Raw genomic sequence first — 502,147 nt, forward strand, 5'->3', positions numbered from 1 at the left:
TTTGGACCTAAGCGGTGGCTCACTCCTATAATTCCAGCTCTTTGGAAGACTGAGGTGGGAGGATTGCTTGAACAGGAGTTTAAGACCAACCTGGGCAATATAGCAAAACTCCCATCTCTACAAAGAAATTTAAAAATTGGCTGAGGCAGGAGGATTTCTTGAGCCCAAGAGTTCGAGGCCACAGTGAGCTATGATCGCACCACTGCATTCCAGCCTGAGCAACAGAACAAGACCCCATCTCTTACAAGAAAAGAAAAAAGAAAGATACTATTTGTATGGTACAATTCTGTGTAAATGGACAGGCTACTTACAGCCAGAGGTGACTGGCCTGAAGACTTTAGTCACCCTCAGGCCTTGCCTAGCTGCCCTAAAGGCTGAGGGGATCAAAAACTTGGCCATACCTGTAAGCCATTTATGGCACCCAAGTGGTGGTGGCGAACCAGTTGGGAAGTTCAGCTTAAGCCATGTGGATGGGGTGCTCTAAACTTTGCAGCAACTGACACAATATATATCCTTTATGAGTGGAGAGAAGAAAGGATGGATGAACTTGATCATATACTTGGTGATGAAATTCAGGAGTCATATCATATTCAAAGGATCCTGGTAAAGGTGTCTCTGGATATTACAGGAGACAATTGAGACTCCTCAAGAAAGGGACCATGGCTGGGTGCGGTGGCTCATCCCTATAATCCCAGCACTTTGTGAGGCCAAGGCAAGAGGATCACTTGAAGTCAGGAGTTCAAGACCAGCCTGAGCAACAAAACAAGACTCTATCTCTACCAAAAATAAAAAATAAAATTACCTAGACACGGTGGCATGTGCCTGTAATCCCAGCTACTTGGGAGGCAGAGGCGGAAGAATCACTTGAGCCCAGGAGTTTGTGGCTGCAGTAAGCTACAACGGCACCACTGCGCTCTAGTGTAGGTGACAGAGAGTAAGACCCTGTCTCAAAAAACGCTGGAGGGGGGACCTTGCTTTTACTTCTCTCTGCACTTCTCCCTTTATTCTTCTCTCTCTGCATGAAAATTGGCTTTCTGTGCTTTTCCTACCAGAGGGCAGGAGACAGCTGCCCCACCCTCCTGGTCCCAGTGATAGTGGGCCCATCCTCTGGAATCAGGCTTCCTAGGTTTAAATCCTAACTCCATCCTTAGTATCTGTGTGACCTGTAGCAAGTTACTTAACCTCTCTGTGCCTCAATTTACTCATCTCTAAACTACTGATAATGTAACATACCTCAGTAGGGTTGTGGGAAGGAATTAAATCCATTAAACTATATAAAATAATTTAGGACCATGTATTACTCTGTTTTCGTGCTGCTGATAAAGACATACCTGAGACTGGGCAATTTTACAAAAGAAGGAGGTTTAATTGGGCTTACAGTTCCACGTGGCTGGAGAAGCCTCACAATCATGGTGGAAGGCAAGGAGGAGCAAGTCCTGTCTTACATGGATGGCAGCAGGCAAGGAGAGAATGAGGAAGACGCAAAAGCAGAAACCCTTGATAAAACCATCAGATCTTATGAGACTTATTCACTAACACAAGAACAGTATGGGGAAACCACCCCCATGATTCAATTATCTCCCACTGGGCCCCTCCCACAACACGTGGGAATTATGGGAGTACAATTCAAAATGAGATTTGGGTGGGGACACAGAGCCAAACCATATCAGACAGTAAGCACTATATAAGTGTTAGCTATTATTATCTTTAATTCCCAGGCAAGAAAATCTGATTGGCTGAGTTTGAGCCAGTGGTTCACTCCTGGCCTAATCCCCTAATTGTGCACTACATATCACTAGGTACTAGTCCTCTAGAGCATTTGTCTCAATTGTAATTTAAGATTTGATTGAGGACTGTATTCACAACTAGACTGTGGGACCATCTTCTTTTGTCCACCATTCTATTCTCAGTGCCTAGCACAGTAGCTATAATCTGGACGAAATATAATTGTACTGTATACCACTTACATTGTACTTTATGTGCAGCATATATATATATATACATAAATAGCTTGATGGTGGTCAAGTCCCGATAAATATGTGTTGAAGACTGAATTAATGGTCCCCTCCACTATGGCTGGAGATGCAGCTGTGTGGCTGCAGAGGTCTACCCTCAGGGATGGAGAAGTTATTTCCTAATAAAGGGGTATAAGCCAAACAGAAACCTCCAAATGTATCTGCCATTGCCAGGCACAGGGAATACAAAGTCAAATAGATGTTTGGCAGACATTGTTGGCAGCATAACCGGTTCCTCCCTCTCACCTCCTTCATCCTTAGTTTGGTAACTTTATTTATTTATTCATTTATTGAGATGGAGGCATGCTCTGTCACCCAGGCTGGAGTGCAATGGCTTGATCTCGGCTCACTGCAACCTCCGCCTCCCAGGTTCAAGTGATTCTCCTGCCTCAGCCTCCTGAATAGCTGGGATTACAGGCACCCACTACCATGCCCAGCTAATTTTTGTATTTTTGGTAGAGACGGAGTTTCACCAGGTTGGCCAGGCTGGCCTCTAACTCCTGACTTCAGGTGATCCACCTGCCTTGGGCTCCCAAAGTGTTGGGATTACAGGCGTAAGCCACTGCACACAGCCTAGTTTGGTAACTTTAAATGTTGGGTATCAACACACTCAGGGAAGGAACCCCAGACCAGAAGTTGAATCATGGTTAGTCTATGGTAATTATGGTAACCATTCCCCTATCTTTGTCATCCAGTGATAACCAATGACATGTGAAAGGATATATGTCTCAGGGGCATCTGATACGAAGTTGTTCCCCAGTTGAAATAAATACTGTGAGAAAGCCTGCAACCTTTCTTGACTGGATGTCATCAAAGACAAAAGCCAAAACTGAGGGTGGTACAGTAGAATGACAGAAAGAACCCAAGGCCACATATGTTTATCATATAAATTATTATTATTATTTTTTTTTGAGACAGGGTCTCACTCTGTCACCTTGGCTGGAGTGCAGTGACACAATCATGGCTCACTGCATTCTTGACCTCCTGGTCTCAAGCGATCCTCCTTAGCTCCTCCCACCTTAGCTTCCCAAAGTGCTGGGATTACAGGTGTGAACCACCCTGCCCAGCCTACATGTTTTTGTTGTTTAAGCCACTCTAGGCAAGCACACTCTTGTAGCCAAACACAATGTAACTGATAACTATAGTCCCCTTACCTTAGGAACTGAAAATGTGGAAGGAAGACAGATCAGAAAATCAGAAGCTTAAAGTTAGGAACAGAGAAGGATGCCCACTATCACCACTCCTATTCCACGATGTACTGTAGATCCTTGACTGCATAAGATTGGAAAATGAAACAAAAGAATTGTGACACTAGAATTGTGCCATTTATTTTATTTTATTCATAAGATAAAAAATTGATAAATTGGACTTTGTCAAGATTAAAAAAACTTTTTCACTGCAAAGACCCTGTTAAGAGGATGCAAAGACAAGCTAAGGACTAGGGTAAAATATTTGCTAACCACATATCTGACAGAAGCCTCATATCTAGAAAGTATAAGGAATTCTCAAAACTTAGGGGAAAAAATCCAATTAGAAAATAGCAAAAAACATTTCACCGACAAGGATATAGTAATGTCAAATAAGCACATGAAAAGATGTTCAACACCATTAGACATTAAGGCATGCAAATTATTATTATTATTATTAGAGAAGGGTCTCACTTTGTCACCCAGGCTAGAGTACAGTCATAGCTCACTGCAGCCCTGAATTCCTGGGCTCAAGCAATCCTCCTGTCTCAGCCTGCCAATTAGCTAGGACTACAGGCTTGTGCCACTATGCCCTGCTAATTAAAAAAAATTTTTTTGTAGAGACAGGGTCTCACTATGTTGCCCCGGTTGGTCTTGAGCCCCTAACCCCAAGCAATCATCCCTCCTCAGCCTCCCAAAGTGTTGGAATTACAGGCGTGAGCTACCACCCCCTGCCCAGAAATGCAAATTATTAAGACCACAGTGAGATACTACCACATAACTACCAAAATGACTGAAATTAAAAAATAGTGACAACACCAAATGCTGGCAAGGATACAGAAAACTCAGATATCTCATACATTGGTGGTGGGAAGTGTAAAATGGTATAGCCACCCTGGAAAACAGTTTGGCAGTTTCTTAAACACTAAACATGCGACTACAAAATGACCCAGCAATTGCCCTTCTGGTTACTTATCCCAGAGAAGTGAAAACTATGTTCATATGAAAACATGTATATGAATGTTCACAGCAGCTTTATTCATAATAACCCAAACCCAGATGCTGTTCAATGGGTGAATGGCTAAACAAACTGTAGTATATCCACACTGTGGAATACTACTTAGCAATGGAAAGAATCAACAGTTGACACACACAACAACTTGGATGAATCTCAAGGGCATTATGCTGAATGAAGAAAAAGGCAGCCTCAAAAGGCCACATACTGTATGATTTCATTTACATAATATTCTGGGTTTTTTTGAGATGGAATCTTGCTTTGTTGCCCAGGCTGGAGTGCAGTGGTGTGATCTCGGCTCACTGCAACCTCTGCCTCCTGGGTTCAAGCGATTCTTCTGCCTCAGCCTCTCGAGTAGCTGGGACTACAGGCATGCCACCATGCCCAGCTAATTTTTGTTATTTTTGGTAGAGATGGAGTTTTGCCGTTTTGGCCAGGCTGGTCTTGAACTCCTGACCTCAAGTGATCCGCCCCCGCCTTGGCCTCCCAAAGTGCTGGGATTACAGGCATGAGCCACCGCGCCTGGCCTACGTAACATTCTTAAAATGACAAAATTATAGAGATGGAGAACAGATTAGTGGTTGTCAGAGATTAGGGATGGTGTCGGGGAGGGGGTTGGGTGTAACTATAATTAAGTAGCATGAGGATGATTCTTTGTGGTGATGGCATAGTTCTGTATTTTGATAGAATGGTGGTTATATGAAACTACATATGTGATAAAATTGCACAGAGCTACACACACACACACACACACACACACACACACATTGTACCAATGACTTAATATCATAAAGATGCCAATTTTTTCCAAATAGCAGTAGTAGGAAACATTCTTGCTTCTATTACATGAAGGCTGCAGACTTTTTGTGGCCATATTGGACTCTGCATGATTCCATTTGTCTTTTCATTCTGGATCCCCACGGAAGGTGCAGCCACTCTTTGGGGCATGATATTCTCATGGCAAATGGCAGAAGCTCAAGGGAGGTAGGGGAAGCACTAAAGCATACAACATATTTTAAGCTTCTGTTCCAATGTGGTGTTTGCCAAGGCAAGTCAACACAAGCCCAAAACCAATGGAGCAGACTGGTTTACCCGACCTATAGAAAAGCATGGCAAAGATGGAAAGGGTACGAATAATTGTGAATGAACAATGCAATCCACCACATATATTTACTGAGATTTGAGATTTCAAATTAAAATCTCAAGTTTATCATAACAAATGAATTAGAAAATGTCTATGAAGGAGAAAAGAGCTAAGAATACTTGAGATCTGTATAAATAAAAAAGAGAAATAAGTCAGGGTAGGACTTGTATATTTGGAAATCAACACTTGAAATAAAACCACAGGCTAGGCACAGTGGCTCACACCTGTAATCCCAGCACTTTGGGAGGCCAAGGCGGGTGGATCACTTGAGGTCAGGAGTTCAAGACCAGCCTGGCCAACACGGTGAAACCCTGTCTCTACTAAAAAATAATTTTAAAAAAATTAGCTGGGCGTGGTGGCATGCAACTGTAATCCCAGCTACTCAGGAGGCTGAGGCAGGAGAATCACTTGAACCCAGGAGAAGGAGGTTGCAGTGAGCCAAGATCATGTTACTATGCTCTGGCCTGGGCAACAGAGCGAGGCTCTTTCAAAAAGAAAAAAAAAGAGAAAAGAAAGAGAGAAAGAGAAAGAAAAAAAAAAGAAAACCAAAGATTTCAGGCAGTATGATGCTAGCAGAGGGATAGACAAATGGAACAAAATAGAGGACCGAAAACAAACCTATATGTGTATAAAAATCCATTGTAAGAGAGTTCTGGCATTGCAAATGAAAGGAGAAATGAATTTCAGATAGAATGTGGACTTACACATGAAAGACAAAATTGTAACACTTGAAATAAAATATGGGAGAATATTTTTATATCCTTGGGGTCAGAAAGGACTTCTCAAAACACATGAAACAAGGCAAAAGACACCATCAATTAACAAAAGAGGAAACAGGACTAGCTATTAAACATTAAAGATGCTCAGCCATACTGGTAATTGGGGAAATACAAACTACAACTATTATGAGAGATCATTTAGATGAAAACAAGTGCTGGCAAAGATTGTGGGACATGGATGACTTTCTTTTTTTTTTTTCTGAGACGGAGTCCCGCTCTGTCACCCAGGCTGGAGTGCAGTGGCACGATCTCACTGCAAGCTCCACCTCCTGGGTTCACGCCATTCTCCTGCCTCAGCCTCCCGAGTAGCTGGGACTACAGGCGTCCGCCACCATGCCAGGCTAATTTTTTGTATTTTTAGTAGAGATGGGGTTTCACCGTGTTAGCCAGGATGGTCTCGATCTCCTGACTTCGTGATCCACCCGCCTCGACCTCCCAAAGTGCTGGGATTTACAGGCGTGAGCCACCATGCCCGGCCAGATGACTTTCATATACAGGTGTTAGAAATGAAAATTGGTATGACCACTTTAGAAAACAATTTTAGAAAACAACCAGTTTAGACAGTTTGACATTACCTAGTAAATTTGAACGTGCACTTACCTTAAGACCTGATGATTCCACTTCTAGGTATATATCCTAAAAAACATTCTTACACACATGTATCGGAGAAATATTTAAGAATATTCACAGCAACACTGTTTGCAATAGCAAAAACTGGAGCCAATCCAACATCCAAAAGTAGAATGGGTAATTAAATTGTGTTATGTTTTTACAACAAAATACCTATATAACAGAGAAATCAGATAGGTGAATCTCAGAAACATAATGCTGGGCAAAAGCTGCAAGTTGCATGGGAATAATGCAGAATGATTCTATTTTAAAAAAGCTCAAAAACACGCAAAAACAAACCATGTAGTGTTTAGGGACACATATATTTGTGATAACATAATTATTAACACAAAACTTAGGATGGTGGTTTCCTCTGAAAGAGAAGGATATGATTATAGAGCGGCAGATGGAAGGGTTCTTCCTTGAGTGGAAGCTTTAGCAAAGGCAGTTTCAGTGGAGTGGCAGGGATGGAAGCCAGAATGGTGTGTTGAAGGCTGCGTTGAAGCTAACAACATGAAAGACAGCTAATGCAGTCAGCTCATTAAAGACATGTTGTTGAAAATAGGAGCAGATTATATTATCACAAAGCAGTGAAAATGATCATTTGCAGAGCAAACTTCTTTCTCACAAGGCAGAAGGAGGGTGAGCTAGGGTGAATATAAGAGGCTGGCTGTGATTGAGCTGAACGTAGGGGCAAGAACAGAGCTGCAGCCTGGGAGCCCTTCTCATAAAGAGGGAGATTTAGGAGTCTTCTTCGTTGGTCGCCCAAAGACTGTCTGCCCACTTGGAGATAAGCAAGCAAGATCTCCAAGCAGCTCAGCCACTGCCTGCTTTGGCTCTCATGAGACCTCCTGCCAGGAATCCCCATTAATCAAAGTCTGGGAACAAAAGCAGACCAGTCAGTTCCCAGGAGCGCTCACATGTCTTGCAGGCTGGCTTGGGCTTTCTGTTTCTTTCGGGGTCATTGCTCTGACTACCCACAAATATAACTTAAAATCTCATCTCAATGTGACTTTCTGGTGATGTTTTAAAAGCCTATCAGGGAAACTGAGCATTTGCATCTTTGGAAGTTTATTCGAGGGACTAGCTAGGAAAACTCAATGTGGAAAAGTACAAGAGAGAAATGATCACATTGAAAGGTCATGTGGCTGGGCGCGGTGGCTCACACCTGTAATCCCAGCACTTTGGGAGGCTGAGGCAGGTGGATCACAAGGTCAGCAGTTCGAGATCAGCCTGACCAACATGGTGAAACTCCGTCTCTACTAAAAATACAAAAAAATTAGCTGGGCGTGGTGGCAGGCGCCTGTAATCCCAGCTACTTGGGAGGCTGAGGCAGGAGAATTGCTTGAAACCGGAAGGTGGAGGTTGCAGTGAGCCGAGATTGCACCACTGCACTCTAGCCTGGGCAATAAAAGCAAAACTCCATCTCAAAAAATAAAAAGAAAGGTCATGTGTACAAACTTTGACTTTGAGGGTTATCTAGGAACTCATTAGTAACCTGCCTGGAGAGAAACCTGGAGCTACAAGCCAGCAGAGAAAGGAAATGTGTTCTTCTATCAGCTCCAGGTGTAGAGCAACAGGAATGGGGCACAAATCTGAAGAAGGGCTGGGCGCGGTGGCTCACACCTGTAATCCCAACACTTTGGGAGGCTGAGGCCGGAGGATTACTTGAGCCCAGGAGTTCAAGACCAGCCTTGACCTCCTCTGTGTTAAACATAAAAAAATTAGCTGGGCATGGTGGTGCACACTTGTAATCCCAACTATTCAGGAGGCAGAGGCAGGAGGATTGCTTGAGCCCAGGAGTTCAAGACTGCAGTGGGCTACTGCACTTCAGCCTGGGTGACACAGCAAGGCCCCATCTTAAGGGGGAAAAAAAAGTCTGGAAAAGGCCAAAGGATACTCAGAAGAGAGATTTCACATCCTGTTAGGTAAAACTGCAGCTGTGACTATGGGGTTGGGAAAATTTCAGAAGCAGTAGGAGAAAATCAAGAACTTCCCCTTCCTAGTGTGGAAACAGGCTCTTGGGATCTCTCCTGCCTAATGATCCCTGAAGGAGAGAGGGAAACAAACATCTTAAGGAAAAGGAAGAAATCATCATGTTTCTTTTCTCCTGGAAACCAGGCCTGTTTCAGAGGGAATAAGAAAAGTCGGCTGGGTGCAGTGGCTCATGCCTGTAATCCCAGCACTTTGGGAGGCCGAGGCTGGAGGATCACGAGGTCAGGAGTTCGAGACCAGCCTGACCAATATGGTGAAACCCCATCTCTACTAAAAATACAAAAATTAGCCAGGGATGGTGGCGGGCACCTGTAATCCCAGCTACTCAGGAGGCTGAGGCAGGAGAATCACTTGAACCTGGGAGGCGGAGGTTGCAGTGAGCCTAGATGGTGCCATTGCACTCCAGCCTGGGTGACAGAGTGAGACTTCGTCTCAAAAAAAAATTTTAAGCAAGAAAGAAAAAAAAATCAGATTCGTGATAAGCTTGTCCCAAAACCTCAGGTAAGATTGATAGTCCATTTTAGGGTGCTGCTTGCCTCCTCTTCCATCTCTCCGCCTTTGGAGAGCAGATACCTGTCCATGCTTCTTCAAAGGGTGGAATGAGATCCCATCCATCTTACATGTATTCAACAGTAGCTTATTGAATGCTTCCTGTGTTCAGGGAGCTCTTCTAGGTATTGAAGAAGTGGCTGTGAATGAAAATAGACAAAACCAGACTGAGATAATGGTATGTAAAGTGTGATATGAATATGGGGGTCAGGCTCGCTCAATGCTTTTGCCATTTCCATATGGGATGATTCCAACAAGATACTTATAGTCAAGCTGTTAGAAATAAAGGCTTCCTTTCCCCTCTCCAGCTACCCCAATAAATCTGGGTCATTCATCATTGTTGTTCAGTTTGTACTGAGCAGCCCCAGTTAAGTGAGCTATGGTTATATTGAAATATCCACTTGGCCACGAATTGAGTGAAGGTGGGAGGTTCCTCCTGCTAATTCTCCTCCCCTCCCAATACACTTCCTGGCAACCCCCACGCGGAAAACCTCACCCTACTATAGGCCCCCTTCCTCCCACTCTTCAGAAGGCGGTGGCCCCACCCAGGAGAGGGCTGCAGATCGGGGCCAGCCCCAGGGCCTCCGCGGTGCCACCTCTCTCTCGCGAGGGTCCCTGCCGTGCCCCGGCTCGCCGCTGGGAGGCGCTGCGGCACCGGCGTAGGAGCCGCCGGCAGGGGTGGGGCGGGGCCGGCGGGACGGGGCAGAGGGCCCTGCGGCGGCGGACGCGGCGGGCTCGGCCACAGGTAACCCGCAGGAGCCGAGAGCGCTGCCTGGCGCGCGGGCGGCTGGAGGCACGGCGCTGGGCGGCGCCGAGGCCCTGGGGCCGCCGGAGCCAGCGGGAGCCAGTCCCCGTCTTCGCCCCTCGCCCCCCACCGTGTCGCCGGCCTTGGTCCCTGCGGCGCGGACGTCCGGCGCGGGAGAGAAAGGTACCAGGCGACCTCGCCGGCTCCCTGGGACCCCCGCTTACACCGGGGTGGGCGCCTCAGGTCGGGGAGGACGCTGTCGGGGGAAGGGGGCGCTGCTCCCTCGGCACCCCAGGATCGCCGACTGCCCGCGGAGGAGACCCGGACACCGCGCCTCGCCCCCTGGCCTGCGGCCTCCGAAAACGCCCGGCGCGAGGGGGTCCCCCCGGGGCGCCTCCCTCTTCGCCTGGCATCAGTTGCCTCCCTGGAATATGGAACTTCGGGCGAGGGAGGTGGAGAACTTTCTTCTGGGGCTCGTCCCTCGTTCTCCTGCTCGCTTGCAGTTTGAAGGAAGGGCGGTGGGGGCGGGGGTCCGAGTACCCCGCGGTCTGCGGCGCGTAGGAGGGTAGGTCCCTGGCCTGCGGCCGCCTCCGAATGACCCCGTCCCTCCCCGCCCTGGACGACAGCACTAGGGTGCAGTCGCAGGAGAGGGGCCGATACCCCTCAGGAGCCCCATCGGCGAAGCCTCAGCAAGTGGCATCTCCCGGGGTCCAGAGAGTCGGCGTGCTGTCTGGTTTGGGTCCAGACATCAGCTCACCCAAGCTTATCTTGGGCTTTTAAGTGTGTTGCTTCCGGTAGATCTCGGGGACTGGAGGGGAAGTGCAGCATTATTTGTGACCCAAGAGGGACTTGAATGTCTCAAAGCTGGTCAAGAATGTTTCCCCCGCGAGGTAGCATGAGATGGGTCACGTGGTAGTAAAGAGCCACTTCGGGCCCGTGAGATGGAGTTCTGACTCCACCACTTGTTAGGTGTGTGACTTTGGAAAACCCACTTCTTTAAACCTTAGTTTTTAGAACTCTAAACTGCAGGTATTGTACATAACCTCGTAGTATTGTGTTCATGCAGTGAAGTGATGGGAATGAAATGCTTGGCATTGTACTCTTGTGTGTTAGACACCTTTTGCGAACCTGTTGGATGTTGAATTCATTCATGCTTAGGTTCTGTTAGGCCAGTGTAAGTGGAAAGAACTTGGGCAATGAAGACAAACACACCTGGGTCCAAGGTGGTCCCATCCATGGTATACTGATTGGGGGTTTCTCATCCCCAAAACACCAATAGCAGCCTTGGCGGGGTTTTTGTTGTTGTTGTTTTGAGACAGAGTTTCGCTCTGTTGCCCAGGCTGTAAGCTTTGACCTCCTTAGCTCAACCGATCTTCCCACCTCAGCCTGGGACCACCACACCTGGCTAATTTTGAATTTTTTTATTTTACTAGAGACAGAGTCTCACTGTGTTGCCTAAGCTGGTCTCGAACTCCTCCTGTCTCAGCCTCCCAAAGTGTTGGGATTACAGGTGTGAGCCACTGTACTGGTCTGCAGCCTTGTTCTTGAGTGTAGTAGGTGTGTCTATACCGATACATGTTACACTTTGTCATCTTTAGTATTTGTTTAGCATATGGTAACAAAAAATTTTTTAAAAATTAGGGATACAAATTAAAATTGGGGAGTATTTTCTGCCCTCTAGGTCATACTGGACATGGGGGAAGGGTAGAAGAGGGATGAAGAGGAATTAAAGAGACCAGAAAACAACTAGTCGCAGTGTTGGGAGGTATAAACCAATGGTAATTTTTAAAAATGTGAATTTATTAACTCCTTGTTTTTTCATGGTGGCACCAAAAATTAATCTTAGTCTCCCACTTAAACTCATCAGCCTCCCCAAAGCCTTTCCAGATAAGCATATGCTCCATGTAAAAGCAGACTGCCTGCGATCCAACTCAGCTTAGAGACAAGGCACACTTCCAACTCCCAAGGCCTCCTTCTTGTATAGAGATGCTGGTGCTGCCACTGTGAAATACATCATACACTCAGACAGTATAAACCTTAGAGTGCAATGTAAAGAATAACAATAGATCACACCCAAGTACGAGTCACCCGGCTGAAGAACTAGAACATCGCCAGGCCCCTGGAGCCCCTGAGTACCCCTCTCCATTGCCTTCCACTCACTTCTCGCCTCCCACCCAAGGAACCACTATTCTGGATGTTGTGTTAACTTTTTCCCTTGCTTATATGAAAAACCCTGAGGAAAGGAAGTTTCCCAACAAGCATTTCCACAATAACCTGGAGCATTCTTTATTTTTCTTTTTTTCTCAAGGAGCATTGTTATTGAACTTAAAAGCAGGCTATTGAGGGTAAGATACAAACCACAAAAAAGCCGAAAGTCTCAAAGTCGGGGGATCTTTTAGTCTCTGTCTTCTTCCAAGTTTCTCCTGTCTCCCTGGCACGGATCCCGAAGGTGTGTTCTGTCTGTGTAGGGGAGACCCAGTCTCTTCCAACATAGATTGATGGCTGTGATTTTAAAAGCTTTGCTTGAGTCCCTAAGAAGTGGGAAAACAGTAATTTGGGTGCGTGCGTTTTAGAAGTTTTTTTAAAAATGCAAATTATCCAGAAGGCATTGTGTGGGATTTGAAGGATTAAGCTAAGAGTGACCTTTAAAAATGGTTTTAACAACCCAAATTCCTCTTCCTGGTTGATATGTTTGTGTTATTGTCTTTGTTTTATTTCTTCAAGGTCACATGGCTTTCCTTGGTGAATCTTACACTGTTTTGTTACTTCTTGGTTAAGGCAAAGATTCTGAAACTTGGTTTCATGGAGCCCTTAGTGTCTGAGTTAATTTTTTCACAATTCCCTTAGGCTTCAGTAGTTAGTAATTTTTTCACAATTCCCTTAGGTTTCAGTAGTTAGTAGTTAGGTTCAAACAACTGAGTATTTACTTAGAAGTTGTTTGAAAAAATAATATACATAAACTGAGAGAAAAAATATTTTACATCCTTTAAAGTCATAATTACTAACCGTATGTGTGTGCCTATACTACTTTTCAAACCTTGGGATCGTGTTGGACACTGCCACTCTCATTTCCTGTTTCACATTAATATTTCCGCAGCATTTGGCTTTTATCACAGCAGCCACAGAAAACCCAGCTTTGCAAAGATGTATTGTCTTGGATAGGAATGTAACATGATCTACTGTTGAAACTGCAAACTACCTCCAGTTAATAGGTTCAGCAGTGTCCAGACATGTTTGGTATACTAGTTTCCATTGAAATTTTCAGATTTTCTACATTGCCCATTTTAATTTGCTATAGTTGCAAAACACCCAGTCAGGGGGTCCAAAATAGTAAACTTTGAAAACATTATGCTAGGTGAAATAAGTTAGTCACAGAAGGGACAATATTGTATGATTCTGTTTATATTAGGTACCTAGAGTAGTCATACACATGGAGACAGAAAGTAGAATGGTAGTTACCAGGGGTAGGGGGAGGACAGAATAGGGAATTCATGTACTATTTTTGCAACTTCTATGTAAGACTAATATTATTTCAAAATAAAGTTTTTAAACGTTTTTTAAAAACAAATTCTGTTGATGGTGCCCCACTGCTGGACTGTACCAAGGCACTGAGGTTAGGGACAGCAGCAGAGAAAAGCTTAGGGGTGACATTATCTCTATTTCCCAGCTCTTCCTCATCCCGTCAAGGGGGAAGAGATGGAAGAAATAGCTATGTTCTCTCTCTTTTATAGGGAAGTGTCTGCATTATTTACTGGTGGGTTCCTTTATAAACCTGAGGATCAGCTATTAAATTTGTCACTAAAATAAGAATTTTTAACCTGGGGTTCAGTGGTGGGCTACAAATACTCTAAGATCTCCCAAAATTATGTATAAGTATTTAAGTGAATGCTCTTATGTATGTTTGAGGGGGAAGAAGTTCCATAGCTTTCATCAGATTCTCAAATGGTTTCCTAAGTCAAAAAAGGTTAGTAAGCGCTATAAGGAAATATTTACAGATTCCTACCTACCCCCACCCCATAAAAGGCCCCTTTATTTGGATGTCTTATCCCATTTCAGTTCTCTGACATATCTTTCCCCCACCAGTTACAAGAGGCTTTCTTTCTGCTCAGACCCCAGATAAGCCCGACCAGTTCTTTTTCCTCAGAGCCCCCAGCTATTCATCTGGATCCTGAAAACTCCAGGACCAATTCCTCAAGAGCCAAAGGAAGTCCCAGAATGAACATCTTGGACTTCTGAATAGGGCAGATGTGGAACTGAAGTCTCACAACTGCCACATCTCTCTGTGCCCTCCTTAGGTCTAGAAAAATATGAAGTAAATAATAATATATTAGGTACACAGCTATGGAAAAACTCATGAAGATGGTACTGAATGACTGAAGTCCAGTACATTCTGCTTTGGGGGAGGCAAATTTAATTTTAAGAGTGTCTTCTGGTTTACACTTTATGTTCCAAATGTATTCTAAATATAGCATACAATACGTCCTACCTTGTTTCATATCCAGTGATACAGATGAGCTATAGAATTTACACAGTGTTAGAAAAGATGTTAAATATCAGAATTTACTTAATAAGTAGGTCTCTACTCATTCAGACTGGTTTCATTTTATTTTATTTTATTTTTGAGGCAAGGTCTCGCTGTCACCCAGGCTAGAGTGCAGTGGTGCAATTTCAACTCACTGCAACCTCTGCCTCCTGGGCTCAAAGCCATCCTCTCACCTCAGCCTCCTAAGTAGCTGGGACTACAGGCACATAACACCACGCCCTACTATTTTTGTATTTTTGGTAGAGACAGGGTTTCACCTTGTTGCCCAGGCTCACACTGGTTTTAAACTCAGATGAATGGGGTAGGTAAGTGGCAAAAATGGTAACCTGCAAGCTCTTCTTATACATATGATTCCTCAATAGTTGCATTTATCTTAGAAATACTTCAATAAATCATGATTTGAGTCTTTCACCGATACAGGTATATTCTGTATGCTGTAAGGTAGGCTAACTGCTGTAACAAACATTTCCAAACCTCAGTGGTTTAATCTAGCTCACACAAGTCCTAATCAGTTATTCCTGTTGGGCAGCTCTCCTGGGTAGCTGTCCTTCAGGTGACTCAGGGATCAAGGTTCATTCCTTCTTGTGATGCCACCATCTTCATGTGGTCTCCAGAGTCACTGCAAGGGGGAAAGAGTATGGCAAAAGGAAACCGTGTTGACTGCCTTCACCAGCAAGGGAAACACATCACTTCTGCTTACATTCTATTGGCAGAACCAGTCACATGGCCTCAACTAGATTCAAGGAAGCTAGGAAATACAGTCCCTGGCTGGGCAACTGTTTCTTAGTAAAAATAATTTACTTTGGGAAAGGAATAGAACTCTTTGGTGGATGAGTAGCCATTTTTTGTACAATAAGGTGCTAGTGTTTTAACTGGTCAATTAAGTGTAACTGCCTTTATGTAATTTATTTCTAACTTTTTTTTTTAGACAAAATCTCGCTCTGTTGCCTAGGCTGGAGTGCAATGGTGCGATCTTGGCTCACCACAACCTCCACCACCCAGGTTCAAGTGATTCTCCTGCCTCAGCCTCCTGAGTAGCTAGGATTACAGGCAGCCACCACTGTGCCTGGCTAATTTTTGTATTTTTAGTAGAGTCAGTGTTTTGCCACATTGGCCAGTCTGATTTCGAACTCCTGACCTCAGGTGATCCGCCGGCCTCGGCCTCCTAAAGTGCTGGGATTACAGGTGTGAGCCACTGCACCTGGCCTATTTCTTACTTTCTAAACATATATGTGTATATGTATATATATGTATGTGTTTGTATATATGTATATACACTGTATAAATAAAATGTTATGTCTTCATAGTGGAGGGTGTGGAGAAGACTTCTATACAGGAAACAAATGTATCATAATTGCCATGTGAGCAGATAAAAATGCTATTAAGCCATCTAGGCTCAGACATTTATTAGGGAATGAAGCATATTTAATTTACTCAGAATCATCCAACCATGTAGAGAATTGTACATTTGAGAAAGACGGAGCAGAGAAAGATTAGCAAAGAACAAGAATATGCATGTCTTAATGGCTTCGTTAATGTTATCATAAGAGTTTAAAACTACTTTAGGCTGCTGGCAATAGGCTAGGTATGAAACTTATTCCCCCTTCAAAAAAAAAAGTTTTTGCCATGGAATGTGTTACATAATCACAAAGTATATGTGTCAATTTTACTTATTTGCTCTTAAGGGAAAGTAAAATTGTAAAATTTGTATCTGTTTTTCTTATTTGTTTGAAGTAAATTTGTGCCCAAGAGGGTGCACAGCATCAAATGGTAGACATTAAAGGATTACAAGATCATGTGAAAGATCCCAAGACCCAGTTAGAGTCATGGAGAAACTTCAGTAATGTGCACTAATTCTAGTAATGCTTCAGCGTCATTTATCTGTTACTAGTTGACATTGGGCTGTTCTACCTAAGGAAAAGGCCCAAATAATTAAAATTTACCATCTTTTAAATCCTAATTTTCTTTTTTTTCTTTTTCCGAGACAGGGTCTCATTCTGTCACCCAGGCTGGAGTGCAGTAGTGCCATCTTGGCTTACTGCAAACCCCGCCTCCTGGGTTCAAGCAATTCTTGTGCCTCAGCCTCCCGAGTAGCTGGGATTACAGGTGCACCACCATACTCGGTTAATTTTTGTATTTTTAGTAGAGACGGGGTTTTACCATGTTAGCCAGGCTGCTCTTGAACTCCTGACCTCAAGTGATCTGCCCACCTTGGCCTCCCAAAGTGCTGGGATTACAGGCCTAAGCCACCATGCCTGGCCTTAAATCCTAATTTTAAAATAAAGTTTCCTGTTTCATGGTGCTCATATTGGTGTAGTGAAGGAAAAAATAATTTTTCCTCTACTCTTGTGAGTTCTCAGCTGGGAGCCCTGTAACAAAACATAGGTTAACAAGAGAAAAACAAATGGAAGTTTATTAACATGCATATTTCATATATACATGGGAGAAAATTCAGGGAAAGAGTAATTCTCAAAAAGATTTCTTAGAACTCTGGCTTATATAGCATCTTCAACAAAGAACAGTACACTTTTAGAGAAGTGACAAGACAAAGGAAAAAGACCTTCAGTCTTTAGCGATGGCGAATTGTAGGAAGGCAAATACATGGGGAACTAATGGCAGATAAAGGCTAGTTAGTGCAGTTTGTTATGTAGATGCCTCTGGTGCCTTCTCTAGGCTGTTAAGGACCTAAAGCTGTCTTCTGTGACTAACCTTTATCCTTCCTGGTGGAGAGAGGAGAAGGGACACCTTTGTTAATTTATGTCCTGCTTTTAGCAAATAGGGGAAGGCAAGGAGCTTTTCTTGTATCCACTTCTCAGTTGCCTTCGGCTCAAAATAATCCTTATGCCAAAGTGGCATATTTTGGGGTAGCATATCCTGATACTTTTCATTGGAATTAAAGATGCACTAGCTGGGTGTGGCAGTGAGCACCTGTAGTCCCAGCTACTTGGGAGAGGCTAAGGTGGGAGGATCGATCGCTTGAGCCCAGGAGTTTGAGGTTGCAGTGCAATATGATCATGCCTATGAATAGCCACTGCACTCCAGCCTAGGCAACATAGCAAGATCCCATCTCGAAAAAAAAAAAAAAGTTGTACTAGACTAAAGGTTGGCAAATTATAGCCATGGCCCAAATCCAGCTTGATGCCTGTTTCATTCCTTTGCATGGTGTCTATAGCTGCTTTCAACTGCTATGGCAGAGTTGAGTAGTTTCCACAGAGATTACCTGGCCCACAAAACCTGATATATTTTACTATCTGTTTTTTTACAGAAAAACATGTTGATGATGCCTTCACTAGATACAAAATTAGTATAACTCAGTTTGATAATAACTCTGTTCCTAGTTAGAACCTACTTAATCTCTGTGGCCCACTGTTACTTCACTATAGTGGGGATAAATGACCTTGAACAAGTTACCGAATGTATCTTCTTTTTTTTTGAGACAGAGTCTCGCTCTGTCTCCCAGGCTGGAGTGCAGTGGTGTGATCTCAGTTGGCTGCAACCTCTGCCTCCCGGGTTCAGGTGATTCTCCTGCCTCAGCCTCCTGAGTAGCTGGGATTACAGGCACCCGCCACCATGCCTGGCTAACTTTTTTATATTTTTAGTACAGACAGGGTTTGGCCATGTTGGCCAGGCTCATCTGGAGCTCCTGACCTCAAGTGATCTGCCTGCCTCGGCCTCCCAAAGTGCTGGGATTACAGGCATGAGCCACTGCACCTGGCCGAATTTATCTTCCAGTTAGCTGTCTATCTTCCAGTTAGCTTCCTTAGACCAATACTTCTCAAACTTATGCATATGTCAACAAAAAAAGCCAAACTCCTGTAAAGCATTTAAAGAGGTTTATTCTGAGCCAACTGTGAGTGACCATAGCCTTGGTTTTCTTTTCTTTCCTTTTTTTTTTTTTTTTTTTTTTTTTTTGAGAGACAGAGTTTTGCTCTTATTGCCCAGGCTGGAGTGCAATGGCATGATCTTGGCTCACTGCAACCTCCGCCTCCTGGGTTTTAGCAGTTCTCCTGCCTCAGCCTACCAAGTAGCTGGGATTATAGGCATGCGCCACCACACCCAGCTAACTTTGTATTTTTAGTAGAGATGGGGTTTCACCATGTTGGTCAGGCTGGTCTTGAACTCCTGGCCTCAGGTGATCTGCCTGCCTTGGCTTCTCAAAGTGTTGGGATTACAGGCGTGAGCCACTGTGCCCAGCCAGCCATGGTTTTCAAGAGGTCCTCGGAACATGTGTCTAGGTGGTTGGGTTACAGCTTGGTTTTATTTTTATTTTTTTATTTTTTTGAGACAGGGTCTCACTCTGTCGCCCAGGCTGGAGCAGTGGCATGATCTCAGCTCATGCAGCCTCTGCCTCCCAGGTTCAAGCACTTCTCGTGCCTCAGTCTCCTAAGTAGCTGGGATTACACGCATGCGCTCCCACACCCAGTTAATTTTTGTATTTTTAGTAGAGACGGGGTTTCGCCATGTTCCCTAGGCTGGTCTCGAACTCCTGGGCTCAAGCAATCCACCTGCCTTGGCTCCCCAGAGTGCTGGGATTACAGGCCTGAGCCACTGCGCCTGGCCCATCAGCTTGGTTTTATACATTTGAGGGAGGCATAGACACCAATCAGGCTGGGTGAGGTGGCTCACGCCTATAGTCCCAGCACTTTGGGAGGCTAAGGTGGTCAGATTGCTTGAGCCTGGGAGTTCAAGACCAGCCTGTGCAACATAGTGAAAGCCCATCTATTAAAAAAAAAAAAAATTAGCCAGGCATGGTGGTGCATGTTTGTAGTCCCAGCTATTCAGGAGTCTGAGGTAAGAGGATCGCTTGAGCCTGGGAGGTCGAGACTCCAGTGAGCCAAGACTGGCACCACTGCACTCCAACAGAGTGTCAGACCCTGGGCAACAGAGCAAAACCCTGTCTCAAAAAAAAAAAAAAAAAAAAAGACAGCAATCATTATCTGTGAGGTGTGTATTGGTTTGGTTCAAAGATTTTCTCATTGGCAATTGGTTGCAAAAGTTATTATCTAAAGATCTGGAATCAGTAGACAGAAGTCTCTGGGTTACGATAAGGGGTTGTGGAGACCAAGGTTCTTATTATGTAGGTGAAGTCTCATAGGTGGCCACCATTAGAGACCACAGATGGCAGATGTTTTCTGTTTAAACCTTTAAAAGATGCTGGACTCTCAGTTGATCTCATTAGCACATGGAGGGACTAGAGGGGGTAAGATCTAGTTATGTTAATAGAGACTCTTTGCAGAAGCAATTTTCCCCCCACAAAAGATGGCTTTGTAGGGCCATTTCAAAATATGGCAAAGAAACATATTTTGGGATAAAATACTTTGATTTTCTTCTTTATCTGTCATGTGATACTAGAGTCAGATTGGAAATTGGTACCTTATTGCTACAAAGAATCTGTTTTGTCAGTTTGAAGATCTCTGTTTTAATCTTACTGCTGGTCAGTTGTGCCTGAACTCCAAAAGGGAAGGTATAATGAAGCACATCTGCTTCCCCCACCCCTGCCTATTTTTCAGGTTTCTTTGGAATTCTTTGACCCGGGTGGGGGTGAAGAGGATCCATTCAGTTGGTTGGGGGAGCTTAGAATTTTATTTTTGGCTTAAATGTAAGAATAATCTGGGGAATATATTAAAATTTGGGAATTCTCAGCCTTACTCCATAGATTCTAATTCACTAGGTCTGGGGAGGCACACATTTAACAATCACCCCAGATTCTGATGAGGTGACCTGTGGTCCACAAATTATTTTATTTTTTGAGACAGGGTCTCACTCTGTGACCCAGGCTGGAATGCAGAGGTGTGATCATGGTTCTGCAGCCTCAACCTCTCAGGTTCAAGCAATCCTCCCACTTCAGCCTCCCATCTCAGCCACCTGAGTAGCTGGGACTACAGGCGCATGCCACTACACCTGGCTAATTTTTGTATTTTTTGTAGAGATTTTGCCATGTTGCTGAGGCTGGCACCCTTTAAATAATTTGAGCCCTTATGGCAATTTGTCTTTTGGTTCCTAAAAATTGTTTCGTAGCTCTAGATAAAGTTCTTGTCTCAACCAGCATTGAAGCCTTGCCTACCTGATAGGAGAGCTTGGAACCAAGAGGGGAATGCCCAATGGCATTAATCATTAGCTTCTGAGCAGAGCAGTAAGCTTGTCGTATAAATCAAATCACTCACTGTGTGAGCTTATCTACAGAGACCTCTGCAGCTTCGCTTCCGAATAGAAATGATAGAAAAAGTTGGCACTGGGGCTTTAGTGAATGTGAATGGTTTATATCGGAGCTCAGTTTGCCTGTTGATGCTAAGAGAAAACAAATTAAAGTTAAAATGAGCACTGTGGCCCTGCATTAGCCATCTTTTTTAAAAATCAAGGTAAAAGTTAATAAAAGAAAGAGCTTTGATGAGAGGAAGGACCTAAGTCCAGGCACTTTAAGAACAAATACTTGTTTGTTTATAATTTTCTGAATCTCCAGAAGGTACTATCCTGAGTTACAGAATATCTATTGAACGGCTTGCTTACTGAAGCCTTTGTTTTCCTCCATTTGCTGTTCAAAAACTTAGGAGAGAGTGGCAGATCAGTAATGAATAACAGCAAAATCCCCTGGCACCTGTTGGATTTTTATACAAAACAGAAAAAGTTAAAACTTGAAGGAACAATGAAAGAACCTCACATCTCCAGTACTCAATATGATTGAAGTTAGGTTGCTACTGTTTAGAAGCACTGTTTTAAAACTGAGGTTTTGATGCCTTAAAACATTTTTCATCTTTGTTACCTTGCTGAAATAAAATCTAAAAGTTGCATTGGGTATAAGCCAGGATATATTGTACTTTGAAATATAAGTAAACATTTTATCATCCAATGACAGACTTATAACTAATTAGATATTTTCCTGTTGGGATATATCTAGGGAAATTGATTTCAAAAACTGTTTATTAATAGGGACTTTAGAAATTCTATTTAAGGGCTGGGCGCGGTGGCTCACGCCTGTAATCCCAGCACTTTGGGAGGTTGAGGTGGGCGGATCACCTGAGATCAGGAGTTTGAGACCAGCCTGGCCAACACAGTGAAAACCCATCTCTACTAAAAATAAAAAAATTAGGCAGGCATGGTGGCGCACACCTGTAGTCCCAGCTACTTGGGAGGCTGAGGCAGGAGAGTTGCTTGAACCTGGGAGGCGGAGGTTACAGTGAGCCAAGATCACACCATTGCACTCCAACATGAGTGACAAGAGCGAAACTCCATGTCAAAAAAAAAAATCTATGTAAGACTATCAAAGGATTCCTTTACATAATGAGCTCCCCTAGTCCCTAGATATTTGATATATAGGCATAGCTCATTTTATTGCACTTTGCAGATACGTGTTTTTCACGAATTGAAGGCTTGTGGTAATTCTGTGTTGAGCGTCTATCAATACCATTTTTCCAACAACATGTGCTCTCTCTGTGTCTCTATGTCACACTTTGGTAATTCTCACAATATTTCACACTTTTTCTTTATTATTATGAAAAATTGTTTCGGTGATCTGTGATCAGAGATCTTTCTTTTTTTTTTTTTTTTTTTTTTTTGAGATAGAGTCTTGCTCTGTTGCCCAGGCTGGAGTGCAGTGGCATGATCTTAGCTCACTGGAACCTCCACCTCCCAGGTTCAAGTGATCCTCCTGCCTCAGCCCCACTAGTAGCTGGGATTACAGGCACGTGCCACCATGCCCGGCTAATTTTTGTATTTTATTTATTTATTTATTTGACATGGAGTCTCCCTCTGTCGCCAGGCTGGAGTGCAGTCAAGCAATCTCTGCTCACCGCAACCTCCACCTCCTGGGTTCAAGTGGTTCCCCTCCCTCAGCCTCCTGAGTAGCTGGGACTACAGGTGCACACCACCATGCCTGGCTAATTTTTGTATTTTAGTAGAGACTGGGTTTCACCATGTTGGTCAGGATGGTCTCGATCTCCTGACCTTGTGATCTGCCCGCCTCGGCCTCCCAAAGTGCTGGGTTTACAGGCGTAAGCCACTGCGCCTGGCTCAATTTTTGTATTTTTAGTAGAGATGGGATTTTTCCATGTTGGCCAGGCTGGTCTCAAACTCCTGACCTCAGGTGATCCTCCTGCCTTGGCCTCCCAAAGTGCTAGGTACAGCCATGAGCCACTGCGCCCGGCTGATCAGAGATCTTTGATGTTATTATTGTAATCATTTTGGGACACCATGAATTGTGCCCAAATAAGAAGGAGAACTTAATTAATAAGTGTTGTATGTGTTCTGGCTGTTCCACTGACCAGCTGTTACCCATCTCTCTCCCTCTCTTTGGGCCTCCTATTCCCTAAGACACAGCAATATTAAAATTAGGTGAATTGGCTGGGCACAGTGGCTCATGCCTGTAATCCCAGCACTTTGGGAGGCCGAGGCAGGCGAATCACCTGAGGTCAGGAGTTTGAGACCAGCCTGACCAACATGGTGAAACTCTGTCTCTACTAAAAATACAAAATTAACTGGGCATGCTGGTGCATGTCTATAATCCAAGCTACTTGGGAGGCTGAGGCAGGAGAATCCCTTGAATCTGGGAGGTGGAGGTTGCAGTGAGTCAAGATCGTGCCATTGCACTCCAGCCTGGGCAACAAGGGCGAAACTTTGTCTCTAAATAAATAAATAAATAAATTAAATAAAATTAGGTGAATTAATAATCCCACAATGGCCTCTAAGCATTCAAGTGAAAGGAAGAGTCTCACAACTTTCACTTTAAGTCAAGAGTTAGAATTAATATTAGTGAGGCAGGCATGTCAAAAACCAAGATAGAATGAAAGCTAGGACTCTTGTGCCAAAGGGCTAGCCAAGTTGTGAATGCAAAGGAAAAATTCTTGAAAGAAATTAAAAGTGCTACTCTAGGGCTGGGTGCAGTGGCTCACTCTTGTAATCCCAGCACGTTAGGAGGCTGAGGCAGGAGGATGGCTTTAGACCAGGAGTTCAAGACCAGCCTGACCAACTGATATAGTTTGGCCGTGTCCCCACCCAAATCTCATCTTGAACTGTAGCTCCCATAATCCCCATGTGTCGTGGGAGGGACCTGGTGGAAGGTAATTTAATCATGGGGGCAGTTACCCTCGTGCTCTTCTTGTGATAGTGAGTTCTCACGAGATTGGATAGTTTTATAAGGGGCTTTTCCCCCTTTTGATTGGCACTTCTTGCTGCTGCCATGTGAAGAAGGAGGTGTTTGCTTCCTCTTCTGCCATGATTGTGAGTTTCCTGAGGGTTCCCCAGCCCTGCGGAACTGAGTCAATTAAACCTCTTTCCTTTATAAACTACCCAGTCTTGGGTATTTCTTTGTAGCAGCATGATAATTGACTAATACACCAACGTAGTGAAATCCTGTCTCTACAAAAAATTAAAAAATTAGCAGGGCATGGTGATATGCACCTGTAGTTCTAGCTATTCGGGAAGGCTGAGGTGGGAGGATCACTTAAGCCTGGGAGGTTGAGGCTGCAGTGAGCTATGATTGTGCCACTGTATTTCAGCTTAGGTGACAGAGTGAGACCCTGTCTCAAAAAAAAGGGAGGGGGGCCACTCCACTGTACACAGGAGTGACAAGAAAGTGAAACAGCCTTATTGTTATTGCTGATATGGAGAAAGTTTGAGTGGTCTAGATAGATTAAACCAGCCACAACATTCCCTAAAGCCAAGGCCTAACCCAGAACAAGGCTCTGACTCTATCAATTGTGTAAAGGCTGAGAGAGGTGGGAAGCTGCAGAAAAAAAGTCTGAAGCTAGCAGAGATTGGTTCATGAGGTTTAAGAAACCATCTCTGTAACATAAAAGTGCAAGGTAAAGCAGCCAGTGCTGATGTTGAAGCTACAGCAAGTTATCCATAAGCTCTAGCTAAGATTGTTGATTGATGAAGATGGCTACACTGACGAATAGATTTTCAATGTGGATGAAACAGCCTTCTACTGGAAGGAGAGTCCATTTAGGACTTTGTTTTTCTTTCTTTTTCTTTTGAGGTGGAGTTTTACTCTTGTTGCCCAGGCTGGAGAGCAATGGTGTGATGTCGGGTCACTGCAACCTCTGCCTCCTGGTTCAAGCGATTTTCCTGCCTCAGCCTCCCAAGCAGCTGGGATTACAGGCATGTGCCACCACGCCCAGCTAATTTTTTTTTTTCAGTAGAGATGGGGTTTCTCCATGTTGGTCAGGCTGGTCTTGAACTCCCAACCTCAAGTGATCCGCCTGCCTCGGCCTCCCAGAGTGCTGGGATTACAGGCGTGAGCCACTGCACCCAGCTCCATTTAGGACTTTCATAGCTAGAAAAGACAAGACAATGCTTGGCTTTAAATCCAAAGAATAGGCCGACTCTGGTTAGGAGCTAATGCAACTGATGACTTTAGTTGAAGCCAGTTCTCATTTACCATTTGGAAAATCCTAGGACATTTTAAGAATTATGATACGTTGGCCAGGTGAGGTGGCTCACACCTGTAATCCCAGCATTTTAGGAGACCAAGTCAGGAAGATTGCTTGAACCCAGGAGTTTGAGACCAGCCTGGGCAACATGGTGAAACCCCATCTCTACAAAAAATAAAAAATTAGCCAGGTGTTGTGGCATGTGCCTGTAGTTCCAGCTACTCAGGAGGCTGAGGTAGGAAGATCACCTGAGACTGGAAGGTTGAGGCTGCAGTGAGCCATGATTGTGCCACTGCACTACAGCCTGGGTGACAGCAAGACCTTGTCAAAAAAGAAAAAAAAAAAAAGAATTATACTACATCTACTCTGTCTGTGCCGTATAAATGGAACAGCAAAGCCCAGATGACAGTACATCTATTTACAGGTGGTTTACTGAATATGTTAAGCCCACTGTTAAGACCTACTGCTTAGAAAACAAGATTTCTTTCAAAATTACTGCTCATTGACAATGTACCTAGTCACCCAAGAGCTCTGATGGCATTGTACAAGGAGATTAATATTTTCATGCCTACTAAACACAACATCCATTCTTCAGCCCATGGATCAAAGAGTTAATTTCTATTTTCAAGTCTTATTTAAGAAATATGGCCGGGTGCGGTGGCTCACGCCTGTAATCCTAGCACTTTGGGAGGCCGAGATGGGCGGATCACGAGGTCAGGAGATCGAGACCATCTTGGCTAACACGGTGAAACCCCGTTTCTACTAAAAATACAAAAAATTAGCCGGGCGTGTTGGCGGGCGCCTGTAGTCCCAGCTACTTGGGAGGCTGAGGCAGGAGAATGGCATGAACCTGGGAGGCGGAGCTTGCAGTGAGCCGAGATCGCGCCACTGCACTCCAACCTGGGAGACACAGCGAGACTCCGTCTCAAAAAAAAAAAAAAAAAAAAAAGAAATACATTTTGTAAGGCTATAGTTGCCAAAGAAAGTGATTCCTCTGATGGATCTGGGCAAAGTAAACAGAAAATCTTTTGGAAAGGATTCACCTTTGTAGATGCCATTAAGAACATTCATGATTCATGAGAGGAGGTCAAAATGTCAACATTAACAGGGTTCTGAAGAGGCTGATTCCAACCCTCGGGTCACTTTGAGGGATTCAAGACTTGGTGGAGGAAGGAAATGCAGATGTGGTGGAAATAGTAAGAGAACTACAGTTAGAAGTGCAGCCTGAAGATGCAACTGAATTGCTGCAATCTCATGATAAAACTTGAAAGGCTGAGGAGTTGCTTTTTATGGATGAGCAAAGAAAGTGGTTTCTTGAGGTAGACTTGTGAAAGTTGCAGATACCAGATGAAATCACTTTTTGTCAGACCCAAACAAACTAGAGCCAGGAGAGCATGAAGGGGAAGGCTCATGTTTGCATGGCTGAGATAAAGACTGTCTCAAAGACTTTCCAAAATAACCCTGCAAATAATTATTTCTTTAGAATTGCAGCAATTCAGACAAGATGCTCTCAAAAGCATACCTGCCCAGTAACGGCATTTTCACCAATGAACCTATGCCATCTCTGAGTCCCTGAAACCAATGAGCTCTGTTTTCAAGCACCTTATGTGAACCTCTCATTCTGCCAATAAAAGCTTCCCTTTACCCTCCCCTCTTCAGTTGCATATGTGGCTTGCCATTGTGCATCTCAGTTTATAATTCTCTTTTCTAACTCCCGAAAAAATTTAACATATTTGGAGATATTTTTTGGTTGAAAGAATCTATCTCGGGTGAAGATGCTGTGAATATTGTTGAAATGATGACAGAGAATTTAGAATATTACATAAAATTAGTTGATAAAGCAACCACTGGGCTGGAGAGGATTGACTCTGATTTTGAAAGGAGTTCTGTGGATAAAATGCTGTCAAACAGCTGTTACATGCGACAGAGAAATCTCATTAAAGAAAGAATCAGGCTGGGCACGGTGGCTCATGCCTGTAATCTCAGCACTTTGGGAGGCTGAGGTGGGTGGATCACCTGAGGTCAGGAGATCCAGACCAGCCTGGCCAGCGTAGTGAAACCTCGTCTCTACTAAAAATACAAAAATTAGCCGGGTGTGGTGGCAGGCGCCTATAATCCCAGCTACTCGGGAGGCTGAGGCAGGAGAATCACTTGAACCCAGGAGGTGCAGGTTGTGGTGAGCCTCGCGACAGAGTGAGACTCCATCTCAAAAAAAAAAAAGAGGAAGAATCAGTTGATTCAGAAACTTCATTGTTGTCTTTATGAAATTGCAACAGCCACCCCAACATTCAACAACGATCACCCTGATCAGTCATCAGCCACCGGGCTTGAGACAAGGCCCTCCACTAGCAAAAACATTATGACCTACTGAAGGTTCAGATGATCATCAGCATTTTTAGCAACAAAGTATTTTTATCTTTATTTATATATTTTTCAGAGGGAGTCTCACTTTGTTGCCCAGGCTGGAGGCAGCAGTGTGATCATAGCTCAGTGCCACCTTGAATTCCTGGGCTAAAACAATCCTCCTGCTTCAGCCTCCCAAGTACCTAGGACTACAAGTCTGCACCACTGCAGACTTTTTTTTTTTTTGTAGAGATGGGGGTCTCACCAACTTGACTAGGCTAGTCTCGATCTCCTGGGCTCCTGCTTTGGCCTCCCAGAGTGCTGGGGGTTACAGGCGTGAGCCACTGCACCTGGCCAATAAAGTATTTTTAAATAAGGTATGTACATTGTTTCTTTTAGACATAATACTATGGTGTAGTAAATAGACTACGATATAGTGTAAACATAATTTTTATATGTACTAGGAAACCAAAAAAATTGTGTGACTCATTTTATTGTGGTACTTGCTTTATTATGGGGGTCTGTAACCAAACCACAGTATCTCCAAGGTATGCCTCTATAATTCAAATTACTAAAATTCAGCCGGGTGCCATGGCTAACGCCTGTAATCCTAGCACTTTGGGAGGCCAAGGTAGGTGGATTGCTTGAGCCCAGGAATTCAAGAGCAACCTGGGCAACATGGTGAAACCCCATCTCTACAAAAAATACAAAAAGTTAGTAGGGCATGGTGGCGTGTGCCTGTGGTCTCAGCTGCTCGGAAGGCTGAAATGGGAGGACTGCTTGAGCCTGGGAGGTGGAGGTTGCAGTGAGCTGAGATCACGCCACTGCACTGCAGCCTGGGTGACAGAGTGAGACCCTATCTCAAAAATAAAATGAAATAAAATTCAAAGTACATCCTCTTTTCAGGAGCTCATCCTTGTCAGGAAGGTAGAAATACCTTTGTGGACTGCATTCTCTAAAGTTTGCAAAATAAACAGCCATCTTCTATTATTAAAATGGTAGCTCTGTATCATTTCTTTCTCCCCTCCAAAATGTGTGACAGGTCTAATTTCTCTCTAGATACCATAATTTCCTTCCATTTTATTACTAAATCCTGGAGAAAAGCCCATTTTGAAGAAAACAGAGCTTACAGCTTTAAAAACTGATTGTTATTTTGATATACCAAAACCCAGTTTTGCCTTTATGCTCAGTGCATTTCTGTCATTGTACGTCCTAAACTAACTAATTTATATTCTTCCCTTGGTACTTAAAGAATCAAAAACCCTAACACTGTACTTGTAATTGACTGGTTGTGTTAAAAGTGACCATGTTTTTGTGCATCTAAAAATAGAACATAAAATATTGTATCTGATTTTGCTCCAGGACTTCTGTGGTTTCTTATTATAACCCCCTCTGCTACCCTTTGAAATTCCTTTAATGTCAGGGACATTTACTTTAAGAGTAAGATAATACATCTTAAGAGACTTTTAGGCTGGGCATAGTGGCTCACACCTCTAATCCCAGCACTTTGGGAAGCCAAGGCAGGAGGAATACATGAGGCCAGGAGTTCAAAACCAGCCTGGGAAACAGCAAGACCCCATCTCAGCACCACTAACAAAATTAGCCAGGTGTGGTATTCCCAGCTACTTGGGAAGCTGAGGCAGGAGGATTACCTGAGCCCAGGAGTTGAGTCTGCAGTGAGCTATGATTGCATCACTGCACTCCAACCTGGTCCACAGAGTGAGGCCCTGTCTGAAAACAAAACAGAAGACTTTTAGTATATGCTATGAATTTACTAGCTAAGTAAATCGGATGGAGTTAATATCCCAGTTACGTAAAGTTGTTCTTCTTACAGTGTTAATGAAAGATGGGTACAAGAGAAAACATTTTCCCCAAATTTAAGCAAGTAGAAGCTATGTAACTCCTGATGGATTTTGTATGAAAAAACAACATCAGAAGCTATTCGATATTTAAGTGAGGGGGGAAATGTTATAATACTAAATCTAGAAGGGAAACCAAAGTATTGATTGTAACCTACTCAGATGTCATAAATCTACAGCAGAGCTGCCTGAGCCCCACAGAGTAAATGACATTCATTAAGGCTGAATGTATTGTTGCACTAGGATCAGGGAGGCAAACTGTTTTACTATTGTCTGCAAAGCCTGAACCCTCCACTTGAGAAATAATTTAAATAAATAAATTTTTTTGAAGCCAGTGACTCTCTTTTGGCCTGACAATTTTTTTTTTCTTTCTGATTAGCAGTAAGTAATGTGCTAAATCCCCAGACCCCGCACCCAAACCTGGCTGAATTACCTCACTTGGAAATGGACAATAAAGATGCCCTTTACGAGAAGTCTGTTTCATGAAAGACTGGCAGGTTTTAAAGAGAGGAGTGTAAACCTGGCGGCCAGGAAGGCCTGGGTTCTGATTTCATGTCAGACAGCAGCCTTTGTGCCCTCTGCCAAGTAACTTTCTGTGGCTTTTCTTTTCTTTTTTCTTAGAAAGGTGACCGCTGGACTGATGGTTCAGACTGGTCCTCATGAACTAGTCTGCGGCTCCCATGGATTTGAGCCAGTAACATTATTTTAGCCTCACAAATTTTCATAAGGCAAACACCCTCATAAAACCATCACTCTGGTCAGAAATAGAACTTTGCCAGTCACCCCAGAAGCTCCTCCTTGTTTTCCATCCCAATTGTCATTCCCTTCTTCCAAAAGTAACTACAGGCGGTTCTTGCTTTACACAACATTATGGTACTGTAAAAATGATAGCTCATGCTGAAACACTGATAAGCTATCCTAATAATCAGTGGGAAAAATTGTGACTGACTGTTCTGGAACCTTTTAAAATTTTTGTCAAAACATTAAAAGCCCTTTTACTCTCTGTTATAATTGTATAGGGAAATGAAAACATAGTAAAGTGTTATACCCTGTAATTTAAAACATTAGCAACATTAGAATAAAAGGTTTTATTTCTTTGTAAAAACTTATCAAGAGTAGTTTGAATAGTGCTTGCCTTCTTTTTTCTCATCATATAACTTATGATATACAACAAGCATCTTTTCTTTGCCTTGATGAATTTTTATACTCCTTTTGAAGTTTGGATCAGCTTCCAAGATTTTATACTTTGTGCTTTCAATGTTGGGAAGTGCCTCCAACAATTCCTTTTTTTTTGAGATGGAGTCTCACTCTGTCGCCTAGTTAGGAGTGCTGTAGCGCAGTCTTGGCTCACTGCAACCTTTGCCTCCCAGGTTCAAGCTATTCTCCTGCCTCGGCCTGCCGAGTAGCTGAGACTACAGGTGCACGCCACCCAGCTAATTTTTGTATTTTTTATTTATTTATTTATTTATTTAATATTTTTATTTTATTTTATTTTATTTTATTTTTTAATTTTTTGAGATGGAGTCTCGCTCTGTCGCCCAGGCTTGAGTGCAGTGGCATGATCTCGGCTCACTGCAAGCTCAGCCTCATGGGTTCACGCCATTCTCCTGCCTTAGCCTCCGGAGTAGCTGGGACTACAGGCACCTGCCACCACGCCCGGCTAACTTTTCGTATTTTTAGTAGAGACGGAGTTTCACCATTTTGGCCAGGATGGTCTTGAACTCCTGACCTCAGGTGATCCACCCGCCTCACCCTCCCAAAGTGCTGGGATTACAGGCATGAGCCACCATGCCTGGCAAGAGTTCCTTTAATGCGAAGTTTTTGCTGGTGTCATTTCTTCATTTTTTTTCATCTCAACCACTTTTCTCATGTAAGTCAGTAATTTTTCTTTATGAAGGTCTTATGGGTGCACATCTAGAGTCTTCGCATGGTGGTGATGCTGACATTCCCATGGTCAGCTATTTCTTCTATATGTAACTCTGTTTACATTCTTTTCATATTTTACTTCCAGTGTTAATCACTTTTCATTTCTTTGCTACACTTTCATCTTTGTTGGCCAGTTTCTTCCTTCAATTTATTCATTTTGTAAAAGTTATGTGGGTTTATCCCTGGGAGATCAGGAAGCAACACAGATACTTGGTTTGCTCTCTGTGCAAGAACTGAATAACAGATGAGGAGTGACCAATCAGAGACTTGGAAAGGAGTGATGTAATTGGTCACTGATCGTGATGCACATCTGTTAATTACATAGTGAGCTGTGGCCAGAAGAGCTATTTGTGAAGTCTGTACTTCATGTTGTTTCTCAAAGTTAATTCAGTGTGGTAAGTAAAATTTGAGGTACGTCATTGGGGCACTGCTGTAGTTTAACTAAACTGGAATTGAAATTGTACATATTGGAATCATGTAAAGTGAAGACTACCTGCATGATTCTTTTATAGCAATCATTTCCCTGTATTTTTTTTATAGTTCTACGAACCAAATGTACATTTTTAGATAACGTAGTTTGGTGTTGTCCCTTTAGATGTTTTTGTTGTCTTCTGAGGTTTGTTTGTTTGAGAGGGAGTCTTACTCTGTCACCCAGGCTGATGAGCAGTGGTGCGATCTCAGCTCACTGGAACCTCTGCTTCCTGGGTTCAAGCGATTCTCTTGCCTCAGCCTCCCGAGTAGCTGGAATTACAGGTGTGTGCCATGATGCTCATCTAATTTTTTTTGTATTTTTAGTAGAGACAGGGTTTTGTCATGTTGGCCAGGCTGGTCTCGAACTCTCGATCTCAAGTGATCTGCCCACCTTGGTCTCCCAAAGTGCTGGGATTACAGGTGTGAGCCACCACACCCAGTGTGTGTGTGTTTTTTTTTTTTTTTAATCTATGTGTTTTCCGTCTGTATTAGGCCATTCTTGCATTGCTATACAGAAATAGATGAGACTGGGTATTTTATAAAGAAAAGAGGTTTAATTGGCTCACAGTTCAGCAGGCTGTACAGGAAGCATGGTGCTGGCATCTGCTTGGCTTCCAGGGAGGCCTCAAGGAGCTTTTACTCATGGTGGAAGGTGAAGGGGGAGCAGGCACTTCACATGGTGAGAATGGGAGCCAGAGTGGAGGAGGTGCCATATACTTTTAAAGAACCAGATCTTGTGAGAACTCACTCACTATTATGAGGACAACACTAAGCCATTTGATGTGGTTTCAGTCTGTGTCCCCACCATATCTCATGTGGAATTGTAATCCCCAATGTTGGAGGTGGGGCTGGGTGGGAGGTGATTGGATCATGGGGGCAGAGTTCTCATGAATGGTTTAGCACCGTCCTCTTGGTGCTGTTTTCATGATAGTGAATGAGTTATCACAAGATCTTGTTGTTTTAAAAGCATGTAACACCTGCCCCCTCTCTCTTCCTCCTGCTCTGGCCATGTAAGATGTGCCTGCTTCCCCTTCACCTTCTGCTATAATTGTAAGTTTCCTGAGGCCTCCCCAGAAGCTGATATTGCCATGCTTCCTGTACAGCCTGCAGAACCGTGAACCAATTAAACCTCTTTTCTTTATAAATTATGCAGTCTCAGGTATTTCTTTTCTCTCTCTCTCTTTTTTTTTTCTGAGATGGAATCTTGCTCTGTTGCCCAGGCTCTGCAGTGGTGCAATCTTGGCTCACTGCAACCTCCACCTCCCAGGTTCAAGCGATTCTCCTGCTTCAGCCTCCTGAGTAACTGGGATTACAGGCACATGCCATCATGCCTGACTAATTTTTTGTATTTTTAGTAGAGACAGGATTTTGTCATGTTGGCCAGGCTGGTCTGGAACTCCTGACCTCAAGTGATCCACCCGCTTTGGCCTCCCAAAGTTAAGTATTTCTTTATAGCAGTGCAAGAATGGACTAATACACCATTGATGAGGGATCTGCCCCACCCCTATGACCCAGTCACCTCCCAGCAGGCCCCACTTTTAACATTGTGGATTACATTTCAGCATGAGATTTGGGAGGTGACAAATATCGAACTCTGTCACTCTCTATCTTAGTTTGCCAGGGCTGCCATAACAAAGTACTATAGACTGGGTGACATAAACAATAGCAGTTTATTTTCTCACGGTTTTGGAGACTGGAAGTCCAAACCCAAGGTGCTGGTGGAATTGATTTCTCCCAAGGCCTCTTTGGCTTCAGATGGCCACCTTCTCTCTGTGTTCTCACTTGGTCTTGCCTCTGTGCGTGTGCATCCTTGGTGTCTCCAGTCAGACTGGGTTAGGGCCTACCCTAATGGCCTCATTTTAACTTAATTACCTCTTTCAGGGCTCTGTCTCCAAATAGTCACATTCTGAGGTATTGGGAGAGCTTTAATATATGAACTTGTTCTGCCCATAACACTGTCCATACCTTTCTTTTCTTTATTACTTGTCTATCAAAATAGCTAGGCTGTTTACCACTAGTCTCATAAAACATAAATTATGGCCACAGAAATTTTATATTAAAGTGTTAGGATCATCCATGAAGGACAGCATTGAAGATTAGCCTGGATTAAGTAGGGTAAAATTATGCTCCAGTTACTAAGGCTTTCTAACAAATTACCCTAAAACTTGGTAGCTTAAAACAGCAACAATGATTTATTGTATCTCAATACAATAAATCAGTCAGTCAGGAATTAATTAGAAAGTGACCTGGCTGAGAGGTTCAGACCTTAGTCCATAAAGGCAATTGCAGTCACATGCCAGGTGGGGCTGCAGTCATCTGAAAGGTTGACTGGGGTGGGATGGTTCCCTTCTAAGATGGTGCATTCACATGGTTGGGATGTTGGTGGTGGCTGCTGGAGGCTGTATCTCCTTTCCACTGGCTGCTTGAATTTCCTCAAGGCATGGCAGCTGGCTTCCACCAGAGCAAGTGATTCAAGATGCTAAGACAAGCTGCAGTGCTTTTCATGTAGCCTCAGAAGTCATGTATTGCCACTTTCACCATGTTCTATTGGTCACACATACCCAGCCTTGATCCACTGTGGAGGAAGCCTTCACAAGGGTGTTAATTATAGGACCTCAGGATTATTGGAAACTGTCTTGGAGACAGACTACCATAAATTGGAGTGGTAAAAAGTGTCTTATTTTTGGGAAACCTGTTTGCAAGTCTCCATCTTCAAATGCTCACTTACCTTACGTGCATGTCATCAAAATTAAACATTACTAAATGCTATCTTTCTACTTCTCACTTAATGAGGTAATATTTTTAAGAGTTTTCAGGATAAATTTTTATGCTTAATCTCTCTATCTGACTAACAAAAACCATTATACTAATCCAAATACATATATTTATCTATTAATAGATTTATCTTCAACTTTATCATTTATTTAAGATACTGGTCTTAAACCAAATGGCGGATCATGAACTCTAAAATATGGCAGTAGATTTTGGCTTATGTTACTGGGAAATATTGTGACTCTCAGGCTAAAGTAATAACTTTGCAGCTTGCTGAGTGAACCCTAATAAGTTGATTGAGTTATATTTTTTCTCAGTTTTTTGGTCTGCTGTAAATGAAAAGAGAATTTCTCATTGTTATAGACTGAATGTTTGTGTCTCCCCCGCGAATTCATATATTGAAACCCTAACCCTCAATGTGATGGTACTAGGAGGTGGGGCCTTTGGGATGTAATAAAGTTGTGAGTTTGGAGCCTTCACGAATGGGATTACGTCCTTATAAAAGAGACCTCAGAGAGCTTTCTAGGCCTCTTGCCACCATGTGAGGATACAATGAGCAGATGGTGTTCTATGAACCAGGAAATGGGCCCTCACCAGATTCCAAATCTTCTGGTTTCTTCATTTTAGACTTTCTAGCCTCCAGAACTGTGAGAGATAAATGTTTGTTGTTTAAGCCACTGAGTCTATGGTATTCTGTTATAGCAGCCAGAACTACTAAGACACGAATCATTTTTAATGGTGAAAATAATAAGTGGAAATTATGAGGAAAATTGGTAATGATTTTGGGCTATAACTGTGGAAAAGTAGAATATATGTGTGCATTAGGTTTCTTTAGAGGGACAGAACTAACAGGATATATGTAGGTATGAAAGGGAGTTTATTAAGGATAATTGATTCACAAGGTTAAAGTCCCACAGTAGCCTGTCTGCAAGTTGAGGAGCAAGGAAGCCAGTGGTGGATCAGTCCAAATCCCAAAACCTCAAAAGTAGGGAAGTTGACAGTGCAGCCTTCAGTCTGTGGCCAAATGCCCAAGAGCCCCTGGCAAATCACTGGTGTAAGTCCAAGAGTCCAAAAGCTGAAGAACCTGGAGTCTGATGTTTGAGGGCAGGAAGCATCCAGCACGGGAGAAAGATGAAGGCTGGAAGACTCAGCAAGTCTGCCCTTCCATCTTCTCCTGCCAGCTTTATTCTAGCTGAGCTGGCAGCTAATTAGATGGTGCCCACCCAGATTGAGGGTGGATCTGCCTCTTCCAGTCACTGACTCACATGTTAATCTCCTCTGGCAACACACTCACAGACACACCCAGGAACAATACTTTGCATCCTTCGATCCAATAAGGTTGACACTCAATATTAACCATCACAGTGTGAAATTCCACTGAGGAGCTGTGTCGTGGTCTTGGCTAGTTCTTGGCCTATGCTGTCTTGGGGTTCAGCACCATGGGCAGCTACTCCTGCCATGCCCTGCCACCCCCACATTTGACATGCAAAAGGGGTGACAGACAACCTTGGGCAGTGTGGAGGGGTGTGCACACCTGTGGTATAGGCGCTTCGTGTCCTGTTGGTTCAGAGTTCACCTTTTTTTTGTCTTCTTAAAATGAATATGTCTTTTTTTTTAAAATTGAGACGGAGTTTCACTCTTGTTGCCCAGGCTGGAGTGCAATGATGTGATCTCGGCTCACTGCAACCTCCGTCTCCTGGGTTCAAACGATTCTCCTGCCTCAGCCTCCCGAGTAGCTGGGATTACAGGCATGTGCCACCACACTCAGCTAATTTTGTATTTTTAGTAGAGACGGAGTTTCTCCATGTTGGTCAGGCTGGTCTCGAACTCCCGACCTCAGGTGATCTGCCCGCCTCGGCCTCCCAAAGTGTTGGGATTACAGGCATGAGCCACCATGCCTGGCTGAACATATCTTTAAATTCATCCCCTCAGTGTCCATAAAACCAGCATAACTTAGAGGAGCCTCAGGTTAATTTAAAGCTTCTGTGCCAGAGGACTGAACTCTTGAATGTCCATTCTTGGTTCAGTCCTCTAGCCTCTATTTCCAATGCCATCTAAGGATTTCACCAGCCTTGTAAGGGTTAGGGTTGTTTTAAGCTCACTGCAGCCTTTAACTCCTGGGCTCAAGTGATCCTCCTGCTTCAGATTCCTGAGTAGCTAGAACTATACAGGTGTGTGCCACCATGCTCAGCTAATTTTAAAAAATATTTTTAGAGATAGAGTCTTGCTGTGTTGCACAAGTTGGTCTTGGACTCCTGACCTGAAGCAATCCTCCTGCCTCAGCCTCCTGAGGAGCTGGAAATACAGGTACAAGCTGCTGTGCCCAGCTTAGGGTGGTTTTTATTTAAACATTATGACAGTTATAAGGAGACGTATCAGGCTCTATCTTCTTTCCATAAACATTTACTCTGCTTAATTATTATGGACAAAGAAAGCTGACAGTAGTATTTCTAATGTTTCTAGAACCATGCTGCTACTGTATAAAATTGATTAAATATTATCCTTGGAATATATCCTGGAGAGCATACATTCTAAGAAATAAAGTATTACTTTTTATTCAAATCATTCACTTTCCCTTTGTGGCAGTCTTTTAGAAATTGCCCTATTGGGGCTCTTCCTCATGTTTCCAAACTGAGTATCCAGACAGCCTTTTCCTATAGCACACTAGATATGAGAAAAATGAGACCTGAAAGATCATGATCACAGAGACAGGAAACTTACCTGGCATTGATGAATTTGGATAATAATGTAGTTATTATAATATCAATTAACAAATTTTTTCTTTTTTTACTTAAAGTTTTAAAATATAATTTTCCAATTCTCCTAGATCCTGACTTTTTTTCTTTTTAAGAGAGAGAATATAGACAATATTTATATGCCAAAGCAACTTAGATAAGTAACTATTAAAATTTCAAAATTTTGAAAGTAAGTTTCAAAAATACCTTATAGATTAGCAAGTTTTTTTTGTTTTTTGTTTTTTTTGAGACAAAGTCTCGCTTGTCGCCCAGGCTGGAGTGCAATGGCGCAATCTCAGCTCACTGCAACCTCTGCCTCCCAGGTTCAAGTGATTCTCCTGCCTCAGCCTCTGAGTAGCTGGGATTACAGACGCCTGCCACCACACCTGGCTAATTTTTGTATTTTTAGTAGAGACGGGGTTTCACCATGTTGGCCAGGCTGGTCTCGAACTCCTGACCCCAGGCAATCCGGCTGTCTTGGCCTCCCAAAGTGCTGGGATTACAGGCGTGAGCACCCAGCCAATTTTCTTTTTTTTAATGAGGTTATTTTTCTCTCAAGTTTTTTTTATTAAATTTGCTACTTAGGATCATTTCAGAATGAGAGAGTGGAGAGGGAGAGAAAGAAATGAAATAATTATCTCAGAGTCACCATATCTACACTTACTGGAATGTACTAATACTACATCGGTGTTTTGGAATTCTTTTTTTTTGAGACCGAGTCTCCCTCTGTCATCGAGGCTGGAGTGCAGTAAGCTGTTCACAGCTCACTGCAACTTCTGCCTCCCGGGTTCAAGCGATTCTCCTGCCTCAGCCTCCTGAGTAACTGGGATTACAGGCATGTGCCATCATGCCCGGCTAATGTTTGTATTTATTTATTGTTTTTTTGGTAGAGACAGGGTTTTGCCATATTGGCCATGCTAGTCTCTAACTCCTGACCTCAAGTGAACCGTCAGTCTCTGCCTCCTGAAGTGTTGGGATTACAGGAGTGAGCCACCGCACCTGGCTTGGTGTTTTGGAATTCAAAGGAGAGTTTTGTTAATAGTTCCTTGAGATTTACATATACCTTGGAAGAAACTGAACTTTTTGAAATTGGGATAAGCAGTTTCAGGTATCATATATGCCTTTCACATAAAGGCACATATGATATAAGAGTACATTAGTTGATGGGAGAGAATAGAATTAGTGAGAGATGAGATTTCTTATGTGCTGCAGTATTATGCGCTGTTTGTAGGAAGTTATGTAGTTACCCAAGTGATACAACAGTGAGAAGTAAGAGATTCATGGCTTTATGTTAAGCCAACATATGTCCGTTGCAGAGCTGATGCTAATAATTTAGAATTCAGTTTTTTTTAGCAGTTCACATTCACTCATAACAACTCAGTATCATTTGCTAAATAAAGAGGCTTTGGTATCATTCATAAAAGAAAATTAGGAATATTATTAAAATATGGTAGTATAAGCTCTCTAGTGTATTAGATAAGCTCTCTAATGTATTGTAGTTTGTTTGAACTTCATACGGCTGCAGAAATGAATCAACATTCAACCCAGACTTTTGTGAATAGAGTATGAGAAATGATGTTATTGAATCTTTACATCCCTGGAAGCTTGTCTAATAAATTGAGTAGTTGTCACACTGAGTTTTGTACAATTCATATCATAAAAATATAACTATTATATTTATGTTCTACTGTACTCCACAAGCTCATTAGAGATAACCAGTGCTAGTTTTAAAAGTGAAATGGGCCGGGCACAGTGGCTCACGCTTGTAATCCTAGCACTTTGGGAGGCCAAGGTGGGCGGATCACCTGAGTTCAGGGGTTCGAGACCAACCTGGCCAATATGGTGAAACCCTGTCTCTACTAAAAATACAAAAATTAGCCAGACATAGTGGTGCATGCCTGTAATTCCAGCTACTCAGGGGGCTGAGGCAGGAGAATCGCTTGAACCCGGGAGGTGGAGGTTGCAGTGGGCCGAGATCACGCCACTGCACTCCAGCCTGGGCAACAGAGTGAGACTCCATCTCAAAATAATAATAATAATAATAATAATAATAATAATAATAAATACATAAATAAAAATGAAGGAAGTTTACAGTGTTTATCTTCTTTTGGGGTTAAACTGTTTTTACAGAGTCAAGGTTATTGAAATTTATTTGTAGCAGAGATGGGTGAATAATAAACAGTTTTTTCCAGACATGTAATACAAGCTGTCTGATGGCTTCTATCTGCGTGCCTTAGAAACAAAGACATCTCTGAGCTGCAGGAGAGGGGACTGGAGTGAAGCACCTCCAACTAGTAAATACTGAAGAATACAGTCCTAACACATATAGGACATATATAGGAATCACAGTGACTGATTACACTAACTAGATTGCTTCTGAAATACCAGTACCATTTTAAGTCCTGATCTGAGTGGGTTTCATATGCCTCTGTTCTGTCTTTCATATTTAATATATTGCATTTTGTTTTAGAGACAGAACAAAGTCTATTGCGTAAGACAATAAAAAGATTATCTTTGGGCAATTCCCATAACAGACTTTCTGTTTTAACAAATCTCTTAAGTTACTGGAGCTGTCTTATTTATTTTTAGAGATGTTTTTACATTGTAGAAAAGTACACGAGTACCCCTATGTATTGACCACCAAGATGAGTTTTTAGTTTTTTTTTTTTTTTTTTCTAAGAGACAAGGTATTAGTCTGTTACCCAGCCTGAAATGCAGTGGTGCTATCAGAGCTCGCTCAAACTCCTGGGCTCAAGTGATCCTCCTGCCTCAGCTTCCCAAGTAGGACTATAGTCATGTGCCACCATGCCCAGCTAATTTTTTAAAAAATTCTTTTTTGTGAAAACAAAAAATCCTACTATGTTGCCCTGACTTGTTTCAAAGTCCTGGCCTCAAGTGATCCTCCCACCTTGGCCTCCCAGAGTGTTGGGATTACAGCCATGAGCCATCATACCTGGCTATAATTTCTAATATATATGCTTTTTGAAGTAAAATATATAAGAGCAGTTTTATCACTTATTTTTTCATTTAGTATTTTTTCTGAGCATTTTGTTATTAATTTTTTTAAAACAATTTTTAATAACTGCAAAATATTTTATCGTATGGATATACCATAATTTTACTGGTTTCCTATTATTAGACATTAAGGAAGCCTCTGGAATGTCATTTAAAAAACACAGAAAGTATTGTACATGAATGTTTTGTACTCTATCCAATTAATTCCTAAAGATGAATTACCAAAAATTAAAGTACTGGGTGCAAGATATGAACATTTTTTAAGGTTCATACAATACTTTTCAAATAATTATATTTTAACACAGTATTTCATCAAGTTGGAGACCTTATAACTTTTTCAAAGGATATATGAAAACTGTCTGTCACCCAGGCTGGAGTGCTATGGTGCGATCTTGGCCCACTGCAACCTCCGCCTCCTGGGTTCAAGCAATTCTCCTGCCTCAGCCTCCCGAGTAGCTGGGATTACAGGTGCCCGCCACCATGCCCAGCTAATTTCTTTGTATTTTTAGTAGAGATGGGGCTTCACCATGTCTGGCAGGCTGTTCTTGAACTCCTGACCTCAGGTGATCTGCCCGCCTTGGCCTCCCAAAGTGCTGGGAATACAAGCATAAGCCACCACGCCCAGTCAAAAATCTTATTTTATAAAAAAAAGCAATTGACCCTCATTTTGGGGTCTGCTTCAATAAATCTTTCTCATTGAAGGAGCTCATCCTCACTAGTCTCCTTCCTTGTTAGATTCACTCTTGCAAAACAAAAATATGATAATGTATATCTGCGTACTGGACATATGAATCAATCTCTAATTTATCAGGTGTAAGGCCACAGCCCTTCAGTAATAGAGTCTTGCCTTTAATAAGATCTGGAATAACAAAACAAAATAATTCTTTATGAACTCTAGCTGGGGAGTACCGTTATTAGTCCTTGAAGTTAAAAAACTGTCCTTGTTTTGTAATAAGTTAATTGTAACACTAGTGGTGATATTTTATCTAGTAGTCTAAATTCCTGCCTCCACTGGCAGGAACTTCACTTCTTTTTAACTTGATCAAATGTCCAATTTTAGAATAACAGAGAAAAAAGAGAAAAGGAAAAAAAAAGAATTAACAGATGGTTAGAGCTTGTTTTATACTGATTCTTAATATTTTTCCCTCTAGGATACAGAAAACGTTTCTTTAGTCCCTTCCAACTTAATCATCCTTGCCTCCATACAGAAATCCCAAGGTGCCCTAGGTGGTTCACAGTGTTAACTGCAAGCGCTTATATCTGTCAGGCCTTTGTTTGGAGGCTAGAGCAGGAACATCACATGATACACAGGAAAAGATTCTGTGTTCTTGCCTATTCACATGTGACCCACCAGAGTTTGTCAAGAGTCTTCTGTATTTTAATAATGCATTTCCAAGAACTTACTTTGCTTTCATCTAAACTACCTTGTAACTTCCTTAGGGGAAAATTGTATGCATTTCTATTTGGAAGTAAAATGGAAAAGACATTATTTTATCCTAGAATGTGAGTTACATTTTTACGTCTGCATAGAATTCTGAGGGGTTATTGATGGGACCTACCTTGGCCTTTGAAGCAGGAAAAGAATTCTCAGGGAATTGGGTGGGCCAGGACAGAGGCAGGGGAGTGCTGCCACATGCGGCATAAGATTTCAATAATGCTATTTGTTTGTGTCTGTGTTGAAGGGAGGAAGAATGGTGGTAGAGAAGGGAATAGGTGACTTTTCAGATAATCTGAGTACAAACAAAGACACAACCTGAAAGGAGGGAACTATCAGCTTCCCAGTTTGCCCTGAAATTCCCCCTCCCTATTTGCTCCGAAAATTCTGGCCCACTTAGATCCTCTTTCTTTAAGAATTTGTAGTGCATGTAATTATAGATTTTCTGACACATTGCTTTAATTTTTTTTTTTTTTTTTGAGATGGAGTCGTGCTCTGTGGCCCAGGCTGGAGTGCAGTGGAGCAATCTCGGCTCACAGCAACCTCTGCCTCCTGGGTTCAAGTAATTCTCCTGCCTCAGCCTCCTGAGTAACTGGGATTACAGGTGCCTGCCACCAAGCCTGGCTAATTTTTTGTATTTTTAGTAGAGATGGGGTTTCACCATGCTGGCCAGGCTGATCTTGAACTCCTGACCTCAAGTGATCCGCCCACCTCAGCCTCCCAAAGTGCAGGGATTACAAGTATGAGCCACTGCACCAGGCCTAATTATTTTTTTTTTAATGTGAATATTTGCAAAGGGATTAAGAAATCAGGCTCTGGAGGCAGGTCAACTTTGGATGAATCTGGGCTCCATGACTGCATGACCTTGGGCAAGCTACTTAACCCTGGTGCCCCAGTTTCCTCTGTTTAAAATGGGAATAGGCTAGGTGTGGTGGCTGACACCCATAATCCCAGTGCTTTGGGAGGTCAAGGTGGGAGGATTGCTTGAAGCCAAGAATCCAAGACCAGCCTGGGCAACATGGTGAGACCCCATCTCTACAAAAAATTTTTTAAAATTAGCCAGGTGTGGTAGCACATACCTGTGGTCCCATTTGCTTGGGAGGCTGAGGTAGGAGGATCACTTGAGCCCGGGAGATCAATGCTGCAGTGAGATGTGATAGTACCAGTGTGCTCTAGCTTGGGTGACAGAGTGAGACCCTATCTCAAAAATAAATAAATTAATTTAAAAAAAAATTTTAATGAGGATATTAATAGTACTTGCCTCATTAGGTTATTATGGATAAAGTACTTTGCCAGCAAAATTAATACATATTCATTGTAGAAAAGCAGATAATATAGGAAATGAGCAGAAAAGAAGATAATCCTCTCCAGTCTTTCTACCCATAGGTAACCACTATTTCTTGTATATTTTTTTGTATACACAGTGGACATCATACTCTTCATGCTGTTTTATAACTTTGTCCCCTAATAATATATCATGAGGGTTTTCCCATTCTACTCAATTTTCAAAATCATTATATTTAAAACATAGAGCTACACTGAGTAGATATAGTTATGTATTTATTAAGCTGTTTCCATAGTGTTGAACCTTTAGGTGGTTCTAGTTTTTTATTTTTATATGTAATGCTTGAACAAACATTTTTTGTACATTAATTTCACACTTGAGGTTACTTTCCTTGAAGAGAAATGGAATTACTGAGTCAAAAGATATTTACTTATAGTTTTCAGACTTTTGACACATATTGCCAAATTTCCTCCTAGAAATTTTGCCAGCAATACATGAGAATTTGTTGTCTTGCCTTTTTGTCAGTATTGATTATTCTTGGTTTTTAAACTTTCAACTTGATAGATAAAAACATTTTATCTTATCATTTTATTCTTCTTTGATTATAAAGAAGGCTGAATATTTTGTACGTTTTTAGCCTTTGTATTTTTATTCTGTATGTATGTGAAATGCCTGTGAATTTTTTGTGCACATTTTTCTTTCAAAATCTTCACCTTCCTGTAAATTGTGAATTTGTAAGAGGTTTTTTTTGTTGTTTGTGTGTTTGTTTGGTTTGTTTTTTGAGACAAGGTCTCACTCTGTCACCTAGGCTAGAGTGCTGTCGTGTGATCATGACTCACTGCAGCCTCAACCTCCCAGGCTCAAGCAATCCTCTCACCTCAGCATCTCAAGAAGCTGGGATAACAGGCCCGTGCCACCAAACCCGGCTAATTTTTAATCTTTTTATAGAAATGGGGTCTTATCTTGTTTTCCAGGCTGGTCTTAAACTCCTGAGCTCAAGTTATTCTCCCATATTGGCCTCCCAAAGTGCTGGGATTTCAGGTGTGAGCCACTGTGCCTGGCTAGAGATTTTTATATAGAAAAGCTGTCAGTTGACTTCACAAGATTTTTTTCAAGCAAGCTGGGTGCAGTGGCATGTGCCGTAGTCTAGCTGTTCAGGAAGCTGAGGCAGGAGTAGTACTTGGGCTCAGGAGTTCAAGTCTAGCCTGGGCAACATAGCGAGACCCTGTCTCCTAATTAAAAAAAAAAAAGACTTAGTTTCAACAACTTTGTTAAATTAAGGTTGGTCAATTAAGCTTCATTCATGAGGTCTCTTAGAGAAAAACAACAAATCAGTGGATATTTATATTATAGTATATGGGGTATATTATTTATAGATATGCTGGGACATTTTTTTCTCTGAGTACACCAAGTACTTGTTGGTAAGTTGATTTAACTTTTGGAGTTTGCTTTGTTGGTGGAATACACTTCTTCATTCATCCTGATTGGGTGTTATGAATCCCATTTTGTGTGATGCTTATGATTATCTTGGTTGATTCCTTAACTATTTACTAGACACTATCTTAGTATTTTAACTCTTAACAGTCAGCCACAGGGTTTATGCACTGTACTTTTCAGTAGCTCCCCATGTAGATCAAAAGTCAAGATGGAAGGCCCACAGATTTTGTGGTTTTAGAGCAGTGTTCATAATGCTTAGTATCACAGTGCTTTCTATGACTGGAAAGGTGGGATTCTTAGAAAGACTGCAGCAGTTCCAAAAGATTTATGTTTCACTGGTTCTCTTTGGAGAGTTATCCCAAGAGCTCCCCCTCTGTGGGCAGATAGATGATTGTTGCTCAGCCTTCTACACATACAACTCCTGCAGCTTCTTATGTTGCGGGAGGCATTCATCTGTGCAGCATTGTAGGGTCTGAACATGAAGCATATATTTCGTGAAACCTGGAGCTGAAGTGAATTCTCTTAGAGTATATTTTGAAACTGTACTAGGACTTTAAACACTTTTGGAATTTAAAACAGCCATAAAAATTCTTGTTATACTGAAGGAGTTCCTGAGGCAGTGTGCCTCTCATTTTACCACCTAAAGTTGCCCATAGAGGTCCAAGGAGACACTGCTGATAGCAGAAAGTCTTCCAGAAAGAAATTAGGCGACCCACACCAAGCATGTATGGCTTTGAGTCTTACAGATGGCTTTTTAATAGTTTAGTCTCTTAACCTAAGGAAGTTTCTGAAGTTCCGGTCAGAGAGTCTAAAAATTCACATTTTACCTAATAAATGATAATGAGGCTATTTATCTTGTCTGTCTGGATTTTTTCACTTGACATTTAATGAAATATCCCATATTACCTATAATTTTTATTTGAAGGTAAAAATAGACTACAGAAGAATGTGTAAAATTTGTATCAATCAGCAGAGCACAAATCAAGTTTCTACCAGTATTGCTTATAAATATTTCGATCTTATTTAGGCATGGTTAAGCTGTTTTTGATGGTTGAACTTGAAGGTTTGTTGAGAATTACATTTTTTGTCTTAATTTTTCTATTTTTAAGTGTCTGAAGCGTGGGTGTTCAACCTTTTGGCTTCCCTGGGCCACATGGGAAGAAGAATTGTCTTGGGCCACACATAAAATATGCTAACACTAATGATAGTTGATGAGCTAAAAAAAAAAAAAAAAAAAAAAAAAAGTCCGTGCATAATTTTCATGGTATCTGTCACCACAGATAAGCAAAAAACTCCCCTCATTCAAAGGGTTGGACACCTGCGGATAGCCCTTTTCTAGCTAACCTTTTGTATTTCCCTGGCCCGTAATCTGTATTTAGAATTTTTAGTAGTATTTTGACAAATATAGATGCTTTCCTAAGGCATATCATTTTGTAAAAATTGTATTGCAAACCTTTTTCTCTTGATTTTCCCTTCCTTAGCTTCTCCCTTCCTTTCCTCCCGCCCCTTACCTCCTCACCTCTCATTTATGGGTCTGTTTATTTTTCACCTTAAGAATAATGATTGTTGCCTGGGACTTGTCTTATAAATTCAGTTCTTTCTAATGAGGCACTAAAGCTGTCTCCTGGCTTTTGGGTTTTCCTGAGAACTGTTAATTACCTTTGCACTTTCCTATACCCAGCTCAAAAGTAAATTGCAGAGGGAAGAGAGGAGGATGCACCTGTTTATAAAAATGTGGTAGTTGAGCAAAATGCTTAATGGAAAATATTAACAGCATAACCTCATATAATCAACTCAATCTTGTCTAGAGTATGTTTACTGCAGTTGTAGCTGTCAAATGTTTCATGTTATATATAGACCCCTACCGTGATGCCTTTCATATCACTCTTATTTGTTGCCACTGTTTTCATTCACAACCTTAGCTCAGATCTCTGCCACATTAGCTTTTTCATTGGGCTTTTCCTGCCTCCATGTCAAATCCTTTCAATTTGTAAGTCCAACAAGCAGCTGCTGGGTTTTAATATGTCCAGAGGACTGTTAGGAGTGGGTCACTGCACACCCCTCCCAAAATTCCTCCTGAGTACAAAGTTCTTACCTACTTCCAGCCTTTTTACCATAAGCCCCAGCTTAATTTTCTAACCTTGTCAGTTGTCACCCCTGGTGATCTGTATAGTCTGCTTTCTTTTCAGCAGGTGGTACTTTTCTTACCACCCATATCTGTGCAGAGAAATCTGACCCACCTGGAAAGCTGAGACGACACCTGTCCTCTGGCATTCCTTTCCAGACCCTTCCAGCTTGCAGTGCTCCTCTGCCTTCTGTAGTTCCCGTGTCACTCGTCTGGAATTATTTTTACATTTGTGGACCCTTATTACTCTTGCCTGAGGGTAGGAACCAACTCATCCATTTCTAGGTCCCCTCAGCATACTCAAACTGCATGGCCTACAGCCTGTGCTCAGTGTGACATTCTCTTCTGGTTCTTTTCCTCGTCAATATTCTCATCTCTCCTATTGTAAAACAACAGCTACCCCAAACTCTCTCTTTACCCCAGATTCTTCTCCTTCTACAGCCATCTCTCTCTCCTTTTCTCCATAAATGGTTGTTTTAATGAGTAGCTTTGTTGATTTTCCTGATAAACAAGCTCATTCAAGAAAAAAATGCAAATAATACAGGACTTGGTGAAGGTAAAAATCTTTTAAAATGCCATCACCCAGAGATAAATTACTTTTCACTAAACATCCTCTCTCACTGCACACACATACACACACTCAATATTCATGACACACAATTTTGTATCAATGAAATCACACCTAAATGCTGTTCTATGACCTGCTTAAAAAAATTTCAACATTATACTGGGTACATCTTTACAAGCTAGTTCTTGTTAATCCTCAGGAAAACGTTACTGAAAATGGCTGTAAAGTATTCCATTATTCCAGTGAGTCAAAAATGATTAATAGGCCAAGCACAGTGGCTCTTGCCTATAATCCCACCACTTTACTAGACCGAGGTGGGAGGATCGCTTGAGCCCAGAAATTCAAGATCAGCCTGGGCAACATAGCGAGACTCTTGTCTCTACAAAAAATTTAAAAAGTTAGCCAGGCATGGTGATGAGTGCCTATAGTCCCAGATACTCAGGAGGCTGAGGCAAGAGGATTGTTTGCACCCCAGAAGTCAAGGCTGCAGTGAGCTGAGATCGTGCCACTGCAGCCTAGGTGACAAAGTGAGACCCTGCCTCAATAATAATAATAATAATGATGATGATGTACTCCCCCTTTAAATGAGCATTTCTGTTTTTTCTGTTTTGTTTTGTTTTGTTTTGTTTTTCCTCTTATAACCAGCACTATAGTGAACATCTTTTATAGCTATCTTTAGACTCTCTTTCCTCCCTGTTATCTTTTTAGGATAAATTCTTAGAAGTGAAATCGCTGGGTCAAAGTATATTTATTCTAGGTGCTGTTAATGCCCAACTGCCCATCAAAAAGGTAATGTTGTACCTAAGTAAAGTTGTGAGTGGATTTTTCACTACCCTCACCAACATGGATGTTGTCCAGTCACCCTAATCTTTACTAGTTTTATGGCTTTATATATATGTTTACATTTATATATAATGCATTTCTTTGAAGACTGAGTTTGAAAATCATTGTGTAAGTTAACGCCTGTGTGTGTGTGCACGTGCACACACTTATGTGTTTTCCTTCAATTAGACTGAAGTCTTCTGGGGACCTGAGCCTAAATAATTTCAGGTGGATCACTTGAGATCAGGAGTTCGAGACCACCCTGGCCAACATGGCAAAACCCTTTCTGTACTAAAAATACAAAAAATTAGCTGGGTGTGGTGGCAGGCGCCTGTAATCCCAGCTACTCGGGAGGCTGAGGCAGGAGAATCGCTTGAACTTGGGAGGTGGAGGTTGCCTGGATTGCACCACTGCACTCCAGCCTGGGTGATGGAGTGAGACTCTGTCTCAAAAACAACAACAACAAAAAAAAAAAAAAAAAAAAAGAGGAGATCTAGGCAGGAAGTTAATTGCTGGAGTTACTAGCACCTGGAAGGTCATTGAAGCCACGAGACTGGATGGGACCCCTAGAGAGTAAGTATATATAGACAGGAGGCCCAAGGACTGAGCCTGTGGATTACCTAATGTTACAGCTGGGGAGAGGAGGAAAAGCCAGCAAAAGAATGTGGGAAAGAGTGGCCGGAAAGTTAGGAAGGAAATAGGTATGTGTTTATCTGTGTGTTAGTGTGTATGTGTGGGTGTGTGTGTGTTTTACTGAAAGCTGAGCAAAGTTAAGGAGAAAGGATTCACATTTCAAATCCTGGATCAAGTTAGTCCAGGAGTGAGAACTGACATTTGAGCTTAGCAATGTGGAAAACACCAAGACCTTGATAAGAGCAATTGTAGTGGGGTGGCCGAAGGAAAGCCTGACTGGAGTGGCTTCAAGATAGAGAAGGAGGGAGGCCGAGGCAGGAGAATTGCTTGAACCCAGGAGGCAGAGTTTGCAGTGAGATGAGGTCACGCCATTGCACTCTAGCCTGGGCAACAAGAGCGAAACTCCATCTCAAAAAAAAAAAAAAAAAAAAAAAAAGAGAGAGAGAGAAGGAGGAGAGAAAGTGAAGTCATAAGTGTAGACCACTCCTTCTGAGGGAGAATCCACCCCACCTTCCTCCTAGCTTCTGGTGGTTGCTGGCAATCTTTGGCGTTCCCTAGCTTGCAGATGCAGCACTCCAATCCCTGCTTTCATCTTCTTAGGGTGGTCTCCCTATGTACATGTCTCTGTGTCCTAATTTCCCCATTCTATAAGACACAAGTCACATTGGATTAGGACTCACAGTAATGACCTCATCTTAATTTGATCATCTTCAAAGACCCTATTTGCAAATAAGTTCACATTCTGAGATAATAGGAGTTAGAACTTCAGCTTATCCTTTTGGGGGGCACCCAATTCAATCCATAACAGCAACCCGTTAAGCTCCCACATTGTTTCAAATAGTTTATTTGACTTTCTTGGATCTTTGGGATATGTAATATATACATTGGAAATCATTTTGTTGGTTTTCTACTTTGTAAAGTCTGTAACTTGAATTTTGCTCCCTTGTCTAATTTTGTTTTACTTTAACCTCCTTGAAAGATCTGACTACACTTATGATTTCTATTTCTTGACTCCTGGGTCTTTGCCACCCACTGAAACCACTGTGTTCTGTACCATTAACCACTAGCCTGAGTTATGGAACGCTTATAGAAGTTCTTGTTGGCAGAGCTCTAATCTAAACTGAATAAGCACCTTACCTTACCTGTAGGGAATTAGGCTTAAAAATTGAAAGACCACTCAGTCTCACTGGCCCACGTTGGAGTATCTGCCTTGGCCCTGTGAACTGGAGCTCATCCCATTCAGAGACGGTTCTGCCGGTGCCCTGGTTACCTTGGCTCATACGTGGCTAGGAAGAGCCCCAGAGGAACGGTGGTCACTGCCTGCTCCCCAGCCTCCCATCCACCCCCATGGTCACTGTCCGCATGGTCACTGTCCTTGCTCTGTGTTTTCATGGTGGACTACTTATACTTTTTATTTAATAGAGTTTCTTTAAATCGGAGATTATTAGATTTTTTTTCCCTAATCTCGCATCCCAAATTTCAAATTCAGGCATGCTATATAAGTTTTTCCTCCCTTGCCTATACCTTTTAATCTTACATAGCCATTGCTGTAGGTCTAGAGAATTTATTTAACAGCATATTGTTTCATTAAAAAAAATTTGGCCAGGAGCAGTGGCTCACACCTGTAATCCCAGCACTTTGGGAGGCTGAGGTGGATAGATCACCTGAGGTCAGGAGTTTGAGATCAGCCTGGTCAACATGGTGAGACCCTGTCTCTACTAAAAATACAAAAATTAGCCAGGCATGGCGGCGTATGCCCATAATCCCAGCTACTCGGGAGGCTGAGGCAGGAGAATCGCTTTAACCTGGCGGTGGAGTGAGCCAAGATCGCACCATTGCACTCCAGCCTGGGCGATAGAGTGAGACTCTGTCTAAAAAAAAAAAAAAAGAAAGAAAGAAAAAGTAATTTTTACTCTAAAGGTGTTACTTCTTGTTTACTTTTCCTTTTAAATCTCATCTTTATTCTCATCCTTTAAAGATTATCTAAGTCTCACCAGAAAATTTCTGCATACCAAAAATATAGTGTTTACTAATCAAGTATAACAACATTATACTTTTGTAAAGTAATGTCTTATGTTACCAATTTGGATGATTTTTCTAAACATTGTTTTCAGGCACTGTTAGTCCAGTTAATGGTGAGAGTTTAGGCTTAAAAACTGTCAACTTGTAGCTAGGTGTGGTGGCTCACGCCTGTAATTCTAGCACTTTGGGTGGCCGAGGTGGGTGGATCACTTGAGGTCAGGAGTTCGAGACCAGCCTGGTCAACATGGTGAAACCTCATCTCTACTTAAAAAAAAAAAAATTAGCAGGATGTGGTGGCACATGCCTGTAATCCCAGCTACTTGGGAGGCTGGGGCAGGAGACTCGCTTGAACCCAGGAAGCAGAGGTGAGAAGTGAGCCAAGATCGTGCCACTGCACTCAAGCCTGGACAACAGAGTGAGACCCTGTCTCAAAACAAAACAAAACAAAAATTTTCAATTTGTAATGGCATAGATGAAAGAGAAACAGGTGGCAGTGTTTATGTGTCAAACTTCTCCAAATAGACGACTGTCTCACCTTTTGAAACCCTGTCTCAAAAAAACAAAACAAAACAAAACAAAACAAAACACCTGAAAACTTACTGGGTCTTGTTCAGTGACACCCTCCCAGGATAGCCTGTGCCTAGAGTGTGAACACACTGCCTATAGATTCTTCCAGAAAACCTCACAGTGAAGGGTGTTGATGGACAAGAGAGCTGTGTGTGATGCTACACAGCTCACCCAACTTCTTTTATCTTTTTTCCCACATCTCTGTAGCTGTCATTAGCTTGAGGTAGAGAAAAAATGTTCAGAATGTACAGTGATCCCTAAACAAATTATTAACAGAGGTCATAAAGGCATTTCAATCTGAGGATATCTAACATGAATAACTTTTAGACTCACTCTGTCACCCAGGCTGGAGTGCAGTGGCGGGATCTCGGCTCACTGCAAGCTCCACCTCCTGGGTTCATGCCATTCTCCTGCCTCAGCCTCCTGAGTAGCTGGGACTACAGGCGCCTGCCACCACGCCTGGCTAATTTTTTGTAGTTTTAGTAGAGACGGGGTTTCACTGTGTTAGCCAGGATGGTTTCGATCTCCTGACCTTGTGATCCACCTGCCTCAGCCTCCCAAAGTGCTGGGATTACAGGTGTGAGCCACCGCTCCCAGCCTTTCTCATCTTTTTAAATCTGAAAACTGCCCACTACAGTGTTGCACTGGATGTAGTCCAGTGTGCACATCCACCCACAGTGAAAGTGAAACCAACCATGAGTTGAATGAAGTATTATGGGAGTGTTTGTGGGAAGCCTGACAAACCTAAAGTTTGCCTCTCATTTTCTAGTGTAGTAGTGGATTCTTGGTACGGTTATAAGCTGTTCTAGACAGTGCGAAATCTAGTGTTGATTTCACTTTGATTTGAAATTATTTGTGTTTTTACTTTGGCTCCTTTACAGCCAGAGTAAAACTTAACTTATATTCTTGTATTCCAAGTTTAACTTATTTTCCAAGTTTAGCTTAACCTATATTCTTGACCTGATCAGAATTTTTGGACTTTGGGTCAACCATAAAGAGGCTCAATATATAATGAGAAATTTGTCTCACTTTAAGTTGTCAGAAAGCAGCACCCAAAACGCTCTATGTAAAACATGAATAGATGCATGAAAATACAACTTATTTAAGAAACAAACCCAAGGAGCCCAAACCTAAAATCTGGACCTTTCTTACTTAAGCAAAAATATCAGAGTCATGCACGTATGACTCTTATTCCATGACTGTCTTCAAATTGACTCATCACATCCCTGTTTTCAAATTAAATAGTTGCCATATTCTAAATTCTGTTTATGAAGTTAGGAGGTAAACAGAAAACAATCTAAAACCTGCTTATTTCAATTGATTCTGTTTGTTAGCATATCTGTACTGGCATGAATATGATTGGAACATGCAGAGTTGTAGCACACCCTTATTTCTGGTTGATTGCCAAAAATAAAGACATCAAAGAAAATAGAAAAACTGGGCAACAAATCATAACTGCATAGGTTTTTAAATTTAGTAGTTATTCTAGATCTCTCTCCATAGCTTTTCTGAATGAAACTGTCCCTCTCACAGCCCCCAGCCTCCCACTGTCCTAGATAGATGAGGTGATTGTTCTCACCACCTTTGGATTTGTACATGTGTGGCATTGTTTTCATAGGACAGATTCCCAGATGTGGAAATGCTCAAAGAGAGTGAACATTTAACAAATACTGCCAGATTGTCCTCCAGAAAGGTTGTACCCATGTGCACATCCACCCACAGTGAAAGTGAAACCAACCATGAGTTGAATGAAGTATTATGGGAGTGTTTGTGGGAAGCCTGACAAACCTCAAGTTTGCCTGCCATTTTCTAGTACAGTAGTGGATTCTTGGTATGGCTATAAGCTGTTTTAGACAGTGTGAAACAATTTACAGGTATCTTTAGCAAAGAACATTTTCATAGGTACTTTTACATGAAAAGTGTTATAATATTAAAGAATCTTTTAAAATAATGCATAATGCCACTCTTGATACATTTTCATCTTTTGTAGATTATCATCTACATGTGAATATATTTTACCAGTTATAATTAATATGTGTATGTTTTTGTGTTTTTGTTTTTTTGTTTTGTTTTGTTTTGTTTTTTTAAGACGGATTCTTGCTTTGTTGTCCAGACTAGAGTGAAGTGGCTTGATCCTGGCTCACTGCAACCTCCGCCTCCTGGGTTCAAGCAATTCTCCTGTCTCAGCCTCCCGAGTAGCTGGGATTATAGGCGTGCACCACCATGGCCAGCTAATTTTTGTATTTTTTTTAGTAGAGACAGGATTTCGCCATGTTGGCCAGGCTGGTCTCGAACTCTTGACCTCAGGTGATCCGCCCACTTTGACCTCCCAAAGTGCTGGCACCCAGCCAATATGTGTGTATTTTTATCTTTGACTTTTTCCACAAAACTGTCTTATAAGCTGTTTCCTGTTTCTCCATATCTTTCATCATGGCTATTTAAAAGCTGCATGTTGTATTTTGTTATTATACCATACTTTGTTAATTCAGTTCTTAATATTGAATATTTAATATAAAACTAGATACTTAAACTGCATGTTCTTAAGTGATAAGGTTGATTGGTTTGATGTGGTTATAAAAGTAATACAGTGCTTATAGAAAAATTTGGAAGACACAAAAAAATAGGATGACACATACAAATTGTCCTGTAACTCCTGTTAATAAATTCTGTGAGCATTAGGATGTATTTCCTTCCTGTCTTTTCTTAATATTTTATTTTCTTGTTTTATAGTCTGCAACCATGCTATTTGTGAACAACATTCATTTTTACATGTTTTAAACTCTTTTCAAATATCATTTTTCCTTTTTTAAAAAATATGAAAGGTTTTTGTTTTGTTTTGTTTTTTGAGACGGAGTCTCGTTCTGTCGCCCAGGCTGGAGTGCAGTGGCACAATCTTGGCCCCCTGCAAGCTCCGCCTCACGGGTTCACGCCATTCTCCTGCCTCAGCCTCCCAAGTAGCTGGGACTACAGGCACCCCCTACCACGCCCGGCTAATTTTTTGCATTTTTAGTAGAGACGGGGTTTCACCGTATTAGCCAGGATGGTCTCGATCTCCTGACCTCGTGATCCACCCACCTCGGCCTCCCAAAGTGCTGGGATTACAGGCGTGAGCCACCGTGCCCAGCCGGTGAAAGGTTTTTTTTCTTCTGGTGAAAGTAATTTGAAATTGTTACTGTAAATTGAGAAATAATCCCAGTCATCTATAATTCCATCACCTAGAGGCAAACATCATGAATAATTTGGTTTATTACCTTCACATATTTTTCTCTTAAAAAAAAATTTGAGATCATACACCATCATTGTTTCTTAATTAGGGGGTGGTCATGGACCTTTTTAAAAATCTGAAAAAATCCAAATTAAGAATTCTTTTTTGGCTGGGCACGGTGGCTCATACCTGTAATCCCAGCAGTTTGGGAGGCCGAGGCGGGCGGATCATGAGGTCAGGAGTTTGAGACCATCCTGGCTAACATGGCGAAACCTCATCTGTACTAAAAATACAAAAAATTAGCCAGGCGTGGTGGCGGGTGCCTGTAGTCCCAGCTACTCGGGAGGCTGAGGCAGGAGAATGGCATGAACCCGGGGGGTGGAGCTTGCAGTGAGCCGAGATTGTGCCACTGCACTCCACCCTGGGCGACAGAGCGAGACTCCGTCTCAAAAAAAAAAAAAAAAAAGAATTCTTTTTCAACCAAGTGGCCAGTTGAAAAAAATTTTTTTAATTAAAAAAAAGAAAAAATAGAAGTCTTACCATATACATACATTGATACCCACCCTTTCCCCCTATTAAACGTGATAAAGTAGGCATTTCTGTATAATTATGAACTCATAAATATGCACATTTTCTGATTATTGTGCATTGAATTATCTCTGTCCTCAAATTCATATGTTGAAGTCCTAATCCCCAGCACCTCAGATTGTGACCTTATTTAGAGATGGGATCTCTACAGAGCTAATCAAGCTAAAATGAGGTCAGTAGAGTGGACCTTGATCCAATATGATTGGTGTCTTTATAAAAGGAGGAAATTCGCTAGGCACGGTGGTTCATGCCTGTAGTCCCAACTACTCAGGAGGCTGAGGTGTGAGGATGGCTTGAACCCAGGGGTTCTGGGCAGTAGTGTGCTATGCCAATTGGGTGTCCAAACCAGCATCAATATGATAACCTCTCAGGAGTGGGGGACCACCAGGTTGCCTAAGGAGGGATGAAGTGACCCAGGTCAGAAATGGAGCAGGTCAAAACTCCCTTGCTGATCAGTAGTGGGATAGCACCTATGAATAGCCACTGCACTCTAGTCTGGGCAACATAGTGAGACCCTGTCTCTAAAAAAAAAATTTAATTGGCCGGGCACGGTGGCTCACGCCTGTAATCCCAGCACTTTGGGAGGCTGAGGCGGGCGGATCACCTGAGGTCAGGAGTTCAAGACCAGTCTGGCCAACATGATGAAACCCCATCTCTACTAAAAATACAAAAAATTAGCCAGGCGTGGTGGTGTGCACCTGTAATCCCAGCCGGGGTGAGGAGGCGGGGAGGGGGCGGGGTGGTGCTGAGACAGGAGAATTGCTTGAACCTGGGAGGCGGAGATTGGGATGAGCTGAGATTGCACCACTGCACTCCAGCCTGGGCGACAGAGTGAGACTCTGTCTCAAAAAAAAAAAAAAAGAGGAAAAATACTTAATTAAAAAAAAAATTTTTTTAAAAGAAATGAGACATACATAGAAGGAATATGAGGTGAAGAGACATAGAGAAGATGGCCATTTACAAGCTAAGAAGAGGGGCCTGAAAAGATGTTTCCCTCACAGCCCTCGGAAGTAGCCTACCCTGCTGACACCTTTATTTCAGATTTCTAGCATCCAGAACTGTGAGACAGTAAGTCTCTGTTGTTTAAGCCACCCAGTTTACATAATGCAGACATTTGGATGAATATTTACTTTGTGCTAGGCATTGCACTAGGTTTAGGAATACTAAGTCAAAGAAGTCAAGTTCTCTGTCTCGAAGGTACCTAGATTGGCATGTGCATAAAGAACCCTGGGGTTGTGCAATTTTGGGCGATAAACAGGGCATCATGGGAGGCTAGGTTAGGCAAGGGTCAGGGAAGATTTCCCGGGGATGTATCACTTGAGCTGAATTTTGAAGAACCACTGGGAGCTTACTTAACTATTTTTCTGTTATTGGACACTAGGATGTTTCCGGTTATTCATTTTTACAAATGAGAACTTCCCTGTGTTTTTGGATTATTTCTTTAGGATAGATTCTCAGCAACGTACCACTACTGAGACAAGAATATGAAACCAGAAACATCATTTGAAGGCAGCATAATATTCTACCAGATGGAGCTTTCCTGGCTCATTGAATCATCTTCTTTTATTGGATAGCAGTCCCCCTAATGTTCTGTTTCCAGTGTTTTGTTATTATAAATAGTGCTGTAGCATACATTTTTTGCATAAAGCCTTTTTCCATAATTAGAATTATTTCTTTTTTTATTTTTTATTTTTATTTATTTATTTATTTATTTATTTATTATTATTATACTTTAAGTTTTAGGGTACTTGTGCACAATGTGCAGGTTAGTTACATATGTATACATGTGCCATGCTGGTGTGCTGCACCCATTAACTCATCATTTAACATTAGGTATATCTCCTAATGCTATCCCTCCCGCCTCCCCTAGAATTGTTTCTTTAGTGATTGAATCATAGAAATAGAATTACAGTATGAAAAAGGTTTACTTACTTTTCAAAAATACTGACATTCTCAGTAATAATCAAGTGAAATTTATTAACAAATTAATTTGATTTATTATAGTCTTTATATTGTTTGGGGTGTGTTAAAACAGTTTAATACTTCCTGCTTTTAAAGACTGAAACTTTCCTAGAAAGTAAAGTTTGGTTTGTATCACGTGTGATGAAGAACCCCTTTTCTTTAAGTTCCTCCTCCACCTAAAAGAAACTTGCTTTATAAAGGGCACAATACTGTCACAAACTTGCCCACACAATTTCTGTGCTGGTTTCTCACCAGCTGGTGTGTATATTGCATCGGCCTCTGTTCATACTCTCCTAGATTGTTGTCTGTCTGAAAGGTAACTATCCCAGAAGATCAGCCTTCCAAGTGAGCTATTTCTGTTCTATTTTGTGTGTCTTTCAAAATGACTCCTGCATTCTCCACCAGACTCAAAATCCCATTTATGTTGGCAGCATATCTACTGTAATAGAGTAACAGAGAACTGCAGTTATGGTGACACATGGGAATAGGGGCGCATGAAGGAGCCAGGTCAGGAATGACAGGGTGCTCTGTCCCAGTGAGGGGAGGGTTTGCCAGCAAGGATTGTATTGTTCCCTTCATCTCAAAAGTGAGTATGAGTACATTTTAGTCACTTAACAAAGTAATAAACATCAAGGGCTACTTATATATTTTGTATATTTTTTATATATTTTATATATTTTTTGTATATTTTGTATATATAGTTTTGTATATTTTTAAAAAAGATATCCTCCTCACTAATTACTTTTTAAAAATTTTACTTTTAAAAATCAGAAAAAAAAAATGCAAAGTTGGCTAGAAATAGTGGCTCATGCCTTGGCACTTTGGGAGGCCAAGGCAGGAGGATCACTTGAGGCCAGGAGTTTGAGACCAGTCTGGGCAACATAGTGAGACCACATCTCTACATTTTTTTTTTGTTTTTTTTTGCTGGGCATGGTGGTGCATGCCTGTAGTTTCAGCTACTTGAGAGGCTGAGGTGGGACGATCACTTGAGCCCAGGAGGTTGAGGCTACAGTGAGCCATCATTGTGCCACAGCACTTCAGCCTGGGTGACAGAGTAAGACCCTGTCTCAAAAAAAAAAAAAATAGAAGAAGAAGAAGAAGCAAAGTTATATGTATTTTAAATATTATAGGAGCACACAATGTAGAAAGTGTAAGTATCCCATAATCCTACCCCACAAAGATAACCCACCATGGTCTGCAGTTTAGGACATATTTCTCTAAATTTTTTCCTTGCATTTAAAAAATACAGTGATGCTCAACTTCGTTAACAAAAAATGAAATACAAAGTAAACAAAAATGAGCATCCCCCACTTTAGCTCTTAAAGATAAAACAAAAACGTAAAAACAGTAGTTATATCCATGTTGGTGGCCACATAGCAAAATGGGTACTCTCATACAATGTTGGTAGGAATATAAATTGGTTCAAATTGAACATCTCAAACCTGAAAATCTGAAATGCTCCAAAATCCAGAAATTTTTGAGTGCCAACATGACGCTCAAAGGAAATGCTTATTGGAGAATTGTAGATTTTGGATTTTGGGATTTGATATGTTCAAAGTATAATACAAATATTCCCCAACCCCCCAAAATTCAAAATCGGAAACACTTCTGATTCTAAGCATTTCAAATTAAAGGATACTCAACCGTATAATCTATTTAGAGGGCAATTTGTCAGTAATGATCAAAATTTTATGTGTAACACATGTCATGTGCATTTCCTCTGTTGACTTTAGAAAAAGAGGAATGTTGATAGCTGTTTTATAATAATGTTATTAGCAATAGTGATCGTGGTAGTGGCAGGAATACTGCTGGTTGTGCTGCTTGCAGTAGTGGTACTGGTGGTACGGCTGGCAGTGCTGGTGGTACTGCTGCTGCTGCTGGTGGTGGTACTGCTGCTGGTGGTGGTACTATTGGCAGTGCTGATACTGTACCACTGATAGCACTGGTACTGGTGGTACTGGTGGTGCTGGTGATTTGAGCATTCACTGCCTTCTACTATGTGATGAAGCTTAACAAAGTCACATCCAAGTCTGCTTTGTACCCAGAACAGTGCCAGAGGGCAGTGTGGGTCAAAGCACCTCTTTTGATTCTCTCATAACATAGACAGAAAGATGAGCTTTCCAGGAGGAAAGATTTTTACCATTGCCCCTCATAAGGTGGAAATAGCTGGTGTCCATCCAAGCCCCTGCTCACACACTCAGAAGGCACTTCCTAGGAACTCCTTCCCCGCCTTTGCTTCTAAGTCCCAGACCAGCAGTGAGATTCTGCCCTTTGAAATATTTATAACATTCAATTCACTATAAAACACTTTGTAAATGTAAGTGCTGTAAGTGGCCCAAATTATATCAGCAGCTTTTTGAGAAATGGGAAAAGGAAAAGGAATTTAAGGGAATGGGATCCAGTGAGCCAACCTTGCTATTTTCAAACCAAAATAAATGGCCGTAGATCTGCATTTTATAATTTCAGAAATGACTAATGCTTGGACTATTTTTGAGCATTATAAGAGTGGCTTCATCCCAGTATAAATCATTCTTTCTACATTACACAGATTATGTTGCTTTTTAAATCAATTTTTTTATTTCATAGTCATTTTGTTTCCAGGTCTAAAAATCCTGAAATTCCTTTCTTAAGGGGGTCCCTTTGTATCAGCCACTAAGGAAGTCATTGAAACCTAACTGGCTTCTCCCAGCACCCACTACGTAGGCTACCCTCTCCCCAGTCCTGCAGGAAAGGCCCCTTGCCCACAAATGCACAGGGGCCGGAATTTTTCATTGTTGGAAATTCTCCCCACCTTGTGTAGATACTGTCTCCATCTAATCATCACTCCTTTGTTCTGCTGTTTGGAACCCCCAGAATAAATCTACTCTTTGTATCCTTCATGTATTGAGGATGGTCATACCCCTACTCCCACCCTCAAATGATTTCTTCCTCATTGGACAGGATTCCTGGAAGTTACCCTCCTGGTTACCTACTCCACTAGGTAGAATAGTACACAGACTGTCTATTCTCCCGAGTCCCCACCAACTTGTTCATAATAATGTATTTCTGATAATGAATCCTAAAATTGAGTTTGTTAACTTGTTTTTGGCACCCACATCACACCATTGTCTCATATTGATCTATAAACAAACCAAAACTCCAGACCAGTTGCTTTTTGAGCCTAAGTGCAAGATGTAACATGCTTCTCTGAAATGTTGTCTTTTTTCCTTTGGGCTCATTCTTTCCAGACCCAGACATCTTTTGGAATTCTGATTCTGTCCAGTGGGTCTTATCTAAAGCATTCCTCTCTCCCAGCACAGTGTCCTTGGATGACTTGAAAAGCCCGCCTGGTAGATTGCTGATGTATTTACTTAGGCCCAGGGCTCTGAAGAGGGTGACAAATCTCTCATAACGAGTTTGCCAAATGCATGCTGGCAGCCCACGGATTCAAGGCTCCTTAGAGAAGGCAGAAGAACAAAACCTAGGGCCTGGCTGTCAGAGGGTGCCACAGCTGCTGGGGTGGAGAATCTGCTGGGGTGGAGGATTGGAAGAGTTTTGGTTTGGCCATTGACATGTAAATGTCAGAGAGGCCTGAGGCTGTTCCCCAGTGGACCCTCCCGCCTTCCCACACAAAGCCCTGGCTCTGTGAGGGCCATGGCTTTGCCTTTGTGAGGCCTGGGCCATCCCAGCTGCAGAGGGAAGTCCCCGTAAGTATTCACTCTTGTAAAACTGTTCCATTTTGCACTGTGGTTGTCGACAGCAAGCTTCTCCCAGCTGCATGGAGTGGGAGTGTTCTCTTTGGAATGCGCTCTTTTCTGGATATAGACATAGGTCCTTTAAAGGTTTTTGAAATGAAAATGAATACTACTAGGTGATTATTAATTTGAATTATGTAAGGAGAGAAACAGAGAGATATATTTGTGCACGTGTATGTGCATTTACAAGAACAAGATTAGCTACAAGGTTCAAAGGACTTTTTGAATTTTACCTGATATTTCTGAAGGATAATTTTATTTTTGGCATTGTGTTTTCTGTAGTCCTCCTCTCTCTCTCTGTCTCTCTCTCTCTCTCTAACCTATTTTGAGACAGAGTCTCGTGCTGTTGCCCAGGCTGGAGTGCAGTGGTGCAATCTTGGCTCACTGCAACCTCTGTCAAGCGCTTCTCGTGCCTCAGTGTCCTGAGTATCTGGGATTACAGGTGTGCCCACCACCATGCCCTGCTAATTTTTGTATTTTTAGTAGAGATGAGGTTTTACCATGTTGGCCAGGCTGGTCTCAAACTCCTGACCTCAGGTGATCCGCCTGCCTCAGCCTCCCAAGGTGCTGGAGTTACAGATGTGAGCCACCGCGGCCGGCCAAGAATGAATATTTTGAAGTGTTTTTTCTTTTTTCCTCTGAAACTTCAGTGTCCTATATTCAATATGTGAATTGTGAAATACGTGATGCGCTTACCACAGGGTAGAGGATATATGTCTTTGTCATGCTGTGGGCTTATTTTTTTTATAAGTCCTTTACTAACTGGCCAGCGATTATTTAAAATATAAATTGAGATTTCATATTCAGAATGAGGAGTACTGGATTGAGTAAGAGGAAAATCTTGATCTTAAAAAATCTTGAAGTAAAAGGTTTTGTTTGGTAAAGTTTTCCCACATAGGACTCACTTCCTTAACTGCTTACAGAGATGGTGCTTTTAAAGAAAACATTTTCTTAATAAAATACAAATGTTTTCAGATCTCTCTGTCTTTGGTACAGATGCCTTTTGCAATATGAGTTCAGTACACAGTGTGCATCCTTAAGCCTTGAATATTCAGATACATTTTTGCTCTTTTAAAAGTAATTACAGTAATAGAATTATGTTTACATTCCAGAATACCCATAATGAGATTGGAAAAAAAAGTTCAAGCAGTCAGTCTTCTATCCAGAAGCCATAAATTCTGTTATTGAGTGTGAAATCTATTCTTAATTTTTAAATGTCTTTTGCTCTAATGAACTTAATTAGTGGAGTTTGGTACAGTGGAAAGAATACTAAACAAAGTGTTTTGAGACGTGGGCTCTATCTCTAGCTACCTAGGTGGCCTTAGGTGAATGTCTTCTGGACCTCAGTGATGGACTGTATCAATGGTTCTCAACTCAGGGGCCCTTGGAAATGTTGAGTGGGAACATGTCAGGTTGCCACACTGTATGGGGGCACTAATGGTTTGGGAACCCTGGATGTTAGGCATCTTGAAATGCCCCAGACTGTCTCACCCAGCCCAATGAAGAATTGGCCCACTCCAAATATCAATGACACCCCTACGAGTAACACTGGACTAGATGATTACTTAGGTTTTTCCTGCTTTGTTACTGTCAAGTTCATAAGTGGAGTATTGGCAAGCATCTAAAATAATGTGATGCCAATACGCTCAGTGTCTGTCTCTCACATTTAGCATTGAACGCTATGTTTTCTGGGGTGAAGTCATACCCAGTAATGCTGGGTCAGGACATGCGGCTGTGGCAACTCAGATTCAGAGCTTTGTTGCTGGGAGAAATCTCTACTGTAAGCACAGAAAATACTGATATGGCTCAAAAGCAGGTGCAGAGCTGGACCTGGGTTTTTTGGTTGGCTTTGGATTATCCTTATATTCTTTCCTCAAAGGGAAGCAGTGGGTTTGTGGCCACATGCTTGCCCCAAGGCCCTGGGCTTTTCTGCTGTAAACAAAGGGCAGCTGCCTCTTCACACTTCTCTGCTGCTTGGTGCTGTCCCATCTGTTGGGAAAGGGGGTCTCTGGAGCCTCCAGTGCTGCCCTGCAAACCCAAATCCGGCTGCCTGTTGTCAGGAACCATCTAGACAACTCTGACGAGGCAGAAGGGGATTTGGTCTGGAAAAAAGATTCCTGGGGTGTCTAAATTTTTTGGTAGGTTGGCATGATTAAATTACTCCTTATTTGATAGTGAAGTGCTGTTAAATGAAAGTCACACAGGAAAGCTTCTCTCTGGATTGTCTTTTTGTAGAAAGCAAAGGTGAGTTATTACTAATCCTCACCAGAAATTTGCTGTGATGTTTGTGCATATATACAACTCTTAATAACTACAGTGTTCTATTACCTGAAGCATGCGTTTTAATTAATGTGTTATTTTCCCTATAAAAATAATTTATTTAAAGAAAATTCAACTAAGAAAAATATCAGTAATAACTACATTTTGATACATATCTTGCCAGTCTTTAAAACATTTTTAAAAAATGGGGTCATAATGTATGATGTTTTACAACTTTCTTTGTTCACTTTGTAATATCTCATGTATTGTTTCTGAGACATATAGTCATGTGTCACATAACAACTTTGTAGCCAGTGACAGACCATCTATAGGAAGGTGGTCCCAAAAGATTATGATGGAGCTTGTGTAGAAACCTGATGTGTGGCACTTGAGATTGGCATTGCAGATCAAGTAGCAGAAATGATTGATATTCAGTAATGGTGCTGGGACATTTGATTATATACATATATGAAAAAATTATATAAATAAAAATATATATACCATCTAGGTTTATGTAAGTACACTCTATGATGTTCTCACATGACAAAATCACCTAACAGTACATTTCTCAGAATGTATCCATGTTTGTAACATGATTGTATTACACAATTTTACATGACTTCTGTCTTAGTTCAGGCTGCTATAACAAAATACCATAGACGGGTGGCTTAAGCAATCAGAAATTTATTTCTGACAGTTCTGAGAGCTGGGACATTTGAGATCAGGGTGTCAGCATGGATTAGTTCTTTTAAAAATTTTTTAAATATATTTTTAATTTTTAATTTTTTTGTAGAGATGGAGTCTCACCATCTTGCCTAGGCTGGTCTCAAACTCCCGGGCTCAAGCGATCTCTTTCCTTGCCCTCCCAAAGTGCTAGAGGTGCGAGCCACCCTGGTTCAGTTCTGTCAATGGCCCTCTTCCTGGTTTCCTTGCCATGTCCTCACATTTGTAGAGCAGAGAGAAAGGAAGCAAGCTCTCTTGTTATCTCTTCTCATAAGGGCACTAATCCCATTGTGAAGGCTTCACCCTCATAACCTAATTACCTCCCCAAAGTCCCATCTCCAAATCACATCACACTGGGGATTAGGGTTTAAACATATGAATTTGGGGTTGGGGGGTGGACACAAACATTCAGTCCATAGCAGCTACTGGTAATTCACTGAAAGGATGGTGCCGAAGAGTACAGGTCCTAGAGTTGGACCCTGTGGGTTCATACCTTAGCCCTGACACTTATTAACTGGGCAAATTATTGAATGGCTTTGTGCATTATTTACTCATCTGTATAATGGGGAGAATGTTAATACCAACCACATTGGTGTGTTCTGAGAATTAAATGAGATAATAGATGTTGGGTGCTCAGAATAGAGCCTTACATAAAATAAGCATTTAGTATCTATTAAATATCGTCTTATCAGCACCAGCATCACCATGATTATATGACCATACATCCCACTAACAAATCCCCTGGCATTAGATTCTTGCAATTAAATTCTTTCTGACATGCAGAGTATTACTTTAGGATCATTTTTAAAATGTGGAATTTCTGAGCCAAAGAACAAACAGCAGTTTAAAGCTTTGGATACATATTGCTAGATTTCTTTCCAGGAAGCTTGTCTCAGTATTCACTCCTACCAACTTTTCTCAGCATTAAAAAATTCAGCTTGTCTTCCTTCTAACATTCTGTGTGCTGTGGGACCTCCCCATTCCAATAATTTGGAATATAAATTCATTTCATATTGTTCTGGGGCAAGCATTATTATGAAAATGAATTAGCCACAAAACAAATCACATAAAGCATTTCGCCATCAAATGAAAAGAATAAGGTGGCTCACCTACGCTTGGTTTTTCACCTGTGCTTCACCTTCTCTCATTGATCAAGGAATGTTTATGTGTGAGAGGATGTGAATGTGTAGTCCTCAGACTCTCTTCCCTGCAACCTAGTTTAATGTCTAGACATACTGGAAGAAAAAAAATGATCTTTGGTAACATGATGGGAAAAGTGCATGAAATTAGCTACATAAATTGTGAAATAGCAAGTCAGTCTTTTTATTCTGTGATGTGTAAAAATCACTTATTTCATTGTATTTACTTTTACTTTTCCACAAAGAAATTGCTGCAAGTTGGTATGTACAGAGGTAAGATCCACAGTGTAACCTTTGTTACTTGATACTAAGTCCTGGCCCAGGATGCTTGTTCAGCTTGCCTGTGCTACCAAGTGCCTGGTGGTGACTCAATTCTCCCACCTGTCGTCTCTTTTTGGATGACTGAGAGCCCTCTCTACAGCATGTTGTGACCTAGCCAGCCTGGCCTTCACCTGTATCCAGTGCAGTATTGCCAGAGGAAGCCTGCTTTCATTTTGTTCTCAGCAGTCCACCCACCTGCATTTGATTATAAACACAAATTCAAACGTGAGCATTTAATACACATGACATAATGAAGCTGGGTGTAGTGGCACATGCCTGCAGTCCCAGCTACCTAGGAGGCTGAGGCAGGAGGATTGCTTGAGCCCCAGAGTTTGAGGCTGCAGTGGGCTGTGATTGTACCACTGCACTCCAGACTGAGGGACAGAGTGAGACCCTGTCTCTAATAAATAAAAACAAACCACATGACAGTGCAATTATGAGGGAGGCATCCAGCTGATCTCAAATATGTTCAGTTTGTTAGATTCTCATTAAGAACATAGAATGTAAAAATTCTCATTCAGGATTCTCAGATTTCTGAAAATACATTTTAGGCCCCCAGAGCTATGCTTAGTAAAGGCTGATTTGGTTTTTAGACACTGTCCAAGGTACTTTGGATAATTATTGGCATTCCAAAAAGAAATATAGGTTACATTTATATTGTTTCTTTTGATTGAATACTTGACTCATTTTGATCAAGAACAGTGGGTTTTAAACTTTTAACTGTGACCCACTATGAGAACTAGTGACCCAGTATGTACACATACATATATAAACATACACACAAATGAAACAAATGTTTCCCACCCAAAATATATCGATCTATTCTATTCTATTCTATTCTATTCTATTCTATTCTATTCTATTCTATTCTATTCTAGTTCATTCTTTAAAATGCTGCTTGTGACCTATTAACTTATTTTCATGACCCACAAATGGGCCATGACCTCCCGTTTGAAAATCCAATTCCAGAGGTGGTTTCTTAGGACTGTGGGTTGACTGATAACGTGTCTCATGCGTCGCACATTGCCTTCCTCTTGGTACCGGGTCCAAGGCAGGCTGTACATGTCCAGGGCATTGCTCCTGAAGGGGTCTCAGTGCCACAGGGCTGGGCAGGAAATCAAGGCAGAGCTCTTTGTGTTGGCTGCCTGGGGACTTGAAGAGCTTTGCTTTTGAGAACTTTGGTCCTTCCCTGAACCGGCTGCTGCAGCTGACAGCTCTGCCTGAGTGGGAAAGTTTAAACGAGGACAATAATTCAGTTTGAGTGCCCCTGAATCATGTCTTTGTCTCTGCTCTTGACAGAACAGAAGGAAGTTTTTCATTATTAAGGATGCCAGCTGCCCACAGATTGATATATCTGTAGCCAGGGCTGGCTCACTCTCAAGTAGGTACAGATCTGGCTCCCCAGTTGGTATATTTTGAAGAAGTCCAGAAAATATTTTCCTTAAATGTCTCCACTCAGTCTCCTATGCCTAAAATTTCATGATTAGAAGTTTGGTCTTTTGCATCTTCTAAGTTTTTGGTCTTCTAGAATTCCAGATCAACATAAAAACATCATTGGAAAAGAGACTACCTTAGGATTGTATCAGGTAATATATAATGGGGATTTGGACAGTGCTGAGAGCAAGGCATGCCCATTTCGTTGGAGCTGGGGATACAGGAGCGAGGACCTGTGGACTAGAGAATGGTGAGCAGGAGGAAATGGAGTGGAGGAGGCCGCAGGGCAGGCTTGGCCTGGTGAAGCCTGTGTCTAACGGTAATTGGAAAGCTCCATGAACTGTGGAGCCCTTTAAATTTATTAATGAGAATTTTATGAAGACCTTGTGACTTGGGGTGGACTTCAGCAAGGCTTAGTGATGAAGGAACCAACACTCAACAAGAGTGACCAGAACTCTTAGGCCACTTGCTACTCAGGGATTCTGTGTCCTGGGTTGTCCACTGTGTTTTGTTTAACAAATTTATTCCCATGCAGACAACATGACTAATTGTATGCTACCCAAGAGTCACCTTTTATTTTTTCCAATGGCATCTAAGCACCTTGCATTTACATGGGCATTTTTTCCTTAGTTTTCTGGTCATTCAGATTGGTCCAGATTAATCCAGTTCAATTGCATGCGCATTTGCTTTTCTAGTTGTTGGTCATCGTAGGATTTAGTGCTGGAAAAGACCTTAGCAATCACCTCAGTCAGTGATTTTTCGGCTGTGGTTTTCAACCCATTACTGGGTCTTCAAATCAGTTTTATGGGTGCAACTGACAGGGATTGTTGGGAGAATCCAGTAAATATTTATCTTCCCCACCAGGTGTTGTGTAGTACACAAATACGTGATACCTCATAATGAGTAGCAATGTACAAAACAGTGTGTTTTGTGTGAGTGATACAGATAGATTCTTTTATTCGACAAATATCAGATGTCATTGAAGCCCTTATTGTTTATTGGTACTGTGGTGAGGTGTGGGGGATACAAAGATGAGTGACATGGGCCCTGCCCTGGAGATGCTCAGATGATAGCGGGGAGACAGGTGCAAAAGGCTGTTGTGACACAGTGGTGACTGCAGTGGTGAGGATGCCTGGTTACATCCTCCTTACCTAATGAGCACCTGCTCCGGAGGCCCTGCTCTGGAAAAGCAGCAGGCTGGCTGATTCAGCTGGACCAAACACAGCTGTGAGAAGCTGCAGGGTGTGTCTTTGAGAGAAAACTCACCTCTGCGGTTTAGAAAACAAGAGCAGGGAAGGCTTCTGGGGAGAAGTGCCATCTCCGCTTGGCCTGTGTAGTGGGTCAAATGGTGGCCCCCCAAAAGATAAGTCCATGTCCTAAGCCCTGGAGCCTGTGAATATTCCCTTATTTTAAAAAAAGGTTTTGCAGATGTGATTAAGATGAGGCAGTCATCCTGGATCGTTTGGGTGAGCCCTAAATCTAACAACAAGTGTTCTTTTAAGAGGCAGAGGGAGACTTGACATAGAACAGGACAAGGCCATGTGACGAGTGAGACTGAAATAATGAGGCCACAAGTCAAGGAATGTTGTTGCAGTCATCAGAAGCTGGAAGGGTTCTCCCCAAGAGCTTCCAGAGGGAACACAGCTCCGCCGACAACTTCATTTTGGACTCCTGGCCTCCAAAACTGTGAGGGAACACATTTCTGTTGTACCAAGCCACCACATTTGTGGTAATCTGTTATGACAATCCTAGAAAATGAACATGGTCTGGATTTTCATAGGCCGAAATTACAGAAGGGATGGTGTTGGGATTCAGGACACGTGACCCCAAAATATTTCAAGTTGAAGAAACTTGAGAAAACTGCAGATATAGGAGGGTTGCTCTTACTTCCCCCACAACCCCTGCCCTTTTCCCCTGAAGCCGTCCATACAATCTAGGAAGAATTGTCTGAACTTTCCCTGAAGCAGGTCTTGAGATGCTTATGTAAGAAGTCCTCTCCTTTGTAGGGACATGGTTGAAGCTGGAAACCATCATTCTCAGCAAACTATTGCAAGAACAAAAAGCCAAACACCGCATGTTCTCACTCATAGGTGGGAATTGAACAATGAGAACACTTGGACACAGGAAGGGGAATATCACACACCAGGGCCTGTCATGGGGTGGGGGGAGGCGGGAGGGAAAGCATTAAGAGATATACCTAATGTAAATGATGAGTTAATGGGTGCAGCACACCAACATGGCACATGTATACATATGTAACAAACCTGCACGTTGTGCACATGTACCCTAGAACTTAAAGTATAATTTAAAAAAATAATAAAATTAAAAAAAAAAAGTCCTCTCCTTATACCTGGAGGAAAAGAATGTAATTCTCCCTGAAGATGAAGGGTCACAGAGAAGAATCTGCACAAACAGGTCGTGCTGTGTTTCCTCCAGTCTATTACCATTAGATCCTATCGCCTTTGTCCAATCATACTTCATCGCTCTCCACTTCTTCATCATACCCAGCATAAAAAAATACATGTTTCCCTATTGCTTTGGGTCTTTATTTCCTTATGAAGACTCCCACGTCACCTAAAACTTACATTGAATAAATGTGCATGCTTTTCTCTGGTTAATCTTTCTTTTGTTATGGGGCCTCAGCCATGAACCTAGCATGGGTAAGGAAAGATGCTTTTCCTCCCTATAAGGGCATTTCTGGAGAGAGCGCCGGGGCTGGGAGACAGAGCCCTGTTTGGGAAGAGAGAAGGGAGCAGCCTGGCCTGAGCGCGGATTTTGTGAAAGGCATGACAGGAGATACTGCTGGAAAGCATGTAGCTGACCTGGTGCCTTTGTGATGGTTTGAGTAATTCCTTGTTTGTAGAGGATCATTTGGTAGTTCATTGTGCTGCCTCTTAGGTAATGGCTCTTAACACCGGGTGACCCAGCAAAAAACACAGGGTGAGGTTTGTTTGTTACCCAGGTGGCTGTACTTGTGTGTGTTTGCAGGGAGAGTAATGCTCCCTGATATGTAAATGCTCCTTGATTTTGCCTGCTGAAGACAACCACGCACACCCCACTAGAGGGTTGCCTTAGCCACTTTCTGCATTTTGTTCTTGAACCTGCACTTCTCACTGCTTTTTCCTAAACAGATATATTTTTGTGGCATTTTATGTCCTTGAAATGATCAATTAATGTATACTCATTCCTGTGAGGTGTAGTAAACATCTTTAAGCCAGGTGAAGAGGTTCGTAACATGAAACCAGTCCATGCCTCTTTCAGAGATTCACAACAGGCCCTCCCCATTCTAGAAGAACTGGACCATTTGGTACCTTTTTTTTCTTTAGTGAGCTAGAATTTAAGAATGAGTACATTTTGGGACCTAATTAAATTTTATATCTACCAGTTGAGAAATAGCCGGTGAAAGTCTTGTGTCTTTTCAGCTGTCTTCCTAAGCTGCATGACACATTCTTATATTTTTGCCCTTCCCCATGCCCCAAATTCCACATATACTCATGGCTTATGGCTTTTCATTATTAGTTTTTATAATAGAAATAATTCAAGCTTGTTGTAAAAATGTCAAATGATAGGTGTGAATATATGGCTCCATAACCCTTCAGCTGGCTGCAGACGTAGACTCACACTTCAGTCCTCACATCAGCTTCCTTTTGTAACAAATTACCACAAACTTGGTGGGTGTAAAGCAACAGAAATATATTCTCCCAGAGTTCTGGAGGCCAGAAGTCCAAAAATCAATGTGTTGCAGGGCCCTGCTCCCTCCAGAGTTTCTAGGGGATATTCTGTTCCTTGCCTCTTGCAGTTTCTGGGGATTGTATGTATTTCTTGGCTTGAGAAATATGGCTCCAATCTCTGCCTTCATCTTTACTTCCTTTTGTCTTCTGTGTGTCTCTGTGTGTCAACTCTCACTCTCTCTCTCCCTCTCCTTTTTTAATTTTTTTATTCTTTGAGACAGGGTCTTGCTCTGTCACCTAGTCTGGAATACGGTGGCATGATCTCAGCTCACTGCAGCCTTGACCTCCTGGGCTCAAGCAATCCTCCCACTTCAGCTTCCTGAGTAGCTGGGACTACAGGCATGCACTATCATGCCCAGCTAATTTTTAAATTTTTTTTTGTAAAGACAGGGCCTCACTGTGTTGCCCAGGCTGGTCTCGAACTCCTGGGCCCAAGCAGTCTTTCCACCTCTGCCTCCCAAAAAAGTGCTGGAATTACAGGTGTGAGCCGCCACGCCCAGCCTGTCTGTCTCTTATAAGGATACATGTGACTGCATTTAGGGCCCACTGTGATAATCCAGGATAAGCCCTTCCTCACAGAATCCTTAATTTAACCACATTTCGGGGGGTTATATAAGGTGATATCCACTCTTTTGTCATATAAGGTAATACTGACAGGTTTCAGGCATTAGGAAGTTGACATAACTTTTTGGGGGCCACTGTTCAACCCACTACAATTGTTAAAGAAAAAGTTATTCTGACACTTGTTAAAATGGTAAAGGAGACTTTATTCAGGATTATCCTGCTAGGTGTCAAGATAGTTGCACTAGGGTAGAGAGATTGGGTTCAACTCTGAATACAACACAAGTGAGTAGGAGGACCAGGTGTGGTAGCAGGAGGATCACTTGAGACCAGGAGTTTGAGACCAGCCTGAGCAGCATAGCAAGATCCCCTCTCTACCAAGAAAAAAAAAATGAGCGGCGTTGGTAGCCAAGGAAAAGGCCATGGGGGTCTGTAGATGGAAGATTACTAAGAGGAGACATCAAGGGTTGGGTGATTCATGCTAAACTAACAGGATTCCTGCTGAAGGCAGATAACTCTTGATCAGATGTCACCTGGGGGATGAAGAATTTGATTAGATAGTAATGGGATCAAGTATCAGGGGTGGGAGGATTCTTTCTAAACTGACTTAGCAGGATTCTTGCTAACACTGGGCTGTGCAGGCCTGGCAAGGATGGGGACTAATACTGAAGCCAAGTCAAGAAGAGGGCCCAGAAGAGTCCAACTCAAGTTTGGTCAAGGAGAAGTCTCTGTCACAATCCTTTAAGCAGTGTTTTGCATACTCACAAAGACCATTAATAGGAACCTGGTTTTCACTGTGAAGTTATCAGCAATCAAGCTTGTCCTGGTGGGGAAACCTCAACATTGCATGCAGCTGCTGCCTAATTACAGAAGTGGCTTGAACTCCTGCAGCCAATCTTTTTTGCCTATCCACACCATCCTTGCAGTGTGCCTTCATGAGGACAGCAGTTTAGAGGGCACCCTGCTTTCCAGCCCCCTGGAAAGTGGCGCCTACTTCTGCCTGAAGATTATTGTTTGGATTCAACCTATAGGAAAAATAAAACACCCACAAGGACTGATGTTAGGAAACTCATTACCACATCAGAGAGAATTTTAGATCAGTCACTATGTGGGAAGAATAAATTGATTACTGGTTTGGGGCCTGGTCTTGGAACCTTTGGTGACAGATAAGAAGCCAAGGCCGGGCACGGTGGCTCACGCCTGTAATCCCAGCACTTTGGGAGGCCGAGGTGGGCGGATCACAAGGTCAGGAGATCGAGACCATCCTGGCTAACACAGTGAAACCCCACCTCTACTAAAAATACAAAAAATTAGCCGGGCGTGGTGGCAGGCGCCTGTAGTCCCAGTTACTCGGGAGGCTGAGGCAGGAGAAGGCATGAACCCGGGAGGCGGAGCTTGCAGCGAGCCAAGATTGTGCCACTGCACGCCAGCCTGGGCAACAGAGCGAGACTCCATCTCAAAACAAAACAAAACAAAACAAAACAAAACAGAAGAACCAACTGGCTTTTCTAAGGCCATGATTTGGCATGAACCCCATGACTCGGGGAGCACTGGTCCAACTTCAGGACTGGACCTCTGGGAGGAGGGTAGAGGGGATCTCTTCCACAGCAGGGAAGGAATCTGTCTGCCCTCAGACCCCAAGTTGACCTAATCTCTAGATAGGACCAGGGCTGAGCCCAGTACAGCTCTTTTGATGGGCTCACCTCTTTGCACGTAGATGTCGGCTTGTGTTGTGTCTGGGACTCTGACAGGTACTATATAAATGGAATCAACTCTACAACTCTGCAGGTGGCTCCTGCTGATGTTTCAGGTGTAGGGAAGCCCTACTTTCTTAGTATTTTCAGTACTCTTCCGTTGGCTCATTTTTCTACTACGGGATGAGAAAGTAGTGCTTTTTACTTATCAAACAAACTCTCTCATAGGGCTTTGTAAGAATTCAATACTGTAATTTAATTATGTTACATTCAGCTCATTATAATTTATTGCATTCAGTAAATTGCATTTATCAAACACCAGCCCTTTGCTGCATGCTGTCTAGGACACTTTTTGTTTATTTCATTTTACCTTTACAACCACCTGCAAGTTATAGGTATTATCTCTGTTTTTTTTAGGTGAGGAAACTGAGGCTCAGAAAGTTTCTGACTTGCGCACATTCTCTTGTGTAGTAATTGTGGCATCAGGATTTGGAGTCCATGCTGTTGACCCCAGTGTACATGTTCATATGCAATTCCATGGGCCCCCAAGAAAGAGAAAGAATCCTGGAGCTAACTGGTGGCCACCTTCAGTCTTTAGGACATCTTACTAAGCCTGTCTCCCATCTACAAAATGAAGACTCCGGAGTTGTGCTTCTCCAGGTCTCAGGAACACTGACAATGGGGATTAGCAAGCTTTTTTCCACACTGCCCCCCCCCCCACCATAATTAAAGTACTTAGGAATTTCCTTTGGGAAGACAATGTTTGAATGAATAACAGAACAGAATTCTGCCTGTGAAGGGGTGTGAGGTCTTCTAGGGTACGCCGTAAGTGAGGTTCTGTTGGAATGATTAAATGGCAGAGGGCAGAGTAAATTACCAGCTGGGATCCTGTTGATAACAAGCTTGCAGGAAACTCACTGAAGTCAACGTGTAAACACAGAGATGTGGGCAGAGATATGCCGGTAGTACCGTCGGGACCAGGCCCAGGAAGTCTGTCTTTTCTCCCTTTGCCCTTTCAGGGATGTGCCCTGGGGAAAGATAAAATTAATTAATTAATTTATTTATTTATTTTGAGATGGAGTCTCTCTCTCTTCTCCAGGCTGGAGTGCAGTGGTGCGATCTCGGGTCACTGCAACCTCCTCCTCCCGGGTTTAAGCAATTCTCCTGCCTCAGCCTCCCGAATAGCTGGGATTACAGGCACCTGCCACCACACCCAGCTAATTTTTTGTATTTTTAGTAGAGATGGGGTTTTGCCATGTTGGCCAGGCTGGTCTCAAACTCCTGATCTCAGGTGATCCGGGAGAAAGATAAAACTTAAATCCTACTGTCTGTTTTCAAGTGACAACAAACTTTTATTATGTTTCAGAATTTGGAAAACTTAGGTCTGCAAATAAGAAGTTTGTCATAACATCTAAGCATAAACACTCACCTTTATTGTTTAATAGAGCATCTGAGAATATTGATGAAAAATTATTCCACTTCTTACTTTGCAGCAGCCAAAGCTTCTACCCCAAACAGAATGTCCCCTGCTCTGGGTGAGTTTATAGCTTCTTCTTTTCTGTTTTGTATAAATTCCAACTTGTCAGGGATGCTTTCTCTCTGAACTTTCAAATTAATTGTTTCCCTCCTTATCAGGTAGGTTTGATCTGAGGTGATTATGAACAGATTAGATTCTCCCAAAAGTTTAAAAAACAAACAAAAAATTACTTTGCAACAAAAACCAGGTTTCCATTCATGGTTTTCTGAATCTACAAAAATTACTTTGGTACAGGCTGATCATTTAGGATATTTAAAATTGAATTTGAAGCTTTAAACTACTATTTCTTTATTCATCCATTCATTCACTCAGCATACCTGTCTCCTGCTTTGTGACTGTTATCCTCCTTGTCCTGGTAAGTTCCTACCTCCTGGTGAGTTCTGCTGCGTAAAGTAGGGGCTGACTGCTTCAGCTGGACCAAAAACAGACCTCTGTTTCCTTTTTTCTTTTTCTATTTATAATTTTCTGCTTTGTAGGAAGACTACAAGAAATGGTATATATGACTAGATGCTGCTTTTCCACAATAATAGGGGATCTTTGAAATCCTAGGAAACTGTCTTGTTTTCTAAATTGTGTCTTTTAAACACTTTACCTGCAAGTCTTGTCTTCCTAAGTGTAGTATTAGCAAATAACAGTGGATATGTTTTTTTCTCTCTCTCTCTCTGTGTATCTGTGTATCTTCAGAGCTTTCGAATTTTAAAATAGTTTTATTAAGGTATAATTTATATATCATAAAATTTATCCATTATAACTATGCAGTTTGGTGATTTTTAAAGTAATTTCACACAGTGTGCAACCATCATCAGAATCCAGTTTGAGAACGTTTTCATTACTCCAAAAAGTTTCCTAATGCCATTTAGTGATCAGTCCCCACTACCACCCCTAGCTCCAGGCAACCATTGGTCCCCTTTCTGCCTCCATAAATTTGCCTTTTCTAGACATTACATATAAATAGAATCAGATAGTATATGGTTTTTTGTTTCTGGCTACTTTCATTGCGCATAATGTTTTTGAGGTTCATCCACGAAGTATATGTTAATATCAGTTCCAGAGGGATTTAAAACAAATAAAAACAAAACTTTGAATTGTGGCAAATTTCACAATTAGACTAGTGTAAGTCACCCACAAGTACCTCACTCCCAGATTCAGTAATTATGAAGCCATGGTCAGTCTTACTCCCTCTTCCACCCACTTTTCCTACTTCTTTGGGTTATTTTGAAGCTAGTGTTATTACTTTATAAATATTTTAATATATGCATTTGTACTTATCTCATTCTTTTCTATAGCTAAGGAGCAAAATACTTTGAGAACATGTGGCTACCTAGGTAAGGGGGAAGGTAAGAGAACTAAACATTAAATTAAAATATAAAATTCTTGCTATGTTTAAGGCACTACCTATGACAATCTGGGATATAATGATGTATAAATCTTATATATCTGCTAGGTCTGTAATATATAATTATAGTACTTAATTCAAACATCAGTCTGTGCAGATAATAGATTTCCCTTTATATATATATATTTTTTTTTACCTTGTTTACATTTTGCTTTTATTCTAAATGCCAAGTTTTGTTTTGTTTTAAGGGTAGAGAGAGATGTGTTATAGAGAATGATGTGAAGTGTTCTCTTGAAACCTGCTATGCAGAGAAGTGAACACGGATAATTTCAAATTTGCTAATCTGAAATTGTGACCAAGGTGAGAATACAATCCGGTCATTGTTTCTGTTGATTTGGGAGCCCAGTTTGCTATGGATTAGATGGATTCTTTGAATTAGAATAAGCAAGGAGAAATAAGCTCCTGAATAGCTTTGTGGACCATTCATTAATGTTTTCATAATTATTGAGTATGAGATATGTGCCAGCTTCTTTGCAGAATGTGAGCACAATTGGATGAAGATTCCTGAGGTAGATGCTTGAGGTTGGCTTTCTCAGGGCCCATTCCCAACCACTCTCTCACTTGCCTTCCTCTACTGTTGAGACTGGAAATCTCAATGTTCAATTTTCCTAACCACCTTCCAGCCAGGAGTGGTTATGTGATATAGTTTGGCCAAGCACAAGTCTGTAGGGAAAGGTCTCCCTTCCTGAATAAAAAGACATATCTAAGGTAGAAAAAGACTTTGCCTTCTTCCTGTCTGGACCTGGATGTAACACCCGGATGTAGAGCAGCCTTTTTGAAAACATGAGGTGACATAAGGATAAAAGCCATCACATTAAGGCTGGCAAAATTTAGAAATAAAAGGAGCCTAAGTTTCTGAGGGTAATGGTAAACTGTCACCAACTGTAGACTGCCTTCTCCAGGACTTATTCATATGGGCGAAAAAGAAGCCTCTATTTTGTGAGGCCTGGTGAGCCTGCTTTTTTGTTACTTGCAGCTGATTACATGCTTCATTGATACTTATGTGTTTGTCACCTTTTTGCCACCTCAGAGCACTGTCACGCCTGATGCCATTCTGGTCTAGTCATCTAGTCATGGACTTGAGGAATTTTAGGGATAGGAAGTCCTAGACATTATCTAGTTTAACGTTTCTCAACCAGTGGGTTGGGGTCGCAGTGCTGGGGGGAGGGTGCTACTGTTATTTAGCACCTGCAGGCCAGGGGTGCCAATAGCTTGTATTGTGTGAGACAGTGCCGTACCACAAATGTTCCTGTTCACAATACCAGTTCATAATGCATGGTAAGAAACGTTAGTCTGCTTCCGTGATTTAGTCCTACACAGAGCAAGCCACCCAGGGCTCTTGAGACACTGCTGTACTGACTTGGACAACCTAAACACCCTCACGGTCCCCTTTCCCTGCTGCTCCTCAGTTTAGCCTGTCTTCCCTTTCAACTCTGTTATGATGCCCACTTTGATTCCTCAAGACTTCAGCATCAAAACAGCATTCCAAACAGAAGACAAATGCACTGCAAACCAAAGAGTAATGGAGACAAAAAGCATGAAATGCCCACTGAAATCCCTAAAGCCTCTATAAAATCGTACTCTGAAAAGCCTCCGAGGCATCTGGGCTTATAATTTGTTCACTGTCTCTCCAGATTCCATCACACCCCAGTTTTATGAGGCCTGGGCTTGGGGTGATGTGAATGGTCACCTTTCCCACCTCTGGTGGCTCTTTTATCTTGCTCCAGTTGATGACCTTGATGCTTCTAGAGGAAGGAAGCAGAGGCTTCTGTCACTGAGACAGCTTCTGGTCACTTGAGCAACACAGGGGCTAAGTTCTAGAGCTCCCAGCCCTGCCTCCCAGGAGAGAGCCACAGATCACTCACTCTCCTTTTTTTCTTCCCCTTTACTTGGAGGTGGAATTCCAAGCAGAGAAGCCAGAGGCTGCCTGTGCTGTGATATTGAAGATAGAAATACTACCCTGAAGTTCCTGGCATGAAAAATATCACAGTACAGGCAGCCTCTGGAAATGGAATGAATATACCATGGTTAGAAAAATGCATCAGGCTGCAAAATTTTCACCAGGCAGTCCTACTATTAATAATGTCATATGATATATTTTTTAATAAAGCAATACATTAAAAAACGAATAGTAACTGGAATTGAAAAAGTCCTGGCTGTATCACCAGATGTGTCTTCTTCAGTAAGCCATTGAATTTCTGAGAGTTCTCAGAAATCGTGTAATGGGGGAAGAGCCTAACGCCCTCCTCCCAGGTCCCTAATCTCCCAGGAGATTAAAGGGGCTGTGGGATGGGAAAGCACTTTGGAAATTGTAAATAGCTACAACAAAGTTAATTGCTATTCTCATTAGAGCTATGAGGCTTTTAGTGGCTTTAGGCATTAATAATAGATGAGCTAGCATCCAGGACTGTGGGCCGTAGTTTTAAGTTTCTGTTGATTCTTGTTGTATTTTGATTTATTAGGTCCAACTTAATCTATTTCAGGCCAAGGCAATGGGTTGTGAGCTGAGTAAATAATAAAGATAATGTGATGCACTTAACACAGTCAGAAGAGGACTGTCCCCAATTAGTCTTTTTTTTTTTTTTTTTTTTCTAGCACAGAAAAAAGCACAGCTCTTACTGTATCTGAAAGACACTTTGGTAGGAATGCTCATCAAGACGGGGCTTGCACCTGAGGCCATTTCTTAGGAGTAGCTTTTGCCTGCATCATAATTTCAGAACATGTGATACTTGGGATGCTTTTCGTCATTGAGGTTTACTTGTCTTTATATGGAACATAATTTGTACCTGCAAAATCAAGACTTAACGATTAATTGTTTTCCCTTATGGAAGCCTAAGGCTTGTTTCTACGTATTTCCAGGGTTTTGTTCTTTAAGGAACACATGCTTATGAAAAAACACAAATACTTTCAGCAAAAAGTCTTCTGTGTCTCCCTTCCTCAAGTTGAGCTTGGAGTCAGTGGAGCTCTGATCTGCATTTGCATTTGAGAGGGATGCCTTCTTGGCAAATACAGCATGCCAGATATGTCAGTATTGGGTTGCTTGGAACTCCTTAAGCTTACTTAAACATTCTTTAGAAACACATTCCTTTGAAGAGCTCAGCAGAGCTCCCAGCCACGAGAATGCTAGGCTTATTCACAGCGTGGCTTTTACTCTCTGTAACTAATCCACAGCACATCTCTCTGGAAGGAAGCAAAATTTAGCAAGTTGCCTGTTGATTGTGTACCATACAGTATTTTTGCATTAAAGAAAACTACTTATTTCAGATACCTGGGGAGGGGCTTTATGGATAACATCCATGTGGAGATGCTTGAAAATACTGTTTGTTACACCAAAGTGAATGGGTGTTTTGTGCTTGTGTGATGCAGTAACTATGATTCTTATTTCATTTATTTCTCATTTAGAAGGTGTCGTGGTGCTAAGTCTCTGATACAAGGAGTTATCTTAAAAAAAAAAAGGCAGTGACTTGAACTGAGTGGTAGGAATAATAATATGTCCCATCTCATCACCTCCCCACAGGATTTATGTGTTCTTTTAATGGGTCTGGTTTGTGGATCGTTTCACCTTCATTGGTTTCCAGCTGAAAGTGCTGGTGGGCAGCTGCTGCAGATGATTAACACTTTCACCTAGCCTCCCATATTCTTATTGTTAACATTAAATTACACTTGCCTTAAATCTCTTTTTATTCAGTTTCTTCATTGGTTGTTAGATGTTTGTAACTTTTTTCCCCCAAGGTCCACCATGTTTCTTCATAGCAACCATGGTAATTATTAGGATAGTAGGCATATCTGGGGTTTACACTGCCTGTTTATTTGAAAAATATTTTTTCAGTTTCAGGTATATAGTTATTTCAAATAATGTAACATTGCCATACTTAACGTAACTATAATAAAAATAACTTAACCATAATTATCTCATGCAGAATAATCATTTGAACATTCCAAAGGTGATATAAAGAGAAATAGACTGGGCATGGTGTCTCATGCTTGTAATCCTAGCACTTTGGGAGGCTGAAGCAGGTGGATCGCTTGAGCCCAGGAGTTCGAGACCAGCCTGGGCAAGGTGGCGAAACCATGGCGAACCTTTATTTAAAAAACATGGCAAAGCGTTATTATTTAAAAAAAAAAGGATAAAGGGAAATAGGTCCAAATCCCTATCTACTAAAAGCTTACAGCCTAGTCTTATTTATTTTTTAGAAGAGTCTGGGCCAATGAATACTTTTTAAAAAGTTGGCTTTTAAAGCATATGCAGATTTGATCCTTGCTTTCCTTACCTGACGGGACCCTTTTTGAGCTTTTGGCTATTGTCAAGAAAATATAGCAATTAAATCCCATTATGATAATAGCTATGGAAATGTAGTACTTACAGTGGCAGGTACTATTCTAAGTGTTATTTATGTTAATTGATTTAAATTTAAAAATACAGAGATCTTCACTTAGGGTATGACAAGATAAATTTTATTCCACCAAGGGGACTGGGGTGTGGAGGTGGGGGTTGGCTGGTTCTAACAGGATTTCCCCCATCCTTTGCTGCAGCTGCTTCTATTTCTATATAACTCTGGGCTGTAACCCCTCCACCACACCCTCTGCACCCTCCCTATAGTGCTGCCCCTTCCAATGTCTCTTTCATCCTGCAGGCAGCAGGGTTCTTGGCTTGGACTCACACAGTTCTTTCAGCCAGAACCAGAGGTAATCTGCAGAAGCTATAATATCTCACTGAGGTTAGTAATTGGAAAAAACTACTGAACTCTCAGGCTGTGATGAGCTTTTTGCATTAGGCTAGTGGGTGGGTCTGATGCTTTTTGGCTGCTGGGGTGATCAAGGAAGGATTGAAAGAGAAAGACGAGAGTCCTCAGAAATGGGGTCCCACTGCTTCTAAGGTTGTGCACATTAGGAAGTCGTGATTAGGCCAGTGCCTAATGTTACCTCTCTTGGGCAGAGAGGACAGAAAGCCATTAGAGGACAGAAGGCCATTGGTTCGGGTGTTTATTTTATGCCTGCTGCATCTCATAAAGCCCCTGGGCTGTAGAAGGAGAGTTTAGGTTGCTCTGGACAGAGTATGGGCTTCTGAGTCAGAGGGAACTTGAGTTTGGCCCCTTGTACTGCTTACTATGTGTGTAGACGTGGGCAAGTTACCTAATCCCCTACATTCTTCATCTTGTCATCAAATTCAATAAATATTAAGTGCCTGCTATATGTGGCTGATATAGGCTTGAACAAAACAAGTTCTATTCTCAAGGAGCCAGAGAGGGTGACAAATGGTAAACAAAATAAATTAATACATTATATAGATGGCAATAAGTGCTAAGACTGCAGTTTTAAATAGGGTAGTCAGAGAAGGCATCACTGATTAGGTAACATTTGTACAAACACTTGTAGGCCCTAAGGGAGAAGCCTGTTTCACTAGCTGGTGATAAGAGCATTCCTTGTAGAGGGACCATAGTGCAAGGCCTTGAGGCAGGGGTGTGCCTGGTGTGTTGGTAGAGGAGCAAGGAGGCTGGTGTGGCCAGAGCAGAATGAGCCAAGGGAGCAGGAGGTGATGTAATCAGAGAGGTAAGTGGGGAGCAGACGCTGGAGGACTTTGGAGACCATTGTCCAGACCTGGGCGCTTATTCTGGGTAAAATGAGAAGCCACAGTGGTAGTGAGGGAGAGGGTGTTTGAGTAGAAAAGTGACAAGGTCTGACCTGAGGTTTAAAGGATCACCTTGGCAGTTGTATTGAGATAGTGTGGGGGGCGGGGGGTGGGGGGGAAGGAAGAACGGAAACAGAAAGACCAGGCACGGGGCTGTTCAGCATCCACGTGAGAGGTGATGGAGGCCTGCATCAAGATGGGAGTGGTAAACGAGGGAGAATGATCGTATCCATTTAATAATAACCAGCTGATGGGATGCTGTGAGGTTAAATGGGATGCGTAGGGAACGTGGGTTTGTAGGTTCTCCATAGAGGGTAGCTGCTGCTCTTATTATTGAGACTCTTGTTGTAGGACAGTCTCTCTCTCGCTCTCGCTCGCGCTCTCGCTCTTTTAGACAGGGTCTCGCTCGGTTGCCCAGGCTGGAGTGCAGTGGCACGATCATAGCTTATTGCACCCTTGAACTCCTGGGCTCAAGAGATCCTCTGCCTCAACTTCTTGAGTAGCTGGGATAAAGACATGTGCTACCCGCCTGGTTAAATTAAAAAAAAAAAAATTATAGCGATGTGGCCTTGCTATATTGACCAGGCTGGTCTCAAACTCCTGGACTCAAGCAATCCTCCTTTCTTGGCCTCCCAAAGTACTAGGATTATAAGTGTGAGCTACTCTGCCTGGCTGAAGGACGGTCTTGAAGTAAAGGAAACAAATTGGGAATTTGCCCATCCAGTCTGCAGCAGTAGTGTGGGGAATAGAACTTAGACGTGCTGGCTTTAAAGCAAATAGAGGGCTTCTTGCCTTTCCCTTTAATGAAAAATCTAAATCACTGTGCACCCACAGCCTGGAAATGCTCAATTAAATCGCATGCACGTCACAGAACTCCTGACATCACAGCTTCTTTTTTTGGCCCCACCTTATACCGTGTGAGCTTTAACTGTAAGTAGCGAGCTTGGTTTCCATGAGTCACATGTGTCCACAGGTAAGTTGTGTGGCTGATTGGCCCATTATGTCAATTTCAGATTAGCTTTTATGGTTTTAGTTTCCCTGTGTGTCCTCCCCTTGCCCTTTCTTCTCTGCAGGCAGAGTTGGTCTAATCCTGACCATCCTGGGGCTATGCTGGTTCTCCATTTCCTTACCCGGCATCTGTATTTCTGCCTTCTCCAGGGGCTGTCCTCCCGTATGCACCATCTGTGCAATTTCAGCACTTGCTACCCATCCTGAAGTGCTTAGAGATTGAGTAGTTGGAAAATAAACAGTGGAGGGATCATTGTATTTTCATTTTTTAGTGTTCTTAAAAGATACAGGATTTCTGTTGTGAATAAGTAAGGGATCAGCATAGGAAACAGCAACTCCTCTAGGCATTTTAAGCAGAAGGAGACAGAATTGAGTGCTCACAGAATCACTGGCAGGGCTGGGCCCTCAGAGCAACTCCCAGAAGAGTGAAGATCTGGTCCTCTGGCAGGGCTGCCAATTACAGGACATTAACTGGACCTGTAGGTTCAAGAATCCACTCTTTACTGGGTTCCAAAGTTCAGGAAGCCTGAACGGAGAAGGGTCTGCCACTACAGTGCCTCCTGGCACTCAAGAGAGTGGCCCTAGAGTGTGGTTACAGAAAACCCACCCATTTTGTGCAGCCATTATGGAAAGCCATATGGAGGTTCCTCAGAAAATTCAAAATAGAACTGCATTGTGATCCAGCAATCCCACCTCTGGGTATATATCCAAAGGAAATGAAATCACTGTCATAAAGAGACATCAGCACCCCACGTTTGTTGCAGCATTACTTAAAATAGCCAAGATGTGGAAATAACCTGTGTCCACTGAATAAAGGAAATGAACCCCAGTAGTATATTCATCCTTAATAAAGGAGAGCCTGCCATTTGCGAAAACATGCGTGAACCTGCAAGATGTTATACTAAATGAAATAAGCCAAACACATGACACTACTGTGTGATTCCACTTATATGTGGAATCTTAAAAAGTCAAACTCATAGAAATAGAGTAGGAAGGTAGTTGCGGGGGCTGGGGGAGGGCGGTGGAAGCAATGGGAACATGTTAGTCAAAGGGTATAAACTTTCAGTTATAAGATGAATAAGTTCTGGAGATCCAATGTGCAGCATGGTGACTATAGTTAGTGTATTATGCTTGAAAATTGCAAGGAGAGTAGATCTTAAGTATTCTCACCACATACAAAAGTAACTGAGGTGATGGATGTGTTAATTAACCCGATTGTGGTACTCATTTAGGAATGTATGCATATATCAAAACATGTTTACCTTAAATTTATACAATTTTATTTATTTTTATTTTTTGAGATGGAGTTTCTGTCACCCAGGCTGGGGTGCAGTGGCGCAATCTCAGCTCACTGCAACCTCCACCTCCCGGGTTCAAGCTATTCTTCTGCTTCAGCCTCTCGAGTAGCTGGGATTACAGGCGTGTGTTACCGTGCCAGGCTAATTTTTGTATTTTTAGTAGAGACGGGGTTTCACCATGTTGGCCGGGCTGCTCTTGAACTCCTGACGTCAAGCGATCCGCCCTCCTTGGCCTCCCAAAGTGCTGAGATTACAGGCGTAAGCCACCACCCCCAGCCTAAATTTATACAATTTAAATTTGTCAGTTATACCTCAACGAAGCTGGACAAAACAAAACAAAAACCCACTTCCCATTCCACAGTTTGCTTGCCAGCCAAAAGCTGCCCAGAGAAGGCCTCTGCTTCACTTCCTCCCTAATTTTGCACAGGTGACTTTAGTTGGTTCGCATCCCGATCTCTAGCTGCAAGGTGTGGAGCCTGAAAAATGTAGTGTTTAACCTTCTGTCCTCTCCAACTAGGAGGCAGTTGAGGTGAGATTAAACAAGCCAATCCCTAGTCTGCCTCACCTCATGCTTGTCTGTGGTGAATACTGCAGGGGCCTCTTCTTCCATGTGTTGGCATTGGCCAGTGTTGAGGATTCCATATGCAATATAAATAAGACTCTATGCTAAACACTGAATCCAACTGTCAATATTTTCCAAGCTTATCTCTAGTACAATACTGTGTGCTTTGTAACAGGGTAACTTTTATTATCAATTAACATTGTGATGACCACCTCTGATATCTGTAAAATAAACAAAGTAGGCTCCAATCACTGACAGGCAGATTTTGGTTTGTTTATATTTGAAGAAAATAATGGGTCTGTATTTCTGTTAAACACATAATTTTTTTTATGGTTCATATCATTACATAAAAAGACTGGGCTAGTTGCATTATTTATGTAAAAATATATTCTCAGTATTTGATATGAACAGCAATTTTAGCATACTCTTCACTATAAAAATATGCAGGAGTGGATGTTAAGTATAGGTAAATAGCAAGGAAAGCACAAACCAGCATCAGCACTGGTCTTACCAGTCTGATTTCTCTGGAGTGCAGAATTACCCATTTGTTGCAGCTCTATGTTGAGCAATGTTCTGTAAAAGTTAATCAAGTGTCTTTAATCATTAGCTGATAAAGCAGCAGGGAATTAAGCTAGCCTAATTAGTTTGGGAACTAAATCAGACAGAACAAACAGAGCACGGGGTAGGACAAATGGATGTTTGGTGGCCTCATTGGAAGAAATAGGTTACCTTTGATATTATGGTAATTCCTTGTCATTCATGGGATTCCTGAGAAGTGCCCTTGCTGATAAAAACTGAAATTGGCAGATCAGTGTCTATTTCAAAATTGGGAGTTGGGATAAAATAAAGTAGCACATACACATCTAATCCTACTTTATATATACACATGTATACTATAAAATATATATAGTAAATGCTCCAAAGATAGCTGCTTCCAAAACAGACTATATTCCTTGGTAATTCTTTCAAATCATTTTATTTTATTGTTCAGGAAACTTTCCTGTAGCTGTGTCCTAGAATGATCCAGCTGCCAGTTTTATATTATGCAGCCTACACTTTTCCCCCCAAGTTTGATTATGAAAATGTTCATACATACAGCAAAGCTGACTTTTACAGTGAACACCTGTATACCTACCACCTGCATAAATTCTATATTTTATTAAGCTTGCTTTATCACCTAGATACCACCTGTATTCATTATTTATTGCTGTATAACAAATTACCCCAAACTTAGTACTTTATTTAAAACAATAAACATTTAGTATTCCGTACTGTTTTTGTGCGCCAGGAATCCAGGAGTGGCTGGGTGGTTCTGGCTCAAGGTCCCTTGTGAGGTTGCAGTCTAAGACATTGGCTAGGGCTGCAGTCTTCTGTGCTTTGATTGAGCCTGGACAATCTGCCTCCAGGAGGTCTCACCCACATGGCTGTTGGCTTGAACCTTAAAGGATAGCTCTGGTCAGGTACAAATGGGTGTTGACAGTAAGTGACCTAGAAGTGATGAGAGTTGGGGAAATCAGGGAATTCCCAGGAGGTGGAACTTGCCATAGCATCCCAGCCAGGGCACAGGTGCAGAAAGAGAAAGTCATATGAAGTGTAAAGCAGAATGAGAGCATGGCTCAGAGATACGTGTGGGGGGCAAAAAGGATTTCCAGCAGAAAAGATAGATTACATTGGGGGAGGTGGCTTTAATGGCTCCTAAAGGGAGGGTGCCTCAGCTACTGAGATTGAAATTGTCGGACACGGTCATCAACATTAGAAAAACAGCAGCACTGAGATTTATTTTCCTGGTTACCTATATTTTATTCACATATTTAAGTGTTAAACTGAGGTTGAAATGTTGTGAATGGTCCCCACTTCTTAAAGCTTTGCTCTACTGGGAGATTTTTAAGAAAATCTCACGGCACATCTTCCTAATTTTTAAATTTGTATTCCTGTTCCTGACCCCAGAATAGGCCCAACTAGACAACAGATCTGTGGGAATGTTTGGCTCTCCATGAACCACAAAGACTCCTCCAACACAGAGGTGCAGTACCCACCTGGGCCAAGGAGGGAAGATGCAGGTGAGGAGGGTGCTTCCAAAAGGTGTGTGGAGCTGTTTGTTGAGGGCCATGAAGCTCTTGCACAGGGATGGGAGGAGGCAACTAACCAGGGCTCTGGGTGGAGGCCAGCTGCCCTCCCTCTGGGCGACTGTGCACCCTCCCACTCTCCCTGGGAGGCGGGCGCTTCCTTTGAAGTGCACCAGTGACCTGCCTCTCTCCTGGCTGCTTCCTGATGTCTTGCTGGCAGCAAGTGGGCTAGGGTCGGCTTGCCCAGAGGGGCGCATCCAGGTGGGGTTCACCTTTCTGAACCAGGTAGGGAATGTCTTGGTGCTCCCTTGATTTGAAGGGGAGGACCATCCTTTATTGGCAAAGAACAGAGAGCAAACAATGAAAAGACCACACTGGGCCAAGTCAGTGACCCATGAATAAGGAATTCCAAGCTTTTAGTGCGGGAGAGCCTTGGAAATCATCTCATACAGCCCCTTCACTTAAAGATAAGAAAGAAACATGAAGCCAAGGGACTGGACAACTAGTTTAAGGGTGGGCTAAGTAAGACGTGGAAGTCCTGGTTTTCTGTTACTGAGGGCTGCAGTTTATTTTATGCCTACTTTGTATGTATTGGATTCTGTAGAATGACAGTTCACACAGTGCCAATTCATTATATTACAAAGATAAAACATTGCCTTTATTTTTTTCTCAAAATAATAAAGGTTATATGGTACTTGCGGCATTAGCACTTGCCAGGTACTGTTCTCCCTTCCTGACAGATAGAAATCGTCATTTAATCTTCTAACAGACCTATGAGGTGAATACCATTACTTTCCCCACTTTATGGGTGAGGAAACTGAGGCCCAAAGAGGTCAAGTTAACTTCTCCCAAGTAATGTGGTGATGTCTAGATAGTGAGTGACAGCATTGGGATTTAAGCCAAGTATGCTGACTTCACAATCCATGTTCTTAACCACACTATACCTTAATCGCCAGTGCAAACATTAGCGCTGTTTACTGGCTTTTCAAAGCTTTCTGTTTTCCAGGCATGTGATGGGCTTGCGTTTCCTGGCCTCCTTGTGTTTTTGGAGCCATGTGACTACTTCTAGCCATGTTGAGAGAAGCATGCTATATCACTTTTGGGCTAAGTCACTCTGTCACCAGTGTGTGACCCTCCAGATCTCTCTTGCCCTCTGCTGTGGAGACTGGCAAAGCTCCAGATGGTGGTTGCTCTGTCAGTCTGGGCAAGTTGGAGAGGAAACAGCCTCAGCCAGCCCTAAGTGGGTGTAGCATAAATGCAAAATCAACTTATGTTATTTAGCCACTGAGATTTGAGGCTTGTTTGTTACTACAGCATAATTTAGCCTATCTTGAGTCACATAATAATCTCTGATGTGCCTAACGTTTTAAGGGGCACATTAGCAAATAGGTTGGCCACTTAAAAGTCTTTCCAAATAGTTTTTTTTTTTTTTAGCCTCATTGGGAAGCATTCATGTTATTCTTTATATACAGAAAGCACCTGGTACTGTGGCAATAGCATAGAGCAGAGCTTGAGATGGAAAGTTCTGTTTTTTGGTCCTTATTATTTTTGCTAATTCAACAGCTTTATTGATATCTAGTTCACATACCATAAAATTTACTTAAAGTGTATAATTCTGTGGGTTTTGGTATATTCATAGAGTTGTGCAACAATCATCTCAATTAATTTTAGAAGACTTTCATCACCTCCAGAAGAAACCTGTACTTATTAGCAGTGACTCCTATTTCCCCCCAATCTCCCCGGCCCTAGTCTACAAGTGATACAATTTCTGTCTCTGTATTTGCCTTTTCTGGACATTTTATATAAATACAATCATATAAAATGTAAGTTCTGTGAAGGATCTTGGCTTTGCTCTATGCTGTAACTCTGTACCCCTCACAGTACCTGTACATAGTAGGTGCTCAGTGTATATCTGTTGGGTAAGTGAGTGGTTACTGAAGGTCGGAGTGGAGAGCCGGATGGTGATGGCTGGTGTTGCTTAGCATTGCCCTGGACAGGGAATAAAGGGAGCGGTAGAATCACCTGCTGACAACATCTCCTCTTCATCCAGAGACTTCTGTGTCAGGGCTTATTATAAGGATGTGATCATAGGCCCAGTGAAAGCAGCTACCCTTGACATGGGGTAAGTCATCTATAAAACACCGCATTGCAAGGCTGAGGTCATGAAGGGGTACGAGTGGGCCCACCACAGCCCGATTCCTCTTCCTCCGTAGACTCTTCCCAAATACACACTTTTCTCAGGACCTCACTGGATTCCTTCTCCTCTCAGGTTCCTGGCTTCCCTTCCCTGGCTACCTGGCCAGGGCTATGGCTTGTAGCCATTTCTCAGAGGCACACACTGAGGCATTGGGAGATTCCTGCTCCTGCTCTGAGTAGTGCTGCAGCCATTCCTGGCTTGCTGGTCTGGATTTTCTACCCCTACCTGCAGACCCAAGTCTGGGTACCCTGTTTGCCTTAAGTACTCATCTTGCATTATTTAAGACTACAAGGAGGCAAGAGTAGTTAGTGGTTAAAGGCATAGTCTGTGGGGTCAGGCACTCTGAAGCTTGAGGGCCAGATCTGCCATTTATTAGCTGTGAATCTCCAGGTGAGTTACTAAACCTTTTTGAGCCTTTGTTTCTAATCTGTAGAATGGGCATATGAATAGTAATATGAATAAATTTGTAAGAGTTACATAGAATAATGCATAGAAAGTGCTTAGTGCAATGCCTGGCCCAGGAAAATGTTTGCTATGGCTTTTGATACAATCTAATTTGGTCCTGATATTGTTGATGTCACTATTCCCTAGGGAACAAAAGAACTACATTTTTTTGTTTGTTTTAGGATTACCTTATGATTTGCAAAATGATTTTGTGGCAAATAACTGAATTCCCTGTGCTTGTCATCTTCTGAAAGGGAAGTCAAAGGAAGTGAATAGAGAAATGTGGCCACAGCAGAGACCAAAGAACCTGACTGTTTTTTTAATTTTTAAAAACATTAAAAAAATTTTTTTTTTGTAGAGACAAGGTCTCACTCTGTTGCCCAGGCTGGTCTCGAACTCCTGGGCTTAGGTGATCCTCCCACCCCGGCCTCTCAAAGTGCTGGGATTACAGGCCTAAGCCTGACAGTTTGGTCTTAGGTATGCTCCTGATTGTGGGGTTACCTTGACTGTTCTTTGAGTCCTGGAGAAGTCAACATGAAAGCAGTTACAAGGTCATATGATAAGCCTGTATGGGCCATGTAGATAGACTTCCATGCATAGATGGTATAGAAAAGTAAAAATTATCTTCTGCTTTGATCGTTGTTACTCCCAACATAAACTTACAGCAACAGTCTTAAACGCCAGTCAATGCTATATTTGTAAAACATCCAGTAGAGAGGTTGGGTCTCCTGATGAACAAAGGAAAGTTTGCAGTGTTAAGTGTCATACAGATTTGTCATTGCACTCTATTCTCTCCACTCCCACATGAACTACCATGGGGCAAATCTAAGCCACCTCTTGGTTTTGGTCTCAGAACAATGAGTGTCTGTTTCTAAGTTAGGGGGCGGAGTGCAGTCATGGGTTTTGGGGATCCCATACTGTCACTGGCAGCCAGCTGTGCAGCCTGGAGTGTGGGGCTGTGGCCAGGGTGGGCACAAGGAGCAGCATCTGTGTTTGTCTGTTGGGGTAAACCTGGACTTTGGCTGGAGGAGATATTTTCAGTGCTTTACCAGTATTAGTGAAGCATGGAATTGGATTCCCTGGAAGTGTCAGAAATGCCAATAAGCTTAGCAAATGGCTGTGCAGCATGTTGCACATAAATATCAATTTTAATCAGATACTGATTGGGATAGATTTCATAGCTAATCTAGAAGAAGTAATAATCTTTGTTGTCTGTCTTAGAAGAGTGAATGGTTTCCACTCAGAAAATTCAGATCTGGAAGCTCATAGTTCATAGCTGTTTTTTTCTTTTCTATTTCTTTTTCCTTTTTTTCTTTCTTTTTCTCTCTTTTTTTTAAGAGATAATGTCTTGCTCTGTTGCCCAGGCTGGAGTGCAGCGGTGGGATCATTGCTCACTGCAGCCTTGAATTCCTGGGCTCAAGGGATCCTCCTGCCTCCGCTTCCTGAGTAGCTGGGACTATAGGCATGTGCAACCATGCCTGGCTAAATTTGAAAAAGTATTTTTAGAGACAGAGACTCACTATGTTGCCCAGGCTGGTCTCAAACTCCTCAGTTTCCTGAGTAGCTGGGATTACAGGCATGAACCACTGTGCATGGCTGTCATGGCTGTTTTTTCTTTTAACTTTCAATTAAAATATATACCAAATGAAAAGTGCACAAACCGTAAAAATACAGATTGATGAATTTTCACAAAGGGAATGCCATCACGTAACTACCACCCAAATCAGGAAATTGAATACTGCCAAATTTCCAGTATCCCCCCTCCCAATCCTTAACCTGCTTTCCCCTCCAAATCACTCTCTTGACTTATAATGCAATCGATGACTTTTGCCTGTTCTGAATTCTATATAAGGAGAATCATATGGCATATCCTTTTTGTATCTGACCTCTTTTGCTTAGCAGGATATTTGCAAGATTTATCCACATGGTTATAAATAGTAATAGTTTATTGATTTACATTCTTATGTAGTATGAACATATATCACAGTTTATCCCTTCTGCTATTTATGTACATTTTGGTTGTTTTACAGTTTTAAAAAATTATCTGTATTTTAAATTTCATTTTCAACTTTGCTGTTAAATTACCAAACAATAAACTACTTAAGAACATAACCTAAATATTTTGGTTAACTACATTCTGGAACAGAAAGGCATTAATGTTAGTCTTAGGTGGCAGTGAGCTTCACAGAGACACACAAAGAGAGAGCAAAGTGAAGAACAAGGCAATCTCTCCCTATTTATGGCATGGCAAAGCAATTCAGAATGCGTTCACTATTTCTATAGATAAATTTTTTAATGTATAATGTGGGAAAATTTAATGTTCCAATTTATGAAAACAAGAATTATCAGACTGTCACATTCCAATGACTTAAGTAGCTAAACCTTACATCAAGCTTGTCTCACCCGTGGCCAGTGGGCTGCCATATGGCCCAGGATGGCTTTTCATGTGGCCCAACACAAAGTCGTAAGCTTTCTTAAAACATTATGAAGGGCCGGGTGCGGTAGATCATGCCTGTAATCCCTGCACTTTGGGAAGCCGAGGTGGGCAGATCACATGAAGTCGGGAGTTAAAAACTACCCTGGCCAACATGGTGAAACCCATCTGTACTAAAAATACAAAAAATTAGCCGGGCATTGTGGCATGTACCCGTAATCCGAGCTACTTGGGAGGCTGAGGCAGGAGAATCGCTTGAACCTGGGGGGCGGAGGTTGCAGTGAGCTGAGATTGTGCCACTGCACTCCAGTTTGGGTTACAGAGCAAGACTCCATCTCAAAAAAAAAAATTTTTTTGGAGTTTTTGTTTTGTTTTGTTTTGTTTTAAGCTCATCAGCTATTGTTAGTGTTAGTGTATTTTATATGTGGCCCAAGACAATTCTACTTTTTCCAATGTGGCCCAGTGAAGCCAAAAGATTGGACACCCCTGCCGTAAATGGAATTAAAATGTTGGGCATAAGATATCCTCAAAAGACTGTCATAATATATTTTGTGGAAATAGTTCACTTCATTTCTATGATTAGATGGATTACCAATAATTTATAGTTTATTATGAGTAATGCTGCAGTGAACATTCCCCATATGTCCTTTGGTGTACATGTTTGTATTTCTGTTGATTATATACCTAGAATTGGAATTGTTTGGGCATGGGATATATAGATGTTTGGCACTACCAAACAGTTTTCTAAAGCAGTTATACCAGTTTACATCCTCAGGCACAGGTGTTAAAAGAGTTAGCATTGCTCCAGATCTGTGTCAACCATGGTGTTTCCAGTCTTTTAAAATTTTAGTCCTTCTTGTCTGGGCGTAGTAGTTTTACTTCCTATTTCCTTGATGACTTTTGAAGTTGAGCACCTTTCCATATGCTTATTGGCTGTCTGGATAACCTGTTTGGTGAAATTACCTTTTCAAACTCTGGAGCATTTTCCTATTAGATTATCTTTTTCTTATTGATTTTGAAGACATTCTTTATGTCTTCTGGACATCAGACCTTAATTGGATACATGAACTATAAATCTCCTGTCACTGTGGTTTTTCTTTCATTTGAATTGATTCTGAGCTGGGCATCAGTCTTTATGAAGCTAGTGTCTTTCCAGTATGTCCTTATTTCTAGGATGATTAGCCCTTTTCAGGGTGTCCAACTGAAGTCTGGAGTGTTTATTTACTCAGTTTTTCTACCTTTGTGTTCCCTAAACTTCACAGCTGCTTGCAAATCAGCAAATGCCACAAAGGAAAACATGTCCTCAAACATTTGGCTTACCTCTTTGCACCACCCTTTCCTTCATGATCTTGAATACTTAGGTTCTTGCAAGGACTTGGGTCTTTGGTCTTCACACAGATTTTTTTGTTTGTTCAATGTTTTGTTGAGCTTTTCTGGTTGTTACTGGTGGTAGGATTGGTATGGTCGGCAGGTAAAATGTCTGCCCTGCCAAAGACATACTCATTTCCTAACCTTCAGAACCTGTGCATATTACCTTAAATGATAAATGAGTGATATTACCTTATGTGGCCCCCCAAAATGTTATTAAGGATCTTGAGAGAAGGTGCCTCTCCTGGATTATATGGACAGGATCTTGAGAGAAGGTGCTTCTCCTGGATTATCTGGGTAGGATCTTGGGAGAAGGTGCTTCTCCTGGATTATCTGGATAGGATCTTGAGAGAAGGTGCCTCTCCTGGATTACTAGGGTAGGATCTGGAGAGAAGGTGCCTCTCCTGGATTATCTGGGTGGACCCTAAGTGCAATCACATATATCCTTATAAGAAAGACAGAGGGAAATTAGACAGAGACGCACGAAGAGAAGGTGAAGTGAAAACCAAGGCAGAGATTAGAGTGTTGTGGCCTGAACCAAGGACCATCTGCAGCCACAAGAAGCTAAAAGGGACAAGGAACAATTTTCCCCTAGAGCCTCTGAAGGGAGTACAGCACTGCCAACAACTGGACTTCAGACTTTTGGCCTCCAAAACTGTGAGTGTGATGGTTAATTTTGTGTGTCAGTTTGACTGGGCCATGGGATACCCAGATACCTGGTTAAACATTATTCCTGGGTGTGTCTGTGAGGGTGTTTCTGGAAGAGATGAGCCTGTGACTGGATAGACTGAGTAGAGCAGATGGCCCTCCCCAGTGTGGATGGGGATCATTCAACCCCTCAGGGCCAGTCCTGATGGAACAAAAAGGCAGAAGAAGGTTGACTTCTCCCTGCCTGAGTCCATGAGCTGAGACATCAATCTTCTGCCCTTCAACTAAGACTTACAACCATCAGGGATCCTGGTTCTCAGGCTTTTAGACTGAGACTCAAATTTACACCACTGGTTTTCCTGGGTTTCCAGCTTACAGGGGTCAGATTGTGTGACTTAGCTTCCAAAATTGTGGGAGCCAATTCCATTCTAGATTTTTTTTAAGACACAGCCTCTGTTGCCCAGGCTGGAGTGCAGTGGTGTGATCTCAGCTCACTGCAACCTCCACCTCCTGGGTTCAAGCGATTCTCCTGCTTCAACCTCCTGCAAGTATCTGGGTTTACAGGCACGTGCCACCACTCCCAGCTAATATTTGTATTTTTAGTAGAGACGGGGTTTTGCCGTGTTGGCCAGGCTGGTCTCAAACTCCTGGCCTCAAGTGATCAACCCATCTTGGCCTCCCAAAATGCTGGGATTACAGGTGTGAGCCACTGTGCCTGGCCTCATTCTAGATTTTCAATATCCATATCTATCTGTATATCTCCTATTTGTTCTGTTTCTCTGGAGGACCCCAATAACAGTGAGAATAAATTTGTTTTTGGTTTGTTTTTTGGAGACAGAGCTTTACTGTGTTGCCCAGACTGGAGTGCAGTGGCACAATCATAGCTTACTGCAGCTTTGATATCCCTGGCTCAAGTGATCTTCCCCACTTAGCCTCCTGAGTAGCTGAGACTATAGGTGCATACCACCAAAACGAGATGATTTTTCTGATTTTTAGTATAGATGGGGTCTCACTATGTTGCCCATGCTGGTCTCGAATTCCTGGGCTCAAGTTACCCTCCTGCCTTGACCTCTCAAAGTGCTTGTGTTACAGGCGTAAGCCACCACGCCTGGCCAGATTGCTGTTTTAAGCCACCATGTTTGTGTAATTTGTTACAGCAGCCACAGGAAACCTATACAGTTGGTCTGACATAAATTAATTTATCTGTAACATTTAAAAATTAATAGTAGTTTAATAATTTTATTGCATTGTTTCTAGATTTTAATTGCTATTTCAGAATAAATTGGTGGAATGCAGTTCTTTCTTTATAGAGGGATAGTGTGTAATTTTTAATACATTGTGAAAAGGCACATAATAGAATAAACTTTGGCCTCTTTTATTGGAATAATAGACTCAAGAAACTCATTTGATGTTTTTCTGGTAGGTTGAAAGTTGTGCCCATTATTAGTTTTCCTTGTTGTAGTATAATGTCGAAAGAAGTTGTTGAGATACTTGTTAAAAACATAAGAGTGGGGAAAAAATGTAATGGAACCATTATATATGAAAAAATTTGGACCTATAGTCCACATAGATTGTTTAATCAACATGATCATTATTATAATTTATAGGAAAAACTTGATAGTTATGTTTATTCTGACCACCTGTAACCCGTCAGTGGGGATACTTTTTAAAAGAGAAAACTGTCTTGTCCTTATGACAGTTAATTGCTAAACAGAGTAGATGCACAGAAACCCAGCTCTTGTTTTCCTAAGGGGGGGACTATGATATGTAATGGGATGGGAGTAGCCACTGTCACATCAGCAGGTCATGGGATCTTACCAGTCATAGCCCCTGTGGCAGTTGCTTGACTTTTTTGGATATACACTTCTCTGCAAGCCCTTGAGAGCAAAGTCAATGTCTTTATGTATTCATGGATTCATTCAATAGTTATTACTCCCTTACCTTGTAGCAGGTGCTATGCCAGGTACTGAAGATACTCTAAACAGCAAAAACTGACATGGTTCCTGTTTTCATGGTGTCTAGTGGGAAACAGACAACCAAATAATCATAAAAATAAGTATCTTATGGCCGGGCGTGGTGGCTCACGCCTGTGATCCTAGCACTTTGGGAGGCCGAGGCGGGTGGATCACCTGAGGTCCAGAGTTCGTGACCAGCCTGACCAACATGGAGAAACCCCGCCTCTACTAAAAATACAAAATTAGCTGGGCGTGGTGGCGCATGCCTGTAATCCCAGCTGCTGCGGAGGCTGAGGCAGGAGAATGGCTTGAGCCTGGGAGTTAGAGGTGGCGGTGAGCCGAGATCGCGCCATTGCACTCCACCCTGGGCAACAAGAGTAAGACTCCGTCTCAAAAAAAAAAAAAAATAAGTATCTTATGACAAACACAGGTAAGTGATCTGAATGAAAGGAATGAACACGAGTCCATGGGAACATGGAACAACAGAGCTTGACCTAAGCTGGGGGATTAGGAAAGCTTCCCTGAGGAAGAAATGATGAACTGATGAGTAGGCTTTGACTGGCAGGAGCAGTGGGGAGGGATTAAGTATTTCAGGCAGACAGATCAGCTCACACAGAGTCATATGATGCAAAAAAAAAAGCATAACACTGATGAGGAATTGAACAAAGGCCAAATGGGACCAATGCTCAGAAAGTTAAGAGATGTGTTGAGAGAGGTGGCTCCATGCAGAATCTTTTCAGTCAAGCCAGGGGCACTGATCTTTATCCTAGAGCTATGGAGATCTATATTGGTTTGCTAGGGCTGCCATTACAAAATGCCACAGACTGGATGGCTTAAATGACAAACAGAAATGTGTTGTCTCACACTCCCAGAGGCTAAAATTCCAAGATCAGTGTGTCTGCTGGTTTGGTTTCTTCTGAGGCCTTTCCCCTCAGCTTGCAGATGGCCACCTTCTTCCTGTGTTCTCATGTGGCTTTATCTCTGTGCACTTACATCTCTGATGTCTCTTCTAAGGATACCAGTCCTGCTGGATTAGAGCCTCACCTTTATGACCTCATTTAACCTTAGTTACCTCTTTAAAGACCCTCTCTCCAAGGATAGTCACATTCTAGGTACTGGGGGTTTGGGCTTCAGCGTATGAATTTTGGAGGGAGACACAATTCAGTCTATTAACAGAAGCTATTAAAGATTTTTAAGCAAGGGAGATACTGGCTGTAATTTACAGATTGAGAATATCATCCTGGTCATACTGCAGAGAAAAGATCAGAAGAAGCCAAAGTTGATTCAGGATGGTTAGTTGGGAATCTACTGCAGAAGCCCAGCTAAGACACAATACCAGTTGGATTTTGGCCTGGTAGTATAGATGGATGGGAGAGAGATTTAGGAAGCAAAACCAACACAATGCAGTGGTGGATTGAAGCATTCTATAGAAAGAATGGGAGAAAGGAGATTTCAAGATCGATTCCAAGTTTTTTGACTTGCACAGTTGCAATAACGAACACTGGAGAAGACTAGGTTGGAGACAGATGAGTTTGGTCTTAGATCTGAGTCTTAGAGTTGAGGTGCTGCTTTGAAGACATCCATGTGGAAATAAGTAGGCAGTTGGCTATTTGAATCAGGAGTTTGGAGGAGAGATTTGAAATATGGATATGAATTTGAAAGGCTTGGGCCTACAGATAGTAATAGCAGCTAGTATACCTCTTGGCATATTTTAAATTCTTGATAAATGTCTTTTGAATTAAAACTGTGGTCTACACTGTTTCTTTACATGAACCAGAGCAGAGTTTAAAGATAGTTCATAATCATCTCTTTAGAAATGCTATCTGTTAAAGAAAATAGTAGAATGCATCTCCAACTAAACAAATTATTCTTCGGATCATAGCATAGTGTGTAGGTAATTTTCTACTAAGAATTTTGGAAAGAGGTTGGCAAATGAACTCAAGTTATGAGACTCGATGGAAATTTGGTACCTCTTTTCATTTCCTTTTCTTTTTTGAGATAGGATCTCGCTCTGTTGCTCAGGCTTGAGTGCAGTGGCACAATCACGGCTCACTTGCAGCCTCACCCTCCAGGCTCGATCCTCCTACTTCAGCCTCCCACATACTTGGGACTACAGGCATGCACCACCATGCCTGGCTAATGTTTTAATTTTTTTAAAGAGATGGGATCTCACCATGTTGCCCAGACTGATCTTGAACTCCTGGGCTCAAGTCATCCTCCCACCTTGGCCTCCCAAAGTGTTGGTATTACAGGCGTGAAGCACTGCACTCAGCAGCCTCTTTTTCATTTTGGCAAAAGCCCTGCAACCTACAGCTGTCTAGTCAGTTACATAGCCTCCTATATCATCAGGCAGTTACCTCCATGGATGTCTGAATAGGAGTGTGCTGCAAATGGGTCAGCATCACAACAAACAGCAGAGACTCAAAATATATGTTAGCAATTACCACAGCTAAACCACAGAGGATGAGAAAGATAGGGGCCTATGGTCTTATCAAAATGGTCTTCTTTCAGTAGTTCACATCACTGTTTCCTGGATTATTAATGGCTTTGGCTGAGCCAGGTGGGATGTGGTGTTCAGATGGCCAGATGAGCTAAGAAGTATCCCTCGGACTTTGGATCCTAGGCTGCAGAGTGGAAGAAGTACACAAACCCAGCCCTTCTTGTTTCATGTGAGCAATGGTGCGTGTTTTAAAAAGACAGCCAATAATATTAGCTTTAATTATGATAGTAGTTGCTGTTTGTTTTGTCCTAGCACAGAACAGTAGGAATGTAGGTACAGGAAAAAATGGCACAATAAACATTTGTCTTGGGCTGGGCATGGTGGCTCACACTTGTAATCCCAGCATATGCTCCTATAGTCCTAGCTATCTGGGAGGCTGAGGTGGGAGGATCATTTGAGCTTGGGAGGCCAAGGCTGCAGTGATCCATGACTGTGCTACTGCATTCCAGCCTGGGTGACAGAGCAAGACCATGTCTAAAAAAGAAAAATAGTCTGTCCTCCCACATTCTCTTATTTTAAAATGGAATTTTAAAAGAATTGCAGGAAATAACATGTTGAGAAATAGAGATTTTATTTAATGTTGCCCTGTTAGTCACAGCTTCATTTTTAAATAAGTATTAAAACTCAATACTGATTTGAGTATCTACCATGTGTCAACCTGAGGCTTCTGTGGTCCTTGCCCTCACAGTGCTCACAGTCCAGCCCAGGAGATGCCCCTTAACCAGTGATTACAAGTCTGATCAGAGTAATGAAAAGAATCCTACAAGGTGCTGAGTGGATTTACCTGGATTAGCAGGTCAGGGAAGGCCTCTCTGGGGAGGTGTCATCTAGACTCAGGGTTCAGAGATGAGTGAGAATTAAAGAGATGGAGGAGCCAGCAAGCTGACATGTCAGGACTCAGGAATGTGGCAAGCCCCCCAATGTGAGGCTGGAGTGAAGGGGCCAGCTGGCCCCCAACCATGTTAAGAATTGTGAATTTTATCCTAAGGGCAACCAATATGCTGGAAAGTTTTTAAGAATGGGAGCAACATAATCAGATTTATGTTTTTAAAAGAGAACTGTGGCCTCAATGAGAAGAAGCCACAGAAGATGCAACAAGTCCAGTTGTGGTACTTACTAATCCAGGGGAGAGGTGAGAGGTGACGTTTTAGATTAGGGCAGAGAATAGGGGTCTGGACTAGACTGGTAGCAGTAGGCTGGAGAGAATTGTATGAATCAGATCTATTTTCCTTTGTAAAAATTTTTTTCCTTATTATATAAATAATATTTTTTATTATAGAAGACCTTGAGAAAATATGAGTTCAAATATAAGTCTCCAATTCCATCTCCCAGGGAATAGCATTATTTATTTATGACATAATCCTATTAGTCTCTCTTCTGTGCATTTATATTTATTTTAAAAACAAAACTTGAATATTGACAATTGTAATTGTATATACATTATTTTATAACCTATACTTTGAATAACACCCTTTTAAGCTTCCAATATAAATTATTTGGCCTATGTTGACAGTTGAAATGCCTTGGCATCAACTTGTGGATCTCCCAAGGAAGAACTCCTTGCCAGTGTATATACATAAACCTGAGGCCTGTTTTCAGTGTGCGCATTATGGTCCCATCATGGATGAGACTTATCAGGGGGGAATTCTCTAGCTAATTCTGAATCTAGTTAACTTCTGGCCTGCAAGAATGTCTACATGATATGTTGGCATCCAAGCCATGGGAGAAGGGTCCCTGGCAGATGCTTTATTGAAATTCTAGTCCACAACCCCTGCTGTAGGGCAGGCAACTGTTAGGGGCTTTTTGAGGCTGTTGCTGGGGCTTGTGAGATGCTTAAGGAGCTCGACTGCATCTCTGAATGGTCAGAGTAAAAGAGTGTCATAGAAAGAACTGCCAAATACCTTTCTGTAGAATGAGCTGAAATAGAAGTGCTTCCTCAAAACCTGCTAAAGGGGAGATTAAGAAATGAAATTTGATTGGGGGTGTCATCTTGAAACAGTGTGATGACCCTTCTTGACAGGCCAAAAAAGAAACAACTACTCTTCTAAATTGGGAATTATGTGCCAGCCCTGTTTCGTTTGTCTAGTTCACTTTGACAGTGATTTAGTTAAGCTTTGCTAAATCCATGGGAGAGGTTTTAGCTTCCTGGGTCAGCAGTTTACACCTGTGGCTTGGGAAGTTTTTCTAGGGCAGCCCCAGAAAATTTAGGGAGTAACATCTCTTGATTTTAGAGAAATTTCCCATAGAATTTGTTTCTTTTCTTCCAGAGTAGATGAGGAGGAAGAGTCTCATAGCCTTGTGCCCTACCCATTTAGATTTGCACTCTTCCTGGTCTCAGGCATCTGACACCAACAGCCAGAGCATAAAGAGAGAAGGGATTAAATCTAGTGTCCCGAAGCCCTACCTCAATCCTCCTGAGACCCAGCCTCCAGCATGTCAGGTGCGGGGACTGGGGATTGCTCCAGGTCACAGGCATTCCTAGGTGTTGATGCAGAGATGATATTCTGTGCCCTGGGTCAGCCTAGGTGAGATGGAGACAGCAGATTCCCTCCTGAGAGCTGGAGCAGCCTCTTCAGTTTGTTTTATTCTCACTTAACAAGTCTGCAAAGGTGTTAATGTGTGCCAAAGTGTATTGGGTTGTAGGCCTCAGAAAAGGGTGTTTAAGGAGCTGTGGCACTATCAACTCTCAGGTTTGCGTTAGACAAGATTAGCATCTTCCCTTTTTTGTTCTGAAGGCTGTTTGCTTCTCTGCATTGGTAAGTGGCTACCTTCATGGGAAAGGCCAGGGATGGAGGGCCAGCTCTTAGTGAATGAAAGGAGAGAATTTGCCTTCAAAGACTGTCATGCAAAAGAACTAAAGATAAGATATTGAAGAAGGCTTTTTCTGTTATTGGTCTAGTTTATAGTTGGAGGACCTTCTGGTTCTTTTATTGGGAGCAGTGAACTTTTTCTAAGAATAGCTCAGAGGTACTGACCTGTGGCTAGAAGAGGGCAGTTCTTTATGTGTTTATCCTATTGATAACTCGTTCTTCTCCTGCCTAGAGAAGAGCTTTATTTAGTGCCCTTCTGGATCCAGAATTCAGTTTTTACCATAAGTCCAGTATTTCCTTGGTTCTATGCCCCAAGTACCCATAGTGATGCTGAGAAACGTTTGCTATGGTAGAATCTGTGGCATACCCAGGCTGCCAGCCTCATACTTCTCTGTGCTCATTTCTTTAGTAGGTGGAACATTCATTTATTCACAGTCCCTTAGGACACTACTGTGTTAGGTGCTAAGCCTGCAGAAATGTATATGTTGAAGTCACTACCCTCAAGGAGTTTATAGCATGAATAAATCTTTTTTGTCAGCATTTGTAATCTAGTATCAAAGAATAATCCTAACAGCAAATTCTCTGCCTCCATCTGATAATGATGCAGTCCGTTTGGCTACCAAACATGTTCCTATAATAAATTGAACTCATATGCAATTGGCTAAAAGGTGAATGATGTCAGTTCTTATATGGTTTTCACCCTAGGCCAGGAGAGCCAGACTAGCAGGAGTAGGATGATAACCTTTGGCAGGAAAGGAAAGGGCCATCAGCTCAGCTTTTGCACCCACAGGAGCTCTTTCTGCTGTTTTGTTTGTTTTTCCTCTTGATAATTTTCTTTTTATTTTTTTTCAGTAGCTTTTTGGGAACAGGTGGTGTTTGGTTACATGGATAAGTTCTTTGGTGATCCCTGAAATTTTGATGCACCCGTCACCCAAGCAGTATACACTGTACCCAGTGTGTAGTCCTTTATCCCTCACCCCCCTCCCACCTTCCCCTGAGTCCCCAAAGTCCACTATATTATTCTTATGTCTTCGTGTCCTTAGCTCCCACTTACAAGTGAGAACATACGATATTTGCTTTTCCAATCCTGAGTTACTTTGCTTAGAATAATGGTCTCCTACACCATCCAGACTGCTGAGAATGCCATTATTTCGTTTCTTACTCAGCCATAAAAGGGAACAAAATAACGACATTCGCAGCAACTGGGCTGGAGTTGTATTCAGTATTTTATGTCCAAGTAGTATTCAGCCATAAAAAGGAATGAAATAATGTGGTGTATATACCACATTTTTTTTAGCCACATGTTGATTGATGGGCATTTAGGCTGGTTTCATATTTTTGCAGTTGCGAGTTGTGGGGCTATAAACATGCATATGCAAGTGTCTTTTTCATATAATGACTTCTTTTTCTTTGGGTAGATACCCAGTAATGGGATTGCTGGATCAAATAGTAGTTCAACTTTTATTTCTTGAAGGAATCTCCACACTGTTTTCCATAGTGGTTGTACTAGTTTACTTTCCACCAGTAGTGTAAAAGTGTTCCCTATTCACATCCATGCCAACATCTATTTTTTTTTTTTAATTTTTAAATTATGGCCATTCTTGCAGGAGTAAGGTGGTATCTGATTATGGTTTTAATTTGCATTTCCTTGATAATTAGTGATGTTGAATCTGCTCTGCTTTAAGAAAATTAGGCTGGGTGTGGTGGTTCATGCCTGTAATACCAGCATTTTGGGAGCTGAGGCTGATGGATCACTTGAGGTCAGTAGTTCAAGACCAACCTGCCCAATATGATGAAACCCTGTCTCTACTAAAAACACAAAAATTAGCTGGGCCTGGTGGCACACACCTCTAGTCCGAGCTACTAGGGAGGCTGAGGCAGGAGAATCACTTGAACCTGGGAGGAGGAGGTTGCAGTGAGTTGAGATTGTGCTGTTGCACTCCAGCCTGGGCGACATAGCAAGATCCTATCTCAAAAAAAAAAAAAAAAAGAGTGCCTGTGCCCAGGCTCCCTCCCTAAAGACCTGCACCCCTGGCCTTGAGAGCTCTCAGATGGCAGCAAGTTGCACTTTCTCCTGCCTGTTTCTCACTGGGAATCCAGCATTTCCACGCTGTTGTTTTTGTGCATTTTAAATATATCCTGTGGCATCCTCTTGCTGCTGTTGTCCAAAGGACCACCAGGATGGCTAATGAGTAGAAAGGATTATTGGCAATACATCAGTAGGCAAACCAGGAAGAGATAGCCTCTGGCATGGACCAAAGGTGTTCTCTTTTTGCATAGGGAAGGGGCAGGTTGGGTTTTATGCCTCACTGGGCCTGTATCATAGAATAGAGTCATACATATTCAGCAGGTTTAGGGGAAAAGCTATACATAGTTATGAGGGGAGTCCTGCACATGAACAATGAGTAAACATGTAACATATATCTCATGTTCACTTTGGGGTGGGATTTTAACATTAAAGCAAAGTGGAATTTGGCTCTCTGTCTAAAGGTGAACTATAGGCCACAAAACACAGTCTTTGTAAGCTGGTCAAAACTGGCTTGAGGTCTGCAGTTGCTTATCAGGAAAGAATGTATGTAAGTCCCATTCTCTGTCCAATTGGAGTTGTAGTGGTCTGGGTTGTAAATCAGATTTAGGAAGACAATTTGTCTGACAGCTCCTATTTTTAGGGAGTTTGGCAAGAGTGTGGTTTTTCTTGTAGCTGTAGGAATTTAGGAATTCGGGGCTGTGCCCGCCAAGCCCTGAACCCTCTACCCTCTGCCCATGGGTAACTTTTGTTTCCTTAACCTTAGTGTTCGTCTTAGTCGATAAAGGGACATCTATTTTAGTCTCTCAGATCACACTGCCATGAGCTGCTGGCTTGTTTGTGAGGTACCAATTATGTGTGTACACACACTCTGGTTGCCAGGGGCTTTTAATGCTCCAGAGTGGTCTAATGGTCTACCCCATCCAGTTTCCCCATAATCTCTGGTGCTGACATCCAGGGAGCCACAAAAGTTGAACATTCATGAACCAAAGAGGTGGCAGTTTGAGCCTTCCATTCCCTCCTTCAGCCTTGCTCCTATACCTTTTCATCTATGAACTCTCAAGAAAGAGTAACAGCAGCTGTCAGCCCACAGTAGTCCTGTTGGCAGGCTCTAAAATGTGTCTTCTCAAATTGCAGCCCTGGCCTGAGCTGGAGAGAGTACCTAGTGGAATTCTGCCCATTTCACAGTGGTTCAGATCTGCAAGAAACATATGCCCTGTTTACCATTTCCTGATGGGTATGGGGTGAGGGCTCCTAAACTATGGTATTAGTCAGGGTTCTCCGAGAAACAGAATCAAGAGGACATACAGACAGAAATTTATTTTAAGGTAGTGGCTCACACAGTTATGGAAACTGAGAAGTCCCATGATCTGCCATCTGTATGCTGGAGACCCAGGAAAACCAGTGGTATAGATCTGAAGGCCTGAGGGGCAGGGAGCCTATGGCGTAGGCTCCAATCCAAGTCTGAAGGCCTGAAAACCAGAAGAGCCAAGGGCAGGAGAAAATTCCCAGCTCAACTGTCAGGCAGAGACTTCAGCCTTCAAGTGACTCTCCCACCTTGGCCTTTTTGTTTTATTCAGGCCCTCAGCAGGTTGGATGATGCTCACCTACATTGGGGAGGGCAATCTGCTTTATTAAGTCCAGCAATTCAAATGCTAGTATCTTCCAGAAACATCCTTGCACACATACCCATACATAATGTTTAACCAGATATCTGGGCATCCCTTACCCCAGTTGAGTTCACACATGAAATTAACAATCACAGGCATAGGTATATGTTGGAAATAGAGCAGGTTCAGTTTCAGACCACGGCATTAAGCAAATATTGCAATAGAAGTAGTCACAGGCATTTTTGGTTTCCCAGTGTATATGAAAGTTATGTTTATATTATACTGTAGTCCAGTAAGTATGCAAAAGGATTATGTCTAAAAGGACAGTGTATATACCATAATTTAAAAATACTTTTAGTCAGGTGCAGTGACTCACGCCTGTAATCCCAGCACTTTGGGAGGTGAGGAGGGTGGATCACCTGATGACAGGAATTCGAGACCAGCCTGGCCAACATGGTGAAACTCTGTCTCTACTAAAAATACAAAAAATAGCTGGGCATGTTGCTGGGTACCTGTAATCCCAGCTACTTGGGAGGCTGAGGCAGGAGAATCACTTGAACCCGGGAGGCATAGGTTGCAATAAGCTGAGATGGCTCCACTGTCCTCCAGCCTAGGTAACTGAGCAAGACAGGGAGACTCCGTCTCAAAAAAAAAAAAAAAAAAAAAAAAAGAAAAAGAAAAGAAAAACAAACTTTTGCTAAAAATTCTAATGATCATTTAAGCCTTCAGTGAATTGCAATCTTTTTGCTGGTGGAGGTTTCTGCTGGTGGAGGATCTTACCTCAGTGTTGATGACTGCTGACTAATCAGGGTGGTGGCTGCTAAAGGTTGGGTTGCTATGGCAATTTTGTTTTTTTGTTTTGTTTTGTTTTTTGACAGAGTCTTGCTCTGTCACTCAGGCGGGAGTATAATAGCGCAATCACAGCTCACTGTAACCTCAAACTCCCAGGCTCCAGTGTTCCTCCCACCTCAGCCTCCAAAGTATCTGGGACTGTAGGCACACACCACAATGCCTGGCTAATTTTTTAAATGTTTGGTAGTAACAAGGTCTCACTATGTTGCCCAAGCTGATCTTAAACTTCTGGGCTCAAGCAATCCTCCTGCCTTGGCCCCCCAAAGTGCTGGGATTACAGGCATGAGCCCCATCGCACCCAGCCACAGTTTCTTAAAGTCAGACGATAGTGAGTTTGCCAGATTGATTGACTCTTCTTTCACAAAAGATTTCTCTGTAGCATGTGATGCTGTTTGATAGCACTTTACTCACAGTAGAACTTCTTTCAAAATTGGAGTCAATCTTCTCAAATCCTATTGCTGCCTTGTCAAATACATTTATGTACTATTCTAAATTTTTTGTTGTCATTTCAACAGTGTTCACAGCATCTTCACCAGGAGTAGATTTCATCTCAAGAAACCACTTTCTTTGCTCATCCGTAAGAAGGAACTCCTCATTCATTCAAGTTTTATCATGAGATTATAGCAATTCAGTCACATCTTCAGGCTCCACTTCTAATTCTAGTTCTCTTGCTGTTTCCACCAAAAAGTAAGTTATATCTTCCACTGAAGTCTTGAACTTCTCAAAGTAATCCATGAGGGTTAGAATCAACTTCTTCCAAACTCTTGTTAATGTTATTTTGACCTCTTCCTGTGAATCACGAATGTTCCTAATGGCATCTAGAATGTGAAGCCTTTCCGGAAGGTTTTCCATTTACTTTCCCCAGATCCATCAGAGCAGTCACTTACTGTGGTAGCTTTGGCCTTACAAAATGTATTAAGACTTGAAAATAGAAATTAAATCCTTGATCCATGGGCTGAAGGATGGATGTTTTGTTTAGTAGGCATGAAAACAACAGTAATCTTTTTGTACATCTCCATCAGAGCTCTTGGGTGACCAGGTGTATCATCCGTGAGCAGTAATATTTGGAAGGGAATCTTGTTATCTGAGCAGTAGGTCTCAATAAGCATGGACTTATTCAGTAAGCCATGATGTAAACAGATGTGCTGTCATCTGGCCTTTGTTGTTCCATTTATAGAGTACAGGCAGAGTAGAATTAGCATAATTTGAAAGGGCCCTGGGATTGGCACATCAGCATTCACTTCATTTAAAGTCACCAGCTGCATTAGCCCCTAACAAGAGAGTCACCCTGTCCTTTGAAGCTTTGAAGCCAGGTGTTGACTTCCCTCTAGCTATGAAAGTCTTAGATGGAATCTTCTTCCAGTAGAAGGCTGATTCATGTACATTGAAAAATCTGTTGTTTAGTGTAGCCACTGTCACCAATTATCTTAGCTAGATTTTCTCTTCTTAGATAACTTACTGTAACTTCTACATCAGCACTTGCTGCTTCACCTCACACTTTTAGTTATGAAAGATGATTCCTTTCCTTAAACCTCATGAACCAACCTCTGCTAGCTTTAGACTTTTCTTCTGCAGCTTCCTCACCTCTCAGCCTTTGTAAAACTGAAGAGAGTTAGGGCTGTGCTCTGGATTAGGTTTGGTTCAAGGGAATGTTGTGTCTGGTTGATCTTCTATCCAGACCAAACTTTCTCCATATCAGCAATAAGGCTGTTTCACTTTATTATGCCTGTGTTCACTGGAGCAGCACTTTTCGTTTCCTTTAAGAACTTTTCCTTTGCATTCACAACTTCGCTAACTGGTGTTAGTGGCCTAGCTTTTGGCCTTTCTTAGCTTTGACATGCCTTCATTAAGTATAATCATTTCTAGCTTTTGATTTAAAGTGAGAGACATGAAACTTGTCCTTTCACTTAGAGGCCATTGTATGGTTATCACTTGGCCTAGTTTTGATTTTGTTGTGTCTCAGCAAATAGGGAGGCCCAAGGAGAGGGAGAGAGAAGGGGAACCAGGGGTTGGTGGAGGAGTCAGAGTACACATAACATTTACCAATTAAGTTTGCCATTTTATGTGGTGTGGTTCAGGGTACCCCAAAACAATTACAGTAGTAACATAAAAGATCACTGATCACAGAGCGCCATAACAAATATAATAACAAAACAGTTTGAGGGCTGGGCATGGTGGTTCACGTCTGTAATCCTAGCACTTGGGGAGGCCGAGGTGGGTGGATCACTTGAGCCCAGGAGGTCGAGACCAGCCTGGGCAATGTGGTGAAACCCTGCCTATACAAAAAGATACAAAAATTAGTTGGGCACGGTTGTGTACATTTGTTGTCCCAGCAACTTGAGAGGCTTACTTGGGAGGATTGCTTGAGCCCAGGAGGTTGAGGCTGCAGTGAGCTGTGACTGTGCCACTACACTCCAGCCTGGGCAACAGAGTGAGACCCTGTCTCAGAAGAAAAAAGTTTGAAATATTGCAAGAATTAGCAAAATGTATGACATATGGACATGAAGTGAGCACATGTCGTTGGAAAAAATGGTGCTGATACGACTTGCTCAAGGTAAGGTTGCCACAAACCTTCAATTTGTTTAAAAAAAAAAAAAAGTGAAGCACAACAGAGTGAAGCGCCGTAAAATGAGACATGCCCAAATCTTATTGATTAGGGAAGGGGGAGTAGTTCACTGTTTTTTGTTTGGCCTCATTCTGTGGTGACCTTAAGTGAGTAAAAACACTGTTTCAGTGGCAACTGGGAGTTGAGTAGCACAGTTTGCTTTCAGGGAGAGGGAGACAGACCATCAATGGTGTTCATTTTGTGCAGTGCCCAGACAGCACCAGGCTGGCCACTCACAGTGCTTTATCTTGGGGCCAGTCAGGGCCAGCAGGAAGGGCTCTGGTTGGAGGAATAAAGAATGTGGTAAAAGCCAGGAGGGCTTGCTTTGAAAATGTTCCGGGAGAAATGGAGAACTGGATTCTGAAAGTTGTACTTGCTGGGTGGAGAGGTTCCAGTAACAGCTACATTGGTATCTCCCGGCTCTGCCATTGTCTCAGTCCTCTAGTCTTCATGCTGCTCAATGGCCGACCACTTGAAAGTCATGGATACTACCTCAAGGAACAGATCTATTTATTAAATTCAACATTGGAATGTCAGGAGTTACAAAGTCTGTTGGGTTTGTTTTCATGACACATACGCATAAAGTGTAATCATGAGATACCGAGGCAGGCATTATTATCCCCAGTGTGCCTTAGGAGTTGTAAGTAAAGGATACATGATAAATCATTGTGGCTGCACACCTCAGAGAGCTGTGTGTCTATGGGAAGGAGAGGTGGCTCGGGGCCTGTGAGCATGCATCCGCCTGCCAGTGCGCGGAAGGTGCGCTCCTGTCTGGGAATCGAGCCAAAGTGCGGATCTGTTCTTTCTCTTAGCTCCTGTTTTCACAGTTATGTCGCTGTTAGGATGAGGAAAGGAGGTAGCGGAAACAATAGAATGGAAGATATGGGCAAATAAATATGCTCAAATGGAGAGAACCAATGAATCCCTGTTACTAGCAAGTACTTTCCTTGAAGGAAGTTTATAGAATGTTTTATCTCCCATTTCTAAGAGAAAAGGCATTAATATCCAACCATGTGGATCGAAGCATCTTGATATTTTATGGATTCTTCCATTTCTGCTTCTCTGCATTCTCCCCCTAGTGCAAGCCTTTGACATCTGCACATGCTGCTTGCAGCAACATCTCACAGCAATATCTCCTGGCTCCGTCATTGCCCCATCCCTCCAGTCTTCATGCCACACTGTGGCAGACCATTTAAAAAATTGGAGATCCGGTCTCTTGGACCTTCCTCCAAAATGCCCTCCTGGGGTTCACTATTGCCCTGTATCCCTTCTTTGATCTTATATCCCATGACTTACCTGCCAGTATCATCGGACCTTTGGGTGGCCCACACTACCACCTTGTCTCTCCTCACTCCCTGTATTAGGATTCTCCTACAAAAAAGGCCAATAGGTTGTGTGTATATAGAGAAAAAGATTTAGTAGAAAGAATTGGCTCATGCCATATGGAGACTGGTGAATCCAAAATCTGTAGGGTGGGTTGGCATGCTGGAAACCCAGAAGAGTCAATGGTGCGGTTTGAGTTCTAAGGCCAGCAGGCTGGAGACCTAAGAGAGCTGATGCTGCGGTTCAAGACAGTCTGTTGTAGAACCAACGAGGAAGAGCCAATGTTGCGGATGAAGTCTGAAGTCAGTCTGCTGGTAAATTATCTCTTGCTTGGGAGAGGCTGGTCTTTTTGTTCTGTTTAGGCCCTTAACTGAATGGATGAGGCCCACACACATATGGAACCAATCTGCTTTATTCGGTCTATCAATTTAAATATTAATGTCATCCAAAAACACTCTCACAGAAATACCCAGAATCATGTTTAACCAAATATCAGGGCACCCTGTGGCCCAACCAAATTGACATTATTAACCATCACCTCCCTCTTTTGCTTTCTGTCGTCTGTTTATACTGGACCTCTCCTAACTTTTCTAATATGTTACATTAATTCTGAACTCTGGGCTTTGTACGTGCTGTTTATTCCATCTGGAGTGCTTTTTCATCTGGCTCATTCTAATTCATCTATCAGCTGAAATTCCCCTTTCTTAAAGGGCACTTCCCAAATTTCCCTGGCTAGGTTTATTCCCTCTGATATATGTCACCAGAGCACACTACACTTTCCTTGATAACGCATATCACAATTAGAGTTCCTTGTTCATTGTCTGCCTTCCCCACTAGAATTTAAGCTCCATGAGGGCAGGGAGCTTATCTGTTTTGCCATTACATGCCTGACACTTCCCTGCTGCTCAAAGATCATTCAATGAATGAAAGAACGTATTGAAAGCTTACAAGATAGTAAATTGATTTTTTTTTCTTTTTTTTTTGAGATGAGATCTCACTCTGTCACCGAAGTTGGAGTGCAATGGCACGATCTTGGCTCACTTCAACCTTTGCCTCCCGGGCTCAAGCCATCTTCCCACCTCAGCCTCCTGAGTAGCTGGGATCACAGCCATGTGCCACCATGTCCAGCTGATTTTTTGTATTTTTTTTTTTTTTTGAGATGGAGTCTCGCTCTGTTGCCCAGGCTGGAGCCAGTGGCGTGATCTTGGCTCACTGCAACCTCCGCCTCCCAGGTTCAAGCGATTCTCCTGCCTCAGCCTCCTGAGTAGCTGGGCTTACAGGCACGTGCTGCCATATTTGGCTAATTTTTTTTTAATTTTTAGTAGAGACGGGGTTTCACCATGTTGGTCAGGCTGTTCTTGAACTCCTGACCTCGTGATCCACCTCCCTCGGCCTCCCAAAGTGGTGGGATGACAGGCGTGAGCCACTGCTCCTGGCCGATTTTTTGTATTTTTTATGGAGACGGTATTTTGCCATGTTGCCCAGGCTAGTGAAGATACTAGGCTCTTGACATACGTAAATACTAACTGTGATCTTCACTTTAATAGACTGAGGCCCGGAGAGGTTAGGGACTTGTCCAAGGTCATGTAGTCGTATAGAAGCTGGGCTTTAAAATAATAATGAGTGTAACCATGGAGTTGGGTATTATCCTATTTGACAACTTGCAGCAACCTAATGAGATAAGTAGCCCTTGGATGCCCCACAGTGTCCTCTGCCTCCTGATAGTCACACCATAGGAGCCATTTCCATCTCTCAGGAGTCTGGTATTTGACCTGGTACCCTCTTCACTCTGTAGTCTTCTCTGGACCATCTTCAGTACTTTTTTCCTCTGCCCCAGTAAATGGGAGCAAGAGAGCAAGGTTGCTGGCTAGCAGATACCCAGTTGAGAAGCAGAATGCTGCTCTCTGCTTACTGAAGGTACTCCTGATCTTTACAGGTGCTCCTTTGCCTCCAGCCATCACGAATGAGAGAGAGAGAGAGAGAGAAAATGAGTGTGTGTGTGTGTGTGTGTGTGTGTGTGTGTGTGTGTGTGAATGAATGCTTCTCCATGACCAGTGTACTCCCCTGAGAGCAACCCTCTCTGCCTGTCTTCCACTTACAGTGACTGAGTGGGAGCCAATTGGGGAAGCTGCTTTCTTTGAGTTGGCATCTTTCAGTGACCTGGCGGTACCTGGTCCAATAAAAAGATGTGATTTTCTGAAATCCAGTATATACCTGTATGTTTTGAGGCTGTCTTCCCAAGGTGACTTGAGAATACGTCTACACACACAGAATATTGGGATATTGTTTTCTAACTGCCTATTGCATTGTGTTAAATTACAAACTAATTCCCCAGATGATGGGATAAGTTATTTTTTTCTCTGCCAAGTCACAATATTAATAATGCAGCTAAATTTAGCTCTGCTGTAAAAGAGTTTAATTTTCAAAGCCAATTAGACAATTTGATGGCTGACTTGCTGCATTTGTCTCTAACTACTCAGTTGATACCATGTTGCCACCCTAACAGATTCTTGCTGATAGTCAAAGGAGAGATGAGTTGTGGGAAGTATAAAGCTTTTCAATTAATTTATGATCCTATTAGGTGTAAAGCCTATAATTACCCTGCGGTTGTTGCCTCTGCCAAAAAAGAAGAAAAGAATAAAGAAAACCCATCTTATGAAAAAGTTATTTTCTGAACATAAAAGTGGCATGGGAAAAGAAAAAAAAGCTTGTGCCTCCCCTCCTAAGTGTGGGAAGGAATTAAGATTTTTGGCTTTCTCCTGGCCAGTGAGTTCATAAAGTGATTTTTTTTTGTGGATAGGGTGATCATTTAGAACTGTCTTCAGATTCTGTTTTTACTTTCTTGATTAGACCTCTCCTATCTACTCATCCATTCATCCATCTGTTCATGCAACAAATATTTATAAGTGCTGCTGTGCCCAGGGACTTTCCAGGTGCAGGGGTTCAGTGGTGAGCATTAACAGGGTTCCTGCCCTCTTGGAGCTCTCATGGGGATGAGGGTGAGGGGAGACAAGATGCACAGAAGTAAATTAGTCAACCAGGTAAGTTCAAGTGGTGTTGATTGTTGTGCAGAAAATATAGAACTCAGTAATATGATGGCCTGTGGAGTTCAGGGAGAGAGGCAGCTATTCCATCTTAACCTGCCAGAAATGTTTTGGACCTAGGGAGCTAATGTCTGAGAAAGGCTCCTCATCCCCACCCTCCCACCTGAATTTGCAAGGCAGTGCTGCACACTTGGCAGATGGAAATGGAAACCTCTGCAGAAACCTGGCAAACCATTAGCAGGACTCTCTTTGGACTCTCAGCTCAGCTTAAGTAGAGCACATAGCTTCTTTGGGGGGAAAAAAAGGCATTCAAAGTCTTAAACAAGAGTAAAGTTCTCATTTGCCACTTTAATCAAGTTCATTAAAAATGGAATGTATATTTAAAACTTCCTTTTGATTAACTTAATGTAAGTGCATCCTGACTTAGGAGAGGGGGAGAAGTGTGCCCCTAGATGATATCAAACTTTGACCTTCATTAAATGTTTGCAAGTGGTAAACCTCAAAGGCCTGCAGTATAAAATGGGATAAAATTTCCAAGAATTAGCCATCCTGGGGGGAAAAATATATATTTGGTTTGAAACTCTACTACCATAGTCTGCATGTTTCCTCAGCCATTGCATTTTGACAGCTGAAACAACAGACTAAAACTGTAGTTTAAAATACAAGCACACACACTCACAGATCAATGCAAAAATACTGTGCTTTGGATTCGCCAATAAATATGGAACGTGATGCACATATGGTTGTTTGGCTGAATTCTTGCCCTGTACCTGGCCATACACAAGACAACTTCTCCATTGAGTGGGCAGCTCTACAGAGAACTCCTGGCAGTAGTGACCAGGACTTCAGGGCTTTGCTCCATTGACCTTATGCAGGACAAACTTAAGTCAAAATGTGTTTCTCCTGAAAGAATACAACAGCACTTGACCTGTCCTTGACCTAATGTGGAAAGTTGATTCCTTCTTGAAGCTAGGGAGGCAGTGTCACATGACAGTTCCAAGCAGTTGCTGTAGAATTAGACCACCTCAGCTCACATCCAGACCCCAACACTTACCAGTTGTGCAATCCCAAGTACATGGTCTCTTGTTCACTTTCCTCATCTGAAATGTGGGTATAATAGGGCCAATCCCTTGGGTTGTCAGAGGATTAAATGAAGAGAGTATCACAGGCCAGGTGTGGTGGCTCATGTCTGTAATCACAGCACTTTGGGAGGCCAAGGCAGGTGGATTGCTTGAGGCCAGGAGTTTGAGACCAGCCTCACCAACATGGTGGAAACACCATCTCTACTAAAATACCAAAATTAGCCGGGAATGGTGGCACATGCCTGTAATCCCAGTTACTTGGGAGGCTGAGGCATGATAATCCCTTGAACCTGGAAAACGGAGGTTGCACTAAGCCGAGATCGCACCAATGCACTCCAGCCTGAGCGAAGTAGCGAGACTGTTTCAGAAAGAGAGAGAGAAAAAAAACCTTACCACAATGTGTGGCCCACAGCAAAAAGCTCAATAAACATTAGCACTCTTGCTGGGTCCACACATGTCTTTTCTGGGTTTCATCTGGTTTCCAGGCGGGCTGCCTCTGCGCCTTTGTTTTCCCAGCTGCCCTTTCTCAGTAAAGCGGCATGAAAGCTACATCCTCACCACCTGAGGCACTATTGAGAAGAAAGTGTGTGCTGCCATGAACTCAACTCTGCATTGCTTTCAGGCTCAGAGTGGTGGAACATGCTCTCAGTGAAATGCAGCGTGACTGTCCTCTGTGGCCCTGTGTATGTCGAAGACATGTTTGGGAGTTTGTTAAGGAATGTAGCTGATTCAGTAGGCATTGTCTCCAAAGGCTTCCCTGTCAGGGTAACTTGAATGTGTGTGTGTGTCTGCGCGTGCGCTGTCATAAGCACATTGAGATGTTGGAAGAGCAAACTGAATGCTCTTCATATTATCTAGGGAGAACTTTGCAAAGCAAGCCAGCAGGCTGGTGGGTCCTTTCTGTTCTGCTCTAGGACATATTGCAAGCCTGGGCAAGACAGTTGCCTTCTTTTACCTTCATGTACTCATCTGGAAGTGATTATGAGGGGTACAAAGAGACATCTGTTCATTACAACATTATTTGTAACAGAAATAAGCAATAGGAAAAAACCTTTGGTTTTTTGTAAACCTCCCGAGGGGTCCTGGGATTGCAGGTGTAAGCCACCATGCCCAGTCATAGCAGTTTTTTTTTAAAGCAATTGCAAGTAGTAGTTACGATACTTGTACGAAAATATACATGCACAGATGAGAGAGTTTGTGATTTGTGCTACTGTGTGTGTGTACAGAAATAGTGTAGAAAGGATGACACCGAACTGGGAACATGGTTTCCTATAAGGAGAGAATCAAGATAAGATGAGGCCTAGGGGAATTTTGCTTTATCTATTGTATTTGAATTTGATTTTACAATACAATTTATGGTATATTACTTTTGCAATTATAATTAAAATAATAATTAAAATGAGCATGAGGCTGACCTAGCAAGGAAAGCCCCATTGCAGAGTGTACAGTGACATACTTGTGAAGGTATTACTTTACATTATTTCTGCAGGAACCCCACCCACACACCCCACAAGGTTTTTAGAGCATTGATACTGGTATGTTTCAGATACTAATTGCCAGTGATTCTTCTTCAACCCAAATCCATGTTCAATTCAGATGCTAAATGAGTCCAGTAATGCCACAACAAAATGGACAAGTGCTTGTGGTTAGATGTTGGTTTGCAAAGGAACTTAATATGCTCTGAGCGGCTGCCTAGACCACAAAAATCTGAATTATTATATAATTATAATATGTTTTATATTTTATAATAAAAATTTTAAACACATATAGAAGTAGCAAGATGGCTCATGCCTGTAATCCCAGCACTTGGGGATGCCGAGGTAGGAGGATTGCTTGACCAGCCTGGGTAACAAAGCAAGACTGTCTCTACAAAAAGAAGAAAAATTAGTTGGGCATAATGGCATGCTCCTGCAGTCCCAGCTACTCATGAGGCTGAGGCAGGAGGATGGCTTGAGCCCAGAAGGTAGAGGTTACAAACGTGAGCTGTGGTTGTGCTGACAGAGTGAGACAATGTCTCAAAAAAAAAAAAAAAAAAAAAGAAAAGAAAAAAGGCAAGAATAGTATTATATAATGGACTTTACATGCCAATCCCTCCCAAGTTACTTTGTGGCAAATCCCAGACAGCATGTCATTTCATCCTCAACTACAGCATTTTAGTTTGTATCTCTAAATGCACTCTTCTAAAAAAACATAACCACAATATCTTTACCACACATTCAAAAAGTATCCTAAAATATTTAGTACTTACTTACATTTTTTTAATTGTCACATAACATTTTAAGTTTTTTTAATTGGGATCCAAAGGTCATAGTCATTGGGTGATAAATCTCTTAAATCTTAATCTCTACGTTTCTTCTCCATCTCATTTTTCCCCTTGCAATTTTCTGTTTTTGTTGAAGCAATCAGGTCTTTTGTCTTTTACAGCAGAGCTTCTCAAAGTGTGATCTAATGCTGGTTTGTGAAAAGTATAGAAATTGACAGTAAATGTTTAGAAACTTACAGCAATTTGACATTGCTGCAACATCCAAGCACATGAGCATCATCATCGGCAAACATGGTTTGGGTTTAAATTGTATGTATGGGGATATTCTAAGGTGCTGCTACAATACAGGAAAGCATTCTAGAGTACAGAGCGGAAGAAGCATGCACCATAATGTAAGTCAACATACTGTTTCCTTCAAGAATATCTTACTATGAAAAAATTTCAGCAGAATTAAACAGGCTTAGTAATGCAGTGAAATTTATTTATTTAGATAAAAGCTAATCTGTTAAGGTCAAGACTCTATCATGTGTTAAGTGGAAGGTGATCATAAACAATAGTTACTACATGTTGAAGTATGGTGGGAAGTATGGTTATCTAGGGGGAAATTCCATCAAATGTAGGAAATCCTAGAGTTCCTCAGGATAAGAAACCAGTTTGGTTCCAACTTTTTCTTTAAAAAAAAAATGTGAATTTGATCTCTTTGATATTTTAATGATCTTAATACTTTCATGCAAAGAAGAAGAGCAACATGTTTTTCAATGACAAGATCAAAAGGCCAAAAAAAAACTTGAAAGAACAGAGTTTCAACAGATTCTTATGACATATTCCATAATTTGATAACTAGCGAACAATGTCTACATGTGATTATACCTAGGTACAACCTTTTGAATTTTATCAATGTTTGATTTTAATTGTTCATTAAAAGAAGATCCACATATGGGAAATACATGGATTTAGGAATCTATTTCTTTCATTGAAAGATAATTTAAATTTAATGTTACAGGATGAATTACTAGAATTGGCTATTATAAATTTAAGGTGAATTATGAAAATGGAATGTCAGTTGTCTCATTTTGAATAAAAATTAAAAAGTAAATATCTTGGAATTATTATATCTTGGAGTTAATTATGGATTTAAAAATTACTTTAAAATCTGTTGTTTCATTTACATAAGCATACCTCTGTGAGACTGTTTTTTTCTACGGTGATTGTTATTAAACATTGAAACAGTTAATATAAATATCCCCAAGTAGTGTTGTCCTTAACCCAGTTTAGGATTAATAGGCTAGAAGAAAACATTAAAAATTTTTAATATGAAAAATAATGATATACATGGTGTTTATGCAGTATGTATATAAGCATTTATTATGAAGAATTGCTACCTCCTTTATAACTTTAAATTTTCTTTTCATTTTTGTGGGTATATAGTCTGTATATATATTTATGAGGTACATGAGATGTTTTGATATAGGCATGCAATGTGAAATACACACATCATGAAGAATGAGGTGTCCATCCCCTCAAACATTTATCCATCGAGTTGCATTCTTTGTTATTTTAAATGTAGTTATTGACTATAGTCACTCTGCTGTGCTATCAAATAGTAGGTCTTATTCTTTTTTTTTTTTTACACCCATTAGCCATCCTCACCTCCCTCCACCCAGCCCCCAATAACTCCCCAACCTCTGGTAACCATCCTTCTACTCTCTATGTCCATAAGTTCAATTGATTTGATTTTTGGATTCTACAAAAAAAAAAAACCAGATGTTTTTGCGATGTTTGTCTTTCTATGCCTGGCTTATTTTACTTAACATGATGATCTCCAGTTCCATTCATGTTGTTGCTAATGACTGGATCTCATTATTTTTTATGGCTGAATAACCACATTTTTGTTATCCATTCATCTGTTGATGGACACTTAGGTTGCTTCCAAATCTTAGCTATTATAAACAGTGCTGCAACAAGCATAGGAGTTCAGATTTTTTTTTGATACACTGGTTTCCTTTCTTTTGGGAATGTACCCAGCAGTGGGATTGCTGGATCATATCGTAGCTCAATTTTTAGTTTTTTGAGGGCCCTTCAAACTGTTCTCCATAGTGGTTGTACTAACTTACATTCCCACCAATAGTGTACAAGGGTTCACTTCTCTCCACATCCTCGCCAACATTTGTTATTGCTTGTCTTTTGGATATTAAGCCATTTTAACTGGGGTGAGATGATATCTCGTAGTTTTGGTTTGCATTTCTCTGATCAGTGATGTTGAGCATCTTTTCATATATCTGTCATTTGTATGTCTTCTTTTGAGAAATATCTACTCAAATATTTTGCCCATCTTTTGTTTGGATTGTTAGATTATTTTCCTATAGAGTTGTTTGAGCTCCTTATATATTCTTGTTATTAATCCCTTGTCAGGTGGATAGTTTGCAAATATTTTCTTACATTCTGCAGGTTGTCTCTTTACTTTGTTGATTGTTTCCTTTGCTGTGCAGAAGCTTTTTAACTTGATATGACCCATTTGTCCATTTCTTTGTGTTAGTTGCTTGTGCTTGCGGGGTATTGCTCAAGAAATTTTTGCCCAGACCAATGTCCCAGAGATTTTCCCCAGTGTTTCCTTGTAGTTGTTTCATGGTTGCGGTATTAGATTTAAGTCTTTAATCCATTTTGATATGATTTTTGAATATGGCAAGAGATGGGGTCTAGTTTCATTCTTCTGCATATGGATATCCAGTTTTCCCAGCAACATTTATTGAAAAGACGATCTTTCCCCCAGTATATGTTTTTGGCACCTTTGTCAAAAATGAGTTCACTGTAGGTGTATGGATTTGTTTCTGGGTTCCCTATTCTGTTTCATTGGCCTGTGTGTCTGTTTGTATGTCAGTACCTTGCTGTTTTGGTTACTATAGCTGTGTAGTATAATTTGAAGTCAGGTAATGTGATTCCTCCAGTTTTCTTCTTTTTGCTTAAGGTAGCATTGGCTACTCTGGGTCTTTTGTGGTTCCGTATAAATTTTAGGATTTTTTTTTCTATTTCTGTGAAGAACGTCATTGGTATTTTGATAAGGATTACACTGAGTCTATAGATTGCTTTGGGTAGTATGGACATTTTAACAACATTGATTTCTTCCAATCTGTGAACACGGAATATTTTTCCATTTTTTGGTGTCCTCTTCAATTTCTTTTATCAGTGTTTTATAGTTTTCATTATAGAGATCTTTCACTTCTTTGGTTAAGTTTATTTCTAGGTATTTAATTTTACGTGTGGCTTTTTTTTTTTTTTTTTTTTTTTGAGATGGAGTCTCGCACTGTCACCCAGGCTGGAGTGCAGTGGCGCTATCTCCGCTCACTGCAGCCTCCACATTCCGAGTTCAAGCGATTCTCCTGCCTCAGCCTCCTGAGTAGCTGGGATTACAGGCACCCACCACCAAGCCTGGCTAATTTTTTGTATTTTTAGTAGAGACGGGATTTCACTGTGTTGGCCAGGCTGGTCCTGAACTCCTGACCTTGTGATCCGCCTGCCTCGGCCCCCCAGTATGTGTGGCTATTATAAATAGAATTACTTTTTAGATTTCTTTTTTACATTGTTCACTGTTGGCATATAGAAATACTGTTGATTTTTGTATCCTGCAACATTACTGTACTTGTTTGTCAGTTCCTATATATAGTTTTCATAGAGATATATATATATAGTTTTATATATATCTTATATGTAGTTTTCTTATGGAGTCTCATAACTTTACCTAGTTATGACTGCAGAATAACAGAAAGTTGTGAGTATAATAGGAATTTTCTAATAATTGTCTGTATTTGCACCTTCGATAAATAATGTGTATAGCTTTCCTAATTTTTTTTCTTGTTCTTTTTTTTCTAATTAGAATGTACTTTTATGTCTTTTGAATCTATGAATAAAAAATTGGGGCTTATATTTTATAAGTATTTTTCTCTTTTCTAATGTATTTTTATTGTATTTATCAATACAATTTTTAAAATAGTGACAGGTTAGAACTAAAAAACCAAGTTAGAAACAAACATGCCTGTGGTGTCATTTAACGTGCTCTTCTGTTTCTGTATTTCGTGTACCTTGGTAGTTAGATTTCCTGAAAGCTTCGTCAGAGTTGGGCGCTTTTTCTGGGTGAGAGGGACAGGACTACTTCACAACTGACGTTACGTACTTTTAGCAGGAGGACACACTGTCTAGTTGCTGCTTGTCTCTTTCTGTGATGTTACCTGTTGATGATTATTGTCAAGAGCCATTAGTGTATTAGACAATGCACAGTGGTGATATTCTAATCCTGTTATTCCTCTTTCATTTATCTCTATGCTTATTTACATCTATGGGATACTTTTAGAAAGGGAAACTTCATCTTGTCAACTCTTTGACCACCCCCCCGCTTCCCGAGACACAGGAGGCATAGATAGTATACAAAACCAAGTCCTTTGACATTACTAAAAGTCCTCGTACCTGATTCCACTTTTCTAGAGGTCTCTTGTCATATAGAAACAGCTCTCACCAACTGGTTAATGAGTATCTACTCTTTGCAAAACACGGTGAAGACAAGTCGGGGTTAAAGTAGAGTAGGACGTTGTCTTTTAACCTCAAGACTTTTGTCTCACTGTTTGGATCAGCTCTGACACCTGAAATTATTTAAGATCACCAGTATAAGTAATTCAGTGCTAAATCACTTCACTCCACAATCTACTCATATGAGGGCAAAAATTTACTGAAAGGTATTCTTAATTACAGCCTTCTAATTTCAATTTCAGAAACTGGTAGCATTTTTGTTCTTCCTGTTTATCTAACAAACTTCTGTTTCTGGTCATTAAACAGAATGTAACTTTGTGGGAAGGGTGGGGATTTTATTTATCCAAATGAATAACCTTTATTCAGTTAAAAATTGCCAAATGTCTGTTTGTTCTTGGGGTTTTTTACGGTACTTAACATTCAGCCTGCCTGATAGCAGATAGGATTTAGGTTGCCAAATGTGGAAATGCAAGGAATGTCAGACGTGGCGAAAGCAAATCTGCAGAGATTCCTTGATGCCATCTTGTAAAGGAAAATATACTACTTTTTATGAGTGATGGCTGCCAGCTATTATTCCAGGGACAACATACCATATTTTGCTTTATAGACTTAAGAAAAGGAAGACCTATAGATATTATTTTTCTGTGGAGGGTGTTCTGACTCTTCCTCATCCAGGGAACCATTTTGAGGGTCTGCTAGTTTCTAAGTATATTTACCTCATTTATATACTTGGGGACAAGGTGCTTCTGTGGACCTACTAGACTCACTGTGAAACCGACATGGCCACAGCTCCACTTGTCCCCTGGACTCCATAAGCCCCCACTCTAACGAGAGAACCACCATTTTAGATCCTGTGGTGTCAGGGTCAGCTCAGACCCGTATCTAACAGTCTGAAAGATCTGGCATTCCCCTTTCCCCAGCACCCGCCTGTGGCCTGTGATCCTAGTAGGTGGTAGAAGGTTCTTTTGTAGAGGGATCAGTGAAATCTTTATCATATGAACTGTGCGTGTGGGTATTGCAGGCTCCTTCCTCAACAAGACCTGTCCTCTCCTCAGACAGTAGACTCTGAGACTGAATTGCAGCATCTGATGTCAGCCTCTGCTTTTCAGCTCCCTCTCTTTTATACAAGTCAGGTAACACACGTGTCAGTTTCTGTCTATCTCGCCCATGCCAATCAGCCACAGATCCTTTGTGGTCAAAGAACTCCGGTTGCCACTCTGGCCTTGCTGTCCGTTATGACATTTACATCCATCCTTGCCTCTGGTTAATTGTTACCACCTGGCCTCTGCTATTTTGGAATCCTACCATCCCCCATTAATTAAAAAGCTCAATACCGTGGCAGTGTCTCTTACTGTCAACTCCAGCCAACAGAGGACAAAACCACTGAGCTTCTCAATGACACTGTGCCCCTCACAGATGCACTTATCCCTTTAGTGAAGGAAGCGACCTCTCGGCCCTCCTGGGATCATGGTCTGATGGTTGGCTCTTCTGATCTTTCATAAGAGATCCACACTACATGCCCACTCTTGAGCCTTTTGACCTCCTCAATATTCTGCCAAGGCAGTACCAGCATCTCCATTTAACTTACACGAGGCCATTGTTGTGCTCAGGCCGCAAGGAGCCATCCCAATGTCCGCAGACCAGCTTTAGGTGTCTGCCGGAATACTAAACTACAAGTCACAGCAGAGTGCTCCCATGCAGATAAAGCCTCACCAATCTAGCCTGACATTCACCTCATCACCCTCCCCTTTCCGCCTGTTCCCCAGGCTCCCATCAGTGCAGTGAGTCCTGTCCGGGCACAGTGGCTCACGCCTGTAATCCCAGCACTTTGGAGGCCAAGGCGGGCAGATCACAAGGTCAGGAGATCGAGACCATCCTGGCTAGCACGGTGAAACCCCATCGCTACTAATAATACAAAAAATTAGCTGGGCGTAGTGGCAGGCGCCTGTAGTTCCAGCTACTCAGGAGGCTGATGCAGGAGAATTGCTTGAACCCAGGAGGCGGAGGTTGCAGTGAGCCAAGATTGTGCCACTGCACTCCAGCCTGGGTGACAGAGTGAGATTCTATGTCCAAAAAAACCCCAAAAAACAAAAAACAAACAAAAAAACCAGTGGGTCCTGAAAGTCCTTCAGCATGAAGCTATTCTCTGCATGATCCTTATCAACTGGAGTGAAAAGGATTTGAGGACGGGAAGCATCATCTTAAGAAGTAGCTGCCTCAGATGAGGTCTTTACAGGATTTCTAGGCAAGAAGAGGTTGCTCTCCTCTAGTAAGAAAGGGATGTTTCGGGCCAGGCACGGTGGCTCACGCCTGTAATCCCAGCACTTCGGGAGGCGGAGGCGGGCAGATCACGAGATCAGGAGATCCAGACCATCCTGGCTAACACGGTGAAACCCCGTCTCTACTAAAAATATAAAAAATTAGCAGGGCGTGGTGGCGGGCGCCTGTAGTTCCAGCTACTTGGGAGGCTGAGGCAGGAGAATGGCGTGAACCTGGGAGGCGGAGCTTGCAGTGAGCCGAGATCACGCCACTGCATTCCAGCCTGGGCGACAGAGCCAGACTCCATCTCAAAAAAAAAAAAAAAAAAGAAAAGAAAAAGGGCTGTTTCTACTGGCCCAGAAAGTTCGGGGGAATTTGGGAGTTCAAGATTCTGGGACTTGTCCACCAAATGTCCTTATCGCAAGTATCAGGGTGGTTCCATCTGGGTAAACTCTCCACATCTCTGGGTTGTGACAGTGGTTTCCTGTAGCGGTAGTCCCACTCTTTGGTGTCAGAGAAACTCTATCCCAGGTGAGGTGCTATGTAGCTCTACTGGTCATAGCAGCAGTAGCTGAGATAGTGCAGCTGAGAGGATTATGAAGTAGCGCACAGGAGGTGTTTGTACAAGCCTTCTCTATGAGACTTTATTTCTGAGGTCAGATAAGTACTTCATTTAAACCCAGAATTCCTGTGTGACGGGTACAGTCACAGGAATCTCAGGAGGCCAAGTGTTGCCCCTGAAGTTTTTCAAACCCCAAAAGATGAACTAAATCTTGAAGAAAACAACATTGAACTTGAATCAAACGTGGTTGTTGTTATAACAATGATAATAGCAATAATAATCATGGCTACCATTTACTGACCATTATTAAAAGATGGCATCTGGATTAAATGTTCTGTGTATATTATTTTAATTTATTGAGACAGAGTCTCACACTGTTGCCCAGACTGGAGTGCAGTGGTGCAATCTTGGCTCACTGCAAGCTCTTCCTCTCGGGTTCACATCATTCTCCTGCCTCAGCCTCCTGAGCAGCTGGGACCACAGGTGCCCACCACCACGCCTGGTAATTTTTTTGTATTTTTTTTAGTAGAGACGGGGTTTCACCGTGTTATCCAGGATGGTCTTGATCTCCTGACCTCATGATCTGCCCGCCTCAGCCTCCCAAAGTGCTGGGATTACGGCGTGAGCCACTGCGCCCGGCCTTACTTTAATTTTTATAACCATCTATCAGAGAGATAGTATGCTCAGTTTACAAAAGAAACAGCTGACACTTTGAGAAGTTAAGCAGCTTCTTCACAGTAAAAACACCAGGAGGGGAGTGGGGCTTGAATTTGAACCTAAATTTATATGACTCTAAAATGTTAACCATCTGGTTTATAACAGCTATTTTGCTTCTCCAGCCAAGCCATAAAAACTTAAGAAATATATATACCAGTCAGAATCTTTCATATATATGTAATTTTTGAAAAAGGGACAGTGTAACAAGCTAATGATGTTCCAAAAGTTGTGTGGTGGGCGGGGGGACAGAAGGGCTGAAAGCAGTGTGATGATTGATTGATCGATTGATCGATTGATTTTGAGATGGAGTCTCACTCTGTCACCCAGGCTGGAATGCAGTGGCGTGATCTCGGCTCACTGCAGTCTCCACCTCCAAGGTTCAAGCGATTCTTGTGCCTCAGCCTCTCGAGTAGCTGGGGCCATAGCCGTGCGCCACCATGCCTGGTTAATTTTGTATTTTTAGTAGAGACAGGGTTTCATCATGTCGGCCAGGCTGGTCTCAAACTCCTGACCTCAAGTGATCTGCCCACCTTGACCTCCCAAAGTGCTGGGATTATAGGTATGAGCCTTGCCTATTATATATTTTTAACTGCAGTAAACCACATTTAAGAGAAAAAGAAAAGAAGGAAAAAATGGGGAGATGTCCCTGTTTCATAGGACCTTCTCACTGTGATTGGCGTTTTCCAAGATGAGCGCCTGCAGTCAGCCCCTCTCTAGTCCTTGGCACTTACAGGATACCTGTTGAGCTGCTGTGAAATATCACTTTTAAGAAACCTCATTTTTTATTTTGATTTTTTTGAGACAAGGTCTCACTCTGTTGTCCAGGCTGGAATGCAGTGACGTGATCACGGCTCATTGCAGCCACACCTCCTGGGTTCAAATGATCCTCCCACCTCGGCCTCCCAAAGTGCTGGGATTACAGGTGCATACCATTGTGCCTGGCCTTAAGAAACTTCTTTATGGGGCACTGTTGTGGGCCATTGCTAAGAACGGTAACTAGTTACAACTTGTTATTTGGGGGGGGGGTTACATATGTGTTCTAGCAATGAGTTGAGGCAGATGTAGGGGGCAGTGGTTAATCTGGCAAGGGTTGGTCTTAGAGGTGGGAAACCACTGTTGGCAGCCCTTTCTGCTGCTACCTCCAATAAGAGCCAGCCCAGCTGAGTGGTTTCACTGGTGTGTGGGATGTGCCTTTGTCATGGCCTGCAGACCTGATGTTGATGCTCTTGCCCATGACTGAGGACAAAGGGGCGGGGTGGAAAGCCATCAGGTGTGGTGTCTTGTTCCCAGGCCTCCGGGGGTGTCACCTGCCTCTGGGGGGCAGCCTGCCCTGCTCAGCTAACTCATGTAGGGGCTCCCTGACAGCAGCTGCTTGGCAGCGCACCAGCGGGGCTCGGGAAACAACTCTTGCCATCCCCTCAGTATTAGTTGCTGTTTCTCTGCTTGTGGATATTCCTTGATGGCAGGATTTTCCTCTTTTTGACTGAACAGCAAACCAGTTTAACTCCTTACATAATATTTTATAGAAAATTGTATCCTTTATTGGATCTGATAGAAATCATTGAGTATATCCCAGGAATGTCAAAAGGTAAGTTGGCTGAGAGCCAGCTGCTACCATTTCTGTCACTTCAATTGTTAATGGGCATTTCCTATGTTCATCACTGTGGCAAACACTTTATTACCTTCTTTGGTTCTCACAGTAACCATATCAATATTTTTTTATCACCCTCGTTTTACAAAGAAGGAAAATGAGGCTTACAGGGCTTCAATGACTTGCCTGTGGCATATAGCATGCAGTCAGTTGGAATGAAATCCGTGTCTGATTTCAATGCCCCAACACCTAAATAGAATTTTAAAAATTGAGATATATTTTACATACCATAAATTTACCCTTTTAAAAGTGTACAATTCAGTGGTTTTCATGTATATTCACAAAGATGTCAGTCATCGCCACTAAATCCAGAACATTTACATCACCCTAAAAAGACATCCCATACCCATTAATAGTCATTCCCTATTCTTTCTCCTGGCAACCACTAATCTACTTTCCATCTCTATGGATTTGCCTATTTTGGACATTTCATATAAATAGAAGCATGCACTATGTGGTGTTTTGTATCTGGCTTCTTTTACATAGTTTAATTTTTCAAGATGCATCTATGTTATAGCATGTATCAGTAGTTCATTCCTTTTTATGGCTGAATAATATTCATGGTGTGGCTATACTACATTTTGTTTATCAGTTCACCATTGATGGACATTTGAGTTGTTTCTACTTTTTGGCTGTTTGAATAATGCTGAAGAGAACATTTGTATACAAGTTTTGTGTGGTCATATGTGTTCTGTTCACTTAGACACAGAGCTAGGAGTGGAATTACTGAGTCATATGGTAACTTTATGAATTAACTGGACTTTTACTTGAACTCCTGAGTCTTCTCAAGGTATGAAAATAAAGTAGATAAGGCAATTTTTAAGGCAGTGCTGTAGAAGCCCAGCATATTATAGAGAGGAGAGTTCCCACTGCTGTGAAAAAAGAGGCTTCTCCTTTGGAGCTTTGTTATTATTTTGATAAAATTATACAGTGGCGACCAGTGTTAGCAAATGAGGGTTACGCAGCGTCTTAGTGTGTAGGCTGGAAAACACATGACTTGCATAGTAATAGTTAGGTTTCCATTTCTGTTATCTCTGCTATGGTTTGAATGTTTGTCCCTTCCAAAACTCGTGTTGAAATTTAATTGAGGCTGGCTGGGCACGGTGGCTCACACCTGTAATCCCAGCACTTCAAGAGGCAGAGGCAGGTGAACTGCTTGATCCTAGGAGTTTGAGACCAACCTGGGCAACATGGTGAAACCCTGTCTCAACAAAAAATACAAAAATTAACTGGGCATGGTGGTGGTGTTCACCTGTAGTCCCAGCTATTTGGGAAGCTGAGGTAGGAGTATTGCTTGAGCCTGGGAGGTTGAGGCTGCAGTGAGCCATGAGCGCGCCACTGCATGCCTGCCTGGGTAACAGAGTGAGACTCTGTCTCCAAAAAAAGAAAAAAGGAAAAAGTTTAATTGCCATTGTAATAATATTAAGAGGTGAGATGTGGGACCAGTAAGAGGTGATTAGGCCATGAGAGCTCTGCACTTGTAAATTGATTAATGCTGTTATTGCATGAGTGAGTTCATTATAAAAGAGCAAGTTTGCCTCCCCACCCCCAATCCCCCACCACCCCACACCCTCCCTTGCCCTTCTGTCCGTAGCTATGTGATGATACAACAAGAAGGCCCTTGCAAGATGATAGCTTCTCAATCTTTGATGTCCCAGCCTCCAGAACTGTGAGAAATAGATCTCTGTTCATTATGAGTTACCCAGTCTCAGGTATTCTGTTATAGCAGCACAAAATGGACTGAGACAACCTCCCATGCATTCAGGTATTTTTTAAGCCTGCTTTGATAAGAAATCAAAACAAAAACAACTTGGAGTTTATTCTTACATGACTTTCTTTTTTTTATGTGACTTTTTGAAGTCATAGACTGCTTTTTAGAGTGGTGAGGAACAGACAGAAGCCCAGTGCCCTGCACTCCTGCCTCTGGGACACCCAATGCCTTATATGCTTCAAACAGACTGATGGGTACATTTGAATGTGAGAAATATGCATAGAAACATCAGCTACATCAAGGTGGGAGGATTATTGAGGCCAGGAGTTCAAGACCAGCCTGAGTAACATAGTGAGACCTGTGTCTCTTTAAAAAAAAGAAAAGAAAAAAAAAGAAAAAAAAATTAGCCAGACTTGGTGGCAGGCCACTGTAGACCTAGCTACTCAGGAGGCTGAGGCAGGAGGATCACCTGGGCCCAGGAGTTTGAGGCTGTAATAAGTTCTGATTGTGTCACTGCACTCCAGCCTGAGCAATGAGATTCAGTCTTTAAAAAGAAAGAAAGAAAGAAAGAAACCAGCTACAGTTAAACATATGTATGCATACCTATGACCTAGTAATTCTGCTGTTAGGTATATATGGTATATATATATGTGTCTGTATATTCACCAAGAGACATGCATATAAGAATATTGATAGCAGCACCACTATTTTTTTTTAATACACAGAATGTAAGATTACCTAAAATCTCTTCAACAGAAGAATGGATAAATGAGCTATAATATAGTCACATAATAGAACTCTATACAGCAGTGAGAATGAAAGAATCATAACAATATTGGATAAATTTCACAAATAAAATCTTGAGTGAAAGAAGCCAGATGGGAAAGAATATATCCTGTGTAGTTCCGTCCATATAAAGTTCAAATATGGGCAAAACTGACCTGCAATATTAAAACCAGGACAGTGACTACTCTTGAGGGTAGTGATTGGAAGGGGTGTGAGGGGCTGCTGGATACTGGTTAGTCTTTTCTTGACTGAAGTGCTGGTTACACAGGTACATCCTGTTAGAAAGTTCTACATGCTGTAAGTGTACACTTTTCTATATATTAGAATTTTTTAAAGAATGAGTAGGCCAGGTGCGGTGTCTCACACCTGTAATCCCAGCACTTTGGGAGGCCGAGGAGGGGTGATCACTTAAGGTCAGGAGTTCGAGACCAGCCCAGCCAACATGGTGAAACCCTGTCTCTACTAAAAATTCAAAAATTAGCAGGGCATGGTGGCGGGCGCCTGTAGTCCCAGCTACTTGGGAGGCTGAGGCAGGAGAATCGCTTGAACTCAGGAGGCAGAGGCTGCAGTGAGCAGAGACTGCACCACTGCACTCCAGCCTGGGCGACAGAGACAAAAAATAAAAAACAGCAAAAATAAAAAGAATGAAAGTATATGTATACACACATACATATAAATAATTGGTTTCATGTTTTCCCTATCTCTAGTTCTAAAATAAATCTTAAACATGATACAGACTATGGAAATGTAATAAATTCAATCAGAGAGAATCCCTTTGTTAATTCAGCAAATATCTGAAGAGCAGAGCCTGGGCTGGGAGGCAGTCTTCTTGTTAGGAAGGGGGTGGGATTTGAGAATGCCTCAGGAATGGGAGGGACTGAGCTTGAGCCCCCACCTATCGTCAGTAGCTGCATCTTTTCCTCACGCTGGTATGCTCACTGTCTTTTCATGTCATTCTTCTTCCTTTGCGTCTCCTCTCCTACCCCCAGCTCTTCCTGCCTTTTTTTCTGTCACCCTCTTCCCACCATGCTGTTTGTTTTGACATTGAACTAGATATAAATTATCCAAGAGGCGATCTGGCTGAGGCTGGGGAATGTGCAGGACTGTCCTCGCCCAGGGCTTTGGGAGATCCCCCAGGAAAAGGGTTGTCAGGACTGGAATGTCCACCCAGGAGAAGGTCTGTGGATTTTCCCTACAAAGGACTCCCCAAAGACTGGGTTCCAGGCCCCTGAGATTAGGGAAGAGGCAAGCCCAAGAGAGAAAGCTCCATCATCTACCACAGCAAATGCAGATTTTCTCTATGAAGAGAAGACCAAGCCTTTTGCTATGAGATCAGTAGGGAAAGGGCACAGGGTTAACCTGGGACTATTCACAGAAGAGTCTTAAGCTTTGTAATTTCTCAGGTTATTTTGGATCCTGCCTCCTGAAGACTGCTGAATCTCAGCTAATTTTTGTTGTAGAAATAATTTGCCTATGATAATAATGAGACTATCCTGAGAGAGATGTTTATTTTAAGACTGTTTAAAACTCTCAGGAATAAATATCCCTGGGGCTGATTCTGGGCATTAAAAACACAATTCAAGGTGAGTTTCATTTCTCTTCCTGCGGCCTTCACATTAGGAACCTCTTTTTACAAAGATGTGGCAGAATTTTGATTTTAAATAATTCATAATGATACTGTTGACAATTTTGTATGTTTGTCATGTGACATAATTATTGGTTAAGGAATGTAGTGGACCAAACTTGCTCATGGCTAATCTGTGGCTGAAACTTAAAATATGGACAATATCCAATTTGGAAGAAAGCCTTAGCTCGGAAATAATCAGATATAACCAGGATTAGGGAGATGCTGACTGAAGATAAGCTGACTTCAGACAGGGTATTCTTGCGAAGCATGTCCTCCACCTAACTGGAGCATTACCTTCCTTAGGGGTCAGAGTCCACCAGGTTAGAGTGCTTCTTCCTGCCATGGACTGCACATGCACATGGCTAATCATCATGTATGATGACATGAGTATAGGAGAGGACCCTCAGGGCCTCCCTGATGGCCAGCTGTACCTGAAGTCCTCCTAGTCCCCCTTATCTGCAGAGACACTTGATCCCAGCAAAGCTCAGTGCTGAAGCCAAATACTGTGTCATGCTGCGTGCTGAGTAAGGCCAAGAGACCAAATGAGGATTTGGGCAGCGCTTGGGAACTATAAAGAAGAGGTGAAGGTTTAAGAGACAGAGGAAGGAGTAGATGTTGGGAAGGGCTTGGAAATCTAATTGGAGAATTTAGCCTCTTGTTGACTTTACATAGGCATACATACACCCTAATATTTAGTGAGTGCTTTTTCTGTGCCAAGTGCCGTGCTTATCATCTACTCCCTTGGGAGTAGCTCCCTAGCGTATTCTCCTAGCTACCCTATGAAGTCAGCAGCTATCATTATTATCCCCATTTTTATAGATGAGAATATTAAGGCCCAAGGAAGTTAGTCATATAACCTGCCTAGGGCCATGAAGCGCATTCTATGGGTGGACTGCTTAAATAGATTCTCTCCTTCCCTTGCTTCTCCCCACTCCTGCCTCAGCCAACCTTGGAAGAGAATTGAGAAGGGGACCTAGCGGAGTCTTTTGTGGATAGTGGTGTGGACAGTCCATGTAGTACCGGTGTTTCCAGACCATGATGTCACCTCTCACAGGTGGTAGACATTATCAGCGGAAAATCACACCTAACCTGGACATGCATGTTGATAGCTGCAGAGAGCTGTGAGAGAAGGTCATGTGGGTTAGGGAGAGTGAGGGATGAGAGGGAAGAGCAGTGTGTGTCATAGTATCTGGAATAATCTAGCATCAGATGGATATCATTTCAAGAAATGCCTCAGTGGCAGAATGATTGAATAAAATGGGACTCCTGGAATGAAAACCAGGCCCAGAAGAGTCAGAAACACCATTTCTGGAGGAGGGTCACACAGCCGACTGATAGCAGAAGCAAGTATGTGTCACTGGGAGAGATTGAGCGTGTGCCTGAGGATGGCGGGCTCACTGACTTGCAGGTGTCCTCCAGCCCTGGGAGAAGGCCTCTGTCCTCTGTGGGATAGCGTAGAAGAAATACTGTTGGAAACCAAATTAGAGTAGCAAATCACAGTTGGTGTTTACTTCTGAGTAGATATTCATGTTTATGGGAAGCAAAGGCTTCCCTTTGCCATATTCAGGACTATGTTTGCAGGATTATAGTCAGACATTTAATTCCCCGCTAGCAGAGCAGCTTCCTGGTTTTTTCAAGCTTATGGTGCAGAATTGGAAAGTGACAGGCTGTCACGCTCATTTCAGTTCAGTGGTGTTTCCTGTGGGAGATTACTGAGGACTCAGTCTGACTCAGCTGGCAGCTGGAGAGACCCCAGCCAGCGTGCCTCTCGTCTCGCCCTCACCAGCAGGACCCACTTCTCCTGCTGACATCATGCCCATATCAAGTGCTTCCCCACCTTACTTTCTCCCTCACAAAGGAATGAGTGATGGATAATTAATATGTAGAAGTACATATAAAGTGTATGAAATTGTATGAAGGATATGTAGCCAGTAGGACTACTCTTGCCCCTGGAACCTGACCATCCTTCAAACAGCAGCAAGGGACCCTTAGGTTACAAAGTATTTACAGGTGTTGAAGTGACATATTGGAGCTCTGGTTCTTGGCCCTAAAGATGGGGGGGTGTGAGTGACTTCAAAAAGGGAGCACAGCCTGTGATTTTCAGTGGCTGAGACAAGTAATTGGTGAAGAGTTATTGAGCATCCATTACGTAGAAGGCATTCCTATTTCCTTTGACTGCCGTAACAAACCACTGCAAACGACATGGCTGGAAACAACAGACATTTATGCTGTCACAGTTCTGGAGGGCAGAGTCTGAAATCAAGCCACTGGTGAGGTCGCATTGCCTCTGGAGGAGACTGTTCCCTTGTATCCTCCATTCTCTGGTAGCTCCAGGGTTCCTTGGCTTGTGGCCATATCACTCCATTCTCTGCCTCTGTGGTCACATGGCCTCTTTTTCTTCTGTCTCAAAACTCTGCCTCTCTTATAAAGGACACATGTGACTACCCACCCAGATAATCCAGGACATCAACGGATTAACTTAATCACGTCTTTTTTTTTTGTCATATAAATTAATATAGATTCTGGGGACTAAGACATGGACATATCTTTTGGGGACCCACCATTCAGTTCACTATAGAATTCTATTAGTTTATCTGGAAACATGAAAAAGTAAGAGAAGGTATCAGCTCTCTAAGAGTCTGTAATGCAGTTAGGTGAATATAGATGTGTTTATTTATCCAATAAGCCTGTATTGTTTCCATGCCACGTATTGTTCGTGTGACAGGCTGTGTGGTTGCATTGAACTTACATAGTGGAATGAGACACAGCCCCTGTGCTGGAGAAGCTCAGAGTCTGAGAGGAAAGACATTGTACACAAGACTAACCTGAGAGAATTTCAGTCTCTCATGGTCCAGTGTTTGTAAGAAGATATTCAAAGAAGCACAATCCGAAGACCAAAATTAACTTGTAAATGCATTTTAATAACTTCTTGTTCTCAAAAGTAAAGGAAATCCAAAATATAACCCCATAGTACAATGTTCATATCCTGGTTTTCTTTCCTAATTCTCTCACATTCCCCCATTCTGCATGGCACATTCATTTCTCCCTCTCCGCCTCTCTCTATCCTCTCCTCCCTCCCCGCTTTCTCTCCATCCTCTCCTCCCCCCCTTCTCTTCTCATCCTCTCCTCCCTCCCCCCTCTCTCCCCCCTCCCCCGCCTCAGCGTTTTTTTATATAGATGGGCTTAGCCTCCCTTGACAAGTCAGCTTTATTCTATCTCAACTCTCCCGCTTGTCCTCTAAGTCTACATCCTAAAGCCCAGGAATTTCTCTGGTTAGGACAGTCTCCTTAGAAGGAGAGGCACATGGAGAAGCCTTTTTACTTAGAATATAAGAAGAGAGGCCAACAGTACTGACATCACACAATTGCAGTCCAGTTTGATAAGTATTACAGTGAGATTTTAAAAATACATTATTTTGTGCTGGCCTCATTCAATTTTTGCAGCAACCCAGTGGGTAAAAACTGTAGTTATTCCTATTTTATACATAAGGGAGTGGGCTTATAGTCATTAAGAAACTTGCTCAAAATCAGTAGCAGACCTGGGATTTGAGCTCAGGGCAGGGTGATTTCACCCTTGGGACCCTGGAGGTTGGAAGAGTATTAGGAGAACCTTTAAGAGGAGGACGCCTTTGAATCAGGTATCTTTGAAGTCTAAGAAGGAGTTTGGACAAGATTTAAAGAGAATTCTAAGCAAAAATGACATGGTGGGGCTTTCAAGGTGCTCTAAGTACCTTTTGGCCAAGCTAGGGTGCAGGATGCAGCGGGGGAGAGGTATCAGAAGAAAAGGTGGTTGGAAACAGACTGGGATGAGACTATGCATGGATTTGTATATCTCTGGACTTTGTTCTGGGGGAAATATGTGTCACTGAGGTTCCAAGGAGAGGAGAAACACAATCACATTTGTGTTGTGAAAAGAGCACTGTAACATCAGGGATCACATAAATCAAGGCGGGGGAGGGAGAGGGCAGGACTTGAGGCAGGGAGAGTAACGTGGCAGAATGGCTTTTACATGCAAATTCAGCCCATAATTAGCAGTCCCACTAGCCCCCTGTATGGTCTGTTTACATAAAACACTCTGACAAGAGGCACAGAGGAAGAGCAGTCCATAGATAAAGGCACCATAGACCTAGCAAACACCGCCAGCAGTCTGCCCCCTGGCAAGTGGGCACAGTGGCAGTGGCTCCTACTGCATTGCAGCTCAGCTGTCTGTTCTCAACCTTTGCCATCTTGAAACAAACTGAAGGGGAAGGGCTAGGTTCTCATTATCCCTTTCTTCTAACACTGACACAACATAAAGCAGGAACTTGCCTCTCATTGGCTCATTGCCCTCTAAGATCCAGACAGAGCACAGAGAATTTAACCACCATGGGCTCAATGGTTCTGTCTTTCCTGGGAGTCAAGTTAAAGAAATCCCAAGAACTAGCTGACCAGCTTGTGCTGACTTGTATAAAGTTATCTTTTATTGAGGACCTGTTTTGAGACAAAGCACACTCACTATCTGAATCCTGAATATTAGTCTGGCTTTGGCTTCTGTTTTTCCCTAAGTGAAAACCCATCTGCAGAAGCAGATTTCCATATATAAGCTGAAACCTGCTTTACCTCTTGTCCCAATTTCTAAGTTTAGATAATCACAGAATTTCAAGAAACATTAGCAACATTCAGTTAGAGACCGTTGCAATAACCCAGGTAAGAAATGATGACAACTTAAGGCAGTGGCAGTACAGCTAAAGAAGATGGAACAGATCAAGGAACATCTAAACAGTAACCATAGAACCATGCTTATGTTAACTGAGCACTTTCTATGTGGCGGGCATTGAATAAAATGTGCATTATCTCATTCAATCTTTGCAACAACCTAATGAGGTAGGAACTGTTATCCCTTCTATTTTACATGTGCAGAAACAGACTCAGAGTCATTAAGAAATTTGCCCAAAGTAAGTGGCAGAGCTGGGATTTGAGCCCAGGCAGTCTGACTTCAAAGCTTATATTTTTAGTCTCTAGGCCTTACTGTCTCAAATCAGGATGATTTGGTGGTTTAGTGAATGTGGGATAGGGGGAAGGGGAAGAAGAGAAATGGGGGAGGAATGTTCCAGATTAGGGAAATAGATAGCTAGATGAAAGATGGAGCCCCTCATCAAGGTGAGGACACAGGAAAAGGAACAGGTTTGGGAGGAAGGATGGTGATTTGGTTGTGAATACATTGATGGGGGACATCCAAGGAAGATGTCTGGTAGGTGGTTGGGTGTTTAAATATAGAGCTTCAGAGAACGTGATTGAGGGTAAAGAAGTAGACTCAGAGGAATCTGTATCTAGGCAGCAGAGGAGCATGTGAGCAGAAGGGAGGGGGAGCACTGAGATCTAGAGAAGAAAATGAGCAGAGAAGATGCCCAAAAACCTCAAGGACCTGCAACATTTAAGGTGTCAGTGAAAAAAGCATTCAGTGGAAGAAAGGAATCGTCCAAGGGATGGTTAGGAGAATGAGGAGAGAATGGCTCACAGGAACCAAGGAGGAGGAATTTTGAGGGAGGGATGGTAGCAGGGCCCAGTGCAACAGAGAAATCATGTAAAGGAAGAGTCAAAAAGTTACTATTGCATTTGGCAATTACGTCAATGTAAAACCAGCCGGTGGGAGTGCAACATGGTACAGACATGTTAGAACAGGGGTCCCTAACCCCCAGACCGTGGACCAGTACTTGTCCGTGGCCTGTTAGGAACCTTGCCACACAGCAGGAGGTGAGCAGCAGGCAAGCAGGTGAAACTTCATCTGTATTTACAGCTGCTCCCCATCACTTGCATTACTGCCTGAGCTCCCCCTCCTGTCAGATCAGCGGCAGCGTTAGATTCTTATAGGAGTGTGAACCCTACTGTGAACTGCACATGTAAGGGATCTGGGTCATGTTCTCCTTATGAAAATCTAATGCCTGATGATCTGTCACTGTCTCCTGTCACCCCCATATGGAACTATCTAGTTGCAGGAAAACAAGCTCAGGGTTCCCACCAATTCTACATTATGGTGAGTTGTATAATTATTTCATCATATATTATAATGTAATAATAGAAATAAAGTGTACCATAAATGTAATGTGCTTGGATCATCCTGAAACCATTGTTCCCCACTGCTGAGTTTGTGGAAAAACTGTCTTCCATTAAACTGGTCTTTGGTGCCAAAAAGTTTGAGGACTGCTGTGTTAGAAGACAGTATAGACATTTCTTACAAAGCTAAACGCTGTGCTGCCATATTACCCAGCAATTGTACTCCTTGTTATTTATGCAAATGAGATGGAACTTATGTCCACACAAACCTGCACATGAATGTTTATAGCATTTTTATTTGTAATTGCTGAAACTTGGAAGCAACCAAAATGTCCTTCAGTAGATGAATAGAAAAGCAAATTGTGGTACAATGGAATATTATGGTATACAATGGAATATTATTCAGCACCAGAAAGAAATGAGCCATGAAAAGGCAAGGAGGAACCTTAAATGCATATTACTAGGGGAAATAAGCCGGTCTGAAAAGGCTACACACTGTATGATTCCAGCCACACAGAATTATAGAAAAAGCAAAACTCTGGAGAGAGTAAAAAGATCAGTGGTTGCCGGGAGCTTTGGGGCAAGAGAGGGATGAATAGGCAGAGCACAGGGGAGTTTTAGGGCAGTGAAACTACTCTTTGTGGTACTTTAATGGCAGATGCATGGTATTATTCATTTGTCAAAACCCATGGAACTGTACAACACAGAGTGAACCCTAATGCAAACCACAGACTCTAGTTAATAATACTGTATCAATATTGACTCATCAATTGTAACAAATGTATCACACTAATACAAGATGTTATTAAAAGGGAAATCTGTAGGGGTGGGGGTGGGCAAAGGGCTATATGAGAACTCTGAACTTTCTGCCCAATTTTTCTGTAAACTTAAAATCGCTCTAAAAGTCTATCAGTGAAGATAAAAAGGAGAGGAAAGGATGGAATAGAAGAAATAAATGAAGGAGGAAACAGGGCAGGAAGAAAGAGAAAGCCGTGCATATACAATCTTGAGAGTGTAGCATAAAACCATAATTATAATTAATTCTGTATGCTTGTGTTACAAGTAGAACAAAAATATGACTAGCCACTCTTCTTGCCAACTCCTAGGGCTCTCCATCACAAGTGTAAGATGCAGTTCAAGTAATTTGGCATGATGTGAAAATTTTTCACTGCCTGACTGCCACCTCATTTTCTAACACCATCACTGGTCTTTGCCGTGTTACAAGCTCCAGCTGCAGTTGTCTCTTTGCCTTTCTTTGCTACTCATGACACATACTTTCAGACCACTCTGCCTTTTTGCTCTTGCTGTTTCCTCTGCCTGTGTCTTCTCCCCTTCTAACCTAACCAGATCCTACCTCCTCTAACACACTACCTTCTCTGTGAAAACTTTCCTGACCTCCTTTCACCCCAGCACAGCAAGCAAGAATGATCCCTCTCCCAGTTTCCACAGTTCCTTATGCCCATCTCTTCAATATATGCTTGGTACTCCACAAAATAAATAACAAAAATGGTTTCAGTGGAAAAACTGGGGACAGAAAAGCCAGATCAGAGCAGATTTAAGCAATGGGTAGAAATTGAGATTTGAGTACATAGAATTGGTTTTATTGTGATGCTGTGTTAATTATTTTGATTTGTCTTTAGCATTTGGATCTTTACCTAACAGGGGTTGAGGGTGGTGAGAAGAAATTCCCAGAGTGGCCGTGGTGCTGTCCAATGCTCTGGTGCTGACAGGCCTGTCTCACTGAATAAAGGATGCCTCTAGAGTGATAATTTTTTTGGCCCCAGAAACTGTAGTCCTCTATTTTGAGGGGGAAGGGAGAGAGGAGAAAGACCATGTCCCTTCTCTGCTATCTTTTGGAGGGTCTGGAGCCAGAGCCTGCCTCATCTATTTGGAAAGGAAAAAGATTAGTTGACTAGGTGAGTACCTCATATATTTCTTACGGGATCACAGGCTCCTGAAGACCAATTGATGACTAAAAATAAATTGATTATTGGTTTTTCTGTCATTCATTAAATGGACATTAAAGGCCATCTGTGTTCCCGGCACCATGATAGGCTCTGGGGATACAAGATGACCAAAACGGGGTTCCTGCCACAAGGAGTTCATATAACCAGGGAGACCAACCTTGAGCCTATAACAGCAATTATGCTTGAGCTACCATGTCTGCTTGAGCTACCATAACAAAATACCACACACTGGGTGGCTTAAACAACAGAAATTTATTTTCTTCCAGTTCTACTTTCCAGTTCTTCTGGCTAGAAGTCCCAGATCAAAGTCCAGCAGGGTTCAGTTTCGGGTGATGGCTGTCTTCTTGGCTTGCAGATGGGCTGTTTTGTCCTCACATGGCTGTTCTTCTGTGTGTGCACACTCAGAGTACGTGTGCAAGCATGAGTGCGCTAATTCTATCAGATCAGGGCTCCACCTTTATGACCAAATTCACCTTAATTATCTCCTATTTCCAAATACAGTCACACTGGGGGTGTGGGCTTCAACATATGAATTGGGGGACGCAATTCAGTTCATAGCAGAAGCTTATAGAAAACTGTAGGTGCTGGCTGGGCACGGTGGCTCACGCCTATAATCCCAGCACTTTGGGAGGCTGAGGCGTTTGGATCACCTCAGGTCAGGAGTTTGAGACCAGCCTGGCCAACATGGTGAAACCCCGTCTCTGCTAAAATACAAAAATTGGCCGGGCATCATGGTAGTCGTCTGTAATCCCAGCTACTCGGGAAGCTGAGGCAGGAGAATCACTTGAACCTGGGAGGCCGAGGTTGCAGTGAGCCGAGATTGCGCTATTGCACTGTAGCCTGGGGGGACAAGAGCGAGACTTTGTCTCCAAAAAAAAAGAAAAAAGAAAAACGGTAGGTGCACAGATGAGGGAATGGTCATCTTGTCTAGGGCAAGGCAGGGACAGCAGAAGGCTTAGCAGAGATAACACTTGGTCTGAACTTTGAGTATGCGCATGGTCATTTGCCAAGTGATGGGAGTGCCCAGCCCTGACTTGGAGGCTCTGGTGGTCTAGCAGTGCTGGTCAGTCAATAAGTTATTGTCCTACATAAAAAGGGACGGTCTCTACCTCCCAAGCCTTCTGTCAGTCACATCTTTATTCGGTGATATGTGCTTATTCCTCCTATGTGATTTTTACATCTGTAAGCAGCTTTTCTTGGAAGGGTATGTCACAGGTTTCCTGAATAATATTCAGATGTCACTCAGCTTTCACTGTAACAGCCTCTATGCCTCCTGCAGAGGTGGTTATTTCAAAAGATTCAGTGACAGAGTTAGAAGAAGAGAGTTTTTGTGCTTTAAATGGCTCAAGAAATAAACATACTTGTTTCTTTGTGACAGTGGGGTGTATTTATAATGAGTCATGGGCTTGCTAAAGCAGAGCGTGTCCACCCTGTCATTTCCCTTCTTTCGCAAATAGTCCTGGTGGGCACCAGGTTCCGTGAGCAGTCAGTGCTGAGTGTCCTCATAGGTAGTACTGTGTTAAGGGCCCTACCTGTGGGAGTAGATCTTCTCAGAAGGAGGAAGTGTTCTGGAAGCTGTAAGAAAATGAACCACTCCTTGCTTTATTCTTCCTTCCCACTCAGTTTACACTTATCTTCTGGCAACTGGACTTTTGGTCCCTGATCGTGGCTTTTCAGTGGCCAGATGATGAGTTTCTTTAAAGTACGGATTGAGTCACATTCCTCTCTGTTGCAGCCTTACTTGTCCCCCAGTGGTGATCACAGTAACCCAGTAGTGATTGCTTTTGGATAACTAGTATGATGGTTGTATATTTTTTTTTAAGCTTGTGTTATTCTGCTGGCAATTTGTTTCCCCAGTGGGATTCAGCCTCTTTGCAATGCACCCACCAGAGTCTCCAGCTATTCTCCTGCCCTTGGTGTAAGGCAAATGATGACCAAAGCAGGATTGCAGTCCATTCCATTGCCCCATTACCCTTGGGGAAATAGGGCAATGCTTTAGGACGGCAGGTGGTAAGAGGGTTTGTACTGACAGAGTAATTTCCCCATCTCTGGGACCAAAAATTCTGTCTTTAGAGACAGAGAGGAAAATGTGGGGATATTGGCTCAAGTCAAAATGAAAGCCCTCTCCTTTCTATGATCTCTCCAGGTGGGAATTAGATTTCTGTTGCTTCAACAAGTGGGCTGGAGCACACGCTTACAAGTTTAGGGCAGTCGACAGCACTCAGAACAGCTTCTGAAGGGGCTCAGTTCCCTGTTTACTCCCTTCCCCCTCCCCGGCAGAGACTGTTCAGAGGAGTATTTGTGAGACAAACGTCGGGAACAGCTGCTCAGCCAGACCCTTGTCTCCTGTGCTGCCGCAGTCACTGTGCTGGAACTCTCTGCCGAGGAGGGTGGAGTGTCTGGGCTCCGCTGCTCCCACAAAGCAAGCATTTTCCTGTTTTCTTGGAGGCAGTTTATTACAGATTTCAACCCTTTCTGCATCCCTCCCTCCCTTACAACACGCACACTCATCTTTTCTTGCATTACTGCTGAAATTATGCAAACTTCGTTTCTCTGTCATCTGAGCGTCATTCAGAAATGTTCCTCCGATCTGTGAATTGTTCCCTGACTTCAATCGGGGCAGTGTTACAGGTCCTCTGCTGGCAGGAGGGAGCAGTCCGTGAAAATCTGCAGACACAAGACTTTCAGAAGCTGTGACGAGCAGACTAGCAAGCCACAAAACATTGCAAGCTGAATGGATGTCTTAATAAGCTTTTAGATGTGATTTGGCCAGCATCAGCAGAGGAGGCTAACGGGAAAAGGCAGCGAACATTGTAACGTAAATCACTGCAGATTTGCTGGGAGTGACAGCCCTAGGAAGCTAATGATCTCTCCAGGAAAGAATTGACCACAGTTATCCAGAAACTGAACACGATGTAGAACAGAGAGGACAGCCCCTCGGATGTGAGTACCATCTCTTCAACACAAGGTTTGGAGCAGTAGGAGCAAAGCTAGTTTATAGCTGATGGCGCTCCATAGCCACCAGTTCCTGGGTGCCTGTGGGCCATCTCTGGGTGGGTTGTACATAATGCCTGGCCGGGACTTTTATTTGCAGGTCTCTTCTGGAATATTTTGCTTGTCGGGAGACAGAACGTAGTGGCTTTAGGATATTGGCAAATTCTCCAAAGTATAGGAGAATTTGTTGTAAAGCCCCAAGAGAACAGCAAAAGCAAACCTTATAGACCTTTTTCTGTAAAAAGAAAACTGATTGCATCACAGACAAGCAGCTGTGTGACCCTCTGGTATTTGTGATGAGAGACAAAAGAATTAGCAAATTACAGAGCAACAAAAATGGGGCAGTGGGCTGGGAGGATGGAGGGAAATCTTAGCAAGCTAAATCCCTATCTAGATTCAGAATGTGCATTGCATACTTATGCTCATGTGTTTATTTCCTTTTTGCTTAAAGAATGGGCAGCGTGTTTGCGTTTAAGGTTTTCCTCCAGAATGCTGTGAAAAATGAACATTGTGACAAAGAGGGGTGTAATTGATAGGCTTGGGGCAGAATACATTTCTCACTGCCAGCAATGGGAAGTATCTTGAATGATAGCTGATCTACTTGGAAGAGGAGGCTCAGATATAAGGAGGGGATGAACTGCTACAGCCAAGGTAGCCAACAGGTTGGCAGTGAAGTTTAACTCTTTGATTCAAGACTGGTTTCACCCCTCTATTCCCTTTCCCTCCCAATTTACTGTCAGGGGTTCCCCCATCCCTTCTTAAACTGCCCCCCACCCCTGCAACACACACATCTCTATCTGGTCCAATTTGTCAGGTCAGGGCATCAGATGAGAAGAAGCAGAGTGTCTTCTCACTCTAAGGAATGGGTATCATTGTTCTAGATGGGAGGTAAGGATTTGGGACTTAGGAACAGTGACCATGAGGGAGGGAGAGAGGTGGTGTCTCTGCTTGGCCTGCACCTGGTATCTCTGCTGGGCCTGCACCCACACCCAAGGCTGAAGGTGCAGGAAGAAGCAGAAAGGAAGCAGAAAAGAAGACCCTCATTTGATACCTTCCCACCCACAAACTGTGTGTAAATGCACCTGCAGGTGAAGGCTGGAGATCCTAGTAAGGAGGCGATTACTGGGCTTAAATTGAAAATGAGTTTGAGATGTCCAAGCACATAGGGATGGTGTTGGCAACAGACTAGGAATTGGAAAGCTGGGGTTCTGTTCCTGATCTTGCAGGCAGTTTTCTGTATGACTCTGGTAGGGAGAGTATCCAAAGTCCTGTGTGAGGGACCTGTTCTGGAGGCTGCTCTGTGGGTGCTTTGGTCATGGTGGAGGGGATGGAATGAGAGAGGAACATTCTTAAGTAGCTGTAACTGAAAAGCAAAAAAATAGAAGGGTGTTTCTGCTTGGCCAATGTTTTCTCACCACTGTAGTATTTTTCTATCTTTAACCAAACAAAAAGGAAAATTAATGTGGGCTGTGCTTGCAAAGGGCTGTTTACCAGTGGTAATTATCTAAACAAGGCTATCTCAGTAGCCTGCAGCTATGGCATAAGTGTACTTCAGTCTCAGTATCCAGGAGGCTGAATTCATTGCATGGGACTGGAGGGTGGGAGGGGAGTGGCTATCAATTTACTATGGGCCAGCTGGACCCCTGCATCCATTGCTGAGGAGGCTGCACAGCACTGCTGGTGTGGAGCTTGTGACCTCAACTGATGGGCTGTACTGAGGTTGCAGCAAAAAAAACCTCTACCCTCAGGGGCTAAGCCATGGAGCAGAATGAGTAGAATTTTAGCCATGAAAATGTTTGTATGAACTGGGCTGTTGTACTTGAGACATTTAAATACCCATTGCAAGAAAGGTTCTAGAATGGAAGGGGGCCGTTGGGTCTAGTGTCTAGAGTTAACAAATGGGTAGATGACGGGGGGGAGGGTGTGGCTGTGGAAGGGAGATCATTTCATAAGTCATGGCTAATACTCTATTTTCCTGCCATTTAGGCCTGGAGTGATTTTGCAATATTTGGGCAAACAGAGCAGAAGCTCAGTATAATTGGTTTGAACAAAGCACAGATTACCTGAATGAAAAGAGGCAGCGCACCTATGTTTTTAAAAACAAACCACTTCAAATAGTGTAACGGTCTGGGAAAGATAAAGCCCAGACTGTGGCCGTTCAGCGTGACCATGAGAATTTTCAAAGGCATTTCCAGTTCCATTACTTTCAGTGTTTTGAGTCTCAACTTTATTCCTTCTTTTTTTTTTTGGCTTGTTCTATTTCTGGCATATCCCAGGGATCTCAGACCGTGACTCACCAAGCTGCTTTACAGCAGACCCTTCACCAGATCTGTTTTGTTTCTAATGACCCAGTGAGCAGGAGCAGGATGGGTTTGCGAGAGTTCCTCTCTCTTTTTCTGCTATTCTTTACCTGCATTTTGAGCAACAGATGGAGAATGATGAGAAAGTTTGATAATTCACAAGAGTGGGGGGTAAGAATTCTTTCCGAAGTTACAGTATTCACATCTGGGCCATACTTTCACATAATAAAATACCCTCTTTAATACCCACCACAGTCCTGGGAGATAAATGTTCTCATGTCTGTTTTATACGTGGGCATTTAACCCTAGCCTCACAGAGTGGTTGGCCAAACAACCTGCCTGAATGCCACGGTGAACGAGTTCAAACAGGATATGGTCCAGGGCTTTCCAGCCGTATCATGGCCAATTCCTTAATCTTTAGAGACTGAAAGGACATTTGGGTGTGCCTGGGAACAAATGTAAAGGATGGCTGCATCTTCCAGACCTTCAGAGTTAGGATGTGTGGTAGGGTTTGGGTTGAAGGATGGTATCTCTGTTGTAGCATTTTCTTTCCATTTGTATGTACTAGTATTTTTAATAAGTATCTTTTAAAATGCAAAGAAGCCCTCACTTCCTTGCTGTTCTAGCAGGACTGGATTAGACATTTAAGTATTTCTTCTTCTACCATTCACCCTTGAAATAATTACCAGTGGCTTTGGTTGGGTCTAATGGCAGCCCAGGTATACTGGGGGGAGTCCCAGTCTTTAAAATTCTCTTCATTTTGCTATGTGGTAGGAAGAATTCAGTTTGCTACTAGTTACTACCCTCCAGATCACTGCTCTGCGACAGGGCTTTAGTGTTCCATAGGTGGTTTTGGTGCCACTTCTTTTCCTCCTGTTAGCAAGGAAGCAACATGACCAGCCCCCTGCATTGGCAGAGCCACTGTTAGTGTTTAGCATCTGTGTTGTCCCCAAGGTGGATTGTTTCAGCCACTTGGAACAAGGAATTGGCCCAGGCCTGTGCCCAGCTCTCCATCTGTTCCAGAACTCGTGAACTACACTATTTACGGTGAAAAAAGGTTGAAGGGAGAGAACTGCAGTAAATGCTAGGAGAAAACCCCAAAGAGAGAACCCACTCAGCAGGGTCTCTGTGGGGTGTGTTCCACAGGCCACTGACCCACTGGGGAAGCGGCACGTTAGCCATGGTGGACGCACAAAATCCAACCAGGGGGCCTTTGATGATCACACACGGTACAGTTCCCTGCCAAAGGCGGTGTGTAAACCAGGTGGTGCTTAGGGGATTATACCAGGCCTCCGCTCCCTGGGAGAAAAACAGAGCAAACCTTGCAGTTCTGGCCATACTCCTCCGGAGGATGTCCCTGATAGGGGAAGAAGGGAGGGAAGTTGGCACATTCTGCTGCCTTCCACTTGGAAGTTCTGTTCAGGGGCTTTGCTGTGGAGTGTGCTTCCTGTGTGTCCTGCCTCCCACAGCTACCCTCCCCTGCAACATGCAAGCAGCAGAATGCCTTAAAATCACAGAGAAGAGGTGTGACCTGTCCTTGTGTGTCAAGTGGCCCTGATGGCACCTTTGTTTTGTAACCCCTAGGTCCCGAAGATGGCATATTCATAAAGACATCTTCTGATGATTGTGAACATCTTTACCTCTGGGTGCCAGGCCGGGCCAGTGACTTCGTGTTGAGCTGAAGGAACTTGTCTACCGCTTCCCTGAAAACCTTTCTTTCCTAATTCATGAGCCAGCAAGATGCGGTCGCTGCACTTTCAGAGCGCCTTCTCGTAGCTGCGTACAAAGGCCAAACAGAGAATGTGGTTCAGCTCATCAACAAGGGCGCCAGGGTAGCGGTTACCAAGGTAACAAGAGAAAAATACGCTGTAGCCATTCCCTGGGAACTGGCCTACCTCTTAACCATTGTCTGAAAAACTGCTGTGTTTGGTTCACAGCTTTCAAAGAACTGGCTTTTCTTCCAATGATGGAGGTTTGGGGAGAAGGAGGATTATTAAGAATGCTTTTGTTGCCATCTTTCAAGTGGAGCAACTTGTAATTAGCATTTGACAGTCTTTAAAATCACGGTGGCTTTTCTCACCTATTTCTTTAGCTAAATGGAGAGGAGATCTCTTGGGAGAAGTTGGGACACAAAAGCTTACTGGACAGAGTGTGCGATAATCACGTTAGATGGGCCTCCCGGGGAGGTGGACCAGCTTGTACACAGCCCCTCCACTGTGCAGAGTCTCATTGTCCCCGTCTGTATGATGACGGCCTGGACCAGATGACTGCTACAACCTCTATAGGCTTTGATTTCATGTGGGTCAGTGAAGATGGGTGGTAAGCTTTGGAGGGCATTGCTTACCCTGCGCCAACAGAGAAGACTATGAAAGATAAGAGACCATACTGGCCAAAGGCAGTTTTGTAGCAAAGCCAAGAAAAGGCAGGCTCCGCGCAGCTAGAGGGAGAGTTTAAATACACTGGCAAAGTAATGCTGATAGCAAGCACTTATTGAGCCCTAGTATTGCTGTAAGCACTTTACAGCCTTCTAGAAGAGATTCTCTTCTCATTCCTGTTTTGGAGAGGAGGAAACTTGTCCAGGGTCCCTCAGCCGCTGAGTGGTGGAAATGCAACTTGTACCCACAGAGTCTGGCTCCGAAGCCCAACCTCCAGTCCTCCCCAGAAAGAGCTGTGAAGAGGGGCAAAGTTTAATTTTCATAGAAGGTCACCTGTTAACTTCTGACCTCCTGTGGCAGATCGGTCAGCTCCTATTTTCATGTTTACTTATGTGCAGTTTTCACATTCCATGCCGGCCTCCAGAGAGGTCTTGAGCTACTTGTAGGTCCCCATGGAGGTGAACAGGGGTTTGCCCATAGATGGTGATTGGATTGTTTGGAACTGAAGGTGAAGGGGGCCTTAACTCAGAGCTTGTGTGATCTACCCATAGCACTTTCCAGGGCCCAGGCAATCACAAATGGGAGAGAGTGCAGACTCTGTAGTTAGGGCACCTGCTCACAGATTTTAACTCTGCTTTGTTTGCTAATTGTGCAAGTTGCTTAACTTCTTTGAGCCTCAGTTTCTTATCTGTAAAAGAGGGATAGTAATGTCAGCTTTTCAGAATTGTTATAAGAACAATAACTTATTTAATGCACTTAGGGCATAGTCTGCAAGTTTTTTCTATACATAGACTTAATTATTTGCTATTTTATAAACAGCTTTATTAAGATATAATTTACGTTCATTAAATTCACCTATTTTAATTGTACAATTCAATAATTTCTAGCGTATTTATACCACCACTGCTATGCACTGAATTGTTTCTCCCCCAAATTCGTTTTTTTCAACCCTAATCCCTAATGGTATTTAGAGATATAGGGCCTTTAGGAAGTAATTAGGTTTTTAAATGGGGTCATGAGAGTGGAGCCCTTGTGATGAAATTAGTTTCTATGTAAGAAGAGGCACCAGGGTCTGCTGTCTCTCCTTCTCCCTGCTATGTGAGGACACAGTGAGAAGGTGGTCATCAGCAAGCTAGGAAAAGGGCCCCCACTGGAACCTGACCACGCGGGTACCCTGAACTCACGCATCCCGGCCTCCAGAACTGAGGAACAAATCTCTTGTTCTGGCAACCTGAGAAGACTAATATAAGCACATTCAAATATTAGAACATTTCTATTGTCACAATAGAAAATTTTATATATATATAATTTTTTTTTTTTTTTTTAGACAGTGTGTCCGTCTGTTGCCCAGGCAGGAGAGCTCACTGCAACCTCCACCTCCCAGGTTCAAGTGATCCTTGTGCCTCAGCCTCCCATGTAGCTGGGACTACAGGCACATACCAACATGCCTGCCTAATTTTTGTATTTTGAGTAGAGATAGGGTTTCACCGTGTTGGGCCAGGCTGGTCTCAAACTCCTGACCTCAGGTGACCCACCCACCTTGGCCTCCCAAAGTGCTGGGATTACAGGCATGAGCCACCGCGCCTGGCTCCTAGTAAAAATCTTCGTACCCAGTAGCTGTCACTTCCCATTCCCACCCCCAGCTCCTGGCAACCATGAATCTACTTTTTGTCTCTATAAACTTACCTTTTCTAGGCATTTTATGTAAATAGAATCATATGGTATGTGGTCTTTTGTGTCTGACTTCTCTCACTTAGCATAAAGTTTTCAAGGTTCATCTCTGTTGTAGCATGTATCAGTACTTCATTCCTTTTCATGACTGAGTAATAATCCATTGTATACATATATTCTGTTTATTTCTTTATCAGTTGATGGACATTTGTGGTTGATTCCAGTTTGGGGCTATTATGAATAATGCTTTTGTGAAAATTTATATACAAGTTTTTGTGTTGGAAATATGTTTTCAGTTCTCTAGAGTATATTCCTAGGAGTGGAATTGCTGGGTCGTATGGCAAATCTGTTTAACACGTTAAGAAACTGCCAAGCTATTTTCCAGAATACCTGTACCATTTTACATTCTACCAGCAATGTATGAAGGTTTCAGCTTCTCTACAATCTCACCAGTGCTTGCCTGTCTTTTTTTATACATCATTTGCTTTTTCATAGTTATCTTTAGCAAAGATTCCCATTGGAATTTTAAAACTATTAGTTCAAATACTGCTAAAGGTTTTTAATAAAAACAGTGATCCCTTAGCCCAGTCCCATTTACACTCCAAAGAAACAACTTTCAGCCTTCTAGATGTTTCTTTTCTGGTATTTGTCTCCATATTTCCAATGAATATGTATGTTCTACCACCTGATTCAACAGTTTAGTTTTTTTAGTGAAGTCAAGTTTAATATTTTATTTATGTTATACTCGTGTGTGTGTATGTGTGTATATGTGTGTGTGTGTGTGTGTGTGTGTATAATTTATTTAAGATATGCTCCCCTCTGTCACCCAGGCTGGAATGCAGTGGCATGAACATAGCTCACTGTAGCCTCCACCTCCTAGGTTCAAGCAATCCTCCCACCTCAGCTCCCTGTGTAGCTGGGACTACAGGCATGCACACTGTTAATTGTTAAGACAGGGTCTCCCTACGTTGCCCAGGCTGGTCTCGAACTCCTGGTCTCAAGTGATCTTCCCTCCTCAGCCTCCCAAAGTATTGGAATTACAGGCATGAGCCACCATGCCTGGCCTTTCTTTTATATTTTTAAAATTTATTTATTGTGGTAAAATATACATAGTAAATGTACTACTTCAACCATTTTTAAATGTATAGTTTAGTGGCATTAAATACATTCACATTATTGTGCAACCATCACCACCATCCATCTTCAGAAATTTTTCGTCTTCCCCAGCTGAAGCTCTATACCCATTAAACACTAATTTCTCATTTCCTCCTCCCAGACCCTGGCACCCACCATTCTACTTCCTGTCTCTGAATTTGACTGTTAGCCGCACCTCAAATAAGTGGAATCATACCATATTGTCCTTTTGTGACTAGCTTATTGCACTTAGCGTGTTTTCAAGATTCACTCATGTAGCATGTACCAGAATTTCATTCTTTGTTAAGGTTGAATAATAATCCATTTTATGTATATGCCACATCTGGTTTATCCCTTCATCCACTGATGGACACTTGGGTTGCTACCGCCTTTTGCCTGTTGTGAATATTGCTGTATGAACATGGGTATACATGGGTGTTTGAGCCCTTGCTTTCATATCTTTTGGTTATATACTCAGAAGTGAAATATGGTAGTTCTATTTTTAAAGTTTTGGGTAACTTCCATACTGTTTTCCATGGCTGTTGCACCATTTTACAGTGCTACCAACAGTGCACAAGGGTTCCCACTTTTCCACATCCTTGACAATACTTGCCTTCTGTTTTTGTTTGTTTGTTTTTTTGAGTCGGAGTCTCGCTCTGTCGCCCAGGCTGGGGTGCAGTGGTGCTATCTTGGCTCACTGCAAGCTCCACCTCCCGGGTTCACGCCATTCTCCTGCCTCAGCCTCCTGAGTAGCTGGGACTACAGGTGCCCGCCATGATGCCTGGCTAATTTTTTTTTTATTTTTAGTAGAGATAAGGTTTCACCGTGTTAGCCAGGGGTGGTCTCGATCTCCTGACCTCGTGATCCGCTGGCCTTGGCCTCCCAAAGTGCTACTATTTTTACTGACCTTCCTAATGGGTGTGAGGTGATATCTTGCTGTGGTTTTGATTTGCATGTCTCTGATTATTAGTGATATTAAATGTCTTTTTATATGCTTGTTTGCCATTTGTGTATCATCTTTGGAGAAATGGCTATTCAAGTCCTTTGCCTATTGTTTAATCTGGTTATTTGATTTTTTTTGGTGTTGAGTTGTAAGAGTTCTTTATATATTCTAGATATTAATCCTTTATCATATATTTGATTTGCAACATTTTTTCTCATTCTGTGGTTGCCTTTAGGAGTACTTTTTTAGAGCCGTTTTAGATTCACAGCAAAATTGAGAGGAAGGTCCAGAGATTTCCCGTATTGCTCCCGCCCCTAAACATGTTTAACCTATCCCATTATCAACATCCGCCACCAGAGTGATACATTTGTTACAACTGGTGAGCCTATACTGACGCATCATTATCACCCAAAGTCCATAGTTTACATTACGGCTTATTCTTGTACATTCTATGGATTTGGAAAAATGTATAATGACATACATCCACCAGTATAGTATCATATAGATTATTTTTACTGCTCTAAAGATCCTCTGTGCTTCACCTATTTATCCCCTTCCCTCCTCCCACCCCAATCCCTGGCAACCACTGGATCTTCTTACTGTCTCCATAGTTTTACCTTTTTCAGAATGTCATGTTGTTGGAATCATACAATATGTAGCCTTTTTATATTGGCTTCTTTCACTTAGTTATATGCGTTTAAGGTTCTTCCATGTCTTTTCATGGCTTGATAGTTCATTTCCTTTTAGGACTGAAAAATCTTCCGTTGTATGGATATACTACAGTTTTGGAAGCATTCACCTACTGAAGGACATCTTGGTTGCTTCCCAATTTTGGTAATTATGAGTAAAGCTGCTATAAACATTTATGTGCAGTTTTTTGTGTGGACATACACTTTCAGCTTTTTTCACTAGATACCAAGGAGTGCAGTTGCTGGATCACATGGTAAGAATGTTTTGTTTTGTAAGAAACTGCCAAACTGCTGGATTCCCATCAGCAATGAATGAGATTTGCTGTTGCTCCACATTCTCACCAGCATTTGGTGTTTCAATCTTACGGATTTTGACCATTCTAGTAGCTTTACAGTGGTATCTCGTTGTTTGTAGCTTGTCTTTTTACTCTGCTGATTGTGTTCTTTGATGCACAAACATTTTCAAGCTTGATGTCCCATTTGTCTATTTTTGCTTTTATTACCTGTGCTAGCATTGTCATATCCAAGAAATCATTGCCAGATCCAATGTCATGAAGCTTTTCCCCTTGTAGAAGCTTTATAGATTTGGATCTTATATTTAGGTTTTTATTCCATTTCGAGTTAATTTTTTATATAGTGTAAGGTAAGGGTCCATCTTTACTTTTTTGCATGTGGGTATCTGGCTTTCCCAGGACCATTTGTTGAGGAGACTATCCTTTTCCCATTGAGCGGTCTTGGTATCTTTGCTGAAGATCATTTGACCATATACATGAAGGTTTATTTCTATGCTTTCTATTATATTTCACAGGTTTTATATATTTTTATTCTAATACCAACTGTTTTGATTACTGTAGCTTTTAATGTGTTTTGAAGTCAGAAAGTGTGAGCTCTTCACAGTTTGTTTGTTTGTTTGTTTTGACACAGAGTCTTGCTTTGTCTCCCAGGCTGGAGTGCAGTGGTGTGAACACGGCTCACTGCAGCCTTAACCTCCTGGGCTCAAGCAATCCTCCTGCCTCAGCCTCCTGAGTAGCTGGGACTACAGGCATGTGTGCCACCATGCCTAGCTGATAATAATGAGCAACTTCCTGGGCGATCCTACTGCCTCAGCCTCCCAAATACCACAATTTTAAAATCAGACTTATAATTATTGTGACTATGTAAATGCTGCTCACTGGTTAGCTGAGAATGATTACTTTTTTAAAAAATATATATCTTATTATTTTTCCTGGAGCTGATAGTTACCCTAATTTTTTCACTTGTTTAATTTGATTTAAATTTATTGGTAAATGTTTCATCTACTATCTGATAACTCTGTAAAACCGTTCTTAGTGCAATTCTCCATGAGTAAACCTATTACATATTTATCAGCCCGAGTCTTTTCCTGGGGATATCCCCTCTGGAGTCATTTATCCTTCTTTCTGATTGATCTGGGTTGCTCTCTAGTTCTGCACAGTCATCTTGAGAAGTCCTTTCACCTCTCCCCTGTATTAGATCCCTGTTTGCTGGAACCCATGTCACTCTAACTTTGATACTGCACATTCTTTGATTTCTTCCTAAGAAAGGGAATATGTACATAAATTTTTTGAGAGTCTGCATGTCTGAAACTCCTTATTCTACCCTCTTGCTTACGGGACAATTTGGTATAGAAACCTAGGCAGAGAATTATTTTGCCTAAGAACTTCAAACGCAGTGCCTCATCTTTGAACTTATAGTGTTGCTGTTGGGAAAGTCAGCTTATAGTGTTCCTTGCAACTGTCTTCTGAAAGGCCTTTTGCATCCACTCTGCCCCTTGAAGGACCTGCCCATTCAGGACTCAGCTCAGGAGCCACCACCAACATGAAGTCCACCCAGTGAATGGTACCCTGGATGGAATTTGCTCTCCTCCCAATTGATGTAACCTTGTTCTCTATGCATTCTGTGTCCTTCATACTGCTCTGTGGGTGCTCAGAACTCCCCACCACATCATCACTGTGACCTGGGTCATAGTGTCTCTCTTACATTTATCTGTGTTTGACAGAGGAGAAAGGCACTGAATTTGGAATCCAAAGACCTTGGTGTAGGCACCTGTTCTGCTGCTTATTAAAGGCTTATTAATGTAGGCCAGGGTTGTTCAGCCTTAGCAACATCACTGACATTTTGGGCCAGATCATCCTGTGCTATTGGGACTTTCCTGTGCATTGTAGGGTATTTAGCAGCATCTGTGGCTTCTTGCCATAGATGTGCTGGTAGTACTTCCTTTCCTTGGATTTTGACAACCAAAAATGTCTCTGGACACTGACAGACATCCCCTGAGGAACAAAATCATCCCCGCCTCAGAACCATGGATTAGGCCAATCATGACAGGAGTCTCTATTTCCTCACAAACCTTAGAGTTTCCATAAGCACTAAATGTGATAGCACATGTTGCCATAGTTATAAAATCTAAGTGGACATAAAATATTGATTATTTTTTAACTCATCCAGTGCCTAGCAAGGTACTCACATCCCATCTGTGCCGAATGAGGGGAATAATGTTATTGACTGTGAATTTCTTACACTTTGATAGCAATTGCAAGGTATTAGGTACTCTTGTAAGAGCTCTACAACAATTAAGTATTTTAAACCTCACCATGGCTATTATCCCCATTTTACAGATGAGGAAACTGAGGCAAGGAATGATCAGGTAACCTGCCCTAAGTTTCCCTTAGAAAGTGTCAAAACTGGGACTCAAACCCTGGCCATGTGGTTCGAGAGTCCTTGCTCCCACAGGAGGCAAGGAGGAAAGTTCCCCTTGGCCCTTGAAGGCTCACTGAAAAATCAGCTGACAAATGGCAGATAAATTGTAGAAGAGGCATAAAAATTTATTTAACATGTACATACAGGAGCCTTCAGAATGAGGACCCAAAAATGCAGGGGAAATTGTCCATTTTTATGCTTAGGTTCAAAAGAGTGTGGATAGCCATGTAGAAATATGATTGGACAGAAAGGGCACGATCTAATGCTGATTGCATGGGAAACCCAGCAAAGCCTGTCTGTCTACATTCTTCTTGGCCTTTCTGAGCTGAGCATTTCTGCCTTCTAGGTATGAGGCAGGACCCTCTCTGGAATGGAGTGTTAAGACCTACATTCAACTAGGTCAGATAATTTCTTTATGGCTTGCTTTTACGCAGAAAGGGGAGGAGGGGAAGGTTAGAGTAATATTTTTAAGTTTTATGGCTGGCTTTGAGGGTAGCAGATTCTGGTTTCTATGACCTGCCTTGGGGGAAGAGGGATTCTAGTTTCTATGGTTAGCCTCTGGGGAGGAATTGAGGGGCCAGAGATAGGAGGGCAGGAAGAGGTCAGAGAAAAACTTTTGCTTGTGAGGCCTTCCTTTTGGGTTGTTTTTTGAGCCCCAACACTGGTAACCATCATGTTTCCACTATGTGGTTTATAAGTTTAGATTGTGAACTTTCTATGGGCTGCTGCTTGTTAGAGCATATTCCTTGGCACCTGACACATTGTGGATATAATCTGCAAATGTTTTATTGACTGGGAGCTCAATATGCCCAGGTACTTTACTTAAAAAAAAATAAGCGATTTCCCAATAATGGGATTGTACTTGTATAAAACATTTCCGAATTATTTTCATGTATATGTTGCTTGTCCCCAGAGGCTTGTAAGATATATATGGTTTCCCTTGAGAGGAAATGAGGTCACAGAAGGAAAGTGACTTGTTCAAATAGGGCATGCCAGAGCCCAGATGAGAACTGGAATGTCCTGGCTCCTGTGGACATTTTCTCTGCCACAGATAAGGGCATCTCTTCTGTCCTGGGAATTTTACTTCAACTCCTAGTGGGTGGTTCCAGTATGTTGTCCACTAAGTAAGGATGGGGTTGTCATGCACAGAACATGTCTTCAGAGCAAGTGGGGTTGGGAGCTGGAAATTGATGTGGGAACTACATGTAAGAATTTAAAACTCATGTTTTAAGAGAAAGGCTCACTAAGAACTATGATTTTCCATTTGCACAACTTTCTTTCTTTTTTTTTTTTGAGACGGAGTCTCGCTCTGTCACCCAGGCTGGAGTGCAGTGGTGCGATCTCAGCTCACTGCAAGCTCTGCCTTCTGGGTTCACTCCATTCTCCTGCCTCAGCCTCCTGAGTAGCTGGGACTACAGGCGCCTGCCACCACGCCTGGCTAATTTTTGTATTTTTAGTAGAGATGGGGTTTCACCATATTAGCCAGGATGGTCTCAATCTCCTGACCTCATGATCCACCCTCCTCGGCCTCCCAAAGTGCTGGGATTACAGGCGTGAGCCACCACACCTGGCCATTTGCACAACTTTCATATTTCGACCAGTTGTACTTCATCATGTTGACAAACACATTTTCAGCTGGAACAGGTAATCTGATAAAAGCACTGGGTATGCTGAGAAGTCTGAGATATCTCTGGAGCAGATTATTAAAGACAATAACTCAGGCTCATGACCCTTCACTTTTCTGCTACTCCTTTCACCAAAGTCACCTTTTCCTTCCCTCATCTAGACAATATATTTTGAGCTTCAGCTGTGCACTGGTGAACAAGACAGGAAAAAACATCTTGGTCCTTGCTGGAGCTTGCATTCTTGGTGAGACAGGCTAGAATTTGACACTGTTGCCTGCACTCCTATCCCTGAAGCTCCCGTTGGGTCTGTCAGCTCTGCCTCCTGGTTTTCCTCCCCAAGGTGCCTTCTCCATCTCCTTTTGCTTTTCCTGCCTCTAAAATTGGCTTTCCTCAGGCCCTCTGCGCTCATCTGCTCTCCCTCTGGACACCCACTTGGCTTTTCCAGCTCAAGGCTGGTTACCATGTCTCCATCTCCAGCTTCGCCCTGTCTCCTGATCCCCAAGGCCAGCTGCCTTCATGGGCATTTTTTATTTTTTATTTTTTTTTGAGACAAGAGTCTCACTATATTGCCTAGGCTGGTCCTAAACTTCTGGACTCAAGTGATTCTCCTCCCAGGTAACAGGGACTACAGTCATGAGCCACCATGCCCAGCCTTCCTGGGCATCTTTATGTGCAGAATCCACAGGTTCAAATCGAAGTGCCCACACTGGAAGCTGCAGCCCCTCCTGAGGCCTGGTCCTCTTCCCAAGGTCCCTTTTTATCAGTACGAGGGAGCCCCATTTGTGCACACCTCAAGCAGAAGCCCAAAGCCATCGTTTCTTCTTTTGGGTCTTTGACATCCCTCCACTGACGCTTCCTGTCAGTGACCAAGTGAGGCTCATTATGCCTCCTAACTTCTCTCAACTCTGTGTCTTTCTAGTTGCCCCTGCAGGCACTGCTTGAGATGTTTGATACTAAAACAAAAAAATGGGATATATTTTTTCTTTGCAAGAAAGCTCTGGTTTTATAAATGAACATATTCTCTCCAGTTCCCTTGTGCTTTAGTCAAATACCTTCTGATACAGCTAATTTTGTTACCTCAGTACCAACAGGTGTTTTGTCATCTGGATAAATCCTCTACATGCTCCTTAGTGCCAAGCATTGGCCATAACATTAGAGTTGAGAGCCTCTAGGAGTCCCCAGGCAGAGTATCATTTCCTAGAACTGTTAAGAAGCTGGTTAGCCTGGGAAACATAGTGAGACCCTGTCTTTACAGAAAATAAAAAATTAGCTGGGCATGGTGATGCACACCTATAGTCCTAGCTACATAGGAGGCTGAGGTGGGAGGATTGCTTGAGCTCAGGAGGTTGAGGCTGCAGTGAGCCATGATTGTGCCACTGCACTCCAGCCTGGGCATCAGAGGGAGATCCTGTCTCAAAAAACAAAACAACAAAAATGCTGGTCCTTGGAATGTTTTACTGAAGTTTTTATCTTCTCCAAAAGGAAGTAGACAAAGGTTGTTTTATGCAAGTTTGGTTAAGAAGAAAATTCAGTATCATTCATAAAATTCATCTCCATTTGATACCTACCACTCTCCCTGAGTAACGAAATTGGAATTTAGATAATTAAGCACAAACCCCAGGGCCTCAAAGAGCTTGTTCATAGAGGGTGAGCCCCCCAGAGTTCTCTGCAGAGTGGGCAGGCAGAAAACTCAGGAGGTGCCACAGGGCAGGTAGCATGGAGACCATACGGTGTGATCTACTTCAGTTTAAATAGGCAAGTCTACTTCTCTCCACAAATGTATGCTTTCATTTGGTGAGCCAGGAGAACGACATGGGACACATGAGACTGTTAACATTGGCTGCCTAGCAAGGAAGACGATTAGCTTTTTCCCCCTCCCGCCTCCTTTTTTTTTTTTTTTTTTTTTTTTTTGGAAACAGAGTCTCACTCTTTTGCTTAGGCTGTAGTGCAGTGGCCCAGTCTCGGCTCACTGTAACCTCCACCTCCCGGGTTGAAGCGATTCTCCTGCCTCAGCCTCTTGAGTAGCTGGGACTACAGACACGTGCCACCACACCTGGCTAATTTTTGTATTTTTAGTAGAGATGGGGTCTTGTCATGTTACCTAGGCTGATTTCAAACTCCTAGCCTGAAGTGATCTGCCCGCCTTGGCCTCCCAAAGTGCTGGGATCACAGGCATGAGCCACCGCATCCAGCCTGATTTTTTTCATTGTATTGTTTCAGTTATTAAAATAAGCATATATTAATTTTGTACTTTGTCAAAGATAAAGTCAAGTTTAAAAATATGTGTTGAGTGCCTGCACCAGCAGTGGGCCAGGTGCTTGCCATATACTATCTGGTTGAAATCCTTACCACAGCTCTGCCAAGCTAGTGCTCTTATCGCTGAGATACCAATAAGGAAAGGGAGGTGCTAGACAGAAAGTAACTTGCCCATGACCAAAGAAGTAGTAGGTGCTAGCCCTGAGAAGGAGCCAGCTTTATGTGGCCCTGAGGCCCACATGTAGGCACTCCTGACCCTTGTTTCCAGCACCTCCATAGTCCTTGCCCTTCCACCACTATGCTGGCCACCCCTCAGTGCAGACAGAGAAAGAAGCTGTCTGCAGGGTGGCCCAAAGGGAATTTTCTCCTCCCCTGTCCTTGCCTCCTGCACACCATTTCCAGAGTTTTATAGCAAGTTCAGAAATTCCTGATGAAGGCGGTGTAGTGTAGAAGGTACAAGCGTGGATGCAGGAGCCAGGTGCTCTGTTTCAAATGCCAATGATATTTACTAGCTCTATGGTCTTGAGGAAATAACTTTGTGCATCATATCATCACCTCTAAAATGAGGATTAAATAATAGTAGCTACCTCATTAGGTTCTTTAAGCACTACCTGAATCAGTATATGCAAACTACTTAGAACAGTGCTTAGCACATAGTCAGTGTCAAATATAGTAGGCACTGAGGGGATTCTGACAATGCAACAATGCTAAGAGCTGTGGTCCAAGTATCAGGCAGGGAGTCCTGAGTGGAAGACACAAGGCCATTCAGTATCCTACCTGAAAAGTGAGGATAATCTCAGCCTCATGAGATCGCCATCAAGACTAAATGAAGGCCGGGTGCAGTGGCTCATGCCTGTAATCCCAGCACTTTGGGAGGTCAAGGCTGGTGGATCTCTTGAGGCCAGGAGTTCAAGACTAGTGAAATTCCATCTCTACTGAAAATACAAAAATTAGTCGGGTGTGGTGGTGCACGCCTGTAATCCCAGCTACTTGGGAGCCTGAGGCAGGAGAATTGCTTGAACCCAGGAGGCGGAAGCTGCAGTAATCCAAGATAGTGCCACTGCACTCCAGCCTGGGCCACAGAGCAAGACCCTGTCTCAAAAAAAAAAAAAAAAAAAAAAGGCTAAATGAGATGACAAAGTGTCTCAGTGTCCAACATTTAATAAAACTATCAGCTTTTTGGAGTAGAAGTTGAGAAGCTGATTCTAAAATTTATATGGAATGCAGAAGACCTAGAATAGCCAAAGTGACGTTGAAGAACAAAGTTGAAGGACTTCTGCTACCTGATTTCCGGACATACTGGTATCTTCCAGACTTACTAGAAGAGTCAAAATTATAGGGACAGAAAATAGATCAGTGATTGCTAGGGGCTGGAGATGGTGGGAAATTATTGACTGCAAAGGAGCAGGAGGGAATTTTGGGTGGGGGTGATGAAAATCTTCCATATTTTGTTTGTGGGGTTGGCTGTGTACATTTCTCCAACCACATGAAAGTGAATACTTTAAAAAAGTTGATTTTGTTGAATGGAAATTATACCTCGAGAAACTTGATTTTTTTTTTTTTTTTAAAGATAACTCTCTTAATTGTTACAGATGAGGAAACAGAAGCTTCAAGAGGCTGAATAAGTCCTTTGTAGGTTGCTTGTGGTTCCCGTGGGGCTTTTGCATCATGTTGTCTCCCCATGCTGGTAACTACTGTACTCCAATATGAACTTTAAACTTTTAAAAAGAGAAATGCAAAGAGTTCAATTGTAGTAAAGTAGTAACTTTCCCCAGCATGAGCACCTGATGATGTTTTCAGAAATGAAGAGGATGCCTGGCTGGTAAATATTTTCCGGCAGCCACTTTCAAGAGAACGCTGGAAGTCAGTAAGTGGTATACATTCATGGCCTCAAGAAACACAGTGAGAACAGGCTCTGCACCGAGAGGCTCTCCTGCTGCCACTCGCTGGGCTTCCTGCTCTGAAACCTGTTTCCAGTTTCGACAAAACCTCACTTCCACGAGGGATTTGCGATGCTGGTGTTCTAAGGCAGGGGAGCAGTGGAAACGAAGGATCTTTTGTGGTGGTCATTTGCTTTGTTTTTGATTTCCTGGGTTTGTGTTTAATGTTAGGACTTACCAGAATGGCGTGGCCTGAACTCGTGTTTGCCGACCTGCTGGTTCCTAGTCATTTGCTTTAAGCTGTCACTCCCCAGGACGTGGGGGAAATTGACACTTACAAGGTGGTTGGTCAGGTGAAAGTTTTCACTTGGGAGAATGTGTTGTATATAGCATGCTCCTTCCAAAGGACCCCATACACTTATTTTAATTGGAGTAGGTAATGGTTCTACTACAGAAGGCACAAAGTTTGCCTAGTCCTCCTCCCATGCTGCCCCCACCACTCAGTGTTTCCCTCCCTGAAGGCACCTGTCTTACCTGCTTCTTACATTGTTCCTGAGATATTTACGTACATACACTCAAGTAGATGTATCTCTGTGTGTTTCCCCATTTTATACAAATTGTGGGATACTATACTCTCCTTCATTTTAATTGGCTTAACCAATCCCCTATTGATGGATATTTAGATTATGTTAATCTCCTGCCCTTACAAAGCATGCTGCAGTGACTCTGTTTGGAGGTCTTATTGCACAGTACGATTATGTTTGTGGGATAAATTTCTCTAAGTGGTACTTCTGAGTCAGAGCATGCATGCCCTTGCAATTTTGACAGCTAGAGCTAAATTGCTCTGCAGAGAGGTTGTGCCAGTCTATACTCCACCAGCAGTGTGTGAGGAGCCCAATGGGACTGACCTTTAAACACACAGTGCCAGTGGTACACTGGGCTCCCTCTGCTGCCTCTCCTGGCCCTTCACCATCTGAGCTCATCTTACCTTTCTAGCCTTCTCTCCAGGAGCTCTCTGCTAAGGTGCATTTGGCCTCTGGCCTCGGTTCCTCTTCACTTCAGCATGGGTTTTGCAGAATTTTCTCTGGGAATCCCAGCTGCCTGGGAATCAAAGGGAAAAGTGGGGGAGTGACTGATGGGAGGGGAATAGAAGAGGGGGATCTCCACACCTCTCCTCCCCTTCCCCATCCTCCATTCCGAAATGGAAAATGGAATTCCTTCCCAAGATGCCTGGGTCTTTTGTTCTGACCCCAAGTATTCCAGTGTGTTGTCACATCCAGAGCAAGGGCAGGAGCCCATGCAGGGCTGCTGCAGTGCTTCGTTCTGCTCCGGGTTAGCACATCCACACACTGTGTGGAGCAGGTGTCTTTTCACTGAAACAAACAGGGCATTGAGGGTATACGGTTACATGGCAAGTCAAACAAAATCTGCTTGTGTTCTACAATAGCTAGAAGCATCACTCTGTGGGAAGAAAATCTCAACTGGGAAAGCTTAGGCTTTTGTAGTTTATCATCAAAAATCTCTGGGGAAGATTAACATATGGTGCTAATTCTGAGAAAGTTATAAAATGAGCACGTGTTAACATTTTATTTAACTCATTAATTAAAGAGGAAACCAGTAAGATGATACAACTGTTTTGAAGGAGAATTGTCAGGCCAGGCCCAGACAATTAAAAAAATTTTTTTGTAGAGATGGTGGGGGTGGAGTCTTGCTATATTAATTGCCCAAGCTGGTCTTGAACTCCTGGCCTCAAGAGATCCTCCCACCTTAGCCTGCCAAAGAGCTGGGTCCACAGGTATGCACCACCATGCCAGGCTAACTTTTTTTACTTTTTGTGGAGACGGGGTCTTGCCATGCTGCCCATGCTGGTCTTGAACTCCTGGGCTCAAGCAGTCTTCCCACTTCAGCCTCCCAAAGTGCTGAGATTACAGGCATGAGCCACCATGCCCAGCCCCGTCTTAATTATTTTCAACTGTTCAATCCAGTGGCATTAACTGCAGTCAACACAGTTGTGTCATCATCACCACCATCCATTTCCAGATCTTTTTTCATCTTCCCAAACTGTAACTTTGTACCCATTAAACACTAACTCCCCTTTTCTCCCTCCCACCCAGCCCCTGCCAGCCACCATTCCACTTTCTGTCTCTATGAATTTGTGATCCATTTTAAAGTCTCTCACAATCTTTCCTTACCTAGAGGCAATGAATCACATTTACCATCTTTTCGACCCTGCCCAAGTTATTAGCCTCCTTGAGCCTTCATTTCCTGTCTGTAAAATCAGCATAACAGCACTTACCTCAAGGATATGTGGTGAGGATTATATGAGGTAATCCATGCAAAGTGCTTAGAACAGTGTAATTAAGGATGTAGAAAGAGCTCAACGGATGGGAGTTGCTATTATCATGAAGACCATCTCTCCACCTGAGTCAGCTGTCCTTGGAGACACAAAAGTCAGTGGTTCTCAGTATTGACTGCACGTGTAACCACCTTTAGAGCCTTAAATACTGATGCCCAGGCCCATACCTAGATGCTGTGGTTTAGTTGGTCTGGGATATGGCCTGGGCTTGGGGATTTTTCAGAGCAGCAAGGCAGAGAACTACTCACTGCTGTTGGTATTTCCCCCTGAGGTTTCAGAGCCTTCCATGCAGGGCAGGACAACACTGTCCATTGAGCATCGGGCCAAGCCAGTGGTTAGACATCTGGAAGTTGTACTGCTCTTTGTAGAACACCATGAAATATTGATATTCTAAATGCCATGACTCAAGCTAGAAACAAGTTTATTAGCAGGAAATAAATGTCTCAAATATGGGAAAGCAAACATATGCTGTGAATTGTTGTGTGGCTTGTCTATGAGATAATGCATGGAAAATTATGGGATCAATAATATGAAAGTCTTAAGTGTTAACTTACTATGATAAGGATGGTAATTAGGCATGTACCACAGTGACTCATGTTTCTAGCAAAGGTAGGTAGGTGTCCCTAGGAGATGCTCTTTGGAGGAAAAAGAGGCAGCCCCTCAGATTGAGTGGGATAATGGAAGAATTGGTATGGCAGGTCAGACACGCTGTAATTGAGGAGAACAAGCTTCAGAACTTTGGGGATGGGCCCCCAAAGCTAACTCAAGCATCTTAGGAGAGGCTATTAGGCTGCTGTTAAAGAGTCTAGGTAAGAGTTCATCCTGAATCTCTTGGCTGCTCTCTCCTGCCCCTCACTGCCTATGCAGAATTGCAATGTCTTTTCCTCCTGCCCTCTGTAAAAGCCCACCTTATTTACAGTGGTTCTCAGTGGCAGTGAAGGCAGGCCCTGTTTGCCCCCTGCTTCTCTCCTCAACTCTAGGTAGGCTTGGTGGGAGTTTGGGCCCAGAGGCCCCACCAACCCCTGAGTGTTCAATCAGCAAGCCATCCACCATCTGCCACCACCGTGATTTGTCCATATTGCATCCTGTTGCCTTAGCAGATTGCACTTAAAAGTAAGTCTAACTACACTGCTGAGTGCTTTATAACCCAGATTATGTGCTAGTAAAACTCCCTGAAAACATATATTTAGTAGGTCCTAACCACTCTAGACGAGACATTATAATATTGTGGCACAGCTGGGTGTCAGCGTTTAAAAATCCTCCCTAAATACCTGTACCTTTCCTGAACAAAATGCGTTGGAGGATTGCTGGTTTCCAGGCCAGTAATCAGCATGTTGTGAGGCTTGCATGGGTGATTCTCCACATCCCCACCCTGGTAGTGCTGTAAAATGAAGAAGCCAAAGAGAAAAGGAGCTCTCGAAGCCACTGAGCTGCCCACTTGGGCCTCTGCTCAGATGCCAGTGCAGGTGGTCTTATTGGCGAATTCCCTGAGGCCCTCTTAGTAGTTGTCTTCTTTTTCTTTTCTTTCTTTTAAGTTATAATGACTTAGGTTTCAGAAAATAAATTAAGCCAGGAACTTGTCGGGACACTGAAAATTCTTTCTCAGCAGGCCAGTCAGTTTGTTTCTAGTGAGAGTGGGCTGTTACATGTTTCCTTGTTCTAAGCCAATAATTTAGGGTATGTGGGTGAATAGGTAGCAGCTCTGCCTAGTCTGCTTTTAGCTCATCTTTTCAGTGAATTTATTGAGCAATGTGTAAGAATTATAAACTATGATGAAGTGAAATTTATTCCAAGTATGCAAGACTGGGTCAACATCAGTGTAATCTACCATATCAACAAGTGCCTTAGCTCAGGCTGCTATAACAAAATACCACGTATTCGGTGGCTTAAACAACAGACATTTATTTTTCACAGTTTTGTAGGATGGGAAGTCTTAAGATCACGGTGCCTACAGATTCAGTTCCTGGTGAGTGCTCTCTTCCTAGTTTGTAGATGGCTGGCTTCTCTCTGTGTGGCAGAGAGAGGGGTCTCTAGTCTCTCTTCCTCTTATAGGGGCACTAATCTTATCAGGGCCCTACCCTCATTTCCTCATCCAATCCTAATTACCTTCCAAAGGGCCCCATCTCCAAATACCATCACGTTGAAAGTTAGTGCTTCAACATATCAATTTCAGGGAGACACAAACATTTAGTCCATAACAAGCTAAACAAGAAAAATCATCTGATCATATTAATAGGTACAGAAAAAGAATTTGACAAAACCAAACATGCATTTGGGGAAAGAACTCTCAGAAAACCAGAAATTGAGGAAAACTTTCTCAACATGATAAAAAGCATCTAAAAAAAACCAAGAGCTAACATCATATTTGATGGTGAGAGACTGAATGTTTTTCTGCTGTGATAAGGAACAAGACAGGGTGTCTGCTCGTTCACTATAGTGCTGGAAGTTCTAGCCACCACAGTAAGGCAAGAAGAATGCAAGCAATTTAATCCCCAAAGAAGTCCTAGACATGGATGGTGGTGGTGCTTGTGCAACATTATGAATATACTTAATGCCACTGAATTATACACTTAAAAATTGTTAAAATGGTAGATTTTATGTATATGCATATTTGACCACAAATTTATAAATCACAAAAAATGGGCCCAAGAATAAGCAGAAAACTTAGTCTAATTAGCATAGGAAATATTGGAAACACGATTAGAGATGCAAGTTTTAGAAAGTACTAGGGCCGGCCAGATGTGATGGCTCACGCCTGTAATCCCAGCACTTTGGGAGGCCAAGGCGGGTGGATCACTTGAGGCCAGGGGTTTGAGACCAGCCTGGCCAATATGGTGAAACCCTGTCTCTAAAAAAATACAAAAATTAACCGAGCTTGATGATGTGTGCCTGTAGTCCCAGCTACTCAGGAGGCTGAGGCAGAATTGTTTGAACCCTGGAGGCGGAGGTTGCAGTGAGCCGAGATTGTGCCACTGCACTCCAGCCTGGGTGACAGAGCGAGACTCTGTCTCACAAAAAAAGAAAGCACTAGGGCCAGATGGTTTCATGGTCCTGTTTTATATTTTATCAACAAGAAAAAATCCAATGTTTAAATTATTGTAAAGCACAGAACAAAATAGAAAGCTGTACTTTTTCATGTAGTCAGCACAACCTTAATGTCAAAAACAGATCAATAAGAACAAGAAACACCAATCTCAATTATGAATGTTGATTTTTAAAATTCTTTATAACATTACCTAATAGAATGCAGCATTTATGAGAATAATAATACAGTGTGATCAGGTGGGTTCCAGGAATGCAAGGATTGTTCCATAATTTGTTATACCAACAAATTAAAAGAGAAAAACACATGATTATATTAACAGTTCCTGAAAAGGCAGTGATTCTTGTTTTCTGGTTTTTGTTAGAAACCAGAAGAGAAGCAAGAACAGTCCTTATATCCAACCATAGTTCATCATGTATTGGCCTACCGTGCTGTGCTCTGTCAGCGTCAACCCATTGAAAATGTAGTCTGGCCAGGCGTAGTGGCTCACACCTGTAATCCCAGCACTTTGGGAGGCCGAGGCGGGCGGATCACAAGGTCAAGAGTTCGAGACCAGCCTGGCCAACATGGTGAAACCCTGTCTCTACTAAGAATACAAAAGTTAGCAGGGCGTGGTGTCACATGCCTGTAATCCCAGCTACTCGGGAGGCTGAGGCAGGAGAATCATTTGAACCCGGGAGGTAGAGGTTGCAGTGAGCTGAGATCATGCTACTGCACTCTAGCCTGGTCCACAAAGCAAGACTGTCTTGGGGGAGAAAAAAAGAAAATGTAGTCTGGGCTGCCACCTGTGAGGAGTGTGTGGGCCATTAACTGATGTCTTACCACTCAGGGACAAGTGTACTGTAGAAGCTGATGGAATTCTTAATACCCAGTTAAGTTGCCTGAAATATTTTGGTCCTTCTTTTTGGTGGATCTTTATAGAAGGAAGCCCAACCCTAGCAATTACTGAGTTACCTCAAAAGGAATTCTTGGCCGGGCACAGTGGCTCATGGTTAAAATCCTAGCACTTTGGGAGGCTGAGGTGGGTGGATCACTTAAGGTCAGGAGTTCAAAACCAGCCTGGCCAACATGGTGAAACCCCACCTCTACTAAAAATACAAAAAAACTAGCGGGGCATGGTGGTGGGCACCTGTAATCTCAGCTACTTGGGAGGCTAAGGCAGGAGAATTTCTTGAACCTGGGAGGCATAGGTTGCAGTGAGTTGAGATCATGCCACTGCACTCTAGCCTGGGCGACAGAGTGAAACTCCGTCTCAAAAAAAAAAAAAAAAAAGGCTGGGTGCAGTGCCTCACGCCTGTAATCCCAACACTTCGGGAGGCCGAGGCAGGCAGATCATGAGGTCAAGAGATCAAGACCCTCCTGGCCAAAATGGTGAAACCCTGTCTCTACTAAAAATACAAAAATTAGCCGGGAGTGGTGGCGCATGCCTGTAGTCCTAGCTACATGGGAGGCTGAGGCAGGAGAATCGCTTGAACCCGGGAGGTGGAGGTTGCAGTGAGCCAGGATGGTGCCACTGCCCTCCAGTCTGGCGACAGAGCGAGACTTCATCTCAAAAAACAAACAAAAAAGGAATTCTCTTATCAATTAAACCCAATTGTTAGGAATAACTGATTCCTAACAATATACATTTCAAATCACCTCTCCATATCATTTATGATTATTATTATTTTACAGGGCCATCCTAATACTTCCATCCTTGTGTGATGGGACTGTTGGCCCCCAGTGCAGGAATTACCCTCTGCCCCCATTACATTTTATCTTTTTAAAATTAGCCTATTCCAATCTGAGATTGTTTTGGATCCTGATTTGTGTCAGCCAAGGAATTTATTCCCTTGCCGTTTCTTGTCAACTATTGTCTGATTAAGATATGATGTGTCACTCATGTAAGTAGACTAGTAGATAAAATATATTTGCAACAAGGAAAGAAAACTCTGAAAGCTTCTTAAATTATAAATTGTTTTTAAATGTAAAGTTTTATTTTCTTTGATCGATGGTACTTTTTCAATTTTTTTCTCGAATGTGTTCCATTTTTTTCTTGAATGTCTTCATAACTTTGTCTTCATTGAATCATAAGCCTGAGAAGGACTTTGAACTTTTCTGACCCAAATTTACACCATTCCAGGCTGTTGAAGCTCTCAGGGAACACCATCTATGATAAGAGGACCCTTGGGGCACTTAGAAAAGTTGGTGGAGTCTTCCACTTTTTAAAATCTAAACGAGGAGCCAGGTGGCCAGAATTCCACCTTGCAGTTCTTGCAGTTCTGCCAGAAATAAGATTGGAGGTATTGAGAATTCATTTCATCTCTTCAGCCAAATGAAACTCTCAAAGACTCTTCCCATTCTGAATATCATGTTTGTAAAATATGCGCCACTCTTATTTTAGTAATGTTACAACTTTCTTGCCTCCTACTACCTCTCTCTTAATGCGACAGATAATATAGGCAGACTGACTCAAAAAAGGCTTGACTCAAAAAAGACTGCATGACCCTGATCCAATGTATTTCTCATGGTCTCTTGAAGAAAAGAAGCTTTATGAAATGATTACACTAATTTAACCTAAATTCTTCCCATTACACCATTTCTCCTTGTCTGGGTCACAGCATGCAGCTGCCCTCCTTGTTACAGTCCCCAGTAGAGATGGTTAAATTGTTTTATTGTTTGAGCCAATGAGTCTCAATTCCTTTATACAACCTTTCCCTACTCCCTTCCTTCAGATTTTCTGCCCTTTTATTCCTTTGGCTTCTGCCCCAGGTCTCCTTTTGACTCTGGTCATAAGAATATCATTGAGACCAGGCACGGTGGCTCACGCCTCTAATTCCAGCATTTTGGGAGGCCAAGGCAGGTGGATCACCTGAGGTCAGGAGTTCGAGACCAGCATGGCCAACATGGTGAAACCCTGTCTCTACTAAAAATATAAAATTAGCTGGGTGTGGTGGTGCACGCCTGTAGTCCCAGCTGAGGCAGGAGAATCGCTTGAACCCAGGAGGCAGAGGCTGCAGTGAGCTGAGATTGCGCCACTGCACTCCAGCCTGGGTGAGACAGAGCGAGACTCTGTCTCAAAAAAAAAAAAAAAAAAAAAAAAGGTGTTCCAGGAATGGCTAAGCACCACACCTTTCCTTCTCACTTTTCAGGTGCATTCTGTTGGGACGGGTCTTGTCCAGGTCTGCTCTGTTAGACCTGTCATTCCTGGGACAGGTACTGTTGGTCTGAAAGGCCTGCCCTTTAGTAAGTAGGGTCCAAGATACTGAAGCAGGAGCGAGGAGCTGGGACCCAACCTGCGTCCTGGCTGGAGTGATGAGGGACCAGGGTCATGGCCCTGGGCTCCCAGGCCCCGTGCAGTCAGTGACAGGGGCAGTTGACTGGCTTGTTTCTGTAGGTTGTAGTTCTCAAATGGCTCTGGTTCGCCTCCTTCCGAGGGTCCTGGCCCCTCCTAGGAAGGGTTTTCTGACATAACGCCTTGGTCTACCTGGAGAATCCAGGAAGGAGGCTGAGCACCAGTCTGACACCTGCTGGGAACAAAAACACCTCCACTTCCTTTCAGGGTTTCTTTTAAGTGGATTACCTTTGGCTGGGCTCCCTTGTCATCCTCACTGGCGGGAGATCATTATCTTAACGGGAATTCTTCTCCTGGAAGATTCCCACTCCCAACTGGGAATTGGCCTCTTCAGAGTGAATAGCAGAGACTGTTTCATTCTAGGCATCATTGTGATCACTTGTTCATGTAATTTATTGCCTGCTGGAATGGGAGTCACTCTGATGTTCCCATGCAGCAGTTATGCTGGAGTTAGATCCACAGGGCTCAGCCTGAACAAATCATCATCCCAGTCAGTGCCCCAGTGGTGTGGACAGTGGGGACACATTTTTGTGGTTGTTGCTTCGCAACATCTCAAGACCCTTTGATTTGGTTCCCTGGAAGCAAGGCCCTGAGTCTGTGCCTCTTCCTGATTGGATCAGAGGGAGATGCAGGAAGTCAGGGTGAATACTGCCTCTTCTCCTCACCCCTGCCGGCCTCAGATGGCCCAGCCTGATACCAGGGCCCCTTGAGGAAGCAGCACCTTTAAAGGGTCAAAGGCAGTGGTGATAACCTCCAGCCACACGTGGAGATGCACTGAAAATGATTGGATAAAAATGATAATAGTTGTATTGGGTTGTGGAATTATAGAGGATATTCTTTTCCATATTTTTAGTAATGTCATTACATTGCTTATATACTCTGAAGATCTGGGAAGCTGTAGGTTGTGGCAAGGCAGTATTTTAGGTGTTTTATATTGATAGGCTGATGAGAGCATCAACAAGAATGTAAAAGAGATATGGCCCTTGCTGGAGCAGGCCTGAAGTGCGGGTTTAGCCTAAGTGCCTGTAGCTGTCCAGGGAGGGTTTATCCTGGCCCCTCCTCATCCCATCCTGTGGTTCTCAACAAGGTCACACATTAGAGTCACCTGGGGAGGTTGTATAAAAACTGCCTGGGCCTCACCACAGCGAGTTGATGAGAGACTCTGGAGGGAGAGGCTTACACACCAATACAGAGAAATGACAACAGACCAACCTCCCCAGGAGAGCCAGATGCAGAGAAAATAGAAAACATCTCTCCTTGTCCTTGAGATTCTAAAAAAATCAGGTTATTTTTAAACAAACCCCAGAGGTTAGTGGCTGGGCTAAGGTAAAACACCCAAGAACTTGGGAGCTGAGCTTCCTAAGGGTGAGACATGAAGCCCCTGCTCTGCCAGAGAAGAACTTTGCTCCTACCCTTACCCCCAACACAACCAGGGCAGCACACAGAGTGGTAGGGAAAGCATGCGGCTGAGCTCAGATGGCTGACGGGGTGAATCCAGACTCCAGTTAGCTGCTGTATAACTTAGAACAAGTGACAGTCTCCCAAGCCTCAGTTTCCTTATCTATAAAATGGGTTCGATAATAGTGTCCACCTCATAGGATAATTGGGAGGATAGAATTAGCTAACGTGTAAAATTCTTAAGATAGTGCCTTCTACGCAATAAATGGACCCAAGCGTTCAATAAATTCTGGCCGCTGCTGTCTCTTGCTCTGCCCAATTATTGGTCTCGCTGGGCTCACCAGGGCCTAGGTTGAGTTAAGCTGAACTGATCTTTGACGATAACTGGGGTAGGACTCAGGGCAAATTGATGCTTTAAAACTTCGTCCTTTTTTTCTTTTCTTTCTTTTTTTAAGGAGAAGGTCTTATTCTGTTGCCCAGACTGAAGTGCAATGGTGCGATCACAGCTCACTGCAGCCTTGATTTCCTGGGCTCCATCCATCCAGCCTCCTCAGCCTCCTGAGTAGCTGGGACTACAGGCGCACAAAACAACACTCAGCTAATTTTTGTATTTTTTGGTAGAGATGACATTTTGCCATGTTGCCCAGGCTATAGAACTCCTGGGCTCAAGTGATCCACCCGCCTTGGCCTCTCAAAGTGCTGGGATTACAGGCGTGAACCACCTTGCCTGGCCCAAACTTCTTATTCGTTAATACATGGTCTTTTCTCCTGTTCCCATTTCTTCCTGTGGCCAGTCCTAGGGGCATGGAAATGGAAATGAGAGCAGTTGCATCCTTAAGTCTAAGTCATTCAAAGGTGCCTCTAAGGATCAATTTTTATTTGCTCCTTCACCCTTAAGAGGGGTTCCAGCTTTTCCCATTAGTCGGACATGCCTGGGGGCATTCCTATGTGCTGGATAGGGGCAGCCTCTTCTCCAAAGGGCTCTATTTTTGTTGCTATTTACTACAGAATGTTCTGGAAAACCAAGTACATGTCTGCTGCTTTCTTGCTTTTCTCCTTTGGTAGGTGGTGTGTGTTTAAGAGGGTGGGCCTTGTGCTAGGAAAGCCCCAGGACGGAGGAGACAGCTTCAGCTTCTATAGGAAACCGATTACTGCCTTTGCTATTGCTGTACTTTAATCAGAGGCCAGAAAAGGAGCCAAGAATGTGCAGGGAACACAGCCCCTCCTCAGAAAAGCTCCTGTACCATTGTAGCTCAGCTCCTGAAGCTCTCAGGATGTCACACCTCCTTGCTGACAGGGAGCCTGAGTGCTGTGCGAGGCCAGGAGCATTGCTGGAGAATCAGGGAAGTCATAGTTTGGAGAATGGTGTTCTTGGTGAAGAATGCCCTTCCAAGAAGAGACACAGAGACTGGGAACCACAGTTTACGTTTCAAAAATGGAAGTGGACAAGAGGGCCAGGACTGGCTGGTGGGTACCTGGACCCTCCAGCCATAGCCCTTCTGGTTGGAAGAGATCCAACTCTTCACCCAAATCTGTTTGACATTGGAAATATCTCACTGGTCTTTGCGAAGGCAAAGGTGTAGGGTGTCGAAGAGCAGAGGGAGTGGTTGGGGTGTCCTCTGGGGTGGGGGCTAAGGACAGCTGGAGGGAAGGGAGACCCATGCTAGATGATGGACGTTACCTCGTGTCCTTATTTCAAGCCTGTGGAGTGGGCAGTGGAGGTTATTCCTATTTTACAGATGAGAAAATGCTTAGTTTGGGGGATTAAGCACCAAATGACACAGGTGTTATTAGTCAGAGCTGGGATTCAAACTAAGCTCTGATACCTCTGGCCTTTCATTTCTCCACTGGCGGTTCTTCACTGACTTTGGATTAGAAAGGTGCCTCCAATCCAGGCCCATCCTGTTGGTAATTTAGTTTCTAAAGTGCCCTCCCAGAAGTGATCTTCTTTGAACCTGTCCTAGTCCATTTGGCCTCTCTAACAAGGTAACATAGAGTAAGTAGTTTAAACAACAGACATTTGCTCCTCATGGTTCTGGGAGCTGGGAATTCCATGGTCAGAGTATCAGGAGGTACTCATGCATCTGGGACCCCAAGCACAGCAGGAGGATCTCTTGAGACACACACACAAAAAAACGTTGCCAGGCACATGGCTCACACCTGTAATCCCAGCACTTTGGGAGGCTGAGGTGGGAGGATCACTTGAGACCAGCCTGGCCAACATGGTGAAACCCGTCTCTACTAAAAATACAAAAATTAGCTGGGCATGGTGGCACGCACCTGTAGTCCCAGCCACTTGGGAGGCTGAGGCCAGAGGATTGCTTGAACCTAGAAGGCAGAGGTTGCAGTGAGCCAAGATCGCGCCACTGCACTCCAGCCTGGGTGACAAAGTGAGACTCCATCTCAATTTTTTAAAAAGTACTCCTGGGTCTGTTGGCCTCTTTCCAGCCTCCCCAGGCAGCTTCTCTCCTTGCTGGTCTGTATTTTCCAGCTGCCCAGAAGCACTTGTGTCCCACCATGCTGTCACCTCCCTCATAGCACACACTTCTCTGTCCTCATGTGATGAACTCCCCTGTGTTTCAGAATGTCTTAGGAAACTTTGTGAAGGGCACATACTCAATGTCAAGAAGTCCTTGACAAGGATATGTGGTGACAGATGAAGCTGGGGACCAGGCCCAGCCAGTGGAACCTGGTCATGCCACTCTATCTGATCAGCTATGATTTCATTGGAAGAATCGAGGTTAGGGAGCACATGGCTGAGCACAGTCACTGTCAGAGAAAGGTCACTCTTCATCTCAGATGCTGCCTTTTTCTGAAGGCTTTTTATAGCCCACTTTTTTGGGGAGTGATTAAAGTAAGCTCTGACCTCTTTCCAGAATCATTCTAGTGCTTTGGTCACATTTCATGGGGAGAAATTAAGATCCTTTATTGTCTGTTATCTCTGTTTTCCTCCATGGCTCATTACCCATGGCAAACTGGTGCTTTCTTGAAATCATTAATGTGTATCCTGCTAGAGTATCAATAAAGGCCTTTGGGAAGACCTTAGGGGTATGCTTCAGCATGGGTGGGGCCATGGTTCATTGATGTTTGAATGTTTCTTCACAGTGAAACTTGTAGGGGAAAGCAAAGGAAACATGTTTGCTTGAGAATTTGGAGTTTGGCAGGGCAGTTCTCTAGATAGAAGTTGATTCACATCAAAAAGTGTTATTTCTTCTGGATGTCACCCTTGATGTGGCACCTTGGGAGCCGACATGCTTAGAGCATTTGAAGCGAATGGTCTTCTCTATGACCCAGCAACAGGGCTAAGAAGGCTACTCAGGTGCACAAGGAGAGGAACACGCTGTGTTCTGCAACCTCCTGGCATTAGCCTGGGTGCCCATCAGGAGGAGGATGAGTAAATAATAAGTGAACCAGAACTACATGAATAACATGAAAAACAAATCTCAAAAATACAAGGTTAGACAAAAAATGCCAAATTATATTGTATAGTTGAAAACTATTAGGCCAGGCACAGTGGCTAACGCCTGCAATCTCAGCACTTTGGGAGGCCGAGGCAGGCGGATCACTTGAGCCCAGGAGTTCAAGACCAGCCTAAGCAACATGGTGAAACCCCATCTCTACAAAAAAATAGAAAAAATTGGCTGGGCATGGTGACACATGCCTGTGGTCCCAGCTACTCAGGACACTGAGGTGGGAGGATCGCTTGAGCCAAAAGGTTGAAGCTGCAGTGAGCCATGATCATGCCATTGCACTCCAGCCTGGGCAGCAGAGTGAGACCCTGTCTCAAAGAAAAAAAAAAACAAAGGTTTGAAACAAGCAACACAATGTTTATATATATTGTCTTTGACTATAAACATGTAGTAAAAAATATAATGAAAAGCAAAGGAGTGATGAATACCAAATTTGAGAGAGTGGTTACCTCTGGGGATGGAAGAGAAATGAGACCTGGGAGTTGTTCACGAGGAATGTCAATGATTTATTTTTTTTCTTGAAATGGTTGGTGGTTATGTGAAGTTTAGAATATTACTTATGTTTTTTAGTGGTTGAAATACTTCATAATTTCAGTTTAGTGTTTTTGTTTGTTTGTTTTTTAAGGCAGGGTCTTGCTCTGTTGCCCAGGCTGAAGTGCAGTGGTACAATCACAGTTCACTGCAGCCTTGACCTCCTGGGCTCAAGTGATCCTCACACCTTAGCCTCCTAGGTAGCTGGGACTACAGGCACATGCCACTGTGCCCAGCTAATTTTTAAAAAAGAAAATGTTTTTATAGAGATAGGGTCTCGCTGTGTTGCCCAGGCTGATCGCAAACCCCTGGCATCAAGTGATCCTCCCACTTCAGCCTCCCAAAATGCTGAGATTACAAGTGTGAGCTACTACACCCAGCGTAGAATTTTTTTTTAAAAAGAGGAAGAACCGGCCAGTCATGGTGGCTCATGCCTGTAATCCTAGCACTTCGGGAGGCCAAGGCGGGTGGATCATTTGAGGTCAGGAGTTCAAGACCAGCCTGGCCAACATGGTGAAACCCTGTCTACTTGAAATACAGAAATTAGCTAGGTGGTAGTGGTGTGCACCTGTAATTCCAGCTACTCGGGAGGCTGAGGCAGGAGAATCGCTTGAGCCTGGGTTAGCCTGGCATTAGCCTGGGTGCCCATCAAGAGGATGATGAGTAAATAATAAGTGAACCAGGATGCAGAGGTTGTGGGGAGCCGAGATGGCGTCGCTGCACTGCAGTCTGGGTGAGAGAGTCAGACCCTGTCTCAAAGAAAAAAAAAAAAGGAAGAACCTTTCCTAATCAGTTCAATCAACAGTTTTAATTTTCACCTGTTACTAACTGGACTCCTCTGGGGCTGATGACCATGACATCTTGCTGTTCTCCCACCTCTTGCCCAGGTTCATCATGGCCACTTCATTATTCCTCAGTATTAGCACCAGTGAGAAATTAAGAGAAGGCACAAAACCCCTCGTTTTGCTACTTGATAGTCTGATGAGTGGAGAGTAGAAATAATGCACTAAAGGAAATCTTCACATTTTGAACATATCGTGTTCATTGATTGCAATGACAATAGCCAAGGTTAACTGAGACAAACTTGAATTTTGGTTAACCCATAAGAATCTCCTGCCAATCCAAAGGGGCAGGAGGGAGTGATCATCCGAAAGCCCCTGTGCAAACCTTGCTCTAGGCCCTCTGTCTCCCAAGGGAGTAGCATTGAGGACTTGTTCCGAAATCATTGTTCATTTTGCATTCACAGCATGGCCGGACTCCCCTGCATCTTGCTGCCAATAAGGGCCATCTTCCTGTGGTCCAGATCTTGCTGAAGGCTGGCTGCGACCTTGATGTCCAGGATGATGTGAGTAGAAGCCATCATTCTATCAGGCTGAGTTGGCAGGGGAGGTTTTCTGGCTAGAAATCCACAAAGTGTAAGCTGTGAGATGGGAGGGTAGTAGATGCTCTCGCAGCACATTTTAGCTGCATCTTGGTCTCTGTGGCAGCAAGAACTTCCTCTGGAAGACCTGCTCTGAGGCCCATTCTCAGTAGCAAGTTAGAGTTTGGGAGTGTGGGGTGGTTCTCCATCATGGTTCACTTCCTGTCTATTATTCAAGTGATCACTTCCTCTCTATTGTACAAAATGCCTCAAAGGGGATTTTTGCCTGTGTCCTGTCTCAGCATAAAGAGACACACACATGCACATTAGTGAGTATGGGCAAGACTTGCCGGAAATGTGTGTCAATGACCAAATTTACCATTGGAGAAAAAATGGGGATTAAAAACTTAATTTTTTTCTCATCTTAATTTCTCTTGGTCAGTGAATATGACATGGAAAATGATCTATTCAAGTTGGGGAGTTGGGGGAAGACACAGATCTCATGGAATCTAAGAAAAAGGAGGCCTCCAGAAAGAGTTTACTCTGCCACCATGCTATTATTGAGACATGGCCATCAACCAACTCAGCTCTGAGTCTATTCATTCAGGTTATCTAGAGATGGACTCTGATTGGCTCCTCTGGCATCAAGTGGCCAATCCTGAGTGAGTCAGCAGTGGCTGGGGTGGAGTCACGTAGTACAGTGGGCTGCCCTACTGGGTCTTTGGAGAAGGTGGTTCTCTAAGAAAGGACCATATAAATTGTCCTCCAACAGCTATTAGGAAAAGGTCTTTTGATAATACAGTTGAAAACTATTTTTAGAAATGGTTGCAACACTAATTCATGTAGTAGAACTCTAAGAAATAAGAACTTTTATGGGGAACACAGAATGTTGGAGTGTTTGCACTTATAACCTCTTCCAAATTCACCTTTAATAACTGTAGTTATAGAGTGTGATTCAAATTTCACATCTTCAGATATGCTACAGTGTGGTTTACTAAAGTGCTTCTAGTTTTCTTTGGGTCTGTGTATAATGTCATAAAACTTGGCAAACACACAGTAAGAAGGACAGTACTTGCAAAGAAATAACTATGACTGTTTTATGCATGGGCAGAAGGCCATCCAGTGTCTTTCATAAATCTCTGGTTATATCTGGAACTTGCTGGGTCATCAAAGATGTTATTTTCAAAAAATGTTGATTTAGCTTTAAGCCATTGATTTCTACCTTAGGTCATAATACTTTTTTATTTTCCTGCACTATGGTCATCATAACATTCTCAACTATATCATATCCTTAGATGACAGGAACAAAAATACAAGGAGAGAGAAAAGATTTTGGCCACAGAAAAGGTGGGGAATTGAGTTATTACTGGTGCAAACATGTTGGGATGCATTTGGTCTTCTCTTCGCATAATTAAAGGCTTTGCTTGCCACAGTGGCAAGGCCAAAATGCCAGGCATGCTAACCCATTCCAACTTGACACCCCTGCCTCACATCCTGGGCTCTAAGTATCACTGTGTTCTCATGCAGCAAAAGCCTTGCTAATTTCCTAGAACTGCTGCTGTTTATACCAGGCAAGGTAGGAAGTGAAACAGGCAAGAATTTTCTTAGGTAGCCAAAGTGAGACGTGTCAGCAGAAGAAAAGCCAGCTCTACTTTTAGACAGAGAGAGTCCCTTTTATTTATTGAAGGTATTTTCTTGCATCTTTTCCTTGTCCTAGAGAGACAATGCATATATTGCTTCTCCCAGATAAATTAAAATAAAAATACAACAACAAGAAATAATTGGGAGTGGAGAAGGTAGAATTGACCTTCACTAGTTCTGAAGAAATGCATTTGCCAGCAATATGATCCATGCCTGTTCTCTGTGTATTTACCATGCTGTTGATGACCAGCCTTGAAATACATGCAAGAAATCAAGGAAGAAAACTCTTGATGTGTGTCCTTTAAAGAATCTAGGAGATCAGTTATTTGAAAAAATCTCAGAAGTTACCTGTCTTGGATGGTGGGTAGAAACAGAGAATGTTAATGATATGAAGAATTTACTCCTAACTTCATATTCTACAGATACTGATCTTTATGGCATGGTAAGAACTGAGAATTAGTTGAAGAATGACCTCCAGTGGCCTGGAGTGGGATTATTATGAATTTCAACCTGTGGAAACCAGTTCTTTAGATTATGCAACTCCAGGAGCAAATTCTTTCTTGCTTCCTGCCAATCGTGTCAACTCTCATTGGAGCGCTAATGCCATCTCTGATTGGTCAATGAGCAATCACATAGCTCCCGCCTCAGAAATAGTCCAGGATGCTGTGGCCACAGTGAAAGCCATGAAAGAAGACAAAAATAAGAAAAACCACAGAGGGAAGGTTAGGAAGGACCCTAGAAGATCAGAGAGAGAAAAAGAGGTCAGCAACTTGCTTTACACACCTAACCTGTCTTGAGCTTCCTTGCAGTATGTCTGCCTGTGCCACATGGGGGTGTTTCCTCTTGAAGAGGCGCACACTGCACCCTTGCATGACTGAAATCTGCCAACACTACACTCACTCTTTTTCACCATGTAGGAAAGAAAAATAACAGTATTTCAAAACAAAGATTTAGACCTTATAGGCACCAAAGCTCTTAAAATCCCAAAGTGAGAAACACTGTCTCAGAAAAACTGAGAGCTGGCAGTTCACGTACTTCGCAAATGGGTCAACATGTTCCAAATCAAAGTGCCAAACTGCAAGGTTGCAGGCCCTTCAGGTTTCCAGCTACAGCATCTTTCCTTCTGCTTCTTGTAGTTAATCATTCAACAAATGCTTTTGGGGCAGCTCTAGTGGCTATGCTTTACTTTATGAAAGAGGCAGTCCCAACCCCACAGATGCATCTGACCTTTTCTGAGGCTCGTCCTAAGGTTAATGACTTCACAGGTTGGAAGCAGCTTGGGGTGAGTGCAAAGAGCCTTGACAATTTGATTTCTGGTCCAAGCATGCTGTCCTAGGCTTATCAATAAAATGAGAGAATTAGACATCAATAAAATGAGAGAATTAGACTTGGCACACAGTAGGGAGTCAATAAATATTCAGTCCGGGCCTGGTGGCTCACACCTGTAATCCCAGTGCTTTGCGTGGCTATGGAGGAAGGATTGCTTGAACCCAGGAGTTGGAGACCAGCCTGGGCAACATGGCAAAACTCCATCTCTACAAAAAATAAAAAAATTAGCTGGACATGGTGGCAAATGCCTGTGGTCCCAGCTACTCAGGAGGCTGAAGTGGGAAGATTGATTGAGCCTGGGAGGTGGAGGTTGCAGTGAGCTGAGATCATGCCACTGCACTCTAGCATAGGTGACAGAGTGAGACCCTGTCTCAAAATGAGTGGATGTTCACCAAATAGATAATTCAGTAAACACTGTTGAGAGTGCTCTACCTTTTCCCAGCATTTAAGAATTTCATGATTGACTTAGGTAGGTATCATATGCAAGTAAGAATTATGTCAAAGTAGCCACTTGTATGTATTGAGGCCACATCTTGTTTCTTCGTGTCATTTCAAGGAGGAAATGTTTCAATGGTAAATTTTAATCTTATAGGAGGAAAGAGTCCATTTGTAGATAACTGACCCTGTTTCAACTGAGGGCCTCAAGGTACTAAATTGTTTGTGTTGTATTCTAGGGAAGAATAGATCCAAGATGATAACCTGAGGCAGCTATTGTTTACATGTTTCATGTCTCTCACCTCAGAGCCTTTAATTCTCATCTTGGTTACTTGAGAAGGGTGGGTTTTTCAAAGCCTGAGAAAGCGTATTGCCCAGTCCTCCAGAACCATTCCAGCTAGTGTCAGCACAGCTAGCAGTACAGCCAAGGACAGCCACTTTTGGTAGGGAGAGTCCGAGCCTGGCCTGACAGCAGTGTTTATCTGACCCGGGCTCTCGGTGAGGTCTCTGTCTGAGAGGACGGCTGGAGGGGGAGCTGTGGCCTGGAAACAGGCAGGACAGCCAAAAGGTCCCCCAGAGGAAGGGGTGTGCAGGACCTTTGCCAGCAGCTTAGGACACTATGTGTTCTCGCCGCAACCTCACACAAGTCATTAGATTTCCTTGAGTCTTGCTAGTCTGGAAATGTCCTCCCAAGGTCTGAACTGAAAGTTAGATTGAGCTGCTTGCATTGAGCTAGAGTTTCACAAAGGAAAATTTTCTCAAAGGAAGCAAATACAGTAGATTGATGATGAAAGCAAGTAATAAATAACTTGGTGCCATTCCGGCTCCAAAGATACCTCAACTCATAATTTAGAGGGCAGCTTGTGAAACATGACAAAAAATATTTGACCTAAACCAAGGCTTAGGTTAGTCTGTGCCGTACCATCCAGTGAAGGCCCTTCGTGAAATAATTTGTACAGCAAGAGTGGCTAACACGACCCATATGCTCAGGGCTTGTTGCTCATACTTCATGAACAATACAGAGTGATAAGCTTTGTCCTGGAAAAAGTTGTTTTTATTGGTCCAAAGAGCACTAGAGTGTAAGTAGTTTGTGGTTATATTAAAAAGCCTGTAAGAAGTGGAAATCTAACCAAGTCAGCACTACCCTGAAAGCGTGAGCTGCAGTCGCGTGGTTCTTGCTAAGAAGGGCACTGTCTTTCTTAGCAGGTCAGTAATCATCATTGCACTGGAGGCCTATTTTGGGAAATTCCGTCACCATTCTGATAGAGAAATGGGAAGTCTTGGAAATCTTACGGAAATTTTAAAAAGTTGAGACGTGGGGCCAGGCACGGTGGCTCGCGCCTGTAATCCCAACACTTTGGGAGGTGGAGGTGGGCAGATCACTTGAGGCCAGGAGTTCAAGTCCAGCCTGGCCAACATGGTGACACCTTATGTCTACTAAAAATATAAAAAAAAAATTAGGCATGGTGGCAAGTGTCTGTAATCCCAGCTACTCTGGAGGCTGAGGCAGAAGAATCGCTTGAACCTGGGAGGCAGAGGTTGCAGTGAACCAAGATGGCACCACTGCACTCCAGCCTGGGCGACAGGGCGAGACTCTGTCTCTAAACAAAAACAAAAAGTTGAGACTTGGGCAGTATCTCATATGATTACTAGTTTCCTTGTCTAGAACTGCTTTCTAAGAGGTCTGAGGTAGACAGCGCAAATGGCACAGCCTACCTCCTGCAGCCACTGACCCAGCGGCCACATTCTTTTTTTAACCACTGCAAGGGTTCTCTTTGAATAAGGGGTCTGGGAAGGTGGATGAGAAGAAAATCAGCCTGAACCTAACTGATAACAGGAATAATAGTTTAGGATGCTGAAGGGGGGAGGTCGGTGGTGGCAGTGCTGAGGACAGTGATCTGTCCTCAGTGTCCTGACCCCCCCTCACTGCAGAAATTCCTTACCTTCCACAAATGAACAGTGGGAAGAGAGTCTGTGACAGGGACAGTCCTGTTACTGGGGTATTGTTTCTGCTCAGACTTCTAATAAGTAGCGGTTTTTCCTGATGCTAAAAGTTATCCGTGTTAAATATAAAAAGCTGGAAAATATTAAAAAGTATAAAAAGTTAAAAGAGAAAAATCCTTTCATGGATTTTTAAAGGGAGACTTTTTAATTTTAAGAAAGCAATTTTGAGTTTTAACTAGGATTTTTTATTGTAATAAAATATACATAGCATTAAATTTACTGTCTGAACATATTTACGTATACGGTTCAGTGGCATTAAGTACACTCACATTGTTGTGCAACCATCACCACCATCTATCTTTAGAACTTTGTTTCAGATTACATGTTTTTAATGTGCATTGTTTGTTACAGATCTGGGGAGTTTAGTAAGTAGAATCAGTATTTCGTTAAGGTTGTTTATAGGTAGCAGTGCATCCTTCTTTTAAAAAATCTGTTTTATCTTATGATGGCCTCTGTCCTCTTTTGGGCCAAGCACCAGGGACGCCCCAGAATGTTTTCTTTGCCCCTCTGGTGCTCTGCCAGGAAACTTCACAAAACTCTGACCAGCCACATCATAGAATCCAAGAAGGCAATGGAGGGACCCTGGGATCATCCAGGGTGACACACCTGAGGTCCAGCAGGGTGACAGGCTTCTAGCAAGCCATGCACAGCCCAGGCCTCCTGACCCCTTGTCTCGTGCTCATTGCTTTCCACCAGAACATTTCCACACTGCCCACCCATCCTCCCTTTCAAGGCTGGACCACAGGCTCAGCTTGATTTACCTCAACTTAGCTTCCTGAGGACCTGTCAGAGATAAAGGGTGCTCTTAGAGACTTCAGAACTCTCCTGTTACAGTCTTGACCTGCTTACCTCTGGGAGTGTTTCATCCTTCACTCAACTGCAATTAGGAAGAGTCAAGTTCCCTTTGGCGCCTAAAGGAGAACAACGGCCGGCAATCCCAGGAATCCGATCATAGAGAAGAGGGCTCAGAGTGCAGCATAAATCAGTGAGGATGTTGTCATGAACTCTCTGAAGAGGCTTCTTAGAAATATGCAGTGATAGCTGCAGTCCCTGGAGTCCTCAGATGAAATAGGGCAAACCCCTGCATTGCCGTTGACTAGTACAGGTCAATGAACAAATGACCCGCCTGTCATCAAATCATGAGTGCTGCTAACTGGCAGAGCTGGACAGTGGTCCCCCTGCAAGCTGGAAACTCGGCAGGCAGTAGAGATTCCAGGCATTGCTGCTTTAATTGCATAGCACACACCTGCCCTCACACCCACTCTTCACACCTGTGATAGTCATAGCCCCTGGATGGCAGGAGAGAGCCTGACCCTCATTTTGAGGTTGGCTCTGTGGCCGAGGGCTATTCTTGCTGTCGGCTTAAGGTCCCCCTCTTAGTTTATGAACAAAATTTCTCTGCCAGCGTGCGTTGTCTACTAACAAGACCACAAAGCCCGCCTTGCCTGTGGTAACCAAGCCCTTCTGCGAATAACCGCTCTGCTCTGTGTGGGGACGGGAGGGGTCCTTGTGTCCAAGTGTCAAGTGAGTAGTGCAAGCAGGGGGTGCAGGGGAGCTGACTGCTGTTCCTGCCTTTGTGTCACTTTGCAGGGGGACCAGACCGCCTTGCACCGGGCCACAGTGGTGGGGAACACGGAGATCATCGCGGCGCTCATCCACGAAGGGTGTGCCCTGGACAGACAAGACAAGGTGAGTGGACACTGAGCTTCCTTACTCCCCAAGGCAAGGGAAGCCAGTGGCTCAGGGGAGCTGGAGGAGCCCGCTCTGGAAACTTTTGAGTCCTCGAGGTATTATAATTCCTGTCTTACCACTTATGATTTAACATGATTAAATCAGCCTAAAATTCCTTTGAAACACTATCTGGTATCCCAGCCAATTGTAATTTTTTTTTTTTTTTTTTTTTTTGGAGAGAGGGTCTCACTCTGTTGCCCAGGCTGGAGTGCAATGGCATGATCATAGCTCACTGCACCTGGAACTCCTGGGCTCAAGTGCTCCTCCCACCTCATCCTCCCAAAATGCTGGCATGAGCCATTGTGCCCAGCTGCCAATTGTATTTTTTAAAAATCTTTTTCCTTGTTCTATGGCACCAGTGACAACCACATAAATCTTAAATGGTAAAGAAAAAAATCTAGAAATAAGGACCTATGTAGGCCTGGGTCGGGGGGGTAAGGGATGTGCCCCAGACTTTCTCTTTACTTTCTTAGATAAGTGAGCAAGTTAATTTCTTTAAACTATATTGCAGGGAAAAAAAAGTAAGCTCAACTGGGCCAAACACAGTGGCTCACGCCTGTAATCCTAGCACTTTGGGAGGCTAAGGTGGGAGGATTGCTCGAGGCCAGGACTTCAAGACCAGCCTAGTCAACATAACAAACCACTGTCTCCACAAAAAATTTGAAAATTAAGAAAATATATATTAGCAAGGCGTGGTAGTGTACACACCTGTAGTCCCAGCTACTCAGGAAGCTGAGATGGGAGGATTGCTAAGCCCAGGAGGTTGAAGCTGCAGTGAGCCATGACTGCATCACTGCATTCCAGCCTGGACGACAGAGTGAGACCTTGTCTCTTAACAAATAAATAAATAAGATTGATAGATAGATAGCAAAATTGGCCAGGCGCAGTGGTTCATGCCTATAATCCCAACACTTTGGGAGGCCAAGGCGGGCAGATCACCTGAGGTCAGGAGTTCGAGACCAGCCTGGCTAACATGGTGAAACCCCGTTTCTACTAAAAATACAAAAAATTAGCAGGGCATGGTGGCGCATGCCTGTAAACTCAGCTACTTGGGAGGCTGAGGCAGGAGAATCGCTTGAACCCGGGAGGTGGAGGTTGCAGTGAGCTGAGATCGTGCCATTGCATTCCAGCTTGGGCAACAAGAGCGAAACTCTTGTCTCAAAAAAAAAAGAAAAAGAAAAATTGATTATTTAAGGAATCCTAATGACTTCTTACATATTAACCTAATGTTTTTAAATTTTCAAACAATCTTAAAACACAAAACTTCACAATTAAGTGCAATTCAGCCTCTGCTTACTTTTTTTTTTTTTCTTTAAAGAGGCTATGCTGGGAAGAACTCTGCTTTACTTTTTAAAAATAACTTTTCATTAAAGTATAATATACATACAGAAAAGTGGACAAATAAGTGTGCAGCTTGTTGAATTTCACTAGCAGAACACACCTGTGTGAGCACCCAGCTCAAGAAGCAGCTCATTGCCAGCACCCAGAAGCCCCATACCCTGTGCCCCCTGCCCCTTGCATCCCCGCTTTCCTTTGGCTTCCTCCTTCTGCAGTCAGTCCCACTGCCCGGGCCACACACCGCCAATACAGTTCCCAGCAACCACCCCATCCCCTGGCCTTTGAGACCCTAGACTTCCCCTTGTGGAGGTCAGCTGTGTTAGGCCTTTATTTTTAGCTGTTTCTAGGGGCATGGATGTGGTTGAGTTAAAGCTGAAGCCAGAGCCTGGATGTAATTGGAGAATGCACCTGCACTGACCTCTGCTGATTGCCCTGCACCCTTCCTTCTCCGGGCTCTTCCCTCCCTGGAACTCCTGCCTTCCCGCCCCCACCCCACTCAATTCATTGCACTTAATGATATTTATTTGTTTAAAATAGTAAGCTAAGCAAATACGAGCTATGTTCATTAAATGACTTCTATTTAAAAGCAACACATTAGGCCGGGCACGGTGGCTCACGCCTGTAATCCCAGCACTGTGGGAAGCCAAGTGGATCACTTGAGGTCAGGAGTTCAAGACCAGCCTAGCCAACATAGTGAAACCCTGTCTCTACTAAAAATACAAAAATTAGCAAGGCATAGTGGTGCATGTCTGTAATTCCAGCTACTTGGGAGGCTAAGGCAGGAGAATCGCTTGAACTCTGGAGGCAGAGGTGGCAGTGAGCTGAGATCACACCACTGCACTCCACTCTAGGTGACAGAACAAGACTGTCTCAAAAAATAAAGGCCACACATTGAGGATACTTGTTTGTTTTATTTCCAAATCACTGTTTCCTCAGTCCCTGTTCATTATTTGTTTGGGGCCCTGAGGCTTTTGAATTAAGGTGGGTGAGATTAAGTTTCAGTGAAAAAAAGTTGGGGAATCGATCAGGCCCCTGAATCTTATGAAGATGGCCTCTTCCTTTGCCTGATCTTTGCAGGGTTCTCTCTGATGCCAGGAGCAGAGCAGACTCTAAGGGTGGTGGAGGTGGGAAGAAATAGATGGCATGCTATCCTGATGATGCTTTCTGTTAAACGAGAGCTGTGGATGGGGCCTAGAGCCTCTCTCAACTGGGGTTCCTAGAGAGACTTAACCTCTAATGCCTTATGAACAATCATCCATGGTTCGTCATGGATTCATTTCTCTTCTGTGCATCTAGAATGGTTCTTATGATGTATCATTTCTGGGATAATGGAGAAACTTACCACTCAAATCATCTTCTGTAGTCTGTGGCTCAGATGAGAAAGTCCAATTGAGAAAGGCCGTCTGGTGTTCCGTAAAAATCCACTGTGATGTATTGATCATAATGAGAAGAATTAGGTCTTGGGTAATGTGCCTTTCCCACCTGTGTGTCTTCCTTAGGATGGGAATACAGCCTTGCATGAAGCATCCTGGCATGGTTTCAGCCAGTCAGCCAAGCTGCTCATTAAAGCAGGAGCCAACGTGCTTGCCAAGAACAAGGTGAGGCCTGGCAGATGCTAGAATGCCTCATTCACAGGTGAGGATGGCTGTGGGTTTCTCCCCCTGTGGGAGCCTTCTTCCAGTGAGAAGAGTGAGAGCCCAGAGTGGCACGAGGAACCTGAAGGTCCATTCGGCCCAGAAGTTTCATTTGCAGAAAAGGCTAGAAGCTGATTGATATTCCAGGTCAGGAGCAAGTGCACCAACAGCGCCAAAACCCTGCTTATGTGAGAGGCCCCTGACTGCTGCTGGGAATCTACATGCGATTACTGTCCCATAGTTTTTTTGTATTCAAAAAATATGGCAATGGAGTTGGCATTAAAAAAATCAGCAAAAGAACTTTAAAATGCTAATACCGAAAATTAGTAAAGTGGGCTCCCCTAGATGCTGCTGGGAAAGTGTGATACGAATAGCCACCTTTGGGAGACAATTTGGCAAAACAAATCAGGAGCCTTAAAATGGTCCTTTTTTGGCCTGGCATGGTGGCTCACACCTGTAATCACAGCACTTTGGGTGGCTGAGGTGGGTGGATCACCTGAGGTCAAGGGTTTGAGACCAGCCTGGCCAACATGGTGAAACCCCATCTCTAATAAAAATACAAAAATTATCCGGGAATGGTGGCTCATGCCTGTAGTCCCAGCTACTTGGGAGGCTGAGGCAGGAGAATCGCTTGAACCTAGGAAGCAGAGGTTACAGTGAGCCAAGATTGCACCACTGCACTCCAGCCTGGGCACAGAGTGAGAGACTGTCGTGGGGGCAGGTGGGGGCGGGGGTGGGCCTTTTTTGGCCAGGTGCAGTGGCTTATGCCTGTAATCCCAAACTTTTAGGAGGCTGAGGCAGGCGGATCACTTGAGACCAGGCATTCAAGACCAGCCTGGCCAACATGGTGAAACCCTGTTTCTACTAAAAATACAAAAAATTAGCTGGATGTGGTGGTGCATGCCGTCATCCCAGCTACTCGGAAGGCTGAGACACAAGAATCGCTTGAACCTGGTAGGCGGAAGTTGCAGTGAGCTTAGTTCGTGCCACTGTACTCCAGCTTGGGTGACAGAGTGAGACCCGGTCTCAAAAAAAAAAAAAAGGTCCTTTTTACTTGGTACCTACCTTTCTTGGACTCTATCCTAAAAAGGTAATAAAACCTGCTATTGAAATGAAATATGGAAAAGAAAAAAATAAGCAATAAAACCAGTAAAATTTTACCGACAAAGATGTTCATGACAGCAGTAGTTATATTTTTTTAACTGTGGGGAGGGAGACTTAGAATTATGGTTCATTCATACAGTGGAATATAATTAATATTAAAATCGTAGTTTTGAAAATAATGCTTTCCACTGTTAAAGAACATCACAAAGAGATATAAGATCATATATAGTACATGTCCCAGTGCTTAATATAAATTTGTGTATTTAAAAATTTAAGCACAGAAGAATATCATCAGAATATTAACAGTGGTTATCTCTGGGAATTGAGGCTAAGATTGATTTTTATTTTTGTACCTTTCCCAAATTTTCCAGAATGAACCCATTATTTCTTTTACAATTGGGAGAAGAGACTTTTTTTTTTTTTTTTTGGATACAGAATCTCGTTCTGTCACCCAGGCTGGAGTGCAATGGCACACTGTCGGCTTATTGCAACCTCTGCCTCCTGAGTTCAAGCGATTCTCCTGCCTCAGCCTCCTAAGTAGCTGGGCATGTGCCCCCACGCCCGGCTAATTTTTCCATTTTTAGTAGAGATGGGGTTTCACCATGTTGGCCAGGCTGGTCTTGAACTCCTGACCCCGTGATCTGCCCGCCTCAGCCTCCTAAGTATCTGGGCATGTGCCCCCACGCCTGGCTAATTTTTCTATTTTTAGTAGAGATGGGGTTTCACCATGTTGGCCAGGCTGGTCTTGAACTCCTGACCCCGTGATCTGCCCACCTCGGCCTCCCAAAGTGTTGGGATTACAGGCGTGAGCCACTGTGCCCATGCCAAGAGATATACTTTATCTCAAAAATAAAAAAGCGTTATCAGTACTCTGGAGATATTTGCAGTTGAGGTAAGAAGGGTCATAAAAGGGCTTACCCTCTTTTCTTTCCCTGGATGGCCAGATTGGGTCTGTAGCAGGGGCCTGAGAATTTCCCACAGTGCACTGCCACATCACAGAGTGGTAGCTTCAGCTAATAGTGGTAGGATAATGAATCAGGTGGGCTAGAATGGGGTTCTAGGTGGCAGTAGCCTGGGGACAATGGGCAGCAGTAAGTACCCTCCCTAATACACACACACACACTATATATATATATATATGTACAATTTCATGGCCAAGTCAAATCTGAAACCATAGTATCTCTAGCTTATGACACACAGACATCTGCATACAAGATCTTCAACAGCAATGCCAGGCAAATCAAGCTATAGAAATATACCCCATCAATGAAGTGACTTCTCCAGACCTTGCATGCTGCAGGAAATAGAAATGACAGCCTGAAACTCCTTTGTGAACGTAATCTCTGTGGGAGCAAGAGAACCCACCTCAGTGGCTTTGCCCTCCGGTGAAATCTCCTGGCTCTCACTACTTTTCCATTGGTTCATTAGAGAGCATAGTTAAGCAAGCCATGCCTTCGTCATTTTCATCCGTCTCCCCTCTCCAGTCCCTCATTACATCTTAGGACATCTTCAAGTCTCACACCTGTTCCTCTTTCCATGCTCATTCTTAAGCATGCCCTGGATTATTTCAGATGCCTCAAGCAGATTGGCAGGCTCAAATCTAGTCCCTCCTTTCATCCTGCTCTTCCTCTGCTCAGCGACCTTCTCATAAAGCTCCTGTCTGACACTGTCTATAAGCCTCTGCTGGCCCACCTCTGGAGTTCCTCCTGGCTCCTTTCCCCTAGAGCACCTCCTGTGCCCTCAGAGTGGGGCTCACTGGCCTGCTTCTCATTCCTGCCTATAGACCTCCAACCTGGCCCCAGGCCCTCTCCCTCCCCGAAGACCCACTGGGCTGCTTCTGCAACTCTCCCTTGGCACCGCATGCAGCTTTGTGCTGTCGTTTCCTAGTTCATATTTTTCATGGTTCCCTCATGGATCAAAAGCTTGAGGTCTGAGAGCAGCAAGCTACGTATGGTAATATCGCCGGTAGTGCCTGGCTCACAGCTCAGGAGGTGGGTGGCTGCCCATTTCTTCAAAATGCATATGGTCTGGAACAGGAGTTGATGGTGTGTAATCACTTTTTTTTTTCTTTTTGAGACAGAGTTTCACTCTTGTTGCCCAGGCTGGAGTGCAATGGCTCAATCTCGGCTCACTGCAACCTCCGCCTCCCGGGTTCAAGCGATTCTCCTGCCTCACCCTCCCGAGTAGCTGGGATTACAGGCACCTGCCATCACGCTCAGCTAATTTTTGTATTTTTAGTAGAGACAGCGTTTCACCATGTTGGCCAGACTGGTTTTGAAATCCTGACCTCAGGTGATCCACTCACCTTGGCCTCCCAAAGTGCTGGGATTACAGGAGTGAGCCACCGAACCCGGCCTGTAATCACCACGTTTTTTTGTTTGTTTGTTTGTTTTGAGACAGAGTCTCACTCTGTTGCCAGGCTGGAGCGCGATCTCGGCTTGCTGAAACCTCTGCCTCCCGGGTTCAAGCTATTACGCTGCCTCAGCCTCCTGAGTAGCTGAGACTACAGGCACACACCACCATGCCCAGCTAATTTTTGTATTTTTAGTAGAGACGAGGTTTCACCATGTTGGCTGGGATGGTCTTGATCTCTTGATCTTGTGATCCACCCACCTCGGCCTCCCAAGGTGATGGATTACAGGCGTGAACCACTGCACCCAGCCCAGAAATTGTTTCTGTGTAAATAAAATGGCTTCAGAAGGACAGGTCAGGAAACTCATGCGTCTCAAAGGGAGGGACATTTTGTACCAGCCATAGCCCGTAGAAAGATCCTTCTTATTCAGCAGATGTAGCAGCTCCTGTCTGGGAAATCAGTACCCACTACTCAGGGTGGGGAAAAACGCCTGCTACATATATATCTACCCTAGGTCACATTTTCTAATGTCAGGTTTTGAGATATAGGTATGAAGTCACGCTGTTCTGTGAGTTTTGACAAATGTATACGGTTGTGTAACCCCCACCATAAGATATAGAATGTTTCCATTGCCCCTTAATGTTCCTTTGCGCCCTCTGGTGGCAGGCCCCCAGTCACCCTCTCCCAGCCCCGGGCAACCACGGATCTGTTTTGCTTGTTCATAAAGGTCATGTAAATGGAATCATACAGTATGCGGCCTTCTGTGTGTGGCTTCTTAAACTTAGCATAATGTTTTTGAGATTCCTCCGTGTCGTTACATGGAGGAATGGTTCACGCCTCTTTATTGCTGAGGAGTATTCCATTGTGTGGATCTACCACAATTTGTTTATCCAAACCTATGGTTTTTAATTTTCTTGGTGCAAATGCTTTTCCACATCATCGATATTTCCTTATTGGCAATATAAGCTTTGGTATGATCTATTTCTAGAGGCATCAGATTTCTTTCATTTCACTCATGTATTCAACACGTATTTAGTGGTTGCCATGAAGCCCATAACTTGCAGACAACTTGAGAGTAGTGTTTTTAAAACCTGGGCAGACCCCTTGTTGCTGAGAACTAAACTAGCAGTGGTTCTCCACCTGGCTGCACATTAGACCCTCCTGGGGAACTATAAACAAACGAAAAAGGAAAAAAAACAAAACTTAAAAAAAAAAAAAACCTGAAGACCAGGCCTGGGGTGATGGACTGTCCCAGTTTGCCCTGGGCTAAAGGGTTTCCCGGAATGTGGGACTTTCAGTACTAAAATAGGGATGCTGGATACCCATCCCCAAGGCCACATAAATCAGAGTCCCTAGAACGGTTGTGGCTGTGCACAGGGCTGGTTTGAAAGCTTCCCCAGGTGATTCTAATGTGCACCCAAGGGTTGAGAACCAGCGAGCCTGCTAGAACCTCAGGCCTGTAATCCTCCCTGTGCCTGGAGGTAAAAGTGAGACAAAAGGTCCACCAGGGCTGGTTGGAGCTAAGGTGAAGAGAAGGGGGATAAGCAAACTGGCCGCATCCAGTATTCCTCTATTTTTTTTTTTTTTAACTCATTTCTCTTTTTAAAAGATCAGGAATCTGATATACTGGAGTATCGGCAGCCAGGACTGTGAGATCCAGAAGGGTGTGAACTAGGTGAGGGAGAAGCAATGAACAGGCAGTGTAATGCTCTGAGCCCACGCACCTGCAAGCCTGACCCAGCACTTGAGCTCAGCAGAACCAACGCGGAGCTTCTGTGTTTAACCTCCTGAGTGCTTGCAGGCTCTTGGATGACACAATGTCACCTATCACACGGCCTTGCTTTCTTGTTACTTTTCTAGGGGTTATCAGCGGCCTCACATGCCCTACTCCCATAGACTCAAAAGTTCTGTTCATGTCCTGCAATTTTTTCCTGCAGTATTGCTATGGACCTTATTCTGACCCTTGGTTGTCATTGTGATGTGGTTTGTTGAGGTTCTCAAAAACAAGAAGGACCCAAAAAGCAAGAGGGTCTCAATCTGTGTCCTAAGTGATAGATGCAACTGTACTGCCTGAAAGGCAGGGCCTGGTGTCCATAGTTAAAATTTTGATGTTTCAAGAAAAATACAAGAATGGGTGACTTGAAAAAGGCTAACAAGTTAAATCTCAGTTGCATTAGCCTGCCCTTCCAGGAAGTGGCTAGTTTTACTTTTTTTAGCCCACCATTGGCAGGGATTGTAACCACAGCTATTGCCCATGTGGGGCAGGAAGTCATCTGATAGGAATTGAGTACTGTGCATGTGTCCAGCATTGTGTGTTAAGAAAACACCTTCCTAGACACTCTGAGTCAATCCCCATAGTTTTAGGATGTGGGGGTCATGCTCCATTTCCCAGGTAAGGAATTTGAGCATTTGAAAAGGCTGGCTTTTAGTTAGTAAGTTGCAGAGCCAGGACTTGGAACCAAGGTTTTATGACAAATAGGACTCTTCTGCCTGTTCAGACTCCAAATTAAATGTTCTTACCTCTGAAGCATCCCCACTGAAACCATCGGGCAAGAGGCAGAGAATGTGAGCGTTGCCTTTTCCCCCGAGTAAGTACTGCCCCTCTGCAAGGCATGCAAGTCTGTGCGGAAGCATGTTGCTAATATGTCCTCCCTCTCTCTGCCTCTCTCCAAGGCGGGGAACACAGCTCTGCACCTGGCCTGCCAGAACAGCCACTCCCAGAGCACGCGCGTCCTCCTGCTGGCCGGGTCCCGCGCTGACCTCAAAAATAATGTGGGTGAACAAAACCAGATTCTCACGTTCTCTCTTTCTTGTGTCACTTCAGAAAATAACTTCATGAGCATACTTGAACCTTAACATCTAGAAATTAAAATGTAAAAAGTATTTGGGGACTATCTCTAAAGTGTTCTTTTTTTGGCAATTTTCTAAGGGATCATTCAGGCATGTGAGAAGAAGAATCAAAAGACTTGGAAATACTGCTTTTCTCCCATCATTTTCCCTTCATGCCTCATCTTTGGTTTATCATTTCTTACAGTACGTGTCTGGCCAATTACAGACTAGGAAACCAGTTAATGTTTTAAGAAAGTCTCTACCCACATAGAGTGTTGAGTGTTGTACTATTATCAGCAAATATGAGCTGGTGCCATTTACAGGGGAGGTCCTCTAATGCCCCATGCCCAGCATCTATAGCGAGCAGGTCCTACTGATGACTGAGGCGTCCTTGGGATGAGCTGACCGGAAAGGTCACATGGGTATCGCTTCTTCACAAAGAAGCTGTATTTCCTTTATAAATCCCCTGCCTTAGCCACGTTGGCTAAATAAATAAATAAATCTGAGGCTTCTTTCTAAAGTGTCCTCAGGTGAGGGTCTCCCTGTTTGGGGTAGACTCATCTAATGCTCTGAACCTCAGCTTTGAGCTTGGTTCCGTCTTAATGCAGGGGAGAAAAGTATGCCAAGTGGCCAGTGTTCTCCAGACAGAGCTAGGATGGAAATGGCAAGAAAACACTGCAGGCAGCTTTTTGTCTCCAGTTCTTTATTGTCTTTGTGGGAACAGGGTTCTGCCTGTTGTGCTTACTGAGCATCCTGCCCCTGAGTTTTTCTTCATACCCTTTTTTTGCTCCCAGTGATTGCTTCCTTATGAGCTCCCCTACTACATAGCTCCATATAGGATATTGGGGTCCAACTGAAGTGGGATACTCCTTGAACTTCAGGGGGTACGTGTAATCTTAAGATTTGACAACCCCCCTGCTGCCCTGTCCTTTCATCCATGAGGGATCTATGCTGGGAAGGGCTCATTTCCAAAGCAATGCTGTTGGTCTTAAGTCAGTATACTACTGACCTTTTGGGTTGTAGGGAGGCTAGGGTCCCTGGATCCTCCTCAAGCACAGGTAAGCAGAGCCTGCCTTAGCTCTTGGAAAGGTCTCATGGGGAGCAGACGTCTAGTTTCATAAACGTGGAAGCAGTGATTCTGTGACCACGTGGTTGTTCTGCACAGGCAGAAAGGGAGCAGGGCTGCCCACAGCAGCAAAGAATGGCGAGCCTTGGGGTGGAGCATCTATGTTAAAAGAGCTGCTTATGATTCCCTAAAGAGTACATGATAGTCTGCTAGCTTTTAAATAACATTTTCTTTCTACTTTTCTCTATTTGTTTTGTAACTGCTCAGATTGTGCTTAGAGTTTGATTTTTGTCCGCAGGCAGGAGACACCTGTTTGCACGTTGCTGCGCGCTATAATCACTTGTCCATCATTAGGCTCCTCCTCACTGCTTTCTGTTCTGTCCATGAAAAGAACCAGGTCAGTGCATGTATTCTCTTCATGGCTGCCAGCACCCTTCCCACAAGGCTACCGGACAGGTCTGTTAGTGCAAACGGGAGCAGAGGCTGCTGGGAAGCTGCCATGTCACCTACCTGGGACTCAGCCAGCAGTGGGCTTTGCATGGGTGTCACACTGAGTTCTAGTGGCCCTGGCTTATCTGGCCTGCTAGAGAAAGTGTGCCCTTATAATTCCTGTGCATATCACCACATTTGCATATTGAACATTTTCTGGAGATCCTGGGGCAGGCTTTGTTTTTTAAATGTGATTTTAAAAAGAAAACCCACGAGGAAGAATGTGATTTAGTAAAGAAGCAAGGGAGGCCGGGTGCAGTGGCTCACATCCCAGTACTTTGGGAAGCCAAGGCAGGAGGATCACTTGAGGCTAGGAGTTCAAGACCAGCCCGGGCAACATAGCGAGACCCTGTCTCTACAAAAAATTTTTTTAAAAATTTGGCCGGCCGTGGTGGCTCATGCCTGTAATTCCAGCACTTTGGGAGACTAAGGTGGGTGGATCACTTCGAGTTCAGGAGTTCAAGACCGGCCTGGCCAACATGGTGAAACCCTGTCTCTACCAAAAATACAAAAATTAGCCAGGCGTGGTGGCGTGCACCTGCAATCTCAGCTACTCAGGAAGCTGAGGCAGGAGAATTGCCTGAACCCAGGAGGCAGAGGTTGCAGTGAACCGAGATCATGCTACTGTACTACAACCTGGGCAACAGAGCAAGACTACATCTCAAAATAAATAAATAATAAGTTAATTAAATTTAAAAATTGGGCAGAGTGGCATGTGCCTGTAGTTCCAGCTACTCAGGAGGCTGAGGCAGGTGGATTGTTTGAGCCTAGGAGTTTGAAGCTGTGGTGAGTGAGCCATGATCTTGCCACTGCACACCAGTCTGGGCAACAGAATGAGACCCCGTCTCTTTAAAGGAAAAAAAAAAAAACAAAAAAAAAAACCCACCAAGCAAGCATAGGAATTAGAAGTCTTATAACTCCCTAAGTTCTGTTCCTTGCACTGCCACTTACTTACACTTGAGCTGATAGTCTTTCATTCCCATAAAATTGGGCATATAATCTGTAGAGAGTGCCATGCAATGGGGTTTTGAAATAAAGCTGTGAATATTACCGTCTTCCTTAGAAATGTGCACAATTTCCAGCAGTCATTGGATTTGAAAATTAGATTGTCTTGGTATTTATTGACACCTATGTGGTACATTGTTTCACTTTTCTTTGTTGGAGTGCATAAATCTTAACTAAAAAAAAAAAATTAGATTGTGGTGTAGATTAAAAATACCATGGAATGGTGGTTTCTGACCCTGGCTGCATATGAGAATCAACAGGGGAATTAAGAATACTGTTCCTGGATCCCACCCCAGTTGAAAGAGTCAGAACCTCTGGGGGTGAGGTCCAGGCAATGGTGTTTTTAAAAAGCTCTCTGTCTGAGTATACAGCCACTGACCTAATCAAGTAGCACGGCCTCCCCAGTGGGGTGCTAGATCATCAGGTGACCCCTGCATAGCCCCCACCAACCAGTGCCTTTCAACCTTGGCAGCGTGTCACGGCACTTGAGAGCTTTAAAAAGTCCCCCTGCCCAGCCCACATGGTAGACCAATGAATTCAGCATCTCTGAGAGTGGGACCCAGGCATCATCATTTTTTAAAGCTCTGAAGCTTATTCCAATATTCAGCCAAGGGGAAAGCACTGTGCAGAGCTTCCCTTCAATACACATAGCTAAGTGACTCAGAAATGAAATAAAAATTTTCCCACCCCTCACAAAGATGGCTGAATGTTCATGCTACCCAGGAAAAAAGTATCAGGCGCTTTGCCTGATCACCTGATAGGAGAAAGAATGAATTGTTTCACTTCTCCTATATTTGTCTGGTTTATTTATATCATTGTGTTTGGAAAATGACAGCATTTGCATTTGGAATTGGCCCACTAAGCTGCAGTTGTCTTTATCCTCCTTTCATAGTTGATTTTGTGAAAGCATATTTCTTGTATAAAGATAATATGAACATTTATTTATAGGCTATCTGTAAGATGTAGAAAACAGTTGGTCTTGAGTGAACACTGGTTCTTGGTGTTTCCACCCGCACAAAGCATATCCTGAGCCTGCAGATGGATTGAGTCCCAGTGGCCCCTTCAGATCTACCCGCTGTAGCTGCAGGCTGGCCTGTCACCTCTCCGGTGCTTGCAGAAGTAGCCATCTTCACGGCTTCTCCTGCTCAATCCAGCACTCAGACACCAAGCAGTTTTCTGACCTCTGACCTCCCTGGGTAAAAGAACAGAGCCAAAAGTGGAATGACTAGCCTGCCTGCCCCAGGCCTCCTGCCTGTCCTCCTGTCCTCGTGAGGCTTCAGGTCCCACCATTCTCAACAACCCAGGCCAGCATTACTTTGCCCCTGCGTTTAATCCTGCTGCGTGATTTCAGGTATCCTCACTCAGAAAGAAAGGTGATATTGGTGCCGAGGTCACTTAGTTCCAAGACCTCTTTAAGTAGAGCCTCATAACGCTTTAACAAAGGGCCCCATTTCAGTCTCAGGCAAATCTCAGTTTGACTTTGAAGAGCCACACCTAGGCCAGGTAATGAAAAGCTGGGGGCTGTAGGCCATGAGCAGATGAGGTTTAGCAGACCTTCTAATCAATTCCAGGCTGGAGACACAGCACTTCACGTTGCTGCTGCCCTAAATCACAAGAAGGTGGCCAAAATCTTACTGGAAGCCGGAGCAGATACGACCATTGTTAACAATGTAAGTTGAGTTGCAACATTGCTTTCTAAAGTGGTTCCCACCCCTTTCCAGAATGGGATGTGTACTAAACCCCTGCAGACCCCCAGGCCCAGCGCACTCTGGAAGACGGGGGATCTCTGCTGGAACCACAGCCCCCAGGGCCATTGGGGTGGACTTGAAGGGTACCCCTGCTCTGAGCAGCCCCAGGAGTTGACAAGCCTTGGGGCCTGCTTTTAGCTGCCTGACTGCAGTGAACACAACCTGGCATGAAAAAGAACTCAGGGATGTCCAGTTAAACTGACGAGTGGATGTTACCCAAAGTGAGTTCCAAGCTGTAAATGCATGTGATGCTCAGAAAAATGGCCACATGGCCCTCAGTTTAGTCAGCTTCAAAATTCTAAAGCAACTCCTTTCTCTTCCACTTTGCCTGACCTCACTGTTTCCCTTTCCCTCTCCCCCTCTCACTGTGTGTCCTGCAGATCCTAGAGCAGGCACCAGCTCAGGTGCGCTTTCTTCTTCGAGGCTGTCCTGCGGTCTCTGCCCCTCTGAATGGTTCAGCAGGGCCTGGAGGGTGCAACAGCTGCTGTGTGGAGGTTTTTTTGAGGGGTGTGTGGTCTGGGACTGCTGAAGCTGGCACAAGGCTCTTCAGCTTCCTTGGCTCCTGTATCTAGCTCCCCTCTTTCTCCTCCTGCCTTCTTTTAGCTCTACAACCAGTACTGGGGGTGCAGTTCCATGATGCCTTGAATATCTTCCTTTTGCTATCAACTCCTGGGTTTTGGCTTCATCTCCTGAGAACCTACATTATGGCCATAACTCGTAGTTGCTTTTCATATTCAACTTCCTGAATCTCTCTGGCCAGCCCTGATCTGCTCCTCCGGCGTCTTCCCACTGTTTTCCAGGGGAGATTAATCACTGGGCTGGGCCTCAGATCCTCTGTGGTGTTTCCCCAACTGAAACATTCCCCCTGGATGCTGTCTGAGTGCTACGTTCCCTCCCCTCTTTGCAGGGAAGCACTCCTTGGTGGGTGGTACCCAGGCCTTGGCCTCCTAAAGCACTTCTTGCCCCCTTGGTCTGCCCTTGCCCTCTGGTGTCATATATTTTACTTAGCGTGTCTTCCAGTGTGACCCACCTCCCTCACTGGAGGGTCTGAGGCTGATGACCAGGGCCATATCACATAGGTGGCCATGTTTTGCCACGTAGGTGCTGGGTGTGACTGGGTGTGGAACTGCCTGCTCCTGGCCAGAGCTGTGCCAGCTGGGCTATGTGCGTGTGGGACCCGTGGCCCTTTCTCACCTGTCCTACTCTGCCTCTCCTCAGGCAGGCCAGACTCCGCTGGAGACTGCCCGCTACCACAATAACCCGGAAGTTGCTCTTCTCCTTACTAAAGCTCCCCAGGTAGGATTTACTGCCCTTTCCATGGTACTGATTATGCGGGACTACAAAGTTGTTGGGACTCCTGGTTGCAATCTACTGAAGCCTCTTCAAACTAACTTAAATATGGAATGTAACCAGGCAGTGGAGGTATAGGCATGCATGGGGGCCCAGGATGACGGGAGTCAAAGGCATCAAGTCCAGCTCTTCGTGTTCATGCCTGGGCCGCCTCATCTTCTCCCTGTGGCTGGATCTTTGTCACGGCCAGCTGCCTAGGTCATAGTTTCCCAGCTACTCAGCCAAGGAAGAAGTTCCAGTTTAAGACATCGCAGGACAGGGCCATGATTGCAGAGTTTAGGCCAAATGCCCATCCCTGAAGAAGTGGGACAGGGACTTTAAGAAGAGAAGTGGCATTCCCCAGAGAAAGGCAGGAGGGAGGGGACGATTCTGGGCAGATAGTCGCCTGCCGGAGATAGTTAAGTACAGTCTAGTTTTCTTTCCTCTTTTACTGACTAATGGTATTTTGACCATCATTTAATTTTTTTTAAAATGGTGGCTGATACTTTAGTTGAGGTTGACATTATCTAAGTAACAATAAAGAAATGTCATAATAATTTATAAGCTATTTATAATTCTAGCCCCCTGAAACAACTGTTTTTGTTTCATCCACAAAATAGATGAAACAGACACATAATTTTTACATAATTGTGCTTACAATGTATATACCCTTTTGTATTTCTTCCTTTTATCCTATTATAAAACAATGTTCTGCAGTCTTCATAATTATTCATTATAATGGAGGCATAATATTATTTTTGTTGCTATTAATAGTTTATTAAGCCATTTCCTTAATGTTGGACATTTAGGTTATTTCCAGATTGGCACTATTCTGTATTACATTACAGCAAACACTGATTGGCTTTCCATCTTATTCTGCAAGAAGAAGATAAAGTCTCAGGGAGTCAAAGGAAGATTTTGAACACAACCCTGCTGCAAAATAACCCGACAACAGCCCAGGGTTTGGGATGGCCTTTATTTTGTTTAAGTTTTTAAAACGTGCCTAATATAACTAGTAGTTTCTGGAAATGGTTAAGATTTTTGTCTTTTGCAAAATTGATCACCTTCTTGTGCATGGAGCTGGTCCTTCTCAGTGGTCTCTGGAAGGCCACAGAGCTCCCGACAAAAGAAAGTCAGTAGGAAAAGCTGCGGGGTTTCCACCTCTAGCAGCTTTTATCGTAAGTGGAATCACATCCATGAATCCTGATAGAAAAATGCTAGTCTCTCATGGATCTAAAAGTATGAAGTGCTGTATAAACGTCAGAACCCATCACATTTCTCTGGCAATTTCAGTATGTGGTAATTTAATGGACAGCCAGCCCCACCCTCAGCCATACAAAGATCAAGTCTTACAGGGTTGGAGGGTTCCCCAGGCATAGAAAGATTGACGGATCTTTAATCCACCTGTCATTTGTCTTCCAGAGCCCAAGGATCTTCACTTAAAGGGCAAAGAGCCTTACTGTGGACCATTTCCCTGTGCAGTTCTTTTTTGTTTCCACTTAAAACAAAAAAAGACTTAAGCAGGTTTCTCCATGCTTACATCGAATAACAAATAAGTTGGATGGCATGCTATGAAAGTTTATTTTATGCATAATTGTATATGCTGAGGCTTTTTCTCAACACAAACAAGGAACTTTAGGCATAAGATGTTACGCATACTGTTCTCTTGATCTGTGGTTACAGAAATAGCATTAGTATTTGCTTTGCCTGAAAAGAGAAAATCCCCTTGCCTTAGGCCCGTAGTTGGACGTGGATTTTAAATGGGCCACAGCAGTACTAAGAGGATACTGTTTATTTATTTATTTGAGACAGAGTCTCGCTATGTCACTCAGGTTGGAGTACAGTGGTGCAATCTCAGCTCACTGCAACCTCCATCTCTGGGGTTCAAGCGATTCTCCTGCCTCAGCCTCCTGAGTAGCTGGGATTACAGGTGCCTGCCACCACACCCAGCTGATTTTTGTATTTTTAGTAGAGACGAGGTTTCACCATGTTGGCCAGGCTGGTCTCGAACTCCTGACCTCAGATGATCCACCCACCTTGGCCTCCCAAAGTGCTGGGATTACAGACGTGAGCCACCATGCCCAGCCATAGGATACTACTTTTGGAGGCCTCAAGGTCAATATTCCCTCACTTCTGTGGACTGGAAAAGATTAATGACATCCCATTTCGTAGATGGTCTGGTTTGCTGAGAAAGGCTGGAAGCCATGCAAAGTTATTTTCACTGACTAATGATATGGTGAATGGAGGGAATTTTGCTGATTCTTATTTTGGGTTTGGGTGACCTCTGAGTGTCACTTGTCATTTTGATTGGTGTGGTTCACGAACGCTCTGAAAGTACATTTTAGGCTGATCCTGGTGCTGTATTAAGAGTCCATACATCAGGTGAGCAATGGGTATAGTCACTGTCTTTCACCATACTTGATTTCCTGGTGAATCTGAATTTAGCTTTAGAAATGACTCGGGGAAGTGGTTCTCAGACTTCTTGGTCTAAGGACTCTTTTACATTTTTAACTATTACGGACCAGAGATTGAAGGTTTCCATCAACTCAAAGATCTGTATTCTGTTAAACACCCCCTGCCAATTAAGCCACCTGAAGGCAGGTAGGGAAGCACCTGACAGTGACTGACAGTCCACTGCATGCCAGCCACCTATTTTTTCTTGGTGAATCCCAACGACTCCCCGTTTTTCTTTCTTTTTCTTTTTTAAAAATAAAGACGAGGCCGGGTGCGGTGGCTCATGCCTGTAATCCCAGCACTTTGGGAGCCCAAGATGGGCAGATCATGAGGTCAGGAGATCAAAACCATCCTGGCTAGCACGGTGAAACCCCGTCTCTACTAAAAATACAAAAACAAAATTAGCCAGGCATGGTGGCGGGCGCCTGTAGTCCCAGTTACTCGGGAAGCTGAGGCAGGAGAATGGCGTGAACCCGGGAGGCGGAGCTTGCAGTGAGCCGAGATCACGCCACTGCACTTCAGCCTGGGGCACAGAGTGAGACTCTGTCTCAAAAAAAAATAATAATAAAAAAATAAAGACAAGGTCTTGCTTTGTCTGCCAGGCTGCTCTTAAACTCCTGCCCTCAAGCAGTCCTCCCACTTTGGCTTCCCGGAGTGTTGGGATTATAGGCATGAGCCACTGCGCCTGACCCGTTTTTACATTTGAGAAGACAGAGCGCAGAGAGGTCAAATCACTTGCCCAGAGACCCTATAGCCAGTAGCTACTGGGTTCAAACTGAGATCTGTTCTGACCCACCTATGTTTTTCTGTGTCCATTCTGTCACTCTGCACTGTAAGAGGCAGAGTAAATGCTTCCTTTTGGGGAAGAGATAACTGTCCCGTGGTTGGTACTATGGCTCATAGATACACTTTAATAATATTTTGAATCAAATTGATGTGACTTGGACACAGTTTGGCCAAGGGAACATCTGCTGGGCTAGCTCAAGTCCAGTGTACCAAGATGGAGAGTGAGACTGTGCCTCACACGGGGCTGCTGCGTTGCACAACTCCAGGAGACGCCATTCATATCCTAGTTTATGTGAATGGCACTCCCTGGAGCACAGTCTCTGTGCATGTAGTTGGCAGTCCCGGCCCAGCATCAGTGTCTGTAGTTATTATCATCATAGACTTTAAGCTTCTTGAGGTCAGGGATAATATCCTACCTGTCTCCGAGTCCCCGTGGTGCCCAGGACAAGACCTAGGAGGATGGTAGGTGGTCCAGAGGTGCTTGCTTGATGTGAACACCTGCTCTCACCCTCTAAGCTGTAAATTCCATTAGGTCAGAGCCCCAGGTCCAAGGAGAATTCTCTCACACAGATGCTGCGCACACCAGTGGTTGTAACAATGCCGTTTGCCTCCTTCAGGTCTTGCGCTTCAGTCGTGGGCGAAGCCTGAGGAAAAAGAGAGAGAGGCTCAAGGAAGAGAGGAGAGCCCAGTCTGTGCCAAGAGATGAGGTGGCCCAAAGCAAGGTGGGGGGCAGTCCTCCCGCCGTCCCCACATCCACCCATGCTCAGAGGGTGGGAAACTATCTCCCTGCTTCGGCCAGGTTCACCTGGTGGCTGCCCGGCCCTCTCTGCCTCTCCTCCTTGCTGGAGCTCTTCAAACTGTTGCCAGTCTTTTTCTCTTTGGTTTCACATCCTCCATTCCCCAAGGTTTCAGGCCATGTGCCTCCGTGTGCGCTGCCCATTACCCGTCCAGTACACGTGGGGGGCACACTTACCAGCCCAGGTATCTGTGGCCTTTGCCCATGTCCTGCGGGTAGCACTGCCTCTCTAACACCATGCCCAGATTGTGTAGGGCAGTGGCTCTCAAAATGTGGTGTCCAGTGTGTCACCTGGGACCTTATTAGAAATGATAATTCTTGGGCCTCACCTCAAACCCACAGGATCAGAAACTCGGGTGGGGCCCAGCAATCTGTGTTGGAACAAGCCCTCCAGGGGATTCTCATGGGGACTAAAATTTGAGAGCCACTGGCACAGGCCACTTCCATTGAGGGAGGGGAGCAAGGCTATGCTAGCCTGTATGGCTCCCTTATATGAATTAGAAAAAGATGTCCCCTGGGCAGACCCACTGTGCACAGGGCACGCATGGTGAGCAGAGCCCGAGCTGATTTCAGCTCCTCTTGCCCCACACCTCCACCTCAGCTAGGTGCTCTTGTGCCGTGTAGCCCTGGAATAAACCATGCCTTTGAGTTCACTCAGGAGGGAGAAGTCTGGGATATAGAGACAGCTTTTGGCACAGAAAATGTTATCACCAAGTACTTGCTCTTCTATCTGCTATTTCACAATCCTCTCATCAATTTCCAGGGTTAAGGCATTACAACTCTGATTAACTTCCTAGATGTGAATTGTACATATTCAGTTGTGAACGTTCTCACAAGGACCAGAAATATGATATTTTTTCATTTCAAAGGATTCTTACTCTTTGCCATGAGTGTTGTGGGTTGGGGTGGGGGAGTGGGGGGTGGGGGGGGCGGGAGGGGGGCTGCATCCGAGGTCAAAGAATGAGTGAGTTATGTTTTGTTGAAATCTAAACGATCAAAAATCTCTAATGCTGAGGTGTTTTGTGTCGGGTAGGTTCCTGGTGTTCTACAACATCGAATTGGACCCAGGAATATATTTAGCTTAGGACCTAATAAATACAATAAAAGCCAAATGTTCAACCAACCAGGAAAACGTTCTATGTTAGTTAAGACCACCAAGCAGTGTTTCCTATGTCTGAAATTTATGTTATTTGCAAAGGTTCTCGTGGGTCCCTTACCATATGGAATCTTGCAAAGAATATTTGACCATATTAGTGAAAAAGGCCAAGGAAGCAAACACAATGGGTCTCTGGGCTTTTTCCTTCTGTAGGGCAGTGTCTCAGCAGGAGACACCCCCAGCAGTGAACAGGCTGTGGCCAGAAAAGAAGAAGCCAGAGAAGAGTTCCTGTCAGCCTCCCCAGAACCCAGAGCAAAGGATGACAGGAGGAGAAAGTCAAGGCCCAAGGTCAGGAGACACAGAAAGCAGCCCAGAGGGGTGGCTGGGAGGCAGGGTGGCGAGGGTCCTGGCAGAGCGTCATGCCCATCAGCTAAAAAGCCACTCACTTGGCTGGCTGGTTTGGAGCCAGAGCACAGAAATTAAATCTGGCTAACATCAGACATAAGGTGAATGTGCTGATATATTTCTTTTGACATGTGTGGCTTGGAGTAGGACACCATGAGGTGAAACAAAGTGGGGCTCTTTGCCCAAATGGGGTGACATGGGCGCCACCGACTGGTGTCAGTCTTGCAGAGGTCAAAGCGTTCAGGGGTGTTGTCTCTTCCTCTCTTACAGGTGTCAGCATTTTCTGACCCCACCCCACCAGCCGACCAACAGCCTGGACACCAGAAGAACCTGCATGCTCATAATCACCCTAAAAAGAGGAACAGGCATCGGTGTTCATCCCCACCCCCACCCCATGAGTTCAGGGCGTATCAGCTCTACACATTGTACCGGGGCAAGGATGGGAAAGTGATGCAGGTACCTGCAAAGCAGTGTCAGGAGAAGGGAACATAGGCCTTCAGCAAGGGTTTTTGTTTAACGGCATTCCTGGGGGCTGATAGGCACTTTAGGCATTGACTTAGTTGAGCACAAGCTTTGAAGGTAAGCCAGATGGCCTCCCCACCTGCACGGTGCAGATCCACTCCTGCTGCTAAGGCCAAGGCAGACAGGGTGTGTAGCTGCAGAGCTTGCTGCACAATCCTCAGGTGACTAGGTATCTTGAGGCCCCAGGGTATATAAAAGCACCTTGAGGAGAGGGACCATATCTTACCCTCTGAATTTTAGTGTCTGCTACACCCAAAATTTGGCCTATAAGATGTTCCAAAGTTATGACAAGGATGAGCCTATCTCTTCCATCATCTCTATCCCCTGGTATACTGCCTGGCACGTGGATGGTGCTCAAAACATACCTGATGAAGGAATGAACAAGGGATTGATTCCTTTTTTGTTTCTCTCTTAGGCACCAATAAATGGTTGTCGATGTGAACCTCTAATCAACAAGCTGGAGAATCAGTTGGAGGCTACTGTGGAGGAGATAAAAGCAGAGCTGGGATCGGTTCAGGACAAAATGAATACAAAGCTGGGGCAGATGGAGAATAAGACCCAGCACCAAGTATGTCATAAGGCCCAGCTTCCTAATTGCAAGGTGTTCTGGCAGAACATGAACTCAGGAACCAACTTCGACTTTAGCACACCCTTCCACCCTGGGAGTGTCCAGTGGGCTGTCAGGGAAGAGGCCTGCTTCTGCTTATGTGATTTTGTTAAAGTACATTTATTTCAGCTTTTTAAAGAACATGTTTAAATTGCTTATTATAGAAATAAGATATCCCCATTACAGAGCATTTTTAGAAATATGAAAATTAGGAAAATAAATCACCTATAAGCCCACTGTGCTGAAAAGCACTGTTAATATTTGGGTTTAGGCTGGGAATGGTGGCTCACACCTGTAATCCCAGCACTTTGGGAAGCCAAGGCAGGCAGATCACTTGAGGTCAGGAGTTCGAGACCAGCCTGGCCAACATGGTGAAACCCCGCCTCTTCTAAAAATACAAAAATTAGCCTGGTGTGGTGGCACACACCTATAATCCCAGCTACTCGGGAGGCTGAGGCATAAGAATTGCTTGAACCTGGGAGGTGGAGGTTGTAGTGAGCAGAGATCATTCCAGTGCACTCCAGCCTGGGTGACAGAGCAAGACTCTGTCTAGAAAAAAAAAAAAATTAGAGTTTATCTTTTTTGAGTTTTTTTATATGTCAATCTTTTTATATGTCAATTTTTGCTACACTCCTTTCCCATTGCATACAAAATTAGAATAATTATGTATTTTTTTCTTTTCCCAACTTTTTATTTTAAAAGTTTTCAAACATACAGAAAAGTTCACAGAATAATGGAGTGAATGCTTGTATATAATCCCTGTAGTCAGCCAGTTAATATGTTGCTGCATTTGCCTTGTCTCTCTGACACACATGTTTTTTTAACTCTTGAACTATTTCAGATTTAGTTGCAGACTGTCCTGACAGGGCATCTCTAAATATTTCAGAATGTTTAGAATAAGAATAACACTTTCAACTTCATAACAATATTGCTTTCACACCTGAGAAAACGTTATCCAGCCCATATTCAGATTTTCTCGGTTTTCGTAAAATAGTATTTGTTACAACTTTTTTTTTTTTTTTTTTTTAGATGGGGTCTGACTCTGTCACCTAGAGTGCAGTGTGGCAATCTCAGCTCACTACAGCCTCTGCCTCCTGGGTTCAAGCGATTCTCCCACCTCAGTCTGCTGAGTAGCTGGGACTAAGGCGGACGCCACCATGCCCACCTAATTTTTGTATTTTTTTGGTAGAGACGGGGTTTCACCACGTTGGCTAGGCTGGTGTCAAACTCCTGGGCTCAAGCGCCTCGCCTGCCTTGGCCTCCCAAGGTGCTGGGATTTTAGGTGTGATCCACCATGCCCTGCCCTTTTTTTAAAAAAGTTTTTGCCAAATTGATTAAGGACATTTTACTGTTTAAGTTTTATTTCCTTGTTTACTGGTAAGATGAAACATTTTTAAGGCTTATTTGCTATCTGTATTTTATAGAAAGGCCATTTTAAAAATATTTTCTTAGGTCAATAATAGATTAGTGAAGACTGTTTTGTATATAAAAACCCCACTTCGCCTAGCCTAAGCTGAAAGAGGAATGAGAGATGAATGTTGGGATACCTCAAGGGCCTCACTTCAGTTCAAGGGAGTGACAGATTGGGGTGTAGAATCTTAGTCCTCCTTCCAAATCACCAAGAAAGGACCGTGGCACCCTTGAGTCAGATGCTCATACCCGAGCCAGTTAGTGTGACCTGTGAACAAAGCAATGTATACCTATGGCTGCTCTTGAAAACAGCCACCTGGAGGAAGAGGTTAAGGGAGTGGGGAGAGTAGGCCAATCCTAGAAAACAGGAGGAGCACAGGTCACAGGAAAACATGGACTGAAGAGAAAAACAGAAGGTGCTCACCACGTCTCCAGAACGGATGTTTCTTTTTTCTTAATGTTTTGAACATCTGGGTGTGGAATGCCACGTGTGTCCCTGACAGGAGGGGAGCTCACCAGTGAGCCTTCGCGGATTGGCTCTTCCTAACAATAGTTCCTTTCATTCTTTGGTCCTTGTCAAAGCAGTGAAAGTTTGGCCCTCCTAGGTGTAGGGGTCCCACAGGAAATGCCAAGATGAAGGGTACTCCAGAAGGGCATGTGATTAAAAAGTGACAACTGCTTGTTCTCTGAAGCAATCCTTTAAGTTCCTTCTACACTCTTCTTACGTACTTTAGCTACTTCCAATGAAGCACCAAAAATATTTGCTCACTGCAAGAGCCGGATAAAAGCTCATTTTACTGCCTTGTAGGCAACCACTAACATTTTTTAAAGTGGGGTTGGGGAAGAGAAAAATCTCCATACTTTGAGATGTAGTTTTTTCTTACAGTAGTCTGGGAAATAATGTTTTAAGGCCTACAAGGCCTGCATGGGCTCAGGTTGTGTATTTACTGGATATTCAGAGTCTCTCTCTCTTTTTTTTTTTTTTGGCTCACTGCAACCTCTGCCTTCCAGGTTCAAATGATTCTCCTGCCTCAGCCTCCCAAGTAGCTGGGACTACAGGCATGTGCCACCACACCCGGCTAATTTTTGTATTTTTAGTAGAGATGGGGTTTCGCCATGTTGGCCAGGCTGGTTTCAAACTCCTGACCTCAGGTGGTGGGAGTATGGCGCACCACGCCTGGCCTGTATATTCATAGTCCTTATACCTCTTAAACTTTAACAAATAAGATTTTTTAAAAAACGAAACGTTGGCCTCATAGAAACATGCTCAAGAATTCTGAAAGAGTTCCATGAGTCCTACATGCAAATGGAATCAGATAAGGGGTTGAAGTTTGCATGCAGGGGCTCCTACTTGGTTCCCCAAGCCCCTCTGCAGGAGCTGAGAAGCCAGGGCTCACCCTGAGATCATCTCAGTCTTACACTCTGCTCCACTTCACTCCTAGATGCGTGTTTTGGACAAGCTGATGGTTGAGCGACTTTCTGCAGAGAGGACGGAGTGCCTGAACCGCCTGCAACAGCACTCAGACACAGAGAAGCATGAGGGGGAGAAACGACAGGTAGGAACCAGCATCTGCTAGTCCTTAACTTATGATTTACCACACAGGCCCACTGAGCTCAGGCAGGCCTGCCACTGAAAACTCAGAGGCTGAGACTCCCTAAGAGCTTTTACATTATATAGTGTATCATTTTTATGATACTGAAATGAGGTTAATAGAAAAGAACCTGTAGTTCTGTTTATGTCCGTGGCTGAATATGCTGGCAACAGATGAAGACCGAACATGCTGGGGAAGATGCCATTTCTGTCCTGAACTCATTCCATGTATTGTGCATTGTTAGGCCATTACAGTTTTAGAACAAGACATAGTTTCTACCCTCAGGGAGTTTACTGTCTCACCAAGATAAGAGACATGGAATGAGTACAGTGAGTGTGTGAGAACTCAGGCTTTCTAAGCAACCAGAAGTACTTGGTTTGGAAGATTTGGGTGGTTTTGGGGGTTGAGTTTAAGGTGGCTCTAGTCACTTAATGAAGATTGTAGATAGCTCTCTGCTTGGGTGCCTGCTGTGGCCTATAGGAAGGTGGCTTAATCTGTCTGTGTTGCTATAAAGGAATACCTGAGGCTGGGTAATTTGTAAAGAAGAGAGTTCTTTGGCTTATGGTTCTGCAGGCTGTACAAGAAGCATGCTGCCAACATCTGCATCTGGTGAGGGCCTCAGGAAATTCCACTCATGGTAGAAGGTAAAGGGGAGCTGGTATGCACAGATCACCTAGCGAGACAAGAGGCAAGAGAGACAGGAGGGAGGTGCCAGGCTGTTTTAAGCAACCAACTCCTTCAAAAACTAATAGAGCGGATGGGCGCAGTGGCTCACGCCTGTAATCCCAGCACTTTGGGAGGCCTAGGTGGGCGGATCACGAGGTCAGGAGATCGAGACCATCCTTGCTAACATGGTGAAACCCCACCTCTACTAAGGATACAAAAAACTTAGTCAGGCGTGGTGGTGGACACCTGTAGTCCCAGCTACTCGGGAGGCTGAGGCAGGAGAATGGCGTGAACCCAGGAGGCAGAGCTTGCAGTGAGCCGACATCGTGCCACTGCACTCCAGCCTGGGCGACAGAGCGAGACTTCCATCTCAAAAAACAAACAAACAAACAAAAAAAAAAACTAATAGAGCAAGAACTTACTAACCGTGAGGATGGTACCAAGCCAGTCATGAGGCATTCACCCCCTTGACACAAACACCTCCCATGAGGCCCCACCTCCAACACTGGGGATCAAATTTCAACATGAGATTTGGAGGGGTCAAATATCCAAACCATAGCAGTGGGCAAGCCATAACTTTTGGGTTTGTTAGATGGTATCCTCAACTGTTATAATTGAAAAGTCCATCCTTGATGCTTTAATTCATAAACCATGTATCAAATTCACTTGATTCTTCTATGTACTTATTTGTGGGGTTTGTTTTTTTTTTTAAGATATCCTTGGTGGATGAATTAAAAACCTGGTGCATGTTAAAGATTCAGAATCTGGAGCAGAAGCTTTCTGGAGATTCTAGGGCCTGCAGAGCTAAATCCACACCATCTACTTGTGAGTCCTCTACAGGTAACCCACACACAGAGAGCCCTTTTGTCCAAAAGGAACACGACCAGCAGCTCTTGTACTCTCCTGCACTGAAAGGCAGTACGTATGCTAGGGCTGTGGGAAACACTGGATGGTAAAGTGCACTCTGTAGGGGCAAGGACTGTATTTTGCTCGTAACCATATACTCAGTTGCTATGTAATAATAAAGCACTCATTTATGTGCTCAAACTTATTTGAATAAAGGAATTAAAGAATTGTTGACTGGTGATAACATTGCCTTGAGTACAGTGTTGATAGTATCAGAGTGGACCCCAAAGATGAGAGGTGATGAAGATCCATCGGTCTCCTCAGCAGGGCTCTTCCTCCCTTGCCTTTTGTGCCTTTTACCTCTTCCTTCTCTTTGATCTGCCTTTTACTTTTGTCCAACTATGCAAATCCTCATTAAACAGCAGTTCTTACATAGAACTTGCCCCCAGTGCTAGATAGGAAATGCTGCAAGCAAACCATCTTTACATTAGCCACAGTGATTATACTCAATAATGACAATTTTGAGGACATTCAGAGCCTGGGTAACTAGGCCTCAGTGGGGGATTTTGATATAAGTGCTTTGTGTTACCACAGGCCATCTCTGGAACTGTGGTTTCATCTTTGTGTCAACAACATGGGGAAACATCCCAGGAAAATGTTTCATGCTAGGACTACTCTTAGGGCTTGTCGTGGAGCTCTGGGTGTGGAAAATGGGGCCTCCTTTCCAAATTGGAGCTTGGGTCAAGCAGTTAGTACACTGGTAGGGAATAGGCCCAGACATTAGAGAATGGGAATACATATTCTCATAGATAAATGTCCAAATCTGCTTTGAGATACTTGGTGAGCGGCATCATCCTTAGGCATCAGGAAACAGGACCAGAGCCTTCTCAGGTAGATTGAGGCGGGCTGAAGGAAAAGCCAGCAACTTTTTTGGCTTAAATGGGACCAGTGTGGCTAACACAGAATCCATGAAAGCTCTGACAAGCCAAAGTGATCATCAGAGGAGACAAAGTGGAAGGGAGGAACAGAAAGGTGAGAAAAGGCTCAGAGGAGACGTTACACATGGTGGGTGGTGATGGAGAAGGCTGGTGATATACAGGATCCTTAAGACTCTAAAATACTGACCCGCAGCCATATGACTGTGTGAATGTGGATTTGCTCTCACGTTTGTTTTCCTTCTGAAACCAGGTGTGGACCAATTAGTGGTGACTGCAGGTCCAGCAGCAGCTTCCGACAGCTCCCCTCCAGTGGTTAGGCCCAAAGAGAAGGCCCTCAACTCCACTGCTACCCAGAGACTCCAGCAGGAGCTGTCGTCTTCTGACTGTACAGGCTCCCGACTGAGAAACGTCAAGGTCCAGACAGCCTTGCTACCCATGAATGAGGCAGCCAGATCTGATCAGCAGGCTGGGCCCTGCGTCAACAGAGGCACTCAAACTAAGAAGTCTGGGAAGAGTGGGCCAACAAGGCATCGTGCCCAGCAACCCGCAGCCAGCAGCACCTGTGGGCAGCCGCCACCAGCCACAGGCAGCGAGCAGACTGGCCCTCACATTCGGGACACCTCCCAAGCTCTGGAGCTTACCCAGTATTTTTTTGAGGCTGTTTCTACCCAGATGGAAAAGTGGTATGAAAGGAAGATTGAAGAAGCACGAAGCCAAGCCAATCAGAAAGCCCAGCAAGATAAGGCTACATTGAAGGAACACATTAAAAGTTTAGAAGAGGAACTTGCCAAACTAAGGACTAGGGTGCAGAAGGAAAATTAGCACCAATAAAGAGGAAATATGAAAGGATTCTTGAAGATTTCCAGTTTTGCAACTGCATAATAGCTATGCCCAAGGAGTCAACTATTGTATATATTGCAGATTTGCCTTTTTAAAAAAATCACTAATTCTACAATGTGCCAGATACATGTTTCCTATGCCCAGGAAGTTATGAAGACTTCAACAATTAAACTGAAACCAGGGGAAGCTTGCTTAGTTTTGGGTTTCATTATAAACTCTTAGCCTCAGTCCAGGTTAATCTGAAGTTTGAAAGCTCAGATTAAGCAAGCCATGCCAAGAAACTGGACGATGTGTAAGCCTAGACTCTAAAATTCAAGATGTGTGAAATAATATAAGTCAAAAGCAAGAAAAACGTAATCCCGTCTGAACTCAAGTAGTCATTCATATAAATTTGAACACACCTGCTGTGCCTAGACAAGTGTCTTTCTGTAAGAGCTGTAACTCTGAGATGTGCTAAATAAACCCTCTTTCTCAAATTCGTAATTCTCCAACTGTTGACATTTTAATCACATGAAAAGTTATCAGATTTTTGAGGAGAAATATTTTCATGATGTCACAAGATCCAATATATCTTATGATAAAATTTATTGAAAAGTCAGTTTATTTAAATAATGAATAATTGGCTAACAGCTCTGGAAACAATGAGATCAAATGAGAAAGATTCAAATTGTTTGTTATTTTCTGTATTTTCAGTCAAAAAATCAGTTATATAGTGATTTTAAAGCAGATTAATGGAAAAAAATTCATGTAACAATTACCTGAAAATTTATAACCTATTCCTAATCAAACCCAATTATATCAGAATACCTTTCTGAATTTGAGATTTTTGCTCTACATTTTATAATGAATAAGGCTATTTTTTGAAAGTATTTCATTTTGAATTCTGTCATTAACCTCAAAAGCTTTCTACTGCTTTGCGGTGAAGGCAAAATATTCGATAACTCAACTTAGGCCCCACTGTTCCCCAACTTCATGGAGGCCAGAAGACTTTACTTTGTTCCATAATGAAATATAAACACAGAACAAAGTTGTAAAAGTAGCATGGATATGTTGAAACTTTGGACAAGCTTCTTGTCCTTTGGAATATGGGATTTATATTCATCTCCTCAATATCCCATGTATGCACAGAAACTTCAGTTCTATTTCTATAGACACAGGAACCTAGTGACTATTGAACGTAATTGTAATAAAATGCTGCTCATTGAGCCAAAGAGAAGAAATGATTTATTAACATGGGGACACCAAGAAAAACAAAGTATGCTTTTATTCCCTTTGTCAAGCTCAGTTTTAGGGTTTTTTCTTTTTTTTATAGTGACAATCCATAGATATAGACATTCCTAAAAGAAAAATAATTCAGTAGATATATGTCACTGTTACCTGAATATGGAATGAATTTGATGTTTTTTATTTTGTTGAGACAGGGTCTTGCTCTGTCACCCAGACTGGAGTGCAGTGGCATGATCACACCTCACTGCAGCCTTGGCCTCTCAGGCTCGTGATCCTCCTGCCTCAACCTCGCAAGTAGCTTGGGACTACAGGCGTGTGCCACCAGTCCTGGCTAATTTTTTGTAGATATAAGGTCTCATGATATTGCCCAGGCTGAATTTGATGTTATTTCAAGTTGATTTTCATGTGTTTGGGAGCTTGTCTTGTTCTCAACTACTACGCAGGTAGACAGTCTTCCCCCAGAGACTCATTAGATTGCAATATAGAGGCACTTTCTCATTTCCCTATTGTTCCTAATACAGAATTGTAGAGCTGGAGAGTACCTTCAGTTTTCTAAATCTATTCTCAAACAGGATATCACTAACCTCTTTAGAATCATTCCTCAGTATACATCAATTTATTGAGAACTGCCTAATACTCAAGAAATTAAATCCTGAGTTCAGTAGGCTGTGTTCCAAGCAGGAATTATTTTCACTTACCAAAATATCTCCTATTACCTCAAGGTATCCTTGTTGAGGAATGCTGAAAACTAAATTTTAAGTATCAAGTCTAGACCATAGAGTGCTTTGGTGGGAGTATTTTGATTACCTCCTACCCATCAGAAGCAGGCAGCTAATATTGTGAACTGAGTATTTTTGTCAAAAGTCACAGGGAAGAGACTACAGAAGAATGAGAAGGGTCAAAAGGACCTAGTGTGGCTTACTACATGGATCTTGTCTCTTGGAGGTCTGTCGTAGAAGAAGAAACAAATAGAGGTGATGAAGACACAGAACAGGCTCAGTCAGCATCCTCACCCAGAGATGGCAACATCTATTAAGACCAATGCAATACCTTTTCATCTTCAGCAAATGTTGTTTCATCTGTTTTTGATCCTTGGCATTGTCAAAAACTTAACTGCAGGTCCAGTGTATATTTTTCCTTATTTTTCCCTTTTAGCTATCTGCTAAAGTGAGTAAATGCCACAACTGTACTTTTCCAAAGAAAAAGAACTATTGACAACTTATAGCCTGTCATGCAGGTCATGTTTCAAATCAAGGCTGAAATTTTCAACAGCTGTGGGAAAAACTAAAACACAGAAATACTGTACAGTATTAGTGTTTTTTTAAAGAAATTGTTAGTGCATTATTGAGTATACTAAATATCTGTGATTAAATAAATTAGTTCTAACTTTTGATTTTGGGAGCCCAAAATAAAGGGAGTGTTGTTTTCATGGTTATGCCTTGTTTGTGGAGTCAAGTGTTGATATACTTGAGGCATGTTATGTGTCTTCTAATTAATATTTTTATCACCTTGAATTTGTGTCTCTTCCAAGCATTAAAGATACTATGGATCTTAAATTCCTTATTAAAAAAATGCAAGTGTGAATACTTTGTTTAGCTTACATTTTAATTTATTGTGGTTGACCACATTTTATGGCTCCTGAGTGCCTTCACCCAGCTACACTTTACCTTGTATCTATAAAAGTGTAATTTAGAGTAAATACATTGGCTGTAAAGTCGCGATCAGGTGCTCTCCACCAAAAGCAAAACAAAACTGCTGAAATGTGGCAAGGTTTCTCAGTGCAAGCTTAAATGTTTAAACTGTTGACCATTTGGAAAATACTGGACAAAGGGGAAGGACAAAACATCATTTGCAATAGTTAAAGGTTATGCAAGGCAAGGCAACATTATACTTTTTGACTAAGTTATTAAAAGTTAAATGCATTTCTTCTTTGAAGTGTGGATTATAAAAGCCAATCAAAGACAAAACCAGTTTGAAAAACCTTTTGTATTCTACAATACCTTTTATGAGTAAGAGTAAAACATACATTTCTTATTTGTAATTTTATTTAAGGAGAAATACTCTTTCCCTTTGATACGACTATAATATTATAAACAGCAAGGAATATGTTCTGCTTTCTGCAATTTTAGAAAGTCATTCCATTCTGGGTGACAGAATGAGGTAAGACTGTCTCTTTAAAAAAAAAAACAACTCACACCTGTAATCCTAGCACTCTGGCCACCGAGGCAGGTGGATTGCTTGAGCCCAGGAGTTTGAGACTAGCCTGGCAACAAAGTGAGATTCCCCCTCCTCTCTCTGAAAAGTAAAAAAAATTAGCCGGTCATGGTGGCACATGCCTGTGGTCCCAGCTAAATGAAAATCTGAAGCAGGTGGATCTCTTGAGCCCAGGAGCTCAAGGTTGCAGTGAGCCATGTTCGCGCCACCACACTCCAGCTTGTGCAACAGAGACCCTGTCTCAAAAAAAAGTCATCTGTGTGTTTCTTGCAGGCACATCTATGGCAATGCTTGTACCATGAATTTAAAACTTCTAACTTGATGGCACTTTTTTATTTTTTTTGAGACAAGAGTCTCACTCTTTCGCCCAGGCTGTAGTGCAGTAGTGTGTTCTCGGCTCACTGCAGCCTCTGCCTCCCGGGTTCAATATGAGGCAGCCCTCCTGAGTAGCTGGAATTACAGGCACGTGCCACCAGGTTAGGCTAGCTAGTGGCCTAGCTAGTCTCGAAATCCTGACCTAAAGTGATCCACCCACCTCAGCCTCCCAAAGTGTGTGGATTACTTGTGTAAGCCACAGTGCCCGGCCTTACCTGCTTTAAAAAACAAAAAAACTTAGGTTTTCTTGGAGTCTGTGCTAGTTGAATCTTGCAAATGCAAACCACATACGCTCTTTAATGAAAACCTTTCCATGCACACCACTGTTAGGAAGAGCATCATTAAATCACTGACTTCTACACCCATAAAAGGATGATTTTGAGTTTCAAGATTTTAGATTTACTAGAGATAGCATGTATCTATCAATCATGTCACACAAAAAATATTTCCAAAGTGTTCTCTGTTCAGAAACGTCACAAATGCTTCTGTTTGTCAGATCATTTTGCAACAGGTTAACTAATACTTATCTACATAAAAACCTGAAAATTGGCACAGGCAGGCATTTTGAATTAGTAGATTACCCCCATGGAACAGTATTCAGAATTATTTTGTCTTGTGGGCTCTGAGGCTCTGGGAGGTAGAGGTGGACCCTGACAGTCCAGGTCATTAACATCCACATTCAGTTGATGCCTCTCAGACACAGTCCAGTACTGGATACCATTTATCATTCTGCAAAATGTTGTCTACATCTTTCAGGTGCTGGTCATTCTTAGATTAGCTTCTTAGCTGTTCTGTTGATAAACAGAAGACTTCAATTTTCAGGATGGATGATTCCAACATCTTCCACAAGCTTTCACTTTCACTAAATTATTTTGTTATAAATTTGATCTCCTTCAAAAGTGCCTTGAAGTCAATTTTGGTTGTAATGTATTTGTCTCTGACGTATTCTTCAAATTCTCTTTGTTTTTTTTCCTGTCATTGGAGAACTGCACCCAGAATCTTATTTTTACTACTTCCATGTGAATGTTAAGGTACTCACAGAGGTTTCATCCAGAAGTCTTCCCTCTTCTTTCTGGTAAGTGCTTCAATGTGCTCATTAAGCTTCTCTTTCTCTTCCCTTTTCAACAAAGATCTAGATTCCCAGTGGTGATCTTTTTGATGAGTTCTCTATCAAACTATGACACATCTGAAGAACGTACCTGAACAACCCTCAGGGATAATGCAGGATTTTTCGAGAAAGTTCCAGGGTATCTCCTGGTGTCAGTATACTTTCAGTCCTACACCTCAAGAGTTTTTTAATAACAGCTTTATTGAGATACAATTCATACCTTACATTTAAAATGTACAGTTCAGTGGATTTGAATATATTCAAGAGTTGTGCAGCCTACACCACAAGCTAACTGTAGGATATTTTCATCACCCTGAAAAGGAACCCTACACCCATTAGCAGTTACTCCATTCCATCTACAGCCAGCCTAGGCAACCACTAATCTTTCTGCCTATTCTGGACATTTCGTATGAATGGAATCATCATGTGATCTTTTGTGACCGGCTTCTTTCACTTAACGTTTTCAAGGTTTATCCATGTTTAGTATATATAAGTCCTTCGTTTCTTTTTAGTGCCAAATAATGGCTATGGGCATGGGGTAGAAGTGCTAACTCATACAGCAGCTGTTTCATCTTTTGAGGAACTGACCGTCTGTTTTCTGAAGTGGCTACACCATTTTACATTCCCACCAGCAATGTATGAGGGTTCTGTAATTTCTGTACATCTTCACCAAGACTTATTATTATTTCTCTTTTTAATTACAGCCATTCTAGTGAATGTGAATCTCAGGGTTGTTTTTTTTTTTTTTTTTTAGAGACTGTCTCACTCTGTCACCCAGGCTGAAGTGCAGTGGCACGACCTCAGCTCACTGCAACCTCCACTTCCTGGGTTCAAGTGATTCTCCTGCCTCAGCCTCCCAAGTAGCTGGGACTACAGGCAATGCACCACCACACCAAGCTAATTTTTGTATTTTTAGTAGAGATGAGGTTTCACCATGCTGGCCAGGCTGGTCTTGAACTCCTGACCTCAAGTGATCCACCTACCACAGCCTCCTAAAGTACTGGGATTACAAGCATGAGCCACTACACCCGACCTCATAGTAGTTTTGATTTACACTTCCCTAATGATTGTGTCCAGCATCTACTGGCCATTTGTTAGTGGTTTTTTTCTTCTTTTAAGAACTGCTGAGACATCCATAAACATTTTCAAAATGCAGGGTATGTTTTTCAGTGTTAAGGCAACTGTTCTGATGTGTTTTTCCTTTGCTCTCTATCACCAAATACTGTACATATAAATAGTAAGACTGGGCTTTGTGTTGTCCATTGTTAATCCTAAATGCAACAAAACACATGGAGACTTTGAAAATCCTTCAGAATAATGCTATAGTTAAGATTTTGCTAAAGCAAGTGTTTTTTCTAACTCCTTGAGCTGCATATTGCCTTGAGTAATCATCATCCGGATTGTATCCTGTAGAATAAAGTGAAATCTGGTTATAGTTTTACCTGGTTAAACAAGGTATAGCTATACCATTTTATCTGTTAAAATCAAGAACCAATACTACCTATTGGAACTGCTGCCTTTTAGAAAAGCTAAAAGAGTTCCACATACATACATATAAAATGTACAACATAAAAGTCAAGTGATGATGCTGAAGAGTGTAGATACTCTTTTATCTACATATTTTAAAATACTAAATTTTAAAATAATAATTTAAAATCGGTAACATTACAAGCAATGATCAAGATATACCAGCTCAGTGGCACTATATTCCAAGATGTCTGCTAAACTTAAAAAAAAAAATTCACTGATCAATAAAAAGGGTTAGGATCTGTCCTCACCATGATTTTGTTCTCACCTCTTCGGTGGCACTTTTGTTTCTTCTGAATTCTTCTCTTGCCCAATCTTTCAGGTATTTGCGATCAGAATCATTTGGAACTTGCCGAATTGTTTGCAAAATCCTTCTGTAGAGGAGAAGAACTTGTTGCCTTCTTACGAACTGTAAAAGGGAGGAGTAAATAGCAATTACTACTGCACAATCGCCAGCCTGGAAAGTTCTACTTCAGCAAACCAAGCTGTAACCAGAGTACTTCTCGTTGGTCAATTTTGAAAAAGGCAAAGAAAAACTTTTTTTTTTCTTTTTTTGGCCAGATGCAGTGGCTCAGGCCTGTAATCCCAGCACTTTGGGAGGCCAAGATGGGAGGATCACTTGAGCCCAGGAGGTCTAAGCTGAGGTAAGCCTTCATTGCGCTACTGCACTCAGCCTGGGCGAGAGTGAGGCCCTGTCTCAAAAAGATGTTTTAAAGAAAGCATCACGAGGTTCATCTGATCTTTTTGCTTACTGCTCTGTCAAACCTAAGAACCATTAAAAAATCAGGAGCTGCCTACCGGGCTGAAAAGGGCTGCCGGTCTCCTAGAAGTTGTTATTACAACGACAGCACTTTTTCTAAATTAACAGTTGTTCAAATCTTTGGTAATCTCATTTGCTGTTTGCCACAGCTCAGTGCAATAGACTTTTACCGTGGGCACTGGGCAGCTGAGGCACCGGGACTCAGGGAAATCAAGCGCCTGACGCTGTCTCACGCGATCGCACCAAACCAAGGAAGCAGCCAGTGCCTCCCGTCAGGCCCCGCGGAGCGAAGCACCGCCCCGCAGGCATCGGGCCAATCTCAGAGGGCGCGCACGCCGCATCAGGACCCCGGAACCCGCCCCGTTGGGGATAGGGACAGATGGAGAATCCAGCTCAGACCCAGGTAAGCTGCTTTGGAAGGCAGAGAACCGCCGGTACCTGCTTTAACGTTAGCGTCGCTGGGGGTAAGCGGGAAGCAGCCATGTCCACCAGAGGTCCGCCGGAGCCTCAGCGCGCAGGAGCGGAAGTGGGGTTCGACCAAGGGGTGTGGCGAGCCCGGTTTCCTAGGAGACGGCCCGCGGGTTGCTCTCGGACTGAGAGCGCGAGGCTTCGGGACTGAGCCCTAGCTGCTGCGCTGGCCGAAGTTTTCTCGTCGGTAAAATAGGATAACAGTGCACCATAGGGTCGTTTTGATAAAGAAGAAAGGTAGGGCACTTAACACAGTTCCTGGTAAAGAGAGTTCAAATGAAAGTGAAGGAGGCCGGGCGCGGTGGCTCTCACCTGCAGTCCCAAGCACTCTGGGAGGCCTGTAAGGTGCCTGTAATCCCAGCTCCTCGGGATGCTGAGGCAGGAGAATCGCTTGAACCCGAGAAGTGAAGGTTGCAGTGATCCGAGATCGCACCACTGCACTCCATCCTGGGCGACAGAGCGAGACCCTGTCTCGAAAAAAAAGTTAAGGTTTTTTTGGGGGAAAGAGGTGAAAACGTATTTAAATGTTCTTTCGAGCCTTTAAAAATGTGTATAGTTGAAAATACTAAAATTGAAAGTGTTAATTTCTTTTACAGTTTGTGTTGGTTTTTTCTCTTTCTCGTTTTTGTCCTGTTCTTTTGTAGCGCAAAGGTTTTCCGGGAGCGGTGGCCTTCATGATCATTTGAAACAAAGCTTTGAATGGCTCACCCACTTCAGTCTTAAGCACTTTTCATCACTAATAACGAGGAGCCTAACATCCCTAAGCCTCAGGCTTTTGCTTTTATTTCCTTATAGTTGTTTTATCTTTCCCACAATACACATGCCTTTGGGTTAAATCACTAGAAGTGGAGTTAGCGAATCTTTGCCATATTAATTTTCCAAGTGGTGTTGTATCGAATTAAAATAGAACGAAAAATGTTCAATTACTAGTTTACTGGGGACTTGCTTGCCTCGCCTGTTAGCATCCTGGGGCTCCCTATTCCTAGCTGTGTTCTGGCTATTTCCCCTCTCCTGGCCTATTACCTCCCCTGTAAAGTGAAATATAGCATCTACCTCAGTTGTGTATCTCTAATGTACTGAGAACAGGTCCTGGCACATGTAAGAACTCTAATCATTAGCTCTTTTGAACTTTACCAGGCATTGTATGAATGATGCTAACTGCATGATCATATTATCAATAATATATGCCAAATTTTGTCTAATACATTAGCTGTAATAGTTAATTGCTAACTTTTTAAAAGGAGTGAAGTTAAATACCCCTCGCCATTTTTAGTTATACTGTTTTTGTGAATTGTTCATGACTTGGGTCCGTTTATGATGAGGACATTTATATGGGCTCTATATTTTTTGTCATTTCTTTATACATACAGAAACTTTATACAATCATGTATTTTTGTGCCTTTTGAGGCTTTTCATTTCCCATTCAGGCCTTTGTAATTCGTTTTTTAAAAACTTTAATTTTTAAAATATTTACTCCATCTAGAATTTACTTTGGTTTACAGCATCACGTGGATCTAAGTTCTTTTCTAGATGTTAAGCTGTATCAATACCATTGATTACATAACTCATTCCTTTTTCGGGGCTTTATGATGGATGCCTTTTTGACTGTATGATAAATTCTTTTAGGGTCTGAGTAATCTGTCCAGAATTGTTTCATTTAGGGTTAAGTTTTTACTTTTTGTTTTATATGTTTTTATTATCTGGCAGGACTCTAGTTTCTTGTAAAAAATCCATTAGTACTGTTCTCTATAATCTTTAGAAATGTTTTGTATCATTTCCCTCCAAATCATCTTGTGATCTTGGTTGGAATTTTGAAGTAGTGTTGAATCTATACATTAATATGTGAGAAAGACATTTTTACATTATTTCTTCTTCCCATCAAGAAACACTCAGGCCAGGTGCGGTGGCTCATGCCTATAATCCCAACACTTTGGGATACCGAGGTGGATCACCTGAGGTCAGGAGTTCGAGACCAGCCTGGCCAACATGGTGAAACCTCGTCTCTACTAAAATACAAAAAATTAGCCGGGCCTGGTGGCGCACGCCTGTGGTCCCAGCTACTTGGGAGGCTCAGGCAGGAGAATCGCTTGAACCTGGGAGACGGAGGTTGCAGTGAGCCGAGATTGCGCCATTGCACTCCAGCCTGGGCAACAAGAGCAAAGCTCTATTTAAAAAAAAAAAAAAAAAAAAAAAAGGGCTCACTCTTGCTAGACACTGGTAATGCTGTCGTGAGTCACATATGCTCCTTGCTCAAAGACTCATGCTTTGGGCAGGAAAACCTCTAAGTTCAATATAGTGCTAACAAAGAATGCTGCAGTTCATACTGTGGGAAATTATTCTTCCTGGAGGGCTTGTCTGAGCTAGGTATTTGTCAGAAACGCAGAATCACTAAGAGGATTCCAGACAACACATGGAAACACTGGCAGGAATGCTGGGAGAGGAGGGACAGGAGAGTCAAGCAAGAGCCTCACAGGTCACATGAAGAAGCTTGAATATTACCCTCTTCACAAGGGAGAGCTTTGAAGGGATTTTCAGCTACAGAACTTTTAGAAAGATCTTGGATGTTGTGAATAGGATGAAGTGAAGCAAGCAAAGAGAAGTTACTGGCCTGGCCAGGATACCATTGAAGTAGTCCCTGCTAGAGATTAAAAGAGTCCCAGTCACAGTGCAGTAGGGGGAGGGGGAGGGATGGGACAGGATATCCAGAAGCCTGACTGGACAAGATGATTAATTAATTTGATTGGGGTATGGATAGAGATGGAGAAGGAAGTAAAGCAGATGTATAGGTTAAGTCCCAAGTTTGTAAACAGGGTGGCTGTTGGAGTGGTCATCCCAGATGGGGAATGTTGAAGGAATGGGTTTGGAATAGGGGAATTAGAACACAGTGACATCCAGCAGATGTCTGAATATAATTAAGAATACCAAAGAGTAGATTTCCTGGACCCCTGGATGGAGAATTTTACAGTCCTTTTGCTTCAGTGATGGTGGAGGCCACGGGAGTGGTGAAGAAGTTATCCAAAGTGAGATTTTATTGTTGTTGTTGAGATAGAGTCTTGCTCTGTTGCCCAGGCTGGAGTGCAGTGGCACAATCTCAGTTCACTGCAACCTCCACCTCCTGGTTCAAGCAGTTCTCCTGCCTCAGCCTCCCAAGTAGCTTGGGATTACAGGTGCGCGTCACCACACCCAGCTAATTTTCTGTATTTTTAGTAGAGATGGGGTTTCACCATATGGGCCAGCCTGGTCTCAAACTAACTCCTAACCTTAAGTGATCCACCCACCTTGGCCTCCCAAAGTGCTGGGATTATAGGCGTGAGCCACTGCACCCAGCCCCAAAGTGAGATTTTTAAGACAGCATGGAGGACTTTTGTGTTCTGCTGTCCATTCCTTAAATATCAGAACTTACTTACTTACCTATTTGGCCAAGGCCTGGGGGGTTGGGGGAGGGGGGGGTGGGCAGGATAGCACAAATGTCAACTATCAACATGGCAGATTAATTGATCACTACTCCTGCAAGCCCCTGTTGGCAGCACAAGTTGAAAATGGCACTCTTGGGTTCCTGCTTCCTGGAATTCCTACTGTCCATGATCTCATGAGCTAACCCAGGGCCAAGGGAATCACTCTGGGCACACCAGTTTGAGGTCTAAGAAAGATGGAGCTTCCAAAGGCAGATGTAATAGACTGCAGCATTGTCATAATATTGGTGTCTTTCCCTCCCAGACTCAACCCTACTGGAAGATTAAACTCCCTGCCCCATAGAGGGCTTTAGCCAATGAAATGTGAGTGGGATGCAACATCATCATTTATGGAGGATAATTAATTTTTATAAGCCTCCTTATAAGGCTACACCAACTCATCCTTTTCATTCTGCTGCAAAGCCAGCATATTATAGCTCAGCCTACCATGGACATAAATGCAAATGATAACCTTTGTAGTAAGAGCAACATGGAAGTAGGAGGGGATCATGTTAGCACAGCATCAACTAGTAACAGCTGACTGACTGATCCAGCAGAGAAGATCAGTCCCCTAGCATACCTTTTACAATCCTGTCATCTTCCATTAAGAAGAGTCACAAATTACATCAACAACAGTGGTATATGTTTTAATAGTTTTCAGAATATAAGCTGCATAGCTTTTTAGAATAAAAAATGATATAACTTCAGGTACATGCTTTGGGACACTTGGTTAAACAAGGAATCTGTGTCTTTGATGACCACCTCAAAAGGGTCGCAGACTTCACAGTGTAACTTGGAAACAGACAAGGAGATAGATGATTACATCATGACATACTGCCTACAAAAGAACATTCTGACAGAACATTAAGTAGAACAGAGCACACAGTTTCAAGTATTCAGCACTGCTTTCTGGCCAAGTAAAAACTGCCTAAAGATCAGTTTCTTTCGACTGGAAAAAATAGATGGAGCTGCTGAGTTCTGGACACAGCGTTTCTTTCCCAGAATGAGACTGGCTCAGTCCAGCTTGAAAGCAGTGTGAGGAATCACTCTTCCCCTTGACTGTTAAGAAAAAAAAAAATGAACTAAACAAATAAATTACTACAACAACAGGGACCATGGCACTGAATGAAATAAAGGGGCAATCACCTTCCCATCATTGCATAGTCTCCCGAAGCAGCAAGTGTGAAAGAGGATACTGAAAAGCCACTTCATTTTTACACAGCCCAAGGATCGTTTTTATAGATGACCTGGGCACCTATAATGTCCAGTTGCTTTATGAGAACACACACACACCACATTCTTCCTACCCTCTAAGAGAAGGTAGTTCCTTTCACAATAAGAAAACACACCCTCATACTCTCCAGAAACGAGCTGTCTTGGCCACTTGACAGCTTTTGGGCACACACTATGGGCTTGGCAAGGCAGAGCTTAGAACAGGGTCAAAAGGGCAGCTCCCTTTAGTCCTTTATACAAAGGACTGTCAGAGTCCCATGCTCCTGGCAGCATCTCCTCAAGGCACAGGTGCCCAGATCCCCTGCAAAAGAAAACAGGCAGCTGGGCTCCAACGGTGGGGTATGACCTCCTCCCAGGCCAGGGCTTCCAAGGCAGGGAAGAAGGATAACTCTTCTCTAGTTACGAGTTCAGGCACCTGCTGCTGCTTCCAGGTTTGGTATAAAAACCTCAGCCCAGGCAAAGCCGGGAGCCAGAGAGCATTCTGTAGGCTGTAAGATCACGTTGTAAAATAAAAATATTACAATAAAATTTTTTGTAGTTGTCCAAAAGGGAGCACCTGGGTAAGCAATGTGACCTTCTGACCACAGTTAAGTCTCACTTTGGACTCTTCTTTCTGTTCTATGGGTGGTCAGAGGCTGTCACCAACTCAAACCACTGTCTGAGGGCATCGCTGAGTGTCTCAGGAAGTGCGTTTACATCTCGAAGAATGATATAGTATGGGAATGGGAACTCTTCCATGTAGGATCGGATTTCAGGCATCTCTCCAGGTCCTTTAAATATCGGTACTTTAATGTCCAAGATAGAATCCTGTCAACAAAAGACATTTTGAAATGGGGAGGCAGCGATTAAACCAGCATCCTTAGCTAGCTCTTCTGTGATCTCTTTTGCTAACTTTTACATCTCCTGTGTCTTATTCCTGCATATGAACCTACCTTTTATTACTAAGTAAAAGAGAATTTTCAGAACTCTACTAAGAAGGAGGTAGATGTCTTTCTGAGTGCCCCTTCCAGGAGGATGGACACTGAAAAAAAGGAAAAGGGATAGACAGGAAAATCTGCTTTCCCTACAGTGGTGTCTCCCCATCATCCACTTGGAATCATTCACACTAAATCTTTACCTTCCTATCAAGGCCTTAATGTGACCCACAGAGACAATGCTTCCCTGGAACAGAACTGCCCTATAGGCATATTTCACTAAGATGATTGATGCTTCTTGCTGTGAGGAGCTACTGAGACATAAGTTAAGTGTGGCAACACCTAATCTCCATTTCAAAGTGGTCAGTACCCATTATCAAGGCTGCAATACCTGCACTGACTTTGCATAGAGGGAAATGATGACCCACAGAGGATGGTCATTCTGAATCTTGGCTCTCCCACTCATTACCTATAACCTCTATGTGTTTCAGTTCCTTCAGTGTAAAGTGGGAATAATGATCCCTACCTCACTGGCTTATTGCAAAGATTAATAGAGAAAATACTTACAAGTGCCTACAATGGTACTTGACAGAATACTATGAATGCTGGGAGTTCTCAGTATGACTGAGTGATCCAGGCCATATTTCAGATTGAACAGGTTGAAGGGAATCCCCACTTTACCTCCAGAAAAGGTGGCTTTTAGTAGTCACTCACCCGTGAACTGGGATTGTCCAATACAACAAAGATGACAAAGATATTTGCATTCCGGGCAGCCTGAACTGCTGCCAGGACTCTTTCTTTGCCCTCAAGGAAAAGGCCTCGCCCATCAGAGACTACCAGGAGGAGTTGTGCAGTTTCTGTAGACCATATAAGACGAAGCAAGGGAATAAAATGAACAGCCATTTTTAATAACTCACAACTACCCAAAGTAGGACAAATTAGTGTAGGCTTTCTCTGTACTATTAAAGCTAAACAGACCTCTAAAGCTGATGAATTCTGGGCACAAACCTAAGGGACCTCTGATGAGATCTATCCCTTAGAATGCTTGAGTCAGAGACAAGGCATAATAAGGGATACTAAGTAAGCTTCTGTCAGTATAGAAGAATTTCTCAATAGTGCTTCAAGAAATGTTAAGTTCTGCTCAACTTCAAATTGTAGAGCAACATACTGTACATGAGAATTAAAACACTAGTTTATGGCTATAAACTTTAAAAATGATAGTACTGAGAAGGGCATTAGAAGAAAGTGGCCAAATCAGAAATCTGGAACTGTGTCTTCCAAATTTCAGTCGTTACATATAATCATCTTTAGATTTCTGTTAATTCCTTGTACCTAATTTCTATATTTTTTTGCCCTTGAAATTTGACTTGTTTAAACAAAAACAAATAGAAAGGAAACACTCAACACTGAATAAAATGTTTTAAAATTTTTGCTACATAGTGTTTCCAGCTAAAGATTATATAGTACATGAGTTGAGGGTGGGCTGTTTTAGCAAATGTTGACAGGTGTGAATAACTTGCTTCCATCAAAATCTGAAGCTTCTGCATGATACACTGAGAACAGTGAGAGATTTTTGGAAAAGAACTAAATAATTGGCATGTTTCAAGCCCCCAAAGTAAATGTGGTTGGATTAGCTGGTTTTTATATTATGTCCTTCTCTACTTTCCTCTGTTATTAAAATATTAGAGAATACAGTACTTGCAGGGGGCTGGTTTCAGGACACACACCCCCTCACCCCCAGTATACCAGAATACACACATATTCAAGTCCAGAGATGGCCCTGGAGAACCCGCATACATGAAAAGTTGGCCCTCCATATACTCGGGTTTTGCATCCCTCAAATGCTGAATTTTCAATCCACTTTTGGTTGGAAAAACTCCATGTGTAAGTAGACCTGATCTGTACAGACAAACCTGTGGTATTCAAGGGTTAATTGTAGCCTTTATATTTAATTCCACACACACCTTGCTCCTTTCTCTTATAAATCTGAACTCAAGTAAGTATATACTAGTTAGTGTCTAGATCCCCCATTGATTATAAGCCTCATGAGTACAGGTTCAACAAAAATTTCTGAATGAATGAATAAATAAGTAAAAATCAGCTCCATCAATTTATGTCTTTTCCTGTGGAGCATACCTATTAAAACACAGTGACGGGGACACTGAGCTGAAGCAAGCAGCTTGGGAATATAGAGTACAAGAAAGCATTTTGTTAATGAAGAGGAAGGCATGCAGCTCACCTGAACTGATGTTCTGCGAGAGCTGCTGAGCAGCTGCAAACATGTTGGCAACAGACTCTAGAAACTAAACCGGAACCAGGAATAGACAATTAGAAAACTATGTGAATGCTCTTCTCATTGTCAAAGAGACTGATAGTATTTCTGACATTGAAGTGATTATCAGATAACCACCTCAGGTTTACAGACCATCAACTAACTGTCCCTTCTGGCCGTATGTAGTTAAAAAAGGAGGATCCTTGGATACAGACATTCTGTTTTTTAATTATTATTTTTTGAGAGAGGGTCTCACTGTGTCACCCAGGCTGGAGTGTAGTGGCACGATCTCATCTCACTGCAGCCTCGATTCCTGGGCTCTGCCTCAGCCTGCCGCCAAGTAACTAGCACTACAGGTATGTGCCACCACACCTGGATAATTATTTTTGTCTTTTGTAGAAATGAGGTCTCACTATGTTGACAAGGCTGGTTTTGAACACCTGGCCTCAAGCGGTCCTCACACCTCAACCTCCCAAAGTGCTGGGATTACAAGTGTGAGCCACCATGCCTAGATGATACAGGCATTCTCAAGCACAGGTGAGACGTTTCTCTAACATATAACCCACTAGAGTTCTGGAAGATACCCCAAAGGAAAAGAAGTGCTTCCCTGGGGCATAAGAAATCAATACTCCCTCAAATAAACCAAACAGCTGTCTTCTTTCAAGAACAGAAAACAACTGAGCAAAAGAGAAGGCAAGAAAATACAAAATGTCCAGGGCAGCCTAGAAAAAGCAAACTGAATCAGAGCAGGACCCAGGAGAAATATGATCCCATGCTGTTTTGAACTTTTGTTCTCTTAAGTAAGTCACTGGCTTTACTTCATATCATTTCTTCTCTAAGCTTAATGAGGGAGAAAAATAGGTCTTGGCCCAGCTGATAAGGGTATGGGAGATGGGTTTGTTTTTGCAGAATGTTCCAAACTACTCGGAAAAAAAAGTAGGGAGCTAGAAAACCAATGATGCAAAGTCAAGTGATCCTTGAGGAACTGAGAAAAAGAAGTCACACCTTGTTTTATAATGGATGCTAAGGAAGCTTCTATTCCAGTGGTACACAGGCTGAGGTTTGGGACTATCCCTGTCCTAATACTGTATGCGGTGGAGGGTGGTTCTCAGCCCAGCATGGTGGTAATCCCAACACTTCGGGAGGCCAAGAAGGGAGGATCACTTGAACCCAGGAATTTTAGACCAGCCTGGGCAACAAAGTGAGACCCTGTCCCTACAAAAAATAAAAATTAGCCAGACATGGTAGCATGCGCCTGTAGTCCTAGCTACTAGGGAGGCTGAGGCAGGAGGACTGCTTGAGCCCGGGAGTTCGAAGCTATAGTGAGCTATGATGGCGCCATTGTACTCTAGCCTGGGTGACAGAACAAGGTCCTGTCTCAAAAATAAAAATGTTCTCCCTCCAACCTACACCAGTTTAAAAATAACTGTGCAGAAGACATTTTATTTCATCCTCTTACCTGAGCAATCTTGGTTTTCTTTTGTTGGAATTTGCAGAGACGTAGAATCTGGGACCCAGAGTAATCACTGAACTGCTCATGAAATGGGTGTAACAGCTTTACAGATTCTCCAAAACTTGGGGGAGGAAAACCAAATACAACAGGAGTTATTTTTTGGCTGTGTGATCAAAATAACCAAACAGGTTGTGAAAAGTTTTCATAAAGGAATTACAAAGCAACCTTACCTACACACTGCAATCTGACCCACTTCCAGGAGGGTTAGAGCATTTCCAATCACAGCCAAAGATTCAAATGCAAGCTGTGAATTAGAAAGTTAATGATTTTAGGAATCAGAATATCCTCTAAACCAGAGCCTCTCAACTATTTTTTGCATCAAGATTCCCAAAGAAAACATTTTTTTGTTTGGCAAGTAGAGGAATAACATCAGTAAGGCTACTATAGTCACAACAAACCCAAAGGCTTTGGTGGCCTGGTACCACAAATGTTGAAACCTAGAATCCATTACACTGATAGGAATGGTCTGCTGTAGACATCGAATAAAAAGTGACCTTGAGGGCCAGGCGTGGTAGCTCACACCTGTAATCCCAGCACTTTGGGAGGCCAAGGAGGGAGGATCACTTGAGTCCAGGAATTCAAGAGTAGCCCAGGCAACACAGCAAGACCCCACATCTGTGGTCCCAGCTACTTGGGAGGCTGAGGTAGGAGGATCACCTGAGCCCAGGAAAGTTGAGGCTACAGTGAGCCACCTGGGCAACAGAGTGAAACCCTGTAACCCTGTCTTCAAAAAAAAAAAAAAAAACAATTTAGCCGGGCATGGTGACACACACCTATGGTCCCAGCTACTCAGGAGGCTGAAGTGGGAGGACTGTACTGCTTAAGCCCAGAAGGTTGAGGCCACAGTGAGCTATGATCATGCCACTGCACTCCAGCCTAAGCAACAGAGCAAGACCCTGTCTTTAAAAAAAAAAAAAAAAAGAAAGAAAGTGACCTTGAGAAATATGGTCCATGAATTTTTCTTTCTTCTTTTTTGGACCTACATGAAGAGTAACCTCTTGTAGGTAAAAAATTTTAAAAACCAATTTAAAATCCATTCATATATATGTAGTCAGATCAGACTGTAGAACTATATCAGAAAATTTCATTACCATTTGCAATATGACAAAAGCAGCAGCAAACTGAGTGTTCTACATCTATTATTTCATTTAATCTTCATAACAATTCTGCAAGTATGAGGTTATTACTATTCTATGTGTGCTTGTAAATATATATATTCCTCACTTTTCAGAAGGTGAAACTGATAACTAAGAAATAAGTTGCCCAAAGTCATGTGTTAATAAATGGAGCTGGGATATGAACCCAGGTTCAGAGGCTACACTAACTTTTTCCAGCAGAACATACAAATTTTAGGTTGCTTATTAGCCCATGCTGTATAACAGCATCACTGCCCAAAACAAACACTCTTTGGCATCTGTAATGGTGGTATAAGTAATTCTATTAAGGCTCCTAAACTTAATATTAGCACTGATAGAACAATAACTCTGGATAATTTCAGATATAAAAGAAATGTATCCTAGATACCTACCTAAACTATCTAAGACTATGCAGTAATATCTGAAAACTTTGATTTTTTTTTTAAGAGTACACTGTTGCATTTTCTGCAAAACAAGCACTATCAGATTTACTTATTCTGCAACTAGACAGTTAAGAACAAACAGCAAGGTCAAGAAACAAAACAATGTAAAAGACCTACAACAGTAAGAAACTAACACATCTGAGACATCCTAAAATTGCCCTTTTGAACTCTTTAAATCTTAGGTCTTATCAAAGATGGTTATCACATTCTCAAAACAGGCCTAACAGGTATTTCAAAATGTTTTAGCCATATCATATTTAAAGCATTAGCCATATCATATTTAAAGCATTTTGGTGGCCCATGGAACATAGCTTGATGTTAATTTCCTATCAAACTGCCACTGCATTTCTCTTCCTTACCTGCTTGGTATGATTGTCTACCATACTAGAAGAGTCATCGATAGCCAAACAAATCTGATACTGGCGTTTACTGGGCTTGGTCCTTCGAAGCCAAATCTTGTCTTTCCGAAATTGACTAGCAATGTATGGAATGACTTTCCGTATGTTTAGTCGTTTCCCAGTTCGATAGTCTCCTCTATTTATTCAAATGGGGGCAAAAATTAGTTAACAACTTTTAATTCCTGAGAATTTTTATTAAGGACAAAAATCACAATAATACCTTAAAACCAATAGCAAGTAACTAGGAACCTGGCACAATGAAGTGTTTCTGTCAATTGACGACTAAGGATCTTCTTGACCTCTAGCCAGAAAAACTGGACACGTATGTGGCAATAATAATTAGGTCCTTCCAGACACATTTTTAAAAATTAGGAAAAAATGCACTAAATAGGAATGATTTTGGACATCTTTGAAAAGATCTAGGTGAGTAACACCTATAGCAAGTGAATAGCTCAACATGTAACAAGGTGATCAATACAGACACCCAGAAACTTTTGTGCAGAGACAATAATAGGAAAACAGGGTAAGGAACAGCATACTGGTGCCTGTACGGCACAAGCGGCAGCCTAGAAGCTGGCACTATAAATGGTTAGGTGCCGCGTTCAACAGAATCAATGAAGCTGCCGTCTTCTCAGGGCACTGTGAGGCCTTCCAGAGGGGAAGACTTACTTCAGCTTGGCTGCCTGGGTAGGCTCTAATATGAGACGAAGCTCTTCACATAACCGTTGTGAAAGAGGCGCTGTTAAGATCAGGTAACTCTGCCACATCTCAGCTGCAACCTTCTCCTGTGACAACAACAAAATGTAAGTTACCCTCAGAATGTCAGAGCCAACCAAGTCTTCTAGCAAGATGCAGGCTTTAAGCAAAGTGGTAGAAAATGACCTGCATGAACTTTCTCAACAGAAGCACTTTAAATCTTCTCCCAGCAAGCTACCATGTAATTTACTTGATTAAAAATGTCTCTCCTTCCAGCTGAGGGTGGTGGCTAATGCCTGGTAATCCCAGCACTTTGGGAGGCCGAGGCGGGTGGATCACTTGAGACCAGGAGTTCGAGACCAGCCTGGCCGACATGGTGAAACCCTGTCTCTACAAAAAAAAAAAAAATACAGAAAATTAGCTGGGCATGGGGGCAGGCACCTGTAATCCCAGCTACTCAGGAGGCTGAGGCAGGAGAATCGCTTGAACCCAGGAGGCGGAGGTTGCAGTGGGTCAAGATCGCGCCACAGCACTCCAGCCTGGGTGACAGAGCGAGATTCCGTCTCAAAAAAAAAAAAAAAAAAAAGAAAAAGAAAAAAGTTGGCCCGTAATCAGCACTTTGGGAGGCCAAGGCGGGTGGATCACCTGAAGTTTGAGACCAGCCTGGCCAACATGGTGAAACCCCGTCTCTACTAAAATACAAAAAAATTAGTCGGGCGTGGTGGCAAGTGCCTGTAATCCCAGCTACTTGGGAGGCTGAGGCACGAGAATCACTTGAACCCGGGAGGCAGAGCTTGCAGTGAGCCGAGATTGCGCCACTGCACTCCAGCCGGGGCAAGAGAGCAAGACTCCATCTCAAAAAAATGAAAAAAAGTAAAAATGCTAAGGGCAAATCCCTCCAGCAACACACTCAACACAAAGCCCCATGATTTTTCTGCCAACTATGGCAGAGCACTGAATACATATATGTGGTGGGAGTGATTATGACAATAGATATAAAAGTGAAATGTGTATATAATACAGTAAATTTCAGATGCAAAGTCATTAAAAATAAGACTGCTGGTTAATCCACACTACCACGTTAAGTCAGCCAGCAGTGATCTAGCTGGCCTCTTCTTAGGATGGCACAGCATAGACTCTTGCCCGGTTTTTCAACCACTGTCACAACTATTAACATCCATTACAGAGCCAGCAACAGAAATTAAAGGAATTAAGCACACCAATTTCTGTTTTAATTAAGCTATAGATCTAACAGCAAAGCAGCCAGAAACTGATGGACAGATCTGTAGGCTTTAGGATTGTAATTATATTCTCCATATGCCTGGTCCTTTTTGTTAAGGTAATTGCTAAGAACCTATTAAGTTTGCTATATGTTGAACAAACAAAAAAAAAGTCGAGATATTTTATGAAAAAAACAGTGAGCAGTGACTTACCTCCTCTGGGTTTCCAGATTCACGTGGCTGCCACATTTCCAGCTGTCTCTCCAGCTCCTGTCTTAGCTCATTGACATCTTTTAAAAAGGGCTAAAAAGAAAAAGCCATAGATAAGAGGTGGCCCAGGTTGGAATCACCAACTTAGTATCACTGGGTGTCTTCCGCCCTACAGTATGAACTCAAAGTACATAGTCAAATGCTCCTGAGATTCAAAACTTAATTCAGCAAATACAGTGGCACAATGAGAAGATGCCAGACAAGCATTCTGCTTCCCTCTTAGAGAGACAATATGGATAAAGAAAACTTTAAACATTTATAAAGCCACTGTAGCAAAACAAAACCCAAACACCCTTAAGTCATCAATAATGAAAATGTTATCTGATTAATCAAATAAGTCAAACTCTTAGCTCAAGAACTTAATTAAATAGCTCTTCATAAATACAGGCACTAAGCCAAAGATTTTTTACTTAACCATCACAAACCTAATTGTCCTGAAGATTCCTTACACAAGGATGGTTAGAAAAGTGGGATGTGAGTCCCAGAGGCCAAGGACCAGACCCACCATCACAGACAGGTCAGGGCACTGTGACCCTGTGATTAATTGCTGGAACAGTATCACGTGCTTGAAGAACACCTATCATACCAATAGTATTCCTAAAAATTTTGAATAAGAACATGAAACCCCTCAACAACCAGATGTTCCATAAAGTTCTAAAGACAAAGATTTAAAACCAGTTTAAAATTTTATTTTGTTAATTTATTAACACTATATTAATGCAGTAATTTGTGAGTTTTACTACCTGGAAGATCGTGTCCATGAGGAATTGATGAGCTGTATGAATGGTAGACTCTCGGCTTCTTTCTGGTTTCTCATTTTCTGTCTCCTTATGGGCTTTGTCTGTTCTGGGGTCTTGGTCTTCCTCTGTTTTAACAGTTTGGATCTCCACTTCCATCTCATCAAAGCCTATTTTCATTTAAGGACATAATTTTACTTATAATATTAGCCTGATGACTGACCAAGCCTTTGCTATTGCCTGTTAATCCTGAAAATTAATCAAACTTCATTCATTCACTCTCCAACACATTTCCACATGTTGATTTCAGAGGTTCTTTCTCTCTGAGACACTCATTGCCAACCCTTACTCTCTAAACTCCCCTCCTCCTCACCTGATGTTGAAGGCAGATGTTCTTGGAAAGGGAAATAGGGGAAATTTTGGGTTGTCCTAAGAAGCCTTGTAAAACTGTATGATTCTTGAAACTATATGCATGTAAAACTTTGACAGAAATAAAAACTAAAAGCCACAATTCCATTTTACAGAAGAGGAAACAGGCAAAGAAAAGATCAATAATTTGCTTCAACTTGTGAGGTGAGAGGCAAAGCCTGGCTTGTCACATAGGATAGTCAACCGTTCTAACAGTTCTAACGCTCCTGAGAGGACAGGAACTAAGCAGAAGAAAAAGCCTCTGAATTTGGCAAGTTCTTTTGAATTTGCATTTATTCCATTGCTGATGAAGCTATTTTTTTTGCCAAGTAATTAATAGAACTTGGTTAGCTATGAAAGGGAAACTCCTCATTCTATTTCTTTTAATATTTTACTGCATTTTATGCTAATAGCATATACTTTTATATAATTGAAAATATCATTTCTCTAATACTATACCTTTTCATCATAGCTGTAGTAAGTGTACTATTCTGGTTTCTTCTACATATTTTTTAAAAACTGATGAGATTTTGCCAGAAATTCAAGTTTCAGGGGACTCCTTAAAGGATGGTGTCCTGCAACACCCACCGCTGTCCATATTTTTGTTTTCTGGTCCCAAACAAAATATAGTGAAATTATTATAGGCAATTCATTCATCTAAGCCATGGATTAGGACATGGAACTGAACACCAGACTAGATTATAGTGAGAGAGAACTGACTACTTCAAGTCAGAGCGCCTGGGAAGGGTTTGTTCACTAGCAGGACTCACCCAAGGGTGCTGTGGTGCCCGACTTGATTTCCTCTGGCTTCAGCTGCTCCACGTCTGCTGCTTTGAACTCCTCCTGCTCCTCTGTGTCCATAAGGGTGTCCTCTATCTCCTCCTCTTCCTGATCTTTGCCAGAGTCTTTTGCAGACTGTTGCTGTTCTTTGCTGGCCACATCTGTCAACAAAGCACGCACCCACACATAAAAATCCTAGGTCTTTGCAGAACAAAATAATAATAAGTGGGTATGGTTTCTGTCATTCTAGCTTCCAAAATGCTAGTGATGCAAGTTGTGCCACTGACCAGCTATGTGGCTTGGAGACTTGTCTGTGCACAAGATTTCCTATTGACCTATTGACATAATGAACTGCCTGTTCCCTACCCCCTACAGAAATTATGAGGATATAATGTAACTATACATGTGACACTGGCTGCCTTCCGCCCTACAGTATGAACTCAAAGTACACCGTCAAATGCTCCTGAGCATTTGACAAAATAGGGTGTTTAACTGGGCTATAGGGTGACTCTAACAATAATTTATTATATATTTTCAAATGACTAGAAGAGCAGATTTGAATGTTCCCAACACAAAGAAATGATAAATGTTTGAGGTGGTAGATAAGCTAATTATCTTGACTTGATCATTAAACATTGTATACATGTATCAAAACCTCACACTGTACCCCACAAATACATATCATTATTATAGGTCAATTAAAAATAATAAAAAGTAGTAGAAAACAAGGCACAGAAAGACGAATAGGAATCCCAGCATTGTGATCTTGCGTGAGTGAGTTCTTAAACCACCTGGCCTCAGTGTACTTAACTATACAACAGAGAGACTCTAGCTCATAGGATTAGTTGAGGAAGTTTATGATCACGCAGCAAAGGCTCAGAAAAGTTTTTTGGCACAAAGCAAAAGCTCAATACATGGTAGCTACTGCTCTATTTTTTTTTTTAAGTGGGATCAAGGAGAGAAAAATGTAATCCAATGTAGAGCAGTCATTTTCGTACCATCCTAAATGGTAGATTATTCTCAATATAAGTTTACATATTAGGAATGAAACTGAAGTCACCAAGAGAACCAGAAGGGGAGACTGACCAATGACCTCATGCTGAGACATTTTTCCTCCCTTTTGCACTTATGGAGAAAACACATATTTCAAATTCATAGCACCTGTCAGTGCAGGGACCTATCCAGAGGTGACTAAGAAGAAAGAAATGTCCAGTACTAAGAAACCCTGATATCGGGGTTTGGATGTGAACAACTTATTTTTAACTATTATATTTAAGGATATTTAAAGAGTTTATACTAAACCAAGAAATCTTAACCATCTTCACTTGGTTACAGATACCTTTGTACCAAAAACAAACTGTATTTCTGCACATTTCTTATGTTTACAAAGCCATTTCCTCTCTCCCCTGATATAAGTGTATACAATCAGCTGCCAGGCACAGCTGACTTGACTTGATCATTAAACATTGTATACATGTATCAAAACCTCACACTGTACCCCACAAATACGTATCATTATTATAGGTCACATAGCACAAGCTCTCATAGAGAGCTCAGTGGGCAAAGGCAGCAGCTTTCCCAGGACCGTACCATAGGTCTGTGCATCGTATGCGTCACTGCCTTGTTTAATGTGCTCGAATGCATCTGCATCCTCCACCTGGGCCTGGGGCTGCTGAGCTGGCCCCTGCTCGGCATGGCTGTCCGTATCCACAGTCCTCAGCCTCTTGTGCACACGCTCATTGTGATCACCCATGGAACGTTCATTGTCAGCCTGCCCAGGTTTCCTCTTAAAACTCTGAGAAATACAAGGAAATTCATCAGAGCCTTGCCTGTCATGACAAAAGGACTCAAAGTAAACATAATATCCATCTATAGGGGACAGGATAAGTAAATCAGGTGTAGCCATACAAGAATGGAATTCAATACAGCTATTAAAAAGAACCGGGACTCTATATACTTACATAGAACAATCTCTATGATATACTTTTATATCTAAAATGAAGGCAAAGAAACACACTTTCACACATCCATATATGTCATATATGCAGAAAATATCTCTGAAAGAAGGAATTGGTAACACCAATTTGCTCTGAGGAGGGTCCCTTGGGGACAGGAATAGGATGTAGGCTTTTAGGGGATTGGTTTTTTACACTAATTTTGCATCACGTGCATAAATTATACCCTACTTAAAAAAAAACTTACTCTTAAAAAAGCAAAAGCCTATGGACAATGAAAAGAGTGAGACGGTTTGTGCTGGGCAGCCGCACACAGCACTTGGCTCTTAAGACTTCATGGCCGGAATCAGGGGTCGGGGAGAGACACAGGCAGGGAAGAAGCCGTGACGGGATCCCACTGGGTAAACCCCATGGTCGTGGTCTGCTCACCAAGGCTGCTATCATATCTGATGCAACAACAACAAAAAAACCAGGAGTATAGCTTTTTTTTTTTTTTTTTAAAGCACTACGTTTGGAACATCTTTTTCTACATGCTGCCTTCACCTAAGTTTAGCTGAGGAGTGATAGAAACCTGTGTGTTTTTCCTGGTGTGCTTCTGGGAGGCCAACTGGGCAATGAAATTCGATTCATGGCCTTCTGCCTGGTTTGCATCTGCAGCTCCACTTCCGTGTTCCTAGGAAATCCAAGCCACAAAAGAATGAGGTGAAAGAAGCTATTACAAGTCCCTGGTTACTGTGCTGCATTGAATACAACTTCTCTCACTGCTGTCCTTTATTCTCAGTCATATAATCACTCCTGCCTACCTGCCTGCCCTGGAACTCACCGTAACTAAGGCCTGGCCTACAGGCAGAAACAGGAGTGTCTAGGTACAGACCTTATGTTAACCTCTCAGGGGCCTTTGTAAGGCTGCTTAGTTCTTTGCAGGAATATTATGTCTCACTCCAAAGACAGGACAGACCTCAATTAGAAACCAGGCTTCATCATCAACCAGCTATGTACACTTGAGGTTGTCATTTAACTTTACTGAGGCTTATTTTTCTCAAATATACAATGAAGAAAATAGTACAATATCATCTATCTCATGGGGACATAGAGAGGACTTTCTGAAGTACTGAAAATGCTTAGCACCTAATGGGTGCTCAATGAATATTTGTGGTGGTGGTAGTCATACGGTATAAGCAATATAAATGGTTGTTATTGTCAGTAAGAACTAGGACTCAAAGAGACTAAAGTTGTCCAGAATCACCACTGTAACCAGCAGGTCCTGCGTTGACATCCCATGTTCTTTCCATAGCACCCAGCAACCTGAATTGTGGCCATATCAGAACACATCACCACCAGATCAAAGAATGAAAAAGTTATCTGCTTTTTAAATTAGACGTTTAGAAACCTGATGATGAGCAAGGAAAAGCAAAACACCGTTAAAGGTATACATTGCCTGAAGTCTAAATTCCATGTTTCCTTCCTGGAGAGCTTTCTGAAAAACAACACGAACCTGATTCTCCCATCTAGAGCTACCAGTCTAACAACTTTTTCTTATTATGCACACCACTTAAATACAGCCGATATTCCGGGGTTTGTCCTGGGAGGCATATAAAAATAAGTAGCAGTCATGTACCACACAACAACGTTTCAGTCAAGGAAAGACTGCATGTGCACTGGTGGTCCTGTAAGATAATAACACGTTTTTACTATATCTTTTCCATGTTTAGATTCACAAATACTTACATTGTGTTACAACTGCCTGCAGTATTCAGTACAGTAACATACTGTACAGGTTTGCAGCCTAAGGGCAATTGGCTCTACCATTGAGGTTTGTGTAAGTACACGCTATGGTGTTCGCACAATGACGAAATTGCTGAATGAGGCATTTTTCAGAATGTATCCCTGTCTTTAAAAAATAACTGTTCAGTCACGCGTTGCTTAAAGAATGAGATGTGGTCTGTTAGATGTCAACAACAAAACAAACAACAAAATAACCAAACATAAACCAACTAATGCTACACAGAATGTGATGTCGGACAGGGAGAAGAGACCCTACTAAGAGGCAGCTGGCGGCTGCAGTGAAACCACTGATCACCTCTTTCCCCTGCTCCTTCTCAGGTGCGGCCCCAGCCAGCTCCATGGCCTGTGTGTTCTGCATGTTCTCCACACCAGTCTGCCCACAGGAGGCATGCTCCTTCCTCTCCAAAGCCTCTGGCACCTGCTCCTCTGTATCAGAGTCCTCCCGTTCTTCTTCCTCCTTCGGCAGAGAAATCAAACACAGCATTAAATGCTCTGGGGGAACAGCATAAGGTGGGAGACCTTGCAACAAGCAGGCTTCCCCACTCCTCACTAAGGGTCTTAAAACAGAAACCTAGAACTCCTCGGAAGTGCCACATGTTGATGGAGGAGTATCCTAAAAGGGATTCTAATGGGAATAAGGTGACTTCTCCTCTTCCTCATTATTTTTAACATAAAAAGCCAGACATCTCATGATACCTGGGGCTGGAAACCTTGGTCAGCAGGGCCATTCTCTCCACCTTCTTCATCGGCTTCCTTGTCTTTTTCCTCCACAGACTGCTGCTGCTCCTCAGAGTGTTCTTCAGGATGCTGAGCAGCATCTCCATCTTGGTCATCAGCTCCTGTGTCCATTTCCTCTTCCCCTTCTGCCTTGTCATCTTCACTGGGGCCTTCCTCAGGCTCCTGTGGACTCTGACTTTCGTTCTGGTCGGTCTCGGTCTCTCCTCTTTCCTCAGCTTCATGACCTGCTTCTTCTGGTTTTTCTTTTATCTCCAAAGGATTCTCTTCTGTATAGATACAACAAAAAGGAGGAGTGCAGAATTTTTGAAACGTACATGATTTCTTAAGCTGGGAGCTACTTATGCAAGTTTTGTCTTATTACAATTCTCTAAACCAGCGAGTGGCAAATTGTGACCCACAGGCCAAATCTGGCCTCTACATGTTTCTATGAAGAAAGTTCTACTGGCTGGGCACTGTGGCACATGCCTATCATCCCAACACTTTGGGAGGCTGAGACAGAAGGATCACTTGAGTTCAAGACCAGCCTGGGCATGCATCATAGTGAGACCCCATCTTTTACAAAAAATAAAAAATTAGCCATGCAAGGCGGCATACACCTATGGTCTCGGCTACTCAGCAGGCCGAGGCAGGAGGATCACTTGAGCCCAGGAGGTCAAGGCTACAGTGAACTATGATCATGCCCCAGTACTCCAGTCTGGGTGAGAGGGCAAGACCCTGTCTCCAAAAACAAGTAAAGTTTTTACTGGAACACAGCAACATATATTCTGTGTTTACCCCATCCGTTTTGTACTGCCTATGGCTGCTTTCACTCTGCAACAGCAGAACTGAGTGTTTGCAATCGAGAGCTTATGGTCTGCAAAGCCAAAAATATTTAATATCTGACACTTTATAGAAAATGTTTTCCCACCCTTGTTTTAAACCATACTCATACATACAGTTGTTTTAATGGCATATTTCATTAAAAAATAATAGCTAATCCACCCAAAAAAACCCCCATAAACAAACAAACAAACAAAAAAACACAATAGGAAAATTTTAGGCCAATGGAAATGGCAGCTTAATGCTCAATTATCATTGTGAATAACTGGTGGATGTCATGATCATATACAGAAAATACAACTCACACTGAAATAGAAACACTCTTATTTTGAAAAAGTTTTATCAAAAGAGATTTTCTATACTTTGGACACTTCAAAAATCAGTTATTAGCAAATTCTTAAAATAACTCTTATTATTTATTTTTTTATTTTTTTGAGATGGAGTCTCGCTCTTGTTGCCCAGGCTGGCATGCAGCGGTGCCATCTTGGCTCACTGCAACCTCTGCCTCCCGGGTTCAAGCGATTCTCCTGCTTCAGCCTCCCAAGTAGCCAGGATTACAGGCATATGCCACCACACCCAGCTAATTTTGTATTTTTAGTAGAGACGGGGTTTCTCCATGTTGGTCAGGCTAGTCTTGAACTCCCAACCTCAGGTGATCCGCCCGCCTCAGCCTCCCAAAGTGCTGGGATTATAGACATGAACCACCGCGCCTGGCTAATTTTTTAATTTTTTAGAGACAGAGTCTCGTTCTGTCACCCAAGCTGGAGTGCAGTGGCGAGATCATGGCCTACTGCAGCCTCAACCTCCTGAGCTCAAGCAAGTCTCTCGCCTCAGCTCCTGAGGAGCTGGGACTACAGGTGTGTGCCATAATGCCCAACTAATTTTTTTTTCTTTGGTAGAGACAGGGTCTCACTATGTTGTTCAGGCTGGTCTCAAACTCTGAGCTCAAGTGATTCTCCCACCTTGGCTTTCCAAAGTGTTGGGATTACAGACACAAGCCTCTGCAACCAGCCTACTGGGTTTTTTTTTCCCATTATCTATTATTTAATTAGCAAACAATTTTAAATAATTGTTCCTTAGTTACAAAACGAGTCTGGCTATTTAAAAGCAGACAGCATATTACATTCTCAGTGGATTTTAATTTTCTTAATTTTATGCTTTCTTGGTAATTGACTTTGTTTGCAACTAGATTCCAAAATTAATTTTTACATAAATGGCACCTCTTATTTATTCCTTTGTAACTTGCTATTTTTGTTCTAATACAGCATTATAAAAATATACATATACATTTTTTAAAATAGATTTTATAACTATGTAACTGACTCATTTATCAGCGAGGCCAGCTCACATCTTTCTGTCTGATTAAGCAGCAGCAGGAATGGGGCCCTCTGTTACAGGGGCACCTCCAACACAATGCTTTCAACTAATACCAGATAACACTCCCTAAAGGATTCACTAGGGTTGAAAAATGGACAACAAAGGCACGAAATACTGTCATATGCCATGCGATTTCTCTTGGGATTATTTAGTCTCATTCCTCACTACACATGACAATCAATAACTGAAACCATCATTTCCCTAAAAAAGCTATAACTGGACTCCACGACAGCTTGGTATACCCAGACTGCACAGCGTTTACACCATCCCATGAGATGGGATACACAGTAATGGCTGTGAAGAGACAGTGCTGTGTGTGAAGCACCACCAGGGCATAGCAGTGCCAAAAGCGAGAATAGGACATGACAGTAGTTTGAGAAATACCTGCTGGTTGATGAGCTGTAGGGATAATCACATGAGAAATACTACAAAGGAAAGGCAAACCATTTTCTCAGACTGGGATTGAGCCTACCAAACGTGATTTATCACCTGGCCATGACACTGAGCTAGCTTTCAAAAGAGAAATCAATTACTGTTCACTAATGTGAGTTCTAACCGGTCTCTTTGTTTCTGAAAGACGCACCTTCTCCTTCTTCATTGTCGGTGTCCTCACCACCATTCTTGTCTTCACTGTCGAGGTTCAAGTCATCTGGAAGGTCCAAAGCCTCGGGTTCTGGCACCTTTTCCTGATTGCCATGGTAAGGGTCCACCTCATTTTCATCATAGTCCCTCTTTGGGACAATGGAGACAACAGGGATAAAATAAAAATACAAATATTTTTTTAAAAAGTAGAATTCCCATAAAATCAGCTCTAAGTATTTACACTGTGAGAGAACACAATATCTATTCCCTAAAATTATCTGCACACATTAGTATTTTATTTTTAGACCTTTCATGTTGGAATCTCAGATTTCACTTTCTGTGCAGGTTATCCAAGGACAAATGGTGCTATGTTACTTAATCTCGAAGAAACTTACAAGAAGAAATAAACAAGGGATCACAGGTTTTAGCTTCTGATCTATAGCATGAGCCCAGACAACATGTGGACTACCCTGTCAGGAACCAACAGTTATATATTTTATGTCCTGTTAAGAGCCTCTGTTGCATATTCTTTTATGAGGTAATGGGAGAGCAGTCGACGAACAGGGGAAAAAATATCTTGAGACACCTTGAGAACTATACAGCTCAAGAGCTCTGGCCTTGAGTCAAGAGAGCGGATCAGTTTCAAATCTTCATTACCTCATCTATTTGTTCATTAATTTTGTCTTCACCTTGTCCACCATCATCAGCTTCTGCTTCTTCCTTTTCTTCCTTCTTATCTTGCTGGCTTTTATCTTTGTTTGAATTGCCACTATCCAAGTTGTCATCTTTAGCAACAAGTTCAGAATCTTCCTAAATGTCAGAGGAAGAAAAAACAATCATCACACTCAATCCAAGAAACTGCTTCTGCATGGGTTGACTTTTAGACATGCATAATTTCTGCCTATTGGACCTATCCCATGGATGGCTGATAAAGTGCCATCCGTGACCTAGAGAAAACAGTGCAGGTCTCCATGACAGCAGCAATATTATTAAGTGTGTGAATGGTGGGGTGAGTTTGATAATTCATTGCTTCACCCTGGGCTGTTGCAGTGTTACACTCAGCCCTGGAGTTCTCCCAAGCTGGGAGCTGGAAAAAATCAGTGGCCTATAGGAGAATCAGCTTAGAACATCTGCACAGGGTCTTGTTCATCCTCCTTCATAACACATGGGATGACTCAGGTCAAGCTACTCTTAGCTCTGAATGTAATCAATAAGATAGGATAGAAAAAAGAAAAAGAGGAATAGAAAAAAGAGAACAAAACAAATACAGAAAAAGAAGAGAAGTAAATGACAGAGAATGGTAGGTTGTGGGCAGATTACCTCCTCTCAGCTTGTTTGGGAGGGGAGAAATCTTTGAATTACCTCATCCATTCCTGGTCCTGTTTCTTCAGTTTTATTGTCTTCTTCCTCCTCATCTTCCTCCTCATCATCATCACCCCAAAGCCTCTCATCTAGTTTGTCAGCTTCCTCACCATTGAGATCGCCCATGTGTTTATCCAGGTCTCCGCCCTCACTATCTGATTTCTCATCATCCTCTTCTGAAAGGGAAGGCACTGAGCTTAGGCAGATCTCCAAACTGACCCAGTCCTGTGTATTTAAGAGAGGTGTGGACCCGCTTCCCTAGCAAGGGCCCCACCTGAGATTTATTGCCTTTTTCTACAGAACACACCCTACGGGCAGATGCCTTTAGATCTACTGACATAGTCTTACTGTGTTTTGCAAAGTAGAGGTACAAGGAAGTCTATAATGTGTGAACAGATGGTAAAAAGAGTAAGGAAATACCTATGAGGATGTCTGGTTTTGGTGCTGGGGGAATGGCCATTATGGGACTCAGCAACCTGAGTTTTATGTCTGAAATGATGGGGTTGGACTAGGTGGTTTCCATGGGTCCTCCCCATCTTCAATATACTGCTATGATTTTTTCCAACACCTAAAATCAGGTCTCAATCAGAATTGTCTTCATTTGTCTTTGCACAGGGTATACTTTGCAAAAGGTCATATCCTATGTGCCTTAGGCCAACTGCCACTAAGGTCAACTTTCATTTCTGCAAGATATTCATTTTAGAGTAAGATACAGTTATCTCCAATTGGACAGAAATTTGGGGCAAGGGCTGAATTATGGTACAAACATATGACAGATGATGATGTACTTTAAAAAATCAAATTCTCAAATAATTTTTAATGACAGGGAGAATGTTCATAAGATGTTAAATGAAAAAAGCAGGCCCAGTGCGGTGGCTCACGCCTGTAATCCCAGCACTTTGGGAGGCTGAGGTGGGCGGATCATGATGTCAGGAGATCGAGACCATCCTGGCTAACATGGTGAAACCCCGTCTCTACTAAAAATACAAAAAAAAAAAGAATCAGCTGGATGTGGTGGCAGGCGCCTGTAGTCCCAGCTACTCAGGATGCTGAGGCAGGAGAATGGCGTGAACCCGAGAGGTGGAGCTTGCAGTCAGCCGAGATTGCACCACTGTACTCTAGTCTGGGGGACAGAGCGAGACTCCGTCTTAAAAAAAAAAAAAAAGAAAGAAAGAAAAAAGCAGACTACAGAACGGTATATGGTTTCTGTGTGGGTATACATGCAATAAATGGAAAGAAATATACCACTATTTATTAAGTGCTATGGCTGGTAGGCCTGAGGGGGGATCTATTTCTTTTCTACATGTTTGTTCCAAATCATCTACAACAAACACCTACTATTTTTCTAATTAGGAATAAAAGGTATTTTAAACACTACAGAACAATTTGCCTTTTGTTGAAAGCCCTTTTCCATTAGGGATCATCTCCTTTCAGGCTTCACTACTGAGCCACTGCATCTAGCACACGAGGCAGCTAAAACATCAATGTGAGAAGAATCTATGAGACACCAGGGACTTCTGCCTCAGTGGAGGTGGTGATAGCACATGCAGCTGCTGAGGTTTTCATTTGCACTTAAGCACAGTAACCAACTTGTTTCAAAAGATTATATTGGGTTCCTTATTAGGAACATGTAATTTCCTGGATAAAATATTTATGCTTTCAAAAACAAGAATGAAGTGACAGATAATCTGAAACCTTGTTCTTCAAGCTCCCCATCATGCATTTTCCCATCAAAATCTTCCGACATCTCAATGGCATTATCCTCGCCCTTAATATCAGATTTTGAATCAGGATCCTCTTTGTCTTTTTCTTGACCCTTCTGAAATGTATCTTCCACCTACATAAAGAAGTATTAAACATAAATAAATGAAACTTTACCAATGTTTGCTTCAGCTGTGAGATATAAATGCCAAGGTTAATGGTGTAAAAATATATCTGGGAGAGGAAAAAAAAAGAGAAACAACAGAGACAGCCACATGGAATTTGTAAAATTTCTGGAGTTAGTTTCCACTTGTTTTAATCAGAGTATAGAATTTTGTTCAGGTTTTCTTATTGGGAATTGTAAAAATAGTCCCAGAGACATTTGCAAGAATATATATTCTTTGTAGGATAAAAAATTCATCAATCTTTTATTATCCAATTCTTTAATACTATTTTTGTCACTATTATCGCTGAAAGACAGTGGCCCAAGAGAATCTTGGTCATTCTTCCTTGGTTTCTATATTTCTTCTATAAAAAATTATTTTTTATGTTGTTAGACAGTGTCTCACTATGTTGCCCAGCCTGGAGTACAGTGGCACAATCATGGCTTACTGCAGCCTCAACCTCCTGGGATCAAGCAATCCTCTGCCTCAGCCTCCCCAGTAGCTGGCACCACAAGCACATACAACCACACCTGGCTAATTTTTTATTTTTTGCTAGAGACGTGGCCTTGCAATGTTGCCCAGGCTGGTCTCAACTCCTGGGCACAAGCAATTCTCCTGCCTCGGCCTCCCAAAGTGGCGGGATTACAGGTGTGAGCGACTGAGCCCAGCCTAATTTATATGTTTCTATATAATTGATGTGCTATTTGGGGCAAAAAGTTTTGTGATTGTTACCTCTTTCATTATGGTTGATTTTTGAAAGTCCTTTTTAAGGCCAGGCACGGTAGCTCATGCCTGTAATCCCAGCACTTTGGGAGGCTGAGGCGGGTGGATCACGCAGTCAGGAGTTTGAGACCAGCCTGGCCAAGATGGTGAAACACCGTCTCTACTACATATACAAAAATTAGCCAGGCGTGGTGGTGGGGGCCTGTAATCCCAGCTACTCGGGAGGCTGAGGCGGGATAACTGCTTGAATCCGGGAGGTGGAGGTTGTGGCAAGCTGAGATCATACTACTGCGCTCTAGCCTGGGTGACAGAGCAAGACTCCGTTTCAAAAAAAAAAAAAAAAAAAAAAAGAAGTCCTTTTTAAAATACAAAAGTAATAGCCAGGCATGGTGGTTCACGCCTATAATCCCAGCACTTTGGGAGGCTGAGGCGGGCAGATCACTTGAGGTCAGGAGTTCAAGAACAGCTTGGCCAACATGGCAAAACCCTGTCTCTACTAAAAATACAAAAATTACCCTGGCATTGTGGCGTGCGCCTGTAATCCCAGCTACCTGGGAGACTGAGGCATGAAAATCTCTTGAACCCGGGAGCTGGAGGTTGCAGTTGAGCCAAGACTATGCCACTGCACTCCAGCCTTGGGGAGAGAGCAAGACTCTGTCTCCAAAATACAAAAAAACAAACAAAAACAAGTTTCCCCATAACACCTCCATCCTCGAAGCCTCTCAAAGAATGACTACCAACAACATTCTGGTGAACCTTTGACTTTTTTCTATGAATACACCAACATATACTTAAGTGATACAGGTGATAGTTACCAATACCTGCCTCCCAACATCTTTTTAAACAAAAAAGAGATCATGCTTTACAGACTTATGCAATCTGCTTTTTTCATTTTTATTTTTCTGAAACAAGGTCTTGCTCTCTTGTCCAGGCTGTAGTGCAATGGCACGATCTTGGCCCACTGCAACCTCTGCCTCCCAGGTTCAGGTGATTCTCCTGCGTCAGCTTCCGAGTAGCTGGGATTACAGATGCATGCCACCACACCCAGCTAATTTTTGTATTTTTAGTAGAGATGGAGTTTTACCATGTTGGCCAGGCTGGGTTTTGTTTTTTGTTTTGTTTTGTTTTAATTTTATAGAGACAGTGTCTCCCTATGTTGCCCCGGCTGGTCTCAAACTTCTGGCCTCAAGCAATCCTCCTGCCTTGGTCTCCCAAAGTGCTAGGAATCCAGGCGTTAGCCACCACACCCAGCCTGTAAAACACATCTCTTCTTAAAAACATCTCAGCCAGGTGTGGTGGCTCACACCTGTAATCCCAACTACTCAAGAGGCTAATGCAGGAGGACTCCTTGAGTCCAAGTCATGGCTGCAGTGAGCTATGATTATAGAACTGCACTCTAGCCTGGGCAAGAGAGCAAGACCTCATCTCTTAAAAATAGGATCTTAGGTTATTTCCATGTTGATACATACAAAACCATCTCATTCTACTTCATTAATAGTTTTACCATTGTTCTGCATGGATGGTGCCATAATTTAATTCTCTTCTGATGAATATTTGGATTGTTTCACAATTTTCACCATATAAATAATGCTGTAGTAAATATCCATGTGTAGACATATATACACACTCATATACCTATTTATCTTTGACACTAGCATTTCTATAAGAAAACATGGAATTTGGGGGTCAATGAATACACATAATTTAAAATTCAGCAGACACTACCAAATTGTTCTGGAAGCTTTTTATTCCATGTAATGTTTTTTGTGTGAACTTTTCTATTAGATTTGCTTTTGCTTTTGACTTTTTTTTTCTACTAGAAAAGTAGTATACACTGATTTAGATTTGAGAAATACAGAAGGCCAAAATAACAAAGCAATTATCTAAGGACAATATAGGTCCAAAAAAAAAAAATTAGAGCTCCATAACATAAATACTAGCATTATTCTTTTGGCTTTTAATTGCTTTCCAGTTTTCTCTGCCAAGGAAGGGAGGGAATTTGAATTGGTTTTCTCCTTTATTTTTAATAACTATAAAATTACCTTAAATACAAGTTTCTGATCTGATTTAACTTAGAATATAAGTGATACACCCAATACACATAAATCACTCACAAATGAGACAGGCATTTAAAAAATCCAAGCAATGTAACAATCTTAGTTCACAGCATCTGAATAGTTCAGAAGGTTGCTTGATTCCAACCAAAAAAGGATACAGATTTTTTAAAACACTCTATGCCTTAAAGATATACAACAGTAAAACCTATTAACAGCAAATTTTGGCATTATTGTTTAATGCAATTATCACTTAAGATAGCCAGGCCTTTTATGCTTAAAAATACTATCAAAAATACTCTAGAAAATCATCAGTAAATATCTGCCCATTTAAAAAAAAAAAGTAAAAATCATTTCCTCCATAATTATAGCCAAAACCAATGATGGAGTTGCCAGGTTCCTTCCTGTGGATTTTAGGCTTTTTATTTACACCCACTGCCGAAGCACCAATATATCTAGGGCTCTGTAGATCACAGATTAAAAATTATTAACCTAGTAAAAACCATTTTTATGTGTAACTTACATGTTGAAAAGAAAGAGAGTGATCTTCTGTCAACTGTATACCTATGTGAAAACGTACCTGTTCTTCATTTCCGATCTGGTCACTCACATCCTTCATGCCCTCGCCTTCTCCAATTCCACCTCCCTCATAGTCATGGAACTCAGTTGCTCCCTCTCCAGCTGAATCTTCCATAAATTCTTTGGGCAAGCAAAATCCCTTAGAAAAAAGAAAAAGGAAGTGAACAATTAGGCACAAAAGCAATTTTAAAAGGAGATTTCATTCTTGCCACAGGAAAACAATTTAAACACATACTGAATTCTTTTTCTAGCTCATTATCTTAAATCCGCTGGAAGTACAGGAGACTTCTGACATTCTTCTCCTCTTTGGTGCTAATAGTTATGCAGTTTCACAGCTTGACATCAGATTTAACATATGACTTGACTTTGTAGAAGCCTCTGGCATGTGGTCATTTGTCACTTTGCCAAGACAAAAACCTAAATGAAGTATACTAGAAGGACAGTATTTTGGAAAAAGTCCTTGAGTAAGGGCAGAACAGGCTCTGGAGAGAACACAGTCAGACATAGTAATAACTGTGAAATGTTGAAAAAAACTATTTTATACAGGAAAATAACCTGAGAAGAATACTAGCCTGCTGAGCAGAAGTAAAAAGAAAAAGTAGTAGTGACTCTCAATCAGAAAGTTTAATTTTGTAAGAGAAAATATATACTATGAAGATATATCTGAGGATGGGAATGCACAAAAAAATAAGCTGCTAATTAGCAAGGAATTAAGATCCCAAACCAGTAAACACTAATTATGACTTGGTTACACAGAAACAGCTTCCTGCGGATCAAGAGCTTTAATTACAGCCTAGATCTATTATCTTAGCACTGTCTAACCTACTCTCAAGTTCCCTTGAACTACTCAGAAAAGATATGAATACAATTTGGACACTTAGAAAAATTTTTAACAAGCCAAACCCACTTTTAGGACATATATTCTCAGAATGTTGATAGGAAAATACAGTTTGGCTTACTTGCTTAATTTTCCCATTGAACTACATTATTTAAATGAGAGACATTCAGAAATAGACAAAGAATACGACCACATAGGAGGGAGTTTCAGATGCCCTTACCAGAGTATATCATTGCAGCTGCTACGTCTGGGATAGCCACAGGGCTCCCAACATTCTGCACATATCAGAACCATTCCTACCCGCAACAGACAAAGGTTTGAAAGGCCAAAGTCATTCTACAGCCTGTCAGACAAAAGCTACGGTACAAATGGACAAATCCAGCTGAGCCAAATCTCAAGGCACCCGAACCACACATTTTCCTGCCACTATCTTTAGTATACAGTGTTTTCTCCAAGAAGCAATGGAATGTTAAGGCTGGCCTGGTGCCCACCAGAGGCGGAGAAACCTGAGACTCATTCTTTTACTTATTATTACTTTTTATTATTATTATTATTACTGTTACTTATCATTACTACAGATAAACATATTTATCCTCTTGATACAAGGCATTAGGCTTGGCTTCCACTTTTTACCTCTTTCCAGTATTTCAGAGACTCGGAACTAAGAACTCTTAATTGTTTATAAGAAATCTAGACCCCATCTTCAGTTTGTAAATTCATATCTTCCTCAAGTACATCTCATCTGTATTAAGCTTGGAGAAAATCTTAGAATGCTAAGAACAAAAACAAAACTTATATACTCAAATGCAGGTGGTTCTCACAAAAATGCATATTAGTATAGGCAGATCTCATTTTACAAATGAGGAAACTGAGGCTTGGTGAGGTTAAGAGAGACCGAGAGCTGGATATCTCTATGACTAGACCTACCCACACCATGTTGCTGTTAGATTTCACTGTCTACTGCCCCTGAGTTTCAAGGGGAGGGTCTACAATCTCTACAACCTCAGTGCTTTTCACAATACCGGGTACATGGCTGAATGAACAAATGACTTCCCTGCTAAAGAAAAAAACTGGCTGGGCGCAGTGGCTTACACATGTAATCCCAGCACTTTGGGAGGCCGAGGTGGACAGATCACAAGGTCAGGAGATCGAGACCGTCCTGGCCAATGTGGTGAAACCCTGTCTCTACTAAAAATACAAAAATTAGCCAGGCGTGGTGGCACGTGCCTGTAATCACGTGGAGATTACAATTACAATTACAATTTTGGAGACTCTGTCTCCAAAAAAACATATATATATATATATATATATATATATATATTTTTTTTTTTTTTTTTTTTGAGATGCAGTTTTGCTCTTGTTGCCCAGGCTGGAGTGCAATGGCATGATTTTGGCTCACTGCAACCTCCGCCTCCCCGGGTTCAAACAATTCTCCTGTCTCAGCCTCTTGAGTAGCTGGGATTACAGGCACATGCCACCACGCCCAGCTAATTTTTGTATTTTTAGTAGAGATGGGGTTTCATCATAATATTGGTCAGGCTGGTCTCAAATTCCTGACCTCAGGTGATCCACCCGCCTCAGCCTCCCAAACTGCTGGGATTACAGGCGTGAGCCACCACAACAGGCGAAAAACACTCTAATAATAACAGGCCCATTATCATTTAATCATAATTACACCAACATGGTTAAAAGAAAACTTAATAGCCTTAAGGGTTTATCCTACAACTCTAGTTCAAGAGTTATCTGAAGATTTACATTGGGGATGGGAAGGGAAGGGTGTTAACAGACGGCAGCAGCTTTTAGACAGCGCTGGAGTTTAGGGAACTCGTCAGTTTGGGGGAAAGGGTGGGTTGGGGATAGGAGGTATCATCTGCAGGTTCTGAGACTTTAGTGGAAACAGCGTTAGCAAAAGGATGCCAGACAAAGCCCTAAATAATCCACAGGGAGAGCAAATCACATCCTGCTATTTGTGGTGGTCCAAAATAAAAGCCTATCACACCAAAGACTAATGACATGAAATTTACTTGGGTCCCTGCTGCTCACAGTGCACCATGTGAACAGTCCTTACCTTCTGGGCAAGCTCTGTAAAGACCTGGGCAAGCACAGAGAGCAGCTTTGCAGTACTACGGTGAGTTGCTAAAGACATGGTCAGGAAGAAGAGGACGAGGTCTGAGTAGCTGGAGAGGACCGGCACCAGGCGCACCAGCAAGGAACAGGATTGGCTGAAGAACTGAGACCAAAACAAAACAAAAGGCCTGCTCACACTGCTTGGCAGGTACCAGGTTTCCATTCTGGAACTAGATAGTGGTGGTAATTGCACAACATTGTGAATGTACTAAATAGTACTAATGGCAAGTTACATGTATGTGTTTGTAACCTCCACCCACCCCAATACACACAGCTCACTGAGATTTCTTCATTTACATATATCGTCACAAAAGTACAATCTCAAACCGATGTCTCCTTTGGCTAACAATGTTGGTTTTTTAAAAATAGAATGTTGGCCAGGCACAGTGGCTCACGCCTTTAATCCCAGCACTTTGGGAGGCCAAAGTGGGTAGACTGCTTGAGCCCAGGAGTTCAAGTTCATGTTGCCTGGGCAACATGGCAAAACCCCATTTCTACAAAAAATACCAAACAAAAAAAACATATAGCCAGAACCCATCTTTACAAAACTTTAAAAATTAGCTGGGCATGGTGGTGCATGCCTATACTGCCAGCTATCTGGGAGGCTGAGGTGTGAGGATCACCTGAGCCCAGGAGGTCAAGGCTACAGTGAGCCATGGTCATGCCACCACACTCTCCAGCCTCGACAACAGAATGAGACCGTGTCCCAAAATAAAATAAGAAAAATAAAATGTTTATAAATAAATTCTGCTGATTCAAAGTTAGCACCGGAGGCAATGCTACAGAATAACATACAATGTCCTGCAAAGTAAGTTGCTTCTCTGGACTTACTGTAAAGACTACAACTGCTTACTCTGTTCGCTTATTGTAGTGGGAATGGTGGTTACACAGGATGGCTGCTAAGCCTCAGTTGATAACATCGTCTATCAGTAACATCAGATACTTGGGAGTATGTGAATAAGATATGAAAGAATCCTAATATAATGGATATTCTGAATGGTTAGCATTTCTGCACCTATGCATCTAACAATTAGCTAGCAAGCCCTAAGCTCTTCAAAGCTTGTCAATGACTTTGCACGTATAAATAAAGAGACCAAGTTCTTAGTGATTTTGGCACTGAGGCCTGCTCTGGCACTTATCTACGTGGAGGGAAGTAAAGCCCACTCTGCCTTTGCTCAGTGCATTCTGAAGAGGAAGAAGTTTGTAAAGAACAGTTAGTTACCAGGTGCTTTGCTGCTGTGCCATCCTCACCGTACGATTTCAGCCTCTCCAACAGCTCGGAGATGGCAGAAATTATTTTCTGCACGTGCAAAGTGCTCACATCGGCCCAGAAGTCATCCTCTAAGAGTTTTGTTAGATGTCCTGATTGCAGTCTCTCAAAGCCTGCTGCCTCATTCATTCAGAGAAAATAACAACATGATGAATAACAGAAAACAAATCCTTTTATCTCTATCCATGCAGTTATCTGTTTCTAACATCCATCCTTAACTATTTAGCCACAGAAATAAATCATCAAATACAAAAATTAAATCAGGCATGAAACTAATTTCTGCCTGATTTCAGACATACCATAATCTTCTTGTGGGCTTGCTTGGTCAGTGTTCTCCTCTGCTTTTTCATTCTTTCTTTCTTCTAAGTTCTGGATGGCACAGAGGATGGCTCGGATGGCAATTTCCATTTGCTCTGAAAAATCTTCCACAAATCCTTCGTCCAACATTTGATTTCCTAGCAGGTAACATGGTGCAAAACAAACATACAAACAAAAGACACCAATCATTTGCTTTAGTGCCTCTGGAAATCATTAAAAATACTCATTTATTGATGAGCCACTGTGTCAAGCTGTGCCAGATACAAAGAAGAGACAAATTCCTTGCCTCGATAAACCTACAAGTTTATTACCTTGTATTAAAACATTTTTACTAAAATAATGTAAAAAATATAAAAATAACAGTTAAGACAGTATGAATAAACACTAACTTAGTCCAAATATCAGTGCCAAGCTTTTTCAATCTAAGGGAAAACAGACAGTGAGCTGATGCTGCCTTCCTATGTGTGTTACAAAGTATGTAACAGGCATCCAAACAAATGGGGCAAAAAAGTTAAGAGCTGTGGATTTCAACCGCACCTCCCTGCCTCAGAACCCTGGACAGGTACATGTAGACCAAAATATAATGTGTCTTTTGGACAATGAGACTTACATCTATAAGACATCATTTCTACACTGGACTTTCATTCCCTGACTGAACAATATTCCTTACCTCCTTGGCTATCTGAAGTAAGCAGATGGGTCTTCCAGGTAGTAAAGTCAGCCATGGCTTTACTAATTTCTCCTCTTACATATTCCAGACTTTCAACTAGTGCCATTTGTGAGTCTCTTTGCTCAACCTCCATCCCTGGAAGAATGAACAAGGACTCTAGGCCCTGCAAATGAACTGACACCTGGGACAAGCAACTCAGCGCAGAAGAGCAAACTTCAAAATCTTTCCTGCAACAGAAATGCCACAATGTTGAAAGGAATGCATTACAGTTCCCACAAACACACACCCCTCCCTGCAACCACTACAAGATATGCAAGGTAGAACTCATCATAGCTGAAGGTTTACGGCTAAACACATGCCACAAAGTGCTGTGCAGGTCCACTGAGTAACAGAGGACTGAAGCACAATTATTTTCATAATTTGATTCTATTACTAAACACCTAGGTTTAGTAATGGAATAAATTACTAAATTTATTCCATTAATGATAAATTTATTCCATTAATTTATTCCAATAAATGGTAAATTTATTCCATTAATGATATTCCATTATCATTAGTATTTGGTGTGATAGGCTTTTATTTTGGACCACCACAAATGGCAGGATGTGATTTGCTCTCCCTGTGGATTATTTAGGGCTTTGTCTGGCATCCTTTTGCTAACGCTGTTTCCGCTGAAGTCTCAGAACCTGCAGATGACACCCCCTATCCCCACCCCACCCCATCCCCCAAACCGACGAGTTCCCTAGGTTCCAGGGCTGTCTAAAAGCTGCTGCTTTCTGTTCACACCCTTCCCTTCCCACCCCCAATTTAGATAAGCACAATAAGGACCTAAGCACACAGAGAAGTGTAAAGACATAGACACACTTACCAAGAATGAAAGAGAGTCTCACAAGACTGCTGTCTAATTTTGTCGACGTCAGCTTTCACTGTTTTAATGGTTTTTAGCATCTCTGTTAATCTCGTAGTTGACTGTTGCCAAAGGTGATCCTGTTTCCGCATCCGGCAACCAGAGGGCAGCTGACTTCCAGGTATTGGAGATGGGTAGCTCAGATTGGAAGGAATTAGGTCCAGCACTACTCCACAAAGTTGTCCCTTGCTAAGTTCTGGTCCTTCCAGGCAGGGGCCAGGAGGCTGCCCCAGTACCTGGACATTGCCATGGCCTGGAGCTGGCCCTACACTGGGGCAGCACTGGAGGAGCCAGGAGAGCTGCTCAAGCAGGATCTGGCACTGCATGGCCAGGTGCTGCAGGCGCTCTGTCCACTGCTGCACGCCATCCTGAGGGGGGAAGGCCACGGGGTAGGCCTGGGGCCCCATCAGCCTGCTGTGAATCTCTTGCACACAGCTGAGGAGGTTCCTGTACAGAGAAACCCATGGGAAAAACACAATGAATGGCACCTTAAACCACTTTACCACATTGTTTTAAAAGAAATTTGTGTTTCTGAACAAGCATGGGCTTTTTCATACAGTCAAGAAGGAAGAATCCCCCAGATAGGTAAAAAGTCTGTTAAAATGCCTCCCAAAGTACTTAAACCCATCCCTCAGTCTTTCAGGAGAAGTATCACAACACAACCACACCACTACAGTGACTTCAACTAGCATTATCTAGTAAATGTGCTGTACTTTGCTAAATAAACCCTAATGAATGGAGCAGAAAATACCTGAAGCTAAAGTGAATAGTCTGGAAATACTGTCCTTCAGCCACGAATCCATTCAACAGATGACGACAACCTTCCTAACTGTCCTCATCTCTTAATTATTTGTTTCCATTGAGGAGCCTCCATGTATGGCTCAGATTGCCATCTGGGGGATCCCCAAAGCCTAAGTAACAGAAGCAGACTCAAATCTCATCGGTGCCCAAGACCATCTCACCCTAATACCATGAACAGAAGCCTAACTATTGGCCCACATGGACTTTTGGCAATGTATATCCTCATTCCAGACACAGGTATAGTTCACCCATAACAATTTTCACTGCCTGACACAGCCCTGAAATCTCTGCAGCTCCATATTCTCAGGAGGTTCAGAGCACGGAGGGAGAGGGACACTAGAGGCATATCACTGAAAGCAAGGGGCAGAGCTGGGAGAAACCCTACCTGCCTCTTTGGGCCTTAAATTCATTTCACAATTGAGAGCATGTCTTATTCCTCTCCCCACATGCAGCAACTCTGAGCTGACTTGGATCTAATTCTTCCCAATTCATGCCACAAGCCCAACTCATCAGCTGATACCTGAGGATGATCCACTGCTCACTGAGCGTGGTCAGGGAGCGCCGCTGTCGGACGAGCATCTTCATCAAATGTGCTGAGAACCCTCTGCACCTCTCCACGTTGCCCATGCCCATTTCCTGGCAGAAGAAGGAAAAACATGCTGAAGGGGCTGCTGACAAACATCACCCACAGATGTGCCTCTAGAAAGCTGTTTCTACTATAAGCGTCAGACATGCCACACTCTAGAGGTGACATATTCATTTTTTTGAGCAGTGTTTCTCCAATTATGCTTGCACAGATCATTGAGATTCCATAGACAGGAACTGGATTTAACTCCAAAATGCATTTATTAGTGGTCTTTTCTCAATTCACAAAGGGAAGAAAGATCTAAAGATGGCATTCTCAATTTGAAGTTTTTAATTTTTCTTAAACATTAAGAAAATCTGTCCTGCTGGCAAGTGTAACTGAATTTATTTAAGGTGTTCTGATTTTGCACAAAATTACATTGATTTATATTTTAAGTTTAAGGATGTACTGCAAAAAGCTCAGTTCCACTAACAGGCTGTTATCACTTAACAAGGTCTGAGAATACAGCCCTGGGATGAACAGAACAAGGGCTTTCCCTGAGCCCCTGCAAGACTCATGTTCTATCATTCTACCTTGGCAGGAGTTGCTAGTGCTGCGTTAAGCCTGGCATGCCGTGCAAGAGAGCGATAAAAATACTTCTGGCATCCATCCCATGAAGACGAGATTTCTGTAAGCAGCCTGGAAAAGATATCAACATTGTTTACTTAATTAAAACCACGCTCTCCCACCCCAGATCCTGAAAACTCAGATATTGGTATATTTGGCCATAACCAAGAGTCAGCTGTCTGAATAGGTTTATTTCTATGAGGAATCATTCAGTGAGGCACTCATTAGTCCTTTACTTAACTCAGCACTGGAAGTATCAGGGGAAATAAATTATGCTGACAACATGGTTTCTTCAATGAAATCTTCCTATCTTGGCAGTGGAGGCTAGGGGGTCATAAACTCTGATGCCTACAGGGGCCAGGCAAATAACATAAGAGGACTAAGGACAGCCAAGCATACAATGATGCATGGCAGTGACAGCTGACCTCAACGTGGGGAAGACACAGGGGTTGTTGAGGGCTCAAGTAAGCTGGAGAGCATGTGTCCTATCAAAAGGAGGAAACTACTATTCAGCTACAGTGCTGCTGACTGAATGGGAATGCAAGCCCACTTCGTGAATTTTCCTGAAAAAGAATGCTTATGTAAAATTTCCCCTTTCTACAATGTTCTGTTGAATTCAAATTTAAAGCCCTGGGAGCAAATAAAACACACATGTGTACTATACCCAGTTCATGCAAAGCATCATTCACAACATCCTCTGCTGTGTTGTAAACAGAGGTAGCTCTGCCTGTCTCAATAGTGTATGGACTCGCAAATTCAATAACATATTAGAACTTATGAGGAGTGTATGTATATAGAGCAACTAAAAATATACCATTTTCTAATAGGTTTCCACATGTATGATCAAATGAAGCAAGTAGACCTCAGGAAAATCAAAAGGCAAAAAAAAAAAAAAAAAAGGGAAGAAGAAGAAGAATGGAGAGGTGAATGCAAGGAAGAAAGAGAAAGAAAATAAATGTTTTTTTTCTTTTTTTTTGACAGAGTCTTACTTTGCCGCCCAGGCTGGAGTGCAGTGGTGTAATCTCAGCTCACTGCAACCTCCACCTCCCAGGTTCAAGTGATACTCCTTGCCTCGGCCTCCTGAGCAGCTGGGATTATAAGCATGTGCCACCATGCCTGGCTAATATTCTGTATTTTTAGTAGACACAGGGTTTTGCCATGTTGGTCAGGCTGGTCTTGAACTCCTGACCTCAAGTGATCTGCCCACCTGAGACTCCCAAAGTGCTGGGATTACAGTCATGAACCACTGCACCCAGCCTCACACTTTCATTTGAATGTCCATCAGGAGTCAGATCCTGAGCCAGGCACTTTTGTAAGTGGTAGCCACAGTGGTATTGCTATCCCTATTTTTGCAATGTGCAAATGAGGACAAGGAGTTCTAAATTACTTGCTCCATTTATAAGTAGGGAAAAAACAAAACAAAAACAGACAAACCTAGAATCAGCCTCCTGAGTGCTGCTGACGATGGACAATGCGCTCTGGAGATCTAATGGGTGAAGATGAAGCATCTCTTGAGGGTTTTTTGAACGGGCCCAAGCAAGACCTTTGCGATACGACAAACCTAGGAAATAAACAGCATTTCTTTAAGCAAAGATGCTTAGTAGAGAATGGATGTGCCCCCCTCTCCCCTGCTACTCAAAGCAAAGTCTTCTAAACAGCATCACCTGAGAGCTTGTTAGAAATGCAGACTCTCAGGCTGCACCCACACCAACTGAAACAGGATCTGTAGCTGCACTTCCACAAGATTCCCCAGGTGATTCACATGCACGTTCAAGTTTGAGAAGCACTGCTCTCTATGCTATGCTGCAAGCATATGGTACAGCACGTGGTGACAGAAATTTTAAAAATACAGATTCTGCCAGGCACGGTGGCTCACGCCTGTAATCCCAGCACTTTGGGAGGCTGAGGCGGGTGGATCACGAGGTCAGGAGATTGAGACCATCCTGGCTAACACGGTGAAACCCTGTCTCTAGTAAAAATACAAAAATCAGCCGGGTGTGGTGGCACGCGCCTGTAGTCCCAGCTACTTGGGAGGCTGAGGCAGGAGAATCGCTTGAACCCAGGAGGCAGAGGTTGCAGTGAGCCAAAATCACGCCATTGCACTCCAGCCTGGGCAACAAGAGGCGGAGGTTGCAGTGAGCTGAGATCACACCGCTGCACTAACCAGCCTGGGCAACAGAGCGAGACTCAGTCTCAAAAAAATAAAATTAATTAAATAAATAAATAAAAATATAGATTCCGAGAAACCTCATACAAAGCGGGAAATATTTGGGAATCATGGATGGCTGGTCATAGGATTTTCCTGCATGTGAGTGGAACTCTTAGACATCTGGAAACCTTGCCTGTACCTTCTGTTGTCCACCATCTCAACTGTCTATGGAATTTCCCCCAAAATCAGTCATGTCATTTCTCTCCCTAAAAGTTGGTGACTACATTTCATTGGGTTTCAAGTGAGAACCTTACCAATTTTTGCAAGGTGTTTAAAGAGGTCTGACAAAGCTCGCTGTTTTTGCATGAGAATGTGCTTGGCTTCTGACCGCTGCTTCTCCTTCTCTGCAGAGGGTTCCACCTTTAAGCTCTGCAGCTCACTCACAGAGGAAATCACTTCACCTGTAAGGGAAAACAAGGCGGGGAGGGGAGACAATAAGAAAATCCCAGGGGTCTGGTAATGTGTTTGTTACCCAACACCAGGGACCTTCTGGAGAACAAAGGCCAAGTATCATTCATCTTTATACCCTGGGTACTTAACATAGTCCCTAGCATTTGGTAAAATCTCATTAAGTGTTTTAACCAAACTGGTCAAGGTGCATGGAAATAGAAAAATAACACACAGGATTTCAAATCTCTTGACAATAACAACCCGAACAGCAGCAGTCATTCTTTTGTATTTAGGGGTTTTATAATCAATCAAGCAAATGCACTTACTGAGCACCAACTATGTGCAGTGCATTATACTAGAAATTTATAATCACTTGAAGGAAATTTCAGATTAATATAATATGTATTGAGTTTCCACTTGTAGCTAGTACATCGTAAATTCTCTTTTCATGTGCACAACTTCAGAAGCACCTATTTGTAGCTCCATTTTACAGACTTCAAGAAAGGCTCAGTGAGGTCTAGTCACTATCTGAAGGCCATGTGGTGAACGAGTAGATGAGCCAGGACTTGAACACTGGCCTACCTTACTCCAAAGCCCAAGTTCTTTCTATATAGCACCAAGCTGCCTTCCTGAATACACGTGGGTACCAATAACACAAGGGTGCCGCCTCCCTGTTGCAGGCAGTGTTATAGGCTGGGTTGTGTCTTCCCCCTCAATTCATATGTTAAAGTCCCAACCCCTAGAACTTCAGAATGTGACTGTATCTGGAGACAGGGCCTTTAGAGAGGTAATGAAGGTGAAATGAGAATGGGCTCTAATCTAATCTGACTGAAGTCCTTAAAAGAAGAGATCAGGACACAGAACACACAGATGAAGAGTGACCACGGGAGGACACAGTGAGAAGGTGGCCATCTGCAAGCCAAGGAGAGAGGCTTCAGAAGTAATCAACCTTGCTGACACCTTGATCTTGGACTTTTAGCCTCACACTGAAGCCACCCAGTCTGTGGTACTATATTAAGGCAGCACTACCAGCCAAATATAGGCAGTCACCAGTGAGCACAAGGACACCAAAGACATCAGACAGTGTGGGAGAGTTAGAGGATGAGGGAGGCTTTGCATCCTGCAGCGCATCCCCTCTCCAGGAGATGCAAATGGATCTGTATTCCACTCACCCCCACCCCTAGGCCTGAGTCACCTTGAGCAACGGCTGACAAGTTTTAAAAAGGAAGAGCTCCCTGAGATTAGATGCAACCTCATTAAAGGCAGGCCACCCTCACTGACAGCACACTCACTGCAGTTGGGGGGTAGATGGGGTGAAGGAGGTAGTCAGAGGCTGCCAGGGGCCCAAACATTCTATTAAATTCTGGGTTCCCTTCCCAGCTATTGCTGTGTTACACTATGAGATCTTCGCTCTCACCTTCCCTGAGCAAAGACAGCCTGAGAAATGAAACTGCTGTGCCTCTCTGAAGTGAAGAAAGCAAGAGGATGGGGATGAATCCTCCTCAAGTGAGACAACTTTTTGACAGTGGGGACAGCTTAGACACTGGGAAATCCACCTCTGTGCCCCTTTACTGGTAACACCAACCAACAGGAACTAGTATAGACAAGGCTCTCATAAAAGATGGCACAGTGCCAAGTTACATGAGAGGACGACAATGTGAAAATTATGATTGTGTGTTCTCAGTAGGCTCCTGTTTCTGAGCTCTGTGGGTTTTTAAGCCCACTTGCTTATTCAATCAACTGTTCAACACTACACAAGGTATCAAAAAAGGACACAGTTGCCACATTCTCAGCCCTCCTGCGCCACTGGGGAAAACAGAAAGATCCACCCTTGACTTGGATGCTGGCACCCACCTGTGAACTGATCAAGGCCCTCCACAAGGCGAGGCAGGGGGCTCTCCTTCATGAACGTCAGGCACATCTTCCTCATGCGTTTCCTGAGCTTTGGCAAGCGACGCAGAAGCTCCCCTTCCAAGCCGGAAGGAGCAGCGCCCTGACACCACTCTGGAATTGTGGCCTGTGAGACAAAAGACAGGTTAGCCTCACTGCCAAGAATGACAGGCAGTGTCCCTGCAAGGGAACTAAATTTAACTGTTGCACACAAAAACACATCCCTAGTTCAGCAAATAGAGAACAAATGTAGCATCACTAAAATTAAAAGAGACATACTGTGGATATTTAGAAAACCATATTACTGCTCCATATGAGATCATTATAACTGAAGGACCCCCATGCCCCTACATCCAGCAATGCTTGCTATGATAGCCACAAGGAGACTCCAGTTCTGAATTATGAACAGAGTAGAATGAATAATATCACTGCTGCCCTTAAGGTGCTGAGCCACATTGTGTTTCTCAGACACAGCAGCCAGGCGAAACTGGTCCTACTCCTGTGACCAGTTACCCCTAATTAACAGTTTAAATTTCAGGAATTCAGATTTCTTTCCTTTTTTTTTTTGAGACAGGGTCTGGCTTTGTCACCCAGGCTGAAGTGCAGTGACCCGATGTTGGCTCACTGCAACCTCCGCCTCCCAGATTCAAGTGATTCTTGTGCCTCAGCCTCCCGAATAGCTGGGATTGCAGGCATGCATCACCATGCCTGGCTATTTTTTGTATTTTTAATAGAGATGGGGTTTTACCACGTTGGCCAGGCTGGTTTCGAACTCCTGGTCTCAAATGATCTGCCTGCCTTGGCCTCCCAAAGTGCTGGGATTACAGGCATGAGCCACCGCACCTCAGACACAGGAATTCAGATGTTATATGAAGGGAAGAGCTTTCGTCCATCAAGGGCATATTTTCATTTTTTTTTCCTTGAGGAATAACCTGAAACTCCTATGTTGTCATTATTAGCAAATCAAAATTGTTGATCAGAATGACAGAAGCAGTGAGCTGACAAATACAGTCAAAAGAAAATAAATTTGGTAGCCATATCATATCTCTGCAGCCATCTTATGGCTGTATGCTCAGTTTCTATTATGAGTTTTGAACCACTAAAATAACAAAAATAGCTTAAGGACTTTCATTACTAACTCTGTGAGCCCCAGGTAGGAAATACAGTAAGAAGACAAAGCTAATTACTCTTTAAAAAGTAATTTTTTTTGGAGAGACAGGGTCTCATACGTTGCATAGGCTGGTCTCAAACTCCTGGGCTCAAGTGATCCTCCTGCCTCAGCCTCCCAAGGTGCTGGGATTACAGCCGTGAGCCACTACGCCTGCCCAGAAATTACTCTCCTGAGGGGTGTCTTCCAATCCTGGAGCTCCCCACACCCAAGGACATGAAGCAGGAACATCCATTCTGTAACAGACCTGCTAACTCAAGATGTATCACTGTTAAATTTTCAGGAATTTTGCAAGCCAAATCTTAACTGTTGGTGCTTGAAATTGGCCATAATAGGAGTATTTACACCACAGTAATCAGCATCTGCTATAAACCAGCACATCACGGCACATATTCACACCCTGTGCAGTAGCTTCCTCATGTGGTAGCCCACAGGCAGCTTCAACGGCATATTCTTAAACTGATGCTTCAAATCTTTGCTCATAGCAGATGAAATGTTCACAGGTAAAAGCACAATTATTTCTCACAGGCTGACATTAAATTTTAAGCAGCAAGGCCAAGTGCGATGACTCATGCCCATAATCCCAGCTCGTTGGGAGGCCGAGGCAGGGAGGATCACTTAAGACTAAAAGTTCGGCCAGGAGCGGTGGCTCCCGCCTGTAATCCGAGCACTTTGGGAGGCTGAGGTGGGCAGATCATGGGGTCAGGAGATCGAGACCATCCTGGCTAACACAGTGAAACCCTGTCTCTACTAAAAATACAAAAAATTAGCCAGGCGTGGTGGTGGGCACCTGCAGTCCCAGCTACTCGGGAGGCTGAGGCAGGAGAATGGCATGAACCCAGGAGGCGGAGCTTGCAGTGAGCCGAGATCGTGCCACTGCACTCCAGCCTGAGCGAGACTCTGTCTTAAAAAAAAAAAAAAAAAAAAAAAAAAAACTAAAAGTTCAAGACCAGCCTGGGCAACAAAGTGAGACCTCATCTCTACAAAAAAAAAAAAAAAAAAAAAAATAGCCAGGCATGGTGGCATGTGCCTGTGGTCCCAGCACTCAGGAGGTTGACGTGGAAGGATCATTTGAGTCCAGGAGGTTGAGACTGCAGTGAGCCATAATCATGCCTGGGCAATAGCACGAGAATCTGTCTCAAAAAAAAGCAAAAAAAAAAACCCCAAGATTTTTTGCCTTATTCTGCAGGGAAGTCAGGCAAATACATGCTATATATGTCCAAAGAACAAGATTTCAAAGGCATTTTCTTGTCTAGTACTGAGGCATGCCTTGCACATAAAACACAGATCCCACTTGACTGGCTTGGGAATAAGCCAGCACTGTCCCACAACCAAGTACCTGCCCAGCTGCTGGTTGGGCTAACAGGGTCTCCCTCAGTGCCCTGTTCAGATTCTGAATGGAAGACAGTTCACTTGCAGCTCCATCTGTTGGCCTGGGCAAAAAGTCAGGCTGTTCTTCCTTGTCACTCTCCACCAGGGATGACCGGCAGGGTTCACTCAGGACTGCTTCAAATTTCTTCATGAATTTAAAGAGTGTCCTGTCCCCAGGTAATGACAGAGATAAGAAGAAAAAAACTGGATTAGCAAGTGAAGACATATAAAAAATACATTATCATGCATCCATACATAATCTAATACCCTGTACCTTTTATATACAATGCTCTCCTTAAATATTAATAGTTGTTTTATTTTTAAGAGAAAAAGTATGGCAGGTACTGTTATCCTCCTTTTCTAGAAGAGAAACTAAAGCCAGAAAGAATGGGATTGCTTTGCTCAAAGTATACAGCTAGTGGGTGGCAGAAGACTTGAGACATAGCCTGCTTTGTCTCAAGGCACACTAATCCTTACTGCAGGTAGACTTTGCTTGGAGAAGAAGGGGGTGGTGTTGAAAGCAACATCAAAACAATCAAGGTGTTATTTTTTGAGAAGTTTAACACACTTAATATTAAGTTAGGTTATGGTAACTATGTCGTTTTGCTCCCTACCACACAAAATTCTATTCTATTTTGGTTGTCTCCAGTTTTAAAAGATGGATTACCTGTGTGTCTTTTCTACAGATTGCTTAATGGACCAGAAGCTGACATCATTCCACTTGGAAATCTTAACAAATTCCTGTAAGATAAATGATGTTCAAGAAATGGCTTTATAAAGCTAGTGTCATTCTGTTTCTTTCTAGATTTCTGTTCAGCAAAGACCAGAGCTCACTCTATCCCAAACACAGGACTGTGTGTCAGTGAACAAGTAAAACAAGTCTAAAAAAGAAACCATGGGCTAGGCGCGGTGGCTCACACCTGTAATCCCAGCACTTTGGGAGGCCAAGGTGGGCGGAATCACAAGGTAAGGAGATTGAGACCATCCTGGCCAACATGGTGAAACCCCGTCTCTACTAAAAATAGAAAAAATAGCCGGGCTTGGTGGCTTGCACCTGTAGTCCCAGCTACTCGGGAGGCTGAGGCAGGAGAATTGCTTGAACCCGGGAGGCAAAGGCTGCAGTGAGCTGAGATCGTGCCACTGCACTCCAGCCTAGGCAACAGAGTTGAGACTGGGTCTCAAAAAACAAAAACAAAAACAACAAATGTTTTGGTCTCAAAGTGATTTAAAAAAAAAAAAAAAAAAAGAGTGCTGCTACAGTCATTAAGTCACCTGACATATACTCCAGCTTAGGAACCACCAAGTTAGTCATGTCCCTTGTACCATGGTTGGTTCCACAACCACTGAGAATATCAAAAAGAGCGGTCCCTCCTTCCCCCATGGTAATTCAGTAGTGTGTGGACCAACACAACATGGCATAGCTCTGAGGTGGGAGACAGGCCTGGGCAAGACCAGGGGAACACAAACAGATTTCTGTGGCAGTCCTCTGAGGAGGCTCTGACTGGCCACTCCACCAATCGCTCACACACTCTGCAGGTGACAAAAGAAGCCAATGCCACCGATGTACATATTGCCATCCTCCCTAGCGGTGGCAATGCTCACCTCTATTCCCCTAGGTCCCTGCCTCAGTGTTAAATGGATAACAGGGTTAACGAAAGAGAATTTGCTGATTTTGTCCTCCCAAGAGTGATCATGACAGCTGTTCATCTTACTTTAAGTTCTTTTTCTAGGGGGGAACGAAGTTCCACAATTTTGGCCTGGACCCGGTCAAAGAATTGCTTGTAATAATGGTACAAATTCCATAGAACACTGCAAAGTGAATCTGGAAGAAATGAAAAGGAAACAAAAATACCACACTTGCTGCATGTGCTACTGGTGCCAGCTGTGGCCTTCATATTTCAGTGATGACCCTTCCTCATTACTCTCTATGCCATGAGATTACAGTGAGTTTCACAGGTGCATTATTTAGGGATCCTGTCTGAGTTTAGCATTTCCCAGAGATGCAGGCTGTCAACACTCCCCTATTTTTCACTTCTGCTTGTAACAGATGTTTTTTTGCACTTTTGTTCTTGAAGATGATGTACTCCTAGGTTCTTCTAAAATCACAATGTCAAATTCCTTCTGTGAAACTTATTGTAAAATCAGCAGAAACTGAGCTTTTTTTAAAAGATGGCATATTAAGCAGTTCACCTCAAATGCTCATTCATGTACAATCTATACTCATCTTGTAGTGAGACTTTTATCCCAGTTGCTGTGATCAGGGATAGTACTTGACAGCGGGCAGTTTTAGATGCAGTTCCTTGATGGCTGGCAGTGCTCTCACTGGATGAAAGAAACTAATAATGGCCTGGATCAAGGAGCAGCTTAGCAGGACATTTACAATGTCTAGACAGAGAGATGTGCTGCCTCAACATGGTAGGTCCTGAGATCTTCATCTGGCAATTTACCTCTGCCAGAGCTCACTAGTCAGTACTAAACTTATAACCATCTGCACCTCACTTTGAATGTTCTTCTCTATATCTAATGTGAATCGCATTAAACATAACTAAATGTGTCTTGTTTAAAACCTAGCGTGCAACAAGGCACCTGTCTCATGCAGAGAATTCAAAGCCTAACTCATTTTAGTCGTGCAATGTCAAAGGAAAGGAAAAAAAAATCCTCACCCTTTCCTTCAACCTGTGGCATCAGCAAGACATGACAATGGAAAACCAGTAACATCTGAAGTCGCACATGGAACTCTCCCAGCGAGGATCCTTCAATAAATGCTTGTAATGTGCTGACCAGCAACATCAAGGTCATCTGTTTGTCATCTTTAAAAATTCAAAGAGAAAAATATATATGTTCCTTCGACCATGACTCCCTATTCCTAACATGCACGCAATCTATTTGGGATACTACGGATGGCCAAGAGGTAGACATCACAATGTGAAGCTCTCAAGCAAGGACCATGGCTAAATTCTAAGCTGATTTAAAAGTAACAGGCCGGTGTGGTGGCTCACGCCTGTAATCCCAGCACTCTGGGAGGCCAAGGCGGGCAGATCATTTGAGGTCAGGAGTTCAAAACCAGCCTTGCCAACATGGTGAAACCTCGTGTCTACTAAAAATACAAAAATTAGACAGGCATGGTGTTGGGCACCGGTAATCCCAGCTACTGAGAAGGCTGAAGTAGGAGAGTCACTTGAGCCTGGGAGGCGGAGATTGCAGGGAGCTGAGATCGTACCACTGTACTCCAGCCTGGGCAACAGAGCAGGACTCTGTCTCAAAAAAAAATAAAAAACAAATATAAATAAATAAATAAAAGTAGCAGCTGCACATAGAGCATGTGTTAAATGCACTCACAGCAAATTATGAAAATGAATTATAAGGTGCTTGTCACAAGTATAAAATAAAAGACTGTTCATTCAAGCATGTTGGCTACTACCTACCAAAAAGTCAGCTTTCAGTTTGACTTCTATCATGGACATAGAGAAGACGGAAACCTTATCCTACGACTGGTTCTCTAGACTTTTGGAGAAGACATTTAAACCTCTCACACTTTTGTTATTATTCTCTCAGTTAGATAAGCACGATTTACAGTTTTCTTGGCTGACCTCTCAGAAATATCATGAAGTCAAATGGGAGGCATTCCCATGAAAGCCATGTAGCGGGAGAAGCGGGAGCAGGAAAATCCTACACTTTGCAGCACTCCATTTAGCCGGGAAGCTCTAAGTGGGCAGGAAATGTACTGCTAGGCATTACCTTCCTGTTCTTCTGTTTGTTCCTGCATGTGCTTCTCAAGCATCTGATAGATGGAGAACCAGTGCTTGGTGGATTTCTCGGTGTGGCGCTTCATAGTATTATCCAAACTCATGGACCAGCAGCTGAAACGAGAAGAAGCCAAGGAGGCATTTAGGAAAACCTATTTGAAATATCTGAAACCAAAGATGCAGAAGCTACATGCTCACATTTCTCTCCTCCCAAATGGAGATGGAGGAGCCACCCAGTTTCCTCCCTCAAGAATATATGCTGTTGTCTGGACTGTATTCAGGTCATTTTAATGCCCTACTTTTAACTCTGTGATTAATAACTGAAAAGCACATTCTGTAGCTGTAATACTATATAAATCCTAAAGAAATTTAAACTACCAAAAGACAAAAGCCCTTACAACCTAAGTTTAGGAGAGGGAAGGAGAGTCACTTACTTCAGCTCCAGTTTACGCCACCGAATGATCATCTGACTGATCAAATCAAGATGTTTCCGCAAAGACAAAGCTCGACTTGCATTTTCCTCCCAATCCTAAAGAAACAAAGATAAAATTTACTACAGATATTATTCAATGCCATAATCACCTCCTTCCTCAAGAACATCTTGAACTTTGCTTGAGTGAAGACTACTGGGCCCTTAAACAACTTGCACCAATTGTAGGAATGAATTTACAGTGTATCAGCTTCAAGTTCTTTCTGTTCACATGACAGAACTCCACCAGAGCCAAGTTTAGAGGCTGGCAAAAAAGCACAGTGTTTATAGACTGGAGCCTGAATTCGTGCTCTTTGCTATCTGACCTAGAACAAAGACATGCGGCCCTTTTCTGTCCAATGGGGAGGCAACAGCTAACTTAGAGGCCATGAGGGCACTGAGGGGAACCGTGTATGTGGGCACTCAGTTGGAATGAAGGCCCACCTGGAAGGCTGGGAGGAGTGCACCCTCATTACCGGTAGATACTGCATCCCACTGGATAAAAGGCAAGGCAGCTAGCCCTCACCACAGGGGCAACAGCCTCACTTGCAATGATCTCACCCCATGCCAGAAAAACCAAGGATGTTTACCTTTTTCTAGCCCAAACTATAATTTTCTGTCTAACAACAAAGGTGCCACAAGACGTATCTTTTGCCAACTGACCACCAACTAAAATGAGGAAGAGAGGTATTAGCTCACCTGTGCCTTTGCCAGAAGGATCTCTAAGCCATTCAGGAACTTTGAGATGGGACTGGAAAGTGGGAAACTACGAATTCTGTCCATTACAACCAGGAGCTGCAGAAATAAAGATTTGGGTATCTCAGTAGGAATACCAGTGATCCTAAGTCACAGGGTACTGAAGAGAGTCCTGACCAGAAGATTCCCCCCAGTTCTCTACTTTTAAAACACCTCTGAAAAAAAAAACAGAGCAACATGGCAGCATTTTATTATGTGGTCAGCAACTCCTGACCAACAAATAAAATTAACAGAATCCCCAATCATTTACACAAGAGAAATACAAAACTGGTGTGTTCATCCTGCAGTTAGTAAGTAACATCTCATTGAACTGCAGTTCTTTAAGCCTTTGTTTATATGTATATATGTGCAAGTGGGTGCCCCCAGGGATAATGGTGAGGCTGCATCCTCATTGCAGACTCAGTACTGTGAGCACTCCTTCCTCAACAGCTGCCCTACCTGTTCAAGCGCTGGGTGTTCTGGCCAGTCCTGTAGCAAGTGACTGACAGCCTCTGAGAAACCTTGAAGCACAGGTTGACACTGCCGTGCTTCTGGAACATTGGGATGCTGGTAGAAGTCATAGGGCCCATCAGGTTTCACCATCAGGTCTGAGGGTGCCTCCCCAAAAAGAGTGTTATGGGAGAGGGTACAGGCCAAAAGTTGGCTGCCCAAGAGTCGGTCATTCAGTTCAACTCCTGTGAAGTTAACATCACGGTAAAGTCAGTGAATTCAGTAAGTTGATCTATCAACATGTCAAAAAGATGTCAGCAACAGGGCCAGGTGCAGTGGCTCATGTCTGTAATCCCAGCACTTTGGGGAGCCGAGGCAGGCAGATTGCTTGAGGCCAGGAGTTTGAGACCATCCTGGCCAACATGGTGAAACCTCTTTTCTACTAAAAATACAAACATTAGCCAGACATGCATGTGCCTGTAATCCCAGCTTCTTGCGGGCCTGAGGCACAAGAATTGCTTGAACCTGGGAGGCAGAGATTGCAGTGAGCTGAGATTGTGCCACTGCACTCCAGCCTGAGAAACAGAGCATCAGCAACATCAGCAACAATGAACTAATTGGGACTAATGAATGCTATTCTCCCCTAAAGCAACATTGGCCTAGAGAACTGTAATCCTAATACTATAGTAGCTACCTAAAGCTCTCAAGTTTCTGGAATGTGCAGAGGAAGTCAGAAACTGCCTAGGTATAAACAAATGGTGTAGGGGTTAACTCAGTGCATCCAAATTCCCAGTTTTTATACCTATTCTAGGTAAACAGAAAGGAAACTTAAAGCCTCCTTCCTACTTCTATGAAATAATGCCAAGAAATCATGTAGGAAACTGCAATGAACCAACTATTAAACCATATTCTACAAGATTGGTTGCTCCCAGGTATGTGTTATTTCATTTCAAAAGCACTAAGGCTATTTGACAGCAGAAATAATGCTAAGGAAAAAAAAACACATACACGTACACATTTAAATTAAGTCCTTGTCCTTATTTTCTTAATCCCTCACCCCAAAGGATCCAAACAATAAAAATCCATCTTTTTCTTGGCCCATTTGTACACTGATGAAAATCCATCTTATTACAGAATCCTAAATCAATTTTCTTGAATCAGCTTCAGTTCTTTAAGCCAAGGAAACTCCAATAAGGAATTATGCGAAAACAGGAAATTCATGAGTGTGATTGTTACAGAGTAGCAACAGCATCTATTTGCATTTGCTTTCATTTCCCAGGGGCATAACAAAAGTAAACTACCATACCCATCAGGGGGTAGAAGTGTGTCACAAGCGATGCCCCAGTCTGATAGCAAGACAGAAACAGGCTGAGGTAATGCTTTGCTTCATGTGGCGGCAGAGTCTGTTGATACCAGAGGGATCGAGCAAAGTTGAGACACAATTGCTGGTGTATCAGCATTACTGCCTGCATTGAATTCTGGGAGAGGAGAGCTGGGTTTGTGCCTGCTTCCTCTTCTTGCCCATCTGAAGTTCCTTTGTTCTCCTCCAACGTTGGCTGCACCAAAATATCTGCAAAGTCCTATAAATAGCATTAGAGCAATTGAACTTTTAAAAATCAGAATCTACTTCTAATCAGACTAAAAGGAAGAAAGAAAAAAGCATAAGAATGACTGAAAAAATGAAATAGGACTAATATATGTATTAAAATATATTTTAAAAGACTACAGGCTGGGCACAGTGGCTCACACCTGTAATCCCTGTGCTTTGGGAGGCCGAGGAGGGAGGATCACTTGAGGTCAGGAGTTTGAGACAGCCTGGGTGACATAGTGAGACCCTGTCTCTGTAAAAAATATAAAAACGGCAGGGTGTGGTAGCATGCACATGCAGTCACAGCTACTTGGGAGGATTGTTTGAGCCCAGGAGTTTGAGGCTGCAGTGAGCTATGATTGCGCCACTGCACTCCAGCCTGGGTGATAGAGCAAGACCCAGTCTCTAAAATACATACATACAGAGAGAGAGATAAAGAGGAAGAGAGAAAGCCATCAGAGGGAATGTATATGGCATCAAGGGAATTCATTCCAAAACACACCCTGCCATCACTGCTCTACCTTTTCATGCAGGGGGAACTGTTTTCTGAACTCCCGTTCTTCCTCCTCCTCTTCACTCAGGGCTGTCCTAGAGTTCCTGCTCCTGTATCTATACAGGCCGCTTTCCTGCTCAGCCTTCTCTTGGGCTATGCGTTCCTGCTCATCCCACTCACTGATGATTTCCTGAAAGTCACACAGACAGAAAGAAGCTGAGCTTTCTTTGCTGAGGCATTCACAAAGGCAAGATTTGCTATTAATTTCTCATGAAAATGAAAGTATCATGACTCAAAAACAAATAAAAGCCAACATCCAAGAAACTAAATTCCATGGAATAAAGAGCAAATGGGTTTTGTTTTCCAAGTGTGTAGCCTCAGCAACCAGTTTCCTAAATCCCCCCTGCTGTGTCATTGTAATTTTGAAGGTGTAAAACTTGCCACAGTACAGCTAATGGGAACTTCCTGTCAAGAGGTAAAGGTGCTTTGTAACAAGGACAGACTCAGGGTTGGCCATGAGAGGGTTGTGGTTCAGACAACACCTGGGTGGCACCCCAAGGAGCTGGCCAAGGGGTTCAGAAAAGAAACACTTAGACTAGGGACTGGGTGGTCAAAGGGCACCAATCAGGCAAAACTGGAATGTGTCTTACCAGACACTTCTGAAATTCCCTACCACTTCTAAGATTTTAGATCTTTAAACTGGCAAAAATTCTAACTTAAAGAACCATCCGGTACTGCTGAGGTTGAGGAAATAAGCACCCACCATCTAGGAAGGTAATTTGCATGTAAAGCCTAAGAAGTGTGTTTAATCTTTGTCCCAGCAATCCTGATCTCTAAAATTTGTATCCAAATATATAGCTGTGAGACTATTTACTGTGGCATTGGGTTGGTTTTTGTTTTTTTTTGTTTTTTTGGCAAAACAGTAAAAGTATATACAAATGTAAATGTTCAATGATAAGAAAATAGTTAAATTACTTGTGTCATAAACATACAATAGAATACTTGGCAGTCACTAAATATGAAGCAGGTGAAGAATACAGAATAACAGGAAAATAATCACTATACATGAAGTTTTTAAAAGCAAACAGAGTTATCAAATAGAATAAACTTTACTAGTGGTTTGTTGTACATTTTGTAGCAATTTAAGGACATGTCTCAGGGGCCCTGGTGGGGATTAGAATCTACCTTAACCGGAGCAACTCTTTTTTTCTGTTAACTATGCTAAGATTTGTATTTTTTAAAAGCTGCTGCTACTACAAAAAAAAATTTGTAAGCCACTGGGACAAATTTTTAATAATTTAGAGTGTCACAGACATACAGCTACAGATAAATATTAATATATATACACATACAAGCAAGCCTGGAATGGGATACCTGGTATGTTAGCAGCGTTTATACAGCTTTAAGTGGTAGGATCATTAGAAATTTTAGTATTCTCTTAATTGCATACAATGAGAGCAAATTACTTTTATTAATAAGGGAACATCTTAATGCAAGTTGACATAAGTACCTGGCAAAATTACCAAAAAGGCAAAAGACAACTGACAAACTGGGAGAAAACACATGTAGTGTATAATAAAGGCCGCTCTCATTTTTTTTTAATCTCTTAAAAATTGAGAGGCAAAGGTCCCCAAACATGATAGTTAAATAGGGAAAAAGAAGGAACAGAAAACAAAATGCCCACGCCCCAACGACACTGTGTATCTACTAGGCATGCTAATGTCCTGCAGGCCGCCCTGCTGTGAACCTGGCTCTCTGCAGGAGGAAGGGCAGGGCAGGCCTCCCAGAGATGGCTCACCTGACACACATGTCTGAAGAGCTGCAGGGCCCTCTGGTCCAACTCTCCCTTGCATAACACGTGGGAGCGCAGGTAAAGGAGAGCATTCATCAGCAGCTGCTCCCGAGTGGGACAGGCTTTCTGGCCCTTGCCTTCCAGCTCCTTTCCTCCTGAGCGCTTGAGGATTAGCTTCCCAAGGCCTCGTAGAACCTCCTCAGACTTCACCGAGCACAAAGTGTCTGCATGAGCATAGTAAGTCGGGAAGGTGGGGCCCACCGATGGGAAAGCCAGCAAGGCTGTGGCCAGGGTCCCCAGCCTGTCTGCACCAACCATACTGCTGTGGAGTGAGGTGTGGAGCTCAGAGGCCACCAGCCTCATGCCATGTTGTAACTGCAATATGGATGCCTGCAGTGGGCTCACGGCATCTGGATAGAAGGTGTACTCCTCTGACAGCCGCTTCCGGAACTGGTGGTGTGACTGCTGCCAAGAGGCCTCCTCCTTTAGAAGGCTCTGGGCTACTTGGGCAGACCGTGGCCCATCTATGTGGAGGGCCTGCAGAAGCCGTGTGAGCAGATCCTGAACAGCAGGGGCCTTGGCGATGCTGGTGACGTAGTGGTGGATCTCCTGAACCAGGGACTCGTAGGCAGGCAGCTGGGGTCTAAAGGCCTGTTTCTTCAACAGGTGACAGGTTAAATTATCCAGCCGATCCATCCTTTGGCGAAGCAGCCTAACGGGAAATTAACACAATATGCCAATTATGTCAGAAGAAGAGCAGCAAATCTAGATTGGATCCTCAGCTAGGAAAACCGAAGGAAGAAACATCAGCTGCTGCGAAATAATATTTCCAATATCATCTCAGTTGTGATAATACTGACAATTAGTTAATGAAAATGGATAACATTTACACAGCAGTTACTGTGTCATGTATGTTGCTGGTGCTCAGATGCATATCTTACTGAAGCCTCATCATGACTCACTGGAGTAGATAACTACAATTACCCTTCTTATGCTGATATGGACACTGAGATGTAAGCCATTAAGTGATCTACCCAATGTCTAAAACCAAAGGTCAGGAGTAGGACTGGAACTCAGAACCTACTACACTATACAGGCTGAGCATCCCAAATCCAAATATCCAAAATGCTCCCAACTTTTTGACTGCCAGACAATATGACACTTAAAGAAAATGCTCATTAAAGTATTCTGGATTCCAGATTTTCAGATCCGGGATGCTCAACTGGTATAAATATTCCAAAATCTGAAGAAAAAAAACGAACCCCAAATCCAAAACACTTCTGGTCCCAGGAATTTTGGATAAGGGATCCCCAACCCGTACCATATTTCCTAGTAACACACCTACAGCCAAGAATAGCAGAGAAATATAGTGCATACTATCACACCCCACTTCTTCTATGCTGAGACTAAGTTTTGGCTTCAAACATCTTGGCCCCATGTGAACACACACCTTGAATAGCCCCCCTCTCCTCCTTTCACAAGGCATATTATTTTTCCTGACTATAAACAATGCTTTGGCATCTAATTGCTAATGTAGTTTAGAGGTGTATATTATCACTTCTACTCACACCATAACTACATTACATCAAAAGGAGAGTCAATAATCCCCAAAACAAATAATCACTCTGCTGTGTTACCTGACGTGAGGATGAGAGTAGCTGACAACGACTTCATCTTCCAGGTCTCTTCCAGTCTGCAGCTGGGATGACAGGTTCCGGGTCTTCCATTCACACTGCAGTTGGTGTAACTAATGGAAAAGAGAGAAGTTAGTCCACTGTGTCCCAGCTATGACCATGCACATGAGGACAATGTCCTGGGGACACGTAGAGGAACAAGATGGAAGGAATCTGGGTTCCTGAATGACCCAAGGAGAGGTGGCTCTGCTCCATTAATCTACACCACTCACATCAGAGCTGTGAGGGGAAAGAAACGATCTTATTTACACCACTGAATTTTTTAGTCTCTCTGCTATAGGAGCTTAGCCTTCACTCCAACTAATATAATTTTCCTTCTTCAAAATATGTACTAACATACCATCATCTTAATGTATTTAGTTCCTGAACTTGGTTCAAAACTTCAAATAGCAAGGGATACCACATTACCCAAATCAACTTGACTCTTTTTTAAGACAAGGTCTCGGCTCTGTAGCCTGGCTGGAGTGCAGTGGTGCAGTCATGGCTCACCGCAGGCTTGACCCCGCAGGCTCAAGTGATCCTCCTGCTTCAGCCTCGTGAGTAGCTGGTATTACAAGCACATGCCACCACACCCAGCTTTTTTTTTTTTTCCTTTTTTTGTAGAGACAGGAATCTTACTATGTGGTGGCCCAGGTTAGTCTCAAACTCCTGGGCTCAACTGCTCCTCCCACTTCAGCCCCTCAAAGTGCTGAGATTACAGGGTGAGGCCACCACACCCAGCCTCTACTTGATTCTTGAGTTTTAGATAGCAAGCACCAATAAGTTAAAAATTCCTAGGATATAGGGATACTATATTCTATCTAAAGAAATATCCAAATCCAGGCTGGCCATGGTAGTTCATGCCTATAATCCCAGCACTTTGGGAGGCCAAGGCGGGTGGATCACTTGAGGTCAGAATTCAAGACCAGCCTGGCCAAGATGGTGAAACCCTGTCTCTACTAAAAATACAAAAATTAGCCAGGCGTGGTAGCGGGTTCCTGTAATCCCAGCTACTCGGGAGGCTGAGGCAGAGAATTGCTTGAACCCAGGAGGCAGAGGTTGCAGTGAGCCGAGATTGTGCCACTGCACTCCTGCCTGGACGAGAAAGCAAGGCTCCATCTCAAAAACAAACAAACAAACAAAAACCCAAATATCCAAAACTAAGCTCAGGTAGAGAGAGTCCAGAGACAGTGAGAGGTACCACTATTTCTGACAATGGCTCAGGTTTTCTACCTGCCCTCTGCCCATTGCACCTATTGGCAGAGATCTCAGAACCTTAGGAAGGGCTCCTCCCAGAGCATGAGTATAGTCAGGACAACTCTCAAAGGGGAAAATACAGTCTCTAAAACAGACTCCTGGGAAGTCATAAGGCAACTTATGCAATATCATGCTTGTGATGATCTGAGCACCCAAAAGGGAATAAAAGGAGTAATACAATAAGCAAACCCAGCACGTCAGGGAAGGAGCCCATGCTCCATACTCTTGCCTCCCATACCTCTTCCTTGACGTAATTGAGCTTGTACTCCCTCTTCACCGCAGGGTCAAAGCGTGCCTGGGGAAGCCATGTCTGAATCTGGAGCAAGCCGAGGCTCACCCAGAGGCTCCCACGCTGGGCTGGCTCAGGCAGGCTCCTCTTACTCTCCCCTTCACCAACAAAGTGGTGCAGGGAGGTGAGCAACTGGCAGAGCAGTTCCTTGGGCAGCACCTCCTGACCAGCCATGTCCCCAAGTGTCTGGCCCACATGCTGGAAGGCCTGGCTGCTCCCAAGCAGCAGCTGCTCACAGTTCTGCATGTACTCCTGCCGCCGGGACTCTGGGAGCAGCTCTGCTAGGCCTGCCAGGTGCCGGAACAGCACCTGCCCCTGGAGTTGGGAATCCGTGCGTCTGTGGGGACAAAAAGAAAGCACTGAAAGGTTTGTACTGTATCAAAAAGCATTCCTTTTCATACAGTATAATTCTCTCAAGAAATGATAACCACAGAATGCAGCATCAATATGTAGAGGTGAATTTCTGTTCTCACATGGTCTTATTTGGTTTACTAAGTTCACCCTCTTGATCACAATATGCTTAAAACTGACATGGGAACCAGCCAGCTCACGGTAGCCTGAAAACATGCTGATTCAGGCAGAAAATACCCTCACTTCAAACACCAGAACTAGCCACTACAGAAGGAAGTTCTCACTGGGTCTCTGCTCCATGCTGTGGAGAAAAGACAGGAACTTTACAGTCTGCTTCCAGGGCGAGGGAATACCTGAATTCTGCTACTGAAGAGATAGCCATGTTAGTCCAAAGCATCGAACTGATGTCCTGGAGCTGCTGAGTTCTCTCAACCCACTCTCCTAGGGTCACGTGAGAGGAGGAAAGAATGGGGAGGCCACTCACATCCCAGGGACTTGCTCTCCAGCTGCTGGTTAAGACTTCAAAGCAGCACTTAGAGAATATGGGTCTATTGAGATTGCCGGGGCCCTAAAGGACAAGAGAAGAGTCAATAACTTTTAGAAATTAAGACAATTTCCAGAAGCAGCATTAGGGAACCTGAGAGGAAAGAAACAGACAGTTCAGGTTGCTTGGAACAGGTAAGCATCACTCAGAGACTGGCCTAGAAGGACAGAACAGGTTAGTATACCTTAAATGAAAGTGGACTCCATGCTCTAGGAAATGAGCAATGGATGCTTTAGTAATGCATGAGGAAAGCCCGCAAACCTGGGAATCAGAGAGCACATTCTTGCAGAAGGGAAAGAAACACACTGCAGGAGGATAAGAGCCAACTCAGGGTGCAAGGAAAGGAGTGAGAGACAGATGTAAGAGCCAGGGACAAAATATGCCATGTCTGTGCTCCTTAGACTGTTAGATGGGACACAGTAATAGCTGTCCACAGCAAAGGGTTGTCAAAGGGTGACAGCCAAATGTGTGTGATAGTCAACTCTGTATAATGCCATACAACCCTCAGGGATCCAAAGTTTATCACTAAAGGCTTTGAGGGGTGTTTTACAATAAATCCATTTTGATAGTGCAAAAGAATGGAATAGAGTTCAGGTAAATCCAAAAACATTTGGGGCAATAAGGCATTTCACATGAGAGTGGAAAGGAGGAATTAGTCAAAATGATGTTATTACATCGCTTTTGGATCTGTTTGTATAAAAGAAAAAATTTGCATCCCTATATCATAAAACAACATATACTGATGAAATAGATTTGAACATAAAATAAAAATATAGGAGAAAATAATGGAAAATAGTTTTGAACTCGAAGTGATGGAGGAAGAAATTTTTTAAAAGCATGACACTAAAGTCAATAAGTAGAAGGGACTGGCATATTTGGAGGGAAAAAAATTATAAAACTTGTGACATATAAGAAAACAAACTTGAGAGATGACAGAAAACTAGAAATATACTTCCAACTCATATTGGGCAAAGGCTTAATATCCATAATACATAAAAAGATCTTCAATAATAAACTGACGCTGAACAACCCTATTTTTTTTTTTTTTTGAGACAGGGTCTCACTGTGTAACCCAGACTGGAGTGCAATGGCACGATCTTGGCTCACTGCAACCTCTGCCTCCCAGGCCCAAGCGATTCTCCTGACTCAGCCTCCCAAGTAGCTGGGATTCAGGCGCACACCACTACTGCCCAGCTAATTTTTGTATTTTTGGTAGAGACAGGGTTTCACCATGTTGGCCAGGCTGGTCTTGAACTCCTGACCTCAAATGATCCACCCACCTCAGCCTCCCAAAGTGCTAGGATTACAGGCGTGAGCTACAGCGCCTGACCAACACAATTTTTTTTAAAAAAAAGCACAACTATGACTCGAAAATTCAGAGAAGAACTAAAGGGGATCAGTAAACGTGAAAATATGTTCAATCTTCACACTTATCAAAGAAGTGCAAATGAGTTCTTTTTAACTATATGACAGAAACAATTGAAAATGTTTATAACAGCTAGTGTAGCAAGCAGATGAACAGGTCCTCATCTCCATGTTAAAGGAAACTAAACCTCACTGTGGTCATCTAAGACTTCAGGACTTCCCTCTTCACTGGCTCTTCACATCTTTAAAAAAGTGAAAAGCAAAAACCACATTTCCAGTCTGGCAATAACCATAATTTTGTTTTTAATGTGTAGACACTCTGACCAAGGATTCAATTCTAATTCTAACAACTTATGCATAGAAATGCTCCAACAAGTGGACAAAGATGTATACTAGGATAGTCAATGTGGCATGCTTATTATAGGAAGAGGGAGAAAATGCAAGAAACTTCAACACTTTATCGGTAAGAAAGTGATTAAAATAAATTCAAGCACATTGATACAATGGAATAACTTTTAAAAATAAGCTGGAATGACATACACATTTCTGTTACATATATGTGTACTTAATTCTTGTTTACGTATGTATTTAATATAAAAATATATGTAAACAGAAGGATATAGAACAGAGTGGATATTTCTAATGAATTCTGTATTATATATACATATATCTGCACTGTTTAAATGTTTTATAGTGGGAAAAATGTTTTAATTAGAAAAAATAGACTTTTTCAATAAAACCTTTTTTGACTTATCTCAAAATTTCACAAATTATTTAACATGGTATACTTTTACTGACAGTACACTTATTTAACATTCTGCAGAAAGTAAAGTGTTGCAATCACCTGTTTAGTCACCACTCTATGCTAGGAATAAATGTTTATTGATAGATCCATTCAGAAACTCTTTTGCCACTATCAAACATTTTTTATAATTTTAGACCAACAAACCTTCAATGTGGAGTCCAAAACAGACTTGGGTGCCTCCCTCTGCTGCATACCAGGCAAAGGGTTCCACATTAGCCAGTACTCTGGATTTGTGGTCACAGTACTGCTCCAGAAAGACATAAACATGGAATTAAATAACTCGGACCACAAAGATGTAATTTCTTCAGGAGACACCTAGAAATAAAGGAATAATTAGGTAAGAGAATACCTGAGAAAGACTCCATAAATTATTAGGTCTTCTTTCTTCTAAGGCCCATCTAAAACTGTCATAAGTTTAAAGGTATTAATCCAAATTTTTCCGTTTCTCTGCCACCCCAGTCAACTTGGTCAAGGAATGTGACATGTTTACAGTTTTATTTAAAGCTGTACTAATGAAATTCTATTAACAGGAGTGTACCAGTATTCATATTCAATTTATTAGAGAGGAAAAGTACAAAAAAGTATAAAAAACACTCTCACAATATATTTTTGAGCAATTGGGAGATTTTAAGCAGCAAATATTTTCATCTCATTTAATTGGAAACCAAATGAATACTCCTGTGATAAGAGTTGTAATATACCCTCATAATTACTATAAAAGAATATTTAAAATTCTTCCCTTTAAGAGGCAATTCAAAAAAACCTGAGGTTTCCAATATGGAATTTTGAGAATAAATAAAATGTTTCCCAACCAGTCTGTCAAAGAAAATCTAACCAACTCATAATGTAAAGGAGGCTTATGTCTTATTGTGATTTTTACCTTCTGATGATGCAGCAAGGACCACAGATCTCGAAGCTCTTGAGGTGTAACAGGTGTGTGATAAAGACAAAATGAGATGAGGTGACTTATCTCCTCATTTATCTGGGGTTGTTGATTTTTGCTGCATCTGTTCCAAAAATAAAGAGGGAGAGGGTGGGGTATGGACTATCAATGAACTACTGGAAAGCTGCTACATTAGGGAAGGTGTAACATAAAACTTACAGTACATTTATCTAAAAATGAACAACTCTACTGATAAAATTCTCGGTGACTTTTAAAGTAGAGTCAAAACTAGTAAAAAAAAAACCTTCAATAAATTTTGGCTTTCCAAAGTGGCAAATCACTTCCCTCTGCTTCGGTAACCATCCCTATCAAGTCTGTGGTTTGTTTATGGGTATAGGATACACAGAATAATCAAGAAAAAAAGTTCCCGCAAGGAAAACAACTGAAAGCATGGTTTACCTTCTGAGACAAGCTTGTGCCATAAAATCAGCTGTCACTTTGTACCGCCAAAGCATAGCCAGGTACTCCATTGCAGGCCACAACTGAACACTCCTGGTGAGGTGGATTACGGAGGTCAAGTCTGGATGGGACAGGGAGGAAGCTTCATCATGCTTTTTCTCCAGAAAACCAAGTGAGAGTCCTTTGGCTTTCAGTTCTAAACACTGAGCATGCACAAAATTCTTCAATTCATCTGGACAAAAAGACAAATGTTGTATGAGAGCACAATGGTTAAGAGTATAGCCTCTAGATTCTCAACAACCTGCTATGTGACTGCAAGCTTAACTTGAGCTAATCAGAGTTAAGCTCCTTAACCTAAGCTTTGAGATTCTCATCTGTGAAATGATATTAATACCCACATGATTCTGATGGAATTAAAAATATATGTGAAATTTAGTCCTATGCCTGACACTTATATAAAGGTATATAAACTCTACCCCTCACATCACCCAGAAAAGAAAAATCTAAGGGAAAACTTATTAACTACCAGCAAGAGGATATTTTCAGAGCATCTGTCAGCTAGCCAAGTGCTAGAATATTTTACCTAGGCTGACATCTTCCAAAATATTTGCTCTGAGGATCAGTCCCCAGGCTTGCAGGAGACTTTTCTTTAATGTCCACTGAGAAGCAACCACTTGGAGACGGTTAATGTCTTCCTGCCATCCACTCTCCCCAAGGGCAGACATCTGCTCCCTGATGGCAAGGACTTTGTTAAGGACCTTCAGTTGTGAAAAACACTCCACCACCAGCTTGTCCTGAAACAACAACACCCACAAGAGCATACTATAGAGCACAAATGTGGTTTTCTTTAGTAGCCTATACAGGTCTCAGAATAAATTTATGATATATTCTTAATGTTTCCAGAAAACAAAGGACTTGTTTATTTCTGTTGCTGTCAAGAGATTTTACAGTGGTAATAAAGTTAACTCTCTACCCAGCCTTAACAGTCTCAGGAATAAGTAAGATGATAATATGTAGCAAATTACTAAACAGGATTCATGGGATAGAGCCTGCCCTCTTGTTATGTGCGGGTTCCGCATCAATTCAACCAACCGTGGGTCGAAAATATTCAGGGGGAAAAATGGATGGTTGCGTCTGTGCTGAACGCATAAGGACTTTTTTATCTTGTCATTATTACCTAAGCAATACAGTATAATCACTATTTACACAGCGTTTATATTGTATGAGGTACTGTAAGTAATTTAGAGATGATATAAAGGGTACATAGGTTATATACACACACAACGCCATTTTATATAAAAGTCTTGGACTTTCCTGGAGGTTTGTATCCAAGGAGAATCCTGGAACCAATCACCCCCAGATGCCAAAGGAAAACTGCAAGAGTTATGCTTTCAAGACAAGGATTAATCTTATACAATGTCAGTTCCCAAGTTCCAAAAGGACTTCAGAAGTAGTAGTCACATTTCTTTTATTTACTAAATGCTTCCAGGTGTACCTTAAAAGGAAACGGTCGTCCCAGGAACTTCTGCAACTTCTTTATACCAGCGAAGCCACCAGTCTGGCTCCCCAGACAATTCTGAATATGTTCTGAGACAGTCTGAACTTCTTTGTAATATCTTTAAAGGAGAACAAGGGCACAGGGGAAATAAGGAAAGGGGGAAATGCTAGACAGTAAGAGAAGCCATTAATATTTTCTTTCTTTCTTTCTTTTAATTGTACATTCACCAATATGCCAAGGGAATAAACCAAAATAAAGCAAGAAGAAACAGTTTCGGTTCCAAATCTTATCCTTAACATCTATCTGTAATCATTGACATTATTACTCTAAATATGAATCTTACTTGTCTTCATAATTCATCAGAAGTCGGGGGATCTGGTGGACCAGATGTTTTAAAACCCAGTGCCAATGGAGGGCAAGAAGGGCCAGACCTGGGGCATCTACTTTTACTGTGTCGGCCACAGTCCAGAACCGGTCCCGCCACCGCAGAGAACCTAAGATCTAAAAACAAAGTCTCTTAGATAAGATGGCATGAAGAAAGACTAAAGCAAGAAGAAAAATAAAAACAAAGTGAACCAAGACTGCTCACCAACATCTCCCGGGAAAAGACACACAACATAGGCTATAATTGCTAATCAATGCTCAATTTACATACACCAAAAGTCTAAGACTGGACTGGAATATATGTAGGAACAGTAAGGCAGACAGAGGAGGTGAAGATCTTTTCTCTTAGTATTTGAAGCATGAAGTTATTAGAGAAAATGGAATTGCTGGGTCAAAGTATAGATTTTATGAGAAACTACTAACTGTATTCCAAAGCAGCTGTACCATTTTGTACTCCGACCAGAAGTGTAGAAGAGTTTCAGTTGTTTCATTTCTTTGCCAATACTTGCTGTTAATGATTTTAACTTTAGTTTTAATTTTAATTCTATTCTGGTGGATGGTACCGCACTGCGGTTTCAAGTTACATTTCTTTGATAACTGATGACACTGCAATTTTTAAAGTTCTTACTGGGCATTCATAGAACTTCCAAGAAGATATTCTATTCAGATGTCTTGCTCATTTTAAAAACTAGGTTGTATTATAGCTAGTTTATGGAATTTATGTGTTTTGTTAGCAGTTTTTCCCAGTATATTCATTCTCTCACAGTATGTTCATAAAGGTATCTATGAAGAATAGAAGTTTTAAATTTTGATGAAATCAATTTATCAATTTTTTTTCATTTAGAAAGAATCCTAAAAAATCTTTGCCTATATTTAGATTGTAAAGATCTTCTCCTACGTTTTCTTTTAGCCAGCTCATAGTGTCAGTTCTATTTTTAAAGGTTTCATCCATGTTGAGGTAACTACATATAATGTGAGGTAGGGGTAAAGGCCCTTTTTTTTTTTTTTTGAGACAGCGTCTTGCTCCATCGCCAAGGCTAGAGTGCAATGGCGCAATCTCAGCTCACTGCAACCTCCGCTTCCCAGGTTCAAGTGATCTCCTGCCTCAGCCTCCTGAGTAGCTGGGATTACAGGCGCCTGCCACCACACCCAGCTAATTGTTTTGTATTTTTAGTAGAGATGGGGTTTCACCATGTTAGCCAGCCTGGTCTCGAACTCCTAACCTCAGGTGATCCACCCACCTCGGCCTCCCAAAGTACTTAGGATTATAGGCATGAGCCACTGTGCCTGGCTAGGCTCATTTTACTTTATATAAACATCTAATTCTTCCATCACCATTTACTGAATAGACCATTTTTTGCCATTAAATTACCTTTGCATATTTAACAAAAAACAAAACAAAAATAACTGACCATGTATGGGGAAGGGGGGGGGGTCTATCTGTGAATCCTCTGTTTTATTGGTTTAAATGTCTATTCTTAAGACAATACCATACGGTTTTGTTTAATACAGGGTTGCAATGCAAATCAGGTAATATGAGTCTCCAACATGGCTCTTTGAATAATGCATTTTCACAGTAACATTGTTTCTAGATTAGTGATTTCCTATAGTGGTTCCATGAAGTCAAAGCTATTTTCATAATATCATGTTATTTGCCATTTTCACTATGATGACATTTACACTAATAGTACAAAAAAAGAAGGACTGGCAGGCAAATTATGACTATCTGACAGACACTGTATTGAAAATCAATGTGAACCTGTCACTTCAAGAAAAACAATTGAGAGGCCAGGTGCGGTGGTTCATACCTGTAATCCAGCATTATGGGAGGCTGAGGCAGGCAGATCATCTGAGGTAAGGAGTTCCAGAACAGCCTGGCCAACATGGTGAAACCCTATCTCCACTAAAAATACAAAAAATTAGCTGAGCGTGGTGGCACGCGCCTGTAATCCCAGCTACTTGGGAGGCTGAAGCAGGAGAATCACTTGAAACCAGCAGGCAGAGGTTGCAGTGAGCAAAGATGGCACCACTGCACTCCAGTCTGGGCAACAAGAGAGAAACTCCGTCTCAAAAAAAAAAAAAAAAAAAATTGAGGATATATGTTGCCATGATAAAATTTCAGCTTTTAAGCAAAACTTAGAATTCTGAAAAACTGGCCAGGAACAGTGGCTCATGCCTGTAATCCCAGCATTTACGGAGGTTGACGCAGGTGGATCACCTGAGGTCAGGAGTTCAAGACCAGCCTGACCAACATGGTGAAACCCCGTCTCCACTAAAAATACAAAAATTACCTGGGTGTGGTGGCACGTGCCTGTAGTCCTGGCTACTCAGGAGGCTGAGGCAGGAGAATTGCTTCAACCTAGGAGGCGGAGGTTGGCAATGAGCTGAGATCACGCCATTGCATTCCAGCATGGGCGACAGAGCGAGACTCTGTCTCAAAAAAAATTCTGGAAAACAGAGTTTGATGACTTCCTGGTAACGATTTTTCTGAAGAGATTTGTGATTTTTCACAAGTGTGACTTTTTACTTATTTATATTGAAGAATGAAATGTGCCAACTCAGTGAACAGTATTTTCCAAGTTACCAGTGCACGAGCTATAAACTAATGCAGGGTCAAAGTCTATCCAAGGTGCAAACTAGGCCAATGAATTTTCTTTTTTTAGATGGAGTGTTGCTCTGTCCCCCAGGCTGGAGTGCAATGGCACGATCTCGACTCACTGCAACTTCTGCCTCCTGGGTTCAAGCGATTCTCCTGCCTCTCGAGTAGCTGGGACTACAGGCGCCCGCCACCATGCCTGGCTAATTTTTTGTATTTTTAGTAGAGATGGGGTTTCACCGTGTTAGCCAGGATGGCCTTGATCTCCTGACCTCGTGATCCGCCCACCTCAGCCTCCCAAAGTCCTGGGGTTAGAGGCGTGAGCCACCGCACCTGGCCGTGGCCAATGAATTTTAACACAAGAAGTTCACTGATTATTTGCTCAGATTTTCCATTGCAAATAACCCTTACAAAACTACTTGTCATTTTTGGTGTGCCATCAAATAAGAATATTTGAAATTATATGAAATGGTTACTAAAATATTCCTCTCCTTTCCAACCTCCTAACTATAGGAGGCCAGTTTTTCTTCATAAACTTTATCCCAAACAACATACTACAAGAATCCATCTTTTCACAAGCCAGACATACAGAGACTTGCAGGAATGTACAACAGTTCCACATTTCTCAAATTTTACTTTAGAAATTGCTATTTTTTATTGAAAATAAGTTATTCATATTAACGTGAAATTCTTTGCTACTGTATTTTTAAGCAAATTTATGGGTTTTTTTTATGTTTTTCAGATTCAGTTCTTAATATGTAAAAACTGACAGATATAACATCGTTGGAGTTTTTGAGAACCTTTAAGAGTATAGAGGCAGAGATCAAAAAGTTTAAGACTGGCTGCTCTACTTTACTAGACTTACTAGAATAATCTGGATTAAAAATTCCATTTAATCCACATGTGACAATAATGTCTAAGAGGACTTAAGTGGATTAAAATATAACTGTTACAATCTAACAACAGGTGAGCGAATAAAAAAACTGTAGTAGATCCACACAATGGAATACTACTCAGCAATAAAGAGGAATGAACTACTGATACATGAAACCACATGGATGCATCTCCAAATCACAATGCTGAGTGAAAGAATATAAACAAAAAAGTATATATACTGCATAATTCCACGTATAGAAAATACAACTGATCCACAGTAAGAGAGCAGATCAATGGCTACCTCGTTGTGGGTGGGAGCAGGAAAGAAGAAAATACAAAAAGGGAATGAGGAAACCTTTGGGGGTGATGGATATGTTCATTATCTTGACTGTGATAATGGTTTCACAGGTGTATACATGTCAAGACTTATACACTTTAAATATATGCAGTTTATAATATGTAAATTATACCCCAATGAAGATTTTAAATATGTGTATAGGTATATTTAAAACTGTTAAGAATAAGTTTCTTAAATAATATTGGGCATATAACAACACTAAAGTTAGTCTTAGCCCTAAGAATCTTTATGCCAAGAAAGATAAATTTTGTTGTTTAAAAATAAAACAAGATGCAGTTCCTTACCTCATTGGCACTGGCATCAGACACCATTCCCTGGGAGGACTGTACCCAGAGCAGGACTAGTGCATCACAAAGTTCAAAAAAAGCAGCAAGATTGACCACAATTTCATGGGGCAGAGTGTGATAGCTTTCTGGATCTGAGAGTCAACATAAATAAAATGAGAACATTTCATCAGATTTAAAATAATCTCTGGACATTTTCAAAATAAACTGTAATCTAGAATTTAAATGTTATCCCCAGTACAAAGGTCAATTTTGAGAGCAAAAGCAAAAGCAAATTCTTTGCCTACTACAGGTTGAGTGTCTCTTATCTGCAATGCTTAGAATCAGAAGTCTTTCAGATTTTCAATTTTTTTTTTTTGATTTTGGAAATCTTTGCATATACATAATGAGGTATCTTGGGGAAACACATAGTCCAAATTTTCTATTTTACAATGTTTTTAATAATTTTGTGCATGAAACAAAGTTTGGACTGCATTTTGACTATGGCTCATCATATGAGGTCAGGTATAAAATTTTCCATTTGTGGCATCATGTCAGTGCTCAAAAAGTTCCTGATTTTGGAGCATTTCAGATTTCAAATTTTCATATTAGGGATGTTCAATCTGTATTATTAAACTCTGCAAATGAGGCATGTATACCTACAGATGTAAATAATGTCTCACGGAAAAATGCAGATTATAAAGAAAAAAATGTATATTTTATACAAGTATTTAAGTATAAAATGAAAACTAAGTACATATGTTTAGATAGATAGTTAATACCAATAGATATGAGAAAACATAAATGAAACTATTACTAACAGTAGCTGATGTAAAGATGAACTTTTTCAATTTTTATACTTTAATAGTTTGAATTTTTTCCAACAAGCACAACTATCTTTTCAATTAACAAAAAAAAAACATGGGAGAAATGCTCCCTCCTATAATAAATGCTTATGAATATGTACTTTTTCAGCTGACAGACCTAGTTTTCAAGTGGCTCTGTTACTTGCTAGAGACGTGACCTTGAGCATCTCCGTGTCTCCGTTTCCTCACTAACAACATGGGGACCTATATCACAGGTGGCTACAAAAAGTAAATGAGATCAAGGACACATAAAAAGCATTTAGCTAAGCACCTGGCACAAAGTAAGTGCTCAGTAAATGTTAGTCATTACTATTGAGTAAGGGGACATGTTTAAAATCAGGCCAGCAGATTAAAAGAAACCAGTAAACAACAGCAGCTGCTGAATATGCCTCTCAACTTTAGCAACATTATGCAATCAGATGCTTAATTAGAGAACACAAAAGGTAAATGTTCTTACCTTGATGGAATTCAAAGGACATTCTCAAAACACTCTCTCTTAGCTTTTTGCTACCAACAGAAACCAAATTTGCTTCAGTAAAAACCCGTTTTTCCCGGTCAAGATATATGATTGTCCTGGAATGAGATTCAAAAAACGTAACAAATAGCTATCGGTTAATAACATTTTCAATCATATCCTCTATTTGCTGGAACACTTGGAACATCAGGGTCCTTCATCCTGCCATTCCTCTCCTGCCTCTGCAAATCTTGGACTAAAGAGATGGAGATGAAAGTGACAACTACTAAGGTGAAAGGAAAGATCGATGGATGGAGAAAGCTGGGTCTAGGCAGACTCCCAGGCCTTGGTCTGTCACGATCTGACAAACTGCACCGTGAACTCTTCAAAGTGGCCATGGTAGAAATGGAGGAGTTGGTGGAGCAGAGGAGTAGGGGGCTGGTAGCTTGCAAGGCACCCTCTGAGGTACACACTATACTTGTGGATTCACTTTGAAAATTAAGTAAATTCATATGTGAGTGTGTACATAAGTATGGAGGTGCTATTATGTCTCCAACATTTGAGGACAGGAAATGATGTGGACAGAGAGATTGCTGAGGAAGAGACAAGTAAAAACAAGTAGGTGAAAATGGGAGGAGCTGCTGGGAATCAAACAAAAACCAGGCTGGGCACAGTGGCTCACACCTATAACCCCGGCACTTTGGGAGAATGAGGCAGGTGGATCACTTGAGCTTAGAAGTTTAAGACCAGTCTGGGCAACATGGCAAAACCCTGTCTCTACAAAAAAGTACAAAAATTAGCCAGGTGTGGTGGTATGTACCTGTAGTCCCAGGTACTTGGGAGGCTGAGGTGGGAGGATGGCTTAAGGCCAGGAGGCAGAGGTTGCAGTGATCCAAGATTATGCCACTGCACTCCAGCCTCAGTGACAGAGCTAGACCCTGTCTCAAAAGCAAAACAAAAAACAGAAAACAGTAGAAAATATGATTATCGTATGATAAAGGCAATCATGTCCAACACCCCACAACTTCTCAGGTTCACAAAATTCAACACACATAAGCTATTTGACAGATTCTTAGGAAAGGTATAATCCGAGAAGCCAGTGAGGCAAACAGTGCCCAGAGCAGCAGGTTTCACTTACTTGTTTGCAGCTGATTCTAAAAGGGCAAAGAGCTGGTCAGGCTGGTCCGTTTGTGGGTCAAAGTCCATCAAATTTCTAATCATGTCCAGAGCCTGCATATTCCATCGGGGATCCAGAGGGATCACAAATTCATCTAGTTTAAAAACAGAACAAAACAAAAATCAGAAATATTGGAGAAACTCCTTGCCTGGGAAGTTTCAGTTGAATATTTTCATTGTTTTACTTTGAGCACATTGAATCATGATGGGGAAGAGGTTGAACCAGTAAATACCATGAGTTTCATCCCATAATACTAGAATAGCAGGGTTTAATAGCTTTTACACTCTATCTTTACCAAATGCAAAGTATCTGTATGTCCTGAAAGTTCATCCCAATGCAGGATATAAAGGTAATCCCTACTAGAATACAACATTCCAACCAATGAATTCACTTCCTGAGATCACACTAATCCATGGGCTAAATTACACAGTGGTCACCATTAGCTTAAAAAAAAAAAAAAATACGTACATGGCAGAAAATGAATAAATACACCTCACTATCTGTTTTCATTAAGAAAACAATGCAGTTTTTTAAACTTAAAAACAAATTCTCTATAATCAGAATGTGGCTGCTGCTGCCCCACAATCCTCTGGCTCACACCTGACACAACTTCTGTGAAGCAGCAGGAGGAGACTGACATTCTCCAGAAGTTGTGAAAACCCAAGGAAGGGAGGCAAGACACAAAAAAGGGTAACATTAATTTGAAGGTGGCTGGCAGGACGGTTCAGTGGAGCACTTTAAGTTTTAAAAGCATCCACCATATAGTAGACTACCCAGACTACCCAGGACATACTGTGAACAGCAGGTACATTAAGGAGGGAACCCATATTCCAACACTCAGTAAGATAAAAGGGCTACAAAACTGAAAAGGACAGTTGGAGCTAATGTGTTCCAACAGAGGACAAGCGATGCCTGCTGAAAATGAAAGCTGCTACTGTAGAACTGTGTTTGTAAAAGTTACAATCCTCTCATAGTGGAAAGCCATGCCTTAGTTCAGCCACAACTTGACTAGCAAAGTATTTTTCTCTATTGTTTGATTTCTTCCCATTCACTCCATGATCTTTAGTGCACATAAAGGAATTATTTAGCACAAAAGCATCATGCATATTTTCTTCTAAACCAAATGGCCAGTGGTATATTTTGATCAACATCAAATGAAGATGGAGGTAGAAAATTTTAAATCTGGTGTTGTGAAAATGCCCATTTTCTTCATTAATGCTTGTGCCAATCAAGTTAATATTACTCTGTTCTAGGAAATGTTTATTCTCTCACTCCTTATTTAAAAAAAATTAATCTTGAATACTTCCTTTGATCAGATATCTTAGATGTCTATTTCTGTTATCACTATGGTTTTATAACTTCGTCATCAAGGTTTTCTCAGAGACAGGGTCTGGCTCTGTTGCCCAGGCTAGAATGCAGTCAGTGGCACTATCACAGCTCACTGCAGCCTCAAACTCCTGGACTTACACAATCCTCCTCTCTCAACCTCCCAGGTAGCTGGACCACAGGTACAAGTCACCGCATCTATCATTAAAGGTTTATATTTTCCTAAATTAAATGACCCTGTGTAACTTTCCTTTAAGTCAAATATCTCGTGGTTTGAAACTCTTCCTACTAACGATACTGGTAGACAACACAAAGCTAAGGGTGGAAGGCACCTCAGAGAAATAAGAGCTTAATTCCCCTAGTTTCTAAACACAGGCAGAGACAGTGAATGATGAGCCAAAAATCTACCAAGCCAGTTTGTGGCAGAGTTGGTACCAGGGCCTAGTGTTCCAACTCCTAGATTCTTTTTACTCCATGGCATATCATCAGCCTCCTTCAGAAGCTGGAGGATAAATGGATAGTTTCAGGCCAAGCATGGTGGCTCAAGCCTCTAGTCCCAACAGTTTGGGAGACCAAAGCAAGAGGATTGTTTGAGGCCAGAATATCAAGAAGACCCTGGGCAACTTAGTAAGACCCTGTCCCTTTAAAAAAAAAAAAAAGAAATTTCAAAAAAAAAGAAGGAGAATTTGCTTCTGCATATCATGAGTCTTCTAAAAAATACCGTTATGTTGAGACCTCTAACAGGTCAGATCTTTTCCCCATAAAGTCAAAAGATAAGTTTCCAAAACAGTGCTGAGAGCTAGAAATCAAAAGTGCATACCTGTTGTATTTGGTTGTAATATTTTGAAAACATTACTGACTGCACCTGAGAGGGAATGTGAGTAAAAATTCCTGAGAGATGCAGCACTGGCTTCCAAATGAATTTGTATGGACTCTGTGGAGGAAGGAGAAACCAGTGTTAGACTCTAAAGCAGTGCTATCCAATTGAACGTTCTGCAGTGATGAAAATGTTCTACAGCTGCATAGAATAACCACTAGTCACATATGAGGACCTGAAATGTGGCCAGTGCAACTAAAGGACTGGATTTTTTATTTTTTTAAATCTAATCTACATTTACATTTTAGTAGCCCTCTCTGGCTGGCTAGTGGCTATCATATAGGACAATACAGATAAAAATATTTATAAAAATTCTCTACATATATTTAGACAGATGACCACATGTGTTACAAAATATTATAAACATCCATGGGCTTATTGACAAATTCTCATGAAGTAGAAAGGCTCATGTAAACTCAATTACTTAATCTCCACCAACAAATTCCATGTTCTGTACTTTACAATTCAAGCAATGTTGTTATTGTTGCTTTGTCCTCTCTTAAAACGAAAGAACTACAAAGAAAGTACAGGTGGCCCTCCATATCTGAGGGTTCCACATCTGTGGAATTCAACCAACTACAGATCAAAAATATTCAAAAATTTAAAAAAACAAAAAATAAAAATACAACAAAAATAATATAAATTTTAAAACAACGTACTACAACAACTATTTACATAGCATTTACATTGTATTAGGTATTATAAGTAATCCAGAGATGATTTAATGCATACAGGAGGATGTGTGTAGGGTATATGAAAATACTATCCCATTTTATATAAGGGGCCTTAGCGTCCACGTATGTTGATGTCCCTGGGTGGGGGAGGGAGAGTCCTTGTATCAATCCCCCACAGATACCAAGGGACAACTCCAAGTGTGACAACATGGAGCACTGGAACTAAAATAAGATTAGAATCTTATATACTTTTAGAGGAAATGCATTTATCAAAACTAATACCTTTCCCATATAGAATGGTTCTGTAGCAGTAGTACAGCACAAAAAGCAGATGTTCAAAACTAAAAAGTAAAATAATACAGTATGCTTTCCTTTTGAATTTGTTAGGAAGGTGACTATATCCTGAAATGCTAAGGATAACATGGAAACAAAAGTTTATCTTGTGACACATCTACAGGCAGACTTGCTCCTTAACAGTAATGCTAGACCACAAATTTCTTCCTAGGAGACCTCCCAACTGTAATTTTAACAGTGTAGTCACAGATTAACACAGCTGCTGAGGCACTTAAATAGCATAAGTGTATATAAATCACATCAGTGGACAAATTAAGCTGTTCTACTCACCAAGCCCCTGCGGTATATTCTTGGCTAAATGATAAAGCCATTTAACTCTGAGCATCCAATCCTGATTGGTTGCTCTTTCTATGAGCAATTTAACAGCCATGACCAAAACATCTGGTTCATCGATCCAGTAAGTATTCACTTCGACTGCATTGAATTTCAGGTTCTCAGGGCTGGGGGACTGCATAATTTTCTCTAAGTCTTGCAAGGTAAAAGGCTGACTCCTGAAATTCATTTGAATGAACAAACTCAGTACTAGAATAACCTTTTATTTCACATTCCAAATAACTGAGAAAACCTCTTTCACAAATATTGGATCAAAGGTAAGAGAGAAAAGGAGAGTCTCCCACAGAGGAAGAAAGTTAAAACATACCTAATAAATAATCAATAGGGAGCAATATCACAATGAACAATAAAACTATGACAGCTACACAATAAATGGCCACAGAATGCTCCAGTTAAATATATTGTGTCCTGACCATTTCCAGCAAAAATAAAAACCAGCCAAGAAACCAGAGACACAAGCTGAAGGCTCCACTGACCTTGTCCAGCTGCTGGTTTTCATGCTCATCCTGTTGAGACAATATACTAAGATCTGTCCATCTCTTCGGACTGTAGACAGGTGTGAATCTTCAGTAGCAAAGAGAGCTGAGGGCACAGAATCTGGCCACAGTCCCATGCCAAGAATGGAGTCTCCCCAGGTTTCATGTGCTCGCAAAGAAGAAACATGTTTCTCCAGTAAAGCCTGTACAAGCTGGTAGGAGACAAAAACACAATACAGTGGTACCAACATAAAAGTGATATTCCCCAAAAACCAGCAAAGTAATAATAGTCCATGCGACCACCTCACAACAACTTTTAATACACTCTTCAATGAAAAACACAAGTCAAATTCTACTTTTCCTGATGACATGTAAGTTTAAAAAAAAAAAAAAAGGAATATTTACATTCAAGCTATTTTCCAGAAAAGTACCTGGATACCAGATCTCTATTAGAGCAAACTGCAGTGGTCAACTCTCTTAGGTCACTGGGTTGCCACCTTTAAAAATAATTTCCTCGTACTCAAGAATGTAGGGTATTACAACTTAGAAACATTCTGCAATACTTCATAGTACCTTCCGGTTTGCTGGTGAATGCTGGGAACAGACATATACTTCCCAGCATGCTTCAGAAAAGGCTCTGTCTAAACTCAGCCCTCGCTGCAGGTACTGGACAATTAGTATGGCTGTCTGGATTAGAGTTGATACAGAAGATGTTGGAGAACCTATTAAAAAAAAATTGCCATCTATAAACAATAGAGTCTTTAAAATCTCCAATGAAAATGGATAAATTCTGCCCTCCCATCAAACCTCCTTCCTGTCAACCCCACCCAAATACTTACTTTACAAAACATTCCAAGTAGACTCTAGAGTCCTCCGAGGGCACAAAGGACCTGTAGGAACCTTTGTATTCCTATCTCCCCTGTTTCTCTATGGCTGTCTGTAGTTTATTATGGGGGACTCATTTATAGATGTGATAAAGTCTGGTCACATATATCCTTAATCTAATGCTGACACACACTGAAGGTGGCAAGTTGAGTGTAACCTCATAAAAGACCATGGGATTTGAAATCCAACAGGCCTATTTGCAAATTCCAGCTGTTATTATTAACTGATAAATTACTCAAACTCTCTGAGTCTTATCTGAAAAATGAAAACATATGCCTTGCAGAACTAATGTAAAGATTAAATAAACAGCTGGGCATGGTGGCTCACGCTTGTAATCCCAGCACTTTGGGAGGCCTAGGTGGGCGGATCACGAGGTCAGGAGATTGAGACCACAGTGAAACCCTGTCTCTACTAAAAATAAAAAAAAAATTAGCCGGGCGTGGTGGCAGGTGCCTGTAGTCCCAGCTACTCGGAGAGGCTGAGGCAGAAGAATGGCATGAACCTGGGAGGCGGAGCTTGCAGTGAGCCAAGATCACGCCACTGCAGTCCAGCCTGGGCGACAGAGTGAGACTCTGTCTCAAAAAAAAAGAAAAAAAAAAAAAGATTAAATAAACAATCTGCATGGTACCTAACACAGAGTAGTTATCCAACAAGCAATACTTCATTTATTATCTTGTTCCTTTTTGTGTAATTGAAAGTTTAGAAAAAGTAACACCTGTCTGCTTTAAACAACTCAAAGTTTCCTCTTTATTCCAACTTCAAGAGGCTGTTGATGACCCTGGAGAAATGATGGGCAAACTTCATAAACCTCAGTGCGTAAAGTGGAATTACTCGAGGGTTAGCCTCTGCTTACTTGCATCAGAATGACATAAGAAGCGTCTTTCAGATACTGATTCCTGTGCCTTGCCCTGCCCTGCTGAACCCAATCTCTTGGGGTGTCTGGAAATCCACATTTTTAACAAGCTTTCCTGATAATTTCTATATACACTAAATGTACGAAATCTTTGATGAGCAGTCCAATGGAATGACATAAATTTCTTGAAGACTAAAACTCTGCAAAGGCCCAAAAGTCAAGCACCTCACCTACAACAGTGCTCCGGGTCTCTGTGTGTAAAGCCAAGAGGATGTCACATACACTGTTCCCCACCAATCCAAGGCTGTGCAGCAGAACTTTCAAATCCAGGTTGTCTGGGGTGCTTGCATCCCCTTCCCCTGAAATGTAGATTTCAAGTCCACGATTCCTCATAGCTCGGGATATATCTCCATGAACAGGATCCATCGAGAGGAAAAGTCTAGAAAAATAGCAATTCAAAGAAAAAAATGATTTTAAATCCCAGTGCAACCAAAGGTGTAGCTCAGCATCAGTCAGTGAGGGCAAATCCTATGTGGCTCATTGTCACAGAATTCACACCAAGGATCTTTTACTTCTAGCATGCATCAATATAGCAAAAGATTTTCTCTAAACCTACTTTCCTAAGGAACTGTGTATGATATATCCAGTGTACCTTTAGTGCTGAGAACTTTAAAAATTTAACCTTCAGATATTCCCCAGAGTAGGCTGTACTAATTCATTATTCTAACTCACCTACAGACAGCAGAACAGGAAGCAAGTGTAGTCTCCTGAAACAACTGGATTCATATATTGAATGCCCATCAACATCTCCATCTAGTTATCTTACACCTCTGATGTATGTCTGAAAGTAAACAGCTGATTCCCGGTAGACCCTCCCCACATTAAACCTGCTCCTTTACCAGTCTTCCCTTTCTCAATGAATGGCAACCCCATTTACCCAGTTACTCAAGCCAAAAACATAGGTGTCATCCTTGATTCTTCTTTTTCTCAACCCACATGTCCATCAGCAAACCAACCCATCTGACCACCCTCATCTAAGCCACTGTGATGTGTTGCCTAAATTACTGCAAAAGGATCATGACTGGTATCTCTGCTTCCCACCTTCGTCACCAATGCAAGGCAAGGACCTTGCCCCTCTTGTTTATGCTGTGTTTCCAGAGCCCAGCAATGCCTGGCAAATAGTAAAGCCTCAGTAAGTATTTGTTAAGTGAATTAATAAATGGGTGAACTTCTCCATGATTCAGTTTATAAATAAAATATATAAGGAAGTCCTACTGAACGTCTACCTCTGCTACTGAGGCTGTCAGATTCTGAGGCAGAAATGTAAGAGATACAAATACCTGAAATTGGGATTTGGTGTTATCGTGGGAGTGGATCCATCTATCATTCCTCTCTCACTAATAGTGAGGACACCTCCGGGTTCAAGCAAAGCATTCAAACGATCCAACACTGATGGGCTGCAGAGACAGAATTCAGATGGTGGATAGGCTGACATGCTGCATTGACTCTTCTTTCCTTCCATGCACGGGGCTCCAAATGCTTTTGACTCACATTTCCTTTCGGCACAATCATTCACCCAGATACAACAGTGATCTCTTTCAAAAGTAGATTCCCCATTGATTTTCCTTCTCGCTTCCCTAGGCACATAGCCCAGGGCCTTATACACAGTAAATACACAAGATATTTTTGAATAAATGAAATTAAAGAAAATGATAAGTTCCTTGCACTATAACCTTTTCACTTTTTCCTTTCCTGCCCCCCATCCCTCAACATTATCAAATCCATTTAAGGCAGCTGGATTTCAATTTGTAACATTCAGATAAATGCTCCGTGAAGAAATAGTCATCATCTAACTTGTAGTAGCTTCTATGTTAACTGTATATGTACAATAGTTTCACACTTGTCCTTTACCTTACTGCAAGATCAAGAATGATACATGGTTGAATTGCTGCATCACTGATGGCCATTTAATAAATGCCTGCCCTGTGTCAGACCCTGCATTAGAAAAAACTGCACTGAAGAAACCCTAACAAAAGGAAGACTTCTGATATTAAATTAAAAGGCCTAACTCAAAGGACATTGCCAGGAAAAATAATCCAATTTTGTTAGCCTTTGCTTTGGCTGAAAATTATCATACAGAGCTGAAATCTTATAACTGTCTGATGACGAATTACCACTGTTCACCACAGGGAGAAGTCTACAGAATATGGCTGAGGACGCTTGCGTAATTAAGAAAAACAGTAGCTTCAAAATACCAGCACTTCTATCTGGGTTTCTACTTTGACAAGCATATCCCAAATTTCAAGTTGGACCACTGATTAGGCATAAGGTTCTTACTTGCAGAAGTTAACATTGTCCATCAGAAGCCAGTCTCCAGACTTCAGGGCCTGAACCAACATGCTGTCAACCCATTCAAATGTGCCATGGCTATGGCCACTGGCCAACTGCGTAAGCTTCACACCAAAGCTTCGGAACTCTTCAACAAGTTTGGCAAACTCTGAAATGTCACAGGGAAGAATCACCATCCACAGCACTTAACTTCAAACAAAGAATTAAGTTTATGAAAAGGAAGCTTGATACTTCTAGCCAAGGTTTTTAAGATTTCATAAAAGAATAAATAGAAGAATGTTTTGCTTCTGTTTAAACACAGATAGGAAAGTTAAGTTTAAGACAGAAAATACGTTTTAATGGCTCTCTGTATTAATAGCTACTCAGGGTTGACTCTAGGGTGATAGAGGTGGCAAATGATTTTTCTGTATTACGGTTTCTCAAATGGCAGAAGGAGGACGTTTCCCACCTATCAGTGCATTTATACTAAATGAAAGTGCTATAACTTCACACAGTGCAAACTGGGCTTCCTTTATAATGAGCATATCATATGATTATAGTAATATAGTAATAACTGGTAATTACTTGCCAAATGCTTTATAGTTTATATAGCCCTTCCCTCGAAATTTTTCAGTTGATCTTTTTGGTTGGAAACTGTTTTATGACCATTTTTCATATCACAAGGTAATACACATTGGATTTCTACTTCTAAAGATGAGGGAGTAACGAGGTTTAGACTTAACATACCATAGTCCAACCACTTGCTAACTGTAAAACTGTAGGCAAGTAATTTTGTCTCTTTGAATATTCACATCCTCATCTATTAGATGTAGATAATCCTTCCTATAATGCAGTGTTGTCACGGTGATTAAAAGTACATATATTCAGTATAGTGTTTATAATAGAAATTCATAACTCAATGGTGAGTTTTACAATACCCATTTAAAAATATATGACACATGACTGCATCGGATATCTTTTATAATTAGAGTGAATGAGTAAAGGATTTCAAGTTCAAATGGCAGGCTTAAAGTGAGAAATGACAGATCAAATCAACAATGAAGAAAGTAAATGAGTGGCCCACCGCCACAGATAAAATGTTTGCTGGCCAAGAAGTGGGATGTCTGATTTCTTCGGCTATAAGGAATCAACACTTTGTAATCAGTTACAAGCAGGCTTTGGAAATAAAGAATGACAAGCATAGTGACAGACCCAGCCTGTGGGCCTTTAGGTTGAATCCTCCCTAAGAGCATGCTCACCACCACTCTGAAAGTGGCACCACAAAATGAGAGAAATTTCCATGTTAATTGGATGGCATACAGGATGATATATTTCCTCCATCTCCACACAAATGAATAAACACATCCTATGAATTCAGACTCCTATTCTTCAGTTTAAAAATGCTCAATTTCCTGAGAAATTATTGAGTAAAAAAATAGCCAGTAATAATAAAAGTTTTACATGCTGTTTTATCATTATAGGTGATTACACACAAAATAAACCATAAAGCAACGTAACCAATTTTTTTCCTATTTGATTTTTCAGGATCAACTATTCTGAATACTTTACCTCAGCTTCATTTTACTTTCTAGGTCAAACTTTCCCACAAGTTCTGATTGTTAATAATTACTAAATTAATACAAAACATTTGTAAATCTATTACGTGTAAATGGACACAATATAAGCAATGGTAAGTTCCTGATACAGAGATCCAAATATACATACCTGCCTTGCAGTATGAGTTGATTTTATTGTTGAGTCGCTGCATAAGCAATAACACTGCTTCTAGTTTGTTGACAATCTCCATCGTGATAGCTTTACCACCTTCTCCAAGACACTTAGGCTTATATGTCAGAAGAAAATGACTCCAGGCTCGCAGCACTACTTCTGCATCATCAGCACTGATAAGGAGGCTATCCCTTAACAGTGCCCTTACAGTTCCCTCCACCTTCTCTAGCAGCCTCCTCCAAGGTCGTATAAGATCAACCTGTAATTTCCAGAGGACATGAACTCATCATAGGGTCAGAGAATACTGTTATCTGTACTCATCACCAACTCAGAAGACTCTCAGTCAGACCACGGGGTTTATTATGCTTTGCCAGAAAATATGAAGGCAGACTGGTTACCTGCTCAAATCCACCCAGCAGCTCAGTAGTATCCATTGCACTGTTCATAGCCATGATCTTTAATGTGTGGCCAGTAAGGTGTGCCAGAAGCTGGACCAGGCTGGTCTTGCCCACAGAGGCTGGCCCGACCAGGATGACCATCCAGCTCATCTGCACACACTTCATGATTGACTCCAGGGGTTGGAATGACTGGTGCAGGAGCAACAGGGGATGGCGGGACGGGTGAGGAACACAGCTCCCACGGGAAAGGACTGAGTAGCCCAACTGAAAAGACATGCCAGTGAGATTTCCATAAGCGTGCCTGGTAGTGGGAGCAGAAGAAACCATTAAAAAATGTCAAAGGATAGAGGATTATCCTAGTCTCCTTACCTGAACATCATAGGGAGTGATACGAAATAGTCTGGTTCCCATGTATGGGTTGGAATTTGAACCAAACACATCCTTGAATACAGCAATGACCTAAAGGAAGAAGATAATGCAATGAAAACACAAATCACTCCACCTAATTCTTAGGCAAACTTTCTAGAAAACAAGCACAGTGATAAGAGTCACTATTCTAAAAACACTGGCCACAATTCCCTTATCCTTTTGAATTTTCTCTTATAAAAAGGATTGACTGCATTTATTTAATTCTTTGGAATGAAAGTAAATTTGAGATTGAGAACATAGCAGTCATATTCCAAACTATCTGAGATTCCAGTAACAATGCACCATAAATTAAATTGAAGCCATGGACACTGTAGTATTGAAATCTAGAGACAAAAAAAGAGTTGTTTGCTTTCATCATTGAAGATACTACCTAAAAAGAGGATAGAACAGTAATACGAAGATTATAAAGAAAAATGACCATTCATTAACCACCTCCTATGTACCAAACACTGTATTAAGTACTTTGGTAGATTATTTCTGATCTTTATACCCATGCAAAATAGTTACCATGTCCATTTTATATAGACAACAGCACTCACAAGAGTTATAGAATTTGCCCATGGTTGGTGACCGATTTTAAATCTAAGCCAGTCAGCCTCCAAAAAACATGTTATCCCTCCAAACATTTATGTAGATATGAAAACCAAATTTATTCCTCTAACCAATTATTTACATTGTTATCCTTTCATTAGCAGTAATGCTATTAGAAAATGTTCTGTTGACTCTTTTATTTTGGATCTCTAAAAAATCTAAGAGTAATGGTGGGGGGCGGATAGAGGTATATAAAAAACATTAATTTAGCCCACAGAAGTAGGGAAAATTAAAGCCAGAAAAAAAATAAATAAAGTATACAAAATAGTATTTCTAAAAAGCAGCAATACTTACATAATTGAATACTACAATGAAGTTAAAAAATAAAAATAATATAGATAAAATCATAATCAGTGTCAAACATTGGACTGTGAGACTAAAAGCAGCATAGGAAAGTGTTCCTGTCACCTACCTATGAGTCCAGGTGATACATGACCTCATGTTCCACACTAAAGTATATAATCTCCAACCCCTGATGTTCTACCAGAGGGTTAAAATTACAAATATTGCTACTCGGGAGGCTGAGCCAGGAGAATCACTTGAACCCAGGTTGCAGTGAGCCAAGATCACGCCACTGTACTCCAGCCTGGGCGACAGAGCAAGACTCCATCTCAAAAAAAAAAAAAAAAAATTCCCAATCTAGCTCTTTGGTTTAGCTTTATAAAATCAAAATTCCATTCAACTGGACTCTTCTAGCTTTTACAGACTTTATCCTTCTATAACATTATTTTTCTTGACCTTGTCTCCCCCGCTAGAAAACACCTATAAGGTCCATTACAATAACCTTGAATTGGAAGAGTGATGGAAAACTTCCACATACCACAATGACCCAGCACCTGACTAATCAATCATTCAACAACTGGCATGTGTTTTGGTCATAATTAATATACTATAAGTGGATGAAGAAATTAAAATACTAGCTGATTATGTGAATTATATATCAATAAAGCTGTTAAAAACTACTAAGACTTTCTCCTAATCAAATGATTGAAAGTCACCTACGTATGATAAATGAGTTAGTGTGTAATTAGATTCTGAATACCACACTAAAGAAGCTCTGGGTGGCCGGGCACAGTGGCTCACTCCATTTGTAATCACAGCACTTTGGGAGACTGAGGCAGGAAGATTGCTTGAGCCCAGGAGTACAAGACCAGCCTGGACAACACGGCAAGACCACATCTCTATTAAAAGTAAAAACAAATTAGCCATGCCTTGGTGGCATGTGCCTATAGTCCCAGCTTATCAGTGGGCTGGGGTGGGAAGATCCCTTGAGCCCAGGAGGTCAAGGCTACATTAAGCCGGCATTGTGCCACTGCATTCCAGCCTAGGCAACAAAGTCAGACCCTGCCTCAAAAAAAATAAGAACAGCTTTTCGAGGTAGGAGTCGACTCCTGTGAGGTATGGTGCTGGGTGCAGATGCAGTGTGGCTCTGGATAGCACCTTATGGACAGTTCTGTCCCAAAGGAGGGATGAGAATAGCTACTGAATTGTTTCTTCCCAGGTCCTAAAGAGCAAGCCTAACTCAAGCCATTGGCACACAGGCATTAGACAGAAAGCTGAAGTTGAAATGGTGGAGTCCAACTTGTCTGGACCAGCTTAACGGTTCTGCTCCTGGTAACGTTTTTATCCGTGGATGGCTTGCTTGGGTAAGGACATGAAGACAGTTCCTGTCATACCTTTTAAAGGTATGGAGAGTTGGCTTGACTACCCTGTGTGGAGCAAGTTTTAAAGAAGCAAAGAACTCAGAATTCATGCTTGAAGAAATGCAGGCAGACCTGTTATCCTAAACTAGGGTTTTTAATGACCACAACAAGCAAGCATGCAGCTTACTGCTTGAAAGGGTCTTGCCTCACCCAAGCTGGAGTGCAGCGGCCTTTGAAGCTTACTACAGCCTCAAACTTCTGGGCTCAAGTGATCCTCAGCCTCCCAATGGTCTTTGTAGACCGCCTGATGGAGTCTCATGGCACAAGAAGATTAAAACAATGTCTCCAATTTTAATAAATTTTTGCAATCCAAAAAAAGAAAAAAAATAAGAACAAACAGAATGGGTAGCAGAATGAAAGGGCTGTGAAAGTCACATGTGCTATGGGCCAGCCACATGTTCACATTTCAACAAGGAGGTTACTGCTTCTAGTGCATGCATCTATGTATCTATTCATTTATTTTCAAACAGTGAAGTTTACTAGAAGGAAACAGCAGACAAACTGGAGAGGGCCTAAACTGGAAAGCTGGCTCTGCTACCTGTGACACTCCATAACTTTAAGCCTTGGATCTTCACCTGTAAGATGCCATGACAGCACCTCCTGCCTATAGCTACTGTGAGCATTCAGCGAGACAGGATTTTAAATACCACAAACTAAAATGCACACGTTATTACAATTCCTTACAGTGGGAATTCTAGTTTTACAAACAGGTATTTTTATTTTCACTTAAACACAGAATATTCTCTCTTTATACGATTATACTTTCTAGACAAAATGCTTTGTAATTTGACATTTATTTAAAAACAAAACAAAACAGAAAAACTTCCTCTTCTACGGAGTATCACCTGTCTGCCTCCTCCTGCTTCTCACCTTGGTGCCTGTAAAGATGGTGAAGACTTAGTTCTTTACTACTGGAGGGCAATACTGCTTTAAGGTATGTGATCATGGGGATTTGGATAGATAAGCAAATTATGTCCTCTAAAGCAAGCTACTCTATATTGTGAGACCCCAAGGTAGGAGAACGTTTAGTCTGTTCTTTTAACTTTTAAATTTTGAAGCAGCTTTAACAGGCTTGCTAGCCGGGCGTGGTGGCTCACGCCTGTAATCCCAGCACTTTGGGAGGCTGAGACAGGTGGATCATCTGAATTCAGGAGTAGAGATCTGCCTGACCAATATGGTGAAACCCCGTTTCTACTAAATACAAAAAATTAGCCGGAACTGGTGGCTTATGCCTGTAATCCCAGCTACTTGGGAGGCTAAGGCAGGAGAATCACTTGAACCTGGGAGGTGAAGCTGCAGCAAGCCAAGATTATGCCATTGCACTCCAGCCTGGGCAACAAGAGTGAAACCCAGTCTCAAAAAAAAAAAAAAAAAAAAAGGCTTGCAATTAGTGTATGTCCTTTCTCACCCACAGGAAATCAACTTTCAGATGGAAAGAAATACAAATACCAAGCGTGAAACTCACCTTTTTTTTGTCCTCTTCGGTTCTCATTCTTTCACCATAGACCAAAAACACATGCTGACCAGGATCATAACACCCAGGGGACTGGTCAACCAGCATCAACTGACACCAGCGGAAAAGGTCCCGGAGGTTGAATTCCCAGGGTCCTCCTTTTTGCCCCCATTTCTTCTCAACAGTCACTTCATGATCAATCTAGAAAGAAAACATCCTGATTGGGAAACATGCCCTGCTTACTACTAGGCACTGCATTAAGTACTAGGAATGTACTACAAAAGCATATGTAATCTGAAACAAAAATTAACAGGCTTGATTCAGAGCCTCTTTCTCAAGACTTCCAAATGCCTGGCTTATCCTCTAAGCATTAACACTGGTAGTCACAATACAGAAATGAATTACTGGAAGCCTCCACTACATAGTGTCCCTTCCACTAGAAACCTGTAGAATTCAAAGTAATTTTTTTTAGTTAGAGATCCTGATAATTTGGTAGAACTCTATGTTGAAAAAATACTGGTTCAAATACAGCCAGAAAAAAAAAGAAACCAATACGTGTAGGTACTTACTTGGTTATTGAAAGCAACCATTTTCTTAACAATATTTTTCTCAATGGCTGGAAACAAAGTACTGGCAATGAACTCCATGTCAATTACTGTAAGGGGATCAACGAAGACCTAGAAATCCAAAAATAATATGAAGAAATGCCTTTGTTTCTCTTTACCAAACACTAGAAATGACTACCATGTCTTATTATGCAAAATCTTTAATACCAAGTAACAATACATGAGAAATATAATTTTCAGTTATAGAAATTTCTTTTTTTGTGTTTTGAGAATAAAGAATCATAAAATCTTCTAAATACAGCTGAGTAGAGGTTTTGTTTTTAAGGTCTATTCTAGTGAATTAAAGAAAAAAGAGGCCCAGTGCGGTGGCTCACACCTGTAATCCCAGCACTTTGGGAGGCCAAGGCAGGTGGATCATGAGGTCAAGAGATCAAGACCATCCTGACCAGCATGACGAAACCCTGTCTTCACTAAAAATACAAAAATTAGCTGGGCATAGTGGCATGCGCCTGTAGTCTCAGCTACTCAGGAGGCTGAGGCAGGAGAATTGCTTGCTCCCAGGAGGAGGAGATTGCAGTGAGCCAAGATCACGCCACTGCACTCCAGCCTGGGCGACAGAGCAAGATTCCATCTCAAAAAAAGAAAAAAAAAAGATACATGTTATTAAAAATTTCCTATGTATAATGTAAAATGCTTTTAAATCTGGGTGGTAGATACGAGTATTCACTATAAAAGTCATCCAATTTTTCCATATGTTTGAAAGTTTTCTCAATAAAACATTCTTCTTTTTTTAAGATGGAGTCTCATTCTGTTGCCAAGGCTGGAGTACAATGGCGCGATCTCAGCTCACTGCAACCTCCGCCTCCCGGGTTCAAGAGATTCTGCTGCCTCAGCCTCCTCAGTAGCTGGGATTACAGGCACCTGCCACCACACCCAGCTAATTTTTGTATTTTTAATAGAGACGGGGTTTCGCCATATTGGCCAGACTGGTCTCGAACTCCTGACCTCAGGTGATTCACCTGCCTTGGCCTCCCAAAGTGCTGGGATTACAGGCATGATCCACCATGCCCAGCCAATAAAACATTCTTAAAAGATACTCAGCCAATTCTTAATCATAAGAGACAGTGACACTAAAGAAATCTAGAGACATTTCCAAACCTCTGGATTGGCCAAACTCTGAAAAACTGATGTTAAAACAAGTAAGCATACACATACACAGGTACCCCTCTGCAAGTAAGAATAAAGGCATAAGATACCAAAATGTTAATAATGACTGACTGGGGAATAGTGGATTTTTATTCTTCATAGTAGTTTTCTGTTCTTTCTTTTCTTTAGTTAAAATGCATTATTTTCAATAAAAATTTTTCTTATATATTTCAACAGATCAGAGGGACAATTGAAAAGGTCCAAGATTGGACTTCATCCCAGAGTGCAGTCACAGAATCCTGAAAAGGCTGGGGACCTTACTTTCTTCCAGCTGATAACACATCTAGTCTTCCAGGGCAAAAGATGAAGGACAGAAGCAATGATGGGAATCAGTCACATTAATATTGATCATATAAGGACAAGAAAGAGGATCATTAAGCTGATCCTCTCTAATTCTCATAGTGAATATCCTTAAAGGCTTCATAATAGTAGTCTTATCCCCTCCGAGTCTATCTTTGGTCTCTATGGCAACAGCAAATCTTACCTGAGTGAATCTGTTAAGGAAAGACCTGGGCAAGCCTTTCCTCCCACCTCCTTGTCTAAAGGGATTCTGACACCCAAAAATCTTCGTCTTTTCATGCTGCACTTGAAAGCTCATTCCTAACTCAGGCACATAGATTTCTCCTCGGTGGTCAAAACAAGCATTGAGTCCTTCCAATACAGACTGAGAAGCCAGGTTAAGCTATTTAAAGAAGAAAGTACATAATTTGTCTCAAATATATTATACAACTGCAACAAAAAGCAGGGGAATAATATGCAGCAAATAAAGCTAGAGTTATCTTCAGAAAGGGAATTTCAAACAATATTGATAACCTTCTGTATTTTTGGCTGAGTTATGGTTGGTTTGTCTTCATTCTATTATGCTTTTGTTTTTGAGACAGGGTTTCACTCTGTCACTCAGGCTGCAGTGCAGTGGCACAATCACAGCTCACTGCAACCTCTACCTCCAGGGCTCAAGAGATCCTCCCATCTCAGCCTGCTGCATAGCTGTGACCACAGGTGTGCACCACCACATCCAGCTAATTCTTTTTTTTTTTTTTTTGGTAGAGCCAAGGTCTTGTTATGTTGTCCAGGATGGTCTCAAACTCCCGGGCTCAAGTAATTCTCCAACCTTAGCTTCCCAATGTTAGAATTACAGGCATAAGCCACTGTACCTGGTCCAATTCTATTATTCTTTATTTCCCATGTATGTTAGAGATTTTGTCTGGTATTTTATACACACACACACACACACACACACACACACACACACACGTATATATACACACATATATTAATAATCTTTAAACTGAATAAATGCTCAAATTAAATTTTAAAGTTAAGAATCTTCTCAAAAGTTAAACTGTATCCATTACATATAACCTATATTAACCTGCTCTGTAAGTAATAACTTGCAGAAAAACTTGCCAATACACAGATATTTCATTTTCACAATCTGAGTTTTTAAGATGTGTAACACAAATTAGCCAGGAGTGGTGGCTCATGCCTGTAATCCCAACACTTTGGAAGGCCGAGGCAGGTGGATCACTTGAGGCCAGGAGTTCAAGACCAGGCGGGCCAACATAGCGAAACCTTGTCTCTACTAAAAATACAAAACTTAGACATTGTGGTGCATGACTGTAATCCCAGCTACTCAGGTGGCTGAGGCAGGAGATTCACGATTCAGTTGAACCTGGGAGGAGGAGGTTACAATGAGCCGAGAACCCACCACTGCACTCCAGCCTGGGCGGCAGACTGAGACTCTGCCTAAAAAAAAAAAGAAAAATAGAAAAAAAAAAAAAAGAAAAGAAAAAGAAAAAGACATGTAACACTAATTGTAGAGAATAGATAAGGTTTGTTAACTCTTTAAATACTTTCCCATCTCAAACACTGAACAAAATCTCCAACGGGTTTCAAAGTCAGGATATAAAGTGAGTTAATACAGCTGATTTCCACCAATTTTGTAAATAAGAACAATTACAAGGGGCTCTTGTGCCAGGATGAAAAGAGCTGAATGTAGGTCTTCAGATGAGTAGTTCAGAGCTCAGGGATGTGAAGCATGTGTGGTTTGTTGGTAACATAGAAAAAGGAGATCGGGAAAATACAAGTTATTAAAATGCAAACAGGCAAAAATCAGAGCACACTACATTAGAATTTCAAGTGTCATGTTTACACAAGCACCACAAAGCACAAACACTTCTGTATATTCCCAAACAGAAGGCCGCTCTTAAATGTGTTTATAAATCTAGAATGTCTTGTCGTCCCTGAATGCAATTCCACTAAATATGCAATTCCACTAAATACTAAGTATGGTCAGTAGCCTTCAGCTTTAAAACTAGGCTTTCTCTTTTCCTGGCTAATATATATTCTATCAGACATCTTGTTCAAAAAAAAATCTGAAAAATGGAAAAAAATTCCCTCTCCTTGTTATCCCAAGAATAAAAGGCAGAAAGCAGCTCAGCAGACAGGAGTCCCACAGCACCCTCTCTGATGATCAGACCCAGGAGTCTGAACCTGGGGGACCTGTTGCAGCCTGTGTCCAAAGTCTCACCTGTGACACGTACATCACTCTAATCATTTCAGCTCCACAAATATTTCTAGCCTTTTCCTGAATATTGTACACCCCAAACTGACCCAGCTCCATATCTCTAGTTGTCAGAGATTCAGTATTTATCATGTCTCATACTCTGCTCTTTCTTCTGATGAATAATTTACCCCATATGCACACATAACGGATCGTTTCCTCATTTCAGTAGGTCATTTTGTATGTCTTTCCTTAGTCTCTCCGGTGCACTAATAAAACATGAAGCGGTTGACGCTATTTATAAAATGCCTCTAAAATAAATGCAGAAACGGCAAGCCTGTCAGAGACTAAACTAGTGACGATGCAGTTTTCCTCTGAAGGATAACTTTAAACAGTGGGAGAGTTTGTAGGTTTTATGTACAAGGGCCTCTTTTTGTGTATTCTGCCAAGTGACCTTCCTCATTCTTAAAGAAAACTACAGAGGATCTTTTCATTAGAGAAAAGTCATCAGCGGGATCTTCCACTGAGAAATGGATTGTGAAATGGAGCTGTGAAAGGATGACTGCTCCTCACACACATGATCACCGTCTTGGGCATGACAAACAGGCCCCTCACCTCATCCAACACCACCCAATGGCCTGCCTTCAAAGCTGCCAGTAAGGGGCCATCACGCCAGGCAAACTCTCCTCCCTTGCCACCTTCAACAGGTAGATCTGCTCCAAACAGGTCTGTGATGTCCTTTGAAAGGGGAAGAAATGGAAAGAAGCCATTATTACTTTAAAAATCAACTGGATTCTAACACCCTAAATCTGAAATGATAAATACTTGGGGCTGGCACCACTACTCTTCCTTCCTACACCCAAGATAGAACTAACCAATCCCAGCTCTCTTTACCAGGAGCCCAAACATGCCCCCAAGAACTTTCCCAACATGTTCCATATATCAATCAATTTGAGCTGGTGCTCTAGATTAACAGTTCTCAACATTGGCTGTACTTGGAATTTAATTGACAGGCTTAAAAAAAAAAGAAAACAAAATCCTATTCCAAAGGATTCTCATTCAATTTGTCATCTGTACCATATTTTCCTTAGATTGTTAAAAGTCATTTTATTTCTACCACTTTTTAAAAAAAAATTTAAGCAAAAAATTAACTGGGGTTATATTACAATAAATACCAAAGTGGATAATTCTCTCTCGAAAGAGAATTAGAATAAAGCATCCAGAGAGAATTAATATTATAGGTGTCAGCAATTAACAAATCCAAAGAAGATTTAGTTTGGAAGGTCATGTTGCTGTGGGCTTTATTATGATATGAAATATCTGAGGATACAGGCCAGGCGCCATGGCTTACGCCTGTAATCCCAACACTTTGGGAGGCCAAGGCAGGTGGATCACTTGACATAAGGAGTTTGAGACCAGCCTGGCCAACATGGTGAAACCCTGTCTCTAATAATAATACAAAAATTAGCTAGGTGTGGTGGCGGGCACCTGTAATCCCAGTGATTAGGGAGACTGAGGCAGGAGAATTGCACCCCACTGCACTCCAGCCTGGGCAACAGAACGAGACTCTGTCTCAAAAAAACAAAGAAAAGAAAAGAAAAGAAAAATTTGAGGATACTGATAATGTAATCATTTCTGATTAGGCAAATATAAATTGACACAGACATTACTATCTATAGCTATCTCCATCAGCTGTAGGATGACCGAGCTTACCGTTTGCTCTGATAAGTTGATTCTAACAAGGGTATTTCCTGAAGCCTTTGCTAATGCTCCCACCAAACTTGTCTTGCCAACACCAGGGGAACCCTCCAGGAGAATGGGCTTCTTCAGTTTGGTAGCTCTTAAGAGCCTCTGTGCATTCATAGCAGTGGTCCCTGCACTGAGTGCATAGTCTGCAATATTATTCCTGTGTAGGACAGGTCCTTAAGTGGAGAAAAGTAAAGTCATGTATAAGCGGGACATCATCAAATCACATGTATGCATCAACTCAAGATTTTAAAAATCTACCACATGGGTTATCAGTTAGTGAAATACCATTTGCAGTGAAAATGTTCAATCCCTATTTCAATATTTCCCCACTTTTAGATCCATAAAATGCTTTAAAGGAATATCCAATAACACGTTTTCTTCAACAGTGCCTACTACACAGATCTCTCCATCTCCTATACACATACATGTACATGCAAACACACACCTGTCCTTTCACAACCTACACCCTGAATCACTGTATGTACTTGTACAATTTACCTTCATAGTTACTTTCCTAAAAACCAAGTGTAAGCTAGGCATATGGGCCACATGGTTCCACATAATCAACTTCATCCAATGTTTTTGGCCACCAAAACAATTCACACTGTGTCCTTAACCTGTAAGTTAACTGATATGCAGGACTAATAACAGTCTTGTAATATTTAACATTTGTGCCACTGTCTCTTGGAAGAAGTTTTTGTTTTGTTTTCGTTTTTTTTTTTTTTTTTTTTTGTACACCAGTTTGAAGGGAGTGAGGCTAGGAAAACATTTATTACCTCACCCTTGGTAGCAGAAGCAAGGACCACCCCAGTTCTAGGCCACTAGCATGTATCTCCTACACAGGAGCACTGAGTCCTATGATGGTGGCTTAGAGAAGGGATTTGATGGTTAGATTATACAGCCCATCAGGGATGAAGAGAGAATACTGCTAAGGAGAGATGGAGCTCTGAGGACAGGGGCAAGGGCAATGGAACCTGGACTGGTTATGTTCACCACTGAAACCCCAGTAATTGCCACTGCAACTCCATATACTTCAGGCATTCATCAATCATTAACATAGAGAGGGCGGAGGGACAAGAAACAGATGACTCTGCTACAGAAACAACATCCTGAAAAAGTAGAAGCACCTTAGAAGTAGCTAATCTAACTGCCTCATTTAAATACTTGGTAGAGACAATCTAGTTAGATAGAAAGAGAGAAAGAATTAGAACACAAACCCACTATCTCCTAGACTACTGCATTTCCCATTTAATCATTCACTCATCCATCAGAAATTTTCTGAGTGCCTATGACTGTGAGGCCTAAATGTCAGATGCCAGGGACCGGATCAGGAATGACACATTACCAGCCTTCAAGGGTTCACAAAACCTGTTTCTGTAAAAGATGATGAGGTTGTATAGTTAAGATACATTATAGGCTAAATAGGTCTTTGCAAGCCACTTAAAAGTTTATTGTCAACATTAGTAGAGTTTAGAGCTTTACTATAGGAAAGTTCCTAATGTGGGAACCAACTAATAAAAAAATAAGCACTGTATAAGACAATCTATTTATAGATTGAAGTCTCTATTTCCCTCTATTTTTACATGCCAGTCAGGTATTTTCAACCATTCACACAATTATGGTTATTCTCAAGTCAGAATCTAACTCAGTTAGTGCAAATATAATCATGAGTATTACACATTAAAACTAAGTCACAATAAAAGCCAAGTATCTATGATCTATAGAAAAGGAAAATTCATTTTTTAAAAATCATTCTTACCCCTTGGTATAAAAAATGGATGAATTCCCCAAAGGTTATCTATTCCAGTGAATTCTTTGGCCTTCATTCTGTCATAAATCTTCAACTCATTTTTCTGATATTCTGTAAGTCGTACTATCTTGGCAAGCCTCTTGATTAGAAATTTCAGACATTCTTTTCGTGCCAAAAGGGCTGTACCAAACCCAGAGGAAGTTACCCCTAAAAGACAGAGGATCAGTCCATGAAGCAACAGTACAACACCAAGCTTCACCACCATTAAGCAGGAGCTCTAGCACAGGTTCCCGGAAAAAAGAGGCCTCAGCAAAACTGCAGCCTAAATGTGATTTCTAGTGTAAGCAGTCCTAAGAAAGAAGTCCAACACGCATCCCCCACAATCTATGGATTATCAATTAAGCAGCAGATCATTCAGTAAAGCACTCTAGTCACTCAGTGATAAATCAGCCTACATACAGTACCTAATATGGCACTAGTAACCATTTTTATTTATATTTCAAATCTTCATGGCTGAAAAACCACAGTGATTTTTATGACATTAAAATAAACTTAAAATATTCAGGCCCATTATCAAAAAATTACTACTCATGTTAAACATTGGCCAGTGCTTCTATTCACAATAGCAAAGACTTGGAACCAACCCGAATGTCCATCAATGATAGACTGGATAAAGAAAATGTGGCACATATACAGCATGGAATACTACGCAGCCATAAAAAATAAGTGCATGTTCTTTGCAGGGTCATGGATGAGGCTGGAAACCATCATCCTCAGCAAACTAACACAGGAACAGAAAACCAAACACCACATGTTCTCACTCATAAGTGGGAGTTGAACAATGAGAACACATGGACACAGGGAGGGGAACATCACATACTGGGGCCTGTCAGGGGATGGGGGGCAAGGGGAGGGAGAGCATTAGGACAAATACCTAATGCATGAGGAGCTTAAAACCTAGATGACGGGTTGATGGGTGCGGCAAACCACCATGGCACATGTATACTTATGTAACAAACCCGCATATTCGGTTTCTCTTCAAATAATCTGATCAATCTTTTATTCTTTAATTCATAGTACCGCCCCCCCCCCCCACCTTTTCCTTTTTCTCCTTTTTTCCTTTGTTAAATGCCCAGGCATGCCACAATACCAGGCGTTATCAATACCAGCTCACATTCCTTTCCTTATTTAAAAAAAAAAAACTAACTTTCTAACTCATTACAAACACCCCTCCCCCTTCCTCTCCACTTTCTTTAACATGTCCACCTTATCTAAAAAAATTCAAATGTCTAGCCAACCAAAATGAGTTTAAATTATACAACCCAACCCCGGCCAATAAAAGAAAAATACAAAAACAAAACTTGCATCAAAAATAAAGGCTCTCGTGCCCTTTGTTCAAGTGTACTCTCATGGCAACTGGCCAAAAAAACACCCCTCTGCACAAAAATAAAATTGCTTTGCTAAAAACCCTTTGTTTAAGTGTTCAATTTCTTTACAATTTTAAGCATTATTCCTAACACATGTATCCCAGAACTTAATTTAAAAAAAAAAAAAAAAGCCAGTGCTTCAGAAGCAAAGACATTTCAGCAGTCTTTACTCTACTCATAATCACCACTTCATGTTTGTTAAGTACCTGGTCTACCAGCTTTGAGAAGTTGCAGTGTATCCTGTGTGCCAATCACCTTTCAAAGAGTACAAACAAAAGGAAAGCCATTCTGAGTTTTAGAAATGTTCTGAGAAGTGATTCAGTAAAATAGCTGGGTCAGAGGCCTGGGCTTGCTCCTTTTCCTATGCCCCTCTATACGAGCCCCTTGTCCCCACCAGCTACCAGACAACATACCTGAACCTATTCCATCTATGTACACCAGGCATGCAGCATGGACAAAAGATGTCACAGTGGAGATGATCTCTGGCCTTTTCAAAGCAGCTTCCTCCCCCATTTTGTTCATGAAGTTAACCCAGGACAGGATATCTCTGATACTGACCACACACTTTCTGCCAAACTCTTGGTGGGTCAGCCAGTCAATGAAATCCAGCATCACTTCAGGTATGTCAGACCCTAAACACAAGAAACAAAAAAAGCATTTGCTGTTAACGGGAGATCCCAGAACAAAAGTTCATAACCAGGGGCACACAAATGGCCTAAAAGGGGTCTCTGCTCCTTCTAAGCAAAGTTCTGTGAATGAATGTACATAAATGCTGTTTCTAACAAAAGCAGCCTGCAGCTTTGATCAAATTCTGAAAGGATTCATCAATAGCAGTCCATCCCTATCCAAAGAACAAAACAAAACCTTGGGAGTTATAGTTTTAGATACTGACCTGAAAACTGCTCAAAGAAATATTCATTTGATTTGAGTTCGGACACAGTTTTGAACTTCTATTATAATTATTTTAGAAAATATGCAAATTTTGTTATATCTTATAATTTTACTTGTATTTTAAATAAATTTATTTTTTCCATTTAATGCAATAAAGAATGTCATCTTTTCAATGGCATGCATTCAAGTTTTTTTCTTTTTTCTTTTTTTTTACATCTATTCAGCAATCAGAATTCAGCAAATTAGGGGGTTCACAAATTTTGTTTCATGAATCAAGTTGAATATTCTAATTATCACAATTTCCTATCAGATAATATTTGTCTCTAAATAAAGAAAATACTTAAGTAGTATATATAGATTCAAAGTAATCCCAATTAAATTGAGCAGAGTACTTTATAAAACGTCTTAAGTCAACAACAGTAGACATTTATCTCTAAAGTATGAATATCAAAGAATATTTTAAAAAGAAAGAAAAGATTAGAAGGAAGCACTGCTATAATATAAAGCAGCCTCCAAAAGCTATATATATATACAGCCTCCAAAGCTATATAGATTGTGATTTAGAAGAAATGTAATTGGTTGGAAGAATACTGATTACAAAAAAAAAAAAACTCTTTAAAAAGAGCTTAAAATGACAAAGCAAAGGGGAAATTCCAGTAACAATGAGGAAACAAATTAAATGCTATTTCAACAACTAGATAGTAAATACTAGTACTTAGATCTACACTTCAGAGAAGAATAAATTCCAGGTAAATTAAAAAAATGAAAATGAAAAAATCCATTAATAGAAATTAAATTTTGACCATTTAAGAAACAAAATCAGAGAGAAATAGGTTCACATATGTATTTTTAAAACAAATATATAAAGGTAACAGAATATTAAAACCTGTGAAAAATGTAATAAAAAGTATCACCCCAAAAGACATAATGAATACCAAATGCAAAATGATTAATTCATTAAAAATAAAGGCCAGGCACGGTGGCTCATGCCTGTAATACCAGCACTTTGAGAGGCTGAGGCGGGCAGATCACTAGAGGCCAGGAGTTCAAGACCACCCTGGCCAACATGGTGAAACCCCGTCTCTACTAAAAATACAAAAATTAGCTGGACATGGTGGCACGTGCCTGTAATCTCAGCTACTTGGGTGGCTGAGGCACGAGAATTGCTTGGACCTGGGAGGCAGAGGTTGCAGTGAGCCAAGATGGCACCACTATACTCCAGCCTGGGTGACAGAGTGAGACTCTGTCTCAAAAAAATAAAAATAAAAATAAAACACAAACAATGTTCCATGTCACTAATAACAAAAGACAAGGAAATTTTAAACCTCTGCTAAACTAATAAGGATAAAATAATGGATTTCACTATATTTTTTAAAATGAGGCCAGGCACCATGGCTCCTATCTATAATCCCAGTTCAGACCAGCCTGGCCAATATGGCAAAACCCTGTATCTACAAAATACACAAAAATTAGCTGGCCATGGTGGGCACGTCTGTAGTTCCAGCTACTTGGCTACTTGGGAGGGTGAGGTGGGAGAATGGTTTGAGCCTGGGAGGCAGAAGTTGCAGTGAGTCAATATTGTGCCACTGTACTCCAGCCTGGATGACAGAGCCAGACATTGTCTCAAAGGAAGAAGAAAAAAAAAAAAAAAAAAACAAGAGAGAGAGAGAGAGAGAGAGAGAACTCCCTGATGGAGGGACTGTGGCATGCAGGCACATTCACTACATTGCTGGCAGTGTTGTAAATGATACCATCTTTCTGGAGAGCAATCTGACCTTATCTAAGGAGAACTATACAGTTTCTTATCTCCACTTTTAGAATATAACACAAGGAAATCATTGTAAATGATAGTTGTTTCTTGGTTGTTTTTTTTTTTGAGACAGTCTCATGCTGTTGCCCAGGCTGGAGTGAAGTGGTGTGATCTTGGCTCACGGCAACCTCCACCTCTCGGGTTCAAGCGATTCTCCTGCCTCAGCCTCCCAAGTAGCTGGGACTACAGGCGCCTGCCACAACGCCCAGCTAATTTTTGTATTTTTAGTAGAGACGGGATTTCCCATGATGGCCAGTATAGTCTCAATCTCTTGACCTCGTGATCTGCCCTCCTCGGCCTCCCAAAGTGCTGGGATTACAGGTGTGAAAGAAAGCACCCGGCCAATAGTTTGTTTTAATGAAACAGAATGGTTCATTAAAGTATTGACTAATGTACCAATACTTGGTACATTAACCAATGTAATACAGAAGTATTGTTTACAAAAGTTTGAGATTGTAAAAAGCAGTTCATGTGCCTTTCACAGGTCAATTTTTTTTTTTTTTAAACACATCAATATCACAGAACCTTTTTTTTTTTTTTTTTTAAAGAGATGGGGTCTCACTCTGTTGCCCAGGCTGGAGTGCAATGGTATAATCATAGTTCATTGTAATCTCAAACTCCTAGGCTCAAGGGTTTCTCCCACCTTGGCTTCCTGAGTAGCTAAGATTATAGGCACGTACTACCATGACTGGCTTTTAGAATCTTTTGTTTTGGTCATACTGTGAATATATGGATAATATTACTACAGAGATTTGTGAACTAAAAATACTAGAGAAATTAAGTAGAACCCACAGTGGTATTTATATACTCATTAAGATAATACAATAAATATAAGTACTACAATTAGGATCAGAATTCAATTTAGAAGGACACTATTAGTTAAAATATTAAATTCGGCCAGGCATGGTGGCTCACACCTATAATCCCAGCACTTTGGGAGGCCAAGGCGGGCGGATCACAAGGTCAAGAGATCGAGACCATCCTTGCCAACATGGTGAAACCCCGTCTCTACTAAAAATACAAAAATTAGCTGGGCGTTGTGGCACATGCCTGTAGTCCCAGCTACTCGGGAGGCTGAGGCAGGAGAATTGCTTGAACCCAGGAAGCAGAGGTTGCAGTGAGCCAAGATTGCACCATAGCAAGACTGTGTCTCAAAAAAATAAATAAATTCATCAAATCTTAACTATCTTTAAAGAAAATCTAAAAACAAAAAGCTTTGTCTAGTTTCCTGTTTTATATTTCACAATTTTTTAAAGAAGTTTTTATGTTGTGCCTTCCTGATCTATTTCTAGAAAATATAACTGCTGTGAATTATTAAGCCACTTCCCTTATTCACCATGCTCCCCTTCAAGGTCTCTAATGCCTCCCTGGGAAGTCTGCTGCTGTGTAGCCTAGAAAGCCTGGAGTAAACAAGCTCCTTAAGGACAAGGTGTGGGCTCAGAGGTAAGTCCTCAGGGCTCCCATGCTTGCATGGAGCACACTGGTGATGCAGCAAGCATGGTCGTGACAGCAACTGAACCCTCTGTCATTCTTATCACAATCCAAATAACAAAGGAATAAGCACAGCCCATAGGAGATGAAAAGGTAACTTCCTGAAGGAATCCAGCCCCGACACAGACCCAAAAGACAAACCATGCTTGGTTAACGATTTCTGTCTTCAGGCCTGCTTTGGTCTTCTGGCTCCTGCCTAGTTCCCAGCACTTAGGGAGGGCAAAGCAGGCGGGTCACTCGAGCCCAGGAGTTCCAGACTAGCCTGAGCAACATGGTGAAACCCCATCTCTCAAAAAAAAAACACAAAAATTAGCCTGGCGTGGTAGTGCATGCCTACAGTGCCAAGTATTTGGGAGACTGAGACAGGAGAATCACCTGGGCCCAGGAGGTCAAGGCCGCTGTGAGCCGTGATTCCACCACTGCACTCCAGCCTGGGTGACAGAGACCTTGTCTCCCCACAACCCCCCAGAAAAGTCTGTATTATACTTCTTCTTTTACTGGAATTCTCACAGTAAATGTGCTGCTGCAAACAGCACACAAGAGTCATGGGTTCTGAGTTCTGAGGCTCTGAGCCTGGGCCTTAGACCAGTATTAGTGGCATCACCTGAGGCTTTGTTAGACAGACAAATTCTCTGCCCCTGCTGAATAAGAAACACTGGGTGTGGGGCCCTGTAAGCTGCACTTCAACAAGCCCTCCAAATGAGTCTGACAACTAACTACAGGCTTAGTCAATTCTTATGCCACTGGGTGACTGTGATATTGGTAGAGACTGTAGAGAAAAAAGGAAGTTCAACAAGGCATGGGGAATTCTGGCCATTCAAGCAGCAGTGTGCGTACCTATAAATGTGGCAGTTCACCGTGGGCCATTCCTAAAAAGAAGTCTTTGCTCAGATGACTAAAGAATCAGTCGTCCCTAAAACACCACAGGTGAGAATGGGTTCCATGCAGATTAGATGCTCTCTACAGCTACTCTACTCATTTTAGAAAATGTGTGGTAGGGCACCTTTAAAAAGTGAAACATAGCCATGAATTCCAATTTCCAAGAAGCAGATATCTTTTTTTTATATTCTTTAAGAATATAAAAAATGATCCAAAAAACTATGTATTTAGTCTTGGAACCAGATCTGGGTTCTAAATTTATTCCATTGAATGTCTAAGATAAATATGCATACATCAAACCAATACAGGCTTCAAAAACAAAAAGAACCATATAGTTAGGAGTGTTGCCTTTTATTGGATATTTTAAATTGTTAATTCTAGATTATGGATACTAATCTATTTTCCTTGTGCCTGAGATTTTTCATAATAAAAATTATTTAATTAATTAATTAATTTTGAGATGGAGTCTGTCGCCCAGGCTGGAGTACAATGGTGCAATCCCAGCCTAATTTTTTTTTTTTTTTTTTGAGATGGAGTCTGGCTCTGCTGCCCAGGCTGGAGTGCAATGGCGCGATCTTGGATCACTGCAACCTCCACTTCCCAGGTTCAAGCGATTCTCCTGCCTCAGCCTCCCAAGTAGCTGGGATTACAGGTGCCCACCACCACACCCAGCTAATTTTTGTATTTTTAGTAGAGATGGGTTTTCGCCATGTTGGCCAGGCTGCTCTCGAACTCCTGACCTCAAGTGATCCGCCCACCTTGGCCTCCCAAAGTGCTGGGATTACAGGTGTGAACCACCACACCTAGCCAAAAAAATTTTTAAATAAAGTGAAAGAATAACATGTTCATTGATGACAACTAAAGAAATGCAGCTGAAATTCTACAGCCATTGTGTCAAGTGGTAATGATGAAAATATGAAGATGGGACACTTTAACAGAAGGTAACAGAATAGTAATATTCTCCTTGTCTACTTTGTTTCATTTACCTATCTCCTTTCTTCTTATAACACACCATATACACACAGGGCTGATGTCCTGTAAGAGATCCCTCAACTCCCAACACAAACCCTTCTATGACCCAATACTACCATCACCACCTGCAAACTCTCACCTTTAGGATCTATTCTGCCCAGACACAATCCTGGACGAAGATTATGACTGATGATCTGAATTAAATCTTCACGGCTTGTGCTTTGAGGGCACCATATTTCTGTAAACCGGTTTCTTAAGGCAGGAGACAGCTATAAGAAACACAAAACTTCAATGTGAATTTTTAAAACTGTAAGGAAAGCTGGAAAACAAGTCTTGAAAGAATGTTGTTAGCTGTTAAGTCCAGCAAATACTACACACTTTTAAAAATTATTTCTACTATCAGATATAATTAATTGAAGATGTACTTTGTCTTGACTCCTTATATTCCATGACACCTTCCAGTATCATCATCACTTTCTTAATAGACGTGGTCCAGAGGCCTTACAGACTAAGTGGTGGAAGCAGGATTCCAGCCAGTCCCAGTCAAATCTGAACTCTTCCCCTCAGGCAAAGATTCTTCCTTTTACTTTACCTTTACTTTGCATCAGGTACCTAAATAATACTTCAGAGAAAATAAACACCTGTCTTCCCACAGAGAAGGGCAGTCTGATGTAGGAGGAAGAAACTTCTTTTACATAGCTCAATGAGAGTGTGATTTTAAAAAGTATATATTCTACCTCTTGAATAACAAGAAATTGTTTAGCCACTCCAGTCTTAGGGCCTTTGCCCCTGTAGATTCCTTTTCCCACCACAAGGTCAGTTGACACTATTCACAAATGTTTGCAATGCCACATAAGCATCATTATTGGTTTGTCTGATTACTTTGTAATTACTTTCCTTTTACTTGATGATCATCTATCTGGTCTACCACAGAGGCCCAGGAATAAAGCATACGTGTGTGTACCTCATCAGTATCATAGACAACCAGTACCTCCGGTGTCCAGCATCCTACCTTGCTCTGCTTGTTAGGCATGCGAAACTAAAAAGTAACTTTCCCTTGGGTAAAAGTCAGCAAGCATTGACTTGAGGAAAACAAGATAAGATAATCTGACAGCCAAGCTAATATACACAAACTTGAAATCAGACCTCTCTGTGGCATTTCTACTTGCCCAGAAGCCAGTTTTTATATTTTGAATGCAATGTATTTTATTCCCTCTCTTCAGAGCATATCTTGAAGCATAGAGACAATTTTCATCTTATGATACTGAGGAAACCTAGGCCCAATATATCATTTCAGCTACCCACCAAATTACCAACACTCTTAATTGTCTTATTTAAGATCAACCCCTCTGTTTCTTCTCATCATCCCTGACCTGTTACATCACTCTCTTCCTAACTTTAACAGACTGGGATCCAACACATAGTGCTGACTTCTCCACTGAAAGGTTTCTTGAGCTGGAAACCAACAAGGTTGTTGGTTCCCAAATATATCTGAACACAACCCTCTGAACATAGGAACTACCCTCTGCCCTTTACTTTATCAGCAGTCAGAAAGTGACACACATAACCCTTACGAGAACAAATAAGCTCCATCTACAAACCAGAAGAGGGTTCCTGGTTGTGACTTTTTTGTCACTTTAAAACCACCCATGAAAGCAGAGGTGTGTTTAAGAAAGTGGACTGTAAAAACAGAGGTTAAACTTAAATTTCAGATCCAACTTTTCTCATCCATAAAACTACAATAATAACTTTCTTGCAGAGCTCCTGTGAGCTTTCTCAGGGTAACATATGTAAAGGGCTAGGCAAAGTGACTGTAACAATGACATTTCAGGCACATACACAAAGTGAGATATCAAATAAGGAGATATTTGTGTCAGAATTTTTTTCTAACCCAATAATTATTTTAAAATATTTTTGAGTTTTTACACTTTTTACCCACTTTTTACCTAACATAAAATTCCAAATCCATTATTACATACTATATTTACGAGTACCAGTAAGCTGAGGTCAAAACCTAGAAAGAAAATGTGCATCAGTAAAGTTTTACCTCCTTTTTTCCAAAGTCACCCCCAGGGTTCATGGTTGCTAGAATACGAAATTTTTTCCCAGCAGTCAACAGCTCTATTTCACTATCCTTGTCCTCTGGACTGCCTTTTTCAGCTAATACCAGAGACTTTTCTACTTCAAGGACACTAAAAGAAAAATTGAAGAACAGTGAAAAGGGCTTATACAATCTTTCTGTTTTACAATCTTCAATGCTCTTTAAAAGAAAAAAAAAAGTTATCTTCTTTCTACTGAATTTTTACTTTAGTTAATGGTTTCCTATCACAAATTTTAAAATGACTCACTATCCCAATTTCTGTGTAATAATGGCTATTTCTGATCAAGAAAAAAAAACTTTTCAACTTATAAACTATTAAGGCATTGGTCTTAAAAATGAATAACTTACAAGAAAACAAATAAATTGCATGCATTATCATAATAGCCAACTACTAGAAAGAACTCAAATATCATTGACTGGTGAATGGATAAACAAAATGTGGTATATCCAATACTATTCGGGACAAAAAGGAACAAACTAATAATACGTGCTGAAATAGGAATGAACCTCAAAACATCAATGCAAAGTAAGAGAAGAGAACTTTTATCTGAAATACCCAGAAAAGAAATCTGCAGAGACAAAAAAGAGATTAATCAGAAATTTAGTGTAATGCACACAAAGGATTCTATTGAATGATGGAAATGTTGTAAAACTGGATTGTAGGCCGGGCGCAGTGACTCTCGCCTGTAATCCCAGCACTTTGGAAGGCCAAGGTGGGGAGATCACTTGAGGCCAGGAGTTGGAGACCAACCTGGCCAAGATGGTGAAACCCCATCTCTACTAAAAATACAAAAATTAGCAGACTGTGCTGGCTCACGCCTGTAATCCCAGCTACTCGGGAGGCTGAGGCACAAGAATCACTTGAACCCGAGAGGCAGAAGCTGCAGTGAGCTGAGACTGTACCACTAAACTCCAGCCTGGGCAATACAGCAGGATGCTGTCTCAAAACAAAACAAACACAAAAACTAAATTGTGATGGTTGCAAAGCTTGAAACCACCTTTGCAAAAATTATGAGTGAGAAAAAAGTCTAACAAAAAGTTATGACAGTAAAAAAAAACACAAAAACCTGTCCTAACTGACTCCATCTTTCTTCTAGCCTCCAAGCTGCCCTTGTTCATTCCTGGGTATAGGCCAAGTAAACTATGGGAGAAATTTAGTTTACAGTTCAACTTTAAAAGAAAAGTAATAGCGCCCCCCCAAAACTAACCCCTCCTTCATAAAACTAACCAAAAGGTTAAAATTACGGCTCAGGACACAGCCAGAGGTCACGAGATTCATAACCTTCCCAATTGCTCCTATAAGATAACATCTCTATTATAAAACCTAAGATTAGTGTTTAAGGTACTTTTCAGACCCTGATTCTGATAAAACGGCTAGCACCACCTGGAATGGAAACCCATACCAAGAAGTGGCTCAACAGGTCTTATGATCCCATGAACTTATTTAGGGCAAAAAGATAGCTCAACTTCCTGTGATTTCAACCCTGTCCCAACAGCATTCCCCATTCTCTAGGCCTCTGACCCTAGCCTCGGCCGGGCACAGTGGCTCACGCCTGTAATCCCAGCACTTTGGGAGGCAGAGGCAGGAGGATCACTTGAGGTCAGGAGTTCGAGACCAGCCTGGCCAACATGGTGAAACCCCATCTTTACTAAAAATACAAAAATTAGCTGGGAGTGGTGACACATGCCTGTAGTCCCAGCTACACAGGAGGCTGAATGAAAAGAATGGCTTGAACCCAGGAGGCAGAGGTTGCAGTGGGCCAAGATCGCATCGCTGCACTCCAGCCTGGGTGACAGAAGTAGACTCTGTCTCAAAAAACAAACAAAAAAACCCTAGCCTCCAGGACGGGTGCAGTGGCTCACATCTATAATCCTAGCACTTTGGGAGGCCAAGGTGGGCGGATCACCTGAGGTCAGGAGTTCAAGACCAGCCTAGCCAACATGGCAAAACCCCATCTCTACTAAAAATGCAAAAATTAGCTGGGCCTGATGGCACACATGTGTAGCCCAGCTACTCAAGAAGCTGAGGCACAACAATCAAACTTGGAAGGCTGAGGTTGCAGTGAGCTAAAATCACACCACTGCACTCCAGCCTGGGATAAAGAGCAAGACTGTGTCTAAAAAAATAAACAAACAAACCCCTATCTTCCAAATTTTTAGGAAGCTGATTTGAGTAATAAACTCCTGTCCTTCCACTTGGCTAGCTCTGCAACTACTAAATTATTTCTCTACTGCAATACCACTAACTCAGTGACTCAGTTCTATGCATATAGCTTGCAAGAAGAACCCATCATGGGATTATAAACTTACTAAAACTCACTGAAATATACATTTTATGATATGTAAACTATACCTCAAAAGAAAAAATGGGTGTTACTACATCAAGATTCATATTGGTCTGAGGTCTGATGATGGCTTATAGCCATGGGTCTAGGATTCTGACTACAGTTCTTTCAAAATATTAAGAGAGTAGGGATATAATTCACTTTAAAAAATAGTTTTGACTTTGGCTCATGTTTTAGCCCTACCATTCCACGATCCCATTGTTCTGATTATTGATAGCAAAAAAAACCTAGAAATTTAGGAAACACTGAATGCTAAAGCCAAAAGACATGGTAATACATCAATAATTTCAAGCATTTACTAAGGTGCACCTATGAGAAGTATTACTGTGCACAAGATTAAATATCTATAAAAATCACATCAATCACCTGAGCCCAGAAGTTTGAGGCTACAGTGAACTATGATCATGACACGGCACTGCAGCCTGGGGTGACAGAGTGAGAACACTGTCTCAGGGAGAAAAAAAAAAATCACACCAACAAAAATATCAAACACAAGGCAAACCTCTCAGGCACGTACCTGTTGAGTCTTTCCAAGACAGAGTCATCGGCCAATGAGATCTCATCCAAGAGGAAAAAGCCGTCCTCCTTCATGGCCTGAACCAGAGGCCCATCATGCCACTCAAAGAGTCTTGATGTGTCAATTTCTTCCTATAATTTGAAAAAGTGGGGAAAATTAAAGGGCAGGTGGCTCCACAGACAATATACATGCAGCTGGCTGGTGTTTCCAGGGGTGAAGTAGGCATTCTGAGGAAAGTAAGAATCTGAGAACAGGAGATAGAACTTGCACACCAGAATGCTTGTGAAGGCCCTTGTAGACCAGAGAAAATCTGCAGATATGCACATTTAACCAAACCAGAACCCAGCTCCAGAAACCCCACCACTAACTCATGCACAGCTAACTGCAGTTTTTTAAAATAACAGGAACACTTGCTGCTGGACAAACCTTGTCGTTTGGCTTTTGTCTCACTGGCCGCAGGCCACCCAGGAAGTCTGATGTCTCCATGTGTAAGTGGCAGCTGACAGAGTATAATTTCTGATTTGCCAAGGCTGCAAATACCTGACAGATAGTAGTTTTCCCACACCTGTTAGAGATGTGCAACTGATTAACAAGGCATGTGTTTCAAATACACATCCATAAACACCCCCCCTCAGCAAAAGAGAAGAACCACTGTGGGAGTCTCACTGCAGCAGTAAACAGTGCTGGCCAATGTGGAACCTCAACCCCAGGCTCATGGCACCCCTCTACACGACTGCACTCTCCCATATTCTTATCCAGAAGGTATGTACTGCACAAACTCCAACCTAGTTCTATCAACAATCACCAGCTGGGCGCAGTGCCTCACGCCTGTAACCCTAGCACTTTGGGAGGCTGAGGCAGGAGAATCACTTGAACCTGGGAGGCGGAGGTTGTGGTGAGCCGAGATCACGCCATTGCAGTCCAGCCTGGGTAACAAGAGCGGAATGCCTTCTTAAAAAAAAAAAAAAAAAAAAAAAAAAAACCACCACCAAGAGAGGGAAAAGAAATCTAATCCTTATAGACTTGACAGACTTTCAAGAGACACTAGTTTATCTCTTCTCTACACACGTATAGAATGAATCTCACTGTTTAAAAGAACTAAATAGACAAAAACTGCCCTCAATGCAATGAAGCAAAAAATCATTCTTGCCAGGTACAGTGTGGCTCATGCCTGTAATCCCAACACTTTGGGAGGCCAAGGCAGGAGGATCACTTGGGCCCAGGAGTTCAAGACCAGTCTGGACAACATAGTGAGACTCCATCTTTTTTTTAGTCAGGGCTTCACTCCTGTTGCCTAGGCTGGAGTGCAATGGCACGATATCAGCTCAGTGCAATCTCTGCCTCCCAGGCTCAAGCGATTCTTCTGCCTCAACCTCCTGACTAGCTAGGACTACAGGCAGATGCCAACACAACCAGCTAATTTTTGTATTTTTAGTAGAGACGGGGTTTTGCCATGTTGCCCAGGCTGGTCTCGAACTCCTGAGCTCAAGTGATCCGCCTGCCTCAGCCTCCCAAAGTTCTGGGATTACAGGCATGAACCACCACAACCAGCTGAGACTCTGACTTTACAAAAAAATTTAAAAATTAGCCAAGTGTGGTGGTGCATGCCTGCAGTCCCAGCTACCTGGGAGGCTGAGCCAGGAGGATCACTTGAGTCCAGAAAGTCAAGGCTGCAGTGAGCCGTATCGCACCACTGCACTCCAGCCTGGACAACAGAGTGAGACCCCATCTCCAAAAATAATAATAATAAAGCCATTATTTTCCATTAACAAAGAACCTAGTCTGAAGGTAGAGGAAACTAAACAGTAACAGATCTTAGTTTCTTTTTTTTTTTTTTAGGGTACATGTGCAGAATGTGCAGGCTTATTACATAGGTATACATGTGCCATGTTGGTTTGCTGCACCCCTCAACTCGTGATTTACATTAGGTATTTCTCCTAATGCTATCCCTCCCCCAGCCCCCGACCCACTCTTAGTCTCTTCTTAAAAAAAAAAAAAAAAAAGAAAAAAGAGGAAGGAGGAAAGAAGGGGGGATTAATACTTTCATGAGTTCTTCAGTGATAACTCAAGTAATCCTATGGAATTGAAATGAACCCTCATGAGTCACTGTCACAGATCTTTACCCAGTGTCTCCAACCAGCAGCACAGGTTCACCAAATTCCAATGCCCTTCCCACTAGCATCGCGAGTCTCCGCATGCCCTCAGTCCACACGATATGGCCAAAGTTACACTCCAATGTGGATATCTGAGTAGACAATTTACCTATCCAAGGAAAAATAAATATTTAGATTCTAATGAGTACAACTCAAATCATATTCCTCTAGGGATTTTGGCCTACTCACCCAGCAATTTTAGAACATTTTCTTTGGAGAAAAGAGATTGAGGACACAATTTTTTCTTGAAATGTTTCTCAAGGACTTCTTGAATCACATCAATTTCCTCCTGCTTCCTGACTCGACCTGCCAGAAGCATATAACCTGGGAGGAGGAGGAGGAAAAGGAGGAGAGGAATCATCAAGTGTCTACCGGGAACACCAAGGGATATGGAGAATATGAAACAATAGAAACTCTCATACGCGGCTGGTGAGGTAGAAATCTGAAGAACTAGGACAGCCTATTACAATTAACCATATACCTGCCCTATGCCTCAGCAATATGACTTCTAGTATCCCCAAACACCAATGAACATGTGTGTGTCGAAAGACATAAGCAGGAATGTTCAGAGAAGCTTTGTTCATAACTAAAAAATTAAAATGATCCAGATGTCCATAACCAAGAGAATGGATAAACAAACTATGGTGTCGTCATACAGTGGATTACCACATAAAAAGAAAAAGAAAAAAAAGAATGAAGTCCTGATACACATAATGGCATGACTGAATCTCACATCAGGTTTAGTGAAAAACCCAGAACCCAAAAAGTACATACTGCATGGTGTCAGCTAGGTGAAACTCAAGGACAGGCAAAATGCTGTTCAATCAGATTAGTAGTGATAATCAGACAGAAGTCAATTAGTAGTGACAGTAGTCAGGGTAGTGATTACCTCCACTGTCAAGAGACCTACTGAGTTATTGGAAATATTCTAAATCTTGGTCTAGGTGATACTTTACATGGGAAAATGCTTTACTGTTTGTTACACCTCACTAAAAAAGTTTGCCGGGCATGGTGGCTCATGCTTGTAATCCCAGCACTTTGGGAGGCTGAGGTGGGCAGATCACAAGGTCAGGAGTTTAAGACCAGCCTGGCCAACATGGGAAACACCATCTCTACAAAAAATACAAAAATTAGCCAGGCATGGTGGCGCTTGCCTGTAATCCCAGCTACTTGGGAGGCTGAGGCAGGAGAACTGCTTGAACCAGAACCCAGACCCGGGAGGCAGAGGTTACAGTGAGCTGAGATCGTGCCACTGCACTCCAGCCTGGGCTACAGAGGGAGACTCTATCTCAAAAAAAAAAAAAAAAAAAAAGAAAGAAAGAAAGAAAGAAAGAAAGAAAGAAAGAAAAAAAGTTTTTAAAAAAGTATTCCTCTATGTAAATATTCTTTACAAGTAGAGAAAAAATCTCTTGTACTAGTTTTACATACTCTTCTTACTTATTAACTAGCCCATTAATCAATCATCAGCACTTTTCAAATCAGAAGATTCCAAAACACTTTGTATCCTATCATCAGCACTTTTCAAATCAGAAGATTCCAAAACACTGTGTATCCTATCACAAACAGTAACAAATTTTTCCCATGCATTAAAGGAAAACAACAAAACCTGAGTCTCAGGTTATATAATTTTTTTCTCTCAGAATGCTGATGTTTTCTGACAAATCAGCTTTCTGTATGTCTGTAAAGCACTAGCCAGACTACCTGTGGTGACACTGCAGAAAAATGGCCCACAAAGCTACCATCAACCATTTGCCTAACTCCCAAAGAGGCTATGTCCATATCCTGACTCCCACATGTGGCTACCTGAAGCAAAGAGTAAGAAAACCTTAGCAACCAGTCCTTATTAGCATGGAGGCCTGCAGGAATAAGATCACTTACAAAAGCTGTTAGAACTGGAGGGAAACAGGCTCTCTGGAATACCTAGTCAAATGTATGTATCAATCACAATTTGAGGCAAGATTTGTTTTAATAAAAAGTTTGACATTTAACATAACTATATATTGAGAGCATTTGATTGAAAACACACCATCATTGGCTAAATGCTGTAGCCAGTCATACTCCTTCTCGGTCGGCTCAGCCAATCTGTATCTTTCAGCCCATCGGAACAGATCACGAAGGGTGATGAAGCCCTGCTTTCCAGCAAACACTGAAGAACTTCTGCGATAGGACTGTTGAAGTATCAAAACAAATGAAAAGGGGCATCAGCTGCAATGCATGGTAAGTTTTTAGTACAATGCATATAAAATTCATAACAAATTTATGCTCCCATTTAAATGATTTCATTCCACTGAATAAGATTAATTTTTTGGCCGGGCGTGGTGGCTCAAGCCTGTAATCCCAGCACTTTGGAAGGCCAAGGCGGGCGGATCACAAGGTCAGGAAATCGAGACCATCCTGGCTAACATGGTGAAACCCCGTCTCTACTAAAAATACAAAAAATTAGCCGGGCGTGGTGGCGGGTGCCTGTAGTCCCAGCTACTCCAGAGGCTGAGGGAGGAGAACCGCATGAACCCGGGAGGGGGAGCTTGCAGTGAGCCGAGACTGCGCCACTGCACTCCAGCCTGGGCGACAAAGCGAGACTCCGTCTCAAAAAAAAAAAAAAAAAAAAAAGATTAATTTTTTAATGAAAATAACTTGTAATATTCTGAGGAAAAATGTTCAAATTCATGTTTAAATTAAGAACATAAAATGGAATTCCACATTTCTTATGCCACATAGAAAAAAGATGATTAATAGTAATGCAAATGGGCGCAGTGGCTCACACCTGTAATCCCAGCACTTTGGGAGGCCAAGGCGGGCGGATCACAAGGTCAGGAGATCGAGACCATCCTGGTCAATATGGTGAAACCCCGTCTCTACTAAAAAGACAAAAAATTAGCCAAGCCTGGTGGTGCACGCCTATAGTCGCAGCTACTCAGGAGGCTGAGGCAGGGGAATTGCTTGAACCCGGGAGGCGGAGGTTGCAGTGAGCTGAGATAGCGCCACTGCACTCCAGCCTGGCGACAGAGTGAGGCTCTGTCTCAAAAAACAAACAAAAAGTAATGCAAATGGTGGCAAAGATGCAGGAAGATTAGTGAAACAATGTGGAACCATAATGGTAGGAGTCTTCATTATTATTAGCTTTCTAAAAAGAAGTTTGACAATGTATACTTTCTGATAAAGAAAACTTTTAACCCCATAAGATAAATGGAATTTTTAAAGATCAGCTGTAGCTTTGCAGTTGACTAGGGGGAGCCACAAAGAATGGATCTCTTTAATTATGTCCATTCAAGGACTATATCCATTTAAAAACCAAAAACCAGTTTTCCCTAAGCCAAATTACATTCTAAACAAAATGCTTCAATATTATACACAAATACAAAATCCTCATATGTAAATATCAGAAAAATTTTAATGATGTAAAATTGTTGATTGATTAAAAAAAAAAACTAAAAATATATATTATTGGGAAGCATTTAAAAGACCTCTACTTGAAGGCCAAGAACTGTGGTTCACACCTATAATCCCAAAACTTTGGGAGATCAAGGTGGGTGGATCCCTTGAGCCCAGGAGTTCGAGACCAGCCGGGGCAACATGGCGAAACCTTGTCTCTACAAAAAAAAAATGTAGCCGGGCATGACGGTGCACATCTGTGGTCCCAGCTACTAAGGAGTGAGTAGTCAGAGATGGGAGGATCACCTGAGCCCAGGAGGTCAAGGCTGCAATGAGCTATGATTGTGCCACTACACTCCAGCCAGGAGAGTAGAGTGAGACTGTGTCTTGCAAAAAATAAATAATAAAAAAATTAAAAACAATAAAAAATAAAAAAAAATCTCTACTTGGAAAAATACATCAACAGACAGATTCTTTTTTCTAACAAAAGAAGCCATGAAATTTTGATCACCAAGTATAATCAATACATTCCATTTGAAACTAAGTACCTGAAGATCCAGCATGACTTTAACCAACTTGCTGCAATAGGAGGGTGGCAAACTACACCGCTTGTGCAAGATTGTTTCCAACTCGGAGCTAGGTAACTCATCAAAGTGCAATTCCACAAACCGATTCCTGAAGGCTCTAGAAAGGACCTAGACAAAGCACAGGAAGAATGCAGTAAAAGGTGCCTTTTAATTTCCAATATGGAGGCTCTGACATTCACCATAAAATATTAAAGGAGAAGTAAAAACATTTCATTCTTACTACGAAAAATCTACTATCTGATGTGTTAACAAATTGAAGGAAGGAGACAAATGCTACATACCTTTCTGCCTCCATAAAGTCCTGGGGGATTTTGGGTGGCAAAAAGCATAAACCGAGGGTGTGCTTTAACAACTTCCTGTGTTTCTGTTACTAGCAATTCACGGTTATCATCCAACAGCCTATTCAGCGCCTCTAACACATCAGTAGGGGCCAAATTTAATTCATCTAAAATAATCCAATAGCCTTTTCTCATGGCATCAATAAGAACACCTAGGAAGAAACAAACAGCAAGAACTAGTGTATAAATCAGTACAAAGTTTTAAAATGCATTATGTACAAATCAACAAATCCTAGGTTATCATCAAATTTCAAAGCAAATTACTTTCTGTAGCTAGTCTTGCCTCAAAACAAATTATGACACTGCAGATCAAGGAGGAACAATTTTCAATTAAAATAGTCCCTTTTTTCCCCACAGAAAAGAAGCCAAGGCTGAAAATACCTCATATTTCTTGTGTAATCTTTCCCCTGCAGTCTAATTTCATTTAAATCACCACATTCTGTTGACTATTCCCAACTTCCTTTTGGCTAACACTAACCCCATTCTCTGAATTCCTAGAAAATAAAGCAGCAGTTCAATTCCCCTCTTGAAAATTGGCCCTAGTCCTGTATACAGCCAGCAAGATTAGCAGAACCTAAAGAAAGCCAGCACCTTATGCATCACCCCTTAACTATCTTAGCTCAGGCATCAAGAAAAGCCGGCTGTTACAGCAAAGGTCCATGTGCCTCAATTGGAAAGGATGAAGAATATTACTTAAGGAAATGTGTGTGAAAGAATAAACACCTATGTCCATGGAATGGAATCTTAACCCTACCTTCCTTAAAGACAAGCTTCCCTGAGGAGTCAGACGTGTAACAACCAATGTACTCCTGAATATCCGTGTGTTCGTGATTATTAATACGCACACAGTGGTTGCCAGTAGCTGCAGCCAGCCACTGGATCAGGCTTGTTTTACCAACTGATGTCTCTCCCTGAATCAGCACTGGATAGGTTCTGTAAAAGATTAGCCAATTAAGCAACTTAAAACAACAAAAAATTACAAAGCTGAGAAACCAGAACTGAGTATTGGTTTGTTTTGTTTGACAAAGGGTTTCACTCTGTTGCCCAGGCTGAAGTATGGTGGTGCAATCATAGCTCACTGCAGCCTCGACCTCCCAGGCTCAAGTGATCCTCCCACCTCAGCCTCTTGAGTAGCTGGGACTACAGACATGCACCACCAAGCCCAGCTAAATTTTGTATTTTTTGCAGAGACAGAGTCTTGCCGTGTTGCCCAGGCTGTTCTCAAAACCCTGGGCTCAAGTGATCCGACCGCCTTGGCCTCCCACAGTGCTGGGATTACAGGCATGAGCCACTGCACCTGGCCAAGTATTATTTTGGTTTTTTTTTTTTAAAAGAATGACGACATCATTTAACAGCATCATTAAAAGAGCATTTTTTTTTCCTTTTTTTTCCCCTTTTTACATTTCTGGAAAATGCAAGAAGCAGAAGAACATTTTTATTCCTATACACTGAGAAGTATCTTTGTAAACATTATTCCTCAAAAAATACTAAGGAAAGCAATTCCAACTATGCTGGCAACATTTGTAAGAAACTGTAAGTAGAACTTTTAGCCATTTACTGAATAATCTGTGGTATTTATCAGCAAAATAACAAAAGATAACTTTAAAGATAGATAAAATCATCTGCATCCATAGTGCTCCCTCCAAAGTTGCACAACTAGAAACAAAGTTTTCTACCAGGAAAAAGTTATAGTACTGACTTTTGTAAGTAATTGTTCAGTTGGCCAATGAATAAGAATAAAGCTCTTTGAAAGTTAAGGAAGTTAGACCAAAATGTCATCAATGCCTATGCCTGTATCAAGTTCGGGGCAGCGAGAAAAAAGCCCACACACCCTGCAGAGACAACTCGGACTATATCTCTCAGGTTCAGCTTCACAGAAGATGTCAGAATGTACGTCTCATCTATTGTAGGCTCCTTGTCTCCCACCGCAATCCAGTAGCCTTCAACCTGGATAAGCCGACCTCCTTTTGGCTCTGGAATAGGCTGAAAGACACAGAAGTTCAAGGAATAACCCACAGTTGTACATTCTTTCAGAGAAGGGCATAAAGTAGGAAAACAGCCACTTGTTGAACAAGCTGTCTTGTTCTGCATACTTTCAACATTAAAACTGGATGAAATATGAACATAAAATTATGAGGAATGAGAACAAAATGGTGTTATATATTGGTTTTAAAACTGAAGTGGAGTAGGTGGGTTTGGAAAAAAGCTGAATCAAAACAAATTCCCAGAAGGTTTATGTACCAGTTCTCTTCTCTCACATATCAAAATGCCCACTCCAATTATTTTTATCAAAAACATGAATTTCATATAAACCATGTTCCCCGAAAAAGGGCCAGTGTTGTAGTAAGGAAGGAGGTTTTGCACTATTATACTCTGGATTGCCTAGAAGACATTAAAAGTAAACCTGACTTTTCAGAGCAACTAGCCCATTAAGGATAATATTGTGGATGATGGCATCACTTTGCTGAGATATGGTTTAAGTTATTAGTTTCGATTATACAAATTCCCATTTTTATAAGTAAAAAAATGGTTAAATGGTGGTCAAATCTATAACTATGGAAAAGTACTCTTCTAGAGCATTTGGTCCCCAGATTTCAAGCTACACGTCTAGGCCCTGCTTTTAAGGCCTCCTCAGTTGAGTTGAGAAGCAATAGGGGGAGGGGAGGAAGGATCTTTTTAAGTTTCTATCACACCCTGAGGCATACACACACAAAAAGACCAACTGGAAGAGACTGGTATTTGATTACAATAATGGTAAAAGCAAACCTGAGTCTTTACTCAATGTTTTTACAATTTACCGAAAGTATTTACGCATGTGTTACTTGTACGATTTTTTAAAAGGCTGAGTCCAAAGAAACTCCAAGTCCCAAGGGCTCTCTCTTCCTAATGAATAAGCAATCAACAAGTAAACAAGCCAATTTACATGTTGATTGTGAGCAAGTTTCTCTCAGCCTCTTTCAGTCCCATGCTATTCTGTAATTTCCTGCCAAATCCAAAACGGCTATTGTTTCTAACAGTGCCCCCACTACTGCCTCCTCAAAAAAGACCCAACCATCAATCAGAAGGTATAGATTATACCTAACTGTGTAGTTAAACTATGCAAATAGTGAAACTATGGTGTACCCATCCAGTGAAATGCTATGTGGCCCTTAGAAGGCATGTCACAATGAACTCTGGTACAAAAACAAAAATATATCCAAGATTCAGATAGGTTAAAAAGGAAAGCTACAGAATATTCTTATGGGCCGGGCACGGTGACTCACGCCTGTAATCCCAGCACTTTGGGAGGCCGAGGTGGACGGATCATGAGGTCAGGAGTTCGAGACCAGCCTGGCCAACATGATGGAACCCAGTCCCTACTAAAATTACAAATATTAGCTGGGCATGGTGGCATGCGCTTGTAATCCCAGCTACTCGGGAGGCTGAGACAGGAGAATCACTTCAGCCACGGAAGGGGAGAATGCCGTGAGCTGAGATTACACTACTGCATTCCAGCCTGGGCAACAGAGCAAGACTCTATCTGCAAAAAAAAACAAAACAAAACAAAACAAAAAAACAATATTCTTATAAGACAGTCCCACTTACATTAAACGCATATTACAATTTTTTACAATTTTACAATTTACCTCAATAAATCAACATATACATATCAAAATTTGGATATGTAAGAAAATAAAATATATACATTATACAATTTATCTGGAAAGATTATCCACAGTATTTAAATCTCCAAAGAGCACGCTTATTGGAAACTTTCACCATCTAAACATATGTTTCTGTAATGTTTAAACTTTTTGCAACAGATTACCTTTATAATTAAAAAGTTATGTGAAAAAAAAAAAACCAAACAGCTGAAAATTTGGTAATTCAGCCTTTCAAGTGTAACAAGTCAAAAATAACAAAAGAACATACCTGCTTCAGCAGACTCTTGACATTGCCAGGGACAATGTGTTGACAGATGAGCTTCTGAACTATTGGGTGTGATGCCCTGTCAAGCTGTGTTAAGAAACCCAAACAAAAACCCTAGAAAGAAAAGACAAATATGCATAATGCTAAATAACCTTCTGCAATACAACCAAACTTATTTCCAGAACAAAATTTAACCTCTTGGGTGATGCTGCTTCCCAACTTTTAAATATAGTAAGGTGGTAGATAAAGGGAAGGGTAGGCCAGGCACGGTGGTTCATGCCTGTAATCTCAGCACTTTGGGAGGCCAAGGCAGGAGGACAGCTTGAGCCCAGGAGTTCGAGACCAGAGTGGGAACACAGTGACACCCTGTCTCTATGTATAATTAAAAATAAAAATTTTAAAATAAAAAGTAAAATATTTAATTTAAAAGGGCAAGGTAAATCTGGTAAGAGGTATTATGGGCTGATCTGACTAACTGGAAAGCACAGGCAACCTGGCATATGCATCCCTATTCCTTCCTTCCCATGAACCCATCCATTAAGCTCATATCCAGTCAAAGAGACTTCAGAAAGACCTCATAGAGTGAGCGCTGAATGTTGCCACATGGATTGGAGGCTGCAAATCGCAGGGCCCGGCACAGAGTCCGAAGGCTGTAGTGAGGTCTATGGCCAGTGCCATCCACCAGTTTGGTCCCAGACTCTTTCCGCAAAGCTGTGTAGAAGCTACAAATAGAATAAAGGTCAGGCAATTTTATTTACTAATAAGTATCCAGTATTATCAATTCTCTACAGAAAACCCAAAGGACATTTTTTAGATCAGAAATGATCATGCACACAACTTCCTGGGGCATGCATCAAAATATCTTAGTCTCTTTTAAACCTACTTTTCACATACTCAGAGATATCTTTCAAAATAAAAAATGAACACCTATCTATTTCCTTGGGGAAACTGGGAAGTGCAATGTGCAATTCCTCTAGCAAAAAGGTACTGATAAAGAGAGGTGAGAAGCTTCTGTGTTCCAGAGTCTGTTCAAGCTTAAGGGACAAAGAAAGTTCCTATGCAATCAAAAATGGGGATGAACAAAGACATGGCAAACAACGCATGGTGTTTTGAAAGGCTACGAATATGGCTATAATTAGTACTGACAAAACGTTAAAAAGCAGGAGGATACGATGGCCATTACTATTGTCACTACCACACTTTAGAAGTCCAGATGATGACAGGATGGGAAAAGTTTCAGACTGAAACATGAAGGTCTTGCACTTTGTGAAATTCATGATCAATTAGCACCACAAGATCAAATGAAACCAAGTATGCATGCATCACAGATGAAATTCAAGTTCCTGCCCAAATGAGCTTTATCTTGCCTCTTTGCTACCTAACAAAATATTTTTGTAGATAGCAAAAATACACAAATATTTTCAAAATATTTTCAAAATATTTCAAAATATTTTTGTGTAGAAAGAACCTATGTTTTGGAACTGAGTTTTTAATATATGGAATATATACTACTTGTACTATCAGTATTTTATAAGTGCCTAATTTTATCCTTTATCTACCTCTTTAGATAAAATAAGGCACTTATAAAAGTTTACCTTTAGCATCTGGAATCTTAACTATACGTATTTACACTTTTGTCCAAATATTCTTGGCTACCAAAAAGTATTCCAATTTAGGGTGTGTTGTGGTAAACCATTCTGAAGCATTCTAAACACATGCCTTGTTGACTAATCTATTTAATACAGGACTTCAGGACCAGGTGCTGTAGCTCAACCCTGTAATTCCAGCACTTTGGGAGGCTAAGGCTGGCGTATCACTTGAGGCCAGGGGTTTAAGACCAGCCTGCACAACAAAGCAAAGCTCCTGTATCCAAAAAAAAAAAAAAAAAAAATAGAACTCCAAGTCTTCATTTTCTTACACCCTACTCAGCTTTATATGTTTTCACTTATCACAACCTAAAATTACAGTACCTGACTCCTCTAGAATTAAAGCTCAATGAGAAGAACCAGGATTTTTGTCTGCCTTACTCATAGCTATAACCACAGCACCAGGGCACTCAATAAGTATTTGTATTAAGGAAGAGAAAAAATACACAAACACACAGTAAAACATTAATATCACCCTATTTCAATCCTTTTACATGTTGTATTTCTTTCTGGAGAACACACAATTAAGTTACTGGCCCAGAATGACACAATTAGTTTCTCATAGAACCAATACTAGAATTGAGGTTGTCTGACACAAAAGATTGCATGTTGTCCATATGGCATACAAAAAACAGGAATAACAGTCTCAAATTAAAGCACAAGCCACGTAACTACTCTATTATTTATTAGGCTAAGCTTCCATTAATTCCAAACCTGACACAATCAATTATATTAACCCTTTTCTCCTTACATCCCACATAGCTAGTATAAATATTGCAAATAGAAAAGCAACCTTCTTCAAGACAGATTCAAAACGCAAGCCATGTACATCTCCAAGAATTCAAACCCTCAGCTATGAATATAGAGGTAATCAGGAGAGCATTATCTGATGGTTTATATCTTCTCATAGGTAATGATTCATAGCTTTCTATGTAATTTCCTTAGAAAAACCTAAAGGAGTTCATATCAGGTTCCAACTTTACAAGAGAATCTAAATAATAATCCTGCCATCAGTTTTCTCAAGTTAGAAGTAAAAAAGAATACATATTTGTGTGTGTGCACGAGTAGCACATTTTCATGTTCAGAGAAAGAGCTTATAAAGACATACAAAAGGGAACCTACTTTATGATTCCTTGCACTGTATTCTTGTTCACACTCAATCCTTTCAGATAATCTACAATAAGAACCTGTAAGTCTTCTTTGCTTTCTAATTCTTCTACATAAAGTTCTGTGAACCTGTAAAACAATACATAATAAACACTTTTTAGGAAGTTAATATAACTATGTTGACAATAGAAAAACATGAAACAGAAGAAGCTATGTCAGCTCATTTTAACTGCTTGTAGTATAAAATGTCTTTCAACCTGATATAGAAACTTAGCATAATTAAAGGATAATGTAACCATTACCAAAAATATACCATTATTGCTTCTTCTATGCAATAAGTCTTCTACGTATAGTCCTTACAAGAAGAAAAAGATACAAAAGCCGGGTGCGGTGGCTCACGCCTGTAATCCCAGCACTTTGGGAGGCCGAGGCCGGTGGATCACGAGGTCAGGAGATGGAGACCATCCTGGCTAACATGGTGAAACCCCGTCTCTACTAAAAATACAAGAATTAGCCAGGTGTGTTGGCGGGTGCCTGTAGTCCCAGCTAATAGGGAGGCTGAGGCAGGAGAATGGCGTGAACCCAGGAGGCAGAGCCTGCTGTGAGCCGAGGTTGCGCCACTGCACTCCAGCCTGGGCGACAGAGGGAGACTCCATCTCAAAAAAAAAAAAAAGATACAAAAATAAGAATTAATTATCCTCATTTTCAAGTGTTTTTTATCATAATCGCCTATTTAAAAAAATAAGTGCAATAAAAAACAAGCCCCCTCATCATCAAAGACAAAATGGTTGAAGAGAAAACAACTACTTTAATGTAGTTTCTAAAGCTTCCCTAACAAGCTTTTATTGCTTTATAATGAAGAGAGAGGATCTAATAAAGTTACTATTTTAAAATTCAAAATGAAGTAAACGGTTACCAACAATAAATCTGGTCATTTAATTTATTTTTTCCCAAATGTTACATACATAAAACACCAACAACTAAGTACCTTGTTCATGTCAGTGCTTAGTGGCGAAAAATAAAAGAAACTTTAAAGGCCTTTTCAAATCATTAGCCTCACCCAAAGAGGACTGTGTTCCTAAAATATGCGTATACTGGTATATGTTTTCCTGTTATATCGTGTTATGAAATTTTTCTAATAGCCAAAAGATTACCTGAGGAAGGAAAGATTTTTATTTTCAACAATATCCACTGTCATACTAACACAAAGGGAAAAATTCTCCAGTGTTCTGAAGATTCCCATATGCCTACCACCTACAGAGAGCAGAGGAATATGACAAATAAGGTAATAAAGATTCCTCTATCAGCGGCAATTTCAAGCATTGCTCTAAAGTCCGGTTACATTAATATTACCAATCTATAAATAAAGAGAATCTAAAAACGAAGTCTTGGTAATCCCAGCACTGTGGGAGGTCGAGGCAGGCAGATCTCTTGAGCCCAGTGAGAGACCAGCCTAGGCAACATGGCGAAATCCCACGTCTGCTAAAAATACAAAAACTTGAGGCCGGGCGCACTGGCTCACACCTGTAATCCCAGCACTTTGGGAGGCTGAGGCAGGCAGATCACAAGGTCAGGAGTTCAAGACCAGCCTGGCCAACATAGTGAAACCCAGTGTCTACTAAAAAAAAATAGAGAAATCAGCCAGTCATGGTAGCATGCACCTGTAGTCCCAGCTACTCAGGAGGCTGAGGCAGGAGAATCGCTTGAACCCAGGAGGTGGAGGTTGTGGTGAGCCAAAATCACACCACTGCACTCCAGCCTGGGCAACAGAGCAAGACTCTGTCTCAGAAAAAAAATAAAAAAATAGCTGGGTGTGGTGGCATGCACCCATAATCCCGGCTATTCAGGATTCTGAGGTGGGAGGTGGGAGGTGGGAGGACTGCTTGAACCGGGGACTTGCAGTGAGCCAAGATCACGCCACTGCACTCCAACCTGGGCAACAGAGCAAGAACCTGTTGCAAAAAAGGAAAGTCTCCAAGAACCAAACCCTCACCTGTTTCTTATTCCTGGTGGGAGATTTCTTTTGCCTACATCAGTTGCTGGATTCATACAGGCAAATAAACGGAAGTCAGGATGCCGAACCAGTGGCTCTGTTAAGAGAAAATTACAAATTCTCAACAAAGGTATGATTATCTAATTCCACAGAACCCCAGGCCCAGCCAGCCTGATGCTGGCTGCTCACACCATCCTTGTCTTTTCTGAAACCCCACTGAAATAACTTTCCAGACCTATGTATTCAATCTAATCTTATACTGCAGTCTTTTGCGGTATGTTTATTCACTGTTATTTATCTTTTATCAACCATTCACCTGTTATTTTATAAGTGTGTCTATTATCCACAACTCAAACACCTTGTCAAATTATATTATTCTTCTTTGCATTCCCCATACCACCCAACACTTTAATGCACTTTGCAGAAAATTAATATCTAAAGAATGAACAAATTCCATTGGGAGGCCCATGTCATCCTTCTAACAACAACAACAAAAAATCTCACTCTAAAGTGGCCACAGGGCTTGACACCAAGTCAAATCCCAAGGGATTCAAGTGCTACCTGTGTCTCCTCGATCCAGCAACACCAGGGATCCAGAAGATCCTTCAAGCAAACCACTCAGACATTCTAGTATTTCTGGAGCAGCCAAGTTAATCTCATCCAACAAGATCCACTCTCCTTTCTTTACAGCCTGAGCTAATGTACCCTAGAAAAAGATAAAATAAAATGTTAACAATGTGTCAAATAAAGGCACACTTGCCAAGAACAGTTATGCAAGCAGGGTTAGAAATAGAGGCGGGGCAAATCTTTCCTACTTGATGGGCCTATACTTTAACTGGCTGACAGCAGATAGGCAGAGTTAAGGCCAAGTTAATTTTTTAAATGTCCAAAAAGGTCAAGGGAATATCTTTGAGCCTAACAGAGAGATGCAATAAACTAAATCCTCTCATTATGTGGATGGTCAGGTAAATAGCTTACATTGTAGTCAGGTCTTTAAAGGCACCCAAGTGACTATTAAAACTCAAAATAAATATAGGGTCAGGCTATACCAAGATTAGACAAATGTCTAAATCCCAGAGTGTTTAGTGATTGTCATACACTGCCTTTCACACCTACTGAAGATTAAAATGCAACATCCCTTGGCTTTAGTACACTGGTGTTATCTCTTCAAATTCTATTTCCTAGATTTAATTGGTTTTAGAAATAATCCTATTAAGAATAATTCTGGGCTGGGTGTGGTGGCTCATGTCTGTAACCCCAGCACTTTGGGAGGCTGAGGTGGGCGGATCACTGGAGGTCAGGAGTTCGACACCAGCCTGACCAACATAGTGAAACCCCATCTCTACTAAAAATACAAAAAATAGCCGGGCGTGGTGGCACGCACCCTTAATCCCAGCTACTCAGGAGGCTGAGGCAGGAGAATCGCTTGAACCTGGGAGGCGGAGGTTGCAGTGAGCTGAGATCCTGCCATTGCACTCCAGCCTGGGTGACAAAAGCAAAACTCCGTCTCAAAAACAAAAAAAGAATAGTTCTGGGGCCCGGGGCAATGGCTCATGCCTGTAATCGCAGCACTCTGGAAGGCCAAGGTGGGTGGCTCACCTGAGGTCAGGAGTTCAACACCAGCCTGGCCAACATGGCAAAACCCCGTCTCTACTAAAAATACAAAAATTAGCTGGGCGTGGTGGCACACACCTGTAATCCCAGCTACTCCAGAGGCTGAGGCAGGAGAATTGCTTCAACCCAGGAGGCAGAGGTTGCAGTGAGCCAAGATTGCACCACCGCACTCCAGCCTGGGTGACAGAGTCAGACTCTGTCTCAAAAAAAAATAATAATAATAATTCTGATGACCAAATTTTCCACACCCATAATGTATGGTTGAGTAGACCTTCTCTGTTACTAAAACATCACCAAGTAAGACTCCTGCTTCCTCTAGGGCTTCATCTAAGGACTGTCACAGAAACAAACTTTTTTTAAATGACCAAGCCACAAATATTTAACCAAGTTGATCCTTCCTACAGGGTCACAGGACAGCAAACAGTAGAGATGTCCATGCCCTGGGATTAAAATTGGGGCAATGAAGTGAACGGGTCCAAATCCCTCTCTCACATCCACACACTCTTTCCCCGGAGACACACATGGTGAGAGAAAGAATCCAGAGTTCACTAGCTGTCATCAATTGCATCTTTAAAAATAGTAATAGATCCAGCAATCTCACTTCCAGGTATTCCCAAAAAAAATCTGAAAACAATATGTCGAAGGGATGTCTGCAATCCCCTGTTCATTGCACCACTATGCACAATAGTCAAGATATAGAATCAACCTATGTCTCCATCAACAGATGAATAAAGAAAATGTTGTATATATACATATATACAAACAATGGAATCCTATGGAATCTTATTTGGCTTGAAAAAAGAAATAAATTTTGTCATTTGCTATGACATAAATAGAACCAGAGAATATTATGCTAAGTGAAACAAGCCAGGCACAGAAAGACAAGTATTGCATGTTCTCACTTATATGTGAAATCTAAAACAATGGAACTCAAAGAAGCAGCCAGCAGAATGGTAGTTAGCAGAGGCTGGAGAGTTAGGGAGTACAGAGTAATGAAAGTACAAAGCCTTGGCCAGGCGCGGTGGCTCACGCCTGTAATCTCAGCACTTTGGGAGGCCAAGGCTGGCAGATCACGAGGTCAGGAGATCAAGATCATCCTGGCTAACACGGTGAAACCCCGTCTCTACTAAAAATACAAAAACAAAAAATTAGCCGGGCATGGTGGCATGCACCTGTAGTCCCAGCTACTCAGGAGGCTGAGGCAGGAGAATGGCGTGAACCCAGGAGGCAGAGCTTGCAGTGAGCCGAGACTGTGCCACTGCACTCCAGCCTGGGGGACAGAGTGAGACTCTGTCTCAAAAAAAAAGAAAAGAAAGTACAAAGCCTTAATTAGACAGAAAAAAATAAGCTTTCTTCCCTTTGAGATATATATTGCATAGCATGGCGACCATGCCATAAATAATAATGTCTTGTACATTTCAAAATTACTAAGGCAGTACATTTCAAATGTTCTCACTACAAAAAACGGTATTTGAGATGATGAATATTCACTAGCTTTAGTTATTCCATACCGTATTCATAAATCATAACACCCTTTTGTACCCCATGAATATATACAATTATAATTTATCAATTTGTACTTTTAAAATTTTTATTTAAATAATGATGGTGCTCATTAAGATCTTATAATTGCCATAATTACCATGAAGGACACTTTTCAAAATCTTCCCCCAAAATCATTATTTCATTAAGACAATACAAAATAGTAACCTGCCTGAAACATTGTTTTGCATAAAATCAACGTTCCCATAAGCTAAATAACAAAAACAGAAATACCTCTACAAATGCGAACAATAAGGTATTTTCAGTCATTTTCATCTGTTGTTGGGCATGGTTGAGTCTAAGACCAAATGCTTCCCATTTCTCTTTTATGAGTAACCCTAAAAAAGAAAGACAAGAATTCAGCACACATTTTGAATTGTAATATATACAACTTCTAAACAAACAAATACAATTAACAAAACACACAAAAATTAAGCATCTTACACAAAACACTAAGTCTAAAAACTTGTATAATGCTAACAAAATGCCAGACATGACACTAATTAGCCCACATGTATGAATATATATGTATTAACTGCCTCATTTATCCCTCACAACAACCCTCTGGACTAGTTATTTTTATTCCTGCTTTACAGATAAGGAACCACACAGAAGTAAACTAAGCCAGCAAAAGCCTCTTGGCTATAGAATCTAGCTCCTTAGAAATAAGCTTTTTCTGAGGAAATGTGCCTTACTGACCACTAAATAGTACTTGCACATCAGCATTACCAGTCAACTGTTTTTGTGGAAATACGTGAATAATGGGGCACAATACTTCACAATTAGTCACTTCTGCCAAAGTCCTAGAAAGCTCCAATTTGTATCGCTTTACTCTTCCCCAAAACTAATATGTTAACTAAAGCCCAGCCCCATGCCCTCCCCCATGGCAGCCTGGGTCACATCCTTACCAGTTTCACTGTCTTTTCCATCCTTGTTAACAGCAGACTTGTGTACATGCTGCATTAGTCTCAGGAGATCATGCCACCGTTTCTGTCTGTAACAGGTCTGAATGTGCCCCAAGAACGTAAAGTTTTGTTTCTTGGAAAATGTCTGAGCAAAGAGTTCCTCAAATGCCTCCCGTAAGGGTAGCCAAATAAGCTTATGGTCCACCGGTTTATAACTGAAACAGACACAGGTAAATGTGATTCACAAACTTCTGAAGTTAACAGAAGTTAGAAAGCATGGCTCAGAAAACAGGAGTAGGTCTCAGATTTCATTTAATTAACGTCAGAAATACTACTGAAATATTTAAAATCTACGTTACAGTTTTAAATTGTAATATTTTCCCCCATCGCAAGCATTTGAAGGGCCCATAATGAAGGTAAAAACTATTATTAGATAAACAGTGTTATGAAAAAAACTAGCCTAGCATGGCTGCTCACATCTATAACCCCAGCACTTTGGGACACTGAGGTGGCCAGATCACTTGAGCCCAGGAGTTCAAGCCCACCCTGGGCAACATGGCAAAACCCTGTTTCTACAAAAAAATACAAAAATTAGTCAGGTGCAGTAGCACACACCTGCAGTCCCAGCTACTTGGGAGGCTGAGGTGGGAGGCTTGAGCCCAGGAAGTAGAGGTTGCAGTAAGCCAAGAACACGCCACTGCCACTCTAGCGTGGGCAACAGAGCCAGACCCTGTCTCAAAAAAATAAAAGTAAAAAAAAATTGAAAGTCCTACTTGAATAGTAAAATTCACATCATTTATTTTACCAACATGTCTAAATAAATATGTATAGGGCATAATAAAAAACCATCCATATTTCATTAAGGTTGACCAAAATCCAAGGAAAAATAAATATCTGAAATTGATTTACTTATGTAAATTAAACACAGCCCACACATTATCAGTTAGGAAAACGAAGAGTAGGAGAGAGCAACAATGATATTGCTTTCAATGGGATAAAAATTAGGGTAGGGCACGCAAAAAAAAAAAAAAAAAAAAAAAAATCTTAGCTATTGCAATGGTTTGTGGTACTCCAAAGCTCAACTTGTACTTCTTAGTATTTAGATTCTTTGTTATTCCTTAGCATTAAATTCCTCTGGCTAAGGAGCTAGGAAATTAACTTAAATTTGAATATTTGGGGGAGGTAAGAGATAATTTTTTAAAAGGTTGAAAAACATTGCTCTAGCTTAAACATACGATGTCTAAGAGGCACTAGTTATTCCTAGAAAATCTTAAGTACCCAATTTTGTATGGCATACCATTACAATTCAGGAAGAATGAGATAAATCTTATTTTCATGAAAAATAATTTAAGTTGAGAACTTAAAAGGTACCAAAATATGTTTCACAACAAACGTAAGGGAACTGATGGATTACTGCTGACTCACTGGCCTAGTGAGGGAGAAACAATGAGATGAGTAAAAACCCAATGGCCTGATACTGAGCATCTGAATCTGAGAGTCCAGTTCCAAAGAAAAAAAGTTGAAGAGGAACATCAAACTCACTTTCACTTACTCATAGCACTAATACATTAGTATAGGCATTTCTTTAGTCCATTTATTAAACAAAAAATGTACTGAGGCCAGGCACAGTGGCTCATGCCTGTAATCCCACCACTTCGGGAGGTCAAGGCGGGAGGATCCCCTGAAGCCAGGAGGTTGAGACCAGATTGGGTAACAAAGCCAAGATCTTGTCTCCATAAAAAATTAAAAAATTAGCTAGGTGTGGTGATGCACATTTGTAGTCTCAGCTACTTGGGAGGCTAAGAAAGAAGGATCACTTGAGCACAGGAGTTCTAGGCTACAGTGAGCTATGATAACACCACTGTACTACAGTCTGGGCAACAGAGCAAGAACTCATCCCTTTATAAAAATTTTTTTGAGCACCTGCTATACGTGTTAGCCACTGAATCAACAAGACCCACAAGATCTTACTCCTGTGTAGCTTACAATCAAATGAAAGTGACAATAGGCCAGGTGCGGTGGCTCACACCTGTTAATCCCAGCACTTTGGGAGGCTAAACAGGTGGATTGCTTGAGCTCCAGAGTTCGACACCACCGTGGGCAACATGGTGAAACCCTGTCTCTACAAAAAATATAAAAATTAGCCAGGCATGCCAGTGTGCCCCTGTAGTCCCAGTTACTTGGGAAGCTGAGGTGGGAGGCTTGTTCAAGCTCAGGAGGTCAAGTAGTAGCTTAAGTGCTATGAACATAATGTAAGGTAAAAGCTGAATGGGTGATGTGAGTTTTGGTAATTTGAGTATCACAGTCAGGAAAGGCTTTGTTGAGGAGGGGACATTTGAAGGATACCTAAGTCAAGCAAGGATGTGAGCTAAGCATTATCTGTGGGTGCAAGGAGGCCACACAGAAGAAATAGCAAGCATTTAGGTGCAAAGCAGAAGAAAGTGGTTGGAGCTCAGCAACACAGGGGAAGGTGAGAGATGATATCAGAGAAGTACCACTGTCAGATTATGAAGGGCTATACAAACCAAACATTTTATTCTAAACCTTTGTATTTTATCCTAAATGGACTGAGAAGTTCAGTGGAGGAACCTGAGGAAGAGAGTGAGACCAGACTGGGTTACAAAGCAAGACCTTGTCTCCATAAAAAATTATACTTTACTGGGCTGGGCGCGGTGGCTCACGCGGTGGCCCAGCACTTTGGGAGGCAGAGGTGGGCGGATCACGAGGTCAGGAGATCGAGATGATCCTGGCTAACATGGTGAAACCCCATCTCTACTAAAAATACAAAAAAAATTAGCCAGGCATAGTGGCGGGCGCCTATAGTCCCAGCTACTCGGGAGGCTGAGGCAGGAGAATGGCGTGAACCCGGGAACAGAGGTTGCAGTGAGCCAAGATCGTGCCACTGCACTCCAGCCTGGGAGACAGAGTGAGACTATGCCATACACACACACACACAAAAAATTATACTTTATCTGATTGTACTTTAAAGGATCATTGTAACTCCTAAACAAAAAAGACTATAAAAAGATTAGGAGTAGAAGCAAAGATAAGAGACCAACGCAGTGGACTAGACAGTAGATAAACTAGAACGACAACAGTGAAAATGGTGAGAAATTGAACAAAATATATGTGTCATTTAAATAAGATTGCTAATCTTTTTATTTATTTAACTTTTTATTCTAAAGATAAAGTCTCACTATGTTGCCCAAGCTGGTCTCGAAGTCCTGGCCTCAAGCAATACTCCCACCTTTGCCTCCCAAAGTGCTGAGATTACATGCATGAGCCACTGCTCCTGGCCAAAATTGCTAGTCCTGAAAATAACAGTATAAATGGGATCCAAAGTTAACTGAAGAAGCAGAGTAATGGTTAAGAACACAGACACTCAAGACTGCTTAGGTTCAAATCCTGGATCTGCCATTTTCTTGAATAAGTGACTTATCTCTCTTTGCCTCAGTTCTCTCATGTTTAAAATATAGAGGATAACAGTCTGTTGTCTCACATGGTTTTAAGAAGACCAGCTAAGTTAACACAGAAAAAGGACTCAAAACAGTGCCTGGCACATAATGACTGCCACAGAGAGTTAATAGATAATTAATACAATTATTAATGTCTCTGTTATTATTGATCTATTGAATTTATGAAAAAGGCAGCTTAATATTTCAAAGTAGACTGAGTTCCTTAAAGAAAACCTCATTCAGGCCAGGCGCTGTGGCTCATGCATGTAATCCCAGCACTTTGGGACGCTGAGGCAGGCGAATGCCTTGAGGTCAGGAGTTTGAGACCAACCTAGCTAGCCAAAATGGCAAAACCCCATCTCTACTAAAAATATAAAAATTAGCCGGGCCTGGTGGCGGGCCCCTGTAATCCCAGGTACTCAGGAGGCTGAGGGAGAAGAATCGCTTGGGCCCGGGAGGCAGAGGTTGCAGTGAGCTGAGATCACGCTGCTGCACTCCAGCCTGGGCGACAGAGTTAGACTCCATCTCAAAAAAAAAAAAGGAAAGCTCATTCATTTAAAGCTGAGCACAGTATTACCTAAAGCCCTTAAGTCAATACATATTTCAATACATGAAAAGATGAAAAAACATACATTTCAAAAAAGAATAAACAAAACAAAATCAACTGCAACTGCAACACAAATATTCAACGGGAACCAACCTGACACCTCAGAGAACTGAGGATATAAACTACAAACAACCAAACAACTAAAGAGCAAGATTTTCAAACCGTCTTCTGCAGAAAGGCACCTTGGGAGCCACTTAAATGCCAAGAAGGTCCATAACACCTGCCTTCATGGAAAATAACTTTGCTTATATCTGTTACATACACTGGAACCACATGTAAGCATTCATGTGAGAATGGCTACACAAAATTATAACATGTGAAACAACAAAAAGTGTAAAAAGAATATAAAATGTACATGCTGAGTAATTAGAATGATAAGCCATTTCTCTTCATGTCATGGACAGGGTTCTGAGTTCAAATTGCATGCTCCTGCCATATGCTCTTCTGGGCAGTTTCTTTTAAAGACTGTTCTATGGGTGGGTGGCAAGGAAGATGAGGATTGGCTGCTTTATTACTATTTCTACAATATCTTTAATTTTCCTCTATTTTTTTTCTTCTTTCATTGCCAAGCTCTCCAGGGTAACCGGTCCTTCTCAATATATCACTGTTTCTCCCTCAGAGGCTGCCCCTCTGAAGCCCATTCCCTATAGTAAGTGCTATGAACATGCACTCTGTATTTTGCCCTTTAGTGCTAGACTTTCTCTTTCTGGAGTGATTTTATCTGCCACATCTAAGTCTTCCATGCCCTCTACTCTTTTTCAAGGATTATCTTTGGCTGTCCCCACCCGCAACTCTTCAAATTTATGTCTCTACCTACAGGTAATGTGAGGGTCTACATGCTGCTTACCAGAAGCCCATGTTAAATAAAATGACAAAAACGAGTTTAAAATTAAATGAAGGAAAAAGACATATCATGCCAACACTAATCAAAAAGCAAGAAGCACAAAAGAATAAAACCAAGGAGGTAATGGATAATGGACACTAACAAAGAGCAAAAGACAATTTGCTATAATGTAAATAATTTGATGGTTTCTAAGGCCCTTATTTTTATAAAGTATCTTTACCCATAATAATAATTGCTTCAAAAATCAATCTAGGGCAGGGCACAGTGGCTCACACCTGTTAATTCCAGGACTTTGGGAGGCTGAGGCAGGTGGATCACCTGAGGTCAGGAGTTCGAGACCAGCCTGACCAGCATGGTGAAACCCTATCTCAATTAAAAATACAAAATTATCCGACATGGTGGTACATGCCTGTAATCCCAGCTACTCGGGAGGCTGAGGCAGGAGAATCGCTTGAACCAAGGAGGCAGGCGTTGTAGTGAGCCAAGATCATGCCATTGCACTCCAGCCTGGACAACAAGAGCAAAACTCTCTCAAAAACCTAGGCTGGGGATGGTGGCTCACACCTGTAATCCCAGCCCTTTGGGAGGTCAAGGTGGGAGGATCATTTTAGCTCAGGGGACCAGCCTGGGCAATATAGTGAGACCTCATCTCTATAAAGTTCAAAAAAAATTAGCTGGGTATGGTGGCACATGCCTGTAGTCCCAACTACTCAGGAGGGCCTAGGTGGGAGGATAGCTTGAGCCGGGGAGGTCAAGGCTGCAATAAGCCCTGATGGTGCCACTGCACTCCAGCCTGTGTGACAGAGACCCTGTCTCAAAAAAAAAACAAAAATAATTTTTAAAAGTTTTTAAAATTAATCTAAAAAGGCCAAGTACAGTGGCTCATGCCTGTAATCCCAGCACTTTGGGAGGTTGACTGGGGAGGACTACTTGATCTCAGGAGCTCAAGATTCATCCTGGGTGATATGGTTTGGCTGTGTCCCCAACCAAATCTCATCTTGAATTGTAGCTCCAATTCCCACGTGTTGTGCAAGGGACAGGTGGGAGGTAATTGAATCATGGGGGTGGGTCTTTCCCATGCTATTCTCATGATAGTGAATAAGTCTCATGAGATTAGATGGTTTTATAAAGGGGAGTTCCCTACACAAGCTCTCGACTGCCACCATCCATGTAAGACACGACTTTGCTCCTCCTTGTCTTGTGCTATGATTGTGAGGTCTCCCCAGCCATGCGGAACTGTGAGTCAATTAAACCTCTTTTCTTTGTAAATTATCCAGTCTCAGGTATGTCTTTATCAGCAGTGTGAGAACAAATGAATACACTGGGCAACAGAGTGTGACCTCATCTCTACAAAAATAGAAAATAATTAGCTAAGCGTGGTGGTGCACGTCTGTAGTCCCAGTTACTCGGGAGGCTGAGGCAAGAGGATCACATGAGCCTAGGAGGTACAGGCTGCAGCAAACTATGAGGGCACCATGGTACTCCAGGCTGGGCAACAGAGTGAGACCCTGTCCCCCCCCAAAAAAAGAGTTAAAATTAAATAAATAAATAAAATCCAAGACCAGCTACAGTGCCTATAATCCCAGCACTTTGGGAGGCCCAGGCGGGAAGATTCCTTGAGTTCAGAAGTTCCAGACCAGTCTGGGCAACATAGTGAGACCTCATCTCTACTAAAAATAAATCAGCTGCATGTAGTGGCTTGTGCTTGCAGTCCCACAGCTGCTCAGGAGGCTGAGATGGAAGGATCACTTGAGCCCAGAAAGTCAAGGCTGCAATAAGTCATGTTTATGCCGCTGCACTCCAGTCTGGATGACAAAGTGAGACCCTATCTTAAAGAAAAAAAAAAAGATCCGAATTTGCAAACCAGGTTATTATTTAACATACTGGACACATGCAAAATATATTTAACATAACTTATAAAACAGATGAAACCAGCAACACGGCCTGAGGATAGGAATATTTATCTTTTCCCTATCCCATCTCCTTACCCACAGCTGAATTTTGTTCTCCATTCCCTTGCCTTTTTAAAAACTTTTTGGTATTCTCATCTTCTACAATGATTCTTAAACAAGGGAGTCACCTATTCACTTATAACAGAATATATGTTAAAAGATTTTATTTAAATCTCTTTGTAGTAATATAAGAGTACAGAAAACAAGGCACATTTCCAACCCCACAAAAACTGAGAAAAGGCTCGGTGGCTCATGTCTGTAATCTCAACACTTCAGGAGGCTGAAGCAGGACTACTTGAGGCCAGGAGTTCAAAACCAGCGTAGGCAACAGAGCTAGATCCTGTCCAGGGTCTTGCTTTGTCATCCCAGCTAAAGTACAGTGGCATAACCACAGCTCACGGCAGCCTCAACCTCTCAGGCTCAAGTGATCTTTTCAAATGGAAATGTAAGTAGCGTTTTCTTTTAATAAGTGATGCTGACCTACTAACAAGGAAAAACAGATATATTCTATTCACCAAGTTGGCACCAAAACCAAATTCTAGTTAATCATACTTTGAGTCCAACCTTTTCGTGTCATCAATTTGCATCACAAATGTACTCCTGTTTACTCACTATATTTAAAACAACTTGCAATGGCTAACATAACACTACAAATTCACAGTAGAAGAGAAGGACCCAGTCCATGTTCAGTTAGTACAAGATCAATGCCATTTATGTTAGGACTACTTAATGGTATGAAATTACTAAAGACATATAGATACAGAATAGAGAGAAATAGACCAGGCCTGGTGGCTTATGCCTGTAGTCCCAGCTACTGGGTAGGCCGAGGCAGGAGGATTGCTTAAACCCAGGAGTTCAAGGCTGTGCTAAGCCATGATCACACCACTGCACTCCAGCCTTGGTGACAGAACGAGATCCTGCCTCCCAAAAAAACAAAAAAAGAATTAAGAGGCCGGGTGCAGTGGCTCACACCTGTAATCCCAGCAATTTGGGAGGCCGAGGTAGGTGGATCACAAGGTCAAGAGATGGAGACCATCCTGGCAAACATGGTAAAACCCTGTTTCTACTAAAAATACAAAAATTAGCTGGGCATGGTGGTGTGTGCCTGTAGTCGCAGCTACTCAGGAGACTGAGGCAGAAGAATCACCTGAACGTGGGAGCCGGAGGTTGCAGTGAGCAGAGATCGCGCCACCGCACTCCAGCCGTGACAGAGCAAGACTCTGTCTCAAAAAAAAAAAAAAAAGAATAAAGGTAAATATATACAGCAGTATAGACATGTCTGCTTAAATGAAAAATCATATATATTAATAAGAACAGATTGCCAAGTTCCTCAAACAACCAACTAAACATAAGTAAAATAAAACCAAGGTAGAAAGCCTGGAGTGCAGTGGCACAATCTCGGCTAACTCCAGCCTCTGCCTCCCAGATTCAAGCAATTCTCCCACCTCAGCCTCCCTAGTAGCTGGGACTACAGCACACCACCATGCCCAACTAATTTTCGTATTTATTGGTAGAGATGGGATTTCATCATGTTGGCCAGGCTGGTCTCGAACTCCTGACCTCAAGTGATTCACCCATCTAGGCCTCCCAAAGTGCTGGGATTACAGGTGTGAGCCGCCACGCCTGGCCCAGAACTTACACTTTAGATCAACTGTACTGTATACACAAACATTAATTGATTATATACTTGCCTGCTTTTTCTCCTTCTTCCATCATATGACCTTTGAGAACAAGGGCCTCAAGTGTTCATTAAAATGAAGAGAAACATCTACACACCCATGAGCTCCTCAATAAATTCAAATAAATACCTTGCTGTGGTTGGGGGGTAAGGTGCAATCTTGCTCAAGGTGCCTTAGAGAGACTAAGATGAGCAATGTCCCACCATAAATCTTATTCAAAGCACCATACACACTGATGGTGGGACCCTGAGGAAACTAAAATAAGCAACTCACACCTTAAATCTTACTCAAGGGAGTTTACCCTTTTTCCTGCACAAACACAAGACCAGAAGAATGACTGATCCTTTGCCTTAGCTTCATTGCTATACTAAAAATCATACCCATGCTGAGACATGGGACACATGAAGAAGCACGTTATCAAACTGTTCAAGTGCCAGAAGTTCCCTGCCTCTACATGCTTAAATATCACTTCCTTCCCACTTTAGCCCCTTAAAATTACTTTCCTGTCTTACTGGGGCCAGCCACAGAATTCTCTCTTTTGTGTCCCTGGTACCCTGCCAAAAGCTCCAATAAAGCCTTATCTGAGAAAACTCTTTTTCTATTGCATCGAGCATCCTAGAACCTGTGGTTGTTAACACTAAGAAAACAGTATTTCTTACCTCAAGCAATAAACACAAAAATAAGAAAAAAATTTTAAGCCACACTTACCCTCCAAGCAAGTCTGCAGTATCACTTTGTTGATTCATATTGACAACCCTCAAACGGTGGCCTTTTATAAAGAAAGTGCAAAAGTGTTACTCCAAAAATTTAAAGACCGATAATATCCAGTGTGCTCCTTAAGGCTGTGGGAATATGGCATAGGGCTTTATTTTTTGAGACAGAGTCTTGTTCTGTCAACCAGGGTGGAGTGCAGTGGCCCAATCATGGCTCACTGCAGCCTCAACTTCCTGGGCTCAAGTGATCCTTGTCTCAGCCTCTCGAGCACCTGGGACTACAGGCATATACAACCAGACTTGGCTAATTTTTGTAATTTTTTGTAGAGACAGGGTCTCATGATGTTGCCAGGCTGGTCTTGAACTCCCGGGCTCAAGCAATCCTCCTACCTCAGGCTCCCAAAGTGCTAGGATTACAGGCATGAGCCACTGCGCCCAGCAATAAGGTAAATTTTCAAATGTGCCTTTGCTCTGAATCATGAGAGCCCAGAAGTTGGAGACCAACCTAGGCAACATAGCTAGACCTCGTCTTTACAAAAAACTTTAAAAATTAGCCAGGCGTGGTGGCACACACCTGTAGTCTCAGCTATCTTCCTACCTCAGATCTGAGGTAGGAAGATCACTTGAGCCTGGGAGGTCAAGGCTGCAGTGAGCTGTGAGCTGTGGGCTCGCCACTGCACTCCAGCCTCAGCAACAGTGCGACCCTGTCTCAAAAAGAATAAAAATAAAAAGAAGAAATGAGGTATAATGCAATATGTAGAACATAATCCCATATCTGTTTTGAAATAAAACAAAATCTATACGTATATGTATTTGCATAAGCATAGATTGGAAATGAAATAATTTAATAATAATCTATTAACAGTAGTTATTTCCAGGCAGAGATTACATGTGGGGTGCTGGCACTCTTTAAACTCTGTGGTCTTTGGATTTAGTATTTTTAAAAAAGGAAAAAAAGTAGTCAGTGTGAAATATCTGGGGGCAGATTTATTTCCTCTAGGGATTACCTGTAATGTGAGCCAAGTATTGGATGGTAGAGGTTTTGCCAGTCCCGGTCTCTCCCACCAGCAACACAGGCTCCCCTTTGCTGACACACACTGCAAGCTGCTCGATGAGAACAGAGGACGGCCGTGTAGCAGCGAAAGTGAACTTCTCCCTGGGAAGGAGAAAAAAAGAGTTTAAAAACCACGCTGCAAGCTTCTCCTAGTTTTGCTCTGGGAAACCATATATTCCAGATTCAACAACAAGGATGAGAAAACAGCTCACAGTAACTGTCTTCAAGCTATACCAGATAATCTTACAACATACAAAAATTACAGAATTTAGTTGCTCTGCAAACACTGAATACTCACACATCTGATACGATGCTAGGCTCTGGAGATTAAAAAGATCAATAAGACAAGACTACCTGTACTAGTTAGCTCATCTTGGACAAATTACTTAATGTGTCTTAGCCTCAGTTTCCTCACCTGTAAGATGTGGGTAACAACAGTACCTAGTTGTAATAGGTTAATAATCTTTCCCCAAACTCATGTCTACCCAGATCCTATGAATGTGACCTTATTTCAAAATAGGGTCTTTGAAGAAATTTAATCAAATTAAGATAAGGTCATATTGCATTAGGGTGGGTCTTAAATCCAATGACTGGTGTCCTTATAAGAGGAAGATTTGGTGACATAGAAATACACACACAAGGCAGAGCATGGTGGCACAAGCCTGTAACCCCAGCATTTTGGGAGGCCGAAGCTGGCAGATCACAAGGTCAGGAGCTCAAGACCAGCCTGGCCAATATGGTGAAACCCCATCTCTACTAAAAATACAAAAATTACCCAGGCGTGGTGGTGGATGCCTGCAGTTCCAGCTACTCGGGAGGCTGAGGCAGGAGAATCACTTGAACCCTGGAGGTGGAGGTTGCAGTGAGCTGAGATCGCACCACTGCACTCCAGCCTGGGGGACAGAGCAAGACTCCATCTCAAAAAAAAAAAAAAAAGAAGAGAAGAAAAGAAATACACACACAAGGAAGAAGGGCCACATGACAACAGAGACAGAACTTAGAGTGATACAACTACAAGCCAAGGAACACCAAGGACTGCTGGGAGCCAAAGAAACCAGGAAGAGGCCAGGCACCGTGGCTCAGGCCTGTAATCCCAGCACTTTGGGAGGTCAAGGCAGGTGGATCACCTGAGGTCAGGAGTTCAAGACCAACCTGGCCAAGATGGTGAAACCCCGTCTCTACTAAAAATACAAAAATTAGCTGGGCGTGGTGGCGCATGCCTGTAATCCCAGCTATTCGGGAGGCTGAGGCAGGAGAATCGCTTGAACCAGGCAGCTGGAGGTTTCTGTGGACCAAGATCGCACCACTGTACTCCAGCCTAGGCAACGGAGTGAGACTCTGTCTTAAAAAGAAAAAAAAAAAAAGAAAAGAAAAGAAAGAAAGAAATCAGGAAGAGGCAAGAAAGCATTCTCCCCTAGAGCCTTCAGAGGGAGGAGCATGGCCCTGTCGAAACCTTGATTTTACACTTCCAGCCTCCAGGACTGTGAAAGAATAATGTCATTGTTTAAAACCACCAAGTTTATGGTAATTTGTTATGGCAGCCCTAGGATACTAATATATTAATTCACAGGATTATTACAACCACTACATGAGAAAATATGTAAAGCACTTAGTACAAAGTCAGACATGTAATAAGTATTTAATGTTACCTCGATCTCAGAATCTTATATAACCCCAGCCTTCTAGGAATTTACAGACTAATGTTAGACATAAGCCTGACTTCCAACTGAGGCATACTTCACTAAATACACTGCAGTGAATAAAATCAATAATTCATCTTTGGTAGTGCCAAATCTTTAATGACTTTCATCACCTCTTTCACCTATTGATATCTAATTTCACAGAACATACTTTGGGAAAACACTGCTCCTTCCCATATAGCATACTACAGATATCACAGTTCAGACATGTGTTTTGCACAAAGACAAGAGGCTGAGCTAGACCTTCTGTCAAGTTTCTGGAAACCCCACAGTTGGCAGCTTAGTTTAGAGCCCTACTTACCTCTGTAGGTGAACAGCCTCACTTTGTTTCCGTAGAAGCCGCACTCGACCCACTTGCAAATCTAGCTCATTGATCACAATTTCTGGTTTATAAAGTTGACAAAAGAATTCAGCCTGTAGGAGGTAAGATTTTACCTGAGTAAAAATCCACATGCTTTTGGAATATTTCCTCATCCAGAGGCTTATTTTGGCCCTCAAATTAGCACTCTACAAAGAATTATTCTCTACTTCCCAGATAGTTGAGTTGGCTTTTCATAAAGAAATTTCTTTTTTCATTTTCCAAACTTCTATGTTTTTCACAACATTTATCATGTTTCCCTAAAATGGTACTTTTCAAATAAGCCCTACCTATATATGGAGTGAACACACTGATATATCCAATAGAGAAAGTGAACAGTAAGTCCTCACCTAAAAGGTAAGAAAAAAAAATCAGAGAAATCTTCTCTAGCTATGCTCTCCTCTGCTTTAAATTTCTAACATAATGTTAGGAAATCATGGTACATCTGACTACAGCCAAAGCAAAAAGAGCTGTGGCAGATGCTCCTGGATGTCTACCCAACAGCCATTCCTCTCTTCTCCAAAGAACACAGATTTTGTTCAGGTTTGGGGCAGAAGTGAAAGAAGCAAACTGCTCTGGGAAAAGTGAGTCCTTCCACAACAAGAGAGGATGAATATTGGTGGAATGAATATTCATGGTGGTTTCATTCTTCTTTCTCATGATTAACATATGTATCATTTAAGTCCCTTTCAGTAGGACGTTCTATGACCTCCAGCCAAAACCATCCCAACTATTTCAGAAGCCTTATAAAAATCTCTACTACTGTAATTCCTGCCATAAGATCTTTTAGAGTCATTATTCACATGAGAATGTCAGATATCTGCTTCAAGATGAGCCCAGACATTTTTCTAGACACCAGTGCCACTGCTGAAAGGATCCCTCCTCCCAAAATACGTATTTTGACATAAAACAAGAATGGCAAAATATTAACAATGTCAGCAATGAAACAAAGTAGTGAGTATACAGGTATTCACTGCTACTACTCTTTGCAACTTTTTTTTTTGTTTGTTTGGTTGGTTTTTATCAGAGAAAGAGTCTGGATCTGTCGCCCACGTTGGAGTGCAGTGGCACAACCTTGGCTCACTGCAACCTCTGCCTCCTAGGTTCAAGTGATTCTCCTGCTTCAGCCTCCCGAGTAGCTGGGATTACAGGCATGTGCCACCACACCCAGCTAATTTATTGTATTTTTTTAGTAAAGACAGGGTTTCACAGTGTTGGCCAGGCTGGTCTTAAACTCCCGACCTCAGGTGATCCACCCACCTCTGCCTCCCAAAGTCCTGGGATTACAGGTGTGAGCCACCACACTCAGTCTCTTGCCAATTTTTCTAATAAGGGAAAATAATAAAAAAGATGGAAAAACTCTGCATTAAGTTATAGACAAAGGTATTACTAAAACATAGTTACATTCCTGAGTCTAATGCCTACAAAATAAAATAAATGCTCACTAAAACACTGAAGACGACACAGGACATGAGGAAGCTCCTTTTAAGAATGTGGAACATGGCTGTGCACAGTGGCTCATGCTTGTTATCCCAGCACTTTGGGAGGCAGAGGCTGGTGGGTCACCTGAGGTCAGGAGTTTGAGACCAGCCTGACCAACATGGAGAAACCCCATCTCTACTAAAAATACGAAATTAGCTGGGTGTGGTGGCACATGCCTGTAATCCCAGCTACTCAGGAGGCTGACGCAGGAGAATCACTTGAACCTAGGAGGCAGAGGTTGTGGTGAGCCGAGATGGCGCCATTGCACTCGCGCCATTTGGGAGTTGTATGCCCACGAGAGGCTGCAATAAAAGCACCAACTTTTACAAAAGAGGTACCACTGCAAAAGCTGTTCCAACTAAGGACTAGAGACCAGCAAGCAAGCAAGCAAAAAATCCTAGCCTCCTTTCAACAGGGAAGTAAAAAAACAGCACACATACCTTTTTTCTAGAAATGTTCAATTTGCTTCCAATAACTTCTGCCATTTTCAGTTTGCTTGTATGCTCAGAAAGCATTGCTGTGAAACAGTCTAGAGCCTATTAAAATAACCAAGGTAAATGCTGACTGATTTTTAAAATAATATATTAATCACAGAACATCATTTTCCTGGCCACAAGAGGGAGAAACACAAAATCCAGCAGGAACATTTCTCTAAAAATGAAGGGAGTGCAAATAAGGTACCAACCCAGGACTGAGGACCTGACCATAATGGAAAGACAGGACACCAATAAATATAAATAATTGACTATTGAAATACTTGCCAAATAAAAAAAACAAACAACAAAACACCCCACTTTGCAAATCCTAGCTTCGGGCAAAGAAGAGCAATTAGTGTTGACCACTGGGTACATGGTTCAAGGAGAACTGACTCATATAGTGCTGAGGTAATATCAAAAGACTGCTTTCTAACTGCAAGGGAAACACTAGGTGTGCAATACCTCATGGTCATTATCTTAACCTAGTACTCAATCTTAGCAACTACCAGTGAGCCAACCAGTTATGTCTTCTGATGTGATGAAATATAAAATACCACCAAAAATGGACTGTACCCCAAATATGTTAAACTTGAATTCATCAAGCATTTTTTGTATTTTCTATTTACAGAAAATATGAGAGATAAAACAATGTAAAGGACACCATGAGTGTGGGATTGAAACCACCTTTGCAAAGATTATGACAGAGCAATCTAACATGGCTGACTCCATCTTACTTCTAAGCCTCATAGGCTGGCCATCTTCACTCATTCCTAGGCATAGGCCAAGCTAACCATAGTAGGAATTTAGTTTATAGTTTAACTTGGAAGCAAGGATGATAATAGTCCCTTCCTAAAACTAACCCCCTCTTTGCTCAGGGACCGAAACCTAATGAAAGACCACAAGATTAGGATTATGGGAGGGGCCTGAATTCTGCTAAAATGTAGGTGTAGTTTCTATAATCCCTTAGTGCTCAGGAGTCATGTGGCCAGAGGTCACAAGACTTGTGACTTCCCCAGCTGCTCCTATAGATAACACCACTATCGTAGAAACTAAAATTGGCCTTTTGAGGTGATTTTCAGATTTTTGCATTCCAGCAACTAACTAACCCCACCTGACTCAGTTACCCCACCCAGAAGTAGACTCAGTATACAAGACCATTTTCCACATCCCTATGAGTTCATCCCCAACCAATCAGCAGGCACCCATTCCCTAGTACCCTGCCCACCAAATTATCCATAAAAACCCTAGCTTCTGAGTTAACAGGGAGATTGATTTGAGTAACAATTCCATTTCCCATATGGCTAGCCTAGTATTCATTAAGCTCTCTTGAAGACTGCTTTGAGTAATAATAAAACTGGTCTCCCATACAGCAGGCTCTGTGTGAATTACTTTATTGCAAATTCCGTCATGATAAATTGTCTCTGTCTAGGCAGTGGGCAAGGTGAACCTGTTGGGCCGTTACAATCTGATCTATTTTTTCATCCTTTTTAAAAGTATTTTATATTTTTGTCCTGACAGTTGAAATACTCAGAATACAACACTTAATATACAGTATTGTCTCAACTAATAAAAAAAAAAAAAAGAGAAAACAGGCCCCCAATACTGCAAATTGCTTTCGTCTCAGTGGTAGAGTTAGTAGTTAAGTTTCTTCCATCATCTTTTCTATTGTTTTTTAACAAGAAGAATCTAGTCCTTTTAAAATTAAAATATATTTTAAAGCCATAATTCTAAGTAAAGTCAGTTTACAAGATGCAAAAAGACCCAAATAATGGCACCCCTAAAATTCAGTAATAAGCAGGAAAACTTATACCCAGAAATCTAAAGTTACAAACATTAATATTAAAAATACAGGATTTACTATTATAATACAGTTATCCCTACATATTCCTGGGGGATTGATTCCAGGACCTCTCACGGAAACCAAAATCTGAAGATGCTCAAGTCCCTTATATAAAATGGCATAGGGTGACTGGGCGCAGTGGCTCACACCTGTAATACCAGCACTTTGGGAGGCTGAGGTGGGTGGATCACGAGGTCAGGAGATCGAGATCATCCTGGCTAACAGGGTGAAACCCCATCTCTACTAAAAATGCAAAAAAAATTAGCTGGGTGTGGTGGTGGGCGCCTGTAGTCCCAGTTACTCGGGAGGCTGAGGCAGGAGAATGGTGGGAACCTGGGAGGTGGAGCTTGCAGTGAGCCGAGATCACGCCACTGCACTCCAGCCTGGGTAATAGAGCGAGACTATGTCTCAAAAATAAATAAATAAATAAATAAATAAATAAATAAATAAATAAATAAAAAAAAAGGTATAGGGCCTGTGTCAGTATGTACTAAAATAAGCCAAAGAAAAAAAAAATTTTACAGGTGTAGAATCTGCATATAATCTATGCACACCTTCTTTATTTAAATCTCCAGGTTATTTATAATACCTAATACAAATTATAATACCTAATACCTGATATTTCATAAAGGTATTTGGTCTGCATGGAATAAGGGGGGAAAAGAGCTGGACAAAAACAATTTGCCAGTTCTCAAAAGAATATACCCTACTCATTTGAAATGGCTGGTCTCAAATTCAGTAGAAATATATTTTAGAGTAGAAGAGAACAATTCCTCTGGTTACCATAGTATAGTTTAAAAGAGTTACTTCTAAAAGAACATCCAACTCCTTTTGTTCTTATTCCACCTTTACCGCTATGATTTGGTCTTCTGTAATAATATCCACTAGAATGGTTAAGTCCTGTGCACATACATGCTCCCATCATAGATAATAACAATGGACCCCAGATGAATTAGTCAGAAGAGTCCACCACCCTCATCAGAAACCCATCCTGGATTTATGGTGTCTTACAAAGAGGTTCAGTCAACCAACATCAACCAGCCCTACTGAGAAAAGTAGAGGGATCGGATAGTTACAAATTTATCAAACAGACTAAGAAATTATATGTAGGAACAAACATTGCTTTATTATTACCCGGGAGTTTCTTTCATTTTACCTTTAATTTCACTACCTGTTTTACTCTATATCAAACTATACTTCTTCTGAAATTAATAATAATTTGTTTCAAAAACCACAAAACATGTATTACATTCAATTAGCTTTAATGCCACGTTAGTTGAGTTTTAACTAGCTAAGAATAACAAACCAGGCCGGGTGCGGTGGCTCACGCCTGTAATCCCAGCACTCTGGGAGGCCGACGTGGGTGGATCACTTGAGGTCAGGAGATCGAGACCAGCCTGGCCAACATGGTGAAACCTCGTTTCTACTAAAAATACAAAAATTAGCCAGGGGTGGTGGCAGGTGCCTGTAACCCCAGCTACTCGGGAGGCTGAGGCAAGAGAATCGCTTGAACCCAGAAGGTGGAGGCTGCAGTGACCTGAGATCACGCCACTGCACTCCAGCCTTGGGGACAAGAGCGAGAGACTTCGTCTCAAAAAAAAAAAACAAAAAAAGAATAACAAACCATACTTGGAAAAAAGAAAAAAGTCTGATGGCAATCAAAAGACAGAAAATAACAACGGAAGTCAACAGCCTTACAGAACCAAGACAAAAAAGACTGGAAAACTATATCTTACCTCTTGAAAAATATTTAATGATGCTGATAAAGATGAACTGTCAAAGCTATGGGCAATCCTATTACACCAATTCAGCAGATCCCTTTAAAAAAAAGAAAGAAAAGAAAAAACAAAGAAAAGACCACAGGCCAAAGACATCAAAGGCATCAGAATTTATTGACCCACTTAAGTCTGGGCATACCTGATAACTTTCTTCTTTCTTCTGACAATGCTTAGATAAAAGGTATTTGGGAAACCAGTAAGGGTTCTCAATCCTTCCCCTCTTTGTATTTGTGTGTAAAATTTAAAAACAAAACAAAAAGAGTTCCCAATCTTCACCCATTCCAGGAAGTGACCTACCAACTCATTACTCTCTGCCATCCATGCCAGACAAGGTAGCAGGAAAGGAGGGGAGCAACCAATCAGATCAGAATGAGGAGATGCCATTTCCTTTTTTTTTTTTTTTTTTTTTGGAGACAGAGTCTCACTCTGTTGCCCAGGCTGGAGTGCAGTGCGTGATCTCGGCTCACTGCAACCTCCACCCGGGTTCAGGCAATTCTCTGCCTCAGCCTCCCGAGTAGCTGGGATTACAGGCACCTGCCACCGTGCCTGGCTAATTTTTGTATTTTTTTTTTTTTTTAGTAGAGATGGGGTTTCACCATGTTGGCCAGGATGGTCTCGAACTCCTGATCTCATGATCCGCCCACCTCGGCCTCCCAAAGTGCTGGGATTACAGGCGTGAGCCACCGCGCCTAGCCTGAGGAGATGCCCATTTCTAATTCTCACTTCTCAAAGGGGAAGTCAACCACTGAGAACACAGAGTGGCACAGAAGTCATAGATAGCGAAATCCAAGAAGACTTATTTAAGACTCCAAGTGTCAGAAAAGGGCATTCAGTGAAAGAATTATGTTAGGAGCCACTCCCAAGTTGGTCTTTAAAAGTTATTTTTTAAAGTTAAAAACATTACCCTAATCGAGCCTTCCCAGTCATTAATTATAAATCTGAAAAAGGGATCTGACACCATGAAGCAACCTATAATTTCAAAACCTGACTATTTACTTCTAGCTGGTAAGAACTTTGAACCTAGGAGGCGGAGGTTGGAGTGAGCCAAAACTGCACCACTGCACTCCAGCCTGGGTAACAGAGCAGGAATCTGTCTCACAAAAAAAAAAGAAAGAAAGAAAAGAAAAAACTGTTTAGTCCAGTACCTTAGAGATAATTCTCTTCCCTCAAGGGTTGGTCTTTTGTTTTCTCTTCTGGCTTCTGAAACTTCTTCAGGTGCCTGTTCACATCCAACAGAACTATCACTCCAAGAGTGATGTTTCTCTCCAGTAAGTTGGATATAAATGTCAAGCAGGTGATCAACCACTGCCAATAGGCTAGGATATCTGCTCTGAAGAACCTGACAGAGGGGGAAAAAAAAGAAAATTTAACAGCCAGCATGGTAATTTTTGAAAGCACACAAACTACTGCTGAAACTGGTCAGCCAAAAATTGTATTTCTCTATGAAATTTGTTCACTGGGGGACGGTAGCTCACACCTGTAATCCCAACACTCTGAGAAACCAAGGCAGAGGAATTGCTTGAATTCAGGATTTGAGATCAACTTGGGCAACATGGTGAAACATCATCTCTACAAAAAATACAAACATGGGCACGGTGCCGTGTGCCTGTAGTCCCAGGTACTCAGCAGGCTGAGCAGGGAGGATCATCTGAGACTGGGAGGTTAAGGCTGCAGTGAGCAGTGATCATGCCTAGGTGACAGAACAAGACCCTGTCTCAAAAAACGTAAATAAATAAAACATAAAAATAAAAATGAAAAGAAATTTTGTCAACTTTACCAAAAATAAGAACTTCCCCCTTACTCACTCCTGTTCCCACCCACCTATTTCACTCAATCATGATGATTTTCTTCCTACCCAGAACTCAGTTACCAGCAATCTCACCATCTACAATACAGTTTCAGCGGTAGAAGTCATGTTAAAAGGTTCTCCAAGTAACCAAAATATAAGCAACCAACTCTAAAGAATTTATTCATTAAAGAATTCTTAAATTACTATTTAATTTCAAACACAGCTCTGGTAAGGCCATTATGTAATTTCTCAATGAAAAGCATGTAAAAGGAGCAGGGTACAGTGGATCACACCTGCAATCCCAGCACTTTGGGAAGCTGATGTGGGCAGATTGCCTGAGTCCAAGAGTTTGAGACAAGCCTGGGCAACACGGTGAAAACCTGTCTCTACAAAACATTTGCTGGGCAGGGTGGCACACACCTGTAGTCAGTCCCAGGTACCTGGCAGGCTGAGCTGGGAAGATCACCTAAGCCTGAGAGGTTGAGGCTGCAGTGAGCTGAGCACCACTGCAGTGCACCACTGCACTCTAGCCTGGGTGACAGAGTAAGACCTTTCCTCAAAAAATAATAATAATAATAATAATAATAATAATAATAATAAGATATAAAATCAGTTAAGCTGGGCGTGGTGGCTCACGCCTGTGATCCCAGCACTTTGGCAGGCTGAGGTGAGTGGATCACAAGGTCAAGAGATCGAGACCAACCTGGCCAACATGGTGAAACCCTGTCTCTACTAAAAATTAAAAAATTAGCTGGGCATGGTGGCATGTTGCGGGAAGTCAGGGACCCCAAATGGAGGGACCAGCTGGAGCCACGGCAGAGGAAAATAAATTGCGAAGATTTCATGGACATGTATCAGTTCCCAAATAATACTTTTATAATTTCTTATGCCTGTCTTTAATCTCTTAATCCTGTTATCTTCATAAGCTGAGGATGTACGTCACCTCAGGACCACTGTGACAACTGTGTTAACTGTACAAATTGATCATAAAACATGTGTGTTTGAACAATATGAAATCAGTGCACCTTGAAAAAGAACAGAATAACAGCGATTTTTAGGGAACAAGGACAGACAACCATAAGGTCTGACTGCCTGCAGGGTCAGGCAAAAAGAGCCATATTTTTCTTCTTGCAGAGAGAGCCTATCAACAGATGTGCAAGTAGGGAAGATATTGCCAAATTCTTTTCCTAGCAAGGAATATTAATATTAATACCCCGGGAAAGGAATGCATTCCCGGGGGGGAGGTCTATAAATGGCCGCTCTGGGAATGCCTGTCTTATGCGGTTAAGATAAGGACCGAGATACACCCTGGTCTCCTGCAGTACCCTCAGGCTTACTAGGGTGGGGAAAAAACTCCGCCCTGGTAAATTTGTGGTCAGACCGGTCTGTTGTTTAAGATGTTTATCAAGACAATACGTGCACCGCTGAACATAGAGCCTTATCAGTAGTTCTGCTTTTGCCCTTTGCCTTGTGATCTTTGTTGGACCCTTATCAGTAGTTCTGCTTTATGCCTTTTGCCTTGTGATCTTTGATAAACCCTTATTAGTAGTTCTGCTTTTTGCCCTTTGAAGCATGTGATCTTTGTACCCACTCCCTGTTCTTACACCCCCTCCCCTTTTGAAACCCTTAAAAAACTTGCTGGTTTGAAGCTCAGGTGGGCATCACGGTCCTACCAATATGTGATGCCACCCCAGACAGCCCAGCTGTAAAATTCCTCTCTTTGTACTCTTTCTCTTTATTTCTCAGCCAGCCAACACTTATGGAAAATAGAAAGAACCTATGTTGTAATATTGGGGGTGGGTTACCCCAATAGTGGCATGCACCAGCTACTCGGGAGGCTGAGGCAGGAGAATCGCTTGAATATGGGAGGCGGAGGTTGCAGCGAGCCAAGATCGTGCCACAGAGTACTGTTCTGGGCGACATAAAAAGACTCCATCTCAAAAAAAAAAAAAAGAAAAGAAAATGTAGGAAAAAATATTTGAAGTTTGTGGCCAGGCACAGTGGCTCACACCTATAATGCCAACACTTTAGGAGGCCAAGGCAGGCAGGTCACCTGAGGTCAGGTGTTTTGAGACCAGCCTGGTCAACATGGTGAAACCCCATCTCTACTAAAAATACAAAAAAAATAGCCAAAAGTGGTGGTGGGCACCTGTAATCCCAGGTACTTGGGAGGCTAAGGCATGAGAATTGCTTGAACCAGGAGGCAGAGATTGCAGTGAGCCAAGATCACGCCATTGCACTCCAGCCTGGGCAACAAGAGCGAAACTGTTTAAAAAAAAATAAAATAAAATAAAAATAAAAGATTGAAGTTTGTTTGGTGTCACATATTTACCTATATACCTACATCAATAAAGGGAAAAGCATCTCTTCCATGTCTGAATGACCACTGACAATGCTTTGTCTGCCACTCTCCTAGATAAAGCACTGGGGAAGGGAAATCTTCCAAGTGAGACATAAAAGGGAAGTGGGGCATGAACGGAGTCAAGTGTAATATACTTCTTACTGATCTAGGATAACCACAATACTAGAAACTGAATCAATGTAGAAAACCTATAAAGTGATTTACCTCAATTCTCATTAATGCCTAGATCAAAATGTCCATTAAGTGTGAAAGACATTACTTCAAATCAACTTAGTAAAATGATCCTCTGTAGACAACTGGGAAAATTTGAATATAATCTAAGAATTCAATGATACTGAGGAATTACTGTTCATTTTATTGTGTATAATAATGTTATTGTGGTTATATATGAAAATGCCATTAAATTTTAAGAGATGTATGCTGGGAGTTTGCTTTCAAATATATTAGCCCAGAAAAAATAACAGATGAAGCAAATACAGTAAAATACTAGCACACAGACTGCAAAATTTAGGTTGATGAGGGTTCTGGTGGTTTATTATACTATTTCCTATTTCACGCGGGAGCCACTGCACCTGGCCAGCATTGATACTTTCCAAGACCCACGTACCTCATTCAGTTCTCTCTTATCCAGGTTATCCAGGTGAATTTTGGTCCAATATTTGTCTAGCAAAGTAGCATGACTGTTTAGCGGTCGATACCAATTTCCTCCACAGCTCAAGAGTCTACGTTTCAAAATAAAAAACACAGTCACACAAAATTCCAAATTTTAATCCTGAATTGTGCCTCTGGATATTACTTGCTGTACACTGTCTCACATAGGAAAAATATTCATAATCCCTTCTGTTTCCAGATACTACACTGTTGGGCTTACAGGGCAGATGACAAATGAAAGGCTGACAGTTAACCCATGTTTGGCTCTTCTCCTAAGTAGTAGTGATAGTGCTTTAACCAAATATTTTCAAATCACTGCAAATAATTCTACAAGGTAAATGTTTTTATTTCAATGACAGGTTCCTCTTCCTTAAGGCATAAATAACTTCAGGAAAGAGAAAGCATAATCCAAGGCTCATAGCATTAACATTAAGTTCACTGCTTGTTACCAGAAGCTACAGTACTTGAAAACCATTAAAAATTTCCAGAAGAGAAAAAAGTAGAGAAGGAATATACATTAAACATACACTCTGGGGAAGGTACATGCTTATGCATAGGCCACTTAGTCCTCACAACTGTCCCGAGAGGAAGATGCCATTCTTTTCTTCTGACATAAATGGAAGAGAAGGAAAGAATGGCCCTTATACACTCAACTGTGACTGAAAATGGCAGAACTGAAAATTGAATTCAAGTTTATCAGATCACAAGTTTGTCTAACATCTTTCCACGATGTCCCAGGTCTTTCTGGGAAGTGTTTGAATCTACCAGGGAAGAACTTCACTATCTCTATAAATAAAATCAAGGTCAGCCAGGCTCAGTGGCTCATGTCGGTCGTTGGGAGGCCAAAGCAGGAAGATCGCTTGAGCCCAGGAGTTCAAGACCAGCCTGGGCAACAAATTGAGGCCTCATCTCTAAAAAAACATAAAATAAGACAGGTGTGGTGGCTCACACCTCCCAGCACTTTGGGAGGCTGAGGCAGGTGGATTGCTTGAGGCCAGAAGTTCAAGACCAGCCTGGGCAACATGGCAAAACCCCATCTCTATTAGAAACACAAAAATTAGACAGGCGTGGTGCGTGCCTGTAGTCCCAGATACCTGGGAGACTGAGGCACGAGAATCGCTTGAACCCGGGAGGCAGAGGTTGCAGTGAGCCAAATCATGCCACTGCACTCCAGCTTGGATGACAGAGTGAGACTCGGTCTCAAAAAAAATTAATTAAATAAAATAAAAAATCAAGGTCTATCAAAACTAACAGTGCCAGGTACAGTGGCTCATGCCTGTCATTCCAACACTTAGGAGGCCACAGTGGGAGGACTGCTCGAGTCCAGGAGTTCAAGACCAACCTGGGCAATGCAGCAAGATTCCATCTCTAAAATAATAATAATAATAAAAAAAATTTGTTTTTAGCCAGGCATGGTGGTGTACCCCTGTAGTCCTAGCTACTCAAGAGGCTGAGGCAGGAGGATCACTTGAGCCCAGGAGTTTGTGGTTACAGTAAGCTACGATCAAGCCACTGCATTCCAGCCTGGGTACAAAGCAAAACACTGTCTCTAAAAAATAAATAAATGTTTAAAACAAAAGTAACAGGATTGGGCCGGGCACGGTGGCTCACGCCTGTAATCCCAGCACATCAGGAGGCCAAGGCGGAGGATCATGAGGTCAGGAGATCAAGACCAGCCTGGCCAACATGGTGAAACCCCGTCTCTACTAAAAATACAAAAATTAGCCCGTGTGGTGGCAGGTGCCTGTAATCCCAGCTACCTGGCAGGCTGAGGTAGGAGAATCGCTTGAACCCAGGAGGTGGAGGTTGCAGTGAGCCAAGATCACACCACTGCACTCCAGCCTGGGTGACAGAATGAGACTCCATCTCAAAAAAAAAAAAAAAAAAAAAAAGTAACAGGGTCAGCTGGGCACAGTGGCATGTGCCTGTAGTCTCAGCTACTTGGGAGGCTGTGCTGGGAAGACTGCTTGAGTACAGAAGTTCAAGACCAGCTTGGGCAACACAGTGAGACCCCATTTCAAGAAAAAAAAAAAAAGAGTAATTGGGTCTAGGGAGGTATTCCTTGAATACTATCGGGTTAGCTCCACACTCCATGCAGAAGTCAATGTTAACTGAGGTAAACACTAATATAATCATTAACTATAGAATGATGTTAGTTTCACTCATGGGCATTTAAAGACATTGAAGAAGCTGTGCAGGTATAGACTAGCAGTAAGAAATAAACCACTGCCTTCAGGTAATTTTAAAATGTAGGCAGGAATATATACTAAGCACGCTCAGTTTTTGTGCCTTTGTTCATGCTTATATCCAATTAATTTTTCAATTGCCTGAAATCTACCTATCATTATCACCATCATGGCTAGCCATTAACTGGGCATTTATTGTGACAGGTCTTTAGTACAAGTCATTTCACTTATTCTTTACAGCCACCATTTGAAGAAGGTATTATTAACCCCATCATAACCAGCCAAGGTATACATAGGTACTAAGTAGCAGTGTCAGGACTCAAACCCTGGGCTATCTAACAATAACCTCACCTCTGATTATTTTTTAAAACATGAAATAAGGTGAAGTGTTTTAAACTGGTTACTTATTTTTAAGTCGGGGGGGGGACCTCTTATTTTATAAATTATCTTCATTAAAAATAATCAGGAATGAGAAGGTTAGACCTGTTATCACTTCCAACTAACCTTGCTTGAAGTAGACCCAGAGAACTCTATTACAGGACCTCTGGCTCAGCATGCAGACTTACGAGTAAGTGGCTCCAGAGTGAAAACAGAAAGGTTACTAGTACATACCTCCTGGTTGCAAAAAACTGAAATCCAGGTGCCACTTTCAGACAGTCACCTCGGCCAGGAATCAAGAGCTCTCCATTCTCCAAGAGAGGGATCAGCACAGAAACCTAAATCAGATAACAACAACCGCACTGATAAAGTAAAGCTATTAAGACAGAAATAATCAAAACAAAACAACCCTCTCTCAAAATGACAGACACACCCTTAAAGGAAACGTCAGCTCTCATAGTCCAAACTGGGGTCAGTATGCAGGTGGGAACGTCTGAATCACCTACACTCCAGCACAATTTACACACTCGACATTCACGAGTGCCTCCTGTGGATCACAACCAAGCAAGACACAAGAATACAGACAGGACCAAGGCTTTAGAGCCTAGAGGCTGATGGGAGAGGGCAGGCATGCAAATTCCCACACAGCATAATCAGTGTACCCCAGGAGTATACAAAGTCATATATAAAGATACAGGGGGTTCTGAATCAGGATAGAATGATTTAGAAGCAGGGCAGTGAAGTCTTCCCAGAGGTAGTGACATTTGCTAAACCTTAAAGAAGAATGAGCAGAAATTAACCAGGTTTGGTGAAACAGAAATGGTACATACACTTCAGGCAGAAGTATGCAAGTGTATTTTTAAAAAACTGATAAACCTAAAAGCCATGGCACAAGAATTCTGTTATGTGTAGGGTAGAATGTGCAGTAAGAAGCAGCAGAAAGATGTAAGGCTTAGAGGTAAGTAATAAAAGGCCTCCTGTGCTGAGCTAAGGGCTTTGAACTTTTTCATAAGAGTTATCGAGAGGCTTTTAGGCTGAGAAGAAAAGAAATAATTCCATTTTTTATTTTAGAAAATCAACTGTGTAGCAATTTGGAAAGGAGCTAGACTAGAGGAAAAACGGCCAAAAAGGACACTATTCAGGTAACAAAGGCAAGAGAGATAGGTAGACAAAATAAGCCAGTGCTAAGACAATGGGATAAGAACAGAATAAAGAGGTAAGGAAGGCCGGGCGCGGTGGCTCACGCCTGTAATCCCAGCACTTTGGGAGGCTGAGGCAGGCAGATCACGAGGTCAGGAGTTCGTGACCAGCCTGGCCAACATGGTGAAACCCCGTCTCTACTAAAAATACAAAAATTAGCCGGCCATGGTGGCACATGCCTGTAATCCCAGCTACTCAGGAGGCTGAGGCAGGAGAATTGCTGGAGCCCGGGAGACGGAGGCTGCAGTGAGCCGAGATCGTGCTACTGCACTCCAGCCGGGTCAACAGAGCAAGACTCTGTCTCACAAAAAAAAAAAAGAAAAAGAAAATTAAAACCAATCTCGGGAAAACTCTGTCCAAAGGAAGAATATTTCATCCTGCAATACATTTTTTGTCACTTTTCAGAATACAAAGGCAACATGGATTGTCTCAATGGCTAATTTCTTACACACAGAAGTGGTCTTTTTACAAACCAAAATACAAATCCAGCATATTTTTCTTAACTAAACAAAGGCAAGCACACTCTTATTACATCATCTCCTCCTTCACCTGTCCTCAGCCCACTCCTCTGTAGCTGCCACCACTAAGAAGCAGGATCTCAAAGTTCTCAATGTACATGTAACATGGCTGAGATGTTCCAAACCAGACCTGTTCTTGGAAAATGTTGATCTCATATTCAATTAAGGGAGGAAAATACTACTATGAAACTGGTCACATATTCAACTACTATAGGAAACAGCACAACCAAAATTTTATAGAAAATCTCTATCAAACAAGAAACCAGTCAAGTAATTCAGGACCGCAAATCAGATCAGGTAAGTAACCATGAAGTACCTGCAACATAGTACGTCTAATCAAATACATTTTTGTTTAAATCATCACCAGAATCACTATTAACAAAATGCTTTTCCAAGACAGGAAAATATATTAAGGGACAATGAATTTCCTGAGATGACATACCACGTCTAAGGGGGCATAGTCAATATCCTCCAGAAGGATCCAGTGGCCCATTGTGGCTGCCTGTGTCAGGGTGCCAGGCTGCCACACAAACTCTCCAGGAACATCTGTGCAGCGATACATCCCCAAAAGCATCTGCAGAAAGAAGATAAAGTAATTACTGAAAAACCATACCTGTAGTGGCAATGCTACATCCTTTGATTAACTGTTAATCTTCTATAGGTAGGTGTAAGTAAGTAGGCACTTGAGGTTTACATAGGTTGGCCCCAACAGTTATAAGCAAGACCAATAACTATTGTTATATTCCCTTAGCAAAAGCAATATTTTAATGCAAATATTTACAAGCATGACAAGCCACCAAAACTTAACATTTCCTTATTACCTTACTGTCAGTCTGATCTCCAAGCTGGACTTTGAGAAGCTGAGGAGGCTTTGTTCTACCTGTCACTGCAGCTAAATATTCAACTAAGGAAGTTTTGCCACATCCTATTGGTCCTTCCAACAACACAGCATTCTGAGAAGCAACCGCCATAGCCAGGGTCTGAAGACTTTTGCAGACAGACTCAACCAGCACATAAGACCTAAGGGCCAGCTCCTGTTCACGTGAAGAACTCCTATTACCACCCTAAAGAGGCAAGACAAAAGCCATGTCAAGAAGAGTTCTTCCCCCAAGGAACCGAAGTTAATTTCCACAGTAAGCCTTCTACTAACCTTACACAAACCTCTGTAAGTAAATTAGTAGTACCAAAACTATAATAACAACAGGTATGTCATCTAAAGATCTCATGGGCATTGTGGCCCATGCCCATAGTCTCAGCTACTGGAAGTGCTGAGGTGGCAGTATCATTTCATCCCAGGAGTTCAAGGATAGTAAGCCATGATCACACCACTGCACTCCAGCCTGGGTGACACAGAGACCCCGACTCTAGAAAAATAAATAAATTTTTAAAAATAAAGCAAAGGGCCAGGTGTGGTGGCTCAAGCCTGTAATACCAGCACTTTGTGAAGCCAAGGCAGGTGGATCACCTGAAGTCAGGAGTTCGAGACCAGCCTGGCCAACGTGGTGAAACACCATCTCTACTGAAATTACAAAAACATTAGCTGGACATGGTGGCATATGCCTGTAATCCCAGCTACTCGGGAAGCTAAGGCTGAAGAATCACTTGAACCCAGAAGGCGGAGGTTGCAGTGGGCCAAGATCGTGCCACTGCACTCCAGCTGGGCAACAAGAGTGAAACTCCGCCTCAAAATAAATAAATAAATAAAAATAAAAATAAAGCAAGGATCTGATTTTTTTTTCTTTCCATTTTTATTGGGGGTGAGGGATGGTGGGGGTATTCCATGGGAAGTAGGGAATCAGAATTTGTTGGCAAATGTAAGAAAATCTTCCAAAGTTTAAGTAGCCAAAAAAGCTGATGCACAAAGGTAGGGAAGAGCAAACCTCATCTATTACTGTTGGATTTTTCTTTTATTCCTTTCCCCATATTCTAGGATTTCCCATCTAAGATCACAAATATACACAATACATTTAGAAGACAATCAGGGAAATATGGACACTGAGAGGATATCTTATGTTGTAATTTTTTTTTAGGTATAATAACAATAGCAGGGATTTTTAAAGTTTGCCTCCTTTAGAGATATATACTGAAATATTTTCATATAAAATACTATGATGCCTGGTATTTGCTTCTAAGTAATATAATGTGAGGTAGTCATGCAGAAATATAAATGAAATGTAATTGATAATTATTGAATACCCAGGTCTATCAGGTCCATGGGTATTCACTATACCATTCTTTCTACTTTGGAATATGTGCGACATTTTCTGTAACAAAAAGTAAAAAAGAATATTAAAACACACCCAGTAAGTTTAATGAGAAAGAATTTCAGCTTTGTAAGACAAAAACATTCTCAGTCAGATGTGGTGGCTTACACCTGTAATCCCAGCACTTTGGGAGGCTGAGGAGGGAGGATGGCTTGAGGTTAAGAGTTCAAGACTAGGCTGGGCAACATAGTGAGACTCTGTCTCTACAAAAAATGTGAACTAACGTGTAAAGTAAAAAATGTTAACATGGTAAATGTTGTATCAAAACTTTTAATTTTTTTTTTTTTTTTTTTTTTGAGACAGAGTCTCACTCTGGAGTGCAGTGGCACGATCTCGGCTCACTGAAAGCTCCGCCTCCCGGGTTCAAGCCATTCTCCTGCCTCAGCCTCCCGAGTAGCTGGGACTACAGGTGCCTGCCACCAAGCCCGGCTAATTTTTTTGTATTTTTAGTAGAGACGGGGTTTCACCATGTTAGCCAGGATGGTCTCGATCTCCTGACCTCGTGATCTGCCCGCCTCGGCCTCCCAAAGTGCTGGGATTACAAGCGTGAGCCACTGCGCCTGGCCTTAAATGTGTTTAATAATAACAATGCATCCAATATACATGGGGGAAAAGGGGAATGATTTATAACCTTAAAGGGGTAGTAAGTTCTCAAATATGGCTGGTTCCCTAAAAATACGTGAGGATTAAATGAGAAATTCAGAGCTGGAAGCTCTTGAACTTTCCTCAGGGTTGTCCTCTCATAAATTTAGCAGGCAGGCTGCACCGCAACTCTACCCTGCGCTTTGGCCCCAGGGTCCCCACTGCTAAACAACAGCAGGTCCATTCTAACCAGAATCCTTCCCTATGTTAAAATCCTAATGCCCTAAACATAATCTAGGTTGGGATACTGGTTACAGGATACGTGGGGGGTAAAGAGGGAGGAGGGAAGGGGACGGGTCTTCACAACTAGAAAAAAACACAAAGAGCTTTGGAAGTACTGGGTGTTTGGTGTTATTTATATGAAGTTTATGAATAATCACTGACTACACTTATGACAATGTGCATTTTCCTATATGTATATTACATTTTAATTTTTTTTTTTTTTTACTACTACTGACCAGAACCCAACTGATGGGTTCAAGAAATGACCCAGAACTTATTCCAAGAAGAAAAGTGGGTGGCCTGGGTGTAGTGGCTCACGCTGAGGCAGGGGGTCACGAGGTCAGGCATTCGAGACCAGGCTGGCCAACATAGTGAAATTCCGTCTCTACTAAAAATACAAAAAATTAGCCAGGCATGGTGGCAGGCACCTGTAATCCCAGCTACTCAGGAGGCTGAGGCAGAAGAATCACTTGAACCTGGGAGGGGGGAGGTTGCAGTGAGCCGAGGTTCTGCCACTGCACTTGCACTACAGCCTGACCATCAGACAAAGTGACAACTGACTGAAGACTGCTATGGAAAAAGAGACTGGCTCCCACTAGTGCCAGACTTATGATCTGCAAGCCTGTTCAAGTATGGTCTCAAGCCATTCGTGGAAAGAAGCTTGTTGCATATGGGAGAGAGGAAGTTCACTAGATACTGGACTCTCTACAATGAGATAGTTCTGAAAGAAGAGGCTGCTGGGAGTCATCTCTAGACCTAGGCCTGTCTTTGCCACAGAGCAGTCCAAGGGTCTCCAGCAAGTAATTCTGCCTTTGAATTACATCAACATAGGATCGTAACATGTGCTACAGAACTTCACACAGTTTTTGCAGCAAGCAAACAAGAAGATATACGGAACAGCTCCGCGCAAGTTAAAGGCATCACACAGGAACCATTAGTTTCTAATTTCATATTAAACAGGGACAGGCTGGGTGCAGTGGCTCACGCCTGTAATCCCAACACTTTGGGAGACTGAGGTGGCATGATCCCTTGAGTCCAGGAGTTCCAGATCAGCACAGACAACATAGTGAGACCCCGTCTCTACAATTTAAAAAATTAACAAAAAATAAAAACAAGAACAGTGGGAATATCAGGGGAAAAGCCCAAGATGAATTTCTTTTTAACTTCCAAAAATGAAGCAGCAATTTAACAAACTAAATTTAGCTCACACCTGGTACATAGAACCCAGCCAAAGACAGAGCACACTCAGTGTTTAGTAGGGGGAAGGGGACACACCCCCTACTGATACCAACATACCAGCTCTCCAGGGGCTGGCAGCTGCCCAGGCAGCACCACACCACAAACAGCTGTCACCCTAGGGGAGAGGTCAGACGAAACAAGATGTCCCTGTAAGTACTGCAGCTCCTTCTGCTTACGCCAAAGGGAGACTTCTGGATTGGCCAAAACCAAGGCCTTCTCCAAGTCCTGCAACTGGGCCTCTTCTAATAACCTGAGAGAAAGGAGAGTCTCGTCAATTACCTTACCACTCAGAAATGCTATCGCAAGACCTGCAGTCACCTCTGGCCTGTCACCCCCAGAAAAGAAAAAAAAAAAAGAAATGCTATAGCAAGACCTCCACGAAGGTTCCTGCTTACCTCAACCTGAAATGGATCAATTCATCACTATTAAATATCTTCTTAAGAAATGATAACTTGTGCTCTTCATTCATACAGGTAACCAAAGCAAGACAATTGGCTGTATACCTAGGGAAAAAGAAAGTATGTAAATTCAGTTTATCTGCAGTTGATAATAAAGAATAAATAAAATCCACTAGCCAACTGAACACTAGAAAAGGAAATCTCAATTATTACAACACATTTAAGAACAGAAAATACAAATCAGGCACAATGGATTTACTTGATGGAACATGAAAAAGGTGAAACTCCATTCATATCATCTCATTTTCCTCTGCAATGACACATGATTAAAGAAAGGAAGTAAAACCCCAAAAGCCACAAGAACAAAAATAACAAATTTTAAATGGTTTCCTTTCCCTCCTGACACACACAACTCCACACATGCCCTGTACCATCCCCACACTAGAAGTGCAAAAAAGTCTAACAGCTACGCACCAGCGAACCAAGGTGTCATGGCTTCTGAGGAGAGGGACACACACACTCCAGTCCCAGAGCTCCCGGAACACAGACTGCTCCTGCTGCAGAAACTTGAAGGCTGCTTCCATTAGGTCCCGGAGCTTCATCCTCCTACGTCCATAGCGTACTGGATTAGCATCTGAACTCTCTAGGAAAAGTCTTTGAAAGACTGGGGATGTGTCCTTGAAATATCTCAGGGCAAACCTTCAAACACAAAGAATACAGACATCCCCAACTTAACAATGGTTGGACTTAATTTTTCTGCTTTGTAATAGGTTTATCAGAGTATTAAATGCATTTTCAACTTAAGCTATTTTCAAAAAGGAGTATCTATATTTTCATTGATTGGTGGGAATATCATAGAACGCAATTCTCTACTCTGACCAAACCACAAAACAGAACTCCCAAGGGTCTGAGAACATAGGGGAATGAATGCTGAATCTACTTAGTCGTAAAATTGTATCCTGTTCAATTTCAGGAACCAGGACAATGGCATGAGATAATTCTGACTAAGAGGATACAAAAATCTAAAGTAATTACCTACAAAATCGGGGGGTACTTAATGTAAGTGTTTACAACGGAAAAGGCACTCATTTCCAACAAACATTTATTCAGTTCTATGAGCCAGATACTGTAGTTTAATAACTGGGATTCAAAACCAAATAGATACTCTTCTTGAGGAGTTTGCTGTCTAGTAAGGAAGACAGCCACTTTTAGAAACGCTAAGAGACATACACACACGAGTCAACTGAATCTGGGGAGAATCAAGAAGAGATGCTTAAGTTACACCTTAATGAATGAAGACGACAAGCCTGGGCAACATAGTGAGACCTTGTTCCTACAGAAAAAAAAAAAATTAGTGGGGTATGGTGGAGCCTGAAGCCTATTCAGGAGCCTGAAGCTGGAAGATCATTTGCCAGGTTCCAGGTTACAATGAACTATGAAGGTGCCACTGCATTCCAGCCTGGATGACAGAGCAAGACCTTGTCTCAAAATAAGTAAATGAACTGCAAACCCTTCGCTAGATTAAGAAAAAAAAGATTCAAATAAACTAAAATCAGAAATAAAAGACAGGGCTGGGTGTGGTGGCTCACACCCGTAATCCCAGCACTTTCGGAGGCTGAGGCGGGCAGATCACCTGAGGTCAGGAGTTCTAGACAGCTGGACCAATATGGTGAAACCCCATCTCTACTAAAAATACAAAATTAGCCGGGCATGGTGGTGGCTCATGCCTGTAATCCCAGCTATTCGGGACGTCGAGGCGGGAGAATCGCTTGAACCCGGGAAGCGGAGGTTGCAGTGAGCCGAGATCGCACCACTGCTCTCAGGCCTGGGCGACACAGTGAGATTCCGTCTCAAAACAAACAAACAATAAAGGTGGGGGGGACATCATATTATATAACCAATGCCATGGAAATAAAAAATATTATTAAAACTTTGAACATGGCCAGGCACAGTGGCTCACACCTGAAATCCCAGCACTTTGGGAGGCTGAGGTAGGCAGATCACTTTAGGTAAGGAGTTCAAGACCAGCCTGGCCAACATGGTGAAACTCCGTCTCTACTAAAAACACAAAATTAGCCAGGTGTGGTGGTGCATGCCTGTAATCCCAGCTACTCAGGAGGCTGAGGCAGGAGAATCACTTGAGCCCGAGACACGGAGGTTATAGTGAGCCAAGATCGCGCCATTGCACTCCAGCCTGGGCGACAAGAGCAAAACTCTGTCTCAAAAAAAAAAAAAAAAAAAAAAAAAACAAAAAAAAAAACCAAACACTTTGAACATTATAAAGAAATGGAAAATATGTACAGACCAATAAGTAACTAGTAAGGAGATTTAGTCAGTAATCAAAAACCTCCTACCAAAGAAAAGCCCAGACTGCACTAGAGAAAAGCTAGATGATTACACTAGGGAATTCTACCAAACATTAAAAGAAGAATTAACACTAATCCTAATGAACCTTAATGTAATCAGGTGGAATTTGAGTAGGCTCATCAATGTTAACAAATGCACTACTCTGACGGGAGATGCTGATAATGGCGAGGCTATGGATGTGTGGGTACAGTGTGTATATGAGAAATCTCTGTACCTTCCTCTCAATTTTGCTGTGAGCCTAAAATGGCTCTAAATTAAGTATTAAAAAATAATTAGCATGCATTAGATGTTTGTTTTTAATTTTATAAAAATTTCTGGGCTGGGCGCAGTGGCTCACACCTGTAATCCCAGCACTTTGGGAGGCTGAGGCGGGTGGATCACCTGAGGTCGGGAGTTCGAGACCAGCCTGACCAACATGGAGAAACCCCATCTCTACTAAAAATACAAAATTAGCCAGGCGTGGTTATGCAAGCCTGTAATCCCAGCTACTCAGGAGGCTGAGGCAGAAGAATCGCTTGAACCTGGGAGGCGAAGGTTGCAGTGAGCCAAGACAGCACCATTGCACTCCAGCATGGGCAACAAGAGTGAAACTCCATCTCAACAACAACACAAAAATTTCTGGTTGGGTGAGGTGGCTCACGCCTGTAATCCCAGCACTTTGGGAGGCCAAGGGAGGTGGATCACAAGGTCAAGAGATCGAGACCATCCTGGCCAACATGGTGAAACCCCGTCTCTACTAAAAATACAAAAATTAGCTGGGCGTGGTGGCACACGCCTGTAGTCCCAGCTACCCAGAAGGCTGAGGCAGGAGAATCGCTTGAACCTGGGAAGGAGGCAGAGGTTGCAGTGAGCCAAGATCACGCCACTGCACTCCAGCCTGGCGACAGAGCAAGACTCCATCTCAAAAAAAAAAAAAAAAAAAAATTCTATCTTAAAAAATTGTGTACAAATGCTCAAAAATGGACTGTAGCGGGTTCTGTTCTTGTGGTCGGCGGCTGTGTTGCTCTCTGATAAAGGTATGTGGTTGTTGGCTGCAACCCCTGGGCTGGGATGATTCACGTTCCTGGTGGAGGCAGGGGAGCCCAGCTGGAGCTGTGGCCAGTACAGTAGTAGCAGTTGGACTGATTTGCTGCCATGGGATTCGTAGGCCATTATGTTTTGCAAGCCATGAAGCATATGAAGCCTCAAGTAAAACAAGTTTTTCAAAGTCTACCAAAATCTGCCTTCAGTGGTGGCTATTACAGAGGTGGGTTTGAATTAAAAATGACAAAACAGAAGGCAGCATCAATACCAGGTCTAAGGCCTACTGCCAATAAAGGGAAAGTATGAGATGCTCATTAATGAATGATGCTCTTAAACAATCCAAGTGAAAGAGGATCTCCTTACACAGCAGCCAAAAGAAGAGAAGCTAAAGATTTATTAGAAAGTCGGCCAGGCGTGGTGGCTCACGCCTGTAATCCCAGAATTTTGGGAGGCCGAGGCAAGTGGATCACGAGGTCAGGAGATCGAGACCATCCTGGCTAACACGGTGAAACCCCATCTCTACTAAAAATACAAAAAAAATTAGCCAGGCGTGGTGGCAGGCACCTGTAGTCCCAGCTACTCAGGAGGCTGAGGCAGGAGAATGGCGTGAACCCGGGAGGCGGAGCTTGCAGTGAGCCGAGATCGTGCCACTGCACTCCAGCCTGGGCGACAGAGCGAGACTCTGTCTCAAAAAAAAAAAAAAAAAAAAAGAAAGAAAGTCAAGTTAAAAAGTGAAGTAGGCCAGGCGCAGTGGCTCACGCCTGTAATCCCAGCACTTTAAGAGGCCGAGACAGGTGGATCACCTGAGGTTGGGAGTTCGAGACCAGCCTACCAACATGGAGAAACCCCGTCTCTACTAAAAAGACAAAATTAGCCATGAGTGGTGGTGATCCTAGCTACTCGGGAGGCTGAGGCAGGAGAATCACTTGAACCTGGGAGGCGGAGGTTGCGGTGAGCCAAGATTGCACCACTGCATTCCGGCCCGGGCAACAAGAGTGAAACTCCATCTCAAAAAAAAAAAAGTGAAACAAATCTATGATGAATTTTAAGTTCATATTAGTTTATGTATGAGTAGCAAGTTTTTATAAGAAAATGCCTAAAAGTTAAAATTTTTGAAAATAATTTAGCGCAAGCTAAAAATAAACAAAAAATAAATACAATTGACTGTAGTGATGACTGCATATATTGATGAAAATACTAAAAACCACTGAACTGTACACTTTTATATAAACTATCCCAATAAAGCCATATTTAAAATGCGTGCATATCAATGTACTTGTGTGTATACTCTGATGTGTGCAAGAGAAAAGACATTTGGGAGAAAACATACCAAAATATTAATACCAGCTATCTTTGGAGGGTATGATTTCAGGGTGGAGAGGACCTTTAGCTTCCTACCATTCTGTATTGTTGAATGTTATTTGAATATATCACTTCTGGGACTAAAAGAAGAAAAAGGAAAATAGGTATTATACTATTAGGACATTATTCTCCTCACAGGGATACAGTGAGAATAAAGTAGTTCTTGGAGAGGAAGAAAAGTCTAAAAACAAATACAAGATGTTACCTTTAAGGCATTTCTAGATACAGTTTTTAACTAAAATGTGTAACAGCAACTATTTTGGTCCCTCATTCTGCTGTATGGCCGCATGACTGGCCAAATACGGTACCTTACACATGGACCATGTCTTTGAAAAGAAAGTGCATGCTCCACCACAACAATCCATCTGCTATTCTTCATAAAGGCTGTGACTGGGCCCACCCACTATTGCTCTTACCAATCAAAAGACAGACAGCACTGATGTGGGGCACGTGCCCAGCACAAACTAGCAGCAGATGCAAAACTGTAACCAAGAAATTAAGCTAAAATGCAATCCAAATAAACTGCACACTTAGAAATAGTAAAGTTGGGCCGGGCGCAGTGGCTCACGCCTGCAATCCCAACACTGGGAGGCCGAGGCGGGTGGATCACCTAAGGTCAGGAGTTCAAGACCAGCCTGGCCAACATGGTGAAATCCCCACCTCTACTAAAAATACAAAATTAGCCAGGTGTGGTGGCACATGCCTGTGATCCCAGCTACTTCGGAGGCTGAGGCAGGAGAATCACTTGAACCTGGGAGGCAGAAGTTGCAGTGAGCCAAGACCACACCATTGCATTCCAGCCTGGATAACAAGAACGAAATTCCATCTCCAAAGAAAAAAAGAAAAGAAATAGTAAAGGTGATCAGTTTTATGCATTTTCCTACCACAACGGGAAAAAGTGTATACACATTTTTAAGAATGAAACTTAAATTTTGTTAAAAACTTGAGCTTATTTGTGATATATGTTTAGTTTTCAATCTGGTTCCAGGACAGAGCTCCAGGAATTGTAATTTCCGATGCAGTAAGAGCTATTCTTTTGTTATTCAACCCCCTTTCAATCACACCTGAGTTTATGTTAATGAGGTGACAATGGGAAAGTCCCTAAGGAGTGGGGGGCACTGGTTGGTTGCCAGGAGAACCAACCAAGTGATAATAAAGTTAAAACTTTCAGCCCAACTGCCAGAGAGGAGAAAGGGGATAAAGGTTAAGATGATCTCCAATGGTCAAAGATATAATAAATCATGTCTTCCTAATGAAATATCCAATTAAAAAGAAAAAAAAAGGAAAAACAGGCCGGGCACGGTGGCTCACACCTGTAATCCCAGGACTTTGGGAGGCCTAGGAGGGCAGATCACCTGAGATCGGGAGTTCGAGACCAGCCTGACCAACATGGAGAAACCCCGTCTCTACTAAAAATACAAAATTAGCCAGGCATGGTGGCACATGCCTGTAATCCCAGCTATTCAGGAGGCTGAGGCAGGAGAATCACGTGAACCTGGGAGGCGGAGGTTGCCATGAGCCAAGATTGCACCACTGCACTCCAGCCTGAGCAACAACAGCGAAACTCCATCTCAAAAAAAACAAACAACGACAACAAAAATAAATGGGGTTCTGAGAGCTTTCAGGGTGGTAAACAAATGGAGGTGCTGAGAGGGTACTGCAGCTGGTGGGGAGCATAGATGCTTACTGTCCCCCTCCCCCATACCTTGTCCTGTGCATCTCTTCTAACTGGCTCTTCCTGAGTTGTATCCTTTTCTAATACACTTGTAATCTAGTAAAGAAACTGTTTTCCTGAGTTCTGTGAGCTATTTTAGCAAATAATCAAACCTGAAGAGGTGAGTCAAGGAAGTCTCTGATTGATAGCCTTTTGGTCAGAGGCATATATGATAACCTAGACTTGAGATTGGTGTCTAGAGAGGGGGTGTGCAGGGGAGGAATGATGAGATACTCTTGTGGGACTGAATCTTTAACCTGTGGGGTCTGTACTAAACCCAGATAGACAGTCTCAGAGTTGAACTGAATTGCAGGGTACCAAACTGACGTCAGAGAATTGATAGATATAGGTAAAAAGTCACACATCTGGTGTTAGAAGTGAAGTGTTCTGCAAATGTAGAGAAAAAGGAACTGTTTTTTTCTTCTTTACTAGTCCAGGATACTTCTGTGTATTGCAGACATGATTCACAGCAGGCGCTGGTCAAGTCAGCATAGGTAAAACTTAGAAATAAGGTTACACTCTGATATAACATTAAAGGAAATAATCTCTGGGTGTGGTGGCTCATGTCTGTAATCCCAGCACTTTGGGAGGCCAAGGCGGGCAGATCACCCGAGGTCAGGAATTCAAGACCAGCCTGGCCAACATGGTGAAACCCCATCCACACTAAAAGTACAAAAACTAGGCCAGGCTCACGCCTGTAATCCCAGCACTTTGGGAGGCCGAGGCAGGCAGATCACTTGAGGCCAGGAGTTCAAGACTGGCCTGGACAGCATGGTGAAAACCCCAAAAAATACAAAAGTTAGGCCAGGCGCAGTGGCTTACACCTATAATCCCAGCAATCTGGGAGGTCGAGGTAGGCAGATCACGAGGTCAGGAGTTCAAGATCAGCCTGGCCAACATAGTGAAATCCCATCTCTACTAAAAATACAAAAATTAGCCAGGTGTGGTGGCACGCACCTGTAGTCCCAGCTACTTGGGGGGCTGAGGTGGGAGAATCGCTTAACCTGGGAGGCAGAGGTTACAGTGAGCCAAGACCATGCCACTGCACTCCAGCCTAGGTGACAGAGTGAGACTCCGTCTCAAAAAAAAAACAAAACAAAACACAACACAAAAATTAGTGGAGTGTGATGGCGGGAGAATCACTTGAACCGGGAGGCAGAGGCTGCAATGAGCCAAGATTGTGCCACTGCACTCCAGACTGGGCGACAAAGTCAGACCCTGTCTCAGAAAAAAAAAAAAAAGAATTAGCCAGGTGTAGTGATGTGCATCTGTAGTCCCAGCTACTCAGGAGGCTAAGGCATGAGAATCACTTGAACCCAGGAGAAAGAGGTTGCAGTAAGGTGAGATCGTGCCACTGCACTCCAGCCTGGGCAACAGAGTGAGACTGCTTCAAAAAGAAAAAAAAAAAAGAAAATAATCAACACATAACGTGTAATTCTAACTTTCTGAAACTGTCTCCAAAGCTATAGCTGAGGGGATTTGGGAGCACAAGTTTAATCAAGGTGAAGAGAAAGCAAGGAAAAAACTGGATAATTTTTTATGAGACAGAACTTTGATACCTAACTGACATATCAGAATAGAGAAAGCCAGGAACGTTCTCAGAGTCCCGATCTTTACTTGGCTGTATATTTTCTAGTTCCATTAAACCAGGTCCATTTTTTTCTCAACCCCTTTTAGAAAAGCTCAGACCAACAGTGTTTTCCCCCAAGTCTTCATTTCCTATTTCCTCATTAAAGGACCAGACTAGATATCATACTTCCAAGAAAGCCAAAGTGTATTTATTGCATTGATGAAGACTAATAAATAAAACACTGGATATAAGAAATGTTCTGTTGGCCGGGCACAGTGGCTCACGCCTGTAATCCCAACACTTTGGGAGGTCGAGGCGGGCAGATCACGAGGTCAAGAGATTGAGACCATCCTGGCCAACATGGTGAAACCCCGTCTCTACTAAAAATACAAAAATTAGCTGGGCGTGGTGGTGTGCGCGCCTGTAGTCCCAGCTACTCAGGAGGCTGAGGCAGGAGAATCAGTTGAACCCAGGAGGGAGGCAGAGGTTGCAGTGAGCAGAGGTCATGCCACTGCACTCTAGCCTGGTGATAGAGTGGGACTCCATCTCACAAAAAAAAAAGAAGAGAAGAAAGAAATGTCCTATTGGTACACAGAATATTAATCATTTTTACAGTGAAAGTTTTAAAAATCTTTTCAATTTAAAAACCCCTGACACTCAGTTTTGCTGTCTCTTTTGATTATTCCTCAAAACTATATTTTACTATCTCTTTAAAAGTCACATTAAAATCCAGCTCTAACACAGCTCTTAGTATACTAATTCAGATAGATTTATAGAATTTGGAAGGGATACTATAGCTCTTCTAATCCACTCCTTCAGCTGCTCTAACAAGCAAGGAATCTTTCCCATTAGAGGTGGATGCTGTAAGAGCCTCAGTTAAACCTCATTTACTCCGCTGTATATGCATGTCTTGCCACATGATACAATCCTTGAGAGCACTGGGGACATATCCTGGCCATCTTTCCAGGTCTGTTCTGATGGCCAAGATTTAAGAGAAACCTAGTAAATGCTCACTGAACTGAGCTGGATAAATGGATTCTGCTGTGACTCTTTTTATAAAACAATACTATTTATCTCTCTCCTTTCTGTATTTCCGTTTTACCTTCTCAGCTCAGACTCCCTTACATCCCAGGAGACAGCAGGTTCTATCACCTCAAGGAGAAATGCGAATAATAAAATTGCTACTCACGGGAGGACATCAGGATGGTTACCAATGAGTTTGCTCATCGACACACATAGCCGTTCATGCAGATCATGGTTGATTTGGCCTCCAGCTTTAATGGCTTCGGCATTCCTTTCCAGCAAATCCAAAAGGAGAGGGCGAAGCTGGCGACCAACCAGCACAGTACAGTCCTTATCCAAAAGCAACTGTGCTAAGGTACTCAGGACACACTGGCGATCTTGAGGTGTCCACACCTGAGAAAGGCAAAACAAAACATCTTTCACTTTTTTTTTTTTTTTGAGACACAGTCTCGCTCTGTCGCCCAGGAGCAAGTGCAGTGGTGCAATCTCAGCTCACTGCAAGCTCCACCTCCCGGGTTCATGCCATTCTCCTGCCCGAGCCGCCCAAGTAGCTGGGACTACAGGCGCCCGCCACCATACCCGGCTAATTTTTTATATTTTTAGTAGAGACGGGGTTTCACCATGTTAGCCAGGATGGTCTCGATCTCCTGACCTCGTGATCCGCCCGCCTCAGCCTCCCAAAGTGCTGAGATTACAGGCGTGAGCCACCGCGCCCGGCCTTTTCTTTTCTTTTCTTTTTTTTTTTTTTTTTTTTTTTGGAGACAGAGTCCTGCTCCATCTCCCAGGCTGGAGTGCAGTGGCACGATTTTGGCTCACTGCAACATCCCAGGTTCAAGCGATTCTCATGCCTCAGCCTCCCATGAGTAGCTGGGATTACAGGCACCCACCACCACACCAGGCTAATTTTTGTTTTGATTTGTTTTGTTTTAGTAGAGACAGGGTTTCACCATGTTGGCTAGGCTGGTCTCGAACTCCTGGCCAGAGGTGATCCAACAGCCTCAGCCTCACAAAGTGCTGGGATTACAGGCGTGAGCCACCATGCCTGGCCCAAAATATTTATGTAAATAATATTCATTTGCACTGCTGTAGAAAAGCAGAGACGAGTCCTGGGTTGGAACTAAAATGTCCAATTTCCAGACTTCATAAGTGAGATTCTATTATAAAATATCGTGGAAATTTTTTGCAATGGAGGATCAGAGTTAATTTAATATAAAGGCTGTTACAAATAAGTTTCAGTACACTGGAGTTTGAGGTACAGGGACTAATACCTGGATTCCATTTAAAAGCTACACGACTTATCTGAAAAATAATCTATGTGCTGGGGTTTCAACAATCTCCAGGGAATTCAAAACCCCAAAATTCCCCCAGCTCCTTTAACTCTTGAAGAAAAAAATGAATTCTGCAGTTAGTAGACAAAACTTCCAACTCTTCAGGAAAGGACAGAGGTAAAAAATTAATTCCTGGGAGTGAATGAGGATATCCCTATCAAGCTGATCAAGGCATCAGCCTCTAATAAATAAACAAAAAACAGATCCAAAGTAGACAGCAACACTTTGATACGGAAGATGAAATAAAATACAAAATTCTAGGCCGGGCGCAGTGGCTCACGCCTGTAATCCCAGCACTTTGGGAGGCCGAGGCAGGCGGATCACGAGGTCAGGAGATCGAGACCATCCTGGCTTGTAACATGGTGAAACCCTGTCTCTACTAAAAATACAAAAAAAATTAGCTGGGCGAGGTGGCAGGCGCCTGTAGTCCCAGCTACTCGGGAGGCTGAGGCAGTAGAATGGTGTGAACCCCGGGAGGCGGAGCCTGTAGTGAGCCGAGATCGTGCCACTGCACTCTAGCCTGGGCGACAGCGAGACTCCGTCTCAAAAAAAAAAAAAAAAAAAAAAAAATTCTAGTGCCCGGGTTCAGAATGCAGGTAAGCATACAAAGGAAAACTGAAAACTGTATAAAAGGCATTATATTGCTAGTGTGTATACAGGTCTGCACAACCGTTTCTGCCCAGCAATGTAACATCAGGTTTAAAATGGGGACATGCCCTTTGACCTTGCAAGTCCCATGCTATCAGTTTATCCTAAGAAGTTTCACCCCAGGCCAGGTGTGGTGGCTCATGCTTGTAATCCCACCACTTTGGAAGGCCGAAGCAGACAGATCCCTTAAGCCGACGAGTTCAAGACCAGCCTGGACAACATGGTGAAACCCCATCGCTACAAAAAATAGAAAAATTAGCCAGGCTTGGTGGCATGCGCCTGTAGTCTCAGCTCCTCAGGTGGCTGAAGTGGGAGGATAGCTTCAGCCTGGGAGGTCGAGGTTGCAGTGAGCTGAGATCATGCCACTGCACTCCAGCCTGGGTGACAAACAGTTAAAGCCCTGTCTCCCCCCACAACAAAAAAAGGATGAGGAGGAGGCTCACCCTAGTCACCTATATAAGTGTACCTTGAACACAGCATAAATGTCATACGCAAAATTTAACGAGTTTTGCCAAAATTATCACCCAGAAAGTCACCTTACACCTGAGCTCTTACAAAGTCTTCCAATTACAGAGCATTCTCTCATGAAAACATTTGATTCTGATCAAAGCACTGATTAGGGAAAAATGTTACCTTGAAACAATTTCTATCAGTCTTAGTTCTGTCCTTTATAGGAGGTTAACTGAAGGATTCCATAAAAATGGAGGCAAAGAAATTTAACAGATTTGGTCATGATACATAGGAGCAAAATCTCACATTTTCAACTGCTGCATGTCCGCATAAACAAGCCCTCTAAAGATACCTTTTTTTTTTCTTTTGAGACAAGGTCTTGGTCTGTCGCCCAGACTGAAGTACAGTGGTAAAATCACAGCTCACTGCAGGCGCACCCTCCCAAGCTCAAGCAATCCTCCCAACTGAGTCCCCTAAGTAGCTAGGATTACAGGTGTGTGCCACCACGCCCAGCTGATTATTTTATTTTTGTAGACATGGGGGTCTCACTATGTTGCCCAGGCTGATCTCAAACTCCTGAGCTCAAGCAATCCTCCTGCCTTGGCCTCTCAAAGTGCTGGGATTACAGGTGTGAGCCACTGTGCCCGGCCCCATTTTTTAAATAATAAAGTAAGTTACATTGCAGAGGAAAGAAACATATCCAAAGAAAACTGGTCAGACATGGTGGTACTTTGGGAGGCCAAGGTGAGATGATCACTTGAGGCCAGGAGTTCGAGACCAACCTGGGCAATGTGGTAAGATGCCATCTCTTCAAAAAAATAAAAATAAATTAAAAATTAGCTGGTGTGGCCAGGAGTGGTGGCTCACGCCTATAAACCCAGCACTTTGGGAGGCAGAGGGTGGTGGATCACTTGAGGTCAGGAGTTTGAGACCAGCCTGACCAACATGGTGAAACTTTGTCTCTACTAGAAATACAAAAAATTAGCCAGGTGTGCTGGTGTGTGTCTGTAATCCCAGCTACTTGGGAGGCTGGGGCAGGAAAACGGCTTGAACCCAGGAGGCGGAGGTTGCAGTGAACTGAGAATGCACCACTGCACTCCAGCCCGGGCAACAGATAGAGTGAGACTCCACCTCAATAAAAAAATTTTTAAAAAAAGCTTAATTAAAAAATTTTTTTTTTTTTAATTAGCTGGTGACGGTGTGCATCTACAGTCCCAGCTACTCTGGAGAGTGAGGAGAGGATCACCTCACAGCCTAGGAGTTCGAGGCTGCACTAAGCCATGATCGTGCCCACTGCACTCCAGCCTGGGTAACAGAATGAGACTCTCTTAAAAATAAAATACATAAAATATAAATTTCATTCCCCAATAATCTTAAATATAAAAATATAACTCATTTTTATACATTGACCTGGTATCCTGTGATCTTATGAAATTCTTTATTTTGAAGATTTCTTAAGACTTTTTACATACAAAATCCTGTCTTAAGCAAACATTGTTTTGTTTTTTATTTTATTTTTTTGGAGACAGGGTTTCCCTCTGTCACCCAGGCTGGAGTTCTTTGATATCAGCTCACTGCAGCCTCGACTTCCCAGACTCAAGGGATCCTCCTGCCTCATCCTGCCAAGTAGCTGGGACTACAGGCACACACTACCATGCCTGGCTAATTTCTGTATTTTTACTACAGTCAGGGTTTCAGCACATTGCCCAGGCTGGTCTCGAACTCCTGGGCTCAAGAGATCCACCTACCTAAGCCCCCAAAGTGCTGGGATTACAGGCATGCGCCACCACGCAAGGGGGTTTATGGTTTTTCTCAGCATTTTGAAAGATGTTTCATTGTGTTGTTTCTGTTAAGAAGTCAGCAGTCATTTTTATCTTTGCTCCTCTACAAGTAAAGTGTCTTTTTTTCTGGCAATTTTTAAGATGTTATTTATTACTTGTTTCTAGCAACTTGATCATGATGTGGCTTGGTGTGGTTTTGTGTTTATCAGATTTAAGATTATGAGTTTTTGGGATCTGTGAATTATTTTTCACCAACTTTAGAAATTTTGAGATTATCTTTTTATATTTCTACTGTTTCTCTTCTCTCCCTCCTCCTGTAATTCCAATTACACATACAGTAGACTAGTTGATAATGCCTCACAGATCACTGAAGCATTTTTATTCTGGCTTTTTCCCACCCTGTCTGTTTAAGCCTAGATAATTTCTATTGCCGTATCTTGTAATTCAATGTTCGTTTCTTGTGAACTGTCTAATCTTCAATGAGGCCTATCCAGTAAAATATTCATTGCTAAGATGGTATTTTTTGGTTTCACTTGTTTTTTTTCATAGCTTAAATTTCTCTCATTATGTTTATGTTTCCGAAACTTCAAGTCCCTGCACATATAATTACTATTTTTTTATGTTTTTGAGAGTGACAGGATCTCACTTTGTTGCCCAGGCTCAGACTGATCACAAACTCCTGGCCTCAAGTGGTTCCTCTTGGCCCAGCCTATAATCACTTTTTTCTTTTTTTTTTTCCCGAACATTCATATCATTATATAATCACTTTTTAAAGTCCTTGTTTATTAATTTAAATATCTTTATTATTTTGGGGTCTGTTGCAGTGACTGACTTTTCTCCTGGCAATGAGCCACCATTTTCCTTTTCCTATATCTAGTACTTTTTTAATCGGATGCTGAACGTTGTAGATGTGTCTAGATTTTGCTCTCTTCCTTTGTTCTAGCAGGCAGTTAATCAGCTTGTAGGTCAGCTTGATCCTTTCAAGACTTGTTTTTAAGTTTTGTTAGTATTGGTCTAGAAAGGCCTTTGAGGGCTGATTTAGCCCTAGAGTGTGGCCCTTCTGGGTTCCACACTAATTATGCCAGTATTCAACTTGGTCGTTCCACTCCAACTAGTAGGAGTTGAACATCTCCTACACAGAAAAACTCCAGTAGTTATTCTTTGCATAGCTCACGAAATTTCCCTAAGAAGACACAGCTTTACATTCAGCCAGTACTCACCAGACCCCATATCCCTAGAGCTGTTCCCTCCATTCCAACACCCTTCCCAGCATATTCCAACTACCGCCCCAACTCTGAGCTCTGTCTTCTCAGCTCAGTAGGACCACCACTGCTGAACTTCGTTCTTCCTCTGAGTCAGTCCTATAAGTGATTCCAGGTAGACAGCTGGAATCATTCTAGGGCTCACCTTGTTTCCCATTTTTAGGAATTCCAATCCTATGCTACCTACCTTTCATCCAATGTTTGAACGTTTTTCATATGGATTTTTTCCTCTTTTTCTAGTTGTTTTGGCAACAGAGCTAATCCAGTACCAGTTATTCTATCATGAACAAAAGTATATGTATTTGGCTGGGCACGGTGGCTCATGCCTGTAATCCCAGCACTTTGGGAGGCCGAGGCAGGAGGATCACCTAAGCTCAGGAGTTTGAGACCAGCCTGAGAAACATGCTGAAACCCCATCTCTACTAAAAATACAAAAATTAGCCGGACATGGTGGTGGGAGCCTGTAATCCCAGCTACCAGGGAGGCTGAGGCGGCAGAAGCACTTGAGCCCGGAAGGTTGAGGGTGCAGTGAGCTGAGATCGTGCCCCTGCACTCCAGCCTGGGTGACAGGTGAGACACTGTCTCAAAAAAAAAAAAAAAAAAAAAAAAGAAGTATGTATATTTGACTCTTTTACAGCACTGTTTGCATAGCTTCATATATATTTAAAACTTTTTATTTTATCTTCCCAGATTTATAGAGAAAAGACTATATATACAAGACTGAACATAGTGGTTCACACCTGTAATCTCAGCACTTTGGGAGGCCAAGGCAGGCAGATCACTTGAGCCCAGGAGTTTGAGACCAGCCTGGGCAACATGGCAGAACCCCATCTCTACAAATAATACAAAAGTTAGCCAGGCTTGGCTGGGTGCAGTGGCTCACTCTTGTAATCCCAGAACTTTGGGAGGCCAAGGCGGGTGGATTACTTGAGGTCAGGAATTCAAGATCAGCCTGACCAACATAGCGAAACCCCATCTCTACTAAAGGCACAAAAATTAGCCGGGCATTATGGCATATACCTGTAGTCCCAGCTACTCGGGAGGCTGAGGCAGGAGAATCGCTTGAACCCAGGAAGCAGAGGTTGCAGTAAGCCACGATTCTGCCACTGCACTCAAGCCTGGGTGCCAGAGCAAGACTCCCTCTCAAAATAAATAAATAAAATAAAATAAAATAAAATAAAATAAAATAAAATAAAATAAAATAAAAAATTAGCCAGGCTTGGTGGTGTATGCCTGTAGTCCCTACTACTCATGAGGCTAGAGTTGGGGGAAATCACCTGAGCCTGGAAGGTAGAGGCTGCAGTGAGCCATGATTGTACCACTATACCCCAGCCTAGGCAACAGAGTGAGACTCCGTTTCACTAAAAAAAAAAAAAAAAAAAAAAAAAAAAAAAAATTAAGTTTGGAAGATTATATATCAAAATATTAATATGGGCAGTCCCTGACTGAATGTTTTTCTTACATGTATTAATTTCCTGGAGCTGTCATAACAAAATACCACAAACTGACTTAAAAAAAAACAAGGCCGGGTATAGTGGCTCACGCCTGTAATCCCAGCATTTTGGGAGGCTGAGGTGGGTGGATCACCTGAGGTCAGGAGTTCGAGACCAGCCTGAGCAATACGGTGAAACCCCGTCTCTACTAAAAATACAAAAATTAGCCGGGTATGGTGGCGGGTGCCTGTAGTCCCAGCTACCAGGAAGGCTGAGGCAGGAGAATCGCTTGAACCCGGGAAGCAGAGGGTGCAGTGAACCGAGATCGTGCCACTGTACTCTAGCCTGGGCAACAGAGTGAGACTCTGTCTCAAAAACACAAAACAAAACAAAAAACAAATTAAAAAAACAGAAATGTGTTGTCTCACAATTCTAAAGTTTGGAAGTCCAAGATCAGGGTGTCAGCAAGGCCATATTCCTTTGAAACCTATAGGGGAGAATCCTTCCTTGCCTCTTCCTAGCTTCTGGTTGTCATCATCAATCCCTGCTGTTCCTTGTCTCACAGATTTATCACTCCAATATGTATTTCTGTCATCGCCACATGGCCATCTTCCCTTTATGTCTTTCTCTCCTCATAAGAACAGTCATATTGTGCTGGGTGTGGTGGCTCACGGCTGTAATTCCAGCACTCTCGGAGGCTGAGGTGGACAGATCACTTGAGGTCGGGAGTTAGAGACCAGCCTGGCCAATATAGTGAAACCACATCTCTACTAAAAATACAAAAATTAGCTGGGCATGGTGGCACACACCTGTAATCCCAGCTGCTGAGGCAGGAGAATTGCTTGAACCAAAGAGGCGGAGGTTGCAATGAGCTGAGATTGCACCACTGCACTCAAGCCTGGGCGAAAGAGAAACAGTCATATTGATTAAGGCCCTATCTAATTATCTCATCCTGACTTTATTACATCTGCAAAGACCTCATTTCCAAATAGGGTCACATTCAGGTATTATAGACTAGGACTTCTAAGTATATTTTTGACAGACACAATTTAACCCACAATATGGGTGGTGCTTTCCTGAATTCTCCTAGTATTCTGCATGAATACTACTAGTTAATGAAGTTTTAAAAAATTATAAATGTTTTACTAAAACCCATGAAAGGGTAAATGCCAGGCCTGCAAGAAAAGGGATCAGCTAGGCTAGGATACCTGTAAGTATCTAGCGGGTGGGTGGGGGTTATAGGAAAACTACATAATCAGTTTTCTCCTTCTGTAAGCCCAGGGGTCTTGCTAATCAAAGCATCTTTGACCATGTCAGCTGGCTTGCTATTGTAGGAAATAAAAACAGGACAATGAATGTTAAAGGATTTACTTCTTTTTATTTTTTTTTTTTAAGATAGGGTCTCACTCTGTCGCCAGGCTGGAGTGCAGTGGTACGATGTCGGCTCACTGTGACCTCCGCGTCCCTCTCGGGTTCAGTTCAACCAATTCTCCTGCCACAGCCTCCCAAGTAGCTGGGACTACAGGAGTGTGCCACCACGCCCAGCTAATTTTTGTATTTTTAGTAGAGATGGGGTTTCACCATATTGGCCAGGATGGTCTCAATATCTTGACCTCGTGATCTGCCCACCTCAGCCTCCCAAAGTGCTGGGATTATAGGTGTGAGCCACCGCAACCAGCCAGGATTTACTTCTTAAACCTGTGATTACTCCCATAACATTCTTAGGAAATCCTGCCTTTCTTCTTGGGAGACTGGGACCCACTGGAAAAGGGAAAGGACTGCATTCCTCCTGGCTACACCTTTGTATTTTCTCACTTCTCTTAACATTCTGTGAAGCTTAAATGGGTTTTATTTAGGTAGCTGGGATACAAGCAAGTATGAGGAAAGCTGAAGAATACTGATTACTTAACAAATACAAGAAAAAACTTTTTTTTTTTTTCTGAGATGGAGTCTCGCTCTATTGCCCTGGCTGGAGTGCAGTGCCCTGATCTCGGTTCATGCAACCTCCGCCTTCCGGGTTCAAGCAATTCTCCTGCCTCAGCCTCCCGAGTAGCTGGGATTACAGGCATGCGCCACCACACCCGGCTAATTTTTGTATTTTTAGTAGAGACGGGGTTTCACTATGTTGGCCAGGCTGGTCTCAAACTCCTGACCTCGTGATTCGCCCACCTTGGCCCCCTAAAGTGCTGGGATTACAGGCGTGAGCCACCGCGCCCAGCCAAGAAAAAACATTTTTATTGGCCGGGTGTGGTTACTCACACCTATAATCCCAGCACTTTGGGAGGCCGAGGCAGGTAGATTGTCTGAGCTCAGCCACTGCACCCGGCCAGGAAAAAATATTTTTAAGGTGGCTCAGCTCTTCTCTTCCCACCAAAAATACTAACCAATTCCGTTCCTTTGCTATAACAAAATTCATCAATTTCCCAATAATTAGCCAACAAAAATAGAAAAGGAAAAAAAGTCTTCATATTTGTATGTCTGTATGCTTAACATATTGAGTTTTTACTGTTTTGAGTAATGAAATTACTACACTGTCATATTCAACTGCTAACTGATCAGTTAGCCCTTCTCAAAGCAGAGTTAATTAAAAGGATAAGGCAACTGCTAACTGATCAGTTAGCCCTTCTCAAAGCAGAGTTAATTAAAAGGATAACCTCAGTGTTATTATTTATAATTACATGTATCGGCTGAAATGTGTATTTTCAGCTAAAGAGAAACAATTCCTAAACTACTCTATAAAACCTAAGCAATTAGGCTGGGTGCGGTGGCTCCTACCTGCAATCCCAACACTTTGGTAGGCCAAGGTGGGAGGATAGCTTGAGCCCAAGAGTTCAAGACCAGCCTGGGCAACAAAGTGAGACTCCCCATCTCTACAAAAATTTTTTTTTTTTTTTGAGACGGAGTTTCATTGTTGTTGCCCAGGCTGGAGTGCAATGGCGCGATCTCGGCTCACCACAACCTCTGCCTCCCAGGTTCAAGAGATTCTCCTGCCTCAGCCTCCCCAGTAGCTGGGATTATAGGCATGCGCCACCACGCCCGGCTAATTTCGTATCTTTAGTAGAGAAGGGGTTTCTCCATGTTGGTCAGGCTGGTCTCGAACTCCCAACCACAGGTGATCTGCCCACCTCGGCCTCCCAAAGTGCTGGTACAGGCCTGAGCCATCGTGCCCGGCCACAAAATTTTTTTTAGAAATTAGCCAGGCAAGGCTGGGCGCCGTGGCTCATGCCTGTAATCCCAGCACTTCGGGAGACCGAGGCAGGAGGATCACCTGAGTTCAGGAGTTCAAAAGCAGCCTGGCCAACATGGCAAAACCCCATCTCTACTAAAAATACAAAAAATTAGCTGGGCATGGTGCCAGGTGCCTGTAATCCCAGCTACTTGGGAGGCTGAAACAGGAGAATTGCTTGAACCCAGGAGGCGGAGGTTGAAGTGAGCCAAGATCATGCCATTGCACTCCAGCCTGGGTGACAGAGCAGACTCTGTCTCAAAAAAAAAAAAAAAAACAAAAAAGAAAGAAATTAGCCAGGCATGGTATTGTGCACCTGTTGTCCCAGCTACTCAGAAGGATGAGGTGGGAGGACCATTTGAGCCCAGGAGGTCAAGGCTGAAGTGAGCTATGATCACTGTACGCTAGCCCAGGCAATAAAAGGAGACACTGTTTCGGGCAGGGGAAGCATTAAAGCATCATCACTCTCATCATTTGCTTAAAACACTGAAAGTTAAAGCTATGTTCTGCCAAAACTAAGTAAGTATGCCTGTAATTCCAGCATTTTGGGTGGCCAAGGTGGGAGGACTGCTTGAGCCCAGGAGTTTGAGACCAGCCTAGGCAACACAGCAAGACCTTGTTTCTACCTAAGATTTAAAAAAAAAAAAAAAAAAATTAGCCAGACGCGGTGGCATGCCTATAGTTCCAGCTACTGGAGGGGATGGGGAGGGTCCTAAAGTAAGATGATCAGTTGAACCTAGGATGTCAAGGCTACTGCTCTCCAGATCCTGTCTTAAAAAATAAAAAAGAAAGCATAAACCAAAAATAAAATTCTAAGCCCCCCCAACCAACTGAATGAAGGTGAATCCTTCTCCATTCAGTCAAGTGCATTCTAAAGTAAACCTGAAACACTAGTTCAGGCCATGCTGGGAATGGGTGGTCAGACACGCCTCATTATACTCTCTTCCCTTCAGAATTCTGGCACAGCTAACCAGCATTAACATTAAAACAGAGACCTTAGGACTGACAAAACAGATTACTAGTAGCAATAAGATACAAATATGACAGACAGCAAACCCTGAAAGAAGTATTTCAGGTGTTCTTTAATCCCCCTCCTTTTTTTTTTTTTTTTGGTAGAGACAGAGTCTCTCTGCTATGTTGCCCAAGCTGGTCTCAAACTCCTGGGTCCAAACAATCCTCCTCCCTCAGCCTCCAACAGTGCTGTGATGACAGGCATGAACCACCACATCTGGCCCAAAATATATAGCTTTGACAAATTTTGAAATGGCCCTGCAAAGTTGTCTCTTTAAGTCTTATAAGAAACATTTAACATTTACAGTGCTCGGCTTCAGGCACATGTTGGGGGTGTTGAGGTCTAGTGGGCAGAGTAGACTCTTGGCCAGACAGATGGTTTCTCAGTGGCAGGATGCGAGGGCCTCCATGCACCGGAGATCTCTCCAGCACCAGGAGCAGCCGCTGGACAGCAAGGAGCGGCAGCCTATGGTTAGCCATTGGGAGATCTCCGCCAGGGCCCTGGGTTCTCTGTGCAGACAGTTCCAAAGAAGGCTGCCCCTAAGAGCCGTCAACCTCAACCTCCGGACAGGTACCTCCTAGAAACCCCTAGAAACCAGGGTCAGGGCAGTAAGAGACTCCAGGCTGCAGCTCGCTCAGCTAAGAGCACCCTGGGTGCCATGTCACAGAGAATCCAGGAGTCCTGCCAAAGTAGCACCAAGTGTCTGGTGGAGACCCAGGTGAAGGCCAGGAGGAGGAAGAAAGGGGTACAAAAGGGAGAGCAGTGTCTCCCCAACTCACAGCCTGAGCCAGAAGAGGATTCAGCTGTATGGAGCTGCCCCTGACCACTCAGCTACAGACCCCTGTGCATCACCACCTCTCTACCTGGACAGGCTCACGTGCCTACCCTCTACGGCAGTGGAGGCGGGAGACTGCCTTCCAGAGCCCCTACTCCTTGACAGAGCTCCTCTGCTCTCCCAGCGCATCTGATAGTGACCTAGCACCTATGGGGAGCAGGAATTCGGCATCTCCAGAAGCTGTCCCAAGAGCTGGATGAAGCCATTATGGCGGAAGAGAGTGGTGAAATGACACTCTCATTCATGACTGAGGAAGTGCCCTGCAGGAAACAAGCCCTGTCTGACCACCAAGGCTTCGTACCCCAGAATGTCTGTGCTTCCCCATGAGCTTCCTGGCGGAAGCTCCCAGGAGTCATCAGTACCCCTGGGCCACTGCTAACAAAGACCTGACTAGCAAGGAGCCCAGAGCCCCCCTGCTCCAGCCACATCTGGACCCATCAGTGACTGCCTGCCACAGCCTGAGAGTGTCTTGGGGAGATCTTGCAGAGGTGGGGAGAATTGTTCCTTCTACTCCCCAAGGGGACTCTTGGGTTTAGTAATGCATCGTATACTTGACCTTGAGCCTGGTATTTGCTTCATCTACAATGTGAAGAGCTGGCATCAGATGTTTGAGAGCTCTGAACTCAAACCAGGTGCTTGGTTTTTGGGGAGTCATCCACAGAGTCACTCGCCCACTGTGTTTCCAGTGCCAAGGCCCTTGGGGGCACCACTCTCATCCCTGCTTTCCCTACCAGGGACCTGGAGGAAGGCATAGGAGATAGTTCCAGGCTTAAACCCTGGGCTCACAGGTACCTATTTATATGTTCAAGGCAGAGCACTGTGGGTGTGCCAGGAGGGGTAGCCCTGTTCAAGAGCAATTTCTGCCCTTTGTAAATTATTTAAGAAAACTGCTTTTATTTTATTAGAAAGAAACCAGATAGCATTGCTTTCTTATAATAAAGACTAGATAACACTGCTTTCTCATAATAAAGACTGTTTTGTGGCTGGGCGCAGCGGCTCACACCTGTAATCCCAGGACTTTGGGAGGCCGACGCGGGTGGATCACCTGAGGTCAGGAGTTCGAGACCAGCCTGGCTAACATGGTGAAACCCCGTCTCTACTAAAAATACAAAAATTAGCCAGGCGCAGTGGCAGGTGCCTGTAATCCCGGCTACTCGAGAGGCTGAGGCAGGAGAACTGCTTGAACCCAGGGGGCAGAGGTTGCAGTGAGTTGAGATCGCGCCGCTGCAGTCCAGCCTGGGTGACAGAGCAAGACTCCATCTCCGTCTAGGGGCGGGGGTGAGGAGACTGCATTTGGGGGAAAAAAAAAAATCATTTACAGGCTAGGCTTATAATCCCAGCACTTTGGGAGGCTGAGGTAGGTGGATCACTTGAGCCTAGGAGTTCTAGACCAGCCTGGACAACAAAGCAAGATCCTATCTCTTTAAAAAATAATAAAAATTTTAAAAAAAGAAACATTTGCAATCTGTTCTCTCTGAAACCTGTTACCTGGAGGCTTCATTTGCATAATATGAACCTTGGTCTCCACACCCCTATCTTTTTTTTTTTTTTTTTTTGAGACAGAGTCTCGCTCTGTCACCCACGCTGGAGTGCAGTGGTGCGATCTCAGCTCACTGCAAGTTCCACCTCCCGGGTTCACGCCATTCTCCTGCCTCAGCCACCTGAGTAGCTGGGACTACAGGTGCCCGCCACCATGCCCAGCTAATTTTTCATATTTTTAGTAAAGACAGGGTTTCACCATGTTAGCCAGAATGATGTCGATCTCCTGAGCTTGTGATCCACCCGCCTCAGCCTCCCAAAGTGCTGGGATTACAGGCGCGTGCCACTGTGCCCAGCCTCCACACCCCTATCTTAACCTAGACACTCCATTCTACTGATTCCAGGGATTTAAATGAACTCTCACCCAATTGCCAGTCAGCAAATCTTTGAATCCACCTGTGACTTGGAAGACCGCCCCCCTCACCCTTCGAGTTGTCCCAGCTTTCCAGACCAAATCAATGTACATCTTACATGTACTGAGTGATGGCTTAGGTCTCCCTAAAATGTATAAAACCAAGCTGTAGCCCGACCACCTTGGGCACATTTTCTCAGGATCTCCTGGGGCTGTGTCATGAGCCATGGTCACTCACATTTAGCTCAGAATAAATCTCTTAGAATATTTTAGAGTTTGACACTTTTCATTGACAAAAGTATCACAATTTGGGAGTACCTTAATCTGTTAATACAGTCAATAAACATTTACTGCCTACTGCATATCAGACACTGTATTGGACACTACAGCTACACAATCCCCTTCTCTGGACATACTCTCAATCAACTACTGAGAATCAGTTAGTTGAAACAAAGATTAAGAGGAAGAGGAAAGGGTAAAGTCAGAAAAGTCTTCCTGGGGAAGACCATTTCAAAAGCAGTCTTCCAGAACAAACAAGTTAACTGAGCAGGGCATAGAAGAGAGATGTAGCCTTCTAAGGAAAGGAAATGCAAAGTCAATGAGGCAAGTAACAGCAAGGAATGGCCCAGACAATAACAACAGACATTAACAACGGGAGGTGACTCCAGTCAACAATAGTAGAGGGTAACAACCTGTGGTCATTGCAGGCAGTTTAGTGTTGCTGAAATAGCAAGCCCTGAGCAGAAAGTAAACAACCAGTCTGGGGCAGGGTTTCTTTCTTAATTTTGCACCACTGCCATTTACGACGGATAACTGTTGTAAGGGGTTGTCCCATACATAACAGAATGCTTAGCAGCGTCCCTGGCCTTGATGCACTAGATGCTAGTAGCACCCCCATAATGAATAGTTGTGATAACCATAAAGGTCTCCAGATTTGTCCCTGGGAGCAAAATTGGCCCCACTCCCCAGAACAATTGGGCTTGAGATACATCAAAAAAAATACTTCAGGGCAGGGCGCTGTGGCTCATGCCTGTAATCCCAGCACTTTAGGAGGCCAAGGCGGGTGGATCACCTGAGATCAGGGGTTTGAGACCAGCCTGACCCACACAGTGAAACCCTGTCTCTACTAAAAATACAAAATATTAGCCAGGCATGGTGGCGCACGCCTGTAATCCCAGTTACTCGGGAGGTTGAGACAGAAGAATCGCTTGAACTCGAGAGGCGGAGGTTGCAGTGAGCTGAGAGGGTGGGCCATTGCACTCCAGTCTGGACGACAGAGCGTGCCTCCGTCTCAAAAAAAAAAAAAAAAAAAAAAAAAAATTTAGGCCGGACACGGTGGCTCACTCCTACAATCCCTGCACTTTGGGAGGCCAAGGCGGGATGATCACTTGAGCCCAGGGGTTCCAGACCAGTCGGGGCAACAAAGGGGGACCTTACAACTACAAAAAAAAAATTTTTTTTTTAATTAGCCACACCTGGGACCCAAGTACCTGGGACCACACTCACCTGTCCCGTGGCTCACGCCTGTAATCCCAGCACTTTGGGAGGCTGAGGCGGGTGGATCACGAGGTCAAGAGATCGAGACCATCCTGGCCAACATGGTGAAACCCCGTCTCTACTAAAAATACAAAAAGTAGCTAGGCATGGTGGCGCTCGCCTGTAATCCCAGCTACTGAGAGGGTGAGGCAGGAGAATCGCCTGAACCCGGGAGGCGGAGGGTGCAGTAAGCCGAGATCGCGCCACTGCACTCCAGCCTGGCGACACAGCGAGACTCCGTCTCAAAAAAAAAAAAAAAGTGTCTTCAACTCAGATAGAAGGAGTCAATGAGAAGGTTCTTAAAAGCCCGAAGACCTATTTCCCAGAAAACTCTAATTAACCTTATAATTTGTATAGTTAGTTACAGTGAGTATGAGCTGTCTTGCTCTGTACTTCAGCTGTTGTAAGTGTTTACGAACTGTCTCCAAAAACAGATGCAAATTTCCCTCATGGCAGAGATCGTAACGAATTTATCTATCCACTTTCTCACAGCGCCACACCGTTCCTTACGCACAGCAGGAATGCAATCAGTATTTGTCGATGGTTCCCCAAACTAACAGGAGTGGCTGCACTACGCACACTTAGGTGATACGTACACTTGTCAAAACGGCAGAAACGCAACCTCAATTTCAGAAAAACAAACCACATTCCTTTGGGAAGGCCACCTCTGCCACAAGCAGCCAAAGCGCTTGCATAGGGGTGAGAGGCGATGGGAAGGGTACTGGAAGGCTCCCCCAGATAAAAACAAAAGACTCCTTCCAATCGCCTCAAACACGCTCGGAAACCTCCACGACCTGCGCCAGCCCACAGGAGGGGGCCAGCTTGACCTGAGGCTGCACCACTCCCCACTTAAAGCGGCGAGTATCGGCGGGGGAGCGCAGGAAGCTTACTAGTGGGGCGACCCAGTCGTTCCGGCGCTTTCCCTCTCCCTTCACGTCTTACCTGCTTGGCCAAGAACCTGCCCAACTCACTGCGGCTCTTCTCGTTCTTGGCTGCGATTAACCGCAGCGGCGCGGCTGCCACCTCCAGCAAGAAGTGCTCCATGACCCAGGGCCCTCACCCCGAGCGGCCACCTGCGCTCCCTACTTCGCGGCCAGCGTCCCCAAGCCGCCGAGGTCCCAGTGCCCGAGCAGCCAGCAACTACGCCCGCAGGAAAGGCGTCCTCAGCTCCAGCGCCTACACCGGGAGAGGGGCACCACACGTGGGTGAGCACACGGCGTTTGACGTCATCAGCTCGGGACGGCTACGCTGCGCCCTCCCGGCCTCAGCCCCTCAGCGGCGGAAACGCCAGTCTTCGCTGTCCCGCCTTTTCCGGGAGGGAAATGGAAACAAAAATCTAGTCGGTTTGGATGCAGGAGTGATGGGGACTCGCGAACACAGCACGTGGTGGGACAGAAAGAAGAGTGCGTTAGGCCGGGGAGGAAAGAGGGGGCGTGTGAGTCTCAGCCCACCGTGCCTTGCTTCTGCCTTAACACACGGAAAGATCAGATGTGAGAGAAAAGCTGATTCTCGGCCGGGCGCGGTGGCGCATGTCTTTATCCCAGCATTTTGGGAGGCCGAGGAGGGCAGATCACTTGAGGTTAGCAGTTCGAGACCAGCCTGGGCAACATGGTGAAACCCCCTTCTCTACTAAAAATACAAAAATTAGCCGGGCGTGGTGGCGCGCGCCTGTAGTCCCAGCTACTCGGGAGGCTGAGGCAGGAGAATCGCTTGAACCCGGGAGACGGAGGTTACAGTAAGCCGAGATCGTGCAGCTGCACTCCAGCCGCGCGACACAGCAGACTTTTACTGTCTCAAAAAAAGAAAGAAAAGCTGATTCTCCCCTTCTTGTTAGCGGTGGCAGTTACCCCCTGTATAGGTAGGGGTCAGCAGTAACCTTAGTTCTTGCCTCCTCAGAAGAAATAATTCCACGAAGGGCATAAGGCAGGATAGACCTAGACAAGTTTCAGAATAGAAGTAAAAGTTTATCAAAAAGCTTTAGAACGGGACGGAAAGAAAAGGAGGAAAGTACAACTTGGAAGACTGCCAAGCAGGCGACTTGAGAAACCAAGTGCGCAGCTTGACCTGTTGACTTGAAGTTTTATATGTTGGCATACTTTGGGGAACTTGCATTGCTTCTCCCCACTCCTGAGATCTTACTGGGAAGCTACTGATCAGTTTCAGGTGTTTTCTATTAGGAGACTGCCTTTCGCTGGCCCCGGTGAACGTTAGAGAAACAGTTAAGAACCGCCTGACCATCGTTTGATTGTCACCCAATAGTCCTGGTATGTGTGGGGTGGGGAGCGCTCTCCTGTTCTGCTCATACCTAACTAGTTAACATTCTGCCCCAGCAATTCCCCTTGTAGGACTCTAGCCTGCGGAAATCCTCACTAAGTGTGACAAAGACACCCCTTGCAGTTTTCTTAATACAGATATTGGAAGAAAATGTTCAATTGGGAATATTAAACTATGGGGTGTAAGTTATAGCATATTCTGGAAGTCATAAAAAATAGTAGAGTCCATAACATTAAAAGTGCACTTGTGGGCTGGGCGCAGTGGCTCAAGGCAAGGCAGGCAGATCACGAGATAAGGAGTTGGAGACCAGTCTGGCCAACATGGTGAAACCCTGTCTCTACTAAAAATACAAAAATTAGGGCTGGGTGCCTTGGCTCACGCCTGTAATCCCAGCACTTTGGGAGGCCGAGGCGGGCAGATCACCTGAGGTCAGCAGTTTGAGACCAGCCTGACCAACATGGTAAAACCCTGTCTCTACTAAAAATACAAAAATTAGCCAGGTGTGGTGGTGCATGCCTGTAATCCCAGCTACTCAGGAGGCTGAAGCAGGAGAATCGCTTGAACTCAGGAGACGGAGGTTGTGGTGAGCCGAGATCGTGGGATTGCACTCCAGCCTAGGCAACAAGAGCGAAACTCCGTCTTTTTTTTTTTTTTTTAAGTGGGGCCAGGCGTGGTGGCTCACGCCTGTAATCCCAGCACTTTGGGAGGCCAAGGCGGGCAGATCACCCGAGGTCGGGAGTTTGAGACCAGTCTGGCCAACATGGTGAAACCTTGTCTCTACTAAAAATACAAAAAGCTGGGCATAGTGGTGGGCGCCTGTAATCCCACCTACTCAGGAGGCTGAGGCAGGAGAATAGCTCGAGCCCGGGAGGCGGAGGTTGCAGTGAGCGGACATCGTGCCAGTGCACTCCAGCCTGGGCGACAAGAGCGAAACTCTGTCTCAAAAAAAAGAAAAAGACAAAAAAAAAAATGTAGTTATGTAGTGATAATGCACCCTGGCAACTATTCTCAGGAATCTGTTGAAAGAGATGCGCCCTGAAAAAGGAGGATAAAACCAAGAAAGAAGACGACACGGGATCCAGGAAATAAGAGATTTAGCACAGAAAGAAAAAGTAAAATAACCCTGTCGATCGTAATCCTAATCCACGGGATTATTTTACTTTTAAGTGTTTAAAGTTAAGGGAAATCCCGGAACTTTCATCTGGGCAGCAGCAGGAAGATGAACAGCTCTAGGGTGATTAAATTAATAGAACAGGTTAGTGGTTGCCTGAGTTTGGGATTAGAAGAGAAGACAATGTAAACAGCCAGGAGGCAAAATTTGGGGGTAATAAAAATCTAAGACTGGGCAGGGCACAGTGGCTCAAGCCTGTAATCTCAGCACTTTGGGAGGCTGAGTCGGGTGGATCACAAGGTCAGGAGTTCAAGACCAGCCTGGCCAAGATGGTGAAACCCCATCTCTACTAAAAATACAAAAATTGGCCGGGCACGGTGGCTCACACCTGTAATCCCAGCACTTTGGCAGGCCAAGGCGGGCAGATCACCTGAGGTCAGGAGTTCGAGACCAGCCTGGCCAACATGGTGAAACCCCATCTCTACTAAAAATACAAAAATTAGCCGGGCGTGGTGGCACGTGCCTGTAGTCCCAGCTATTTGGGAGGCTGAGGCAGGAGAATCACTTGAACCCAGGAGGCAGAGGTTGCGGTGAGCCAAGATCGTGCCACTGCACTCCCACCTGGGCAACAGAGTGAGACTCCGTCTCAAAAACAACAACAACAACAAAAATATATATATATATATAAATTAGCCAGGTGCAGTGGCAAGCGCCTGTAATCCTAGCTACTCGGGAGGCTGAGGCAGAAGAATCGCCTGAACCTGGGAGGTGGAGGTTGCAGTGAGTCGAGATCCCACCATCGCACTCCAGCCTGGGTGACAGAACGAGATTCTGTCTCAAAATAATAATTAAAAAAAATGATGATAAGGAAGGAATAGAGCATATATAGTATAGATGAAATAAGGTTGACAGTGTATTAGTAATTATTGAAACCAGATATTGGGTAATAGGAGTTTATTGTATTCTTCTTTTCTCTTCTTTCTTTTTTTTTTGGGACGGAGTCTCGCTTTGTCACCCAGACTAGAGTGCAGTGACACAATCTCAGCTCACTGCAACCTCCACCTCCTGGGTTCAAGCGATTCTCCTGCCTCAACCTCCCGAGTAGCTGGGAGTACAGGCACGCTCCACCACACACCCGGCTAATTTTTTCTTTTGTATTTTAAGTAGAGACAGGGTTTCACCACGTTGGCCAGGCTTGTCTCGAACTCCTGACCTCAGGTAATCCACCCGCCTCGACCTCCCAAAGTGCTGGGATTACAGAGGTAAGCCACCGCGCCTAGCCTATTGTACTCTTCTTTTACTTTTGTGTATGTTTGAAATTTTGCACTAAAAAAATAGTATCTTTGATCCTTTTATAGTTCATAAGCATGATGATTGGGTTTTTGCACACGTGTAATATGTGCCTCCCTCAAACCATGTTATGACCTCAGCATATTACCTGTCTGATATAAAAATATGTATATATTTTAGAAACAGGGTCTTATTCTCTCACCCAGGCTAGAGTGCACTGGTGCAATCATAGCTCAATGTAACCTTGAACCCCTGGGCCCAAGCAATCTTCCTGAGCAGCTAGGACTACAGGAACCTGCTACCACACCCAAATTTTTTTTTTTTTTTTTTTTTTTTTTTGAGTTAGAGTCTCACTCTGTCACCCAGGCTGGAGTGAAGTGGTATGATCTTGGCTTACTGCAACCTCTCCCTCCTGGATTCAAGCAATTCTCCTGCCTCATCCTCTGTAGTCTCTGGAGTAGCTGGGATTACAGGCGTGCACCACCACACCTGGCTAATTTTTTGTATTTTTTAGTAGAGACAGGGTTTCACCATGTTGGCCAGGCTGGTCTCAAACTCCTGACTTCAAGTAATCCTCCCACCTCGGACTCCCAAAGTGCACGGATTACAGGCATGCACCACCACACCCAGCTCTTCTTCTTTTTTTTTTTTTTTAGTAGACAAGGTCTCAGTATGTTGCCCAGGCTGGTCTCCCGCTCCTGGGCTCAAACAATCCTCCAGCCTTGGCCTCCCAAAGTGCTGGGATTATAGGCATGAGCCACTATGCCTGGTCTTAAATGTGTTAAGTTGTCTTAAGTCTTACGCTACTTTCTCTGCTGGTGGTGCCCACCCAACGGCCATTGGTGACCTCTGAAAATTAATATTTTTGAAAAAAATTATGAGTGTCATGTAAAGAGAACTTGGGTATCAACTTGTAGATGCTACCATTGACCAAAGATGATACAATCTGAGCTTTAATAAAGATAGCAGTTATAATGAATCAAAACCTATTAGTTTAACCCATTAATATAATACTAATAATTTTAAAAATTTGTTGCCTTTGGAGAGTAAGAAGTCAATCTTGAAAGCTGATAAAGGGAGAAATATAAAAATGTATCCTGCCTCTCATATGTGAATTGTACCACTGGGTAACTAAATAGAAGATGATGACAAGTGTCTCTTCCTGAGAATAGTCCACCTAATTTGAAAAAGAATTGCCAGTGTGGTGGCTCACGCCTGTAATCCCAGCACTTTGGGAGGCCGAGGAGGGCAGATCACGAGGTCAGGAGATCTAGACCATCCTGGCTAACACAGTGAAACCCCGTCTCTACTAAAAATACAAAAAATTAGCCGGGCGTGGTGGTGGGCGCCTGTAGTCCCTGCTACTTGGGAGGCTGAGGCAGGAGAATAGCATGAATCTGGGAGGCGGAGCTTGCACTGAGCAGAGATCGTGCCACTGCACTCCAGCCTGGGGAACAAAGCGAGACTGTCTCAAAAAAAAAAAAAAAAAAAAAAGAATTGACAAAATTAGAATACCACTATTTTGCAACTCCCAGTTAATCCATTAATCTTGGCATTAAGTATCAATGGCTGCTAACATAGCAAAAGGGGCAAAAAAAACCAGACTTTAGATAGCTCTTGCTGAAAGAACATAATGCTACCTATAGTCTTACCAAAAGGATCAAACCTCTGATCCAGCTGTCAATTTTTTTTTTTGGGGGGGGTGATGGAGCCTTGCTCTGTCACCTAGCCTGGAAGTACAGTGGCGCAATCTCAGCTCACTGTGACCTCCAACTCCTGGGTTCAAGCGATTCTCCTGCTTCGGCCTCCCAAGTAGCTGGGATTACAGGCTTCTACCACCACACCTGGCTAATTTTTGTATTTTTAGTAGAGACAGGGTTCCACCATGTTGGACCAGGCTGGTCTCAAACTCCTTGCCTCAAGTGATCCGCCAGCCTCAGCCTCCCAAAGTGCTGGGATTACAGGTGTGAGCCACTGTGCCTGGCCCCAGCTGTCGATTTTTTAAAATGAAGATGATAGAATATGTTAAGCTGCACCATGAATTTATAATCAGAAAAACTCAGACTGTGAAAGATTCTACAGATCAAAAACTCAGGTTTTTCAAGACATAAATTTAAGAAAAAAGTATGGGAGGGGAAACTGTGAATTATAAGAAATGGCAAAATGATTTAAATGTTTGTGAACCTCCAAAATTCGTATGTTGAAGTCTTAATACCCCAGTGTGATGGTATTTGGAAGTGAGACCTTTTGGAGGTAATTAGATTTAGATGAGGTTTTGAGGATAGAGTCCTCATAATAGGATTATTGCCCTTATAATGGGAGGGAAAGACTAGAGTCCCTTCTCTCTCTGCCAAGGGAGGATACACTAAGAAGGTGGCCATCTACAAGCCAGGAAGGGAGCCCTCACCAGACAATAAATCTGCTGGCTCCTTGATCTTGGATCTCCCAGCCTCTAGAACTGTAAGAAATTTTTGCTTGTTGATTAAGTTAAAGAGGTTCAGAACGTGCAACCCCGAAACAGACCATTTTGACATACTGATTATTTTGAAGTAAAGAAAAATCAGAACCAGCCAACTCAGTGAAACGTCTTTACCTCCCCAATTGCCTAAAATAAAGTATAAACTTACCCTTTTGCAAAGGAAATTTATACTCACAAAGGAAATTTCTGTTAGTAAAGCTATCTGTACCAGGAAGAGAGCTACTCCAAGACAACTTTTTTCACTTAACAGACTGTTATCTGTGTCAATAAATCCACTGAGAAAGTTTATGTTTTAAGCCTCAGCCTCCCGAGTACCTGGGATTACAGGCATGCGTCACCACACCCGGCAAATTTTGTATTTTTAGTAGAGACAGAGTTTCACCATGTTGTATTTTAGTCTCCACTAAAAATACAAAAATTAGCTGGGCATAGTGGTGCACGCCTGTAATCCTAGCTACTGAAGAGGCTGAGGCATAAGAATTGCTTGAACCTGGGAGGCAGACATTGCAGTGAGCTGAGATCATGCACTCCAGCCTGGGGACAGAGCCAGACTCCAGCTCAAAAAAAATGTTAGTTTTATTCAGTCTATAGTCGTACCGAGGACTATAGACTGAGGTCTACAGCCCAGGAGCTGTCCTTCAGAGTTCTGTCAGACTGCTGCAGCACAGTATTTCAGCCCACTGTTTATATACCTGTGGTGGAGGTTCAGTATGTGCAAAATCACATTAAAGTTTTGGTGCAGGAGTACATCTAGTTATAGATTTCAGAGGCATAATCACTAACCCTATCAGACGTTATCTCATGTGTAGGAAAAGGCACTATATTCCTCCTTTCCTTTCTTTTTTTTTTTTTTTTTGAGACGGAGTCTCGATTTGTTCCCCAGGCTGGAGTGCAGTGGTGCGATCTCGGCTCACTGCAAGCTCCCCTTCCCGGGTTCACGCCATTCTCCTGCCTCAGCCTCCCTAGTAGCTGGGACTACAGGCACCCGCCACCATGCCCAGCTAATTTTTTGTATTTTTTAGTAGAGACGGGGTTTCACCGTGTTAGCCAGGATGGTCTCGATCTCCTGACCTCGTGATCCGCCCTCCTCGGCCTCCCAAAGTGCTGGGATTACAGGCGTGAGCCACTGCGCACGTCCATATTCCTCCTTTAAGCAATATAGTGACTCAGGCAAGAGATGTTGGGGGCTGTGTGCACTATCCTGGTTTGCCTTCAAAGCATCTTTTCAGAGAGCTGCACTTCCTCACAGAGTGAGGGGCTTTGTGAAATTAGATGGCAAGCAGAAATGAGCAAAATGGCTTCTTACCCTTTTTACTTTGTCTCACAATAATTAGAGCACTATGTTTAAATGTCACTTCAAGGAATTATTTTCTCTATGGTTACATTTCTCTCTTTTTACAGTTTAACTTTTTCAAATAATTTTCCATTTTAGGATTTTTTTCTTTCTGATTTAACTCAGTCTTTGAATATGTGAAACAGTTACATGGTTCAAAAGTGAAAGGTTATAAAAATACAAACTCAAAAAGTAATTAATTAATTTAGTTTTTATTTTTCTCACCCTGTCTTATGGTGCTGAAAACTCAACAGTTTAATTGGGGCCAGGCACAGTGGCTCACATCTGTAATTCCAGTACCTTGGGAGGCCCAGGCATGAGGATTTCTTGAGCCCAGGGGTTCAAGGTTACAGTGAACTACGATTGTGCTACTGCACTCCAGCCTGGGTGACAGAGGCAGACTGTGTATCTAACACCCTCCCACACCCAACTTATTTGGGTGAATTATATAGTATGTAAATTATATCCCAGTAAAGCTCTTATTAAAAAAATTAAAGCCGGCCAGACACAGTGGCTCACGCCTGTAATCCCAGCACTTTGGGAGGCCGAGGCGGGCGGAATACCTGAGGTCAGGAGTTTGAGACCAGCCTGGCCAACACGGTGAAACCCCATCTCTACTAAAAATACAAAAAACATAGCCAGGCCTGGTGGCAGGTGCCTGTAATCCCAGCTACTTGGGAGGCTGAGGCAGGAGAATCACTTGAACCTGGGAGGTGGAGGTTGCAGTGAGCCGAGACCGCCCCATTGCACTCCAGCCTGGGCAACAAGAACAAAACTCCAACTCAAAAAAAAAAAAAAGTTAATTAATTAATTAATTAAAAAAAAGCCATGCATATGTGCAAATAAAAATACATAACTTAGGTGGAGTGGCTCATACCTGTAATACCAGCACTTTGGAAGGCAGAGGTCGGAGGATTGCTTGAGGTCAAGAGTTGGAGACGAGCCTGGGCAACAACATGGCGAGACCCTGTCTATATTAAAAAAAAAAAAAAAAAATGAAAGAAAGAAAGGCGAGTGTGGTGTTGTGTGCCTGTGGTCCCAGCTACCTGGGAGGCTGAGGTAGGAGCATTGCTTGAGCCTAGGAGTTTGAGGATGCAGTAAGCTATGATCACACCATTGCACTCCAGCTAGGACAACAGACTGAGACCTTGTCTCTAAAAAAATAATAAAAATAAAGCCAGGCGCGGTGGCTCACGCCTGTAATCCCAGCACTTTGGAAAGCCGAGGCGGGCAGATCACCTGAGGTCAGGAGTTTGAGACCAGCCTGCCCGACATGGCGAAACCCCATCTCTACTAAAAATGCAAAAAACTAGCCAGGCAGGCCCCTGTAATCCCAGCTATTTGGGAGGCTGAGGCAGGAAAATCGCATGAACCCCGGAGGCGGAGGTTGCAGTGAGCTGAGATCACACCACTGCACTCCAGCCTGGGTGACAAGAGTGAAACTCCGTCTCAAAAAAAAAAAAAAAAGAATAAAAATAAAAATAAATTGGTTGATATGGCAGTTAAGACTAAATGGGGTCAGGTGCAGTGACTCACACCTGTAATCCCAGCACTTTGGGAGACTGAGGTGGGAGGATTGTTTGAGCCCAGAAGTTCGTGACCAGCCTGGGCAACATAGCAAGACCCCATCTCTACAAAAATTTTAAAAAATTAGCCAGGGGTGGCCGGGCGTGGGTGGCTCACGCCTTTAATCCCAGCACTTTGGGAGGCCAAGCTGGGCAGATCACCTGAGGACAGGAGTTCAAGACCAGCCTGGTCAACATGGCGAAACCCTGTCTCTACTAAAAATACAAAAATTAGGTTGGCGTGGTAACACATGCCTGCAATCCCAGCTACTCGGGAGACTGAGGCAGGAGAATCACTTGAACCCCGGAGGCGGAGGTTGTAGTGGGTCGAGATCGCGCCATTGCACTCCAGCCTGGGCAACAAGAGTGAAACTCCATCTCAGAAACAAAACGAAACAAAACAGCCAGGGGTGGTGGTCGCTCGCGTCTATGGTCCCAGCTACTCTGGAGGCAGAGGTGGGAGGATCTCTCGAGCCTTGGAGGTGGAGGTTGCAGGGAGCCGAAATCGCTCCACTGCGCTCCAGCCTGAGCGACAAAGCGATACCCTGTCTGAAAGCAAAAAGAAAAAAAAAAGCTAAGTGGACAAACGAGGAAATGGGTAGGGATGAATATAGGCAGACTATAAGTAGCCGAGGAAGGTGGCCTTATTTTCGCACCTATCAATGCTCAGGCTGAGCTCCTGAGGCTAGACCTACCGGCACCCCCCATTCCTACAGGTTCTATAAGGCAAGTCAGGTATTCCACCCTGTAAAAAGCTCTTCTCTCTCCTGCCCCGCTAGACTAGTATCCCCTCCTTAAGGCTCCCAACATCCGAAGCTAAGTTGTTTGTCTGCCTATCATCCAGGAACGCGTCTGAGGGCAGGGAACAAATTTATTCATCGTAATCGAGCCCAGCACTTTGTCTCGCACGCAGCTGACAGCAGAATTTTAAGATAAAGTATTAAATAAATGACAGACCTCTCAAGGCTTCCTGTCTTTCACTAAAAAGCTTCTCTCAGGCCACGCCCCTACCTCCACTCAGGTCAGCCCCTTCCTATTGAAGCCCCGCCCCATCGCCTTCCCCGCCACCTTACACCCCGCCCCTCTCTCTTAAAGCCCTAGGAAGATTACTGGAGTTTGGCGCCAACCGTGTTTTTTTTTTTCCCTTCCAAAGGCGGGAACTAGTTGTGGGCGCTGCGACGTGCTTTGCGTCTGATATGATTGGCCGTAGGCACTCAGTCCCGCCTCCATACCCTGATAGCGCTCTGGTATTGGTGGAGATGCCAGGGAGACCTCGGTGGGCAGAAAGGAACCGGGTTGTCTTGGGCCGGGCAGGGCGGGTAAGTTGTCGTAGGGGCCCGGTCCGTGAGGGACTGCTAAGGAAGAGGCTGCATGGCGCGGTAGTCCCCCGAGTGGAGGTCGGCTGCCCCTGGGAAACCAGAGAGTCGGAGGGAGTCCATCTGGAGCGGCCAAGTAGGTCGGGGAAGGGCCGCGCCTGACGTCTGGCCGCAGGTAGCCACGTTCCCTCCGCCCCCGGTGCAGCTTCAGGGCTTGCACCCTGCGTCCCTCTGTGGTCCTTCGAGAGGGTCTGGGCGGGGACTATGGGTGGGCGCGCCCAGGAATTGTCCCTTCGGCCTCTCGTCCTGCCCCTCCCCCCCACCATCCAGTCTCTCCTTGGAATATACTCTTAAAATCTTTCGGATGGAGTTCTTTGGAGAAATGGGTTTCCTGGAGTGTCAGGTGATCATTGATGTTGATTGTTTCTGAAATGTTTATTTAGGCATCAAACCAACATGCCTAAATAAGTTTTTCATTTCTACAGCGCCTAGATTCATTCCTAGCACATAGTAGGCCCTAACTCAGATGTGAATGTAGGATTCGTAGGAGCTGAGCATTTGTGCTTCAGGCATCAAGTTGTCTTTGACTCTTCGACTCTTCCTTGGTCTTTTTCCATTCTCCACACCTCCAGCAGCAAACCTTTCGCCTCTCCTCAAGGCCTTTCCCCCCCATCTCCCTCAGCGCCTCTTTGACTGGAGGGGGACAGAGGCTTTCATGGCAGGGATTCTCCCATCTCCCTTCCTATCCCCGCTATGCCCTCCAATTATCTTTTCCTGGCGTTCCGTTTTACAAGAGATGGCCTTCTTTCCAAAAACATTTATATTGTATTGAATATTCTTGATTTTGGCCATCTTGCTTTACAGACAGACCTGGGGTCTAATTTCAGCTCTGCCACTTACCAGGTGGTTGCCTTGTGCAAATTTCTTGATCGTCTGTGTTTTCCTCATCTGTAAAATGGGGAAAAGAATAATATGGACCTCATAGAACTCTGGGGAGGATTTAAACTAAGTGAATAATGTATTTAGATCATTTAGGTTAGTGCCTGGAACATAGTAAATGTGCCGTATATGATAGCTTTTGTTAGTATTTGCCCCTTACCTCTTCTTCTGGGGTCTTGCTGTATTAGCCTTTCCCATGAGTGTAAAAATACACTGTCTTCTCTGGCTTTTTCCTGTTTTTCTCTACAAATGCTTGTGTTTTTCTCTAAATTTTATTTTTTGTCTTTTAGCGTCTACATTAAGGACACATTCTCAGTTTCGTAATGATTTTTCTTTTTCTTTTTTCCTTTTTTTTTGAGACTATAGCCCAGGCTGGAGTGCAATGGCAAGATCTCGGCTTACTACAGGTTTGACCTCCTGTGCTCAAGCAATCCTCCCACCTCAGCCTTCCAAGTAGCTGGAACTACAGGTGTGCACCAGCATGCCTGGCTAATTTTTGTATTTTGTAGAGACTGGGTTTTGCCATGTTTCCCAGGCTGGTCTCGAACTCCTAGGCTCAAGTGATCAGACTGCCCTCAGCCTCCCAAAGTACTGGGATTACAAGTGTGAGCCACCCCGCCCAGCCACATTCTCTCAATTTTAAAAAGAAAACTTCCTTCAGACTGCCTATAACGAAAGGCTATGTGATCCTTCTCCTGTCTACTTTGCTTTCACATCTGAATCCATTGGAATTGTCCCAGAAAAGATTATGCATGAGTAAATCTGCTTACAAACTTTTTTTTTTTTTTTTTGAGACGGAGTCTCGCTCTGTCACCCAGGCTGGAGTGCAGTGGCACGATCTCGGCTCACTGCAAGCTCCGCCTCCCGGGTTCATGTCATCCTCTTGCCACAGCCTCCCGAGTAGCTGGGACTACAGGCGCCTGCCACCACGCCTGGCTAATTTTTTGTATTTTTAGTAGAGACGGGTTTCACCCTGTTAGCTAGGATGGTCTAGATCTCCTGACCTTGTGATCCGCCCGCCTCAGCCTCCCAGAGTACTGAGATTACAGGCTTGAGCCACCACGCCCGGCCAAACATTTTTTTTTTAGACAGAGTCTTACTCTGTCACCCAGGCTGGAGTTGCAGTGGCACGATCTCAGATCACTGCAGCCTCCACCTCCCAGGTTCAAGCGATTCTCCTGCCTCGGCCTCCCCAGTAGCTGGGATTACAAGTGTGTGCCACCATGTCAGGCTAATTTTTGTATTTTTAGTATAGATGAGGTTTCACCATGTTGGCCAGGCTGGTTTTGAACTCCTGACTTCAGGTGATCCGCCTGCCTCGGCCTCCCAATACAAACTCTTTTTCAGCATGATAGTTCTCAACTTGGAAAATTTTGCCTCTACACTTTCACAGGTGCATCACTTCTGTCGGTAGCAACTCTCATATATCGAGATCCTCAAATGGGAGAAGGTGAGGAAAAGTGAAAAAGACCCATTTTCCAAGAGATTCTGATACATTTTTCTTCCTCCTCTCCTTCCTCTCCTTCCAGGAGAATCACTGGCCTATATGATTTCAAGAGTGTAATCTCACGTATCACTAAGGTGCTGATGAGTCCCAAATCATAATACCTACCATGCCTTTTCTGTATGACATTTCCAGCTGTTGGACATCTTTTTGTTTTTTGTTTTTTTCTCCCCTAGACGGAGTCTTGCTCTGTTTCCCAGGCTGGAATGCAGTGGCACGATCTCAGCTCACTGCAACCTCTGCCTCCCAGGTTCAAGCGATTCTTCTGGTCTCAGCCTCCGGAGTAGCTGGGATTATAGGCACATGCCACCACGCCCAGCCAATTTTTGTATTTTTAGTAGAGATGGGGTTTCACCATGTTGGCCAGGCTTGTCTCAAACTCCTGAACTCAGGTGATCCACCAGCCTCGGCCTCCCAAAGTGCTGGGATTACAGGCATGAGCCACCACGCCCGGCCTTTTTTTTTTTTCTTTTCTTTTTGAGATGGAGTCTTGCCCTGTCGCCCAGGCTGGAGTGCAATGGCGCGATCTCGGCTCGCTGCAACCTCCGCTTCCCAGGTTCAAGCGATTCTCCTGCCTCAGCCTCCCGAGTGTGGGATTACAGGTGCGCACCACCACGCCCAGCTAATTTTTTTGTATTTTTAGTAGAGACGGGGTTTCACCATGTTGGTCAGGCTGGTCTTGAACTCCTGACCTCGTGATCCACCTGCTTTGGCCTCCCAAAGTGCTGGGATTACAGACATGAGCCACCACCCCCAGCTGCTGTTAGACATCTTTATCTGGATGTCCTACAGATAACTCAACATGACTTCACTGGTTGTCCATTGCAGTTAAAGCATGACTGTCCTCCAAAGCTAGAAACATGAGAATCATCTTTAACAAATTGGGTATTTCTTTAATTCAACAGATATTCTTTTATTACTTGCCATTCTGCTAGGCCTGCTGAGAGCTGGGGATACAGTGAGAGCTGGGGAACAGAACAGGGATGGTCCTAATCTTTATGGAGAACCATTGGGTGGTCCATTGGGTGAGATGGACATTTCTCCAGGAATCCCACAAAAATGGAATCATGAACTTCAAGAAGAGGTCATGTAGGGAAAGGACACAATGGGGTAAGAGTATATAACAGAGGGCCTGACTTAGTGGGAAGAGAGGGTGGACAGGGGAGACTCAAAATGGCTTAAGCAAAATATCAAAGAAGAGCTAAGTGAAAGTAGAATATTGAGGAAAGAATATTCCCTGCAGAAGCCCTGTGTTGTTTTTTTTTTTTTCGATTTATAAATAGTTTATCCTGTTCACATTATGCAGAATTTCAGTGTCGTTAATCCACAATGTTAGTACGGTAACAGAAACATAAAGGAGAAAAAAGGCAGGTGGGGGGAGGTTCATAGTGTGGCCTGACATAGTCTAAGGGTTCTCTCCTGTAGTATGCATCTCCTGCAGGCAAGTATTAATATCACTTCATTGTTTGAAGGACAGTACACTATCCAGGATTCATTTATTGTTCAGGTGTCTTTTCTAAAGTATGAGAAAACAGGAATAAATTCAATAATGAATATCTGCAATTCAAACCAATTTAACTACAGGTCAGTGGTGTCTTTCTTATCTATTATCACAAACATCCCAGTTGCCTCCATCTAAAAATTTCTTTCAAAAGTTAAGACACAATTAATTATATCTTATTAATTCCCTCAAAAGCAAAAAAAAAAAAAAAGTACCATTCAGCATACAAAAGTTACACATTAAAAGTGTATATATAGGGCTGGGTGCGGTAGTGCACGCCTGTGATCCCAGCACTTTGGGAGGCCGAGGCGGGTGGATCATAAGGTCAGGAGTTCAAGACCAGCCTGGCCAAGATGGTGAAACCCTGTCTCTACTAAAAATACAAAAAATTAGCTGGGCGCGGCAGCAGGCCCCTGTAATCCCAGCTACTGAGGAGGCTGAGGCAGGAGAATCGCTTGAACTCGGAGGGCAGAGGTTGCAGTGAGCAGAGATTGTGCCGCTGCCCTCCAGCCTGGGTGACAGAGTGAGACTCTGTCTCAAAAAAAAAAGTGCATATTTCCTTTTTTTTTTGAGATGGAGTCTCTCTTTGTTGCCCAGGCTGGAGTTCAGTGGCATGATCTCGGCTCACTGCAACCTCCTCCTTTCAGGTTCAAGTGATTCTCCTGCCTCACCCTCCCAAGTAGCTGGGATTACAGGTGTGTGCCACCATGTCTGGCCAATTTTTGTATTTTTAGTAGAGATGGCGTTTCACCGTGTTGGCCAGGCTGGTCTCGAACTCCTGAACAAAGTTGATCTGCCCACCTCGGCTTTCCAAAGTGCTGGGATTACAGGCGTGAGCCACTGCGCCTGGCCTCAAAATTTGTTTTTTATCCTGAAATCAGCAGGAAGCACTGAAGGGCTTTTTGGTGGGGTTTTTTTTGTTTTTTGTTTTTTTTCTTTTGAGACGAAGTCTCCTGTCCCCCAGACTGGAGTGCAGTGGCGTGATCTCGGCTAACTGCAGCCTCCGCCTCCCAGCTTCCAGAAATTCTCCTGCCTCAGCCTTCCAGGTAGCTGGAATTATAGGCATGCGCCACCACGGCTGGCTAATTTTCGTATTTTTAGTAGAGATGACGTAGGCTGGTCTCGAACTCCTGACCTCAGGTGATCTCCTGACCTCAGATGATCACCCACCTCAGGTGATCGCCTGCCTCAGCCTCCCAAAGTGCTAGGATTACAGGCGTGAGCCACCACATCCAGCCTAAGCACTGAAGTGTTTAAGCAGAGTTGGGAACACGATCATGTTTGCATTTTTAAAAGACAACTCATGCTGAGGTTTGAAGAACAATTTGAAATGGGGGAAGACTGTCCATTTGAATACACTTTCCATTAAATCTTGTTGACTACCTCTCAGATCTGTTTTTAGTGTTTTGTGGGTTTTTTGGTTTGGTTTTGAGACAGTCTCGCTCTTTGACCCAGGCTGGAGTGCAGCAGTGCAATCACAGCTCACTGCAGCCTCCGGAAGCATGTGCCACCACACCCAGCTAACTTTTCTTTTTTTTGTAGATATGGAGTCTCACTGTGTTGCCCAGGCTGGTCTTGAACTCCTGGGCATAAGAAGTCCTCCTGCCTCAGCCTCCCAGAATGTTGGGATTACAGGCATGAACCACCGTGCCCAGCCAAGATCTGTTTCTTATTTTTATTTCCACTACTAAGAACTTACAGTGACACCTCGTTGTCTTCTGCTTTGTTTTGGTAGCCTTTTCTATCTCCCTTCCCACTCATATTTTCCAGACTCTTGCCAGAGTTAAACATCTAAGATGCAGATTTGATCATTATATTGCCCTACTTTAAAAACCTTCACTGGTTCCCCCATTCCCTTCTGGATGGAATCCAAGTATCTTAATCACATAATACATCCCCTGACCTTTATTTTTTTTTTTTTGAGAGAGTCTCACTGTCACCTAGGCTGGAGTGCAGTGGCACGATCTTGGCTCACTGCAGCCTCGGGGCCTGTGACTTCCTAAACTTTATTCTCACATTCTGATCTTGCCTTCCCATGTTCTATTCTGTAGGTGTTCACACCCATACTTGATTGTGAACTTATAGACAGATGTGGTGGGGAACAGATGTGGGGAGATCGTGTCAAGAAGTGTTCGCCAATGTGAGCCTAATTTAATTGAACCTTGGGATTTTGGAAACCTTGAGATAGTGAATAATGGAGCTAGAATGGTAGGTGTCAGTCTATGTCAGGATAAGGAAGTTTTTTTTTTTTTTTAATGGAGTCTAGCTGTGTGGCACAACCTCGGCTCACTGCAACCTCCCCTTCCTGGGTTCAAGCAATTCTCCTGCCTCAGCCTCCAGCAGTTGGGACTACAGACATGCACCACCATGCCCAGCTAATTTTTTTGTATTTTTAATAGAGGTAGGGTTTCACCATGTTGGCCACGATGGTCTCGATCTCTTGACCTCGTAATCCACCTGCCTTGGCCTCCCAAAGTGCTGGGATTATAGGCATGAGCCACTGCACCCAGTCAGGATAAGGAATTTGTACTTTATAGAAATTGGGAAGTAACGGAAAGTTTTTGAGCAGGATTGCGGTAGAACTAACCCAGTAGTTGTGCGTAGCATGTATTTGGAGTGGGGAAATAATTAGGTAGCTATAGTGGGGTCCTGAAACAAATCGAAATGGCAAGAATGGGAATAAATGGGAGAAATATTTCAGAGGTAGCATCAGTAAATCAGTAGTCTGTTAGGGAATGTTAGTGCTACTCCAAGAAATTAGAGAAATGAGGAGGTGAGCAGATATGGATGGAAAGATGATCTCTTGTTTTGGACTTGGTGAGTTTGTACCTACAGGAATGTGTTTATTAATGTTAGCATTTGTTTGTTTGTCTGTTTTGAGACAAGGTCTCATTCTGTCACTCAGGCTGGAGTGCAGTGACTTGATCTTTGCTCACAGCAATCTCTGCTTCCTGGTTGTGCTTAAGCAATCCTCCCACCTCAGCCTCCTAAGTATGGTTGGGACTATAGGAGTGTGTCACCACGCCTGGCTAATTTTTGTATTTTTTGTAGAGATGGGATTTCGCCATGTTGCCTGGGCTGGTCTCGAACTCCTGGCCTGAAGTGATCCACCCACCTCGGCCTCCCCACAAAGTGCTGGGCCCACAAAGTGCTGGGATTACAGGTGTGAACCACTGAGCCCTGGCACCCAGCCACTAATTTTTTTTTTTTTGAGACAGTCTTGCTCTGTTGCCCAGGCTGGAGTGCAGTGTGACAATCTCGGCTCACTTCAACCTCCGCCTTCCCCACGCTCAAGCAATTCTTGTGCCTGAGCCTCCTAAGTAGCTGAGATTACTGGTGTGCGTCAGCATACCTGGCTAATTTTTTTTATTTTTAGTAGAGACAGGGTTTTACCGTGTTAGCCAGACTGGTCTTGAACTCCTGACTTCAAATCTGCCCGCCTGCCTAGGCTTCCCAAAGTGCTGGGATTTAGGCATGAGCTACCATACTTGGCCACTAATTGTTTTTTTGTTTGTTTGTTTTTGTTTGTTTGAGACAGAGTCTGGCTCTGTCGCCCAGGCTGGAGTGCAGTGGCACAATCTCAGCTCACTGCAACCTCCGCCTCCCAGGTTCATGCCATTCTCCCGCCTCAGCCTCCCAAGTAGCGGGAACTACAGGCGCCCACCACCACACCCGGCTAATTTTGTTTTTGTATTTTTAGTAGAGATGGGGTTTCACCGTGTTAGCCAGGATGGATGGTCTCGATCTCCTGACCTCGTGATCCGCCTGCCTCAGCCTCCCAAAGTGCTGGGATTACAGGCGTAAGCCACCGTGCCCAGCCCACTAATTGGTTTTTTAATGTTAGACATCCTCACATTTTTGGGATAAATCTCACTTGTCTGTAGTGCTTTTTCGTTTAATATCTTGCTGGATTCAGTTGGTTGATTTTTTTTTCTTTGTGACGGAGTCTCGCTCTGTTGCCCAGGCTGGAGAGTGGTGCAATCTTGGCTCGCTGCAACCTCCATCTCCCAGGTTCAAGCTACTCTCCCGCCTCAGCCTCCTGAGTAGCTGGGATAACAGGTGCGTGCTACCATGGCCACCTAATTTTTGTGTTTTTAATAGAGACGGGGTTTCACCATGTTAACCAGGCTGGTCTCGAATTCCTGACGTCAAGCAATCTACCCACCTTGGCCTCCCAAAGTGCTGGGATGACAGGCCGATTTTTTTTTTTAAGGCTATTTCTGTTTATGTTCATAAGAAAGATTGGCTTGTAGTTGTCTGGTCTTGTAGTTTTTTTGTTTTGCCCTATTCTTGACCAGTTTTTTTGTTTGTTTGTTTTTTGTTGTTTTTTGAGACGGAGTCTCACTGTGTCGCCCAGGCTGGAGTGCCGTGGCGCGATCTCGACTCACTGCAACCTCGGCCTCCCAGGTTCATGCCATTCTCCTGCCTCAGCCTCCCGAGTAGCTGGGACTACAGGTGCCTGCCACCACACCCGGCTAATTTTTTTGTATTTTTAATAGAGAAGGGGTTTCACCGTGTTAGCCAGGATGGCCTCGATCTCCTGACATCATGATCCACCCACCTCGGCCTCCCAAAGTGCTGGGATTACAGGCATGAGCCACTGCGCCCGGCCCAACCAGTTTTGAAATTGAGGTTGTATTCGCCTCAAAAAATTATTTGCTTATTCACAAATAGTTTTTTTCTGTTGTCTGGAACAGATTAACTTTTCATTATTATTATTATTATTTTTAGAGACAGAGTCTCATTATGTTGCCCAGGCTGGTCTTGAACTGGGCTCAAATGATCCTCCCGCCTCAACCTCCCAAAGTGCTGGGATTACAAGCACGAGCCACTGTGCCCGGCCTAACTGTTTTAAAATTTGTGGTGTTTGTGCCTTATTTCTTTTTCTTGATTAGTTTTGCCATAGATATGCTTATTTCTCTTTTGACAGAGCCAACATTTATTTTTATTGATCTTTCTAGTGCTTGTTTATTTTTGTTAGTTTTTGCTGGTTATATTTTTATTTATCTGGGTTTACTTTGTTCTTTTTCTGACTTCTTGAGGTGATTGATGGCCTCATTAATATTTTGTCCTTTCTTCCTATACATTTAGTACTGTAACTTTGCCTTTAAAAGTACTATTTTGGTTTTATCCCATGAATTTTCTGTGTTGTATTCATTGTTATTCAGTTCTGTACTTTTTCCCAGTTTCCATTAGTATTTGTTCTTTGACCTATGTTTATTAAGTTCCAATTGAACAGGGAAATTTGAAAGTGCATTGTTAACTTTGAATTTTATTGGGCTAGACGGAAACATTTCTTTGATATTTGTGGAAACTTGCACTGCAGCTTGATACATAGACAATTTTTATAAATGTGCTTAAAAGTAGTGTAAGTTCTTTTAATTGTGGTATGCAGGGTTATAAAATTATCAGATCAAACCTGTCAATTTTCTATTCAGAGCTATATCCTTAAATTTCTTTAACTGCTTGATCATCAGAGAAAAGTATGTTAAAATCTCTATTGTAACAATTTTTTTTTTTTTTGAGACAGAATCGCTGTGTTGCCCAAGCTGGAGTGCAGTGGTGCCATCTCGGCTAACTGCAACCTCTGCCTCCTGGGTTCAAGTGAGTCTCCTGCCTCAGCCTCTGGAATAGCTGGCTTTATTGGCACCCACGACCACGCCCAGCTAATTTTTGTATTTTTAGTAGAGAGGAGGTTTCACTGTGTTGGTCAGGCTGGTCTCGAACTTCTGACCTCAAGCAATCCACCCACCATCCATCCCAAAGTGCTGGGATTACAGGCATAAGCCACTGCGCCCGGCCTATTGTGACTTACTTATCTGTATCGGTCAGGGTCCAGTCAGTAGACAAAAACCACATACTAATTTGAAAGGGAAAGTTTAGTATAAAGAATTATTGGTCGGGTTCCGTGGCTCAGGCCTGTAATCCTAGCACTTTGGGAGGCCAGGGCGGGCGGATCACCTGAGGTCAGAAGTTTAAGATCAGCCTAGCCAACATGGTGAAACCCCGTCTCTACTAAAATACAAAAATTAGCCGGGCATGATGGCGGGTGCCTGTAATCCCAGCTACTCTGTGGAGGCTGAGACGGGAGAATCGCTTGAACCTGGGAGACAGTGTTTGCAGTGAGCCGAGATCGCGCCACTTACTCCAGCCTGGGCGGCTGAGTGAGAGTCCGTCCCAAAAAAAAATTAAAAAAAAAAAAAAAAGGCCAGGCACAGTGGCTCACGTCTGTAATCCCAGCACTTTGGGAGGCCGAGGCGGGCGGATCAGGAGGTCGGGAGATCGAGACCATCCTGGCTAAGGCCGTGAAACCCCATCTGTACTAAAAATATAAAAAATTAGCCGGGCGTGGTGGTGGGCGCCTTTAGTCCCACCTACTCGGGATACTGAGGCAGGAGAATGGCGTGAACCCAGGAGGCGGAGCTTGCAGTGAGCCGAGATTGCGCCACTGCACGCCAGTCTGGGCGACAGAGCGAGACTCCGTCTCAAAAAAAAAAAAAAAAAAAAAGAATTATTGACAGGATTGAAGTAACTAGTAATTGTCAAGTAATAGTTAAAGAATAACTGAAAAATATAGGAATATAAGATATAGGAAGCAGCTATGACCTCTAGGGTTTTGATAGATCATCCAAAGAAGAGCTGTGTTCCTTCACTCTAAGGATGGGATCCAGACCTCATGGAAAGAGCATTGCTGGGGGGTCAACTGGATGGTGGAGACGTTGCTAAGTGTCTTACTCTGTTCTAAATCTGCCAGAGGAGGTGTATGGGGAAGCTCCTGGGTGCTAAAGGATCTATGAGTTGGAGAAGCTGCCCTCTCCATGAACCTAGCAGGAGGAAGCCGTATTCTGCAGGAGCCAATCATAATAGGAGCCTAATGTACAGGAAGTGAGCCTGTGGAAAACCGCCCTGCTGGAACTGAATGCTGGAGACAGCAGGCTCTGTAGGAGCTTTGCTAGCCAGATGCACTGAAACTAGGGAAAGAATCCCCCTTCCTCTTCCAGTGTTCCTCCACCATTCTGCTGATAAGGTTTAACCTTGTGCCAGTTAGCAAAGGAGAAATATCTACAAGGCCTAGCTCCATTATCACAGAAGGATGGATTTGGAATTGAGAGGCATAACTGTCACAGTCCCTTTAACTACTTTTTTCCTTTTCCTACAGCCTAGGAAGCTAAGAACCTTTAACTTTTTCATGTGTACACAGTGAGAAACCACACACATATAACTTCTTTTGATGACTTCTCTATATTACTGTGTATGTTTTCAGAAATTTTGAAGGACTATTAATGCATCATGTGACACAATTAAGAAATGAGCATCCACTTCTTAAATTTATAAATAATCTTTTAAAAAATACCTTTGGTGGTGGGGACCTAGAATTAAGATGTGGAGATAATGATCTGACAAAAAATTTGGAGAAAAATTTAAGACAGATGGGGGCAAAAGATCCATGTTTAGCTGGTCCGAAAGTAGTGTTTTCTCAGTTGGCTGTTCACAATCAGTTACAGATCAAACTTCTTGTTCTACTATTTCCCCCCTTGACTAGTTGTTAAAAAAAAAAGACACCCAGGATTACCAGGTCTCTTAGATTTATATTTATTTCCAGGTTTAACTTACTAGGTCAAGTCTTTTTCTAATTATTATTTTTGAGACACGGTCTGGTCTGTCACTCTGTCGCCCTGGCTGGAGTACAGTGGCATGATCACAGCTCACTGTAGCCTCCACCTCATAGGCTCAATTGACCCTCCCATCTCAGCTACTAAAGTAGATAGTACTATAGGTGTGAACCACCATGCCTCGCTACTTTTTTTTTAAATTTATTTTGTTTAAATAGAGATGGGGTCTCCCTATGTTGCCCAGGCTGGTCTCGAACTCCTGGGCTCAAGTGAACCTACCACCTTGACCTCCCAGAGTGCTGGGATTACAGGTGTGAGGTTTTTTGTTTGTTTTCAAGACAGAGTCTTGCTCAGTCGCCCAGGCTGGCTTGCAGTGGCGCAATCTCAGCTCACTGCAACCTCCACCTCCCGGGTTCAAGTGATTTTCCTGCCTCAGCCTCCCGAGTAGTTGGGATTACACGCACGCCCCACCACTCCTGGCTAATTTTTATATTCTTAGTAGAGACAGGGTTTCACCATGTTGGCCAGGCTGGTCTCAAACTCTTGACCTCATGATCTGCCCACCTCGGCCTCCCAAAGTGCTGGGATTACAGGCATGAGCCACCATGCCCAGCCCGTTTGTTTGTATTTTTTTTTGTCTCGATGTGGTTTTGCCATGTTGCCCAGGCTGGTCTCAAACTCCTAGGATCAAGCAGTCCCTTCCACCTCAGCCTCCCAAAGTGCTGAGATTACAGGTGTGAGTTACCACACCTTTTTTTTTTTTTTAAAGTAATCCCTGCCAGTAGTATAAACTAAAACTGTATGAAATAATAGTGCAGGGAAAGCTTTGATCTGTTTGATCTCTTTAACCAAATCATTAGATTCTCCATTATTCTGAGAGGACACCTCATGACTAATGCTCCCCTCTCCATGTGACCACTTACAGCTACTAATAGTAGATTTCTCATTAGGAAACCTCTGAGTATCTGATTTCACCAGTTGAATTTTGCTTTGCAAAGAGTCAGTTGTGTTATTTACCAAACGTGATCGTGTTATTTGTGCTTTTTGTAATTGTGCAGGCTATTTTATAACAGCTAATCAAATGAACTAATTGAAACAAATGTTAGGTTGAGGAATGTGAGGAATGGAGAAAAAAAATACACCTTGATTTTATTTATCTCTTGTGGTAGAACCATGATCTTTTCTTTGAATATGAATCCAATGATGAGAGTGTTGACGTCTTTCTTGCGTAAACTACACCCGTAAGACATTGCCCATGATTTTCAGTTTTTATTTTGTCCTTGCTTGAGCCCAGGGAGGTTGCAGTGAGCTATGATCATGCCACTGCACTCCAGCCTGGGTGACAGAGGGAGACTCTGTCTTAAAACAAAAACAAAAAAAAAAAAAAAAAACTTACATACTTTTTAATTGATCTGAGTATAGACTAGATTTTCTCCCCTAGTACTTTGGATCATTTTGTCTTCACTTGATTTGACATGCAGAGGTGTGTGTGTGTGTGTGTTTTGTTACCTGTCTTTCCATAGCATTCTGCCTAGTTTTCACTAGAAAATAACTCCCTTTGGTATTGTGATCTTTCATCATACTGTGATTTAGAAAAATAGGAAAATGAGCATAATTGATTTGATAATAAATGCACATTGGTAAGCTTTGAGAAAAACCCAGAATCGTATATAGAAAACCTTCCCCCGAGCTAAGAGGGAGCCAGGAGACCAAAGGATGACTCACAAGTCCAGGTTGGTGAATAGATACATTTACTAGGACTAATAAGTTTATTTATTACAAGGCACTCCTGGATGGCAGCAGGACAGCTGTAGAGATCCATGCTGCCCTTTGTCTGCAAACTATTTTTAAGCTAACTTTCTGGCTCATTGCCTACTGTATTTAAGCCATGAGACTGTTTTTCTTGGTAGGTTCTCAGATACTCCCCGGGATGTTTGGGTTCTCAGGGGTACTTGCTCTTCAGGCTGGCACCATGGCCTTGGCTCACCTCCTGTCCTTCAGGATTCAGGCAGCAGATTAAGCATTGAGATATAAGCATATATCTCAATTGGTGGGAGCAGTAGTATGCAGGTGCAGGCTTGCTAATAATTTCATAGCCCCAAGTGGCCACAGTTCAGTGGCCATAAGCATCATTCATTGGGTTTTACTGGCAGATTAGAGGATGCCAGATAAGTTAGTGAAGAGAGACTTTTTTTTGTGTGTGTGTGTGTATGTGTGAGACAGAGTTTCACTCTTTTTGCCCAGGCTGGAGTGCAGTGGTGTGATCTCGGCTCACTGTAGCCTCCGCCTTCTGGGTTCAAGAGGTTCTCCTGCCTCAGCCGCCCAAGTAGCTGGGATTACAGGCACCTGCCACCACACCCAGCTAATTTTTGTAGTGTTAGTAGAGACGAGGTTTCACCATGTTGGCCAGGCTGATCTCGAGCTCCTGACCTCAAGTAATCCGCCCACCTCGGCCTCCCAAAGTGCTGGGATTACAGGCATGAGCCACTGCGGCCCAGCCTGTTTTTGTTTTTTTACTGTTTTGGATTCTTATGTTGTTTCTAGTCTTACCATAAACAACACTGGTAACAGATTATTAGATGTGAAATTTTTGGGTCAGAGTATTGTACTTAAACATTTCATCAAATTTTTAATCAAATCAAAGCTGTTGCCAAATTGCTTTCATGGAGCTTTTACCAGTGTACACTTGAGAGAGCTATGAGAGTACATCTTTTCCCATACCTTTGTCAACCTAGTGTACTATCAAACTTTTTGTTATTTGCTTGTCTTACTATGTTGTTGGTGAAAACGTGTCAGGAGTCCCCAAAATCACCCCTAAGTTTGATGATTTGCCAGACTTATAGAATTCACTATGTAGTTGTACTTACAGCTATGATTTATTACAATGAAAGGATGCAAAGCACAATCACCAAAGGGAAAAAAGGTCCATGGGGTAAAGTCTAGAGGAAACCAGGTTAAAGTTCCCATGGTTTTGCTCCCAGTGGAGTCATGCACTTATCTGTTTATTCCCCCAGCAACTAGTGATAGCAGGTGTGAAATGCTGTCTACCTGGGAAGCATGTTGGAGACTCAGTGCCTAGGCTCTTTACTGGGGGCTGGTCACATAGGCCACCTCTGCCTGGCATGTACTAAAATTTTAAGACTCCCAGAAGGAAACAGGTGTTTATGATAAACCAAATTGTTTGTATGAACAGTTTAGGCACATTGAGCCACTTTTTATCAGTCTGGAAATTGTGGGAACCCTCCTGAAATTTGAGTTCTTAGACTCCAGCCAAGGGCCTTAGTAAGCAGCCTTTCTAAGGATAAGTAGCCATGCCTGGCTATGCCAACACTTTCCTACACAACATGGCATATCTCATTGTTTTAATTTGTGTTTCCTTAATTATTAAGTCAAACATCTTTTAGTTCCAAAAGCTTTGCTTTTTTTTTTTTTTTTTTTTTTTTTTTGAGATGGAGTCTTGCTCTGTCGCCCAAGCTGGAGTGCAGTGGCGCGATCTCGGCTCACGGCAAGCTCCTCCTCCCAGGTTCACGCCACTCTCCTACCTCAGCCTCCAGAGTAGCTGGGACTACAGGCGCCCGCCACCATGCCTGGCTAATTTTTTGTATTTTTAGTAGAGACGGGGTTTCACCATGTTAGCCAGGGTGGTCTCGATCTCCTGACCTCATGATCTGCCCGCCTCGGCCTCCCGAAGTGCTGGGATTACAGGCGTGAGCCACCGCACCTGGCCTGGTATCAGTATTTCTTGTTAGTATTAATGTGTGTGTGTGTGTGTGTGTGTGTGTGTGTGTGTGTGTGTGTGTGTGTGTTGTGATAGTAGTGATGGTTCTTATTTTAGTACAAAAGTTAATTTGGCCAGGGGCAGTGGCTCATGCTTATAACCCCAGCACTTTGGGAGGCTGAGGCCAGCGGATCACCTGAGGATGGGAGTTCGAGACCAGCCTGACCAACATGGAGAAACCCCATCTCTACTAAAAATACAAAATTAGTTGGGCGTTGTGGTGCGCGCCTGTTATCCCAGCTACTTGGGAGGCTGAGGCAGGATAATCGCTTGAACCCAGGAGGTGGAGGTTGTGGTGAGCCGAGGTTGCACCATTGCACTCTAGCCTGGGCATCAAGAGCGAAACTCCATCTAAAAAAAAAAAGTTAATTTGTATTTTGGTCTGTTTTATAAAATTATCATTTACTCTGTACATAGCTTAATGACAATTTTTTGTTTATTTGTTTTGTTTTTGAGACAGGGTCTCACTCTGTCACCCAGGCTGCAGTGCAGTGGCACTATCGTGGCTTACTGCAACCTCTCCCTGCCAGGCTCAAGCGATCCTCCTGCTTCAGCCACCAAGTAGCTGGGACTACAGGCACAGGCTACTACAGTCGGCTAATTTTTGTATTTTTTGTAGAGATGGGGTTTCACCATGTTGCCCAGGCTGGTCTCAAATTCCTGGGCTCAAGCGATCCACCTGACTTGACCTCCCAAAGTGCTGAGATTGTAGGCATGAGCCACCATGCGTGGCCATATTAACAAGTTTAAAATTTTTGTTTTATAGTTTTGACTTTTTCCTGGAAAATATTAGGCACTTTTTTTGATAACACAAATCTGCTTTTAATAATGTTAGAGAGAAAGGCCAGGCATGGGGGCTTACACCTGTAATTCCAGCACTTTGAGAGGCTGAGGTGGGTGGATTGCTTAAGGCCAGGAGTTCAAGACCAGCCTGGCCAACGTGGCAGACAGGCAAAACCCGGTTTCCACTAAAATTACAAAAATTAGCCAGGCATGGTAGTGCACTCCTGTAATCGCAGCTATGGTACACTCCTGTAATCCCAGCTACTCGGGAGGCTGAGGCACAAGAATCACTTGAACCCAGGAGGCAGAGGTTGCAGTGAGCAGAGATCAAGCCACTGCACTCCAGCCTGGGCGACAGAGTGAGACTTTGTCTCCAAAAACAAAGAATGATAGAGTGAACTTTTTCAATGTGTCCAAATTCGAAAATTGCTTTTTGTTTTGAAGCTAGGTTTATTCTCTGAATTGTGAGGTTTATTTTAACAGTGGAAATTTTAAAATATTTAATACCGTAGGTGGTGACTCTCAAAAGGAAATAGGATCATGGCAGCAGATGATGACAATGGTGATGGAACAAGTTTATTTGATGTCTTTTCTGGTAAGAGCTACATTTAATTGTCTTTCTAATTTCCTTTTTTTTTTTTTATGAGACAGGGTCTCCCCCAGTTGCCCAGGGTGGAGTGCAGTGGCGCCATTAATAGCTCACTATGACTTCAGACTTGGGAGCTCAAGGGATCCTCTCGCCTCAGCCTCCTGAGTAGCTAGGACTACAGGCACATGCCACCACGGCCATCTAATCATTTTATTTTTTGTAGAGAGAAGGTTTCACTGTGTGGTCTAGGCTGGTCTCTAATTCCTGGACTCAAGCGACCCTCCCTTTTTGCCTCCCAAAGTGTTGGGATTACAGGTGTGAGCCACTATGCCTTGCCTAACTTTACTTTTTAAATTACAAAATCATTTACCTATTCTCATTGGAAACACAGTCATTATCAGCCTTTTCCCTCTATACATAAATGAATTAATAAAATAAAATGCCTGGGACATGGGAATGCTTAATAAGTGTGAACTTACTGTATGCTTTCAAGCCTCAGAATGTAGTCAAATTAGTGATTTTACTAATATGAATGATAATGATTTTTATTGTTATACCTAAAAATATATAAGATAGGTTTTTGTTACTCTTGAAGTTAATATTTCTAGTAAATGCAATGATGTTTGTTGTTCAGAAAAAAATTGGGCCAGGTGCAGTGTCTCATTCCTGTAATCCCAATACTTTGGGAAGCCAAGGCGGGCGAATCACGAGGTCAGGAGTTCGACACCAGCCTGACCAACATGGTGAACCCCGTCTCTACTAAAAATGCAAAAATTAGCCGGGCATGGTGGCATGTGCCTGTAATTTCAGCTACTCAAGAGGCTGAGGCAGGAGAATCACTTCAACCCAGGAGGTGGAGGTTGCAGTGAGCTGAGATTGTGCCACTGCACTCTAGCCTAGATGACAGAGCAAGACTGTCTCAAAAAAAAAAAAAAAAATTGATAGTCACAATGGATGATTAGTTTGAAAAAGAGATAACTGTCAATACCTGGTATTAAAATAAGCTCATAAAATAGAATTTCTTTCTTTTTTTTTTTGTTTGAGATTGAGTCTTGCTGTTGTCAGCCTGGGCTGGAGTGCAGTGTCGCAATCTCGGCTCACTGCAACCTCCGTCTCCTGAGTTCCAGCAATTCTCCTGCTTCAGCCTCCTGAGTAGCTGAGATTACAGGTGCCTGCCACCATGTCTGGCTAATTTTTGTATTTTTAGTAGAGACGAGGTTTCACCATGTTGGCCAGGCTCGTCTTGAACTCCTGACCTCAGGTGATCTACCCACCTTGGCCTCCCAAAGTGCTGGAACTACAGGTGTGAGCCACCGTGCCCAGCCCAAAATAGAAATATTTTAAATAATATGCAGAAGGTAAACTTCCAAACACTGACATAACATTATTATCTCTTTCTTTTAATGATAATCATGCTGTGACCTCATTGAATTTGTTGAGATATGGGCATATGTTTATTGACCAGAATAATGATTCCTATGCCATGGAGAGTAAGAAGGACAGTTATAAAACATGTTTAGTAGAATTCCATTTTTGCTTAAAATAATGTTTTAAACAATTCATAGATATGGAAGAGTTCACACCAACTATGGCCATTATAACCATTCTGGGTGGTGTTATTTGGTGTTTATTTTTGCTGATGTAGTTTCAAGTTGTTATTCTGTTATGTAATTCTCTTTGATGTTTTTTCCTTTGAAAAATTTTAAGCCAGGCCGAGTGCGATGGCTCACGCCTGTAATTCTAGCACTTTGGGAGGCTGAGACAGGTGGATCACCTGAGGTCAGGAGTTCAAGACTAGCCTGACCAACATGGTGAAACTCCATCTCTATTAAAAATACAAAAATTAGCGGGGCATGGTGGTGCACGCCTGTAATCCCAGCTACTCAAGAGCCTGAGGCAGGAGAATCGCTTGAACTGGGAGGTGGAGGTTGCAGTGAGCCAAGATCCTGCCATTGCAGTCCAGCCTGGGAGAAGAGCAAAATTCCATCTCAAAGAAAAAAAAAAATTTAAGCCACCAAACTGAAAAATTGGAACTATAATATAATGAACAGCATTATTTGTCACCTAGATTCACAAATGATTAAATTTCATCACGTCTGCAACGATTAAAATTTGAAGGACAAAACTACAATTTAATCTGATTTTCTGGATGCAGCTGTTTTTATTTCTATGTATCACTGTCAAGTTGCTGTCTATACACACACACACACACACACACACACACACACACACACACACACACATTTTTTTTTTTTGAGACAGAGTTTTGCTCTTGTTGCCCAGGCTGGAGTGCAATGGCATGATCTAGGCTCACTGCAACCTCTGCCTCCCAGGTTCAAGGAATTCTACTGTCAGCCTCCTGAGTAGCTGGGATTACAGGAGCGTGCCACCATGCCCGGCTAATTTTTTCGTATTTTTAGTGGAGACGGGGTTTCGCCATATTGGCCAGGCTGGTCTCGAACTCCTGATCTCAGGTGATCCGCCCGCCTTGGTCTCCCAAAGTGCTGGGATTACAGGCGTGAACCACCGCGCCCGGCCAGGTTTGTTTGTTGTTGTTGTTGTTGTTGTTGTTGTTGTTGTTGTTGTTGTTTTGAGTTGGAGTCTCGCTCTGCCGCCCAGGCTGGAGTGCAGTGGCGCAGTCTCGGCTCACTGCAAGCTGTGCCTTCCGGGTTCACGCCATTCTCCTGCCTCAGCCTCCCGAGTAACTGGGACTACAGGCACCCGCCACCACGCCTGGCTAATTTTTTGTATTTTTAGTAGAGACGGGGTTTTACTGTGTTAGCCAGGATGGTCTCGATCTCCTGACCTCGTGGTCTGCCCGCCTCAGCCTCCCAAAGTGCTGGGATTACAGGCATAAACCACCACGCCCAGCCCATATATATATTTTTTAGGCTAATCAAGTGAAGCAGTAGGAAAAGCATGTACATTTTAAAAATAGTCACAGCTACGGTGTACTTTCTGCTTTGTGTCTTGCCTTTTTTTTTTTGAGACGGAGTCTCGCTCTGTCACCCAGGCTGGAGTGCAGCGGTGCTAACTCAGCTTACTGCAACCTCTGCCTCCCGAGTTCAAGTGATTCTCCTACCTCAGCCTCCAGAGTAGCTGAGATTACAGGTGTGCGCCACTATGCCCGGCTAAGTTTTGTATTTTTAGTAGAGACGGCGCTTCACCATGTTGGCCAGGCTGTTCTCAAACTCCTGACCTCAGGTGATCCGCCTGTCTTGGCCTCTCAAAGTGTTGGGATTACAGGCATGAGCCACTGCGTCCAGCCTAGACTCTCTCTTTGTAAACACACACACACACACACACACACACACGTCTAGATGCACACCCATTTTTTTTCCTGACCCATTTGAGAGTAAGTTGTATACATTATGGCCCCTTACCCCTAAGTATTTCAGTATGTATTTCATAAGGAAAAGTTGGTTCTCTTATATAACCACAGTGTAATTTCAGTTTCATTAGATTTAACACTGATAAAATACTTTTGTATTTGATTTGCTATTTTTATTCCAGCGAATGATGTTCTTTATTATTGTAGTTGGATTTAGGTCATTTTAATATTTGACTTCAATTTTTCTCATCAGTTATTTTTTTCTGATTTTCTTTCAAATATTATTTGAGTATATATTTATTTACTTATTTTAAATTTTTAAATTTTTTTTCTCCCTTTAGCACTAGTGCTAACTGCTAGTAATGTTTGAGTGTATTTTTGAAATGCATTTCATTTATGTATGAGCTTTTTCACTATACCTGTTTGTATTATTTTTAGTATTTGTTTGAGGAAGTGTATACATCTTTAACATTTTGTAGTCTGTTTACTAGTATTGTACCTTTTTACAATATCTTGCATGTATGGTTGCATCTATCTGCTTCTTTGCCTTTCATGTTAGAACCCCACAATAAAATGCTATAGTGTTTACTGGGCCGGGCGTGGTGTCTCACACCTGTAATCCCAGCACTTTGGGAGACCGAGGCGGGTGGATTGCCTGAGCACAGGAGTTCGAGACCAACCTGTGCAACACGGTGAAACCCCGTCTCTACCAAAATACAAAAAATTAGCCAGGTGTGGCGGTGTGTGCCTGTAGTCTCAGCTGCTTGGGAGGCTGAGGCAGGAGAATTGCTTGGACCTGGGAGGCGGAAGGCAGAGGTTGCAGTGAGCCGAGATCGCACCACTGCACTCCATCCTGGGCGACAGAGCGAGACTCTGTCTCACAAAAACCAAAAAAAAAACCCAAAAAAAACAAAAAAACAAAAACAAAACAAAACAAAAAAAATGCTATAGTGTTTACTGTAACAGTTCTATGGATCTTAAATTAAGAAGAAAAATTAGTCTTTTACGATTACTCATTTATTTACCATCTCCAGTCCTAGCATTCTTTGGTATCCCTCTAGTAGCAGTTTCCCCCCATTCTCTATTTGCTTCTGGACTCCACATATACACTATGTGAGGACTTTTGATATTATCATGTAGGTCACTAAGACTCTGTTCTTTTTTAAGAAAGTGCTCTCTCATCTACAGATTGGGTAATTTCTGTTGATCTGTCTTCAAGTTCAGTGGTTCTCCTGTCAAGCACATCCAGTAATTTTTTATATTAGATATTGTAATCTTCAGTTGTAGGTTTTTCATTTGGTTCTTTTTCATTGTTTCTGAGATTTTCTATGTAGTAAGTTTGTGTTTGTCTGTGTGGTTTTTTTGGAGACAAGTTCTTTCTCTGTCAGCCAGGCTGGAGTGTAGTGGCATGAACATGGCTCACTTCAGCCTCGACCTCCTGGGTTCAAGTCATCCTCCTGCCTCAGTCTCCTGAGTAGCTGGGACTACAGGCATCTGCCACCATGCTCAGCTAATTTTCTTTTAATTTTTTTTGTAGAGACAGAGTCTCACCATGTTACCTAGGCTGGTCTCGAACTCATGGGCTCAAGCAGTCCTCTGGCCTTGGCCTCCCAAAGTGCTGGGATTACAGGTGTGACTCACTGCACCTGGCCACCATGTAGTAACTTTGGATTGAATAGTCAACATTGTAAATGAAATGTTAGACACTGGATGCTGTTAACATTCCTCTGAAGAGTTGTTTTTAATTTTAGCAGATATTTAACTTAGCTGAACTTACAATTCGGTCTCTTCTGTAATAGCAACTGAAATCTCTATTTTAGATTTAGCTGGCTTTTTGGAGTTCTACCCTTTTTTGAGGGTCACCCAGAGATTTGGGCAGAATTTAAGTAATGCTCTTTGTGGATTTCTGTAATTCCCCTTTCATGTACTAGTCACTGTTATCATGACAAATTCTTTTCTCCGGTTCTTCAAGCTACTAGGACTGGAGGTTTCTATCTTGAGTTGTCACTGCCCAGTGTAGCTACAACTAGGGCCTGTCTTTATACAAAAAGCAGTAATAAAAGGGGACAGGGAGCTTGGGAGGTGCTATTTTCTTTCAGTTGTCATTACCCTTTTAGTTTTTGCCTGCTTTAGGTTGTTCTCTAGCTCTTTAGATAGCTTCACATATTTTATTTAGTGTCAACAGTAGTTGCCTGCAGGAGGATTGGTTTCATAGAAACTACTCTGCTATAACTGGAATTGGAACTCTTTCAGTAGAATATATATATATGAGACAGGATCTCGCACTGTCACCCAGGCTGGAGTGCAGTGGCATAATCATGGCTCGCTGCAGCCTTGACCTTCTGGGCTCAAGCAGTCCACCTTAGCCTCCCATGTGCCACCACACCTGGCTAATTTTTATTTTTGATATGCTATGTTGTCCAGGCTGGTCTTGATCTCCTGAGCTTAAGCAATCCTCTCTCCTCAGACTCCTAAAGTCGGGGGATTACAGGTGTGAGCCACTGCACCTGGCCTCACTAGTATATTTTTGAAACTGAATTTTTAAAGTCTGTATCTGAGGTAGTCAATAAATAAATCAGTGTGCCAAAATCTTCCTGTTTATAACTATGTGTAGAGACAATGTCTGTCTGTGTCTCTCTCTCCCTGTCTCTCTTTAATTTGAGACATGGTCTCACTCTGAAATCCAGGCTAGAGTGCAGGGGCACGATCTTGGCTCACTGCAACCTCCACCTCCCGGGTTCAAGCAATTGTCGTGCCTCAATCTCCCTAGTAGCTGGGATTACAGGCATGCACCACCACTCCTGGCTAATTTTTGTATTTTTAGTAGAGACAGAGTTTCACCGTGTTGTCCAGGCTGGTCTCCAACTCCTGGGTTGAAAAGTGATCTGCCTACCTCGGCCTCCCAAAGTGCTGGGATTACAGGCGGGAGCGACCATGCCCGGCCTTTTTTTGTATTTTTAGTAGAGATGAGGTTTCGCCCCGTTGCCCAGGCTAGTCTTGAAATCCTGAGCTTAAGCGATCCACCTGCCTCAGCCTCCCTAAGTGCTGAGTTTACAGGCGTGAGCCACCATGCCTGGCTTATCTCTTATTTAAAGCAAAACTGTTAAATCTCATTCTTTTCCTGGTCCTTTAGTGTAGGAATGGAAAAATCTCAGTGCCTAAAGTCATTTTTAACTAATCTTTGCCTTTCTTGCAGCTTCTCCTCTTAAGAACAATGATGAAGGCTCACTGGACATATACGCTGGGTTGGACAGTGCTGTTTCTGGTATGTGAATTCCATAAAAATAGTTTCATTTTCTTGGTCAGTTCATTGTTTTGTGGTTACTAAATCCTGGTATATCATAGCTCCTAAAGAATTTGCTCATTCTTTGTAATTACACTGAGGTAATTCTTTTCTTTCTTTTCCCCCACAGTAACTTCCAGAACCCAATCTTAACCAAAGCTTGATCAGAAAAACAAATTAGCACACAGGTTTTTTATTCATCTCAGTCTCAGATTTAATTGAGCCTTGTGCAAAAACATTTTCTACTATTGAAGTGCAACTAGTGCTGGTGTCTGTTACTACTCACTCATACTCTTTTTTTTTTTTTTTTTTTTTGAGACGGAGTCTCACACTGTCGCCCAGGCTGGAATGCAGTGGCTTGATCTCGGCTCACTGCAACCTCCGCCTCCTGGGTTCAAGTGGTTCTCCTGCCTCAGCCTCCCAAGTAGCTGGGACTACAGGCACGTGCCACCACACCCGGCTAATTTTTTGTATTTTTAGTAGAGACAAGGTTTCACCATGTTAGCCTGGATGGTCTCGATCTCCTGACCTCGTGATCCGCCCACCTCAGCCTCCCAAAGTGCTGGGATTACAGGCATAAGTCACCACACCTGGCCGCACTCATACTCTTGAAGGTTATATGATATTAGAACATTTGAAAAGTGTAAGTTACTATAAATATTTTTAAACGTATCAGTAAGAGTGATATGCTGAGAATCTAATGACCTATTCAAATTAGAAACCTTTTCCATAATCAGATTTCTCAGAGTTTTGAACAGTTATGATCTTCATACCTAATTTGGTTGACACAACCATTTTAGGTAAATTGGTAGTCCATCTGTAAAATCAGTATAAATTTGGAATGTAGGATAAGTGAAATGTAGGATGAAGTATGGGAGATGGAGAAATGTATAATCTTTGAAGTAGATAAAATATCAAAAAGTGTAACAAGGCTGGGCGCGGTAGCTCACGCCTGTAATCCCAGCACTTTGCAAGGCCGAGGCGGGCGGATCCCCTGAGGTCAGGAGTTGGAGACCAGCCTGGCCAACATAGTGAAAACTCGTCTCTACTACAAATACAAAAAAAATTACCTGGGCATGGTGGCACGTGCCTATAGTCCCAGCTACTCAGGGAGGCTGAGGCAGAAGAATCGCTTGAACCCAGGAGGCGGAGGTTGCAGTGAGCCAAGATAGCGCCACTGCGCTCCAGCCTGGGTGACAGAGGGAGACTCCTAAAAAAAAAAGGTGTGACAAATATTTTCACTTTGTGAGGCCAAGGCGGGTGGATTTCTTGAGGTCAGGAGTTCGAGACCAGCCTGGCCAACATGGTGAAACACCATCTCACCATCTCTACTAAAAATACAAAAATTAGTGGGGCGTGGTGGCGTGCACCTGTAATCCCAGCTACTCGGGAGGCTGACGCATGAGAATGGCTTGAACCTGGGAGGGTGAGGCTACAGTGAGCCAAGATTTGCACCACTGCCACTGCACTCTAGCATGGGTGACAGAACGAGACTCAAAAAAACAAAAGAAAAAAGTGTAACAAGTATTTTTATGGAAGGTTTTTTTTGTTTGTTTGTTTTTAGACAGCGCTTCCAAATCCTGTGTACCATCAAGAAATTGTTTGGACTTATATGAAGAGATCCTGACTGAAGAAGGAACTGCAAAGGAGGCAACATATAATGATGTATGGGTTGCCACAATTATTAAGGACAGTTATTTACTGTTTTGTAGCTTCTGAAGAGCAGTCAGCTGCTTAGTTTTGAACAGATATTTTGTTTAGGAACTTAGCTCTTAGACTAACAAATATTTAAGTCAGTTTTTGTCTTCAGACCTGTTTTTTAAAGGAATGTTTTCTGAATACTTGTCTAAATTTAGTTATAATTTTGCTTGACCCAATTTAAGCATCTGAATATAAAACCTCAACAGGCAAACAGTGTTACAACATTTTTTCTTTCATGATATGTACAAAGTTAAATTATATGTTGCATAAAATGTCCTCAGACTTCTATTTCTTTCTACTATATTTGAATTTTAAGGTTTGGATGTTGAATGTGAAACTAAACAAAATAGATTATTTGTAGGCTTAACTTTAAAACTGGTTATCTTTCTGGTAGAAGTAGACCTCATCTGCCTTCTTAGTGAATTGATTTGCAAAATTTAAAATATTTAGAAATGCCAGTTAAGCTAAGAAAATAATTTTGAATGATACTTCAATTAATCCTTTTATATTTTATAGTTGCAAGTAGAATATGGAAAATGTCAACTACAAATGAAAGAGCTGATGAAAAAATTTAAAGAAATACAGACACAGGTAGAGTATAAATGAAAACATAAAAAACAAATTACCAGGCACAGTGACTCACACCAGTAATTTCAGCACTTTGAGAGGCAGAGGTGAGAGGATTGCTTGAGGCCAGGAGTTTGAGCCCAGCCTTAGCAAGGTAGCGAAACCTCATCTCTACAAAAAAATAAAACAATTAGCTGTGTATGGCCCCCTGTAGTCCTAGCTACTTAGGAGGCTGAGGAGGGAGGACTCTTGAACTCAGGAGTTTGAAGTTAAAGTGAGCTGTGATTGTGCCACTGCACTCCAGCCTGGGTGACAGAGCAAGACCCTGTCACTTAAAAAAAGTAAAACAACAAAAAAAAAGTTGTTATAAATAGAAATTAAAATGTTAAAGTGTTGACAGTTTATAAGGAAGCTTTCTTTTAGTATTAAATGAAATAGCAAATGTGGCAAGTATGCATTATTTCCTGAGTTGATGAAATTGAATGAAATAGCAAATGTGGCAAATATGCATTATTTTCCGAGTTGATGAAACTGATAAAGGAAAACGGCTTGATTTATTAAATGACATTGATTATAAAGGGTCTGTTAGACTTAGGCCAATTAATAGTTAATTAATAGAAAATTGTGGAGATGATGACAACTGGTTTAAAAGAATGGTTTTGAGGAGCAAAGATACGGGTTTAAAATGGCTCTTGGGGGACACTGTTGATGCCTTCACAGCTTTTGCCAAAATGACCTATTTTGTGACTGTGCTGCAAAAATCAGGAATGTCATGTCCTGTTCTAGTTTTTACTTTTTGGTAAAATTGTATCTCTTCCTTCTCTTCCCCCTGAAAGAACCAGTGAACTCTCAATTCTTTCTTTGTTTATCTGGGGACTAATACATCTTTTTTTTTTTTCTGATGGAGCCTTGCGCTTCGCCAGGCTGGAGTGCAGTGGCACGATCTCGGCTTACTGCAACCTCCAGCTCACTGCAACCTCCGCCTCTCAGGCTCAAGCGGTTCTCCTGCCTCAGCCTCCCAAGTAGCTGGGATTACAGGCACCCACCATGACACCTGGCTAATTTTTGTATTTTTAGTAGAGACAGGGTTTTGGCCTGTTGGCCAGGCTGGTCTTGAGCTCCTGACTTTAGGTGATCCACCTGCCTCGGCCTCCCAAAGTGCTGGGATTACAGGCGTGAGCCACCATGCCCAGACTGGACTAATACATCTTTGCAAGTTTAACCAAAGCTGTTAAATTATAACCTAATTCTTACCATTTTTATTTTCAATTTTCAAGATCATGACCCAGGCAGAACTTACTTTTTCTGCTGTTCATTGGTTTTTCATTTCAATCTCTGTTTTAAGTAGTTTCACTTTAAGTGGGACTATTTCTGGTGCCAGTTATCTTCTCATAGTCTCAGCTTCCCCACCTGTATAAGGGGGATAAATAGTACTCCTCATAGGGCTTATAAATGTATGATGCCTGCATGTAGTTAACATTCAATAATTATCAGCTAATGTATGTAGTAGTATTAGTAACCCTATAGGTATGTACTTTATTAATATAGTTTGTGGTGTTTTAGAATTTCAGCTTAATAAACGAAAACCAGTCTCTTAAGAAGAATATTTCAGCACTTATCAAAACTGCCAGAGTGGAAATAAACCGCAAGGATGAAGAAATAAGTAATCTTCACCAAAGGTATTACTGAGCGGTGTAGCTGTTATAAATTACGTGGGTATTGATATGTGGAATATTTTTAACTTTTAGAGGAAAGATGAAAATAATGTATTTTTATTTTTTATTTTTTAATTTTTTTTTTTTTTTAGAGACAGGGTCTCATTTTGTCACCCAGGCTGGAATGCAGTGGTGTAATTATAACTCAATGCAGCCTCCACCTCCTGGGCTCAAGAGATCCTCCTTCCTCAGCCTTCCAAGTAGCTGAGATAACAGGTGCACAACACCATGTCTGCCTAATTTTTTTATTTTTTATTTTTGGTGGAGACAGGGTCTCACTATGTAGCCCACACTGGTCTTGAACTCAAGGCCTCAAGTGATCCTCCTGCCTCTGCCTCCTGAAGTGTTGGGATTATAAGGGTGAGCCACCATGCTTGGCCCATATGTGATTATTAATAGAACATTGTGGCCAGGCGCAGTGGCTCGTACCTGTAATCCCAGCACTTTGGGAGGCTGAAGGGGACAGATCACTTGAGCTCAAGAGTTCGAAACCAGCCTGGCCAACAGGGTGAAACCCTGTCTCTACTAAAAATACAAAAATTTGGCTGGGCATGGTGGCTCATGCCTGTAATCCTAGCACTTTGGGAGGCCGAGGCGGGCAGATCACCTGAGGTCAGGAGTTCGAGACCAGCCTGACCAACATGGTGAAACCCCATCTCTACTAAAAAAAAAAAAAAAAAAATACAAAATTAGCTGGACATGGTGGCGCATACCCAGCATCACAGCCACTCGGGAGGCTGAGGCAGGAGAATCTCTTGAACCCAGGAGGCAGAGGTTGCCGAGATTGTGCCATTGCACTCCAGCCTGGGCAACAAGAGTGAAACTCCATCTCAAAAAAAAAAAAAATATTAGCCAGGCATGGTGGTGGGTGCCTGTGGTGGGTGCCTGTAATTCCACCTACTTGGGAGGCTGAGGCAGGAGAATTGCTTGAACCTGGGATGACGCAGAGGTTGCAGTGAGCTGAGATCATACCACTGCATTCCATCCTTGGTGACAGCAAGACTCCATCTCAAAAAAAAAAAAAAAAGGAAGCAAATAAAAATAGAACATTGCCACATATTTATCTGAATATATTTAGTTTCCTAAAACACTGAGTTCTTGCTCTAATACTGTTTGCCCTGATGAGATGATGGTATATATGTCATGGGTTCTTCTAGGTCCCCACTAAATTACTAAAATATCAAGAGGGCATCTGTGCTCATATACCCTATTAATAAACAGCCCTTATACTATCTCTCAATTGTATATTCTTTTCTTTCTCAAGGGGATTTTCTCCATTAATTTCTCTCTTTTATTGGTTGGAGGCAATATTTTGCTCCAGAGAGGTTCATATTTTCATAGCCTAACCTCTGAAAAAGTTGTCTAAACTTGTAAACTTGTTTTCATTTTCTTTCTTTCTGCTAACTCACTTTTTATTTTTTTTAAGATGGAGTCTCACTCTGTCGCCAGGCTGGAGTGCAGTGGCGCGATCTTGGCTCACTGCAACCTCCCCCTCCTGGGTTTAAGCAATTCTCCTGCCTCAGCCTCCTGAGTAGCTGGGACTACAGGCACGCGCCACCATGCCTGGCTAATTTTTGTATTTTTAGTAGAGATGGGGTTTCACCATGTTGGCCAGGGTGGTCTTGATCTCTTGACCTCATGATCCGCCTGCCTCAAGCCTCCCAAAGTGCTGGGATTACAGGCGTGAGCCACTGTGCCCGGCCATTTTTTTTTTTTTTTTTTTTTTTGACAGAGCCTCACTCTGTCGCCCAGGCTGGAGTGCAATGGTGCAATCTCACCTCACCGCAACCTTCGCCTCCCAGGTTCAAGCGATTCTGCCTCCTGAGTAGCTGGGATTACAGGCGCTCGCCACCACACCCGGCTAGTTAAAAAAAAATTTTTTTATTTTTTGAGATGGAGTCTCGCTCTGTTGCCCAGGCTGGAGTGCAGTGGCGTGATCTTGGCTCACTCCAACCTCCGCCTCCTAGGTTCAAGCGTTCTCCTGCCTCAGCCTCCCGAGTAGCTGGGATTACAGGCACCCGCCACCACGCTGGCTAATTTTTGTATTTTTAGTAGAGACGGGGTTTCACCATGTTGGTCAGGCTGGTCTCGAACTGCTGACCTCAGGTGACCCACCTACCTCGGCCTCCCAATGTGCTGGGATCACAGGCATGAGCCACCGCACTCAGCCTACACCCAGCTAATATTTTTGTATTTTTAGTAGACACGGGGTTTCACCATGTTGGTCAGGCTGGTCTTGAACTCCTGACCTCAGGTGAGCCACCCACCTTGGCCTCCCAAAGTGCTGGGATTTCAGGCGTGAGCCACTGTGCCCAGACTTTTTTTTTTTTTTGGCAGAGTCTTGCTCTGTTGCCCAGGCTGGAGTGCAGTGGTGTGATCTCAGCTCATTGCAACCTTTGCCTGCTGGGTTCAAGCGATCCTCCCACCTCAGTCTCCCGAGTAGCTGGGATTACAGGCATGCACCACCTGTAAAAAAAAATTTAAAAAAAAAAAAAGATTTTTTTGTATTTTTAGTAGACGGGGTTTCACCATTTTGGCCAGGCTGGTCTCAAACTCCTGATCTCAAGTGATCTGCCCGCCTGGCCCTCCAAAGTACTGGGATTACAGGTATGAGCCACTGCACCCAGCTTCAAGGGTGTTCCTTTTGTGGTTAGTGCTTTTCGTGTTTACATTTCCCCAATGATCTCAAAGGTATCTACCAACAGTTGGTCGGTTGAGTCAGTATCTATATTAGTTTCCTAGGCTTAGTGTAACAAAACTACCAGAAATGGGTGGCCTAAACAACCAAAATTTGTCTCACAGTCCTGGAGGCTAGAAGTCCAAAATGAAAGTGTCAGCAAAGTTAGTTTCTTTTGAGAGCTCTGAAGGAAGGATCTGATTCAGGCCTCTGTACTCTTAGATGGTTGTCTACTTCCTATGTCTCTTTATATCCTCTTTCTAAATGTATCTCTGTGTCCAAATTTCCCCCTTTTTATAAGAACACCAGTAATATTGCATGCCCACCTTGAGGACATCACTTTAACTTGATTATTTCTGTAAAGACCCTTTAAATAAGGTCATATTCTGAAGAACAATGGGTTAGAACTTCAAATTATGAATTTGGTCAGGAGAGGGGACACAATCCATAACAGGGTTCATATGAGGCTTACATATTGTTTTAGGTTGTGTGTTTTTCTAATCCTCTCTTATAACAATCTGCCTATATTTCTGAGTTTTTTAAGTTTTGGGTTTTTCTACACATTTGCTACTGATTAGAAAAAGATATATGAAATTTCAGAGAAATTATGGAATTTCTGGAAGATGAAGTTATTACCAGAAGCCAATATAGGCCAGGCACAGTGGCTCACGCCTGTAACCCCAGTACTTTGGGAGGCGAAGGCAGGAGAATTGCTTGAGTCCAGGAGTTTGAGACCAGCCTGCGCAGCATAGTGAGATCCCATCTCTACGAAAAATTAAAAATTAGCTGGGCATGGTGGCTTGTACCTGTAGTCCCAGCTACTTGGAAGGTTGAAGTGAGAGGATTGCTTGAGCCTAGGACATCAAGGCTGCAGTGAGCCATGATCATTCCGCTGTACTCAGCCTGGGTGAAAGAGGGAGACCCTGTCTCAAAAAAAAAAAAAAAAAAAAAAAAAGCTAAATTGAGCTATCTACATTTTATTGCTAGGAAACCTACCAGTTTTTTTAAACACTAATATAAAACCTTAAGACTTAGATTTTTGTTTGTTTTAAACAGTAAATATATACCATTCTCCTAGGAAAGAATTACAACTCTTTATTCCTTTTTACTTTGCGTAGTATATAACATCTTAAGATGGCCTTTGGTGCTTTGGCTTGCTGTGGGATTGTATGTGAAACAGAAAACTAGGATAGAGAATTATGTAGAGTTTTACTTTGTTCATGTCTGTTGTTTAGCAAGATTTTACTTTTCCTTGTGTTTCAGTTGAGCTAGAATGAATAAGGCAAGAAAATAATGTCACTTGTTCTAAAAGAAGTGAACTTGTGGTTAGCTGGGGAGTTATGCACTGTAGTGAAGTAAGTCTAAGAGCCATTGGCAAGTATTGGGATAGATCCTCAGGTCCTCAAAACTTATTTGAGCAAGGCACATGAAAGAGAATTTCATGTTTTAAAAACAGGCTAATTTAGTTGGAAGCTGGTAATTTCTTTTTCTTCTTTTTTTTAGGGACAGGGTCTCACTTCGTTCTGTCACCCAGGCTGGAGTGCAATAGCGCAATCATGGCTCATTGCAGCCTCAACCTCCTGGTCTTAAGTGATCCTCCCACCTCAGCCTTCCGAGTAGCTAGGACCACAGGCATGTACCACTATGCCTGGCTAATTAAAACAAAAAATTTTTTTAGAGACAGGATGTCACCATGTTGCCCAGGCTGATCATGAACTCCTGGGCTCAAACAAATGATCCTCCCGCCTTGTCCTCCTCAAGTGCTGATATTAGAGGCATGAGCCACCACATCTGGCCAAAGCTGGTAATTTCTTTCTCAACCAGGAGGTTGAGGCTGAGACAGAGTCTTGCCCTGTCACCCAGGCTGGAATACAGTGGCGCAGTCTCGGCTCACTGCAACCTCCACCTCCCAGGTTCAAGCAATTCTCCTGCTTCAGCTCCCAAGTAGCTGGGATTACAGGTGCCTGCCACCACGCTTGGCTAATTTTTTTGTATTTTTGGTAGAGACGGGGTTTCGCCATGTTGGCCAGGCTGGTCTCAAACTCCTGACCTCAAGTGATCTACCTGCCTCGGCCTCTCAAAGTGCTGGGATTATAGGCATGAGCTACCATGCCTGGCCAAAGCTGGTAATTTCTTAATCATGAATTACTCATGTGAATGAAGTTTGGAATATTGCTAAATATAATTTAACTTTTTTTTTTATTTCATAATAGATTGTCTGAGTTTCCACATTTTCGAAATAATCATAAAACTGCAAGGACATTTGATACAGTTAAAACAAAAGATCTTAAATCTAGATCTCCACATTTGGATGATTGTTCAAAGACTGATCACAGAGCTAAAAGTGATGTTTCTAAAGATGTACATCATAGCACTTCACTGCCAAATCTGGAAAAGGAAGGAAAACCACATTCTGATAAAAGGAGTACTTCACATTTACCTACATCTGTTGAGAAACACTGCACTAATGGTGTTTGGTCACGTTCTCATTATCAGGTTGGCGAGGGTAGCTCAAATGAGGATAGTAGAAGAGGAAGAAAAGATATTAGACATAGCCAGTTTAACAGAGGAACTGAAAGAGTACGAAAAGACTTAAGTACTGGCTGTGGTGATGGTGAACCAAGGATATTGGAGGCTAGTCAAAGGCTACAAGGACATCCTGAGAAATATGGTAAAGGTGAACCAAAGACTGAAAGCAAAAGTTCGAAGTTTAAAAGTAACTCAGATTCTGACTATAAAGGTGAACGCATTAACTCTTCTTGGGAGAAAGAGACCCCTGGAGAAAGGTCACACAGTCGAGTAGACTCTCAAAGTGACAAAAAACTAGAAAGACAAAGTGAAAGATCACAAAATATAAATAGGAAAGAAGTTAAATCACAAGACAAAGAAGAAAGAAAAGTTGATCAAAAACCTAAATCAGTAGTAAAGGACCAAGATCACTGGAGAAGATCTGAACGAGCATCACTTCCTCATTCCAAGAATGAAATAACATTTTCTCATAATTCAAGTAAATACCATCTAGAAGAGAGAAGAGGATGGGAAGATTGTAAAAGAGACAAGAGTGTAAACAGTCATAGTTTTCAAGATGGAAGATGTCCATCTTCTCTTTCAAACAGTAGAACTCACAAAAACATTGACTCTAAGGAAGTTGATGCCATGCATCAGTGGGAAAATACACCTTTAAAAGCAGAAAGACATAGAACTGAAGATAAGAGGAAAAGAGAACAAGAAAGCAAAGAAGAAAATAGGCATATTAGAAATGAAAAAAGAGTACCTACAGAACATTTGCAGAAGACTAATAAGGAAACTAAGAAAACCACTACTGATTTAAAGAAACAGAATGAACCAAAGACTGATAAGGGAGAAGTCCTTGATAATGGTGTTTCTGAAGGAGCAGATAATAAAGAGCTTGCAATGAAAGCTGAGAGTGGTCCAAATGAAACAAAAAACAAGGACCTAAAATTGAGTTTTATGAAAAAATTGAACTTAACTCTTTCTCCTGCTAAAAAGCAACCTGTTTCCCAGGATAATCAGCATAAAATAACTGATATTCCCAAGTCCAGTGGTGTATGTGATTCAGAGTCTTCAATGCAAGTTAAAACAGTGGCATATGTTCCCTCCATAAGTGAACATATCTTGGGGGAAGCAGCTGTCAGTGAACATACCATGGGGGAAACCAAGTCAACGTTATTGGAACCAAAGGTTGCTCTTCTAGCAGTGACTGAACCCAGGATCGGTATCTCAGAAACCAACAAGGAAGACGAAAATAGTTTGTTAGTTAGGTCTGTTGACAATACTATGCATTGTGAAGAGCCCATTTGTGGTACAGAGACTTCCTTCCCATCTCCTATGGAAATACAACAGACAGAATCCTTGTTTCCATCAACAGGAATGAAACAAACCATTAATAATGGAAGGGCAGCAGCTCCTGTGGTAATGGATGTATTACAAACAGATGTGTCTCAAAACTTTGGCTTGGAATTGGATACCAAAAGAAATGATAATTCAGATTATTGTGGTATTTCTGAAGGTATGGAGATGAAGGTGGCACTTTCAACAACAGTGAGTGAAACCACTGAAAGCATTTTGCAGCCTTCAATTGAGGAAGCTGATATTTTGCCAATAATGCTTTCAGAAGATAATAACCCAAAATTTGAGCCTTCTGTTATAGTTACACCACTGGTTGAGAGTAAGTCGTGTCATCTGGAGCCTTGCTTACCTAAAGAGACTCTAGATTCTTCACTTCAGCAGACTGAGTTAATGGACCACAGAATGGCAACTGGTGAAACAAACTCAGTATATCATGATGATGATAACTCGGTTTTGAGCATTGACCTTAATCACCTGAGACCTATTCCAGAAGCCATCAGTCCTCTGAATAGTCCAGTGAGACCTGTAGCAAAAGTTCTTAGAAATGAAAGCCCACCTCAAGTTCCAGTGTATAATAACAGTCATAAAGGTAATAGTTTGTATTATCTTCTATAACTTTGCATTTTATGAGAATGTAAAATACATAAGATGAATTGGTGCTTTTTCTTTTTTGATAACATAAAAAGTAGCATATTACTCAGCCCCTGTTATCTAGAAGTGCACATGGAGGGTTTTTTTGTTTTTTGGTTTTTTTTAGATGAAGTCTCACTCTGTCCCCCAGGCTGGAGTGCAGTGTGCACAATCTTGGCTCACTGCAACCTCTGCCTCCTGAGTTCAAGCAATTCTCCTGCCTCAGCCTCCCAAGTAGCTGGGACTACAGGCGCGTGCCACCACTCCCAGCTAATTTTTGTATTTTTTTTAGTAGAGTCAGGGTTTCACCATATTGGGCAGGCTGGTCTTGAACTCCTGACCTCGTGATCCGCCCGTCTCGGCCTCCCAAAGTGTTGGGACTATAGGCGTGAGCCACTGCACCCAGCCATAGTTGTTTTTTTGTTTCTTTTTTTTTTTTTTTTTTTTGAGAGAGAGTCACTCTGTCGCCAGGCTAGAGTGCAGTGGTGCGATCTCAGCTCACTGCAACCTCCGCCTCCCAGGCCCAAGCGATTCTCCTGCCTCAGCCTCCCAAGTAGCTGGGATTGCAGGCACCTGCCACTATGCTCATTTTTGTGTTAGTAGAGATGGGGTTTCACCATGTTGGTCAGGTTGGTCTGGATCTCTTGACCTCGTGATCAGCCCTCCTCAGCCTCCCAAAGTGCTGGGATTACAGGCGTGAGCCACCACACCTGGCCCCAAGCACTTTTTAAGGTCAATAAAAACCAATGATACAGGCGGGGCATGGTGGCTCACACCTGTAATCCTAGCACTTAGGGAGGCTGAGGCAGGTAGATCATGAAGTCAGGAGTTCGAGACCAGCCTGGCCAGTGTGGTGAAACCCTATCTCTACTAAAAAATACAAAAATTAGCTGGGCGTGGGAGCAGTCGCCTGTAGTCCCAGCTACTCAGGAGGCTGAGGCAGGAGAATTGGCTTGAACCCGGGAGGTAGAGGTTGCAGTGAGCCAAGATTGCGCCACTGCATTCCATCCTGAGTGTCATAGCAAGACTTCGTTCTCAAAAAAAAAATCAATAATACAAGTATTAGGCATTAACATTCTGCTTCAAAAAGAACTAGTAAAACAGTGAATTGCCGGCTGGGCGCAGTGGCTCACGCCTGTAATCCCAGCACTTTGGGAGGCCAAGGCGGGCAGATCACGAGGTCAGGAGATCGAGACCATCCTGGCTAACACGGTGAAACCCCGTCTCTACTAAAAATACAAAAAAATTAGTCAGACGTGGTGGCGGGCACCTGTAGTCTCAGATACTCGCGAGGCTGAGACAGGAGAATGGCATGAACCCACGAGGCGGAGCTTGCAGTGAGCCAAGGTTGCACCACTGCACTCCAGCCTGGGCGACAGAGCGAGACTCCATCTCAAAAAACAAAAAAAACAAACAGTGAATTGCCTCAGTATTTAATTTTTTGTTATATGTAATATTTAATATGGACATGTCAAATAACTAAACTTTAATATACTTTTATCTTCTATAAATGTGTTTAATATATTTTTCTCTTCTACAGATGTGTTTTTACCAAATTCAGCTCATTCTACCTCTAAGAGTCAGTCTGATCTCAATAAGGAAAATCAAAAGCCAATTTACAAATCTGACAAATGTACAGAAGCAGACACATGTAAGAATTCACCATTAGATGAATTAGAAGAAGGAGAAATTAGAAGTGATAGTGAAACATCTAAACCACAAGAAAGTTTTGAAAAAAATTCCAAACGTAGAGTGTCAGCTGATGTGCGGAAGTCAAAGACTATCCCACGACGTGGGAAAAGTACTGTGTGTTTAGATAAAGACAGTAGGAAAACACATGTAAGAATCCATCAGACCAATAACAAATGGAATAAAAGACCTGATAAATCTAGCAGATCTTCAAAAACAGAGAAGAAAGATAAAGTGATGAGCACTTCCAGCTTGGAAAAAATAGTTCCAATTATTGCTGTACCCTCTTCTGAACAAGAGATCATGCACATGTTACGAATGATAAGAAAACATGTAAGAAAAAATTATATGAAATTCAAGGCAAAATTTTCATTAATACAATTTCACAGAATTATTGAGTCAGCAATTTTGAGTTTTACATCTTTAATTAAACATCTCAACTTACACAAAATCTCTAAGTCAGTGACTACCTTACAGAAGAATCTCTGTGATATTATAGAGTCTAAACTTAAGCAAGTTAAAAAGAATGGCATAGTTGATCGTTTATTTGAACAGCAACTACCAGATATGAAAAAAAAATTGTGGAAGTTTGTAGATGACCAACTTGATTATTTGTTTGCAAAGCTTAAGAAAATCTTAGTATGTGATTCCAAAAGCTTTGGAAGAGATAGTGATGAAGGCAAACTTGAAAAAACAAGTAAACAGAATGCACAGTATTCAAATAGTCAGAAAAGGAGTGTGGACAACTCCAACAGAGAATTGCTGAAAGAAAAATTATCAAAATCAGAAGACCCTGTTCATTATAAGTCTTTAGTGGGATGTAAAAAATCTGAGGAAAATTATCAAGACCAAAATAACTCCAGTATTAACACTGTAAAGCATGACATTAAAAAAAATTTTAACATCTGCTTTGATAATATAAAGAACTCTCAATCCGAAGAGCGCTCCTTGGAAGTACACTGTCCAAGCACCCCAAAGTCAGAAAAAAACGAAGGAAGCAGCATAGAGGATGCACAGACATCCCAGCATGCAACTTTGAAGCCAGAACGAAGTTTCGAGATTCTTACCGAACAGCAAGCATCGAGCCTTACTTTTAATTTAGTGAGTGATGCACAAATGGGTGAAATATTTAAAAGTTTGTTGCAAGGTTCTGATCTTTTAGACAGCAGTGTTAACTGTACTGAAAAAAGTGAGTGGGAGTTAAAGACTCCAGAGAAGCAGCTGCTAGAGACTCTTAAGTGCGAGTCTATACCAGCTTGTACAACAGAAGAGCTAGTTTCAGGGGTGGCTTCTCCATGTCCTAAAATGATTAGTGATGATAATTGGTCATTATTATCATCTGAAAAAGGTCCATCTCTGTCTTCAGGGCTTTCATTGCCGGTTCATCCTGATGTGTTGGATGAAAGTTGTATGTTTGAAGTGTCTACTAACCTACCTTTAAGTAAAGATAATGTGTGTAGTGTAGAAAAGAGCAAGCCCTGCGTTTCTTCCATACTTCTTGAAGATCTAGCAGTCTCTTTAACAGTACCATCGCCTCTGAAGTCAGATGGTCATCTCAGTTTTTTAAAGCCTGATATGTCGTCCAGTTCAACTCCTGAAGAAGTCATTAGTGCTCATTTTAGTGAAGATGCCTTACTTGAGGAAGAGGATGCATCTGAGCAAGATATTCATTTAGCTCTGGAGTCTGATAATTCAAGCAGTAAATCAAGTTGTTCTTCTTCCTGGACAAGCCGATCTGTTGCTCCAGGCTTTCAGTACCACCCTAATCTACCTATGCATGCCGTCATAATGGAAAAGTCCAATGATCATTTCATTGTGAAAATACGACGTGCAACACCATCTACCTCTTCTGGCCTTAAACAGAGTATGATGCCTGATGAATTATTGACATCTTTGCCCAGACATGGAAAGGAAGCTGATGAAGGACCAGAGAAAGAATATATTTCATGTCAGAACACAGTTTTTAAATCTGTGGAGGAATTGGAAAACTCCAACAAAAATGTTGATGGCAGCAAGTCAACTCATGAAGAACAGAGCTCTATGATACAAACACAGGTTCCTGATATATATGAATTTCTTAAAGATGCTTCAGATAAGATGGGTCATAGTGATGAAGTGGCTGATGAATGTTTCAAATTGCATCAAGTATGGGAAACAAAAGTGCCTGAAAGCATTGAAGAATTGCCTTCAATGGAAGAAATCTCACACTCTGTTGGGGAACATCTTCCAAACACATACGTAGATCTAACGAAAGATCCAGTCACTGAAACCAAAAACTTGGGGGAATTCATAGAAGTAACAGTTTTACATATTGATCAGTTGGGATGTTCTGGAGGCAATTTAAATCAGAGTGCTCAAATATTAGACAATTCTTTGCAGGCTGATACTGTAGGTGCTTTTATTGATTTGACACAAGATGCTTCAAGTGAGGCTAAAAGTGAAGGTAATCATCCTGCATTAGCTGTGGAAGACTTGGGATGTGGGGTGATACAGGTAGATGAAGATAATTGTAAGGAAGAAAAGGCACAAGTGGCAAACAGGCCTTTAAAATGCATTGTTGAGGAAACCTATATCGACTTGACCACAGAATCTCCCAGTTCATGTGAAGTAAAAAAAGATGAGTTAAAATCAGAGCCAGGATCAAATTGTGATAACTCGGAGTTGCCTGGGACTTTGCATAATTCTCACAAAAAGAGAAGAAACATTTCTGATCTAAATCATCCTCATAAAAAACAAAGAAAGGAAACAGACTTAACTAATAAGGAAAAGACCAAGAAACCTACCCAAGATTCTTGTGAGAATACTGAAGCTCACCAAAAGAAAGCCAGTAAGAAGAAGGCCCCTCCTGTGACTAAAGATCCCTCATCATTAAAGGCAACCCCAGGGATTAAGGATTCATCAGCAGCACTTGCCACTTCTACAAGTCTTTCTGCAAAAAATGTTATTAAAAAGAAGGGAGAAATTATCATTTTATGGACAAGGTAAGAATCTTGTGAGACATTGAAATCACCAGGAAATTTTGCACTCAGAAATCTAATCTGTCTGGCTGGGCGCAGTGGCTCATGCCTGTAATCCCAATACTTTGGGACGCTGAGGCAGGTGGATCACTTGAGCCCAGGAGTTTGGGACCAGCTTGAGCAACATGGCGAAATTCTGTCTCTACAAAAAAATACAAAAATTAGGGCCGGGCGCAGTGGCTCACGCCTGTAATCCCAGCACTTTGGGAGGCTGAAGCGGGCGGATCATGAGGTCAGGAGATTGAGACCATCCTGGCTAACATGGTGAAACCCAATCTCTACCAAAAATACAAAACTTAGCCAGACGTGGTGGCATGCACCTGCAGTTCCAGCTAGTTGGGAGGCTGAGGCAGGAGAATGGCATGAACCCGGGGGGCAGAGCTTGCAGTGAGCCGAGATGGCGCCACTGCATTCTAGCCTGGGCAACAGAGCGAGACTGTCTTAAAAAAAAAAAAGAAAAAAAATACAAAAATTAGCCAGGCGTGGTGGTGCAGGCCTGTGGTCCCAGCTACTTGGGAGGCTGAGGCAGGAGGATCACTTGAGCCTGGGAGGCGAAGGTTGTACTCCAGCCTGGGTGACAGAGCAAAACTCTGTCTCAAAAAAAAAAAAAAAAACCTAAAGTTACCTAGCCAGGCATGGTGGCAGGCACCTGTAGTCCCAGCTACTCAGAAGGCTGAGGCAGGAGAATGGCCGTGAACCTGGGAGGCGGAGCTTGCAGTGAGCTGAGATCACGCCACTGCCCTCCAGCCTGGGTGACAGTGCGAGACTCCCTCTGGAAAAAAAGAAAAGAAAACCTAAAGATATCTAATCTGTCATGTCTTCATAGCTTTATCATCCTAAAATAAGGAAAATGAGGACTTCAAAAGTGGCCAAAGGTAGTTGAAGATACATTCTAGAGTACAGACCTGCTGTACTGTTGTACAATCTAGAACAGTGGCTCTTAACCAGAGGTGTGCAGTAATACCATGGATATAGCTTTTCACTTCGAAAAGCTCTATTGTGAAGTTAAAAAAAGAAAAGTGAAGTGAAAAAAAGTTAAAAAGTGAAGGGAAAAAGTGTGTTTTAACTTCACTGTTTAAATTAAAAACTTACTTCATTTGGAAGGAACTGCTGTAAGCACATCTTAGAAGGAATGACAAGTGATGAAACACAGCAAAAAATCGAGTGTTGGTATAGGTTGGTGCTGCAAAACCACAATTACTTTTGCAGCAACCTAATAGTTTGATTTTTCCTCCAGATTAGAAGTTTACAGTTTTGTAAACCGGTTGTACTTTTGAGGGTTTTTGTTTGTTTGTTTGTTTGTTTGTTTGTTTGAGTTTCACTCTTGTTGCCCAGACTCGAGTGCAATGGTACCATCTTGGCTCACTGCAACCTCTGCCTCCCGGGTTCAAGTGATTCTCCTGCCTCAGCCTCCCGAGTAGCTGGAATTACAAGGGCACACCCAGCTAATTTTGTATTTTTAGTAGAGACAGGGTTTCTCCGTGTTGGTCAGGCTGGATTGTAGGTAGGAAGTACTGGATTACAGGCATGAGATGCTGTGCCTGTACACTTTTGAGTTTTATATGAACTGTTTAAGAAAATCAAGACCCCATTCAGATGTAAAAGTAACCAGTTATGAATCATTGGACTAGAGGTAGATATACTTGACTAGAATGCTGAATGAGAGAAGCTGAGTTTTGTGAAAACTGGTGATCAGTTTTGTTAATTCCACAGTCCTCAAATCCCCATTGCAGGTAACTTTGCAGATGGCAGTATAATATCTCAGCAATTGTATTAATACCCATTTGGTCAGAGTATGTAGAAAAAGCAGAGGTCTGGGAATTAGAAGATAGGATTCTATTTTAGTTCTGGTTCTTCTGCTTATTATGTCTGTGACCATCTTTGGGCCCTAAGTTTTTTAGTGTATACATTAAAGGTAGAATTAAAAAGAAATACTTTAATTTTGTCATTAAGAAAATCAGTAGATTTGTTATAGAATACATATGAACTCAGAACAAAATCATCTAAATCTTATTTCTCAGAGACACCCATTGTCCATATTTTGGTATATACACTTTTCCTTTTTCCTATGGGTTTAAATTTCCCTGGTTGGTGGACTTCAAGGCAGTGGGATTTTTATTACCTTTCTAATACAGTGTACTAAAACTAAATACAATTTTTTCCTCCTCAGAAATGATGACCGGGAAATTTTATTGGAGTGTCAGAAAAGAGGGCCATCATTTAAAACATTTGCATATTTAGCCGCCAAGTTGGATAAAAATCCAAATCAGGTAACTACCCAATTTTTACATCTCTATTGGTTCACAGATGTTGCTACTCTAAATACTTAAGATTTAGGCTAGGTGTGGTAACTCACAGCTATAATCCCAGCACAGCCAAGGTGGGAGGATCCCTTGAAGCCAGGAGTTCGAGACCATCCGGGCAACAAGGTAAGACTTCTGCCTCTACAGAAAAATTTTAAAAAATTAGTGGGTGCTGTCGTGTGCACCTGTGGTCTCAGCTCGGAAGGCTGAGGAGGGAGGATCGCTTGAGCCCAGGAGATCAAGGCCACCCTGGCCAATATAGTGAGACCATGTCTCTACAAAAAACAAAAAAAATAGCAGGACATGGTGACATGCACCTGTAGTCCCAGCTACTCGGGAGGCTGAGGCAAATTGATCACTTGAGCCCAGGAGGTTGAGGCTACAGTGAGCTGTGATCATGCAACTGCACACCAGCTTGAGACAGAGTGAGACCCTGTTTCAGACAAAAGTAAATAAATAAATGTTTAGATTGAATTTTTTTTCTTTTTGAATTAAAGTTAGTTTCATTCAGTCTTTTTTTTTTGGAAACAGAGTCTTGCTTTGTTGACCTTACTGGAGTGCAATGGCGTGATCTTGGCTCACTGCAGCCGCCACCTCCTGGGTTCAAGTGATTCTTGTGCTTAAGCCACCCGAGTATCTGGGATTACAGGTGTGTGCCACCACACCCAGCTAATTTTTTGTATGTTTAGTAGATTACTAGAGAGGCGGAGTTTTGCTGTGTTGGCCAGGCTGGTCTTGAACTCTGGGTCTCATGTGATCTGCTCACCTCGGCCTCCCAAAGTGCTGGGATTACAGGCGTGAAAAAAATGTTTTAAGAGATGGAGTCAGGCCAGGCGCGATGGCTCACGCCTGTAATCCCAGCACTTTGGGAGGCCGAGGAGGGCAGATCACAAGGTCAGGAGATTGAGACCATCCTGGCTAACATGGTGAAACCCCGTCTCTACTAAAAATACAAAAAATTAGCCGGGCACAGTGGCACACCTGTAATCCCAGCACTTTGGGAGGCCGAGGTGGGCAGATCATTTGAGGCCAGGAGTTCTATACCAGCCTGGCCAACATGGTGAAACCCCATCTCTACAAAAAATACAAAAATTAGCTAGGCATGGTGGCACGTGTCTGTAATCCCAGCTACTTGGGAGACTGAGGCATGAGAATCGCTTGAACCTGGGAGGTGGAGGTTGCGGTGAGCCAAGATTGCGCCACTACACTCCAGCCTGAAAGAGTGAGACTCTGCCTCTCAGAAAGAAAAGAAAAAAAAAACAAAAACTTGATTTGGACATAGAGCGCAGTGCTAGTGAAATCTTCAAAATATGTGTAGTAGTTTACTATGATGTTAAATTTCTTTTGTTTGTTCTGAGACGGAGTCTCACTCTGTCGCCCGGGCTGGAGTGCAGCCGCATGATCGCAGCTCACTGCAACTTCTGCCTCTCGGGTTCAAGTGATTATGACGTTAAATTTCTACTTATATAATTCAGAATGTTGCCGGGTGCAGTGGCTCATGCCTGTAATCCGAGCACTTTGGGAGGCTAAGGTGGGCAGGTCACCTGAGTTCAGGAGTTCGAGACCAGCCCAGCCAACATGATGATACTTCATTTCTACCAAAATTACAAAAATTAGCTGGGTATGGTGGAACGTGCCTGTAATCCCAGCTACTTGGGAGCCTGAGGCAGGAGAATCACTTGAACAAAACACAACAGAATACTGTAAGCTTGAATAATGGGGAATTTGGAGAAGAAGCTTATTCTAAAGAACTTTTTTTTAAAAAGCTCTGGGCAAAAGTGGCTTGATTATTTATTAGATTAACTGTGCTTTTTAAGATTTTTGCTGCCTTTAAGAAATTAAATCGTTTCTTTTTTTTACCTTAATGTTATATTAAAGTATGATTTCCGTTCTCTTGTGAAGAGAATGTAAATTCTTTTAAACAGAGATGGGGTTTCGCTGTGTTGCCCAGGCTGGTCTCGAACTCCTGGATTCAAGCGATCCATCTGCCTTGGCCTCCCAAAGTGCTCAGATTACAGGCGTAAGCTACTGCACCTGGCCAAAAATCTAAAACCATTTAATGAATTTGATATTTGAGATTTCTTTGCTTGCAGGATAGCACATATTGTGGGTTATTTCATTCGTAGCTTGCCTCTTAACTGATTTTTTTTCCCCACAAGTACTGTAGTCCTATTAAATTTTTGTCAATATCAAGTATAATGATAGTTACCAAACTGATTGCAAAAGCTAGGTTTTTTTTTAAATTTTGAGACCAATTGGAAGATGAGAAAGCTAGTTTATTAAACACCAATATCGTCTAAATGGAGCTCATTTAAGATAACACATTATGAGATAGTCCTATCAGAAAAATAGAATAATAACTTTAGCATTTTCTTACATTACAGATAAGTTGCTGAATTCCTGGGACTCTTAACTGATATTGCATACTACACAGAAGCTTCAAATTCCTCATGTTTTAAATGAGCACTAGAGGGAGGTTTATCACCTTTTTGGTTACCAGATGATAATCTATATTTGTTATTACTCAGTGACTCTCTAATTTCACATCAGCATGTTCAGCTTGTGCTAGTCATCATTCTGATTTGCTTATCTGTTTTTGGTCAAAATATTTATTTTTAAACATGTTAGAACTTACCAAAATGAAAGCAACAGTGATGTATTGAAATCTTAGTTTTGATATTTTAAAGAAATGACTTTCTAGATTAAAAAAATAGTTTTGTAGCATTTTAAACTTAGTGACTATTTAGTTCAATTGTTCATCCATTTTTTATTTGCTTTTATAATTGCCTCCTTGTTTTGGTATATTGTAAAATAATTTAAATAATGTATTTATAAATATGTATAATTATGATGTAAAATACCGTGTGTATATGTATGTATGTGTGTTTCTGTATATGCACACACATAAACGGCTTTGCCTAGCCAAGGATTTTTTTTATCTGTATAAAACTTTTTGTATAAAGTTTGCTTTCAATAACAGTAATGTATAATAAAACCATGTAAAGTTTTGTTGTATTTTGATTCGAATGTTTCTTTTACTTTTATTGTGTTTAGGTAATAATTTAAAAAATCAAAAGAGGTAAAAGTCCTAGGGGACGTAGGGTGCAATTTTGAAGTGGTTCCTGGTTGGGGTGTGGCTGGCTGAATGGTTCTGAGTAGATTGAGAAAACTGATTGCTGTTGCCTGCCTTCTCACAGCAAGTACTAGAACGGTGAACCATATCTCTGCTGCAGGTGTCCTCACAGATAAAATTAGAGTAGCACAAGAGCTTTTTGGGTGAAGCTTTGGAGAAAACAGGTGTAAGGATTGATTAGCTTGGGCATTACTTCTTCACCCTTCAGCCTTCAGACTCACAGAACTTCTCAGTTAATAATCTAGGCCCTAGACTCTAGGAAGTGCCTCTTCTCATTGCCATTTTTCTCAGGGTGTCCAAAGGAAGAAGCCCTGTCCTAAAAGATTACACATTGAAATAAATAGCAGTGGTTTTGTAGTGCTAGGGCTCTCCAACATGGGGCTTGTCCCCTTCCCTCTCTTTGAACCCTTAATACCAACTAGAGGGTTGGCCATCAGTCCTTCTGCAGTGCATACTCTCACTCAGAAGATCTCATACCACCAGGTAAGTGAGTTCACAAACAATATGATAACCGAAAGATACTACTGGTTCAAAAGAAAACTGGATTACATAAGACTTTCAGAATCTAAAATGAAACTAATAAACATTAAAAGATGTTAGCAACGTGATACAGGAAATAATGAAACATTTAAAGTAAATAACATAATAAATGGAGTAAAAGGATAGAGGCCAGGTGTGGTGGCTCATGCCTGTAATCCCAGCACTTTGGGAGGCCGAGGCAGGTGGATCATGAGGTCAGGAGTTCAAGACCAAGCCTGCAAGATGGTGTAACCCTGTCTCTACTAAAAATACCAAAATTAGCTGGGCATGGTGGTGGGTGCCTGTATTCCTAGCTACCCGGGAGGCTGAGGCAGAGAATTGAACCCGGGAGGTGGAGGTTGCAGTGAGCCAAGATCACACCACTGTGCTCCAGCCTGGGTAACAGAGCGAGACTCAAAAAAAAAAAAGGGTAGATACAGGTGCAGAATAAACTAGTTGGAAAATCAGGCTGAGAAACCACCAGAAGGAAGCAAGAAAAAGAATACAGGAAATATGAAAGCGGATTTAAGCAAGATGGAAGCCAGAAGTAGGTGTGCCAACATTCAGGTAAGAGGCCTAGAAGGAGGAAAAAAATAGAGATTGAAAGGGCCATAGGGTGCCAAATGAGAGACATACTGAAATTGAAGAGTATCAAGGTAACGAGAAAAATCTAAAAGCTTTTAGAGTAAATGTATAAAGGAACAAGAATAAGATTGACTTCAGTCTTCTCAAGTGCAATACTGGGTGCAGGAAAATAATGTCATATTTAAAGTACCGGACTTAAAGTTTTAGTCTATCTAAATTTGTCATTCACATGTGAGGAATTAATAAAAACATTAAGATTTACCAAAGATCTCTATCCAAAGGAAAAGAAGTCACTTTATCAGAAAGACACACACGTTTATTGCAGCACAATTCACAGTTGCAAAGACATAGAATGAACCTAAGTGTCCATAAATTGATGAGTGGATAGAGAATGTGGTATACATATATCATGGAGTGCTACTCAGCTGCACAAAAAGAATAATGTCTTTTGCAGCAACTTGTATTGAACTGGAGGCTGTTCTAAGTGAAGTAACTCAGGAATTGAAAACCAGATAACATTCAGGTGTGGTGGCTCACGCCTGTAATCCCAGCAATTTGGGAGGGTGAGGCGGGCAGATCACCTGAGGTCAGGAGTTTGAGACCAGCCTGGCCAACGTGGCAAAACGCTGTCTCTACTGAAAATACAAAAATTAGCCGGGTGTGGTGGCGGGCGCCTGTCATCCCAGCTACTCAGGTGGCTGAGGCAGGGAGAATTACTTGAACCTGGAAGGCGGAGGTTGCAGTGAGCCAAGACTGTGCCATTGCACTCCAGCCTGGGCAACAAAGCGAGACTCCGTATCAAAAAGCAAACACAAAAAAACCCAGATACCCCTTTCTGCTTCCACTGCCACCATGGCACTCATGAAAAAGCTTGTGGCAAAGCAGGGCAGAAAACAAAAAAGAAGCAGGTTTCTGAAGTTTACTCTTAATTGCACCCACTGTAGAAGATGGAATCATGGATGCTGCTAATTTTGAGCAGTTTTTGCAAGAGGGGATCAAAGTGAATGGAAAAGCTGGGAATCTAGGTGGAGGACCAAGAGCAAGATCACCATGACTTCTGAGGTGACTTTTTCCTAAAGGTATTTGAAATATCTCACAAAAAAATTTTGAAGAAGAATAATCTGTGTGATTGGTTGCACGTAGTTGCTAACAGCGAAGAAAGTTATGAATTACGTTACTTCCAAATTAGCCAGGACAAATAGGAGGAAGATGAGGATTAAAATTCATTTATCTGGAATATTTTGTATGAGTTTGTGAATAAAACTTGGGAACCAGAGGAAAAAAAAACCAGATACCACATGTTCTCGCTTATAAATGGGTATGCAAAGGCATACAGAGTGGTATAACAGAGATTGGAGACTCAGAAGGTGGAACAGGGAAGGGATGAAAAACTACATATTGAATACAATGTTTGCGACTTGGGTGACTGGTGCACTAGAATACTAGACTTCAGCACTGTGCAGTTCATCCATGTAACTGAAAACCACTTGTACCTCTAAAGGTACTGAAAAATTTTTTTAAAAAATGAAAAAAAGATTTGCTGGGCCGTGTGGGGTGGCTCACGCCTGTAATCCCAGTTCTTTGGGAGGCTGAGGTGGGCGGATCACTAGGTCAAGAGATCAAGACCATCCTGGCCGACATGGTGAAACCCCATCTCTACTAAAAATACAAAAATTAGCTGGGTGTGGTGGTGCACGCCTGTAATCCCAGCTACTCAGGAGGCTGAGGCAAGAGAATCACGTGAACCCTGGAGGCAGAGGTTGCGGTGAGCCGAGATAGGGCCACTGCACTCCAGCCTGGTGACAGAGCAAGACTCCGTCTCAAGAAAAAAAAAAAAAAAAGATTTGCCAATGATTCGCATTGAAAATTTTGGAAAAAATACTCAAAAAGTCCAGAAGATACTACAAAATCTGTGGGGATAACAGTGTTCAGATACCTTGGTAAGATGTGTATAGGGGGAGAAAGATTTTTTTAGAAAGCAATAAACCAGAATTATAATTTTAGACAGTATCAACATAATGGCGAGTAGAGGAGATCAAGGAAGTATACAAATGTTACAGTTCTTGCCTTGTTAGGAAGAAGGTATAGACATAAAAATGCCACACTTAAAATTGAGGTATGGCATTCACGTAGAAAAGTGCATGAAAGAAATAGTTTTCACAAAGTAAACACTTGTGTAACAGCACCCAGATCAAGAATTAGAACATTACCAGCCCTCCAGAGTGCCCCCCATTCCTAGTAATAGTCCTTCCTTCTCCCTAGGGACAAACATTATCAGAACACTGTCTCTGATTTATATTATCATAGATTAGTTTTGCTTGTCTTTGAACTTTCAAATGGAATTATAACTGTAGATACTATTTGGCTTATTTCATTAAGCAATATGTGAGGTTCATGCCTGTGTTGAGTATAGCAATACTAAATTCTTTCTCACTACTGTATGTATTTCAATTGAACCACAATTTATCTATCCTACTGTCATAGACATTTGTGTTCTAGTTCAGAACTGTTAGAAATAATGCCATTGGCTGGGCGCAGTGACTCATGCCTGTAATCCCAGCACTTTGGGAGGCCGAGGCGGGCAGATCACGAGGTCAGGAGATCGAGACCATCCTGGCTAACACGGTGAAACCCTGTCTCTACTAAAAATACAAAAACAAAAAATTAGCCGGGTGTGGTGGCAGGCGCCTGTAGTCCCAGCTACTTGGGAGGCTGAGGCAGGTGAATTGCTTGAGATGGACTTTAGCTCTTGTTGCCCAGGCTGGAGTGCAGTGGCGTGATCTTGGCTCACTGCAAACTCCACCTCCCAGGTTCAACAAATTCTCCTGCCTCAGCCTCCCAAGTAGCTGGGATTACAGGCACCCGCCACCATACCTGGCTAATTTTTTTGTATTTTTAGCAGAGACGGGGTTTCTCCATGTTAGCCAGGCTGGTCTCAAACTTCAGACCTCAGGTGATCCTCCCACCTCGGACTCCCAAAGTGCTGGGATTACAGGCAGGCATGAGCCACCACATTCAGACTTTTTTTTGTATTTTTAGTAGAGACAGTGTTTCACCATGTTGGCCAGGCTGGTCTCAAACTCCTGGCCTCAAATGATCCACCCACCTTGGCCTCCCAAAGTGCTGAGATTATAGGCATGAGCCACTATGTCTGGCCTATTTTATTTTATTATTTATTTATTTACTTTTTTTTTTTTTTTTTTTTTGAGACAAGGTCTCACTTTGTTGCCCAGGCTAGAGTGCAATTGTGCAGTCACTGGTCACTGCAGCCTCGACCTCTTGGGTTCAAGTGGTCCTTTCACCTCAGCCTCCCAAGAAGCTGGGACTGCAGGCGCACACCACCATACCCAGCTAATTTTTGTGTATTTTGTAGAGAGAAGGTTTTGCAGTGTTGCTCAGGCTGGTCTTGAACTCCTAAGCTCAAGCAATCCCCCTCCTATCCTCCCAAAGTGTTGGGATTACAGGCGTGAGCCACTGTGCCCAGCCTACCACTTTTTATTTAACCATTCAGTGGACATTTGGGTTGTTTCCACATTTAGGCTACTGTGGAGTATTATGAACACAGCTGTTCATATTTGGGCCCCTGCTTTCTGTTCTGTACTCATTTATTTAATTTTACTTTTTTACCAGCTTCTACATCAAGAACACAAAGCTTGGCAGGGTGCACTGGCTCATGCCTGTAATCCCAGCACTTTGGGAGGCCTAGGCAGGATGATCACTTGAACCCAGGAGTTCAAGACCAGCCTGGGCAACATAGTGGGAATCTGTCTCTTAAAAAAAAAAAAAAAAAAAAAAAAAATTAGCCAGACGTGGTGGTGGCACCGGAGTGTGGTGGCACACTCCTGTGGTCCCAGCTACTCAGGAGGTTGAAGTGGGAGGATTGCTTGGACTTGGGAAGTCAAGGCTCCAGGGAGCCATGATTCTGCCAGTGCACTCCAGCCTGGGAGAGAGTGTGAGACCGTCTTAGAAAAAAAAAGGAAAAAATGTATACTGTTTATCAGCTTACAAAAGTTTCTTTCTAGGCTGGGCGCGATGGCTCACGCCTGTAATCCCAGCACTTTGGGAGGCCAAGGCGGGTGCATCACTTGAGGTCAAGAGTTCGAGACCAGCCTGACCAACATGGTGAAACCCTGTCTCTACTAAAAATACAAAAATTAGCTGGGCGTGGTGGCATACACCTGTAATCCCAGCTCCTTGGGAGGCTGAGGCTGGAGAATCGCTTGAACCTGGGAGGCAGAGGTTGCAATGAGCCAAGATTGTGCCACTGCACTCTAGCCTGGGTGACAGAGTGAGAGATTCCATCTCAAAAAAAAAAAAAAAAAAAAGTACCTCCTTTATTTATTTTCTCCTTTATTAAATGTGGTAAATTAAATCATTAAAAAAATTAAACCTTGCAGTTTCAGAATAAACTTTACTTTTATTTCATTTTTTCTTAAAACTCCTTGTCAACACAATAATAAACCCAACTTTAAAGTAATGTATTATATCCTTTTTAAATATATTGTTGGATTTAGTTTACTATACTGTTTGTTTAGGATATTCTGTTTGTGTGTGTGTGTGTGTGTGTGTGTGAAATTGGCTTACATTTCTTTCTTTCTTTTTTTTTTTTTTTTTGAGATGAAGTCTCACTGTGTCACCCAGGCTGGAGTGCAGCGACGCGATCTTGCTCACTGCTGCAACCTCTGCCCCCTGGGTTCAAGCGATTCTCCTGCCTCAGCCTCCTGAGTAGCTGGGTTTACAGGCACCTGTTACCGCACCCGGCTAATTTTTGTATTTTTTTAGTAGAGACAGGGCTTCACCATCTTGGCGAGGCTAGTCTTGAACTCATGACCTCATGATCCACCCACCTTGGCCTCCCAAAGTGCTGGGATTACAGGTGTGAGCCACTGTGCCTGGCCCATTTTTTTCTTTCTTAATGTCTTGTAAGGTTTTGGTATCCAAGTTATGCTGACTCTGTAAAGTGAATTGGAATGTGTTCCCTCTTTTTAAATTCTTGAAAAGTTACATGATAAGATCAGTGAAAAACGTGAGCATAAGCCCATTGCTGAGCTTATTCTCCTGTGAAATCTGTTTCTTGAACAGAAAATGTGTACAATGCCATAATGGCGAATAAGTATTCCATTAGGCTGTGCTTGGTGGTGCTGACAAAAGCATTAAGGTCAGGGAGGTAAATCCATACTTGGAGAATACGTCTCTCCCAGTGAAAACAAATTACATTCCCCTCCATGGATAGGGTCAGTCTGATGTAAGAAACCTGCTAGTAGGTAGTTGGCTAGTCCATATTGGGACTTAACTTTGACTTTGTTCTTGACATGCTAAGCCTTCCACAATGGAGGCACCCAGGTCAGCTCTGGTGAGTGGAAATCCATGTCGCTGAGCCCATAGCCTTCTTTCTCACCACCATGGTGATTTTGTTTATGGGTCCATTGAGCAAGCACTGGATTTGCAAGGGAAAGACACAGACTGACATCCCCAGAATGTATTATTTTGTTCATTTCACTATTGAGATTCTCTTCTACAGTAGGTGTCTTTGGTGAACACTGACATAAAACACAAATATCTTCACATTTTGTCTCTAATCCTAGAAGTCCCTTCACGATACTTTTTTCTTAGACCTTGTCACATTTTGTTTTTTCCAAGTCTTAAACCATCCAGCCAAACCTTTAACCACTTCCCTTGAATGTACATCCTATGTCTGGCCCTTTCCCACTCCAGTTGAAGAAGACAATCATATATGCTGCTCAAAGTTCTACCTCCCAGGAGAATTTCCCTTCAACATTATCTCCTGGTTGGCATTGTAACATTGCAGCAGTCTATTTCTGGCCTTTGCTGGCACATCAGTCAGAAACATCTGGAAAATAGGCCCAAATATTTTTTCTCCCCCCCAGTTAACCGGTCATAAGGAACTTCATATGAGGCTCTAGGTGTTGACTGAGTGAGAAAAGAAGCAGGTACAGTATTGGGTATCAGAGGAATCTGCTTATGCAACTAATACACCTTCCAGACCTGCTTCAGCCTGATGTTTTATATAACATTTACACTTATTGATGTATTGCTGCTGTGTGTGCCCAACCTTATGGTGGCATGGATCAGATAATACCCAGTTCATTCTGGATATCTCAGGTCACCTGGTCACTTGACGTACCATGGTCAGGCATTCAGTCTCTAACAGGGCATAGCTATGCTCCAGAATGCTGAAGCTCTGCACTGTGATTCTTTTATTAAGGCTTGCTAGAGCCTCCATGTGACATATTGTATTAATCAGTTCTCATGCTGCTGATAAAGATATACCCAAGACTGGGTAATTTATAAAGAAAAAGAGGTTTAGTGGACTCACAGTTCCACATGACTGGGGAGGCCTCACAATCATGGTGGCAGGCCGGAGAGCTTGTGCAGGGGTACTCCCATTTACAACACCATTAGATCTCATGAGACTTATTAACTACCACAAGAACACTATGGGGGGGAAACCATCCCATGATTCGATTATCTCCACACGGCCCCACCCTGGACACCTGGGGATTATTTCAATACAAGGTGAGATTTGGGTGGGGACACAGCCAAACCATATCACATATTTATTAGCTAAAGTTTCTTTGAATTCATCTAATTTGCTGGGATTTTGCACACTCTTGCACTGCAGACTGAACTTACTGCAGAGTTTTTTCTTTCTCTGTTTCCCAGGAAAATCTCACAGCCTTACAGGTTATTCATTTAATGGACCAGAGTAGCATATCAAATGACTTCCATAATTCACAAAGGCTTATCAAGCATTGCACCTTTTTTTTTGTATGGTGTTGGTGGTAGTGGTAGTTATAGTGCAAGGGATAGAAACTACTTTCACTTGGGGAGGACTGGATCTCTAGAAACTTTGCTGAAGTGGCAGGTCCCTTAATTTTTGTGGGGCTTGTATTCTACCCTGTGGCCTGCATTTGTCTTCTTACTAAAATATCGACAGTACTTTTCTCTTGCTCATCAGGTCTAATCAGCATTATGTTATCAATGTAGTGACCCAGTATGATATTCTGGGGGTTATCAAGCTCATCTAGACCTCTGTGGCCTAGATTATGGCAGAGAACAGGAAAATTGATGAAGCCCTTAGGCAAGATGGTGAAAGATGTATTGTTGACCCTGCCAGATAAAAGCAAATTGTTGGAGGTTGGCAGCATACATTCTAACACTCCAGGGCCTTATAAAAATCAAGAAAGTAGCCATTCTCAGATGTCAGGCCTGCTCAGCTCATGGAAGCTTAGAATTAAAAAAATATATATATATGTACATATATATATTTCATAAAAATATATATTCCTATAAACAACATATAGAATTGAGAGTTTTAAATTTATGAGAGTATTCCAAAGTATGTTTTGTTCTGTGATGTCCTTTATTCACTCAGATTTCTTTTTATTCAAATGGAGTTTTGCTCTTGTTGCGCAGGCTGGAGTGTGTGCGATCTGGGCTCACTGCAACCTCCACCTCCCAGGTTCAAGCAATTCTCCTGCCTCAACCTCCCAAGTAGCTGGGATTACAGGCATGTGCCACCACCCCTGGCTAATTTTTTGTAATTTTTAGTAGAGACGGGGGTTCACCATGTTGGTCAGGCTGGTCTCCAACTCCTGACCTCAGGTGATCCACCTGCCTCAGCCTCCCAAATTGCTGGGATTACAGGTGTGAGCTACTGCGCCCAGTCACTAAGAATATTTTTGAAATTTATGTTAATACAGACTCATTCACTTTGTTTTGTTCTGAGACGGAGTCTTACTCTGTCGCCCAGGCTGGAGTGCAGTGGCGCGATCTCCGCTCACTGCAAGCTCTGCCTCCCAGGTTCACGCCATTCTCCTGTCTCAGCCTCCCAAGTAGCTGGGACTACAGGCACCTGCCACCACGCCCAGCTAGTTTTTTTGTATTTTTTAGTAGAGACGGGGTTTCGCTGTTTGCCAGTATGGTCTTGATCTCCCAACCTCGTGATCCGCCCACCTCGGCCTCCCAACGTGTTGGGGTTACAGGGGTGAGCCACGACGCCCGGCATTTTTTTTTTTTTTTTTGAGACGGAGTCTTGATCAGTCGCCCAGCCTGGAGTGCAGTGGCGTGATCTCGGTTCACTGCAAGCTCTGCCTCCCGTGTTCACGCCATTCTCCTGCCTCAGCCTCCCGAGTAGCTGGAACTACAGGCGCCCGCCACCACACCCGGCTAATTTTTTTGTATTATTAGTAAAGACGGGGTTTCACCATGTTAGCTAGGATGGTCTCGATCTCCTGACCTCGTGATCCACCCACCTTGGCCTCCCAAAGTCCTGGGATTACAGGCGTGAGCCACCGCGCCCGGCCCACTTTGTTTTCTTTTTAAGGCAAATGACTTCTGTTAATATTTGCAAATTGATATAGAGAAAAAGCATTTGCCATGTGAATGGCTGCATACTGTGTGACAAGACTAATTCGATTTCTTCCATTAAAGATACCACATCTGGAGCAGTAACTGCAATTGGAGTCAGTGCATGATTAAGGTGATAATTTTCTAAGATCTATTATTCTTTTTCTGTACAAAGGATGAGATAGGTAGTACCATGCAGCACATTTAGTGTCTTTTTTCTTTTTGAGACAGGGTCTCACTCTGTTGCCCAGGCCCCAGGCTGAAGAGCAATGGCATGACCTTGGCTCACTGCAACCTCTGCTTCCCCGGTTCAAGCAGTTTTCGTGTCTCACCCACCCAAGTAGCTGGGATTACAGGCATGCGCCACCATACGTGGCTACGTTTTGTATTTTTAGTAGAGATGGGGTTTCACCATGTTGCCCAGGCTCGTCTGGAACTCCTGGCCTGGAGTGATCCACCCGACTCAGCCTTCCAAAATGCTGGCCCCTTGAAAAGGGCCACTGTGCTCAGCCGCTTTCAAGACTTTAATCTCTGCAATTGCACTAATCTCTGCAATTGCCCTGAGGATGAAGTATTGTTTTTTTGTGGGGGAATTTAAATCTTCCATCCAACTCTTTCCTCTATTATGTCCTATCTCCTCTGTGTTATTTCCTCTCCTCTTCTTTAATTTCTTTTAGGTTGATTATTTTTAATTCAATTTTACCTCTCTTAACTTTATTGTTCTCTGAGAGATTACACATGCATCCTTTACTTATCAATGTTTAAGAGATTACACATGCATCCTTTGCTTATCAATGTTTAATATTCTGACTCTGACAAAATGCATTCAATGTATTACATTCATTACTTTTCAGGTGACTTTTTACCTAATACTATACAAATACAGTTATTAATACATCATATGTTTTTACCTCTAGTTAATTCTGACAGATAATTTGTACTTTGGGCTGATGTGCCAGGCTAGTGGAAGTTTAATGTCACCTGTCTACCTTTCATTATCATCCTTTTTTAAAAACTAAATGACCAAAAATAGAATAGGCAGATGATAACGATGAACTATCAGTAATTTTATGCACTTCTACATTTTATATGGAAAAGAGCAGGCTTAGAAATGTGCCTCAGAGCTGTGATCTGAAACCCTCATTGGGTTCTAGTGATGCCCTTGCGGTCAACACCTCTTAAGATGGCAAGAAGATTATATGCTTGAGATGTGACTAGCGAAAGATGCTGCACACTGAGAGTTTGGAGACCTGGTCTATCAGCATTGGGCAAGTCGTTTGACCTCTCTGGAATTCTCATTCTTTCTCTACAAAAATCAGACCTAGGTTTCTAAGGCTACTACTGGCTTCCAGATTCTCTATTTAGAAAGAAAAATATTTTCTTGAGCCATATGTTTTGACCTAATAGAATATTGCTACAACAAGAATGGTGATGCACACCTGTAGTCCCAGCTACTCAGGAGGTTGAGGTAAGAGGATCACTTGAGCCCAGGAGTTGGAGTCCAGCTTGGGCAACAGAGCAAGACCCTATCTTTAAAATACTAGTACTACTACTACTACTACTACTAATAGAATATCGGCACAGAAATGGACGGCATGCTGTGGCGGGGCTGGTGCAAGATGCCGCTGCGGGTTCAGGTGTTTAATTTGCAGTAGGGGCTGGGCGCGGTGGCTCATACCTGTAATCCCAGCATTTTGGGAGGCTGAGGAGGGCAGATCACTTGAGGCCAGGAGTTGGAGAGCAGCCTGGCCAACATGGTGAAACCCCGTCTCTACTAAAAATACAAAAATTAGCCGGGCATGATGGCGCATGCTTGTAATCCCAGCTACTCAGGAGGCTGAGGCAGGAGAATCGCTTGAACCCAGGAGGCAGAGGTTGCAGTGAGCCGAGATGGCGCCACTGCACCCCAGCCTGAGCGACAGAGGAAGACTCCACCTCATTTAAAAAAAAAATACATACATACACACACACACACACACACACACACACACACACACACACACACACACACACACACACACATTTGCTGTAGGTGTTACCTCCTCCTGCCTGGCATGGCCAGGAACTTAATCTTGAGCTCCAGCCTGTCGTCCTGTACGCTACTCTGAGGAGGCGGCTGTGGAGCCCATGCAAGTCGACAAGGACCTCCCGGAGGACCTGCAGAATGCACCCGACATCAACTACTTGGTGGACGCCACCCTGGAACTGGAGCAGTGCGTTGCCAGTTGCAGCGGCCTGATGTGCACTGAGCGGCTGCAGTTTATTGCTGACTGACTACTGCCCCTTGCTGCGGGTGGATGCCCTGAATATGGCGCTCTCCTTCCTGCAGAGAATCTTTAACGTGGACCTGTACGAAGAGGTCCACCGGAAGCTCTCGAAGAGGTCCACCTGAAGCTCTCGGAGGCCACCAGGAATCTGAGGAACTCACCCGACGCCATCCTTGAGAGTGGCGTGGAGCCCCCGTCCCTGGACACGGCCTGGGTGGAGGCCACTCAGAAAGAGGCCCTGCTTAAGCTGGAGAAGCCGGACGCAGACCTGAAGAACTACAAGCGCAACTCCACCAAGGAGCGCACCAGGCGCGGCCATGATGATTCAGCAATGCCCTCAAGTGTCACTCACGGCCTGAGACTACTGCAGCAGCGCCAAGCACGCCATCAACATGTCCTCAACGTCTTCAAGGTCAGCGTCTACTTGCAAAATTGGCCTTACGTGCTGAGCCGCGTCAGCAAGGCCGAGTCCACCCTGGAGATTGCCTAGCAGCGAGGACAGAGGGGCAGCCAGCCAGGCGCAGGCGGTCCTCACCCAGCTTCAATGCGCTGGAGGCTTGGCAGAGCTGGTCGCGAGGAAGTACAAGCAGGCTGCCAAATGCTTCCTGCTGGCTTCGTTTGATCACTGTGACGTCCCCCAGCTGCTGTCCCCCAGCAACGTGGCCGTCTGTGGGGGCCTATGCGCCTTGGCCACCTTCGACCGGCAGAAGCTGCAGCGCCGCCTCATCTCCAGCAGCTCCTTCAAGTTGTTCTTGGAGCTGGAGCCGCAGGTTGGAGACATCGTCTTCTAATTCCACGAGTCCAAGCGTGCCTCGTGTCTGAAGATGCTGGACGATGCCTCGTGTCTGAAGATGCTGCACCTTTAGCCTTGAGGCCAGGAGTTTGAGACCAGTTGGGTCAACATGGCGAAATCCCGTCTCTACTAAAAAATACAAAAATTAGCTGGGCGTGGTGGTGCCTGCCTGTAATCACAGCTACTCCGGAGGCTCAGGGAAGAGAATTGCCTGAGCGTGAGAGACAGAGTTTGCAGTGAGTCGAGATCGCGCCGCTGCACTCTAGCCTGGGAGAAAAAGAGAGACTCTGTCTACACACACACACACACACACACACACACACACACACACACACAAAGGAGGAGATGTAGGACGACCTGCTCTTGGACATGTGTACCTCCCCCACCCCCACTCCCTCACCGCCCCACCGTCAGGACCCTGTACGCCCAGATTCGCAACTCTGCCCTCAACTCGCACAGGGTGGCCGTGCCCTTAGCCCCGCTGTGGCAGCCCGGGAGGGTGAGCTGACGCAGCAAGTCCGGGAGGGGCTGACGCGCCCGCGTGGACTCGCACAGCAAGATCCTGGACGCCCGGGATGTGGATCAGCGCAAGCACCACCTTCGAGAAGTCTCTGCGGATCGGCAGGGAGTTTCAGCACCGCGCCAAAGGCCGGATGCTGAGGGTAGCTGTGCTGCGCAACCAGATCCACGTGAAATCCCTTCCAGAGAAGGGAGCCCGGGGAGCGACTCCGGCCAACAGCCAGTCCCGGTGGACACCAGCTTCTTAGGGGTCAGCCTCCAGGACGTCTGCACACCCTCCCGCCCCAACGGACCTGTTCACTTCGAGGCAGCTCTGTGCCACCCGCGGCCCAGTGGAGAGCCTGGCTGTGTGCCCTAGCACCCCGTGTGCCCTCGCACCCCATGTGCCCTGTGCTGGGGCCTGGGAGGCAGGCGGCTGCTAGCCATCCTGGAAGGCGGGGCCTGTAGGGCTTGACCGCGTGGGTGTCTGTACCTAGGAAGCAGGCTGTGCAGCGCCTAGGGGGCACCACCTCCTGGAACCCTCCTATTCCAAGGAGGGAGAGGGGAAGGGGAGGGGAGGGGAAGGGAGAAGAGGAGGAAGAGGAAGAGGCAGAATAAGAAGAGGAGGAGGGAGAGAGGAGGAGAGGGAGGTTTATTTTTTTCTTTTTTTTCGAGGCGGAGTCTTGCTCTGTTGCCCAGGTTGGAGTGCAGTGTCGCGATCTGGGCTCACTGCAGCCTCCACCTCCTGGGCTCAAGTGATCCTCCCACCTCAGCCTCCCGAGTAGCTGGAACTGCAGGTGCACAACACCATGCCCAGCGAATTTTTGTGTTGTTTTGCAGAGATGGGGTTTTGCAGTGTTGCTCAGGCTAGTCTCGAGCTCCTGGGCTCAAGTAACCTGCTTGAGGCCTCCCAAAGTGCTGGGATTACAGGAATGAGCCACCACGTACTGGTCTTTTTTCTTTTCTTTCTTTCTTTTTTTTTTTTTTTTTTTTTTTTGAGACAGAGTCTTGCTCTGTCACCAAGGCTGGAACGCGATGGTGCAATCATAGCACTGCAACCTTGAACTCCCGGGTTAAAGTTGTCTTCCCTCCTCAGCCTCCCGAGTAGCTAAGACTACAGGCATGCACCACAATCCTTTGTTAATTTTTTTTTTTTTTTGTAAGGACTGGGGTCTCACTATGTTACTCAGGCTGGTCTCCAACTCCTAGCCTCAAGCAATCCTTCTGCCTTGGCCTCCCAAAGTGCTGATATTATAGGCATGAACCACCACACCCGACCCTAAAAATGTTTATTCTCTTTTTGAGATGTTTCTTCTTTCAGCATGGCATGATTTGCAGTAACACTTTAGGTTTGATTGCCACTCCATTACTATTTGTTCACATTTATGAGGCCACACTCACCCCAGGCAGTTGTTTATGAAATCGGACATGACTCATTGATCTGTGAGCATCGATTCCTAGAACAATCAACAGACTGAAAGAAATGCACCCAAACTTAAATCACTGTATGCATTCACCAACGCAAAAGGAAAATTCTCATTTGTTTCACTTTTCATTTCCAAATATGATATACCAGGAGAGGTCCCAGCTTGGTATCAATTAGAAAAAAATACTGTAAGAAAATTGCAAAGCACCAGAGGACATTTTGAACCTTGGGGGAGGACTAGGTTAGACTCCATTGATCAAAATAACTGTGCTCATTCTGGATTAGGGCCCCACAGCCACCTGATCAGAGCCTTTATATCTGCAACCAGCAGCAATTTTTCCACTAATGAGCCACACACGGTGCAACTTTGAGGTTCTGCGAACCCAATCGTGATTTTTTTGTTCACTCATAAGGTAAGTAGTAAATATGTGGACTCTCTTGTTTATGAGAAATATATAGAAAATCCTTGTGGGTATAGAAAACAAGATCTGAAATAATATGCAGAAAAGGGCCATCAGCATTTTACATAGGATATGCTAAATTTGTATTTGATAATAAAAGAAAATTCAGTAATATTTCTAAGACCCACATTCATTTAATGGTAAAAAGTAGTTATTTTTAGAAAACGGACTAGTTGTCTAAAGGACAAAATGTCTTGTATTCTAGTATGTAAGATTGTATTTTTGTTTTTCGTATAGGCTAAGCTCGGTTTTCCTTTCCTTGCTATTTAAAAATAATAATTTCCACATTTTAAAGAGATAGTGGCAAAAAGAAGTATTATATAGTTTAGTACTGCCAAATAGGAATAAGATTGACATAAGTTAGCTTTCCCACCTCAGGGTTTTTATATAAAATAGAAGCTATAGATTTTTTTTAAGTGCTAAAGGAATCCTTTATTTTTTTTCCGGATCTCTACCTGCAGAGGAAATCCCTTTTTAAAATAAAGAATAATGACCAGAAAGTTTTAAGAGAATAATTATGGGAAAAGACCAAAACTTTAAGACAGGATAGAACTTAGTAAATTATTGCTTTTGGTTAATGAGGTCTGAGTCCTCATTTTAATATCTAATTTTTATTTGCAAGTAATATAAATGACTGCATTCTTAATTTTTGAATCTCAAACAATTCACAAGTATATAGAGTAAATTATAAAAGTCTCATTAATACCTCTTCCAAATTCTGAGAGGTATCTACCACTTTTTCAATTTCATTAAAAAATTATTTATATTTATATACGTACATACAGGTAAAAATGTACATAAACATACACTTTTGATAAAAATCACTTATGCTTTCTTAGAAGTCTTTTTTCCTTTCCTTTCTCTTTTTAGCCTCTCTTTTTTCCACCTTAACTTCCCGTCCACTCTCATCACCTTCAACAGCTCAGGTAACCTATATTAAATTCCTGGTGTGTATCCTTCTGCATTTTTTTCTCCATGCTCAATTAAATCACATACATATATATCTCATATACACATGCATACATATACATGTACATTTATAGAATTTTGTTTTACTGAGTGATTTACAATTCCACACTGAATCTTTGGATTAATTTGGGAAGAATTGACATCTTTACCTATATTGCAATTTTCAATCCCTGAGCATGGTATATCACCATTAAATTAAATTAATTTATATAGTGGTGTGTTTGTGTGTGTGTGTGTGTGTGTGTGTGTGTATTTGGCATTGTCAACTATTCCCCTTCTTGAAACTCTGGCTTTGGGCTTTGGTTTCAGAGACAGCACCCTCATGATTTTCCTCCTCTTTCTCCTTGGCCATTTCTCATATTTATTTGTAGATTCTTTTGTGGGGAAAAGAAAGAGATCAGATTGTTACTGTGTCTGTGTAGAAAGAAATAGACATAAGAGACTCCATTTTGTTCTGTACTAAGAAAAATTCTTCTGCCTTGAGATGCTGTTAATCTGTAACCCTACCCCCAACCCTGTGCTCCCTAAAACATGTGCAGTGTCAACTCAGAGTTAAATGGATTAAGGGCTGTGCAGGGTGTGCTTTGTTAAACAAATGCTTGAAGGCAGCATGCTTGTTAAGAGTCATCACCACTCCCTAATCTTAAGTACCCAGAGACACAAAACACTTCGGAAGGCCTCAAGGACCTCTGCCGAGGAAAGCCAGGTATTGTCCAAGGTTTCTCCCCATGTGATAGTCTGAAATATGGCCTCGTGGGAAGGGAAAGACCTGACCGTCCCCCAGCCCGACACCTGTAAAGGGTCTGTGCTGAGGAGGATTAGTAAAAGAGGAAGGAACGCCTCTTTGCAGTTGAGATAAGAGGAAGGCTTCTGTCTCCTGCTCGTCCCTGGGCAATGGAATGTGTCGGTGTAAAGCCGATTGTATCTACTGAGATAGGGGAAAACCGCCTTAGGGCTGGAGGTGGGACATGCTGGCAGCAATACTGCTCTTTAAGGCATTAAGATGTTTATGTATATGCACATCAAAAGCACAGCACTTTTTTCTTTACCTTGTTTATGATGCAGAGACATTTGTTCACGTGTTTACCTTCTGACCTCCTCTCCACTATTAACCTATTATCCTGCCATGCCCGATAATGATCAATAAATACTAAGGGAACTCAGAGGCCGGTGCTGGCGTGGATCCTCCGTATGCTGAATGCCGGTCCCCTGGGCCCCTTTTTCTTTCTCTATACTTTGTCTCTGTGTCTCTTTCTTTTCCAAGTCTCTCCTTCCACCTAACGAGAAACACCCACAGGTGTGGAGGGGCAACCCACCCCTTCACTCTTTCTTCCTCTATATTAGTCTCAGGGTTCTGTCATTGTCTCACTTTTTCTTTTTGTCTCTGAGGGATCTTCTCTACTTATTCAATGATAATTCATAAATGTTTATCTCCTGTTTGTACCATTTTTGTTGTCGTTGTTCTCTAGACCCAGATACCTTCTGGACAGCTCCACCTTTGCCATTCAGTTTTGCTGGTAGAATCTGTATTTTCTTTTTCTTTTTTTTTTTTTTTTGAGGAAGGGTCTCACTCTGTCACCCAGGCTGGAGTGCAGTAGTGTCATTATGGCTCCCCGCAGCCTCAAATTCCTGGGCTCAAGTGATCCTCCCACATCAGCCTCCCTAGTAGCTAGGACTATAGGCACTCACCATCATGCCTGGCTAACTTTTTACATTTATTTTTTGTAGAGACAGGGGCCTCACTATATTTCCCAGCCTGGTCTGCAACTCCTGGGCTCAAGCAGTCCTCCTGCCTCCACCTCCCAAAATTCTGGGATTACAGGAGTGAGCCACCATGCCCAGCTAGAATCTGGATTTTTTTCTAATTATAATTTCTGGCACTAATGTGCTTAAAAAGCCTTCTACTTCAAGATTACAAAACATATTCTTTTATAATTTATTTTAATACTTTTATGGTTTACTTTTTTACAATTAATATTATGTTCCATCTGGAATCAATTGTTGTGTTTGGAGATAAGTTGGAAAAAAATCTAAGAATTCCAGGTTTTTCTCTCTTTTTCTTTTGGTTGATATTCATTTTTGTATTATCAGTATTGATTCATTTTATAGGTTAGTGGGAGTCCTTAGTGATCAAGTACTGTGAGGTCTGGGACCAAATATATTTTGTTATTGAATTCCTGGCATCTAGCCCAATGCCTAAGCGATAGCAAGGTTTGATTTATTTTATTTTATTTTATTTATTTTTTTGAGGCAGAGTCTTGCTCTATTGCCCAGGCTGGAGTACAGTGGCATGACCTTGGCTCAGTGCAACCTCCGCCTCCCAGGTTCAAGCGATTCTCCTGCTTCAGCCTCCTGAGTAGCTGGGATTATAGGCGCACAGCACCACACCTGGCTAATTTTGGTATTTTTAGTATAGACGGGGTTTCACTATGTTGGCCAGGCTGTGTTCAATCTCCTGACCTCATCATCCGCCCGCCTCAGCCTCCCAAAGTGTTGGGATTACAGGCATGAGCCACTGCGCCCAGCCAATAGCAAGATGTTAGCAAATATTACTGAATGAATGAATTATGGAAGGAGAGAATTGTTTCATTATCTTTTTTTTTTTGAAACAGAGTTTCACTCTTTTGCCCAGGCTGGAGTGAAGTGGCGTGATCTCAGCTCACTGCAATCTCTGCCCCCTGGGTTCAGGTGATTCTCCTGCCTCAGCCTCCTGAGTAGCTGGGATTACAGGCGCGTGCCACCACACCGGCTAGTTTTCCTATTTTTAGTAGAGACGGGATTTCACCATGTTGGCCAGGCTGATCTCGACCTCCTGACCTCAGGTGATCCACCCACCTCAGCCTCCCAAAGTGCTAGGATTACAGGCATGAGCCACCACGTCCAGCCTCATTATCTATTTTAACTTAATAATACTTTCCTATTTTTCCTCTGTATCTTTCTTATCTGGAAGTCTTCCATATCTTAGAAAGCTTTAACCTACTAAGTATTTTAACCTTATTGAACCTTGAAAAACATTAGTTTTTCAGGATAAACCAAGTAACCTGTTCATGTCAGCTATACCTGTATTGTTTCCCAGATCCTAAGCTTGCTAGAGAAGCAGTTTATATTCACTTTTCTTCTAAGTTAGCAAAAATTCCATGAAAACATGATGTTCCAGATGTGGCTTAATGGATGTAATTATGTGTTATTGCTGGTATTGTTTCTGTGTCTGCCTAATCTTTACTGCTACCCTGATATGAGCCAGTTCCTGAGGGTTTGACTGATTTGTATTTTCTTTACCTATACTTTGTCTTGCAGTGAAAGCCCTGGATAATATATCATGAGGATCTACTTTATTTTGCCTATTGATGGTTATTTTGGTGATAGGGTCAAGGAACAGAATTTTAAAGTGAAAAGACAATTCCATTGACTATTATATATTGACGCCTTGTGTGTGCGATGACCAACATGCTTTAGAAAGAGTCTCTATCTGCAAGGGGTGTACCTTTCCAGGAAGGGGAACACAACCATCACAAAACTCATTTAGGCACAGTCCCAGGTGATTAATATTAATAATAGTGTTGTGAGGATTCAGGAAAGGGAAAAATAACTACAACTTGGGATGGGTAGGGAACACTTCCTGAGGAATTGAGACTCCTTTACGATCATGTCAGATGTATGGTAAGTAGCGTATCTCATGTGGATAGAAAAATGAATACAATTGTGCAATTAGAATGAATTGTACAAATATGGAGACCTATTTGTATACTAGAATAACAGGCAGCTTTGTGGGGGAGAGTAAAAGAGAATAGGAAGAAGTAAACTGCTGAAATTGTGAGGGGTATTTAGTGTTTTTTCAAAAATTAATATATTTGGAAATGTCCTATTTTAAGCATGGGCTATAAATATTAGGGCTGGAAGATCCTTCATAATTTTGCTGACATACAAAAGAACCTGCTGTATTTTTGAGCTTGTGTCTATATATTACCACCATGGGTGCTATTAACCTCAGTGTTTTCTGTATATTTCAGACATTAGTCTTTAACCATGGGGGACTGGAACTTATTGGGTGGCATCCTAGAGGAAGTTCACTCCCACTCAACCATAGTGGGGAAAATCTGGCTGACCATCCTCTTCATCTTCCGAATGCTGGTACTTCGTGTGGCTGCTGAGGATGTCTGGGATGATGAACAGTCAGCATTTGCCTGCAACACCCGGCAGCCAGGTTGCAACAATATCTGTTATGATGATGCATTCCCTATCTCTTTGATCAGGTTCTGGGTTTTACAGATCATCTTTGTGTCTTCTCCTTCTTTGGTCTATATGGGCCATGCACTTTATAGGCTCAGGGCCTTTGAGAAAGACAGGCAGAGGAAAAAGTCACACCTTAGAGCCCAGATGGAGAATCCAGATCTTGACTTGGAGGAGCAGCAAAGAATAGATAGGGAACTGAGGAGGTTAGAGGAGCAGAAGAGGATCCATAAAGTCCCTCTGAAAGGATGTCTGCTGCGTACTTATGTCTTACACATCTTGACCAGATCTGTGCTGGAAGTAGGATTCATGATAGGCCAATATATTCTCTATGGGTTTCAAATGCACCCCCTTTACAAATGCACTCAACCTCCTTGCCCCAATGCGGTGGATTGCTTTGTATCCAGGCCCACTGAGAAGACAATTTTCATGCTTTTTATGCACAGCATTGCAGCCATTTCCTTGTTACTCAATATACTGGAAATATTTCATCTAGGCATCAGAAAAATTATGAGGACACTTTATAAGAAATCCAGCAGTGAGGGCATTGAGGATGAAACAGGCCCTCCATTCCATTTGAAGAAATATTCTGTGGCCCAGCAGTGTATGATTTGCTCTTCATTGCCTGAAAGAATCTCTCCACTTCAAGCTAACAATCAACAGCAAGTCATTCGAGTTAATGTGCCAAAGTCTAAAACCATGTGGCAAATCCCACAGCCAAGGCAACTTGAAGTAGACCCTTCCAATGGGAAAAAGGACTGGTCTGAGAAGGATCAGCATAGCGGACAGCTCCATGTTCACAGCCCGTGTCCCTGGGCTGGCAGTGCTGGAAATCAGCACCTGGGACAGCAATCAGACCATTCCTCATTTGGCCTGCAGAATACAATGTCTCAGTCCTGGCTAGGTACAACTACGGCTCCTAGAAACTGTCCATCCTTTGCAGTAGGAACCTGGGAGCAGTCCCAGGACCCAGAACCCTCAGGTGAGCCTCTCACAGATCTTCATAGTCACTGCAGAGACAGTGAAGGCAGCATGAGAGAGAGTGGGGTCTGGATAGACAGATCTCGCCCAGGCAGTCGCAAGGCCAGCTTTCTGTCCAGATTGTTGTCTGAAAAGCGACATCTGCACAGTGACTCAGGAAGCTCTGGTTCTCGGAATAGCTCCTGCTTGGATTTTCCTCACTGGGAAAACAGCCCCTCACCTCTGCCTTCAGTCACTGGGCACAGAACATCAATGGTAAGACAGGCAGCCCTACCGATCATGGAACTATCACAAGAGCTGTTCCATTCTGGATGCTTTCTTTTTCCTTTCTTTCTTCCTGGGGTGTGTATGTATGTTTGTGTTGACAGAGAGGCAGATGGAGGGGGAGATTATTTATGGAGAGATAAAATTATTCATTCGATACATTCAGTTAAATTCAATTCATAAAATAGACTTAGAAAAATCTTATTATATCAATCGCTCTTATAAGTGCTGGGCATGTAAATGGGTAAAATACAGTCTCTGACATCAAAGGACTCAGGATGTAGGAGTAAAATTTAGGCAGGTAAAATGTAAATATATCAAGTGTAAGGCGTCACGTTAGTGGGAATGAGTGAGCAAAGGAGGGAGTGATCATATGGATGGGTCAGGAAAAGTTCATAGTTGAAGTTACCTTGAGCTGAATCTTGAAAGATGTGGCAAGTTTTTCCAAAACCGGAAGGACTGGGGCACATGAAAGAAGCTGTCCTGGTAGAGGGAGCAGTGCAGGTAAAGCCTAAGAGTGAGACATAGCAGTGCTGTCTGAGGAGCTGTGTGTGGCTGGAGCACAGGGTGGTAGGAGGGTGCAGAGGGAGGGAAGGCTGGAGAAGTGGGCATGGAGGCCCTGTAGGGAAGCCATAGAGAACTGACGGAGGATGTGGAGCAGAGGAGGGACTGGATCAGAGTTGCAGTTTAGAAAGTCCTTCTGTCACAGTGTGGAAAACAGTCCAGAGGAGGGATCATTTGTAACTTGAGTTGCCCTCATCTCACTAAAAAAGGAGTGTGTACTTCATTCTTTTAATACTTTTGACATTTCAAAGTCATATACAAATATTTGGTGATATATTTTACAAAGACAAGAATCAATATTGTATGATTTTAATTTTGTTCTCTGAAAAATCACTGTGGGATTAAACATTTCTTACCCATTATAAACATGAAATGGATATTTACTGTGGATTCTTCTCAATTCTGGAACAAAGGACGACACTTGATTACTCACTGCTCCCAATAGTCAACTGTTTCCATTAAAAAGAAAATTCCCCCAAGGTTGGTGGGAGAGCTTCTGAGTTGAGCTCACCTGCTTGTTTCTTCCTTTGTTCCACTTTTTGTGTTGATAATTACTGAATCCCTCTACCCTAGTTTTACATCTCCTGTGGGTTTAGATACTGATGTTACTGTACTACAGACATACCATGAATTCAAATCAACCTACTTGGATTTTTACTAAAATACTTCTCTCAAACTGATATTCATTTCTTGTCAGTGACCAGCCATTTATTTAGGAGACTGTTTAGGATCAATGCATGGGTGCTTAGAAACCTATGCCAAACTAGAGCAGGGTTCTTAACCCTTGCCATACATTACAGTCATCTGGGAGGCTTAAAAGCCATCATGCCCGGGACCCATCCAATTCTAATTAAACCAGAATCTCTGTGGGTGGGATGCATGCATGAATATTTTTCAAACTCCCATGGTGAGTGCAATGTGCAGCCAGGGTTAAGAACCACTGTTTTAGAATAACTTGAGGCCAGGCATGGTGGCTCATGCCTGTAATCCCAGTACTTTGGGAGGTCGAGGCAGGTGAATCACTTGAGCTCAAGACTTCAAGACCAGCCGGGGCAACATGATGAAACCCTGTTTCTCAAAAAAAAAAAAAAAAAAATACAAAGATTAGCCAGGTGTGGTTATGCATGCCTGTAGTCCCAGCTACTTGGGAGGATCACTTGAGCCTGGAAGGTTGAGGCTGCAGTGAGCCATGATCATGCCACTGCACTCCAGCTTGGGCTACAGACTGAGACCCTGTCTCTAAAAAATAAAAATAAATAAATAAAATAGAATTATTTGGCCAGTGGCAGCTACTTCTTTTTTTAAAAATTTCCTTTCTTTCGGACAAGTGTGGTGGCTCACGCCTGTAATCTCAGCACTTTGGGAGGCCGAGGCGGGTGGATCACCTGAGGTCAGGAGTTGGAGACTGGCCTGACTAACGTGGAGAAACCCTGTCTCTACTAAAAATACAAAATTACCCAGGCGTGGTGGTGCATGCCTGTAATCCCAGCTACTGGGGAGACTGAGGCAGGAGAATCGCTTGAACCCAGGAGGCAGTGGTTGCGGTAAGCCGAGATCGCACCATTGCACTCCAGCCTGGGCAATGAGGAAATTCTTTTCTTTTCTTTCCTTTCCTTTCCTTTCCTTTCCTTTCCTTTCCTTTCCTTTCCTTTCCTTTCCTTTCCTTTCCTTTCCTTTCCTTTCCCTTCCCTTCCCTTCCCTTCCTTTCCTTTCCTTTCCTTTCCTTTTCTTTCTTTCTTTCTCTTTCCCTCCCTCCCTTCCCTCGTTCCTTCCTTCCTTCCTTCCTTTCCTTCTTTCCTTCCTTCCTGTTAAGTGCAGTAGTAAGAAGGGGGGAAAGAGTAGAACAAGGAGTTCAATCTGTAACTGACTGTGAACAATCAGTTGGGATAACTCACTGCATTCAGACCATCCACTGCTTCTTATCTGCATTTGCAAAGTCAGCAATACAATTTTCATCATTTTCTTTTTCTTGTACCTTACATGCAAGAGAAGCCTTTTACTGGCAGACTGTTGAGGGAGATATGGCAGTTTTTAGGTGAGATAGATTTTCTTTTTTCTTTTTTTTTTTTTTGAGACAGAGTCTTGCTCTGTCGCCCAGACTGGAGTGCAGTGGCGCGGTCTCGGCTCACTGCAAGCTCTGCCTCCTGGGTTCACGCCATTCTCCTGCCTAAGCCTCCGGAGTAGCTGGGACTACAGGCACCTGCCACCATGCTCCGCTATTTTTTTTGTATTTTTAGTAGAGACGGGGTTTCACCGTGTTAGCCAGTATGGTCTCCATCTGCTGACCTCGTGATCCGCCCGCCTCGGCCTCCCAAAGTGCTGGGATTACAGGCGTGAGCCACCGCACCCAGCCGAGATAGATTTTCTTAATCCTTCAGTTTATCTTTTGGGAGAGGCCAGCCAAGCTCAGAATCCTGGAGTGAAGATGATGAAACTGATGGGCTGTCTCTTTTCTTTTCTGTATGGACTATATTGTATTCATAAATATAAGTAGGAGTAAAAAATAATTTGCACTGAGAAAATGCATCACTAACCTTTTTTTTTTTTTTTTTTTTTTTGAGACACAGTCTCACTCTGTCCTCAGGCTGGAGTGCAGTGGCGTGATCTCAGCTCACTGCAACCTCTGCCTCCTGGGTTCAAGCAAGTCTGCCTCAGCCTTCCAAACAGCTGGGACTACAGGCATGCACCACCACGCCCAGCTAATTTTTGTATTTTTAGTAGAGACAGGGTTTCGCCATATTGGCCAGGATGCTCTCGATCTCTTGACCTTGTGATCCGCCTGCCTTGGCCTCCCAAAGTGCTGGGATTACAGGTGTGAGCCACCGCGCCTGGCCACTAACCTCTTATAAATACAAGACATGAACGTCTAATCAGGCCTGATTTACTCTTTGAATGTTACAGCATTTTGTTTTCTTCCAATTCAACGTTTTCCCCTTTATTTTTCATACCTTAGGAACAATATAAACAAAAACCTCCACAATACACAACATCCAATCCTGTTGTCAAATTAGAGACATAATGGGATTTGACACTCTTATTTCCTGACTTAGATACAAGGACAGGAGAGAAAAGGAAACAGTAGATAACAACAGAGGGAGCCAGGTGGGATGGCACCACTCAAGGCTGCTGAGAGCCATGGAGTCACTGTACAGAGGGTTATCAACTTTATTTTTTAGAGCAGTTCACAGTGAAGTTGAATGGAAAATACAGAGAGTGCTCATATACCCACTGTTCCCCTACATGTGCGAACCTCCCCAACTATTGACATCCTATTATCAGAGTGGTACGTTTGCTACAACTGATGAACCTACACTGACACATCATTATCACCCAAAGCCCATATTTACATTAGGATTCACCCTTGGTGTGGTATATTCTATGGGTCTGGACAAATGTATAATGACATGGATTTACCAGTATAGTATCATACAGAGGAGTTTCACTGTCTTAAAAACCCTCTGTGCTTCCCCTATTCATCCCTTCCTCCCTCAAGCCCTGGCAACCACCGATCTTTTACTGAATCTAACGCCTTGCCTTTTCCAGAATGTCATACAGTTGGATCATACAATATGTAGTTTTTTCACATTGGCCTCTTATGCTTAGTAATATGCATTTAGATTTCCTCCATGTCTTTCCATGGCTTGATAGCTCATTTCTTTTTATCACTGAATAATATTCTTTTATCTGGATGTACCGCAGTTTATTTACCCATTTACCTTCTGAAGGACATCTTGGTTGCTTCCAAGTTTTAGCAAGTATGAATATAGCTGCTATAAACATCCATGTGCAGGTTTTTATATGAATGTAATTTTCAATTAATGCGGGTAAATACCAAAAAGCGTAATTGCTGGATCATATGGTAAGAGTAAGCTTTGTTTCATAAAAAACTGCCAAACTGTCTTCCAAAGTTGCTGTACCATTTTTTTATTCCCACCAGCAATGAATGAGAGTTCCTGTTGTTTCATACTCTTGCTATTGTCATTGTTTTGGATTTTGGCCATTTAATAGGTGTGTAGTGGTATCTTGTTTCAAACTCCTGACCTCAAGTGAACCGCCCACCTTGGCCTCCCAAAGTGCTGGGATTACAGGCGTGAGCCACTGCGCCCAGCTAGTATATTGTTTTAATTTGCAATTCCCTAATGACCTATGTTGTTGAACATATTTCCTATGCTTACTTGCCATCTATATCTTCCTTGGTAAGTTATCTTATTGTTGAGTTTTAAGTATTCTTTGTGTGTGTGTGTATGTGTGTGTGTATATAATATATATATAAATATTATATATATATATATATATATATATAATTTTTTTTTGAGATGGAGTCTCGCTCTGTTGCCCCAGGCTGGAGTGCAATGGCACGATCTTGGCTCACTGCAACCTCCACCTCCCGGGTTCAAGCAATTCTCCTGCCTCAGCTTCCCGAGTAGCTGGGATTACAGGTGCCTGTCACCACGCCGGGCTAATTTTTGTATTTTTAGTAGAGTCAGGATTTCACTATGCTGGCCAGGCTGGTCTCGAAATCCCGACTTCAGGCGATCCACCCGCCTCAAAGTGTTGGGATCACCGGCGTGAGCCACCGAGCCTGACTGGTAATATGTTTTTAATTTCACATTTTACTTATTCATTGCTGGTATATAGGAAAGTCATAGACTTTTGCACATTAGCCTTATATCTTGAAATCCAGGATATAAATACTATAAATACTCCAGGAGTATTTTCTGTCAACTTTTTCTGATTTTTCTTTTCTTTCTTTTTTTCTTTGAGACGGAGTCTCGCTTTGTCACCCAGGCTAGAGTACAGTGGGGCGAGCTCAGCTCACCGCAACCTCTGCCTCCTAGATTCTAAGCGATTCTCCTGCCTCAGCCTCCCAAGTAGCTGGGATTACAGGCACGCGCCACGAGGCCCGGCTAATTTTTGTATTTTTAGTAGAGACAGGGTTTCACCATGTTGTCCAGGCTGGTCTCAAACTCCTGACTTCAGGTGATCCACCCGTCTCGGCCTCCCAAAGTGCTAGGATTACAGGCTTGAGTCACCGCGCCAGTGCAGTTTTTTCAGATTTTTCTGTGTAGACAACCATAATTTCCGGGAACAAAGACAGTCATTTCTTCCTTCCCAATCCATATACCCTTTCTTTACTTTTTTGTCTTATCTCATCTTGTCTTGTCTTAGTGCATTATCTAGGACTTCCAGGACAATTTCGAAAAGCAGTTGTAAGAGGGTATATCCTTCTCTTTGTTCCTGATTATAGAGAGAAAGATTCAAGTTTCTTACCAGTACATATAACGTCAGCTATAGATTTTTTTGTAGAGGTTCCTTATCAAGTTGAGTAAGTTCTCCTTTTAGTTTTCTAAGAGTTTTTAATCACAATGGGTGTTGGATTTTGTGAAATGCTTTTTCTGCATCTACTGATATGGGATGTGATTTTTCTTTGGTAGCCTGTTGATGTGACAGATTACATTAATTGATTTTGATTTTTTTTTTATTTTTGAGACAGAGTCTCACTTTGCCACCCTGGCTGGAGTGCAGAGGTGCAATCTTGGCTCACTGCAATCTCTGCCTCCCAGGCTCAAGTGATTCTCATGCCTCAGCCTCCCAGGTAGCTGGGATTACAGGCATGTGCCCCCATGCCCAGCTAATTTTTGTATTTTTAGTAGAGATGGGGTTTCACCACGCTGGCCAGACTGGTCTCGAATTCTTGGCCTCAAGTGATCCACCCGCCTCTGCCTCCCAAAGTGCTGGGATTACAGGCGTGAGCCACCACACCCAGCCTGATTTTTGAATGTTGAACCAGCATGGCATACCTGGGATAAATCCCACTTGGTCATGGTGTATAATTCTTTATTTTTATTATTTATTTATTTATTTATTTTTTGAAACAGAGTCTCGCCCTGTCACGCCCAGGCTGGAGTGCAGTGGCAGCCATCTCGGCTCACTGCAAGCTCCGCCTCCCGGGTTCACGCCGTTCTCCTGCCTCAGCCTCCCGAGTAGCTGGGACCACAGGTGCCTGCCACCATGCCCGGCTAATTTTTTTGTATTTTTATTAGAGACAGGGTTTCACCATGTTAGCCAGGATGGTCTTGATCTCCTGATCTCGTGATCTGCCCGCCTTGGCCTCCCAAAGTGCAGGATTACAGGCGTGAGCCACCGTGCCTGGCCCTTTATTTTTATTTTTTGGAGACAGGGTCTCACTCTGTTACCCAGGCTGGAGTGCAGTGGCATGATCTCAGGTCACTGCAGCCTCTGCCTCCTGGGCTCAAGTGGTCTTCCCACCTCCGTCTCCTGAGTAGCTGTGGCTACAGGCATACACCATCACACCCAACTAAGTTTTGCATTTTTTGGTAGAGACACGGTTTCATCATGTTCCCCAGGCTGGTCTTGAACTCCTTGGCTCAAGCGATCCACCTGCCTCAGCATCTCAAAGTGCTGGGATTACAGACGTGAGCCACTATACTTGGCCTATAATTCTTTTTATACATTGTTGGATTTGATTTGACAATTTTTTTGAGGATTTTTACATTTATGTTCATGAGAGATATTGGTCTGTAGTTTTCTTTTCTTGCATGTCTTTGGTTTTGGTATTAGGGTAATGCTGGTCTCATAGAATGAGTTAGGAAGTACTCTTTCTGCTTCTATCTTTTGGAAGAGATGGTAGAGAATTGATACAATTTTTTTCATAAGTGTCTGTTAGACTCACCATTGAACACATTTGGATCTAATGTTTTGGAAGGTTGATCATTATTGATTCAGTTTCTTTAATAGATATAAGCCTATTCATATGGTCTATATCTTCTTGTGTGAGTTTTGGCAGATTGTGTCTTTTCTAGGAATTGGTACATTCTAGGTTATCAAATCTGGGGGCATAGAGTTGTCCATAATATTCCTTTATTATTCTTTTAATGTTGGTGGGATCTGTACTGATGTTCTCTCTTTCATTTGTGATATTAGTAACTTGTTTCTTCTCTCTTTTTTTCTTAGTTAACCTGTATATCAGGCTGTTTTTGGATTGCTATAAAGAAATACCTGAGACTGAGTAATTTATAAAGAAAAGAGGTTTAATTGGCTCAGCGTTCTGCAGGCTTTATAGAAAGCATGGTTCTGGCATCTGCTCAGTTGCTAGGGAGGCCTCAGGAAACTTATAATCATGGTGGAAGGGAAGGGGGAGCAGGCATGTCACATGGTGAAAGCAGGAGCGAGGGAGTGAGAGGGGAGGTGCCACACACTTTTAAACAACCAGATCTCATGGGAACCCAGAGTGAGAGCTCACTTATTACTGAGGGGATGGCCCAAGCCATTCATGAGGGATCTGCCCCCATGATCTAAATACCTCCTACCAGGCCCTACCTCCAATACTGGGGATTACAATTTGGGGAGGGACAAATATGCAAATGATATTAGCCTGGCTAGAGACTTACACACTTTATTGATGTTTTCAAAGAGGTAGATTTTGGTTTTGTTGATGTTCCCTATTAATTTCCTATTTCAATTTCATTCATCTCTGCTCTAATTTTCATTATTGCTTTGTTTCTGCTTCCCTTGGATTTAATTATTTTTTTAGTTTCCTAAAAGTAGATAAATGATTTTAGATCTTTCTTCTTTTCTTTTTCTTTTTTTTTGAGACAGAGTTTCGCTTTGTTGCCCAGGCTGGAGTTCAATGGCACGATCTCGGCTCACTGCAGCCTCTGCCTCCTGGGTTCAAGTGATTCTCCTGTCTCAGCCTCCCTAATAGCTAGGATTACAGGTTCTCGCCACCACGCCTAGCTAATTTTTGTATTTTTAGTAGAGACGGCATTTCATCATGTTGGCCAGTCTGGTCTTGAACTCCTGACCTCAGGTGATCCTCCCGCCTCTGCCTCCCAAAGTACTGGGATTACAGGCATGAGCCACCATGCCCAGCCTAGATCTTTCTTCTTTTCTAATTATACATTCAATGCTATAAATTTCTCCCTAAGCACTGCTTTTGCTGTATCTCACACATTTTGATAAGTTGTGTTATCATTTTTGTTTAGTTGAAAATATGTTTTTTTCCAAGATTTCCTCCTTGACCTATGTGTTATTTATAAATGTATAGTTTAATCTCCAAGTATTTTAGAATTTTCCAGCTATCTTTCTTTTTTCTTTTTTTTTTTTTTTTAAGAGACACGGTCTCTCGCTTGTCACCTAGCTCACTGCAGCCTCAAACTTCTGGGCTCAAGTGATCCTCTCACCTCAGCCTCCTCAGTAGCTGGGACTATGGGTGTGCACCATCATGCTTGGCTTATTTTTAAATTTTTTTGTAGAGCTGGGATGTCACTTTGTAGCCTAGGCTGGTATTGAACTCCTGGCTTAAAGCAACCCTCCGGCCTTGGCCTCCCAAAGTGCTGGGATTACAGGTGTGAACCACTGCACCTGGCCCCAGCTATTATTAATTTCTAGTTTAACTCCATTGTGATCTGAAAACAGACATTGTATGATTTCTATTTTTAAAAATTTAAAAGAGAGAAGACCACAACCTAGAATGTGGTCTATCGTGGTAAGTGTTTCATGTGAGCTTGAGAAGAATGTGTATTCTGTTGTTACTAGATGAAGTAGCCAATAGATGTCAATTTTTTTCTTTTTTAATTTTTTTTTTCGAGATGGAGTCTCGCTCTGTCGCCCATGCTGGAGTGCAGTGGCGTGATCTCGGCTCACTGCAAGCTCTGCCTCTCGGGTTCACGCCATTCTCCTGCCTCAGCCTCACGAGTAGCTGGGACTACAGGCACACACTGCCACGCCCGGCTAATTTTTTTGTATTTTTAGTAGAGACGGGGTTTCACCGTGTTAGCCAGGATGGTCTCGGCTTCCTGACCTTGTGATCCGCCCTCCTCAGCCTCCCAAAGTGCTGGGATTACAGGCATGAGCCACCGAGCTCGGCCTTAATTTGTTAATAAATTATTTTACATTTTATAGAGATGTGGTCTCACTATGATGACCAAATTGGTCTTAAACTTTTGGCCTCAAGCAATCCTCCCATCAGCTTTAGATGTCAATTATATCCAGTTAATTGATGGTGCTGTTGAGTTCAACTATGTCCTTTTGGCTTTTCTGTCTGCTGGATCTGTCCATTTCTGATAGAATGAAGCTAGGGTCTCCAACTATAATAGTGGATTCATTTATTTCTCCTTGCAGTTCTAGCAGTTTTTGCCTCACATATTCTGATCTTCTGTTGTTAGGTACATACACATTAAGGATTGTTTTTTCTCAGAATATTCACCCCTTTATCATTTGCATTGTCCCTCTTTATCCCTGATAACTTTCCTGAAGTCTTCTCTGTCTGAAATTAATATAGCTACTCCTGCCTTCTTTTGATTAGTGTGAGCATCATATATCTTTCTTCATTTCTTTACTTTTACTTTATATATACCTTTATATTTAAAGTTGGTTTCTTTTTCTTTCTTTTTTTTTTTGAGACGGAGTCTCGCTCTGTCGCCCAGGCTGGAGTGCAGTGGCGCAACCTCAGCTCACTGCAAGCTCCGCCTCCCGGGCTCACGCCATTCTCCTGCCTCAGCCTCCCGAGTAGCTGGGACTATAGGCGCCCGCCACCGCACCTGGCTAATTTTTTGTATTTTTAGTAGAGACGGGGTTTCACCGGGGTCTCGATCTCCTGACCTCGTGATCCGCCCGTCTCGGCCTCCCAAAGTGCTGGGATTACAGGCGTGAGCCACCGTGCCCGGCCAAAGTTGGTTTTTTACAGATAACATATAATGCATCTTGTTTTTATTTTTATTTTTTTAGAGACAGTGTCTCACTCTGTTGCCTGGCTGGAGTGCAGTGGCATGATCATGGATCACAGCAGTTTTGACCTCCTGGGCTCAAGTGATCCTCCCACCTCAGCCTCTTGAGTAGCTAGGACTACAGGTGCACATTGCCACTCTCAGCTAATTTTTTTTTCTTTCTTTTTTTTTTTTTTGAGACAGAGTCTCACTCTTGTCGCCCAGGCTGGAGTGCAATGGCATGATCTTGACTCACTGCAACCTGTGCCTCCTGGTTCAAGCGATTCTCCTGCCTCAGCCTCCCAAGTAGCTGGGAGTACAGGTGCCACCACACCCGGCTAATTTTTGTATTTTTAGTAGAGATGGGGTTTCACCATGTTGGCCAGACTGGTCTCAAACTCCTGACCTCAGGTGATCCGCCCGCCTCTGCTCCCAAAGTGCTGGGATTACAGGCGTGAGCCACCGCTTCAAGCACAGCTAATTTTTAATTTTTTTTTTTTGTAGAGATGGGTTATCATTATGTTTCCCAGTCTAGTCTTGAACTCTTGGGTTCAAATGATCCTCCTTCCTTGGCCTTCCCAAAGTGCTGGGATTACATGTGTGAGCCATCATGCCCCATCTGTGTCTTGTTTTTTGATCCACTCTGACAATCTCTGTATTTTGTGTATTTAGATGACTGGCATGAAAAGTGATTATTGATATAATGGCATTAATATTTAGTATATTTATTACTATTTTCCATTTGTCGCCCTTGTTCTTTGCTCCTGTTTTTGTCATGCACACCTTTTCTGCCTTTTGTGGTTTTAATTGAGCACTCTATATGATTTCATTTTCTCTCCTTTCCTTTTTTTTTTGCAATGGAGTCTCGCTGTCTCACCCAGGCTGGAGTGCAGGTGCAGTGGTGTAATCTTGGCTCACTACAACCTCCACCTCCCAGTTCAAGTGATTCTCCTGCCTCAGCCTCCCGAGTAACTGGGGTTACAGGCATGCACCACCACGCCTGGCTAATTTTTGTATTTTTAGTAGAGATGGGGTTTCACCATGTTGGCCAGGCTGGTCTCGAACTCCTGACCTCAGGTGATCCACCTGCCTCAGCCTCTCAAAGTGCTGGGATTACAGGCATGAGCCACCATGCCTGGCATCATTTTCTCTCCTTTCTTTCTTTTTTTGTTTTCTTTGAGACAGAGTCTCTCTCTCTTTCCCCCAGGCTGGAGTGCAGTGGCACGATCTCGGCCCACTGCAACCTCCGCCTCCCGGGTTCATGCGATTCTCCTGACTCAGCCTCCTGAGTAGCTGGGATTACAGGCATGCACCACCAAACCCGGCTAATTTTTGTATTTTTAGTAGAGATGGGGTTTCACCATTTTGGTCAGGTTGGTCTTGAACTCCTGACCACGATCATGATCCACCCACCTCAGCCTCCCAAAGGGTTGGGATTACAGGCGTGAGCCACTGAGCCCGGCCTTTCTCTCCTTCCTTAACGTATTAATTATACTTCCTTTAAAACTTTTTTTGGTGGTTGTCCTAGAGTTTGCAATACGCATTTACAACTAATCCAAGTTCGCTTTCAGATAACACTATGCCACTTTATGGTAGTATAACTACCATTTAATAAAAAAATTCCTAATGCCTCCCTCCTGTCCTTATATTATTGCTGTCACTCATTTCATACATACATAAACATATAAACATACATATGTGTGTCAGTACATTATTCTTAAGAATATGAAAGATACAAGTTCTTATTTTACCTTCTCTTATTTCCTATCTAATGTTTTTCCTTTCTTTATGTAGATCTGAGTTTCTGACCTATATCATTTTTTTTCTCTCTGAAGGACTCTTTTTTAACATTTCTTACAAGGCAGGGCTACTGGCCACACATTCCTACAATTCTTATTTGGCCAAGAAAGTCTTTACTTCTCCTTCACTTTTTTTTTGTTTGTTTGTTTTCTGAGACAGAGTCTCGTTCTGTTGCCCAGGCTGGAATGCGGTGGTGTGATCTCGGCTCATTGCAACCTCCACCTCTTGGGTTCAAGCGATTCTCCTGCCTCAGCTTCCCAAGTAGTTGGGATCACAGGTGTGTGCCACCATACCTGGCTAATTTCTGTATTTTTAATAGAGATGGGGTTTCACCAAGTTGGCCAGGTTGGTTTTGAACTCTTGACTTCAAGCGATTCGCCTGCCTTGGCCTCGCAAAGTGCTGGGATTACAGGCCACTGCGCCTGGCCTTCTCCTTCACTTTGAAGGATAATTCTCAGGATAGAGACTTCTAGATTGGTGGTGTGGTGTTTTCCTCTCAATGCTTTAACTATTTCATTCTCCTGTCTTCTTGCTTGTATCGTTTATGAGAAGTTAAATATAGTTCTTATCTTTGCTCCTCTGTAGGGAAAGTGTTTTTTTTCTCTCTGTCTTCTTTCAAGACTTTTTTCCTCTTTGATTTTCTGAAGTTTGAATATGATAAGCCTAGAAGTAGTTTTTTTTTTGGCATATATCCCATTTGGTGTTTTCTGGACTTCCTGGATGTGTGGTTTGGTGTCTGACATCAGATTTGGGAGCTTATTAGTATTATAGCTTCAAATATTTCTTGTCTTCCTTTCTCTGTTTCTTCTCCTTCTGGTTTATATGTGTGTTATACCTGTTGTAATTGTCCCACAGTTCTTGGGTATTCTGTTCTATTTTGTTTTTGTTTGTTTTAGTCTTTTTTAATCTTTGTTTTTCAGTCCTGGAAGTTTCTATTTTTATATCCTCAAGCTCAGAGATTGTTTCCTCGGCCATGTCCAGTCTACTAATGAGCCCATCAAAGGCATTCTTTATTTCTGTTGCAGTGTTTTTGATCTCTAGCACTTTTCTGTGATTCTTTCTTAGGCTTTTCATCTCCTAACTTACATTATCTACCTGTTCTTATATCTTGTCTACTTTTTCCATTAGAGCCCTTAGCATATTAATCATACTTTTAAATTCCTGGTGTGATAATTCCAACATTTGTGCCCTATCTGACTCTGATTCTGATGCTCGTTGGGTCTCTTCAAACTGCGTTTTTTGCCCTTTAGTATGCTTTGTGCTTTTTTGTTGAAATGTGAATATTTTGTAGAGATGAAAAGAATGTGGGGCTGGGTGTGGTGGCTTACACCTGTAATGTCAGCACTTTGGGAGGCCAAGGCAGGTGGATCCCTTGAGCTCAGGAGCTCGAGAGCAGCTTGGGCAACATAGCAAAACCCTGTCTCTCTTTCCTTTTTTTTTTCCCTTGAGACAGGGTCTCACTCTGTCCCCCAGGCTGGAGTGCAGTGACATGGTCATGGCTTACTGCCACCTCGACCTCCCAGGCTCATGCAATTCTCCTACCTCAGCCTCCCAAGTAGTTGGGACTGTGCCACTGCACTCCAGCCTGGGGGACAGAGTGAGACCCTATCTCAAGAAAAAGAAAAGAGAGAAAAGACTCTGGTAAGTAGACCTTTAGTGGTGTGGTGGTCAGTATGGGGGGAGGGGAACATTCTATAGTCCTATGACTGGGTCTTAATCTTTTGCACCCTAGACTTTCTAATTTTGAAGGCAGTGGTTTGTCCAGTAACCTCTCTTCTCTAACAAATCTAAGAAGAATTGCTGATTTTTTAGTTTGTTCAGATTTCTACTTATTGCTAGGGCAGAGTGGTTACTTCTAAGCTCCTTATATTTACAGACTGGAGCCCTCTTTCTTATTTCATTTTTTTTCTTTCTTCTTTGTTCTTTATGTTTCTAGGAATTATAAATAATGCCTTTGACCACAGAGCTTTCCTAATTATGGTCACCTTTTCCCAAGCTTTTTACAGAGATGACAGCCCACTTCACTCCCCAAATGATGGAAACACTTGGGAATTGAGGCCGCAGCTCTCAACTCCACAGACCAGTGGCTGACACATGGTGCTTCTTGTAAACAGATGGATCTTTCATTAGAAATTAGTGTAAGGGGCTAGGTGCGGTGGCTCATGCCTGTAATCCCAGCACTTCGGGAGGCCAAGCTGGGGGATGGCTTGAGGTCAGGAATTCAAGCCCAGCCTTGGCAACACAATGAGATCCTGTCTCTTAAAAAAAAAAAAAAAAAAGGAAAAGAGAAAAAAAGAAATTAGTGTAGCAAACAAAGGATAATAATCCTCTACTTTCAAGTAAAGTAAAATCTCTCTTCCCTTTCAGTTTCCTATTTCAAGGGTGTGTCTGTGTGTATGTTCCGGCAATTTTCTTAACTTTTTTAACTTTGAGAATTCCATCCTAGTGTGTCTAAGCGGGGCCCTCTTTTCATTAACTTTGCTGGGAAGTCAGAACATGCTCTCAGTTTCCAGCTGAGTTCTTTCTTTACAGCAGGAAACTTTTCCCCTCCCATTTCTTTGAATACTGCTTTCCCTATGTCTGTTTTGTTCTCTCCAGAATTCCGATTATTCCCAGGTTATATCCCCCGTGTCTGACCGCCTGCCTCTTTCTTTTCGTCTTTTTATCATTTTGCCCTTGGTCATGTTAATTTTATTTTCTCCGTGTCTTGTCTGCTATTTACAGCCTCCATCATGGTTTCCCACCAGAGCTATTGTGGTTTCTGTCTCCTTGCTACACTTCCTGCTCTCAGATGTCTCCCTCTTTATTAGGATCTTTTCTAGTTTCTAGATCTTTTCCAGCACCCCATGGAATCTTATTGAGAAATTGAATTAAATATTCAGATTTAAAATAATAATAATAATAATAATCCTCTACTTTCAATAAATGAACTGTAAACTACCTGTTATGTTGCATTAGGTTCAAGATGGCAGAATTTCTATTACTCAGCCAGATACATTCTGATTACAGCAGTTGACATTTCAGAGTGAAATGACTCCTGATAGAACCAGTTGTTTGGCCACTTATGCTGTTTCTTACAGAGAATTGTCCTGTGAAAGGAATCCATTGTGTTTTAGAAGGTCAGAAAGCTATCTGATAGAGCCATGATTTTCTTTCCTTTTCTTTCCTCCCTCCCTCCCTCCTTCCCTCCCTTCCTTCCTCCCTCCCTCCTTTTTCTCTCTTTTTCTTTCGTTCTTTCATTCTTTCTCCTTCCTTCCTTCCTTCCTCCCTTCTTTTCCTCTTTCTTTCCTTCCTTCCTTTTTTCTTTCTTTTTTGTAAAGCTCCCAGGTGATTTTTTTTTTTTTTTTTTGAGACGGAGTCTTCACTCTGTCGCCCAGGCTGGAGTGCAGTGGCGCGATCTCAGCTCACTGCAAGCTCTGCCTCCCAGGTTCACGCCATTCTCCGGCCTCAGCCTCCGGAGTAGCTGGGACTACAGGCACCCGCCACCACGCCCGGCTAATTTTTTTTGTATTTTTTAGTAGAGACGGGGTGTCACCGTGTTAGCCAGGATGGGCTCGATCTCCTGAGCTCGTGATCTGCCCACCTCGGCCTCCCAAAGTGCTGGGATTACAGGCGTGAGCCATCACTCCTGGCCTCTCCCAGGTGATTCTAATTTGCAGCCAGAGTTCAGAACTGTGGCTGCAGAGGAAGGAGATTTTGGCATTAGGAAGAAAGTTGCCCTGTGAACTCTTCCAATCTTTTAGGATGTTAGGGAGATGAAGAATGTACTGAGAAGACTTGCTCCTAGAAACATAGAGAAACACTTTCCCCTTCCCAATACCATATAATCTGTAGGACCTAGCCTACAGTTTTAAAAAAGAAACTTGTTTCCTTAATATTTATTTTGTGCAAATAAGTGTTTAAATTGTAAAAATTCAGGCAACATAGAAATATATAGGCCAAAAAGAGAAATTTTCTGTTTTATTTGTCTTCTTACCACCCCCAAATCTGTTCTTTCTTTCTTTCTTAATTAATTTTTTGTTTTTGTTTTTTTTGAGACAGGGTCTTGCTCTGTCGCCCAGGCTCCAGGGCAGTGGCATGATCATGGCTCACTGTAGCTTTGAACTTCTGGGCTCAAGTAATCCACCCACCTCGACCTCCCAAAGTGCTGGTATTACAAGTGTGAGCCTGGCCCGTGAAGTGTTTTTTGAATGCTTACTAGGTACCAGGCACTGGATGCTGGGTGCTGGGATATAACAGCTCACAGGACAACACAGTCCCTTTTCTCACAGTAGAGAAAAATAAACAAATATTTAAAGCAACTTCACATAGTTTTAGGTGCTAGGAGAAAACAACACAGTGATGTGGACAAAGGGACACTGGGAAGTAGATGGTATTACTTTAGATGAGGTTATCAGAGGTGGGCTCTTGAAAAGGTGCTGAAGTCCTGGGTGGATGGGGCCTCTCAGGCAGAGGGACCGGTAAGTGCAAAGGTCCTCGGCTCTCTGGAACTACAGAAGGAGATCACTCTTGTGGCGGTGACCAGGAAGGGGAGGGATAGGGATGAGGTTGGAATGGGCAGGGTCCTGATGTGTAGGCCTTTGAGACCGTGAATAGAAATTTGAGTTGGATAGCACAGGGATAGTCATGGGCTGATACATATGTTATAAAAACCAATCACTCTTTTTGGAGAATCAATTGTAGGGGTAAGAGTAGAATAAGGGAGATCAGGTAGGAGACTGTGCAGTGGTTCAGTGAGCTATGAGGGTGGCTCAGACCAGGGGTACAACTCTTACTGATTTGGAAGAACGACAGTTTTTAAAAGAATTATTGTTTTTCAAATTAAAGTAATACATGCTAATTTAAATAAACTCAAACAATATAAAATAACATAGAGTAAAATGTGAACCTGACCATGGGAAAGTTCGTCTCCTCTTGTTCTCATCTGGACTCAACCTCTACTTTTTTCCCCCAAGGCAGCCTCTGTCCTCTGTGAACACCATAGGGTGTGTCACTGGTACTTTCCTCAGTGCCTTCATAATCAATCCTTGAAGACAAATATATGTCCACGCATATTTATTGTTTGTTATTTTATTTTATTTATTTATTTAGAGACAGAGTCTTGCTCTGTTACCCAGGCTGGAGTGCAGTGGCCCTATCTCGGCTCACTGCAACCTCTGCCTCCAGGTTTCAAGCAATTCTCCTGTCTCAGCCTCCCAGGTAGCTGGGATTACAGGCACCTGCCACCATGCCTGGCTAATTTTTGTATTTTTAGTAGAGATGAGCTTTCACCGTGTTGTCCAGGCTGGTATCGAACTCCTGGCCTCAAGTGATTTGGCCTCCCAAAGTGCTGGGATTACAGGCGTGAGCCACTGCGCCCAGCCTGTTTTTTATTTTTATTAAAAAATATTTTTAAGTGATATGTAATGTTTTACATATTCATGAGGCACATGTGATATTTTGTTGCATCATAGAATGTATAATGATCATTTCAGGGTATTGCGGTATCCATCACCTTGAATAGTTATCATTTCTATGTGTTGGAAACATTTCAAGTTCTCTCTTTTAGCTACTTGGAATTATATAATACATTGTATAGTCACCCTGCTCTGCTATCAGACATTAGAACTTTCTATCTAACTGTATGTGTATACCTGTTGACCAATCTGTCTTCACCCCCCTCCCACCCACATACCCTTTCCAGCCTCTGGTATCTATCATTCCACTCTCTACCTCAATGACATCAACGTTTATAGCTCTTACCTGAGTGAGAACGTGATATTTACCTTTCTGTGCCTGCCTTATTTCACTTAACATAATGACCTCCAGTTCCACCCATGTTTCTGCAAATAACATGATTTTATTCTTTTTTATGGTCAGATAGTATTCCATTGTGTACATATACCACATTTTCTTTATTCATTTGTCTGTTGATGGACACTTGGGTTGATTTCATATTGTGAATAGTGCTGCGATAAACATGGGAGTGCAGGTATCCTTTTGATTTCCTTTGGATAACTATCCAGTAGTGGGGCTGCTGGATCATATGGTAGCTGTGCTTTAAGGTTTTTGAGAAACCTCCATACTGTTTTCCATAGCGGCCATACTAATTTACAATCCTGCCAACGTGTATAAAAGTTCCCTTTTTTCCACATCCTCACCAGCATCTATTTGTTTGTTTTCTGTTTTTTTAATAGTAGCCATTCTAATTGGGGTAAGATGATATCTCATTGTGGTTTTGATTTGCATTTCACTGATGATTAGTGATGGGTTTTTGTTTTGTTTTGTTTTTGCTTTTACAGAAAGTCTTGCTTTGTCATCCAGAGTGCAGTAGTATGATCATACCTCACTATAACCTTGAATTCCTGGGCTCAAGCAACCTTTCCATCTCAGCCTTCTGAGTAGCTGGGATTACAGGGTTGCGCCACAATGCCTGATTAATTTTAATTTATTGTAGAGATGGAGTCTTGCTATGTGACCAGATTGGTCTTGAACTGGTCTCAGGTGATCCTCTTGCCTTAGCCCCCTGAAGTACTAGGATTACAGCAGTGTGCATGGCCCACTGCTCTGATGTTTATTATGTCTTTCCTTCTACTAATTTTGGGTTTCATTTGTTCTTGCTTTTCCAGTTCCTTGAAGTGCATCATTAGGTTATTTAAAACCTTTCTACTTTTTAATGTAAGTGTTTATTGCTATAAACTTCCCTCTTAGCACTGCTTTTGTTGAATTCCAAAGGTTTTGGTATGCTGTGTTTCCATTTTCATTTGTTTCAAAAACTTTTTAATTTTCTCCTTAATTTCTTCCTTGACCCTTTGCTCATTCAGGAGCATTTTGTTTAATTTCCATGTATTTATATAGTTTCCAAAGTTCCTCTTGTTATTGTTAAATAATTTCTATTTTATTCCACTGTGGTCTGAGACGATACTAGATATTTGAAAAATTTGTTGAGACTTACTTTGTGTTCTAAAATATGGTTTATCCTGGAAAATATTCCATGTGCTGATAAGAAAAATGTGTATTCTGTAGCTGGTGGATGAAATGTCTGTTATATAAATGTCTGTGAGGTCCATTTGGTCTAATGTTAAGCTTAAATCCAATGTTTCTTCATTAATTTTCTGTCTAGATTATTTGTCTAATACTGAGAGTGGGGTGTTGAATTCTCCAACTAATACTGTATTGGAGTCTATCTCCCTTTCTTTTAAAATCTAATAATATTTGATTTATGTATTTGGGTGCTCCTGTGTTGGATGCATATATATTTAGAATTGTTACATGCTCTTGCAGTTGATCCCTTTATCATTATATAATGACTTTCTTTGTCTCTTTTTACTGTTTTCACTTAAAATATATTTTATCAGCCATAAACATAGCTACTCCTGCTTACTTTTGGTTTCCATTTACATGGAATATCTTTTTTCCATCCCTCTACTTTCAGTCTATGTGTATCATCTCAACTGTGACATGAGTTTCTTTAGGCAGCATATAGTTGGGTCATGTTTTTAAAATACATTCAGCCATTCTGTATCTTTTAAGTAGAAAGTTTAATCTGTTACACTCAAGGTTATTATTGATATGTGAGGGCTTATTCTTGTCATTTTATTAATTAAGTTCTGGTTGTTTTGTATATCCTTTGTTCCTTTCTTATTGTTTATCATTGTGGTTTGGTGGTATTCTGTAGTGGTAACATTTGAGTCTTTTCTCTTCCTTGTTTGTGTGCTTGCTTGACCAGTGGTATTTACATTTTCATGATTTTCATATTATTCTTTCACTTTTTGGTATGGGACTATCTTAAGCAGTTCTATAGGGAAAGTCTAGGGGTGATGAATTCCCTCAGCTTTTGCTTGTCCAGGAAAGACTTTATTCCTCCTTCATTTATGAAGAATATCTTTGCCAGGTATGGTATCTCTGGTTGACATTTTGTTTTGTTTTGTTTTTGTTTTTGTTTTTGTTCAAGACAAGGTCTGACTCTCTCACCCAGGCTGGAGTGCAGTGGTGCCATCTCGGCCCACTGCAACCGTGGCCTTGCTGGGCCCAAGCCATCCCCCCATCTCAGCCTCTTGAGTAGCTGGGACTACAGGCATGTGCCACCAGGCCTGGCTAATTTTTGCATGTTTTTGTAGAGATGGGGTCTCCCCATGTTGCCCAGGCTGGTCTCAAACTTGTGAACTCAAGTAGTTCACCCACCTTGGCCTCCCAAAGTGCTTGGATTACAGGTGCAAGCCACCGCACTTGGCCTGCTGGCAGTTTTTTTCTTTCAGCACTTTGACTGTATCGTCCTGTTCTCTCCTTGCTTGTAAGGTTTCTGCTGAGAAATCTGCCATTAGTCTGATGGGGGTTCCTTTGTAAGTGCTAGACACTTTTCTCTTGCTGTTTTTAGAATTCTCTCTTTGTCTTTGACTTTTGGCTGTTTGACTATAGTGTGCCATGGAGAACACCTTCTTGAATTGTATCTATTTGGGGATCTCTGGGCTTCCTGAATCTGGATGTTTAAATCTTTTGCTAGATTTGGGAAGTTTTCATGTATTATTTTGTTAAATAGGTTTTCTAATGTTTTCATTACCCCTTCACCTTCTGGGGACATTGAAAATATGAACATTTTGTCACTTTATTGGTGTCCTATATATCACATGGACTTCGCTCATTTTTTAAAAGTATTTTTTCTTTATTTTTGTCTGACTGGGTTATTTCAAAAGACCTGCCTGCAAGTTCTAAGTTTCTTTCTTCTGCTTGATCTAGTCTATTGTTGAAGCTTTTGAATGTATTCTGTGTTTCATTCAATGAGTTCTTCAGTTCAAGAATTTTTGGTTGTTTTTTATGATGTCTATATCTTTAGTAAACTTCTCATTTGTATCTTGCATTCTTTTTCTGATTTCTTTGTATTGTTTTTCAGTATTCTCTTATATTTCACTGAGCTTCTTAATGTCAATATTTTGAATTCTTTTTCTGAGATTTCATAAATTTCTTTTTGATTGGGATTTGTTACTGGAGAATTATTGTGTTCCTTTGGAGGTGTCATATTTGTTTGCTTTTTCGTGTTTCTTGTGTCCTTACATGGGTATCTGTGCATCTGTTGTAAAAGTTGCTTTTTCTAGTCTTTGAATTTGCTTTCATAGGGGAGACTTTTTCCTGAAGATGTATCTGTGGTTGTTTGGGTAGGGCACTTTGATTCTTGGTGCATGCGCTGGAGTAGTCTCTGTATGATTTCTTCGGCTGTAAACAGTGTCAGTGTTGCCTGTGATTTTCTTGGTGGCTCATGGTGTGATTATTAGTGGAGGCTATGTTGAAGTTTGGCTGTGGGCTAGGCCAGTAGGTGGGCTAGGCCAGTAGGTGGGCCAGTCTTTAGGCCCCAGTGGTGACAGCAGTGGGCTGGGCGTGCCTGTTCTTGCACCCCAGCGTTGCTTATGCCGGCACAGGTATTAGTGTGTCCAATCAGGCCAATTCTTGGGCCTCCAGGTGGCTTGCTTGGGTGGCGGGAATAGCAGCAATGGGCTAGGTGGGTGGGCAGGTTCTTGAGCCCCTTAGCAGCAGGCCTGGTGTGGATGATGGCAATTGCAGTGGTGGGATAACTCTTAGGGATCCAAGTGGTCTGCACTGGTGTTGGTGGTGGCTGCAATGGTCTGGGAAGGCCAGTCCCTAGGCCTATAGGTGGTATATGTGGGTGGGTGCCAGCTCTAGTGGTAATGGGAGATTGGGTGGGCCTGACCAGAGACTATGGGAGGAATGCTTAGGTGTCAGTGGTGGTGGACTGGGCTGGGCAACTTCCACACCCTGGGATGGAATACTCAGGTACTGGGCTGAGGGTTAGAGCTGGGCTGGGTAGACCTGCCCTCAGGCCCCCTGGTGATATGTGCAGGTGCTGGCTGTGATAGACAGGGGTGGGGTGATCCCCAGGCTGCCAGTGGAATGCTCAGGTAGGGACAGCAGCAATTGCACTGTGGCCCTGCTACTGGGGAGGCCAGGGTTGCTTTCAGTGAGAGCAGCTGGGGCACCGTAGCAGTTCACAGCGCTGCCATTGCAGGCAGTGGAATTTGTCCTCAGGGCATGTGAAAATGCCTGGCTGCCTCTGTGCTGGGGGTGCAGTTGGGTGGTTGTTGTCAGTGGCTCCTGCCTAGCCCCAGTGTGGAGGGGGCTGGGCTCTTAAAATGGTGCCATGCTGCTGCTGCTTAGGGCTTGGTAGTGTGTGGAACACAGCATGAGCTCCCTCTCTGCAGCAGTGCTGCCGTTCAGTTTCCAGGCAGCTCCCTACCTTAGTCTCAGGGCCCTTGGGGTTGAAGGTTGAGGGGCTCTCCTACAGCTAAGAGTCTGTGGTGGAAATGTAGATTGCTGGGGGTCTCTCACTTACCCTTTCCCCACTTCAAGGGGCCTCTCCAGGATCCCAGCCAATCCTGGATGAGCAGGCTGTTTTGCTTCCCTCTCCTTCCTTGCTTTTGGTGTTTCCCATTCCTCTGTTGAATTCCAGTGCTCTCTCTTAGATGATCTGTTTGAAGTGTGATTATCTACTTGCTATTTTGGTTCCTTTTTATGGAAGAGGCGAGTACCATATGCATGCAGTCAGCCTTCTTGAAGCCCCCCAGCCTATTGTTTGTTTTTTAAAATATAAATGTGACCATACTCTGGAAATGTCTCTGCAGTTTGCTCTTGCTCACTTAATGATCTATCTCAAGCATCTTTGTCAGTCCCTATAGAGTTGCCTTGGTGTTTATCTCAGCTCGTACTTTTCCATGGTATGATGAACCATAGATATCTGATGGCCATTTAGGCTGTTTCTTTTTTTCCTACTACAATGTTGCATTTAATGTTTCCTGCATGTATCTTTGATAGGTACCTAGAAATGGAGTTGTTGGTTTTAATGGACATGCACACTTTTTTGTGTGTGTGTTTTGTGTGTGTGTGTATTTTTGAGACAGAGTCTTACTCTCTCACCCAGGCTGGAGTGCAATGGCACGATCTTGGCTCACTGCAACCTCTGCCTCCTGGGTTGAAGTGATTCTTCTGCCTCAGACTCCTGAGTAGATGGGATTACAGGCATGCACCACCATACCCGGCTGATTTTTGTATTTTCAGTAGAGGTGGGGTTTCTCCATGTTGGCCAGGCTGGTCTCAAACTCCTGACCTCAAGTGATCCCCCCACCTTGGCCTCCCAAAGTGCTTGGATTACAGGCATGAACCATTGTGCCCAGCTCATTTTGGTTTTTTTTTTTTAGAGGCATGGTCTTGCTCTGTCGCCCAAGCTGGAGTGCAGTGGTGCAATCATAGTTCACTGTAGTCTCGACTTCCTGGGCCCAAGCTGTCCTCTCACTTTGGTCTCCCAAAGCACTGGGAATACAGGCATGAGCCACCAGACCTGGCTACATTTCGTTTTGATACATGCTGCCAATTTTTGCTCAGGAAGGGCTATTCCAACTAACCTCTCACCAGCATAGCACCCATTTTCTCATACTCTTGCCAACAGCAGACATTATCTTACTCCCTTCCCCATCTGATGAACTAAAAATATTTCTCTTTGTTTTATTTTACATTTCTGTGATTACTACTAAGGTCGTTCATATGTTTATTGGCTATCTGTATTTCTACCATGAATTGTCATTGTTTATTTTTCTGTTGGGATATTTATTGTTCTTCTGATTTCTAGGAGCTCTTGTATGGTATTATATTAACCTCTTGTCTATATAGACATTGAAAGATCTTTTTTCCCAGTCTGCTTGTCTTTTTTCCCTGTTTATGACATCTTTAAACTTGTAATTTTATATTTAGTATGAAAAATCTCTTTGCCTTCTAGGTTCTTTGTCTCGTTTGGGAAGGTATTTTTCAACTCAACATTATTATTTATTTTACTTTAATTTTTTTAGAGATAGGATCTCACTCTGTCCCCCAGGCTGGAGTGCAGTGGCCTCATTCACTGCAGCTTTGAACTCCAGGGCTCAAACGATCCTCCTGCCTCGGCCTTCCAAAGTTCTGGGATTACAGGCATGAGCCACTGTGCCCAGCCCAACTCAACATTATTAACAAGGATTATGAGGTGGATATTTGGAGGGTGGATTGTTATAATTTATTGAACCTTTTGGCTGAGAAGTTTTACACAATTTAACAATTACCAAAGAATGTGAAGAAGATGAGGAAGGACACCACTTTATTGAGGGCTGGATCATAGTCTGGACACACTGTGGACTTCCTCTCTGTAGCCACGTGCTAATTTCCATTTTACAGATAAGGAAATAGGTGACTTGCGGCCAGGCACGGAGGCTCACGCATGTAATCCCTGCACTTTGGGAGGCCGAAGCGGGCGGATCACGATGTCAACAGATCAAGACCATCCTGGCCAACATGGTGAAACCCCGTCTCTACTAAAAATACAAAACTTAGCTGGGTGTGGTGGTGCGCGCCTGTAGTCCCAGCTACTCCGGAGGTTGAGGCAGGAGAATCACTTGAACCCGGGAGGCGGAGGTTGCAGCGAGCCGAGATCACGCCACTATACTCCAGCCTAGCGACTGAGCGAGACTCCGTCTCAAAAAAAAAAAAAAAAATGGTGACTTGTCCTAAGTCACACAATTAGGTTGTGTGAAACACAGTCCTTGGGACAAAGCAGGGGATGAATTGATATTTATTGGATGAGCAAGTGAGCTGGAATTGGACCCTCAGCGTCTGACTCAACCCAAGCTCCTGTTCCTACACCCATGGCTGCCCCTTGCTCTCCCGGCACATGGCCTCCTGAGTTTAGCATATTTTTAGCATCAGAGATAGACTGTTATAAAATAGACAATTCTGTATTTGAATTAGTTTTCGCTTTCCATATTATGTAAAGTCAAAAAAATCCGGCTAATTTTCAGGGGACTAAGATGAAGCTTAGGAACAAATTGACTTTTTAGTTTTAGGCCTGAATTTTTGCACAAAACAACAAAAACCACAACAGGCAGAGGAGGCAGCAGGAAGGATCCAGAGTTTTCACTGTAATGCTATTGAGCACCACCTCTTACATGGACGTTCACCTGTGGGGAAACACAGGGACAGCTGCCGTCTGCAGCAGCTCTTTGATCCCCAGGATTTTTGACATATATAGAATCCCAGGTGGGTGGGTAGGGCTGACTCTTACAAGTTGTTTGAGTCTGTTTTGTTTTTTGGTTTCCTATCTCTTTCAGAACATGCTTCTAGAACTTTCATCTATTATGAAAAAATAATGCATCAGGAGCAGCTGGTACCTGCAGGAGGAGAGTTGTGCCTTTGTCAGCTCAAACTGCAGGAAGCGCTTTGGGACCCACACCCTCTACAGACACCCACCAGGCGAAGGGCCCTGTTCAGGGTGCTCCCAGCCTGGGCTCACTTCCACAGGAGACCCTTCCCTTATGGGGGCTGGGGACAGGTTCTCACCCTGCCTGGGCACACTGCTTGAGGGAGGTCTGATGCTCGGGCAGGGAGGAGCTGTACACCGTCAGAGGAGATCTAGGGACAAGAGCGGCTCTGCCTCGAGGAGGAGGATTGGTATATGTCACCTCTTCCCCAGTCCCAGCACAGCCTAGTGGGATATTTTGCAAGACAGTACCCCAGCTCTGCAGTGGCAGCAACAGTAGCAGTTGGCCCCTTAAACATGGGTCCAGAGCAGGACTGGAGCTTTGTGCTCAGCCTGAGGTCAGATGTGCTTCCTGTCTATAAAGGAGAGGTTGACAAGAAACTTTTCAGGCTTTTCCTCTCACCAGTTCATTTCTTGAGGATGAACCAGTTGGATTTTTAATTCATCAATGGCATGGAAATAAAATATTGATTAAAACACTGGCAAACACTCGCATGCCTTTTTTGTATCCCTCTGGGATGATTCATGAGTAGTGGTGATGCCATGATTGTGCCCCTGCAGGAGCTTCCTGGGAGTGGTAGAAGCCAGCACCTCTTCCTCACCCTGCCCGCCCTCCGAGTGGTCCTGAGTCATCCGGGAGAGTGCTCTGTGATGTGCACTGACTGGCCAACCCATGAGGCTGCTCCGCGGGTTGCTACTTGGCCGATCTTGGCTCACTGCAACCTCCGCCTCCTGGGTTCAAGCCATTCTCCTGCCTCAGCCTCCCAAGTAGCGGGGATTACAGGTGCCCACCACCAAGCCCGGCTAATTTTTGTGTTTTTGTATTTTTAGCCTTGTGGTAGCGAGGCTGGTCTTGAACTCCTGACCTCGGGTGATCCGCCCATCTCGGCTTCCCAAAGTGCTGGGATTACAGGCGTGAGCCACTGCGCCCAACCCTGAGTTTTTAGAGCCATAAAGGTGGACTCAATTCCCATGGAAAGAGCCTCTTAGCTTCCCCGTCCTCCACCCCATGGCCAGAGTGGCCCCCAACCCTGGCCACACACTTGATAATAAAGGCTTCAGGTTATAAGGAGAATCAATTTGGTTGAAAGTTATAAGGCTCGGCATCATCTATGTCCTATGAGATAAAAGCCACAGGAAATTCAGGCACTGGCCCCTGCCTCTGACCTCATTCCCCGCTTCTCACTTGTAGCCCAGCTGTGGCAGCTCTGCCGCTCCTACCTGCTGTTGCCCACCCAGCAGTCTGCTGCTGGACAGTGTCCACCTATCCTGTGGCTGCCTTTTGGGGACTCATTATTTTTATGGAGGCAGTTCCAACATATCTTCTCGGCCAACCCCATTCACTCACCATGCCTTTCTTTGTGGCAGCCCTGTAATTATAGTAACGGTGGGGGGGTAGATGATAGGGTTTTTGTTTTTGTTTTTGTTTTTTTTAAAAGACAGGTCTCGCTCTGTTGCCCAGGCTAGAGTGCAGTGGTGTGATCTTGGCTCACTGCAACCTCTGCCTCCCGGGTTCAAGCAATTCTCCTACCTCAGCCTTCCCACTAACTGGCACTATAGAGGTGCACCACCACTCCCAGCTAATTAAAAACAATTTTTTTTTTTTGTAAAAATGAGGACTTGCTATGTTGCCCAGGCTAGTCTGGAACTCCTGGCTGCAAGTGATCCTCCTGCCTCAGCGCCCCCATAGCACTTACATAGATTACAGGTGTGAGCTACCATGACCGGCCCCCAAAATGTGCCTTTTTAAGGGGCATACTATATTCCACGTGCTCACATTATCTATACCTTGTACAACTTGTCAAGTTGTTATTGTTCATTTTCATCTTATAGATCAGACAAGGCTCAAAGAGATTTTCTCCACAGTTAAAGATTACACGGCTGAAGTGCCTGCTGGAATTCAAATCCATATCCAGCTGCTCTGAGGCCCACAGTCCTTTCAGAAATCCTTGTTCTCCTTTCTGTAAAAGTCAGCAGCCCCTGGGCAATGATTTATTTGTACATCTCTCTGCCCAACTAGCCTGTGAAAGCTGTAAGGGTAAGGTATTTGACATCTTGGATGCTTAGCATGTAACACAGTGTTGGTTGAATAAATATATATTTATGTATAAACACCAAAGGCAATACCTTACCCATTGCTTCCAATTTTCCAGTCTTTATTTCTTATTCACTTTCTGTCATGTTGTGTCAATAAGTTTGTCAATAGGTTTCAGAGGCCTCTATGGCAACTTTTTTTGTAATTTCAATTTCTTTCACTCTGAAAAGTCTTTACAGGGTTGTCAAAAACACAGCACAAATGGAGGTTTTAAAAAACAAGTTTGAGGCTGGGTGTGGTGGCTCACGCCTGTAATCCCAGAACTTTGGGAGGCCGAGGTGTGGGGATCATGAGGCCAAGAGAGCGAGACCATCCTGGCCAACATGGCGAAACCACGTCTCTACTAAAAATACAAAAATTAGCTGGGTGTGGTGGTGTGCGCCTGTAGTCCCAGCTACTTGGGAGGCTGAGGCAGGACAATCGCATGAACTTGGGAGACGGAAGTTGCAGTGAGCCAAGATTGGACCACTGCACTCCAGCCTGGCAACAGAGCACGTCTCAAAACAACACAACAACAAAAACAAGTTTGAGCTGGGCCTGGTGGCCCACCTGTAGTCCCAGCTACTTGGGAGGCCGAGGTGAGAGGATTCTTGCGGCCAGGAGTTCACAGCTGCGGCGCACTATGATGATGCCTGTGAATAGCCATTGCACTCCAGCCTGGGCAACATAGCAAGGCCTTGTCTCTACAAAGAAGAAAAAACAAAGTCTGAAGGGCCCAGTGTAAAATGTAATGTTTCCAGTGACTGCTAGCATGTCTCTGAAGGTTTCCATTCACTGCTTCGGGATGAAGGGCACTGTCTCAGGGATGCACTTATCTTCAAGAAGAAAGAGTAAGAACTAGCCATGGAGAATCAGCAATGCCTCTTTGTGGCTAAGCAGGCCAGTGGCAGATGTGTGTCAGGATCTGCAGGAACCAGGGACGGGTGTGGAGACAGAAGGCGTCATGCTCTTGAGTGAAATGAAAGACACTTGCGTAATGGGATGTGTGGCTTTCTCCATCTCTTTGGGCCTTGATTTTTTGACACCAGGAAGTATTGTGTTCACTTGTACCACGAAGGCATAGGTGCTCAGTGAGGAGAATTGGAAACCCATTTCTGCTCACGGCACCTTCACCAGCTGCTGTTAAACATTAAGTACAATCTTGCTAATGCATCCCAAGTGGTGGGGCAGAGTTGGGTGAGGTGGTGGGTTGGAGAAGAGTGAAAGACTCTAAAATGATTTCAAAGAACAGCTCAGTTATTTCCAAATACATACAACAAAACTGCTGGCAGGGCCTGGTGTAGAAGGAACCTGTCCTCACTGCCCCAGAGGCAGATACAAATTTCCCATAAGAAGCACATGTAAAGTAGGAAAGAAAATGGCTGCTGTCCACCTGGGGCTGGACAGTGCTTAAAAGCTCTTTTGTAGCCGCGATTCCCAACCTTTTTGGCACCAGGGACTGGTATCGTGGAAGACAAATTTTCCACGGACCAGAGGCAGCGGGGGTGGGGGGATGTTTTCGGGATGACACCGTTCCACCTCAGATCATCAGGCATTAGAGTCTCATAAGGAGCTGCAACCCAGATCCCGCACATGCACCGTTCACAGTAGGGTTCGCGCTCCTATGGGAATCCAGTGCCACCGCTGATGGGGCAGGAGGTGGAGCTCAGGCAGTAATGTTCACTCCCCAGCTGCTCACCTCTTGCTGTGCGGCCTGTTCCTAACAGGTCATGGACCGGAACCAGTCTGCGGCCCAGGGGTCGGGGACGCCTGTTTTGCAGGACGCAACAGCTGGTGAGGTTTATTTTCCTTCAATGCATGACCATTATTTGTATCACAAGAGCAGATGTCAGGGTTGAAGGTGCACATGACCATCAGTTCTAAATTACCAGGTTTTCCCACAGAAAATTTTGGGACTCTGACCCACCTGTTTTTCTCAGAGTGGATTAACTTC

At 42.6% G+C, this 502,147-nt stretch overlaps 5 protein-coding genes, 4 long non-coding RNA genes, 1 other non-coding gene and 5 pseudogenes across 66 annotated transcripts, besides 29 other annotated features; 10 read left to right on the forward strand and 5 right to left on the reverse strand.

Annotated features, from left to right (window-relative positions):
• Nucleotides 1–7,053: 7,053 nt before the first annotated feature.
• Nucleotides 7,054–18,379, reverse strand: LOC124901360 (uncharacterized). Its single transcript, XR_007059675.1, has 2 exons — nucleotides 10,263–18,379; nucleotides 7,054–9,433 (listed from the first exon to the last, which is right to left on the reverse strand). It is a non-coding gene; the product is annotated as an uncharacterized LOC124901360 (long non-coding RNA).
• Nucleotides 9,790–10,269: a silencer, noted in NCBI's record as "silent region_17395". NCBI's record gives its function as "represses an Ori minimal core promoter by ATAC-STARR-seq in GM12878 lymphoblastoid cells {active_cell/tissue: GM12878}" and the evidence as "EXISTENCE:reporter gene assay evidence [ECO:0000049][PMID:35858748]".
• ANKRD6 (ankyrin repeat domain 6) lies at nucleotides 9,998–210,680 on the forward strand. 51 transcript variants are annotated; one of them, NM_001242809.2, is made up of 16 exons: nucleotides 9,998–10,221; nucleotides 143,680–143,942; nucleotides 172,762–172,860; nucleotides 179,875–179,973; nucleotides 182,853–182,951; nucleotides 189,118–189,216; nucleotides 190,638–190,736; nucleotides 193,405–193,503; nucleotides 194,800–194,877; nucleotides 198,768–198,872; nucleotides 200,256–200,390; nucleotides 200,718–200,903; nucleotides 201,385–201,537; nucleotides 204,429–204,542; nucleotides 205,958–206,084; nucleotides 207,279–210,667. In NM_001242809.2, the coding sequence occupies exons 2-16, from the start codon at nucleotides 143,823–143,825 to the stop codon at nucleotides 207,848–207,850; spliced, it is 2,184 nt and encodes a 727-aa protein (NP_001229738.1). In that variant the 5' UTR covers nucleotides 9,998–10,221; nucleotides 143,680–143,822; the 3' UTR covers nucleotides 207,851–210,667. The 51 variants fall into 51 exon arrangements, with proteins under 51 accessions (NP_001229738.1, XP_047274364.1, XP_047274366.1 ...); NM_014942.4 differs by having other exon boundaries at nucleotides 10,024–10,221; nucleotides 205,958–206,069; nucleotides 207,279–210,680; XM_005248681.3 differs by lacking the exon at nucleotides 9,998–10,221 and adding an exon at nucleotides 60,120–60,404 and having other exon boundaries at nucleotides 207,279–210,680.
• Nucleotides 26,212–26,412: a silencer, noted in NCBI's record as "peak5952 fragment used in MPRA reporter construct". NCBI's record gives its function as "represses an SCP1 promoter by STARR-seq MPRAs in K562 erythroleukemia cells {active_cell/tissue: K562}" and the evidence as "EXISTENCE:reporter gene assay evidence [ECO:0000049][PMID:32103011]".
• On the forward strand, nucleotides 54,991–55,279 carry RN7SL11P (RNA, 7SL, cytoplasmic 11, pseudogene; annotated as a pseudogene).
• On the reverse strand, nucleotides 85,120–89,027 carry LOC105377889 (uncharacterized). Its single transcript, XR_001744257.2, has 3 exons — nucleotides 88,953–89,027; nucleotides 87,695–87,799; nucleotides 85,120–85,182 (listed from the first exon to the last, which is right to left on the reverse strand). It is a non-coding gene; the product is annotated as an uncharacterized LOC105377889 (long non-coding RNA).
• Nucleotides 129,877–130,378: an enhancer, noted in NCBI's record as "OCT4 hESC enhancer chr6:90262750-90263251 (GRCh37/hg19 assembly coordinates)". NCBI's record gives its function as "activates a minimal SCP1, AML or CMV promoter by ChIP-STARR-seq in primed H9 embryonic stem cells {active_cell/tissue: H9 hESC(primed)}" and the evidence as "EXISTENCE:reporter gene assay evidence [ECO:0000049][PMID:30033119]".
• Nucleotides 132,369–132,869: an enhancer, noted in NCBI's record as "NANOG-H3K4me1 hESC enhancer chr6:90265242-90265742 (GRCh37/hg19 assembly coordinates)". NCBI's record gives its function as "activates a minimal SCP1, AML or CMV promoter by ChIP-STARR-seq in naive H9 embryonic stem cells {active_cell/tissue: H9 hESC(naive)}" and the evidence as "EXISTENCE:reporter gene assay evidence [ECO:0000049][PMID:30033119]".
• Nucleotides 182,250–198,771, reverse strand: LOC124901359 (uncharacterized). 2 transcript variants are annotated; one of them, XR_007059673.1, is made up of 2 exons: nucleotides 198,567–198,771; nucleotides 182,250–182,777 (listed from the first exon to the last, which is right to left on the reverse strand). It is a non-coding gene; the product is annotated as an uncharacterized LOC124901359 (long non-coding RNA). The 2 variants fall into 2 exon arrangements; XR_007059674.1 differs by lacking the exon at nucleotides 182,250–182,777 and adding an exon at nucleotides 192,620–193,025.
• Nucleotides 186,228–186,427: a silencer, noted in NCBI's record as "fragment chr6:90319101-90319300 (GRCh37/hg19 assembly coordinates)". NCBI's record gives its function as "represses an EF-1alpha promoter that drives an FKBP-Casp9 reporter gene in an ReSE screen in K562 erythroleukemia cells {active_cell/tissue: K562}" and the evidence as "EXISTENCE:reporter gene assay evidence [ECO:0000049][PMID:32094911]".
• On the reverse strand, nucleotides 209,070–215,593 carry LYRM2 (LYR motif containing 2). Of its 4 annotated transcripts, none has more exons than NR_028495.2 (3): nucleotides 215,250–215,331; nucleotides 214,588–214,728; nucleotides 209,070–214,199 (listed from the first exon to the last, which is right to left on the reverse strand). NR_028495.2 is itself a non-coding variant. In NM_020466.5 (3 exons), exons 1-3 carry the CDS (start codon nucleotides 215,560–215,562, stop codon nucleotides 214,119–214,121), a joined length of 267 nt encoding a protein of 88 aa, NP_065199.1. In that variant the 5' UTR covers nucleotides 215,563–215,593; the 3' UTR covers nucleotides 209,070–214,118. The 4 variants fall into 4 exon arrangements, 1 of the variants encoding a protein (NP_065199.1); NR_028494.2 differs by having other exon boundaries at nucleotides 215,118–215,331; NR_028493.2 differs by having other exon boundaries at nucleotides 214,571–214,728; nucleotides 215,118–215,331.
• Nucleotides 214,341–215,540: an enhancer, noted in NCBI's record as "BRD4-independent group 4 enhancer chr6:90347214-90348413 (GRCh37/hg19 assembly coordinates)". NCBI's record gives its function as "activates an origin of replication core promoter dependent on BRD2, P300/CBP, MED14 and CDK7 cofactors, and independent of BRD4, by STARR-seq in HCT116 cells {active_cell/tissue: HCT116}" and the evidence as "EXISTENCE:reporter gene assay evidence [ECO:0000049][PMID:35650434]".
• Nucleotides 214,893–215,122: an enhancer, noted in NCBI's record as "active region_24829". NCBI's record gives its function as "activates an Ori minimal core promoter by ATAC-STARR-seq in GM12878 lymphoblastoid cells {active_cell/tissue: GM12878}" and the evidence as "EXISTENCE:reporter gene assay evidence [ECO:0000049][PMID:35858748]".
• Nucleotides 215,343–215,392: an enhancer, noted in NCBI's record as "active region_24830". NCBI's record gives its function as "activates an Ori minimal core promoter by ATAC-STARR-seq in GM12878 lymphoblastoid cells {active_cell/tissue: GM12878}" and the evidence as "EXISTENCE:reporter gene assay evidence [ECO:0000049][PMID:35858748]".
• On the forward strand, nucleotides 215,378–266,327 carry MDN1-AS1 (MDN1 antisense RNA 1). Its single transcript, NR_111915.1, has 4 exons — nucleotides 215,378–215,482; nucleotides 252,242–252,536; nucleotides 260,815–260,975; nucleotides 261,740–266,327. It is a non-coding gene; the product is annotated as an MDN1 antisense RNA 1 (long non-coding RNA).
• Nucleotides 219,344–396,640, reverse strand: MDN1 (midasin AAA ATPase 1). Its single transcript, NM_014611.3, has 102 exons — nucleotides 396,352–396,640; nucleotides 380,174–380,400; nucleotides 371,423–371,647; nucleotides 370,946–371,053; nucleotides 370,608–370,800; nucleotides 367,005–367,247; nucleotides 366,626–366,757; nucleotides 364,700–364,803; nucleotides 361,858–361,972; nucleotides 358,245–358,438; nucleotides 357,058–357,139; nucleotides 353,446–353,541; nucleotides 351,467–351,579; nucleotides 349,419–349,567; nucleotides 348,407–348,467; nucleotides 339,165–339,376; nucleotides 338,491–338,594; nucleotides 335,662–335,806; nucleotides 335,101–335,197; nucleotides 333,123–333,236; nucleotides 330,929–331,076; nucleotides 330,358–330,468; nucleotides 328,277–328,428; nucleotides 327,200–327,378; nucleotides 326,389–326,597; nucleotides 326,069–326,215; nucleotides 324,175–324,316; nucleotides 322,338–322,472; nucleotides 322,119–322,257; nucleotides 320,422–320,560; nucleotides 319,996–320,126; nucleotides 317,080–317,224; nucleotides 315,172–315,301; nucleotides 309,403–309,621; nucleotides 307,572–307,769; nucleotides 305,777–305,985; nucleotides 304,679–304,801; nucleotides 302,045–302,242; nucleotides 300,358–300,465; nucleotides 299,801–299,989; nucleotides 295,982–296,071; nucleotides 295,613–295,876; nucleotides 295,212–295,473; nucleotides 293,496–293,655; nucleotides 292,499–292,615; nucleotides 291,389–291,597; nucleotides 289,994–290,142; nucleotides 289,421–289,632; nucleotides 288,882–289,102; nucleotides 287,527–287,640; nucleotides 285,342–285,474; nucleotides 284,207–284,322; nucleotides 282,905–283,038; nucleotides 278,750–278,907; nucleotides 278,404–278,524; nucleotides 277,492–277,702; nucleotides 276,909–277,140; nucleotides 276,447–276,573; nucleotides 275,711–275,881; nucleotides 273,206–273,420; nucleotides 272,451–272,838; nucleotides 270,920–271,029; nucleotides 269,289–269,994; nucleotides 267,519–267,680; nucleotides 266,716–266,989; nucleotides 265,419–265,654; nucleotides 264,924–265,019; nucleotides 264,190–264,284; nucleotides 263,748–263,869; nucleotides 262,673–262,819; nucleotides 261,722–261,831; nucleotides 260,677–260,750; nucleotides 259,978–260,176; nucleotides 257,435–257,597; nucleotides 255,445–255,591; nucleotides 254,416–254,542; nucleotides 252,948–253,053; nucleotides 252,310–252,425; nucleotides 250,950–251,435; nucleotides 250,082–250,308; nucleotides 249,393–249,548; nucleotides 249,046–249,209; nucleotides 247,765–247,926; nucleotides 244,860–244,997; nucleotides 241,333–241,474; nucleotides 239,638–239,813; nucleotides 238,933–239,085; nucleotides 238,277–238,424; nucleotides 235,456–235,763; nucleotides 235,055–235,216; nucleotides 233,546–233,647; nucleotides 232,610–232,814; nucleotides 231,010–231,180; nucleotides 229,838–230,001; nucleotides 229,038–229,127; nucleotides 227,578–227,693; nucleotides 226,870–227,044; nucleotides 225,102–225,175; nucleotides 224,878–224,992; nucleotides 223,386–223,449; nucleotides 221,861–222,003; nucleotides 219,344–221,039 (listed from the first exon to the last, which is right to left on the reverse strand). Exons 1-102 carry the CDS (start codon nucleotides 396,451–396,453, stop codon nucleotides 220,851–220,853), a joined length of 16,791 nt encoding a protein of 5,596 aa, NP_055426.1. The 5' UTR covers nucleotides 396,454–396,640; the 3' UTR covers nucleotides 219,344–220,850.
• Nucleotides 234,692–235,891: an enhancer, noted in NCBI's record as "BRD4-independent group 4 enhancer chr6:90367565-90368764 (GRCh37/hg19 assembly coordinates)". NCBI's record gives its function as "activates an origin of replication core promoter dependent on BRD2, P300/CBP, MED14 and CDK7 cofactors, and independent of BRD4, by STARR-seq in HCT116 cells {active_cell/tissue: HCT116}" and the evidence as "EXISTENCE:reporter gene assay evidence [ECO:0000049][PMID:35650434]".
• Nucleotides 245,056–245,350: a silencer, noted in NCBI's record as "tiled region #852; HepG2 Repressive non-DNase unmatched - State 16:ElonW". NCBI's record gives its function as "represses a minimal TATA promoter and a strong SV40 promoter by Sharpr-MPRA in HepG2 cells {active_cell/tissue: HepG2}" and the evidence as "EXISTENCE:reporter gene assay evidence [ECO:0000049][PMID:27701403]".
• Nucleotides 266,436–266,985: an enhancer, noted in NCBI's record as "OCT4-NANOG-H3K27ac-H3K4me1 hESC enhancer chr6:90399309-90399858 (GRCh37/hg19 assembly coordinates)". NCBI's record gives its function as "activates a minimal SCP1, AML or CMV promoter by ChIP-STARR-seq in primed H9 embryonic stem cells {active_cell/tissue: H9 hESC(primed)}" and the evidence as "EXISTENCE:reporter gene assay evidence [ECO:0000049][PMID:30033119]".
• Nucleotides 272,231–272,731: an enhancer, noted in NCBI's record as "H3K4me1 hESC enhancer chr6:90405104-90405604 (GRCh37/hg19 assembly coordinates)". NCBI's record gives its function as "activates a minimal SCP1, AML or CMV promoter by ChIP-STARR-seq in naive H9 embryonic stem cells {active_cell/tissue: H9 hESC(naive)}" and the evidence as "EXISTENCE:reporter gene assay evidence [ECO:0000049][PMID:30033119]".
• Nucleotides 272,732–273,232: an enhancer, noted in NCBI's record as "H3K4me1 hESC enhancer chr6:90405605-90406105 (GRCh37/hg19 assembly coordinates)". NCBI's record gives its function as "activates a minimal SCP1, AML or CMV promoter by ChIP-STARR-seq in naive H9 embryonic stem cells {active_cell/tissue: H9 hESC(naive)}" and the evidence as "EXISTENCE:reporter gene assay evidence [ECO:0000049][PMID:30033119]".
• Nucleotides 298,008–298,509: an enhancer, noted in NCBI's record as "NANOG hESC enhancer chr6:90430881-90431382 (GRCh37/hg19 assembly coordinates)". NCBI's record gives its function as "activates a minimal SCP1, AML or CMV promoter by ChIP-STARR-seq in naive H9 embryonic stem cells {active_cell/tissue: H9 hESC(naive)}" and the evidence as "EXISTENCE:reporter gene assay evidence [ECO:0000049][PMID:30033119]".
• DNAJC19P6 (DnaJ heat shock protein family (Hsp40) member C19 pseudogene 6) lies at nucleotides 374,292–374,744 on the forward strand (annotated as a pseudogene).
• Nucleotides 376,214–376,947: an enhancer, noted in NCBI's record as "NANOG-H3K27ac-H3K4me1 hESC enhancer chr6:90509087-90509820 (GRCh37/hg19 assembly coordinates)". NCBI's record gives its function as "activates a minimal SCP1, AML or CMV promoter by ChIP-STARR-seq in naive H9 embryonic stem cells {active_cell/tissue: H9 hESC(naive)}" and the evidence as "EXISTENCE:reporter gene assay evidence [ECO:0000049][PMID:30033119]".
• Nucleotides 377,801–378,301: an enhancer, noted in NCBI's record as "H3K27ac hESC enhancer chr6:90510674-90511174 (GRCh37/hg19 assembly coordinates)". NCBI's record gives its function as "activates a minimal SCP1, AML or CMV promoter by ChIP-STARR-seq in primed H9 embryonic stem cells {active_cell/tissue: H9 hESC(primed)}" and the evidence as "EXISTENCE:reporter gene assay evidence [ECO:0000049][PMID:30033119]".
• Nucleotides 378,302–378,802: an enhancer, noted in NCBI's record as "H3K27ac hESC enhancer chr6:90511175-90511675 (GRCh37/hg19 assembly coordinates)". NCBI's record gives its function as "activates a minimal SCP1, AML or CMV promoter by ChIP-STARR-seq in primed H9 embryonic stem cells {active_cell/tissue: H9 hESC(primed)}" and the evidence as "EXISTENCE:reporter gene assay evidence [ECO:0000049][PMID:30033119]".
• Nucleotides 391,479–392,960, forward strand: PIMREGP3 (PIMREG pseudogene 3; annotated as a pseudogene).
• Nucleotides 393,858–394,477: an enhancer, noted in NCBI's record as "OCT4-NANOG-H3K27ac hESC enhancer chr6:90526731-90527350 (GRCh37/hg19 assembly coordinates)". NCBI's record gives its function as "activates a minimal SCP1, AML or CMV promoter by ChIP-STARR-seq in naive H9 embryonic stem cells {active_cell/tissue: H9 hESC(naive)}" and the evidence as "EXISTENCE:reporter gene assay evidence [ECO:0000049][PMID:30033119]".
• Nucleotides 394,478–395,097: an enhancer, noted in NCBI's record as "OCT4-NANOG-H3K27ac hESC enhancer chr6:90527351-90527970 (GRCh37/hg19 assembly coordinates)". NCBI's record gives its function as "activates a minimal SCP1, AML or CMV promoter by ChIP-STARR-seq in naive and primed H9 embryonic stem cells {active_cell/tissue: H9 hESC(naive and primed)}" and the evidence as "EXISTENCE:reporter gene assay evidence [ECO:0000049][PMID:30033119]".
• Nucleotides 395,098–395,717: an enhancer, noted in NCBI's record as "H3K27ac hESC enhancer chr6:90527971-90528590 (GRCh37/hg19 assembly coordinates)". NCBI's record gives its function as "activates a minimal SCP1, AML or CMV promoter by ChIP-STARR-seq in primed H9 embryonic stem cells {active_cell/tissue: H9 hESC(primed)}" and the evidence as "EXISTENCE:reporter gene assay evidence [ECO:0000049][PMID:30033119]".
• Nucleotides 396,294–396,683: an enhancer, noted in NCBI's record as "active region_24831". NCBI's record gives its function as "activates an Ori minimal core promoter by ATAC-STARR-seq in GM12878 lymphoblastoid cells {active_cell/tissue: GM12878}" and the evidence as "EXISTENCE:reporter gene assay evidence [ECO:0000049][PMID:35858748]".
• Nucleotides 396,294–396,957: a biological region, named in NCBI's record as "NANOG-H3K27ac-H3K4me1 hESC enhancer GRCh37_chr6:90529211-90529830".
• Nucleotides 396,338–396,957: an enhancer, noted in NCBI's record as "NANOG-H3K27ac-H3K4me1 hESC enhancer chr6:90529211-90529830 (GRCh37/hg19 assembly coordinates)". NCBI's record gives its function as "activates a minimal SCP1, AML or CMV promoter by ChIP-STARR-seq in naive H9 embryonic stem cells {active_cell/tissue: H9 hESC(naive)}" and the evidence as "EXISTENCE:reporter gene assay evidence [ECO:0000049][PMID:30033119]".
• Nucleotides 396,958–397,577: an enhancer, noted in NCBI's record as "H3K27ac hESC enhancer chr6:90529831-90530450 (GRCh37/hg19 assembly coordinates)". NCBI's record gives its function as "activates a minimal SCP1, AML or CMV promoter by ChIP-STARR-seq in naive H9 embryonic stem cells {active_cell/tissue: H9 hESC(naive)}" and the evidence as "EXISTENCE:reporter gene assay evidence [ECO:0000049][PMID:30033119]".
• On the forward strand, nucleotides 400,141–400,242 carry LOC124901536 (small nucleolar RNA U13). Its single transcript, XR_007059967.1, has one exon. It is a non-coding gene; the product is annotated as a small nucleolar RNA U13 (small nucleolar RNA).
• Nucleotides 406,076–406,125: a silencer, noted in NCBI's record as "silent region_17396". NCBI's record gives its function as "represses an Ori minimal core promoter by ATAC-STARR-seq in GM12878 lymphoblastoid cells {active_cell/tissue: GM12878}" and the evidence as "EXISTENCE:reporter gene assay evidence [ECO:0000049][PMID:35858748]".
• Nucleotides 406,226–406,415: an enhancer, noted in NCBI's record as "active region_24832". NCBI's record gives its function as "activates an Ori minimal core promoter by ATAC-STARR-seq in GM12878 lymphoblastoid cells {active_cell/tissue: GM12878}" and the evidence as "EXISTENCE:reporter gene assay evidence [ECO:0000049][PMID:35858748]".
• On the forward strand, nucleotides 406,726–451,282 carry CASP8AP2 (caspase 8 associated protein 2; the record flags this gene model as incomplete). Of its 3 annotated transcripts, none has more annotated exon segments than NM_012115.4 (10): nucleotides 406,726–406,952; nucleotides 423,408–423,490; nucleotides 430,012–430,080; nucleotides 431,663–431,763; nucleotides 432,316–432,390; nucleotides 433,930–434,045; nucleotides 438,972–441,217; nucleotides 442,799–445,928; nucleotides 448,135–448,234; nucleotides 450,647–451,282. In NM_012115.4, coding segments are annotated over 9 exon segments (5,901 nt in total), but the record flags the coding sequence as incomplete, so codon positions are not given.
• Nucleotides 453,335–453,778, forward strand: RPL22P14 (ribosomal protein L22 pseudogene 14; annotated as a pseudogene).
• Nucleotides 462,900–464,886, forward strand: LOC644269 (G protein pathway suppressor 1 pseudogene; annotated as a pseudogene).
• Nucleotides 463,978–464,551: an enhancer, noted in NCBI's record as "H3K27ac-H3K4me1 hESC enhancer chr6:90596851-90597424 (GRCh37/hg19 assembly coordinates)". NCBI's record gives its function as "activates a minimal SCP1, AML or CMV promoter by ChIP-STARR-seq in primed H9 embryonic stem cells {active_cell/tissue: H9 hESC(primed)}" and the evidence as "EXISTENCE:reporter gene assay evidence [ECO:0000049][PMID:30033119]".
• A 6,428-nt stretch (nucleotides 464,887–471,314) lies between the features above and the next one.
• On the forward strand, nucleotides 471,315–472,966 carry GJA10 (gap junction protein alpha 10). The gene has a single exon (NM_032602.2). The coding sequence runs from the start codon at nucleotides 471,315–471,317 to the stop codon at nucleotides 472,944–472,946; it is 1,632 nt and encodes a 543-aa protein (NP_115991.1). The 3' UTR covers nucleotides 472,947–472,966.
• Nucleotides 478,342–478,542: a silencer, noted in NCBI's record as "peak5956 fragment used in MPRA reporter construct". NCBI's record gives its function as "represses an SCP1 promoter by STARR-seq MPRAs in K562 erythroleukemia cells {active_cell/tissue: K562}" and the evidence as "EXISTENCE:reporter gene assay evidence [ECO:0000049][PMID:32103011]".
• Nucleotides 487,567–488,211: an enhancer, noted in NCBI's record as "H3K27ac-H3K4me1 hESC enhancer chr6:90620440-90621084 (GRCh37/hg19 assembly coordinates)". NCBI's record gives its function as "activates a minimal SCP1, AML or CMV promoter by ChIP-STARR-seq in primed H9 embryonic stem cells {active_cell/tissue: H9 hESC(primed)}" and the evidence as "EXISTENCE:reporter gene assay evidence [ECO:0000049][PMID:30033119]".

Source organism: Homo sapiens, chromosome 6 (genome assembly GCF_000001405.40).
Source record: "Homo sapiens chromosome 6, GRCh38.p14 Primary Assembly".
NCBI classification, from domain to species: Eukaryota; Metazoa; Chordata; class Mammalia; order Primates; family Hominidae; genus Homo; species Homo sapiens.

Coding starts and splice junctions, on each gene's coding strand:
- ANKRD6 (XM_005248679.4), top strand. CDS start 174,984: ATGACCTCCAGTGGCCTGGAGTGGGATTATTATGAATTTCAACCTGTG. Junction 190,737..193,404: donor CTGTCCATGAAAAGAACCAG/GTCAGTGCATGT, acceptor AATCAATTCCAG/GCTGGAGACACAGCACTTCA. Junction 198,873..200,255: donor ATGAGGTGGCCCAAAGCAAG/GTGGGGGGCAGT, acceptor TTCCTTCTGTAG/GGCAGTGTCTCAGCAGGAGA.
- LYRM2 (NM_020466.5), bottom strand. CDS start 215,562: ATGGCTGCTTCCCGCTTACCCCCAGCGACGCTAACGTTAAAGCAG. Junction 214,729..215,517: donor CGACGCTAACGTTAAAGCAG/GTACCGGCGGTT, acceptor TCCCTTTTACAG/TTCGTAAGAAGGCAACAAGT. Junction 214,200..214,587: donor ACAAAAGTGCCACCGAAGAG/GTGAGAACAAAA, acceptor TTTATTCTACAG/GATACAATCCGGATGATGAT.
- MDN1 (NM_014611.3), bottom strand. CDS start 396,453: ATGGAGCACTTCTTGCTGGAGGTGGCAGCCGCGCCGCTGCGGTTAATC. Junction 326,216..326,388: donor GACTTTATGGAGGCAGAAAG/GTATGTAGCATT, acceptor TGCTTTGTCTAG/GTCCTTTCTAGAGCCTTCAG. Junction 224,993..225,101: donor GGTCAGATTGCAGTGTGTAG/GTAAGGTTGCTT, acceptor TCCTCCCCCAAG/TTTTGGAGAATCTGTAAAGC.
- GJA10 (NM_032602.2), top strand. CDS start 471,315: ATGGGGGACTGGAACTTATTGGGTGGCATCCTAGAGGAAGTTCACTCC.